Genomic DNA, 576,716 nt, shown 5'->3' on the forward strand with positions numbered 1-576,716 from the left:
TGACGAACTCTCTCGGGATTTCTCGGTCTTCAAAATTAAGTTTAGTGTCTTTCAGCCGGCCAGTGTGGCCGTGCGGTTCTAGGCGCGTCAGTCTGGAACCGCGCGACCGCCACGGTCGTAGGTTCGAATCCTGCCTCGGGCATGGATATGTGTGATGTCCTTAGGTAAGTTAGGTTTAATTAGTTCTAAGTTCTAGGGGACTGATGGCCTCAGATGTTAATCCCATAGTGCTCAGAGCCATTTGAATTTGTCTTTCACTTCACATTAACATTGATTACAGTGGATTTGGGCACACCACTACTTGAATTTTCTTTCCAATACTGATTCTCCCCAAGAACTGCTCTCTCCTTGGACTCATTCTGACATTAACAAAGCCTCTGTTGGTGTTACATTCCGTCTGTAAACATCTGCTTTCGAATTGCTTTGCCAACTAGCACGTTCAGTAGTTGTCTAACAACGTTACACAACTTGTACTTAGACTTTTCTTCCTAGCTGTATCAAAGTTATTCTATTCCGGAGGCAGAGATCTTTGTTCAAATGCATAATGATGGAAATGCCGTGTGGCTAGGGCCTCCCGTCGGGTAGACCGTTCGCCTGGTGCAAGTCTTTATTAGAGTTGACGCCACTTCGGTGACTTGCGTGTCGATGGGGATGAAATGATGATAAGGACAACACAACACCCAGTCCCTGAGCGGAGAAAATCTCCGACGCAGCCGGGAATCGAACCCGGCCCGTTAAGCATGACATTCCGTCGCCCTGACCACTCAGCTACCAGGGGCGGACCATAATCATGATCATCGTATATTTAGACGGTTGGAGACATCGTAGGAGAAGCCTTTTCTTCTCTCGAAAGCGATTGCTCATAGCCCCACCACCACCACCACCACCACCACCACCACCACCACCATCTTCTCGAGGTCGTTTCAGAGCCGTATGAGATTTGGACGGCAAAAGAGAGTTGTTATCCATTTCATAATTTTAGATCAGTGGCAGGTTATGCACGCAAAAGTCTTCGGCTCGAGCTCCAGTAATTTTCCATTGTTTCACCTGCAGCAATGTTTGTTAAAGTGAAAAATACAACGCTGCACCGTGGTTCGGAATCCGCGTTAACCTGTCGGTGACCCTACAAATGACTGGGTAAGCTAGTTCAGAGTGGGGGAAGGCAACGGCATTCCACATACAATAGGACGACGCTTGGTAGAGCACTTATTTTAGATGTACTATTTGTCGTAAGCATCCATAGTGAGGAGAACCCAAGGCTGTGTAACATGTCAGAAAATAGGAGTACAAAATACGTACACCGATGAGCCAAAACATTATGAACACCTGTTTAATAGCGCGCTGTTCCACTTTTCAAACACAGTACAACGTAGATTCTGCTTTGCATCGTGTTTACAGGTCCTTGACAGGATTCCAGAAGAATGTGGCACTAGATGTCTACGCACAGGTCAAGCAATTCCCGAAGATTACGGGATGGTTGTTTACGGTCACACAGCTGGCTCCAGATGTGTGTTCCAATGGGCATAGATCAGTCACATTTTCTGGCCAAGGCATCAATGGGAGTTCACTATAATAGCCCCACAAAACACTGCATGAGATTCTGACACTGTAATACGGACAGTTATGCTGGAAAATGCCATCGCCACAGGGAGTGTGTTCAAGCATGAAGCTATGCAGTTGGTCCACAATATGTTCATCTAGTTCACAGCTGTTATGATAGATTACCACCACAGATCCCGTGGAAGCTCAACTCATTGTACCGCCATAGCATAATTCTGCCCTTACTGGCCTGCATTTATGGCGCGGTACATGTTTCGTACAGCGATTCGCCTGGATCACTGCCTCTGGCAACCATCGGCCTGGTGTAACAGGAAATGCGATTCATTCGACAGGCGACACGTTTCTATTGGTCCACAGTGGAAACTCAGTGATGCTGTGCCCACTGCAATCATAACTGACGATTTTGTTGGGTCAACAGAGGGATACGTAGGGGTCGCGTGATGTGGAGCTCCATGTCCAAAAATGGCCTTTGAACGGTGTGGTTCGAAACGCTTGTGCCTTCACCAGCGTTATACTCTGTCGTCAGACCTGCCACAGATCGCTGCCTATCCTGGATTACCGAGTGGGGATCCTCCGACCTCTACGTTTTGTGATGGAAAAATGGTTCAAATGGCTCTGAGCACTATGGGACTTAACAGCTGAGGTCATCAGTCCCCTAGAACTCAGAACTACTTAAACCTAACTAACCTAAGGACAGCACACACATCCATGGCCGAGACAGGATTCGAACATGCGACCGTAGAGGTCCCGCCGTTCCAGACTGATTTGTGATGAAACCGTACAGCATACTAGTGGTTTCACCGTCCTTCAACCACTTTCCATTGGTACTCAAGCAGTACAACATGCGTCCAGCTTCACCGTTTCAGAGATTCTCGTTACTAGCCGCATAGCCACATCAATGTGCCCTTTGTCAAAACCACTTATGTCAATGGATGTCTGCATTTGCGGCCCGTATCTTCGCTTTAATGACCGCCCATTCGTCTCTTCCTCTTACATTCTTTCCTTACTGCGTCACGTGCCCACAACACCACCAGGAGGCATTCAACTTCGCGGTGGGCAGTAGTCATAATGTTTTGGCTCTTCAGTGCGTTTACAAAGGAAAAAAAAAAGATACGCTGTTGCACTTGCCACAGACCCTAGATGAAACATTCCTCGTGCATGTGGGCTACGTCAAGAAATCTTAACCATATTTGCTGTGGTGTCACAGCCAGACACCACAAGTCCTAGGTGGTAGCTTAAATCGGCCGCGGTCCTGTAGTACATGTCGGACCCGCGTGTCGCCACTGTGTGATCGCAAACCTAGCGCCACCACAAGGCAGGTCTCGAGAGACTGACTCGAACTCAGCCCAATTGTACGGACGACAGAGCTAGCGACTAGACGTACGAAGCCTTTCTCTCTCATTAGCCGAGAGACAGAATAGCCTTCAGCTAAGTTAATGGCTACGAACTAGCAAGGCGCCATTAGCCTTACAGTGATTGTAATTAGTCTCACTTGTGTTCACCATAGAGATGTACAAGAAGACATTAAAGATAAGTATATGAGAAACTCCGTTCTTTTCTTCATAGCATTAATTACGTATCCTGTTCCAGTACGTCACGCCCGTCTGCGTTAGTCTCGCGTGCCCTTTAAGCCACCTCTATTTACAAGGTGTTGGCCCAGCTGCCGACACATCATTTGCATTTAAAAGGTAATCTCAAACTTGCAAAGCATATAAATGTAAATTTCACAAAGGCGCATAACATAGTTATTAGGTTAATGCAGCCATGCATCCTCCAAGAGAAAAGTCTGTTTCCAACACTTACATTACTGCACTGAAAAAGTTCAAAAGTCGATTTTATATGATACATTATGTGATATACCCCGAGCTCTGCTGTATGCGGCATGGTATGAAAACAGGAAAACAGGAAGACACAACTCTCAACCGTTTTTCGAAAAGATAGTGTCAAAATTGTAAGTGTGCTTATGTACTTTTGAGGACAGCTAGTACTCAGAGATCGCAGCCGAGCGAGTAAATATTGTTTTATAAGCGCAGGGTCTCCGATTCGAATCGCGCTGTCGGCAGTTTCTTTTTTAATTCTCACATACTTCTAACAGATTTATTGTGACCGTGGAAATTATCAATATTTACTTATTCATTTATTATTTTCCTAATCTTCTTGAAAGAAATGGGATTGGAAATGAAAAAAGGATAAACAAGAAAGTCCAATAAAATTCACTACAATAATTTCATTCATATTATTGTATCTACATTTGTAACAAATATAAAGCGTAACCTATGCAGCACTGCACGAATCTTGATGAGACTGATCGTAGAAACTTGTAGAACAGTAAGTATTGCGACATACGGCACATGTAATAGACGAATTTTTGCAGGCGCATGGACTCTACATTTTATATTATAAAATAGACTTCGTTTACATTCATTTATATATAGTTCTCGGTCGTCACCCAATTTCAGGGCGTACCACGCATATCACAGAATATAGGCGCAGACAGCTCACGAAAGCCGGCCGCGGTGGTCTCGCGGTTCTAGGCGCGCTGTCCGGAACCGTGCGACTGCTACGGTCGCAGGTTCGAATCCTGCCTCGGGCATGGATGTGTGTGATGTCCTTAGGTTAGTTAGGTTTAAATAGTTCTAAGTTCTAGGGGACTTATGACCACAGATGTTAAGTCCCATAGTGCTCAGAGCCATTTGAACCATTTTTGAACAGCTCACGAAAAACAGTACACAATCTGCACACTGAGCGAGAAGTAAACTAAAGAAAAATTTGGAGTAGGAATTAAAGTCCAGGCCGATGACATTGTAATTCTGTCAGAGACAGCGTAGGACTTGAACCGACAGTTGAACGGATTGGACAGGGTATTTGAAAGCAAGTAGAATCAAATCAGACGATGCTGATGAAATTAGATAAGGAACCGAGACACAGTAGATGAATTTTGTTATTTGGACAGCAAAGTAACCATCGATGGCCGAAGTAGAGCTTATATGAAACGTAGACTGGCAACGACAAGAAAAGCGTTTCTGGAAAAGATAAATTTGTTAACATCGAATATAGATTTAGGTGTAGGGAAATTTTTTCTGAACGTATTTGTCTGTAGTGAGCCCTGTATGGAAGCGAAACGTTGACAATAGTGTTAAGACAAAAAGAGAATAGAAACTTTTTAAACGTGGCGCTACCGAGAATGAAGAAGATTAAACGAGCAGATCACGTAGGTAATGAGCAGGTATTGAATAGAAATGGGGAGAAAAGAAATTTGTAGCACAAGCACAACTTGACTAAAAGAAGGTATCGGTTCATAGGAGACATTTCGAGACATCGAGGGATCTCCAGTTTAGTACTGGAGGGAAGTGTGTGTGTGTGTGTGGGGGGGGGGGGGGGGGATAAAAATCGTAGAGGGAGACAAATAGATGAACACAAAAAATGGTTCAAATGGCTCTCAGCACTATGCGACTTGACTTCTGAGGTCATCAGTCGCCTAGAACTTAGAACTAATTAAACCTAACTAACCTAAGGACATCACACACATCCATGCCCGAGGCAGCATTCGAACCTGCGATCATAGCGGTCGCTCGGCTCCAGACTGTAGCGCCTAGAACCGCACGGCCACTCCGGCCGGCTAGATGAATACTGTAAGCAGATTTAGATGCATACTGGTTGCAGTAGTTACTCGGAGATAAGAGGCTTGCACTGGGTAGAGTACCATGAAGAGCTGTATCAGACCCGTCTTTGGACTGTCGACGACGACGACAACCAGATTGTAAATTATAAACTGCAGCCGCATTTTTATCTGTATGTGAAGGGCAATACTACTAACTGGTGCAGGGGTTTTGATACGGTTTTCGGTAATACAGACTGAACCGCGAGGAAGGTTTGTCTATATACGTAATTTATTACGGCTACATCAGCTAAGTATGCAGGCCGTAGTTTTAGTTCTACCCGTGCGAAGCTGGGGCGAGAAGGCAGTAATATATCAGTCGATTCTACTAAGAAATTCGTCAGAGGATTAGGAGGAGTTGGCCACCAATAAATAAATCCCTTAGATGCCTCTCAAACTTGTTATGGCTGGACACTTTCATGAATTTATTTCTAGTATTAATTCCATGAACTGATCTGTTGGTATGCAGAAGAGATTATTATTTATGACAAATGCGATGGAGGACTTAATATATTTGGAAGCAGTAGTTAGTATTCGAAGTTTCCTGAAGACTCCTCTGCACGTCGTTTTGAACTCACAACACAGTAAAGTTCAACGAATCTTCGCCCTGATGACAGCTTCACTTCCTTACTCTTAAATCAATGTAATTGTAGGTGGAGATAGATGTATAAACACTAAGTCCCGGCAACTACAGACTGCGGTGCGGGTAAGTGCAAGCGTTGAGTTGCCCTCATAGCTTGTACTGAGTGTGGGCGGCAGCGAGTGACGCAGCATTCTCCCCTGCTGCCACATGCACTCCGACGGCTACGTCACGGACACCGTTGTGGGATCAGACGAGAGTCCGGCAGCGCGGCAATGGACGCTATTGCAAGCGCGGAAGTTCTTGGTAGACGCCGGAAAACGCCGTCGACTGCACTCCACCGCTGCGGTTTCCGACGGGCGTAGTGTATCCGGGAAGCGCATGGCAAGTGGTTAAGTGCAGCAGCCGGTAGCCAGCAACCGCAAAACCCATTTCCTCTCACAGACGATAGCGTCAATCATGTGAGCGATTGACTGTGAGGGACGGGTGGAGATGCGACTATCTTCCACGTGCTCACATATTTGTTTTAGTAGATGAGAAGGGTCGTGGAAGACTTAACATAGTTGTCTTTAGGGATGAAACTACCTGTTTCACTAGAGTAAGGGCATACTTGAGCATAAAGAGCATTACATCTACATTCTGCAAGTTATCTTTCTGTAGGGAGAGTACTTAGTGTACCAGTTTTACTTCGTGTTTGTCACATTTGGTTTACGGGATGAAAGTTTGCTGTCAAGTCTTCGTGTGAGCTCGAATCTCTCTGATTTTATCTTGTTGGTGACTTCGCGAGATACACGTAGGAGAAAGCAATATGTTGGTTGATTCTTCTGAGAATGTACATTCCTACCTTACCAGTAGACCTCACCGTGATTAAGAACCCCTCTTGCAGCATCGGCCACGAGTTGGCTGCAGTTCTCCGTGACGCTTTCGCGCTTGCTAACTTAACCTGTGCTGATCTTCTTTAGATCTTCTCTGTTAATTTTGTCTCTGCCCCGATAGCTGAATGGTCAGCATGACTGACTTCCGTCGTAAGGGGCCAGTGTTCGATTCTGGGTCGGGGATTTTCTCCGCTCAGGGATTGGCCATTGTGTTGTCTTCATCATTTCATCCCCATCCGGCGCGCAGGTCGCCCAATGTGGCGTCGAATGTAATAAGAAAGACCTGCACCAAGGCGGCCGGACCTGCCCCTTACGGCCTCCCGGCCAATGACGCCAAACGCTCATTTCATTTATTAATTCTGTTTGAACGGATCCCAGACTGACGAACAATATTAAAGAATTGGTTGAACGAGTGTCTATAAAGTACCTTTTTGTTGATGGACAACATTTCATGAGGATTCTTCCAGTGAATCTGTCTGATATCTGACCTACCCGCGATTACTTTTATGTAATCGTTACAATTTAAATCGGTCTGTGAGCAAACATCTAGATATTTTGTGGAAGTAACTGCTTCCAGTGATTGTTCTCCAATCGTGTAATCATGCAGTAAAGGGTTTGTCCGGCCATATATTCGTATTACGTTGAATTTCGCTGTTTAGGGTCAATTGCCACTGCCATCACCAAGCATCCTGTGCAGATCCTTTTGCATTTCGGTACAATTTTGCAGCACGGCGACTTCTCTGTGTACTATAGCATCTGCGAAAACCTCGTGGTACTCCGATGTTGTTTACTAGATTGTTTATACACATAATGAAAAGTCTCTTGGGACATGCTCGAAGTTACTTTTACTTCTGAAGACTTCTCTCCGATCAAAATGAGATGCTGTGTTGTGTTGGTAACAAACTCTTCGATCTGGTCACACAGTTCGTCTGAAAATTCCGTGGCTCGTATTTTGCTGATCAGGCGAAAGTGCGGACCTGCATCGAACGTTTTCCGGAAGTCAAGAAACACGGCATGTATTTGAGTGCGGCATCTACTGCCTCCCGGGTTTCGTGGACGACAGAGCGGGCTGGGTTTCACACGAACATTGTTTTCGGAACGGATTCTGGTTCCTACAGAGGGTATTTTTAATCTCCAGAAATGCCACAACATGGGAGCATAAAACGTGTTCCAAAATTCTGCAACAGACCGCGGAGGAAATCTCCGACCTGGTCGGGAGTCGAACCCGGATCCGCAGCGTGGAAGTCAGAGGCGCTGACCACTCAGCTGACGCGCGGGCGAGAGAGAATGACTCTGTACTGCTGCTAGGAGGCTGCGAAGTTGTTTCACATATTCTGTGTAGAATCAAATTGGTACCCCGACAGGTCCAATACACTTTCCTCTGTTGAGCGATATTTATCCCTTAGTCACTTACTTCGATATACTATTTTCTCATTCGTGCAACTGTTTAAAGGAGAAACTACAATGCGATATTCCTCTGTGAAACACTTTTGGAAAAAGAGGTTTACAATTTCAGCATTTTCTGTGTCACCCTCTATTTAAACGCCATTATGACCACAGCGTGTCCGGACTTACGGCTTCGATCCGTTTACTGATTTAACGTAAGACCAAAATTTTTAGAATTTTCTATCAAGTCGATAGACAGAATTTTGTTTCCGAATTCGGTCAGCTTCTCACGCACAGCCCTTCTTCAGCTAATTTTGGCTTCGTTTAGATTTTTCTGTCTGTGAGGATTTGGCTACGTTTAAATTTGCAGTGAGGCTGTCTTTGCTTTCGTAGCATTTTCTTAACACTGTTGTCGAATCACAGTGGGTCTTTTCCATCCCTCACAATTTTGTTCGCCACATACTTGTGTAGAGTGTACTCTATGATGATCCTGAACTTCGAAGCTCAACATTGTCAGCGCTGGAGATCAAATTTTCATGTTGGCCTGGCAGGTATTCTGGACCTCTTTCTTGTCGCTGTTGCTAAACAGAAATGTCTTTCAACCTTTCTTTGTATTCCTATTTACAGCCGTTTTCATTTACGCTATAACGGACTTATGACCACTAATTCCCTATTCTATGCAGAATCGACAACTTGGGTCATGCTTGTCACAAGCAGATCTAACAATGTTATTTTCACGAGTCGGTTCACTGATTAAATACTCAAAGTAATTATCGGATCACACACTTAGAACAATTCCACACTATTCTTTATCCCTACCACCCATCCCAAATACACGAGTCTCCCTGTCTGTGGCTTGTACAACTCCACCTAAAATTACGACTAGGAAATTTACGTGAAATATTCTCAAATTTTCCTCTCATATGTTCCGCCACTACTACTGCTGCTGAGACGAGGGATCAGTAAAAGCATCAACACTTTTCACCAAATTTATTTCAAATTCTGAATATGTACTAATCTCACTTGATTTGATCGTATTTCTTATATACACAACTTCACTACCAGCGTTCAGCCTTTCTTTGCGATTTACATCCCGGAGGAAGAGGAGGAGATTAGTGTTTGAGGCCCCGTCGACAACGAGGTCATTAGAGAGGAAGCACAAGATTGGATTAGGGATGGATGGAGAAGGAAATCGGCCGTGCTCTTTCAAAGGAACCATCCCGGCATTTGCCTGAAGAGATTTAGGGAAAGCACAGAAAACCTAAATGGGGACGGCCGGACGCGGATTTCAACTATCGTCCTCCCGGATGCAAGTCCAGTGTGCTAACCACTGCTCCGCCTCGCTCGGTGATATACATTCCAGTAGGCATTTAGAATTTCATTGCTATTGACATCTGCTTTCAGCCTGTTCTGTCACTAGTACTATGTGGCCATTTTACCGTGTATAAGCGAGACATTTCCAGAGATGCTCCTGCAGTTAACTAATACTATACAAACATTTTATTTCTCTGATGTGCTATGACGACTGCTACTCTGTCTGGACTCAGTAAGCGTCTTATCGAGCCAAGGGTGGGACTTTTCAATCCTAATAAATTAATTGAATAAATAAATAAAACGCACACATGTGCACGCCACGCGTATTCTGCTGTTCTATGTTCTGCTGTTCTCCTGACATGTTAAGGGGGTTCCTACATTTCTCCACCTGATAGCGGACGTCGAAAAAATCAGCATCCGGGACCGTCGCAGAATCGTCTGAGCCTCTGGTTAGGCCTTCCAGTCTGCTTCGAACCAGAGGACCACGATCGGTTCTGGGAACGATGCTGCAAAACGACAGCTCTGCTTCCACCCTGTGCGAGGCTAGCTGTATTCAGCACATCAGCTAGCTGCCCATGGGAACAGAGTACGACCTATGAACCCAGGCGGCGGCCGACATTCGTGCCGGCATGAGCCACGATTTGCAACCGGGTCTACCCAGTGCGCTCGGTCGCTGCCTCCACATCTTAGAGAAGACTTCTCCCTCCCCTTCCCGCCTCGGCAAGCAAATAATGGTCACTATCGTTTTCCGGCCTGCCCGCTATGTCCCTGAGGGGCTGCACCGCCGGAGTAACCTTGGAGCTCCCAATGACAAGAAATCCCGTCCTCTGCGCTTATCCACGCCTCTCAGACCACAGTTCAAACAGCAAAGGCTTTCCGTGCTGTCTCAGATGCAGTTTGAACAGCGGGCAATCCCTCGAGCAGGTTTTTGAGACGTAAGGCGACAACTGTGCGGCCGTACCCACTTTGGTTCTCTGCGCAGACTCGCGATCCCGCCACTCCCCGCCAGCCACCGTCAGGCAAGTGTCGACCAGTAGGGAGCAGGGACGTGGGAACCGGAAGGCAGAGCGCCATCAAGGAGCCAAGGCGGCGCAGTAGCCTCCAGAGGGGCCAAAGCGATTGTCTAAGGTGCACCAGTGCCACCGCATCTCAGGACAGGTGCCCGAAGCCCGTTGATCGTACCAACTCAGCTTCCAAGTGTTAACAGACAGTAGCCTATTATTCTTGCATCCATACATAACAGGCGCAGTCGCTACATTTTGTCTTCTTTCTTTATATCGCAAATAATGTGACAGTATCCCGAGAAGTGGCTGACAATGTAACTTTCGCACTAAAATTTACATAAAAAAGCTTAAGAGTACCGGTAAGTAACTACTTGAGAGAGTAAAACACACAGGTACAATTTACTTCTTCACAGAGCTACGTTTGAAAAACGGAAACAAAACCAAGAGCACGTATACAGTAGTTTGTGAGGAGGGGGTGGAGATTTCTGAGTACGAGTATTTTTCATATTTTAGAAGAAGAATGCTCACTTGTAAGTAGCTATAAAAAAGTTCCAACTCCGAGCTTGTTGAAAACCTGCGTAATACAGACTTTCAAATAATTTTCTTGAAAGACATACCTAGCTACTCCTACTTCCTCTTCCTCCCCTTGCCATCGGGTATGGGCGTCTTTGAACTAAACTAAATTATTGTGTATTACTCGAACTGCTACAGGTACGACCTCTCGGCTCCGCAACACATCTGTGGAAATTTGCACCAGAGCTGTACGAGGCGAGCTGGCGCTCCTGGCAGAAACGCTAAAGCTGCGTCACCCTCTCTAGACACCTCATAAAATACTTCTTCTGCAATTTTTTATCCACAGATTCAAAAAATGTTTGTTTGCAAGTAGATTTAATAAAAATTAAGCATTATTGAAAAGTATTACTTAAATGAGCTAGACTCAAAAATATTTCACATACAAATTAAATGTATCATTGTATTACATACATCAAAAATTGTATGAACTTCCTAAAACAATTCAAATTATGTCTTATTGTTTGACAGGTGCAGGTGGTTTTAGTGCGATGGATAACAATGTTCAAATGGCTCTGAGCACTATGGGACTTAACGTCTGAGGTCATCAGTACCCTAGAATTTAGAACCTGTTCGGTTAAAAGTTAATGTACTATCACAATTTGTACATAATACAACCGTGCGACTCCCCACGTCGGAGGTTAGAGTCCTCCCGTGGGCGTGGGTGGTCTATAACATAAGTTAGATTAAGTAGTGTGTAGAGGGGGGGGGGGGGGGGCGGCAGGTCACACTAGTCTCAGGAAACAAGGACTCGAGACAACATACAGCACTTATTAAATAAAACAGTAAACCAGTGAAAACTGCTTTTAATAAACATTTTAAATACAAGAATGCACTTGTACAATCCGAGAAAACATGCAGCATTTCTTATTAAATAAAACAGTAAACTAGTGAAAAACTGCGAATATCTTCATGGGGAGGGGGGGGGGGGCGGCGGGGCGGGGCAGCTGCCCCCCCCCCCCCCCCCCCCCCCCCCCCGCTGCCCCTCGCTGGGTACGCCCATGATTGTCTGCCTTTTCATTTAGCAGTTGTGTGTTATTCTGCTGATCATTAATACTCGTGAATTAATGGAATGATGGCACCTTATTGAGAGATGCTTTAGTTTCAGCAACAAGCAAATACACTGTTTAGTTCGTGTAATATTAACCGTCTGTTATCGGTACCTCACACAACATTTCATCATCTTGTCACTACTGCCTTCTGAAATGCTCTAAGAAGAGCTTCTTGTACCACAATATGATGGCTGCCAAGCCAGAAATATTACGGCTGTCCTCTCGCTAACAGGATGGTACGGAAGTTCATTCACTGCCTGCAGCAATTAGATTTGTAAGCGATTTTGATTAAAAAGCCTTGAAACACGTCTTCGACTCCACTGAGGAACTCTTTCCGGCCATAATTCTGTCATGTTTCGCGGCCTGCCGGCCGGTTGCCGTGGCCGAGCGGTTCTAGGCGCTTCATTCTGGAACCGCGCGACCGCTACGGTCGCAGGTTCGAATCCTGCCTCGGGGATGGATGTGTGTGATGTCTTTAGGTTAGTTCGGTTTAAGAAGTTCTTAGTTCTAGGGGACTGATGACCTCAGATGTTAAGTCCCATTATGCTCAGAGCCATTTCAACCATTTAGTTTCGTGGCCAACTGGTTTACACTGCTGCCGGTAGGCACTCTGAACCGTCTGCCTCAGATCACCAACAAATCCAACAGCTTTACACACCGTATGACTATGGGAACGGCCAAACACAACTACCCCTTTTTTGCGATTCTTGTCACGCTTTTACATTCACCCATGTTTACATTCACCCATGTTTACATTCACCCATGTTTACATTCACCCATGTTTACATTCACCCATGTTTACATTCACCCATGTTTACATTCACCCATGTTTACATTCACCCATGTTTACATTCACCCATGTTTACATACAATGTCCGTTTGAGACACGAACACTGCGCCACCAGTAAAGCCTTAACGATCCATCTGTGCGTAATTTTTTGTGTGGTGAGCTTATACATCAGTGCTAAAAAATTGGAAACGTTATAACACTGCGTGTGATTGTTTTTCTCCTCATTAATTTGTATGAATATTTACTGGCTCATACCTCATGGTAAACATAAAATGACTAATAAATTGAGCTAGTTGATTTCTTGCTATCGCCAGGCATTGCACACTGACCTGTATTTCTTTATGCTGAAAAGAACTTTTGTTCCTTAAAGGGCTAAACGAGGATTCGTCCTCTACTAATCTAGCATTCAAGAACACAGGGAAAAAATGTCAATCACTTAAGAGTGCTCTGGCTACTTTGGTGCGCTGTAGAGCCGGTTTGTAGCATGGAATAAGCATAGCAAGACGAGTTGACATGGAAACTTCACAGAATGCCAGCAAGGAACCATCATGTTCGGGTGTGGTCGTGACCACACTTCAAACTAAGTTGGCCTATCTGTTGCAACACTGCGGACTGTTCAGCATATCTTAACAGATGGTGTATCGCTCACAGCCGTGCAACACTGCCTACGAATAGTAGTGCATATAATGGAGGATGTAGGTTGCAAGTGCTACTCTGAGATAAAAAGGTTATTATAGGTTCGGAATTCATGGCCGTTCAGGAGTCTGATAACTCAAGATTGGTCATTTGGAATTGGGTGTCTCGCTGAAGGGCAATACCCACAGAGGCCACAAATCCACACGTTGTAACTGAGTGAAACATTACAGAAACCGGACAGCAGGTGACTAGAGGCGTGTAGTGCGATCTGCTGACAAGTCGCGTTTTTGCCTATTTTCAAACGATGCAAGGTGTCAAGTGCACAGACAGCCCACTGAGGCGTTATTCCACAGTGGGTGCAAGGTGTAACTAAGGCTGAATGTGGTTCTGTGACGAATGTACTTTGTAAACTGCTCGAAAGATGGTCAGCTTCAGATTATGTTGGGTACTAGAGTCTTGAGGCCTTTTGTCCCCATACGAGGTGTGGCTAGAAAAAAACCGGACTAGTACTGGTGAAACAATAAAACGAATGCAATAAGGCTGAAAGTCGCGTGGCCTGTCACGTGACTCTCGCTCCGCCTACTGCTCGAGTTTCATCTGCCTCCTGCACTCAGTCTGCCCGTGGCGTCTGTTTTAAGTAGTTGACGTTTTGTCTGTGCGTCGGAAAATGTTGAGTGTACAGAAAGAACAGCGTGTTAACATCAAATTTTGTTTCAAACTAGGAAAATCTGCAAGTGAAACATTTGTAATGTTACAACAAGTGTACGGCGATGATTGTTTATCGCGAACACAAGTGTTTGAGTGGTTTAAACGATTTAAAGATGGCCGCGAAGACACCAGTGATGACACTCGCACTGGCAGACCATTGTCAGCAAAAACTGATGCAAACATTGAAAAAATCGGTAAACTTTATGCTGAAAAGAACTTTTGTTCCTTAAAGGGCTAAACGAGGATTCGTCCTCTACTAATCTAGCATTCAAGAACACAGGGAAAAAATGTCAATCACTTAAGAGTGCTCTGGCTACTTTGGTGCGCTGTAGAGCCGGTTTGTAGCATGGAATAAGCATAGCAAGACGAGTTGACATGGAAACTTCACAGAATGCCAGCAAGGAACCATCATGTTCGGGTGTGGTCGTGACCACACTTCAAACTAAGTTGGCCTATCTGTTGCAACACTGCGGACTGTTCAGCATATCTTAACAGATGGTGTATCGCTCACAGCCGTGCAACACTGCCTACGAATAGTAGTGCATATAATGGAGGATGTAGGTTGCAAGTGCTACTCTGAGATAAAAAGGTTATTATAGGTTCGGAATTCATGGCCGTTCAGGAGTCTGATAACTCAAGATTGGTCATTTGGAATTGGGTGTCTCGCTGAAGGGCAATACCCACAGAGGCCACAAATCCACACGTTGTAACTGAGTGAAACATTACAGAAACCGGACAGCAGGTGACTAGAGGCGTGTAGTGCGATCTGCTGACAAGTCGCGTTTTTGCCTATTTTCAAACGATGCAAGGTGTCAAGTGCACAGACAGCCCACTGAGGCGTTATTCCACAGTGGGTGCAAGGTGTAACTAAGGCTGAATGTGGTTCTGTGACGAATGTACTTTGTAAACTGCTCGAAAGATGGTCAGCTTCAGATTATGTTGGGTACTAGAGTCTTGAGGCCTTTTGTCCCCATACGAGGTGTGGCTAGAAAAAAACCGGACTAGTACTGGTGAAACAATAAAACGAATGCAATAAGGCTGAAAGTCGCGTGGCCTGTCACGTGACTCTCGCTCCGCCTACTGCTCGAGTTTCATCTGCCTCCTGCACTCAGTCTGCCCGTGGCGTCTGTTTTAAGTAGTTGACGTTTTGTCTGTGCGTCGGAAAATGTTGAGTGTACAGAAAGAACAGCGTGTTAACATCAAATTTTGTTTCAAACTAGGAAAATCTGCAAGTGAAACATTTGTAATGTTACAACAAGTGTACGGCGATGATTGTTTATCGCGAACACAAGTGTTTGAGTGGTTTAAACGATTTAAAGATGGCCGCGAAGACACCAGTGATGACACTCGCACTGGCAGACCATTGTCAGCAAAAACTGATGCAAACATTGAAAAAATCGGTAAACTTGTTCGACAAGATCGCCGTTTAACAATCAGAGCAGTGTCTGAATTAACAGGAGTTTCCAGGATGTCAGAACAAATCATTCTTCGGCGTTCCTTCTGTTCAATTGTGAGACACTTTGGAACCATTTTTGAACACACTTTGTTCATGTTGAAACTTTCATGAAGAATCTGCCTAACACTTTCCTTGTCAACTCCTGTTAACTCAGACACTGCTCTGATTGTTAAACGGCGATCTTGTCGAACAAGTTTACCGATTTTTTCAATGTTTGCATCAGTTTTTGCTGACAATGGTCTGCCAGTGCGAGTGTCATCACTGGTGTCTTCGCGGCCATCTTTAAATCGTTTAAACCACTCAAACACTTGTGTTCGCGATAAACAATCATCGCCGTACACTTGTAACATTACAAACGTTTCACTTGCAGATTTTCCTAGTTTGAAACAAAATTTGATGTTAACACGCTGTTCTTTCTGTACACTCAACATTTTCCGACGCACAGACAAAACGTCAACTACTTAAAACAGACGCCACGGGCAGACTGAGTGCAGGAGGCAGATGAAACTCGAGCAGTAGGCGGAGCGAGAGTCACGTGACAGGCCACGCGACTTTCAGCCTTATTGCATTCGTTTTATTGTTTCACCAGTATTAGTCCGGTTTTTTTCTAGCCACACCTCGTATCAATGTGACTTACGGGCAGGACAATCTCCAACTGACCATTTATTCTGACTGAAATCAGCGGTCAGACAGGCTTTTACTTACCGTCGGCTCCTCGTTGCAGTCTTCTTTGACTTAAATAAGGTTTATGACATGGCTTGGCGCCATCACAATTTAGCTACCCTCTACAACTGGGGGCTTTCGTGGTCCCCTTCAGATTTTTATCTGTGAGATTTTATGTCGTTGCTCTTCCGGGCTCAAGTTGGCACTTCATTCAGCACTCCTCAGATTCAGGAAAATGGTATCCCACAGGGTTCTGTGCTAAGTGTCACTCTCTTCCTCATTGCTATCAATGGGCTTGTGACCTCCATTGGGCCTTTGGTTACCCCGGCGTTGTACGTTGACGATTTTTGCTAAAAATGTAAGCATGTCATTTGGCCTGGACAGACACAGGACGTTGAACAAGAGGAAGAACTCAATTCAGTTGACTGGGCTTGAAATGAATGATGGAAACACAATATCCTTGAATGAATATAAAAGTACTTAAGAATCTTCCAAAGAAGACAGCTGTTGCATAAAAACATAAACCAGTATATCAAAATTACATACATTGACAGAACTTGCTCTATTTTGGAATATGAAGTAAATGGAAAAATACCATTAATAAATATGTAGTTCCAGTGCTAACTTACAATTCTTATCTCATTAGCTGGACAAAACAGGCCCTGAAATACAGAAGTAAATTTTGCAAGTTCTTCTGTGGGATTTTTAAACTCTGGTAACAATGCTTCAGGATTCACTAAGGGCTCCATTTACCTACTGTCTAGTCCCTTAATTGAAGTACATGTAGGTTGTATGTTCTGCTTCAGAGATGTTGGCAAAGTTTCAGTTGTCAATGCATTTTTGAGATATTTCTCCTGATACCCTTAGTTTGTTGCTGTTTAACATATGTTAAGTCCAAAAGAATCACTCCCCAGATTAAGTAGTGCACAAAATCTGTCTTCTGAGTAGTTAAAGATACAGGGTACTTATAAATGGTGGAAAAATCAAAACTTCTTATGGCTTCATTAAATTCTATAGTCTTCCCTGATTATACTGATATATATTATAGGGTTTCATATGAAAAATGACCTACATATACCAAATTTCGAAGTTAGTCATGTATGCTGCCATGCCTCCTTTATTTCTGTTACAGAAACCAGTATTATTTCGAAAAGAACTGTGAACTTTGTTTCCAGCAAATATATGTATGATACATTGTGTATGTTTATAACGGTGCAGGTGTCTAGTCTCTGTAAATGACTCTTTGCTAGTATTTACTTTTGTTTCTCTGAAGCAGGTTTCCGATGTGTTACTGAATGTTTATGGCCCAAGTGCTACATATCCTGTAGTGTGCAATAAATACAAACTATGCCACCATCAATATATTCAATAAAAGGAAATTCTGTGGTAACCAGTTCACAAACAAAGCAAGCAAGAAACCAATGTATCAGTTCTTCAGGGAAGAAACTCCCACATGGCACATCTCCTGGTGATTCAAATTTTTGTGTTAACTATGACTGTTTGTCCACAGATTTGTTGTTTGTTGATTTGGGCATCTTATCTTTGATAAAGTGGCAAAATGTAAACAATGTAATGGTGTAGGCTGTCTGAAAATAACTGAACAACAAAGTAGCAGGAAGGGTTTAGCTACAAAATTAGTTGTTCTGTGTAGATCCTGCAATAAATCTACCTTGAAAATGACTTGGATCATTCTGCACAATTCATATGATGATGTGAATTTGAAGTCGGTGTATGCAATGAGTGCAATAGGAAAAGGGAAAAAGCTGCTAACGTTTTGTGGTTTGATGGATCCTCCTCCTCCCAGTAGGTTCAGCAAGTACACAAAAATACTTATATGTGCCTTGACTTTTGTGTCTAAAGCATCTATGAAATGTGCAGAAGAAGAAACTGTAAATATTAGTGGAACCAGTGACAATGCTGTTGCACTAGATGGTACATGACAATGTTGAGGACATCGTTCCATGAATGGTGGTGTAAGTGCTATTTCTCTGGAGAATGGAAAAGTTGTTGATATTGAGTGATTATCTAAGTACTGCCACACCTGCCATGGTAGCACTGAAGGACATATTGAACATCAGTGTTCTAAGAATTAAGATGGTTACAGTGGAGGTATGGAGTGTGATGGAGCTCTAAAAATATTTCAGGGGTCGTTGCCCACATTAATGTTAGATATACGAAGTACCTAGGCTATGGGGACTCTAAAGCCTTCAATAAAATTAAAGAGTTCAATGTTTATGTTGATACATTAGTAACAAAACTGGAATAATGTGAACATGAGCAAAAGAGGATTGGTGCTAGACTGAGGAAGCTGCAAAGAGAAATGAAAGGAAAGTTGCTATCTGATGGAAAATCTCTGTCTGGCTGAGGCAGATTGACAGAAACTGAAATAGATCTTCTTCAGGAGTTACTATGTACTTGTCATTAGACGAACTGCACCTCTGAACGATACAGCAATGAGAAAAACTGCGGGGGCCACCAACTTTCATAAGTTGTCGACAGATGACCACCCTGTTCAGACTTTGCCCTGAAGGAGCAGATTATTGGTGTGGTTACCAAAAAGCAACAGAAAGTTGTCAAATATACCATCATAAGCATTCTCTTCCTGAGCCTGTTATGAATGAAATAAAACCAATTTTTAGAGACCTGAGTGACCCTGTTTTGCTTCGTAAATGTCTTCATGGGGGCACTCAGAATACAAATGAAAGTTTCAACCATTGCATATGGGAAAGATTACCCAAGAATGTTTTTGTAGGACTAAATACATTAAATGTTGGGGTACTAGATACAGTGATGTGTTTAAGTGATGGAGTGATAGGAAGGCTGGAAGTCTTGAGAAATTTAGGCACAATATGTGGCTCTAATATGGAATATAAGCTGCTTGCATTTGACAGACAGTGGGTGCATGAAGCTGAAAGATTTGCTCTCCAAGTTACCAAAGAAGCAAGAAGTGCTAAAAGGAACACAAAGAGGAAGCTTGAAGATGAAGAAATGCTGCAGGATGAAGGCTATGCTTCAGGAATGTTCGAGCCACAGTCTAATTGCACTCCTATCTTCATTTGCGATTTCCTGCAAGTTGTATTTTTCACAATTCAGGTACAAATACTTCGTAAAGTTTGAAAAGCATTGCTCTTAATTTTTTTCTGTAACTTGTTATAGTCCATGCTTATGTAATATACCAAAGCATTATTGCAGAATCAACTAAATTATAGAAAAAATAACATTTTATTAGGGAAAATTATAAAAATTAAAATGTGAGATGATATTTTTTAGTCTTGTAATATACATAGTAGGTGGAATTAAATAGGTCTAGTAACACAGCTGTCATGTCATGCATATCTGGGAAAAATAAGGTCTCCTTCAAATGTGTAGCCTAACATTGGATTAAATGGTACCTCAAATTGAGGAAGCATTTTGGAAAAAAAAATTGCATCAATTTCTTTGTAATTTTTTTAATAACACTCAGCAGGTTCAAAAATATTCAAAATACTTCTAACTTCTTTAGAAAGTGTGTTTTGCATTACCTGATATCAACATAAAATCTGCAAAACATGCATTGTAAACAGTGCCTGAAAGAAATAGATGTCGATTTTTACATAATATTGAGCTGTAAAAGTACCCTGTATCCATGAGATAAAACTGTGTTTAATACACCAAAAACGAAATTATATTGTCTGATGTTTAACTTATCATACTGAATTGCTCAGTCAGTCATTATCTTAAATGAACCTTCAGGTGTGAGACAATCTTGGCTTTTCATTTGTATCAATCTACAGCAGTTAAAATGATACCCACACATTCATAAGCATAGTTGTAAAGCTTGGTCAACATTATTTGGCATACTTTGGTATACATCACTGAGCTCCACACTAGGGATCTTCCATATCCCAAGAATATCCTCTATTTTTTGTAAGATTGAATAACTGAGGTGTGAGTTCTGTTCCAAACCCACAATCTGCCCATTCTAGCATAAATGGTGGCACTTTCAGTGACTGATTTCTAAGAAGAGTCTTCTAGAATATCTTACACATTAATACAAGAAAAGAAGACCTGTGTGTGTGAAATCCATCAAACGGAAAAGCAAGATGATCGCAAAAATACGAGTGACTGATCGGACTTTCAAAACAACAACATTTCAAGTGTTCCCGTTGATGTCTCGGTAAACTCAGTAAGCCAAAAACCGGAAGATAAATATAAATGGGAGGTGGTGACAGACAGCAAAAGGAAAAAAAGGGTGACAGATACGCAACAAAAGGAAAATGACTTTTTAATAATTGGCGATTTGCTGCTGAAGAATATCGCTGCCCCCAATTGCAAGATCGACGTACGACCTGGAATTAGAACGCAACAACTCGGTAAACATTTTAAAATATCGAAAATGCAAGACAAGATACTACAGAACCAGATTCTGAAACCAGACATAATTATAAAGGGGTGTTTATACATGTTGGAACGAATTCGTTAAGGAGCAGCAGTGAGGAAGAAATGGCAAACGAAACAAGAAACATGATTTGTTCTGCAAGAAATACGTATGCAGGATCTTGGCTGATACTTAGCAGAATTATAAACAGACGGTCGGTGAGTGAAAAATATATTGCCAAAATAAACTGTGCTCTTAAAGAACAATGTGATCGTCTTGGGGCAATTTTTATAGACCCAAACAAATTCCTATGTGAAAACTCACTAGACTGGGGTCTATAACATTCAGCAGAATGTTTGAGATGTCTGCAAAATCGTTAGAAGCAAGGGAAACTAATATGGCCTGAAGGGGGTGAAAAATCATACATTCTATCTGGAAAAGAAAAATGTAAGCACAATACAAAAAAAGAAGATACTAAAGAATTTGCCCCAGAATACAGCTCACAACATGTAAACCAACAAAGGAAAAATTACATAAAAGTACTTCATCAAAATATTCAATACTTTGGTAACAAAAAATTAGAAGCCGAAGTACTCCTGAGTGAAGTAAGACCAGACATATTATGCATAAGTGAACATGGACTAACTGAAAGTAAAATACATAATGTTGCAATTAAGGACTACAAACTAGCTAGTTACTTCTGCAGATCTAAATATAAGGGTAGTGGCGTTTGTATATATATTATATATATTAAAACAGGTACTCTATCAAAGAATGTGAACAGTGAAGCTGCTACAGTGCCCATAGCTAGAGAAAAAGACTTTGAAGTTACTGGTATAGTGACAGAGGATTTTAGAGTGTTTTGTGTGTACAGGTCACCATGTGGCAATATTAGCATCTTTCTGAAAAAAATTGCTAGCTTATTGAGAATGAATATGAAGAGAAATCTTATTATATGTGGAGACCTCAACATTGACATGGGAAAAGACACAAAAATAAGACAGGATTTTGAAGAATTGTTAATACAGCATAACATGAAAGTAACAATAACTGCACCAACAAGAGTGACTTCACAAAGTGAGACAGTTATTGACAACATAATTAGTAATATGTGTAACTATGAGTCACATGTAGTTCATACAGAAATATCTGATCATCATGGACAACTAATCAGCTTTTGCAGAAGTAGTGCCATAGTATCAGAACCAAAACAAACAACCAAAGAAATTAGGATTATCAGTGAACAAAATATCAACATCTTTAGAACAATGTTAAGTAAGGTAACCTGGAATGAAACCCTACAGGCACAGAGTGTAAATGAAAAATATGATGCATTTATTTCAACAATTAAGTACCATTTTAATGTAGCATTTCCCAAAGTAAAGAGACAAGAAAGGCAGCAAGATCAAACACAGTGGATTACCAGTGAAATACTAGAACAGCTGAAGGAAGCTTCAGGATGTGAGATGGATGGGCGAAGCTAAAAAATATAAAATATTACAAAAGAAGTATAGAAAAACAATAAGAGAAGCCAAAGTAAGAGCAATTGAGAACACCATAACAAACCCAAAAAAACAAGGCAAAGGCAGCTTGGAATGCAATCAATGCTGAAAGAAAGGAAAAAGATAGGTCAAACATAGAAGTTATTAGGTCAATTAAAATAGACAACACAGTGGTCACAGATGGTATGGAAATAGCAAACATACTGAATAATAACTATATAAGTGTAGTAGAAAACTTAAAATTGGAAAGAAATAGTCAAAAACAGAAGGGTATTAAGGTACCAAAAAGATCATGCAGTACTATGTTCTTAAGACCAGTCATGGAAGATGAATTGCCGAAAACTATACAGAAACTGAAGTCCAAGAAATCAGCTGGTGATGATGAAATATCAAATCATGTAATAAAGCTGATAAGTGAGGAGATAACACCACTGCTGAACATAGCAAACTGTTCTTTCAGAGATGCAATTTTTCCAGAAGAACTGAAGATAACGAAGGTAGTACCAGTGTACAAGAAAGGGTATAAGGATGATCCCAACAACTACAGGCCAGTTTCACTGATATCAGGTTTCTCAAAAATCCTAGAAATGCTTATGTATACCAGATTAGTTAACTATTTGGACAAACACAACATTCTCATATCCTCACAACATGGTTTCAGAAAGGGTAAATCTACAGAATCAGCAATTGCCAGTCTAACAGAATACATTTTACAGTCCTTAGATGAGAAAAAGGTTCTCTCTGCAATGTTTCTGGATCTTTCAAAGGCATTTGACACCATTGACCATGAAATGCTGATACAAAAATTAAGCAACTATGGCATTCGAGGGCAACCAGGTGAATTGATGAAATCATACTTGTGCAACCGTAAGCAGTATGTATCATTAGGAAGCTCATATCAATCAGATACCAAACCCATCAAATATGGAGTGCTGCATGGTTCGGTAACGGGGCCATTGTTATTTAATGTGTTTGTTAATGATATAGGTATTGAGGAGGAAGAAAAGAAAATATTGTATGCTGATGACATGACAATACTAAATAGTGACCATAATACGGAACAGCTTGAGAGAAGAGCATACATATCTGCAAATGTCACAGCTCAATGGCTGTTGGAAAATGAACTGCTTATAAATCTAAAAAAGACTATGTATGCAGTGTTTAAAAACAAGGAAAAGGCTGTAGACATGGATTTAGAGGTTGATGGAACAAGGCTGGAAGAAGTAGAATCTGTTAGATTCTTAGGTATTCTTATGGATAATGAACTGAAATGGAAAAAAACATATTAATAATGTCTGTAAGAAACTGAGCTCTGTCATATTCTTAATGATGCAGCTATCACAGTATTCAGACAAGAACCTTCTGTGGACAGTGTATCATGGACTTTTCGAGCCATGCTTACAATATGGAGTGACTGTGTGGGGAAACTCAAACAAACAAGAGGCCAAACGAGTGTTCAAATTACAAAAAAAAAAAAAAGCAATTAGGACCATTTTAAGAAGAAAGGCCTCTGAAACCTGCAGAAACTGTTCCAAGAATCTTAACTTTTTCATCATTGTATGTATACAAAACAATAATGTACATCACAAAAGGTAGTGAGGACTGGATTACAAATGCTAGTGTACACACCCACAATACAAGAAGGAAGAATGAAGTACGGAGCACACCCCACCATCTGGCAATGCTAGAAAAAGGACCCCAGTACTCTGGTATCAGACTACTAAGAAGTCTGCCTAAAAACCTGCAAGATAGTGTACTTCACAATGACTTTCCAAAGAAATTTAAAGACTATCTCATTGAAAAAGAGTTTTACACTGTTGCAGAATACTTACACCATTAAATTTTTATATATTGTTATTCATTATCAATGATGTAAAAATGTAAGCTAAAGGCGTAGAAAAATAAGTGATAATGAACAGTAATACTTTGACATGTCCTATATTACATGTACATTAACTGTACACAATGTAATTTTACAGTATCAAATAAAATTCAATTCAATTCAAGAAAAAGACAGTACACATCTGTCTCTCATAGCTTCAGATGGATCATTGCCTGTCCTTCAGAGAGCTGTCACTCAAGATTTTCTTAAAGTTGGGTGTATGTTTCTGTGCAGTAGCACACTAATCACCTGAGCAAATGATGGGGACTGCCACTAATCTTACCACTTGGCACTAAACTCCCAGAGTGCATTCACAAGCATCAATGCCAGGTGTTATGTACTCTGCATTTGACTTTGGTCTGTGCGTGACAATCTGACTGAATCCTCAGCTATGTCTCTCTTGGTCTTTCTAAAGCAGTATATCAAGAAGTGAATGGCTACTGTTGTGACTTTGTGTTGTGGTGTGTTGCAGATACTTTACCACCACGGGCACAACTGGAGGCACTGAAGAAGCTGCTGGAGTGTGGCGTGCAGTTGGGAGAACTGTCAGAGGACTACAAGCTGTTGGCAGCACGCCAGGTAGTGGCCACACAGAGTCCTGGATTGGCCCTCTACCAGGAGCTGCAGACATGGCCTGCCTGGGTTGAGCAGCCCTGAAGCTGCTGGATTGACTTTGATTCCACCTATCTCAGTGCCACATCTGTATATGATGTTTCCAATACATCTGCTGAATGAAAGTTTTATTGATTATTGGTGAATCTGATGTCTTATATTCCACCTCAAAGAGAAGTTTTTCTCCACTTGGTACAAAAAGCTGTGAGTGATATGTTACTTTACTATCTGAGAAACAGAAATTAGATGAAATTTGTTACTCTGAGGATATGGAGTTTGGCACGAAAGATAAAAAATTGTAAATTATTAATAATTCTTCCCCTTCCCTCCCCCCCCCCCCCCCAATCCACTTTTCTCCCCTTCTTCACATACACACACTGATTCAAATACAAATAACATAAGAAAATGCAGATAATCCAGAAAATGTATATCAAATTTATAGAAAAATGTTAGAGATATCATTATCATTTTTTACCCTTAAGAAAGTAAAAATACAAAGTGCTGTAGTCCATAGTAATTTTTAATGGTACAGAATGTTAAAAACTGAATTGATAGGATTTTTCCTAATTTTACTGATTGTAAGAAATGAAAGCAAAAGTAGAATTAATGTTTTAGTTTTGTCTTACAAACAAAATCGCTTTGACTTAAAATTCTTTAAACCTATATGTCTGAGGGTAAACTCTAGCACCCAAAAAAATATACCTTTGAAGGAAGGAGACTAATAAATTGAACTGAATAGAAATGCAGTCTGACAGAACTTATACCTCAGTTACCATTAAAGTATCAACACCTTTAAAATTTAGTTCTAAACTGGTACTAATCTTACTAATTGTCAAAAACACTTGACAATAATGAATAATTAACTTCTGGTTATTTCATTATGAGGCCAGTTTGAAATTAATAAAGGTTAAGAGTAATTCAGAACTACCTACTTTACATACTGTTGCAATACATTGGTTCCTAAAAAAAGATACTGAGAAAATAGAATGTTGTACAGGAAATTATTTAATGTGACAAATTGTGTAATTTGCATATTCACAGTAAATAAAATTTCCAAAAGTAACCCTATCATCCTTGGTTTTAACTAAGATTGTATTGCACTATATTTCATCAGTTTCATTTTAATTTTGAAAAACTCTGTAAAGATCCTACACAAAGAAATAGAAGCTAGCAGAAAAGAAATTGGGTAATTGACTCTAATGTCACTGTTTACCCTACAAGAGATTTAATATGCTCTAGTTAGTTCTTGAAAATTGTGTAGTCAAGTATCCAACTTCTAGAAGGACTCCTTTCAATTCCTGAACATGTAGAGTACCAGTGTGTGTTTCACTGCTTCTACTGTAATCATTCTTTGTAATATAATCTACTATATTATTATGATTACGTATTATGATTATGGTGTTTATGTTCTTTTGGATGTTTCAAGAAAATAAAAGATTTCCGATAACTTGCTGATGTGTCTCTCACATCTCTAAGAAATTTCCCACAATGATTTCATGATGCAGCTGAACAAAACCTCTTTATTAAGTTCAGGTTGAGGATATTCTAATTCAAATAGTAATCTGTGATTTTGAGTATACTATTTGTTGCAGCGTAAATAAATAGGGTGGATATAAACTTATTTACTTCTTAAAAATGAAATATGAGAATAATTTAGTTAGTTATTTATAACATAAATGGCAAATGGAAAAAAATAAAACGCTATTAATGTAAGAAAAACTTCATATGGAAAAAAAATTGGACAAAAAGGTTCATGCTACATAAAATCCACTTCACTAATTTGCTCTCAGCTATTTTAATCGTTCACATTATATGGCTTCCATCAGCTCTAACATTTTACTATCAGCATGTTTGTTCCTTAAACATTTGTTTTTTATTGAATCAGTTTACCAGTGTATCTTCATAACATATTGCAATATTATGAGAAGGAAAGTTGCCACTCACCATATAGTGGAAATTTTGAGTCTCAGATAGGCACAACAAAAAGATTTTCAAACTTATGGCTTTCGGCAAATGACCTTTGTCAACGAAACGCACGCACGCGAGCACACGCCATCTGCGACTCTGCATCTCTGCTATATAAGTTTTTTCTGTGGCAAAAGTGCTAAAACACACATTCTTAACTGTAGGTCAGCTTTTTTTTTTTTTTTTTTTTTTGGGGGGGGGGGGGGGAGTAAATACACAATTTAAAAAAAAATCACAATACTTTCAATGTATATAACTTCTGAATCCATCAAGTCACTCAGGTTATGAATGAGGTCTGCTCAGATTAAATTCAGCTATTTGGTTAATTAGTTAATTGTGTGTTTCACTGATCAGTCTCATGCTAACCATTACGATGGAGGATGTGACAAGTGCATAAGAAATGCATATATTATATCCATAGCTTTTTTCATATCCAATACATCATCTATTGTATAGAAAGATATGATTTTAATTTATTTTGAAAACTATTACTGCTATCTGGCAGACATTTTATTTAATCTGCTAATTTATTGAAAAGTTTTATGGCAGCATATTTTACCTCTTTCAGTGTCAAAGATAGCTTAAGTAGAGGATAGTGTAAGTCTGCCTTTCTTCTGGTGTTATAATCATGAATGTCACTGTTGTTTTTAAACTGATCCATTTTGTTGACAACAAATTTCCTGACTGAGTAAATGTACTGTGAGGCTGTTGTAAGAATTTCTAACCTTTTGAACAGATGCCTACAAGATGTGTAACTACGTGCCCCACTCATTATTCTAACCACTTTCTTTTCTGCAGTGATTACTTTTTGGCTAGGTGTTGAGTTACTCCAAAATATTATTCTATATGACATCAGAGTGAAAGTAAACAAAGAATGTTAGCTTACTAATTTCTATACCCTTAAAATTGTCAATAATTATGATTGCAAAAGTTGCTGAACCTCATTCCTTAGAGATTCAAAATATGAATTTTCCAATTAAGATTCTCATCTATATGTACACCCAAAAACTTAGTACACTCTATCCTGGCTACTGACTTACGTTGATGTATTATATTTATTGAAGGAATTGTACTCCGTGCAGTAGAAAATTGGTTGTACTGTATGTTTTCAAAGTTCAGAGCAAACCCATTTTCAGAGAACCAATAAATAATTTTTCTAGAGACATTATTTGTATCATTTTCTATTAGAATTTCTTTTACTGGGTTAATAATTATGCTCATATCATCAGCTAACAGTGTCAGTTTAGCTTCTTGTTCCAGATAAGAAGGTAGATCATTCACATATATCAAGAAGAGAAACGGCTCATATTCGAACTCTGTGGAACACACAATGCAATTTCACCCCAGTTAGATGAAGGAGAAAACTTGCTTAAATCACTTAAATCACTTAAACCTTATAAAGAAACTTTTTGCTTCCTGTTCTGTAGATATGACTTAAGCCACTCATAAGCTGTTCCATTTATACCATAGAATTGTAATTTCTGTAACATAATGAACATAATGTCATGGTTCAGACAATCAAATACTTTGAACAAGTCCCAGAAAACTCCTATTGGTGCCCTTTTACTGTTTAAAGACTATTATGTGGGCAGTGAAAATATATATATGGCTGTCTCAGTGGAGAAGCATTTTTGAAATCTGAACTGTCATTTACTAAGTATCCTATTACTGTTGAGATCACTAACCAATCTTGAGTGCATTAATTTCTTGACAATTTTTGAAAATCCTGTAAGCAAAGATACTGGCTGAAATTATTGACATCTTTGGTGTCCCCTTGTTTGTAGAGTGGCTTGACAATGGCATATTTTAACCTGTCAGGGAAAACTCCTAGACTTAATGATGATGAATTACATATGTGAGTCAGAACATCAGCTGTAACTACTCCACATGGTTTTAATATCTTGTTAGACTTGTCATCTACTCCAACAGAACATTTACTTTTCACATATTTAAAGATTTTCCTTATTTTGCAAGAGGTTGTTAGGCTTTCTTGAAGCTGATTCTTCCATGGACTGCTTGACTTTTTCTTTTGAACCATTCGCACCAATTTTTTCACCTACACTTGAGAAATGGTTGTTAAATACATTGGCAACTTGTGTACTGTTGGTTAAGATGGTCTCATTCTCTTTAACAGTGATACTACCTACCCCAGTGGTTACTTTTCCTGTCTCCCTTCTGACAACACTACATACTGATTTGATTTTATTGCCAGAGTTGTTAATTTCATCTCTAATATACAATTTTTTTTTAGAACTTTCTCAGTATGTTACAATAATTTTCATAGTATAAAATTACTTCTGGATCTTTGCAATTCTTGCTGTCTCATGCAGTTTTCTTTTTCTTTCTGAAGACCGTGTAGTACCTGTATTAATCCAAGGTTTATTTGAAAAATGTTTGATGTTACTTTTAGCAACTTTTTTGTGTTCAAAAAGGGATATAAATTCATCAAGATATATGTTGCATTTATCATTGGCATTTGGCTCATTACATATATATTTCTTAAACTTTCTCTGAAGTACTCTACAGATACTTAGTTGGCCAGCCTTACACTTTTACTTCATGGTTTCTGAACTGTACACCATGTTATGTTTTCTTAAGTTAATCAATTGTGCTTCATGGCCTGATAATCCATTTATCACAAGGAAAGCATGTGTTAGTCTTACATCCTCTTGCTGCATAAATACATTATCTAATAGAGTGCAACTGTCTTAGCTGTACATGTAGGGAAACTGACCACTGATTCTAAGTTGTGACATTAATAACACTTAAAGTTCAATTTTCTAATCAGAATTCCTTAGAAAGTTTGAACTGAAATCACCACCTAATGGGGACTTTTACACTGTTGCTAATATCAACACTACATTATCTAGCTGTAGTTCACATTCACAAACTTCAATGTGCCGATTGACACAAAATTTGCTTATTTCTACAGTTTTGTACTTATACTCTTGTTTTGTGTAAATGGCAACTCCTCCTTTACCATGTTAGATCTGCAAGCGTAAGCTGCTACATTATACTCATTTATACTGACACTTTCCATCCCCACAGTTACATAAAGTTCAGATAGACAAAGTACATCAATTTCATTCTTACTTTGGGATCATCTAAGCACACTAACAGCTCATCTACTTTATTTTTTATTCCCCTGATATTTTGATGAAGTGAGTAGATACTACCCTTAGCTTTATCCCTATTTACTGTACATGAAGCTTCTTTTACTCTATTTTTCTTGATAGTTGTCTGTCTGAACTTTTTTGTTGACCTAAAACACCCACCTGCTGAGTCACATAAACCACATGGATCATCTCTTGTGTGGTTTTGGGTCACCTTACAGTATCTGTTAATAGAGAAGCTAACTTATCTTTCCCCTTCCTATTCAGGTGCAGGCCTACTTAAGTGCAGGCCACCACATTGCTAACCTGCAAGCTCCTGAAACAATAACAACTGCTTTGTGGCATTACAGTAGCTCCAACTGATTTGAGAGAGCAATAAAATATTGCTTAGAGTATCTAGAGAAATGCGTAGTGTTAGTGTTACAACGTATTCTCATAATTGTTTCATAGACTGATGATCTAGCAAAACTGGAATGAACAGCCCCATGTGGTATGAGTACTGAAGCTGAGGTCTTAAGATAAAATAATTTTACTGTGTATGACTGCAGATTTCATTATAGCTGCTGGGTTTGCTGCTGCATCCTACCATACTAGAGATCAGAAACTGAGAAAGTAGGAGCCTACTGTTGAGGGGTACATACATTAGAAATGAAGACACCACTTTCATATCAGTGTTATATTAACTTTCTTCTTTACTGCTACAGTTCTGCAAGTATGATGAGTATGGAGATGTTGATGGTGGGTTTGCGTCCTATTTGTTGACTTGTTTCCTCTTACTGAAGCGTACAGGAGTATAAGGGTAGCTGTGGCTTGATACAGAAGTTAGTCCACAATCTTGCTATTGTAAAGTTGCACTGACAGCATGAAAATGACCAACTCTCAGGATCAGATGGCATGTAATGAAGCTGTTTTGTGTGATTATGAAGGATGTAAGATGGAAAATTAGAGAGCATTGCATAAATCTGCAAATGTGCTCTATAACAGGAAGTGTGTTGGGTGGAAAAAGTTCAGTGCTACAGTTATGCTTCTGGTGAAAAATGTACAAAGTTCACGCAATGCAAACAAAATGATTGTATTTGTGTTTGCTCCATCTCTGCTATGGTAAAACATATATGCTTCACAAAATAAAAACAAATTACAGAGCAACATCATTGTTGTATATCTATGGCCAAAAAGTGCACTTTTTGTGTATTTTTTTTGTAATTCCAACTTGCATTTGTGGGATAATAGTATGTTGTGCAGCTTATCATTCATTTTTCTAATTTTTTTTGAAGACTGTTGTAATAATTAACCATCATTTAGAGAATACACTTCAGCCTCATGTCCAGTTTTCTTGTACAGTGTGTTGGAGGTATGTAGTTTCATTTGGATCATTTGCACGTTGTATTGTAATGATGTAGAATAAGTCATTTTGCATTTACATCGCAAATTAATTTGCAAATATGGCCCTTTGCTGTACATTTATAAGCCTTTTGTTTGTTTTTTTATTATTGTCATTAAATATACAAGAGTGAGTGTACTGTGGCAAACAATGGATAATCAATTTACATTATTAATAAGTTTGCTGCAGCTGACGCTTATAAGCATTTCTGCCATCAACACGCCAGTGTGGCCAACACTTATAACCATTTCCATGATCAACAAGCCAGTGCGGGTAACGTTTATAAGCATTAGTTCTTTCGGCTACGCACTCATGTTGGACCAAGCAACCAATGAAATATCACGTAATGTTTTCCTGTCTGCAGTTGTGTGTTTTGTCTTTAGTCATCTGTCTTGTACATTTTTTGCAATGGCGGTGAATCAACAGACACTGAGACCTTCTAACACAAAAAAGAGTAGGAAGAGTGAACAATATACTGACCATGAGTTTCTGAGTGTGTTACAAGATAGTGATGCTGAGTTCAGAGGAGGATGGTTGGAATTTGGAGAATGCAGAAACATACCATAGTGATGTCAGTGTGGAAGCAGAACTGTCAAATATGTTTCGCGATGATATGGAAGATGATGATGAGGAAATCGCCGATGATGCTGCAGCTCGTAGTTGATGAAACGAACGGTAATGCACACAATATATTTGCAAGCGAAATATGAAAGAGGGCTCTAGGATTAGTAATTGGAAACCTGAAGTATAGGAAAAATTCTAATCTTCCTGGGTATTTCATTTCAATTCATTACATATGGGTAATGTCAAATATGTCAGATTACAAGAGTACTGGAAGAAAGACCAAATGTTCAAAAATAGAGGAAAAGTGATAACTATGAGCAGAGACAGACACTTGCTCATCTTAAGCTCACTGCGTTTTGCAAAAAGATTCAAGAGACCAGAATCCAGATGATCGATTATATAAAGTACGCCGTATATTGAATTATTTTAACTACTGAATGTGTCAGGTGTATTATCCAGGTAGAGATCTATCTTTAGATGAATGAATGATTCTTTGGAGGGGATGAATGTCATTTAGACAATATATAAAGAATAAAAGGAATAAATATGGCATCAAATTGTACATGCCAAATAATCCAGATGGTTTCATAAATACACGCGTGTATACATGGGGATGCGTGGTGGTGGTATGGGAGGCAAAGGGTATGCTGAAAAGATAGTATTACATTTGTTGAAAGAGAAGCTGCATGTTGGCCATCACATTTACATGGACAACTTTTACAACAGCTTTGTTTTAGCTAAAACCCTGTTGAATGCAAAAAATTGCACCAGGATACTAAGGGTAAATAGAGAAATACACTTAAAGATGTGTTATGCACAAAACTGGAGAAAGGAAACACTATTGCACGATATTTAGACAGCCTAATGATCGGCAAATGGAAGGATAGATAAGAGGTCTCCTATATTTCTACAGAATATCCTAATACAATGGGACATGTGCCGAATTCACGACAGCAAAGTGTCTTGAAACTACTGCCAATTATCAAATATAATAGTCGTATGTCTGGTAGTGATAGGCAGGACCAGATGTATTATTTATGTGTATCAAAGACTGTCCGCTGTCCAAAGAAACTATTCTTCCACGTAGTTGACATGCTAATGCTCAATTCACATTACCTATATAATAAATATTCAGGGCATAAAATGATGATGTATGATTATGGAATACAAATAATAAAGGGAGTCCTTCCACCAATGGACATTACAAAATATGTGCAAAACAAATATCGTAAAGATAAACACCTTGTGCAAAAGTAGGACACAACTGAAAGGAAGAAGGAAGCAAGTTATGACGAAGCGAAGTACAACATGTGTGGAAAGTGACAAACGTGCAGATACACCATACATGTGCATAATGTGTCTAAAGAAACCTGGATTATGTTTGAACTGCTGCACAATTACTCATTCATAATGTAATTGGATGTGTATTTTGTGGTTTGCTATGACAAAAATCACTTGTAAAAAACAAAACAAAACAAAAAAAACTTGCAAATTTATTTTTTATATGGGATTGGGTTTCCATAGCACCACAATGCAGATGAGTCCTGTTTCTTTTTCTCCATTTGGTAAATCTTATGGTGTTTTCAGACTCTCATTCTTTCTCAATGGAGTGGATTTATCGCATGTTTGAATCACATTTTATTTCCAGTTTGCAATAAAAATCAATAAATCAGAAGCGTTGTCGAAGTGTTTGCAATAAATACATATGAAACTTATAAGTGTCAGACAGCATGCAGCATTTATCACACGATTGGCATGCAGCTAAAGCATATTTGTATTCTATATCTAGCATCACCTCTTGCGCAGATGTTATGTCCGCTGTCAGTATTATGTACATATGTATGTACACAACATAAACTTACAGGTTTTGCAGGGGTATGATTTCAGCTCTCAGCTCACATGCGCCTACAAGCGTCCACCTAGAGCATTAGCGGCCCATACGGGTGACCGTAGTGAACATGTTAAACAATGAAAAATCCAGGAATTGTAATTTCCATTATTATTATTATTATTATTTCTTTACTTTCTCAGACGTTAAGTCTGGTTGAGAATGGAAAGTGACGCGGACCTAGATCAAGTGTGACTTCCTATTAACTGTACGGTATGTGTTATATTGCATTTAGGAACTTTCGGGTAATTGAACATGTATCAATAATTACGGATTTCTGTAGTTGTATATATATGTTTGGATGTAGCTGTACTGCATTGATGTACTGGTGGATATTGTGTGGTATGACTCCTGTAGTTGATAGTATAATTGGTATGATGTCAACTTTATCCTGATGCCACATGTCTTTGACTTCCTCAGCCAGTTGGATGTATTTTTCAATTTTTTCTCCTGTTTTCTTTTGTATATTTGTTGTATTGGGTATGGATATTTCGATTAGTTGTGTTAATTTCATCTTTTTATTGGTGAGTATGATGTCAGGTTTGTTATGTGGCGTTGTTTTATCTGTTATAATGGTTCTGTTCCAGTATAATTTGTATTCATCATTCTCCAGTACATTTTGTGGTGCATACTTGTATGTGGGAATGTGTTTTTATAAGTTTATGTTGTAAGGCAAGCTGTTGATGTATTATTTTTGCTACATTGTCATGTCTTCTGGGGTATTCTGTATTTGCTAGTATTGTACATCCGCTTGTGATGTGATCTACTGTTTCTATTTGTTGTTTGCAAAGTCTGAATTTATCTGTTGTGGTATTGGGATCTTTAATAATATGCTTGCTGTAATATCTGGTGTTTATTGTTTGATCCTGTATTGCAATCATGAATCCTTCTGTCTCACTGGATATATTGCCTTTTCTTAGCCATGTGTTGGATGTGTCTTGATCGATGTGTGGCTGTGTTAGATGATACGGGTGCTTGCCATGTAGGGTTTTCTTTTTCCAATTTACTTTCTTCATATCTGTTGATGTTATGTGATCTAAAGGGTTGTAGAAGTGGTTATTAAATTGCAGTGGTGTAGCCGATGTATTTATATGAGTGATTACTTTGTGTATTTTGCTAGTTTCTGCTCGTTCTATAAAGAATTTTCTTAAATTGTCTACCTGTCCATAATGTAGGTTTTTTATGGCGATAAATCCCCTTCCTCCTTCCTTTCTGCTTAATGTGAATCTTTCTGTTGCTGAATGTATGTGATCTATTCTATATTTGTGGCATTGTGATCGTGTAAGTGTATCGAGTGCTTCTAGGTCTGTGTTACTCCATTTCACTACTCCAAATGAGTAGGTCAATATTGATATAGCATAAGTATTTATAGCTTTTGTCTTGTTTCTTGATGACAATTCTGTTTTCAGTATTTTTGTTAGTCTTTGTCTATATTTTTCTTTTAGTTCTTCTTCAATATTTGTATTATCTATTCCTATTTTTTGTCTGTATCCTAGATATTTATAGGCATCTGTTTTTTCCGTTGCTTCTATGCAGTCACTGTGGTTATCCAATATGTAATCTTCTTGTTTAGTGTGTTTTTCCTTGACTATGCTATTTTTCTTACATTTGTCTGAGCGAAAAGCCATATTTATATCATTGCTGATTAATTCTGTTATATTTAGTAATTGGTTGAGTTGTTGATTTGTTGCTGCCAGTAGTTTTAGATCATCCATGTATAGCAAATGTGTCATTTTGTGTGGGTATGTTCCAGTTAGCATGTTGGATAGTGGGTTCAGAGCAAGGCAGAAAAAGAAAGGACTAAATGAGTCTCCTTGGTATATTCCACACTTAATCTATATTGGCTGTGATGTGATATTATTTGAATTTGTTTGGATATGAAGTGTGGCTTTCCAATTTTTCATTACTATGTTTAGGAACTGTATTAATTTAGGATCTACTTTGTATATTTCCAATATTTGTAGTAACCATGAGTGGGGTACACTATCAAAAGCTTTCTGGCAATCAATGTATGCATAGTGTAGCGACCTTTGTTTAGTTTTAGCTTGATATGTCACCTCTGCATCTATTGTCAGTTGCTCTTTACATCCTCGAGCTCCTTTGCAACAGCCTTTTTGTTCTTCATTTATAATTTTGTTCTCTGCTGTATGTGTCATTAATTTCTGTGTAATGACTGAAGTTAATATTTTGTATATTGTTGGTAGGCATGTTATGGGGCAATATTTAGCTGGGTTTGTTGTGTCTGCTTGATCTTTAGGTTTCAGATAAGTTATTCCATGTGTAAGTGTATCAGGGAATGTGTATGGGTCTGCAATGTAACTGTTAAATAATTTAGTTAGATGTGAATGTGTTGAGGTGAACTTCTTTAACCAGAAATTTGCTATTTTATCATTTCCAGGGGCTTTCCAATTGTGAGTAGAATTAATTGCTTGGGTGACTTCATGTTGCAAAATTATCACTTCAGGCATTTGTGGTATCATCTTGTATGTGTCTGTTTCCGCTTGTATCCACCGTGCATGCCTGTTATGTTGTACCGGGTTTGACCATATGTTGCTCCAGAAGTGTTCCATGTCTGTTATGTTTGGTGGATTGTTTATTTTAATGTGTGTGTTATCTATTGTCTGGTAAAATTTCTTTTGGTTTGTGTTGAATGTTTGGTTTTGTTTCCTTCTATTTTCACTTTTTTGTATCTTCTAAGTCGTTTGGCCAATGCTTGTAATTTCTGCTTCTTTTCATCTAATTGCTCTATCACTTCTTGTTGTGAGATTTTACCTAACCTTTTTCGTTTTTTTCTGACATTTCATTTCTTATAAATTGTGTTAGCTGTCCGATGTCTTTTCTCAGTTTTTCTATTCTGATCTGTAGCCTGTGTTGCCATGCTGGTTTTGTGGGTTTCTTCTGTGTGTTGGTTGGTTCTGATCTCTGCCTAGTGTGTATGTTTAGTGAGTGAGTGCTGCTATATAAACCAGTAGTTGTAACTCTTCCATAGTTGTATTTTCATTTATTTTGTTGTGTATGATTGTGTTGATAGTTGTTATTATTGTTTCGACTTGTGGGATATTTGGTGGTCTATGCAAGAATAGTCTAATGTCTGTATTTGTGTCTTTGTATTCTATATATGTTAGCTGAAATTTTTCTTCTATATCTAACATGTATGTCACTTCATGTTCTATTTGTGCTTGTTCTGGTGGCTGTCTTAAGATTTCGTTTCCTCTTATTGTTTAATTGATGTGTGGTGTTCTTTGTTTGTTTGCTCTGAGATGTTTGAGTCCATTACTGTATTTTCTTCTTCTTCTGATTGCACATTATTTTGTTCCAGTATTTGTTGTACTTGTTGTTTGATGTTTTCTAATTCTGACTGGGGTATCCTGTTATTTTTGATTATTACACGGATCTGATCAGCTAGTCGTTGTTCTGTTAAAAATTTTAATTCTGGGTATCTGGTAATAAATGTTGTGTATACTTGTGATCTGTATCCAGTTGTGTTGGTTCCTAGGTTTGTTGCTTGGTAATAACAGAACATGAGGTGTCGATTAACTTCATCTGACCATCTCATCCTCTGTCTTTGTTTTCCTTCTAGGGTGGTTGCAGGAAGAATATTCTGCAAAACACCTCTATTTGGATTTGAATCATTTTCCAGTTGGCTAGCGGTGTCGTTACCATTGTGGGCGGGCATAGGGTTCAAGCGTCATCCCCGACCATGACGGTGCTTGTCCGAGGCTTCTTTAGTTCTGCGCGCGCGCGCGCGCGCGCGTTCCTCAGTTATCCCAGTGTATAGAGACAGTGTGTTGGGGTGTCATCATAGGAGCTTCTGAAAATTTTAAAGCAAGTGTACAGAGCTCATTTTTGATCCCTAATCCTTACTTACAAACCATTATAAAGTGTATAAAAGTCTGCTTCCCAGTGTGTTTCTGTTTATTCCCGTTTGAGTTGTTTATACAGTAGCATGTTGAAAGGCCTCTGTGCATGAAGTAATTAATCTTATTTGCACAGACCATATGGCAGCAATATATAGGGAGCTGTAGTATATTTCTAAATTCCTCACTGAAAATTATTCTTTGAATACGTTGCATTTGTGAGATAGTTGATGTCTATCTTAGTATCTAATAGTCCAGGTTTTTCATATTTTCAGTGACACTGTGCCATGGCTGTGGTACCATTGGTGCTGCCCTTCTTTGTATATGTTCAATGTCCCCTGTTGGTAGTATATTTTATAGGTAATATGTACTTCAGCAGTAGTCAATGGTTGGTCATTCGCCTGCTTTGTAAGCAATACCCATTGTAGATTCTCAGTATCCTATCCAAGAACTAGTGTCAGAGACCTGATTTATTTACTACTGAGTCCAGTAGGACCTTGTTAATGTTGCGTGCCTGGAGATCTGTCAATGCTGGATTATCAAATATAACAGATTATCAAGGTCATTTCTAAAAACTTGGCTCAAAAGTCACAAGCAAAATATATAATTTTAATGGAAGTAACTGTTGCATATTAAACACAACAGGAGATAATACATTTAAAAAAATTAAAAGCATGTACTAATTTTCTGAAAAAATGAAACTGAATTAAAGGTCTAATGCTGAACTATTAAATCAGTTTAAGGCTCAAAACTGTAGCCAGTTCCAATATTTATAAATTTGAAAAATCAAGAGCGAGCTAATTAACGAAAATTGTTACCAAGATTTTGGTGCAGTTCAGTTGGGATCACTGTCTTTAGAAATGGCACAGATACACTTGTCTGGCATTTATTAAGTGGATTATCTCAGAGTGCTATCTACCACTGATTGTTTAGCAAATTCTTTCTCAGATTGAGCTGTTTCATGACAAAAATTATGTAGTATATTGTAACACTTTGTAGCTTCAGTGATGTGTTGTTGGCTACTCTCAGAAAATTTTAAAAGCGTGTTTAAGGCTTTTGAAGCCTCAGCTAAAGAAATGCAGGTTCTAGACATTATTCTTTGTCACTCTGTTTATGGTACCTTCTGTGAGTTGAAAACACTTTGTAATGTCACATTGTCAGTCCTCTCTTCTTCGATAGCTGAATTTCTGTCAATGTTGATCCAATTGTCAACGTCTTCTACTGAAAACGCACTCAGTTCATTAGTGGATGCAAAATTGATCATTTGTACAGTTTCAGAGCAATCAGTTGTGGACTCATCAGCATTTAAATCACTTACCATTTTGGGTTTTCATCAAACAGCTTATGTGATACTCTTCACCAGGCACTTTGCAATGTAGTGTTTTTCACAGAGATCCAAGAAATTAAAGCTGTGGAAATAGTGGTGAAACTTCATTGGAACTCTGACACTGTAATCTCATATTAGCAGCTTTTGCACTAACATTCCTCTCTACCAGCCCTTAAATTCTATATGACCCCTTGCTCCAGGGGTTGAATTAGTGACATATTGGCAGGAAGTTTGGTATAAAAAATATTACCTGACACGAGCTCCAATTCTGGAGGGTAAGCTTGAAACTATGAAAGATGAGAGCAAACTTAGAATTTGTAGATAGTTCTGTTTTCTTGAAATTTTCTTTCACAGATGGAACAAAACTGTGGAAGAACCCATCTGTGAGCTGCTCAGCTTTCATTTATGCATTAGTCTGTGCACCATAAATAACAGAGCTAAAAAATATCGGAAAATTTCTGATACATGCTGGATTATCATATCTACTGGATTATCAAGTGCCAGGTTATCGTGGTCTTACTGTATATGTCAGCACATCATTTTGTATTTCTACAAACTGTTACTGTGAGGTATTTGTACGATTTGACTCGCATATATTGCAGTCTTATGGTGTTATGCTGGCTTTGTCTTTTGAACAGCACAATTTTCATTCAGTGGCAAGTTCCCAATCTTTGCATCATTCTGAAATGTTATCAAGATCAATTTCCTTCTGATATCACTCCAGTATAGATAACTGTATCATCTGCAAAATGTCTGAGGTTACTGTCTGTTGTTTCTCAGGTCATTAATATACAGTATGAAGAGAAAATACTAGCATACTTCCCAGGAACACACTTGACTTCAAGTGACTTGTTATTTCTACAACTATCTGTGACTCTATGCTGCTTCTTTCTCTCCTGAAGAATCCTTAGTTCAGCATTAAATGTTGGTTGATGCCCTTATGATCATACTTTTGTCAATACTGAGCTGAATGATTTTTGGAAAGCATGAAACATTGCACTACTGCATTGATCCTTGGCTGTAAACCTTGAATCTGGTTTCACAAGACAGATGTTTTTGCAATTTGTACTGGCCAACATGGAGGAGGTTATTCTGTTAGAGATACCTAATTATGTTTGAGCTCAAAATATGCTCTAAGCTTTTACAGCAGGAAGATATCAATGACATGTAGGTCACTTACACAGCCCTTCTCATAGAATTGTGTAAAGTGTTTTCTCGCAACAACCAGGTACAGTTATTTGTTCATGGGATCTCTGGTTTATTATGATTAAAAGAGAGACTAACTCGACTGCAGCCCCCTAGGTCATTTGAATCATTCTTTCATCGAAATGATGTGGAATGAATCAGTTTACACAATGTGTAAGCTTGCTAACATTAATGAACATTTTAATTTTTAGTTCTACTCATACGACTATGCTTATTAAAACTAGATTTAGTACTTATCAGACATGTTATGTTAGTGGGCAAATGATCAGAAATTTTTGTTGCTGCATATTGAAATACTTTGATCCAGTGACAGTTTTAACAATGAGTAACAAAGGTCATTTTTTCCTAGGGGTGTAGGGTTGGACATCACTATTCTTCTAACGGAATTTCATTGGTGAATATAAGTGGTCCAGTTACACTGTGATAACTACCTATGTTAGACATCAATGTATAATAATCACTCACAGATGGGGAGCACTAGCTGTGGAGGCTACCATATATAAAGTGTGTCAGAGATGCAGAAAACAGTGCAGGTATTGTAATGTGGAAACAGAGTCATTTATTTATCTGATGCCCAAAAGGGCATGATCATTGGCTTTTGGACCAAGAGTGGAAATGTTTCCAAAAAAGCTAAGTTTAACTGTTCAAATGCTGCCGTGGTTAAAGCATACTTTTGCATCAGACAGATGGCCATTGGTGAAAACAGCATGAAATGGCTGAAAGCAAACACCCTGAAACAGTTGTCAGAAGGGACCAAGATGGAGAAGGGAGCATTACGGTCTGGGAAATGGTTTTTGTGGCATTCCCTGGGTGATCTCATCATTCTGGAAGGCACACTGTATCAACACAAGTGTCATGTTGTGCACAGGAGGTGGCACCCAAACCTAGCTGCGATTGGCATTTGGGAAGTAGCAGGGTGGTCTGCAGTTCCATGCCACCTCACCAAACCGTGTGTGGAAGTAACAGTATGGGTAGTGTGGTTGCATTTCCTGCGGAAAGTTTGTTGCCAGTGGCAGTGGCCAAGGTTCGGTGGCCACAGCAGGTTCTGTTGCAGGAGGGGGCGTGACCGTGGGAAGAGCTGGTGACGTCCCAGTTGCTTGTTTACTGCTTCCCGGAGCGAGTGGAACAGTCGGCACAGTACAGCCCCAGCTGCATCCGGCCGCAGGGCGATGAGCCTGAACCTGAGACTTTTCAGGTAGGCAGTGGCTGGCGAAGTGGAGCAGTGATGCATCATGCAGCTCATCAGCAATCGTCATTCTTTGCTCGACAGGTTCGGGAGGCCTTTGAGCCAGAGCAAAGCGGATGTGAGGAGGTAGTTTATCTAACCAGATGGCGAGGAGAGCTGTGTCAGAGAATAGATCGGCGCTGACCAGGGCAGTAGCCATCTCCAGAGCTGGGAAGGGTTATCATTGCCTAGTTGCTCGACGTGGAGGACTTTCCAAATTGCTGCCTCAGTTGAGCGTGCAAGCCAATGTAGAACTGTCTCTTTGGCTAGAGAGTACCGGGTAGATGAGTCCGGGGCGTCGACCAGGTCAGCAATGAAGTCCTCCTGGTCGTGCAGGTGGGTGATGAGGCACAGAAATCTGGTTGACTCGTAGAGTTTTTAATGGTCGAACACTTCGTCCACAATTTTGAGCCAGGTTGTTGCCCTGTCGGGATTAAACGGCGGCAGTGTCGGTAAGCGTTGTAGAATGTTCGGAAGAACATGTTGAGTCGAATTCTTTGGGGCACTGCCTGAAATGAGCTGTTGTTGCTGTAGTATTCCAGGAGAGTGTGGCTCCAGGAGATGTGGTGATGACGGCTGGTCGGGTGGCAGCGTGAAGGTGACGAGTTGTGGTTGAGCGCGATCTGTCGCGGAAGGCAGACACGGGTGAGACACTGTAATGTGTTGATTGCAGTTGCGGAAGCTCAACACGTTGCGGGTGTGTCCGGATTGACATGTCGTGGAAGACTGACATGGATGAGGCACTGAGATGTGCCAAGAACGGTAGTGGAAGCTCAACTGGAGCCAGCACCAGGGCGACAGGTGAGAAAAAGTTCAAAGTTTGAAAACGCGTGTTAGTCCGCGGAAACCTCGATGTACAATCAGAGCCGAGGCCACTTGTGTTGCAGGGAGGCTGCGGAGGTGTGGGCTGTCCAGAAGCACAGTATGGAAAATGATGTCGAACGTTGGACGGAATGTGTGAATGTTCACTGTTCATAGTCACTCCACTCAAAACGGTGTGCAGATAGGGTGAATGTCATGACACAAGACACTGAGACATAGCAGTGGGACGGAGTTGGAGGTCAGGCACAGACAGCAAGCTATCGTTCCTGTTGCAGGAAGAGGTATCAAAGCAGGACGGCATGTGGTGATGCTGTACCGAGGCAGGCGCGGGCATGGTCGGATGCTGAGGATGTTGACCTATGAACAAAGCAGTTCCGGCAATGTGGTAGGAATCTGCATGGTACTGCATGGATTGCAGCATGGCAAATCGTTGTCCTGGTGGTGGTAGGTTGTCCAATGAAGCATTTACAGAAATCTGCATTGGTCCCGCACTGCACAGAGATCCGTAAAAGGTAACTGCACAGTTGATGAGGGAGGGCACATGTGGTGGGGACAAAGGCGTTTGATAGCCAGAGTCGTGCACACTCCTAACCTTACTTATTGTTGCAGGCTGGAAAACGTCCAGCAAAATTGGCGTAATCATAGAGTGAGAGGCATTGTGTTGCAGTCCTGGCAGGTGTACATTGCCCGCAACACGATGCATGTTGATCACAAAATCCGGCGTTAGGCGTTGGGCCGAAGTCATTGTTCGAATCCTGTGCCGATGTAATACAAGTGAAAATAACACACGGAGGTCGCGGACACAGTAAAACAGCGAAAACAGAAGACTAGGGGTCACCAGCGAGGAGGAAGTTTGGGTCGGTTACACCAAACAACACTCCCATTTTGTAGTAGTTCGTTTATTCACCTAAACACATCCAAGGCTTACAAAGAACTGGCATGGCGGAAGAAAGCAAAGATAATCTTAGCTTAGCGTCCAAAGACAATTCTCAGAGTCTAGAGACAAACGTATATCGATGCTGGTGTTGACCTCATTGGTGCTACAGGTCCTTTCTTTTACATCTTTTTATACACAGGAGTCACCTGCACTTTTTTCCAGTCATTTGAGATTTTGCACTGGGCTAGAGTTTCACGATAAATGTGAGCTAAGTAAGAGGCCAATGCTGTAGGGCACTCTTTTTAACAACTGAACTGAGGTTCCATCTGGACCAGGTGACTTATTTATTTTCAACTCCTTCAGCTGTTTCTCTACACTAGGGATAATTATTACTATGTCATCCATATGGGAGTCTGTCTGATGGTCAAGCAATGGTATATTTGTATGATTCTCCTATGTGAATGATTTCTTGAATGTTAAATTTAAAACTGCGGCTTTCACTTTGCTATCTTCAAGTGCCACACTAGATTGGTTAACAAGAGACTGGATGGAGGCCTTAGACCCACTCAGCGATTTTACATAGGACCAGAATTTTCTCATGTTCTCTGCCAGATCTTATGTTAAGGTATGACTGTGGTGATAGCTATATGCTTTGCGCATGGATCTTTTCACAGATCCACAAATCTTTGCTAACCTTTGCTTGTTGTCATTTGCGCATTCTGTTTTGACTGAGAGTGCAACAGCCTCTGCTTCCTCAGAATTTTCCATATCTTGTTATTAAACCGTGGTGGGTCTTTTTCATCCTTAATCCACTTATTAGGCAAATAATTCTCCAGACCAATATTTCCAGTATGCTTAAACTTTGCCCATAACTCTTCCACATCCATCTTACTGGAACCACGTGATGTTGATTCACTGTCTAAGTGAGATGCTAACAACTGCTTGTCTGCTGTTTCTAGCAGAAACCTCTTCTAGCCTTTTTAACTGATTTATTGACCACTATAGTTGCTATAATGACATGATCACTAATCCTTGTTTCTATACTGACATTGTCAATAAAGTCCAGCCTATTTGTAGCTACAAGGTCTAAGATATTTTAGTTGCTTGTGGGTTGCCGAACAACTGCCCAAGACAGTTTCCAGAAAAAGTGTTCAAAAATACTTTGACTGACTGTCTATACCTCGTGCAATGAATCCGTAGACATTCTAGTCTATACTCAGGAGCTTACTCACCTCCACCTAGTAAAGCATGAACTGAATATTTACACGCTTCTGGCTAGAGACATTCTTTGAATGAGTCTAGTCTCCAATACTAGGCATACCTATTGACACCTTCCAGAACCTCATTGAACCTCTTCATGCACATCTTGCTGTGGTCCACACTGCAAAAGATAGTCATTCAGCCTTTTGACAGGTGGTCACATTAATGTGTTGTGATGGTGCAGTTTAAATGCTTCCATGAAATGGCACCTACAAGATGACCTTGGGTGAACACCACACATTATTCTTTCTGCTCACTTTTGTGCAATCAATATTGCCTGCCGGTTTAGCCTTGCGGTTCTAGGCGCTTCAGTCTGGAACCGCGCGACTGCTACGGTCACAGGTTCGAATCCTGCCTCGGGCATGGATGTGTGTGATGTCCTTAGGTTAGTTAGGTTTAAGTAGTTCTAAGTCTAGAGGACTGATGACCTCAGATGTTAAGTCCCATAGTGCTCAGAGCCATTTTTTCAATCAATACTTTCTTCCTGAGTGAGGAGCTGCCCATAAAATAATTCCATATGACATTGTTGAGTTGAAATATACAAGTGTGTCTTGAGAGTGATTTGTTTGTCTCCAAGACTAGCAATTACACAAAGAGCAAAAGTAACTTAACGTAATTGTTTGAGAAACTCAGTAATATTCTGTATGGGCTCTGATTAGATTTCCATCAGTCCCTTAGGCCCAGTTCAATTTTAGCGAATTCAGCCATTTCTCAATACCACTGGCACAAATATCTACTTCACACACCGTCACTGCAGTGCAAGAATTAATCTGGTGCAGTACATCTGTTATCTTCCTTCATAAAGTAACATCCGAATATGGGTGTTAAATTTTACTGTATGTGCTGACACAGGAGAACCTTGGGTTTTGCTTTGCTGACCTTTATTTTAGTTTACTGTTACAAAAAATTAAACTTTTTGCAGTAATGAGCAAAAATAAAAACAAAGTATGGAGTCCAACAAGAGTCAGTTTTGGGACCTGTTCCATTTCTGGAGTATGTAAATGACTTTGCTATAAAATACGTGATGTGGAACCATATGGCGCTAAAAGTGTAATTAAATCACACAGGAAAATATGCAGGAAACTGCAACATTGGTTACGCATACTTTGGCACAGTGGTTCAGTAACAATTAGCTCATCTTAATTTCATAAAAAAACTGTGGCAGTTAACTTCAACACCACACAGAACCTCCATTCTGCAATATTTGTTTTTACCATTGAAGAAAAAGTCTTGAATGTGAGTCATAAGAAAAAATTTAGGCTTATCTGTTCTTGAGGATTTGGAGTTTGAGAAGCACATTAACAACCTAATTAAAAAGCTAAATAACTATTGTACACTTTTAGGATTCTCACTCAAAATACATGCTGCTCATTGGTGTTGACAATATACCATGGTAAAATACAGAGTCATTACTGATGTCAGGTTATATATCCATATTCCTTCTTGCTTAAAATGCATACTGATGTACAATGTATTTAAGGTAAAGCTGAAATTGTTCTTGCTTGACTAGTGCTTCTGGTGTCTCAGAATTTCTGGAGTAGCGTAATAAATGAACCTCGTTTACCAAATACAGTACTGTTAATCGTGTGTTATGTCACTTCTTACTACAATTTACTTTGTATTTATCATGTAGTTTCACTTAATAGTTACTGCTGTCATATGGAGAAACAATGAAGCATGTCAATTTATATTATTATGCACTTTGATTGTGTTGGCCATGTAGTCACAGTGACTACTGTAATCATACATTATGTCCTCATCACTTCATCATCCAAGAAAATGGAGAGATTGGACTGTGAAAAGATTGACAGTTGGTACAGTCACTGATAACCATGTCACTGAGTGCTCCAAAAACCATACATCATCATTAATTATGATTATCCCTGTCCTATATCATATGTAAAAACAATGTACTAACAAATGTTTCTCAGACCAAATAAATGAAGGAAAATACACACACAAACATCCAAATGGTTCATGAGCCAGTTGTGGGGGCTACTTGTGGCCCAAGCCTCAGCTTTGCTCAGTATTTCTTGGAAGTAATCAGTACAGTGCAGCATTTCATTTAGTGTTGTGCTGTGGCATTTTTCTCTAAGTACAACTCTCTTCAGTTCATAACAGTCATTGTGTCCACACTGTCTACCCTCCACTATTTGTTCATGGTAGGTAGGACAAGTCTAGTAGTTGTTTGCACAAGAAAACGCAGTTTAGCAATCTAGCCCCACAAACCTCTAAAACCAAATTGTTATGATAGAAGAGAGAGAGATCAGAATTCGCAGCATATATTATTTATTATGCAGTCACAGAATGGACAATTACTGTATATTTTCTATGAAAATTACTCTTCCACACAGGTTAATTTAAAGATTTAGCTGGGAATGAAAGAGCAAAAAATTATAAGGATTGCTGGATGGGACTCATTGTTGTTTACAAGTAGTTAGTGCTGAATTGGCAGGCATGGAGCATGTGAAAAAACCGGTGATATGAACAGTAAAATTTTGGAAGTAGTACACATTATTCCATTGTCAGTTGCAAACAGTTTTTGATGGAAATAAACAAGGAGTATGGAAACTATGTGAATATGATGCTGCAAAATACAGGATGTATCAGAAAGAATCATCAAATTTGAAAAAAAAAAGTTTACTATTTTCTTATTTGAGATATGTGTGTGAGCAATATACTGTTGGAAAGAGAGAACTATTGAGTTTCACATGGTTGCCGTTAGGTAGCAGCAATGTGTGTCCACTTCAGAGCTAGTAAAAATGGTGTTGGGACAACAGTAAATGTTTTGTGTTCTGCCTTTTGTGCAGGGCGTGTGAGTAATAACTGTTCAGCATGACTTTCGTATTAGGTCTGATGTTCATCCTCCTACAATGCAGAGTGTTAGATGATTGCACGAAACATTCCAAGAAACAGGTTGTTTGTGTAAAGGCAAATTTCTGGGAGGTCCCAGACTGTCTGTCACAGACAATGAATGCATCCACCATAGTTTCACAAGGTGTCTGCAGAAATATTTTTGTCATGCAGCTCAACAGCTCAACATACACCCGATGTCCATCTGACATGTGTTGAGTTGATGTTCACACATGAAACCTTACAAAATTCAGCTACTGCAATCTCTTTCTGAAGATGACAAGTAACAACTTCTGGAGTTCTGTAATTTCATTCTTGGAAAGATGGAGGATGAAAGTTTTCTTACATGCTTAGTGTTTAGTGACAAGACAACATTCCATTTAAATGAAAAGGTGAACCATCATAATGTGAGAATATGGGGTACAGAACGAGCACATGATGCTGTACAACATGAGAGTGGCTCTCCAAAATTAAATGTATTTTGTGCAGTTTCATGGGAAAGGTATGTGGTCCATTTTTCTTTGCCAAGAATACTGTTACAGGAATCACATATCTAAATATGCTTGAGAACTTTCTTTTTCCTGCAGTTGGAGACTGATTCAAATACCTTCATTTACCAACTGGATGGGGCACCACACCACTGGCTGCTGGAAGTGTAGGAATTTTTAAACCAAAGGATTACTGAATGATGGCTTGGCCATACAGTACCAAATAATTCAGCCTTACATTACTGGCCCTCAAGGCCACCAGACCTGACTGTATTGACTGTATATGATTACTTCTTGTGGGCCGATAAATAAGAGACTGTTTATGTGCCTCCATCACAAACAACAATGAATGAACTGAGGCATTGCATAACAGCAATTGCGGAAGCTGTAACTCAAGACATGCTTGCTGTAGTGTGGAAACAATTTGAATACCGCATTGACATATGCCTTGCATCTCAAGGAGGGTGTACTGAACGTCTATGAAAAACCTCCCAGGGGGCTCACCACTCTTTGGCAGGTTTGTGCTTGGCTGCCACAGGGCCTCAACCTTTGCAGCATTTTTTCGCTTCTGTGCTGCTTGTCTATGCTCTTGCTATTATTTTTCCTCTCCCTTGGGGAACATGTCTGGGGTGTTACTGGGAATCTTCTGCATTGTCTGTCACAGATGCAAGAACAGTCTCACATTTGTTTTTCACTTCCTCTTCCTTTCTTTGCTTTGCTTCCCTTCTCCTCCTGTTCCTCCATTCTGGTGTTTGAGGTCCCTATTTTTCTTCATCCTCCCTGTGTGCTCCTGAAGGCTGGCCTATGCATCTGCCGTGTAACAGATCAAAGCAGGCTATGAAATTATCACAGTCCAGCCACACATTCCAAACCCAATGTGCTGCTACCAGTGTCATCGTTTCAACCACACTAGAACGTCTTGTTGACACCTAGCCAAATGTGTAACCTATGGTAGGGATACACATGAGCGTGATTTTCTGCCTTCTTCTCCCCACTCTCAACTGCAACGGCGCCCATGCCACCTCCTCTCAGGATTGTCCCATGTATCTTGATGAGTGGGCTGTCCAAGAGATCCAGGTAAAGGAAAATGTGCTTTACCCAGTCGCTTGCAAGTTACTGGCTAGTCGCAAACCCTGCGTTCTCCCGTCTGGCACCTATAGTTCTGTTCTTGTTACTCCTTGCTCCATGAAGGACATGGTCATACAGAAATGCAACCTCAGATTCATCTCTGAGGTTGTGAAATCGCCCAGCGTCAAGGTAGCATCGCCATTCCCCCATCCAGCTGTGCAACAACCCGTAAAACTCTAGACTCAGTAAGCGAGCCATCAGCTACACAAGCTGTAGGCCGGAAAGGACAGAAAGAGTTCTTCCATGTAGACTTCCTCTGTCCCTCCAGCCAAACAACACCCGAGTCTTCCTCTAACCGGAAGGGCCCAAAGAGAAGTCCACCAAAGGCAAACGGTCTTCTCCTTTGCCAACTCGAAGATCCTCGTCAATGATGTCACCTCATGGTACCTTAGCCCAGCCAGCATCTGTATCGCTGGTGTGCACCATCTACCGTTGTTCAGCGTTGGACTCCACAGACCAACTGCACAAGCAAGCCAATGCTTCTGTGCGCCCCACGGAGCAGGATCCTCCTGCTTCTGTGCCCCATAGTAGTGACCCTACACAAGCTGTCACTCAGCGGTCGCCGAGTTGCCCCCAATACACTTGTTCCTCCTCATGACTGCCTCCACTGGAACGTTCACAGCCTTCGGTCCCACAAAAATGATTTACGGCTGCTTGTAGCATAACAGCATCCTCTTGTACTCTGCCTTCAGGAAACGAAATTGTGCCCTCACGACCACTTTGAGCTTTCACATTACTTATCGATTTGTTTTGACCTTCCCTCTGATGTCAGAATTCCATCTCAAGGGGCCTTCATGCTGCTCATTAGGAATGACATTCTTAGTCAACCCATGTCCCTGACTGCCCATCTTCAAGCTGTTGCAGTTCGCCTTTTCCTTTCCCACCTGACTTTTCCCTCTGTACCATTTATGTCCCTCCATCATTCGATGTCACCAGAGGAGACCTCCTTCAGCTTATTGGGCAACTACCTCCCCCATATTTGCTACTCGATGACTTTAATGCACATCATCCCCTTTGGGGTTCTCCCAGGACCTGTCAGAGAGGTGCCCTCTTGGCTGACCTTCTTAACCAACTGAATCTCTTCTTCCTTAACACTGGAGCACCCACTTTCCTTTCTGACTCCTCACACACCTATTCCCATTTGGACCTATCATTTGCACTGCCCAGCTTGCCCATCATCTTGAGTGGTCTGTTCTTTCTGACACCTACTCGAGCGACCATTTCCCATGTAATCTCCATTTGCTGACTCCTACCTCATCCACATGCATGCCCAAATGGCAGCTTACTAAAGCTGACTGGCAGCTTTAGTCCTCCCTGGTGACTTTCAAAGAACAATATTTCCTGAGTTGTGATGACCAGGTGGAATATCTCACAAACATTATCCGTACTGCTGCAGAATGTTCCATTTCTCGCACTTCCTCTTTACCACATCATGTTCCAGTTGCTTGGTGTACTGAGGTATGCTGCGACACAATTCATGCATGGAGATGTACTCTCCACATTTTTAACTGTCATCCTATGATGGCAAACTTTATTTATTATAAACAGATGCATGCAAAGTGTCATTGCACTCTTTGGGATAGCAAAAGAGCTAGATGGAATTCATTCACTAATTCTTTTAACAGTTCGATCCCTTCCTCTGTCATGTGGGCCAACCTCTGATGGTTCTCTGGCACCAACATCTGTTCCCCAATTTCTGGCCTAACAGTAGCAGACAATGTCATCATGGACCCTACTGCTATCTCCAACACATTGGGCTGCTATTTTGTGGAAGTTTCGAACTCTTGCCACTATTACCCTGCCTTCCTCCATTGGAAACAAGAGTGGAGGAGGCTTGGCCAATACTCGTCTCATCTCCAAATCGCGAGTGCTACAATGTCGCCTTTACTATGAGGGAGCTAAATCTTGCTCTTAGTACATCCCAGTCCTCTGCCCCAGGGCCATACAACATCCACATTCAAATGTTGCAGCACCTTTCTCTTGTGGGCAAGCACTTTCTGCTTAACATGTACAACCATGTCTGGGTGAAGGGCACATTTCCCAGACGCTGGTATGAAGCCATCGTCATACGTGTACCTGAGTCTGGTAATGACAAAAACCTTCCTTGTAGCTACCACCCTATGTCTCTTACCAGCTGTGTTTGCAAGGTGATGGAATGTATTATTCATGCCCAGCTGGTATGCTGGCTTGAATCTTGAAATTTACTGACAAATGCACAGTGTGGATTTTGAACATGGCATTCTGCAGCTGACCATCTCCACCCTTGTCATGAATGGTTTTCTACAGAAATCCCAGACTGTGGCATTGTTTTTTCGATTTGCAGAAGGCCTACAACACTTACTAGAGAACTGGTATCCTCTGTACTCTTTACACGTGGGGCTTCTGTGGCTGCTTATCCTGTTTCCTTGAGGTATTTTTAAAACACCAAGTTTTCAAGGTGGGTGTGGGTTCTGCCTTGTCTGGCACCTTTATCCAGGAATACAGTGTGTTTCAGGGTTCCGTCCTGAATGTCATCCTCTTTGCTATCACCATTAACCCTATAATGGCCTGTCACCCGCCAGGCATCTCCGGCTCCCTTTTTGTTCACGATTTTGCCATCTATGGAGTTCTCCATGGACCTGCCTTGCTGATCAGCTTCTTCAGAGAAGTCTGTCTGGATCATTTTACTCCTGGAGCATTGACAATGGCTTTCACTTTTATGCTGATAAAACCGTCTGTATGAATTTCTGGCAATGCAAATACAAATGTTTTATTCTGCCGTTGAGCATTTTTACATGCAGTTGGTGTCATCAGTGTTTAAATAATAATAATAATAATAATAATAATAATAATAATAATAATAATCCCCGTGGAGGCCCGGGAAAAGAATAGGCCTCCGGTATGTTCTGCCAGTCGTAAAAGGCGACGAAAAGAACAAACCACTAATAGGGCTAACCCCCCTTTTAGTGTGACTAGTTGGTTCAGGACAGAACTAAAGAAGCCTCGGACAAGCGCCGTCATGGTCGGGGACGACGCTTGAACCCTATGCCCGCCCACAATGGTAACGACACTGCTAGCCAACTGGAAAATGATTCAAATCCAAATAGAGGTGTTTTGCAGGATATGCTTCCTGCAACCACCCTAGAAGGAAAACAAAGACAGAGGATGAGATGGTCAGATGAAGTTAATCGACACCTCATGTTCTGTTATTACCAAGCAACAAACCTAGGAACCAACACAACTGGATACAGATCACAAGTATACACAACATTTATTACCAGATACCCAGAATTAAAATTTTTAACAGAACAACGACTAGCTGATCAGATCCGTGTAATAATCAAAAATAACAGGATACCCCAGTCAGAATTAGAAAACATCAAACAACAAGTACAACAAATACTGGAACAAAATAATGTGCAATCAGAAGAAGAAGAAAATACAGTAATGGACTCAAACATCCCAGAGCAAACAAACAAAGAACAACACGCACCAATTAAACAATCAGAGGAAAACGAAATCTTAAGACAGCCACCAGAACAAGCACAAATAGAACACGAAGTGACACAGATGCTAGATATAGAAGAAAAATTTCAGCTAACATATATAGAATACAAAGACACAAATACAGACATTAGACCATTCTTGCATAGACCACCAAATAACCCACAAGTCGAAACAACAATAAAAACTATCAACACAATCATACACAACAAAATAAATGAAAACACAACTATGGAAGAGTTACAACTACTGGTTTATATAGGAGCACTCACTACACTAAATATACACACTAGACAGAGATCAGAACCAACCAACACACAGAAGAAACCCACAAAACCAGCATGGCAACACAGGCTACAGATCAGAATAGAAAAACTGAGAAAAGACATCGGACAGCTAACACAATTTATAAGAAATGAAATCTCGGAAAAAAAACGAAAAAGGTTAGGTAAAATCTCACAACAAGAAGCGACAGAGCAATTAGACGAAAAGCAGCAGAAATTACAAGCATTAGCCAAACGACTCAGAAGATACAAAAAAAGTGAAAATAGAAGGAAACAAAACCAAACATTCAACACAAACCAAAAGAAATTTTACCAGACAATAGATAACACACACATTAAAATAAACAATCCACCAAACATAACAGACATGGAACACTTCTGGAGCAACATATGGTCAAACCCGGTACAACATAACAGGCATGCACGGTGGATACAAACAGAAACAGACACATACAAGATGATACCACAAATGCCTGAAGTGATAATTTTGCAACATGAAGTCACCCAAGCAATTAATTCTACTCACAATTGGAAAGCCCCTGGAAATGATAAAATAGCAAATTTCTGGTTAAAGAAGTTCACCTCAACACATTCACATCTAACTAAATTATTTAACAGTTACATTGCAGACCCATACACATTCCCTGATACACTTACACATGGAATAACTTATCTGAAACCTAAAGATCAAGCAGACACAGCGAACCCAGCTAAATATCGCCCCATAACATGCCTACCAACAATATACAAAATATTAACTTCAATCATTAAACAGAAATTAATGACACATACAACACAGAACAAAATTATAAATGAAGAACAAAAAGGCTGTTGCAAAGGAGCACGAGGATGTAAAGAGCAACTGATAATAGATGCAGAGGTGACATATCAAGCTAAAACTAAACAAAGGTCGCTACACTATGCATACATTGATTACCAAAAAGCTTTTGATAGTGTACCCCACTCATGGTTACTACAAATATTGGAAATATACAAAATAGATCCTAAATTGATACAGTTCCTAAACATAGTAATGAAAAATTGGAAAACCACACTTAATATCCAAACAAATTCAAATAATATCACATCACAGCCAATACAGATTAAGCGTGGAATATACCAAGGAGACTCATTAAGTCCTTTCTGGTTCTGCCTTGCTCTGAACCCACTATCCAACATGCTAAATAATACAAATTCATGGCTGTGGGACTTAGCCTTGTGCAGCTGTGTAAGTCACGTGACCGCTGTGCGCGTGACCTTGAGTGTGTGAGTGAGAGCGCTGTGGAGTGTGTGAGAGAGAGCGCAACACGGGCCCTAGTATTACTAGGCCCGTGTTTCACAAAAATCGAACTTATCAGCGGAAGTGACATCACGCGCGCCTTATCGGCGCTTCCGCTTCTGAGGCAGCTGCAGGCTCATTCGACTCGAGGCAGCCGCACGAAGCACACAGCCATGGGATACCGTCGCAGAAGATACGTGAGGAGGAGCAGAATGCCAGTGTACAAGACAGTGGATACATTTTCAATTACACCAAATGAGACTGGTCAACAGGAGTTACTACAAGGACCTATTACTTTTGTTGGTTGCAAGATTCAATTTTCTTGTACTACGACAGAAGTAGTTAGTGGCAATGCATGGTTAACAATTGCTGTTTTGAGAGGTACTGAGAAACCTCTTGAAGGATTGGAAGCCTACAATGAGAGAGACATTATTTCTTATCGCACTTTTGCAATTGGAGTTATACCTAACCGTAATTATGGTACATGTGTTGTTACAACAGACAAGCCATTTTCACTTTACACAAGGAATCGTCGGAGGATTAATGCAAATGAGAAGTTGAATGTTTGGTGCAAACTGTCTGGTGTTTTAACAAAATATATTCTTGTACAAGGAGATATTACTTTGTATTACCTGGCAGCCCGCTGTATGTGGTTTGTCAATGTCCGAAGTGTCCTGGCGTACCGAACAAACCACCCTCCTCCATTTGTACTGGTTCTTTGTCTGTTCAAAACTCTTCTAGGGGTGCTTTATTTATGTTTCTGCATGTACATCCCTCTTACAGTGTCACAACACTATTCACCATCATGGCATCTGTTTGGTCTGGATGCCTTTTACGCTAACCTGGTTGAGTGTCTGTATGCCGAAGCTGGTGAACTACCACTGTCCTACTACCATGACTTTCTGCTCAGCAGGTATGTATGCCGTTTGTCTGCCACGCGTGGCCATGAATCCTATGCCTCCTTCTTTGACGATTCCTTTGATTGTCATTATGGAGCATGTCCTCATCTGTTACCTCCCGCCATCTGCTTTCAGCACTTGCTGCGGTTGCTTAACTTCACACTAACTGCAACATTCCCGGTGGGTGTGAACCCTTCACCACCTAGGCTTCATGAAGTGGCCCATGTCAATCTTGGCCTTCATTCGCTACTTAAGGACACTACTCCAGCCTTCACTTTCATGACCTTCACATCGAACGTTGTGATAGTACCTTTGTACACACTGATGGCTCTTGGATTGACCATGGGGTCTGGTGTGCCTTCTTCGTTGGCACTCGTGTCTTTTGATATCTGCTTCTGGCACCCCACTCAGTATTTACAGCTGAGCTCTTCGCCCTGTATCAGGTCATGGAGTACATCCAGAGACACAGCCTTTTCAATTGCATCCTCTGCTGGGACTCACTCAGCACCCTTCAAAGTGTGTGTGCTGTACACTGCCCATCCTTTAGTGCAGCGGGTCTAGGAACTCACTTGCTCACTCTTGGTGAAGCCAGTGTGATCTTTCTGTGGGATCCTGATCATGTTGGTCTGCCAGGAAACAAGGCTGCTGACACTGCTGCCAAGGCTGCAGTTCTCGTACCTCAGCCCACAAGTTCCTATATTCCCTACAGTGATCTCTGTGTTGCCGTCTGTCAGGTGGTGGTGTCACTTTGGCATCGCCAACTGTCCTCCCTTCACGGGAATAAGCTCTGGCTTATTAAGCCTCTCTCAGTGGCTTGGATAACCTCCTCTTGGCCCTCCCGCTGGGAGGAGGTTGTTTTAACTTGGCTGCATATTGGGCACTGCCTTTTTAGTGATCATCATTTGCTAAGTGGCGCTACCCCACTACTTTGTACATACTGCATGCAAGTTTTAACTGTCTGTCACTTCCTGATGGAATGCCTATTTTCTAACCATTTATGTTCCCGCTTAGGTTTGCGGTTGATTTATCTGCCGATTAAGCAAATGACGCAAGGGCTGTCGACCGTGCTTTACTTTTTATCCGCCAAAGTAATATGGCAAAGGCCATTAACTTTTCAGTTTTTGACCTCTGTTTCTGTTTGGTGTCTTTTTAGCCCTTTTTACATGTGCCTGTTTTTAGCTGTCTTCCATTATGTCAGTTGGGACTTACGCATAGTCGTTTTTTTAACTCCTCTCTGTCTGTGTTGTACATTCAGAGCTAGTAAATACTGACTGTAACAAAGAAAATAAAGTAATTGCTTTTTACAGGTTTTAGCTTGAAATATGAAAAAGATACAAAAATATGAATTTTTTTTTTTTTTTTTTTTTTTTTTTTTAGAAAAACAGCTGAGACAATATTGATCTGTTTATTCGAAAATTAGGTCTGGTATTGACTACTTCTGTTGAGGAAAAGTAACTCTAGAGAAAGGTGTCCCTTTACAGTATCCCCCTGACAAAATTTGGAAAAAATGTGTTTACAGTATTTTGTGACTTACTATAAAGTTTGCCAAACGATGTAGAAAATGATACCGAAAGATAGAATACAGGTGTATAGAAGTATCTGATACATAACATATTACAGAAATCATAATTTATACATATATCAGAATATTGCATTCAGATTTTCAGACAATGTAAACAACTACAGACCCATCACAATTTCCTCCTGAATCTCTAAAGTACTGGAAAAAGTTATGTATGAGAAACTTACGAAATTTATAAATAAAAACAGCATCCTGTGTAATGAACAACATGGATTCAGAAATAAGAGGTCAACAACAACTGCTGTCTATGAGTGCGTCAATTCCATCCTAAACCTGATGGACAAAAAACAGGAAACAATAGGAGTCTTTATTGACTTGACAAAAGCTTTTGACATGGTGGACCATAAATTTCTGCTATCAAAGCTAGAAAGATATGGTATTCGAGGTCTGTCGAACAAGTGGATCAGTTCCTTCCTGACTAATTGTATGCAGGCAGTGTGCGTCAAGCACACAAATATTGAACTAAAAACTGTATCTAATCACTTATCCGACTATAAACAAATAAAATGTGGTGTACCCCAAGGATCAGTATTGGGATCCCTTCTGTTTCTTCTGTATGTAAATGATCTAAGCTTAAATATTGATGCACACAAAACAATCATATTTGCAGATGACACCACAATTCTACTAAAAGGAGACGACGATGAACAGTTACAGCAGACAGTAAACACAGTCACAAAACAACTTAGCAGCTGGGCACAGAGTAATCAGCTTGTAATAAACAGTAAGACATGTCTGTCTATGTGCGGATGGATATGTGTGTGTGTGCGAGTGTATACCTGTCCTTTTTTCCCCCTAAGGTAAGTCTTTCCGCTCCCGGGATTGGAATGACTCCTTACCCTCTCCCTTAAAATCCACATCCTTTCATCTTTCCCTCTCCTTCCCTCTTTCCTGACGAAGCAACCAGGGGTTGCGAAAGCTCGAATTTTGTGTGTATGTTTGTGTGTCTATCGACCTGCCAGTGCTTTTGTTTGGTAAGTCTCATCATCTTTGTTTTTAGATATATTTTTCCCACGTGGAATGTTTCCCTCTATTATATTCAATTATATAGTCATATGTATCTGCAAACATAGTGTTTCGTAAATCCACACTCAGTCAACAGATAAGACAGAACTTTAGGAATCACATAATCTTACATACTACATTCCTGACAAACAAAACACAATTATATAGTCACTAGCTGACCCGGCGAACTTCGTACCGCCTAACAGTCAATGAATGTCATGTTACCTTTTAGCTGAACTAATTTAGGCTTTGATGAACGTAATACAATGATACAAAATAATATTAATATAGATAGAAATATAAAAGTACAGGGTGATTCAAAAAGAATACCACAACTTTAAAAATGTGTATTTAATGAAAGAAACATAATATAACCTTCTGTTATACATCATTACAAAGAGTATTTAAAAAAGGTTTTTTTTCACTCAAAAACAAGTTCAGAGATGTTCAATATGGCCCCCTCCAGACACTCGAGCAATATCAACCCGATACTCCAACTCGTTCCACACTCCCTGTAGCATATCAGGCATAACAGTTTGGATAGCTGCTGTTATTTCTCGTTTCAAATCATCAATGGTGGCTGGGAGAGGTGGCAGAAACACCATATCCTTAACATACCCGCATAAGAAAAAATCGCAGGGGGTAAGATCAGGGCTTCTTGGAGGCCAGTGATGAAGTGCTCTGTCACGGGCTGCCTGGTGGCCGATCCATCGCCTCAGGTAGTTGACGTTCAGCTGCACACAGTGCTTGAACCAATTTCAGACGATAAAGTTTCATAACTAACCTTTTTCGTAGGACTCTCCATACAGTTGATTGTGGAATTTGCAGCTCTCTGCTAGCTCTGCGAGTCGATTTTCCTGGGCTGCGAACAAATGCTTGCTGGATGCGTGCTACATTTTCATCACTCGTTCTCGACCGTCCAGAACTTTTCCCTTTGCACAAACACCCATTCTCTGTAAACTGTTTATACCAATGTTTAATACACCACCTATCAGGAGGTTTAACACCATACTTCGTTCGAAATGCACGCTGAACAACTGTCGTCGATTCACTTCTGCCGTACTCAATAACACAAAAAGCTTTCTGTTGAGCGGTCACCATCTTAGCATCAACTGACGCTGATGCCTAGTCAACAGCGCCTCAAGCGAACAAATGTACAACTAAATGAAACTTTATAGCTCCCTTAATTCGCCGACAGATAGTGCTCAGCTCTGCCTTTTGTCGTTGCAGAGTTTTAAATTCCTAAAGTTGTGGTATTCTTTTTGAATCACCCTGTATTTTATTTTGATGAATGATGATCAATACATACAGAATGAGAATAAAAATTAAAAAAAATAATAATAATTAAGTATTTCAAACACATGTCAGAAAAAATCATTGAAAACTATGTTGTGCAGGTTGGGATACACTCTGATTAATTCATTAATCGGATTTTCATTCAAGCACCTTGTGGTAAATGACATTGTTTTTTGGTCAGGCGCAAGAACAAATAATGCAGATGGTTTGCCGACACGTGAGCATGCCACGTACAATTGACCATGAGAAAAACACGCATTTTCTAGATTGAGGCCACAAATAGTCAAGGATTGGCCCTGTGATTTGTTGATCGTCATGGCGAAGGCAAGACGAATTGGGAATTGAATTCGTTTAAACTCAAAGGGCATATCTGTTGGGATCATCGGAATCCTTGGAATAAGAACTTCCTCATCTTTAAATTTTCCTTTAAGTATCGACGCGTGAATCACATTGCTCATCAGTTTTCTTATCACCAAACGCGTTCCATTGCACAGTTTTGGTTGGTTTAAATTTCCATGCATGATAACTACCGAGCCAACCTTCAGTTGTAAATTGTGCGGTGGTAAACCAGGCACATCCAAGGAGTTCAAAAATTGAGTTGGATAATTAGTGGCTTCTTCTTCGTTTGTTACACAGTCGATAGATTTGAATGAATACAGAGTACCTACGATTTGATTTTGAATTATAAAATTGAGGTCATCTACATCTTTATTTTTAGCCGCCAAAATTGCTCGCTCACTTAACCATTTAGTATTTTTGTGGTTAGCAATGATATCTGGAAATACTTTGTTGATAAGCTCGTCTTTTGATGAGACAAAATTGCAAAAATTTGGAGGAAATGAAATAAAACTGCTCGATTCGTCAACAGGAACACGGCCATTACCGATAGTCAGCAATTGCTTCGAGAAATTATCAGCAGATAGATCGTTCAACAATGCAACTCTCATATTTACAGACAGTTGAAGTTTGTTTGCATATCGCCACAGATTTGATGCTTTGAGGCAAGCGTTTATTTCGTCGGGAGCAGTAGATCTTGGAATTACTGGTAGTGTTTGTCGGAAATTGCCAGATAATAAAATCATTGAATCACCAAAACATCTCGAGTCATTGCGCAGATCTTTTAATGTTCGGTCTAGTGCTTCCAATGCACGTTTGTGCGCCATTGTGCATTCGTCCCATATGATGATTTTTGATGCTACTAAAACGTTGGCCATTGCGGAGTGTTTCGAAATGTTTCATGTCGGTTGTTCAGTAGTTTGAAGGTTTAATGGCCGTACGGCATCCGTCTATCAATGTGGCCGCTATTCCAGAAGAAGCAATTGTTACCGCAATTTCGGATCTCGTACGCACAGCGGCCAAAATCAATGACATGAGGAATGTCTTCCCAGTTCCACTGGGGGCATCCAAAAAAAATAAGCCACCATTTCCATCATCAATTGCATTAATCAGTGTATCATAGACTTCCTTCTGCTTAGGATTCAACAGTGGTACATTCGTTTGAACTGATTGGATTAGTTCATGTGGATCATATTCACGTTCACGTTCCAGTTCTCTATTAAATGCGTCATTCATTCCGCGATCTGGCGCTGGCATTCCTAACCTCACTAACAAACTGCCACACATGAGGTAACACATGTCTTCGATCAAGAGCAAAGCCAGGTTATGCATCTCCTCATTCGCCTCAAGATCGGGATTTCTTGAGCTGACACAAATTCGATATAAAATGTCTTCTGACATGTTATCTTTGTATTTGTTCCACAGGTCACGTGGGTTCGATGGGAAGCATGTCGAAATGATGATAGCAAATAATGTGTGTATCTGACTTGGAGATGCAGAAATAATTGCTTCAGCGATTGTCGTGTCCCAATGAGTATCGTTTTCAAGCAAATTCAGCTCTTGACATGCTGCACGAAATGTGGGGCACACTATACCATTAACAGTTCGTAGTGATTCAAATGATGTTGGCCCTCGAACATGTACCAGCAACAACCGCGAATAGAAACATTCATCATTGTCGTGATTCTAGTGTTTCGCCATAAAGCAGGGAACGCAATGGCTCTGGTGGCGGGACCACTAATGGCAATGTCACTTTACCACTAAGGCAGCACAAACCAGGCGTTTCACCAGCAAACTTCAATGCGCCACAATGCTGGCAAACAACGTCCATTGGACCAATGCAAACTAAACGATGCAAGCTGTAGTCGATGGTGCAATCATATCGAAACGCTGCTCGATTCAAATCAATACTTGAACCATTTCTTCTTGCACTTCGAAGATTATTCCTCTGTTAATCTGTACGATAAGCTCGACGAATTCTCGTTTCTAATCTAGCCGTTTCACGGGCTGCCTCTCTTTGCTCTTGTGTTTGAGAAGCACGAATTAAGGCCCTTCTTTGCTCCATCCTAACGCGGCGCTCTTCTCGGGCAATTTCTCGTTCTTCGTCAGATAATTGACTCGCGATATTCCGTTGCCTAATTACATTATGGCTCCGCTGGGAAAGATTAGATCTTCTAGGACGCGGCATTTTTATTAATAGTAATACTGAATATGCACTCGCACAAAACCAAATAAAACAATCGAGACATAGACAATAGCTTATCAAGAAAAATCAGAGACAACCTATGAAAAGACATTTACACTTTTGTTAACCTGTAGAATAAATCTTTAATTAATTTAATAAATAATTTACACAAATTAATGTCTAAAACAAACAAATATAACAGTACCTACCTGAACTTTTGAGACATTTTACACAAAATAAATTTCTGAACGCACACATAAATAGTTGTTACAGTATTTGACAGGATTGGACAACAAATGTTTGACATGTAATAAACAAATGAGCATTTATTGAAATGATTAAGTATTCATTACACATTTCTGAACGCATGCGTAATATTTTTCAATCTTTTTTTAAAAAAAAATACACATAATAGTTTATTCATCCATTTTAAATAGTTTATGAACGCATGCATAAATGTCAATCATTACTTACAGATTTTGACAAAAAAATTTGACAGCTCCGAAACTAAAGAACTTTTAGGGAAAATAACGCATTTTTCAAGTATTCGTCAATTTTTCATTATTTTTAAGATGTATTCTGCTATTCGGGGTGGAGACAAATCCAATAAATCAAAACCCATGAAAATTTTTATTCGTCAATTTTTCATTATTTTTAAGATGTATTCTGCTATTCGGGGCGGAGACAAATCCAACAAATCAAAAATCATGAAAATGGGTCCAGCAGATCTCGAGTTATAAGTGTTGTAACAAACCCGACTTTGTTTTATATATATAGATGTGAATCTGCAAACATAGTGCGTATTTTCTTCCAGACTAGGGATCATTATACATCTATGTTCAAATGTCTTGTCTTCTAAAAGGTGTACAACTTTGCTTCTGCCGTGTTTTCCCCAACATTTGAAGCTTTAATGAAACAAATTGGTTACATGTGTATCATTCAAAGTATTTTCCATTGCTGGCTACTAATTTCTCCCAGCTTTTGGGCAGTGTATGAATCCTGTGTCGAAAAAATTGTTCATCTTTTGAAGCGATCCACGAATCAATCCAATTTGTGACTTTTTCATGAGATCAGAGGTGTTGGTCAGCCAGGCCATGCACCATTGATCTGAACATGTGATAGTCAGAGGGAGCAACATCCGGAGAATATGGTCGGTGGGGTAGGACTTCCCATTTTAACGCTCCAAAGTACATTTTGACCTCTTTTGCAACATGGGGTTGAGTGCTGTTGAGCTGCAAAATCACTTTATCATGCCTCTCACTGTATTGTGGCCATTTGTCTTTTAATGCTCTGCTCAAATGCATTCATTGCATTCAATAACAAGCACCTGTGATTGGTTCACTTGGTTTTAACACCTCATAGTACATGACTCTGAGCTGGTCCCACCAAATGCAGAGCATGATCTTGTGGCCATGAATACTGTTTGGCCATCAATGTAGAAGCATGGTTGGGATATTCCCACGGTTTGCATTTAGATTTATTGTAATGAACCCATTTTTCGTCCCCAGTCACAATGCAATGCAGAAATCCCTTCTGTTTTTGCCTCTGAGGCAACTGGTCACAAACACAAAAATGCCGTTCAACATCTTTTGGTTTCAGCTCACATGGGATCCAAGTTCCTTGTTTCTGAGTCATGCCCATAGCCTTGAGATGTTTTTAAATGGCTTGCTGTGTCACTCATCCTAATTGTGCCAATTCTTCTTGAGTTTGATGTGAGTCTTCACTCAGCAATGTCTCCAATTCTGCATCTTTGAAAACATTCTTCCACCATTATGCCGGTCTACAACTTTAAAATCACCATTTCTGAAGTATTGAAACCACTCATGACATATTTTTTCACTAATACCGTCCTTACCATACGTACATGAGAGCATTTGATGAGACTCAGCTGCTGTTTTCTTCATATTGAAACAAAACAGTAACACCTCCCACAAACGATGAGAATTAGGCTTGTAAATTGAAAATTTCAATCAAGAACAACTTTATGATGCAGACACAAATCGACTAATGTTTAAATGAGGTTATGTTGACTGAGGTCCAACCTAACTGCCCAATGTCTGCAATCTGTTTCTACGGATCACCACTTACCATTGTCGCCACCAATTGGCAAACGGCAGAAGCAATGTTGTACACCTTGTATACTAAAGGTTAACAGTACTTGAGATTTTACCAGCTTACTTTGCTTACCAGTAGCTCCTCTTATCTTGACACATACAAAAGACATTTCCAGAAACTTCTTATTTTACTTGGTCTTATCTCTAAATTGTTCAGATACATCACAACTCGGGCTACCTGTATCCATCAAGCAGTTACCTTCCCACTTATCAATCTTAATGTTAATGTAAGGACATCCAAAATCTGAATCATCTTCTCTGTTATTTGACACTTGATGCAAAAGATCACTTTCAATTTTGTCAAATGGTACATCCACACTCTCTTTACAGGGTTTTATCAACTTTACTGGTATCATAGCATTACTTTGATCACTCATATTGTCAGGTAGAGATTGAACACAATTGTGGCGACTATCGACCAAGTCGCGGTTAATATCTTTGTTTTGGCAAGCTCTTTGCTTAGTCTGTGGTCGCGCGCGAAAGTGTACGGACGTGTACCGAGAATTCAGAATGTAAACAACTGTATATGTGTGCTTACAAAAAATAAAAACAGTGTTTATTACATGTGGTGTAGCGTGCATCATTGAATTCGGCAACCCTAGTACGCTATACCCATACTGGTGACCCCGAATTTTGTTCGCGAGTGCTACAACGAAACCTTAGACCGTCGAACAGTACACAATGGAGCGCTTGCCGCCTGCTACACCGACCACGTGCCAACTAAGTGTTCCAACGGACGCTTCGGCATGGTTTTACAACTATCCACCGGGCGTCCGCAATAGTTCTACTAGCTGTACTCAACAGGACAGTGTTTATACAATTCCACAGCCACGTGTTCCGAGTGCTCAACAGCCGACACAATGTGCTCTAACCCCAGTGACTATGTTTACAGGTTTCCCAAGTGCAAGTGTGAATTTTCCACCCGAATCAGTGACTGTACAAATCGAGCCGGACGCTCAAGACTGGAGAGTTCATATTTCTGCCGGAACTCCGGATTTTGCACCAACCCCCCCTACACCACCAGCGTCCGCTTTACGAGTGTTTCCGACGGCACACGCCGTTCCTGCCGCGTGTGTTCCACAAACATTAGGTGATTTTAACTATTTTAATGCACCTGTAGGGGAGGGGCCCGGAAACTGTATTCCGTCGTTTGCCGCACATCGGTCGACTACGGTCGATTCTACCGCGCCGGTCCATTCTACGCCCGTCGGCGTTACTCCGTCGACCGCCCGATTCGTTGATTTCTCGACCAAGGTCGAGCCAGCCGCACCTACCGTGCCGCGTGCCACTGACAGTGGTGGAAGCTGGTGCACCGCTACTGCACCCAAGACAATTATGTTGCAGAACTATGGACAGGGAGAGACAGTTTCTGATAAACATTTACGTCAAGACTTTCCCACCCGTTGGCCGAAGCTACCACCCCTTCGCAAGGATCACCCACGCACATGGTTTGCCTTGGTCGACCACGTCCTGCAGCTACATGGCGTCGCCGACGACAATTTGAAGTTCCTATGCTTACTGTGTCACCTCCATGACGAACTGGATCTGATCTGCGACATTGTGGCTTCGCCCCCCGCTACGGACAAATATGCGTTCGCCCGACGCACCATCCTCGAGCGACTATCCACATCGCCAGAGGAAGCTATCCGCCTCATCAGTCAGGAATCGCTGGGATCCAGGTCCCCGTCGCAACTCTGGCGTCATCTCCGCGCTATGATTGACACGCATCACATGCCGGACATTACGCTTTGGACCATCTGGTTGCTGAAACTTCCACAGCAAGTTCAACTTCACCTTCTACATGTAACTTCGGCCCCACTAGATGCCAAACTGAAGATCACAGACCAGGTTTACAACATTCTGCCCCCACCCCCCCCCGCATACCACCCCAGGGTGCCCTCAGGCCTCAGGGGTTGGCACACCTGCGCGGCAGTTCCCATCCTGCAGTACAGAGTGCGCACGACTCGCTCCACGCATGCGCGCGGAGCCAACGCCGCCTGGCAACCGCCGCAGTAACTCCTCTCCTACCAGCACTACTGCAGCGTCGCCATCGGAGGGAACTACAAACAAGTCCCCCTCCACTGCCGCTTTGACCTCAACCAGCACGACGGGCGACGCCACGCGCCGCCCCGCTTGGTGTTATTTCCACTCCCGCTTTGGCGACGCGGCTAAGAACTGTCGTTCTCCATGCGCGTTCCCAAACTAATAACGTGACCCAATTCAGGCGCTACGGGCCGCGTTGAACCGCACAGACGCCTATCACTAAATACTTCTTCTCCTCACGCGCCAGGACGCTTGTACGTGAAAGATGCAGTGTCTTGCCTTTCATTTCTAGTCGACACGGGGGCCGAGGTTAGTGTGATACTTTTGTCCGCAGGTATTAAATTCGAGCTTCAGCCTTGCCCCCCGCTTCGAGCCGCCAATAATTCCCTGATCCGCTCTCATGGAATAACGAATTTAAGCCTTAAACTGCAGGACATTAATACGCCCTTACAGTGGACTTTCGTTATCGCGGATGTGGATGAACCCGTGCTTGGGGTAGATTTTCTCTTAGCCCACGCACTGTCACCCGACCTACAACGAGGTACACTAACCTTTAACTCGGGAGACCGTACCACCGGTTCAGATATCTTACCCCTCTCATCCAAAAGCGCCATTCTGCTGTGTGAGCTAGCGGAAACTGCTGTTGCAGTGCTTTCTCTTAGATCACACAATGACGAACTTCGGGACAGCAATGGGGCCCTCCGCTTACGCATCGCCGCCGTGCAAGCCAAGCTCACGGACACGCGTAAGTGGACCGCCCAGCTGTCGCACACGGCCACGCCCCCAACCCCCGCACCACTTCCTCGCACCGGCAGCCGACGCCGCGTGACATTTCTACTGCCGGACGGAAGCTGTACCCGCGACGCTACCAGGTACCCCACCGAGCTCTTCGACAAGGACTACCAGTGGATCACTGCCACCGCTGCTGAACTGCTGGCCTTGGACACACACACGTGTGCATTACAGGTTAGTCACAGTGCAACGGGTGCTGGTCCAGCATCCCCATCGGTGTTCGCGATCAATAACGGTACTGTCCACAGAATAAATACCACAGAAGGCCCACCGGTACGTGCAAAGGCTAGGCGTTTAAATCCGGAAAAACTTAAACACACTAAAGCTATTGTTCAGGAACTTTTAGATAATAAGACTATCCGCCCTTCTTCTAGTTGTTGGTCGTCACCCATTCATTTGGTGCCTAAGAAAGATGACACTTTCCGCCTCTGCGGTGACTATCGGGCGCTTAACGCCAGAACAATTTTAGATAATTATCCCGTCCCAAATATTCAAGACTTTGCTTCCCAGCTGCATGGGGCACAAATTTTCAGTGTAGTCGATTGTCATAAGGCGTACCACCAACTGCCAATGGCACCTGAGGACGTTGAAAAGACCGCTATCATCACCCCGTTCGGGTTGTTCGAGTATTTGTTTATGCCATTCGGCCTTAAAAATGTTGCACAGACGTGGCAACGGTTCATCGACTCGCTGGTTGGAAAACTGGACTTTGCATATGCGTACCTGGATGACTTGTTAATTTTTTCTTCCTCCCTCGAGGAACATGAACAACATTTAAATACAGTGCTCCAACTATTAAAAGCAAACGGTATCGCAGTGAACAATACTAAGTCACAACTCCGCCGCACCAGTGTCACTTTTCTGGGCCACAGAGTTTCTGGCGACGGCATCCGCCCCCTAACTGAACGGGTGGAGGCCATTAGTACGGTGCCTTTGCCCAAAGATTTTCAGGGCCTCCGCCGCTTCCTTGGAACGGTAAATTACTACCGCAAACATATTCCCCGCGCCGCCGACATACAAGCCCCACTGACGGATGCCCTCACAGGAAAAAACACATCAGGGTCTCGGGCGGTCACGTGGACTCCAGATATGCGTCGCGCATTCGATAATCTAAAGTCAGCCTTACAGACAGCTGTTACGCTTGCTCACCCCATTCCTGATGCTCCCATCTCGCTTACTACAGACGCAAGTGATACAGCAGTGGGGGCAGTACTTCAGCAATCCGTGGGTCCTGTTGTACAGCCGCTCAGATTTTTCTCCCACAAACTGACCGCTTCCCAACGTAAATGGTCGACCTTCGACCGGGAACTGTTTGCTATTTACGCTGCTATCAAATATTTCCAAGACGATATCGAAGGTCGCCATCTCGTGGTATTTACCGACCACGAGCCATTGGTTTACGCTTTCCGTAACCCAGGTAAGGACTCATCCCCGAGACGTTTTAGGCATATGGACCTTATATGTCAGTTTATGAATGACATACGTTACGTCAGAGGTGCAGACAATGTCGCCGCTGATTTTCTGTCTCGGGTGTCGGTTTTATCTTCACAACTGGACCTCAGTGAGCTCCCTAAATTGCAGACAGAGGATACTGAACTCGCAGCATTGCGTTCCGATATCAAAACAGGACTCAAACTAGAGTTACGGACACTTCATGGGTTTTCATCACCCATCTGGTGCGACATTTCAACAGGACGCATATGCCCGGTGATTCCTGCACCTCTCCGCCGGGACATATTTAATAGTATCCACGACTTGGCACACCCTGGCATTCGCGCCTCCGCACATCTGGTATCTGAACGTTTTGTTTGGCCCGGGGTGATAAAACAGTGTCGCAGTTGGGCACGAGCATGTGTGGCTTGTCAGCGCGCAAAAGTAGGACGTCATGCACAGCCCCCCATGGGTACGTTCGATGTGGCAAAAAGAAGATTCCAGCACATACACATCCATATCGTCGGGCCCTTACCCCCCTCAGGCCCCTTCCGTTACATACTGTCCGCAATTGACAGGTTTACCCGCTGGGTAGAGGTAATTCCTCTCACTAATATCACAGCCGATGCAGTGGCCCGAGCCCTGCTGTTAATGTGGATCTCGCGCTTCGGCTGCCCAGTCCCTGTCACCACCGACCAGGGCCGCCAGTTCGAGTCTGCCCTCTTCCGACAGCTTTGTGAACTGTGTGGGGTGAAACGATTTAGGACTACAGCATACCACCCCCAGAGCAATGGGCTTGTGGAACGCTGGCACCGAACGCTTAAAGCTTCCCTGATGTGCCACGGAGGTGAGTGGGCCGATGCCTTACCATGGGTAATGTTAGGCGTTCGGGCCGCGTACAAAGAGGACCTTGGCACATCCCTGGCAGAGGTACTGTATGGAGAACCCCTCACACTCCCAGCAGAGTTAGTCGAGCCTTCACTTCCTCCAGATCAAATCTGCGACTCGACATTCGTCGGGCAGGTCAAGGAGCTAATTGCTAACATCCGCGTGCCGCCTCCTCGACCACACACGCCCCCTGCCGTATTTCTGCATAAGGACTTGGCGTCATGCACTCATGTCATGGTGCGAGATGACACCATCCGACCGGCACTCGGACCTCCATATACGGGCCCACACAGAGTCATATCACGGCGTACCAACACGTTCGAAGTGCTCATTAACAGCACGCCTCAAACGGTATCCGTCTGCCGCCTCAAACCTGCATGGACTCTGGGAGAACTGCCCGATACCCCACCCAGTCAGACCCCATCCCCTGCTGCACCCACCTCGCATGAGGCATCTACCGACAGTCCATGGATGAGCGACGCCCATTTCCACACGTGTGACGTTCCCCACTCCCAGTCGTGTGACAGTGCTACAGGTGCGTGTGACATTCCTATGCAGAGTGATGCGTGTGATGACTTACCCTCCTACAGGCAGCCCCTCGCCTCTCCCCTGTTAGGATTCAGTGATGTATCAGGGACCAGCCCCAGAGCGTGTGATGTCACCGATGATGACTCGTGTGGAGATTCTATCAGCCCGTATCAGGAAGTGGTAGTGAATGTCAACACTGATCTTATTTGCAGCTCTAATGTGTTTTTTGTTATACAGCCGGGTAATGTGTACATCTTCTACGAACAAGCCAGCTTCCCCAGGGACAACTTAACTCACATTCATCTCCTCCAGTCTGTCCCCTTGCCTGTTGGTACTGACCCATCAACGGTCAAAGTCCTACGTACCGCCACAGGCATTCAGATCCGCTATCCTGGCCCCTCACAACCCACCATCCCCTCCCCAGATCCCTCAACTGCTGTACGAGGATTCACCCGGTCAGGCAGGACCATCCGCCCCCCTCGCTGGCTCGAAGACTTCAATTACTAACGTAATGTAATGTAAGGTATGGTTTCTGATTAAACACCCTCTCCCTCCCCCCTGGGTGTTCCCTTTACATGTATGCCCCAATATTTATGTTTGTGCTCCACACTCTAGGGGGGGGGGGGGCTAATGTGGCGACTATCGACCAAGTCGCGGTTAATATCTTTGTTTTTGGCAAGCTCTTTGCTTAGTCTGTGGTCGCGCGCGAAAGTGTACGGACGTGTACCGAGAATTCAGAATGTAAACAACTGTATATGTGTGCTTACGAAAAATAAAAACAGTGTTTATTACATGTGGTGTAGCGTGCATCATTGAATTCGGCAACCCTAGTACGCTATACCCATACAATGAATGGATTCCATGGCACAACTAATATAACTTGTTATAGAAGGAACACAAAACACATTACTGTCAAAATTACACTTACTGATTAGATCTTCCTTCACTTCATTCCAGCAGTTGGGATACAAAATTTTGACTTACCATAGCTAAATTATTTCAATATGCATATTTATCTCAGTTATCATCAATGTAGTTCCAAACAAACTTCAAAAAGTTTTCACCTTCAATCTGTAGGCTTACAGATGACTCACTTTTATTGTTTGGATCATTACTCTGCATGACATTAATGAAAAACTGTTTTGAATGGACTGTTATTCCATGACTCTCACTTACATCATCATGTACATCACTTACCTTACCATACCTGTATTGTTAACATAATTCACAAATGACACTGAAACCTCATTATTCTTAAAATCCACAAATACTTGATACTTATCATCATCATATTCCTCCCAAATTACTTCATCAACAACATCACTAACACTACGAGTCTCATCTCCATCAAAGTCGCTTACCTCTCCTACATTCATTTGCAATAAATCACCAGTCTCAGATTTACCAACCTCGTTTATTTCACAGCTCTCATTCACATCTACATCAAAAATATCACCTAGTTCAAATCCAATAGAGTCCTCATCTAATTTACATACATCGATAACCCTGTTTTCTGACCAAGAGTACATTAGTACATATTAAATGAAAATTCTCAGTTCTCTCACACTCTGGTTTGTGATTAGTACCAACATCACCATAATTAAACATAGTATCCCAAAACATTATATCAAAACATAAATGAGAAACCTGATGTTCCTTCTGTTCAATTTCAGATACACGTGCCATATCATTAAAACTGTTATTACTGTCTAATCACAAGTGTAACCTGGGGTCCTGTGTGTGCTTGTTGTGTTTCTTCTCCCCAAAACTGTGGACTTTTAATTAAGGTGAACAGCCTTTTCCTGAGTAGTTACTTCTATGATTGTTTCTTGTATTAAAATGTTCATGGTTATCTCCATTATTCTTATCCTACTGATGTTCAACATTTCTCTCTATTAACATTTTGATCCTCATAGAAGTTACCATTCTCATTATTGTGGTACATACTTGTTTCTACTGCCCTACCCAGCTTGTCAGCATACTGTAAAAACTGTTCAAGACAATCAGCAGGTCCATGTTCTAAATCTCACTGTAACCTTTCTGGTAATCTCCTTTTAAGTGCATCAACCAGTGTCATTTCATCAAATGGTTTGTCAAGGTGTGTTTTCCCTGGGATACAAAATTTTGACTTACCATAGCTAAATTATTTCAATATGCACATTTATCTCAGTTATCATCACAAGTGTAACCTGGGGTCCTATGTGTGCTTGTTGTGTTTCTTCTCCCCAAAACTGTGGACTTTTTTAAAGTTGATTCTCACAAAACTCTTCAAAGTTCTGTCCCTATACCTATAATTAGGACCATTCAAAAATTCACTCTTAGTTCCCCCCCTGTTCAGCTTCCGACTTAGGTTCACACATATTTCCTGGTCTGCTGAATTTTTTTGATCTGAAACCATTACATTAGTTTGCAAATTGTTTTCAATATTTAAAATTTTTCGGTTTAAATTTGTGACATTTTGTTCCATTTTTTCCACTTATAATCTTACCCTCCCACAAATCACCATTAGAATCATTGCCTTAGTATCTTCAATATTTTCAAAAGTTTTGGGAGTTGTAAGATATACAAAATAATAACTTTTTACTTATGTTCATTATCTCATTGTTGATGTCGATGACTCAGTCTTTTTGTGTCTAGAAGTACGTTCTTGCTGCAGAAAATTTTGATTTAACATTGCGGGTTCTTGTTGCATAACTGAAGATTTTTGTATTGCTATGATTTTCTTTTATTTTTACCCCATTCTTCTAAATCTCACTGACATTACAATTTTCACTTTCCTCACACCAAAAATTACATTGTTGTTGACAAGTTCAGTAAAACAAGATAAAATGGCTGCATGAAAAATGTGAAGAAATCAAAAATGAATAGTTATCAGAAGGACCAACTCAGCATATAGGAAAGTCAATACAGTCTTCAGTGAACTTAAAATCAAGGGTGGTAACATTAAGAGTGCAACAGGAATTCCACTGTTAAATGCAGAAGAGAGAGTGGATCAGTGGAAAGAGTACATTGAAGGCCCCTATCATGGGGAAAGATTTATAGGGTAACTCAACATTGAGTAAAAGAGTGTTCATTGCACAAAAGCATGTAATCAGAATAATTGCATAAGAGCCTCTTCAAATTTTTCAGTGACATCTTAGATTTGTGAAGTCAGTTGCCACCAGATAACTGAAAATGACAGTACACAAAGGAAGACATTCACCAGTATTCTGTAATGAACTGCCCTGAAGAAGAGTGCAGCAAGTTGGTCAAAACATTAGCAATTTAGCTGTTTTGGTAGTTGCAATGACGCAGCCCAGTGTCCAAAATTATTTTATCCAAATGACACCAGGCGTGGAAGCCTACAAACTTATATAGTAGGTGTTTTGTACAGGTACCATAAAGTTGAAGTGGGATGAAAAAGCAGACTTGGGAATTTTAATAGGCTACAGTGAAGCTGGATACAGACTATTGAGCAACAACTAAATTATTGTTTTCATAAATCATTTATTAATGAATCTGTCAACAGTTGTAGAGCAATTATTTTATACATTTGTAATTTTTGTGCACCCCAAAGGTGCCTGGAGGTGGGGGGGGGGGGGCTGAGTAAAGAACTTTTCACTATATAAATGATAGTGATTCTATATATAGATGTGTCTGTCAATCAACCAGGGCTTATCATCTTTGTAGTCGTGCTCCCCTAATTGACTTGTGGCTCATAAAGAATTCTGTTTTGTTATTTTGCTCCCCAACTAGCAAAACTCTTTCACTACTTTAAGCATCTCATTTCCTAATCTAATTTCCTCAGCATCACCAAATTTAATTCAACTATACTCCATTATCCTCATTTTGTTTTTATTGATGTTCATCTTGTATCCTCCTTTGAAGACACTGCCCATTCCGTTCAGCTGCTCTTCCAGGTCCTTTGCAGTTTCTGATAGAATTACAATGTCATCAGCGAACATCAAAGTTTTTATTTCTTCTCCATGATTTTAATACCTACTCCAATTTTTTTTTTTTTTTTGTTTCCTTTACTGCTTGCTCAATATACAGATTGAATAACATCAGTGATGGGCAACAAACCTGTCTCACTCCCTTCCCAACCACTTCTTCTCTTTCGTGCCCCTTGACTCTTATAATTGCCATTTGGTTTCTGTACAAATTCCAAATGGCCTTTCGCTCCCTGTATTTTACCCCTGTCACCTTCTGAATTTGAAAGAGAGTATTCCACTCAACATTGTCAAAAGCTTTCTCTAAGTCTACAAATGCTAGAAATGTAGGTTTGCCTTTCCGTAATCTATTTTCTAAGATAAGTTGTAGGGTCAGTATTGCCTCACGTGTTACAACATTTTTACGGAATCCAAACTGATCTTCCCCAAGGTCGTCTTCTACCAATTTTGCCATTCGTCTGTGAAGAATTTGTGTTAGTATTTTGCAGCTGTGGCTTGTTAAACTGATAGTTTGTTAATTTTCACATCTGTCAACACCTACATTCTTTGGGATTGGAATTATTATATTCTTCTTGAAGTCTGTGGGAATTTTGCCTGTCTCATACATCTTGCTCACCAGATGGTAAAGTTTTGTCAGGGCTTGCTCTCCCAAGGCTATCAGTAGTTCTAATGGAATGTTGTCTACTTCTGGGGTCTTGTTTTGACTTAGGTCTTTCAGTGCTCTGTCAAACTTTTCACACAGTATCGTATCTCCCATTTCATCTTCATCTACATCCACTTCCATTTCCATAATATTGTCCTGAAGAACCTCGCCCTTGTTGACCCTCTATATACTCCTTCCACCTTTCTGCTTTCCCTTCTTTGCTTAGAACTGGGTTTCCATCTGAGCTCTTGGTATTCATGCAAGTGGTTCTCTTTCCTCCAAAGGTGTCTTTCATTTTCCTGTAGGCAGTATCTATCTTACACCTAGTGAGATAAGCCTCTACATCCTTACATTTGTCCTTTATCCATCCCTGCTTAGCCATTTTGCACTTCCTGTTGATCTCATTTTTGAGACGTTTGTATTCCTTTTTCCTTGCTTCATTTACTGCATTTTTGTATTTTCTCCTTTCATCAATTAAACTCAGTATATCTTCTGTTACCCAATGATTTCTATTAGCCCTCATCTTTTTACCAACTGGATCCTCTGCTGCCTTCACTATTTCATCTCTCAAAGCTACCCATTCTTCTTGTACTGTATTTCTTTCCCCAATTCTTGTCAATCATTCCCTAATGCTCTCCCTGAAACTCTGCACAACCTCTGGTTCAGTTAGTTTATCCAGGTCCCATCTCCTTAAATTCCCATGTTTTTGCAGTTTCTTTAGTTTTAATCTACAGGGCATAACCAATAGATTGTGGCCAGGGTCCACATCTGACCCTGGAAAAGTCTTACAATTTAAAACCTGGTTCCTAAATCTCTGTCTTACCATTATATAATCTATCTGATACCTTCCAGTATCTCCAGGCTTCTTCCATGTATACAACCTTCTTTCATGATTCTTGAACCAAGTGTTAGCTACGATTAAGTTATGCTCTGTGCAAAATTCTACTAGGTGGCTTCCTCTTTCATTTCTTACAGCCATTCCATGTTCACCTACTATGTTTCCTTGTCTTCCTCTTCCTACTATCGAATTCCAGTCACCAGTGACTTTTAAATTTTCGTCTCCCTTCACTATCTGAATAATTTCTTTTATCTCATCATACATTTCATCAATCTCTTCGTCATCTGCGGAGCTAGTTGGCATATATACTTGTACTATTGTACTAGGCTTGGGTCTCTTACCTATCTTGGCCACAATAATGCATTCACTATGCTGTTTATAATAGCTTACCCACATTCCTATTTTTTTTATTCATTATTAAACCTACTCCTGCATTACCCCTATTTGATTTTGTGTTTATAACCCTGCATTCACCTGACCAGAAATATTGTTCCTCTGCCATCGAACTTCATTAATTCCCACTATATCTAACTTTAACCTATCCATTTGCCTTTTTAAATTTTCAAAACTACCTGCCCGATTAACGGATCTGACATTCCATGCTTCAACCCATAGAATGCCAGTTTTCTTTCTCCTGATAACAACGTCCTCCTGTGTAGTCCCTGCCCGGAGATCCAAATGGGGGACTATTTTACCTCTGGAATATTTTACCCAAAAGGACGCCATCTTCATTTAACCATACAGTAAAGCTGCATGCCCTCAGGAAAAATGACGGCTGTAGTTTACCCTTGCTTTCAACCGTTCACAGTACCAGCACAGCAAGGCCGTTTTAGTTAGTGTTACAAGGCCAGATCAGTCAATCATCCAGACTGTTGCCCCTGCAACTACTGAAAAGGCTGCTGCTCCTCTTCAGGAACCACACATTTGTCTGGCCTATCAACAGGTACCCCTCCATTGTGGTGCACCTATGGTATGGCTATCTGTATCGCTGAGGCACGCGAGCCTTCCCACCATTGGCAAGGTCCATGGTTCATAAGGGAGGGGTTCTGAATATAAAACCTAAGAAAATGAGTATGTAAATGAACAGATGGGAGGAAATGGTATTTAAGTGGGTGGAAACAACTATAAACATGTGCCACCTCTGGCATGAAGTGCCATGTCTTTGAACTGATGTTCTTTGTCTTTACTTTACTTCACTTTGTCTATATCTCACTGCGCACCATGTTTGACAGCTTCTCTTGTATTTGCTTTGTTCAGTGGTAAAATAAATGTTCATTTGACTGCAAATGTGTGTTATTACAGTTCTATGCCACACAATACCCACGAACATGATCATGAATGTGATTTGAGGGGTCACCTAGAGAACACAGAATGCCTGATACATTTCATGATTATGTTATGAGTAACTTCATTTATGTAAACTTCTGTAGAGCTGCTAATCCAGAAAATTTTTAGGAGGTGATTAATAATAATGTTTTAAAATTTTGGAAACAAGCATTCTTCTTCTTCTTCTTTTTCTTCTTCTTCACTTCATGAATTAGGCATTGTTGCCTACTCTGGCTTCACAGTTGTTTTGAGCATGTCCTGTGCTAATCTAGATCTCATCTTCTCCTCACCATGTAATCAACTGCTGCTTTGAGAAGTTTGGTATGTTCCATTCTTTGCAAGCACTTGGTCCAATTCTGTCTGTTATTTAATATTTTGTTATGTTTGTGCTCTGAGTATTCTGTTCATCAGAGCAACTAACTATTGTCTCCATGGTAGAAATCTTTTGTGCTCAACTTGAATAATTGTGTTCTCTGCTGCCTGTCACTTGTTTGAAATACATCATGTAATAAATGAATTGTTTATGATATACTCTGTCCTATTTAAATCAAGAAGTAAGACATGTACTAATTATGGCAGTAAGATTGCAGTATTGCAGTGGTATTCGTGGAGTATTGCGGAAGAAACTAATAAATGTCTCCATCATCAAAGTGTGAGACTCAAACCTCTACTTACATTTTCAAGAAATTATTCTCATATTGGATGACTGCATGTTTTTTCCATCAAAGATTATTTATGTTGTATTGTGGATATTAGCAGTTTATTGTTGAATTACAGAGCCTGCAGTTCAGCGATGGGTTTGTTTCTGTCAACATTTCTGGCTATTTCAAAATTTACCCATGCCAGTCATAAAAAAAAGCATGAACTGCATCAATCACATCTATATGCCAGTTACTGAAAAAAGGAAAACTGCTGAAAGAAAAGCAGAAAAAAGGTTTGTTACAATCTAAGTAGCAAATTCTTAAATGATAGTATATTTTTTACTTATTAAAATGACAAATGAGTTCCAGAGCCCTTGTGAAAATAGTTAGTAGTATGTTTATGGTAAAAATATTCTTTGTATTATTGCATATCATGTATTACAAGACTTGCATGTTTTTCTTCTTCCGTGACCTGTACTGTGAGTGGAGGAAAATGAACCAAACTGATCAGCCATAAGATTATGACCAGCCTGCTACTATTATAAACCCAACTAGGTAAAATCAGCATCACCTGGTGAGGAATGACTGCTAGTCAGACACACACATGGTGCGTGTAGTATCAGTGAGCATGCTGTGCGTGTGTAGAACGGGAAAGGCACACGATCTATCTAAGATTGACTGAGGGCAGATTGTGATGACCCAGAGGCTCTGCATGGGCATTTAAGAAACTGCACAACCTGTCAGGCATTCTAGGACTGCTGTGTTGAGTGTCATCAACATGTGTGTAACCATATCCAGATGTCATGGGGTTGGTGGCCACACCTTATCACATATGTTGGACATCATAGGCTGGGCATTCTGGTAAAACAGGAGAGACAGTGAACTGTGGTGGAACTAAAATCAGACTTTAATGCTGGGCAGAGCAAAAGTGTGTCTGAACATACAGGCACTGAACACTCCAAACAAAGTGCCTCTGCAGCTGATGACCCATGCGTATGTCAATGTGAACACCAACACTCTGGCAGCTATGACCAAAATGGGCATGAGACCATTGGCACTGGACATTGGTGCAGTGGCCGAGCATTGCATGATCTGATGAATCCCGATACCTTCTTAATTACGCTGATAGGAGGGTGCAAATCCATTGTCTTCCAGGGGAACAGCTCCTTGACACCTGTACTCCAGCACAGACACAATCTGGTGGTGGCTCTGGGGAACATTCACATGGGCATCCATGGGTCCGTTGGAGTTCATGCAAGGCACATGAAAGCCAAGAAGTGTTGTATGCTGATTGCAGACCACGTACACCCCTTCATGACGATTGTGTTTCCCGATGGCAGTGGCATTTTTCAACAAAATAATGTGTGAGGAGTAATGGAGGGGATTGAGGAACACAGTGGCAAGTTCCAGTTGATGTGCTGGCCCCACAACTCACAGATCCGAACCCAATCAAACACATCTGGAATGTGAGTGAACATGGTGTCAGAGTTCATCACTCCTTCCCAAAACTTATGGGAATTAGGTGATTTGTAGGTGTAGGGGGACTGATGACCATAGATGTTAAGTCCCATAGTGCTCAGAGCCATTTGAACCATTTGTAGGTGCAGATCTGGTGCCAACTCCCTCCAGTGACCTAGCATGGCCTCACTGCTTCCATGCCATGATGCATTGCCACTGTTATCTGTACCAAATAAGGACATACTTGCTATTTGGTAGGTGTTCGTAATGTTCTGGCTGATCAGTGTACATTTCAGCAGGAGAAGCATACTTATTCCTTTTTTCACCTTGCTTGTGCCAAGGGTATCAAGAAATAATCAGATTTCAATGTAGAATTTAGCAAATTTAATTTACAGTACTTTAGACTATATTTATAGCTTTCGAGCACCAGAATTATGCTCGTAACATAGCTTACAGCGAGCACTGCTATGGTATCTTCTTGCCTTCAATATTTGAGCTTCATTGGTGCAATATTTAGGTAATATAACTGTATTTGATAGAGATTTTGAGCACCAGAATTGTGCTCATAACATAGCTTACTGAGAGCACTGTTATAATGTTTTCTTCCCTTCATTATTTTAACTTGATTGGTGCAACATTTAATTAATATTACTGTATTTGAGCAGATTTATTACTGTTTTAATTATCAATAGTGTGTTGTCATCTTTCTTTGTACTTTGGAGGTTATGGTGAAGATGCTATATCAAGTGAGACTGGATTACAAAGACGAAAGTAAAATTCAGCAAGTAGTGCATAACATTGAGCCTGCTGTTCAAACAAATGACTGCTAATCTGTTAGTAAAACTATCTGGTAAGACTGAAAAAAACTGGTGAAAGTTCACCTGTGGTTTTTAATCAGGTGGTCAAACTTATGGGTGTACTACTGAGATGCAGGGAGTAATGTCAGAGAAACAGTATATACTGCCAACAAAACAAGATTTAATTGACAAACATCAGAGTTTAATGAGTGAGATTTCAGAGACTTAGGCTGCCTTGTACAAGGAGATTTTGGAATCACATGCAATTTTAGCTGATGAAATATCTGATTTGTAAAAGCTCATCACCATTTACTGGAAGGTATCACATGTTTCACCAGTGAACTAGCTGAGATATGCTGGAATCAAGAAATGATCTCAGAACAATTTCTAGAACAGCAAATAAAGTAATGAGATTACTGAGCAGTTTCCTCTCCAGTAGGGTAAATTTGCTGCTGAATTAACCGCACAGATATCTGAAAAAAAGGAGGAGGAGGAGGAAGAAAGAAAGAAAAAAAAAAAATAGGTGGTAGAGATGTATCAACAAAGAAAGACAGTACAGGCCTATTGTATGTGATTTGTTTTATTAAAAATTAATTGGGTGATTGGGTGATAATTTTTCACAGGGGCAAGCTGCCATTAGCAAGTATATGTTGAGTCTGTGAGCTTCCTGATGTTCAAGAAGCAATGCAGGGCAAACAGTCTCATGTGAATGACTCTGAGTGGGTGCAAGTACATGCACCACTGCCAGAGAATCCACACCATAACAGATCTGAATTAGATGCAAAGGTCTCACTACAATGCACTGTGTGTAGGGGGTGACAACCAATTACACGGCTATGTTATGGAGGAAAAGTTATTTGAATATAGGCAATTACAAGAGTTTTCATTAGATAAGAATAGTTTATACACAATGGTTTTCTATGAGATTTTAGAAGTGCACTACCATGCTCTTAAAGTGATGTCCAGAAAATAAGAATCCATGGGGACACAGCTCTCTGGGCAACAGGTGCAGTTGAATCATATGCTACTGGAAAACAACTTGAAATAGCATTCTTAGTGAAGTATTGGTCCATTGGAGTGAATGGAATGATTAAGGTAGGATGTCTTCAGTCTTGAACCTCTCAACATCTGACAAGATAGTTTGCATAAATATTCTGACAAATAACTAATAAAAGTGTGATTAATCAATGTCACATCAGGATAGCTTAAGAATTTTAAAAACAAACTTGCCAACAGATGTATGTGAAAAGCAAATACATGTATCAGAAGCAAATTTGGAAGAGTCTATGTTGATCTTTTAGTCATTTGACAACACATGAAGATTCAAGATCCAGAACATCACAGGCCCTCAGCCAGGGATGCACAGCAGGTGCTTTCCACAATCAAGGATTCAACGGATTCTGTGGTTATTGTGGGGCATGAAATGATGAACCTACCAAATAACCATTGTGAGTATAACTATGGAAATAGTAACTATGAGAATAATGGCAACAGTTGTAACAGATTTAAGTATTAGAGACAGGAGCAACAATGGATGCTAGGCTACATGCATCCAAATAGCAATAATCATTGACGGAATAACCAGCAGCCACAAGAAAATAGAACTAACTGGCGAAATCAATCACTGGCTACCATGGAGATAATTGACAACAATAATCGTGTTACTCACCTGGTTCCAGAAAACTGTAAACAACCATATATTTTCCTGAGGTGTTGGATGCAAATAGGAGTAGGTGTTGCACCAATTTAATCAAGATGCTGATGTACAATGATGAAGTTGATATTCAGTGAGAGTTGTCACAATGTGTTAAACCATGCCAGATTAATAACTTGGCTGTGCCACAAGGTTCATAACTTGCACATGATCATACATGCAGATACTGTGGGCTCATAACAACCAATGAAGTGCTTGAGTTTCATAAACTTTGTAACACAGATCACATTTTATGTATCACTGTTTCACTATGTCTACTCAGTAGCAAACACAATTGTATTCTAATCAGTTCAAATGATCTACCAGTTCAATGGCTTTGACATGTCACAATTAATATTGGCAGCCTCTGAATCTCACAAGAGTTCAGTAAGTCAAATAGAATGCAACTTTGATTGCTATTTTAGGGAACTGATGTAATTAAATTTCTAGAACCTCTCAATAATTTCTGCTTGGGCGACCTATTACAGGTTCACATACTTGTCTGACTTCAGTAGACCCAAGAACAATAATTATCATAAGGAATTGGTAAAGGCAGAATGCAGCAGGATGTGAGCACTCATCCCCATAACCCACTATACTAGTAACAAAGCCATAAGGTTTCTGAAATGGTACATACTGAATATGAAAATTGTCAAAAAAAAAAAAAAAAAAAAAAAAAAAAAAAAAAAAAAAAAAAAAATTCAAATCTGCCCAATTTGACAAAAAATACCATCCTCATAATCAGTTATTCAAAATTCAGCTACATGGCCCTTATGAAATATGCACATATCTACAAGTTTATTGATTTATAAGTGTACAGGGAGAGGTTGAGTCCATGAATTTATTCTTTATCCTTTATTTGTAAAAAGTACTTAAACATCTAATAAAATAATTATTATAATTCTGTAAAGAGTATGTATTACATGAATATACAGGGTGTTACAAAAAGGTATGGCCAAACTTTCAGGAAACATTCCTCACACACAAAGAAAGAAAATATGTTATGTGGACATGTGTCCGGAAACGCTTACTTTCCATGTTAGAGCTCATTTTATTACTTCTCTTCAAATCACATTAATCATGGAATGGAAACACATAGCAACAGAACATACCAGCATGACTTCAAACACTTTGTTAGAGGAAATGTTCAAAATGTCCTCCGTTAGTGAGGATACATGCATCCATCCTCCGTCACATGGAATCCCTGATGCGCTGATGCAGCCCTGGAGAATGGCATATTGTATCACAGCCGTCCACAATACGAGCACGAAGAGTCTCTACATTTGGTATCGGGGTTGTGTAGACAAGAGCTTTCAAATGCCCCACATAAATGAAAGTAAAGAGGGTTGGGGTCAGGAGAGCGTGGAGGCCATGGAATTGGTCCGCCTCTACCAATCCATCGGTCACTGAATCTGTTGTTGAGAAGCGTACGAACACTTCGACTGAAATGTGCAGGAGCTCCATCGTACATGAACCACATGTTGTGTCGTACTTGTAAAGGCACATATTCTAGCAGCACAGGAAGAGTATCCCATATGAAATCATGATAACATGCTCCATTGAGTGTAGATGGAAGAAACTAAAATGAGCTCTAACATGGAAACTAAGCATTTCCGGACACAGGTCCACATAACATCTTTTCTTTATTTGTGTGTGAGGAATGTTTCCTGAAAATTTGGCCGTACCTTTTTGTAACACCCTGTATAAATGATGGGGTACCCAAAAAAACTGGAATAACATTGCCATGGGCAGAGCTTTTGTAGTATGTATTTCTGCCACTTGGCATGCTTAGCACAGCTCATTCCCAGTTTAGTGCCACCTGTGTTGTCAACCTGGCTTGCTCTGTTCATCTGCAGTGACTGGTTTTTTAGGGCTGTTTTTTATGATGGCAAGTTTAAGTGAACAATGTGCAGCTGTGAAATTTTGTTTTCTGCTAGGTAAAAATGCTGCTGAAACTGTTTTAATGTTGAAAACAGTTTACCAAGATGATTCTATGGGAAAAAATCAAGTGAAAATGGTTTACTCAATTTACAAACAGTCATGTGTCAATTGATGACAAACCTTCTTCTAGACATACATCAACTATCTGAATCAATGTAAATATTGAAAAAATTCAAGAACTCATGCTCACTCGACAGACAGTTGATCAACTGCCAGAGATTAGTGGGTTATTTTGGAGCTTGGTTCAGCGAATTTTAATGGAAGATTTGAGAAAGAGAAGGGTTGCTGCCCAGTTTTTTCCTCAGGTTCTAACTGACAATCAAAAGGAATGTTGAGTTAAAACATGTTGTGCTTTGAAACAACAGCTTGAAACTGATCCAGATTTCCCTTGTCAAAGGCCATTACTAATGACGAGTCATGGTGCTATGGTTACAACCCAGAAACAGAGTAACAATCAATACAATGGAAGATGTCATCATCACCCCATCCAAAAAAGTGTCGTCAAGTCAAACCAAACATCAGAACAATGCTGATTCGCTTTTTTGGTGCCAAGGATGTAGTTCATCCATGGTTTGTTCCCACAGATTAGACCATCAATCAAACCTTTAATTTGGAAGTTTTAATAAGACTGCACAATAGTATTTGTCAAAAAAGACCTGATTTGTGGCAGACAGGAGAAGTCAAGAAGGAAACGAGGGACAAGCTGTCAGTCATTTCTAAAGATGATTACAAAAAATGTTTTGAACAGTGGACACACCAGTGGAGCAACTGTATTAGTTGTAATTGAGAGTATTGTGATGGGGATAAGGTGGTTTTGTAAACAATTTGAAAATAAATCGCTTTTAAAAAATAATTCAGGTTTTTCTTGGGTATGTTCTCACGCAGGACATGGAACCTATATTGTTTCACAGTTAAGTCTCTTCACATTTATGTCTATGTATTCTTAAATCATTCACCAATGAACACACATGCACAGATTAATACATCTGAAAAAGAAATCTTCATTAGACATACAACTAACACAAATGAATTGTAATTAAAAACACTTATAGTACCCCACTACTTACAAGGCACTAAAGTTCTTCCTCCTTTGCGTACATTTAAAATGCATTAATATTTCTTCTTGTTATACAAAATATTTTTAAGGCCCTTTTAAGGATTCAATTCTTTAACCTTGTGACTGTTTAGGTAGACTAACAAATAAGCTTCTGGTTGTGGTATGCTTACAAGTTCAAATGGGCTCATTTACAGTAGTTGAATTTCTTGTTTTTGTTGGTCAGCTTCGGAGATCAATGGTGGATTCACAGTAACACCTTGTTTCCAACCTCAAACTTCTGAATCTTCTCATCAAAGTATTTCTTCCCTTGACAGGACTTTACTGTCTAGGTGATTAATACTTGACTTACTTTTTTTTCAATGAGTCATTATTTCTAGTTGTTTATGGGGTTTTATCCACCCACTTGTTATCTTCAGTCCTCCTAAGCATCAACTCTGCAGGGGTTAACAAATTATTAAAAACTTCCTCAAATAGTCACTGACAATATATCCAGTCAATTTGTTGGCTGTGACTGTATATCTTTATATATCCGGCCAGCCCACGATACATATGCTTCAATCAAACAATGGAAAATCCAAGATGGAACATAATAATATTATGAGAAGGAAAGTTGCTACTCACCATGTAGCGGAGATGCTGAGTCGCAGATAGGCACAATAAAAAGACTCTAACAATTAAAGCTTTTGTCAACAACACACACACACACACACACACACACACACACACTCTCACTCTCTCTCTCTCTCTCTTTCTCTCTCTCTCTCTCTCTCTCTCTCTCATGCAGACGCAACTCACACACATGACTGCAGTCTCACGCAACTGAAACCACACTCAGATTTGCTTCAGGAAATAGTGGGTAGTTTTTACTTGTTTAATTAGACTTCATTCTAAAATGTTCCTCCATCAGTATCCAGTAAAATTGGTAGCATTATCAGATAACACTTCAAGTAGATTAGCAATGTAAGGAATGTAGTCATCTGCCAGCTTTCTGAGTATGGGTCTGTTTTTTGCAGTTTTTATTTGATGGATTTTCATGTACTTGGTGGAAAGATTGTAGAAAGTCACTACACACATGATGAGTGTTCTTTTTCAAGGCATACTTCAACAGAGACGATTTGTAAAATTGAATATAATACATCTTTACAACCTAGGTTAGAAGGGGTGACCTTTTGACAGAACTACAAATTTCCAATAATTTTTGTACCTACCTCTTTAAATCTGAAATATGACAATAACCATGGCTATTCATGAATGGACATCATATATGATGTCCTTTCTCTTCATGTAAACAATCTCAAAATCGTATTCCTGTAGAATTAATAACCTTTTTTACCAAGACTCAAATGGAATGGTTTACACATTTATAGGAAGCTTAATGCCTGATGGTCACAACAGACTTTTGTATGTGCTCCTGTTAAGTAATGATGAAACTTCTTGAAAGACTACACAACCAAAAGTGCTTTTAGTTCCATGGAGGTTTAAGCTCATATGTAATCCCACAGGATTTGATTTGTGAATGCAACTGCACAAAATTTTGGTGTTCCTTCTATGTACTTTAGATAGTCAGGCACCTAACCTGATAGATGATGCATCTGCCAAAAACTCAAATTCAAGTGACACAGTAAATTCCTGACAGGACTAATCCTCTTGCTGTCAAGTAAGGGCCCAGTTGATATAAACAGAGACCAAGAAAGTTTATCTGCTAGTGTCAAAACTTTGTTTTTTTTCAGTTTTCTGTTACTCCCACCTAGAAAAATTCCTCCTACACTTTCTGCAACAGTGTAAGTTGTTTTTATCATCTATGAGATGCTATTAATAAGTCATCAATGAACAATGTCACTTGGCCCCACATTTCAAGTCCAAGAACAGCATCCAAGTCTGTGATAAACACACTTGAATTTATGTTGTGTCCAAATGACAATACTTCTCCCAGAATAGATAAACAGAGTGTATTTTCTCGATGATAGGTGCAAGGGAATTTGCTAGTATGAGTTACTTAAGGCAACAATAGTCGAATACTCAACATCTTGAAATTTCTGAATTATTTTTCCCAATATTTTGAGAACAGGTTTCATTTATCATTCTAGCATCCCCCCCCCTCCCCTCCTGCTAATGTACGTACCACAAGCAATGTGCTGCAATGAGGACTACAAGATGGTTCATTTAACACAGCCCCCCCTCCCCCCCACCATACCACCATTTAAGCATTCTACTAACCTCCTTGTTGATGACTCATTTTCTTGCAGGTTTGTTGGAGTACAACATTAAAATGGCATGAGTAAGATCATCTAATCCTGGGTCTTTCTTCAAATACATACATATACTGTTATAGTAGTTTAAGTAACCCAGACCACTGGGATTTGGTCAGTGAGGTTGATAAAAAATCTTGGACTTAATTTGTTCCTCAATTGATGGAACACTCTTTGTTCCAGGCTGCTGTCTTCTAAATCTATTACTATCAGCAACTCTCCACTTGCTCAGAATTGGCGTTCATCAATGTTAAGACATCACTTGCCCAAGGAAAAGTCAAATATTGCATCCTTTTCTCTCAATAGATCAAGCAGTACAGTTCAACTAATGACCAAATCATGAACACAAAGAAGATGCTTCGGATTGCTACATTTCCTAGGTTTAGAGTAAATCATGTCTGCACCCTCACATTTCTTGACTGGCTCCCAACTGCACCAATGATTCAGCAGTTAGTTATGGGAAAGATAGGAACTTGCACTTCCTTCAATATTCATCTGAGTAATTCAGTCAAAATCACTTTAACAGTAGAAACCATGTCTTTGACCACTTTAACCAGTCTACCTTCAATTTCTGCATCTATTACGGACTATGACAGAGCCAAGTCATTAATCTACCATGGATTAACATTTTTGAATGCTTGTAGCCTGGATTGTACCATGTCTATTATGACTGTTATTATTACTCCCACAGTTATAGTAAGTTTATTTATGTCTTTCATCTTTAATTCTTCTTCCAATTCTTGCTCCTTCCTGTTTATACTCCTCACATTCCATTTACCAAGTTTTAAAATGTCTTTTATTTGAGAACCATACATAGTCCTTTTAACATATCCAGGCCAATTTCCATGACATCCATCTGACTGTGTATTTCGTTGTTTTTTTTTTGTTTTTTTGTTTTTTTTTTGTTTTTTGTTTTTGAGTCATCATTCTTTTGACTGGTTTTATGCAGTCCGCCATGAATTCCTCTCCTGTGCCAACCACTTCATTTCAAAGTAGTACTTGCAACTTAACTTACATACTCAATTATTTCTGGATGTATTCCAATCTCTGTCTTCCTCTACAATTTTTTCCCCTCTACAGCTACCTCAAGTACCATTGAAGTTATTTCCTGATGTCTTAACAGGTATTCTATCACCTGTCCCTTCTCTTCATCAGTATGATGGCGGAATGCATACATGTATGTAGTGAAAAACAGAATAAAAGTTGTAGTTTTACAGTGAAAAAACTAATTCATGGGCACTACAGTAATGAAATAGTGAAAATTCATAAACACCTACTCGTTTTACAAAAAAGCATTGACGCCTTAAATTGGGAAGTACTATATCTTCAAAACAAAAATGAGGAACTGCAACAACAGCTTCACAGGTACAAAATTGTTAATCAGAAGAAAATGATCGTATATGATAGTTCACCAAATACCTACTCATGCATTAATAATATGACTGCTAAGTGCTGTGAGTGCAATGAAATCATTACAAAAGGCTTTCAGCCATGTGCAGAATCTCAGCAGTGGGTACAAACTAACTGTTCATGTTCAGTACACAAACAACAGCTTCAAAGAAGTGCGACGAAATCATAACAATAGGTTTTTCAGACGTATGCAGAATCACAGCAGTGGGTACAAACTAACTATTCATGTTTAGTAAACAAAACAACAGTTTCAAAAAAATGTGAAGTGGGAAAGATAGCACAAGAAAAGCACATAAATACATCAAAGAAGTTGCAATTGTTTGATGAGTTTGCAGATGTAGAAATTTTCTCCCAGAAATATTTTGCTACGACCTTAATGTGAAAGCATGCGGACACATTAAACCTGGGGCATCTATGAAGGAAGTTACAAAAAACATAGGATTACTAATAATGGAGAAGAAAAATAGAAGCTTCATGCTGATTGCGGGCGCAAACAATGTTTACAGAAACAAACTAGCAGCAACAACCTACAACCTAAAGCAAGCCTTACATCTCATAAGAGAGGGGATCATTGTCATAAGTGGAATACCTCAAAGATATGATTTCATGCCCACCTCATGTGTAAATCTTGAAATCAGAAAGGCAAACACACAGTTCTGTGAGTTCTGCAAAATAAACCAGAATGCACATTCTCTCAGTATGGACTTTCTCCAAAGGAGTCACCATACAAAACATGGAATGTATTTAAACAGAAGTGGTAAGACTCTACTAGGTAAAAAAATTCTTCATATGTTAGAAAAACTCAGTCAACAAAAAAATGGTACCGCCATCCCAGTGATGTTCTCAGGAGCAAAAGAGCAGCCTTCAACATCAAATAACTGCCAATACAAATGCGATGATACTGCAAATACTACTCTACTGGATACACAACCACAGACAAAAATAACAGAAGCAACTGGACAACCAATAAGAAAGAAAACGACAGAAACTACAAGAAAAACAGCTAAGCAGCCATTAGCTTCTCCAGCAGATAAAGAGACTCCCTCAGTTTTCCCACCAGCAGATAAAGAGACTCCCTCAGTTTTCCCACCAGCAGTAAACAAAAAGACGCCAACAGCAACCAACCCGCCATCAGTCTCACCAGCAGTGATAAACTAGATGACACCTACAGCAGAGAAAATGGTGTCAACAGAAGAACTGTTGTTCCTCCTCCCAGATTCAATGATTTTTTGTGGACAGGACTGAAGAGGAAAAAGCCACCACCCAGCCAGCTGCAGCAAGTAAGGTAGAACCAAAAATTTCTCAACAGTGTTCAGCACTTTCTGACTCTTACAATCATCAAATTTACTTCCACAATGTACAAGGACTCAGAAACAAAGTGAGTGAAATAGAAATTTTAATAAATAGAAACAATGAATTATCAAATATCCAAATACTATGTATTACTGAGCTGTTCTGAAACTGAATGTGTTATGTTACCACAGTTCAAACTGATAAATCATTTCTCAAGGAAAAAATTCAAGGGTGGAGGGAGCTGCATATCTGTAAAATTCAATACTATTGCTCTACCACTGGACATATGCAACTCCCACAGCACTGAAAAAGACAGAATTTTCAGGCATAGAGCTCACTGAACATTGTGTTTACTTAATATCAGTATATAGATCACCCTCAGGCAACCTAAGCTGTTTCTATAAGGACGTGGCCTTAGTATTAGAAAAACTAACAAAATGGAAATCCTACAGTATTGTAATCTGTGCCGATTTCAACATAGATTTCCTTGTAGAAGATGGCGAACATGTAAACTTCAAAAACTTTATGAATCTCTACAATCTGGAACTAAAGGTTAAATCCCCAACCAGAATAACCAACCACAGTGAATATTGTCTTGACCAAGTAGCTGCTGACACAGAATGCACAGCATGTTCCGTAAAGCTAGGATTCTCTGACCACAATGCCCTAATTATACAGATACCAGTAAGAAAGCCCCCTCAAAAAAGTTTACAACACAAACTAGAAATTTCTGTCAAAGCAATATCCACACCTTCCTGTCCCACATGCAAACAGAAAACTAGTAGGATATATATCAGTCTCAAAATGTAGATAACAAATTTGACACTTTTCTAAATACTTGTAGTTATTATTTCAACTACCACTTCCCCTTAAAAACAAAAAAATATTTCCAATAACAGTAAATCCCCCAAGTGGATAACACCAGGTATTATCACCTCAGCAAAAAGAAAAAGAGAACTCTTCAACCTCAGCAAGACCAAATTTGGCAATACTGAAGAATTTAAGAATTGCTTTACCATATATAAGAAAATCTTTAGAAATGTAGTTAATACAGGCAAAAATCTGCAAAATGATAACCTGCTCAATTTATCATCTAACAAAAGTAAATGCATGTTGAAAACATTAATACACACAGTGGCAGAAATCAACAGCTGATAAGCAATATGAACCTAAAAATAAATGGGATATCAATCTCAAACGAAAAAGAAGCAGCAGATGAATTTAACTCGTATTTTATTAAAAATGTTGAAAGTCTCACATACCACCTTAAAAATAATCTCTCAAACTTAGAACAAAACAACTGCACTGACACACTGTTCTTATTACCAACAACAGAGGCAGAAATAGAAAAAAATCTCTACAGGACAAGATCAGATCCTCTGATTTCTTCTCCATAACTGCAGAAACCTCATAAGTAAATCACTGTCCCACATAATAAACTCTTCATTCCTCAACAGAATATTTCCTAATAAACTCAAGACTGCAAAAATCATACCCATTCATAAAAAAGGAAGTAAAGATGATACCAGCAATTACAGGCCAATAGCAGTACTCTCAGTATTCAGCAAAATATTTGAATACATTATGGCAGACAGACTAAATTCTTTCTGAAAAAAAAAAAGAAATGCCATATCACCTGCTCAGTTTGGTTTCCAAGGAGGAAAAACCACAACTGATGCAATACAGCAACTGCTAGATTACACCTTAACACTAGTAGACAAGAAGCTTCCAGCCGTAGGCATTTTTATTGAGCTAACAAAGGCATTTGATATGGTCAATCACAATATACTGCTCCAGAAAATGTATTCCCATGGAATAAGGGGCACTGGCCATGACTGGTTTAAAAGCTACCTCAAAGACAGAAACCAATATGTCCAAATGAATGTAACCAATCGACCAAGAATTGCTATTATTGTACAGTCATCTACCCAAATCACAGAACATGGAGTTCCCCAAGGCTCAGTGTTGGGACCCTTATTATTCTTACTTTAGGTAAATGACCTCCCCTTAAATTTACACAATAAAAGAACCTTCCTCTTTGCTGATGATACCACAATTATGATATCTGACTCAAATAAACATCTTCAAAATGCAATAAACAGGAGCACAGCACAACTAAACTCATGGCTTAATTCAAACAGACTACTCCTAAATATAAAAAAGACAACTGGTATTACTTTCCACACAATACAAAATAAAAACCCACCAGTGCCAAATATATCACTGAGTGATGATAAAATCAACTGTGTAAAGGAAACCAAAGTTTTGGCAGTTACCATCACTGACACACTTACATGGAAAAGTCATATTGATATAACCTGCACCAAATTGTGTAAAGTATGTTTCATGATTAGACAAATAAGGAAAATTGTTAATACCAGCAGCCTCATATCAATGTACTATGCTCTTTTCCACTCTATATTAAGCTACAGAATTATCTTTTGTGGCCACAGTGCAGAAGCAGTGAGGCGGTTTAAACTCCAAAAAAAGTAGTTAGAACAATATTAATCAAACAGCAGAAAGAATCTTGTAAACCACTGTTCCAGAATCTGAACATATTACCCCTTCCATGTCAGTACATACTGGACCTACTATGTTTCACCAAGAAAAATATTAGCAACTTAGATATAAACTCAAACTGGCACCAACATGATACAAGGTCAAAGAACTCTGTACAAGTAATTCCCCATTCAACAAAACTATACAGTAAAGGTGTCAAATATATGGGAATAAAACTCTACAGTCATTTCTCAATAGCAGTGAAGAACATTACACAAGTGAAGGGTTCTAAAGTAAAACTATAGTGACTCCTAATTAAACACTGCCTCTACAGCTTACAGGGATTCCTCAAAAACAACCTGCTATAAGGAACTGCTCAACAAAAACATCAGATAATGGATCCCAAACTATTGACTTTATGCAACATAACTGAATGTAAGTTTTATTGGTATAAATGCTAAATTCTGGTACAGAATAAATATAAGACCTAAGTACATTACACATGTGATACAAATATGTAATCATTTTATAGATTCATAGATATGTACCTCTTCTTATAAAGGCCTAATATGTATCAAATGACCTGTCCTATCTCATGATGTACATTTCTGTACAATGTATGATTCAGAGGATCAAAACAAATAAATAAATAAATAAAATAATAATAAAAAAAATTCCACGTATTCCTCTCCTCTCTGGTTTTGCACAGAACCTCCTCATTCCTTACTTTATCAGTCCACCTAATTTTCAGCATTTGTCTGTAGCACCACATCTCAAATGCTTTGAATGTCTTGTGCCCCAACTGTTCTCAAATTAACACCTATGTTTGATACTAGTAGACTTACCTTGCCCAGGAATGCCCTTTCTTCCAATGCTAGTCTGCTTTTGATTTCCTCCTCGCTCCATCTGTCATTGGTTATTTTGCCGCCTAGGTAGTAGAATTCCTTAACTTCGTCTGCTTCATGACTATCAATCCTGATGTTAAGTTCCTCACTATTCTCATTTCTGCTGCTTCTCATTACTTTTGTCTCTCTTTGATTTACTTTCAATCCATATTCGGTACTCATTTCCATTCAGCAGATCATGTAAATCTTCTTCACTTTCAATTAGGATAGCAATATCATTGGCAAATCATATCATTGATATCCTTTCACCATGAATTTTAATACCACTCCCAAATCTTTCTTTTATTTCCATCATGCTTCTTTGATGTACAGATTGAACAGTAGATATGAAAGACTATATCCCTGTCTTACATCATTTTTAATCTGAGCACTTTCTTCATGGCCATCCACTCTTATTATTCTTCCTGGCTCTTGTACATATTGTATATTACCTATCGTCCCCTGTAGCTTACCCCTATTTTCTTCAGAATTATGAACATCTTCCACCTTTTTACATTGTCGAACACTTATTCCAGGGCAACAAATCCTGTGAACATGTCTTTATTTTTCTTTAGTCTTGCTTTCATTATCTCCCGCAATGTCAGAATGGCCTCTCTGGTGACTTTATCTTTCCTAAAGCCAAACTGATGGTCATCTAACACATCTTCAATTTTCTCTTCCATACTTCTATATAATATTCTTGTCAGTAACTTGGATGCTGGACCTGTTAAGCTGATTGTGCAATAATTCTTGTCAGTTTTTGTAGTCTTCAGAATTGTGTTGATGAGACTTTTCTGAAAGCCTTATGGTATTTCGCCACACTCATACACTCCTGGAAATGGAAAAAAGAACACATTGACACTGGTGTGTCAGACCCACCATACTTGCTCCGGACACTGCGAGAGGGCTGTACAAGCAATGATCAAACGCACGGCACAGCGGACACACCAGGAACCGCGGTGTTGGCCGTCGAATGGCGCTAGATGCGCAGCATTTGTGCACCGCCGCCGTCAGTGTCAGCCAGTTTGCCGTGGCATACGGAGCTCCATCGCAGTCTTTAACACTGGTAGCATGCCGCGACAGCGTGGACGTGAACCGTATGTGCAGTTGACGGACTTTGAGCGAGGGCATATAGTGGGCATGCGGGAGGCCGGGTGGACGTACCGCCGAATTGCTCAACACGTGGGGCGTGAAGTCTCCACAGTACATCGATGTTGTCGCCAGTGGTCGGCGGAAGGTGCACGTGCCTGTCGACCTGGGACCGGACCGCAGCGATGCACGGATGCACGCCAAGACCGTAGGATCGTACGCAGTGCCGTAGGGGACCGCACCGCCGCTTCCCAGCAAATTAGGGACACTGTTGCTCCTGGGGTATCGGCGAGGACCATTCGCAACCGTCTCCATGAAGCTGGGCTACGGTCCCGCACACCGTTAGGCCGTCTTCCGCTCACGCCCCAACATCATGCAGCCCGCCTCCAGTGGTGTCGCGACAGGCGTGAATGGAGGGCCGAATGGAGACGTGTCGTCTTCAGCGATAAGAGTCGCTTCTGCCTTGGTGCAAATGATGGTCGTATGCGTGTTTGGCGCCGTGCAGGTGAGCGCCACAATCAGGACTGCATACGACCGAGGCACACAGGGCCAACACCCGGCATCATGGTGTGGGGAGCGATCTCCTACACTGGCCGTACACCACTGGTGGTCGTCGAGGGGACACTGAATAGTGCACGGTACATCCAAACCGTCATCGAACCCATCGTTTTACCATTCCTAGACCGGCAAGGGAACTTGCTGTTCCAACAGGACAATGCACGTCCGCATGTATCCCGTGCCACCCAACGTGCTCTAGAAGGTGTAAGTCAACTACCCTGGCCAGCAAGATCTCCGGATCTGTCCCCCATTGAGCATGTTTGGGACTGGATGAAGCGTCGTCTCACGCGGTCTGCACGTCCAGCACGAACGCTGGTCCAACTGAGGCGCCAGGTGGAAATGGCATGGCAAGCCGTTCCACAGGACTACATCCAGCATCTCTACGATCGTCTCCATGGGAGAATAGCAGCCTGCATTGCTGCGAAAGGTGGATATACACTGTACTAGTGCCGACATTGTGCATGCTCTGTTGCCTGTGTCTATGTGCCTGTGGTTCTGTCAGTGTGATCATGTGATGTATCTGACCCCAGGAATGTGTCAATAAAGTTTCCCCTTCCTGGGACAACGAATTCACGGTGTTCTTATTTCAATTTCCAGGAGTGTATGTTCTATACACCAATGTGAATAGTCATTTTGTTGCCACGTCCCCCAATGATTTTAGAAATTCTGATAGAAAGTTATCTATCCCTTCTGTCTTATTTGATCTTAAGTCTTCCAAAGCTCTTTTAAATTCTGATTCTAATACTGGATCCCCTATCTCCTTTAAATCAACTCCTGCTTTTTCTTCTATCACATCAAACAAACCTTTCCTCTCATGGCAGCATTCAATGTACTCTTTCCATCTATCCACTCTCTCCTCTGCCTTTATGAGTGGAATTCTCATTACACTCTTGGTGTCACCACCCTTGCTTTTAATTACATCGAAGGTGGTTGTGATTTTACTGCATACTGAGTCAGTCCTTCTATCATTTCTCTTTCAATTTCTTCTCATTTTTCATAGAGTCATTTCATTTTAGCTTCCCTGTAATTCCTATTTATTTCATTCCTCAGTGACTTGTATTTCTGTATTCCTGAATTTCACTGGTCATTTTTATATTTTCATCTTTTATTGATCAACTGAAGTATTTATTCAGTTACTCATGGTTCTTTCACAGTTACCTTCTTTGTACCTATGTTTTCCTTTCCAACTTCTGTGATTGCCATTTTTAGAGATGTCCATTCCTCTTCAACTGTGCTGCATACTGAGCTAGAGAACTTCGAGTGTATTATGTTATTCTTTAGTACTTCTGTATTCCACTTCTTTGCATATTGATTCTCCCAACTAATCTCTTATACTTCAGCCAACTCTTCACTATTACATAGTGATCTGAATCTGTACTCTCATGGGTATGCCTTACAATCGAGTATCTGATTTTGGAATCTCTGTCTGACCTTGATGTAATCTATTGAAACCTTCTCACATCACCCAGCCTTTTCCAAGTATATCTCCTCCTCTTGTGATTCTTGAGCAGATTAATCAGTATTAATAGCTGAAATTTATTGCAGAACTCAGTTATCCTTTCTTCTGTCTCATTCCTTCTCCCAAGTCCAAATCCTCTTGTAAACTTTTCTTCTACTTCTTCCCCTACAGCCACATACCAGTCCCCCATGACTATTAAATTTTCATCTCACTTTATGTACTGTATTACCCTTTCAGTATTCTCATATTCTTTCTCTATCTCTCCATCTTCATCTTGCAACATCAGCATGTATACCTGAACTATAGTTCTCAGTGTTGGTTTGCTATCGATTCTGATAAGAATAACCCTAACACTGAACTGTTCACAGCAACACACTCTCTTCCCTGTCTACCTATTCATAACGAATCCTACTCCTATTATACTGTTTTCTGATGCTGTTGATGTTACCCTATATTCACATTTTCTTTCCATTTCACTTCACTGGTTCCCTAGTAAATCTAGATTGAGCCTTTGCATTTCCCTTTTCAGGTTTTGTAGCTTCCATACCACATTCAAGCTTCTAACATTCCATGTCCCAACTCAAAGAACATTATTCTTTCATTGTTTATTGAATCTTTTCCTCATGGCCACCCCTCATGGCAGCCCCTCCTGGAGATCAGAATGGGGGATTATTCTGGAAACTTTTGCCAATGGAGAGATCATCATGAAACTTTTTCAATTATAGGCCACATGTACACATTGTGTGTCTTTAATGCAGTGGTTTCCATTGTCTTCTGCATCCGCACGCTCTTGATCAGTGCTGATTCTTCTGCCTTTAGAGGCGATTTCCTAACCCCAGGACAAGAGAGTGGCCTGAACCTCTGCCCTCTTTCACAAGGCCATTGGCAGGAGGACGGTTACTTCTTACATTGGACTTCTTCAGCCACCAATACTGATCATTAATCAAAATTTAAGAGCTGGTGAGTTAAGAGTCCAGGACTGTGAATGTTTTTTTTGCATATATGAATAGGAAAAGAAAAAATTTTTTGCACCCATCCGTGCACGAACCCGTGTCCTTTCGTATCGCATTCCCCTACTCTAACCACTTCTTCTTTCCCCCTAGAAAACAAAAATGAAAAAAGAGGAAAAGGCATGGTTTCTATTTTTTTATTTATTTTATTTTATACAAATGGATAAAGGAAAGCTGTTCCTTTTCAGCTACATAACCAGAATAATAGGAAGTCGTCCCGTTATGACATAAGGATGCTCCATACTATATCCTGCTGTGAATTTTTCAATGACTGTCATCTCATTGCTGTGTTGTTTCCACTGTTTGTTCAATCTCATAAAAGAAACTGGAAAGAGGTGTGATGGTTATCTCCTCATGCCATCGATAATCCAGCTGCGAGGCAGATTACAGAATGCGCTCCAAAGAAAATTAGAAAAATATTGCCAGTATTTACGGTTCTTGACAATCGCACAATGTCATTTGTTGAGGTAATACCAAAAATTAGGTACTGTTTTTTCGCCATTACTGAATAGGTCGTGAACAGCATGGCCACTAATCCACGTGACAGAGTTTGTTTTTGCTCTTGGGAAATACATCTCATTGCGGAAAAGAAGTGATTGGGTAGTTATCCTTTTGGGAGTCTTCCATGTGAGAAAAGCCAATATCTGGCGCACCAAATGCCAAATGTCCTTTGCCAACCCGCATTCAAAATGATGTTCATCCCTGTCAATCACTTGGCGTGTGGCACACAAGGGTGAGTTGGTGAGGTGGATGTGATGTAGGCGGGACTGACACAACTGTTTCCCATTAACAGCTACATACCATGCAGACTGCACGTCAGTATCAAGGGTTGTGGCATTCGCTGCCTGCCACACAGTACGCCACTTTGTAGTGGGGTGTTTGTTTTCAATCACATTCGGCATCCTGTTCAGTTGCATGGCAGCATATATTGCCCTCATCATCATCAAGCGTGTGGGTAGTAGTGCGGTATGAACATAGCTTAATTCAAGGAAGAATTGGCTAATGTAGAAGAAAGGTGCTGGGATGTCCATTACCATCACAGGGGTTGCGAGTGAGGTTGGTCGTAAGGCCTCCAGTAAGAGACTTGTGAGGAATGCCGGGCTTCGTCGTCACAGTTGTAGGTGACAGCTGATGAACAGGGCCTTCACTCTGCTCCTTGGGAGGGTTAGGGACTCGTAACAAATCTTAAATAACATGCCCGTATTAACAAAGGATCCCAAAACTGCCAACATGCGGTGAGCCAGAGTAGGTGGTATCGGGAGTATCTGTGTAAAATGGAGGATACATGACACCAAATAGACATTAGCATATCGCATCCGTTGCAGAAGGTCTAGATGTCTAAAATGGTGGTCACTTATTCCTGCTCTCATCAGATTCAATAAACGCCTGTAGGTAAGGGCTGTTGAATGCTTCATGTCAGATGTGAAATCGATGCCAAGACAGCAGATTGTGTTACTGATTTGGAGTGGTGTGACGCTCTCGTCGGATAGAATTCTGCCTATAGACAGGGTGTGAGATTTATGAAGATTGAGATTGCTCTCCAGTGCCGCACCATAGGTCACCACACACGCCAGTGCTGCATGAACATCGTCATTACTGCAAAGAAGGAGAACCAGATCATCTGCATAGGCAGTGCAGAAAAAGTGTGTCCACCATGGGACATCCTGGATCCTGGTCAGGCGTTGTCGGAGACCGCAGAGGAGTGGTTCCAGGATGAGGGCTTACAATATCGCTGAAAGATGGCAGCCTTGTTGCACCGATCACTGGATCTATATCAGTGGAGTGAGATGGCCGTTATATAACACCTTGGACGTTGTGCCCCATAGGAGATGCATCAGTACCTCAACTATGATGTACAGATACCCCATGTGTCGCAGTACCTCCATAAAAAATGTGTAGTCGACTCTGTCAAAGGCCTGGCTAAAGTTGAGTGAGGCTAAAACTCCTGGCACTCGGTGAGCTTTGGCTAGTGCAATCATATCTCGATATCGGCACAGTGCAGTGTGAATATTATGGTCACCTCCTAACAATGCCTGGTCCTGCGACACAACACATTGTACCAATCACTTTAGGTGTGCCGCCAGAAGCCAGGTGAAAATGTTCATGTCACTGCTGAGTAAGGTCACTGTTGAGTAAGGTCTGATCCTGGATCCGCCTCATGGTTTGTGTATGGGCACAATAAGTCCTTCTAGGAACACCCCAGGGATCTGTGTTGTGGGTAACATAAGATCATGGCAAATATCAGCCCATAATGGTGCCAGCAATTGTTGATATGTCCAATAAAATTCCAGAGGAAGGCCATCAGGTCCTGGGGACTTACGATCAGCCCCAGCCTGTATTGCTTCAATGATTTCCTCTTCCATTACATCAGCAGTCAAATCCGCTGCACTGTCGGAGAGATTGTGCCATAGGTGAGTTGAGAGACTTTGGTGATCACCTCTGGGGGATGTTGGTGTTCCAAGTACAGCCTAGTGTAGTGGGCATGAAGGGCATTTCCTATATTGTGCTGGGTATCAAGGCGTCGTCTGGCTTCCATCGTGATAGCTTGGATCAGTGGCCTGTGTCGGCCCTGTTGTTCTGCAATGACGTGGAACATGGAAGGTTCCTCCTGGGCCACACTGTCTTAAGTGCACACTCTGACGATTGCACCCTCAAGGTGGCAACGTGTTAATCTGATGAGCTGTGCCTTGGTACGGTTCACCGTCACCTGCCTTACAGGTGAGTACGACAATGTTGTACATTCCCTTTGATGCTGTAGTAAAAGTCCATGGTATATCTCTTCCACGCTGCTACATCACATCCACAGCCTATCAAGGTCTTCTGGAGGGCTGGTTTGGTGCAGAGTAACCACCACGACAGTGTAGATTGGTAGGTGCCACGCCGGCGGTTACAGGAATCCCACATGTTCTGTATAAGGCGTCAACATTCCTGAGAGGCTAGGTGGGTGACGTTCAACTTCCAAGGACCACAGCTGCACCACACCTTCTGGCGGCTGATGGTAATGGTGCAGATGTAGGCCTTGTGGTCAGAAAATGCTGTGGGCCAAATTTCGACAGCTCTCGTCGCCACAGCTACGGAGTGCGAGATGTAAATCCAGCCGATGCGGCTGGAGGAATGGCTGGTGTAGTGTGTAAATCTGGGCTGATCACCACAAACATGTTCCCATGAGTCCACCAATTTAAGATTTTTTATAATTGTTGGAAGCTCTGTGCAGGGAGAATGATGTAACTGATCCTTAGGTGCTTGGCTACAGTTGAAGTCCCCTCTGAATATCAAGGTGTCCTGACGGCCCATAAAGAGGGGGGTGATTGTATGAGCAAAAAAAGGTGGATAGTTCGTGACACTGACCAGATCTGGATGGTGCATAGGTGTTAATAAGTTTGACTCCTTGGATAGTAAGAGCCATGCCTCTGGCGTCAGGGAGATACTCGACGTCTTCTGTGGGTACACCTTCGTGGAGAAGGTTCGCAACACCACTGCCATTGCCTGACACATGTGAGACCCAAGTCTTGAAGCCATAGGATTCCTTGAAGTCTGTGACACACACCTCTTGAAGGAGTGCAATGTCGATGTCTGCTGCATTGAGCAGATCCTGTGGCATCGCTAGTTTATGTTGGGCATTTATGCTGTTAATGGTAATCATTGCTAGACGGTATGTTTGGTCAGCCAGGTCGGCAACTGGGTTGTTTAGGAGGCCAGGTGTGGGTGGCAGGGGTGGCCCCACAGAGGCAGATGATACAGCCGTAGTCACTGTGGTTGGTCGGTGCTGGATACAGCCGAGGGAGCATCTCTGCCCTCGGCATCCTCCGGGTGCTGTGGCTCATCCATCAGGATGCTTAAATTTAAGTCCATGAGTGTGTCGGCACATAACATCAGTGCACACCTCTTCATTGATCAGTTGTATACTGTGAGTGGTATACTGTATTTGACTTATCCTGAGGTGTGATGAGTTTGTATTTGTGTGTCAAACATGTTTTTGTTGTTTTTGTGCAGTTAGACTGACATTTACTGCTGCTGATTTGTGAATACTGTGTCTTTTTAGGTTGCTGTGTCTTGGATACATGTTTCACTGCAGAATTTTTGTTTCTATAATTCCATTTCACAACTGTTTCATGTAATCTGGTAGTGCTAAACAATATGAGGCAACTTTATGATGCAAGGAGAATTGAGTGGATGCCCCCTCCTACTTCTTGTTGATTGCCTTCTTGTCAAGGACCTGCTCATTAATGTGGATCCTACCCCAGCCAATGACATCAACTGAACCGCATCATTGACTCCATCACACCTGGTCATTATCTGCTGCAACATCCAACTAGTTCTATTATCACTAAATTATCCAAGAAACCGAAACCAAACTTTTCCTTACTCTGACCATTTTACATATAACACCACAGTGACAATTTCTTTTCAACAGGAATAACTAAACATCTTTCTAGATGACAAGTCATGTAAAACATTTATGAGAAGTAACTAGATTCACATAAACTCCAGAGCTACTAAAGCCAAATATATTGAGTTACACCAGTAATTTTGAACCAAAGACAATGACAACTTGTTTAAAAAAATCTGTCTTCATCAGTCTGTCACTCTGTAAAGTATACCATAGTATTTCCTTCATAGAATGTGAAATCACTTATGTTACTTGTAAAGTGATCCTGAAATGGGCAAAAATTTATTCTAAATGAGGAAATTGTTTAACTTTTTATTTTGTGTCTTAGTCACTCTGACACAAAATTTTGCTGCAATGGTTACCAGTTTCAGGCTGACATGCCCACTATCAAACCAAACCCCCAAAATTGCAAAGTACAAGTCATACAATAATGTATACTTACATTATGCATGTCCATATTACAAGTATTTATATGCTTATAGACACACATCGTTATTAACCGTAACTATTCATACAAGAACACTGTGATGCCAGAAGGCACAAATAGCTTCTGTATAGAAAGGTACACCTTGGGCAACAAGTACCCCAATTTGTACAAACCTATGTGTGTGTTACACCTGATTGACACAACCAAACTAACAAATACAGTAGTCATCATGACACCTTGGTAGGTGTCACCCTCATATACACTATGTGATCAAAAGTATCCAGACACCCCCAAAAACATATATTTTTCATATTAGGTGCATTGTGCTACTACCTATTGCCAGGTACTCCACCTCAGTGACCTCACTAGTCATTAGACATCGTGAGAGAGCAGAATGGGGTGCTCTGCGGAACTCACGGATTTTGAACGTGGTCAGGTGATTGGGTGTCACTAATGTCATACATAATGAATATAATAGAGGGAAACATTCCATGTGGGAAAAATATATCTAAAAACAAAGATTCTGTAACTTGCCAAATGAAATCGTTGGTACCTTGATAGAGACAAAAAACACACACACAAATTTCAAGATTTCGCAACCCACGGTTGCTTCATCAGGAAAGAGGGAAGGAGAAGGAAAGATGAAAGGATGTGGGTTTTAAGGGAGAGGGTAAGGAGTCATTCAAATTCTGGGAGTGGAAAGACTTACCTTGGGGGGAAAAAGGGACAGGTATACACTCGTGCACACACATACACATATCCATCTGCACATATACAGACACAAGCAGACATATATAAAGGCAAAGAGTTTGGGCAGAGATGTCAGTCGAGGCGGAAGTACAGAGGCAAAGACGTTATTGAATGACAGGTGAGTTATGAGCGGCGGCAACTTGAAATTAAAGGAGGTTGATGCCTGGTGGGTAACGGGAAGAGAGGATATATTGAAGGGCAAGTTCCCATCTCCGGAGTTTGGGGATTTCACAGGGATGAACCAAGAGGTTACAAAGGTTAGATGGACAGCGGAAAGACACTCTTGGTGGAGTGGGGAGGATTTCATGAAGGATGGATCTCATTTCAGGGCAGGATTTGAGGAAGTCGTATCCTTGCTGGAGAGCCACATTCAGAGTCTGATCCAGTCCCGGAAAGTATCCTGCCACAAGTGGGGCACTTTTGGGGTTCTTCTGTGGGAGTTTCTGGGTTAGGGGGGATGAGGAAGTGGCTCTGGTTATTTGCTTCTGTACCAGGTCTGGAGGGTAGTTGCGGAATGTGAAAGCTGTTTTCAAGTTGTTGGTGTAATGGTTCAGGGATTCCGGACTGGAGCAGATTCGTTTGCCACGAAGACCTAGGCTGTAGGGAAGGGACCATTTGATATGGAATGGGTGGCAGCTGTCATAATGGAGGTACTGTTGCTTGTTGGTAGGTTTGATGTGGATGGATGTGTGAAGCTGGCCGTTGGACAGATGGAGGTCAACATTGAGGAAAGTGGCATGGGATTTGGAGTAGGACCAGCTGAATCTGATGGAACCAAAGGAATTGAGGTTGGAGAGGAAATTCTGGAGTTCTTCTTCACTGTGAGTCCAGATCATGAACAAGTCACCAATAAATCTGTACCAAACTTTGGGTTGGCAGGCCTGGGTGACCAAGAAGGCTTCCTCTAAGCGACCCATAAATAGGTTGGCGTATGAGGGGGCCATCCTGGTACCCATGGCTGTTCCCTTTAATTGTTGTTATGTCTGGCCTTCGAAAGTTAAGAAGTTGTCAGTTAGGATGAAGCTGGCTAAGGTAATGAGGAAAGAGGTTTTAGGTAGGGTGGCAGGTGATTGGCATGAAAGGAAGTGCCCCATCGCAGCAAGGCCCTGGATGTGCGGGATATTTGTGTACAAAGAAAGACTAATTTTGAAATGGTTAAATAGTTGGAACCAATCAACTTTGTTTATTTTGCATTTATTTATTTAATCACTCACATTTCTTTTCAAGAAAGACACCTACCTGCAGATGGCTCAGTACAGCATGCATCTCAGCTTGACTTGTTCTCGAGAGTGATGCATCGTAATGAGTGTTGTTAATGATAACAATGGCAATATGTAAACAAATAAATCATTCTAAAATAAAAATGACTAGTAGCTGGATTTTAATCTGATTTGGTTCAATGAATAGTCACAGTCTTCTTTTCATACACAACACACAAACTTTATTTGTGTGATAAGAGAAGTTAGCATAACTCACACACAAAAGCAGTTATAAAATATTTGTTTCTGTCTCCATTCCTCAGGCTCATCTCATTCTACATAAAGTATATCAATCAGACTGGAAATGCACTAGCAAATTCAGTGGGAAACATTTTTTTTTAGAAATTACTTCACCTGACTTGGACAAAAACTGATTGCAATAGAATTTCAGTTGGACACTCGAAATCATTAAGTAAATAAGTATTGGTTTCAAGTTTTAAAACACTTTATTTTTTATTATTTTTTTAAACCACAGTAATCTACACCATTTTCATATACAACATGTTAACAGCTTTTCCTAAATGTGTAAGTATTAACTAAATACATTTATATATGCATAACATTACAAAACTAATTATATGTACAGTTCACTTAATTCTTTCATTTAGTATCTGCCAAATCATAATTCTTTCCTGTGACCATATATGAACCTGAACGTTATTCTTGACTGGTGTGTATCCAATTAAGTCAGCTGAATAGTGAATGAAAAATTTTGAAACTTCAATTTGAATACATTAATTAGCCACAACTCTTGAGTCATACATATTACCATTTTCTGATTGTATCATTTAACTTTACTTCTAAATTTTTAGTCAAGAATATTTAAATTTTGACAGGACTGACTTCACTAATATTAATCAACTTACTTTAAAACTGAAATAGTAAACAACAATATAAATAATTTATGTTTTTGTTTTAAGGAAAAACACACACACACACACACACACACACACACACACACACACACACACACACAGATAGGTGCTGACAGTAGTGAAAGGATACAGAATCACATTTTCATTACTTTTATGTTATTCATGAAATACAGTACACAAAATTTTCTAGGCCCATTACAGACATTTATCATTGCTCTGTAAAGTAGAATAGAAAAGATCCAACAGGCTCACCCTAGTTTCAATAGCACACTGCTTAAATTCTGAGGAGAAGGACATTATAAAGGTAATAATACACAAAAGTGTTAGTATATGATTTTCTAACAAAGATATAATAATTTATTACTACAGAATTACTTAAATATTTTATGTTAGCAGGCAAAGTCCCAGTTGTGGCCAGTATTCAAGCACAATGAATCTAGGTGAGGGACAGATGGGTTCATTCTGCATGCTCTAAATGTAGTTCAAAGTATTAAAGTAGTACTGTTAACTTGTGTATGCTGCACAAACATTAATTCTCACTAGGTCATTTTTTGTTTTACTTGGCTTAACACAACAAGCTGCTACAACCTAATTTTAATCCATCACATTGGTCCACATAAAAAAAGCAACAACACTCAGATTATCTTCTTTGAATTATGGTATTTCTTCATTGTTAATACTCAGTTTCTTCTCTTGGGTATTTGAAGTAAACTTATATGCAAATGACTACATTATTTTTCTTAACACTTTAATATATACATTTATAGTATGTCACTTACTAACAATTACTAATTCTCTCACTTTAAAAAATTCTATTTTTAATGGAAAGTGTACCATTTAAATTATTTTCATTTGTTTTGTTGGTAAAATAAGCACTTACAGATGTAAACAAATAAATCTAAGAGAAGGAATAAAAGAGTTTATATGCCAATCAGTATCTGAAATATGAATTTTGTGTATTGTTCTTTTACTATTCCAATTCTATGTAGTAATGTATCTGACTGTGTTTAGTTGAAAATCAGTTAAGACATGTAATTTCTATTAACACAATGATTATTAATACATTATGACCACATTAAAATAGGCTTATTTTAGACAATTACATAAAAATGTAAGTAATACTTTTAATTTGTTCACATTTTAAATTATGTGGAAGTCTGATTTTTAAAAGCACTCTCTTCACAGTGCTCCACATTAGGTCATCAGTGTGGGCTGTTGGCATGGGGTTGTTCAAGCATGTTCACAATTTCAGATAAATTACATTAGTTATTAACACTTCCTAGCATTTGTACTGTCAGCATTTCCATCAACTGCATTCCATAAATGAGGATCCACATCACTCATGGTCAGAAGAGCACAACACAGATATTCAGATTGTAGATATTGTGTGGAACAGATGCAAATTATAGAATCTTCTTTGTTGTGGCTATCAATCTCATCTTTGTGACTGGATAAGATGGCTGTCCATTTCATTAAAATTATATTTAAAATAAGCAATTACACAGTCTAAATGAAGTACATATCTTCAAGATGAATCTTTATCCAAGATCCAATATTGTATCATCATGACTCAACTATTGTGTAATTAGAGCTTTCTGCTGATCAAAAAACTGTTACTAACTTTAAAAATAATGTCAAGCTACTATGATGACTTGGCATGATTGACTACAAAATCTATGACACATTGTCTAACTGTACTGAAGTAAACAAGCAAATGGTGTGCATCCACACACATAAAACATCGCAAAGTTTATACGAAAGCTAAAAACTACAGTTCAGTTTAATATATTTATAACTATGTGTAATAATTATAATTGAGTAATTCACATTCATCCACAACATCCAATATAACCACATAATTTATTTGATTATGTTTGTATGTGATAGTAACACACACACACACACTTAAGTTAACATGCAGATAATTATATAATAATCTGATACAGTACTTATGAATGTAATATGTGTCTATATATAGATATACATATATATATATATGTAGAGTAGCACACTTAGCTACATTGCTTATCAAAACAGAGCAATAAATTTCATTGTATTAATACTGAAATTATATATTATGTTAATACAGTATTTTGTCACCCCAACTACATATTGGTCCAGGGTTCTGTATTATAGCCCACATCCTGTGGTCTAGTGACTTTTATAAACTTTCCTTGAGAGCATTAAATGTGGATCAAATAATTGTTTCTTTCTTTTATTTATTCTCTTGACAAATTTTTCAGTACTGAAAATGTTGACAAAATCTTTCTTTTGACAGACTGAAACAAGACCACATGGACTCAGAGCTGATAGTAGGAAGGAAACCAGCTTTCTTTAAGATACTTTATTGAGAAGATATGATTCAAGATACTGTGTTGAGCAGACAAAGCTTGGCTTTTGTGAGGGGCGCCGGGGGCGCAGAAGAGTTGAGCCCATTGTGGGACGCAATTGTCAGGCCGTGGCTGTTACAAGGGCTCAGTTTTGCAGCTCTTCAGTCCTGACAACATTTGCCTCACACTGAACGAACTCAGCGCCAGCCGGATCCACCACACAGATTAACAAGGAAAATGATGCTGCTGTTTACATGTTTATTAAATCTAAGCTTGTCCTTACACACAGTCCTACATTTAACTTCTATTTTTTCCCTTTAAGCAATTTTTATTAGTTATTAATACAAGTCACAATATTCTAAAGCAGCACAAACATCATCATTAGTATATGACACAGATCATTGATATATCAATGAAAGCTCTTTGGGTGAGCAACATGAAATATGAGTTAAATAGTTACTTGTACAAATAAATTAAATATTCAAGAAACAACTCTAAGTCATGCCAAGCCACCAGGAAAATAATATTCCAGAAGCTTCATAAAAAAGAGCAGAAGTTTTAAGGACTCGACATAATTTAATAAATCTGCCCAAATAATAATGATAAATCATTCTTTCAAAGAGTTTTGACAGTGACTACATTGCATTCTACCATTTGCCATTGTATACCATGCCATTCTATCTTTTATTATCTTTTATTCAAGGGACAGAGCTGCTGACACTACGAATGTAAAGTGAATAACAACACAGATCTCAACAACTCACTTCTGAAGGCTTCAACTAATCTATTATGCTAACTTAATGTTTTTAGGATAAATTTTTCATTAAAAAAAATTTAAAGGTAACCAAGTGTTGCATAAGTCTTCACGTATGGAGCATCCACCTTACAGCTCTCCCTGTTGAAAGAAAAAAAGAATTATGTAATGGGTTTTACAGACAATCAGAAGATAATTCAGCACACTTCAAGTACCCAGAAATCTGTCGTTTCATCTACATTCAAGATTGTGTTACCTGTTTATGACAGCAATATTTAAGTAAACAAGTAAGATATCTAACAAACTGAATACTTCTTCATACCTACAGGCACTGAAAAATTATTTAATTATACAGCACAACAAAAATGTACATTGATTGAATTAAATAACAGCAGGGAGCCACCCAAATATTCTGTAATTTGCATTATGAAAATACACTTTGTATCACAAAGTACGATGTAATAGAAATTTAAGACAGACCTCACTTCTGCCCTCTGTTAATAAAGTAAGATCAACCAAAATACTTGTCACTCAGACTCAGACCTCATACCTCAGACCTACCTAGTTGGTGTTTTGGTTTCTTTATAACATCAGTTTCTAAGTGAGTAGAGGAGTAGCTTGCAAAGCCCAGACACATTTCTTCTATAGTTCTTACAAAACAAGTACTCAGATCTACTGATTCTAGGGTCAATATTTACATGACAAAATGAAGTCTCTAGTTAAAAATATTTATGTTTAATGGGTAGGTTACATACAATACTTTTCACCATTAATGTGAAACAGGCTCCTGAGATATTAGCAAAATGCAGGTAAAATAAAAACAAACCACTTTTTTCATAACAAAAGATGACACTGATTGGAGGCAAACTCATGAAGTATCATTTCATACCTAGAAATTAATCCAGAATGTGTTCCATTTAGTAATGACTCTTAAATTACCATCTGTCATGTAAGTTGAATGGACAGACAATTCACATCACAGACAACTACCCTGTAGGCCCTAGTGTAAGTCTCTCTTACGGCTGAGAATTGAGGAATTAACTTGGTATATAGAAGGTGCTAGCAAATTTCACTAATCTTTACAGCATGTATTATTAAATAAAGCAACCCACATTGATACACACACACACACACACACACACAGACAGAGAGAGAGAGAGAGAGAGAGAGAGAGAGAGAGAGAGAGAGAGAAAAGAAAATAAGATACTCATTAAAAGTATTTGCTCTGTCTATGAACATAACTGCTGTTTGTACCTAGGGGAGCTGCAAAGTTCAGGAGCAGTGGTGAGAACCAGGGGAGTATAGACACAAAGTGTGAACATAAAGACTTTTTGTGCAATCTGTTATCGTTTTCAATTCATACAAAATTAGCTTTTAATGTTTCTATATTATGGCCCAGCTGTATAACTATTTATGTACTTTATCTTTCCCAGTCTGTATGAGTCTGGTAAACCTATTGTTCGAGCAAACAAAGTTGACACTCAGCGCGGTGGCCAATGGGAGTGACTGTAAATGCGAAATGCCTTTACAGTCACTCCCATCAGCCATTGCACCGAGTGTCAACTTTGTTTGCGCGTGTAGTAACGTCATAATAAACCATAAACTAAGGATTACTAAAGCTGCAAATGCCCCTATAGTATCTTCCTGTTACAGTCACAGGTGATTTTTCCCAAGGATTGGCACTTTAGTATAGAGAGAGATGTGCTACAGCTCCCTCTCCCTCCAGTTGCCACATGAAGCAATATCTGGGTACCCTCAGTGTTGATTATAACAGATGAAGGCTGAAAGAAATTAAGAGCTTCATGGCTGATAAGGTTTCATTTTAATTTTTAGTGATTATTAATCATGAATTAGATAGAAGCTGCACTATAACTTGAGCATTCGTCTGCATTCCCGATGATATGTGGAAGCAGTCAAGGCTTCTCTACACAGTTGCAATGACATAGCACTAGTAGTCACCTGAGTGAAGGCTTCCTGTAAAAGCTACTTAAAGATGGTTCTTTTACTCATCTCATAACATTATTAAACATCAAAAAGGGTGTTATGGAAACTCAAAATCTATACCAAATGGTACTAGGAAAACAATACATAAATTTTGAGACAGCTTTCAGTCACTCTTCAAGGAATAGAAGACTATTATGATCTGAACTCAGATGCTATAGTGATTCCAGATGGTCCAAAATAGACCAACCTATCATGCATCTAATAGTGCAATGAGATCCAGTACAAGACCACACATATAGATTGTCATCTCCAAATTCTACTACAATAATGAGAAAATTTTTGAAGCTGTCAAGTCTGAAAGCTATGTTGCAAGGAGTCTTCTCTCTCTCTCTCTCTCTCTCTCTCTCTCTCTCTCTCTCTCTCTCTCTGAGAGACTGAGAATAAACAGGTGATCTGGATGGGGCTGCAGGCCAATAGTTCCCCCTCTCCTCCCCCCTCCCTTCCCTCTGAGTTGCAACGAGGTTGTCACTGGTAAAATTTGTCTGTAAGGATATCATAGAAGCTTCTGAGTTCATAAGCCTAAAAACTCTGAGGACTTCATGAAGTACAACTGCAGAGCAGTTGTGAACTCAAGGTAATTTACAGAGAGGGGTAGTATTTTAAAGATAGCACACAGAGAGGAAAGATACATACATAGTGCATCAATTGAACAGTGAAATGCCACATCATGGCGCTAATGGTAGGAAACTGCAGGAAAGAGTTCCTGTCAACTGTGGAAACTGTGGTTCTGTTTGGCAAATATGACCCTGGAAATTCAATGTCACATGTTGATGAGTTAAATGATGGGAATTTTCATTCTGTCCTGAGCTTCAGAGCTGAAGCTGAAGCTGATGATTTAGTTTTGCACAGATGTCTTCAAAAAAGTACTAAGAATTCACAATACATCGCTGCAGCTATTCAAACCGAGATAACAGATATATAAGGTCAAATTATAAGAGAACAAATTGTCCATAGAATGAACAGTTTTAAGGACTTCATTGTTCTTTGTGCCAAAATGACAGACATTGCAAGAAATGAGCAACTATTTTTCTATGAAAATTTAGGATTAAATGTGATTTGTGTAACTTTGATGATGTTTATACCTGCTGTATACTTAACAGGGTTTGTATTGGAGAATTTAAGACTATCCAATTTGAAACTATTTGGTATCAATCGTGAATTTTCTGTTGGTCAGGAGTACAACAGATCAGCGGTAATGAGTGGTAATTTATGCAGAAAACTAGCTTTCAACAGAAGAGAATATAGTATCCAATGGCTGTTTATATATATTGCTGTAGTATTTGCTGAACTGCATTATCTGCAGGTGATTGGTAGGCTTAATATATGTCCATGATTAGCCAGGTCAGTTCTAGTGTTTTAGTGTTGTCTGGGGTAATATCTGGGTTGAAAAAATGTCTGAGATTTGTGAATTTTATAACTGTAAAGTAGTTTTTTTTTTAATTTTAGACCTACATGTTTGACATTACATTTTTAAACATTCTCTTGTGGCCATCTCCTTTCCAGCACTAACACTGATGGGCAGGCATAACTACCAGTTCAGCTATGGTTTTTAACTTAGTCATTTCACAACAGAACAGGGGCAATGGGTTACCTTGTTTTCACGTTTGAAGTAACTCATCTGTGCATTTTTTATCATTTTACCTCTATTATTTTTTGGCTGATCATTTAGCAAGAGACAAAAGAGAGTGTGTGTTTAGTGTTAACTTGCTACAGGAATGTAAATTTTTGAAATTGTATAATGACAGCAACAATGCACACTATCTATTGGAGAAATTTCAGTTGTATATGAGGGAGAGGTTAGTATTAAAGATTGATATTTCATATTGCAATCTCACTAAAACGGTTGAATGCAATGTCTTTGTCTGTGACATCTGCTCCAGATGAGAGCAATTTTTCAGTTACAGCGAACACTTGGTCTGCAGAAGTGAGTAGACTTTCAGTAACTGCTGTTAAACATATGCTAAATGTTAAAATTAATTCAGAACTTCCTCGATGTGAATTGTATGATGTAATTGAAACAGACAAACCATTTCTGAAAAAAAAAAAAAAACAAAGGTCTTGTCCAGTGAAAATACAGTTGAATGAATAAACTTTAATGACTCAGTAAACTTTTAAGACCTTCAAGTAATTTCAGGATTAAGTCTTGGGTTGAACCCAAAAAAATATGGTAATATGTCCTAGGTGGGATCCAAAACATACTACAAGCGTAGTTGTCAGGAATTGCATGGGGAGACTACAAACCATCAGGGTCTCATTAAACATAATTACTTTCTGAAACTGTTCAAAAATGAAGCAGTTTCTTTCTTAACACATGATTCTAAACGTTACAAAAAATCCACTGTGACTAAAAACGTTTTTTGTAAATAGCAGAATTGCCTCATGTTCTTAAATACATTCATTTTGCACATTGCCAAAAGTGATGAGTGTCTGGTTGCTATGCTGTAATGAATTTTGAGCTGTTTCAGAATGTCATTATGTTTAGCAGGGCAGTTCATTACAGTACGGCAACCAGACCCTCATCACTTTTGGCAATGTGCAAAATTTATCAGTTTAAGAACATGAAGTATTCTGCAGTTTTAAAAAATGTTTTCGTCATGTGGATTTTTTGTAACAGTTAGAAATAAGTGATAAAGAATTTTAATACTTTGACATGTCCTATATTACACGTACATTTACTGTACACATTGTAATCTTACAGGATCAAATAAAATTCAATTCAATTCAATTCAATCATGTGTTAACAAACAAACTGCTCCAAAATCATTATTATGTGCTGTTACTCAGAACCACTGCTTCTGTTGTACTAACAGTAGGCTACTGGTATGGAAAAAATCTTCTCCTGAAGCATTTCTCTTTGCAGAAGGCTGCAAAGTGATAACTGTGATCTTATTGCAACGTTAGAATAAGTTAGCAATGCGTCCAGTGGCTTAGAAGAAATTATACTGGATGGCGATAAAATCTATTTATTTAGACCTTTAAAATCATAGAAGAAGATAAAGTCGCAATCACAGTACTAGTAGTACCGAGCAAGGGTGCTTATGCCCAGAGGCAGTACGGGGAGGGGGGCGGGGGGAGGACTGCACCCTTCCCCTTCTCCTCCCCCCTCCCACCCCCCACCACCACCACCCCAAACTCACAGGCAAAGGAGAAGAAAGTGTAATCAGATGTCTTTCTTTCAAGAAAATGATTTAAAAGTCAGTACTATGTAGGTTTTAACAGGCCATAATTGCAACTTTTTTATATCTACTTACAAGTCAACATTTGTCTTCCAAAATATTAAAAATACTCAATACCTAAAGGTTCAACACGCCTCCTCCCCCCCTCCTGCCCCCCCCACCCCTCCACACACCAAATGACTTATCATGTGGGTGCCCATGGTATCATGGTCTAATTCTACAATGAAATATCAAGACAATAGTCCTGCTTGCAGCCCAGAGAAATATTACAGAATGAAAGGAGACTCACCTTTCTTTCATCATATAACACACCAACTACAAGTTAGGTTTCAGAACCATCAGAATTTAACTGAATCCTTTCAGGGCATAAATCCAAAGTAAGTGGTACCAAACTAGATTCCATAAATTTTTAAAAGTCAGTGTAACCAAGCTCCAACTACAAGACCAGAAAACACTTTGCTAGTGTTACAGATACACATTTCAAAACTTTTTTGCAATATTAGGATTCTGCATGGAATTCTAGTCACCCTCAAGTTCGAACAGTAACCCAAGAAATGTAATTTTCGACTTAAAACATTTAAAAAGCTGCCCAGAAACAGCACAAATCGAAAAAGACTGAGTGGTCTTGCTCTCCTCAATGTGCAGTGCAGTGTTACAATTGATCTACAGGTAGTGGCCAACCACTTTTCCTGCTGTTTTTCTTTATTGTTATTGCTGTCAGCAGTACAGGCAACCTGCTCTTCATCCAACTGGCAATAAAAAACCAAATCAAACGAAAAAACAACAAACAGGTAGAGATATTCACATTGAATTTAAAACTTTCTGAAGCTAAAAAATGAAATGGATGTTGTTAGATATATGATAGATGACTTCTTGCATTGGTAGTTAAAACAGTAATTATAAAAAGTAAAATGAGACACTGATATTTGAAAGAAACACTTTCCTGTCATTAGAAAGTGAAAGGATGTGTCACGGGATAGGGAGTCAGTTGCTGAAGGAGAAAAGGTTGGTCATTGAGGATGGTAGGAATGTGGTGGTATAAGGATGGAGGACTGCTGGAAAGCAATGATGGGGCAGGAGTGGCTGTTGGAACAGAAGAGGTGGTAGAGAGGGGGTTGATGATACCAATAGTTGTTGGGGAAAGGGGGTGGGGAAAGGAAGGCAGATGGGGGGAAAAAAAAGGGGGTAATGAAGTTTGGGGAGGGGAGAGGTGGGAGAGGAAGCCATGATAATGTGGATTAGGTGGGGTGGACCTACAGCTGGCATGAATGGATAAATGTCAGGCTTCATGGTCTGTGAGGGGGAGTTGATTGAAGTTTCTCTGGGAGAGTATATGGAACGTGTGTAGGCGGAGGATTGGTGGGATGTATCGGTAAAGGCAGGGCAGTATATGAAGACTGGAAAGTAGAGGAGAAACAATAAGATTATTGGTGCTGAGTTTCCATATAGTGAAGGTTGTTCAGAGGGGTTCAGTGTGAGTGAGGTGGAATTTGATGATTGGTAAAGGATCTTTGTGGGGAAAAGGTAAGCAGATGCAGAAAGTGAGGTGGAGTGCATGCGTTCCATCCAATACTTTTGTAGAGAAGGATGGGACAGATCAAGGATGTATAGGAGTGGAGGACAGTTAGTAATTTGGCAGTTAGTAGTTTTCGTCTATCATGGGCTTTTTGTTGGATGATTAGTAGGTGAAGTTTCGATGTTAGTTGCCAGTCTATTGTTGGTCCAAGATGTTTCAGCGTGTTAATTACCTGGATATGACAAACAGAAATGGTAAGGTAGAGGTCATGAAGATAGAAGTTGCAGGTGGTGCTTCCTATAATTATTGCCTGGGGTTTGGAAGAGTTGATGTTGAGGAGCCACTGGTTACATCAGGAAGTAAACTGAGGGATGGATTTGGAGGGATCATTGAGATTTGTGGAGTGTAGGATTGAGAGCAAGAAATGCGGTGACATCAGCAGGAGGCAAAATGGTGGAGATGGTTTGGGCATATCAGCCATGTAAAGGAGATAGAAGAGAGAGGACAGAGGCTTTGGGTGCACCTGCAGTGGAATGGAAGATGTGGGAGTTGGTGTTGTTAATGGTGGCAAAGGATGGGCAATTAGAGAGGAAGGATGCAATAAGGCAGACATATTTCATTGGAACTGCACAAGTCTGGAGTTTGAAAGGAGACTGGAATACCATAGACGGTTGCAGGCTTTCTCTAGGTTGAGGGAGACAAAAACAGTGGATTTTGGGTGTCAGACTGGTGGGAAAGGAGATGGATGAGGTGCAGGAGCTGGTCATTAGAAGAGAAGATGAGATGGAACCAACAGTGGTTAATGGGAATGACGTAGGGTTGATTCAGGTGTTGATGAGTATGTTGGGAGAGGATGGATTTGAAGATCTTGGTGAACACTGAGATGTGGCAGATGAGGTGACTGGAGGAGATATCAGTGGAGGTTTATGTGGTTTAAGGAAGTCTAGATTTCAGAGGTTTTCCACAGCCCTGGATAGTAACCTGTGGAGAGGATAGTGGTATAAAGAGGTGCCAGGCTGGCAAGAGAGGGGCATTCTTTAAGGTGCTGATAGGCAGTGCATTCGTGACTAGGGGATGGGTTGCATTTGCTATGAAGTACTTGTTTGAGGTCATGCACTGTGCTTGGTTGGGAGCTGGGAGGCAGGGGTGGGGCAGCAGTGTTAGTATATTTGTGGATGGTAGGGAAGTGGAAGTAATCAAAATGAGCGTTTCAGGGATGGGGAAGATGTTGGGGAGATAGGATGCAAAGTGATCAGCTTTGCTCTGCTTGTCGGAAAACGGGTGGTTGTTGTGGAGGAGCGGATAGTGAGCTACAGGGGTATTGCCAGTGAGTTGATGAAATGATTTCCAGCACTAGGAAGAGTTAATAGTGTGAGGTAACAGGCGAATTGTGGCACCCTGAAAACATTCAGTTCGGAGTTGGCGTGGCCATGTGGGCCTCTCGGCAGGTCGGCCATGTGGTGCCGGACGAGAGGGGTAACCCCAGCACGTGGTCCAGGGACTGTGTGGCTCGGAATTCCATGGCGACACTGTGTCAATGAAGGAGACATGCCGGGAGTGCCAAAGATGGCGGAGTTTGTGAAACCTTAATGGCAGACATTTCACAGTTCGTGTAGAAATTAATATTAGATAGATGAATCATGATACCTCAAAGAGAAACATGTACCGGTACTGGTACATTACCATTATTTGCACAAAGATTCTGATGGTGTGATCAGATTTTCAATATCTTTATTAGTTTAAAGCTTAGTATCTGACGATAAATTATAGAAGTAACACCCAGCAACGAATTTCCAAAATCTAAACGGTTTATCCGATTTTTAGATCAACATGTCTTTAGAAAGCTATTAGTGTAAACCTAAATTGGTATAAATTACACGCATGTAACTTGAATAGCACGTGAATTATTGAAGGTAAAAGTGGCTGATTACTGTTAATCGCATATGGCCATAAGTACTCCACAGTTAGATGTAAAAATGGTAGCACCATGTTTATAAATATATTTATTCATCTATGTCTCTGTTTATATCCGATATGTACTATTCATGAAGAAATTGGTCAATTATTTAGTGTGAATCGTCCTGGCAGATTAAAACTATGTGCCGGACTGAGACTCGAACTTGGGACCTTTGCCTTTCGCGGGCAAGTGCTCTACCAACTTTTTTTTTAAATCTCATTTTGTTCGTTTTCGTTCGTTGTATCTGCTCTGGGCGGACGTTGAAAGACACCCGTTTCAGTTCGTTGTTGATCCATTAACCCTCCTAATACCGTGGGGTCTATAATGACCCCAGGCCGTAATTTTCCGTAAAATATACCTTATTTCCTATTCCTAAAAATTATGAAAAATTCGGACTTTTCCTGAATTAAGTAATGGGTTCGTAGTAAATTAATATAACTTTTTGAAAATATTTAGTTTTGCAGAAAATCAAGAGAGAACCATTGAATACCATTGGGGTTAAATGCGACCCCATTTCTCTCTTGCGTTATTATTACCCAATAATGCTGCATTGAATCCGTAACTGTTGCTGTATTTCCTTTGTTTTATTGTTGTAAATATTGTTGTAACGTGTGATTGTTGCCAATACTTTATAAGCCGAGAATTATTTGTTCCATACAAGTGGAGACTACTATTGTGTGTGTTGCATTTAGTGGAAAATGTGTCGTCAGCTTTCTGAAGACGAAGTGCTTGAAATATTACTGCAGGATAATCCTCTATCTGGAGAATCAAATAGTGATATCAGCAATATAGTTTCTGATGTCTCATGCAGCGATGGAGAAATTGACGCCTTAGAAGATAATATTCCTCAATCAGATGGAAGTTCAGAAGAAGATTTGGACAGCACAGATGTCCAAACTGAACAGGAAGTGACACATATTTCTGACTGATATACAGGGTGATTCAAAAAGAATACCACAACTTTAGGAATTTAAAACTCTGCAACGACAAAAGGCAGAGCTAAGCACTATCTGTCGGCGAATTAAGGGAGCTATAAAGTTTCATTTAGTTGTACATTTGTTCGCTTGAGGCGCTGTTGACTAGGCGTCAGCGTCAGTTGATGCTAAGATGGCGACCGCTCAACAGAAAGCCTTTTGTGTTATTGAGTACGGCAGAAGTGAATCGACGACAGTTGTTCAGCGTGCATTTCGAACGAAGTATGGTGTTAAACCTCCTGATAGGTGGTGTATTAAACGTTGGTATAAACAGTTTAAAGAGAATGGGTGTTTGTGCAAAGGGAAAAGTTCTGGACGGCTGAGAACGAGTGATGAAAATGTAGCACGCATCCAGCAAGCATTTGTTCGCAGCCCAGGAAAATCGACTCGCAGAGCTAGCAGAGAGCTGCAAATTCCACAATCAACTGTATGGAGAGTCCTACGAAAAAGGTTAGTTATGAAACCTTATCGTCTGAAATTGGTTCAAGCACTGTCTGCAGCTGATAAGATTAAAAGAATCGATTTCTGTGATTTTATCCTTGCTCAAATGGAAACAGATGAATCTTCCGTTTCAAAGATTGTGTTTAGTGATGAAGCAACTTTCCACACTAACGGGAAAGTCAACCGTCACAATGTCTGTATATGGGGCACTGAGAATCCGCGGGAAACAACCCAGTATGAACGTGACTCGCCTAAGGTGAACGTTTTCTGTGCCATTTCAGCCAATAAAGGTTTTGGTCCCTTTTTCTTCGAAGGTGCTACTGTAACTGGACTACAGTATCTGGAGATGTTAGAGAATTGGCTGTTCCCTCAGCTCGAACAAGAAGCACAACAATTCATATTTCAGCAGGATGGAGCGCCACCACATTGGCACTTATCTGTCCGTAACTACCTGAACGTCAACTACCCGAGGCGATGGATCGGCCGCCAGGCAGCCCGTGACAGAGCACTTCATCACTGGCCTCCAAGAAGCCCTGATCTTACCCACTGCGATTTTTTCTTATGGGGGTATGTTAAGGATATGGTGTTTCGGCCACCTCTCCCAGCCACCATTGATGATTTGAAACGAGAAATAACAGCAGCTATCCAAACTGTTACGCCTGATATGCTACAGAGAGTGTGGAACGAGTTGGAGTATCGGGTTGATATTGCTCGAGTGTCTGGAGGGGGCCATATTGAACATCTCTGAACTTGTTTTTGAGTGAAAAAAAAAACCTTTTTAAATACTCTTTGTAATGATGTATAACAGAAGGTTATATTATGTTTCTTTCATTAAATACACATTTTTAAAGTTGTGGTATTCTTTTTGAATCACCCTGTATATAAGCACACAATGTATTTTTGTAAATATGCGTTAGGATTTAGAGCCAAGATATACCCTATGTATTTTTTATTCTTTTTATTTTGTGTAGGTCTAAAAACAAAGAAGAATTGTGGCACAAACATGAGTTGAGAAGAGCTTGTGGAAGAGAAGAGAGATGGAACATAATGCGAGTAAAGCCAGGTCCAACAAAATTCACAGTGAAAAATGTAGACTCCATCGAATTAGCTTTTCAGATGTTTCTTAGAAGAAACGTTGTTGATGTGAACTAACAAAGATGGTAGTCTTGTTTACGGTAGTAAATGGAAACCAGTAGATGCCAATCAACGGAAGTGCTTTATCAGTGTCTTGATCCTAGCAGGTGCTTACAAGGCCCATAATGAAGCACTTACACATCTGTGGAACAAAGAGGATGGTAGACCCATTTTTAGTGAAGCAATGGCTAGAAATCGCTTTACGCAAATTTCAAGGTGCATCCGATTTGATGACGCAGATATCACAACCGTGCTCCTGACAAGCTGGCTCCCATTAGAGAAATATTTGAAATGTGGGTAGTCTACACACATTGCAAGAAGCATGTGTTCCTCACAGCAACGTAACAATTGATGAACAACTTGTGGCATTTCGTGGTAGATGTCCATTTCGGCAATATATTCCTTCAAAACCAGGAAAATATGGGTTGAAATTATGGGCTGTATGTGATAGTGCAACGTCTTACGTTCTCAATCTCCAAGTTAACACTGGTCGACAAGAAAATGAATCTCGTGAAGTTCGTCAAGGCAAGAGAGTTGCTTTAGACATGGTGAAAGGCTTGGAAAACACTGGCAGAAATGTAACAACTGAAATTTTTTCACTAGCCTTAGTTTGGCGAGACAACTTCTGAAAATCAATCTCACACTCTTAGGAACAATTAGAAAAAATAAAAGAGGACCACCACAAGCTTTCACTCAGACCAAAGATTGAGTCAAATATTCATCTATTTTTGGATTCCAAGAGCATGCTTCAATTGTTCCATATTGTCCGAAAAATGGGAAAGTTGTAACTTTGCTCAGTACAATGTATTCAAGGAAAGAAGTGGAAGATCATGAAGAATGCAAGCCAGTAATGATTCTGGATTATAACAAAACAAAATCAGGGTTAGACACCATGGACAAGCTGGTTAGAACGTAGACTACAAAGAGGATGAGCAGAAGGTGGCCAATGGTATTATTTTACAACGTGACTGATATCAGTGCACTGAATGCATTTATCATATGGCTACGTCTTACGCCAGACTGGGCAGAAAGGACCAACTACAAGAGACGGGCATTTCTCATAGAATTAGGAAAGCAGCTCGTCAGAAGAAAGCCAGACAAAATTATTTCCCCAGTACCTCCATCAACAGTAGACAAAAAAAAAAAGGAAGGTGTCAGTTTTGTAAAAGGTCTGAGGATAGACAATTCACCGATAAATGTTCAAAATGTGGATGTTCTGTGTGTAAAAACCACTCTGCAATTTATTGCTGTAAGTGTAATGCGTCATAAATGTCAATTCGGAATTTAATCCAAAATGTTTGTAGTTTCGTGAGAATCATTCGTAAATTTTATGGAAATAAATAATTTAAAAAAAATATGCATTTTAATTTAATGTAATGTCACTGACATCTTGTTTTAGATTGTGGAAAACACAAGCAATGTGATTTTATTCTACCATTATTAAAAGTATCCTTAATACAAAATACATTCCGTTGGGGTCACTAAAGACCCCAATGGTACTCAGTGTAACAAAAAATACTCGATATTAGAAGGGTTAACTCAGATTTTTTTATTACAGAGGGCAGCTATCCCTTCTGACCGAACACGCTGAGCTACCGTGCCGGCGACTTTAGCCAGTACATCGTCTCCTACCTTCCAAACTTCCTTTCTTTCAGGAATGCTAGTTCTGCAGGTTCGCAGGAGAGCTTCTGTAAAGTTTGGAAGGTAGGAGACGAGGTTCTGGCAGAAGTAGAGCTGTGAGGACGGGGCGTGAGTCGTACTTGGGTAGCTCAGTTGGTAGAGCACTTGCCCGCGAAAGGCAAAGGTCCCAAGTTCGAGTCTCGGTCCGGCACACAGTTTTAATCTGCCAGGAAGTTTCATATCAGCGCACACACCGCTGCAGAGTGAAAATCTTATTCTGGAAATTATTTACTGTGCTTTAGAAAGCACAGAGACATTACGCTACTGGCTTACTTCTGTTCTATTCCTTTGATATACGAGGCCTGTTCAGAAAGTAAGCTCCGATTGATTGCCAAATTGAAACCACAGTGAACATCAGAAATGTTTTACTTGTAACAATTAGCTACACCTTTCAGCTACTTCTCTACGTAGTCGCCGTTCTGACTTAGACTTTTGTCATAGCGTTGTACCAACTTTTCAATAGCCTCATCATAGAAGGCAGCTGCCAGTGCTTTCCGCCAATTCTCCACGCTGGCCTACACCTCGTTGTCTGTGTCAAAATGTTGTCGTCAAAGACAGCGGTTCATGTGACCAGAGATGAAACTCAGGGGGAGACAATTGCGGACTGTATTGTGGGTAATCTAACATTTCCATTTGCAAACGATGCAGGAGCATCTTCATTGCCCCTGCAGAATGCGGCTGAGAATTGTCTTGAAGACGAAACAGCACGACAGTTATGTAATGTTAGCTGCATAGCTTCAGGCGAAATTTCTCACCAGGCCCTCGTACTTGGCGGCAGACACTATTTTCTAGACATATTTACGCACTCACTGCGAGCTCAGAAATGAGAAGAGCGACGTGATGCTAACTGGGGTTATACTAGAGACACTACCCAACACATCTGTGCAAAGCTTTATCGGATTTTCATAGTCGTTTCCATTTCGCGACCGATCGGAGCTTACTTTCTGAACGCCCCTCGTATGTTTATTTAATTTGTTTACGTATTTAATGATGTGTGTTAGAACGTGTTTATGGTCCAGCTGTAGGAATATTTATTTAATTTCAAGTTATTTAAATGTAAATCCAGTATTTCGAATGTGTTTCATTCAGTGTGCGATTTGCAGGGGGGGATGGGGGGATTCCCCCCCTCTGCATCAGATCATCCCCTCCTCTGGTTTTAGTTTATGCATCCCAACCTGGGATGTTTATTTCCCACGCACTGGAGTAAAATTTTACACATAATTTAAATTTGTGGAGCCGAATACTGAAAGTTTTTAGTAAGTCTTACTATTAATACTATTAATATGTTTCAGTTTTCTAACATCAGAATAAGTACAGCTTTTCACAAATGTGCCTCTACTTTTTGAATTCCTCTCGTATACCTGTATGTAGATGATTTTGTAAATAAGCTTTACCTATAATGTACTTTTAAAGATATAACGCCACGGTCCAAGCTAGTAACGTATATAATTCTACTAACCCCCTAAGACATCCCTCCCACTGGTAAAAGCACAAATCGCACCCTAGTTTCATTATGTCTGTGAGTGTGCGTTGGCTTGGAGACAGGGCGGGAGCGCTCTAGCCAATCACAGTGATCGTCACAAAGAGGATACGTGGGGAGACTGTATGGAAGTGCGGTGCGTGGGAGAGTACGGGAGGGGACAGAGGAGGGCTCCAAGAGGTGTTGCGACGGGCGGTCACGGGAAAGACTTGGAGAGTGGAGCAGTTTGCGCGTGGTCACGAGAGATAGAAATATATCTTAGTGCCGACTTGTGCTCTTGTGAGATTTTCGTGGCTTCTGCTGTGAATACGTAGTATGCGTTTAGAAGTGAATATCTCGTGAGCTATGTTATTGCTCATAACTAATTACATCAAATAGGAATCTATTGTTTCTCTGTTATTCAACATATATTTTATTTAATCGCTGGACCATCGACTCCAATAAGTGTTTTGCTGTAATAAAGGGCATTCTTAAAGGTACTTCTGCTATCGTATTCATCATTTAAAGTAGTTAGAATAGTACCTGCAGAATTTATTTAATTGCCAAAAAAAAAAAAAAAAAAAAAATTGCTCTGAGCGCTATGGGACTTAACATCTTAGGTCATCAGTCCCCTAGAACTTAGAACTAGTTAAACCTAACTAACCTAAGGACATCACACACATCCATGCCCGAGGCAGGATTCGAACCTGCGACCGTAGCAGTCGCGCTGTTCCGGACTGCGCGCCTAGAACCGCGAGACCACCGCGGCCGGCTTTAATTGCCATCTTTCATTTAAAAATTTATATGTTACATTCACAATTTGCAATTGCCAAGTGATAGGAACCTTCGACCATTCGGTAATGTGTATATTCATATAGTATACCGTAGACTCAGCAGTATTTGGCTTGTAATGCGGAAACTACGTATCCCAGCCCCTAGACAACGAAACCAGCCAAAACCTTTAATATTTCAACTCTGAGTCTGAGGGTACGTAGTTGAGGGCCACCACACCACATCATTTATAATTTGAATGCCTGCAGTAGGAAGTGTAGTATTGAGTCTGATGCATGTCTGGCGCCAGTCTCAGCGTTTTTTAGCATTTGATTTTCCCGACTGCCAAGACAGATAATTACTTCCTGAAAGTGTTCGCAGCTATTCTGCGATTGACTGTTTGCATAATATCGATAAGTGAATTTACATTGTGAAAACCGTGGCCTTAAGGTATCTGCACACATTCATTATTTAATGAAAATTCTAGTTTGTCAAACTTCTCTCATACCACCACTAATATCGTCAGTTGGCAAACCAATTTCACAAGGTCAAGATCAGCATTGCCAATTTGACGGATTTCCCGTCAAATTTGACGGAATTTCAGGTTGTGTGACTGGTAAAATTCAGTTCCACGGTTGACAGATTGTTTTGATGTATTTTTCCGGTCTCATTTAATTCTCAAAAAAAAAAAAATCTTTGATAAAACTATTACGAAGGTAAATCCTTATGCACATGCAAGACAGTGCCATGGATGTATTGCACTAAAACTTTCACTCAGTGTGTTGCAAAAACGGGCTATATTTCATTCAGGTTACATACATGTAGGATATAACCGAAAAATGAACTGAAATTAACTCCTTAGATTTCCTTCCTATTGAGCTATGTATATGGCTATTTGTTAGCTAATAGTTTCAAACATCTCTGATGACCGACAAACTCAACAAAGCAACGATAATGCGGTGGCAAATGACTCTAATGTCTGTTGTAAGCAAAGATACAATAGTATGTAAGTGTCTGAGCGTAGGGAGCAGAAGCAGGAATCCTGAAACGCCATCCTGGGAAGGGTCCGAGTGGAGGTGATTTGCCATTGGCCTCCTCCGACCTGTTATGAAGCGCCGAGCGTGTTTTTGTACACAAGGGATAACTGTGATGAGTGCTGGCAATGTGTGGTGTGTTATGGATGAAGATGGTGAGGTTAAAACTCGGTGCTAGCACATAGCATAATTCTCTCGAAAAGCATCAATGGGGACGCTGAACTTAACATTCCCAACCGATGGATGAATCGCTGTCAACAGTATTACATGTCCTCTCTTCACGAGAGATTGTGGAGAGGTTTGGAATTTAATCCAGGACATTGGCGCAAAAACTGGCGATCAGTAAGTTTAAAACTATCATCTCCCATCTTCTGGCCGGCCAAATACTGGCAGCGAAAATATCATCCACCTCCTGGATTCGTACTAGCTTTAACTATACAATTCGCGCCTCTAGCACCAGCAACACAATGACAAAAATATTCTGTGCTCTATGAGTTAATGCCGAGAATTATGGATAGTGAGTGCATTATATTAGTTTATGGTACTTCCCGCGAATTGTAACTTGGCATCTATCGAGGTTTGTGGGCAGGAGGGAGAGTGGAGAAGCTATGTATGCTAAGCGGAGTGATGGATTGTGAGGTGTGGAAGAAGGTGAGGGAGAACCAGCTCCACCCCATGTGTTGTAAGCACCCAGTGAAGGCAACAGAAACCTGTGTTTTGACCTTCCATGAGCTCCTGATAACAGGCTTTATTTTCCGAAATGGAGAAGAAAATAGCTTCTGTGATGAGCCAGCAAGCACATCATCACTTATTTTCATAAAAATCACAATGAATATACCGCAACAAGAGACAGACAGCGCAGTTCAACAACAAAGAAGACGACAATGCAGTCAACACCTGCTAACTGTACGGTGCGCTGTTGGCACCGAACATCTGAAAATCACTAGAGCACGAATTCTCCCAGCTGCTACATAACTGGGGAGCTGCGTTCCAGATTACAGACTACAGTATTGTAGTGAGTTATTGTGTGCTTAACAACTGATGTCTAGTGCTCTTTTTGTTTGTTTTACGACTGACTGAACATGCTTGAAAAGAATGTCAAGCAGTATGTACGGCATTTTAGTAAAGAGTACTTGAGTGATAAACAATTAAAGGATTGGCTGTTAGAGGTGCCCAGGGAACCTAGTAGTGTACGATGTAAATATTGCCAATCCAACCCGAATGTGCGTTTGTCAGTTTTACTTTTGCATTGAAAAATTAAGAATCATTGAAAAGCATCTGAATCTTTTTCATCTTCACGACAGTCAACATTATCATTTTGGTCTATGAAACATACGTATGTACATGCAGCTGCGGAAGCTTCTCTTACATTGTTTGTAGTTAATCGGTGTGCAATTAGGTCCGTTGATCATTGATGTTGGTAATGGACATTTTAGTCTTCTTATAGATGATTCTGCAGATATTTCTGTAATCAAATTGTTGGCTGTGTCCATAGTATATTTTTCAAAACAACAAAGCAAAGATATTTCCACCCTTTTAGGAATTGTTGAACTAGAACAGGGAAATGCTAAATGTATTCTTACTGCAGTAAAATAATGACTTTCAGATTATAGTTTAGGCATTAAAAAAATGAGAGGAATTGGTAGGGATACTGCCTCTGTAATGGTGGGAATTAAGAATGGGGTTTACCAGAAACTGAAATGTGAGGTCCCTAATCTTGTACTGATACTCTGTTTTTGCCTTTCAGTTCAGTTAACAGTGTCCTCTACCGTCCAATTGTGAAACTTATTCCTGGTTTTCTAAATCTTATTCTAGACAAGTAATATGTATGGAGTTGTTTAAAGCAATAAATGATGGAGCCGAACCCCTTAAAATTATACACCAATCAGACACAAGGTGGTTATCGACCGAAGTTGCTGTTACCGCATTTTGGGTCAGTGGCTTGAACTACAGACACATTTTGAAATATCCAGACATCAGATTAAATGCTACACAGCTGACCTGTTATAGAGTATGTACTCTGATGCCATCAATAAGCTTTATCTTCTGTTTCTTAGAGCAGTTCTAGAAGGATGTCAAAAGGTCAATAAACATTCCAGTCAAGTACAGCAGACCGTTCAAAGCTACTGTAAAACTTAGTGCTTCATACTGTAGGTCTTACGAGGCGGATTGTTGTCAACGGTTATAAGAAGGTTTTGCTAACGGTAGACGACAGAAAATACAAATCCTTTAATATTTATCTTAGCCAAGAAGTAGAGGTTTCATTGGTAAATATGATGAAAGAACAAAATAACGCAGAAAGCGAAAAAGTTTTTCACAGTAGATGCGAAAATTTTCTGCTTTGCTTAGCAGAGGAGCTGCTGAACAATGTCAAGGTTTTGCAAAAATTGTGCCTAATTGCTCCATAACAGTGTTCGAGGATGGTTAAAGAGAATATAATCCTGCTAGCTCAGGAATTTCAATTACCTGACATAGAAATAACAAAAATTGTCTTTCAGTGGTCAAAATTAACTACTGTTCAATGGAAAAAATGTCGACAGTATAATAGAATTTTGGCAAGAGATCGCATCATATAAAGACGCTTGTTCCCAAAATCCATTGCAGGAGCTCTCAGATTTTGCAATGATGCTTTTAATGTTCTTGGTCAAATGCTGAGGTCAAAAGAGCGTGCTCAACAATGTGAAACCTCCCTCAGGAATAGACTTAAAAACAATACGGTAAATGCAATTCTCGCTGTGAGGGCCGGAATTAGGCGTGTTACGTCTTATCAGAGCATGCTACGAGGCAAATTCGCACAATGGCTGCGTACCGAGGAGACCAACAATCAAGCACATCAACTGAAGTTGAGGCTGAGGACGATGTGGATTGCCGAGTTCGGCTGATTTTAAAACGTTTCTCTGTCTCGTACACTAGGTATGAGTATAATTTTTAAAATAATTTTAATTTCGTCTTTATTTGCAATAAAATACGGAGATATCTGATTTTGACGGATTTTTGGGTGTTGATTCGACGGAAAAAATAATCATTTGTTGGCAACACTGGTCAAGATGTGGAACACCAAAAAGTAAGCGTTTGCTGCACATATTTTAGCTATAACTGGTAAACAACAGAAAACAATGAAAAAGTGGGTGGATCCGAGAATGGCGACAATAGAAGCTACTTGTCATATGTTAATTTACTGACTAAAATGACATGTGTGGACCCGAAAGATTTTATCAACCATTTTTGAACGAGTTATGCATCTCACGGACAAGTTATTATGCCGATATGACATACAACATAGAAACAAAACACGTTAAAGAGCGAGCCAGTCCTAGTCAACAATAGATTAGGTGTAACTTTGAGATTTCTGTTAACAGACTGGATATTCGAATGCTTGGAAGTTTAGTACTGTAATATTAGCAAACATAGTCAGCAGAAATGTTATTTAAACCTGTGAAGTAATTATAACTGTCCTGTGTTGACACATTAAGGTAATGGAAATGAGCGTTTGGCGTCAGTGGCCGGGAGACACCTTACGGGGCAGGTCCGGCCGCTTTGGTGCAGGTCTTATTACATTCGACGCCACATTGGGCGACCTGCGCGCCGGATGGGGATGAAATGATGATGAAGGCAACACAACACCCAATCCCTGAGCGGAGAAAATCATCGACCCAGCCAGAAATCGAACCCGGGCCCCTTAGGACGGCAGTCCGTCATGCTGACCATTCAGCTACTGGGGCGGACATTAATGTAATTACGTGGGATTGGGGAGGGAGTTACTGTGGTGAGGCTGACTGTATTTAGATAAACTCCTAGCTCAGTAGTAAAGACTTTGATGAACTTTTCGAAGTCGTGGTGACTGTTAACGTAATTCAACGAACTAACAGGTCCACTATATTTTCAGCAACACTAAAGTGAATCCTTTATTGTTACAGTACTTTGTTACTACATCTGCGTTGTTTACCAATCATGACTGGACAGACTGTGTCAAAATTATGCACATAAAGGTTTTATAATTTTTCATATAACACACTGACTTGAAGAAAATTGGTCACAATAAGGATATACAGGGTGAGTCACCTAACATTACCGCTGGATATATTTCGTAAACCACATCAAATACTGACCAATAGATTCCACGCACCGAACGTGAGGAGAGGGGCTAGTGTAATTGGTTAACACAAACCATAAAAAAATGCACGGAAGTATGTTTTTCAACACAAACCTACGTTTTTTTAAATGGAAACACGTTAGTTTTGTTAGCACGTCTGAACATATAAACAAATACGTAATCAGTGCCGTTTGTTGCATTGTAAAATGTTAATTACATCCGGAGATATTGTAACCTAAAGTTGACGCTTGAGTACCACTCCTCCGCTATTCGATCGTGTGTATCGGAGAGCACCGAATTACGTAGGGATCCAAAGGGAACGGTGATGGACCTTAGGTACAGAAGAGACTGGAACAGCACATGCTAACACCTTTTTATTGGTCTTTTTCACTGATGCACATGTATATTACCATGAGGGGTGAAGTACACGTTTCCGTTTTCAATTACGGAGTGGAATAGAGTGTGTCCCGACATGTCAGGCCAATAGATGTTCAATGTGGTGGCCGTCATTTGCTGCACACAATTGCAATCTCTGGCGTAATGAATGTCGTACACGCCGCAGTATATCTGGTGTAATGTCGCCGCAGGCTGCCACAATACGTTGTTTCATATCCTCTGGGGTTGTAGGCACATCACGGTACACATTCTCCTTTAACGTACCCCACAGAAAGAAGTCCAGAGGTGTAAGATCACGAGAACGGGCTGGCCAATTTATGCGTCCTCCACGTCCTTTGAAACGCCCGTCGAACATCCTGTCAAGGGTCAGCCTAGTGTTAATTGCGGAATGTGCAGGTGCACCATCATGCTGATACCACATACGTCGACGCGTTTCCAGTGGGACATTTTCGAGCTACGTTGGCAGATCATTCTGTAGAAACGCGATGTATGTTGCAGCTGTCGGAGGTTTCAAGCGTCAACTTTAGGTTACAATATCTCCGGATGTAATTAACATTTTACAATGCAACAAAGGGCACTGATTAAGTATTTGTTTATATGTTCAGATGTGCTAACAAAACTAACGTGGTTCCATTTAAAAAAACGTAGGTTTGTGTTAAAAAACATACTTCCGTGCATTTTTGTATGGTTTGTATTAAACAATTACACTAGCCCCTCTCCTCACGTTCTGTCTGTGGAATCGGTTCGTCAGTATTTGATGTGGTTTACGAAATATATCCAGCGGTAACGTTAGGTGACTCATCCTGTATATATAACAGATGAAAACAATGTTATTTTGTCTATTCACTTTGGTCACTATTGGGAAATTCTTCAGCAGATTGTAAAGAGTGCTGTTCAAGTCTTCTGCAAGTTTCCTTTTTGATGGTCCTGGCGGCCGACATTGCACTTCTCGGCACGCAGGGAACAACACTACACTTTATTGGCGTCCAGAAACACATGTATAAATATCGTATACGGAATTTAATCCAATAATAAGATATTTGCGGAAAATCTTGTTTACCTTGGAGACCATTTGCCACCTGGAACATAAGACCATTTGCCACCTGTAACATAATAGACCCCCTTGCTTCCCCCCCCCCCCCCTCCCCGCTCCCCACATCACCGCACCACTGTTTTTGGAGCAACCACCGGAAAAAATTTTGTGTTCCACACAGTCAGCAGTTTAGTCTTTCAATGTCCTTCTTACTGAGTGTCTTGATTTCTAGCCTCACACTGAAAGCACTTTGATTTTATTTTACACTGATAACACACAAAAATACATAGCCTAACTGGCTGAAAACGTCATTGTTCCTCTCTGGGTAAATATAGGCTTGCAGTGCTCCAGTCTTTTGCTTGGCCGGCCAGTGTGGCCGAGCAGTTCTAGGCGCTTCAGTCTGGAACCATGTGACCGCTATGGTTGCAGGTTCGAATCCTGCCTCAGGCATGGATGTGTGTGATGTCCTTAGGTTAGATAGGTTTAAGTAGTTCTAACTTCTAGGGGACTGATGCCCTCAGATGTTATGTCCCATAGTGCTCAGAGCCATTTGGACCATTTTCTTTTGCTTGACAACCATATAGTGGTAAATAAGACAACACATACCCAGTTCTACTAAAACTTCTGTGTTAAAAGACTGCTGATATTTGAAAAATTAAATCTGAGGTATGATATGAACATGGAAGGTATAAAAATATAAAAAAATGTACTCTAAAAGCTCTCTGAAAGTACCATAGACAAGTGAGAAAAGCTGGATAATCTCCAACACAATGAAGGGAAAAACGCAACCTAACCCTCCTGGTGCTGGGCAGGGAGCAATGCACAAGCAGCCAACGTGGGAGGGAACTGAATGATTTGTGGGATAAGGAGTGCCACCCCACTCTCCATTGTTGCCAGATGTATCCAAGATGGCGGTAATAACGTCATCCAAGATGGCGGCCTGTAGACTTGACAACAGCGCATGATGTCATGCAAGATGAGGGCCGTGATGTCAGCTGATGACACAAGTACTGTTATCCAAGATGGTGGCTTTTGACAGTAAGTATGAAATTTGGTGGGAAGATAGGTCAATTGGACTACCTCCACTAACCCAACCCCCTCGCCTCCTTTCCCCAGAAAATGTCGAGAAGTTCAAATTCCATCAGGACAATGCACAGCTACCTCTACTAACCTAAGAAAGTTGCGAGAAAATAGGTCACTCGGGCTACTTCCACGAACGTAAGTCATCCGACCGCCACCTGTTCTTAGGAATTGGCGGGAAAAGGACTCGGCCTGTGCTGGACATAAGTCTTTATTTAAACAATTTGAGACAGTACCTCCATCCAGTGAGTTCACCATGGGGTATGGATTCCAACTGACCTAGTACACTGTACTGCCACCAGAGGGCACTGTTATCCATACTGTGATGTAATCCAAGTTGGCAGTTCAGGGTGAGGGAAAATGGTGGGAAAAGGACTCAGCCTGTGCTGAAAGGGATAAACCTAGTCATTATTTTGCAGGCAGTATATATTTAAACAATTTGAAGCAGTACCTCCACCCAGTGCGTCCACCACGAGGTCTGGAGTTCAACTGACATAGTACACAGTACCGTCACCAGAGGGCGCTATTGTCCCTACCTATCATAGATCACTGAAAATAACGCTTATATAACACTCTGCCGACACGCTCACAACGCTTAAACATCCAGAAATAATGTAGTGCACAAACACTCATTGCATGTAAAAATGCTTTCAAACTATTGTCAAGGGCGCACGCATGTCGACGCCCCCACGAGCCACCACCGGACGCAAGCCAGCACGAGCTATCACTCTCAAGCTGCTGCCGCCTACATCAAGCACGTGAAATTTGCGTCTATTTTCGAGTATACAGTTAGAGTTCTTTGAATGTTATGCTGATGTCACAGAACTCCAAGGCGCGCTCACGCCGGTCCCATACATGAAACGCCTCTGGGCACAAGTGTTTCCCATTGCTGGCGGATTGCCTGTGGATACTGATGTCACAGATTGTGCTATATAAATCTGTTCCAGAATAGCATAGGCTGCTTTCTCCATAGCGATCTTAACAGGACGTACGAGCTGCGTCTAGCTGTGCACGTGTGCTTACCTCCACAGCGTGGCTGATGCATCACCGTGAAATGTCGGCGTGGCGACTCACCATCTAAAAGATTCTCAATGTTATACTGACGTCACATGGCAATGTAAAATAAGAGCCAAGTCGACCTGTAGGAAATTGTATAGTGCCCCAGAAATAGTTAAAGATTGCTTTTGTAGGAGCTTTTATGATATCTCAGCTTGTCTGCATGGAAATTCTTGTCCTAACAGAACCTGTTTACGAAAATAGCTCAAAGTAACACCAAATGCATTCCTCCTTATGGTCGTAACGTGGCACCCCGTCCATCACGTGTTACCCTTCCTGGAAATTGTTAAGTCCTGCTTTCAACAAACATCTCCAAAATGCAAAAGTTCTCACCACTATGTAGAGGCTCCTACGTCCCGGCACAAAGGATGTCTTGTGAAATGAATGGAGCATTATGACTAATTCTTATTGAATTACTTGTGCCGCTGGTGTGGAAACACTGTCCACCTTTCTTTTTTTCTTTCTGCAGACAAGACTTCCAGTGGCAAAAAAAACTAGTTTGCACAGATCACCATATTGCACCGACAATTAAACCTTGCAATGTGGGCTACAAATCGTCAAATACAAAAGACTCTTACTCAATTACACTGCTCTGCCACTGAGGACAGGAGGTTGAATATTAGAGTGTGAAATCGATCTCCAACCCAGCAGTATATCACCGTGTACCGAGTCAATGTAGAAAACATACAATTCATATCCAGCGCCATACAGAAATCGCCACTTTTACATCATTCGTATAGCTGTCTACCACCAGGCACTCATACATATACCGCGACGACAGACAGCACCATATATACTCCTTGTAGCACAACATATTTTCCTGCAGCTGACGGTCACAAGTCATCCACTCCTGAGGCGTGACCAGAGCACACGCAGTAGAACGAAGTCACTCTCAGAACTGTTCTACAAATTCAGGCTCGTTTACAAATGCATTACCATTTCTGATCCGGACCTGCTTGCTTGCTTTTCTACATCCATCTCCAGGCTACAGGATTACAAGAACTCATGTATCTTCATATGGTTTGCCATAATATTATACCATTTCCGCTGTACTTCTCGATATCAAGCACACAGCAGTATCCTAACAATCGCTCACACAATATAATTCCCAAGATATAGACTGGAAATTATTTCTCTACAAACCCAAAACTTCAGCGAGATGGAGGGTGAGAAACCACTGAGTAACTAGAAACTTATCACATTTGCGAAGTCCTTTACGTGAGAACTCGAAAAACTAGGGGTAACTGATATTTACACTCGCAAATACTGATGTCGGTGATGTAACAGATTCCAAATCATAATAAGGTTGTTTCTCATGTCTACAGAACCAGCAAACGTGTTTTCCACCCGTATTTTACCTGTTAGATGCACACACTACAATCGATGTTAAAAAAATAAATAAATAAATAAATTTCAAATGACTCTAAGCACTATGGGACTTAACATCTAAGGTCATCAGTCCTCTAGAAGTAGAAGTACTTAAACCTAACTAACCTAAGGGTATCACATACATACATGCCCAAGGCAGGATTTGAACCTGTGACCGTAGCAGCAGCGCGGTTGCAGAATGAAGTGCCTAGAAGCGCTCGGCCACAGCGGCCAGCAATTGATGTTCTCTCAACTAAATAAAGGTGGGAAATGTGCAGAAGCAGTCAACAGAACAATTTACATGGGAGGGAATAACGATCCAGCGCAAACACACGTCCATATTGAATCTTCTCAAATTTCCACGCAATCACGAAAGCGGTCCAACACATACTAAGTATTAGTTCGCTATTTGGCCGTCTAGAGGACAACACAGTTAAGTCAACTACATTCCTACACTCCAACAGGCCTCTAAATTTGGACGGCTCCTACCATTAACAGGAAATGTGAATCATTCCCACTACAGGTCATCGTCGCTGCACACCAAACATGCATAGACAGAATCGTCCTAGGAAAGAACACCGGCCTCATATATATTTTATACCCATACTTACAACTAAATGTTATGATTGTGGTCTCAGTTGAATGACATTCGACAATGAGCGAAGTATCAGAAATACACCATGCTCACGACTGTGGATCTGGAAAAGAAATATCGGTACCATTCTTATGACTTGACATGCTCTTCCCTTTACTATCACAGTACTCCACATCAAATCGATACCTTCCTTATGACTGGACATAGTAATTTCCTTTGCAAATGTCAGAACACAAACACGTACTCTATATGCCAGGTTCTCAAGGCGAACCTATCACGCAGCCCCTACCAGTAAGTATAATACTTCGTCAATAACTGATTGCAGGCGATACGAAATTATACTGAAAGAAAATCAACGATGGATGGACATGTCTCATAAGTTTTTCTTGCGAGTGCTACCACTGTGTCTTAGAAAGAGAGGCATAATCGTCTTACAAGCATCTACATGTTAAAAAAATACACAACCATATTACTATCACCAGCAGTCTTGGTTCTACAGGTGCAACAAGTATCCATGTTAAAAGCTATACTGGGTTTATAAATCCACATATGGATTACCTGATGTGGTTTTTCCAGACAAATACCGTGACACTGAATATAGATGGTGATCGCTGGAGTGTATATTATCAGACCAGCAGTTACACGACGCCGACAGTGAACCCTCATAATAAAATTACCGAATTTTGAAAGTGATTTCACTAAGGAGCGTGGTATGAAATCGATATTTGCAACTCCCTTTCGCCGCTACCACTAGGTATTTCTCCAGTATTTGTAACGCATTCTGTCTGAATGCAATGTCAGACGTTCTGCGATATATCCACAGAGTTATAGGCGATGATTGATTGAAAATGGCTCTGAGCACTATGGGACTTAACATCGGAGGTCATCAGTCCCCTAGAACTTAGAACTACTTAAACCTAACTAACCTAAGGACATCACACACATCCATGCCCGAGGCAGGATTCGAACCTGCGACCGTTGCGGTCGCGCGGTTCCAGACTGAAGCGCTTAGAACCGCTCGGCCACACCGGCCGGCGATGATTGATTGAGAAGGATCACAAACGGTAGTAGATAGTGTGATGATTGAGGTCGTAAGAAATGTACACTAGCTTTTCAGATCTATAGTGCTATGCTTTCAGTAGGAATGACGTCTATTATTTGGAATCAAGTCTTTCCATTCAACCACATACCTGCGTTGGAGAAGTCCTTTAATGATTACGTCCACTAGTGAATGATATTTCTGGCACTTTCATATCTCGAAACGAGCGACCTTTCTCGAACCTATCAGCTACAGTAAAATTCCAAATGGTTTTAGGTAGCTCCTATGAATCTTGCAACTACCCCCGACACTCTGTGCTACCGTCCCTGCAGCTTTGCGCATGTGATCGTTCCAATGTAAGTCGGAACTGAGTAGAAGTTGTAGAAAGCTGTATCTACCACCTTCTGTAACCTGTGTCGAAACTGGCGAAGCTGAGTTACTGCGATAGAGCTATGTCACGTTTCCTCTAAACGAACGAAGATTAATGCGATGTACTCCAGTATCCTGTCGCACCTTAAGTGTAAAATCGATACTTCAGTTTCATAACTAAGTTAGTGATAGGTGTTTGTGAGACACTGCAATCCCCTGTGTATACATATGCTTGACAGATGTGTCGTTTACAAAATTAGTGGCGACACGATGTGTAATTTCACATGTCGGATGCCACTGCTATGCGTTTATCTGTTTCCTTCTATGAGGTATTCTCCGTTACTAATGGTCATTTTATATGGAACTGATATGGGCATAGTATAATTTCTGAACCGTGATTGGATGTGCACAGTGGAAGTTATACATCTCTGGAAAGCTTTATTGTGCATGTATCACACAGAGCTGCTGTTTTAAGGAAGTAGTTTCTCGTTTTTCGGTTCAATACCATAGTTTATCGTAGAGAAACCTGCATGAAGGATGAATGTCATGCGCTGGAAATATACTTCTTACATTGGAATATTAACAGTGCTGCATTTCACACGACTGATAGGTCAGAAACTCAAGCGATCTTACATTATAGCCTGTTTTAAGTGCAAAACGTTGTAGCCTTAGGAGTGCGTGTGTTTATGTTCACTCTTACCAGTACCTTCCAGGTACTGATCCTAGACTCTAGAACAATACTTTAGAGTTGATAGCGCAGTTGATTTACGTAAAATGCTTCGAACTCCATCTGTCTGGAGCTCTATCATGCATAAAAATCACCCATTTCATGTTCTCCTTAAGCGTCTGCTATTGCATCACAACACTTTCAAATCTGTTACTATACACCGATAAGGGCTGCCAACCACCTCGACATGGTTGCATCTGGAGAAATCTTGTGTACTTGGATGGGTGAGGACTCAGATAGTTCCATTCATTCACAAGACGTGGAATGTAGCAGTCTACTTCTGGTCGGTTGCAGATTAAATCGGTAACGGTGCTGCAGGGCAGGTTGGTCAATGACAGTGTGAGGGGGGGGGGATATTTCAGTCTCCAATTTTACCATAAGACTGCGAGAATGCTCAGGGACCCCCATCAGCACAGAGCTAGACCGTAAATTAAGCACTATGCTCTAGGTGTTAGAAATATGTAAAGCACTAACAGGTATACTTTGATGATGTATTTGTTCGACAATTAACAATGAAGGGACGTATTGCACAGTCGTCTATCTACATCTGCAATGATACTTGCAAAGTAGAGAGGGGGCAGTTTAGCTATGATACTAAAATTGGGAAACATGCTGTCACAGCATTTCTCAGTGTTGAAATTACTGTAAAATTGCTAAAACTGTTTGCACTATCAACTGAGATGCTCATTATTAGAATACATTGATGATGTCTTTTCCACCCCATCCACCCACTGGTGTGCTGTTGGTTACCACATAATGATTGACTGACATCGCTTGTTTGAGTTCGAGAAAGAGTTTTGGTGGAGGGACAACACCTTCTGGTGATGGATAGCACCAAAGCAGTGATCGCATACATGACTGCAATATGAGGAATCAGTCGAAATGGAACACAGAGCCATCAGGTATTCCATCACTGTGACAGATGAGATTAAATGTAGAGGTCGTATGTTTCGTTAGGCTCGTTAGGGATAAAGCAGCCAGTGCTATTCTGGAACAGATTTCTATAGCGCGATGTGTGACGTCAGTATCCACAGGTATTGTGCCAGCAACAGTAAACACACGTGCGCAGAGGCGTTTCGCACATGGGGGCCGGCGTGAGCGCATCTTGGAGTTCTGTGACTTCAGTATAACATTCGAAGAACTCTAACTGTATACCCGAAAACAGAGCCGACTTTCACTTGCTTTCTGTAGGCAGCAGCGGCGTGAGAGTGATAGCTCGTGCTCGGTTGTGTCCAGTGGTGGCTTCCGGGACCGTTGATGCATGTGCGCCTATGGAGCTTCTCAAACGTTGATGATAGTTTGAAAGGATTTTTATGTGCAATAAGTGTTTGTGCACTACATTATTTGGAAAATTTGGAAATTTGTGGTAAGAACTATGAGACTAAACTGCTGAGGTCATTGGTCCCGAGGCTTACGCACTGCTTAATCTAACTTAAACTATCTTACACTAAGGACAACACACACACACCCATGCCCAAGGGAGGACTTGAGCCTCCAATGGGAGGAGCCACTACATTGTTTCTGGCTGTTTAAGCGTTGTGAGCATCTTGGCAGAGTGTTATATACACATTAATCAGTGATCTACTAGTAATTTGTATGTTTGCACATCAGGGTACTGTATTGTTTTTGGTGATTTACGAGCAGTTTGCAAGTCTGTATGCTGTGTACTGCATTATTTTGACAATTTACAAGTTGATTTCGTGTCTGCACATCAGTGTACTGAATTATTTGTGAGTAATTTGCATGTTTGTGTGCTGTCTAGTGCATTATTTCGGAAATTTATGAGTTGTTTGCATGTCTGCAGAGCGTTTAACATGCGTTATTTCGGTAATTTACGAGTAGTTTGCAGGTCTGTAGGCAGTGTGGCGTGAGCCCAACGGTCAGAACATCTGTTTTTTATCAGCATAATAAATAAACTACACGAAATCCGTCCCTAAATGAATTGTTTCAAAAATAAATAAAGTACACTCCTTCCTCTCTCCAGCAGCCCAGCACAGGCTGTCATTTTCGCGCCATTTTCCCCCCTCCAGACCGCCATCTTAGATTATGTCAGAGGAGGGATGACAGCACCGTCTGGTGGCAGTACTGTGTACTAGGTTAATTGGACTCCAGACCCCGTGGTGGACAGACCAAGTGGCAGTACTGCTTCAAATTGTTTAAATATAGACTGCCTGCAAAATAATGAGCTAGGTCCATCCTATCTAGCACAGGCTGAGTCGTTTTCCCACCATTATCCCCACCCCAAATCGCCATCTTCAATTATGTCACTTGAGGGATGACAGCGCCCTCTGGTGGCAGTACAGTGTACTAGGTCAGCTGGAATCCAGACCCCATGGTGAACACACTGGATGGAGGTACTGTCTCAAATTGTTTAAATAAAGACTTATGTCTCGCACAGGCCGAGTCCTTTTCCCACCAATTCCTAGGAAGAGGTGGCAGTCAGATGACTTGGGTTAATTGGAAGTAGCCGAAGTGACCAATTTTCCCGCCATTTTCTTAGGTTAGTACAGGTAGCTGTTGTATGTTGCATTGTCCTGATGGAATTTGAACTTCACGCCATTTTCTGGGGGTTAGGTCAGTGGAGGTAGTGCAAATGACCTATCTTTGTGCCAAATTTCAAACTTCCTGGCAAAAGCTGCCATCTTGGATAATGATACTCGTGTCATTGGCTGATGTCACGGTCACCATCTTGGATGTTGTCATGCGCTGTTGCCAAGTCAACAGGCCACCATCGTGGATGAAGTCATCGCCGCCATCTTGGATACATCTGGCAACAATGGAGACTGTGGTGGTGTCTATGTTGCCCCACTACTAACATGTTGTCCATTAGTTTTGTTGTCCATTTGCATGGGACAAATTGCAATAATTTATAAAGCAGTCCATTTGGTTTCCTGACTCAATAAATGTTGTCAAATATAAGACTTAATCAGTGCTGCTCTGTCCTGGTCGGAATCCAACTTGCTGTAAAGGACGGTTCTGAAAGATTACTGGACTAATCCGATTGTGTACCATTTTTCCAAGGAACTTATAAATAGTGCTCAGTAGTGCTATTGGGCGATAGTTCTTAGGTTGGTCTGGTGTCTTGCCGGGCTTGAGTACGGCTATGATTTTTGATTGCTTTATTTTTTGCGGGACTGAACCAGATATCATAGTGTCAGGGAAGAAATCCGCAAGCCATCTTTTAGCGTACTTCCCACTACGCAGAAGCAATTCTGGGTTGATTCCGCCACTTCCCGGTGCCTTTCCGTGTTTTAGAGTTTTAAGAGATATGTTTGTGACAAATCTTCTTGCGGCATTCCCTTGAAACGGCATATTGAAACTTATAATACAAAAGAGCAATCTGGACGATGGTGTCTGTCGCATCGAGTTTCATGTCGGTTTGACGTCACTTCTCTGCAGCGGCTGCTAGAAGGGGAAGAGTGGGGATAACGGGTGAGGAGCCGCGCAGGCTTCAACGTTTGCTGAAAAACGTGTTGGTCATTTTAGAAATCGCTATCTAAGATACAAATCGTGATTTTCAGATGGAAAGAGAGAGATGTAACATAACAAAGAGATAGAGAATTACATGAGAGAAACAATAGTGCTTTTCATTAATAACATAGCTCGATTCATTCCCATTTTCTCCCTTACAGGCGACTTGAATTTCGTCCAGTTTAATCTTGGTACCACCGAAAAGAGAAGTGAAATACGTGTTAGCGTCTTTAGCATTGAGAAACAGCTGAAGTCGTTAAAAATCAACATAGCTCTGAGGCCTGATGGAATCCCTGTGAGACTGTATAACGAATTTGCTGTTGTGCTAGCCTCTCTTTTATCTAAAATGTGTCTTAGTCCCTCAAACATATAACCGTGCCCAGTAGTTGGAAGAAAGCAAAGGTCACACTAGTCTACAAGAAGGGTAGCAGAAGTGATTCACTAGACTATTGTCCGATATTCGTAAATAGATCTGTTGCACACTCTTAGAAAATATTCTGAGTCAAAATATAATGAGGTATCTCGAACAAAATCACCTCCTCCACGTCTACCAGCATGGATTCCGAAAACATTGCTCATGTGAAAATAAACTCGCACTTTTCAAATATGACATACTGAAAGCTTTGCATCAAGGAAGTCAAGTATATGCAGAATTTCTGGATTTCCGATAAGTATTTGACTCAGTACCACATCTGTGCTTATTATTAAAAATAACGATCGTGTGGGATATCAAGCGAAATTTGTGACTGGAGTGAGAAATTTTTTTGGTAGGGAGGATGCAGAAATTTATCTTGGATGGAAAGTAATCGACAGATGTAGGGGTAATTTCGTGTGTGCACCAGGGAGGTATGTTGGGACCCCTGCTGCTCAGTTTGTATGTTAATGACTTTGTGGGTTTTCGCAGATCATGCCATTACCTATAATGAAATCCTGACTGAAACGAGCTGCATAAATATTCAGTTAGATCTTGATAAGATTTCAAAATGGTACAAAAATTGGCAACGTGCTGTAAATGTTCATAAACGTGAAATTTTGCACTTCAAAAAACGAAAAAATGTAGTATACTATGTATGTAATATCAGTGAGTCACAGTTCGAGTTGGTCAACTCATACAAATACTTAGGTGTAACACCTTGTCGGGATATGAAACGGAAGGATCCCATAGACTCAATCGTGGTGGAATACACTCGTGTGGCCCATCCTAGAATATTGCTCAAGTGTGTGGGGACCGTTTGAGATAGTACTAACAGGGGATGTTGAACGTATACAAAGAAGGGCGATACGAATGGTCACAGGTTTGTTTGATCATAGGGAGGGTGTCTTAGAGATGCTGAAGAAACTTAACTTGCAGACTTTTGAAGACAGACACAACCTATTCTGAGAGAGCCTAATTACAAAGTTTCAATAACCAGCTGTAAATTATGACTCTATGAATATACTGCAACCACCTACACACCGCTCGCGTAGGGATCGTAAGAAGAAGATTAGGTTAATTACAGAACGCACGGAGGCATATAAATGGTCATTCTTCCCACGCTCCATACGTGGTAGGTATGGGAAAAATTCTAAAAATGGGGTCTCCCCTTTGCCATGCGCTTCACAGTGTTTTGCTGAGTATAGATGTGGATGTAGTAGGCTGGTGGCGTTAACGCAATCCGAATGTACTGAGATCGTTCTGAAATCTGCTATCGGTATAGGGAGCACCCATGTTGTCTCAGAGGATTTCAAACAATTTGACACAGTTATCCACTGTAGAGTCGTGAAACTTCTCTTAAAATTATCTTGAAACTGACTCTATCGTGGACAAATCGAAAGCTGGACGCTCAAGAACAGCCACATATGGAAAAAAAAAAAAATCACTTTTCTGGCATCATTCAGTAAAGATCCAGACTGAAATACTCGTTGCAGGAAACTGGGTTTAGCCGGACATCAGTACTGAGTATTTTGGCCGCATATAAGTGGTCATAGTGGGCTACTGGAGTTGGAACCACTTCCCCCAGATTTAAATCTCGTAGATTCCTATCCATGGGGCATGTGTGGGCAACTGCGTATGTGGTGGTCAGAAGGCCTACACATTATAGGGAACGGATTGTCGACGCTTGTGCTCGCGTTATAGTACATGTTTCGCTTAAAGTCCTTGAGGAATAGGTGAAGCAGATGACAAGAGCCTTTCAATTTGCTGGACAACACGTCGAACACATGTAGCCTTTACGGGTCTTCACCAGAATTCGCTTTGTTCTGAACAAAATCCGACCTAGCTCGAAAATGAATGAAGACACGCTGAAATAAAAGAAACTATTATTTTTATTGTGTGATTCTCTATCTTTGTGATAGGTCACATGACCACTTGCCACCTGAAAATTACGAGTTGCACCCAAGACGGCGATTTCCAAAATGACTGTCATTTTGGTAATAGACTCAGGCATTTACCACTTCTCCCATCTCACAGTACTTGACTTTAAATTTCTGTTTATCCACCTGTTTCTGTTTTACAAGTGTTTCCCACGCTTATTGGCAACAGCGTGTTTCAGACAAGACCAGCTTTTTGCCCGTGACTTCACCTGTGTATGAGTACGTCGTATATTTCACACATATACGGGGTGAGGCAGACTGAATAAATATGTCGCCGCGCGGGATTAGCCGAGCGGTCAAGGGCACTGCAGTCATGGACTGTGCGGCTGGTCCCGGCGGGGGTTCGAGTCCTCCCTCGGGCATGGGTGTGTGTGTTTGTCCTTAGGATATTTAGGTTAAGTAGTGTGTAAGCTTAGGGACTGATGACCTTAGCAGTTAAGTCCCATAATATTTGACACACATTTGAATAAATATGTCGAGGTGCGGTTTTCGTCAAGCTAAAATGGACAATATGGCGACTTTCATGAAGTTTGCAAGTAATTTTTGTCGTTTATAGTCGTCAAATTACAACTACTTTATTTCTTTATTTGTAATGGAGCTGTGTACTATTTTTGGTGGCGTTTGGAAGAAGATTCTAAGAAAGTTTCAACGACGCAACGTGTCTGGCGCTGGCTCATATACAGAATCCGCCAGAAAAATGTATACTCTCTTCCTCAGGCTCTATCGAGATACCGATATTGTCGTTCGATTTGAGTTACGAGTGTATTGTAGTATGGTCTTTGGCTGAACAGATGTCAGTACTTTCATCTCGGTATTGGGAAAACAAGATGGCTGGAGCACGCTTGACATTCGTGCAACGAAAATGTATTGTGAAGTGGTTTTTCGAATCTGATAATGCCGGTGAAGTGCAACGATTTGAGTTACGAGTGTATTGTAGTGTGGTCTTTGGCTGAACAGATGTCAGTACTTTCATCTCGGTATTGGGAAAACAAGATGGCTGGAGCACGCTTGACATTCGAGTAACGAAAATGTATTGTGAAGTGGTTTTTCGAGTTTGATAATGCCGGTGAAGTGCAACGTGAGTGGAGGCAGGAGTTTGAGACAGAATCGCCAACGCGCCTAGCAATTAAATGCATCGTTGACAAGTGTGAATTGCATGGAACGATTTGTGATATTCACAAAGGAAGATCAGGAAGACAGCGTACAGCTACAATCCTGCTTCGTCGGCTCACGTGTTGGAAACGTTTGTTAATTCTCCACAGAAGTCTGCTACGCAATGTGCACATGAAGCGGGGGTTACTAGTACAAGTGTACGAAGAATTCTGAAAGCTGCTAAGTGGAAAGTTTACATTCCACTACTGCACGCGATTAATGACGACGATTCTGATCGCCCACTGCTATTTTGCGAATGGTATCGGCAAATGGTGACGAACAATTTGTAACGAAAGTAGTGTGGAGTGACAAGTGTAATAGTTCTTTATTTACGTGACCATTACGGCACTCCAACAGCAGTTCTCGATACCAGTAATATCTTACTACTTTTCTGCGAAGTAACAGACATATTTTTGTGACAATATTCACATTTGGTTTTATTAATGTATAGGTACTCCGATGTATCGATATATTACAGTGATATGGTTCTTGTGTGTACTCATCTCTGTGAGACTGTCATAATCTTTGACTTACTTGTAACCGTTTTGGCGCGAATGCGTACAGAGCAGTCTTTGTTTCACTTTGCAGAAGTTAAGTTGTTATTTTGCTTTGTAAAAGATAGTCAAGTCTTGTGTTTAGTTAAAGTGTAAATTAAATATATGAAGATTGATACGAAACTGTTTTCTTGATGATGTGACATTTAAGAAGAGGTATATGTGAATTTACAAGAAGTTTAATAAAAATGTGGATCGTGAACATCAAGTCAAAAATGATTTCTATCACACCATTGTTCTGATCTGGGATTGTTTGATCATTAAAAATTTCCTGAAAAACGCATTTGTTAGGTCTTCAAATATTGCCAAAATACAGAATTGGACCTTCTAGCAATCAAAGTGGAATCACCCTAGAATCAACAAGATGAGACATAACAATTTCGACGAAATCTACGTGGGAATCCATTCAAGATAAGTGCCAAAATTAATGACTTTTTTTACAGTGACTTCATTATTTCCATTCTGACGTTACCATCCACAGTCAATAACTTTGTTGTTGCCCGATAAAGCGAACACATGTTGCGTGGGCAACATTATTAATCTGATTTCTAACCTACTTTGCAAGTGGTGGTATTGTTAGACAAGGCACAATTTAAGCTTAACGAAAACATGAATCGGCATAACAGTGTGTACTGGCCACCGGAAAATCCGCTGTTTTGGTGGATAAAGTGGTCAATCTAGAAGGGGTTCATGTGTGGTGTGGACTATCATCTAGGAGCTTAGTAGGATATTTTCCTTTGACGCTACTGTCACTGGAGAAATGTACGTGAAAATGTTATCAATTTTGCCAGGTATACGTGCGCTTTATGGAGCTGATGAAGAGACCTATCAAAAGGACGGGGCGCCACCCACTACCACCTAGCCGCACGAGCTTTCCTGGAAGACAATTTTCCAGGGACTGGACGAAGAGGGCCTATTGAGTTCCCTCCACGGTCGCCAGATCTAACACCTATGGACTTTTACTTGTGGGAAACTGTGAAAGATAACGTCTATCGACGTAAGCCACGCACGCTGGAGGAACTCCGCCAGGAGATTATAGCGACATGTGCAGCGATGTCCACTGTAACATTGACTGACGTAGTTTCCGCAACCGCTCGTCGTTCTGTTGCTTGTATAGCCGCCAACGGTGAACATTTTGAACATTTAAAGATGGGTGGAGCACGCTTGACATTCGAGTAACGAAAATGTATTGTGAAGTGGTTTTTCGAGTTTGATAATGCCGGTGAAGTGCATCGTTGCACTTCACCGGCATTATCAGATTCGTAAAACCACTTCACAATACCTTTTCGTTGCACGAATGTCAAGCGTGCTCCAGCCATACACTCCGGTATCTCGAGTTCCTAAGATATGCTGCTGCCGTACACATGTACATCATGTGTGATCAATTATCAAATGTTATTAAACACATAAGTAATACTTTTCGTTCCTTAAAGTGTGTATACATTTTTCTGGCGGACTCTGTATCATCAAGATAACAGCGCCGCAAACCGCCGTCACGCCGACAGCGTAAGACGTTCCACGAAAGTTTGACCTATTACACCAAATGCAAGCAGACAAGTAACTCAGGTGTGGTTCTAGTCTTTAAATGTGCTCTTGAAACAAATCAGTCTGTGTTGTGCTGTTGTAAAAATAAGGTAACTAGCTCCTAAAGCTATTGAGACATTCACAACACACATGACAGTCGTAAATATCATTTACGGCAAATGTCGCTAAACCATGAGGAGCAGTCAAATGAAAACCAAACACCTACCACAACAGAACCTTGGAACTGTTCCATTCAAAAGTAGTCAGTACGCGGGTAAAGACATTTATGTCACTGAGAGACGAGACGATCCATTCCTGTTTGGTAGAATGCGGTCGGCCGCTGACGTATGCACAACTGCACCCGCTCTTGCGCTTCGTCGTCCAAGTGAAACCGAAGTCGAAACATATCTTACTTCATGTCGCCAAAGATTTTAAGATCACACGGTGAAAGATCCGGGCCATACGAAGGATGCTGCAGTATTTCCCACTGAAGTGTAACCTTCGTCCCGTTGGCATTGGTGGTGCCGGTATTATCGTGAAACGGGATGATTCCATCCGACAGCATTACTGGGTATTTTGACTTTATGGCACATCGCAGTTTATGCGAAGTGCCTTCTGCGCATTGATTCTGATTCCACACTCACAGAATTCGACGAGCTGAGGGCCCCTGCAGATGAAGAAGAGCGTAACCTTACGTGGTGCCACCATTTTGAGCCCGAGGGCAAACGGCGAAGCCAACAATGAAAATATCTCACATCTCACTTGCCATGATGACGTCTTCTTCGACTGCAGAGGACCTCTGCTCGTCGAAGTCAAAATGCCCAGGAATATTGTCGGATGAAATCTTTTCTACTTCCCTGCGCCAATATTGCCCACGCAATATTCTTTTCCTTTATATTTCCTTAATTATGTTTCATCATGTCTCTCTATTCTTCTCCTCCCTTCACCATGAGTCTCCCTCATACTCCCTGCTGCCAGCACTCCTATCTCAAATCTGTCTGTTCAATAATGTCTAATTATAACAGTACTTGTGATCTAAGAATATAAACTCTAGATGTATGTATTTTTCCAGGTGTACCTTTCAAATTGTTTATTTCACTTTTTGTACTAGATGTAGTTTAACATGCCTACTAAAACATATGAATGTAAAATAAGTAGAATGCCTGGTTAGATGTAAGAGAGGGCCTGATGGCCCTAATCTTGCCAGGTTAAATAAATCAATAAATAAATAAATAAATAAAATATTGCGAATCTAACGAAGGCTACACTTCAGCGATTTATTTGGGAAACACTGCATCATTCTCAGTGTAGCTCGGATAGTTCACCGTTTGATTTTCACATCTTTGGCGACATAACAAAGATACGCGTGGACGTCGGTTTCAGTCGGACGAGGAAGTGCAACAGTGAGTGCAGATGTGGAACCGTGAGCGACCGGCTACGTTCTACGAAACAGAAGTTAATCTTGTCCTCCATTGAGACAAATGTCTTAATGCGTGTGGTGATTGCTTTTGAATGGAACCATTTCATGGCCCTGTTTTGGCGAGTGTTCGGTTTTCATTTGACTGGCCCTTATGTTAATGCTGCAGTGCGGTTGTGTACTGAAGAGTGTCCAGATCTTTCCATGCACTCACAATCTGTCTTTGCAGAACTTTATTAAAACGTTTTAGAAACTTGTAATGTGGAGAACAAAACACGCCAAGAAGAAATAAGGGCAAATGATGAAAGAAATGGAACTAAGATTTTAGCAGTAGTAACACACAATGCAAATGTTATTAAGAAGCGTGTTGGAAATACGGAGGAATCAACCAAACGAGTTTTCTGCGAACACTGTAGTTCCGTCGCATTTCACTTCACAGCTTTATGACAATGACTTTCAAAATTGGTTATAGTTCTCCGAATGTTATCTATGGCAAATGAAAAGTCATGATTCATATCTATGTAGAGTTTGGTTCAGTTAAGAAACACTGTTTACAAACCATTGGCATATGAATATTTGCAGTACGGTCTAATCGTCAGCTGAAAATTCATGGGGACTGGAGGAAGTGGATTAAATTAATATTTTTGGTGCATGTTTTTCAAGACCCTCGTCAATGGCCCCTGTATTTTTGATGGGAATCTAAATTCACTCCGGTATCTCGAGTTCCTAAGATATGCTGCTGCCGCTGTTCTAGGAAGACATTCCCCTGGACCTAAGACAGTCATTGTGGTACCAACACGACGGATGTCCCTTCCGTTCTGTCCCTGTAATGACAGACCCTATTAAGGGAACATTTTAAGAGCTTTGGAACGGTCGTTCAGGAAACGGAAAATGGTTTGCACATTCACCAAACGTAATACTGCTATACTTTTACCAGTGGCGAAAATTGAAACAAAAGTTCTATTGGGAAACATCGACGATTTCCGAAGGCATGAAATGCGTTATAACTCAGGCCTGTGCTGTCGTTTATTCCAGATGAAATTCAACGTGCAGTATTGCTTCTCCAGAATCACAGTACAATGTGTAGCAGTGCTCAAGGTCAACATTTTCAGCACTTGGTATGACAGCCGTACCTAAGTTACGTGTTTAGTGTAATAGGATAGACATTTGTGGAACCTTTTCTCCCGACGGAGAGACAGTGGCTTACGGTGCTGCTGTTATCTTGATACTGTTTCATTAAGTCCCATGCATGCTATGTCGTTGAAGTTCCCCTAGAACCTTTTTTCAAATGGCAAAGGAAAATGTATGTAGTTCCATTAGAACAAAAAAGTCGGTCTCGCAATTCGGCGACTATAAACGATAAAAATTACTTGCAAACTTCATCAAAGTCGCTGTACTTTGCGCTTGAACTTGACGAAAACTGCGGACGTGTTTGGGGTGGCCTGTCTTAGCTGCCTCATCCTGTATCCGCAGCGAAATTCGGCCATCTTACGATTCTGCCCGGGGAAGAAATAAGCAAAAAGCCGTGGATAATGGTTTATCTTTTTAGTAACTTGTACTTTTCTAATAAACTAAGTATTTTATCTCATCTCGTCACGCTCAGTCACATTCCTTCTTTAAAAAAATGTTTATCGCAAAAGCATGAGCTTCAATGAATTCCGAGTAGTTCTGAAAGTAACATTCATTTCATCTTACCCCCATCTTCAGCCATATAGACGCTAGGATATATTACTGTCAGTGTAATTTTTACGTAATAGCAAGTGTTACATATGCTAGAAATTTCTTCAGACATTACTGAGCGATGCAGGTGTGCCACCTCTTTACACCCCGTCCCCACAACATCACTACGGCTGAAACGTAATTGGGACTGTCACCAACGAGCCTAAAGGACAAATAATCATGGAAATAATACAAATAATGAGTCATCTGCATATAGTATTTTACTGAAACTGCTGCAGATGTTCTTCAGTTACACCTCTATGTCACCCCCCTTTCTATCCCCATCCCCACTCCTATGGGAGGTAGGTGATTCTTACCACAACAGTGCTTCTTTGCAGATAGTGAGCAATAAGTGTACGGAGCTTGATTGAAATCGATCCGTTGGTTTAGAAGGCGATTTGGAACGCGCGAACATAAATTTTTGTAAACGTATGGCTTCTATAAGACTGGATGCACACGTGCGTGTGACTGCCGTGTGTGCTCGTAACACCAGAAAGTTTCAGTGAAGACACGACGACATCGCAGCGATAATCATGCACTAGTACTACAATTGGAAGGAAGGCAGTATGATCGTGGGCACACGAGCCGGCAGCGGTGTCCGAGCGGTTCCAGGTGCTTCAGACCGGAACCGCGCAACTGCTACGGTCGCAGGTTCGAATCCTTCCTTGGGCAGGGATGTGTGTGATGTCCTTAGGTTAGTTAGGTTTAATAGTTCTAAGTTCTAGGGGACTGATGACCTCAGATGTTAAGTCCCATAGTGCACAAGAAAGCAGTGTTCGCTTACGCAGCAGGAGATTTTCGACTCACCACCTCGTAAGTTCACAACTGCTGAGAGGAGCGTTCGTGGCCTGCTTGTAAATTTAAGAGAAGAGGTAAATATCAAATATAGCCTACGAAACCACGCGCCTTTCTTTTTAATCTTATCAAGGTACTCCTTAAGAGACGGGTCTCATTTTTCAGAGTGTTTCTTCACTTGATCATCAGATAATTCCACATTAAAATGGGCTGCACGATTGACAGGCTAACGGTAGATGTTTCCGGGCGCGTGACGACGTGTGCAGTGCTCAGTTGTCGCACAACGGCTGCTGCTTCGCGACGGTCGGCGCGTTGCTGAGTAGCCTCAGTGGTTGGCGGGTGCTGCCGTTAAGTGTGTGTGGCTCCATTGTTTCACAAGTACTGGCAAAACATACTCATCTCGTCATCTTCACTTCATACATTAGGAATTTTGTTTTGTTTTGTCTGTTAAGGTAGCAGTCGCTTCCTTCGTCGACCTTGACTTCTTCCCCCAACTGGGGACGTAATCTTCCTCCATTCATTCGTTCGACATGTTCATTCCAGTGACTCCTGTTATCTTATACACTGACGGAAACAAATCGCAACACCAAAAAATAATTAATGTAGGGTAAAGGAATTTCGGTAGTACATTTATCTAGATAACAAGTTTAAGTGATTAACAATTTAAGATCGCAGGCTAGTGTAAGCACGAGATAAATCATTGCAAATGTGAACTGCTGGGACGTTAATAATAGGTGTAAGCGTCAGAATGTTGAATGCAAGCGTGTAAACGTCATGCATTGTGTCGTACGGTTGCCGAATGTCAGTTTGCATTCCATGCCTGTTGAACTTGGTCGGTCATTAAAGGGGCGGTTAATACCGGTTAAGGCAACATGCCGACGCTCTGTAGAGCATGTTGGGTTATAACAGTGGCATGAGGGCGAGCGTTATCCTGTTGGAAAACACCCCCTGGAATGCTGTTCAAGAATGGCAGCACAACAGGTCGAATCACCAGACTGACGTACAGATTTGCAGTCTGTGTACTTGAGATAACCACGAGAGTACTGCTGCTGTCATACGAAATCGCACTCCACACCATAACTCCAACTGTAGGTTCAAAAAATGGTTCAAATGGCTCTGAGCACTATGGGACTCAACTGCTGTGGTCATCGGTCCCCTAGAACTTAGAACTACTTAAACCTAACTAACCTAAGGACATCACACACATCCATGCCCGAGGTAGGATTCGAACCTGCGACCGTAGCAGTCGCACGGTTCCGGACTGCGCGCCTAGAACCGCGAGACCACCGCGGCCGGCTCCAACTGTAGGTTCAGTGTGTGTAGCATGCAGACAGGTTAGTTACAGGCCCTCGCGTGGGGTCCTCCTAACCAACACACGGGCATCACTGGAACCGAGGTGGATTCAGTTTTCATCGTACAACACAACATATCGCAACTATGCCCTCCGATGAGCTCTCGGTTGACACCACTGAAGTCGGAAAAGGCGGTGGTTTGGCGTTAGTGGAATGCTCTCCACAACATCTCGGATCTGTCCTTGAAATAACCAAGTTGTAAGAGTCCGTTGTGTCACTGTGGTGCCAACTGCTTTTGTAGCTGCAGTACGATGCGCCAGAGCCATACGCCGAAAACAATGGCCTTCCTTCTCTGTAATGCCACGTGGCCGTCCGGCGGCCAGTCTTCTTGAGACGGTACATTCTCGTGACCACCGCTGCCAGCAGTCATGTACAGTGGCTACATTACTGACAAGTCTTTCTGCAGTGTCGCAGAAGAATATCCAGCTTGTCGTAGAGATCTATTACACGACGTCGTTCAAACAGCGAGGAGCTGACAACGGCGTCTTTGTCACCTTAAACGCGTTTTCGACCAACATCAGCTCACCGTGTACAGTCTCAAAGGTAACTAAACTCACGAGCGTTACAGCGTGTATTCAAAGCAAACCTGGTTGTATCCTCATAGTGGCGCTACTATTGCCACTCTTACACATCTGGCTCGAGATCTGAATAATCAGTACTCAGATGTGGAAACACGCCTACCAACTTTCGTTTATGTCGCACAACTCCTTCTTGGTGTTGCGATTTTTTTTCTGTCAGTGAATATTAAATATATTCGGTTCTTCCTGAACATTTGAATTTCGAAATGTTAGCTTTTGTGGAGCCGTTTACGGCTCTTAGAAATCTCATCTCTGTTTCTTGTACGCGACTTTCTTGATACTTATTTATAACCCACAATTAATTTAAATAAACAAGCACTGGGACTGACATTGTCTTATAAATTGTCACGTCTTGATACTTCCACGTTTTATTTTTTAGTCATTTATTTATTGTTCCACATATATTCCCAAAGTTTGCTAATTTCTTGTCAATGTCTTTCCCATATTGATATGAGTCATCGCAAATTAAATAACTAAAAATGTTGACCTTTTCTATTTTTCTATTATTTATCACAATTTTTTTTCCATAAAGGATGTTTTCATTTAAAAACCACTGATGCTGTCTCCTTTTCTGAAATTGTCAAATCTTGCTCTTCATAAATCTTACATAATAAGTGGGTTCCCCTTTGTAAGTCATTTCATTCTCCTCCAGCAATGTGACATTGTCTGCAGATGAAAGCCCATTCCCGCCGGAATTTCTTTTAATCTTAGGCCTAATTGACCAGTTGAAAGTCTCCTCCCGTCTACAGGGTGGTTATAGTAAAAATGTCGCTACTTGAGTCAGTGTAGATGCAAAAGTATTAATCGTATCGGTACCCGTTAGTGTCATGACTTGCCGTTAGGCACCTGTAGTGGTGCTGCGACGTTAGAGCCTATACACAGTGAAAAGTATTTAAGTCGACAAACTCTGGGAGGTTGTAGGGGACATCAAAACAAATATTTTTCCCTAAAGTCAATTTTTTCTATGAGGAGTATTTAAACAGGTAGAGGAAGTTTTCTCTGGCGGCAAATTAATTAAACCAACAAACACATTTCCATTTTTTTATGACCAAGAGACAACACATTAACACAACCCAATTTCAATTACAGCAGATTTTCAAAAATGCCTCCATTGACACGTAAACAAAGGTTACACCGTCGGATCATGTTCTGTCTAACACGGGCAAAAACCCCGGGAGTATCCTGAATTGTTCCTGCTGCTGCTAATATCCGGGCAGCCAGATCCTCTTCTGATGCAACAGGAGTTGCGTAAACAAGGTTGCGCATCTCTCCGCACACAAAAACGTCCAGAGGGGACATATCTGGGGATAGAGCAGGCCACGGTACAGGACCACCTCTGCCAATCCACGTTTCTGGGAACCGTGGGTCCAGGAATCGATGCATACAACGACTGAAATGTGCCGACGCCCCGTTATGTTGGAGCCACATGCGTTGTTTTGTAGGGAGCGAGACGTCTTCCAGCAATTCTGGCAATGCTCTGGCGAGAAAATTGTGATAGTGCCTGCCATTTAATGGCCTAGGTAGCAGATGCGGCCCAATTAAACAGTCCACAACAACACTGACCCACACATTAACGAAGAACCGCACTTGATGAGCCCTAGTAACTGTGGCATGTGGGTTGTCCTCACTCCAAACATGCGAATTGTGCATGTTGAAGACTCCATCACGCCCGAACGTTGCTTTATCGGTAAACAACATAGAGGATGGAAATGTAGGATGAATTTCACACTGTTCCAGGTACCACTGCGAAAACTGTGCTCTGGATGGATAATCAACTGGTTTCAGCCGGCCGAAGTGGCCGTGCGGTTAAAGGCGCTGCAGTCTAGAACCGCAAGACCGCTACGGTCGCAGGTTCGAATCCTGCCTCGGGCATGGATGTTTGTGATGTCCTTAGGTTAGTTAGGTTTAACTAGTTCTAAGTTCTAGGGGACTAATGACCTCAGCAGTTGAGTCCCATAGTGCTCAGAGCCATTTTGAACTGGTTTCAGGTTGTGGACACGCTGTAAGTGAAATGGACGTAACAATTGCTCTCGAAGGACTGTTCTTTCGTCCCCATGTTACGTGCAATTGCACGAGTGATGATAGAATGATCCCGCTCCACATGCTGCAAGACAGCTTCCTCAAATTGCAGCGTTCTTACCGTGCAAAGGCGTCCCTGTACAGGTAATCTGCTAAATGACCCCGTCTCACGCAGACGTTGGTACACAGCCGCAAAGGTCGTATGATGCGGGATACGGCGGTTAGGATATTGTTGTCGATAAACCCGCTGTGCAGCTCGTCCGTTGTGGTGCGCTACGTAGTACGCACCAACCATATCAGTGTACTCACTCCAGATGTATCGCTCCATTAATAAACAGAAACAATGCACTAATACACTGGTGGACAGCAGTTGCCTACAACTGAAGAGCGTAATACGGCCTGCACCGGATTAAATAATCCTCATAGGAAAAAATGACATCAGGGAAAAATATTTGTTTTGATGTCCCCTGCAACCTCCCAGAGTTTGTCGGTTTAAATACCTTTCACCCTGTATACAGGGAGAGTGTGGGAGCCGCTGCGACGCCATATTTTTTCGACAGGGCCCTCTCGATTAGTATGTTCGAAGTGTTTTTCGAAGTTACATTACTGTTTTGAAGACTTTTGGAAACAATCAGAAGGTAACTGAGTTATTTACATATTTGTTATGGACTCTGTATGGCCGGCCGCGGTGGTCTAGCGGTTCTGGCGCTGCAGTCCGGAACCGCGGGACTGCTACGGTCGCAGGTTCGAATCCTGCCTCGGGCATGGGTGTGTGTGATGTCCTTGGGTTAGTTAGGTTTAAGTAGTTCTAAGTTCTAGGGGACTTATGACCTAAGATGTTGAGTCCCATAGTGCTCAGAGCCATTTGAACCATTTTTTTTTTTTGACTCTGTATGTGTTTTCACTTTACTTGGACAGCTTTTTGGGAGCTTAGGTAAGACTGCAAATGAGAGAGTATTTTGTGAAGAAATCAGTTTGGTTTGGAAGTAAGCATAATAGTGGAAGGAGCTCACTGGCCCTCTGCGCCGAGGTTATCAGCGAGCGTGATAGAGGTTCTACATACATACATTCATGTATGTGTATTTGACCACTGTTGTTATTTCCTGACTTTTGACGCGGATAATTGTTAGCGCATGCTTTTCGCATTTGCAGTTGGGTGATTCTGCACTATTCACAGTAAATAAGTGTCCACTTGAAGATTTTTTGCTGAACAAATCGTTTTCGCAAACTGTTTCAGTCTGAGGCGTACCAAGTCTGCAGAGTTATTGTCTTAATTGAGACAGTAACATTTGTTGTGGGTAGAGGTAGGTTTCTTGTTATATTTATTCGTTACTGCAATACATTTAACATTTCCTGATCTCGGTAATGTTGCTTATTGGTGAAGTTACCCATGAGAAGCATTTAGTCTGTAAGAACGTCTTACGAAACCTTTTTGTCACGTCTTCGAACATTTTTGCGCGTCACAAACGAACGACTGCTTATGATCGGATGTAATGTGCGTTTCATTTCAAACTTTTTGTACTTGAGATGGAAAACAAATGCTACAGCGCCTATTTGCTGTTTATGCTTTTGTTAGGGCGTTTATTTTTCGCCAAAACGAGCTTCAAAGCATAAATATGTAGGTGCCGAATAATTTTTACATTTACTATATGAAACTGTGCTGTAATTGAACTACTAGGTGTGCGTATTGTTGATTCAGTAAGCATCCATTCGTTCGAAAAACGTTTACTAGGAGTTTTTCGCAATTTCATCTTCTGTTTTTTGTCTTAGTGACAGATGTATTTCTACGGACTTAGAATTCCACAGTTTCCAGTTCGAGCGTTCCACCCGAAGTTCATTAGAAATATGGCCGCCGTAAGGGCTTTGCAGACTCCCTACCTATAGGATCTTAAGTCGACGTAGGCTTGAAACACAAGCACCAATGTGCATTACAGTAGCAGACAGTCAACAGGCTCTGGAAAAGGTGAACGCAGCTTCGCTCGTAAACCTGATTTATCAAAACAACAGCAACAGTGCTGCTGCTCTTCGACGCATTAAATGGATAGGGTGAGGTCGTCTTTCCGCTCCGGGATTGAAGAACATGATGCGGGAGTTCGAAATAACTGGCGATTTGGCAGCTGCTCCTGGGAAGAGTAGATGACCAATTGCGTGACAAAATGCTGAAGAAGTTACTGATGCCATGGGTGAGAATGCTGGACGCAATGTGCGATCTTCGAGTAGTGCATTGTTGTGTCACGACAGCTGTACATTCCATGGTCCACCGTTCGAAAAGTGGTGCGAACAATTGTGAAATGGTATCTCTGCTGCGGTTCCAGATCGCCGTGGACAAGGTGGTCGTCAACTGAGCATCGTTTGTAACCTGGAACGTAAACACGGTACGCAATTAACTAATATTACGCTCTCTTGTGGAAATTAAAATGTGTTTCTTTCGATGGGTTATTCGTTACTTCTCTCCCACATGTCCTTGAAAATGTTTTCACATAGTTTCATTTCCTACGCTCACTCGTTTTTTATGGGGGCCCACTCAAGCAGCGAAAATTTAGTTATAATCACCTTGTACATTACTAAACGCCGGTCAATCGATCCTCAATGTTTTCGATCTTCCTGCAGTAAAACTTTAGAATCAGGCAAGTCGTTTTAATTGTATACTTCTTTGCTACTAACTCTGTTCGCAACACATTTTGCAGCTAATTTCCACACATACCACCGAATGTACCTGCAAAATTATATCATTGGTTCAAATGGCTCTGAGCACTATGGGACTCAACTTCTAAGGTCATCAGTCCCCTAGAACTTAGAACTACTTAAACCTAACTAACCTAAGGACAGTCACACATCCATGTCCGAGGCAGGATTAGAACCTGCGACCGTAGCGGTCACGCGGTTCCAGACTGTAGCGGCTAGAACCGCTCGGCCACCCCGGCTGGCAATTATATCATTGCATGACACATAATTCAGGAGGTATGACGTCATAAGCAGTGAAACGCGTGGAAAATTAGGTTTTGCTTGGAACGGAGAGCAAATTACCCAGACTCTACTCATCCAGTGTTCGATAATGAGGGCACTTAACAACTTCCAACAAACTTTAAACATAATTTCAAACCTTTTCTAAAGTTCTGTTTGTCCATCTTTGCAAGAGATGGTCCGGAATCTCGGCTGTTCAGTGCAGAGTGTCAAATCAAACACCTTTCAGCCGTCTAATTTCCAAATTGTTATTTTATTGGACTGCCAGTTTCGGTGATCTTCAGGCTCATTGGTCGACGTGTAGCAAGATTTCAACTTCGGTTCCGGTCAAGATAGGAGCCAGAATTCAAAGGCTACTATCTGTAGATTTTTGATACAGCGATAACTTCAAACATCACCAGCTGACTGTTAGACAAACAAATTTGAAGTAATTGCTGTCTCACAAATCTTTTCTGTGATGTTTGAAATGATCCCTGCTCAAAAATCCACAGATACCAGTCTTTGAGTGCTGGCGCGTATTTTGACCGGAACTGAGGTTGGAATCTTCCTATACAATAACAATTTGGAAGTTTAGACGGCTGGAAGGTGTTTGATTTAATATTCTTTTTTAAACTTCTTATCGCTTACATGCTGAATGTCAATTACGAAACACATCCACTCATTTACGAAGTAATGAGAAGTTTAATGCTATATCATACAGGGTGGTTATAATTTAACTTTCGCTGCTTGGACTAGTATAGACGGAAAACTATTTAGGTAAGGATACACAACATTATAGGGATGATGTTCAGACTGTGCGCTGCAGGATTTGTGTTATTATTAGCGTTCGTGTCATAAGAGTTCGGTATGGTACGGCGCCATAGGGTTGAAGCAAAAGCGTTACAGTTGCAGACAGTCAACATGGGTCGAGGACAAGGTGAGCAGAGCTTCACGCGTGAAGCTGTTTTGCGAAAAAAATGGCAACAGTGCTGTCTTGATGCACGGTGGCGATCCACCTGGTACTGCTCGTGAGGTCACTCTGTTACTCCGAAACACATTTGTAGAAAACCGAATCACTGGCCGATCATTCCAAGCTGCGTGATCACTAGATGACCAGACTTGAACCCTTGTGATTTCTGGCTGTGGGGTTACCTGAAGACAGGGTTTATCAACAGGACACTGACACACGTTGGAGGTTGAAGATGAGCATAGCGAGGGAAACGGACAACATCCCACCAGAGATGTTTCGAGCAGCAGCAGCAGAGCAATCTCTAGCGCGGTTCCTGGCTGCCGTGGATGCAGACGGTCGTCACAGTGAGAAACGTTTGTAACCTGGAACGTAAACATGGAACGAAGTTAACGAATGTTACCCTCTCAGGCGGAAATTTAAATGTGTTTCTGTCAACTGTTTATTCGTTATTTCTCTTCCGCGAATCCTTACAAGTGCTTCCCCAAAGTTTCATTGTCCTACAATTACAAATTTTTCGTTGCGGCCCTCTGAAGTAGCAAAAGTTTAATTATAACCACCCTGTTCACGTGGATCTTTAGCTGCTTGCCGTATCATTTAGTTCGACGAAGTGATGCACCGGATACCTGTTATGTAGCTACACATTCATTTGTTTCACGTCACACTGCTCTTAAGGACGTTAAGATTATATTTTTACACACAAGGAATACTTTAATAGAAATTACAATCTTTGTGGGCGGCTTCAGGTGTGACTTCTTCAGAGGACATGTAATAACACGACGACTAAACGTAGATTTTTTTTTTAACAAAAATGTAATTGCAAGAAGAAATGCTTCCCATGAACGAATCTGTAATAGGAGAATACCCACAACTCTAAAATTAGCAGTCTTGCTTGGGGTGGTAGTTTCGGAAGCACTGTTGTAGACATAACGCCATCTTATACTGCGTGCATTCCTACGTCGTTTCTCTTCGTGCTTCGTGTTTCATGCACACTTCTTTTTATATGTTTTGGGAAATGGGCCCAATATAGCGCATGGAGTCGGAGCGGTGTTTCATATAGTGATGGTTTTCCACGCTTTTCGTAGTCCAGCAATCGTACGTTTTTAAATTTTACCTCTGCTATATTTATTCGGTAATCAACATATTGCACCCCAGCAAGAAAAGTGACACATAAAAAAAACGGCAGTTTTTTGTATTTGGGACCGAAAAATACGTGTGAAGTACTGCAACGTGCACGAAAAAATTTGTTCACCTCAGGGCAAATATGTCAGTTCTGTTATGGGCTAATTCACGATTCGCCACAACGAGAACAGTGTTGCTCAGCGTAGCTACGGGCGCCTATGCATGGGGCATTTGCGAAGAGCGGCACATTCTAGGTTGTGGACCTTTTCATGTGTACATTGTAATTGTTAATATCATTGATTATTAGAATGTACGTGTTTACGTAGTGTCTGTATCTTACATTACTATGTATTTCACACATGCATGAATGCCTAAGGCAACAAACACTGTTTTGACGATTACAGCTGGTGTAAATATTACGAAATATCACGCGTTGCAGCGTACAAGAAAAAGATGGACATTTCTGCAGTAAAGAAAGTTCGTACTGAATCCCTTTTCTCGGCGAAAAGTATTCCTACATTGTATAAGCCCATTTACGATACTATGTTTTCGAAAATAGTGAGGACCCGCCAGGGTAGCCGAGCGCGCTAACGCGCTGCTTCCTGGACTCGGGTTGGCGCGCCGGTCCCGGATTGAATCCGCCCGGCGGATTAACGACGAGGGCCGGTGTGCCGGACAGCCTGGATGTGGTTTTTAGGCGGTTTTCCACATCCCGCTAAATGAATACCAAGCTGGTCCCCACGTTCCGCCTCAGTTACATGACTCGCAGACATCTGAACACATTAGCACTAATCCATGAATTACGCTAGTCGCGGACAGCAGGGGTACACTAATTCCGTCCTGGGGGGTACGGGGTGGCCGGCAGGAAGGGCATCCAGCCACCCCTTTCCACTAACCTTGCCAAATCCGTTCCTAACAATACCGACCCTGCGCCAGCGCAGGACATGGCACCAGTGAAAGAAAGTTTTCGAAAATAGTGGGCTTAGGTTGTACCTAATTGATGTTTCTTATTAAGTTGTAATAGTTTTCATAAACTACAGTTTTGCATTTTGTATTTTTGTATTGCAAGAATTTCAACTTTTTTTGAGTTAAGTACTAATTGTTCCTAATGGAGGTTCGAATGACGTATATGGGGTATACAGACTGTTTCAGAAATGATGGTCGATAATTCACACATGGAAAATACAGGCCTAAAGTAGCTAAAAAGCTCCAATAAACGAGGGTGCGCGAATGAATCGTTGCCAAGGTATCGCATTAATACGTGTTGGGAACCAACTCTAAACACTCGTGGATACCGCCGTATTTACGTTGGTTCAAATGGCTCTGAGCACTATGGGGCTTAACTGCTGAGGTAATCAGTCCCCTAGACTTAGAACTACTTAAACCTAACTAACCTAAGGACATCACACACATCCATGCCCGAGGCAGGATTCGAACCTGCGACCGCAGCGTATTTACGTTGGTATCTCACGGTTTGAGATCGACTGTTTGTTAGGCATGCGCAACTACTGACCTTTACCCCTCCGTGCACTCTGCCGCACCGGTCTCACAATCAGTTACGAACGTGAGGGCACCATGGACAGAGGTTACACCAATGAAGAGGACGCTGACATGCACTTCATGTATGGCAAAGCGAATGGCAGTGCCCTTGAGGCTGCACGACTGTATGAAGAAGCATACATATAGCTGGTTATATCAGTGCCTTAGAGAAACCGGGAGTTTCGCACACCATGTACGAGAAGGTCGACCCAGATCTCTAATACCTGATATTGAGGAAATGGTGTTACGCATTGTACACGAACGTCCGAGTACTTCAACAAAGAGGATTGCCACTCAAGATCGTGTCCTGAGTCATAGCAGTGTGTGGCGGATTTTAAATCGGCAAGTACTCTATTCACATTATCATCAGCGAGCGCAAGCCCTCCTAGAGAGAGGTCGACCCAGATCTCTAATACCTGATGTTGAGGAAATGGTGTTACGCATTGTACACGAACGTCCGAGTACTTCAACAAAGAGGATTGCCACTCAAGATCGTGTCCTGAGTCATAGCAGTGTGTGGCGGATTTTAAATCGGCAAGTACTCTATTCACATTATCATCAGCGAGCGCAAGCCCTCCTAGAGAGAGGTCGACCCAGATCTCTAATACCTGATGTTGAGGAAATGGTGTTACGCATTGTACACGAACGTCCGAGTACTTCAACAAAGAGGATTGCCACTCAAGATCGTGTCCTGAGTCATAGCAGTGTGTGGCGGATTTTAAATCGGCAAGTACTCTATTCACATTATCATCAGCGAGCGCAAGCCCTCCTAGAGAGAATTTCTGCCAACGGGTGCAACAACAGTGTACAAGTTTGTAAACAGAATTCTGATGACGAATGAGGCTGGATTTATCGTAGACGGTATTTTTAACTGTCATAACTGTCACATTTGGGCCGTCGTCAGTCCTAATGCAACACACGCATCACGACATCAGCAGCTTTATTCGTTGAACGTCTGGGCAGGACTGCTCGAAAACAGCATAATTGGACCACACTTCCTCCCACAGAGATTGATAGTACAGCAGCACATGCGGTTTCTGCGGACTGTATTTCTAGATGTACATGATGATGTCCCACTGAACCAATGCCTGAACACGTGGTTCATGCATGACGGTGCTCTAGCACATTTTCACTGTCGAGTGCGCCGACTTCTAACTCGAACCTGTAGTTAACATTGGGTAGGTAGAGGAGGGCATGTGCGATGGCCTCCAACGTCTGCGGATTTGCATCGCATGGGCTTCTGTGTGTAGGGTCATCTCAGAATCCTGGTCTCCACTACCAAGGTCAACTATGTTGAGGAATTACTCTTGCGGATTGAAGCAGCCTTCCAGCATTTACAGAATTTCCCAGGACCGCCTGAGAGGATCCGCAATTCATTTCAGGGACGAGTTCAATGTTGGATTTAGACGCATGGGCGACACTTCGAACATCTACTTTAACGTTTAGAGATGTCATATATCTGAAGAGTCATAACGAAAACAAAATACTTTCTAGAAAATTAAGAAGATTGACTCAGCTCTAATAGTTAATGGATAATTCCTTGATAAAACCTCACATTCGATGAGAACAGAACTACATTTCCATGTTACTGTTATAGAGACAGTAATCGAAAACCCGCCAGGCTGTGACTAAGCAACGTCTCCGCAATATCCTTTCGTCAAGGAGTGCTAGTCTTGCAAGTTTCACAGGAGAGATAGTAGGAGCCGAGGTAGTGGCAAAAGTAAAGCTGTGAAGAGGTGTCGTGATTCATGCGCGGGTAGCTCAATCCGTAGAGCATTTGCCGCGAGAGGCAAACGTCCCGAATTCGAGTCTGTCTAGCACACATTTTTAATCTGCCAGGAAGTTTTGTAATGGGATTTACTGGCAAAATTACTTACTTGAAATTTAAAGGACGCTTATAATATTTCAGTATAAATGCTCTATAATTGTTTAAGTCGATTTAAATCAAGCAGCGCATTTTTGAGTTTGTCACTTTTCTTCCCGGGGTGCGACGTGTTTCCTTTCTCCTACCGTGTATTGTTTTTTTTGGATACTGTACTTAGTGAATAGAGCCTATATAAAACTTTGGCCCGACTTTCATTCTCAGAAGTGTGACTCGTGATGTTTACATTCGCTCCCACATTTCCTGCCACGAGTCGGGACTCATCAAAGTACGGCAGGGGGTTAAAAAATTGGGAGTTGCCAAGCCCGCCCAGAATGACGCTGCGACGCGGCAGATTGCCGAGCGAGGGGGCCCGGGTTCGATTCCCGGGCGGGTCAGAGATTTTCTCCGCTCAGGACTGGGTCTTGTGTTGTCCTTACATCTACATCTACATGGATACTCTGCAAATCACATTTAAGTGCCTGGCAGAGGGTTCATCGAACAGCCATCACAATTCTTTATTATTCCAATCTCGTATAGCGCGCGGAAAGAATGGACACCTATATGTTTCTGTATGAGCTCTGATTTCCCTTATTTTATCGTGGTGATTGTTCCGCCCTATGTAGGTCGGTGTCAACAAAATGTTTTCGCATTCGGGGGAGAAAGTTGGTGATTGGAATTTCGTGAGAAGATTCCGTCGCAACGAAAAACGCCTTTCTTTTAATGATTTCCAGCCCAAATCCTGTATCATTTCTGTGGCACTCTCACCCATATTTCGCGATAATACAAAACGTGCTGCCTTTCTTTGAACTTTTTCGATGTACTCCGTCAGTCCTACCTGGTAAGGGTCCCACACTGCGCAGCAGTAATTCTAAAAGAGGACGGACAAGCGTAGTGTAGGCAGTCTTCTTAGTAGGTCTGTTACATTTTCTAAGTGTCCTGCCAACACTTTCTATATGTTCTTACCAATTTAAATTGTTCGTAATTTGTATCATCATAATTGACATTACTATTGAGATGGCTGAATGGTCTCGGCCCGAAAGCCAATACATTGAGGGGGGGGGGGGAAATGACACTGCGGACTCGCGATAGTAAGTCACTCGTGTGCATGGGGCCTAAGGCCGGTGTTACACTATCAAATTTCTTTGTCAAATACCTTTGTCCAATATCTTTGTCAAAGATATTTGATGGTGTAATAGGGAACTTTGTCAAATGTCGTCCAATATTTGATCAAATCTAGGGCCTCGCTGTAGATTTGATCAAAGAAGTCGCTTGTCTTCTGTTCACTGCAATGTGACATGTTACCATATGGAGCGCTAGCATCGCTGTATTCTGTCGTCTGTAGTGTTTTTATAAACATTGCGGGTAAATACAATTGGTGTGTGCAGACAACTACAAAATTAATAGATATGTATGAAGCTGATGAGGCACTTTACAATGTGAGGCACGCTGAATACAAAAATAGATTACGAAGATTGGAGACCTGACCTAATCTAACCTAACCCTGTCCTGTAGCAAGGAATCGGATTGTTACAGTGAGCCAGTCTTCTGCAGATGTAGCAGTTCTTAAGTGAATATTGTGCTTTGTGATATGAGTATACACTTCATTGAGCACATACAGAAATGTATGCTCATCCATTCTTAAGTAATTGATGTACGACTTGACGTCTTCCACTGTAAGCTCACGTAACAAGTTTTGTTGAATGCTTTTATCGTGTCGTCGTAAAACCCACGGCTTCACACAGGCATGTTTCCTTTTTTTCCCCCGCTTCTTTTTCGCACGTGCACACAGTGCAATTGTGGTACATGCAACTGCTGCGGTTAATAAGAAGTTGTTGTTGTCAGCCATCTTGAACTTTGACGAAAAATATGATGACAGTGTAATACCCCTTCTAGCGCTACGTCAAAGATCTTTGTCAAATATATTTGACGGAATATTTGATCACATCTTTGATCAAATCTTTGACAAAGAAATTTGATAGTGTAATACCGGCCTAAGTGTGTGCGTTGTGCCTTTTCATGTTTTTTTTTATTTTTTTTTTTATTTTTTTTTTAAGAAGCTGCAAATGACTCTGTGTATGTTGCAGGTAGCTGAAACTGACGTGTTCACGGGGGTCGCGTCCTGACGGGATTGATGGTGGCCCTTTTTACTACGGCACATCCGGGCATCCTCCTTCAGTACATTTGTCTCGCTTATATCGATACTGCGTTTGTCGAGTGGAATTAGGGCTTACTGTAATCACTTTATATGTTGAAGTTAAGTATGTCCTTTTGCAGGGCGCGAACCTTTGTGGATATAGTCGCATTCTCATCTTTAAAGATTGACAGTGGTATTCATTTGTTCTCGTCATATGTATGATTATTTATTTTGTTATATTTGATGTCAGTAAAATGTGTTAGCGAGGTCCGAATTAGGACGTTGTACTCTCCTCTTGAGGAAACAAATTTAAGTGATTTCATTCCTGTTTTTAAGTAGCCTTTAAGATGCGTACATTTTACTTCCACGTTTGGCGTTTTTATGGCTTCCACGTTAATTAAAATTACTATAAAGGTAAATTTGGCAACGAAGGGTTTCGTGTATTTATTAGTTGCTAAGTCGATCCTAAGTTAAGTGCTGGAACCCTACCACTGACGAATATTTTTTTTGTTTTTTGTTTTTTTTTGTTGTTTTTTTGATTCTGTACGTAGTGAATAGAGCGTATATAAAACTTTGGTTCGGCTTTCATTCTCAGGAGTGTGACTCGTGATGTTTACATTTGCTCCCACATTTTCGGAAGGAGTCGGGACTCATTAAAGTACGGCAGGAGGTTAAAAAATTGGGAGTTGGCAAGCACGCCCAGAACGATGCTGTGACGCGGCAGATTGCCTAGCAAGGGGCCCGGGTTAGATTCCCGATCGCGTCGGAGATTATTTCCCCTCAGGGACTGGGTCTTGTGTTGTCCTTGCATTCGTATCATGGTAATTGCCATTGCTATCGAGGTGGCTGAATGGTCTCGGCCCGAAAGCCAATAAATTGAGGGAAAAAAATGACACTGCGGACTCGCGATAGTAAATCACTCGTGTGCATGGGGCCTAAGGGTGCGGTAGAGTGTGGGCTGTGCCTACTCACTCGTCCTCCCAGGGACAGACGTCGTTGCCCTTGCGGGAGGCGGCGCCGGCGGCCGGTTCCCATGCGCAGGAGGCCACGTCGAGGCTGCCGTCCTTGCGCACGGCGGGCCGCGATGCTCCGGAGTCCGCAGCAGCCGCCGCCGCCACGGAGCGCTTCCTCTGCGGCTGCCTGCGCGCGCCGCCGTCCTCGCCTCCCGCCCCAGCCATCGCCGCCGCCCCCGCATCCTCCGGTGACACGACGACCGAGGGCCGGCGTGCGTCCGCCGCCGAGTACTTGCGCACCGTCTGTATGCGCGCCACCACGCGCTCCTCCGACGTGGCGCGCGTCGCCTTCTCGGGTGGCGGCTGCGTCGGTGGCGGCCCCACGCCCACGCGGTGCAGGCTCAGCTCTGAAGAGGAGCTGGCGGACGAGTCGCGGCGCCGGTGCTGCAGCGGCAGCGGCGCCGGCGCCGCCTCCTCCCACCTGCGACGCGAGCACGAAGGGCCGGGGGCGGCGGAAGCGGCGGGCGGCGAGGCTGGCGGCGGTGCGGGGGCGGGCGCGGCCTCTGCCGGCTGCTGCTCGCCGGGCCCCGGCAGCGCCTCCACCTCCTCCTCCTCCACCGACGCCGCCGCCACCGCCACGAGCGGCACAACTGCTGCCTCTGCCCCCTCAGATGTAACTGCGGGTGACAAGGGGCTCGACTCGACAACCGCCCCAGGAGAGACTTCCACCGCCTCCGTCACCGCCTCCGCCACCGCCGCCGCCACCACCTCCTCCTGGCCACCCGCGATGCTGCTGTCTTCTTCTTCCTCTCCTCCGCCCCCGCTGACCCCCGCTTCCTCGCCATCAGGTTTGCCACTGCTCGTTGGAGCAGGGTCCCTGTAATACAGGTTGCGTCGTTATAGCTTCGGTTCCCAGTAGTACTACAGAAAAAAGCAGATTTCGTACCAAATTTGTTAAGGCTTTCGTGGCCACTTGTTGACAAATTGCCTATTGGCTTCTGTCTCGGGTTCTTCGGCCGACGTTCATTTAATGATTTTACTGAGGCTGGCATTGTCAAAGCTTCACCCTCCATTGGCGGTGGTGAACTGGAGCCGAGCTCGCGGCCGCAGGCTATATGTACCTTGCGCGCCAACGTCCGAGGGCTTCTCCGAGGTCATTTCCGGTGCGGTTCTCCTCTTGCTACCTGCGATCGTCGTTCGCCGCAGTACGGGAAGCCAGGATCCGTTTACCTTAAGGCTTTCCTCTTTCTTGTTGAAACTGTTCGCATCTTTTTGTATTTCCACAGCTTCTCTGAACAAGTGCGTCTGATAGTGCTTCTCTACAGCCAGAACAGCCAGAACGTAATAAAATTCGCCGACACGGAATTTCTGGCTGTAGAGAAGCACTATCACACGCGCTTGTTCAGAGAAGCTGTCTAAATACAAAAACACGGGAGCAATTTCAACAAGAAAGAGGAAAGCCTTAAGGTAAACGGATCATGGCTTCCCGTACTGCGGCGAACGACCGTCGCAGGTAGCAAGAGGAGAACCGAAGCCCTCGGACGTTGGCGGGCCAGGTACATATAGTCTACGGCCGCGAGCTCGGCTCCAGTTCACCACCGGCAATGGAGGGTGAAGCTTTGACAATGCCAGCCACTCGTGCTGGCGAAACGTCAGTAAAATCATTAGATGAACGTCGGCCGAAGAACCCGAGACAAAAGCCAATAGGCAGTTTGTCAGGTTTCATACCCTTGTACATATCTTTAGAAACTCATTGCTATACGGGGTCTCCCATTTACACTGACCACCCAAAATAACCTTTTGTCCAGAAGCAAAATAAAAAAAAGTCAAGCAAATATTGTTTATCGAATGAAACAACGAGTTTACTGTTGTAAAATATTATATACGAGGGACGTTGAATAAGCAAACCTACACGTTTTTGTTTCTGAAAGTAGGTTGAATTTATTCAGAATTCCTGCTCACCACATCATTCCCCATTCTTTTGGCTACAAAACCCTATTTTTCAATATAATCTCCGTTCAATGTGGCCGCCTTACACCACCTTAGTGGGTAACACTCTACTGTCCGACGTCGGAGCCAGCGTCTTGCTACATCCAGTAACCTCCCGCGTCATCCAGCAGAGACGTTCAATTGAGCAACGAGGAGTTCGGTGGTCATCCGTCGATTACCTCAAGGGAGAATGTCCGCAAATTCGAACACTGCACGAGTCAGCTGTGTGCGGCCGGCCGGCACGCGGAAGAGCGGACAGGTTTGCGCGACCTTGTTTCATTGTCAGGTCGACGTAAACAGTCTGCAAGTGCCTACGGATAGCTGAAATGCTCTGGCTTCTCGCCCAAAGAAACTCAATGACAACTCGTCGCTTGGAGTGCAACTCCGTTAGAGACGCCATTTTGAAGGGTACGTATCGCAACTTCATGAAACTACAGGGGCTGAAGCAGGAGTATTCCACGATGTCCCACAACAAATTCCGCATTTTTACAATTGAAACTGGCTGAGAGAAAAAAAAATGTTGCGTTAATATACTACTGAACGCCTCTCGTAGTCAGGGCAAAGGCAGCTGCGATTCTGCATCTTCGAAAATAGAAAACCGCCTCAGCTGTATCAAAAATCATTTTTATTGGACTCACGACATGTTCCGTGGCATTAGATCTCTTGTGGATTGGCAAGACAGCCAACCCACTATGAGAGGAAGCCGAAAGGCACGCGTTTCAGATCACGCCGGCTGGCGTGAGGTCTGGAACATGTCAAGGAAATGAGGCTAACAAAAAAGGACGTAACTATGGAATAATTAACTTTAATCCATAATTGGTGAACATCGCTCTTGACGGTACATGTTTTACAGCATCAATAGTAACTGGTAATGGCGCCTTGCTAGGTCGTAGCAAATGACGTAGGTGAAGGCTATGCTAACTATCGTCTCGGCAAATGAGAGCGTAATTTGTCAGTGAACCATCGCTAGCAAAGTCGGCTGTACAACTGGGGCGAGTGCTAGGAAATCTCTCTCTAGACCTGCCGTGTGGCGGCGCTCGGTCTGCGATCACTGATAGTGGCGACACGCGGGTCCGACGTATACTAACGGACCGCGGCCGATTTAAAGGCTACCACCTAGCAAGTGTGGTGTCTGGCGGTGACACCACAACATCCACATATTAAAGTGATCATACCAGTATTGGAACGTGTAAGATGGTTTCCGCTGCCCATTGTGGGATCGGGTGCTTGAATAACAATACTGGTTTTTCTTCAGTGAAAAGTCATCATTGAACTTATCACCTGTTTCCGTTATTTATCTCTCGAATTGGTTGGCAGTTATACCATGAGATTTTAACTTTCGGTCTTACTAGTTACTACGGGATCCGATCGCTACGAGCAGCTTTTATTTTTGACGTTCACCTCTTTGGTGGTGTACTTCTTACCCTAAAGTGAGGGGACTGATGACCTCAGATGTTAAGTCCCATAGTGCTCAGAGCCATTTGAACCATTTTGAGCCATAAAGTGATGACGAATGTTGGGTCTTCCATATCACCCCCGTGTTGTTCATCTTCTGACTTGGTATATACGTTCAACCTGCAGATGTGGTTGTAGCTCCACGTCACCGGTTGTCAGTCCAGTATAGAAGGATTTCCGCAGAGCTGAAACTGTTCACTATTTTCCAAGATGAAGTATACCGTTACCAGTCACATTTGAATTTATTTCCAGAATACGTTTCAGATGTTTAAACCCCGTCATCAAGAGAATTTGTTTGTATTAATATGACGTGTGTGTTTTGTTACGACTTTGGGGTAGCTTGTGGGAGTGTCTAGTAGAGAAACAAAACACTTTTTCAAAATGCGGCTTTATGCAGGTGTTTTACAAAAACTGAACGATAATACAAAATGAAAAATAAAACAACTAAAACAAAATACCCCCAGTGGTCACAGGCTCCTTTCTCTGTCGTGATACATCACATATAACTGTCACACTTGGTAAAAAAAAAGGTGGTGTCTAGAAACTGATAGGTGCAAAGAACATATTGCAAAAACAGAAATACTATTTCAAAATACAAAGACATATAGCAAACAAAACCATTATTTCGGAGTAAGTCTTAAAGTATAGAGTAGATCTTTGGGTGGGTAAGGGAATACATGTGTTACATATTTCGAGTGGTATACAAATCATTTTCTCTTAAGCTTATATAGGTTAAACTTTATACTGTTTTATGTAATCAGGTGACAATGCAAGGTGGCAACCGGTGTGACCCCTCCACAATGAGTGCAAGACCCACTTCACTCGCCCACCTAAAATTTTTAATACAAAACTAAGCAATTTGCATATGGTTTTGTGGAATCTTTCAGAATATTTCTGTATCCTCACACGGGAGTAACCAAGTGGGGCCAGAGGTGACTGAATGTCGCATTTCACACAAATAATCAATTTGGTAGCAGATGAAAATAATTCAGATAGCTTCGCTTTCTGTAAGCGAGCCACAACGCACCCTGCGAGCTGAAACGAGGGAACCGCCTAGTCGGGGCGGTTTATAGCGGCCTCCAAGGGCGGCTAGAGAGAAAGCCAGCGGACACGCCGCCCCCAGCGGGCGGCAGCCTTTGTACAGGACGGGCTCGGGGTAGCACCATCGTCCCGCACTGCAAAACTCAGAGCTGCGATTTCTCCACTACGTGGAAAGCTGGCCCAGACTCAGTTTTTTGCGACCAAGGCGCCGATTAGCACAAAATACAGTCTGGCGCCGCTACGGGCCGTGTTGGCGAGGTGCGCTCCTTGTAAGCCCCTCACACCACTGCTCTGGGCGTGGAACTCTGTAGAAAGTTTCCGATGGTTCCGTTAGCGACGCAGAAGCCTCGAGAATGTTTCAACTTAATACGCCTCCCAGAAGCCACCCACTGGCTGAAATTGTGTGACATGGACGATGATTCCCGTGCACACAATGTTTGGAGGGAAGACAGGGCTTAGCGGAAATTTTGTTCAAAGAAGATGATTGGGCAGCCGCTGGTGCAGAGCAGGAGACACTGAGGCTACGCTCGATCTGAGAAAATCAGATTCGTGTTATGACTGCTTTAGCGAGTAGTAGTACTCCGTGTATTATCCTCTACGGAGTACGGAAGCAGTAGATTTACCTAGGAACACGTTGTTTACCGCGATCACTCATTTCCGTCGCAGTTGCAGCTCCGTGGGTCGTCTACATAGCGACCCATCGAGCAATGCACACAGTCGACGTCAGCACCGGGTACGGATGCAGTTATTACTGGTAAATATACGCGACACCGGCGTACTTTGATCAACCTTGCTCCGTCTTGCTAGAGCGATAAAACTCGTGACATTTGCGTACCAGTTCGCACCATTCGTGATTGCCACTCTACGTTTTTTTTTTTTTTTTTTTTTTTTTTTTTTTTATAGGCTTCTGACAGGATACACAAAGAATTTTGTACAGTACATCTTGATAGGGAGACTGCCAGTTCTCACAGAAGCTATTTCAAAGTTCACAGTGTAGATTTTAATCGTTCTCTTCTTACCATTTTGGGGAAACTTTTAACAAGAATCTGATTGTTTTGTCTCTGCTGAACTGTGTAGATTCAGTAATTGTTCTGGTACTCACAGCACTTATCTGTTCAGAATATCCGTTCCTTGGCTCCAACTAATCTTTAATTTTGGAGGGTTATAAAAAAAAGTTAAAGATATGCATAACCTCATACGAGGAAATTGGACACAGTCAAGTTAGTTGCATAGCAGGGTGAACATAACACTGTCACATGCTACTGTAACTTTCTTGTGACGACTCGGTGGCCAGTTCCCAACATGTTGAAAACGTTAAGTGGAATAATGATGTTTCCAACAGGGGCAAAATTATACATAAATAAGAATTTAGGTTGGGGTTCAGAGACAGAGGAGCACAAACATGACAGACAAGTATTCGGGTACCATTCGAAATATTTGATGTAACACACCTATTCATGTACTAAGCCAAAAATCTGCACAATGCTTTTAAGACTTAAGCCGAAATGTTTTGCAATATATTCTTTGCATTTTGAAATAGTATTTCTGTTTTTGCTATAGGTTCTTTGCACCTATCAGTTTCCAGACACCATCTTTGTTTACAAAATGTGACACTTGATATGTGACCACTGGAGGTTTTCTGTGTTAGTTATTTTATTTGCACATTTACATTTACGTCCAGTTTTTGTCAAACACACCTACAGAAACGTGTTCTAAAATAGCCACAGGCTACCTCAAAGTCGTAACAGGACAAACACATGTCATATTAATACACTCAAATCCACCTGTTGATGAAGTTTAAGCTTTTGCAACCCGCTGTGGAAATAATTTATAGCAGTGACTGATAACGGTAAATTTGTTTTTCTTTCGATGTCAATAACAGTCACGGTAAAGTATAAGCCAAAATGTTCACATTTAAATGCTGTTTAACTACCACCGGGACATTAAGTACACAACAGCCCTTTTGTAACTTCGTTAGTTACTAAGATATGAACAGCAGTACGTCATTTTTAAGTAGGATCCTATATTTTTATTGAAACATCTACTTCCTATCCTGAATACCAGTCCAAAAACATATCACATTATAATATTCAGGATAACTGACGTTACTAAAAACGTAACACAAAATTGACTTTAACTCTTACGTACTAGCATACGCTGCAGGTACTCCGGATAGCGTAATTCGTCCAATTGCTAGAATTTACAGTAAACGAATGGAAACAGAGGGAAAATGCACACTGGTCATATAGTCAACCGCCTTCAGCTCAGGTTTTCTGGGAGTACACTGACTTGGTAAATGTCATGGCACAGGCGCCTAATATCGCATGATTCCTCCTCTGGCTCTGCGGAATCTACTGAGACGCTGTGGAAGTGAGTCTATAAGTCCCTGGTACTCCTGTGGAAGCAGCTAACACCAAATCGTTTTCAGAGCGTCAGCCAATTCTGGTCTGTTCGTGGGTGCAGGATCCATGGCACAATGCCTGCGTTCCATGATAATCCCACATATGCTCGATGGTGTTCGAATCTGGGCTCCAGAGTGACCATTTCAGTCTTTGGACCTCCCCTGCATATTCCAGGAACCATCTCCGGGTGACGTGGGAGCGATGTGGCGGCACGTTATAATACTGAAACACCGCAAAACCGTCACAGTGTTGGAACGCCAAAAACGGGAGGAGATGGCCTCCGAGCAGCTCGTCATACAGCTGACCATTCAAAGTCCCTCCAAAAACAACTAGGGGGCCCATTTCATAACAGGAAAATACACCCCAAACCATAACGGAGACACCGCGGCCTTGGACCTCACCTTGGCAGGCGGAATCCAGCGAGACATGTAGTGTGCGCCACACACGGTGCATCCCATCGGGATGGTACAGTTGAAATCGTGCTTCGTCCGACCGTATCACGTTACGCCATTGTTCCTGTGTCCATCCCTGGTGATTGTCGACAAATAAAAGCCATTCTGCCGCATGTCGTTGGGTTAACAGTGGCACCCGTATGCGGCGCCGGCTTCCAAAGCATGTGGAAACCCTGTTCCTACGGTTTGTCAACTGGGAGACGTGTCTAGCACGTCCTGTGTAAAACTGAGTCGTGATTTGTTGCACTGTTATCCTTGTGTCATTATTGACGATCCGGCTCAGATGTCATCGAGGGTGGGTGGACACCCGGCAGTTCGTCTGTTGTGGACTGTGACACCCTCACTCAACCATTCACGATACGTCCTGGATACGGTTGAGCGTGTCAAGCCGAATTCCTGCACCTCTGCCGAAATTTCCACCCGTCTGGCAACGATCACCATACCCAGTTCGAACGGAGGCAGCTCATGACGAAGTCGCTTGTTACAGAAATCGCTTGCACAGCCATTTCTCAGTAGTTCTCCTATACAGCTGCAGCTGGCACATGGGGAGGGTGGTGGGCACACAACACACCTCTGCCATCTGTGCCCCACTATCCCATGACATTTGTTAAGTCAATGTACAAAATACACTAACGAAGAGAAGCTACAACTGCAAATCATCTGTAAAGAACTACAGTACTATATTACATATCGTAAATAAGAAAGCCTTATTGAAGTTATGGTTCTATTGAGCAGAAATTCTACCTTTTCTTCATTGATGCTCACTATACTCACGCAAACCTTCAGACTGAAGGCGGCTGACTGTATGAAAGGTGTCATTTTGGATGTGTTACGTTACGCTGTTTACCTGAACTGTGTGTTAGCACAGGAGAATCAAATTTTTAATGCATGGTGATACATTTTTGAATAGGTCTTGACCAGAGAAAGTGAATTACGTAATAAGAAGTACATGCTAATGTTAAAATGTACTGTTGCTCATAGTTTCGTAATGAACAAAGTTGCAAGAAATGGAGTAACGCTGTTTAATGTCACTCTTGGAATTAATCAACATTTGCATGAGCAACCGACAATATGTGACTGTGGATCCGCCATGATGTAAAACACTTTTGCTTTATTCATATTTTTTCTTTAACTGTTTTAACACTTTTGTTTTATTCACGTTCTTTCCCTTAGCTTCAGCGACGATATCGCCATCATCAGCGTGTCTTTCTTTATTTTAAGACATGCAAAATTAGCATCATTCTAAAGACTACAAAACTTTATTAAACGTGTACTGTTTGTTTCCAAATGTTGTATCCTGTGAATTTTTTCATAGTACATTATTTACGTTAAGTCACAGCATTGTTTCTACGTTTGTTGTCGCTATTTCCGCCATGTTATCCGTGTTTTGTTGCCTTTTTTTCGGCGTGCAGCATGACATCTGAAACAGTATGAGCAGCTGTTATTAACAAATATAAAGAAGTGAACTTATTTGCATGGTAAGTTTTTCTCTGTACTTATGGACAAAAAGATATTTGTGGTGGTTGAGATAAATGCTACTCCCCATAGATAGATGTTGAATACTTCGTGCACTGATGAGGTAACCAATCAGGAGGTTTCCTTTAGAATCGCTGAAGAGAGGAACAGATGGAAAATACTGACAGTAAGAAGGTACAGAATGATACGAGACGTGTTAAGACATCAGGAAGTAACTTCCATTGTAGTGGGGTGGGGGGGGGGGAGGGGGGGGAGTAGGGTGGCTGTTGGGGAAGACGGACATTTGAATATATCTAACAAATAATCGAGGATGTAGGATGCAAGTGTTACTCCGGTATGAAGAAGAGTAGAGTAATTCGTGGCGAACCGTATTAAAAAAATTCTAGGATTTCGTAAAATCCAGAAAAAATCAATATCATACCAAAGTCAGCGTAAAAGCCGCCGTGCAAGCCAAAGATTTAATTTTATCTGTTCTTACTGGTCCAGACGCAGTGTTATATGGGTTATTCTGAACCGTAAGGTCAGTCTGCGGGGGATGATGGATGAAATGCTAATGAACAAGTAAAGACAGGTACGATATTAGGGTTTAAAGTCCTGTCTATGACGAGGTCATTGGAGCCCGAGCTCAAGTGCAGACTTAAGAAGAAGGGGAGAGGAATTTGGGCATCCATTAACAAAAGAACCATTAGTATGGCCTTCACCTCAGGTGATTTAGAGAAATAACGGTACAGATAAATCTGGACGGCTGGAGAGGAATTTGAAGCGTCGTCCTCCAGAATGCGAGCCCTATGTCTCAACCACAACGCCAACGCGTTCGATAAAATGAACGAATAATGTTCATACACAGACATCAGTGCTTGGCTTGAGAGGTGTTAACGGAAAAGAGCGTAAAACTAAAACTGGAAAGAGAGTAGGATGAAGTTGCTCATACCACTACTTTTGCTTAACCTTTTCATTCAAAAGGCTATGAAGATTTTCAAAGGAAAATCATCTGTAAGGAACGGAATTCTCTTTCAATGCAAAAGAATTGCGGGTGATTTAAGTCTTATATCTGATAATGAAAAACATTATACATAATATATTTTCTAAATTTTGAACAGCTCTGAAAAAGTTTGAGTTTATAATTAATACACAAAAAAACAACGTTACTAAAGAAAGCACATCGTGGCGAACCGTATTAAGCCCGTCAGAGGACTGAAAAAATTCTAGGATTTCGTAAAATCCAGAAAAAATCAATATCATACCAAAGTCAGCGTAAAAGCCGCCGTGCAAGCCAAAGATTTAATTTTATCTGTTCTTACTGGTCCAAAATCAAGCAGGAAGATACAATATAGAAAGAGTTTTAAATGTAGTTATTTAGGCATTTTAAATGCGGAATAAAACAGATGTTGTAAGGAAATCAGAAAAATATTACAGTATCAAGACGTGCTTTCAATAAAAAAAGCCAACTGTCAGTGAACGATTAATTTAGTATAGAAAACAAGAAAAAAACTTGAGATTACGAATAAATCAAGCAGGAAGATACAATATAGAAAGAGTTTTACATATAGTTATTTAGGCATTTTAAATGCGGAATAAAACAGATGTTGTAAGGAAATCAGAAAAATATTACAGTATCAAGACGTGCTTTCAATAAAAAAAAGCCAACTGTCAGTGAACGATTCATTTAGTATAGAAAACAAGGTAAAAACTTGAGATTACGAATAAATTGGCCTCTGACGGCAAAAATGAACATTTATTGTGTCATGATCGATTTTGGAACTATCGTCAGATGCACCTGGTATACACTGAGGCGACAAAAGTTATGGGATACTCCTCATATCGTGTCGGACCTTCTTTTGCCCTGTGTAGTGCAGCAACTTGACTCGACATGGACTCCTCAAGTCTTTGAAAGTCCTCTGCAGAAATATTGAGCCATGCTGCCTCTGTAGCCATTCATAACTTCGAAAGTATTGCCGGAGCAGGACTATGTGCTCGAATTGACTTCTCGATTATGTTCCATGTCGGGCGATTAGGGTGGCCAAATAATTCGCTCGAACTGTCCACAATGTTCTTCAAACCAATAGCGAACAATTGTGAGCCACTGATATGGCACATCGTCATCTGTCAATATTCAATCGTTGTTTGGGAAAAATGAAGTCCATTAATGGCTGCAAATGGTCTCCAATTAGCCGAAGAAACCATTTACAGACAGTGATCAGTTCAGTTGGACAAGGGGATCCAGCCCACACCATCATGGAGCAACCACCAGCTTGCACAACGCCTTGTTGACAACTTGGGTCCGTGGCATCGTGAGGCCTACGCGACGTCGAACCCTACCATCAGCTCTTACCAACTGAAGTCGAGACTCATCTGACCAGGTCATGGTTCTCCATATGTCTAGGTCGAACCAATATGGTGACGAGCCCAGGAGAGGCGCTGCAGGCGATGTCGTGGTGTTAGCAAAGGCACTAGTGTCATAGAACATTGACGCCGGATTTCACCACACTGTCGTAACGGATACTTTCGCAGTACGTCCCAAATTGAATTCTGCATTTACACTCCTGGAAATGGAAAAAAGAACACATTGACACCGGTGTGTCAGACCCACCATACTTGCTCCGGACACTGCGAGAGGGCTGTACAAGCAATGATCACACGCACGGCACAGCGGACACACCAGGAACCGCGGTGTTGGCCGTCGAATGGCGCTAGCTGCGCAGCATTTGTGCACCGCCGCCGTCAGTGTCAGCCAGTTTGCCGTGGCATACGGAGCTCCATCGCAGTCTTTAACACTGGTAGCATGCCGCGACAGCGTGGACGTGAACCGTATGTGCAGTTGACGGACTTTGAGCGAGGGCGTATAGTGGGCATGCGGGAGGCCGGGTGGACGTACCGCCGAATTGCTCAACACGTGGGGCGTGAGGTCTCCACAGTACATCGATGTTGTCGCCAGTGGTCGGCAGAAGGTGCACGTGCCCGTCGACGTGGGACCGGACCGCAGCGACGCACGGATGCACGCCAAGACCGTAGGAGCCTACGCAGTGCCGTAGGGGACCGCACCGCCACTTCCCAGCAAATTAGGGACACTGTTGCTCCTGGGGTATCGGCGAGGACCATTCGCAACCGTCTCCATGAAGCTGGGCTACGGTCCCGCACACCGTTAGGCCGTCTTCCGCTCACGCCCCAACATCGTGCAGCCCGCCTCCAGTGGTGTCGCGACAGGCGTGAATGGAGGGACGAATGGAGACGTGTCGTCTTCAGCGATGAGAGTCGCTTCTGCCTTGGTGCCAATGACGGTCGTATGCGTGTTTGGCGCCGTGCAGGTGAGCGCCACAATCAGGACTGCATACGACCGAGGCACACAGGGCCAACACCCGGAATCATGGTGTGGGGAGCGATCTCCTACACTGGCCGTACACCACTGGTGATCGTCGAGGGGACACTGAATAGTGCACGGTACATCCAAACCGTCATCGAACCCATCGTTCTACCATTCCTAGACCGGCAAGGGAACTTGCTGTTCCAACAGGACAATGCACGTCCGCATGTATCCCGTGCCACCCAACGTGCTCTAGAAGGTGTAAGTCAACTACCCTGGCCAGCAAGATCTCCGGATCTGTCCCCCATTGAGCATGTTTGGGACTGGATGAAGCGTCGTCTCACGCGGTCTGCACGTCCAGCACGAACGCTGGTCCAACTGAGGCGCCAGGTGGAAATGGCATGGCAAGCCGTTCCACAGGACTACATCCAGCATCTCTACGATCGTCTCCATGGGAGAATAGCAGCCTGCATTGCTGCGAAAGGTGGATATACACTGTACTAGTGCCGACATTGTGCATGCTCTGTTGCCTGTGTCTATGTGCCTGTGGTTCTGTCGGTGTGATCATGTGATGTATCTGACTCCCGGAATGTGTCAATAAAGTTTCCCCTTCCTGGGACATTGAATTCATGGTGTTCTTATTTCAATTTCCAGGAGTGTATTTCACGCAGTGTTGATTGTCCGTTATGGGCTAACAACTCTACGCAAACACCGTTGCTCTCGGTCGTTAAGTGAAGGCCGTTGGCCACTGCATTGTCTGTGGTGAGAGGTAATGCCTGAAATTTGGTATTGTTGATTCACTCTTGACACTGTGGGTCTCGGAATATTGAATTCTCCAACGATTTCCGAAATGAAATGTCCCTTGCGTCTAGCCCCAACTACTCATCAGCAGTCAAAGTCTGTTAATTACCGTCGTGCGAGCATGATCACGTCGGACACCTTTTCACATCGATCACCTAAATATAAATGACAGCTCCGCCAATACACTGCCCTTTTATGCCTTGTGGACGCGTTACTACCGTCATAAGCATATGCGCATATCACCATCCCACGACTTGTGTCACCTCAGTTTATGTACACGTAATCGATATGTTCGTGCTCTGTAAAACCTGAGTCCACAGCACCACTCGGGTTGGGTCACAGTGGGAAACACGGTTGCAGGGCACGCTACTTCCTGTCGGTGATGACAGCAAGTTGTGGTCCTAAGTAAAACATACCTCGTAGCAATTAGGTGTATATGTACCAGGTGCATCAGACGATGGGGCTGGTAGTTCCAAAATCGATCCTGAGACAGTAAAAAGAAATGAAGATCATTTTTGTGGTAGGAGACAAATTTATTCCTGTGCTCAACATATTATACGGCTGCGTTGCCGTTTCCATCACAATGGCAAGTTTAAAATTTACTAATACACTCATCAGTAGCGTCGATTTGTATGAGTATTAAAGCTAGACACTCCTGATGACAAACAGAAAGTGCTTATAAGTGATGAAAATATGGCTTCAAATATTTACAGGTAATTAAAGAGGAAAAAATTACTTAAACGAACTCCTTCTAGCAAGTGGATGAAAATGTATGAGAAACTAAGTCAATGTGATATGGACGTGTGTCGCACGACTCACACCTCCGAGCCGAAAACAATGTTTCGTCATTGCTACCTTCTGATATGAAGTGAAGAAACTGTTTCAAACATACATTTTCTTGTAACAATGTCATCTTCAGGCCCTATAAAATAAACCATACATACAACAACCAATGTGACATCAGTAATCTATGAGTTATTATGTAAACAAAGACAATTTTCACAGACCGCAACACACATAAAAAAACAAAAACAATTTTTTCTAAAAAGTTTTAAAAACTGTTTTTAAAAGTTTTTAAAACATTTTTTTAAAAATTTGTTTTTGTTTTTCATGTGTGTTGCGGCGTGTGAAAATTATCTCCCGTCTTTTGCTACTTCCAGTACGACGCCTGAGGATGGGCTTATAACAGACCGAAACCGGTCGTGTGAAAATAGAGTAATTTACAACTGAAGCGGTATTTTCAACCTCTGCTATTTGTGGAGCAATGGCAGGCCATTCTTCCTCAAGAGCCCAAAACAGAGAAGATAGTGATGTTGGACGCGTAGGTCTGGAGCGATGTCCACGTTCTAATTCACCACAAGGTGCGTTCCATTGTTTTCATGTCGGGACTCCGAGCAGGCCAGTCGTTTTAGGAATGTTATTGTCGACAAACCATTCTATATGACACTATGCATTGTCAAGCTGTAAGACAATCATCGTCTCCGAATTCATAATGTTGTGCCAGCCGGTGTGGCCGTGCGGTTCTGGGCGCTACAGTCTGGAAACGAGCAACCGCAACGGTCGCAGGTTCGAATCCTGCCTCGGCCATGGATGTGTGTGATGTCGTTAGGTTAGTTAGGTTTAATTAGTTCTAAGTTCTAGGCGACTGATGACCTCAGAAGTTAAGTCGCATAGTGCTCAGAGCCATTTGAACCATAATGCTGTAAAAAGTGTTCATGTCACTGCATATTTAGCATCTTCTTAATCACAAATTGGGAAACGCATTCTAATTACGAAAACCACCCCAAAATCAGAACTGCAGCTGCTCCGTACTTCGCTTTTGACACTGGATATGATGGCATATGCCGTTCTCCAGGTATTCGCAAAAATCAAACCCTTCCACTCGATTGCCGCTGAGTATGGCGTGATTCATCATTCCAAATCACTCGTTTCAGTCATCAAGTGTCCAGTGGACCCACTCTTTACACCACCACAAGCGTTGCCCAGCTCTGGCTGCAGAAATGGGTGGCTTGGCTTATGAGGAGCTGCTCGGTCATTGTACCCCACCCCTTTTGACTCCATACGTACAGTCACTGTTCTGGATGCTGACTTCATGCAATTTTTTAGAACTACCCTGCGCCATGCTCGGCGGTCTCTGGACGTCAGTACTCCCTAGGCTTGGTATAGCTGCTGTTTTTCCTACGCGTTTCCACTTCGCAGTCGCATCAAAAACAGTTTTTGAAGGATTGAAACGTTCCTGACAGATTTGTCACTCAGCTGACATGCAGTAACTACCCCACGTTCGAAGACAATGAGCTCTCCTGTTGCAAATAATACAATACTCTCCGCCTGCTTTCACTCGGACGGTTCCGCCTCTAGTGACATCTAGTGATCATTTCAGCATTACACAGGAGTGTCGGCATGCTTGTGATCAGATAGTACATTTCTGTATGTTATATTATTAAATTACCCTCGTAACTTTATATTCTTGCTGCTCTCCGGACTCTGTGGTTTGCTGCAGCATACATTTAATGCATAACTCAAGTTCCTGAAACGAGTAATGCTCTACATGGAACAACTAGTCATAAGCTGTAATAACTGGCAAATTTCACAGTGAGCATATCACAGACTATTGTGCAAGATGACCCTAAAGTCCGTTAATAATTTGAAAATTCAATATTTCACGGAACAATGTAGATAGAGAGGTAAAAATTAACACACAGGCTTGAAATGACACGGAATTTTATTGAAGCCGAAAAAGTGCACAAGATGACGAATACATGGAGTTTCATATGGAAATGAGCGTTTGGCGTCATTGGCCGGGAGGCGCCTTGCGGGGCAGGTCCGGCCGCCTAGGTGCAGGTCTTATTACATTCGACGCCACATTGGGAGACCTGCGTGCCAGATGGAGATGAAATGATGATGAAGACAACACAACACCCAGCCCCTGGGCGGAGAAAATCCCCGACCCAGCCGGGAATCGAACCCGGGCCCCTTAGGACGGTAGTCCGTCACGCTGACTATTCAGCTGTCGTAGCGGACGGCGATTCATCTGACACAGAAGCAATAATTACGAAAACAACAGATTTTTTAGCAAAGGAGATATTCTCTTTTAAAAATTCTCAGCAAGCCGTCAGTCATTAATCAATAATACCTGTAGTCGAAGGACAATTTCGCACACAGCACTGTACAGCATATCAGTAGGTACGGTGAGAAACTGCCGTCGGATATTGTCTTTAAGCATCCCTAATGAGAAAGGACGATCGCGGTAGACTTGCGACTTCAGGTAACACCACAATCAATAATCACACGGATTGAGGTCTGAGGAACTGACGCCAAGTAAGACGGAAGTGACGGCGCAACACGCAATCCTCACCAAACGATGTGCTCAAGAGTTCCTTCACACGTGTAGCAGCATAGGGCGGAATGCGATCCTGCATAAAAGCCATACATTCCAGCAGGTATTTATCAGTCAGGCTAGGGATGATGTGATTCCGTAACATATCGGCCTACCTCGCACACGTCACGCTGACAGTTTGAAAAGCATTACCCTGCTGTCCAGCGCCATCTGTTGGCCAATTTTTGCACTCGTTTTTTTTTTTTTCATAGAAATCCCGAGTCATTAGAGGCACGTGTGTCACGTTTTATCTCTCTCCCTACATTATTCCGTGAATTACTGCATATTCAAATGTTAACGGTCGTTCGGGTCGCCCTCTATACTGCAGTGCCAACAACGTTGTTGCGGCGGGCAGTTGTCTGTCATGGTTGATAAGAATTGTAAAATCGCGAGCCTCACACGCATTGCTCATTCTAGACCTCGTACCGTCTGATATACTTTTACCAACCGTTGGCTAATGATCTCAAAATACTGAGCCTGGGGTGTTCTTCTGGCTGTATAATTTTGACCCTAAGAATTTGCGACGCCTTTTAAGTAATTTCTGCAAATACAATTTCTTAGCATGTTTTGCTACCTGTAAACAGTGATCGTTTATTTTTTCTCAGAATGTGACCTTAGAATAAAAGGAATAATACTTTACTTTAAAGCTTATATACATGTATCAATTATTTACACGGAATAATGCACAATAATTACAAAAAAATAGGTTAGAAAAAAGCAAAAAACATACAGAGCATAAAGTTTGTAAATAAAAAAATTAAGTTACTGCACGACTGCTAATGATTACCATGCCGCCAAGTACGAATAAAACTTACAAAATTGTTATACTGTAATCAAGTTTCATGGAGAATGTAGTTGCAATCTATTTTCCATAAACGCATGCACTCTCATTATATATCAAGAACTGAATGGAAATACCAAATTAAACAGTTCATTTGCCAGCACGCAGAAGAGCTGTCTCTGTAGCAGCTACTCTGAAGTAAAATGATGCGCAAGAGAACAAATACAGCAAAATATTCACGTGAATAAGGTGAACATTTTCAACCTAGCGGAGAGGTGGCATTGTTATTAATGAAAAGCTGCTATCTTTAGCGTCACTTTTCACGTAAGCAACGATTCACAAATCGTGTTAGCCAGAAAAACAGTAACAAACACAGATGTAGAACATAACCAGACCAAGTAGTAACTAACACGAACACCTTACCACATTATATGTTTAATATTAAACAAAACGGTTGTTTGTTTCTGCTTCCACTCAAAACATCACTCATTTTAAGGAGCGGGCCCCGCCCCATGTATTAACACTCGCATCCACTTAGTAAGCAAACGAATATCAAACTGCTTACGGACACCACAGCACAATCAAAAGATGACCAAAAAACACACATCGACAACTGGCAATAGATTATACTATGGACACACAATCATACACAGTCGAAGTGTTCGGGTGAAAGGTACAACTCTAAGACGGCAGAAAGGGAACCATGGGATCAGGCAGTTATAAGCAGAACCAAATAGTAATATAAGCTCATGGAACTTGCGCTATAAAACGTTCTCTCCTTACGATAAGAGTATAATAAATATCTTTAATAGAGTCATGTACCTGGAAACATTATATAATGCAGTTATTATGTAATAAAACAAACATGTATTACATGATACTGAAGAGCTTCATAAAAAAAAGAAGCGAAGTAAGTGCACAAAAAACAGCCTTTCATTTAATTGCACAGAAGGACCATATCTCCAAGGAGATTCTTATTATGTTGATATATGTAGCGCAATAATGTGAGTCAAGTCTCAACTTGATGCAAAACATAGTACTTTTTAGTACTTTTTAAAGTAGTTGTTTTAAGTGTATTTCGTTCAAATTTAGATGGAATAATCACACGTTTTCTTTTCTTTTGGGTGGTTTATCGTTAACGTAAAATCATCAAAACCTGCTGAAGATATTTATAGAGAATCTGCTTACTCATTTTGAATAGTTAAGAATTGGCTAGCGATATTTCGAAGGTAACCCATTTGAAGGATGTCCCAGCCAGAGTCTACATGAATAGCTAATCATGAGAAAATTTTGCGCAACTTGTACATCGGATTTTTTGTTGGACGCTACCGAAAGTAAATGCGAAAACTAACTTCCCAGTAAATTTACGCTTTGATTCTGTATAATAGATGTGGATGCCTTACTTCACGCCAGAAACGAAAGAGTAGTCTTATCAGTATGTGGAAGCCTATAGCACTGAACCAAAACTACCCGAAGTCAATTTCATCTGACTGAATGCTTGCGAACAGCATTTTCTAGAATGAGAAACGGGTCATCTTGTTGCTAAACTTGCAAAGCACACTATTGTAATGGATGAACGTTACGCAAGTGTGGACGTGCTGCACGGGAAAAATACAGTGCTTGAGAAGAGATCAACGCAGCTGCTAGCAGCGGCACTTTGACACTGGGGAAACTGACGGTTCTGAAGTACGCACTGCTGGAATTCCAAACAACTCACTAGATTTGGGCTCCTCTGAATTGGACCTATTCCAGTGTCTACATGTCTTTGTAGCTGGAACAGTCTCGTAGACCAGGTCGCTAACGTACACCTGCGCGGCGGCGGTCTCCTAGGAGGTTGCTGGGTCGAACACTGGCGGTGGAAGCAATTTTCACCGCTAATAGTTGACCGGAAAGGCGAAGAGTGTTGGTGGCATAAAGTCTGGCAATCAGGAGCTCCTGATCACCAGGCTTTGCGACAGTATCCGGGATTAAATTCGAAACCTCTCTGCAGTCTCTCTTGGAGCGGGTACATGTGACGGTGTTAATGATCCGTCCCTCGGATGGGGGTGTTAAATCCTGCGCCTGCTCACCTCCAGCCCCCTTCCCCCCGTTGCTATTCGAGGAGAGTATGCTAGCGGCAAGGCCCAATCAAAGCGCCGCGCGGGGTAGCCGCGTGGTCTGGGGTGCATTGTCACGGTCCGTGCAGCTCCCCCCCCCCTCCCCCCCGTCGTCGAAGGTTCGAGTCCACCCCTCGGACATAGGTGTGTGTGTGTGTGTGTGTGTGTGTGTGTGTGTGTGTGTGTTGTCCATAGATTAAGTAGTGTGTAGGCTTAGGGACAGATGACATCAGTAGTTTGGTCCCGTAAGACCTTACCACAAATTTCCAATTTTCCATTCAACGCCTTTTCTGCGCGATAGCAATGGAGATACTATCGAAGACAGTGCTGCCAAAGCAGAGTTACTGAACACAGCCTTCTCAAAAGAAGATGAAGTAAATAGCCTATTCCAGAATTCGATTCAAGAACAGCTGCCAACATGAGTAACGTACGAGGGTGAGTCAATTATTATCCGCAAAGTAGTTATAAAATTTTATTGTCATCAAATAGGAAACTTATAAGAACATCATTTTTGGACATAGTCTCCTTGCGTTTCAACGCTCTTGGTCCATAGTTGTGCAAGCTACCTGATGCCCTCATAAAAGAAGGTTCTCGGTTCAGCTGCGCTCCAGAAATGTACCGCTTCTTTCACTGTTTCGTCCGAGGCAAATCGACGGCCCCTTAATGCCTGTTTGAGTGGACCAAACAAGTAATAGTCAGAAGGGGCAAGATCAGGACTATATGGAGGATGATCCAGTACTTCAAATTTGAGTTTCTGGAGCGTTTCAGCAGTGTGGGCAGCAGTATGCGGACGGCCATTGTCGTGCAACAACACAACACCTTTTGACAGCAATACTCGGCGTTTGCTTCGAATTGCAAGCTTTAGCCTGGCAGTAAACATCTCACTGTAGCGTACACTGTTTATTGTTGTGCCCCTTTCCCCATAATGTTTCAGTACTGGATCTTGTGTGTCCCAAAAAACCGTAAGCATCAGTTTTCCTGCGGGCGGATGGGTCTTGAACTTTGTTTTGTACGGTGAGTTTGGACGTTTCCATTCCATACTCTGCCGTTTACTCTCCGGCTCGTACTGATGGATCCATGTGTCGTCACCAGTAATGATCCTGTCTAAGAAGTTGTCCACTTTGTTGCCGCAGCGATCCAAATGGTTTTTGCAGATATCCAAGCAGGTTGCTTATGCAACTGTGTGAGTTGTTTTGGGACCCATCTTGCACAAACTTTATGAAACCCAAATCATTTGTGGATGATTTCGTAGGCAGAACCGTGACTAATTTGCAGACAATGTGCCACTTGGTCAATAGTTAATCGTGTGTCTAAGAGAATCATTGCACGTGATCGCTCAATGGTTTCTTCATTTGTGGTGGTAAACAGTCGTCCGGCTCCTTCATCGTGCGTAACACTTGCGCGACCATTTCGGAATTTTTCAATCCATTCGTAGAAATTCCGTTGTGGCAAACACTGTTCCCGTACTGTACCGAAAGTCTTCGATGAATTTCGGCCCCTGATACGCCTTCCGACCACAAAAAACGGATCACTGAACGTTGCTCTTCTTTGGTGTGGAGCAGCCATGATTAACAATACGGCAACAATAACTAAACTACCGTAGCAGCTTGAAAATTGCAAAGATATAACAACAAATAAAAAGGCATGCGTCATCAACGTAAAACGACAGTACTGCCCATATAAAAAAAATTAACTAAATTGCGGATAAGAATTGACTTACCCTCGTTGAAGTAAATATCCTCGGAGTAGTGAAGCAACTTAAATAACTTAATAAAAGCAAGTCTTCTGGTCGAGGCTGTATACCAATTAGGTTCCTTTCGCAGTATGCTGATGCATTAGCTCCATATTTAACAATCATATACAACCGTTGGCTCGACGAAAGATCCGTATCCAAAAACTGGAAAGTCACACCAATATTCAAGAAAGGTAGTAGGAGTAACCCACTAAATTACGGATCCATATCGTTAACGTCGATATGCAGCAGGATTTTGGAACATATATTGTGTTCAAAAATTATGAATTACCTCCAAGAAAACGGTTATTTGACACACAGTCTACGTGGTTTTAGAAAACATCGTTCCTGTGAAGCACAACTAGCTCTTTATTCACAGGAAGTGTTGAGTGCTATTAACAAGGGATTTCAGATCGATTCCGTATTTCTGGATTTCCAGAAGGCTTTTGACACTGTACCACACAAGCAGCTAGTAGTGAAATTGAGTGTTTATGGAATATCGTCTCATTTATGTGACTGGATTTGTTGTTTCCTATCAGAGAGGTCACAGTTGGTAGTAATTGACAGAAAGTCATCGAGTAAAAAAGAAGTGATTTCTGGCGTTCCCCAAGATAGTGTTATAGGCCCTTTGCTGTTCCTCATCTATATAATCGATTTGGGAGACTTAGTTTGTTTGCAGATGACGCTGTCGTTTATCGACCAATAAAGTCATCAAAAGGTCAAAACAAATTGCAAAACGATGTAGAAAAGATAACTGAAATTGTGCGAAATTTGGCAGTTGACCTTAAATAATGAAAAGTGTGAGGTCATCCACATGAGTGCTAAAAGGAATTCGTTAAACTTCGGTTACACGATGAATCAGTCTAATCTAAAAGCTGTAAATTCAACTAAATACCTAGGTATTACAGTTACGAACAACTTAAAATGGAAGGAACACATAGAAAATGTTGGGTGAAGGCTAACCAAAGACTGCGTTTTATTGGCAGAACACTTAGAAAATGTAACAGATCTACTAAGGAGACTGCCTACACTACACTTGTCCGTGCTCTTTTAGAATACTGCTGCGTGGTTTGGGATCCTTACCAGCTAGGACTGACGAAGTACATCGAAAAATTTCAAAGAAGGGCAGTGCGAAATATGGGAGAGAGTGTCACAGAAATGATACAGGATTTGGGCTGGACCTCATTAAAAGAAAGGCGTTTTTCGTTGCGACGGAATCTTCTCACGAAATTCCAATCACCAGCTTTCTCCTCCGAATGCGAAAATATTTTGTTGACACCGACCTACATAGGGAGAAACGGTCACCACGATAAAATAAGGTAAATCAGAGCTCGTACGGAAAGATATAGGTGTTCGTTCTTTCCGCGCGCTACACGAGATCGGAGTAATAGAGAATTGTGAAGGTGGTTCGATTAACCCTCTGGCAGGCACTTAAATGTGATTTGCAGAGTATCCATATAGATGTAGGTGTAGATGTTACGGTTCTCAAAGCAACGCTTTACTGATACAGCTCATTTGTGCTTCTTGCATTACATTTTAGCCATATTTATTGTGTTAACTACGGTTCTTTTGCCACAGTGCCTCAGCCTATGCACTATTCGCCCAAATGCAGCTTATTATTTGTTGACGGCTTCTCCTCTTCATGGGACTGAACTATGTGGCAAATACGCTGGGGGCGTCTCCGTGTCCTAATCTGTGTGAGATTATTGGAAATAACTTTATTTAGGTTTACTTTTATATTACATGGATGCTTTCGTTCGTATGTAGAACAACAACCTGAAGATGCTGCTTTAACTCAGCGAAACCAGTCGTTAATAAATCATCAAATATCAGTTGTTTGCGGTTTATTGAAGTTCAGTTTACTTAAATATAATTGTAAGTAATAAAAGGAAAAAGGGAAGGAAGATTTGGTTTAATATCTTGTCGACATCTAGGTCATTAGAGACGGAGCACGAGCTCGAACTGTGTCAAGGACGCGGAAGGAAATCGGCCGTGCGCTTTCAAATGAACCACCCCGGCGTTTGCCGCGATCGAATTAAGGAAATCACGGAAAAGCTAAATCTGGATGGTCGTCCTCCCGAATGCGAGTGCAGTAGGTTAACCATTGCGCCACCTCACTCGGTAATTGTAAACAGTAAAAGATATGCTTACTCGTATATTATGTCTTTATTCATATATAAGACATAATCTTGTGAAATAGGATGAATCTTTCCCAAACACCCTGTACAAGAAGTTCTTAATGTGCGCGTAGAAAATCTTACAATAATTTTGTGACAGCAGGGACAGAAAACGGAAATGTGGTGTATGTGTGTGTGTGTGTGTGTACAGCATTAAAAACACCAACACAAATCTAGCACAAAATACATAAAATGCAAAAAATCATGCTATTAACAGGCTACACATCATATAATTCAAACAACTGGTCAATCTTCAAGGGAAAGACCAAAAGTGCATTGCACATATGAAGATACGATAATTTAATATAACTACTATGAAAAAAAGTTGAATGGGAAGGCAATCAGGTGCTGTACAAGGACTGTGAAACATGTCAGTACAAATATAGGTTAGTAGTTTTGAAACATCAAAGCAGTCGCTCCAACTGTCTACAACACAGAGATGATAAAACATGAAGTATAAATTGAATCACAACGAAAACGAACATCGGACACGTAGCAAAAGCGGGGGGCGTCCTGGCGAGTCACTTACGGGCTGAACCACCGGACCGCAGCCGCATACGCGCGGCTCTCCAGGTCCCCCCTGAAAACCAAGCCACACACACACGTGCAGTTGTCTCCGTGTTCTCCAGCAGCAGCACCCTAACACACTGCTACAATCGGAAAGTTTCCAACAAAACTGAGTTTCTTAATTCCACATGTTCTCAATTGTCAATTTCGAACGCAAACGCTACGAGAACAGACATTAAATTGTGTAGGCACTGTTTATACACTGAGGTGACAAAAGTCAGGGGGTAGCGAAATGCACATATAGAGATGGCGGTGGTATTGCGTACACAAAGTATAACAGGCCAGTGGACTGGAGGAGCTGTCATTTTACTCAAGTGATTTTTGCGGTGAGGTTCCGACGTGATAATTCCCACACGACGTGAATTAATAGTCTTCCAACGCGGAATGGTTGTTGGAGCTAAACGCATCGGACATTCCATTTCGTAAATCGTTAAGAACTTCATTATTCAGCGATCCAAAGTGTCAACAGAGTGCCGAGAATAGCAAATTTCAGGCGTTAACTCACATCACGGATAATGCTGTGATAGACGGCCTTGACTTAACGACGAGAGCAGCAGCGTTTGCACAGATTTGTCAGGGCTAAAAGACTAACAACACTGCTCGAATAACCTCAGAAACCCACGTGGGACCTATGACACACGTATCCGGTAGGAAAGTGTGGCGAAATTTGCAGCAGACGACCGACGCGAGTGGCTTTGCTTGACAGCACGACATTGCCTGCAGCGTCTCTCTTGGGCTCGTGACCATATCGGTTGGACCCTAGGTGACTGGAAAACCGTGGAATGGTCAGATGAGTCCCGATTTCAGCTGGTAAGATTCGATGTTAGGGTTCGAGTGTGGTGCATCCCTACGAAGCTATGGACCCGAGTCGTCGACAAGGCACCGTGCAAGCTTGTGGTGGCTCCATAATGGTGTGGGTTGTATTTTCATGATAAGGACTGGCTCCTCTGGTGCAACTGAATCTACCATTGGTTATGTTCGGCTGCTTGGAGACCTTTTTGCAGTCATTCATGGGCTTCATGTTCCCAAACATGTCACTGTGCCACAATTGTTTGCAATTGGTGTGAAGAACTTTATGGACAATTCGAGCAAATGATTTGGCCACATATATCGCCCGACCTGAATTCCAACGAATGTTTATGGAACATAATTGAGAGGTCAGCTGCACCACGCCGAGCAAACAGAGGTTCACCGCGAATTAGGAGCTATCCCATGACTTTCGACGCCTCAGAGTATAAGTGTCACTTTCATAACAAATTATGCTCCATACAGCACTTAAAGATTTCCCTCATCAGTCTCTTGCAGGTACAAATCATAATACTACAAATTTTACACCGAGTCTGGTATATTTCTTCCTTAACTGAAAATCAGTACACTTATGAAATGAGCTCACTTTATATGCGCAAAGTATGCAAATCATGAAGTATCCTTCTCTGTACTTAATGTAAAGTGGGTATAAACACTGCCAACTACATTCAAAAGTGTTTAAGAAATTTTGCTTACGACAAACTTGGATGATCATTTATATATTTTTTCCTTCAGTGAGTTTCAATTCCCCCCACAGGGGGCGGGCTTTCAGCAGCTTCGTACTTCGCTCTTCAGCCTACAGAATATGTTTAAAAAAATGAAGATAATAAATAATAAAAGCAGGCGATGGAATCGTTGACTTAAATGGTAAAATGGCGGAAAATTGTCGAAATTAAAACATAAAACTAAGGGTTGGTGATGATAATAAAATACACAAGAAGCAGACAGGTAAAATAATAGACAGACAATTAAAAAACATGGCGACAGTCTGGTTTCTGTTCGCAAGAGATATAAAAATCACACCCAATGACAGCATGATTTCTGTTCGCAACACTTTGGAAAGACGCACAACACTGAACACTCACTTGAACATTGCACTAAAAAGTTGGCACAAATATGCCACACCACAGCCGAGGGCAGACGGGGGGAACCTGGAGAGATGATGGGAAAAGAAAAGGGGGAAGGAGAAGAAAAACGAAGTGGAGGGAGGGGGAGGGAGGAGCCGATGGAGGACGAGGACTCATAAGAGGGGGGGGGGGGCTGGGCAGACACGAGAGGGATGGGGAAAGGCAGAGGAGGGGAAAGCAAAAGGACTCTGGGGGGGGGGGGAGAAGGGAGGCAGAGAGAGGGTAGGCGGGGAAAAAACAGGAAGGTGAGATGAGGATCAGAGTTGATAGGAGGGATAAATGGAGGGAGAGAGGGCATCATCCGGGGAGTTTCGGAAGCCACCTTGGGAAAGAAGATGAAGGGTGTAGAGGTGGAGGGTAGGGGGGACACAACAGTGAAGACGCGGTAGAGGGCGGGTGTTGGAGAGGAGAGGAGAGGAGCAACCAGGGGGTGAGGGGGAGATGATCATTTATACTTTTTACCTACATTACAAATATATGAAGACCTGCTAAACAATGGCGATAATTTTATGGACTTTCGTGCAACGATTATCTGCGGAAATCCGATATTATCTCTTTGAAAGCTTATATCGGTACTCAAAAAATAAATATGTTCGCAGAAAAAAAGCAATGGAGGTAATCAAAACATATCGATTTTACGCATATGGAATTTGTAGCTTGTGGGCAGAGACATCTGTGAGCCATATAGCTAACAGCCTTGGCGTATGAAATTCAACACAGAGATGAAAGTACTACCCTGAACGTCCAGAAATGGTGGACACTTCTGAACAAGAAATCAAGGCGGACAATAAACAATTGCCAGTATTGTACAGTAGCGAGATCGTTTTTAATTTGTTGAAAGTCTGACGTGGACGACAGATTTCTGCCAATCCACAGATTTGAAAGTTGGGTGGAGAAGCACAATTCATGTGTAAAATCGATCTTGCTTCCTTGTTTAGGATCGGTTGGTATTGAATTTAAAGCAATTATATCTCTGTATGTGAGATTTAGTTTAGATAAGGTCAATATAACAAGGGGAGAGCACTTCTTTTTTTTTAAATTGTGGTGGCAGTTATTCAACAGAGAATTTACTTTTTTAAAATTATTTTCATCGTTGATATCTTGGGGTGTTTTACTGTGTAAGGCACTAAATTGGTGGCACTAGTGGTCACTTCTGTTCGTGCATGATAAAAAAATAATAATAAACTAGGACTCGGATTAAATGTATGGGCCACTGAATTACAGCGTGAGTCACTCTCTTTACCTCCCTGAATTACAAAAAATGGTATATCCTAATCCAGTTAGACAGTAATAAAGATGAGCTAATCTCATTCTGTAGTTATGTAATATCAGCCGTTGCGTTAAAGAAAAAGAGTCAAAGCACAGATTATTTTGTACTGAGAACACATAAAAATGTTTTTCTTGTGGTTCCGATTATTGCACTACAACGGAAAAAAGTGAAATTAGCACTGTGCGCTTGTAGACGTTAATAGCACGTTCGAGCTGTACATGAAGAGCCCCGCATTACCGCCAACTTTATATTGTTTGTTATCAAAATCAAACAAACAGGCAGAAGTCTCATTTCACTTTAGTTTACTTTTGCAATACTAGTGCATCTCATGAAGGAGGTACGAAAGAGTAATGAAAAGTAATGCCTCCGAATTTTTTCTGTGGAAACTCTCAAAGCTTTTAAATACAAGTAAAACAAACTTTATTAACATTTTTCAAACTTTATTCTTCATGTCTACATATTTATTTGTTGTTATAGTCATCCTGGCGACGAATACAGTTCGTTGATAGGAGGTGTTGGTTGATAACGTCACTGTAGAATGTTTGATTTTGTTGATGGAGCCACAACATTACCTCTACTTGCACCACTTCATCATTATCAAAGTGAAGTCTTTGAAGACGTTTTTCAAGGGGTCAGTAAAGTAAACTGGAAAGAAGATAAGGATTTTTGGTCAGATGAGTGTAGCGTAATATCAACAGCAGCAGAAAATGGTATAACGGGAGTAGGATTCGTTATGAATAGGAAGGCAGGGCAGAGAGTAAGTTACTGTGAACAGTTCAGTGATAGGGTTATTCTTATCAGAATCAACAGAAAACCAACACCGACAACGATAGATCACGTATACATGCCGACGTCGCAAGCTGAATATGAAGAGATAGAGAAATAATACGAGGACCTTGAAAGGGTAACACAGTACTTAAAGCGAGATGTAAATCTAATAGGCATGGATGACTGGAATGTGGTTGTCGGGAAAGGAGTAGAAGAAAAGGTTACAGGAGAATGTGGGTTTGGGACAAATAATGAGAGAGGAGAAAGAGTAATTGAGTTCTGTAATAAATTTCATATAGTAATAACGAATACTGTGCTCAAGAACCATAAGACGAGGAGGTACATATGGGAAAGGCCGGCTGATACGAGAAGATTTCAGTAGGATACATCAAGGTCAGACAGAGATTCCGAAACCAGGTACTGGATTTTAAGGCGTACCAAGGAGCAGATATAGACTCATATCACAATGTAGTAATGATGAAGAGTAGACTAAAGTTTAAAATATGAGAGACGAAGAATCAGTAGGCAAAGAACAGGAATATGGAAGTACAAGGGAATGACGAGATACGCTTGAAGTTCTCTAAGGCTTTATTTACAACAAAAAGGAACAGCTCAGTAGGCAATACAGCTGAAGAGAAATGGACGTCTCTAAAAATTGCAGTCAACGAAGTTGGAAAGCAAAACATAGGTACAAATAAGATAACAATGCGTAAGAGAAAAAATACCTCAGTTGATCTATGAAAGAAGGAAGTACAAAAATGTTCAGGGAAATTCAGGAATATAGAAACAGAAGTCGCTGAGGAATGAAATAAATAGAAAATGCATGGAAGCAATGACGAAATGACTGCATGAAAAATGTGAAGAAATCGAAGAAGGAATGATTGTCAGAAGGACTATCTCAGGATACTAGAAATTCAAAACAATTTTCGGTGAAATTAAAACAAGGGTGGTAACATTAAGTGTAACGGGAATCCCAATGTTAAAGGCAGAGGAGAGAGCGGGTAGGTGGAAAAAGTACATTGAAGACATCTCTGAGGGGGAAGATTTGTCTGATGTGATAGAAGAGATAGCGGATCCAGTATTAGAATCAGAATTTAAAAGAGCTTTGGAGGACTTAATATCAAATAAAATAGACGGGATAGATAAAATGCCATCAGAATATCTAAAATCATTGGGGGAAGTGGCAACAAAACGACTATTCATTTTGGTGTGTAGAATGTATGACTCTGGCGACATACCACCTGACTTTGAAAATATTATCATCCCCACAATTCCGAAGACTGCAGGAACTGACAAATGCGAGAACTATCGTACAATCATCTTAACAGCTCATGCATCCTAGTTGCTGACAAGAATAATACGCTGCAGAATGCAAAATAAAATTAAGGATGTGAAAGACGACGATCAGTTTGGCCTTAGGAGAGGTTCAGGCACGAGAGAGGCAGTTCTGACGTAGCGGTTGATAATGGAACCAAGATTGAAGAAAAATCAAGATACTTTCATAGGATTTGTAGACATGGAAAAAGTGTTCGACAATGTAAAGTGGCGTCAGATATTCTACATTCTGAGGAAAACGGGGGTAAGCTATAGAGAAAGACGGGCAATATAGAATATGTACAAGACCCGAAGGGGAATAATAAGAGTGGACGACCAAGAACGAAGTGCTCGGATCAAAAATGGTGTAAAACAGGGATGTAGTCCTTCACCCATACTGTTCAGTCTGTACATCGAAGGAGCAATGATGGAAAGGTTCAGTAGTGGAATTAAAATTCGAGGTGAAAGGATATCAATGATACGATTCGTTGATGACATTGCTATCGAGAGTGAAAGGAAAGAAGAACTACATGATCTGCTGAATGGAATGAACAGTCTAATGAGTCCAGAATATGAACTGTGAGTAAATAGAAGAAAGACCAAAGTAATGAGAAGTAGCAGAAATGAGAACAGCGAGAAACCTAACATCAGGGTTGATCGTCACGAAGTTGATGAAGTTAAGGAATTCTACTACTTAGGTAGCAAAATAACCAATGACGGACGTAGCAAGGAGGATATCAAAAGCAGACTAGCACAGGCAAAAAGGGCATTCGTGGCCAAGAGAAGTCTACTAATATCAAACGTAAATCTTAATTTGAGGAAGAAATTTCTGAGAATGTTCGTTTGGAGTACAGCATTGTATGGTAGTGAAACACGGACTGTGGGAAAACCGGAACAGAAGAGAATCGAAGCATTTGGGATGTGCTGCTACAGACGAATCTTGAAAATTAGGTGGACTGATAAGGTAAGGAATGATGAGGTTCTGCGCAGAATTGGAGAGGAAAGGAATGTGTGTAAAACGGTGACAAGGGGAAGTGACAGGATGATAAGACATCTGTTAAGACCTGAGGGAATGATTTCCATGGTACTAGAGGGAGCTGAAGAAGGCAAAAGCTGTAGAGGAAGTCAGAGACTGGAATACATTCAGCAAATAACTGAGGAGGTCGCGGGCCGCATCAAACCAGTCAGAAGACCGATAAAAAAAAAAAAACAAAGACGTGTCACACGCTACAATTCGGAGCCCTCTACTGGCGGGGTGCGCAAATGTGTAGACATCAAGAACGAAGATGCAGAATGTTTAAAAAGTATGGTTTATTTAAGAAGCTTTAAGATTTTCACATAAAAAATCCAGAGGCATTTCTTTTCAGTCCACCATTGCAGATAACAGGAGGTGAGTTAGTTGCTGAGTGGTTTGATATTTCGTTCCTTTGCTATGACTCGTTACAGAATATATACTTTCGCTCTAATGTCGACGGGGCATTAAATTCCTAATAAATATTTTCATTCATTTTCTTCGCCCAGTTATCTTCGTACCTGAGGAAAATGTTTGTATATTGTATTTGCAGACAAGCATATTCTGTGAATCGCATTGCAACTTAGGTGGCGAATCGTTGCTGGTGAGTTTGTTGCGAAATACCGGCGAGATTTGCTACTGCACGGTCATTCCAAGACACGCGATGTTGAGCCTGATCCATTCTTCTCAAAAAGGGGAGTATATTTCCGCTAGTGGTCTTCGCTGTACTCGGACGCCATGGCGAGGAAGAATATGGATTTCATTGCTGCTCGTTTCAACCGCAGCAGTTTAAGCTGTTCTTTTAGGTTTCTTCCTAACTACACACTATGAAATCACTACATATTCGGAAATAAACAGTAAATGGAAATAATATCGAATATTGCAGAATGGGATACTAGACTCGTAGAAAAGCGCCAGAACGTGTTAAAACCGCTAAGGCGAAAAAAGAAAGGGGTATGATAGGACACAAACCTACTTTTTTCGACTCTTTAATCCACGTCTTTATCTGTTACACTGCGCTGAAGACATGCGTTCTTCGTCTTTTGTGTCGGCTGTCATCGTATCTCTTGAAGGCTTCTATAGTTATAAATCACTGTGTACTATTTAGGGCCGTTAATCACTTTTTTCGGGTCGGTAACTATTAGCCCAGGATACAGTACCGCGTATATTGTAAACTGGTAGTGTTGTTACCATTCCGTGTCATCTTCGCCGCTGGGAGCTTTTTTGTGGTTTTTGATCTATTACCGGTTTTGGAGTTCGAAGATGAGCGATGAGGCAGATTAACCATACGTCGAATCCGCATGTCATACCCGTTTTCGCACAGAAAAAGCAAACAAAGCGATAAACCCAGCACTATAGTGATGGACTACGTTGATAGCGATCGAAGAACTGGCTGTAGCGATCGTCGTTCTTAGACATGTATCGATTCCTCTACTTCTGACAGCCACTATGCCGACTACCTGTGTGAGTCACGCACATAAAATAGTAATGGAGGTTTGAGGGAGTCATACACCTAGTGCCGTAGGAAGTCGTCGATGCGGTACCCGTCTTGAATTATTAGTATTTTTTAAAACAGAAATAAAAGCCAAATATGTAGTTCAGTTAAGAGTATATTCGATAAATAATACTCGTGTGCTGGTACTAGCGACTTCATGGTATTCGATATACGATGTGCGTCGACAATATCTTAAAACGGTGTATTTTTTGAATCTCCCATCTTCGTACACTCCCACTTCTACATTTCATCAGATATTTGCGCATTCAGTGCTGAACGACTCATCACGCGAGCTGTTCTCTATCTACAACCATACTCTGCAACGTACTGCGAAGTGCATAGTAGAGAGCACTTCTCTTTGCATCGTTACTGCTGTTTCTTCCCGCTCCATTCACGTAAGGAGCGAGGGGGGAATTATTGTTTAAACGTCTCTATGCGCGTTGTAATAATTAGCCTAATCTTATATTCGCGATCCATACGGGAACTATACGTAGGGCGTCGTGGTACATTCCTAAATTCATCAGTTACATCTGGTTCTTGGAACTCTGTAAATAGGTTTTCTCGGTATAATTTGCGCCTATCTTCAAACGTTTGTCAGTTTAGTTTCTTTAGCATCTTCATGACACTGTCCCATGGACCGAGCAAATTAGTGGTCATTCGTCCTGCCCCCCTCTGTATGCGTTCAATATCCCCCGTTAGTACCATTTGGTATGGGTCCTACACATATGAGCTATGTAATAGGATGGATCGCACGAATGTTGTATCAGCGGTCTCCTTTGTAGACCAATAGCATGTGCCTGCTGTTCTACAAACAAACTGAAATGTGCCACATTCTTTACCGACGACTGCGCTTATGTGATCATTCCACTTCATATCCCTACAAGTTGTGACGCCCTGGTATTTTTATGATTTGGCTGATTACAAATGTGACTCGCTGATATTGTAAATTTCATTATTTCCGTTACTCTTCACCTCCGTTACTCTTCATCTCTCTACTGCTCAGCACTGTCTGCAGTTTCACAATGAGATGCATGATTTTAGGCACGAAAAAGTAACAACTCCTACATCGTTTTGTGGGATGAAGCGATGAGCGCAATAACGATTCTATGAACGGCTTCTAGCATCGCATCGAGCTTAACGTATGAAAAGTAATGTCTCCGAACTTTTTATATGAAAACTCTTAAGGCTTTTTAAATAAAACAACCTTTATTAATATTCCACGTGTTTATTCTTCATGTCTACGTATTTATTTCTGAACATAGTCATCCTAGCGACGAACAAATTTCTCCCAACGAAAGACCTGATTGTTGACTTTGTTGACGGAGCCACAGCCTCACTTCTACCGGGAAAGATGTTCTTTAAGTTTTGGAAACAGATGAAAATCGGATGGGGCTAAGTCGCGACTGTGTGAAGGACGATCGATGACAGAGAACACAAAGCGTCGGATTTCTGCAGATGTCGCAGCGCTTGTGTGTAGTCTGGTACTGTCATATTGAAAGAGAGAGTGCTCTAGGTCTGGACGAGCTCTTCGAATTCAAAACCTGGCTACAGCACGCTGTTTCTCACACACCGACATATTTACGTTACAAACCACCATGCTACATGCTACAATTCGGAGCCCTGTAGCGGCAGAGCTGAAAATATGTAGACACGAAGAAGAAAGAGTAGAAGGTTAATAACATTGCTTGAAAAACCCTTTAAGAGTTTTTACATAAGAAATTCGGAGGCCCTACTCTTTAGCACGACCTCGTTTACAGTAAAACTTCAATTGGAAATAGGCGATCGTGAAAAACTATTTACTTCTATTTCAGCTTGATTACGACTGGTGTACAGAGCACTGTAAGAGGTAAGTCGAAGCAAGGTACTTCTAGGTGACATTCCTTAGAGTCATTGAGATCCCCGGGAGCTATGTCAAAACCATTGAACTTGGTGTGCAAATTATATGAAACAGACGAAATACCCTCAGACATGAAGCAGAATGTAGTAACCGCAATGGTACAGAAGACTGGTGCTGAGAGATGTGAATGTTATCGAATCATCAGTTAAAAGCACATGGCTGAAAAATATTAGCACGAATTATTTGCGGAAGAATGGGAAGCATAGTAGAAGTCGACTTCAGGTACCGGTGATGTGCGCGAACACGTGAAGAAGTACTGAGCCTACAACCTATCATTAAAGTAGATTGAAGACTAGGTAACCAAATTACGAGTATCTAACATTTCTAGATTTTGAGAAAGCTTTTGATAATGTTGACTGAGATACATTCTTTGAAATTCTGAAGGAAAATATAGGTAGCGGAACATTATACATAACTTTTTCAGCAAACAGACTGTGGTTATAAGAGTCGAAGGTATCTGTCGGGTTCAAAGGGCTCTGCGCACGATTGGACTTAATTGCTGAGGTCATCAGTCCGCTAGAACTTAGAACTACTTAAACCTAACTAACCTAAGGACATCACACACATCCATGCCCGAGGCAGGATTCGAACCTGCGACCATAGCGGCTGCGCGGTTCCAGACTGTAGCGCCTAGAACCGCCGCTCGGCCACACCGGCCGGCTATCCGTCGGGAATGCAGCTTTTAAGGAAGTGAAAAGTGGAAGATGAACAGTTCAGATACCACGAGAATAGAAGCTTTAGCAGTGTGCTGCAACAGATGAATGCTGAAGCTGATATAGGTCGACTGTGTAAATATTGAGGAGGTACTGATTGAAATTATAGAATTGGGGGAAAAAAGAAATTTGTGGCTCAACTTGACTGAAAGAAGGGATCAGTTCATAGGACACATTTTGCATTTTACCCTATTTCTGCAAACGGTGTCAGCGACAGTGACATGGAATGGCATGTGGCTAACGTACGTATCTCCTGGCTGTTGCCTTTTCAAAACGATAACTGCCACTTGTTACTCAGAAGGCCCTTCAGTTTTCCTCAAGTGGCTGAGTGCAGCCTATTTCAGTCTTCCTGCCGACGGAATCGCCTTCGAAGTAGCAGGAAAAGAACGCAGTTCAACCGGGCAGTAGTCAAACACGATGATCACTCAGCCATGCTGGCGGACGGAGAAAAGAGCGAACTTTGCATCTTACTTTCCCCTTTTTTTAATTCTACATTGAATACAGTGATCGAAAAACCGAAACAACCGTATCTAGAAGGATGAAATCCGCAAGAACTTGTGTGTTGAGCTATCAATATTCATCTACTGAAAGCTTATGTGCTGGTTGTATAGATGCCTTTGTGACTGGATCTCACGTAGTTTTTCTTGAATGTATCCTGCAGCCGGCCTGAGTGGCCGAGCGGTTCTAGGCGCTACAGTCTGGAACCGCGCGACAGCTACGTTCGCAGGTTCGAATCCTGCCCGGGCATGGATGTGTGTGATGTCCTTAGGTTAGTTAGGTTTAAGTAGTTCTAAGTTCTAGGGGACTGATGGCCTCAGAAGTTAAGTCCCATAGTGCTCAAAGCCATTTGAACCATTTTGTATCCTGCAGGATGTCCCGGGACATGTGCTTCTTCTGACAATTCTTAAGTTTCTGTTGTTTCATCGTGACGAACCATTTGCACATTTTGCACACCCTGTTAGGACGACATGTTCCATGGCCGTCTTCGTCAGTGGATATGAAGCCAATCCGTTTTTTTTCTTTTGGGGGAATGGGGAGTGTGTAGCGTGAAGAGCTTAGGTTACGAGAATCGATCTGTTTCTCAGGACTATCACAAATGCTCAAGTTGCGCGCCAATATTCTAAAATTCTAGTAATAGCGCGGAAGTCTTCGATGGAGTCTGTTATATTCGTCCACTGGACATTTTACGCAGCTGCTTAATGAAACATTTCCTTAAGCTGTAATAAAAGTGTACCTGGTATACCAGAGTGTCGCTGCATGATACCTGTAATTTGGTTATAAATTTTGAATATCTGTTCCTGTATACATAACGTTAAATTCGTCAAAATGTAATGATCGGATGACTGATTTATTTTTTACGTCACTGTCCAATTTACAGGGACCCAAAATCCCCACACACTCAACAAACTCCCATAAAACTATTCATCAGTGGAATTTACTGTATCGGCACACCTAATGAGCAGTCCTGAACGACATCTTAAGTGTTACTGGTAGCCTTCACACGTACCAATTACATGTTGGAAGTGATATACAAATGTCCGGTGTCCAACAGAATGACGCAACTTTTTATGTCCCTTGAACTAAAGCAGATTTCAGCATTATTATTAGTTCTTCAGCTGCCTCAAGGGTACTTGAAAGTCTGATTGAAAATATAGAAATATGGTTTCGAAAACGAACCATTACTAAAAAGTCGGTGGGTTATTACGTATATAGCAGGAAATATGGAATACGCAACTTCTTGCACAAAATGTAACAACAATTGGAAACACTAATAGAAACCAACAGATTTAATGTTTTGAAAAAAATCTCTCGTAGTTGAGTACAATATTAACCATATTTTTTTTATAAATGTGGCTGGTATCGGCATATCAATTGAAATTCTTAAAATTAATAATATAATAAGACAGTTTTGATTTCATTGAAGTTTCAATGATTATTACCATTATCGTTAAATAAAAATAAGACAGATAATGTGCGTATCGTAAGGTCACCCCTGCAGTCCCTCATTCTTTTCACAGTAATGTTGGTGCTGTAACGCAAGAAATCTTAAGAGACTACTTTTTTACAAGAGAAATGATGAGAAATAGCGACATTCGATTTAAAAAGTGCGATTTTCTGTTCACGTGTGCTATAAGTGAGACAATAAAGTAACGTTTGCCACAATAATGATTCGTAAAATCATATCATTTTTCTGACACTGAATTGTATTTAAGCATCCTAAAGCGAACATATTTATCAAGTGAATAACGTAAATCATGAAGTAACATTCTGTAGTGAGAGAAATGTAAACCACTGGACTATAGCTACCTCTAGGAAATCACTTTTAGTTTGTCACTTGTGTACTGAAGAATGAGTGACGAAACAAAGCTTAGCATGAAATACATTGGAAACTACAAAACAATTAGTCTACTTTTCGTAGCAGTCGTCATTCCCTGAAGTTCACAAAATTCCTGGAGGTTAGACTGCAATTAAGTACAGAGTTCAGTTTTACACATCATTATTACAGTTTTGTTGACATGCAACGTTGCATCTGTTCCGATGATTGCGAATACCCATACTATTAATATTTTGTGTAATATTATTGGTTTGTATTTCACTAAAATTTTTAATTGTGTTCATATGTCTATTGTAAGCCTTTTACACTACCTATTATTGGAGAAATCTGTTATAAATTGATTCTAATTTAGTTATAAACACTATCGTTATGTTACAATCCCTGTGATTTATGAATACTAGAGAACTTGGTTAGTATATTAAAATTACAACTGTTTTTATATTCGGCAGAGGATGATACACAGCTCTATATTTGTTGTCATGTTGCACTGTAATGATTATGCTTTGTCAAATGAATTACACAAATCTGCTATGTTCCATGACGGCTATCCAATACATTTGTGATTATCGCTAAGTTTATTGGAACTGAAAAAAATCATGTAACATTATTTTTTTGCCACTATTTCTTCATCCATTTTCATATGATGTATTTCCAATGTTACGATACCAGAATTTGTAACGCAGCTTCTTATCGTTTAGCTTGATTCATCACCAATGTTCCACTGTCCTGGTGTTTTGCATTAGGCTTTTGTTGCGTTCAATGACAGTGTACGTGGAATAACTTACTGGAAGGTTACAATCATACTTTATGGGACGAGAGATCGAAAACAGAAGAGTCGATTGTCATTACACCTAAAATAAGTATTTATGAGATAAGGGAGGGGCATTAATGTCACCGACTAGTCGACATCTAGAGTATTAATAAAAAAAAAAGAAAAACAGGACAGTGTTTGCAAATGAATGAATGAATGAATGAATGAGTGAATGAATTATTGCAGTGATAAAACCTCACATCTAAAATTGTGTAAAAGTATGGCCCCAGTTTTCTTTTAAAGTTGTCTCTCCAGTTTCGTCCATCGGGCAGTCTGATTTCTGAGTAGGGTTGATTCAACCCGAATGGATTCATCAGAGTTAATAGAACTTGCTGCATTTCCTCGAACAGAATTTGCATCTGCTGCGGTTTAAATGAGGAAATGGAAAATGTATCCGGCGTTCACCATACAGTTGTGTGTTGAGGATCTAACAGATGTAATCCTTCCTGTCCTCATTCGAGGACCACATTATGCCGCCTGAAGAGTGTCTTGCACTTCCTCTCTACCTGCCTCCCCACCTCATTCAACGGTAGTTTCTAAGTAAATGCATTTGCGGGGGCGCGTCGCTATCACCGAACTCACGGATGAACAGATTTGTTGTCTGATCTTCGCCAGCTACAACATCAGTTCTGCCAGAAAACCACTAAAGATACGATATATTGACATTATAAGGATACTTGACATTACGAACGCTCTTCCCCCTCCCCACACATTATTCTTTAAAGAATCCAATTTGATTTATGAAACAGCTTAAAACTTTTGATTACTTTATTGATAAGTTAACGTTTTGAACATTTGACACTAAGCAGGCAAGCCAGAAAAAAGTTTGCCGGACGGGGTGGCCGTGCGGTTCTAGGCGCTACAGTCTGGAACCGCGCGACCGCTACGGCCGCAGGTTCGACTCCTGCCTCGGACATGGATGTGTGTGGTGTCCTTAGGTTTAGTAGTTCTAAGTTCTAGGGGACTGATGACCTTAGAAGTTAAGTCCAATAGTGCTCAGAGCCATTTGAACCATTTCAGAAAAAAGTTTAGAAAATATTTGAAATTATGTGTAAAGTTTGTCGCAAGTCATTAAGTGTTCTCATTCTCAGATACTGGATGGGTAAATGGCGCGCTCCTCAGGGCATATACACAGTTTCTAACTGCAGTAATTAAGTGTCTTAAAACTGTAAGAGACGATTATACCCCTGAATGAATATATTATAACTGCATTTTACATTTTTAAGTTCTCTTAATAACCATATGAAATACCGAAAACCAAATTTTTATAGTTCCTGCGGGGCATTAGATAGAGTACCTGCAACTCGAACTACGCACCCTGCACCGGATTAGCCTTATAGTCGTACACAGCAGATTAAGTTACCTGACAGCAGCGCGTTGTAATAGAAGCGAAAATTCAGATTCCTATACGGTGATCCTAGATGTACTCAGAAACATACAGTACCTAATCCATAGAAGGCTGCCGTTGTAGCCTAATACTATCGAGTGTTTACGGGACACGACCCGTCGTCAACCAACAAATCTCTTGCAACGCTCATAAGTCTGTTGGTTGTCTGGGGCTTCAGACGTTTGGGGGACGCTCGGTAAATGAAGGAAGTGTGGAGTTTAAGTCCCATCGATGTCTCGATGTCTAGATCAGAGAGAAGGAACAAGCTCGGACCGAGAGAAGGATGGTGGAAGAAATCGGTCGTTTGTTTCCAAAGAAGTGATTTAAGGAACCCACGAAAACTTATCTTTGCGTGCTAGGACACGAACTGGTGCCACCGTCCGTCCGAATGCGAATCCAGTGCCTTACTATTGCTGGATGATGCCCGGCAAGCATTTTTAAAAGTTATACAGATTGGATACCAGATATAAAGTTTTGAGACGATACGAGATGTCCGAAACTCTACAAACTACTAAAGCAAACAGTTGTAGGCGAGATCGATTTTACTTAGAAGGAACCCCTTCAGTGCGAGGTTGCGAGTTCAGTCTTTAGTAAGGCTCATTTTAAAGTGTTGTTTCAACACTTATGACAGAAAAAAATATTAGCTGCTTATCAGTCACCGTGGGCATCAGGAGGTTGACAGAAAATGACTGTCCGGGACGTACAGAGAGCAAATGTGTGTATTAAACTTCACAAAATGGACATCGTCGACATCCAAGAAATGTTCAAAACAAACGATTAACTTGAACCATTGTCACCTAAAGAAAAATGGCGCTCCATAGTGATCACGAAGGTTCGCACCATCAAGATGAAAGGCGAACTTCGTGGGAGCTACAAACTGTGGCAGGACGTTCAGCTAGTTATCCACCCTTAAAGATGCATATGGAATCGTACTGGTGAAACAGTGTGATGAAAGGTGATGGGAACTTATCGTGAAACTGGCTATCCTTTAAGGCGTTGTTGCAAATAGTGTGATAATATCTTTCATAGATGCGGAAAAACAAACATCCACAGGCTGAATTGCCTATTGGTTCCAGGTAGAATGAGATGCACTGTCACATACTTTCAGGATTGATAATTTGCTCTAAAGGAGTTTTTCATTTGTGTGGTCATATCATCCGTACTTGCTGTACAGTTCCTGAGGGTATTTTGATTCAGACGTTACAGCAACAAGAAAATGCGTGTTTCCTTCACCAGACGCGTTTCGCGTAATTGAGGTAAAGCATCATTAGTGGTCTGTGATTAAAGATACTTATTATTTGATTTGTTTTTAAGATCGGAAAACAGTTCGGTAAAATGTGTTGGTCATTATTTACCGTGATGCCTGATTGGTTTCTCGATTACATCAGGAAATGCCGTCTGCTAGTACGTCTTTGGCGTCTTCCTTCTTTAGACACTGATATTGGAAGACTAATTTTTCTTTGCTCTGCAGCACTATACATTTCTTACAGGCTGTGCTGTGTAAAACGTGAGAGATGCATAGTTATGTAGAGCAACGACGAGTTAGACAACAAGTACCACTGTCTAATGATGAAAGACACGAAATACGTGCAAGCAGACGGCATTTCATGATGTAGGCGAAAAACCAAGCAGAAGTCAGCATCACTAAAAACCGACACGTTGTTAACGAACTGTCTTTCGCTCTTAAAAACAAATCAAATTGTAAATGTCTTTAACTGTAGACTAATGATGATGCTTTACCTCAATAAAACGAAACATGTCTGGTGAGGATAATAGAATTTTCTTGTAGTTGTAACGGTGGAAAGAAAATACACTCAGGACTAAAAGAGTACGATTTCTATATGAAAACCAGGAATCAAGCAAAAGCAAGTTATTTTGAGCAGCTATTGGCCAAAAGCAGTGCTCATAGCATAGTTGTCGTTCTCTTACGTCCATTTTCCCACTCTTGCTTGCTATGTCGTAAATATGCCTACTGCCCTTGCAAGATGACGCTCACAGGAAAGAATCGTTGGGAGCAGAGCACCTAAAACTTCTCACAGCACAATAAATAACTTTCCAGTCAGTTTAACATCCAGATTAACAGTCACCATAAATGTATACGAAAGGATTACGGCATTGATGCTAGCTGATCTTGATAAAACTTCCTTGGTACCTCCAATTTCCTTTTCAAATCCCGATTGGTCGGTGCTGAAAACAGATTCCTTACTGAATAATGGGATGCGTTTGTTTATCTTATCTAGACATTTTCTGGCCGATTCCACAGTTTTCAATGTATCGTCGTTGCCACTTCGTTTGGAATTTCCTTATATCACTTCTTGCAATTCTGTAGCACTGTCTGAAGTCACGTAACTATCGACGGCTTCCCTTGAAATTATTGTCATCTGTGTCGCACGCAATGCACATCTTGTAAACTGTTTCGAGCCTCCTTGAAACGCGACGACTCCGATTTTTGTAACAAGTGCGTCTTGTCCTCCCTTGAAATCTGTCCATAATTGCTTTTCACTATGCTGCGAATGATCTTTCGTGTACATGATGATGTTTAGTACTGCTCCTTGGACAACAATTGTTCATTACTATGTTCTACAGGAGATTGGATCTGTGGGCTTCCTGTCCGGCAAGGATGATGGACTACGTGGCTGCAGACACGTTTCAATATCACTTTCAGTTTTTAAGCACATATCGTCATCATTGTACACCTCATGTTCATTGTCTGCACAGTCGATCGTATATGACACCACACATTCCACTGAGTCATCTTTCAGAAACGCTAGTATTTCATCTTCTTTCTCACCTATGAAATCCCTTGGGTTTGTTAATGACGACATGTCAACTTCAGAAACTGTTGTTATAAATATAATTCAATGTTTGCTTTGTTTATCGTTGCCATTGTTCTGCTTTATATCGACATCACAACCACTGTAGCACTGTTGTGAATTACTCGTCGAATAAGCAGTTCGAATATGCTCCGTAGCCTCATGCTGTGCTCACTATTGGATACCTCCAGTTTCGGCCATAGTTGCCATTAGCAGCCAATATTGTGGCTGCACGACAGGCAGCATGTGGAGCGTCGAATGCCGTAAGCATTTTTGGCCTTTTGCGAGCTCGCACTCAAAGGGTTACTTGTTAGCCATTCGTTCTATCACGGCAGTTATGATCCGTTTTCATGGGTTTCCAAAGAACACATAGTTTGACAATTGTGTGTGTTGCATAGATGGTTAAGATGAATGTTAGTTTATGCAGAGTTATGATTGTGTTTTTCTATAATTTTGGAACTGTAAGAATGAGAGAGGGTATAACCTGGTTCCGATACATAATCTGCACCTCTTGAATACCATTATAGAAGAGAGAGAGTTCTGGCGAATGATTCACCAGCAAGAGCATCGTATTATGATATTCCCTAAGAGTCTGTGGCAAGCGCATGCAGTGTGGGACAAAATGTTTGGAAGTATGTATTCAAATTACAGTTGAATATTAGACAAGCCACTGGAACCATATGAGTGTCTTGGCCAGCACCGTAAGAGGAAACCGAGTTAAATAAGGAATTTCAAGTATTGACAGCAATGAGTGGTATGGAGAGATTAAAAAACATATCGTCATTGCAACATATCTTTCTTGCCCTGGCTGCTGAGGACGCTAAAGTTGGTATTACATATATCCAATAATAAGTGGCATATTCCATCCCGGAGCTGACGAGCAGGTCTTTTTCAAGTCAGTGCCCTGATATCAGTTTCCTACAGCAGTAAGACGCAATTATACACTGAAGAGCCAAAGAAACTGGTTCACCTGCCTCATATCATGTAGGGCCTCCGCGAGCACAGAAGTGCCACAACACGATGTGGCATGGACTCGACTAGTGTCTGAAGTAGTGCTGGAGGGAACTGACAGCATGAATCATGCAGAGCTGTCCATAAATCCGTAGGAGGGTGGAGATCTTTTCTGAACAGCATGTTACAAGGTATTCCAGATACACTCGATAATGTTCATGTCTCGGGAGTTTGGTGGCTAGCGTAAGTGTTTAAACTCAGAAGAGTGTTGCTGGAGCGTCTCTGTAGCAATTCGGGACGTGCGGGGTATTCCATTGTCCTGCTGGAATTGCCCAAATCCGTATGAATGCACAATGGACATGAATGGATGCAGGTGATCAGACAGGATGCATACGTACGTGTCACCTGTCAGAGTCGTATCTACACGTATGAGGGGTCCCATATGACTCCAACTGCACACGTCCCACACCATTACAGAGCCATCACCAGCTTAAACAGTCCCCAGCTGACGTGCAGGGTCGATGGATTCATGAAGTTGTCTCCATAGCCGTGCACGTCCATGCGCTCGATACAATTTGAAAGGAGACTAGTCCGAGCATGCAAGAAGTATCCAGTCATCAACAGTTCAATGTCAGTATTGAGGGACCTAGGCGAGGTGTAAAGCTTTGTGTCGTGCAGTCATCAAGAGTACACGAGTAACCTTTGGCTCCGAAAGCCCATATCGATGATGTTTGGTTGAATGGTTCGCACGCTGACACTTGCTGATGGTCCAACACTGAAATCTGCAGCAATATGTGGAAGGGTTGCACTTCTGTGACGTTGAACGATTCTCTTTAGTCGTCGTTGGTCCCGTACTTGCAGGATATTTTCCGGCGGCAGCTATGTCGGAGATTTGATGTTTTACCGGGTTTCTAATATTCACGGTATACTCGTGAAATGGTCGCACGGGAAAATCCCCACTTCATCGCTCTCTAGTGCGCTGACTGTAACACCATGTTCAAACAAATCTTGTTAATCTGCCATTGAAGCAGCAGTAACGCATTAAAAGACTGCGCCAGACAGTTTTTGTGTTATACAGGACTTGCCGACGGCAGCGCCGTATTCTGCCTGTTTAAAAACGGTTCAAATGCCTCTGAGCACTATGTGACTTAACATCTGAGGTCATCAGTCCCATAGAACTTAAAACTACTTAAACATAACTAACCTAAGGACATCACACACATCCATGCCCGAGGCAGGATTCGAACCTGCGACCATAGCAGTCGCGCGGTTCCGGACTGAAGCGCCTAGAACCGCTCGGCCACATTGGCCGGCCTACCTGTTTACATATCCCTGTATTTGAATACACATGCCTATACCAGTTTCTTTGGCGCTTCAGTGTATAAAAAAACCTGGAAAATATGCATTCGAAAATTAAACAATTTCTGGGGACTGTTAAGTACAAAACATTTCTAGATTATTAACGCAGTCGCTGTTAGAAAAGAATGCATAGGAAGTCTTGTTCCCATGCAGTCGCTGGTTCGAGCTGCATTTGCGGCAATTATTTTTTTCTTCTGTTTTACTTCGGTACTCATTATGATACGGGAATTTTAAGTAATAAATATAAAATTACAATTTTTAATAAAAAGAACACTTTTATTTTAATTATCGGTCATGTAAAATAAAATTAAAATTTGATGCAAGCATGCGAAATGTCTTACTGTTCAATGAAATAAATATATGAACGGTACTATTCTGTCTTTAGAAATAAAAAGTACTTTATTACTGCTTGATGTTTTACTGAAATTAAAAACGTGTTGTTTTATAAAAATATATGACAATATTTATTAATTAATGTTTCCATTTGTAAAAATTTATGGATTTTACATAAAAGTATTAAAAATTGCTAATAGTGAGATCTGAACCAATGATTTCTCAACTATAAGACTTTTACATTACGCGCCCAGCTGATGGTGACAATGCTGCTAGTTTACAGTAACCTCTGATCGTTTTGTTCTTAATATCACTCCAAAATCTTCTAATCTCTAAAGATGACTTTTTCGAGATTTTTTGAGAATTGTATAGTGCTGCTTTAAGAACAGTTGGTAAGAACCACTTCTCAGTGACTGTCAACGAAAGCAGCTGTTTCCGATCACCTGTTGGAGATAAACTTACAAGAAGTCTTGTTGGGAAGAAGCACTTTCCTAAGAGTAATATTAACAGGAACAGGAAACGAACAGTGGAAACGACTGCATTCTACCTCTAAGGCTGAAAGGGTTGGTTGTTATAACATTTTCATGGAGCTATTTAGGGTTCCTCAAATTGCGGGGTCGGCCAGCAATCCTTCTGGGCGTAGGACGCGAATTATGTGCCTTTTGGGGCGGAGCTGATGTTGACTACATCGAATCGAGAATGATGCTTAGTGATCAATAAAGTCAACTCATTTCCGATTTTTAGGCGAGTAATGCGAGTTAATGCACATGTGCATGCGATTTGTCAGACATATACAGTACCAAATAGTCCAATGTTTTGCCTCTGTAGCACTTCAGACGGTGACGTGCATGGTGTCTCGGTAAGCAATTCTTTTCATATCTTAGAGTATTGAACCGAAGGTCTGTACGCTGCGTATGTGTGGTGTGCAGGGAGAGGGGGCAGAAGTGAATAAGCTTGTGAATTTGTGGCCACACGAGTTGTGAAAATAGGCATGAAGAAGGATGCTGGGTAACTGTACTGAGGACCACAACGAAAGTAACGAATAAAATCTGAGCCTGTGTAATTTAAGTGTCAATATGGCTAACTGAACATGGTATGTATGTGTGTGGATATGTATAGTATATTCCAGCATTGCTCTGGAAAGCGTAGGTCAACTCACACGCTGTCAAACATGGTACACATTACACATATAACTCACTACTTATAAACAGTAAGTGGGGTGCAATGTAGACTAGCCTCCCCGTGGTGCACCCTGGGCAACGTGATTTTTTATCACGGCTAAATAGTCTACAAATCTGGCTGCTGGACCTGTGAGGATTTCCCAGCTTTACAGAATCAGCACAGACATGAACGCGAATACCCGAAACACCGGTTCCTCTCAGAACCCGTTGACCAAGGACATTGGAGATGTCCTTAAAATCCTACAACTCAACGTAGAAGGAATGAGTAGAGCTAAATCTGACTACCTAATTAAAGTCCTGGACAACCATTCAGTGGATGCTGTCTTGCTCCAGGAAACACATTGCGCCGACGAAAAGCAGTTGAAAAATAGATGCAAACTTCCAGGCTATTCCCTTGCTGCAGCAACTTACCACGCTAACTATGGCACTGCCACCTACTTTAAAAACAACAGTGACCAGGTCCAAGATATAAAAACACACACTGACCCAAGCGCCTACGTCATAAGAACAAAAAATGCTGATATTGAAGTCATCAACCCCTACAAACCCCCAACTCAGTCATGGAATGACTCTGCTATTTCCAACATACAACATCCTACAGTGATAATGGGCGATTTCAACAGCCACAGTACCCAGTGGGGATATAACAACACCAATGAGGATGGGGAGGGAGTAATGAAATGGGCGGACATAGAAGACGTTTTCTTGATCCATGATCTAAAGGATAAAGGGACTTTCCACTCGGCTAGATGGAAAAGAGACTACAACCCCGATCTGTGCTTTGTTTCCAGAGACGCCAAAAAGCTACCATTACGCTGCAATAAACAGATCTTGCCTGATTTTCCTCGTAGCCAGCACAGGCCCGTCCTGCTACATGTCGGTATACAGATTCCAATAGTGAGATCTACACCTAAACCTCGATGGAATTTTGGCAAAGCCAACTGGGAAGCCTTTACCGCCGAAATGGACCACAACATCCAATGGATCCCACCCGCATCGAATAACTACAACCGCTTTGTGGGATTACTCCTAGCCATTGCCAAAAAACACATTCCCAGAGGCTACAGGAAAACTTATATTCCCGGCTGGAGCCAAGAATGCATAGACCTATATAATGCATATCCGCAAAACAACGATCCTGAAATTGCGGACGAGCTTCTCCAATGCCTGGACTCAGCAAGACGAGAAAAGTGGCACACTCTCATGAAAAATATGGACTTCAAGCACTCCAGCAAGAAAGCCTGGTGCCTTCTTAAAAACCTAGGTGAAAGCTCCATTAAAACCTGTATGGGTGGCAACATACACCCCAAAGAGGTAGCAAACAGAATAGTTAACCTTACGAGAAAAACACCACGCAGCAACAAGGATAAGACTATGAAAATGAAGAAAGAACTGAGAACCAAGCTCCGACAGTCCACACCCGACAACAATTTCTCAAAAACCTTTACCATCCTAGAGATCACAGAAGCACTGAAAGAAATGAAAATGGGTAAAGCGGCTGGTTTAGATGAGGTCTACCCCGAGTTCTTACGGCACCTAGGACCTCGAGCTCTACTGTGGCTAACTCAGTTTTACAATGACATCCAACGATCGGAAACACTACCACCACTATTTAAACAAACCAAGATCGTCGCCATTCTTAAGCCTTGCAAAGATGGAAAGCTCCCAGTGGACTATAGACCTATAGCTCTTCTAAGCGTATGCTACAAACTATTGGAGAGACTTATTCTCAACAGAATAAAACCCATTGCTGAGAATTTCATTCCTATTGAACAAGCCGGATTTAGACCCGGTCGGAGCTGCTGTGATCAAGTATTATCTTTTACCACACATATTGAGAGTGGATTTCCGAGGAAGAAAAAGACAGTCGCCGTGTTCATAGATCTATCGTCAGCATATGACACAGTGTGGAGGGAGGCAATGATTCTTAAACTCCAACGCATTATTCCTTGCAAGAAAACGGCTACCCTAATCAACAATATGCTTTCAAATAGATTTTTTGAAGTACACCTAGATGGAGAGATAAGCAAGAAATATAGGTTAAATGATGGCCTGCCCCAAGGATCCGTGCTAGCTCCATTACTTTTTAATATATATACATCAGACCTACCAGAGACATCTTCTAAGAAGTTTATCTATGCAGACGATATTGCTCTCACATATCAACATCAAGACTTCCACAATTCCGAAAGAATCATTGAGGAAGACCTTATCAAAATGGATGAATATTTCGAAACATGGAGGCTCAGACCTAATACTTCTAAAACCCAAGTCTCCTGTTTCCATCTCAACAACAGACAGGCAAACTATGCACCCCACGTAGAGTTCAGAGGCCAGCTGCTTAACTACAATCCCCTCCCAAAGTATCTGGGAATTACATTGGACCGATCTCTGACGTACAAGGAGCACTTATACAATTGCGCAGCAAAAATCAAAACCAGAAATAATGTCCTACACAAACTCACTGGAAGTAGCTGGGGAGCAAGCGCCACAGTTCTCAGAACAGCTGCTCTTGCACTAGTATATTCGGTGGCTGAATACTGCGCTCCGGTCTGGCTTAACAGCACTCATACAGCAACGGTGGACACCCAGCTAAACGACACCATGAGGCTCATCTCAGGCACTATTAAACCGACGCCCCACCAATGGCTCCCGGTACTGGCCAACATAGCCCCACCTCATCTAAGGCGAAGATCTGCACTGAAAAGGGAATGGCAAAAGTGCGCTAACAACCGTGACCTACCCTTACACGAAGACTGCAAGAATCCCAGCCACAGGCTCAAGTCCCGCAAGCCATCATGGAGATTAGGGCAACAGCTGATCGAGGACAATTATGATATCGACGAAGCCTGGCGTCGGGAATGGGATATGTCTAACCCTGATCACCTTAACTTAGTCTCGGACCCAACCGTACGGCCCGAGGGCTTCGGTCTTCCCAGAAAATCTTGGACAACTTTAAATCGTATCCGAACAGGCTATGGTAGATGTAATTACTGGAAACACAAATGGGGACAGACTGACTCACCCAACTGCGACTGTGGGAATCCACAAACTCTACATCATATCGCAATGGACTGCCCTACGAGGAGATTCCCTGGCACAATGCAGGAGCTGCATCTCCTGGAGGGAGATGCTTCTGGCTGGTTGAGGGACTTGGACATACAACCATGAGTCTGGTCTACTATTCTCCTTCTAAAAAACCTATTACTGGATACTATTACTATAATTTCTATGTATTTTTGTGTATTTTGTGTTTTACTTCCTTTTTTAGATCTAATAATTGTTTGTTGCCTGTAAAATTGACCATTCATTGTTTTTATACGTTGTTTGTGTTACTACTTACTTACTGCTGTATTTTATTAGCCATACGAAATAAATAAGCAGTAAGTCATCCCTAGGGAACCCAGAAACGCGTGGAACAATTTCAAACGAACTGAGTGAAAAATATTGTGATGTTAAATGAAAAAAAAGATGCTTCTGAGGTGAGGCACCGCTCGCCCCTCCCTCCATGGACAGGAGAGGACAGGGTGAAATGTAAAAATCTTGCATCAGTCTCAACCAGACACGGTACGCTTAAGGCATATTATATGGGAACAGGTATTGTGGGAAGAGACAACCCTACCACCACGTAGGAATCAGAGTGAAACTCGTGATCCATTTTCAAAGAATCTTGTCACACATATGAATTAGAATCTGCAGCAAAAATTTGCAGAGACGAAAATAAGATAATAATACTGCCCTGTGCGTAGTAGCGGCGCTTCTCGGTAATCGATTGCTACCTATATGGAAATCTTACGGTCTTTTATTCCACGTTCGCCACCGTGAGAATGACATATAAACAGTTGTCACCACTTTCTCGGTTGTACGACGACTACGAAACTGGACTTCTCTCCATTTCTCTTCTCCTTAGCAACTTTGGAAGCCATCACGAACAGTGGCCGTTGTCTTTGTGAACAATTATGTAGACAGTCCAAGAATGCAAGAGAATTTTCGAGTCAAGTGTTTGTGATACCACTTTAAAATTTTATTTTGTGTTTTTGGGTGTTTGTTTAATCTGTCTCATATTTCATATACGACTGCTGACAGTGAACCACTATAGCAATGAAACAATTTGTGAGAGTACTGACTGAAATATATTTTGTTGTTATAGCACGGCAGAGAGTCCTCTCAAGTATTCTGGGGATAATACAAGATCATATTAACATCTAGAGAACATGTTGATATAACTTATAAAAATTATATATTTAGAGAGAACTTTCGAGTACGTCCATAGGAATAGAGACTTTGAAATTATGTAGGTAGCAGGGATACAATAAAGGGAGAGACGTGTTGTTTACAACTTACACAGAAACCAGAGTGCAGGTATACGAGTCGAAAGAAGTGAAAGGGAAGCAGTAGTTCAGAAGGAAGCAAGCAGCAAAGAAAATGAAGAAGAAATCTGAAGAGGTAACTGGCATGGCACTAAGCACTATGGGACTTAACATCTGAGGTCACCAGTCCCCTAGAACTTAGAACTACTTAAACCTAACTAACCTAAGGACATCACATACATCCATGCCCGAGGCAGGATTCGAACCTGCGACCGTAGCGGTCGCGCGGTTCCGGACTGAAGCGCTTAGAACCCCTCGGCCACACCGGCCGGCGAAGAGGTATCTAAAATTCAGGTAGATGAAATAAGAACTTTGACATTTGCCAATGACATTATAATTCTGCCTGAGTCAGCAAAGGACTTGGAAGAACAGTTGAATGAAATCAGTCGTGTATTCAAAAAGAGGTTATAAGATGTATATAAACATAAATAAAACAAGAGTAATGGAGTGTTTCCAGATTAAATCAGGTGAAGCTGAAGACATTAGATTAGGAAATGAGACAGTAAAAGCAGTAAATTAGTTTTGCTACTTGGACAGCAAAATAACTGATGATCTCCAAAACAGAGAGGATGTAAAATGCAGACTGGTTATAGCACTAAAATTATCCCTGAAAAAAAAAAGAATTTGTTAATACCTAACATAAATTTAAGTGTTAGGAAGTCGCTTCTGTAGGTACTTGCCTGAGGTGTAGCTTTGCATGGAAGTGAAATGTGTATGACAAACAAGGCAGGCGAGGAGAGAACAGGAGCTTTTGAGATGTAGAGCTGCATAAGAATGCCGAAGATTAGGTGGGTTGACTGAGTAAATAATGCGAACGTGTTGTTGAATCGAGTTGGAGAAAAAAGTAACTTATGCCGGAACTTGGGTAAAAGCAGGGATAGTTTGATTGCACGCATGACGCGGCGTGAAGGAATAGTCAATTTGGTAATGGAGGGGAGCGCTGGGGGGAGCCCAAGGGATGAACACAGTAAGCAGGGTCAAATGGATGTAGGTTGCAGTAGTTATTTGGAGATGTAAAGACTGGCACAGGTGGCAGTACCATGGCGAGTTGCATCAAACCAGTCTGCACACTACAGACTGAAACAACGACAACAACGACAATCTGAGCAGTTCTCTTAGGTTGTTCGCAGATGATGCTGTAATTTACCGTCTAGTAAGGTCATCCGAAGACCAGTATCAGTTGCAAAGCGATTTAGAAAAGATTGCTGTATGGTGTGGCAGGTGGCATTTGACGCTAAATAACGAAAAGTGTGAGGTGATCCACATGACTTCCAAAAGAAATCCGTTGGAATTCGATTACTCGATAAATAGTACAATTCTCAAGGAAGGCGAGCCAAAGGTTGCGTTTCATTGGCAGGACACTTAGAAGATGCAACAAATCCACTAAAGAGACAGCTTACACTACACTCGTTCGTCCTCTGTTAGAATATTGCTGCGCGGTGTGGAATCCTTACCAGGTGGGATTGACCGAGGACATCGAAAGGGTGCAAAAAAGGGCAGCTCGTTTTGTATTATCACGTAATAGGGGAGAGAGTGTGGCAGATATGATACGCGAGTTGGGATGGAAGTCATTAAAGCAAAGACGTTTTTCGTCGCGGACAGATCTATTTACGGAATTTCAGTCGCCAACTTTCTCTTCCGAATGCGAAAATATTTTGTTCAGCCCAACCTACATAGGTAGGAATGATCATCAAAATAAAAAAAGAGAAATCAGCGCTCAAACAGAAAGGTTTAGGTGTTCGTTTTTCCCGCGCGCTGTTCGGGCGTGGAATGGTAGGGAGATAGTATGATTGTGGTTCGATGAACCCTCTGCCAAGCACTTAAATGTGAATTGCAGAGTAATCATGTAGATGTAGAACAGCGAATGCAATAACAACAGCAACACCAACAACAGATATTGGAACAGCAACAAAGACAGTTGAGAAATATTTGCTTTAGTGTAAAGTCACACCGTTATTTTTCAAATGACGACGGGTTTCGGTACTAAGTACAAGGCTTATCCAGACAGTAAGTTCCGATCAGTCGCGAAATGGAAACTACATTGAAAATCAGAAATGTTTTATTTGCGACAGTTGGCTTCACCTCCCAGCTACTTCTCCACATTGTCGCCGCTCCAGCTAGGACATCTGTCGCATCGTTATACCAACTTTCCAATACCCTCGTCATAGAAGGCAGCCGCCTGTGCTTCCCACCAAGTCTCTACGGTCATCTCTAGCGCGTTGTCTGTGCGAAAATGTTTTCTTCATAGCCAGTAGTTAATGTGAGCAGAGGTGAAACACAGAGGGAGCCAATTACCGGCTGTAGTGCGGGTGGTCAAACACGTCCCATCGAAATCGCTGAAGGAGAATTTTCATTGCCCCTGCAGATTGCGACCGAGAATTGTCACGAAGTAGTAACCGCATGACAGTTCTGTAATGTGGGCTGCATAACATCAGGCGAAATCTCTCACCAGGACCTCATACTTGGCGGGAGACACTATTTTCTACACATCTTTATGCGCTCACCATGCGCTCAGAACTGAAAAAAGCGAAGTGATGCAACCGACAGGGATGCTAGAGACACTGTCGAACACATATGTGCAAAGCTTTATTAGATTTTCACAGTGGTTTCCATTTCTTGACCGATCGGAACTTACTTTCCGAATATACCTCGTATAAACAGGCCGATTGAAGATAAAAAACATTACAGTGCACGATTAAAATATTCTCCAGGAAACATTAATAAAATGATAAATTCTTCTCGGGTTATCAGCCGAGCAAAGCCGTCGTCCTGCGGCAACGTTTCGACGAGTTTCCTACTCGTCATCTTCATGAGAAGACAGACAGAAGATGGCGAATAGGAAACTTGTGGAAACGTTGCTGCAGGACGACAGCTTTACTCGGCTGATAACCCGAAAACACTTCATAATCGAAATACGCCGAGAAAACCTGCATTCTCACCTTTATGAAACATTTCTCAAATTTATATTTAAAAAATTTTAGTTAAAAATAATGTGCTCACTGATGCTCTCTGACAATAACATGGTATACATGAACAATCTCAGACTTAGGGACGCGGTAAAAGCATGTGGGGTGGAGAGGACTGCAGTGATGGTACCTGTAGGGGATGTCGCTGAGGTTGGACTGGCTGTGTGAGTGCGGCACGCGCGGGGGCGGTTCGCGCACGCCGGCGGCCACCAGCTCGTGCACGGAGCCGGACAGGCTGCGCTCGCTGCCGCGCCGCCGCCCCAGCGACACCCCTCCCCCGCCGCCGCCAACGCTGCCGCCTCCGCCGCCGCCGCCCGCCGCTGCCATCTGCTGCTGCAGCAGCGCCACGTTCGGAGGGTTGCACGTTGAAGATTTCTTCTTCGCTGGACCACCGAACCCGAAGAACCTGCCAGCAAGCAAGCATCTCACGTATTAGCTACACATGATCCGAACTGCGTGCAGTTGATTAAAAAAAAAAAATTCTTTTTCTGTAAGATATGACACTTAACGATCGAGATGGAGGAACACAAGGAACGAGAACATTCACACAAGGAAACACACTATTTAACATACATACAGGGTGGCCAGAAACAGTCTGAAAACTTAAATGGATGTTTGGGGTAGGTGGTGCTGAGAAATAACTAAAAAAAAAAAATCCATAGGTTGCGCCTCTTCGTAGTTAATTAGCACTGAAGTTAGCCAATCAGGCAGTGGCGCGCTCAAATTCAAGCGACTCGTCAGGCACCGACCGAGCGGTTCAAGAATTGGACAAACGAAGGTAGTAACAATCGAACCTGAACCAAAGGCAAATTAACTCGGAAACGGCGCAAAGTACCGAACTGTTTTCTTAACAATTATTTCTCAATACAACCTACCCTGTAACACCCTTACAAGCTTTTCCAGATTTTTTCTGACCACCTTGTATAAATTACATTGTCAATAAACTGCAAAAGGTGATGTACAAAATTTGACTCACACCTTTTTTGCAAATGATTAGGTGGTCTGGCGAATACAGAAGACAACCTACACCGAACTGTATGGTTCTTACATAAGATGGAAAAACAACATAACCGAAATGTGACCCAAAAGAAGATTAAAATTATCGCCTTTCTAGAAAAGAACGCCTTAGAGCTCATATAATCGAGAATAGCGTGCTGGAACAAGTGCATATATTCAGCTAGCTGGGCTGTGATTCTCTCATGGTTATGATCATGAAAATGTATAAGTTACTCACACGTTAGGTGTGATTAAGAGACCGCTCCTAAACTTGGAAAGAGTGAATAATTACGAGGGGTGTTCAATAACAAATGGTCCATTTTCGGTTGAAAAAAAATGCGGTATTTGTTGTGGGGCATCGTGGAATATTCCCGTTTCAGCCCTTGTAGTTTCATAAGCTTCGGATCGGTAGCGGTGCTATACGTAGCCTTCAAAATGGCGTCTGTAACGGAGGTGCGTTACAAGCAGAAAGCTGTCACGTCGCTACAAGGTCGCACAGACCTGTCCTATCTCCCACGTGCCGCCCGGGCGCACAAAATTTTTGGAAATTTGTGGTAAGATCCTATAGGACCAAAATGCTGACGTCATCGGTCCCTAAGCTCACACACTATTTAATCTAACTTAAACTACACTACTGGCCATTACAATTGCTACACCAAGAAGAAATGCAGATGATAAACGGGTATTCATTGGACAAATATGCTCTACTAAAACTGACTTGTGATTACATTTTCACGCAATTTGGGTGCATACATCCTGAGGAATCGGTACCCAGAAAACCACCTCTGGTCGTAATAACGACCTTGATACGTCTGGGCATTGAGTCAAACAGAGCTTGGATGGCGTGTACTGGTACAGCTGCCCATGCAGCTTGAACACGATACCACAATTCATCAAGAGTAGTGACTGGAGTATTGTGACGAGCCAGTTGCTCGGCCACCATTCACCAGACGTTTTCAGTTGGTGAGAGATCTGGAGAATGAGCTGGCCAGGGCAGCAGTCGAACATTTTCTGTATGCAGAAAGGCCGTACAGGACCTGCAACATGCGGTCGTCCATTATTCTGCTGAAATGTAGGGTTTCGCAGGGATCGAATGAAGGGTAGAGCCACGGGTCGTAACACTTCTGAAATGTAACGTCCACTGTTCAGAATGCCGTCAATGCGAGCGAGAGGTGACCGAGACCTGTAACCAATGGCACCTCATGCCTTCACGCCGGGTGATACGCCAGTATGGCGATGACGAATACACGCTTCCAATGTGCGTTCACCGCGATGTCGCCAAACACGGATGCGGCCATCATGATGCTGTAAACAGAACCTAGATTCATTAGAAAAAATGAAGTTTTGCCGTTCGTGCACCCAGGTTCGTCGTTGAGTACACAATCGCAGGCGCTCCTGTCTGTGGTGTAGCGTCAAGGGTAACCGCAGCCATGGTCTCCGAGCTGATAGTCCATACTGTTGCAAACGTCGTCGAACTATACGTGCAGATGGTTGTTATCTTGCAAACGTCCCCATCTGTTGACTCAGGGATCGACACGTGGCTGCACGATCCGTTACAGCCATGCGGATAAGATGCCTGTCATCTCGACTGCTAGTGATACGAGGCCGTTGGGATGCAGCACGGCGTTCCGTATTACCCTCCTGAACTCACCGATGCCATATTCTGCTAACAGTCATTGGATCTCGACCAACGCGAGCAGCAATGTCGCGATGCGATAAACCGCAATCGCGATATGCTACAATCCGACCTTTATCAAAGTCGGAAACGTGATGGTACGCATTTCTCCTCCTTACACCAGGCATCACAACAACGTTTCACCAGGCAACGCTGGTTAACTGCCGTTTCTGTATGAGAAATAGGTTGGAAACTTTCCTCATGTCAGCACGTTGTAGGTGTCGCCACCGGCGCCAACCTTGTGTGAATGCTCTGAAAAGCTAATCATTTGCATATCACCGTATCTTCTTCCTGTCAGTTAAAATTCGCGTCTGTAGCACGTCATCTTCGTGGTGTAGCAATTTTAATGGCCAGTAGTGTAACGTAAGCTAAGGATAAGACGCACACCCATGCCCGAGGGAGGACTCGAACCTCCGACGGGGGAAGCCGTGCGAATCGTTACAAGGCGCCCAAGAGCACGCGGCTATCCCGCGCGGCCAGGCCGCACACACCCTCGGGAAACTGAAGCAGCGACTTCAGCGAGTTCGTCGTCACAAAAACGGAAACGACCTTCTCCTTCTCCGTGACGACACAAGGCCCCACACAAGTTTGCGCACCAGAGAGGAGCTTGCAGAACTTCATTGGACTGTTCTTCCTCTTTCAGCCTACAGCCAGGATCTCGCAGCTTCCGAGTTCCATCTGTGTCGCCGAATAGAAGATGCACTCCGTGGGAAGCAGTACGTGGATGGTGGGAGTGCTGTTGATGAAGCAAGACTTTGGCTACGGCGTCGACCAGTAGAGTGGTGCCATGCGGGCGTATCACTTCTGGCTTCAACCAGCTTTCTGTTCCTAATAAAGTCTGTGCATTATAATCTTCAATAAGCGATACTAATTCTGGAACCGTAACTTGGATGCTCCTGCAGTTTACTAAAATCATATTACTGTCTTCTATCTCTGGTCAGCGAGGACCAAGATTCTTTGAGGTCACTGTGGCTGATTTAACACGTAAATCGTGTTTGCTCTCAGGGGTTGGGTCCTCTAACCTAAAAAAAAAAAAAGCCCCATGTGCTCGTCACACGTACTCCGCTACCCTAGTAGCCGCTTCCTGCGTGTAGTGCACGCCTTACCTATTAAGGTAGGGTCCCGTTTTTTATCAAAATGTCCCGCTGTTCCGAAAGTTTTTTTTGGGGGACGCTCGAATGTCCCGTTTTTTATGATTCCGCTTGGCTGGAGTATTTTACGCTACTGGTCGTTTGACTTGCTATAAACTACGCAATTATTTACGCTAGGAAGCGTGTGATGACTTTCAGCATACCCCAGACATGTACCGAACTGTCAAAAATCGCAAGTAATTTTAAACGTACTATAGGTTACGAATAACAACGAAGATTCTTCTCTTCTAAATCGATCCACTGAATCCGTCCTTTCGGTCCAGAGATACCCTACACCACTGATACTTGCTCTCTGGCTTTCGTCACCACACCATGTTTTGCACTGTGCAATCACTGTTTCATTATGTCAAAACGAAAGTGCAATTTTAACAGCAATATAAAAAAGTGAGTTTCCTTTTATCACTGGTAGTGGAGAAACTGTAGAATGTACGTTGTGCAGATCAAAATTTGCTATTGGTCATGGTGGAAGGTCTGACATTGTGAATCACATTAAGACGAAGAAACATCGCATGATTGATCAAACGAAAAGAGCAAATAAATGCGTGAGAGACTACTATGTAAACTTAAAATCAGTAACAGAAAGGGATAGGCAGTTGGCAGCACAAGAAGCTACGTTTTTATACCCCAGTGCAATGCATAACCATAGCTGTAAGTAAATGAACTGTACTACAACAGTTGTTAAAAAACTTTTCAATCCTAAATTCACATGTGGACACACAAAATGTAATGCAATCATTTCAAATGTTATTGCACCGTATGCAGGTCAGCAAGTTTTAAATGAACTGAAAAGTGCTCGATTCATTTCTGTAATGATTGATACATCGAATCATCTGGAGTTGAAGCTGGTTCCTCTCCTTATCAGGTATTTTCACTCTGAAAATGGCATCACGGTGAAAGTGCTCGAATTGGTTAATTTAGCTGGAGAAACTTCAGATTTACTTCAGAATTATGTCCTGGAGGTTTTAAAGACATGTGATCTTGAGGGAAAGGTGATTGCAGTTTCTGCAGACAACACTAACACCAATTTTGGTGTTAAGCAGAGGAAAGGAAAAAACAATTTTATCTATAAACTGCAACAGAACACAGTGAATAATATAGTAGGTGTTGTTTGTCCAGCACATGTGGTACACAATTCCTTACAAACTGGCTCAGATTGCCTACCCATCGACTGCCAGTTAATTGTAAACAAAATATACCAGCATTTACAAGTAAGTACGTAGTAAGGGTTGAATCTCTGAAATCATTCTGTAAGTTTACTGAAACTGAATACAAAACTGTACTTGGGCACAGCAATACAAGGTGGCTATCTCTGCTACCAGCATTGGAAAGAATTGTAGTGATATTTCCTGCTTTGAAATCATATTTCATTTCCCTTGATAAGTGTCCTGCTATCCTTAAACAATTCTTTGATAACCCTCTGTCTATTGTTCTTCTACATTTTCTTGTTAGCCAGCTAAAACCTTTCTCCACAACAATTAAATGTATTGAGAAACAAGAAATCACAATAGTGGAAGTTTATCAAGAAATAAACAAATTATTGGGCAAATTACAATGTAGAGAATCTGAAAGATTTCTCACATCCTTTGTACATGAGACTCTAAGAAAGCTGGAAGAAGTGGGTGAAATTACTGTAGAACAATTTCATATTTATGCTGACATCTTCTATGACTCTTGCATTGAGTATATTAAAGAATGGTGTTTACCATTTCTCACACCTTTCAAAGCATTTGACTGGGTTAATACTGAAAAGGAGCAGCTACAGTGGAAGGATATTCAGGACTGAGTGTTTTTGTTAAAAGTATTGTGCCAAATTTTCCTGTTGATGAAGACGTAGTGTTCGATGAATTTTCATGTGCACAGAACTTCATAAAAAGTGAAGAAGGAGACAAAGAAAGTGTTAGTGCAACGTGATGTAAAATATTTGCTAATTTCAAAAGTAAAAACATTAACATGAAAAACATGATTCATTTGGTGGAGTTTTGTCTGGCAATTCCTGGATCAAATGCTGCTGTGGATCGTGTGTTTTCGTTAGTGAACTCTTTGTGGTCAGCGGCGCGGGATTAGCCGAGCGGTCTAAAGGCGCTGCAGTCATGGACTGTGCGGCTGGTCCCGGCGGGGGTTCGAGTCCTCCCTCGGGCATGGGTGTGTGTGTGTTTGTCCTTAGGATAATTTAGGTTAAGTAGTGTGTAAGCTTAGGGACTGATGACCTTAGCAGTTAAGTCCCATAAGATTTCACATACATTTGAAAAATTTTTTTCTTTGTGGTCAGATGAAAAAAAAAAAACAGAATGAAAGTTGAAACAGTGAGGGTCTTGCTCATTGTCAAAACACACTTTAATGGTGTATCGTGTACTGACTTTTATGATACAATTTCAAACGAAATTGCACTTCTTGATAAAGTACATAAAAGTGAAAAGTACGGTGATAGTGTGGCAGAATAACTGCAAAAAGTGATTTGGGATCATCTGAGTGCACGTTGTAAAGGTAAACTTGTATGTGTATTAAATTTAGTCAATACAACATTTATATCCTGTTTTTTTTTCTTCATTGGTCCAGGTTTTTCTCTAATTTATTTTAAATGTCCCCTTTTTCAATGAAAATGAAATGGACACCTTTTACTAAGGGGAACCCTACAATTCTGCACCCGATAGCGGAGGTCGAGAAATTCGCATCCGGTACTGTCGCAGAGCCGTCTCAGCCTCTGGTTTAGATCTTCCACTGTGCTCCAAACCAGAGGACCGCTTTCAACCCTGGGTACCATGCTACAAATAGACAGCTTAGCCTGCACCCCGCGTGCACTGCTATTTGCCTTCACCAAATCAACCAGCCGCCGAAAGGAGGCGAGGATGGCCGCAGAACCTAAGCGGCAGGCGTCATTCGTGCCGACATGTGCCACTACATGCAGCCGGTTGCACTGAGTACGCTCGATAGCCGCCGGCAGGGCCTCCTCCACATCACGGATGAGACCTCCCGGCAAAAATACCGAATCTACACTGGAATTCTTTCTCGCATTGCCTGATATCTCCCTGAGGGGCTCCAACACCCGCCTAACATTGGAGCTCCCAATGAGTAGCATGCCCACCCTCTGTACTTGTCCGGACTGGACAGGAAAATCTACCGCTGACCCAACAGGAGAGGCATCCCGTGCTGGCTCAGAGTTATCATCAACTCTGGGAAGCACCTCGTACCTGTTGCTAAGACGCAGGGAGCCATCGGAACGGCCTACTCTCTCTTTCGCCTTCCAGTGACACGTCTGCCACCCACTCTGGAGTGAGGACGGACCGGTCAGATGTTGCGTATCGGAAGCCGCAGTGACGTCCGGACCACCACGGGATTTCAGTAACACTGAAGGTGTCGCAGGTCTCGTCACTGGCGCCCCGACGTCACCGCAACTTTGAGCATTAGCTAGAAGCTTGTCGACGGTAGCCAACGCAGCTTCCAGCCGTTTACGGACAGCAGCCAACTCTCCTTGTGTCCGCTCACAACAAGCACTGTCCCTAGCAATATCGTACTGTGTATAAAATAGATATAAAGTCTCAAATGGCGCTGCTGAGTTTGAAAATATACCAAAGGAGAATAAAGTAACACTAACAGTTGGTGTGCGGTTTTCTCACTAAACTCTGAGACCGCAAGCTATTAATCATAAATAAATTTCTCTACACGGAAAATTTACTCTTGGAAGCCGCCCTACACAAGGACTTACGCAAAAACAAAAACTACGATTAATTTTCTAACCACTAGGCTACACAGTAAAATACACACGTATAGTTCACTTCTTTGCAGAAGCACGTGAGCAAAACACAAGGACTAGATTAATTTGCAGTTTGTCACACAAGTGCTGCTGCTGCTCTGTTGCGCGTCCTCTCGGCTCGACGTCTGCCGCTACAATGAGTATTCAACGGTCACTTACTCAGTTGAGCCAATCGACGGGCATTTGCTGCTCAGTGCGTCTATGCGCATTATGCGCCACCTACCATTGTTAACCTGTTGATAGTGTCTGCTTATCTTAGTCAGTTGGTTATTGATTTGGGGGAGGGGACCAAACAGCGAGCTTATCGGTCCCGTCGGATTAGGCGAGTATAGAGAAGGAAGTCGGCCGTGCCGTTTCAAAGGAACCATCCCGGCATTTGCCTGAAACGATTTAGAGCAATCACGGAAACCCTAAATCAGGATGGTCGGACGCGGGTTTAAACCGTCGTCCTCCCGAATGCGAGTCCTGTGTGATAACCACTGCGCCACTTCGCTCGCTATCTTCGTCAGTCGGCGCATGTCGCTAGCCTCCTTGTACGTGCCGTACAAAATGTCTGCTCGATCCAATGTCACATGTGTTTTATATAAATTTTTTTTTACGACAAAGCTCCACAGTGTTGGGCTACTACCTTCAATTACGCATTTTAACTGTTGATATTTGTGGTCGACATGCACACTGTACAAGACATACGTTGTTGTTAATATGTGATTCTACGAGTGAATTCGCTTTTCTATAAAATGTTTTTAATTTTTCTTTATCGAATACGGTTCCTTCTTTATACAACATTTGTAAGTATTTTGTAATAATTTGATCAGTAGATCCATTTGTCTTCCGAAGCAGACAAATTTATATTTGTTGAAACCGTGGTAAAGGGTTAGTAAATTTTTAATTCTGCAACGATTTGGTTATTATATTCCAGTTCTATTAAGTTTCTACATTGACCTTTGCTGAAGCGCACCTATGTATAAAATTTAAAAAAAAATTGTCAAATGTATTGAGTTCATTCTGTTTATCAGTACTCTCTTTTATTAGTAACAGAGACGAAATAAGCATCAAATACGATGCGAATTTTGCATGGCGTACGATGTAAATAATACTCATCTACAATTTCAGGCTTTTTTGTGTAGTATACATAATGTATGTGGTTACGTTAGCACCCACCCACGCTTGACTGCTATTGGGTGTGGTAGGTATAAGGTGGTTAAAGAGCTCCTTTGGTATTCGATAGTGTTATCGAGGTATGTTCAGAGATCAGGAAGAGTCACAAATGGTGGCAGATGCGTTTCACGCCAATACCTGTTTTTGCACTGAATATCGTGATCCGTAAAGAATATTTCCAATAGAGTACCTTCATTGGGACACACGGACACGAGGTGAAAGTCACGGCCAACTGAAACGCTGAAACTTCGTGTAAATGGTTCGAACAGCACATGTTTGTACCACAGGGCATAACGACCAGTGTGACAGATTATTGTTCGTTAGAAAACATCTAACTTCATGCTTAGCCACATAAGGACCCCATCAATGCTAAAAAGATATATTTATATGATGTTCCTACGATTATATCTTTTACCAAGTGGCCTCTAGATAAATGTGTGAGAAGAATGGCTCGAATTCAAGCTGCATCTACCTACGTTCTCCAGTCACATTAATATGACCACGTGTCAAAAGCCCGAATAACCACATTTCGCAGCGCGGACGTACAGGAAGAGAGTCTATGAAGTGTTTGAATGTTCCGACGGAGCTATGGAGCCATGCCGACTGCAGCGCCGAGGCCAGCTGCGGTGGGTTTCTCGGTTGAGCATCCATGGGGCGAACAACCAGATCAAGGTGGTCTCACAGATTCTCGATTGGTTTTAAATACGGGGGAGTTTGATGGCCAGGGGACTGCGGTGAACTCATCTTGGTGCTCTTCGAAACATTCACGTACACTGCGAGCTGTGTGACACGTTGCACTGTCCTGTTGCTGGATGCCGTCTTGCCGAGGAAAACCAAACTGCATGTAAGGGTGGACATGGTCCCCAAAGATACATGCTTACTTGTGTTGATCCATTGTGCCTTCCAGAATGACGAGGGCACCCAGGGAATGCTCTTCGGCTTGCATTTTTTTGATGATTGGTTCAAATAGCTCTGAGCACTATGGGACTTAACACCTGAGGTCATCAGTCCCCTAGACTTGGAACTACGTAAACCTAACTAACATAAGGACATCACACAAATCCATGCTCGAGGCAGGATTCGAACCTGTGACCGTAACAGCCGCTTGGTTCCGGACTGAAGCGCCTAGAACCGCTCGGCCACTACGGCCGGCTTTTGACGATTGTTGCTGGATGTTTGCTTTCAGACGTTTCATCCCGTACACGCCAACAGCCATCTGTCCGATGGAGCATAAAACGAGATTCATCTGAAAAGGTCACCAGTCGCCATTCAGTGGGCGTCTAGTTCCAGTATTGGCGTGCAAATTTCAGCCTTCGTTGCTGACGATCAGCAGTCAGCATGGGTGTAAGGAACAGGCGCCTGCTACAGAGGCCCACACGCAGCAATGCTCGGTGAACAGTCCTTGAGGGGACACTGGTGGTAGCCGCGTGGTTCATCTGCTCGGTTGGTTGTTCAGCAGTTAAAGGTCTATTCGCTCGCGCACATCTCTGCAGCCGTAGTTCACTCTGGTCGCCTATGGCTCGTGGTGCGCCACAATTAGCCAGTTTTGGTTAGTGCTATTTTGCCATCCACGGTATACTTTAAACACGGCGGCAAGCAAACAGTTTAGAAACTTAGCCGCTTCGCAAACGCCTCCAACCTTGTCTCGAAAGTCAATGCCCTTCTGGACGTCAGATAACGATCCTTTCCCGCATGACAACGACTGCACTGTTTCCGCGTCCCCTGGACACGCTTTAGACTGAGCTGGCAAAAGTCATGGGACACCATGTGGTATCGTCTCGCGTCTCATTTTGCCCGGCGTAGCGCAGCAGCTCAACGTGGTATGGACTCAACGAGTCACCTTTTTTTCACTATTTTTCCCAATTACGCTTGCGTTATGGACGCAATTGTACGTCCGTGGCTATTCTCTATGTCAAGAACCGTCAGACCGAGGAACATATGTTTATTTCCCAGGTCTAAATACATGTATAACAACAACTCAGAAACACAACAAGATCTCTTGGGGATGCAAAAACGCATTCCCCATTAACGAACAGCGTAATGTGGTATCACGAGCAGTGTGTGGAAAAAGTGTGATGAACTATAATCAGCTTTGTAAGTACTGCCAACACTGATAATTCCCTGCCACAATTAATTTTAACTTATCCACCCCCACTGCATGAAATCTTCCCGTTTTCTCGTCACTATCAAACATCTAACATTGCACACGGGGATGTGTAGGATGTTAATTGTGGCTGTGTTTATCGCATGTCACCCAAATATATTGTTCTACAAAAGAATAAATCGAACGAGAATGTTGTTGTGGCGTTCAGTCCACAGACTGCTTTGATGCAGCTCTCCATGCAACTCTATCCTGTGCAAACTTCTTCATCCCAGAGTAACTATTACAAACTACATCCTTCTGAATCTACGAGGCCTGTTCAGAAAGTAAGCTCCGATTGATTGCCAAATTGAAACCACAGTGAACATCAGAAATGTTTTACTTGTAACAATTAGCTACACCTTTCAGCTATGTCTCTACGTAGTCGCCGTTCTGACTTAGACTTTTGTCATAGCGTTGTACCAACTTTTCAATAGCCTCATCATAGAAGGCAGCCGCCAGTGCTTTCCGCCAATTCTCCACGCTGGCCTACACCTCGTTGTCTGTGTCAAAATGTTGTCTTCAAAGACAGCGGTTCATGTGACCAGAGATGAAACTCAGGGGGAGACAATTGCGGACTGTATTGTGGGTAATCTCACATTTCCATTTGAAAACGATGCAGGAGCATCTTCATTGCCCCTGCAGAATGCTGCTGAGAATTGTCTTGAAGAAGAAACAGCACGACAGTTATGTAATGTTAGCTGCATAGCTTCAGGCGAAATTTCTCACCAGGCCCTCGTACTTGGCGGCAGACACTATTTTCTAGACATCTTTACGCACTCACTGCGAGCTCAGAAATGAGAAGAGCGACGTGATGCTAACTGGGGTTATACTAGAGACACTACCCAACACATCTGTGCAAAGCTTTATCGGATTTTCATAGTCGTTTCCATTTCGCGACCGATCGGAGCTTACTTTCTGAACGCCCCTAGTACTTAGTGTATTAACTTCTTGGTCGCCCTCTAAGATTTTTACCGTCCACGCTTCCCTCCATCACTAACTTGGTGATGCCTTGATGCCGCAGAACGTGTCCTACTAACCGATCCTATCTTCTAGTCAAGTTGTGCCACAAATTCCTCTTCTCCCCAGTTCTATTCACTACCTCCTCACTAGTTATGTAATCTACCCATCCAATCTTCAGCATTCTTCTGTAGCACCAGATTTAGAAAGCTTCTATTCTCTTCTTGTCTAAACTATTTATCGTCCATGTTTCACATCCATACCTGGCTACACTCCATACAAATAATTTTAGAAAAGACTTCCTGACACTTAAATCTATACTCGATGTTAACAAATTTCTCTTCTTCATAAACACTTTTCTTCCGCTATCTAGTCCACATTTTATATCCTCTCTACTTCGACAATGATCAGTTATTTTGCTCCCCAAATAGCAGAACTCATCTACTACTTTAAGTCTCTCATTTCCTACTCTAATTCCCTTAGCATCACCTGATTTCATTAGACTACAGTCCATTATCCTCGTTTTGCTTTTGTTGATGTTCATCTTATATCCGCCTTTCAAGACACTGTCCATTCCGTTCAACTGCTCTTCCAGGTCCTTTGCTGGCTCTGACAGAATTACAATGTCATCGGCAAACCCTAAAGTTTTTATTTCTTTTCCATGCATTTTAATTCCTACTCCAAATTTTTCTTTTGTTTTCTTTACTACTTGCTCAATATACATATTGAATAACACCGGAGATAGGCTACAACCCTATCTCACTCCCTTGCCAATCGCTGCTTCCCTTTCATGCCCCTCGATTCTTATAACTGCCATCTGGTTCTACATCTACATCTACATTCATACTCCGCAAGCCACCCAACGGTGTGTGGCGGAGGGCACTTTACGTGCCACTGTCATTACCTCCCTTTCCTGTTCCAGTCGCGTATGGTTCGCGGGAAGAACGACTGTCTGAAAGCCTCCGTGCGCGCTCTAATCTCTCTAATTTTACATTCGTGATCTCCTCGGGAGGTATAAGTAGGGGGAAGCAATATACTCGATACCTCATCCAGAAACGCACCCTTTCGAAACCTGGCGAGCAAGCTACACCGCGATGCAGAGCGCCTCTCTTGCAGAGTCTGCCACTTGAGTGTATTAAACATCTCCGTAACGCAATCACGGTTACCAAATAACCCTGTGACGAAACGCGCCGCTCTTCTTTGGATCTTCTCTATCTCCTCCGTCAACCCGATCTGGTACGGATCCCACACTGATGAGCAATACTCAAGTATAGGTCGAACGAGTGTTTTGTAAGCCACCTCCTTTGTTGCTGGACTACATTTTCTAAGCACTCTCCCAATGAATCTCAACCTGGTACCCGCCTTACCAACAATTAATTTTATATGATCATTCCACTTCAAATCGTTCCGCACGCATACTCCCAGATATTTTACAGAAGTAACTGCTACCAGTGTTTGTTCCGCTATCATATAATCATACAATAAAGGATCCTTCTTTCTATGTATTCGCAATACATTACATTTGTCTATGTTAAGGGTCAGTTGCCACTCCCTGCACCAAGTGCCTATCCGCTGCAGATCTTCCTGCATTTCGCTACAATTTTCTAATGCTGCAACTTCTCTGTATACTACAGCATCATCCGCGAAAAGCCGCATGGAACTTCCGACACTATCTACTAGGTCATTTATATATATTGTGAAAAGCAATGGTCCCATAACACTCCCCTGTGGCACGCCAGAGGTTACCTTAACGTCTGTAGACGTCTCTCCATTGATAACAACATGTTGTGTTCTGTTTGCTAAAAAATCTTCAATCCAGCCACACAGCTGGTCTGATATCCCGTAGGCTCTTACTTTGTTTATCAGGCGACAGTGCGGAACTGTATCGAACGCCTTCCGGAAGTCAAGAAAAATGGCATCTACCTGGGAGCCTGTATCTAATATTTTCTGGGTCTCATGAACAAATAACGCGAGTTGGGTCTCACACGATCGCTGTTTCCGGAATCCATGTTGATTCCTACATAGTAGATTCTGGGTTTCCAAAAACGACATGATACTCGAGCAAAAAACATGTTCTAAAATTCTACAACAGATCGACGTCAGAGATATAGGTCTATAGTTTTGCGCATCTGCTCGACGACCCTTCTTGAAGACTGGGACTACCTGTGCTCTTTTCCAATCATTTGGAACCCTCCGTTCCTCTAGAGACTTGCGGTACACGGCTGTTAGAAGGGGGGCAAGTTCTTTCGCGTACTCTGTGTAGAATCGAATTGGTATTCCGTCAGGTCCAGTGGACTTTCCTCTGTTGAGTGATTCCAGTTGCTTTTCTATTCCTTGGACACTTATTTCGATGTCAGCCATTTTTTCGTTTGTGCGAGGATTTAGAGAAGGAACTGCAGTGCGGTCTTCCTCTGTGAAACAGCTTTGGAAAAAGGTGTTTAGTATTTCAGCTTTACGCGTGTCATCCTCTGTTTCAATGCCATCATCATCCCGGAGTGTCTGGATATGCTGTTTCGAGCCACTTACTGATTTAACGTAAGACCAGAACTTCCTAGGATTTTCTGTCAAGTCTGTACATAGAATTTTACTTTCGAATTCACTGAACGCTTCTCGCATAGCCCTCCTTACGCTAACTTTGACATCGCTTAGCTTCTGTTTGTCTGAGAGGTTTTGGCTGCGTTTAAACTTGGAGTGAAGCTCTCTTTGCTTTCGCAGTAGTTTCCTAACTTTGTTGTTGTACCACGGTGGGTTTTTCCCGTCCCTCACAGTTTTACTCGGCACGTACCTGTCTAAAACGCATTTTACGATTGCCTTGAACTTTTTCCATAAACACTCAACATTGTCAGTGTCGGAACAGAAATTTTCGTTTTGATCTGTTAGGTGGTCTGAAATCTGCCTTCTATTACTCTTGCTAAACAGATAAACCTTCCTCCCTTTTTTTATATTCCTATTAACTTCCATATTCAGGGATGCTACAACGGCCTTATGATCACTGATTCCCTGTTCTGCACTTACAGAGTCGAAAAGTTCGGGTCTGTTTGTTATCAGTAGGTCCAAGATGTTATCTCCACGAGTCGGTTCTCTGTTTAATTGCTCGAGGTAATTTTCGGATAGTGCACTCAGTATAATGTCACTCGATGCTCTGTCCCTACCACCCGTCCTAAACATCTGAGTGTCCCAGTCTATATCTGGTAAATTGAAATCTCCACCTAAGACTATAACATGCTGAGGAAATTTATGCGAAATGTATTCCAAATTTTCTCTCAGTTGTTCTGCCACTAATGCTGCTGAGTCGGGAGGTCGGTAAAAGGAGCCAATTATTAACCCAGCTCGGTTGTTGAGTGTAACCTCCACCCATAATAATTCACAGGAACTTTCCACTTCCACTTCACTACAGGATAAACTACTACTAACAGCGACAAACACTCCACCACCGGTTGCATGCAATCTATCCTTCCTAAACACCGTCTGTACCTCTGTAAAAATTTCGGCAGAATTTATCTCTGGCTTAAGCCAGCTCTCTGTACCTATAACGATTTCAGCTTCGGTGCTTTCTATCAGCGCTTGAAGTTCCGGTACTTTACCAACGCAGCTTCGACAGTTTACAATTACAATACCGATTGCTGCTTGGTCCCCGCATGTCCTGACTTTGCTCCGCACCCTTTGAGGCTGTTGCCCTTTCTGTACTTGCCCGAGGCCATCTAACCTAAAAAACCGCCCAGTCCACGCCACACAACCCCTGCTACCCGTGTAGCCGCTTGCTGCGTGTAGTGGACTCCTGACCTATCCAGCGGAACCCGAAACCCCACCACCCTATGGCGCAAGTCGAGGAATCTGCAGCCCACATGGTCGCAGAACCGTCTCAGCCTCTGATTCAGACCCTCCACTCGGCTCTGTACCAAAGGTCCGCAGTCAGTCCTGTCGACGATGCTGCAGATGGTGAGCTCTACTTTCATCCCGCTAGCGAGACTAGCAGTCTTCACCAAATCAGATAGCCGTCGGAAGCCAGAGAGGATTTCCTCCGATCCATAGCGACACACATCATTGGTGCCGACATGAGCGACCACCTGCAGATGGGTGCACCCTGTACCCTTCATGGCATCCGGAAGGACCCTTTCCACATCTGGAATGACTCCCCCCGGTATGCACACGGAGTGCACATTGGTTTTCTTCCCCTCTCTTGCTGCCATTTCTCTAAGGGGCCCCATTACGCGCCTGACGTTGGAGCTCCCAACTACCAGTAAGCCCACCCTCTGCGACCGCCCGGATCTTGCCGACTGAGGGGCAACCTCTGGAACAGGACAAGCAGCCATGTCAGGCCGAAGATCAGTATCAGCCTGAGACAGAACCTGAAACCGGTTCGTCAGACAAACTGGAGAGGCCTTCCGTTCAGCCCTCCGGAATGTCTTTCGCCCCCTGCCACACCTTGAGACTAGCTCCCACTCTACCACAGGTGAGGGATCAGCCTCAATGCGGGCAGTATCCCGGGCAACCACAGTCTTAGTCCGATCGGGGGATGCGTGGGACGAGCTGGCCGTCCCCGACAAACCCCCATCCAGACCCCCACAGTGATGCCCATTGGCAACAGCCTCAAGCTGTGTGACCGAAGCCAACACTGCCTGAAGCTGGGAGCGAAGGGATGCCAACTCAGCCTGCATCCGAACACAGCAGTTGCAGTCCCTATACATGCTAAAAACGTCTGAACTAATCTACAGAGAGCGCAAACAAATCGACAAAATTTAAACGGTTATTAAAATACAAGATTGCCTAGTAAATGCAGTAATGCTGCTACTAACGCACTGCTGACACACTGCTCGGCAGCGGAAGGAGACTACGCGATTTTACGCTATTCAGGTACTAAAACGTGATGCTACAACTCTCAAATACTATCATACGCCCGAAATTTATGTATCAAACAATGCAAGTACCAAAAACACGCAAAGAAATTAAGAATTAAACTATGTAAGAAATGAGTGAGCTAGGAGTATACGACTTGCTGCTGCAGCTGCTTATCCAACGGCGGCAGGGGGTTGTTGTACAAATTGTAAATAGCCTTTCGCTCCCTGTATTTGGCCCCTGCCACCTTCAGAATTTGAAAGAGAGTATTCCAGTCAACCTTGTCAAAAGCTTTCTCTAAGTCTACAAGTCCTGGAAACGTCGGTTTGCCTTTCCTTAACCTGTCGTCTAAGGTAAGTCGTAGGGTCAGTATTGCCTCACATGTTCCAACATTTCTGCACAATCCGAACTGATCTTCCCCGAGGTCGGCTTCTCCCAGTTTTTCAATTCGTCTGTTAAGAATTCGTGTAAGTATTTTGCAGCCGTGACTTATTAAACTGGTAGTTCGGTAATTTTCACACGTGTCAACACCTGCTTTTTTTGGGATTAGAATACTTTCATTAGATGGACACTTATTATCTGTGGACAGCGCTTAATTAATTTGTTCACAGCCGAGTCCAGACATTTCTCAACAATTGTGGAGAATTTTATGAGCGTGAGTCGCGACCCCAGCAAGACAGACTTCCCTCCAGCAACGAAGGATGAACGGGATAGCCTGAGAGCAGGCAAAGCGATCTCCCCAATTAATTGTAGCGTTCGCCTGCAGAGAACGTCGGCAGCGCAGAAGTATGTTTCACGTCACACGTCATGTGGAACAAATAGTGAGGAGCTTCATATCACACACTAACTCCATCCGAAGAGGCTTTGAAGGCCCGTCGGTACCGACTGACCGCCGTGTCATCCTCAGCCAATAGGCGTCACTGGACGTAGATATGGAGGGGCATGTGGTGAGCACATCGCTCTCCCTGCCGTCAGTTTTCGTGATAGGAGCTGCTGCTTTTCGATCAAGTAGGTCGTCAATTAAACTCAAAAGGGCTAAGTGCTATCCGCTTTTCAAAAGCGCTCGCCAGACCAGAACGGTCATCTATCCGAGTGCTAGGCAAGCCAGATAGCGCGACAGCGCTTAATTTCGGTGATCTGACGGGAACCTGTGCTACCACGGTGGCAAGTCCGTTGGTAATATAGTATCACTATTGAGTAGGATACAAATCAGACTGCACAGAGTAACCGGCAGAGTTCCTCGACGGTGTCTCCGGGATTGTGCCCCCGAGCCCCAGTTCCGAACACCACATCCGCTATCATTCCAGTTCATTGCACATCACTGACGGTAGAAAGATCTGGTGCTCTTCTATAAGGCATCAAAACCCATTGCAGTGTCTGCACCGGATAGAAGGCTGTATAGTTCACCAATTGGACCTAGGCTTAGAGCAGGACCGTCATAGAGTAGGAATATTGTACAACATTCTTTGAAAGTTGAATATATGTGTGCCGTTGAATAAATATCTATTTGGACACAGAACGGCAGCCATTACGGTAGTTGAGCTTATAGGTATGCGTGGTTGATGTTTAGTTGGAAGTAGCACCCGTTTTTATACTGATATGAATGGCATCTCGATGTTTATTGTCAGTATCGTATGTTCGTGACGAAGGGTAGCTATAACAGAGGATTTCCATTTGAAGAATCTTTCCTACTACTCAGTGTATTAGGATGTCGCTGCCAAATTGAGAAAGATCAATTAAAAGTCAGTTGGTTATATGACTCGATTTTGTATTGGTTACTGTGTATGGAGGTGGGTCCGAAGTTTTGGTCACTGAGGCTCGTACCCTCGTGTTATCAGTCCAAGTGTTTGATAGCCCGGAAAATCGACAGGTGGTCTAGCTGCGATGATTTATGGCTCTGGGTTTGTGCCTTGAAGTGGCTGTTCCTTAGCTCCAGGTTAAGGAATGGTATGTACGAGAACAGCAGGTGGAAGTATATGCTTCCCCACTATGAGATTCTGCCCTAGACTGCATCTCCGTGCTATTGAATAGCAGCCACGTAAGGAAACCAGATGTCAGACTACACAACACGATGCGTATCGTAAGTGGATATCGAAAATACACCCCTGCTATGGTTACCATTGCTGAGACACATTGTCCCATTTCCGCTACGCAGAAATGGCTTCTTGGTCTGTTGACTTAACAGCATTTAAAGTGACCCCGAACTGGCAGTGCATGAGAACATTCCTCATCTTTCACTGAGAAATTTGAGATTCAGGAAACCCCAACAAATCTTAGCGGAGCAATTACTAGACACAGACCTCAACATCATGGTACAGTGGCGTACAGATTGGGGCGCCGACAACGATTGACTGGCCCATCTCTGACCATACACAAATCACACCGACTGGATTCGAACTTCCCCGCATAGAGTGCAAAGTTTTTAACAGGTTTAGAATATCACATGGAGTCAGCCAGAACTTTCTTTACATATCGGGAAAATACTCAAGCCCTCGGTGTGAGTGTGGTGCTCTACGTCAGACAAATGGCTCTATTGTGAGCGACTGCAACATCGGAGCGTACCTAGAACCAAAAACAGATCTGTATGAACTGAAGGGTGCTGCAGTTTACTGGCTGGATAGCTTAGATATTAATATACAACGACATTGATATAACAGATCGCGGAAAAGGAAGACAAACACTGTCACTTAGTAGTGGAAAGGCATCATGAGCAGATGAGATACCTGTAAGATTCTGCAAAGATTAAGCAAAAGAACTTTCTCCCCTTCTAGCAGCAGATTATCGTACCCGTAGATCCCTGGAACAACGAAGGGTACCTAACTACTGGATAAAAAGCATACATTATTCCCGTTTTGAAGAAGAGACGCAGGACAGATGCACACAATCACAAACCTATATCGCTGGCGTCAATCTTCTGTAGAATTGTGGAATATGTTTTAAGCTAATGGATTATGACATTTTAGGAGAAGGAAAATAATAAAAGTGAACATGGATTCCGCAAACAGAAATCTTGTGAAACACAGCTCGCTAAGTTCCTCCGTGAGATCCATAGCGCTATAGACGTCGTCGCTCAGGTTGATACCATGTTGCTCGACATCAGGGAGGACTTTGACACGGTCACACACTACCATTTAGCGAAACAAAAACGAGCTTATGGAGTATCTAACCAGATTTTCGAGTGGATTCAAGAATTGCTTGTGGACAGAACTCGACACATCGCTCTTAATGGAACAAAATCGACAGATGTAAAAATAATTTCCGGATTACCGCAAATAAGTTTGAGAGGATCGTTATAGTTTACAATATATATAAATTACCTAATAGAAAGTGTCGGATGCTCTTTAAGACTGGTCACAGATAATGCGATTATCTATAAGAAAATGGTAACGCCAGAAGACAGTATCGAAGTACTGAATGACCTGCATAGGACTGATGGATGGAGCAGGCTCTGGCAGTTTACACTGAACATAAATAAATGTAACATATTGCGCATACAAAGCAAAAGAAAGCCACTGCTGTAGAACCACACTTTTAATGATAAACTACTGGGAGCACTATCTATCATAAAATATCGAGGACTAACTATCCACAGCGACCTTAAGTGAAATGACAACAAGAAAAAATAGTGGGAAAATCAGATGTCAGACTGAGATTCATAGGAAGAATCTCATCCTTATGTGGAGCTTGTGCGAGCGATTCGTGGGTATTGTTCATCAATATGGAATCCGTACCAGGTAGGCCTGGTACAATAGATAGAGAAGGTCCAATGAAGATCGCGCTTTTCATCACAGGATCGTTTTGTCAGGGCGAGAGCGTTACCAAGATGTTAAACAAACTCCATTGGCAGAAGCTACAAGAGACGCGTTGTGCATCACAGTGAGATTTACTATTGAAAATTTGAGAAAGCACTTCCCTGGATGAGTCGGACAACACGTTACATCCTCCCACGCACATCTCACGTAATGATCACGGCGAGATATGCGAGAAATTAGAGCCAATAGAGAGCATTGCCGACAATCATGCTTCCTACGCTCCATTCGCGAGTGAAACTAGGGAGAGGATATCAGTTAGTGGCATCTTAAGTACCCTCAGTCACCCACCACGAGGTGGCTTGCGAAGATTGATGTAGATGTAGATTATGCTTGCTGCCCATGGTCCTTAATACAGTCAACTTTATTTGTATAAATTTAGTACTCTTTTCATTCTTTTGATTACTTATCTTATTTTTCATTGTAAAGTTCTTTTTATAGCTAACTTTAATGTTCATAAACTGTTTATATTAGTGCACAATTTACTGTCCCTCTTATTGGATCCTGTCGTAGCCTATTTTTACTGGTCATTTTACAGTCTACTGCATCACACACTTTGCTGTTAATTTAACTGGATATTTCATATTTGTCTTACAAGTAATGTACATAAAACTCGATGTACTTGTTTTCTTAGCCCCTCAGCTGACATAATTTAAATGTCCAGTATACCATATACAACAAAGTGTTTGTGCCAAACTATAAAGAAATAAAATAAAATCTTGTATCAAGCAGCAGACAATTTGTGATTGAGTGACAGGGTGCGATGCAAAGGGGGCTGGACAGACAGAGAGGTCACCTCTTTTTCTGCAGCGGCTGGACGCCGGCGGCGAGCAGAGCCTTGTACTGTTCGGAGCGGACGAAGCGCGGGTAGCAGTCCTTCTTGAGCAGCAGCGTGTACACGTGCTCGGCCGCGGAGTCGAAAGTGAAGCGCGTGGGCGTTCGCAGCTCCTGGTGCACCTTCTCCATCGTCTTGCCGTCGATGTTGATCTCGCATGGCGCCCCCGGGGCCAGGAACTCGCTGAAATGTACAGCAAGTTTGCTTCGGCACACATCGATGAAGCGTTTTCGCTGTACGTTTGTGTGTGTGTGTGTGTACATGTGACTTGAAAAACCTGAGTTGTAAACACGTACACCATTTGGACAAAGCTGACTAATTTATTGTGTGCAAAGTATTTTATTCATAAACAAAAAGAAAGAAATGTTAGAGTATTTGTCAGCCTGAATTCTCTCTCAAGTAATACAATACTGGTGGGGAGTATATTATATTGCAACAGAAATTTCCATCTGCTCTGTCAAAAAAGCAATCTCATGTCTGCGAGTCGTCCGTAAGGCAGTAGTACAGCTTATCTAAGACAGGAAAAATTATGAGTAAAATATGCTTTTCACATCACAGTCCTGCAATTTTTAGTTGGGTTTCCAATGTCATATGTTCGTATAACATTGCTTCGATTTCTGCTAGTGATTTTATCCGTGATGCAGCAAATACAATAGAAAACTCTACTGAAAACTGTAAATTAGGGTCTTTAGTCGCATACATATTACTCAGGTAAACGTAATGGGTAACACACCACAGACGTTCTAAACTGCATGGTCGAGAAAAGATATACAATCAGTGGAACGGTACTGACTTAAAAAGGACGCATAAACCTGAGTCGTGTAATCCGTGACACTTTTGTTGCAGCTAACTTATTTACCAAGAAAAGAAAGTTTGTAACAGCGATAGATTCTGTAAGATGAAGATAATGACACTCGTAACATCCCCCCTTACCTCCTTGCATATTAATTTTCGGCACTGGAAATTAACATAGAGACCGCTATTTGTTGTCAAATAGACTGCAGAAAAAAATTAAATTTACTAATTTGAAACAGCGTCATTTTCCGCTATTGCGAAGCAGAGGTGTGAAATATGGCTCAAAAGTGCCTAAAAAGTCTTCTGTAATAATACAAAAGCATGGCACCGTGCGGCGTCACCATCGGGTGGGGCGACTCTTCAAACAAGGTGTCCACATACGCGAAAAGAAGGTTAGAGCTTAGAAGTTCACATGAGGTGTAAGATGGGTTAAAGATGTCATACTCGCACCAAATTTCAATATTGTTCTGCACAACGCCAACTGGGCAAGTTATATGATAGGAAGGTCGTCACACTACCCGTTAGCCATATCTCACCCCTACTCTTGAAGCCTCTGCGATGGAGGTCACAATAGCAACGCCCAGCGTTGAAATCAAGCGTTTTTCTTATGGGTGGTCGAGGAAGACATTTTAGACACACCGCCGCTTGAAATCGACTCGAAGAGGCCTCAGAGGGTGGCATAAAGGGCGTCTATGGAACCACCCCTTCACTTGGAGCGTTATCTTACACATATTTCACAGTGGAAAACGACATTTCACAGTGCAGTGTTCAACAGAACGAAAGTTTTGACAATCTTTGACACTACTGAGAGTGTCTGGACAATTCAGTCCTTCTCTAAGTACATTATGGGGTTGCAACCAAGTCGAATGTGATGGAGAGTAGTATGGCCGCAATTTTGCTCTAGTATAGAAGATGGAAACAGTAAATACCGTTCAAAATAATGCGACGAAGTTTGAACATGATCCGAAGCAGCAAGGGGTGTTTACCACTTTTTCAGCCCCCCTGTGGCATGGTTCTTGGGGGGGGGGGGGGTGGATGCGACATCGTGAATCAAATGGCAAAGTGTCAGTCAAAGACCCGCCCCTCTCTATTTCAGCAACACCCTCATTACTAATGGCACACCTTTGCTGAAGACTTTGAAAATATAACTTTACATAGGTAACACCATTGGCCGACTGCAGACAGACAGCCCCTTCAACATCCTCCAGATTCGGCACGCCTGGAAGCAGTCATTAGAGCAGCATTTGAGCGTCACTCAGCAGAGACGAAATGGTCAGTTTTCCTGTTCCACTGAATGTGCTACTATTTTTAGTACGTACTTTTGCTGAAATTAAAATAATTTCTGCTCATTATTTCACTGCATAATCTAAACGAAAATTTAATGCGCTTCTTATGCTTCCTGTTCACCATGAAAAAGTTTTAGACGCAAATTGTGAATAATATAAGTTCGGCTTAATGCCTTTTAGTTTGCTTTTCCAATCAACGTTACAAAAATATTTTACCTCGCATCATTAAAAGTTACTGGTAATATAGGTCCTGTCAAGTTGCTCTTGATTCTCATCGTATTAACATCAGGTTATCAAGTACATTGACTATACACCCTACGAACCCTTATTCTTATTGTAATTGTGGAAGAAAGCAGTACACAGCACGCTACAGTTATTTCCTCCACTTTCCGTGTCAAAATGTTGGGCTGAAATGTGTTACAAATGTTGTAGGAATGTTTCTCGGCTGAGATGTTGGATGACATTGTGAAATTTTCACAATATTTCATCGGCAGAACTGGCGGACATCTTCAGATGAGACGAACACACTGCTGAGCTATGACTAAAGCCTCCTATTTGTGCTAATCTAAGTAAGAAACGCGCAGGCGTGAAGCCGAGAAATTCGATGACCAACAACGAAGATTTTCTAATCGGTAGCAGCAGGGACAGCTACGCGCCCTGTTGGACGATGAACCAAGGACTTCGCCGCACGCGCATGCCCTGCCGTTCATACTGTTGTGTTGCCGTTAGCCGCGCCAGCGCCTTTTTCCTGGAGCCGAATGCCGAAATACCCGTCTGCGCTGGAGTGCGACCATCCTCGCCGTCGTCATCTGAATATTAAAGTTGCCAAGGAAGTGTAATCCTTTGGAAGACTAATAGTTTCCCTTGTGATAGCTGTGACTCAAATATCTGCAGCGGTGGATTCATGAAGTGTTAACTTGGAACCCATATCTCTGTTCACAAGATTTGTCGAGCTCCGAATTTTCACCACTTCTTTAATTATGCTGTCGCAGTACGAAGAAGTCGACGAGAGAATTTTACTACTTTAGTATTCCAGAGCTCGGCCGCCATAGATCTCTCTCGTTGGTCCAGTCATGTGTGTCGATCACGTTCGCAGCCTTTTTCCTACACGGCGCAACAAGTTTGTCCGATGTATTACTTCCCGAAACTACAAGGAATCTTATAAATACCGTGTCTTCTCAACCAACATTGTCCTTCATCGATCCTAGAAGACAAACAAATTTCATTGGCGAACGGAAGTAGCATTTAACTTTACGTATCTTCAGCAATCTACCTCTTCTGGAAGAAATGCCGCCGACCTATGGCAATACAATCATTCCTCTTTGTTCTTTACTTTCATTTAGCATCTAAAATTTTTTTACATGCTCCAATGTAAGGAACGACGAATCTCCAGTTCGGAATATTCACTTTGTTGGGTACAGTACGGAGGTGGCGAAGCTCATTGAATAAGTTGGTACTCTGTGGACCAACGGCAGAAGCACGCTACGGTTGCGAAGGATAGTGATGGTTTGTAACTATAAATTTGTGTGCCTTACGAAATACAGCGGGACTCAAGACGGCACCCTGTTTTCTTTGCAGCAACGCGTCCAGGAACGGTAGTTCGCCGTTTCTCTCAATGTTCGTTGTCAATTTCATGTTAGAATGAAGAAAATTTAGGCGTTGTAGAAATACATCCAGCGATGCAGTGCAATGTGGCCGGAATCCTAAGGTGTCGCCGGCCGCGGTGGTCTAGCGGTTCTAGGCGCGCAGTCCGGAACCACGCGACTGCTACGGTCGCAGGTTCGAATCCTGCCACGGGCATGGATGTGTGTGATGTCCTTAGGTTAGTTAGGTTTAAGTAGTTCTAAGTTCTAGGGGACTGATGACCGCAGATGTTAAGTCCCATAGTGCTCAGAACCATTTGAACCGTTTTGAACCTAAGGTGTCATCCACCTGTCGCCAGAAGCATGTGCTGACTGGAGTGCTGTCTCTTCGAAATCTTCCATAAAAAGATTAGTGATAATGGGTCACAAGGGACTACGATTTGCAACCCACAGTAATAACAACCAGCTTCGGCTGAGGTCCTTAGTTCCACGTCTGACAGATGGCGTATCTGTACTTCCCGCTACTGTCCAGATGATTTCCGCCACTGGCCACCGAATTTGGCTCCTTCACACCTGTACGATTCCCACTTAGAATCAGACAAGCATAAAAGAAGGCTTTTAATCATATATTAGCAGTGGTTCCATCACATCTGAAGATGTCTGTTAGCTGCACCGATGCATTGTTACTTGGGCAATTCACACACTCAAGCAACCCACTTGTTAAAAATATTTCTACTTGCGATATCACTGCTTAGAAATAATTGGCCTAGATAAATTACAGTTACATGACGTCACATCAGAAGATAATAATAATACATTTTAATCCGAAATTAATTTACCAAACGGACATTTAATATAGTGGGCTGATGGCAATTTGACAGTAAAACTTACTCAAATATCTCCTTTACTTTGCGATGAATCTGTGATTGCGCGCTCCTCCTTAGGTCGTTGACGGCCATCCAGAACCGGATATTCTCGTGGCTGTATTCCTTGCGCAAATAGTTGGTAAACTCCTGTAAACCTGAGAAACAGTGCAGTGTCAATGTAGTTTGGCAGATTACATAGCAAGGTAATGCTGATAACAAAGGGAATAGCAGCTTTCAAACAAACATAAATTTTATATTCTTTAACATGCACTTATATATATATATACATTAGGATACGAGTTCTGAGGATTCCACAAAATTATGACCACCTGCTCAGCAAAACGTTGGTTCACCTTTGAAACACAATACAGCAGCGATTCTGCATTTCATGGATTATAAAAGTCGTTTGTTGCTTTCTTGAGGTATGTGGCACCAGATCTACGCACAGGTCACGCAATTCCTGTAAACCACAGACCGATGCTTTGCGGGCAAGGAGCTGGCGCACGATATCGTCCTAGGCGTGTTCCATCGACTTCAGATCAGGCGAACTCGATGGCTACGACTTCAACATTTCACTTATCGTGCTCCTGAAACCACTGTAGCACGATCCGGGCCGTGTGGCAAAGACAGTTATCTCGCTGGAAGATGCCACTGCGATTGAAAGAGAAGTCGAGCATGTAGGGATACACGCAGTCCACAATAACGTTCACGTTGTCCAGAACTGCCACAGCGCCAGCGATTGACTACCACAGATACCATGGACTCCCAGTTGAATTTACCCCATTGCATAATATTGCCCTCACCGTCCGGCGTCCGCGGCGTAGCGCATGAATCGAACACCGTTCTCTTGGATGACTGCGTATCCGGACAGGACCGTCGATGTGGTGCGACAAGAAACAGGAATCATCATACTAAATGACACGGTTCCATTGATCCGCGATATAATCTCAATTATTCTCTGCCCACTGCAATAGTAATTGTTAATTGATGACGTTGTTAGGTCAACATCGAAACACGTAGGAGTCGACCGCGAAGAACTGGGTTCAGTGTTCGCTGAGCTACAGGATCGGCGAGTTTCGCCGTTTGCGAGGTGCTCCTTCCCAGGCGCCGGGTGATAGCAATCTGCTCTTTCACAAAGACGCTTGGTAAGTTGATTTCCCCATTTGTTGCTCGTATCGTTGCTGGAATGATACTCCAACGACTTAGTGTCTGGTTTTATTTCTTAGAAGCATCACAGAACTTTGCCACTCAGCCTTCTTGCATAGGATGTATGCCTGTTGGCTGTAATCTGCTATAGCCTAATTTGTCATCGAGAAGTACAGGCAGAACACAGGACTCCGTTGTATGGAGCATCATCATGACTTTTGTGCCTATGATACGCAACCAGTAGTAATTTTACACTAGTGGGATATGATATCAGCATAAACCACCAGTTTAAATCATAGTTCCAGGTCTTCATCCACAATGAGTATAATTAATTCAAGCATAACGGTTTTACAGTATAAGTCGGTTTATTTACCTGATGTTCAACGGACCGAACTGTGTTGTACAACCACGATGCGTAATACAGTGAATTCATGTGTTCTGATTGTATATGTCAATGAGTCGTCTTCCATTGTTATGTTGGTAAAATTTGTCTACCTGATTATTCTTTAAAATCGAAACCAGTCGAAAACAATAAAAATTAACAAAATAATAGCTTTTAGCTGTTTCACGATGTCATTTGCTTATCAACTGGATCAACCATAGGCAAAGATCATTGATTGTCTGTAAACTTAGATGTATCTATTTAATAAGGAGTGATTTATATGTGTGTTCTTTCGGTCGTGTGCGAAAAAACAGACACCACACACATAAATATATATGCACCTTGCCGGAAAATGATACCTTCTGTGCCGGCAAATAATTCCCTCAGTGCGGGTGCACTTTTTGTTCGCTCTCTTGCGGGAATCAGTTGGGGCTGCGAGCAATGACAATGGACATTGGGATACTGCATATGTAGTGTACGACACATGGGAATTTATTTTTGACGGGAAACTTGCTCAGATAGCCGAAGTGTTTATGGTAAGCGCTCGCGATAAGCGGCATATCTGGTTTTGAGTTGCCGTCCACCATAAATTTTTACTTGTCGCCATTGGATTAATTTCAGTGCTCGATAGTATCTAACGTCGGAATTTCTGTTTCATAAAGTCAGTGATCTCCAACGGAAACGTAAGCTAAAAAGAATAAAAACGAGACGAATCGTTATTTTGTCGTTCTCATTATCTACGAATCTCTCTTGTTACCATAATTTCTCGAGAAAGCTAATGAAGAAATCTATTCCTTCATAGTCGAAGAAATTGTCAAGGAAACTTCTACCAACACCACCGTTAGTGAAGGAGTTGCCTCAGAGAATTCTTAGACGCAAAATGAAAAGGATGAAATCTGAAAGTACAAAATCTGGCGATAAAGAAGATGTGAACATCTGATTTCGTCGTGTTAGTGCCATGAGAATATTGCGTTATTATGTTGCAACAAAACAATATCTTCATGTTTTCTTCAGTTTTTGCCACAATGGAAACAAACTGATTGTTATATTTAGATTCATGCGAAGTAGTTTCAGTATCTACAGTCGAAAACATAGTCTTCTACGACTCCTAAGACAGTGGAATGTTGCTTCTGCCTTCCTAAAGTCTGAAGTTTTTATGTTAACGTCAAGACATCGCTTTATCTCCACAGGAAAAGCTGTGGATAGCAATGAAATATGTTGCTTACGAGATAATTGGCGATCGACGAGCAGAGACGAATAACAGGTCGACCACTTACGTCCATTATATCTTTGGGTGGGCAAAGAATGGATTTTATAGCTCTATATGCAAGGAAAATCTTTCTAGTTGGTTGAAAGGCCAAAATACGACCTATTTGCTAACTCTCGGGATGATCGTCGAGGGCAGTTATGGATTATGTTATGGAGATGGTCCTGTTAGCCGATGGTATAGTTGGATCTATAGAATCACTCACGTCAAAGTGAGTGTCTTTGAAACGGTAGCATCATTTTTCTTGCTCTACATTGTACATTCAGAAATGTTTAGGTTCTTCCATTACCTGTGTTCCTTCGTTTATCTAAAACAAGAATATGTCGGATGTTTTATTTTCCACTCGATATTGACTCTTTCTTAACTAATGAAAAGGGAGGCGTATTTGCAAGTATAATACACTCCTGGAAATTGAAATAAGAACACCGTGAATTCATTGTCCCAGGAAGGGGAAACTTTATTGACACATTCCTGGGGTCAGATACATCACATGATCACACTGACAGAACCACAGGCACATAGACACAGGCAACAGAGCATGCACAATGTCGGCACTAGTACAGTGTATATCCACCTTTCGCAGCAATGCAGGCTGCTATTCTCCCATGGAGACGATCGTAGAGATGCTGGATGTAGTCCTGTGGAACGGCTTGCCATGCCATTTCCACCTGGCGCCTCAGTTGGACCAGCGTTCGTGCTGGACGTGCAGACCGCATGAGACGACGCTTCATCCAGTCCCAAACTTGCTCAATGGGGGACAGATCCGGAGATCTTGCTGGCCAGGGTAGTTGACTTACACCTTCTAGAGCACGTTGGGTGGCACGGGATACATGCGGACGTGCATTGTCCTGTTGGAACAGCAAGTTCCCTTACCGGTCTAGGAATGGTAGAACGATGGGTTCGATGACGGTTTGGATGTACCGTGCACTATTCAGTGTCCCCTCGACGATCACCAGTGGTGTACGGCCAGTGTAGGAGATCGCTCCCCACACCATGATGTCGGGATTTGGCCCTGTGTGCCTCGGTCGTATGCAGTCCTGATTGTAGCGCTCACCTGCACGGCGCCAAACACGCATACGACCATCATTGGCACCAAGGCAGAAGCGACTCTCATCGCTGAAGACGACACGTCTCCATTCGTCCCTCCATTCACGCCTGTCGCGACACCACTGGAGGCGGGCTGCACGATGTTGGGGCGTGAGCGGAAGACGGCCTAACGGTGTGCGGGACCGTAGCCCAGCTTCATGGAGACAGTTGCGAATGGTCCTCGCCGATACCCCAGGAGCAACAGTGTCCCTAATTTGCTGGGAAGTGGCGGTGCGGTCCCCTACGGCACTGCGTAGGATCCTACGGTCTTGGCGTGCATCCGTGCGTCGCTGCGGTCCGGTCCCAGGTCGACGGGTACGTGCACCTTCCGCCGACCACTGGCGACAACATCGATGTACTGTGGAGACCTCACGCCCCACGTGTTGAGCAATTCGGCGGTACGTCCACCCGGCCTCCCGCATGCCCACTATACGCCCTCGCTCAAAGTCCGTCAACTGCACATACGGTTCACGTCCACGCTGTCGCGGCATGCTACCAGTGTTAAAGACTGCGATGGAGCTCCGTATGCCACGGCAAACTGGCTGACACTGACGGCGGCGGTGCACAAATGCTGCACAGCTAGCGCCATTCGACGGCCAACACCGCGGTTCCTGGTGTGTCCGCTGTGCCGTGCGTGTGATCATTGCTTGCACAGCCCTCTCGCAGTGTCCGGAGCAAGTATGGTGGGTCTGACACACCGGTGTCAATGTGTTCTTTTTTCCATTTCCAGGAGTGTACTTCAGATAACGGCTACAAATAACAAACAATAAAGTAAGCAATGCATTGTCTACGAACTTTTTCCGTAACGAACTGAAAAGCTACAAGTATGCGAACTGAACTTAGGGGGCTTTCCCCAAAAGGGCGAGTCCCCATGTTTCAGTAGCGTAAAGAGGGTCCTATGTGATATAAGTTAGCTAGGTATCCTGCAGGTCTTGACACTTGCACATGAAGCGCAGTGTAGGTACCTTGAGACAAAAGTTCATGCTTTATCATAATGAAAGAACACAGATGGTGGGCTTTTACTGGTAAGATTCACCTAAATTGCATACAGCATAGTCTACAATTGATAAGGGTATTGAAACACTGAGATGTCTCACATAATGGGTGAGTGAGTGAGTGAATACTCACCTGTTGGGTCGGAGACGAGTTCTTCCATAGATAACGCCCAGCGCTTCACTCTCTTCTCTGTTGGAACTTCGACTCTGGGTAGCAGAAATGAGACAAAAAAGATTAGGAAGTTGTATGACACATCAAATGCAGGCTTTAAGTAGTTAACGCCCTATTTCTAAACAACAAGCTTCGAACTCGCTTTAGTCGATGTACATAAATTGAGTATTTAACTAGATTGCTTCAAGACTAGCTGATTGAAATAAGAACAGAAGCAAATTTAAAACAGATTCCCCGATAGTTTATCGCGAAGGCTCGTAAAAGTTTTGAAACGAACGATTTGATGACTTCTTGTTCCTCTCAAAGATAGCCAACACTTGGAAAGACAGGGAAAGTTTTTATTTTATTTTTTAAAAAAAGAGTTGTGTGATTGGTGCACAGTAAAATGATGTACTACAGTATTATGGAGGCAGTTTAAACATAGTTATATTACGATTTGCACAAAGTATAAATGTTTTAAGATTCAAATACCTCTTGGATGCAGGCAGACTTACACCAATCTTATGTTAATGTGTTATCATGTCATGTATTACTTACAGGTGACTGCTACGTCTAAGAGAGAGTGCTCCAGTCGCCACGGAAAATGAAGTTAATAGTGTCCGGGCACCTATTATTGGACATTAACGTGGGTTGTGTCCACCCTTCGCCTTAACTTGAACTCTGCAAGGGGCCCTTTCAATGAGATGTCTGAATGTCTGTGGAAGAATGGTAGTACAGCTGAAACCAGAGGGAATCTGGAGCGATGTCAACGTTTTAGGTCACACCCAGAGATATTACGTTGGGTATAGATCAGAACACTGGACAGACAAGTCCATTTCTGGACTGTAATTGTCCACAAAGCATTACCGCATAGATGCTACTTCATGACTGAGTGCATTGTCACGCTGATACAATTATCATCTCTGATGTACGCAGTGCTGCAAAATGTTTTCGTATCTTAGCATATTTAGCGATTTCTTAATCCTAATAGGGGGACACACCTCAAACATGAAAAACACCCCATACCGTAACACCAGCTGCTCCGTACTTCACTGCTGGCACACTGCACATGATGACAGGTTACACTCTCCAGGAATTCGTCAAAACCAAGCCCTTCCATCGGATTGTCGCAAGGTATAGTGTGAATCAACACTCCAAATCAATCGTTTCATGCGATTTTTTGCAGCCACCCTTCGCAATGCTCGACAGTTCTTGGCCATCAGTACATGAGGTCCGCCTAGTGTTGGTTTAAAAGCGGTTAATCCTCTGCGTTTTCACATCACAACCTCATCACCAACTCTACGTTCAAAATCACTGAGCTCTCCAGACCGACCCATTTTGCTACTGCTGTTCTGTGAATTCCGCATTACGAAAGGGGAGGCCGAATAGTTTTGATTAGATAGTGTAGTTCGGTGTGTCTAGTGGATCTGATGTTATCACACTTGTGCTCGCCTTTGACATGACAGCCAATCACGGGACTGGGAGTAAACGCGATGATATGCTTGGGTTTAAGATGTACTGCGCGCTCCATTTTAAAGGCTTTTTAGGTTGTGAGATTTTCACGTGCCGCCGTACCGTTGACGTAAGTGACTACCCCAATCAAGGAATAACCACTTTTCGATAGTCAATTGCTATGGGAAAACATATCGATGACACCGATTGGTCATCGACTATCGTGGAATATAATAGCAGACATGCAGGCAACTTACCTATATATATATTCAGTGCGGATGCACAAACAGTGCCCGAACTCTTACGGGAATCGGCGGTAAAGCCGCGAGTAATGAATTTGATGGGCAGGGGCACTATGAATATAGTGCGGGACAATAAGTTGCGAATATGAGTCTCACGGGAGGCGTGCCAGAGATAAATGCCTGCAGTCGCACTATCCTGTGTGTCCTCGGTCGCTCACACGGATAGAGCGTCTGCCATGTAAGCAGGAGATCCCGGGTTCGAGTCCCGGTCGGGGCACGCATTTTCAACTTTCCCCGTTGACTTATAACAACGCCTGTTTGCAGCTAAGGGTATTCATTTCATTGTAAGCCATGTTACCTACCTACTCAATGATTAACAAGAGCAATCTGTGAGTGGGCCTAGTTCCCATTACAGTATCTAGAGAAATCGCGGGCCCCCATATGAACCTCTCCTAACCGTGAATCAGAGGGAACAGAGATCGGAATGGGTGCAAGAACACTATCGTTGCACGCTCGGCGCCTGGAAAGAGGGCGCCTGGGCTTCTGCGTCACGATACACTTTGGCACTCTCCAGTGGCGGGGTATGAGCTTGTCTAAAACTACGTAAAACGATGGCTCATAGTAGTGCCCTGTTGAGGCAGGCGGTGGAGATATTCTCGTGTAAGGGAAAGAAATAAAGTTGTATGAAATTGTTGGCTGCTACACCCCGAGAGTAGTTCAGCAGCCTTGTCGGTACGAGTTTCCTTTCTTCGCACCCTTGCAGTGTGTGTGATTCGTTTATCATCTGCTGAGTGTAGTTGATTCCAATATATGTGCATACAGTGTCGTGTCGCGGTTGTCGAACGGTGATGAGAGAAGAGAGAGAGTGAGACCCGCTACCAGTACATAGCTCACTCCCTTCCAATATCAACATAGGAATCACTTAGCGGTGGACAGGGTCACACGCCATCACTAACTGAAGCACAAATGGTTGAATTTTCGTCAGGAAAACTCGAGAACTGGCTGTACCTAGGCCACCTGCCCTCATTCTGTGAAATTAAATTCACGATTAAACTGGAGACACCTTTCACCCTGAGGACAGTGATAACGAGTAGTGACCTTGGTTCTGCGAGAAGCCATAAAATAGGGAAACTGTCATTGATAACTGATCAGCCACCGCCCGCAGTTCGGAATTGATCGGTGAAGGGTCCATGGCAAACTTATTTTGCTTAATGGCGTCTCAGGTGTCCTGAATAGAGTTAAGGACTGGTTACCTAAGGAACCATGTAAGTAACGTCATGTCCGAGTAGTGCTGATAAAGCCATTCCGACAATTTGGGAGCTATGGATCCGTGCATTGTCCTGCTGATGGCGCAAGCCACCTGTGGCGAGTTGTACGTGAACTTGTATCGTTCACCAGTGAGGTACGACGCTAAAAGTGTCAAGTGCACCATTTTGTCCCACACGAATTCGCCTACGCAGCCGAAACTGTTAACGCACACCTGGGTGGTGGCTCTTGGGTCGGAGGCAGCTGACTCGTAAGCTGATGGTGAAAGAAATTTACAATACCAATATTTTGTTGGCAAGCGGAGGAGGGGCAGTGGCGCAAAGTTCCCTATCGTCGAACCTAGCGCCAATGTTCTGGATTAAATTCCTTATCTCTCCGCAGTGTTTCATGCGGGGCATGGTGAGTCTGTTGATGGTCGTTACTTTATTGTTGTTCGAGGGAAGAAGGCTACGGGACGGCGTCAGGTTTCACGCTCTTCATCTACATATACAGGATTACTCTGTAATTCACAGTTAAGTTTTGGCGACGGGTTCATCGAACCACCTCAAGCTATTTTTCTACCGTTTCGCTCGGTTATATAAGCTGCTACTCTACACCGAAGATATCGACGTCTAAGTTACTATTGTTGGCAGCTGTTCTTAATTCGATTTCCAGAATATTTACTTCGTCTTCTTTTGTGACGGGATTTCGGAAAACTGTGTTAAACAACTCTTCTTTAGTGGCACTGTCATCAGTAACATTACCATCGACACCGCGCAGGGAAGTTATTGATTGCATCTTGCCGCTTGCGTATTTTCCATACGATCAGAACGTCTCTGGGTTTTCTGCCAAATTTCGAGACAGAGTTTCGTTGTAGAAACCATCAAAAGCAAGTCGCATTGAAGATGGCGCTTAATTTAGAGCTTCTATAAAACGTCAATGATCTTGGGGATTTTGCGTTACTTTAAATTTAGGATACTTTTTGCGTCGCTTCTGCAACTGTGTTCTGACCTGTTTTGTGCACCATGAGGGATCAGTACCATTGCTTCGTAATTTATTTCGTACATATCTCTCAGTTGCCTTCGATACTATTTCCTTGAATTTGTAAACCATATCTGGTCTACACTAACACAGTCAGATTTTCTCATCATCTAAAAACATAAAAATCGACCATACTTTATGCACTCCCATTACAGTGACCTACACTCGGGACACAGCTCTCAAACACGGCGTGGGAAGGTACCATATTGAATTTAGAAGACAAGAGGGGCAAAGTTATGTTAAATGACAAAAGTAGACGAATTCTGGGCGTCATAGTAAGGGAGGCAGCGTTTTCAATGGGCGTGTACGTCCGGTATCTGTTGATGCAACACTGAGCAATGTAAGGTATCTACAGAACACATCTCAGCCTTTCTGTAGCCGCTACTACAACGGCAAGGCGATGTGCTACTGCAACAGGGCAATACTTGTACATCCAGTTCTGGCATTATCACGATGCCTCTCCAAGATGTTAACTGGCTTCCATGTCCAGCAACCATGTTCACCGTTGAGCATATGTCGGACATAACGGCTTGATGTCTGGACTTGTCAGCTTACCCATAACATCCACTGGTCTACTGCGAAAACAGATGGAAGAAACGTGGAACTCTCTAGATGACTTCCTGTCCCATTAAAATTTTGATTCGAAACTAGGACCTTTGGGATTGGCGGGCAAGTCTTCTACCGAACTTGAAGTCTGTGAGGACTGGAAAGTAGCAGATAGGGCACTGACGGTAGTAAAGCTGTGAGGGTGGATTGTGAATCGCTTTTGGATAGCTGACGAGGGACCCCCTTCAGTGCGACGTCGCAACTTCAATCTATTGTAAGGTTCATCTGACAGTGTTGTGTCAACAATTATGACAGGAAAAATATTAGCTGTTAATGACTCACCATGTGCATCACCAGGCCGACAGATAATGAGGGTCTGGGAGGTGCAGAGCTCAACCTTCCGTGCATTAATCACAAAATGGACATCGTCAACATTCAAGAAATGTTCAAAACAAACAATTAACTTACACCAAGAACACCAAATGAAAAATGGCGCGCCACAGTGAACACAAAGGTTCGCACCATCAAGATCGAGCTCCTCAACAGTTACAAACCGCACAGGACGATCAAATAGGTATCCACTGTTAAAGAATGCGTATAGAATCTTATTTGTGAACGGAGTGATGAGAACTGATGGAATGTAACGGCATGCAAGCGAATGTGAAACAGACTGTCGTGGAGCTTATCGTGAAACTGCCTGTCCTTTAAGGCGTAGCTGTAGATAGTGCGATAATATTTTTTATAGGCACTGAGAAAACAAACTTCCAGAGGCAGAATTGGTCTAGTGATTTTATATGCAGACCATGAGTCAAGCAAAAGTAAATTATTTTGACCAGCTACTGGCCAGAAGCAGTGCTCATATCATAGTTATAGTTCTCATATGCCCATTTCCCACTCTTGCTTGCCGTGACGTAAATATTCTCTACTGCCCCAGCAAGATCACGCACACGAGAAAGAATCGTATGGGCAGAACACCTCCAACTTCTCACAGCACAAAAAATAAATTTCCAGTCAGTTTACCACCCAGCTTAACAGTCGATACAATTGTATACGAATGCATTAAGGCATTGATGTTAGTAGATCTTGATGCAACTCTCCTGGTGCCTCTGATTTGCAGGGTTCCTGTCGTATGCACTTCCTCTTCAAATCTCGAATGATCGGTGTTGAAAACAAATTCTTTACTGAACGATGGGTTAAGTTGGGGCCGATTACGCAGTTTGCTTTCCATCGTCAAGTTGACGCTCTGTTTGAAATTTTGGTATCTTTCCTCTTCCAATTCTGTATCAATGTTTGTAGTTATGTAATTAACCACTGCTTCTCTGCTGTAATCTATGTCGCACGCAGTTTGGTGTGCATAATGTAATAGGACACTATCAAACACATTCTGTAAACTGTGTTGAGCATCCTTGAAATGCACAAACAGCAATTTCTCTAACAAGTGCGTCTTGTCCTCTCTTCAATATCCGCAGGTTTTCTTAAGCATTACACGGTCATATTGATGCGACATACTCGAAATCTGTACATAATTCTTTTTCTTGTACTATGCTTCAGATGATCTTCCATGTACGTAATTATGTTTAGTACCCGCTCCTTAGACAATGATTGTCCTTTACTATGTTTCACTGGATACCGTATTTCTGGCTCTCTGTCCGACAAGGATGACAAATTGCATGGCTCGTCCACTGTTTCAGTAACGCTTTCACTTCTTAAGCACGTATCGTCATCATTGTACTACTCATGTATAAGACGTCATGACACTTATTGCAGAAACACCAATATTTTATCTGCCACTTCCTTCTCACTCTGCGAAATTTCTTAGGTTCCTTTCTGGTGAAATGTCGACTTCGGCAACTGTTTGCTTTGTTTATCGTTGACATTACTCTGCTTTGTATCAACATTACTACCACTGTAGCACTGTTGTGAGTTACTCGTTGACTAAGCAGTTCAAATACGCTCCGTAGCCTCATGCTGTGCTCACCATTGGATAACTCTAGTGCTGCTCCCAGTTGTCATTAGCAGTAAATATTGTGGTTGCGTTGTAGACCATATGTGGGCGTCGTATGCCGTAAACATCATTGGCCTTTTACGACCTCGCACCCAGTCCGTAGAGCACTTCCCCACGAAAGGCAAAAGTCCCAGGTTCGATTGATGTCAAGCGCACAGTTTTAGTCTCCCAGGTAGTTTCATTTCAGCGCACGTTCCGCAGAAGGTTAATAATATGTTTAGAAAACAATCTATAAACGATATCTGATGGTCTCTATACATGATCGCAAGACTACAGAGTAAACGAAATAGCATGGGATTGGCACATCATGCTTCAGCTTATGAAACTGTAGGTGCTACTCGCTTCAGCTACACCGAGTAGTGATAAGAAAGTGGACACGTGTTTGGGAGGTCGCCAGGTCATATCCCAGTAGGGGCATTCCCATTTATGTTTTCCATTATTTCCCTAAATCTAAAGTGGTTAATGTCGACAGGGTTCGTTTGAGAGGGTGCTATGGATTTCCTTCCCCATACTTCCCAAATCTAACCTTGTATTTCGTCTCTAATCACCATATCGTCGATGGGTGTTAAACCCTATTCTTCCTTCTTTTTTTTCAGAAGCGCATCCCTACACCAAAGAGAAGTAAATTTTTGGCCATCAAACCCTAAGCTTCTTGTGTTACTGAGACACATCGCTAAGCCATGAAGGCGAAAAAATTTTGGAAAACCGTTTCATATTTTCTATGTTTGTAATGCGGTTCCGAACTCTTTGATATTTCTACATAAATGCTATTACCAATGAGGAGCACTACAGAACAGTCTTCTTCTTGTTCGCTGGGTATTGCAGTGATATATCGCTTTATTGCAAAACTTCGTGCTACCCGTAGGTTGGCTAGATAATGCTCTTCTACTAGCTTCATGTGTACTTACGTCACATAAGAGTTGTAAAACATACAAGGACAGTAATAACGTCAACGTTTTTGATAAAGCACTGTTTCTGCGAAGCTGCACGTTCTTTAATGTCGCTGCATTGTCTCATAGACTTTGAGAGATTCAAATTATTGCTTAATACGAAAGATTTTGCGCCGTATGCAAGGCGCAGTTTCATTATTTTTCCTTTACACGTACAAGTTTCAGTTTTTTTTTTTTTTTTTTTTTTTTTTACGAATTTTAATCTGTCCCACATGACGCTATCAATTATTACGTGCTGATAGTGTCTTATGTGCCCTACGTTGTGCGACTGATCGCTGTTTCTAGCGACTGAGTATCTCTTTGCGGAAACACGCGTTTTCTTCTCTATCACTGTTTTAATGGTTAAACGCATTTCATTTTTCTTTCTCATGAAAACATAATGTTTCTACGTCAGATCTACGTTATTGTAGCCATATGGTGTTTCTCTAAATGGAAAATTATTAGTGTCTTGCAAAAGGCGGGAAGTTCCTCCAATTTTTTCTTTGCAAGCGCAGAGCTAAGAAGACACAATATACAAAACATGAATTCGTAGATGTTTAAGCCTTCAGTTTATGGTATATGACTAGAAATAATACATGTGTTAGCTGTGAATAAAAAGTGTTAATTCGTTTGCAATCTATCATGTCTGGTCGTATTCTAAGTACGCACAAAGACACACTGAATTACAAAACATTTCCACTATAGGTATGTTCTCCACATCTGTAAGATTATACAGTAGTTTATTTCGACAAAAGGAGATACGTGAGAAATTTGAAAGAAATGACATTTCCAATTTTTCCTTGTGTTACGTTTTGAAGTCTACAGAAGCTGTAAAGGATGGATTTAACGATTTTCTAATTTTCATTACAGAAAGTCGTAATTAAAGTGCCAGGGGACCTCCTCACACCACAGCTTATTTTGGAGTAGCGTCGCCGAGTGCGTTTAGGGTGACTGCGTACACGTGTCTAGCACCGGTCACACGATTTCACTCCCTCATTGGAATCTGGCTGCGGTACATTGCTGCTCTTCAGTCGACAACATTAATTTACAAAATATACACGCACAGGTCTCTACAAAATTTAAAAATTGTATAATATGTACAGGCTTCTAATATTATTGAAACTAACGATTCTACATTGAAAGTTTAAGTAAAATTTTGTTTGTCTTTTAAAATACAGAGACTTCACAATAGCAGTTATAAAACAACTGGCAAGGAGTGCGTACGACTTGCGTATTGAGGGTTCCGTAAAAACACAGTTATATGTGTGAAAAGTTCTGTCACTGCGGGAGTCGAGAATCTCGACGGTTTTTGACTGCTACCGACATATATTACGGGTAAATTAGAAGTGGGAGAACAAATGACAAAGTAAATATTTTTTTGTGATATATTTGCAGGTTAACATTTTTTGACAAACTGCCTATTTGCTTCTGTATCGGGTTCTTCGGCCGACGTTCGTCTGATGATTTTTCTGACGTTTCGCCAGCACGAGTGGCTGGCATTGTCAAAGAGTTCACCACCGGCAATGGAGGGTGAAGCTTTGACAATGCCAGCCACTCGTGCTGGCGAAACGTCAGTAAAATCATCAGACGAACGTCGGCTGAAGAACCCGAGACAGAAGCAAATAGGCAGTTTGTCAACAACTGGGCACGAAAGCCTTAAAAATTTTCAACATTTTCTGATTTTCACCTTTACTTGTGTTATGAAACCTTGATTCGGTAAATTTCATGATTCTTGGTCAATGGGAAATAACGTGTAATTTCTAATTAGTGATTTTGCGAGTATCAAAATACGTGACAACTACCCGTATTTTTTGATTGCATTGACTTAGAAGCTTCAACTTGTTACATCGCCAAGGGACCGCGGACCATATTATGTAACGTAAATTTCAATTTGATATGTCTGCCGCTCCTGAGAAAAAGTATTTTTAAAATTCGGACAGACAGACGAAAAATAAGATGATCTCACGAGGATTCAATTTTTACCGACTGAGGTACGTAAGCCTAAAAAAGGAACATTTGATTTTTCTGGATCGAGTTACAGTACGTGAGTTGTAGTACATGACGTGGGTTGTTAGAGGGAGAGGGTTTTGGAAAGGGTGTGGGGTAGAAAAGTTGGGAGGAGGACACTTACCAAGCTTTTGGAAAGGGAGGCAGGGAATTCGGGAAATGGAACTCTGACATCGAGTGGAAGAATGGGCCTATCTCTGGGCGGATTCCGCTGTCAGGTAGGGAGGGTTGTTTGTGTTTCGCTGGGATAAGATATGTAGGGACAGGATGCATAAATGTGAACAAAGTGGTCCCACAAGGATTGTGCTGGTGCAAATGAGGCAGAGCACGATGGTAATAAACAGGGATAGAACGTTAGGTGTCATATTTGCAGGAAGTGTAGAAAGTTCGAAAATTTTCAGTCTGCGAGAGGAAAGAGGGGGTCGGGGGATCATACAGGCTACTGGAGGACAGTACGCAGATACAGACGGCAATACGGAGTGCATCACGTTTGAGGATTTGGAGGGAGTGCCAAAAATTTGGAGAGACAGAGACCAGGTGACAATGGCATACGAGAGGATTGTTCGGATCAAGGCTTGCGACCCACGTCTTCAGCAAGTTAGTAGTTTTCATAGATTTAATCTGTTGTGGGCTTGTTGTCGCATGGTTACGAGGTCTACCTTTTTGTTAGTTAACTGGTTACGTTTATCGTCGTGGAAGTGTAACCACTGTATGTGCACGTGTGTGTGTGTGTGTGTGTGTGTGTGTGTGTGTGTGTGTGTGTGTATGATTAAGACGGAGAGCACAGAGCCTCAACTCACAGGGGACTGTTGAGCAGCCAGAAAGCGGGGTCATCGGTGGTCCAAGGGTTGGAAGGCTGCACGCCGGACAGCAGCGGGTCGTACTCTACGTAGGTGGTGCAGTGCTGCACCAGGTTGTCCAGCGCCTGCGACACCTTGACGCGCGTGCGTACCAAGCAGCTCCTCAGGAAGTCCACCTGCAACGAGTCGCGCGCAGCAACGGTGCTCTGAGTCGATAATTCTTCACTAAAACCACGTATCGAAGAGATGATCACTGATTCAAATGAATTATATAAAAACAGCAATAATTAAGAAATAAGGTATCTGACAAAAAAAGTGAAACATCCAGTAGAGCGGGGGGAGGGGCGAAATGAATCATTGCGAGTTGAGGGGGTGTGTGATTTTATTTTAGTAATCAAAACATTGAGTCAAATTTATAAGGACCGTGGCACTAAGAGCACACTTATCATAACTATATTGCACCCCCTCTGGCCTAGGTTCCTCCACTGATGCTGTTGAAAAAGGTGACAAATTCGTTGTATCCTATCCCGAAGGAAGCTGGGTAACAATTGTTAGAGCGGTTCTTTGTATCCTGAATACTGATATTGGGACAGTATTGATGTCCGACTTGGTTTCACACTTGTTGTTTTGGGGAAGATCTGGGGAACTTTCTGCCCACAGGAATACCTCAACATCATACATACAGTTCACAGAGATACGTGCCACATGTAGACAAGCGCTACTTTGTTGAAAAACGGCACCACGGTATTGTCATATGAAAGGGAACACATGAAGAGTCAAGATGTCCGTGACGTCATCGGAATCCCCTCAATCACTGACAACCGTGACTCGATAGCACCTCACACCATGACGCCTGGAGTAACACCGCTGTGCTTCAACGGAACATCGAAAGAGCGGGACCTCACCCGCGGTCGGTCGCCATTACACTCGCCGACGATGGTATCCGGTGTAGTGCAGGACCACCGTTCACCGGACAAGGCGTCGCCATTCGTCAGCAGTCAATGCTTACCCGACACGGCATCACTCCAGACGCAGCCGTTTGTGTTGTGCTGTTAAGGGAGCCTACCCATGGGACGGTAATTACCTAGTGCATCTGCTGTTAGCCTCCGAACGTTAGTTTGCGACGACACAGAAAGTTGCAGGGAGTGAGTTACTTGCTATACGTTGTCAGTTGCAGATGCCTACCCTCGTGTTCCAAGCAGTCCAAATGCGCGGCACTGTCGCATCCGAATACCCCACAAATCTACATATTTGCACGATTCGATAACCTGGTTAAATGGATATCCACAACGAGGCCCATTTCTGACTATGTCAGTTGCTGATAGCGCTGTCTCACACGAGTACATGGCATTCCTGTTTCTTTCGCAGTGATAACTCTACTTATAATACTGTTCACGCCCCATACGTACCTTAACGAGACTAGTAACAACACTTAACAAAACAACACTAATGCACTCTGGTGGCCGTTCTAGATGTCACAGAGAACTACTACTCTAATCATTTACATAATACTCTTCGTTGTGTAAGTGTACGATGTTACGTTGACATCTGACCGTGTCATCTCGGTGCTTCACTGTTTTTGTCGGCCAGTATATTAACGGTATATGAGACCCGAATTTGCAATTTCACACATCAAAAGAAGATTCGCATTATCCCGGTTCCCAGAACTCCTGGAGACAGGGGTTGAGTGTGAATATTGTATCACAGACATAATCCCTCTGACTGTTCAGAGATGTCACTAAACCCGCCCAAAAATGTAAACAACCATGCATGAGCAGCGCCTATTAGATGGAGAGGGCCCGAAAGCCGATCAGTTTCGGTCATTCCACCGGAAAGGAGGTACACGGATCGTGTTGTCTGTAATTCAACGACGCCTACATGGTCAATACCTCGGTTCGATCGCGTCTGCATTGTTACTTTGTGCCAGGAAGGTCTCTCAACAAAGGAAGTGTCCAGCCGTCTCGGAGTGAATGTTGTTCGGACATGGAGGAGATACAAAGAGACATGCCTCGGTCAGACCTCCCAAATGCTACTACTGCAATGGATCACCGCTACCTACAGATTACGGCTCGCAGGAAGCCTGACAGCAACGCCACTATGTTGAATAATACTTTTCGTGCAGCCATAGGACGTCGTGTTATGACTCAAACTGTGCGGAAATTAGGCTAAAATGCTACCACTGTTTTAAATTATTAGTAGTCCATGTGTAGTACACATATCAAAAAACGTTTTGCATCACCTCGGTTCCGAGAGTTCCGGAAGCTATACAGAAAATCGGAATAGAGATAAACACGAACATCATATCCGCCCTTTTTATTGCTCATGTAAAGCACACATTCCATGTTCTACCACCATGCAGCGAGACCTTCAGAGGTGGTGGTCTAGATCTCTGTACACACCGGTACCTCTAATACCCAGTAGCACGACCTCCTGCATTGATGCATGCCTGTATTTCGTTGTGGCATACTATCCAGAAGTGCATCACGGCAGTGTTGGTCCAGATTGTCCCACTCCTCGACGGCGATTCGGCGTATATCCCTCAGAGTGGTTGGTGGGTCACGTCGTCCATAAACAGCCCTTTTCAATCTATCCCAGGCATGTTCGATAGGGTTCATGTCTGGAGAACATGCTAGCCACTCTAGTCGTGCAATGTCGTTATCCTGAAGGAAGTCATTCACAAGATGTGCACGATTGGGGCGCGAACTGTTGTCCATGAAGAGGAATGCCTCAACAATAGGCCGCCGTATGGTTGCACTTTCGGTGGGGGGATAGCATTTACGTATCGTACAGCCGTTATGGCGCCTTACATGGCCAGCAGCAGCGTACGTCGGCCCCACATAATGCCACCCCAAGACAGCAGGGAACCTCCAGCTTGCTGCACTCGCTGGACAGTGTGTCTAAGGCGTTCAGCCTGACCGGGTTGCCTCCAAACACGTCTCGGATGATTGTCTGGTTGAAGGCATATGCAACACTCATCAGTAAAGAGAACGTGATGCCAATCCTCAGCGGTCTATTCGGCATGTTGATGGGCCCATCTGTACCGCGCTGCATGCTGTCGTGGTTGCAAAGATGGACCTCGCCATGGACGTCGAGAGTGAAGTTGCGCATCATGCTGCCTATTGCGCGCAATTTGAGTCTTAACACGACGTCCTGTGGCTGCACGGAAAGCATTATTCAACTTGGTGGCGTTGCTGTCAGTGTTCCTCCGAGCCATATTCCGTAGGTAGCGGTCATCTACTGCAGTAGTAGACCTTGGGTGGCCTGAGCGAGGCGTGTCATCGACAGTTCCTGTCTCCCTGTGTTTCCTCCATGTCCGAACAAGGTCGCTTCGGTTCACTCCGAGACGCCCGGACACTTCCCTTGTTGAGAGCCCTTCGTGGCACAAAGTAACAATGCAGACGCTATCGAACCGCGGTATTGACCGTCTAGGCATGGTTGAGCTACAGACAACATGAGCCTGGTGGAATGAATGGAACTGATCGGCTGTCGGACCCCGTCCGTCTAATAGACGCTGTTCATGCATGGTTGTTTACATCTTTGGGCGGGTTTAGTGACATCTCTGAACAGTCAAAGGGACCGTGTCTGTGATTCAATATCCACAGTCAACGTCTGTCTTCAGGAGTTCTGGGAACAGGGATGATGCAAAACTTTTTTTGATGTATGTATTTTGGAAGGAAGCCTGATTAAATATTGGTGCGCGCAAAAGACAGTGCTGGACGAATCGTTTGCCTCTAGTGCTGCACCAGGAACGCGCACCTCTGAGTGCGAATGCGAGGTGCGAGATCGCCGAGTGGCGGGCGCTCACCCACCTCACGCTTGACGTCGTCTGAGGAGCGCCTCTTGGCGCGCGCGGCGGCTGCGGCGGCGCGCCCCCAGGCGGGCACGGGCGCGGGCTCCAGGTGGTGCGTGTAGCCGGGCGGCGGCCGGTACACCCGCCAGTACGCGCGCTCCTGGCTGTCGCTCACGATCTTGTCGCCCTTCTTGCGCTCCTTCGCCAGCCGCACCTGCAAAAACAGCAAACGCCTTCAGCTGCCATCTCCGTGCGCTCCGGGCTTCACCAGCCTTTAGATGTTTACACAGCTGTAAGCGTACAAAATGTTTCAACACTGACAATGGTATGATTATTAGATAGAAGCACCAAATAATGTAGGTTAATTCTTACAAAGAAGAAAACAGCAACCAGCCACTATTAATACTGCTATTTATTTAGGTAAATAGCACCGTTACCGGTTTCTAACTGGCAAGTTCATCATCAGACGGCTGTTCACATGATTTTCACGATACACTTTACATTATCGTCCGTTTTCGATTTTTATTATTCCACTGTGGCAAAGTATTTTTGGTGTGTTGTTGCCGTCGAAAATTCCGCGCGATTTTGTTGCCAAGTTACAGGATTGTATTTTTCGAATATTCCTAAATACATCCAGCAGTTACGTAATTTGTACATAACCATCTTGTGCAAAGCACCACACACACACACACACACAAATACTTCGCCACAGTGGAATAATAAAAATAAAAAACGGACGATAATGTAAAGTGTATCTTTAAAATCATGTGAACAACCGTCTGATAACGAACTTGCCAGTTAGAAACCGGTAACGGTGGTATTTACCTAAATAAATAGCAGTATTAATAATGGCTGGTTGCTCTTTTCTTCTTTGTAAGAATTAACCTACATTGATTGTACACAGCCACGGTCTCACCATGTCAGTTTTAGACAAAATAGCATCATGCACCAAATAGCTGCGTATAACTAACTAATCTTTATTCAGACAGACTATTTCGGTATTTGTCACCATTGTCAAGTGCCTATGATTACACACTGAAACGGCAAAGAAACTGGTATAGACATGCGTATTCAAAAATAAATGGTTCAAATGGCTCTGAGCACTTTGCGACTTAACTCCTGAGGTCATCAGTTGCCTAGAACTTAGAATTAATTAAACCTAAACTAACCTAAGGACATCACACACATCCATGCCCGAGGTAGGATTCGAACCTGCAACCGTAGCGGTCGTTCGGCTCCAGACAGCAGCGCCTAGAACCGCACGGCCACTCCGGCCGGCCATGCGTATTCAAATACAGAGATACGCAACTGGCAGAATACAGCACTGCGGTAGGCAACGCCTATATAGGACAACAAGCAGTTGCCAGATCGGTTACTGATGCTACAGTGGCAAGTTATCAAGATTTAAGTGAGTTTGAACGTGGTGTTATAGTCGGTGCACGAGAAATGGGACACGGCATCTCTGAGGGGATTCTTCCGTACGAGCATTTCACTAGTGTACCGTGAATATCAGGAATCCGGTAAAACATCAAATCTCCGACATCGCTGCGGCCGGGAAAAGATCCTGCAAGAATGGAACCAACGACGACTGAAGTGAATCGTTCAACGTGGCAGAAGTGCAAACCTTCCGCAAATTGTTGCAGATTTCAGTGCTGTGCCATCAACAAGTGTCAGCGTGCGACCCATTCAACGAAACATCATCGATACGGGCTTTCGGAGACGAAGGCCCACTCCTGTACCCTCGACGACTGCACGACACAAAACTTTACGCCTCGCCTGGGCTCGTCAGAATCGACATTGGACTGTTGATGACTGGAAACATGTTTCCTGGTCGGACGAGTCTCGTTTCTAATTTATCGAGTGGATGGACGTGTACGGGTTGGAGAGAACCTCTTAAATCAATGGACCCTACAGGTCAGCAGGGGACTGTACAAACTGGACGAGGCTCTGTAATGGTGTTGAGCGCGTGCAGCTGGAGTGATGTGGGGCCCCTGATACGTCTAGTAATGACTCTGACACGTGAAACGTACTTGGACATTTCTGACACTTGTGGAAAAATCCAGGTTTCTAAAGTATCCACATAAACACTTAGACATAAGACCTGGACGCCGGCCAGCCGCCGCAGGGAGTCATTCACTTACGGCGCCAATAAAATTGGCCGCCCCTCAGAACTCTTAAGACTGGCCATCTGCAGGATCTGCCAACGCTGTAGGACGCGGAAGTGTTGTTGCCCGCTCGGGATGCTACAGTGCTGTGTCTATTCCTGGTCTCGTGGTAAACTTCATACAGCGTAGACACTGAACCGCAACTTTCTGACCACTCCTTCCTGTAATCTTTTAAACCTCATTTCGACTGTCTGCCAAAGGTGTCGTTCTGATGGCAGCTCAAAGAGAATATGTGCCGTTTTATAATCCACTAACAACAGCAAAACCTTCGGTGAAACAGCTCGTGGCTGCGGCAAGATCCTTACAGTTTATGCTCGCGAGTCTCGCCCTACAGCGTCCACCTGTCACAAACTACTGGGTGCCTTGATTTCAGCCGTCTTTCGATCTGTAATCGCGGCACGGCATCCTTCGGCCGTTTCTGCTCTCGCATTGTTAGCATAAAATTGCTTCTTACTGTAGTTTGATAATTCACTCGAAATAACTTCGATAAGCCAAGCGAACACTATGAAGTTACCTAATGTCCTCAGCAAGCATGAAGTGAAAGTGATTTTTCACCCTCCACCAAAGATAGCAGCACCCCTGGGTTCCGTTAAAGATGATTTGGTGCTTCGGAATTCTGGGGTTTACAAGATCCCTTGTGAGTTCGGCCGTTCATACATCGGACAGACGTCACGTACTATCCAGGAGAGATGCACAGAGCACCGCAGGTACACCCGGCTCTTACAACCTAATAAATCTGCGATGGCCGAGCACTGTATTGACACTGGTCACTCTATGGTGTACGATAACGTCGAAATTTTAGCCTCGACTTCATCATTCTGGGACTCAGTAGCGAAGGAAGCAATTGAAATTCGCTTGGCGATGAATTTAATTAATAGAGATAGCGGCTTCAGCATGAACAAATCTTGGAATCTGGCAATTTCTGTGATAAAATCGCAAAGACGTCGCGATGGTGCAGCTTACTGTGATACATCGATATCACCGTGTGGATCGACTGCGCAGCCATAGATCTATTTCCATGCATATGCCATACGTCTTTGGTGCCGATTAACGTCTCTGGCGCCTTGGGTATCTGTGGCCGCGTGCGCAGTGGTGCGGTCCACGGCTTTAAAAGGACGGAGAAAGTGCTGGAGCGTCAGTCACCTCGGCTCACTCTGAAGATGGCTGGACGGTATTCAGCCAAAATATTGGAAGAAGAAGTCAAATTTATGCGGCTGCATGCCAGAAATTTTATGGATCAGTATTTGCGCCGCGAAAATATGAAGATGCACACTACTCCGTTTGATAGGTGCCCTCACCTCATCGTTGGCGTGGTTTTCCGTTGACCGAAATGCCACCTTACATGCAGAACATCTGTTGACAGTTTGTATGATTATATCGTGAATTAGACGCAGTAAGCAGAAATAGCAGTTTTTTGCTTCAATTTTGGACACCAGTGTAGCTAACTAACGAGGCAATATCTTACTTAACTTTTCTGACGGTGAGTGACCAAAACATAACCAACGGAAACAATAGCAAGAGTGTAGTATTAGTATTAATGGCACAAGTTTTAGTAATGGTTGTTGCTGAATCATAGTAAAGGTGACTGCTATAGTTATAGGGCCTACTAATATTTATGTTGTAGTAAAAGTAGTATAAATTGCTGTAGTACTAGTAGCAATATATGTAGTAAGTAATTCTTTATTTCATCCACTTTTTCCAGTATTTCTGAAACTCTGAAATTTATGGGAAAATGTATTTTTTAAAAAAAATCTGCATCACTATTGCCTAAGCGACAAGCGATTGATTTACCTGTTCTTCAGCTTGCATCGTTATGAAGTCCCACTTGTTTTGTAGATTCTTCCTCAGACTGGTGAGTGCATCCTGAAACAGGACAAAAACGATTAGTAGAAACACATAGCCTTGCAGACCAAATGCAATGCGTGCTTGATCCATCGGAACAAACTTAATTCCGCATAAACGTATTTCGGCTGTCCTTGATCTGAATTTAGCCCCGAATTTGCAAGCAGGGCTTCGGAGATGCTGTCAGTTGTTAATGATGTTTTTCACAGCAGGTTATTCAACCTTTATAACTGGTACAGAACAGCGGAAGGCCTACGTGTTTCATTGTACTCTCGTGTTTTAGGCCTTGTTAGAGAATGAGACACCACTAAAAGTGCGACTCAGAATACATCATTCACATAGTCGAGATGACGACGAGTTGATGGGAAGAAGGGGGAGGGCGCGAGGCGAAGATAGGTATACAATTTACAGCTATAGACGTCTAACTTACTGCTGGAAATTCATTCAGCATAAACGCTTGTGGTTATGATGATGGTGATGTTTGGTTTGTGGGGTGCTCAACTGCGCGGTCGTCAGCGCCCGTACAAAGTCCCAATTTTTTCACATTCCAATTTTTTACGCAGTCCAATCTAGCCACTATCACGAATGATGATGAAATGATGAGGACAATGCAAACACCGAGTCTCCGCGCAGAGAAAATCACCAACCCGGCCGGGAATCGAACCCGGAACGCAATGTTCTAGGGGCAGTAGCGCTAGCGACTAGACCAGAGCTGCGGGTTAGATGTGCGCCGCTAGACTGTGCTAGCGAGACACTGATGTCTCTCCCAGGAGGGCTCAGAGTTCAAGACTCGAAAATTTCCTGGGTTGCCAGTAGGAGGAAACCGAGACGCAAAGGTTCTCTTGCAAAGAAGAGATATAATGGTATAGGAAATTATGCTGACTTGCTAATCGTAGCGCAAATTACTTATATAACTGAATCCTTACGACTGATTTGCGTCAGTATACTTCATAAGTGCAATGCAATGTTTCTTTAAGTCGTACTGTGTTCGGAGTCATCTTCAATTTTTTGACATCTGACAATCGTTTAAGCAGAAAGGTTGTCATATCACTTTGACACGTAAGCGGGCGTGCTGAAAAGTAAATGAGAACACATTAACAGTGTGTCTGGCAGACATTTGCGTTGCTTTGCATCTGCACTGATTGTTATACAGAGCAAAGTTCTCTAGTGGTCTCTTGTAGCAACCATTTTGTATAGTCAAACGACTGCACCGAACAGAGTTTAGAGTCTCTACAAGACAATTACGTTATGAGGGTCGCATACGAATCAGGCGGAACTCAATTCACGTCGTTGCAATTCATGTTTTTAGCAACATGGTGCACTATCTTGTTCGTATGAGGTTTGACAATTTGGATTACTGAGAAGAAGATTATTTGTCCATCCACAGCTGCTTACCTGAAACAAAGTTATTTTCTCCACACTAAAACCCGAATAGTTTCCGAAGGTAACTATCACGTGAATCTCAAATTGCCCTTTTCACAATCAATGCTCTTTGAGCTTCCACAACGCTTTCTATTGAACACAACACTGACGCCTACAATAGGAAATACGTCTGAGTGGGATATCCAACCAGGCTTTCGGTTTAACAGAAAATACCTTAGCAGGCAGAACGCAGCACACTATTCTATATACGGTCATCTGAAGACACGGAAGTGATATTTAGTGTGGGCCAGGAGCGAGTGATAGCACCATTAGCATTTATTTGAGACGTGAATGACTCGCTATAGAGAACAGGGTCCAGTGCCAGAATTTATGCGGCTGTCATATACACTATCTGATAAAAAATATCCACCGCTATGTAACGCGAAATTGACCACAGGAGAGTTCAGTAACTCCAGCGCGGACTAGTCACTGGGTATCATCTGAGCAACAAATCCGTTGAGGACTGTTGCTAATGTAGTTGCGAAGTGATCAGCGTCCAACACTAAATACGGTGTGCAAGTTGCACAAAATTTTCTCACGATTAATTCTTCGAATAAGTCTGTGGTCGGAGTATTGTGGATATCCTTCAAATGGATTATCTTCAAAATATGGCTAGTCATTTCTTAACTATTCAGAATGAAGAAGCGTGAAGGTTCCTTCTAAATTTCAATGAAATACACATAAAATAACTATTTCAAACTCCATAAAAGACAATGTATTCTCATGTATTGGCCTACGTTAGTGCGCAGCATGTATCAGCGTACTAAAATTATTCCTAGAGTTACGTTCCGTTACGTAACTTAATGAAAGGCTGTTTTTTGTGCCATAAGTGTTTCATTCATTTTTATTTTTGAAAGATTTTCAATGCCCTGTAATACGAATTTGTTCTATGTGTATTAATAACTACTTTATGTGATGTGTCCAAAGATTTTAAAGATTTTTGTTTTATGTGTATTAATAACTGCTTTATGTGATGTGTTTAGATATGTTACTATAGTAAAGATTTTTCTTATTCTCTTACTGTTATGTAAGGACGTTTTTTGGTGCAAGTTCCATAAGGTTAAATTAATACTTGATTCTCCCTACGATTGTCTGAACTTATTATTCCATATGTGTGGTCCTGGAGTTGTACTTAGTTCTACCGCAAACACAAAAATGTCGATTTTCGGTGTTTTCACGTCAATTTCACTCGAACACTTCGCTTTGACTGTGTGTTGGTTGTGTGTTCACTGTATGTAGTGTTGCCAACTATTGCTGTGTGTTTTTCGGTCTCCTTTTGTTTGCGTTCTGGTATCTGTATACAGTTTGAGAATCGGTTATTTACTACGCTGGTGCGTGTGTGGTGGGGCGTGCTCTGTAAAACCTGATGGGGATTGTGAGTGGCCATAATCGCAAATAATAGTATCGTTTCATATTATAAATTAGTGTAGCTTATTACTTAGTCAGATTATGGTCTACATCTCTGTTTGTTATTGTTTTACTGGCTAACATGATCTGTGAATTGTTGCTTAGCATAAAAAATGTCGAAAATAAAAGCAGCTTTTAATAGCAACGCCATCTCTCTGCTAGGGTAAAAGCTTTCAAATTGTCCATGTGAGTGTTCTGCTGTGCTTGTCAGGCACGCGCAGTATTTTACTTCTGAGTAGCTGCAGCACACACAGCAACACTTCGGGCGAGCTGTCAAATGAATTGGTTAACTTCATATGACGGTTCAGTCCCCGATGTGCAATATGAGCGCATGCGTGTTTGGAAAAATACACTGCAATCTAAATTCTCCATTAAATTTGATAATATGATGGGTAATAATTTTATAGTTTTTTCCTTACTTGCTGGCATGTTAATCGTTAGCCACAGAATGCTTGGGTTCAGCCGTAAAGTATTTTTTTTTTAATTTACAAACGTCGTGCTCCGTATTTTTTTCTGCTTTTCGTTTCATCTATTTGTTTTGTAGTTGTTGTGCATCAGTCCTTGTAAATAATTCACACATGTATATAAGCCTTAAAGGAAAGTATTCACCTACGTGTCATCCCTTTTATTCTAAAGTCACACTTTAAGAAATAAATAAACCATCATTGTTTACAGGTAACAGAATCTGTTAAGAAATTACATTTGCAGAAGTTGCTGTACAGAGCGTTCCAAACCATTATGGTCAAAATTATGCAGCCGGAAGAAGACTCTAGGCTCAGTATTTTGAGATCGGGAGCCAATCGGCGGTAACAAGTACTTCAGCAAATACAAAGTCTTGAGTGAGCGATGCATGTGAGGCACGCGTTTTTAAACTGCTCATCAGCTGTAACGGACAGCTGCCCGCCGCAGCAATGGCGCCACAATACACACAATCTTGTGATGTGTCCACTGTGAAGTTTACCAGTTATTACAGTTCATGATTGGTTGCTGAATATAGACCATTGCTCGTATCGGGAACTTGCAATTATGCACTAATGTATGGTGCACCAGTGTATAGTGTACGGAGAGCCGTACGAACATACAGATACGATGGTCATACAGTAACGTAACAAACGTTTACTATCAGATGAAAATGTATCAGGACACTCCTATGTAATGCGGAATTGACCACTATTTGTCCGGAGAGACGAAACTGACCGTATAAAAGGAGCCAGGAAGTATTGTGCCGTTAGAAGAGATGCAGTAACAGCATAACCGGTTGGTCAGAAGAGTTCAGCGACTACGTACGTGGAATAGCTGTCGGATGTCCCTTTAGTAACAGCCACTCGTGAACTCCAAAGTGCTACCAATAATCCTACTACTACAACGACTACGAGTATGGAGTTAAATAGAAATGCACACCAAGGTCGAGCAGCTTTTCATAAGCCACGCATTTCTTCAGTCAGAAGCTTTAAAGAGCGATGCCACCGGACAATGGATGACTAAACGAGTGATACGGAGTGGCGACTAACGCTACACCCTGTGGCAATCCGATGGAAGGATTTGGGTTGGGTGAATGCCTGGAGAGCGTTACTTGGAAACGTGTGTAGTTGTTGGTAAACCTTTCGGGATGTGACATCGTGGCCCAAGAAACTCTTCTGTTCCTGACGTTTCGTCCAGGACTGCGCTGGACATCCTCATAGGCGCTCCTCCGCTGAGTCTAGACTGACAGCTCGTGCTATCAGAAAGCAGCATCTGTGAGGCAATGTTTTGTTGACAATTACATGCCTGACATCTACTGGCCTGCCCAGAGTCCCGACCTGACCCCAGTGGAATGAGTTAGTAGAAATTCGACTTAACAACAGATCCCAACGTCCAAAATCACTACCTTCTCGAGTTTCGGCTCTTGACGAAGAATGAGTTGAAATTCCTCCACAGCCATTGAGACACCTCACTGAAAGTGTCCCCAGAAATCAAGCCATCACAAAGGGAAGGGATGGACACTACCCGTATCAACGTCCACTAGTAGGGGTCCGGATACTTTTGATCAGTTAGTGAACAGTTGGATTAAAATTGAATACGAGCTTTGTGAGAAGACTAGCATCCTGTGCTTAATACAGAGGAATGTAGAGTTTGGCACACCAGTAAACGTAAAAAGCTGGTAGACTTTCACTACGCCTTTAACGGTTCACAATCACAGATATTCATGAAACTTCCTGGCAGATTAAAACTGTGTGCCCGACCGAGACTCGAACTCGGGACCTTTGCCTTCCGCGGGCAAGTGCTCTACCAACTGAGCTACCGAAGCACGACTCACGGCCGGTACCCACAGCTTTACTTCTGCCAGTATCTCGTCTCCTACCTTCCAAACTTTACAGAAGCTCTCCTGGTTGAGCACTTGCCCGCGAAAGGCAAAGGTCCCGAGTTCGAGTCTCGGTCGGGCACACAGTTTTAATCTGCCAGGAAGTTTCATATCAGCGCACACTCCGCTGCAGAGTGAAAATCTCATTCTGGGACAGATATTCATGTCATACAGATACTCGGGAGTGACAAAGTACAGTGATGTGAATCAGGCACAATCCCAGTTCAAGATAACTGATATGTGGGTTACGAAGACGTAGGATGAAGGTGCTGTGTATCTCACGAAAACATACTTGCAGAATTTCCAGGAACAAGTTTCCGAGAGGGAAACCTAAAATAATCTTCAACCCCCTAATATAGAGCTCATGCAGTTTGTGAAGACTGCAGTAGGGTTGCATAAAGATGTCCAAGCATTCATTCCTCCGTGAGTGTGATGGAAATAAATATTAATTTATAACAGAAATTACCCTATGCCACATACCTTACAATAATTCGCTGGGTGTAGATAAAGATATGTATAGTCTTAATTTACACTATTGGCCATCAAAATTGCTACACCACGAAGATGACGTGCTACAGGCGCGAAATTTAACCGACAGGAAGAAGATGCTGTGATATGCAAATGATTAGCTTTTCAGAGCATTCACACAAGGCTGGCGCCGGTGGCGACACCTACAATGTGCTAACATGAGGAAAGTTTCCAACCGATTTCTCATACATAAACAGCAGTTGAACGGCGTTGCCTGGTGAAACGTTGTTGTGATGCCTGGTGTAAGGAGGAGAAATGCGTACCATCACGTTTCCCACTTTGATAAAGGTCGGATTGTAGACTATCGCGATTGCGGTTTATCGTACCGCGACATTGCTGCTCGCGTTGGTCTTGATCCAATGACTGTTAGCAGAATATGTAATCGGTGGGTTCAGGAGGGTAATACGGAACGCCCTGCTGGATCCCAACGGCCTCGTCGAGATGACAGGCATCTTATCCGCATGGCTGTAACGGATCGTGCAGCCACGTCTCGATCCCTGAGTCAACAGATGGGGACGTTTGCAAGACAACAAACGTCTTCACGAACAGTTCGACGACGTTTGCAGCAGCATGGACTATCAGCTCGAAGACCTTGGCTGCGGTTACCCTTGACGCTACACCACAGACAGGAGCGCCTGCGATGGTGTACTCAGCGACGAACGTGGATGCACGAATGGCAAACCGTCATTTTTTCGGATGAGTCCATGTTCTGTTCACAGCATCACGATGGTCGCATCCGTGTTTGGCGACATCGCGGTGAACGAACATTGGAAGCGTGTATTCGTCATCGCCATACTGGCGTATCACGTGGCGTGATGGTATGCGGTGCCATTAGTTACACGTCTCGGTCACCTCTTGTTCGCACTGACGGCACTTTGGACAGTGGACGTTACATTTCAGATGTGTTACGACCCGTGGCTCTACCCTTCATTCGATCCCTGCGAAATTCTACATTTCAGCAGGATAATGCACGCCCGCATCTCGCAGGTCCTTTGCGGGTCTTTCTGGCTACAGAAAATGTTCGACTGCTGCCCTGACCAGCACATTCTCCAGATCTCTCACCAATTGAAAACGTCTGGTCAATTGTGGCCGAGCAACTGGCTCGTCAAAATACGCCAGTCACTACTCTTGATGAACTGTGGTATCGTGTTGAAGCTGCATGGGCAGCTGTACCTGTACACGCCATCAAAGCTCTGTTTGACTCAATGCCCAGGCGTATCGAGGCCGTTATTACGGCCGGAGGTTGTTGTTCTGGGTACTGATTTCTCAGGATCTATGCACCCAAATTGCGTGAAAATGTAATCACATGGCAGTTCTAGTATAATATATTTGTCCAATAAATACCCGTTTATCATCTGCATTTCTTCTTGGTGTAGCAATTTTAATGGTCAGTAGTGTAATTATGAAATTGTAATACGCGATTCCACATGCAGACTGTACGAGGTGCGGCTAGAAAAAAACCGGACTGATGCTGGAAAAAACATTTATTTACAATTGTTTACAATTTCATGTTATCTCCTTCAATGTACTCTCCTCCTCGGTCTCTACACCGCTCCATACGAATTTTCCACTGTTCATAGCAATGCTGCAGATAATTTTCGGTAAGTCCATACATTACTTCCGTCGCTTTTTCCTTTACTGCTTCAACAGTCTCAAATCTAGTCCCTTTCAAAGCTGACTTGACTTTAGGGAAAAGAAAAAAAGTCACAGGGGGCCAAATCAGGTGAGTAGGGTGGATGATCTAAGATGGGAATGTTGTGTTTTGCCAAAAACGTCTTCACTGACAACGCACTGTGAGCTGGGGCATTGCCTTGGTGAAGGATCCATGACTTTTTTCTCCGCAAATCGTTCCGTTTTCTCCGTACTCGCTCACGTAGGGTAGCCAGGACGCTAATGTAGTAATGCTGATTCACTGTTTGTCCCTCTGGTACCCAATAAATGTGCACAATACCTTTGATGTCAAAAAAAAAAAAAAAAAAAAAAAACAATCATCATTGCCTTGAATTTCGATTTTGACATTCGTGCTTTTTTTTTGTCGTGGAGAACCAGGAGTTTTCCAATGCATCGATTGGCGTTTAGTTTCGGGATCGTAAGTAAGAAACCACGATTCATCGCAAGTAATAACATTTTGTAAGAAGGTGGGATCACTTTCAATGTTTTCCAGGATGTCAGAACAAATCATTCTTCGGCGTTCCTTCTGTTCAATTGTGAGACACTTTGGAACCATTTTTGAACACACTTTGTTCATGTTGAAACTTTCATGAAGAATCTGCCTAACACTTTCCTTGTCAACTCCTGTTAACTCAGACACTGCTCTGATTGTTAAACGGCGATCTTGTCGAACAAGTTTACCGATTTTTTCAATGTTTGCATCAGTTTTTGCTGACAATGGTCTGCCAGTGCGAGTGTCATCACTGGTGTCTTCGCGGACATCTTTAAATCGTTTAAACCACTCAAACACTTGTGTTCGCGATAAACAATCATCGCCGTACACTTGTTGTAACATTACAAACGTTTCACTTGCAGATTTTCCTAGTTTGAAACAAAATTTGATGTTAACACGCTGTTCTTTCTGTACACTCAACATTTTCCGACGCACAGACAAAACCTCAACTACTTAAAACAGACGCCACGGGCAGACTGAGTGCAGGAGGCAGATGAAACTCGAGCAGTAGGCGGAGCGAGAGTCACGTGACAGGCCACGCGACTTTCAGCCTCACTGCATTCGTTTTATTGTTTCACCAGTACTAGTCCGGTTTTTTTCTAGCCACACCTCGTATAGAGATAAATGCGAACAGTTTCCTTACATATGTGCGCATGCATAAACACGCATACCGCACACACACACACATACACAGACACACACACACACACACACACACACACACACACACACACACACACACGCTACAAATATTTCTAAATATTTCTTTATTTAACTGTTTTCGTAAGAACATTGTATGGTTGTATTTAAGTATTTGCGATTCTCAGATCATAACAGTAGTTCACAATGCCATTAACCTCATTGATGTTCTTCCCTTCCTTCTACACCCGCATGAATTCCTCGAACTACGGTCTGTGGCAGTCTTTAGACGATCCCCAAAGTGTGATGAATCGTTTCTATGGCATGTTGATCAACTATCTATACCTTTGTAACTGCCGTTCCTTAAGTTAACTATTTTTGTGTTTCTCCATACACAAGAATCCAAAGGATGTCACGCAGTCGAGCAATTTTCGAACTGTGGAAAACTATCCCATGGAAGCTTACTTACTTAAATGAGAAATCTAGGAATATATCACAACCTCTAACGTTTTGCTCCCGTAGGGATCGGAAGAAAGGGAACCGTAACACTTGGTACAATGTGAGTAATCACTACCATGGGCATACAGCTTTGAGAGTATAGTTATAGAAGTTGAATAAACCATCGTCCAAACAACACGAACAAGTCAGAAACATGTAAGGTGACTGCGAGGACTGCCACTCGCGGTAGTGAACGTAACTTGATTCAACTAACGTACACTGCCTGACAAAAAAACTGGAGGACTGTGAAGTCATATTCGAATGTCAGAGCATCTTCGTTACCTTACACAAAATAGGTGTGTATGTAAATGATTAGAGTTGCATTTCTCTATGACAGATACAACTGTCACCAGAGTGGATTATTGTTATTCGCGTTGAGTGTTGTTTCCAGGCCGGATTGCGTATACAAGGAGCGGCACATGTAGAGAGACCACTGTAAAGGACGCAGAGATGCCGCGAACTTGCGTGAGGCAGCGTTATCAGCACCTAAGAAGTTGAAATGGTCTTAACTGTGGGTCTCATGTAGTCGTTTGGTCGACTCGTGCAAAATTCAGATTTTTTGGGCAATTGGATGTGACAGTCGTCCGACATTGGACTGCGTGCGAACCTGAGGTCAGGCACATTCGTTGGCAAGGTTCCGGTGTACTATCTCTGACCACCATAAGGCAGGATCGCCGTATTGTGTGCCGAGCACGTCGTAATCACTGCACATCTGTGCCTGCTACCCGAGATTCCGAGTGATGGGCTCCCTGCAGCATTCTGTTTCGTCTTGCACCAGAGGTCCGAGACTAGCAGCAGCTGCACTAGAGAACTGCCGTTCCATGGGCAGGTTGCTGTTAACACCAAACTGTGGTGTCCTGACGGGGAGGTTTGACTACTGATGAGCGTCGTCGTAATGTTTTCAGCGATAAACTGTGGTTCTGCGCTAATTCCAGATGATCATGGTCGGTGAGTGTGGTAACGACCTCTGGAGAGGTCCCAATCTCCCAATGATTTGGAGAAACACGTGAGGCGTAGCGCCGTATACCGATCCTGCCTTGGAGGGGGTTAAGTGGGAGATGTGTCTCAGAGTTGGAGAGTGACAGATGGTGACGCGAGACTGGACGCGCACGTAGTTTATGTATCAGTCGAGAGAGGACAATATTGGATAGGGGGACTGTGATTTTAGTTTCGATTGTGCCCACTAGAGTGCACTAAAGTAATAGAACGTTTTTCATGAACTGTTCTAGTATTTTCATAAAGTGTTATTATGTCTTTTTGTGCATGTACAATGTTATAAATGTGTTTTAGCAGTATGAATGATACGTGAGTGTGGTTTAAGGTTAATATGAAGATAATTGTTTAACGAGTTATGTAGTAGGATTTAGTGTGGGAACATTTTGAAGAAGTATGGATATGGACAAAGGGGATTTTTGTAGAATAGATTTGTAAAGTAAGTTTATGGTAAAGGGAAAGTTAATTCAGGTATAAATAACAATAGTAAATAACTTTATGCATAAGCAAAACTTCAGCATATTAGATAATTACGTCGGTAAAAAGTGCAGTCGTTAGGTTTACTATTTTGCGATTGGTTATTGATGAAAAGCGCGGACTGACGCGGGAGAATGTTCTTTTGCTATTGGCTGTTGAGTAAACTGACCAACGGTAAAGCAGTATTCTTCGCTCGCCTTTCTCTGCTGGTAGAGAAGACTTAGAGTATTCTAAAGAAGGGTCGGAGCCTAGCCATGAAACATTTCGGACGTCTGTAGTAGTAGTTCCGATGGAAATGATAAGTTGCCGGACCTAGCAGTGTTTCACACATCAAAATTGTGGTAAAGTGACGGCATAATTATTCCGATGGGCGTGTAGAAATTTCGGAATTTTAAGTGAATTTTGTGGCGAGAAAACAGATATTCCGCGTTATTGAGCAGGTCGGTGGCTAAAAACTGTGACTGCATTTGGTACCGACAGACTTAATATTTGGCGAGCATTCTGAAAAAAAAAACTATCCGTATATTTGTAGCTATTAAGTTTTCGGGAAATGCAACACCATAAACTTGCTAACGTGAGTGAAAGGGATTGTGAGTGACTGTGTTAAGAATAGCACGGGCTTGGCAGTGATACTTGTTCACCTAAGTTTCAGAATATATTAATTGAGGACAAATTTTCCAACCTGTCATTTGTGTGAAAACTTTCTCCCGAAAAGTTCACGTCGAAGTACAATAGGTTTCATTCGGCTTCCCTACTGATGATATGCTGAGACAATGTTCACAGGTAGGTGCAGGTTCGTCGTAAAGGGACGGAAAGAACCGCGCCGCCGCACACGGAAGTACCGCACCTGGCATCACTGTATTGGGAGGCATCGGATTTAGCTTCATTTCATGGGAAGTGGTGGTTAATGTAACTCTGATGGCACAAACGTACGTCATCACAGACACCTTATGTCTTCATGTGTTATCTCTCACAGGAAATCATCTTGGTGTCATTTTTCAACTTGCCCCTTCATGTGTTACCTCTCACAGGACTACATCTTGGTACCATTTTTCGACAGGACACTGTGTGGGATGTTGAGAGATCCCTGTGGCCAGCAGGATCCCCAGATTTGTCGTCAGCAGAACACTTGTGGAACCAGCTCGGACGTCAAATCCGTCCCATTGCCATTATCCACGATATATCAAGTTTCTGTTCAACAGTTGTTGGACAGCTCGCCTCAGGAGAGCGTACAACGACATTATGGCACCCTTCCCAACTGAACCGCTGCATGCATCTAGGCTATAGGAGATGCACCGTCGTACTGGTAAGCTTATTCATACTGCCAACTTCTTTGCGAATTTGACTCGGTTTTACAATCAATGAAATGAAATTACATACACTCTCAACCCGTGAAGTTTCATTTCGTTCCGTCCTTCCCTCCTGGGTGGTTCACGTTTTATGCCACTCAGTGTACATGCTCGCGTAATAGAACCTTCTCTTTTATGGGCATTCGATAAGCCGATGGTTTGTTTTACATCGCATTTTCATGAATCTTTTGGAAGCATATAATGGTACTGAATTTTTACAGAGCAGTATCATGCAGAGACAGGTGTATCAGAAGTGGCCAGGTCGCAATATGAGTCCGTCTCATAAACGTGTTTTTCCCAATAATTCGCCGCTTGATTATGTGCATCCATTATACTGAACTAACGTTTCTTCAATTATCGGATTTTTCGGGTAAACAGTGTTGTTGTTTGGCTAACTGTTTCGCTTAAACTCATCTGTTCCACGTCCCCTTTTTAATCAAGTGCGGCTTCGCGTGTTTATATGTGTTTTTCCACCGAGCTGGATGGCACAGTGTCGTTAGCACACTGGACTCGCATCAGGTTCACCTCGGCGTCCGGCCATCCAAACATAAGTTTTCCGTAATTTCCCTAAATCGCTCTAGGCAAATGCCGGTATGGTTCCTTTGAAAGATCACGGCCGATTCCCTTCCCCGTCCTTGACCCAATCCGAGCTTGTGCTCCGTCTCTAATGACCTCGATGTCGACGGGACGTTAAACCCAACCTTCCTTCCGTTTTATGTGTGTGGTAACAATGTGTGTACAAAAGCACCTTGTACGACGATGGTAGTCGAATACAACAAAAAACGTAGATATGTGGGCTATTACACGTTATTTAACACATTGAATATGGTACTGATGCTCACCCTCTTTCTTAATACTGTTAGCTTTTTTGCTGATTTTTTATTGTTTCTTGTTTTTTAACAGATGTCAAGAGCAAGATCGTATGCGTGGAAGATACTCCGAGACACCGGAAGTTTACGGACTGATTATGTAAACCGAAAACATTTCCGGAGGCAGGTGCGAATTCTGACCATACATTATTGGTTATGAACTGCAGATTAAAACTGAAATTGCAGAAAAGTAGGAAATTAAGGAGATGGGTTGTTCAGAGCTTGAAACAAAGAATTAGACAACGATTGATGGAAACAGAGGAAAGAAACAGAATAGAAAGACGGATGGGTACACTGAAAGATGGAATAGTAATGGCAGCAGAGGATCAGATAGGAAAAATGACCAGATGCATTAGAATTCCTTGGATAACAAATGAAAATCTGAATTTAACTGACGAAAGAAGAAAATATAAAAGTGCAGCAAATGAAGCGGGAAAAAGGGAATATAGACTTTTACAACACGAGATGAAAACAGCTGCTAAATGGCAAAGCTGGTATGACTAGAGGAAAATGCAAGGCTGCAGAAACACACGTGGCTAGCGAACAGATAAACGCAGAGTATAAGAAAATGAAAGAGGCTCTTAGAGGAAAGAGAAGCAGCTTTATTATGAGTATCTCGAGCTCAGATGGCAAGCCAGATCTAAGCAAAAATGGGGAAGCTGAAACATGAAATGGTATATATATATATATATATATATATATATATATATATATATATATATATAAGAATTATGCAAGGGAAATCAACTTGAAGAAAATATTATGGATATGAATGAGCAAGTAATTGCAGACAAGACGGAAGATTTAATATTGTGGGAAGAAACTAATAGAACACTGGAGGCCATGCGTCGAAACAAGGTCTTTGAAGCAGACGACATTCTTTCTGAATTACTAATATCATTTGATCAATCAACCATAAAAAAATTTCCACCTGCTGTGCAAGATTTATGAGGCAGATGAAATACCCTCAGACTTTAAGAAGAATGTAATAATGCCAATTCAAAAACTGTAGATTCTGACAGTTGTAAATATTACTGAACTATCAGTTTAATAAGTCGTGGTTGTTAATAATTAACACGAATTATTTACAGAAGATTGGAAAAGCTGAGAGATGCTGAACTCATAGAAGATCAATTTAGGTTCCTGAAAAATGAACGAACATACGAGGTAATACTGATCCTACAACTTATCATATTAAGTTGGTTGAAGAAAGACGAACCAACATGTATAGAATTTCAAGATTTAGAGATTTCTTTGGACGTTGCTCACTGGAACACACTTCGAAATTCTGAAGATACCAAGGGTAAAATAGAGGAAGCTAAAAATTATCTATAACTTTTCAAGAAACAAGACTGGAGTTATAGGGCCCTACGGACGACATGGAAGGAAAACAGTAGCCGAGAAAGAAGTGCGACAGGGTTGCAGCTATGAAGGAGACCAGGATAAATTTGGAGGGGGTTGGTTAGGTTTGGGGTTTGATGGGGGCTAAACATCGAGGTCATCGGTCCCCTGTTCCAAACAGACATACTTGGAGAAGGCCTATACAGTAAAAGCGTAACCTCTGCACCCAGAGGGAGGGAACACCAAGGGGTACAGAGCTAAAATGAACACCGCAATAACACAAAATAGAGGACACTTAAAAGGAGCAGAGCAAATAGTTGACTAGAGTAAAACAGACTACAGTGGTTGATGGATCAGGTAAAAGGTCAACCACTCAACTACAAACGAAGAACCTCCAGCTGGAAAGCGTTGATAGAAGTACCAACACAACTTGTTACCGTAAAAGACACTATTTCGGTATCCACGTCACAATTAAAAGTCGCTGGAGTGGGTGCAGCATGAGAAATCATGCGAGAGCGCCCACACTAGAGTGAGTGATAAAACCCAGCTGGGCGGATAAAACGTAAAACTGAGTCAGCTATAGAGGCATCGTAAGCTAGAATTAAAGGAAGTGCAGCTGGTAAAATGACTGCCACAAGGGGGCTAAAAGGGGGCAGTCCATCAGAAGATGGACCACTGTCAGCCCTGCATCACAGCGACACTTGGGCGGGTTCTCACAGCGAAGGAGATAGCTGTGGGTCAACCGCGTATGTCGAATTCGGAGACGGCAGAGAACAACTGAGTCCCTACGCATGTCCCTCAAGGATGAGTTCCATACGGTCGTGGACTACTTTACCATGTGGAGCTTATTTGGCGTGTTCAAGACAGACCATTCAGAGCTCCAGACATCGTGGACCTTGCGATGTAGGGCTGACCAGAGGTCTTTCCACGAGACCAAGCTCCAGGGGTGACGAAGTGGTGGCCTGCTTGGCCAACCGATCGACACGTTCGTTTCCTGGAATACCGATGTGGCCCAGGGTCCACAAAAACGTCGCTGAACGACCACACTCAGCGAGAGCAAAAACAGCATCTTCAATACCGCGCACCAAAGGGTCCCGACAAAAACACTGGTCGAGTGCTTGCAATCCACTCAGGGTGTCACTGCATATGACAAATGACTCCCCAGGGCAGGAGGAAAGGTGAGCGAGTGCACGATAATTAGCAACCAGCTCCACAGTGAAAACACTTCTCCCACAAGGCAGGGAATGCTGCTCAACGTAGTCGCCGTGGATGAAAGCAAACCCAATGCGTCCATCAACCACAGAACCATCGGTGTAGACTACATTTGCATCGCGGAACGAGGCAAGAAGAGCCATGAATTGTTGACGAAGACTGCCAGGTGGAATGGAAGACTTGGAGTTGCAGGAAAAATCCAAGCAAAGCCGCAAGCGAGGGAAGGACCAAGGAGGGGTAGAAGAAGAGGGCCGGAAGGATGGAGGAAGGGGAAAGGACTCGAGTGACGAGAGAAGGGAACGAACGAATGCGGACCGCGATCGGGAGACCCGACAGACGCCGCCGTCGTGGGGAGGGGAGTGCAGAAGATGGAAAAAGGAGCCTGCAGTTTGGGTGGTCGGGCGAGGCATGGATGTGGGCGATGTATGACGCAAGCACCTATTGTCGGCGGAATCGTTGGGGAGGGATTCCAGCTTCTACAGGAAGGCTAGTCACCGGACTAGTGTGGAAGGCACCTGTCGCCAGTCTGACGCCACAATGGAGAATCGGGTCGAGGATATGCAACGTTGAAGGTGCTGCTGAGTCATACACCTCGCTCCTGTAGTCGAGATGGGACTGGGCTAAGGCCTTATAGAGCTGTAAGAGGGTTGTTTGTGCAGCCCCCCCAAATGGTGTGGCTGAGGCAGCGAAGGATGTTGAGGTGCCGCCAGCACCGCTGTTTAAGTTCGCGAAGATGAGGCGTCCAAGTGAGCTGAGCATCAAACAGCATGCCAAGAAAGCGATGTGTCTCCTCAATACGGAGTTCATTGGCAAGGTAGAACTCTGGGTGGAGGTGGACCGTTTGACGATGACAGAAGTGCATCACTCAGGTCATCGAGGCTGCGAACTGAAAACCATGATTGGATGCCCAAAAATGTGCCTTACGGATAGCTCCCTGCAGCCGCCGTTCAGCGACACTGATGCTTGGGGAACTGTAATAAAGACAAAAGTCATCGACATATAGAGAGGAACAGACCGATGAACCCACTGCAGCCGCAAGACCATTAATCGCCACCAAAAAGAGGGGAACACTGAGAACCGAGCCCTGCACGACACCGTTCTCCTGAATATGAGCAAAGCTAAAATAAGTGCCAACTCTAACCCGAAAGGAGCGATTGGAGACAAAATTCCGTAGAAAAATCGGAAGTAGACCCCGTAAGACCCATTCGTGCAGCTTAGCAAGGATATGATGGCGCCAGGTGGTATCGTATACCTTCCGAAGATCAAAGAAAATAGCAACTACATGTTCTCGCCGAGTAAAAGCTGTACGAATAGTAGACTCTAGCGAGACTACATTGTCGATCGCTGAGCGGCCCTGACGGAAGCCCCCCTGTTGCTAGGCCTGGAGACCTCTAGCTTCGAGGATCCACAAGAGCTGCTGATTCACCACCCGTTCCAGGAGTTTGCACATAACGTTGGTAAAACTGATAGGGCAATAGCTATCAACCACCAGTGTATCTGCACCAGGTTTTAGCACCGGGATGGTAACACTATCCTGCCAACGAGTTGGGAACACGCTCTCCGTCCAGATGCGGTTAAACAGGGCGAGTAATTCACCCTGACAGTGCGCCAAGAGATGGCGAAGAAACTGGTTGTGAATTCGGTCTTGGACATGGAGAGGTATCGGGGCAAGCTGTAAGAGCACTTTGGAACTCCCATTCACTAAAAAGGGCGTTGTATCGTTCCCAATGGTGCGAGCAAAACGACAACTGCGTACGCTCAGCCTGCTCTTTAATGGCACAGAATTCTGCGCTGTAGCCTGCTGTCGCGGAACTACGAGCGAAGTACTCTGCCAGATGTTCGGCGATGGCGATTGGGTCAGTTCAAAATGTTCCCCGAAGAGAAAGGCAAGGGACAGACGCATGAGGGCGAAAGCCAAAAATACGCCGAACCCGCGACCACACCTGAGATGGGGAGGTACGAGAACCTATGGTGGCAACATATCGTTCCCAGCAGTCCTGTTTGCTCCACCGGATTAACTGCCGAGCCCGGTCCGCAACCGTTTAAAGGCAACCAGATTCTCCTGGGAAGGATGACACCGGTGTCGTTGCAGGGCTCGCCGGCGGTCCTGAATAGCTTCTGCAATCTCTGGTGTCCACCAAGGGAGTGACTTACGCCTTAGGGTACTTGAAGAACAGGGGACAGTTGCCTTGGCAGCAGAAACAATGGCCATAGTGCCCTTGTCCACTGCCAATTCAATGTCACCAGGAAGCAGAGCAATGGCCATAGTAGCTGAGGTGTAGGCTGCCAAATCAGCTTCATGAAGAGACCATCATGGCAGCTGGTCAGGGGGTTGGGATTGAAGAAGAGAAACCAGAATAGGAAAGTGGTCACTACCACAGAGGTCGTCGTGGACCCTCTGAGGTATGGAAGAAGACCTGGGCTACTAAGAGAGAGGTCAATGGCCGAGTATGTGCCATGAGTCAAGCTAAAATATGTGGGAGCACCAGTGTTAAGAAGGCAAATGTCCTGCTGTGCCAAGAGAGCCTCAACATTCCTACCCTGGGCCGAGATCTGGGCCCCACCCCATAAAGGCTGGTGGGCATTAAAGTCCCCCAAAAGGAGGAATGGCGGGGGGAGCTGGGCCAACAAGGCAACTAGGTCAGCAAGAGGGACAACCTCATCTGGGGGAAGGTAGAGGGAACAGATGGTAAGCTCCATTCCTGCCTGGATTCTAACAGCCACAGCCTCGAGAGCCGTGTGAAGTGGCACTGGGGCACTAGGAATAGTGGCAAGAAAAAAAAAACAGACACCGCCAGACACCCTGTCGTATTCTACGCGGTTCTTATAGTAACCCCGGTAGCCACAGAGGGAGGGGGTCTGCCAAACAGGAAACCAGGTTTCCTGTAGGGCCAGACAAGAGGCAGGGAAGCGGCAGAAAAGCTGTTTCAACTCAGCAAGGTGGTGGAAAAAACCACGGAAATTTCATTGAAGGATAATGGTATCCGACTGTGATGACATGAAAGAACCTGGGGGGGGGGGGGGATAGGTCACGCCTTAGAAGCGCTCGCCGCCACCGATTGCGAAGTAGCCTGATCAACTTCCATAGGAGCAACATCTAGCTCCTGAGTGGACGCTAGATACTCCACATCATCTTCAGGTGCAGTGGTGAACTCCTTTTCTGTCTCTATGTCCTTCTCATTTCGCCTTTTCTTCTTTTGGTAGGGTCCCATTTGTCCTTCAGTTTATCAGGCTGGGTGGGCTTTTCCGACCCAGTCTCATGGACCGAGGAAGACCTGGAAGCCCTGCGGCACTCAGGTGGTGGCTTTTTCAGCCACTAGCTGACATCTGGAGGGGCAGTAACTGTGGAAGGGAGGGCACCAAGCGATCCCTTACGTGCAAGGGGAGCCGGAGGAGGCAGGCACTTCTCCGGCGCAGAGGTGGGGACTGAAGTCCCCAAAGGAGGAGAGGTTGTTAATCTCGATGTCAGGGGAGCAATGGAAGAGGGTCTTCCCCCAACTACCAAGGGGACAGGAAAAGACAGCTGGGCTGGATGGCCCACAAAAAGCGGCTGAGCTTGGGGGCTCATCGCCAGGGATGGCGACATCAAAGCTGCTGCAGCATACGTCGATAAAATGCACACAGGGTGAAGTTGATCGTATTTGCGTTTAGCCTCTGTGTAAATGAGCCTGTCAAAGGTATTATACTCCATAATCAACCGTTCTTTTTGATAAACTGCACAGTGCGACGAGCAAGGTGAATGTTTCTGTCCGCAGTTGACACAAACAGGGGGCAGCGAACATGGGACACTGGGGTGGGAGGCACGTCCACAATCCTGACAGGTAGGGTTGGCGTCACATCTCGATGACATATGCCCAAACCTCCAGCACTTAAAGCAGCGCATGGAGAGAGGGACGTAAGGCTTAACATCACATCGATATATCATCACCTTGACCTTCTCGGGCAGGGTGTCACCCTCGAAACCCAAGATGAAGGCGCCGGTGGCGACCCTACTATCTTTAGGTCCCCTGAAGACACATCATACAAAGTGGACACTGCGGCGTTCCAGATCTGCACGGAGCTCGCCGTCAGACGGCAACAACAGGTCGCAATGAAAAGTAAGTCCCTGAACCATATTGAGGCTCTTATGAGGCGTAATGGAGACTGCAACATCACCGAGCTTGTCACAAGCAAGCAATGCCTGTGACTGTGCTGGGGATGCTGTCAGTATGAGGACTGCTCCAGACCTCATTTTAGACATGCCCTCAACTTCTCCAAACTTGTCCTCTAAATTTTCCACAAAAAACTGAGGCTTTGTGGTCAGAAATGAGTCCCCATTTGTTCAGCTGCAAACCAGAAATCGAGGAGAATACGTCTCACCAGGGAATTTAGACCGCCGTTCCTCCCCTAGTGTGGACAGGGAAGGGAACGAGTGGGGGGCATACTGTAAAGCATTGAACTTTCCTTTCATAGAGACTTATGCTTGCGCACTATTCGTATTTCTTTTCATGGTGATCCCACGAGCAGCTAGGGAAAGGAATGTCCACCCAGACAGAGCCCCGCTTGCGTGGGTAAGCCTAACACAACAGGGGGGCGTCAGGTTCTCCAGAGGTCGCCCGCTAGCAACTGTTCTACCTTAACAGCCATGCATCTCCTCGGCGCGCAGCACACCTTGAAATTGAGTTTTTTTTTATAGAGGTATATACCATCCTCGCAACCCAGGCAGTTAAGCCAAGATCCCCGGGCTCTGTACCATACAACGTTCCACCATCGCGCCTGACGGTGGTCGTTGAAGCACGCTCAGAGCTTATGGTATTGAGGACTGGTGGCGCTTCCCAGTCCCCAGCTCAGGGCCCCGGGGTCGCCAAGCCCGTACCCAGCAACTAAATGCTGAGCCCCCTGAGGGCTTGGAGGGGGAATTAATGTTCTCAGAGAAGAAATAAAATTTTTGACGTTTGCTGATAGCACTCTTATTCTATTAGAGGCGGAAAAGGACTTAGAATATTTGACCATAATGGACAGTGTCTTGCCGTGTGGGATTAGCCGAGTGGTCTGGGGCGCTACAGTCATGGACTGTGCGGTTGGGCCGATGGAGGTTCGAGTCCTCCCTCGGGCATGGGTGTGTGTGTGTTTGTCCTCAGGATACTTTAGGTTAAGTAGTGTGTAAGCTTAGGAACTGATGGCCTTAGCAGTTAAGTCCCATAAGTTTCACACACATTTGAACATTTTTTTTGTCAGTGTCTTGAAAAGAGGGTATAAGAAAACACCAACAATAGAAAAAAAGGTAAATGAAATCCAAACGAATAACATCAGGCAATGCTTTGGGTATTAGATAAGAAAATGAGGCACTAAAGGCAGTCAATGGCTTTTGCTATTTTGGTAGCAAAATAACTGACGATGACCGAAGTAGAGAGAATACAAAATTCAGACTGACAGTAGCAAGAAAAGGATTTCTAAAAAAGAGAAATTTGTTAAAACACTGAATGTACATTTAAATCTTACGTAGCATTTTCTAATTCTATTTGGAGTGCAGCCTTGTACAGAAGTGAAACGTAAACGATAAACCATTCAAGAATTGAGTAGAAGCTTCTGAAATATGATGCTACAAAAGAACGGTGACGATTACACGACTAGATAGAATAACTAAGGAGAAGGTACTGAAACGAATTGGCGAAAACAGAAAGTTATGCACAATTTGACTAAAAGAAGGGACAAGCTGATAGAACAAATTCTGAGCAATCAAGAAACAGACAATTTTATAAAGAAGGGAAGTGTGTTAGATAAAATTTGTAGAGGGAACCAAGGTTTGAATACAGCAAGCAGGCTCAAATTGATATACACTCCTGGAAATTGAAATAAGAACACCGTGAATTCATTGTCCCAGGAAGGGGAAACTTTATTGACACATTCCTGGGGTCAGATACATCACATGATCACACTGACAGAACCACAGGCACATAGACACAGGCAACAGAGCATGCACAATGTCGGCACTAGTACAGTGTATATCCACCTTTCGCAGCAATGCAGGCTGCTATTCTCCCATGGAGACGATCGTAGAGATGCTGGATGTAGTCCTGTGGAACGGCTTGCCATGCCATTTCCACCTGGCGCCTCAGTTGGACCAGCGTTCGTGCTGGACGTGCAGACCGCGTGAGACGACGCTTCATCCAGTCCCAAACATGCTCAATGGGGGACAGATCCGGAGATCTTGCTGGCCAGGGTGGTTGACTTACACCTTCTAGAGCACGTTGGGTGGCACGGGATACATGCGGACGTGCATTGTCCTGTTGGAACAGCAAGTTCCCTTGCTGGTCTAGGAATGGTAGAACGATGGGTTCGATGACGGTTTGGATGTACCGTGCACTATTCAGTGTCCCCTCGACGATCACCAGTGGTGTACGGCCAGTGTAGGAGATCGCTCCCCACACCATGATGCCGGGTGTTGGCCCTGTGTGCCTCGGTCGTATGCAGTCCTGATTGTGGCGCTCACCTGCACGGCGCCAAACACGCATACGACCATCATTGGCACCAAGGCAGAAGCGACTCTCATCGCTGAAGACGACACGTCTCCATTCGTCCCTCCATTCACGCCTGTCGCGACACCACTGGAGGCGGGCTGCACGATGTTGGGGCGTGAGCGGAAGACGGCCTAACGGTGTGCGGGACCGTAGCCCAGCTTCATGGAGACGGTTGCGAATGGTCCTCGCCGATACCCCAGGAGCAACAGTGTCGCTAATTTGCTGGGAAGTGGCGGTGCGGTCCCCTACGGCACTGCGTAGGATCCTACGGTCTTGGCGTGCATCCGTGCGTCGCTGCGGTCCGGTCCCAGGTCGACGGGCACGTGCACCTTCCGCCGACCACTGGCGACAACATCGATGTACTGTGGAGACCTCACGCCCCACGTGTTGAGCAATTCGGCGGTACGTCCACCCGGCCTCCCGCATGCCCACTATACGCCCTCGCTCAAAGTCCGTCAACTGCACATACGGTTCACGTCCACACTGTCGCGGCATGCTACCAGTGTTAAAGACTGCGATGGAGCTCCGTATGCCACGGCAAACTGGCTGACACTGACGGCGGCGGTGCACAAATGCTGCGCAGCTAGCGCCATTCGACGGCCAACACCGCGGTTCCTGGTGTGTCCGCTGTGCCGTGCGTGTGATCATTGCTTGTACAGCCCTCTCGCGGTGTCCGGAGCAAGTATGGTGGGTCTGACACACCGGTGTCAATGTGTTCTTTTTTCCATTTCTAGGAGTGTAGTTTGCAGCAATGATGCAGAGATGAAGTGACTTTCACGCGGTAGATTAGCATCGAAAGTTGCATCAAACCCGCTGTGTCGGAGGGCTATCCCTGTGCTGCCAGCAACACACATTATTCAGAAGATACGCGGGCAGCCGGCTTTCTTACAGCTGACACTTGAGAGATGCGACGCTACAAATTGCCACCAGACGACGACTGAAATGCCAGCAGAGATCGCTAGCCGCATGGATTGCTTTCCTACGCTGGTCAAATGACAGGAAGCATGGCCGGCTGTACCGTGGCGGTGAGGGTTGTACTTAGGCCGGCTCACGGGTCCTGAGCAGCGATTCTACTCCGAGTGGCCTTCCTGCGTCAGGCGCCGAATGCTTTCGTATTGCTTCAACAAGATACTCACTTCGGAGCCGCTACAATGATGACGCAAAACTTCGTTTTAGTGTTTATGTATGCGGACTTATCGGAATTCTGGACTTAGTCTTCATTTGCGCGACACATTGGACGTTTTCATCATGCAGGAAACTTAAGCTTGGGACTGTCCTGCCTGGACTTGAACATTTGTTTTGTGGTAGTATTTTCTTTGAGTACTAGTCAGTAGTATTTTACGGCAGCGTTTGCTTCTGTTCTAGAGGCTTTCTTCGTCCGGATTATATTTATGTTAGTTCTTTCTTGTCACTGGCTGCGCTGAACTGAGTAAATTCGCGGACTTGTCTTATTTTTGTGTTTGTCTTTATTTTGGCTTTGCCAAACTCTGAATTTTTTTGTAATTTTGAACACTGACTCTAACTGGTCCTTTCCAGACCTTGTTTCTGCACTAAAGTCACTAAAGTCGGAAAAGATTCTCTCTGGTTTCGGGCGGCTAGCTGTAGTGGTAAAGACTGCCAGTCCTGCTGGAGAGATGAATGCAGATCGTCGAGCGGACCGATTGCGGACCTTCAGTACAGAGTCGAATGGAGTATCTGAATCAGAGATCCAGACAAATCTGCGACAGTGTAAGTTGCAAATTTATCGACTTGCGCCAAAGTGTGATGGGGTCAGATGTCCTATACACGCACAAGCGGCTACACGGGTAGCAGAAGGTTTGTGGAATGGACTGGGAGATTTTTTTACGTTAGATGGTCTTGGGAAAGTGCAACAAGGGCTTCAGATTCGAAGGGAGGAGGACGAACATAGGAAGAGGGTGGACGTAGAAACCATCAATACTGTAATTGTAAACTGTCGTAGCTGTGATGAGAAAGAACAAGAGCTCCAAGCGCTAATAGAAAGCGCGGTAACACAAAAGGTTACAGGTACCGAAAGCTTGCTGAAGCTGGAGGTAAGTTCAGCCGAAATTTTTACTGAGGACCTAACAGTGTTAAGAAAGGATAGATTAAATACAGGCGTCATTGATTCTGTTAGAAGTAGTTTATCTTGTATCGAAATTAAAGTAGATAGTCACTTTGAGTTAGTATGGGTAGGAGTTATACTTAACATCCGGAATAAACTAATAATTTGTTTCTTTTACCGCCCTCCGACTCAGATGATACAGTTGCTGAACAGTTCAATGAAAACTTGAGTCTCATTTCGTACAATTATAGTTACTGTCGACTTCAATCTACCTTCGATATGTTGGTAGAAGATATAAAACGGCGTCTGAAATCGTACTAAATGCTTTCTCAGAAAATTATTTTGAACGATTAATCAGGAGCTGACTTGAAGTGTAAACGGTTGGGAAATCACACTTGACCTCTTAGCAACAAACAAACCTGAGCAAATAGGCAGCATCTTGACGGATAGAGGGACGAGGGACCACAACACCGTTGCAAAATGGTTCAAATGGCTCAGAGCACTATGGGACTTAACATCTACGGTCATCAGTCCCCTAGAACTTAGAACTACTTAAACCTAACTAACCTAAGGACATCACACAACACCTAGTCATCACGAGGCAGAGAAAATCCCTGACCCCGCCGGGAAAACACCGTTGCAGCGAGACTGACCACTACAATACCCAAATCCACCAAAAGTAAACGCGAATTATATCTATTTAAAAAAAAGCAGACAAAAATTCGCTTGACGCCCTCCTAAGGGACAACCTCCACTCCTGCCCAACTAACTATATAAGTGTAGACGAGATGTGGTTTAATTTGAAGGAGTGTATGACGCAGTTGAGAATTTTTATACTAAATAAACCAGTAAAAGATGGTGCCGATCCCCCACGGTACACAAAACTGATCAGAAAAATGTAGCAGAAGCATCGAAGAAAGCAAGTCAAATATACGGGGACAAAAAATCTCAACATTGGCGATGTTTTACTGAAGCTCTAAACTTATCCGGACTTTAATGCGAATTGTTTTTAACATTATGAAACTGTATCTCGAAATCCGACAGAGAATCCAAATATATTCTCCTTTTGTGTAAAATACATCAGCGGCAAGACACAATCTATACCTTCACCCTGCGATTCCAGTATTGAAGTAACCGATGACTGCGCCGCGAAATCTAAGTTATTAAACACAGTTTTCTGAAATTCCTTCACCAAAGAACATGGAGTAAAAGTTGCAGAATTCGAATCGAGAACACTTGTCAAAAAGAATAAGTTAGAAATGTATATCCTCGGTGTACCATAGCTAAACACCTTAAAGCCTTCAATAAAGGCAAGTCGTCCAGTTCAGGCAGAATACCAATAAGGTTCCTCTTATAGTATGCTGTTACAATAGCCCCACAATTAGAAATCATATACAACCGCCTGCCTGATGAAAGATCCGTACCAAGACTGAGTAGTTGCAGATGTCACACTAGTGCTCAAGAAAGCCAATAGGAATAATACGATGAGTTACAGACCCATATCATTGACGTCGATTTACAGTAGAATTCTGGAACATATACAGCGTTCGAAAATTATGAATTGTCTCGAACATAACGATCCATTGCCACGCAGCACGAACCCAGAAAATATAGTTCTTGTGAAACACAACTATCTCTTTAATTACTGAATGCTATTGACAGAGGGTCTCAAATTGAGTCTGTATGTTGATGGTGTTGAGACAGCAACCAGCCACAAATTTATTTTAAGTTCCTTTATTCAAAAGGTACCATTACCGGTTTCGCATCATTACAATTCATCGTCAGAAGGCTTTCATGCTTTCATTAGAACATACATTATTATTAGCACACCACACAGATGGTTGCGTCATAGATTTGCACTGGGATGTGACATGCGTGAAATGTCTGTCTGGAGTATTTGTTTTCATAGTTTTCGTCCAACAAATGATACTGAAAACAAATACTCCAGACTGACATTTCATGCAAGTCACATCCCAGTGCAAATCTGTAACGTAATGACCTGTGTGGCGTGCTTGTACTTAGGTATTATTTATATTTTAGGAAAACTCATCAATAAAAAAACGCACCAAATGTTCTAATGAAAGCATGAAAGCCGTCTGACGATAAATTGTAATGATTCGAAACCGGAAATGGTACCTTTTGAATAAAGGAACTTAAAATAAATTTGTGGCTGGTTGCTGTCCAACACCATCAACATTTGTTTTCAAATAACAGCCATGGTCTCCAATCATGTCATGATACAACAAAATTGCATTGATTCTATATGTCTATACGACACTGCCCGTCACAAGAGACTTATAATCAAATTGCGTGCCTGTGTAGTATCACTTCAGTTGTCCGACTGATTTCGTGATATTTTGTCAGGAAGATTACAATACGTAGTAATTGACGGAAAATCACCGACTATAACAGAAGTGATATACGGCGTCCCCCCCAAGGAAGTCTATTCATAATCTATATATATGGTTTAGGAGACATTCTGAGCAGCCTTCTCAGATTGTTGCAGATGTTCCTGTCTTTTATAGTATTCCAAAGCCTTCAGAAAATCAAAATCAATTACAAAATTACTTAGACACGATATCAGTATGGTGCGAAAAGTGGCATTTATCTCTGAATAAGGAAAAGTGTGAGGTAATCACACGAATGATGGGCATCTCATTTTGTATTATCGCGAAATAGGGGAGAGAATGTTACGGATATGATAAGCCAATTTGGATGGCAATCATTAAAACAAAAGCGTTTTTCGCCGTGGCGTGATCTTTTCATGAAATTTCAATCACCATCTTTCTCCTCTGAATGTGACAATATTTTATCGCCGCCAACCTACATAGGGAGAAATAATCGCCGTATAAATTAAGAGTAATAAGAGCTCGTATGTAAAGATTAAGTGTTCATTTTTACAATGCTGTGTTAGAGAGTGGAATGGTAGAGAAATTTTGAAATTTTGTGGCAGCGAAGACGCTGAATTCTTTGCTTCAATTTTCTGAGGACAGCACAATACACTTCACAGTTGATAGTTGCACGATGAGGGAGGACATCAGACGGAACAACCCCTTCAGAGTCCCAGAAGCAGGTCACCATGACTTTAAGATGGGTGAGGGTGCGGATTTACTTCTTTTCGAAGGAGAGGAGGTGTGGCACCACTTCATGGGTTGCCATTGTGTTTCCGATTCGAAGTGATGAACACCCGCTTTAAAAAAATTGCCACAATCAGCTTCGTAACGCGCAAGCGTTTCTGCATAGACGGTCCTTTGTTGCTCTTGTGAGGTAACGGGGGAGTTGTGGCGCCCTGAAAATACACTCCTGGAAATGGAAAAAAGAACACATTGACACCGGTGTGTCAGACCCACCATACTTGCTCCGGACACCGCGAGAGGGCTGTACAAGCAATGATCACACGCACGGCACAGCGGACACACCAGGAACCGCGGTGTTGGCCGTCGAATGGCGCTAGCTGCGCAGCATTTGTGCACCGCCGCCGTCAGTGTCAGCCAGTTTGCCGTGGCATACGGAGCTCCATCGCAGTCTTTAACACTGGTAGCATGCCGCGACAGCGTGGACGTGAACCGTATGTGCAGTTGACGGACTTTGACCGAGGGCGTATAGTGGGCATGCGGGAGGCCGGGTGGACGTACCGCCGAATTGCTCAACACGTGGGGCGTGAGGTCTCCACAGTACATCGATGTTGTCGCCAGTGGTCGGCGGAAGGTGCACGTGCCCGTCGACCTGGGACCGGACCGCAGCGACGCACGGATGCACGCCAAGACCGTAGGATCCTACGCAGTGCCGTAGGGGACCGCACCGCCACTTCCCAGCAAATTAGCGACACTGTTGCTCCTGGGGTATCGGCGAGGACCATTCGCAACCGTCTCCATGAAGCTGGGCTACGGTCCCGCACACCGTTAGGCCGTCTTCCGCTCACGCCCCAACATCGTGCAGCCCGCCTCCAGTGGTGTCGCGACAGGCGTGAATGGAGGGACGAATGGAGACGTGTCGTCTTCAGCGATGAGAGTCGCTTCTGCCTTGGTGCCAATGATGGTCGTATGCGTGTTTGGCGCCGTGCAGGTGAGCGCCACAATCTGGACTGCATACGACCGAGGCACACAGGGCCAACACCCGGCATCATGGTGTGGGGAGCGATCTCCTACACTGGCCGTACACCACTGGTGATCGTCGAGGGGACACTGAATAGTGCACGGTACATCCAAACCGTCATCGAACCCATCGTTCTACCATTCCTAGACCGGCAAGGGAACTTGCTGTTCCAACAGGACAATGCACGTCCGCATGTATCCCGTGCCACCCAACGTGCTCTAGAAGGTGTAAGTCAACTACCCTGGCCAGCAAGATCTCCGGATCTGTCCCCCATTGAGCATGTTTGGGACTGGATGAAGCGTCGTCTCACGCGGTCTGCACGTCCAGCACGAACGCTGGTCCAACTGAGGCGCCAGGTGGAAATGGCATGGCAAGCCGTTCCACAGGACTACATCCAGCATCGTCTCCATGGGAGAATAGCAGCCTGCATTGCTGCGAAAGGTGGATATACACTGTACTAGTGCCGACATTGTGCATGCTCTGTTGCCTGTGTCTATGTGCCTGTGGTTCTGTCAGTGTGATCATGTGATGTATCTGACCCCAGGAATGTGTCAATAAAGTTTCCCCTTCCTGGGACAATGAATTCACGGTGTTCTTATTTCAATTTCCAGGAGTGTATTATAAGTTCGGAGTTGGCGTGGCTACACGGGCCGCTCGGCAAGCCTGAGCTCGTCAGCGACCGCGTGGTGCCGAAGGTTAGCCGGGACAAGAGGGGCAGCCCCAGTGCATGGTCCAGGCCGACCGCGTGGCTGGGAATTCCATGTTGACGCTGTGCCGAGGACTGTGCTTTGTGTCTATAAAGGAGATTTGTATGCCGGGAGTGCCAAAGATGGCGGACTTTGTGAAACCATAATGGCATACATTTCACAGTTCATGTAGAAACTAATAATAGCCAGAGGAATCATTATACCTAAAAAAGAAACATGTACATTGCCATTATTTGCACAACGATTCTGACGGTGTAATCAGATTTTCAATATCTTTATTTAATTTAAAGTTTAGTATCTGACTGTAAATTATACAAGTAACACCCAGCAACGAATTTCCAAAATCTAAACGGTTCGTCCGATTTTGTCGATCGATGTGTCTTTAGAAAGCTATTAGTGTAAACCTAAATTGGTATAAATTACAGGCGTGTAACTTGAATAGTACATGAGTTATTGGAGGTCAAAGTGGCCGATTACCATCGATCGCGTCAGGCCATAAGTACTCCACAGTTACACGTAAAAACGGTAGCAGCATGCTTGTAAAAATATTTATTCGTCTATGTCTTTGTTTATATCCGATATATACTATTCACGAAGAAATTGGTCAAATGATTACTGTGTTTTAGAAAGCACAGAGACGTTAGGCTACTGGTCTACTTTGTTTCTATTCCTTTGATATATGTTTATTTGATTTGTTTATGTATTTAATAATGAGTGTTAGGGCGTGTTTACGGTCCAGCCGTAGGAATATTTATTTAATTTCAAGTTATTTAAATGTAAATCCAGTATTTCGTTTGTGTTTCAATATGTTTGTGAGTGTGCGTTGGCTTGGAGACATGGCGGGAGCGCTCTAGCCAATCACAGCGCTCGTTACTACGGTAGGCGACGACCGAAGTCAATGGAAGGACTGTATGGAAGTGGGGGAGGAGCTTCGTTTCCACAGAGGACACGAGGAGTACTGAACAGGTCGGCGCGACAGACGGTCTCACAGACAGGACACGGAGAGTGCCGGACGGGGAGGCGCGATGGATGGTCGCCGGAAATACTTGGAGAGTGGAGCAGCTTGCACGTGGTCGCGGGAGTTAGAAATATTTCGTAGTGCCGACTTGTGCACTTGTGAGATTTCCGTAGCTTCTGCAGTGAAGACGTAGTATGCGCTTGGAAGTGAATATCTCGCGAGTTATGTTGTTGTTCATAACTATTTACGTGAAGTTTCCCTGTTATTCAACTTATATTTTATTTAATTGCTGAAGCATCGACACCAGTAAGTGTTGTGCAGTAATAAACGGCATTCTTAAAGGTACTTCTGCTATTGTACTCATCATTTAAAGTCGTTAAAAATAGTACCTGCATATTTTATTTAGTTGCATTCTTTCATTTATAACTTTCTATGTTACATTCAAAATTAGCAACTGCCGAGTGATAGGAACCTTTGACCATTCGATTCATGTTTACATTCATATTGTATACTGTAGACTCAGCTGTATTTGGCTTGTAATGCGTCAACTACGTATCCCAGCCCCTAGACAACGAAAATAGCCAAAACCTTTAATATTTCAACTCTGAGTCTGAGGGTACGTAGTTGAGGGCCACATTTTTTAATTTTGAAAGCCCGCACTCTTTATCATCATCTTCCGTAAGGCGGCGAGGAACGCAGTGGTCACACACCTTTGAGTACCTCAACTGGTGGACGAATGTGACAGCACTACCAACAGACACGTCCAGCTGAGCAGCGAGTTGTTTGATTGCGATCCGTTGAGCACCTCGAATGACAGTGTCCGCACGTTGCAACATTGCAATAGTCATAGCTGTCAGGATAAACTTGCATGCTGGAGATCGGGGAAGTTTGCGAGACCTTGTTGCGATGGTGACAGACACCTCACCTAACGACTCACCGTGCTTTTGTTGACTGCCAAGTCTCCATACATATTCTGGAAACGCCTATGAATATCTAATATGTTCTGGTTTTCCTTCAAAAGAAATTCAGTGACAGCTCTCTGCTTGGAACACACATCTGTTACAGATGCCATTTTGAAGGCTATGTAAAGGGCTCAGTCTCAGTCTTAATGTAATACACGAACGTTACGAAGTACGTTTGCAATGGGTAGACTACATGATGATGATGATGCTCATACATTCGCTACGCAAGCTCCAACTTCCATCACATTGTGCCACACTTTAATGCCAATATTTAAAAAAATGATAATTTGATAACAGACAACTTACGTAATTAGTATTACAGTTAACAGTGATAATAGTAATGATCTTTTAAGCATTATTTAATTTTGTGAACATGTCGGAATCCTTTCAGATGGGTAATTAACTCCAAAGCTGGAATCACTCTCTTTCTGACAAGATATTTTGTTTTCTCACATATGCACGGAAGTGGTATGTGTAGCACAACAAAATATTAGATATTGCAGGATATTTTTGTGAAACGTATTATGAAATTGTAGGCTGACAATGGAAAGGAAAGCATTTCTGAGGAAGATAAATTTGTTAACATCAAGTATAGATTCAGGTGTCAGGAAGTCTTTTCTGAAAGTATTTGTGTGGGGTGTAGCCTTGTATGGAAGTGAAACATGAACGATAAACAGTTTAGGCAAGAAAAGTATAGAAGCTTTAGAAATGTGGTGCTACAGAAGAATGCTGAAAATTAGATGGGTAGATCACGTAACTAATGAGGAGTTACTGAACAGAATTGGGGAGAAGAGGAATTTGTGGCACAGCTTGACTAGAAGAAGGGGTCGATTGGTTGGACATGTTCTGAGGCATCAAGGGATCTCCAATTTAGTATTGGAGAGCAGCGTGGAGGGTAAAAATCGTAGAGGGAGACCATGAGATGAATTACTAAGAAGATTCAGAAGGATGTAGGTTGCAGTAGTTACTTGGAGATGAAGAAGCTTACACAAGATAGAGTAACATGGCTAACTGCATCAAACCAGTCTCTGGACTGAAGGCCACAACAACAAAATTACGAAATAATTGTATTAGTAAAAGTGTCTCGCTGATGAATTTAGGAGGCTTGAATCGAAGGCAGACACTTACCAGCTCGTAGTCTTCGAGCCCGTGGCGCTGCTTGTTGCGTAGTGTGCGTTTGGCCAGGTAGATGGCGTACTCCACGTTGTCCGGCATGCGGTGTTGCCAGGGCCAGTAGTAGGGGGTCTGCAACAGACAACACGTGGCTAGCCGCACACCAACAGCAAGGTAAGTAATCATTTCAAATGGTTCAAATGGCTCTGAGCACTATGGGACTTAACATCTATGGTCATCAGTCCCCTAGAACTTGGAACTACTTAAACCTAACTAACCTAAGGACATCACACAACACCCAGTCATCACGTAGTCAGAGAAAATCCCTGACCCCGCCGGGAATCGAACCCGGGAACCCGGGTGCGGGAAGCGAGAACGCTACCGCACGACCACGAGCTGCGGACCTAAGTAATGATTTCATAAAACTTCAATTATACTCACAACATCGGGATCACTGCACAACAAAATAGTGTAAGCTCTTTACTGTGAATGTGGCGTTTAATCACTAAAAAGCGGAACAAGTTAAAATGTGGACTGACGTAGCATCACAGAAGGCATGCAGTATAGCTAAGTTTAAAAATCGCTCTTAACTGAGCATATGCAAGTGTAATTATTTTTATGTTTGAAACAGTTAATTTAATTATTTATGATTTAAGAGTCGCAAGAAAATAAGTGAGCTTACAGCAGCGGTCGTGTTATTCTTATTATTTTGAGATGATTATACATATATTACAGCTAATTTAATATTGTGAATATTTTTAGTCTTAATGTGCTATTTAAGATGTGTACTGTTGCGAACGTCCTTTAGACGAATCGGTATGTAAAGCATTCAAGAGCGTGCCAGTTGTGTATAGAAGTTGGTATGAGATCGTAATTTAGTTCCTTAGCGTTGTACTAACAGCTTTTTTCTTTCTTTTTAAACATGTAGTTTGATAACGACTTTCCAAGATACTGATGAAATTAGTGTGACCAAAAGCTGGAAAATAAAAATAAAAATGTTTATTTTCAACACACTCATTGTGTCGCATTTATGTAGGTGCAAGGTGAAAATTACTGAACTATATGAAAGTAATCGTTATAACTTCTGAACAGTTTGCGTTAGAACGTCCAAATTGCACGGGTGGTCGCGTGGCACGATGGGAATTAGTATGCGCATGAGCATGGTTTGTTTTAGCGACGAGTCCCACTTTCATTTGGGTGGGTTCATCAATAAGCAAAATTGGCGAATTTGAGGGACTGAAAATCCGCATTTCGCGATCGAGAATTCTCTTCACACTCAGTGGCTAACTGTGCGGTGTACAATGTCCAGTCACGGAATAATTGGTGCGATATTCCTTGATGGCACTGTGACTACCGAACGGTACGTGAAAGTTTTGTAAGATGATTTTATCCTCATTATCCAGAGTGACCCGGATTTGGACAAGATGCGGTTCATGCAAGACGAACTCGACCCCTTCGAAGCAGGAGAGAGTTTGTTGCCCTGGAGGAGCATTTTGGGGACCGCGTTCTCGCTGTGGGGTACCCAGGGGCGACTGGCATGGGCCTCTATTGGCCGCCATATTCTCCGGTTCTGAGCACATGCGACTCCATTTTGTATGACTATATTAAGGACAAGATGTACAGCAATAACACCAAAACCATTGCTGAGTTGAAAACAGCCATTCAGGATGTCATTGACAACATCGATGTTCCGACACTTCAGCGTGTCATGCAGAATTTCGCTATTCGCCTGCGCCATATCATCGCCAATGATGGCAGGCATATTGAACATCTCATAACTTAAATCCGAATATCTGTAGTGACGCATATATCTGTGAAAAGACATTGGCCCACTGTCCAACAGTCCAGGTGGCATGCTGAAGTCTCCACTTTAGACGTTCCCTTCTGTAAAGACACGCCAGAGGTAAACAGACAGCAGGTCTCCAACAATAAATGCAATTCTACTGAAGCCTTCCGTACACCGTTTGCCTCGGTACAACACGTCCAGGGGATGCTGCGAGGTCAGATGCGAGTTGCAATGCAGTATTACGGCAGTCCCGTCGTGTCCTTACAGCCAAATAATGGTCCTCTGTTTCTGATGTCACACATGGTCGGCCCTGCCCTCGTCTCCGGGATAAAGTTTCGGTCTCTACCAAATGTGGCCTCATCCGAGAAACAACAGAAAGAAAAATTAAGCCATCGGGCCACTTCACTTCAGCTTCCGACTCTCCTGCTTTCGTTCTTCCTATGGCCCTCCACAGCAGGGAGTCTATAGGCCATACCGCACTGTCTGTACACAGCGACTGCGGATGTCCAACTACCCGGCAAACACTACAGCGTTTGATAAGTGCCCTGACGTCATCGTTGGCGTGGTTGTCCGTTCATCGCAATACCATCTTCTGTGCAGAACACGATCGTAACGACATCTGTTGACAGTTTGTATGATTATATCGTGAATTAGACACAGGACGAGGAAATAGCAGTTTGTTGCTTTACTTTTGGACACCAGCGTATTTCGAAACCCTTGCGATTGGGCTTGTCCCATCGGAATGACGTATATGACCAAGGTCTTGTCCTGAGGCAACAGAATGTATCCGAACATAGATCTTAGTCTGTTCTCTTTCAGAACAATACGTCAGCTCATCAACAGACCAATAATTTTGCGTAATGTAGATACTTTTTATCCTTTTCTGAATATTTAACGTAGGTAATAGTGTATAGGTCCCGAAAAAAAGTCATTACTTTCCCAACATACAGAAGATTTTGGCCTTCTTGGAACATTTACACATTTAACAACTGTCCTGTAATGCAGTTTTGGCTGTGAGGTGCCAAGGTGGGCCCATTTTTCACCTTCAATTACACCAGGATGTCAAAAGACTTTCGGATTAACCTAAATTACGTGCTGTCTTAATTTCACCTAGAGAACTTTTAAAATATCTTACAAAAAGCTCATTGTGTTCGGTCTGTTGCAATCCTTTGTTTAGTAAAGTATATTCTAGTGTTGACATCTGAATATCAGTTACGTTCACAATCCGATCATAAAAGTTATGTCCTTATCCTGGAACGAGTATTTTATGTGAAGATTTACTGCCTTTGTGCAATAGTTATTTAAGGCAAATCTGATCACAATGTATTGATTATGAACTGCCGGCCGGTGTGGCCGTGCGGTTAAAGGCGCTTCAGTCTGGAACCGCGTGACCGCTACGGTCGCAGGTTCGAATCCTGCCTCGGGCATGGATGTGTGTGATGTCCTTAGGTTAGTTAGGTTTAATTAGTTCTAAGTTCTAGGCGACTGATGACCTCAGAAGTTAAGTCGCATAGTGCTCAGAGCCATTTGAACCATTTTTGATTATGAACTGTACGTTATGTACATTAAAACAGCAGAATTGCTAAAGGTGTGGGCAGGGATTATGTTTATCTCTCGAACACCTCTTCATGAAATTATACGGGTGAATCAGCAAGATTTAACTGTTGTCAGGTACCGTGAGGAGATCTTGGGATTTCATGTACGGTTTCGCGAGGTGCTGTGGGCCCATACTTCATATTGATGGACGATTATGCTCGACATCATAGAGCCCGGTTGTTTGATTTTTTTTGTTTGTTTGTTAAAGGAAGATATTGCACGCATGGCGTGGCCTGCTCGCTCTCCCGACTTGAGTCCCACAGAGCATGTCTGGAATGCGCTAGGGAGACGGGTTACATTACCTCAGCATCCACCAACCACTCTGCAAGACTTGTGAGCAGCTCTGCAGGAAGAATGGGCGTTGTTGCCTCAGCATGAGATTGATGACATCATTCACAACATGTCCTGCCACTCTCAGGCCTCTGTTGGTGTCAGAGGTGGTCACATCCCATACTGAGTTGTCAGAATGTGCATGCAAATCCGTTAAGTTGGAAAACAATTTTTCATAAATGGCTCTGAGCACTTTGGGATAAGTCCCATCTGTGGTCATCAGTCCCCTAGAACTTAGAACTACTTAAACCTAACTAACGTAAGGACATCACACACATCCAAGCCCGAGGCAGGATTCGAACCTGCGACCGTAGCAGTCGCGCGGTTCCGGACTGAGCGCCTAGAACCGCTCGTCCACCGCGGCCGGCGGAGAAGAACATTTTTGTCTGACATTATGTATGTAGCAGCTGATTACGTGTTGTATCCTTTACATTGTTTCTATTTTACCATCACCTGTTTATACTGTTGTGCGGCAAAATAAACGCAACTTTGCACAATTTTCGTGTGTTCATTTAATTTTGGACACCAGTGTAGTTTCCCACTGCAACATTCGATGAAACAATGGGTTAAAATAAGGTACATTCAAGGAATTATGCTCATGGCATCGCCGAAATCATCATCCATATTACTGACATACTCACTCTTGTACCATACTGGTGCGCAAAATCCAGCCACAAATTGTACAAGAGACAAGGCCACTGTACGGAGACTCATCTTGATATCCCCCAAAAAGTTCCATCCAGTTTCCGGACAAATTTGTTCCCAGTGTTTAGCTTGTCTGCAAATTACGCGAAGTGAGTCGTGAATGACAGCGAACGATCAAGATATTTAAGGTGAGGGTTGTTCTAAACCGCTTTGTTACATAAGGTGACTTTTAGCGGCTGATTTGCCAAGCCGTTGTTGAGGTGGAAAGCTGTCACTTCGGTTTTTGTCTGTTAGGCCAAGAGAAGTCTAATAGTATCAAACATAGGCCTTAATTTGAGGAACAAATTTCTGAGAATGTACGTTTGGAGCACGATATTGTATGGTAGTGAAACTTGGACTTTGGGAAAAGCGGAACAGAAGAGAATTGAAGCATTTGGGATGTGCTGCTACAGACGAATAATGAAAATTAGATCGACTGATAAGGTAAGGAATGAGGAGGTTCTGCGCAGAACCGGAAAGGAAAGGAACATGTAGAAAACACTGACAAGGAGAAGGGATAGGATGATAGGACATTAGGGGATAACTTCCACGGTACTAGAGGGTGCAGTAGAGGGCAAAAAAAAAAAAAAAAAAAAAAAAAAAAAAAAAAAAAAACTGTAGAGGAAGATAGGGATTGGAATACTTTCAGAAAATATACATAGGTTGCATGTGCTACTCTGAGATGAATAGGTTGGCATGGGAGAGGAATTCGTGGCAGGACGCATCAAACCACTAGAAGACTGATGATTCAAAAAAACAAAAACTATCTGCTACGCGCTGCTTTGGAATTCAGTAGCAGTATCTTCTGCATAGTGAATTTCCTGGGTACATTTTCTGGCATGTACCGTATGTACAGATTGAAAAACAGTGCGACGGTGACAGATCCTGCTAAAAGTCTACACAAACGGCAACCGATACAGGTAGCCTTTATGTGGATTAATAATTGATTTAGTTGTATTCGATTATTGTAAGCTTATTCTTTTTCATATATTGTGGTTCAATGCGTAAAATTTTATTATAATGCAGTAGGGAAATACGAGTAAGTGACAAGCTTTGGAATTGCCGACACGAAGAGGATGAAAGCAAGTTGTGTGGACGTGCTCTAGATGTTAATGGACGTCCCCAGCATCAAAGCTAGCCGCTAGCTGCATCACAGACGTTCACAACCTAAACTGTTGCTGATTTAAAAGTGTTAATAACGCTCTTCCATTGTCTTTTCGTTGTTATTGCCCTAGTTAAGAATTGGTTTTCAGAGTAGTTTTTGATCGGGAGTCGATTCAATAGGTTAGTGTATCATGCAAGGTCATTCAAATTGTTAAGAGAAACTAAGCTTATTGTGGTAAAAGGAGCACAATCCGCTCTACCTGTTGATCAGTTCCTATTAAAACTACTTTCCTGGCCAGATTCCAGCTTGTAGTGAGACAAGAAGGTTCCTCAATACCTTTCTTGGTCAGCGTTAATGATAAGCGGATCTTAACAGGTAAGTGTTGCTGTTAAATATTTTCTTGTTTGTGGATTGTAAGGTGTTTGTTTATCCGGTGTATAAAACGATGTTGTTTTCCCTACGTTACATGAGCGACGATGCGGCAGTCTGCATCCATACAGTGAGCCGTAAGAGTTTCTGGTCAACTTCACAATCCGCTCGACGGCGGCTTGCGCATCGACTCCCGACTGCGACCATTTTTGGGAAAAAAGGAGAATTATGGAGAGTCATTCTATATCATACCGTGAGTCAAGACTGTTGTGATACAATATAATGAATACCATTAGTCGTCATTACTTACGTTACGTGATTCACGCTGTACGAGGAGAGTGACATAAAATTATCACGAAATGTGAAAAGTTTCTATGAAATGTTTTGATTTGCTGTAAAAAAAGTAATGTTTCCTGAAATATTTGAATCTACTATGAGGTAAAAAGATTTTACCCAACTGCGAAAAATTTATGGAAAAGTAAAGTCAATTCGTTCGCGATACAGTTAGCAACGAGCAGCATTTTTAAGATTTGTCGCAGTTCATTTATAGTGGAGTTACCTCTTATTACTACAGTGTATGAAAATAGATTGCAGTGGAATATTTATTTGATTGACATTTCAATTTGGAAGCGACATCGTAAATGGTAATTGGAGAGATTATGTATGATAATTTTGCCATTTTTTTGTAAACACGAACGAGAAACGTAAGACCCAAAGAGAGCGTAACCTTGCCTCCCCCCCCCCCCCCCCCCCCAGCCTCCAGTTCAGTTAGGAAGAGAACCTCTGGCGAGCTTAGCGAACGAAAATGTTTGTGAAAATGGGATATTAATTAGCTTAACTCAAATGGACTTTGACAACATGTAGAGCGAACGAAGATTAAAGCGGAGAAACGTATGTATCGTGATGTGCTACAATAACATGAGATACATCTACTGTAATTACGAACGGGTATTGATTTTGCTAAACTCGCTGTCAAAGGTAAATACAGGTTTGCAGGTAGCCACAGCAACGAGAGATACACAGGTGAAAATACGACAGAATTTAACATCACCATACTAAGTTGGCACGTTTATATCTGCCTACACAGAAAATGGAAAAACACCGAATATGTATAATTTAGATAAAAATTTCTTCGGAGCTAGTGGGTTGGTTGGTTGATTCGGGGGCAGGGGACCAAATAGCGAGGTCATCGGTCCCATCGGATTAAGGAAGAATGGGGAAGGAAGTCGGCTGTGCCATTTCGTAGGAACCATCCCGGCATTAGCCTGAAGAAATTCAGTGAAATCACGGAAAACCTAAATCAGGATGACCTGACGCGTGTTTGAACCGTCGTCCTCCGGAATGCGAGTCCAGTGTGCTAACCACTGCGCCAGCTCGCTCGGTAGCAGCTAGTGTATGGCAGACTTGGGTCGGTTTGTTCTGCTATCGAAAGAGCACTGCAGTGCGTCGCACGCAACTGCTGTTCGACTTATTCAGCACGAGCCACTACAGAAAATGTCGTACCGCTACGTTTCGCAAAAACCGTAATTGATTGTTATTTTCGAAGTATGAGAAAATGCAGGTAAACGAACAATTGATGGAGCAAAATCAGAGTGGTCAGTAGTTGATCTTTGAATCAACAATGACCCGAGCGAACTGTGTAGATGTTTGAGTGGGAATAGCGTTTGATCGGTAGTATTTCCGATCATCATCCGGTTTGTGGCTGCTGACCACTGGCAGAATATTATCAAGTGAAACATATTACTGTTTCTTTTTTCATGTTTGATATGTTACAGATAGTTTGAATTAAGTGCTCAGAAAGACTCAATCGCAAAGTGAGAGTGAAACAGAGGCTACTAAACTGTTCATTGGATATAGAGTTGTTGTGTGACTTCATTAATACTAAATGCAGCCTAGAAACAGTCAAGTTACCTATTTCTCTAGTGATATTGAAGAACTATAGAAGAACTAGAGAGAGCGTTAATTCAAACTTAAAGAAAGCGCTGCTTCGATTACCCAAAAACAGCAGTAATACATTTCTTGTGATGAGTATTCTTATACAGACAACACCTGAAGTGGATGAGACTTGTTAGTGAAATTTTTAATAGATACTGCGAACAGAGTGGAGCTCGAAGGCCGTGAATGTACACTTAAAAATGTGATCTCGCAATTCAGAATTAAAATATAACTTTCACCTCGATCTTCTAATCAGACGTAATAATACGCAGAAAAGAAGGGGCTATGAGACGTTCCTAATAGCTATAAAGGTCAGAGACACAAAAAGGGTGAATTATCATGTAAATGTCAGAGTAATTACACTCATAATTAATTCTGAAATTACGAAAAATAATATAAAACACGCAGACAGTCATAAATTGATGAACAACATTCGGTAAACCGAAAGCAAACAGAGTTAATTAAATTTCTTTTGGATTTATAAATGAATCTTGTTAGCAAACAACCATAACTGGTGCGAGTTCTCTCTGACTGGAGAGGAATAACTTCGGTGAGTTTTTTCCATAGTTTGGTAATAAAGAAAGGATTTATTCCGTAAATGTATGCTTTTCATAGTTCTCGGTCTTTACTACTTGAGAAGAAGATTTAGTTACTACTGAACTATGGTAATGTAAAAAGAAAATCTTTTCGTTGGCGAAATTCGTTAGTGATACACACTGGGCTGGCAGACGTTATTGGATAGCGATATGCACATATACGGATGGCGATCGTATTGCATACACAAGGTAGAAAAGGTCAGTGTATTGGCAGAGATGTCATTTGTACTTAGATGATTCATGTGCAAAGGTTTCAGACATGATTATGGCAGCACGACGGAAATTAAAAGACTTTGAACTCGGAATGGTTGTTGGAGATAGACGCATGCGATATTCCCCTTCTAAAATAGTTAGGGAATTAAATATTCCGGAATCTACAGTGTCAAGAGTGTACTGGGAATACCTGATTTCAGGCATTAACTCTCATCACGGACAGCGCAGTGAACTACGATCTTCGTTTAACGACCGAGGTCAGCAGCGTTTGCGAAGAATTGTCAGTGCTGAAAGAAAAGCAACACTATGTGAAATGACAACTGAAATCAATGTGGGACGTACGACGAACGTCTCCGTTAAGACAGTCTGGCGAAATCTGGAGTCAATGGGCTATAGCAGCAGACGACTAACGCGAGTGCCTTTTCTAACAGCACGACAACGCCTGCAGCGCCTCTCATGGGCTCGTGACCATATCTGTGGGACCCTAGACGACTGGAAAACTGTGGCCTGGTCAGATGAGTCCCGATTTCAGTTGGTATCAGCTGATGGTAGCTCTCGAGTGTGGTACAGACCCCGCGGAGGCAAGGGCACTGGTTGTGAACAAGGCACTGTGCAAACTAGTGGTGGTTCCATAACGGTGTAGGCTGTTTACATCGCGTGGACTAAGTCCTGGTAATTTTCGGCTACTTAGAGACCATTTGCAGCCATTCATGAACTTCATGTTCCGAAACAACGATGGATGTTTTGTGGATGACATTGCGCCATGTCACTGGGCATCAGTTGTTCGCGACTGGTTTGAAGGACATTCTGGACAGTTCGAGCGAATGCTTTGACCACCCAGATCGCCCGACACGGATCCCATTGAACATTTATGAAACATAATCGAGCGGTCAGTTCGTGCACAAAATCCTGCACTTTCACAAGTATGGGTGGCTACAGATTCAGCACGGCTCAGCGTTTCAGCAGGGGACTTCAATCGACTTGTTGAGTGCATGCCACGTCGATTTGGTGCACTGCGCTGGGTAATAGGAGAAGCGACGCAATATTCTGAGGCATCCCATGACTTTTTTCAGCTTGGTGTATAAGCCAGACGTTAATATTAGCTTCCCGTACTTACGATCGATAAGATTTTGACCGTGTGCAGCATCTGAACTTCTATCGCAAAGGAATCTTTTTTCTTTAAAGAGTTCTTTTCTGTGTAAAATTATATAAATGGATATAAATAAGAATGATACCAACATTTAATTATAGTGATTAGCATAATTTAAACAGTGTTATGGTCTGATCGCTCAGGTTTTCTCGGCGTGACTGCTTAATAGCCGAGTTGTTGTTACCATATTCTGCACAGCATTCTGAAGAGCAACCCAGCCGTCTTTTTCAGGTACTGCGAGTTTTACTATTATCTGTACTCGCTGACTGGACTTCAGTTGCACCCTTTGATTATCTTTTGTTTTACGGAGCACCCTCCGTGAAACGACAACTCCCTCAGCGTTTTCCAAGTCTGATGGACGTGATTGTCAGCGAGAGTTTAGTAAACGGAGTTGCGGGCCCCAATTGTTATTTAAAAAATTGGAATTTCCATCCTTGTTTATTAGGTTTTCTGACGTCTTTATTTCGATAAAGTACTTAATTGTGCTATCCCGAAACGTGACGTTTGCATTGTGGTACTGGTCTCTTGGTAATTCATTTCATGATTACATTCGAGACGGTGCTCTGCGACAACTGGTTTGCTTGTTTGTTTTAGACGGGTACGCCGCTGATGTTCCTTGCATCTCACCACGACTGTCCTCATAGTCTGTCCAACGCAAGACATGGCACATTTGCATGCAATACGATACGCACCCAGTTTCGGAGACTTGGATCGTCTTTAACATTACAAGCAATACTTTTCATCTTAGCTCAAACTAGCGAAATGCATTAGACGCCATGTTTGCGTTAGGAGTATACCGATCTTTCCGGATATTGGGCCAGCATAAGGCAGACAAGCGATTTTTGACTTGTCTTCACTGGTTTCAGTCTCAGCCTCTTTCTCAGGCATTCTTGACTTTGGCTGCATATCCCATTCAGTTTGAAACTTTGAGTATCCATTCGTTCGGAACATCAATTGCCGGTGTTGTAATTCTCTGGCGAAGCTGTCTCTCTACGAGCCATAGTCTTTAGTACAGAGTTTTGTGATGGGTCGAGGTGTAGAGGCAGTCAGTTGTCGTAGGTTTTCTATACACACTGTCAATCAGGGATCTTTCCGGTCTTCTCTCAACTAACACGTCGAGGAACAGTAGTTGACCTTTTTTCTCCACCTCCATCGTGACATTTTATTACGACGGATAGAGTTTAAATATTCCAGGAACTCTCTTCCACAGAGCTCGAGCACTCGAGACTGAAACCGAGGAAGATAACCCAAAAATCCCTTATATCTGTCTTATGCTGGCTCAAGAGCCGAAAAGATCGGTAGACTCCTACGGAAACATGGCGTCTAGTGTATTTCGCTCGCTTCAGCTAAGACATTAAGTGTTCCCTGTAATGTTAAAGACGTTCCAAGTCTCCGACACTGGGAGTGTATCACATTCCATGCGAATGTGTGATGTCTTACGTGGTGCAGACTGTCATAACAGTCGAGGAGAGATGCAAGGAACAAATAAGCAAATCAGCTGTCGCTGAGAACAGCCTCGAATGTAATCATGAAACGAAATACGACGAGACCAGTATCACGGTGAAAACGCCACTTTTCTGGGACAGCATAATTAAGTAGTTTATCGAAATAAAAGCACTCCGTCTTCAGACCACAAGTGGCCCATCGGGACCATCCGACCGCCGTATCATCCTCAGTTGAGGATGCGGATAGGAGGGGCGTGTGGTCAGCACACCGCTCTCCCGGTCGTTATGATGGTTTTCTTTGACCGGAGCCGCTACTATTCGGTCGAGTAGCTCCTCAATTGGCATCACGAGGCTGAGTGCACCCCGAAAAATGGCAACAGCGCATGGCGGCTGTATGGTCACCCATCCAAGTTCCGACCACGCCCGACAGCGCTTAACTTCGGTGATCTCACGGGAACCGGTGTATCCACTGCGGGAAGGCCGTTGCCCTTATCGAAATAAAGATGACAGAAAATCTAATAAATAAGGATGGAGATCCCAATTTTTTAAATAACAATTGGGGCCCGGCACTCCATTTATCAAAATCTCGCTGACAATCGCATCCATCAGGGTTGGAAAATGCTGAGAGAGTAGTCGCTTCACGAAGCGCGCTCCGTAAAAGAAAAAATCATCAAAGGGCGCAGTTGTAATCCAGTCAGCACCTGAAGAAGACGGCTGAGTCGCTCGTCGGAATGTTGCGCAGAATATGCAAACAACAACTCGGCTAAACACCTGAAAACTCACTATTGCTACTAGTGTAGCATTCACGTAACTGTAATCAGGTTAATTTATTTTTTTTAAAAGTTGTTTTTAGTTAATCTATTGTTAGCGTGATTAGACGTCTTATCCATCTCAAGTTGGCTACATATGCATAGAGATAATTTTATGTATTGCTCTCATGTGTAGAAAAAAAAGTTGAGTAGCGTCAAGGTATACTTTGGGTCAGTACAACTTGCACTCCCTGTCATACTTTTAACGCTCCCGATGCGAGCGTAAGCTAGAGATTTTAGTTCTGAATGACCGAGGTTTCCCGGTTTTTATTTATTTTCGGTTATAAGAGATAATTTTTTTCTTTTTTTCTAATAACCGTGTAAAAAAAATCGGAATATCGGTTAGCCCTAGCGGAGGTGCTAATGTTTTAGTTATTAAATAAATCTTTTTTTTATCAAAAAAGTAATTTTTATTCGTAAAATTTGCATTGCTTTGAAATAATGCGTTTTTATAGCAAATGCGAATAGCTGACAGTGCTGTTTTAATAACAATGCCAACAGAAACGAACAAGAAACACAAGGCATAAGAAGTGATGCTACATTGCTGAGACGATAATGTTCCCGTCACCATGAGGCGTGGCCAATTAAATGGTATGCGTTACGAGCAGTGTTCGAGATTGTGCCTTTTGGTATACACGGTAGTTTCTCACTGTCGTCGCCAGACATCCGTTGTATATCAGAATTACACCAACCCTAGTCTGCAAGCGACGTAGCGAAGAAATTCAATGCTTCATTTGCTTTAGATATTTACAATTTGTCTCCCATTAAATGGAATAATAAAACGACGAACGAATTATATTAATGGTAAGAAATTAAAAACTTAGTAACAGTTCATTTACAATAATGATGCCGGCCGCGGTGGTCTAGCGGTTCTAGGCGCTCAGTCCGGAACCGCGCGACTGCTACGGTCGCAGGTTCGAATCCTGCCTCGGGCATGGATGTGTGTGATGTCCTTAGGTTAGTTAGGTTTAAGTAGTTCTAAGTCCTAGGGGACTGATGACCACAGATGTTAAGTCCCATAGTGCTCAGAGCCATTTTACAATAAGGATCGTCTCCTTCGATCATTATCGTAGATAATAAAAAGAGACTTAAATGTCTCAGGAAAACATTTAATTATAAGTTCATTTACAGTTAACAATAAAAACAGAAGGTACAGGGTATGCTGTCTGTGCGTACATAATACGCCTTTATTTGCTTGAAGCCATCGAAAATGGACAAATTAACACGAAAAATATAGTTCTTCAACCTCAGTTGTCAATCTATACTAAATATTCGTAGTGCCCAAATAGTGGCATGGCCCCAGATTACAACATCAGTTTCCGGCAGAGTTTCAAAAAATTAAAATCGTTAGGAGAATGGTGGTGATTTTTTTTAACATTCAACCACTTATCACTTTTCGACAAAAGCAGCTACTGATGGACTGACTAAGTTTTCTTTTATATCCTTATTTGAATTAGTATTTTGATTGTACGTGTTTTGAAACTGAGGTGGTCAAAATGTTTCAATCTCTGCTTACACGAAATAATTGTAATAAAATACCCAAAATTGTTTGTTTCAGAAACCGATTGTTTTGAGCGTTTTCTTCAGTCGCGTTAGACTGGCGTAAAAAAAAGCGGATAAAACAGAAAACCGGTTGTTTCAGTGATAACCGCCTAGCCGCCGACAGTAAATGAGATCATCCCAGGTGCGCTAAACGGTAGATGGAAGTGGCCTTAGCAGCCTCTCCTTAAGGATGAGGCTACGGCCGAAAGTAAGGTCCAAATTATTTAGACGGGTAAGAAACTTTAGATAAACTACGCAGTGTAGTTCTCATCTGCTGAACTCTATAGTTACGGCAAGCACCTTCAGTCAATCACGAAAATGGTAATAAATGACGGAATAGTGATACGAAGGTAGTTCAGGGGGGAAATGAGCATTTTGATTGGATCTTTTGTGACAACTTTCTTGCGAGGTAAGGAAGAGCTGTTTCGCTGAATGACTGTCTATCTAATATGGAAGGAGAAGGGTGTGTTTAAGATTGAGCACATGAGCGAAAAATCATAGGCTCTTAGTCATTTGGGAAGTGTAAGTTTGCACGTTGATCTGTGGTTTCATGTTGTGATACTGTAGTAATCCTTCTGATAGTTAAATTGACTGAATATATTTATCATTCTCAATATATATATATATATATATATATATATATATATATATATATATATATATATATATATATATCATTCAGTTCAAGAGCATGTGCCTGTCAAGCTATGACGATTTTTTCCTTGTGGCTGATTGTACCCAACTCTTAGTTGATCGAAATCATCATCATTTCCTTGGGCCTTTGTCCCACTTCAATGCTTCAATGCGGGGTCGGCCTTGTGACTATGGATTTGGCGATGTTAGTGTCAGAGGGTGGCTGGATGACCTTCCTGTCGCCACCCTGTAACCCCCCCCCCCCCCCCCCGAACAGATTGAGTGTACCCCAGCTGCCTGCAGTTAGTGTTAAGTCGTGAAATAGTGAAAACGTTTTAAAACTTCTGCGAGTCGTGTAACAGAGGCGGGACGTGGGGACCAGCCCAATATTCACCTAGTGGGATGTGGAAAACCGCCTAAAAACCACATCCACGCTGGCTGGCACACTGGCCCTCGTCGTTAATCCGTCAGGCTGATTCGATCTGGGGCCGGTGCGCCTATCCGAGTCCAGGAAGCAGCGCATTAGCGCTCTCAGCTAACCTGGCGGGTGGTTAGCTGATCGAAATCATAAATGTAATTTTGTTTTCAAACGATATTCACATTTTTGGGTACAGCCCCGTGGAGATCTTCCAAAGAACCTAATATGAGTATCTGAATAGTTCTAGTTCTAGTTCCCTATAGCTGCATCGCAAAACTCGATTTTGTTGTACCACCAACCCATTTCTCAGATTAGACTCGATTTTGTTGTACCACCAAAACATTTCTCAGATTAGACCCCACGTAATTTTCTGTTTGTCATCCTCAACAAATTTTCGTCGAATGACGGGGATATCTGTGCTTTGGATATTATAAAGAAGGGGAAACAAATTTCTGGTTTGGGGATAGATAATTAAAACGTGTAACCTTCGTGAACCAAACGCAATGAAGTCAATGGAGATTAATTTGACAAAGAAACGCTTCCTTTCGAAAATAGGCATATGGTTTCAAACAAGCTTTCAGTTCAAGCCCCTTAACTCGAAAACTGGGTCTGTAGAGATAAGAATGCAATGTCTTTACATTAGTTTCACTTTTCGCAGTAATTAAATCGTTTCGTCTTCCAGAGCCGCTCACCATTCTTAATAAGGGGACGGATAATTTTGACCACGCCTATGAAGAAGGATTTCTTCCCCATTCATATTGTAAAATGAAAAGGAGACCGGCATGCATCGTCATTGTTCCTTTTAGGTTCAAATGGTTCAAATGGCTCTGAGCACTATGGGACTTAACATCTTAGGTCACCAGTCCCCTAGAACTTAGAACTAGTTAAACCTAACTAACCTAAGGACATCACACACATCCATGCCCGAGGCAGGATTCGAACCTGCGACCCTAGCAGTCGCGCGGTTCCGGACTGCGCGCCTAGAACCGCGAGACCACCGCGGCCGGCGTTCCTTTTAGGGATTTACTACGCTTATATCTGAAGCTATCAGTAAACTGTCATAAATAGTCGTCATGATGGGAATGGAATGATATTTTCGTTGCTGTATGGCCTAACGTGTGCTTTGACAGCCATCTCTGTCATTACAATGACTCCATTTATCAACGTAGCTAGCGAGGCGTTATCGAATGACCTATCTGTGGTTCAATGGGTACAATTAAGCGCTTAACACACAGTATGTAAACTGTATAAGCTGCCAAAAAAGTGCTGCCAGTGGAACACAAGTAATTGATTTAAAATGTCTAGTAACATGTTAGTCCGTTTCCTACGGTTGTCCCAGAAGAAAACAGTTAATCTGGGCCAATATTTTTGGAAATGTAGACACTGGACAGTGGACGCGGCTTAGACGTGACTTGTGTAAACATTATGCAAAGTAGACAGGGAGAATTCCGTACGAAGTATTAAAACACTACGGTGTGCCTGTTCCGCACCCTCTCCAAAAACCGTGAAGACTTACGTAAGCAATCGGTTCGTGTTATTTATCGCTGCGCGTATTGCCACCCTGAGCGTGAGCCGCAAACACATAGACAACTACGGCCTGAGTGGTTGAGTCATTGTAATACGTCGATCGTCGACAGTCGTCGAATGGCCTGTGGAGACGTTATTGTATTGTAACTCTGTTAAACATTAGGATGTAAGAGAGATTTACTATCGCTGAACTACGCAATATTCTTTTAATTAATAGCGAAGCAAAAGGTGTTGCCTGGGCAGCAATACGAATTTATCGAGGGCACTTCCCACGGCGAAGACTTCATGCACTATCGACATTTGTTGCTGTTCACCAACGATATGTATCGTCATAAATCTCTACTTTTACTAGATTATTTTGCAGTTCATTTGTAACATAGTGCAGTATTTATCTTTACCTTTTTACGTTTAATTCTGTATGCAAAACGTATTGTCTGTTTTGATGTGCTTTCATTTTATTGTTTAATAAATAATGACAGAATACAACTTACGAGTGCATATTTAATGCGCCTAGATTGAGAGGTACTGGCTCTTCACTGCCCCGCGTAGAAGATGTAAGTAGGCTGTTTAGGTTTTTATATTGGTAACGCCACGTAGCGCTCTATATGAAAATCACTGGCTGTGCTGTATGCAGTCTGTTTCTGGCTGGCATTGTTGTAATATTCGCTATAGTAGTGTTGTGCAGTTGTATGTGAACAGCGCATAGCGTTGCACAGTCGGTGAGCCGCCAGCAGTGGTGGATGTGGGAAGAGAGATGGCGGAGTTTTGAGAGCGGATGATCTTGACCTGTGTCCATCAGAGTAAATTTGTAATACTGGATGCCATGAACTGATATATATGTATATTATGACTTTTGAACACTAGTAAGGTAAATACATTGTTTGTTTTCTATCAAAATCTTTCATTTTTAATTATGCCTATCAGTAGTTAGTGACTTCAGTAGTTAGAATCTTTTATTTAGCTGGCAGTATTGGCGCTCGCTGTATTGCTTCAGTTCGAGTAACGAAGATTTTTGTGAGGTAAGTGATTCATGAAAGGTATAGGTTATTGTTAGTCTGGGCCATTTTTTGTAGGGACTATTGAAAGTCAGATTGCGTTGCGCTTAAAATATTGTGTCAGTTTATTGATGATCTGAATAAGTAAAGAGAGAAATGTCTGTGCACGTTCAGATTTGCTCAGCTGTTTGAAAACCAAATGACGTAAGGGGTTTATCAGCACAATCATTCATAAATTTTTCTAAGGGGAGGCTTCAAAGACAGAGGCTCATAAGGCGAAGAACGTACATTGGAAGCTGAGGAACAAATTCTGGACCGCTACCACGAAAATCCTACCTCTAGAGCACTAACTAGAAGCATCGCCCGCCAAGTGGTTGTATCGCACTCTGTCGTTCATCGCACACTGAAACAGGAGTGTCTGCGGCCTTAACACATCCAACGCGTACTAGCTTTGGAAGAGCAAGATTTCTTTCCACGACGAGAATTCTGAGTGTTAGAGGGTGCTGAACATGATTTTGTAAACGAAATATTCGTCATAGATGAAGCGTGTTATACTCGCGATGGAATAACTGATTTCCATAACATACACGCTTGGAGTGTACACAGTCCGCGCCAAGTAACAGCAACACATTTTCAGCGCCGCTTTTCCGTAAATCCATGGACGGGTATAATCAATGATTACATAATTGAGCCTTAAGTTTTGCCTGCACGACTGACTGGTAACAATTAACGAACCTTTTTAGGAGAAAGATTGCTACCAACTTTATTAGAGGATATTCTGTTAGCATATGTCATAACATGTGGTTCTCCATACCACATTGGTCACAGATTATGAAGATTTTTGAATAAACGATTTCCAGGACGATGAATAGGACGTTTTGGACCATGCTGATGGCCAGCTCGCAGTCGTGATTTAAATCAGCTGGGTTCTTACTTTTTAAGCCATTTGAAGGAAATTATCTGTGCTCAGCTAGTAAATAATGTGGACAAACTTAAGCAAAGATTTTCGATGCTGACACTACCATAGAGGCAAATGTGTATGTTTGTGAACGAGTGAGACGAAACTCGGTTCGCCATAATGAAACCATGTACATGTCGTCTATCCTTATAGAAATACGACACTGTCCTTGATCGAGACATGGATAATCATTATTTCTGTAGTTTTAATTACCGAATCAGTCTGGAAAAGGCATAGTGATATAAAGTTATTATTATTATTGCTGAAACAGAAAACACTGCACATGAGATCACTACGCTGGATCTGGTATTTTAAGACTAGTCGGATACTTCCAAAGCGCCTAGACTGCGTGACACACCGATGGACAATCCGCACACATCCAGAAAAGTAGCATTTCGTAGCTGGTATCAATGCCAGTAGTTTTCAAGTGTACACTAAGATCTTTTGGCTCTCTACCGAGGCCACTTTACTGGTTTGCGCCGAGTCGCTACATGGTTCCTCGTATCTGATAAGTTTTTCCAGTTGTTTCTCGTCGATTCACCTGGGATGGCAAAGCTAATGACCCACACTTTCTTTTCTGCAGGATTGTGTCTGGCTTTTTATTATTATTATTATTATTATTTCTCTCCCCTCTCAGACGCCACGTCTGGTCAAAAATGGAAAGTGACGCGGACCTTGATCAAGCGTGACTTCCTTTTAACTGTACGGTATATGTTATATTGCATTTAGGAACTTTCGGGTAATTGAACATGTATCAATAATTACGGATTTCTATAGTTGTATATACAAGTTTGGATGTAGCTGTGTTGCATTGATGTACTGGTGGATATTGTGTGGTATGACTCCTGTAGTTGATAGTATGATTGGTATAATGTCAACTTTATCCTGATGCCACATGTCCTTGACTTCCTCAGCCAGTTGGATGTATTTTTCAATTTTTTCTCCAGTTTTCTTTTGTATATTTGTTGTATTGGGTATGGATATTTCGATTAGTTGTGTTAATTTCTTCTTTTTATTGGTGAGTATGATGTCAGGTTTGTTATGTGGTGTTGTTTTATCTGTTATAATGGTTCTGTTCCAGTATAATTTGTATTCATCATTCTCCAGTACATTTTGTGGTGCATACTTGTATGTGGGAACGTGTTGTTTTATAAGTTTATGTTGTAAGGCAAACTGTTGATGTATTATTTTTGCTACATTGTCATGTCTTCTGGGGTATTCTGTATTTGCTAGTGTTGTACATCCGCTTGTGATGTGATCTACTGTTTCTGTTTGTTGTTTGCAAAGTCTGCATTTATCTGTTGTGGTATTGGGATCTATATAATATGCTTGCTGTAATATCTGGTGTTTATTGTTTGATCCTGTATTGCAATCATAAATCCTTCCGTCTCACTGTATATATGGCCTTTTCATAGCCATGTGTTGGATTCGTCTTGATCGATGTGTGGCTGTGTTAGATGATACGGGTGCTTGCCATGTAGTGTTTTCTTTTTCCAATTTACTTTCTTCGTATCTGTTGATGTTATGTGATCTAAAGGGTTGTAGAAGTGGTTATGAAATTGCAGTGGTGTAGCCTATGTATTTATATGAGTGATTGCTTTGTGTGTTTTGCTAGTTTCTGCTCGTTCTATAAAGAATTTTCTTAAATTGTCTACCTGTCCATAATGTAGGTTTTTTATATCGATAAATCCCCTTCCTCCTTCCTTTCTGCTTAATGTGAATCTTTCTGTTGCTGAATGTATGTGATGTATTCTATATTTGTGGCATTGTGATCGTGTAAGTATATTGAGTGCTTCTAGGTCTGTGTTACTCCATTTCACTACTGCAAATGAGTAGGTCAATATTGGTATAGCATAAGTATTTATAGCTTTTGTCTTGTTTCTTGCTGTCAATTCTGTTTTCAGTATTTTTGTTATCTTTGTCTATATTTTTCTTTTAGTTCTTCTTTAAGATTTGTATTATCTATTCCTATTTTTTGTCTGTATCCTAGATATTTATAGGCATCTGTTTTTTCCATCGCTTCTATGCAGTCGCTGTGGTTATCCAATATGTAATCTTCTTGTTTAGTGTGCTTTCCCTTGACTATGCTATTTTTCTTACATTTGTCTATTCCAAAAGCCATATTTATATCATTGCTGAATACTTCTGTTATCTTTAGTAATTGGTTGAGTTGTTGATTTGTCGCTGCCAGTAGTTTTAGATTATCCATGTATAGCAAATGTGTGATTTTGTGTGGGTATGTTCCAGTAATATTGTATCCATAATTTGTATTATTTAGCATGTTGCATAGTGGGTTCAGAGCAAGGCAGAACCAGAAAGGACTTAATGAGTCTCCTTGGTATATTCCACGCTTAATCTGTATTGGCTGTGATGTGATATTATTTGAATTGGTTTGGATATTAAGTGTGGTTTTCCAATTTTTCGTTACTATGTTTTGGAACTGTATCAATTTAGGATCTACTTTGTATATTTCCAATATTTGTAGTAACCATGAGTGGGGTACGCTATCAAAAGCTTTTTGGTAATCAATGTATGCTTAGTGTAGCGACCTTTGTTTGGTTTTAGGTTGATATGTCACCTCTGCATCTATTATCAGTTGCTCTTTACATCCTAGTGCTCCTTTGCAACAGCCTTTTTGTTCTGCATTTATAATTTTGTTCTGTGTTGTATGTGTCATTAATTTCTGTGTAATGACTGAAGTTAATATTTTGTATATTGTTGGTAGGCATGTTATGGGGCGATATTTAGCTGGGTTTGCTGTGTCTGCTTGATCTTTAGGTTTCAGATAAGTTATTCCTTGTGTAAGTGTATCAGGGAATTATTATTATTATGTCGTATCCATTTGCTACTAAAACTTCCAGGTTTTCCAGGTAAAAAAATGAAAATAACTCGTTATGAAGAGAGCTAAAATAATGAGCACCACTTACCTGGAAACGATAGAGGGAGCTGTCGTCCTTTACAATCAAATTTTTGGAGTCGCTGACGGGGAAGTAGTATCCGTACTGGCAGAGTTGATTGGCTAAGTGGACCGCTTCAGCTGAAACAACACACGCTAGATTAGAACGAAGCTAAAACAAGTGAATTTAGCTCACAGCTAGCGCGGAGCTGCAGTTTGCAATCAGCGCGAGACGGCAATAGGAATAGGGTCGAAAGGACGATTTCACAGTGTATTTGGTACGGTGCCAAGAATATTATAGCTGCTTATTTAGGGCGGAGGCGAAATTTACGACTTCCGCCAACTCTCATTTAGGCTCACATCGGGTGCAGAGCGGTACGACTCAGGCGAAATGCAACAGCATGCGCGCAGCACATGCTGTATATTCGGGAGCTACGGCGTCAGGAAGCACTCTTAATCAGATTCTGGCGACACTAGTTTCCGTCTCAGCAAACTGACCAACCTATGAAATGCGCGAGTGGGAAGTTGAATGTAAGCTGCGATGTCGTATATAGAAAAGTGCAGTTATGTGAAGGTACAATTCAATATCTAGTGGTACAGCTCGTCGCGCAACACAGTGCATCGAGAGACAGAGGTTGTAAAGTTTTCATATGTTTCCTGCCACTGTAAATATTTCACCTTTACTGCACTGGGACAAAGATGAATGAGCGCGCTGTATGAGTAGTAGCTAAAATCCTTGACTGTGTTCAATGTAATCTGTGGTGCGTTTGGCCGCTAGTCAATTTTGTTGCGCTGGGGCATTCTTATTACAGGCATAATAGCGAGCTGGTGAATTTAACAGAGAGAGATCTGATATTTGTGAATCTATGAGAAATTATCTGAAGAATTTTATTACGGAGATGAAAACTTGTTTTTAATGATATTTTCTTGACTGTATAGATGGAGAAGATTTTTGGAGGAATATTTCAAGGCAAGTAACGCACGCGCAAGAATGAAATGTTTGTTTGTCAGAATTATTACACGAAGGAAATCTTTGTTCCTTAGATAATAAATAATATTCATGATGAGTGTTGATTTGATCTGTTTGTTTTCGTTGTATCACAACTAATGTAACTGGTTTAAAAGTCTGTAATTTCTGTAATGAGCAAATTGCGTAATCGTTAGTGTTTTTTTGACAACAATCACAGTTTAATTTATCAAGAACGGCTTTCTTTAAAGTACAATCTTCGTCCATCGTTCTTAGTAAAGCTATAAATATTTTGTCGTATGTGCATTGCACATTATGCCACACGTAGCTACGATCGTTTCTGACAAAGAAAAATTTAGTAGTGAGCAGATTATTTTTCTTTATCTGCTGCATTTGCTGATTTCAGTTTGATTTCTAGAACATCAGACACAAAGTGGATTGTTGAACAAGAAGTAAGTTACTTTTCTTTCAAGCCATATCTCACTTTGCAAACAGTCGGTAGTCAGAATTTTCAGATAGCGCGCTAAATAAGCTGATTAATTTAAGTTGAACAGTGAAGGTAATCTTAAACCGTTATTTTCTACGGAGCTGAGAACTATTTTATTTTGTGGATATTTCAAACCAGGCATTGCATTTCATGTTACTAACTTTCATAACGTACTTCAGTATTGAGTTTCATTTAAATAGTTTTTACTGAGTACACAATTAGTTTCTTTTGGGATTTCTTTAGATTCATCTTCATAATTTCAAATTCATCACATCACTAAGATTTAAGTTTTGTATCACGACATTGTTCACAATCGCAACACAAGGCCAACCAACAGTCATTATTGCTCAGCAGGTAATACGATACTGTATTCTGCGGACTGTAAGACGCACTTTAATTTTTCAGCATTTTTTAAAATAACGTTTTTACCTTTTTATTGTTACACTGCAAAGCCAGACTAAAAAACTTAGTTTATAAAACCGAACTGACCTTTAAAATTCCTGAAAATGGTCGACTGAGCTTTCTTCTGCTTCTCCTTCTCCTTCTTCCTCGTCGTTGTCATCGTTGTCCTCTTCATATATACGAGTAATCTTCACTGCCATCGAGTGATCTTCACTGCCATCGAAAGAGTTACTTATGCCGCAATTCTTTAAATATTTAACAATAATGTCTTCTCTCATTCTAAACCACGACTGTTTTATCCACTGACACACTTATTTGATTGTAGATGGTTTTGAAGCTCTCTCGGGCGTAAATTCACGTTGGGTTTTATTCATCATCCATTTGTTCCATTCCTCTCTGACATACACTTTAAATAGTTTATTTATCAAGACATCAAGAGGTTGCAATTGTGAAGTAGGTCCTCTCACAATAACAGCGAGCTCTTTATTTCTTTCTCAATTTCTCTTTCACAGAGTTTTTCAGATGGGTGCTAAACTGATCTGGCACACGAAGAGAACTCTTCTTCAATAAAGCAGCTTTGTTAAGGCTTTCGTGGCCACTTGTTGACAAACTGCCTATTGGCTTCTGTCTCGGGTTCTTCGGCCAACGTTCATCTAATGATTTTTCTGACGTTTCGCCAGCACGAGTGGCTGGCATTGTCAAAGCTTCACCCTCCATTGCCGGTGGTGAACTGGAGCCGAGCTCGCGGCCGCAGACTATATGTACCTGGCGCGCCAACGTCCGAGGGCTTCTCCGCGGTCATTTCCGGTGCGGTTCTCCTCTTGCTACCTGCGACGGTCGTTCGCTGCAGTACGGGAAGCCAGGATCCGTTTACCTTAAGGCTTTCCTCTTTCTTGTTGAAACTGTTCGCGTGTTTTTGTATTTCTACAGCTTCTCTAAACAAGCGCGTGGCTCTAGAGAAGCACTATCACACGCGCTTGTTTAGAGAAGCTGTAGAAATACAAAAATACGCGAACAGTTTCAACAAGAAAGAGGAAAGCCTTAAGGTAAACGGATCCTGGCTTCCCGTACTGCAGCGAACGACCGTCGCAGGTAGCAAGAGGAGAACCGCACCGGAAATGACCGCGGAGAAGCCCTCGGACGTTGGCGCCGCAGGTACATATAGTCTGCGGCCGCGAGCTCGGCTCCAGTTCACCACCGGCAATGGAGGGTGAAGCTTTGACAATGCCAGCCACTCGTGCTGGCGAAACGTCAGAAAAATCATTAGATGAACGTCGGCCGAAGAACCCGAGACAGAAGCCAATAGGCAGTTGTCAAAGCAGCTTTACTTCTCTCCCACACTCTGTTAATCCGTAATTTCATACCAGCCTAGTCCATCCAGCATTGTCATGTACGTGAACAACGCCTGTGTTTGTTTCAAAAGGTTTTGACATTGTTCTGCGTTTGAAAATGATCGCTGGATTAAGCCTAGTACCACCAGAATAACATGAAAGGACAACAGTGTAGTGAATTTTTTTGGTGTCCACTTGTTTTTATAGTTAACAGTTCTAGCACCTTTCATGACAACAGTTCTGTTACTCGGCACATCAAATGCCCGGGTAGTTTCGTCCATATTCGCTATTTGGCTTGGTTACACGCTGGTTTTCTTTCGATGTTGAATAATAAAGTGATGGGACGATAATATTTTCGCTTCATACTCTTGTGGCATTTTCTGTGGTATTTTGGTTTTGGTTCGCTTGCTAAATCTATGACCTTTCATAAACCTGTAGCAGCAACCAACTACACCTTTAAAGTCTTTTAAGTTCCATTGTAGCGCTAGTATACGAGCGTGTATTTGCATCATTTTTGTATTAATTCCAGTGCCATTTTGAGTGTGTCCTTGAATGCATTTCAATACGTCATCTAGTTTTGTCCATTTTGCATTCAGTCCTCTACTTGCACATTTAGTCTCTCACTTTTCTTTTCAGTTCTTGTTTACTAGCTCACCAAGCGCGAACGGTTTTTTATGCTGGTGGAGGGCCGAAACGCCGCTCAGCTGTTCTGTTTCCATATTCTTCTGCATATGCTGTTACTTTAAAGTGTTTATTATGCGATCAAGACTGTCCTATGAAATACTTTATTACTAGTTACTTACGATTACTGTTGTTCTCAATATATTTACAGAAATTATTGGATTTGTGTGCCAGCGATTTTCACAAATAACAGATTGTGTACTCATTTGGTGGTAACGATGCTGTGGCAAGGACTATAGCACGGAATTAAACAAGGCTTCCCCTTAAATTATGCTGAGGTGCTCTTTACTGAGAAGTAGATTCTCATTTTCCTATAATCATAACATTTACAGAAATAATTCATAAACGATACCACGACGCAGCATATTCCATTATCGTGTTTTCCCTTTCATTTATGTTTGTCTTATCTCTTTTCAAAACGTTATCCTTTCCATTCAACTGATCTTTCAAGTACTTTGTTGTCTCTCACAGACCTACAATGTCATCGTTAACTCTTAAACATTTTGTTTCTTCAGTATCAACATTAATTATTTTCCGAAATCAAGCTTTGGTTTCCTTTGGTGCTTTGTCAATATAAAGATTGTGAACACTCCATGCTGAACTACTGCGTCCCTCTCACGTACCGGGTGATCAAAAAGTCAGTATAAATTTGAAAACTGAATAAATCACGGAATAATGTAGATAGGGAGGTACAAATTGACACACATGCTTGGAATGACATGGGCTTTTATTTGAACCAAAAAAAAAAAAAAAATACAAACGTTCAAAAAATGTCCGACAGATGACACTTCATCTGATCAGAATAGCAATAATTAGCATAACAAAGTAAGTTTTGATGTACGTATGCAAAGCTGTCTGACAATTCGTCAAATAGTTTAGCTACAGAAAATCTCTGAAATTTCTTAAAACTTATGATAACCTTGTAGTTTTGCTTTTCTTTGACGTAACGTCTGAGACAAGTCGTAGGCAATGAGCGTATTGTCTCGCACATTTCTAAATTTCTCGGCTTTTATCTGTCTTTCCATTACTCTGAGAATAATATTCATATTATTTTGCAACCATTACTTGTTAAATTGATGTTTCGGTAATATTTACACCTGGCAGCATTTCCTTCCGTCCCATAGAACTAAAATAAAAATAATTTCCAAAGCGTGACCATTATCAGCGACCCCACCATAAGCGGTACAAAAATTTAAGAAAAAGATGGGCAGAGTTAAACTGTACTCCGCATGCCAAAATATGGCGTATGGCGGAGGGCACTTCGTGTACCACAATCACTCTCCTCTTACTTCTTACAGTAGTGAATGGTGTGCGGGAGGAACAATTGCTAGCAAGCCGCCTTGTGAAGTTGAATCTGTCTAATTTTACCTCCGTGGTCTTATCGTGAGATACACGACGGAGGAAGAAATATGTTAGTTGGCTCCCGTAGGAACGCACGCTCTCGGAATTTTAACAGTGAATCACATTGCGATATACAACGCCTCTGTCATGGCGTCTGCACTTGACTTTCGAGAGCACCTCTGTGACGCTTTCTTGTTAATTATGAGCACTAGTGCAAGGGAAGGAGTAAGAGTGACTGTTAGAGCAAAAATTGACAGAAGAATTGAAGCACATGACCAGGTACTCAAATGGCTCTAAGCACTATGGGACTTAACATCTGAGGTCATCAGTCCCCTAGACTTAGAACTACTTAAACCTAACTAACCTAAGGGCATCACACACATCTATGCCTGAGGCAGGAATCGAACCTGCAACCGTAGCAGCAGGGCGGTTCTGTACTGAGGCGCCTAGAACCGCTCGCCACAGTGGCCGTCCATAATTGCAGATGAAATGAGTTTCTTTAATGTCTTAGCAATTTTATCTGTCTTGAAAACGAAAATTTACGTTAGTTTGGAATAGCTTCTATTTGAAAATATGTGTAACTTGCAACTCGTTTCTGATAACAGTTTTGCTTCATTTTATGTCAGTTACTGATTATTGGTGTCTATGTAACATACAGAGCATTAAATAAGTGTTTACAAGATTTCCTCGATTGCAACGCTTTTAAATTTCAGTAGAATATTGGTTCCTACGTACACGCCCATCTTGTATCCTGGAATATATTTTCACTTTTAGAAAAACTTTAACTTCTCGGCATAATTTTTGTAATTTTAGAGAAAGGCCGCAGCACATAAAAGGCGAATGCCAACTTTCAAAAACGGAACAAGGAAATACACTGACGGAAAAAAAAAATCGCAATGCGAAGAAGGGGTAGTGGGATATGAACGAAAGCTGATATGCGTGCTTCTACATCTGAAAGAGGAAGCCGATTCAAATTTCACGCCATTAATGTAAGAGTGGCGATAGCAGTGCCAGTAGAAGGATGCAAATCAGGTTTGCTTAAAATTCACGTTATAACACAAGTGAGTGTTAGTTACGTTTGAGATTGGAAGTGGTGAGTTGGCCAAGAATGCCTTACAGGCGACAAAGATGCCATTATCGACACCTTACTGAGCCTGAACATGGTCGTATCTTAGGGCTACAATAAGATGCATGTTCCTTCTGCGATATTGTAGAAATACTTGGCAGAAATGACTATAGACGAGTGCTGGCAGCGGTGGTCACCAGTATGTACGGTCGCAAGAAGACCGAGTTCCGAACGGTCACATGGCCCACCGAGAGGGAAGACTATCGTGTTTGGCTGTCTCTGATGCAACGTAGTGCATCTGCAGCATAAATTTGAAGGCAGCTGGCACCACAGTGACACAACGAACTGTTGCAAATCGGTTACTTGAAGGGCAGCTCCGAGCCAGACGCCCTGCAGTGAGCATTCCGCTGACCCCAAAACACCGCCATTTGCGACTTCAGTGGTGTCAAGCGAGAACTCATTGGAGGGCGGGCACAGTGGAGGTGTGTTGCGGTTTCTGATGAATGGTGATTTCTCCTCGGTGCCAATGATGGCTGTGGTTTGGTTAAGAGGAGGCCAGTTCAGGACCTGCAACTAACCTGTCTGTGTTTTAGACACACTGAAACATAAACCTGGAGTTATGGTCTGGGGTGCGACTAGTATGAGCAGGAGCACTCTCGTGGTTATCCTACGCATCGTGACTGGAAATTTGTACGTCAGTCTGGTGATTCGACCTGTTGTGCTGCCATTCAAGAACAGCTTTCCAGATGGTGTTTTCCAACAGGATAACGCTTGCCCACATACCGCTGTTGTAAGCCGACATGTCGCTTTGGTCTCCGCGATCACCAGGTCTGTCTCCATCGAGCACATACGGCTTATCATCGGCCAACTCCAGCGTCATCCACAAACAGTATTAACCGTCCCTGAATGGACCGACCAAGTGCTACAGGAATGGAACTCCATCTCACAAATTGACATGCTGCACCTGGACAACACAATGCATGTACGTTTGCATGTTTAGTCTCAATATTCTGGTGGCTACACTGGTTATTAATGTACCAGCATTTATCTCGCGCTTATATTAAACTATGATCTTGCAATGTTAATCACTCAAATATGTTACCTGGGCAAAGGCATTCCTGAAATTACTATACGCAAATTATATTTGGATTTTGCGATTTTTTCCGTCAGTGTGTATTAAACTTCTATTACAGGGCTAGAGGCGAAAATCTGAAAAGTGTACCACAGTACAACACTCTCCCCTATTTACTTACTTGTTCATTTATTCATCGCTTAGTAGAAGCCTGATGCAATCTTAGTCGATCTACTATGTGACCTAATTTATCTACTGAAGCATGCTGAAAGTAGTTGCAATTCAGATGCGAATCAGTATAGTCACCGAGTAGGTATAGATGTTAGCTGTCATTTGCAACTGGTTACCAGCCCGCTTTAAATCGATGTAGACAGCACACAGTTATCACAATCCTGCAGCTCTTAGAAGTTTCTTTCACAAAAACCAAAACTAAAGAACTATGAAAGAGATGAAGGGTAATGTAAGAGTCGGAGAAAGCACGCGTATATTATGGGACAACAAAGTACAGGATGGCGCACGAAATAACAGCCCCGAGTACGGACTACTCGCTTATTACGAGTACGTACAAATTATTGCCCTCCACGAACAGATACAACAAATAGGTAAACATGTAATACAGGGTGTTTCAAAAATGACCGGTATATTTGAAACGGCAATAAAAACTAAACGAGCAGCGATAGAAATACACCGTTTGTTGCAATATGCTTGGGACAACAGTACATTTTCAGGCAGACAAACTTTCGAAATTACAGTAGTTACAATTTTCAACAACAGATGGCGCTGCGGTCTGGGAAACTCTATAGTACGATATTTTCCACATATCCACCATGCGTAGCAATAATATGGCGTAGTCTCTGAATGAAATTACCCGAAACCTTTGACAACGTGTCTGGCGGAATGGCTTCACATGCAGATGAGATGTACTGCTTCAGCTGTTCAATTGTTTCTGGATTCTGGCAGTACACCTGGTCTTTCAAGTGTCCCCACAGAAAGAAGTCACAGGGGTTCATGTCTGGCGAATAGGGAGGCCAATCCACGCCGCCTCCTGTATGTTTCGGATAGCCCAAAGCAATCACACGATCATCGAAATATTCATTCAGGAAATTAAAGACGTCGGCCGTGCGATGTGGCCGGGCACCATCTTGCATAAACCACGAGGTGTTCGCAGTGTCGTCTAAGGCAGTTTGTACCGCCACAAATTCACGAAGAATGTCCAGATAGCGTGATGCAGTAATCGTTTCGGATCTGAAAATTGGGCCAATGATTCCTTTGGAAGACATGGCGGCCCAGACCAGTACTTTTTGAGGATGCAGGGACGATGGGACTGCAACATGGGGCTTTTCGGTTCCCCATATGCGCCAGTTCTGTTTATTGACGAAGCCGTCCAGGTAAAAATAAGCTTCGTCAGTAAACCAAATGCTGCCCACATGCATATCGCCGTCATCAATCCTGTGCACTATATCGTTAGCGAATGTCTCTCGTGCAGCAATGGTAGCGGCGCTGAGGGGTTGCCGCGTTTGAATTTTGTATGGATAGAGGTGTAAACTCTGGCGCATGAGACGACACGTGGACGTTGGCGTCATTTGGACCGCAGCTGCAACACGGCGAACGGAAATCCGAGGCCGCTGTTGGATCACCTGCTGCACTAGCTGCGCGTTGCCCTCTGTGGTTGCCGTACGCGGTCGCCCTACCTTTCCAGCACGTTCATCCGTCACGTTCCCAGTCCGTTGAAATTTTTCAAACAGATCCTTTATTGTATCGCTTTTCGGTCCTTTGGTTACATTAAACCTCCGTTGAAAACTTCGTCTTGTTGCAACAACACTGTGTTCTAGGCGATGGGATTCCAACACCAGAAAAATCCTCTGTTCAAAGGAATAAACCATGTTGTCTACAGCACACTTGCACGTTGTGAACAGCACACGCTTACAGCAGAAAGACGACGTACAGAATGGCGCACCCACAGACTGCGTTGTCTTCTATATCTTTCACATCACTTGCAGCGCCATCTGTTGTTGAAAATTGTGACTACTGTAATTTCGAAAGTTTGTCCGCCTGAAAATGTACTGTGTCCCAAGCATATTGCAACAAACGGTGTATTTCTATCGCTGCTCGTTTAGTTTTTATTGGCGTTTCAAATATACCGGTCATTTTTGAAACACCCTGTAAATAGACAACGAAGAAGTAACAAATAAAATGATGCAAAGGTCTACATTTACTGAATTGATCTTGTTTTTTCATTACATTATATTATGTGCTGAATATGACATCCTTGTGTTTCAGTGTGCTTTTGCGTGCGCCCTAACATGTTAAAGTACACTTTGCGCAACTCTACCGCATCCGTTCCCAAAATTTCATTACGAATGCTTTCCTTCAACTCCTCTAACGTTATTGGGTTATTTGTTCATACGTTTCTCTTTGGACTGTCTCACTAGTCACAGGTGGTTAATGGCTAATGCTGCGGCCACGATCCTGTGATGACAGCCTTCTTCTGAGAATATTTCGTGAACTCGTCACTCACGTGAACTGTGACAGGTGGTCCCATACTGTTGCAAAAAGCATACATATGATCATGCGGGGTCAACTGTGCGTCAAAGATTCGTGTATACACAGCAGTGTTACTATTGTTTCAAAAAATAAGAGAGCTACAGTCAAGACTTGCTGACACGACACGCCACTCTCTGATTCTTCCACCGTGAAGAGGTTCATCATTAATCGAATAGGGACTGTAATTAGTTTTCACATGTCCTGTCAGATGGAAGAAGGCTTCATCACTGATGAAATACGGCGGTGGATCCAATATTCCACTATCAATCGTTTGACACACATATTATCTTGAGGGCTTCGCCCCTATACAGTATGTTGACATGACCTATGTGAAACGTTCACTTGCGACAATTTACGTATCGACTTCTTTGGACTCTGGATCACTCGTGCTCTAATGGTGTACTAGCGGACGGGGCTCGATTCTTTCTTGCGTTTTCGACTGACCTTGTCGTACTCCACTTTGTCATCAAATGCTACATGTCTCTTTTTTCTGGTATTCACACGCTAGGAAACTTCTTTGCAAAAATGTCCCTCGTTTCCTTAAATAACTGATAGACACTTACGCCTCCACTATTGCGATTCCTTTTTCAAGAGGAAATATCTCGTACAAATCTTAACCAAGACGCAAAGGGTGTGGTACCGATAATGCAATACTTTGTAGCAACAGCTTCGAAACAACAGATGGCAGTTGACGGGCGACAATGAGCATGTAGTACTCGGGGCCGGATTTCGTGCGCCGTTGGATTGGATTGTTTGGGGGAAGAGACCAAACAGCGAGGTCATCGGTCTCATCGGATTAAGGAAGGAAGTCGGCCGTGCCCTTTCAAAGGAACCATCCCAGCATTTGCCTGGAGCGATTTAGGGAAATCACGGAAAACCTAAATCAGGATGGCCGGACGCGGGATTGAACCGTCGTCCTCCCGAATGCGAGTCCAGTGTGCTCGTGCGCCGTACTTAGTATTTTTAAGCAAAACAGCGTCACATAAATTGGTATTGAAATGACAAAGACATGGGATGGATGAGGAAGGAAACAGATCGTGACGTTTTATAGGAAAAATCTCAGTTTTACATCCAAATCACGTTAGCTGTAGCTTCTGTAAAAAGACATGTAGCATGTACAACATCCAGAGACATGTTTCATAGCAAAGAACACATACTGAGCTATTTTTCAGGTACGTGTGCATAATTCTGAAACATTAAACTAAAAACCCTTCTAAGAGAGAAAGAGGCTGTTTCTCAGCAACGTCACAGTTTCTTCCCAAATTCAGAAGCGTTTATTTTAGTATATACTTACTCTGTGGAAAACATATTTCTATTTCGTTAATATTCGTTCTGTTGCCTGTGGTAACTCAGCATACTGGAGAAGCTGGCAGAGAAAAACTTGTGTAACGTCATGGTGGCCACCGTGATGGCGCTTGTTAGAGTACTGTAGTCATTCACAGGTAATCTTTTAATGTGACATCTTGTATTAATAATGTAAGAGTTCGGGCTACAAAATTTGAGGTGGATTTAATGTTATACACTCAATCTCCAATGGTAAGAATCTATAGAAGTCAAATAAATGAAAATTATAATACTGAGATAAGTGTAGAAATTTTTCCATCCGAAATAAACTGTTTATACCTTACATTACGCTCATGTTATGTTTCCCGGCTTGGAAGAATCCATTCTGTTGGAGCATAAAAATTATCGTTTCACCGATTTTCTAATATTTTCTAACCTTCTATATGCGTCTGTATTACTTATTTTAGTTTCTTTCGAAGATAGGTGCTCCCACTGATTAAACCGTTTTTTTATGATTGAAGAAGCTAACTGCGATTTAATTGTATTTCTGCAGCTTTGTATTCTATTTACATTAAGTAATTTTGTACATCATGGTGGCAATTGTGGAAAGCATTTAGTCTAACATGGAAATGGAGGCTGTCGTGGGTTGAGCGGACAATTACTTTTGGCAGAGACTGAGAGCATTCATCCGACTTGTATTAAAAAGGATACTTCAGGGGTTCACCCGAATTGCTTTAGAAACAGAATTACCTGAGCGAGGTGGCGCAGTGGTTAGGACACTAAGACTCTCATTCTGGAGGACGACGGTTCAAACCCTCGTCCGGCCATCCTGATTTAGGTTTCCCGTGATTTCCCTAAATCGCTTCAGACAAATGCTGGTGCGGTTCCTTTGAAAGGGCACGGCCGACTTCCTTCCCCATTGTTCCGTAATCCGATGGCATCGATGACTTCGCTGTTTGGTCCGCTCCCCCAAGCCAACCAACCAATCAACCAACAGAATTACCTGTGCCTAAAGACTCAGAAAGTTTCCCGTGCTGCTTCACCAGAATTAATTACGAAGAAATACCTGAGCAGCAATTAAAATGAGTCTTGTTAATGCCTATAAAGTTAATGTAAAACTACGAGTATTTCGCATTTCAGTATCAATTTTAACAGGACTGTTGGCACAGTAAATACTTGCTACTGATTAGTTAAATGTCTCATTATGAGATAACGTAAAAGTTATGAGGTGCAAATGACTGCTTCGTTCAGAAAAGAGTATGAAGAATTTCCTAAACTCGAGGTCGATAAAAAAAAATTCTGAACCCGCATTCAGCTGACACCACAAATCCAACTTTCGGATTTAATCAGTAGCATGACGAATTAATGAAACTGGCTGTGGTATGTTCCAGGAGTCTGGTCCCAGAGTTCACTTGTGATAAGTAAATTTTAATAAGTATCCATACCACGATGTTTATTATTTAAACACAATTCACAGATTTCACTATAGCGACAGACAATGATTGGCCATATTTTTGCGCTGCTGCCAACTTACTTTTGGAAAGTATTAAAAAAAAATAGAAGTGCTGTCGTCTCATCGACCTACCTCAACGGCAACTATCACTGAAATGCCTTGTGTGATTTCTCCGAAATCTATGTACAGACATGCTTCACCCCAGCATTTTAAGGGATGTGAAATTTAAAAATCGATGTCTATATGTGTACTTCATAATAGAAATAAGCATCCAGATCGCTAGGACAGCTTTATATTACTTTTAACCCACAAAGTGTTTATTCTATATATTAAGTTAATAGTACCATATACAGACGTGGCGCAACAGCAGTACCTACGACCAACGCCAAACAATCGTACCGTGACGTCAAAGGCAAGCAGCAAACGCCAGAAAAATTGTGTGGCTTGTAAAATTAGTGAGTTATAAGTTAATACTTCAATGAGGTTAGATAATATGGAAAACACAAGTAGTTGTTTGCATGAAATTGGACTAAAACAATTAAGATAGCACAGCTGTGGTTAATTTGGTGCACAGCATACACGACATGACTAGCCATCTGTTAACGAAGCTACTCCCGTCTTCGAAAAATTTTTTTATTTTCATGGATAAACACTGAGGCATGCACATCACAGTCGGTTGTATTCACTCAATTTTCTGTACTATTACAACGTCAGGAACAAATTCAAAGGTTATAACTTTGTTTAATGAAACTCCTTTTGAATAGATCTACACTTTCAACTGATTACCACTCACAACACACACTAAGTAATTGAGCTCCACAGACAGATTGATATACATAAAAATAATACAATCTTATTTCACTGTTATCACCCTATTCCTGTGTAAATACATTAAATTCATTTTATCTTTCACTTTCTGTAGGTTGTTACATGATTTTTTTAAATATTCACAATGGCTGGCTACACTAATCTTGATGCTCTCTTGCACTGCTGCTGCCTACAGCGTGCTCCTTTTATCTTCTGTTCTCTTTCAGAATGGTCCTGCAGCTGTAGATGCATGTGTGTTAGAAAAGTAATGAGACTGATTTTTATCTTTTTTATTTTTTCAAACAACGATATTATCCCCTTTGAAATAGTTTCCTTCGGTAGCGGTACACCAGCGAAGCCGTTGTTTTTAGCCTTGGCAGCAGAAGTGATGGGTTCAGTTGGCGTGGTCTTTAACAGGTCGGTCACATTTTTTTGAATGTTCTACAAAGCCCCAAAAATATATCGTTTTAAGACATTTTTCAATTTCAGGAGAAGAAAGAAGTCACAAGGACTCAGATCGGGTAATTAGGGGAGCTGTGGACCAACAGGAGCGCCGTGTGACATTGGCCACTGCAGTGTTGCAGCATAGACTTGTCTGCAGTGCCCGGTCTCACAGGATTCAATCTTTTCCTGAGGCTGTCAACGATATTTCTGTAAAACACTCGGTTGACAGGCTGTCCTAGAGGAGGAATCTCACAGGAGCAGGAATACGTTCGACTTTTTCGTCGAAATTGAATGTCACCTCAAGCGAGATTCATCTTCAATGTGTTCTTGGCCTTCCAAAAATGATATGTGCCAGCGATAAACATTGCAATTGGTAACGAATGTTCTCAAAAGGCCTGTTTCAACATTTAACTGGTCACATTCACTGATTCCCCAAGTTTAACACAAAACTTGATGCTATAACGTTGCTCTTAAGTCCTCTGTTCCATTTTCGCATTGCACGACAAAAGCACAACTTCACTGATGGCGGTCTCAAAAACCACGTGATGTCTGTACAGAGCTGAAACTCCGTCTGAGCATCTGGAAGGGACGAACTCACCGGTCTACACAAGTAGAACAATACAGCGTCGACAAATCGCTCGCTGTGTTGTCACTCTCATTACTTTTCTCACACACCTCGTAGGTAAGCTGGACAGATCGGAAAAATGCACGGCACGGCATCTGAACCAATCTGTGGTTCTGTAAAATGGAACAGTTATGGCTTTTCCGTCTATGGCAGATACTCCCAAAATAATATGCTAGCTTTGAAATGCCTGTGACAAGCCTGAAAATTGACAGTGAAGTACGATAACAATATACTCAAGCGAAGTGATACGGCAACCAATATACCATTATCTAAAACATGTATTAGTAAAATATTCAAAACAAGGACTCAGCTCTGGTAAGTATGGGGGCTGTGGACCAACAGGAGTGCCGTGTGACATGGGCCATTGTGACGATGCAGCATCCACTTGTCTGCAGTGTCTGGTCTGACGCGATTCAACCTTTTTCTGAGTCTTTCGAGGGTATTTCTGTACCTGTAACTGTGAAATACTGCCTTGGAATTGAGTGGCGCCGTTTCTGTTTCATTGTACCGTACTTAGGAAACTTGATCAAACGAACCTTCTTTTCTTTTGTGTAGTTTCCATCAGCTTTCGATTACGTAACACTTCTTAAGCATAATATAGACAAAACTGAATAAACGCATATTATATTTCGTTAAACACACACAAGCACCACGTAGTAACACACAATATGATTTCTGTGTACTTAAGTGACAACTCGTAAGGATAACACAGCGCAACGAGTCTTTTTTATATCCTATACGTTGTTGATACAACACATGACAGCTGTTGACTGTCATCGCTTGTCGGTGCCATCAAGACTTCGAGTTGTCGCAGGTCTCCCACAGTGTAACCGTCACGACCACAGTGTAACATAGGAGTATGTGTCAGGCTATGGTACCGAAACTCCTATTCATTTTTGTTAAACAAAGTTTTTACAATAATGAGGGTATGCAGTGCCATAAAAGTGATAATAACTTCAAAATTATACCACGTTTGTCTTTATTTAGTTTCTAACGACCCTGGAAGGTATGAAGTTGTTTTACAGCACTCCCATTTAGGTGGTACAACCAAATTTAACTCAGCTATTCCTTCTACAACCCGTAATGCCATATTAGCGAACTTAATTTTTGTGGTATTTAAAGACTATTAAATGATGTGAAAAATGTCTCATCCTAAACGAATTTGTTGGCATGGTTCCTTGAAAGTGAGACAACCTATTTCCATCTTCAATCTAATCTTCTCCATCACTTAAGACATCGCTTACGACATTAGTCTGTAATATTTCCGAAGTTATGGAGACTTTAACATTATGTTTAAAGTTAGTTCAATAGATGCGTTTGCCCTACGATTGTACGTATAAAACATCTGTAGCCCTTTACCACAAGTTAAATGAACGTTACCTTTGGAAACCGTCATTTAATTTAATTTCAGTACTGCATCACAGCTTCTTTCGTTAATATCTGATACAGTTTTGGAATTGGCCAAGTGAGTAGGCCCGTCATGAAACCTGTTATGCTATCACGTTCCTCAGATGATGATAGCAAAATGAAGGGTGATGAATTTAACTCGTTTCAACATTCGAAATACAACTTCAGGAAATTGTATGGTAACTATGTAATCAGCATGAAGTTATCAATGTTGTACTGTTGTTATAAACATGTCTTATGTATAAGAAATAGAATTTACGTTCTACAAATATAGTTGAAGGTCAAAGACTCCGTTACTAGGTGTCGCGATCGAATTGCTTCACTAATTGATAATTGATTATAAAATAATGTCTTGAGCTGAGCTCAACAAAAACCACAGTTTGATAGTTTGGGTAGGGTAGATGCATGACGTAGTAAATGGTAAGATTAACGGTAGTATTGCTAGCATCGGTAGGGAAAGAAACATAAATGAATCTGTAAGAGAGGACCTGGGAGCCGAAGACTTCGCTTTCTTTTTTCTACGATATTGGAGCCGCGCGTCATTCAGTGTTAGTCCACTGAGAGTTTTGTATCCTTACACAACATAAATTCCATTTTATAAGTATTAAAAATTCGTTGACAACGTATCATCTGCACTTTAATTTAACCATAGCACTTACCTTTGATGCAAATACAGTTTACATGCATAAAAATAAAAGAATATATACAATCATTATTATTTTGTAGTCGACAGAACGTTCTTCAGCATGATCAAAGGCAAGAATTTCCTATTATTACCGATAAATGCGAAAGGTGTTTGTAAATAAAAGAAACCTGTTTTATGTAATGTCAACGAGCTATGAAGTGATGTTTGATTTATTGTTTCTCATTTTTAAAAATTATTTTCTATTTTGAGGAAATTGCTTTTCATAGCACTATATGATAAATCTGTATTTTCTTAAACTTTTGCTGCAATATCCCTCTGTTTCACGTTACATACAAACAATTTTCGAACAAAACCTGAATTAAACACTGACAATTTCAATTTTGCTATAAATACCATTTAGTTTTAAGTAATAGACAATAGGGTAACCCGTGTAGAACAAAAATTTTCCATAGGTTACGTTACCCTTTATATATCTTCGCTCAGTTTCTAGACAGTCTACCGCCTCCGGCTTCTAGAGAAATTTAGCAAGACACTGATTGCATACGTGAACGAAGCTGTCGATATGAGGTAAAGTCCGATAGGTAACGCCCATACGACCTTAACTGACCAAGGCTACTAGGAAAACTACCGTCGCCCACGCTTATTTATGATAGTGTACTTAAGCTTACGGCAGTTTTACAACTCTAATCACATGTAACAGTCAAATTCATGATGATTAGAGATATGCAGTTATTTAGTTGGTAATCTCCCGTCAACAAGTGGTGGATGAAGTCTAGATGAGGTTGGAAGCTGATGGTTGTGAGTTGACAGATTCAGGGAATGGGAGTAGGGAAAAAAACTACTAAGAGTTATTGTATATTTAACACACTTCATTATGAACAGACGTGAACCCTCGTTTATGAATGGTTCAGTGAATTCTAATTTTGGACGCAAAATGTCATCAACATTTGCTCCATATTTAACATACTCGGTATTAATAATTATCATTGCACGTATTCTGATGTATATGTCATACCCATGCCGTTCATCGACTATTAGAAATAGAAGAGGAAGGGCACAACGTAACTCCCACTCTGCTCTCCACACCCAGGTACACATTCTAATAAGAGTTCAAGATGTTACTGTGCTGTTTACTTATACATAATGAGACTTTAATATCTCGTTGTTACTTCCATCTAAAACGGAAATGTCTGCATAGTGTACGTTCTACGGCTAAACTAAGTTTTACGTTTAATTAATATGCCAGTCCGAGAACACTCACCAGATTCTTCTATGTTGAGGCGCTCCATTAGCCATTCAATGAGATCGTAACCTAAAAAAAAGAAAAACACCTTTAGTGGGAGGTCGAATAAGTTATTTTGAGTAGATAAATGTTTGAGGCGATCAATTGACACAGATAAACAATGGACTCATAATTAATTGGTGCCTGCAGTAACAAGCAGTTAAACAACAATATTGCATCGTTAGGTACCCTCAAACGAAGTAAAAACTTTGTGTGTATCTACCAATGCAGTGTAAATATTCAATAGCGTATCTGATAAGTAAATAAGTTATAAGAGCAAGCTTCATTATTGCAACAATATTAAACCAGTGACAAAACTTGAGTTGTACTGCAGTTACATAAAGTCTTTAAATTAATACCTGAAACATATTATTAATTGAACTGTGTTTGGAATACACTGCTTACTAGCCACTAAATTCGTTGTATTTATGTTTCTCTCCGTGCCGTATAATCGATACAGCAGCGCAGTCGATGCCATAATTACCAAATGGAAACAATATTGTGACTGAAACAGTTGTGAATAAAAGAAAAATCCTGAAATACTGAAAAAAATAAATACTCCAAAGAAAATAAATGAATAAATAACTTAAAAATCAGATCTCTCTATAATAATAATACAGGGTGATTCAAGAAGAATACCACAACTTTAAAAATGTGTATTTGATGAAAGAAACATAATATAACCTTCTGTTATACATCATTACAAAGAGTATTTAAAAAGTTTTTTTTTTCACTCAAAAACAAGTTCAGAGATGTTCAATATGGCCCCCTCCAGACACACGAGCAATATCAACCCGATACTCCAACTCGTTCCACACTCTCTGTAGCATATCAGGCGTAACAGTTTGGATAGCTGCTGTTATTTCTCGTTTCAAATCATCAATGGTGGCTGGGAGAGGTGGCCGAAACACCATATCCTTAACATACCCCCATAAGAAAAAATCGCAGGGGGTAAGATCAGGACTTCTTGGAGGCCAGTGATGATGTGCTCTGTCACGGGCTGCCTGGCGGCCGATCCATCGCCTCGGGTAGTTGACGTTCAGGACTCTCCAAACAGTTGATTGTGGAATTTGCAGCTCTCTGCTAGCTCTGCGAGTCGATTTTCCTGGGCTGCGAACAAGTGCTTGCTGGTTGCGTGCTACATTTTCATCACTCGTTCTCGGCCGTCCAGAACTTTTCCCTTTGCACAAACACCCATTCTCTGTAAACTGTTTATACCAACGTTTAATACACCACCTATCAGGAGGTTTAACACCATACTTCGTTCGAAATGCACGCTGAACAACTGTCGTCGATTCACTTCTGCCGTACTCAATAACACAAAAAGCTTTCTGTTGAGCGGTCGCCATCTTAGCATCAACTGACGCTGACGCCTAGTCAACAGCGCCTCAAGCGAACAAATGTACAACTAAATGAAACTTTATAGCTCCCTTAATTCACCGACAGATAGTGCTTAGCTCTGCCTTTTGTCGTTGCAGAGTTTTAAATTCCTAAAGTTGTGGTATTCTTTTTGAATCACCCTGTAGTATAATAACTATTATAATTATTATATGTAACTAGTACGCAAACGCTGTACTTGTACGATGCTATTTAACAAACATTTAATTATGATAATGTTGTCATATACTGAAATCTTAATTTTTGCCAAATTCTCTTGTGTTTGTAAAGAATATATTTTATCCCAGCAGTTGGTTTACCTACTAAACATTAACCTTTGAAGCGACGAAAATAAATTAGTAACAAATGCACTAACTTAATTTCGAAGTAATTAATAGCTTAGGTAAAACATTTCTACTAAAATTTACGCGAACTCACTAGTGCAATTGTGTAGAAATAATTACTGTATATGAAAGTTCATTCAGAGATGAATTTCCATTCCCTATTCAATCACCCATAAATGTAAATCTTCATTGGTAATTTGTGAATATCAAAAGAACAAAAAGATACAAATTCAGTTTTGATTATTGTAATTTTATAAAAGGAGCTTGTTGGAAGCCATGCTAGGTTCAGTCTACGGTGAGTTTTGAACAGAGCAATATCTATTTCCGCCAATACCGTAGTATGTACCGCAGTCGATTTAGTATAGATTACAACCGGAAAGTGTAAATCGTTTTACCTTAGTTTTGCGTCCGAGAGATTATTCAACAATTTCGTGACTGTTTTAAACGATTAGCAGAACGTGTAATTTTTCTCATTAACTGCATGAAACTTCAGTAATGATTATAAGCAACTGTGACAATGAGACTACGTATTTAATGATGTTGTTTTCAAACGTTATAAGTGCTACGCATATTTCACTCGTTCTGATACGATTCTCTGCTTGAAAAGACAATGTAATGAGTGATTTATACAGTGACTGTGTTAATGATTTTCTGCCACACTGTGACTGATTACGTTATGATTAGGTTACTGCCCTCGAGTAAGATTATATGACATCAACTGAGTGAGGTATGTGGTTACTTGTTTATCTGCGCATAATTGAAGTAGATGAGACTCGAAATGGCTATAAACAGTAGCTTATACGGCATCCAAGAGCAATTAAAGTGTGTGAATTGCAATTTGGGTGTATACTACATTATTTGCTGTAGATTTTTCCCACCACTAACATTTCAACCAGTTTCGACGGAGGCGCTGCTATTGAGGCTGACTGCACAGGGAGAACAGGTAACTTCATCGGGACCAATTTCCTCCACATACTCTCCCTCCATTCGTTTTTTATTCTTTAAGAAACGATGATAACAAAATATTAATTGATGGTATTATAGTACCATCGAAATGTAGCGTAGTTAGATGTAAACAATTATTCCAATGGATCAAGTATCGTTAACTTTCGGGACGTTTAAGTCAGATAAAACCAAGTCGAAGCAATATATGATGTACATCTACTTCCATAAATTAAGGAAAAATCCAAAAGCTGCAGTGTGTGGTGAAAGCTAAGGCGTGCACAATGCTACCACACGCAAGTCAGAGTCACTCCCACCGGTTTGAGTCACGTGTACACAGCAGACAACCGAATAAGAGTAGCACACAAAGAGAAAAAGCAGTTGGAAATATTGTCTTGGCCGTATGGTGTCGACGGTTCATTTACCGAAAAAACGACTATTGAAAATTTGGAAGCAAATAAAATCCAAGTGTGGTCGAGTTGTTAAATTTTCATCTTTCTCTTATTCGAAAATTATTCCTTATATCTTATTATACCTTATTATCTTTAGTGATAGTTTCAGTATCCAGAAGTTCAGCTAAGGACTAGTAAGGCATAAAGACACTCCGTGGCCAATATTTGCTGCCACTCTCTCTGAGGGAACACCGTACTGCTTGAGCAACGTTCAGTCTGCAGGACAGACACTCTGTAATAATTTTTTACACTTTAATTCTCAGTTGTGAATCGTTAAATTTTCAGGATTTCCCTTCATGAGTGATAGAAGCTGTATTTCCGGCTGTCCTGCGTGGTTGCGGGTCCATGCTTTTTTACGATAGTTTGTTCTATATTGCTACGAGCGATGATTTCAGATCTATATCTTATGTGATCATCAATTGTAACATTTGACGTAAATGACTAGTTCAGTCTCCAAAATGTTGTCCAGAATAATAGAATCGCCAACGGACTGGACATGTAGATATAAAATATGTGCTCAAAAGTATCCGGATTTCATATTAGGTGCATTGTGTTGCCATCTGCTGCCAGGTGCTCCATATCAGCGACTTCAGTAGTCATTAGTCACACTGAGAGAGTAGAATGGGGTGCTCCGAGGAACTTAAAGGGTGTCACAAGTATCCTACGTCTGTACACGAGATTTCCACACTCCTAAATATCTCTAGGTCCACTGCTTCCGATGAGACAGTGAATTGGAAACGTGAAGGGACACGTACAGCACAAAAGCGTATAGGTCGACCTCGTCTGTTGACAGAGAGAGACCGCTGCATTTGAAGAGGGTCATAATGTCCAATAGGCAGACATCTACCCAGACCATCACACAGGAATTCCAAACTGCATCAGGATTCACTGCAGCTACTATGAAGCTAGGCGGGAGGTGAGAGAACTTGGATTTCATGATCGAGCGGCTGCTCATAAACCACACATCACGCCGGTAAATTCCAAACAACGCCTCGCTTGGTGTAAGGAGCGTAAATATTGGAAGACTGAACCGTGGAAAAACGGTACACAATGTGGCGATCCGATGGCAGGGTGTAGGTAGGGCGAATGCCCGGTGAACTTCATCTGCCAGCGTGTGTAGTGCCAACAGTAAAATTCTGGGGCGGTAGTGTTATGGTGTGGTCGTGTTTTTCATGGAGGCGGCTTGCACCCCTTGTTGTCTTGCGTGGTACTATCATAGTACAAGCCTACATTGATGTTTTTAGCATCTTCTTGCTCGCACTGTTGAAGAACAAATCGGGGATGGCGATTGCATTTTTCAACACGATCGAGCACCTGTTCATAATGCACGGCCTGTGGCAGACTAGTTACACGACAATAAAATCCCCAATAAATCTTCCAGCACCTGATTGATCGTATGCTTGCGAGAGCGGAAGCTGTCATCAAGGCTAACAGTGGGCCAACACCATACTGAATTCCAGCATTGCCAATGGAGGGCACCACGAACTTTTAAGTCATTTTCAACCAGGCGTCCCGATACTTTTGATCACATAGTGTATATCTTCCACTTTCCATTTCAGTACCAAACATATACTTCTAGTGAAACATTCAGAAGTTTGTAGAAGCGTTACTGAGCAAAATTTCTGTTCTGGGAGTTATTGACTCAAATACTAAACAATATTTTTTTTTTGCAGATGGCTGTTTTATGTTACGCACGTAAATTATTGTTAATATATCTTTTGTTAGGGGCAGGGAGGGGGAGAAGTGGGGAGAGGGGTATGAGTCTTCCGGCTTCTGACTGATTAGATGCAGCCAACTAAGAATTACTGCCTTGCGACAGCCTCTTATTATAACGGATTATAAAACTATATCTTTCCTATGAACAGGAAAATTTTAAGTTTTTATAATAAAAAATTTGTAATTTTGAATTGAAAGAAATCGAAGGCATATTAATGGCTTGAAAATATTATTTCAGAGTGTCTATATTATTACGCTGATAGTGAAACATTGAGGCTATACAGCTGTGAACGAATTGTACAATATTTTATAGAATCTTACATACACTGATGGAAAAAAAAATCTCTGCACCAAGAAGGAGATGTGCAATCTAAACGAAAGTTGGTAGGTCTACGAGTATTTCCACATCTGAAAGATGATGTCTATTCAAATCTCGCGCCAGTCGCATAAGAGTGGCGCTAGTAGCCCCACAACGATGAATGCAAATCAGGTTTGCTTTAAATAAACACTGTAACGATCGTGAGTGTTAGTTACCTTTGAGACTGGACGTGGTGAATCGATGCTAGTGAAGAATGCCTTTAAGGCGACAAACACGCCATTATCTGCACCTTACTGATTTTGTACGACGTCATGTAACAGGATTAGGAGAAGCTGGCTTTTCCTTCTGGAATACTGCAGAAAGACTTGGCAGGACAGTAGCCACTTTAAATGACAGCTGGCAGTGGTGGTCACGAGAATTTACGGTCGCAAGAAGACCAGGTTCCGGTCGGTCACGTGGCACTACGGAGAGGGAAGACACTCGTGTTCGGCGTGTGGCTGAGTCGCATCGTGCTGCATCTGCAGCAGCATTTTGAGCAATAGTTGGCTTCACAATGACACAGTGAACTGTTGCAAATCGGTTACTTCAAGGACTGCCCCGAGCCAGACACCATGCAACGTGCATTCCACGACCCCGAACCATCGCCATCTGCGACTTCGGCGGTGTCAAGCGAGAGTTCATTAGAGGGCAGGGTGGTGGTCTGTTGTGTTTTCTGATGAAAGCTGGTTCTGCTTCGGTGCCAGTGATTGGTTAGAAGGAGGCCAGTTGAGAACCTGCTGCCAACCTGTCTGCGTGCTAGACACGCTGGGCCTACGAGGGGGACCCAAAAGAAACTGGACTCCGAGGGCGCTGCCACTCGTAGACGTAGTGCAGGGTTCTCACGCTAGATGGTGCTGGTAGAGACCTTCATGAAATACCCGTGCAGACGGCGTCAGTGTAGAGCTGAACGTGCAAGTGTGGTATTGTGTTTCTCTGACTGTTGGCGGGTTACCTCTGCGAAGTCGTTATGGCAACCTTAAAAGAACAAAGAGTGTGTGTGTGAAATTTCTTCTTAAAAAACTGCAACGGAGACACACCAAATGCTTCAGGAAGCTTTCCAGGGGGACGCTATGAGCCGCACACAGGTTTTCGAGTGGTTTGGGTGCTTTAAACGTGGTGAGATGTGTGTTGAAGACCAAGCTCGTTCTGGACGCCCTTCAACATCGCGAAATGAGGAGATCATTGAAAATGTCTGCCAAAAGATCAACGAGGATCGTCGCTAAACGATCGACCAAATTTCAGCAGAGACAGGAATCAGTTGGAGCTCGTGCCAGCGGATTTTGAGTGAGGACTTGCACATGAGACGTGTTGCTGCTAAATTTGTTCTGCGCCTTCTCACACAGGAGCAAAAAACCATCCGCATGAATGTGTGTCAGGACTTGAAAACAGAGACTGCACGCGATCCAAACTTCTTGAACAAAGTCATTACAGGGGAAGAGAGTTGGTGTTACGGGTATGACCCAGAATCCAGGCAAGCGTCAAGCCAGAGGAGGACTCCCAACTCTCCCAGACCAAAAAAAGCAAGGCAAGTGAGGTCTAATGTGAAGACGATGATCATTGTCTTTTTTGATGCTCGTGGAATTGTGCATCGGGAATTCGTACCCCCTGGCCAGACTGTTACCCAGCACTTCTACTTGGATGTTTTAAGGCGTCTGCGAGAGGATGTGAGGAGGAAACGCCCGGAACTTTGGCGATCAGGTGACTGGTTTCTGCATCACGACAACGCTCCACCACACACGGCCTTACGAGTGACCCACTATTTGACATCTCAGAGGTGGTCTGTCGTTCCCCACGCTCCGTATTCGCCGGACCTAGCCCCGTGCGACTTTTTCCTATTTCCACGAATGAAAAAAACGCTAAAAGGGGAGCGTTATGACGATGTGGAGGCGGTAAAAACAGCTTCGCAAAGGGTACTGGACAATATCAAACTTGAAGAGTTCCAAACATGCTTCCAACAGTGGGAAAAGAGACTTGACAAGTGCATTGCATGTAATGGAGAGTATTTTGAAGGTGACTGAAGTAATTTTGTAAAAAGGTTCATCAATAAATTTTTTATGACAACAATCCGGTTTCTTTTGGGTCCCCCCTCGTACACCTGGAGTTATGGCCTGGGGTGCGATTTCGTACAACAGCAAGAGCACGCTCGCGGTTATTCCACGCACTCTGCAGAAATTTACACGCCCTGTTGTGCTGCCATTCATGAACAGCATTCCACGTGGTTTTTCCAACAGGATAACGCTGTCTACATACTGCTGCTGCAACTCAGAATGCTTTACAGAGTGTCGACACGTTGCCCCCGTCTGCTCGATTACCAGATGTGTCTCCAAACGGTGGGCACGCGCTGCCTGCTGCTAAGGAGGTGATTGTTTTTGCTGATGTGACTTGCAATAACGACTGCGCGAAACGCCGCTATCTCGTTCGGGATGCTACGGCAGACACTCTCTATTGTTTTCAATGGCTTATCTCACGCTTACATTAACTTGTGATCTTGCAATGTTCAAATGGCTCTTAGCACTATGGGACTTAACATCTGAGGTCATCAGTACCCTAGAACTTAGAACTACTTAAACCTAACTAACCTAAGGACATCACAGACAGCTCTGCCCGAGACAGGATTCGAACCTCCGACCGTAGCAGTCGCGCGGTTCCGGAGTGAAGAGCCTAGAACCGCTCGGCCACCGCGGCCGGCCTTGCAATGTTGATCACTCAAACATGTTACCTAGACAAATGTATTCCTGAAATTTCATTACTCTATAGTAATTAATTTTTGGTGTTTTTGATTTTCTAAAATCCATCTAGCACGATCTAGATTTAGAAATTAATATTAGTTTGCAAGAAAAACAGTCTGGATCGAAAGAAACTGAAATACCAGGTCCTGTGTCTTCTGAAACTGAAAAGTACAAACGAGCTCTGCTAATCTAAAGCAGTACTGAATTTTCGCAACAACAGCTTATAGTATTTTGGTAACAGGAAGTTGGAGAGTTAACGTTGCTCTGACACCCAATATAGCTAATCTGGTATCCAGTCCTATGAGATAACGGAGACTTCAGAGCTACCGAAATCATGTTTCTCGAGGCATACAGAATTTCAATGCGTACAATTATCCTATGTATTGGTTGTTCGGGTCCTGGCTAATTGTTGAACCAGTAAATTAAAATTTGGCAACCATTCGGTAGCAACCACGGCACCCTGCGAAGTACGTACTAACATATTCTTCTTTACAATTCCCTCTGCTGTTTTGCTGGAGTAATAAATTAGCTCTTTACACCGCTGCGACCGAATCTGGCTGGCCTCTGATAAAGTCGCTAGGAAGGGGCAGAGGAGATAAACAGAAATTGCCTGCTGCGGTTGAACTGGTGCGCTGCTAATAGCGGTGCTCCCAGCAATGGCGGGCAATCTGCTCTTGTCCACGTTCTTTTTATTGTGTAAATCCTGTGGATAGCGATACTTAACATGAACAAGGTTACTGACGGATATAGCTTTCTGAATGGTGGGGCAAATCACACGTACCGGTGATTACGACATAATTGTGTTGCCTCGTTGAGAGTGTTTTCTCTTTGCGTCATTTTCCTTATACATACACCAACGATTTAATAATATTCTAGTTACTCCAAGTAACAGATTAACAATGTGTCCATTTTCACTTTGCTAACAATAAATAAAGTGCCGTCTCATATCTCCACTAAGCAGTCAGTTTATATCTTGCCTTCTACGCGTCTCTGTTCTTAGAATACATTTCATGATCATTAAAATAGTTTTCTGTGTCAGTCACTTGCTTTTCATACCACTGCGCATTTCGATGGTTCACAGCATCATCTTCAGCTGGAGGATTACATTCTTGGTGCTGTTTCAGAACACCAATTCGTTTCGACAGCAGCAGAGCAAGTGAAAAACACACTTTGCTTCGTCATTAGAGGTAAAGCAGAAACAAACAGATGCCTCATACTGTTATATGTTACGATGTTATCTGTTACGATTACTCTTCGCTGTGTATGACGTATTACACCGGTTTTTTAGTTTATAACTATAAAGTAAAGAAACAGTGAGAGCTAGTCAAACCTAATGTTTGGACATTCATTGCTTCCTTCGTTAATCTCTTGGAGACTGTTACATGGCCAAGATGTTTCTCATTATTAAGGTTTCCAGGAGGCCGCCATGTCTTCTCCTGTCTTCTGGGTATCTGTTTTATTTTATAAAGTACTGACATTACTTGAAGAAGGAATGTTCAAGGCAACTAGAGTACCATATGATTGACCTGTAACTTGTTCTAATTTTACTTTTACTTTATCTCCTTTATAATGTTATATGTGTCAGAGCCATGTCCATTGAAGAGTGAATGTTTGGTTACAAATTATGAAGTTGAATTTAATCTAGTTTCAGACCGTTAACCATCGTTACAGACTCGATGGAGACCAATAAGCTAGGGTCATCAGTTCGCTACTAACTCCACAGGACAGAAGCAGTCCGCCCAATTCTCTGTGTGGGGGGTAAATTTTGTGTTCAAGTGTGAGAAAGTGTTCTAAATGTTTGTGTAGCATGTATTTGAGGCGGAACTTGGGAACCAGCTCTGTATTCACGTAGAGGGCTGTGGAAAACTGCCTAAAAACCACATCCAGGCTGCACGGCACACCAATCTCTCGTCGTTAACCCGTCGGGCGGATACGATCCAGGACTGGCATACCTCTCCGTTCTAGAAGTGGTCACTTTAACACGCACGACCACCCTGGAAACTACTACTGATTCGAAGCTGTTAAAGGAAGTATACTGCAAACTCTGGTAAGATGTAGAAAAAGTTATGATTTTAACTAGAAGTATTCTGTAGAAAATGCTTTTTATTTGCATTGTTTGAATATGTACGTCCAAAAAGTTGTGTAAGTGATTTTATTCCTGACGTATAAGTGACGTCAGCGCAGTGAGTACGGTATCAGCTTGAACTAACAGCTGTAAACATCGTATGTGCATTCTGGCCAGTCGGTTGTCAGCAGGAAATTTTAAGTAGTGGGCGTGCGATCGGAGTGTGTCAAGGTTGCTGTGCCACAAATCGCGGGACAGCAACACCTCTAAATCAAGTTTTCGTGACATTCTCTAAAAGATTTTGAAGAGAAATGTGTATGCAAAGTTCGGCCCGCACACCTTGACTTCCGAACAAAACGACGCATGGACGCCTGCCGCGACTTGACTGAAATGCAGAATGTGGACAACTCTTTTTCGGTAAAAAGTCATCAAGTTTGATGAGGCTTGGTGTTATCAATACGAACCTACCACAAAATGACAAACTACAGAATTTCAAGTGGAGTCAACGCTTTGACGACATAAACGACATTCAAGGCATGTGATACGTGGCTTGAGAAACGCCTAAGAGAACTATTCTGACATTTCGACATAGTTTTGTGTGCTGAACTCGTGTAGATCACCTGCAGCATTAAAACCGTCAACTAAACTTTTCCTGTTTTTTATTAATCCAGTCTCAAAACTTTTTGGATTGACGGGGTAGGCATTTTGAAGTGCGTGATCCAGAGTCAGTCTAATAAGAACAAAAGACCTTTGTGACGAAACCTGTGTGACGAACTTTACTTTTGTCGATGGTATAATAAATCATACGAATGTTATGATTTTTTTGTGTGCGCCAGACTAGCTCTTGTGTCAGAGGAGGAGGGTTAAGCGCAGGCCGTGTAGTGTTCTCCCTGTGTTGTCCTCTTAATTGTTCCGAAATCATGATCAAAAATGACGGAATCTTAAAGAGACTCTGGTCCTGTAGATGTCTGTCGAAGGAGGTGTGCTTCAATTATGCACTAGAAAACGCCATTTTATCTATACGAAAATCATGTATTGGTCGACTTAGTTATTCGAGACGTTAAGTAAATGTCAGCATATGGTGAGACTAGAATACGTAATCACTGATTTTCATGTAAATTATCACCCTGGACTTTCTCGCCTTGATCCTTACAGAGAATTTTTGCTCGGTATGATGTTTATTGCCGGTTACCGGTGAGGCGAGTTGGGACCCACAGTTCCTGTGACGATTTGAATTCAATTAATTTCTTCTAACTATTAGAAAAATATCAGCACCAATAATTAGCCGATCACGGACGAGCTGAACTACGCGCAGCTCTGTACCAGCCAGCAACAATAATAAGGCTTTATGAGTGAAAATAATAACTGTGTGTAAGGGAAATGTTCGGTACAAGTGATGGATTTAACTATCTACAAATAAAATTCAAAGGACATAGTTATCCAGGCCACAAGTCAAAATTTGAACATAAGATCCTTAACACGAGGCTCAAATCCGCAGGCCCCTCCCCCCCCCCCCCCCCCCCCCCCCGCAAAAAAAACCTACGGACTTATTGCATACATTATGTGCGTCGACTGGGGAAGGAGTCTTTTGTCTGCAATACTTTATGTACCCCTGTTTTTATTACACATTGTCGAGTAACTTCAGTGATTTCAGCGGTGAACAATGATAACATATGCAGCTACATTTGATGCATAACGTAGTGCGATGGAACTCATGTACGCAAAATACTAATATCTCTTGGTCCTATCCTGCACAGTTTACTGCGTAGGAACAGTTTACCCAGCGACCAGCCGTAGAGTTCGAAGACAACACGCCTGAATGGTGAGCTAATTGCAGCAAGTTTCGCCGTTAACCAGAAGCCGTATGCCCTGGAGATCTCTCTGCAACCAGCGCAGGAAATGTATGAATACAGATGTGCGTTAAGAGATGCCTGCAAATATGGCTGGAACTGTGAGCTATGTGCCCCAGTACCCCAGACGCCACGCGACCCCTAGAGAGCTGTTAGCCCACCGGCAGCGAGCTAACTACTGCAAGGCGCCTCTGCTGACACGGAGAACGTTCTTGCAAACTTGCAAATATGAATTGAAGAGACCGCACAGTTGAGTTTTGGGGTTTCTCACTTCACTTTCAAAAACTGATAGTGAGGACAAACTAGAGATACTAATTACAGCATATAAAGAGGAGGAGGATATTTCAGTAATAACAACAGAGTACTAGTAATAAGGAAATGTAAATAACAACAGAAGGAAGGGAGGTGGTTCAAATGACTCTGAGCACTATGGGACTTAACATCTGAGGTCATCAGTCTCCTAGAACTTAGAACTACTTAAACCTAAGTAACCTAAGGACATAACACACATCCATGCCCAAGGCAGGATTCGAACCTGCGACCGTAGCAGTCGCGCGGTTCCGGACTGAAGTGCCTACAACCGCTCGGCCATAGAAAGAAGAAGTTAGCCATTACTAGAAAAGTGTATGAAGGAGGTGACAAATAATGTGACACTTTTTAAGTAACAGTAAGTCATCTTAATGGCTAGGGTACACTATGTACCCATTCCTTTTCGTACTAGCTTTAGGGGTCTCGTGCATGACACATGAAGTACTAACGATCCAGACTCCTTTTCAGGGTACACTTCGGATCCGAATACAGTTCAGCTGCAGAAACGGAAACAATCTGACATTTTACTAGACCAGTCATATCTCTGTATCGAATCGTTCCCCTCCTCTGTGACACACCACTTCCTTCCGCCGTAGGCACGCGTTAGCTGGTCTGCTTGCTCTTCTTTGACAGTCTGTGACAATAATGAAGTTATTTCATTCAAGAAACGAAATTTCAGTAGCTGGAATGTTCTGAAGCCCTCCCACCAAGAAGGACCAAATGCTGAACCTTCTTTCAGGATGGGGTCAGGTGCATATGCGGCCAAGGGCGTCCGTACCCGGTGGCTAGGGTAGGTTGTCTCCTCTCCCCCCCCCCCCCCCCCAACCTCCCGCTCCAACTAGCTCTCAAGGAAAGGGAAAAGTAATGTAGAAAGGTATTTTTCTTTCATGAAAATTGCCCACGTGTGAGGAAGACTCGCGCACTGTGGGTTCAGTGCAAACTTATATCGTCTATCCTTGGAATCAAGAACCTCTACTTTTTTTGCCTGTTTTCGATGTAGATACTGGCAATGTATGAGCCATGGGAATTGAAAAACCTATCAAAATCTCTACGGTATGTACACTGGTCAGCCAAATCATTAAGACCACAGCCGACCGTGATGTAGGATGCCGCCTGGTGGCGTTGCGAGAACGTGAGGCGGCAACAAAAGTACGTAAGCGGAGCGGACATGGTCAGAGGATCACCCTAGCGATGACATGGGCTGTGAATGGGGAACTCCACTGAGATAAGCGACTTTGACAAAGGGCAGATTAGTATTACGCAGAGCCTTGAAAGAATATCTCGAAAACGAAGGTGGTCGAATGTTCAAGTACTACTGTCGTGAGAACGTCTGCTCTGTAAAGTAGGATAGACGGTGATCTGTGGCATCTCTGTCGAAAGATCGCAATACTGGTTCACACACATGTGTTTTGGAGTACACCGTACGTAGTACACTGTTGAAAATGCAGCTCCACAGCAGACTACTTCTACGTTTTCATATGTTGGCGCCTAGGCATCATCAATTACGACTGCAGTGAGCACAGGACAATCGGAATTCGACCGTCGACCAATGGAAACGAGTCGGCTCTTCGGGTGCATCATATTTTCGGTCGTGGTAGCATCAAAAACAACGTCATCGAGGTGAATGGCGGCTCGAGACGTGCAGCGCGCCACGAACGCAAGATTTTGGGATGAGTATTATGCTATAGGAGACATTCTCCTGCCCTTGCGTGAAACATATGGTAGTAATCTAAGACACGCTGACAGTTGCTAACTACCTGCATCCCTTCATGCTTGAAGTCTTCCCCGACGGCGATGTCATCTTTCAGCAGTGTAACTGTCCGTGTCTCGTAGACAGAGCCGTGCTACAGTCGTTTGTGAAGTATTATAGTGAACTCAGGCGGGTGTCTCGGCGACCAAATTCGCCTGATGTAAAACCCATGGATCTGATCTTGGTCGCTAATGGGCGCCATTACCGCATACGGAAATCAGAGGCCTATTATTTACACGAATTACACTTTGTGATCAAAAGTATCCGGACATCCCCAAAACATATGTTTTTCATATTAGGTGCGTTCTGCTGCCACCTACTGCCAGGTACTCCATATCAGTGTCCTCAGTAGTCATTAGACATCGTGGAAGAGCAGAATGGAGCACTCCGTGGAACTCACGGACTTCGAACGTTGTCAGGTGTGATTGGGTGTCACTTGTGTCATACGTCTGTACGCGACATTTCCACACTCCTAAACATCCCTAGGTCCACTGCTTCCGATGAGACAGTGAAGTGGAAACGTGAAGGGACACGTACAGCACAAAAGCGTACAGGTCGACCTCGTCTGTTGACTGACAGAGACCGCCGGCAGTTGAAGAGGGTCGTAATGTCTAATAGGTAGACATCTATCCCGACCATCACACAGGAATTCCAAATTGCATCAGGATCCAATGCAAATACTATGACAGTTAGTCGGGAGGTGAGACAACTTGGATTTCATGGTCGAGCGGCTGCGCATAAGCCACACATCACGCCGGTAAATGCCAAACAACGCCTCGCTTGATGTAAGGAGCGTAAACATTGGACGATTGAACAGTGGAAAAACATTGTGTGGAGTGACGAATCACGTTAGACAATGTGGCGATCCGGTGGCAGTGTGTGGGTATGGCGAATGCCTGGTGAACGTCATCTGCCAGCATGTGTAGTGCCAAAAGTAAAATTCGGAGGCGGTGATGTTATGGTGTGGTCATGTTTTCATGGAGGGGATTGCACCCCTTGTTGTTTTGCGTGGCACTATCACAGCACAGGCCTACATTGATGTTCTAAGCACCTTCTTGCATCCCACTGTTGAAGAGCAATTCGGTGATGGCAATTGCATCTTTCAACGCGATCGAGAATCTGTTCATAATGCACGGCCTGTGGCTGAGTGGTTACACTACAATAACCTCCCTGTAATAGACTGGCCTGCACATAGTCCTGACCAGAATCCAATAGAAGACCTTTGGGATGTTTTGAAACGCCAGCTTCGTGCCAGGCCTCACCGACCGACATCGATACCTCTCCTCAGTGCAGCACACCGTGCAGATTGGGCTGCCACTCCCCAAGAAATCTTCCAGCACCTGATTGAAAGTATGCTTGCGAGCGTGGATGGTGTCATCAAGGCTAAGGTTGGGCCAACACCATATTGAATTACAGCATTACGAACGGAGGTTGCCACGAACTTGTACGTCATTTTCAGCCAGGTGTCCGGATACTTTTGATCACATAGTGTACATGACCGTGCGTAAAAGTCTAATGCAACATGCTTCTACAAAACTACCAACAATCGGTCGAATCTCTGATACGCAGAAGCAGTGATGTATTTCGCTCCAAAGACGGAAAAAACAAGTTGTTAAGCAGTTTGTGCCGTCCTTGTGGCCGAGCGGTTCTAGGTGCTTCAGTCTGGAACCGCCCGACCGCTACGGTCGCAGGTTCGAATCCTGCCTCGGGCATGGATCTGTTTGATGTCCTTAGTTAGGTTTAAGTAGTTCTAAGTTCTAGGGGACCGATGACCTCAGATGTCAAGTCCCATAGTGCTCAGAGCTATTTGAAATTTTATGCAGTTTGTCATAATGTTTTGGCTGACAACCTACGCTTCTAGGTTTTAATGACAAAAAGATATTTTTTACGTAATATAATTACAGTTTAACAATTTTGCGATTTTTTCCTTTACTTGTAGCGTGAAACTGTGAGTCTTTGCAAATTTCATGATTCCAAGTCAACGGGAAGTACCCTATAGATTTTAATGAATGAGTTTTCGAGCATCAAAATTTGTGACATAAATGGCGGTATCTTGTGACTGAATTGACTCGTTAGCTTAATATTTTTACAGCACCAAGGGACCAAAGCCTTTAATATGTGACATAAATTTGAACTTCATTTGTTTAGTCGTTTCTACGGAAAAAGCTCTTAACCGTCGGACAGACAGAAAGACACGGAGTCAACAAAACGATCATGTAAGGATTACCTTTTTACAGACTAAGATATGGAACGGTAAAAATGATGTATTAGTCGGTATTAAGCAGTTTATTATCAGCGTCGGAACTGGAACTTTTTTATGGCTACTACAAGTCGCTATTCTTCTTCCAAAATCTTAAAAATACTCCATACCCCACGATTTGCCAAGCATCTTAGCAGAAACTTTATTTGATTTTCGAACATTCGTCGTTGTAACGATAAAGAAAATAAATTCCACACATGCAGAGAATATATCGGTGTGTTGTATCTTCTGAATTCGCCTTTATTTCATGATAACGATATGTAACTTTCAACTCGCAGTCTCCTTCAGCAAAAATTGGGAAATCATCAATTCTGTTGTAGTTTTCGACGAATAATTCGTTGTGATTTCACGTTAGTTTAACTTCCCAAATTACGTTCAAAATAAAATTTCGTTTTCATGTCATAACATCACTCGAAACTCGTGACCAGGTTTCTTCGACATTTCTTTGGCTACGACATGGCTGAGCTTTTTGTGAGCCTTCCTCGGCCATGGACAGCAATTGTATTTGTTTTTAAATCGTGGGTAAGACATTGCTGCAATAATTGCAATTAGTGTAGAAAATCGAAAAAGTCTTTCAATCGTCACTTGAAATTTCCTCGATAAAAAGTTGCTATTGTGCTGCAGTATTATGAACCCTCTATGCACCAACCCCAGTGTCCCTTCCGAAACTTTTGTATCTGAAGGTTGTGTGTAACTGAAAATATGCATGTCGGTTCGAAAAACTATTCCAGATTATGACGGAAAGCTTACTCTGAGTTAATCCAAAAAGAAGTATGGATGACTTTGCACATCCAGCAGTATTCCACAAAAGTTTAGGAATTCTTTAAAGTGTGCTGATGTTAGTTGTTAGAAACTAAGCTTTGTTCACTCGTTTTGAACAAACACGAGCGAATTGCGTAATATCAATGAGACACCCTTATCCGATGCCGGCCTGTGTGGCCGAGCGGTTCTAGGCGCTTCAGTCTGGAACCGCGCGACCGCTACGGTCGCAGGTTCGAATCCTGTCTCGGGCATGGACGTGTGTGATGTCGTTAGGTTAGTTAGGTTTAAGTAGTTCTAAGTTCTAGGGGACTGATGACCTCAGATGTTAAGTCCCATAGTGCTCAGAGCCATTTGAACCTTATCCGATTGAGTTAGCAATCTTGGACATCCATATGCGATCGTGTCAGCAGTCTTGGCAAAATGGAGGAATGTACTACAGATTAAGAGTTTTTTCGTCATCTTTGGCTACTTAGGTAGGATACTCTCACATGTTATCAGGAGAGACGGGCGAAGTACTGTCAACTGCGGAGCTAACTGAGTTGGGCCGCATCGATACTGTTAACTGATAAGGGCGTGCCCCTATGGAGTATTTTCCTGTTTACTCCAGGACACGGTGAACATAACTTGGCATTATTTTCTTTTTTAGAGATGGAACAAGCGATAAGTAACAGAAAAAATCGAAGAACGAATCATCGAACCCAAAATCCTAGGCTTTGTAACTTTAACTACTGTGCCTCCGTTCACAAGCGGTCTGGTAGGTCGCCATAAAAGATAAAAAGTTACCGTCATTGATGATCTCGTGCAAAAGGAACATAATCACAAGACAGATTGTGAGTACGGATCAACATGTACTGCGAGGAAAGATTCCAAGGTAACACGCAACAGACACGAAGTAGCATCGCAGCAAAGAAACCATTTATGCTGTACACATGACGAGACAGAAAGCGGGCAATTAAAATGGAGAGAGATACCACAGCCGCGATATAGTGTCGACCTAGTGGCGTCCACTATTTGTCTGTTTAAATTATGGATATGTGATAATTTCGAGATGAAAAGTAACTCGTGATCTGTATAGGCCTACTATATGTATGTCGAATTCCAGCTTCTGAACGTGCCGGCCAAAGATGCTCGTATTCCATTGCGTTTTGCGATAAAGTTCAAAGCCAGAAATAATCAAATAATTCTTTATCACGTACAGACTGGTGGAAAGGTTTCTGTCTAATTACAACTTGGAAGACTATTCAGATGACAAGAATCTGCAGGCACATCGAAGTTCCATGCTCTGAGATCAGATACCTACATCCGGGCAATACAGAGGTCACTGCGACTAAGGCACTGCTTTCGTCAAAAAGTGATGTGACGTGTAGTCTTACCAATTTGCATTGCCGGCCGGGGTGGCCGAGCTGTTCTAGGCGCTACAGTCTGGAACCGTGCGACCGCTACAGTCGCAGGTTCGAATCCTGCCTCGGGCATGGATGTGTGTGATGTCCTTTGGTTAGTTAGGTTTGAGTAGTTCTAAGTTATAAAATTATAAACAGCCGACCAGTTGCAATGGATAAAGAATTCTTTACCTAGGTTTCGACAAATGTAAATTTGTCTTCTTCAGAAGGTGGCAATTTTACATTAGTAAGGACTAATGTACCATCGCCGTTTTTACAAATGTCGGCATAGATCCATTTGTCAAAATTAAAATACAGCCCTGGAATTAGGGTTTGTCACGTAAATATAAATTAGAATTAGGGTTTGTCACGTAAATATAAATTAGTACATGGATCTTGCAGAGCTCACAACCGGTTGTAATTTACTAATTTATGTTTACGTGACAAACACTAATTCTAGGGCTATATTTTAATTTTGACAAATGGATCTATGCCGACATTTGTAAAAACGACGATGGTACATTAGTCCTTACTAATCTAAAATTGCCACCTTCTGAGGAAGACAAATTTACATTTGTCGAAACCTAGGTAAAGAATTCTTTATCCATTGCAACTGGTCGGCTGTTTATAATTTTATTACGTGGAACCGTTATTGTTGTGCAGCTATGTTTAAAATACTGTAGTTCTAAGTTCTAGGCGACTGATGACCTCAGAAGTTAAGTCCCATAGTGCTCAGAGCCATTTGAACCATTTTTAGTCAATTTGCATTCGTGTGATTGTAACGAGACTGCTGTAACGTAGTGAATCAAATGCATAAATACTGACACTCTTAAACAAGGAGTCAGACGAGGTTTTAACATACCGCGTTACAGGTGAGTCCGACTCTACAACCAAATAATACAAACGCAAAATGTTCTGTTCTCTTTCTGTTTAAGCACGTATATCGTCAGGACGAAATTTACACTCTGTTGAACTGAGAATTGCATATGATACACTAACTAGAATAGCTGCATCACATCTATCTTCGAACTGAAGACTGCAACAAATTTGGCACCAGTAATCTTATCACTGTCGAGACATGGTGGTTGTGCACGACTTATCTACGTGAGAGAGAGAAAATTCATCCGCGATCAGACTTGGCGCTGAGGCATTAAGATAGCAGTAAGCGGTGCGCAGAAGGCGATGTTGACTTGGTGCAGTGCAGCTAGAGTCGAACTCACCGGAGCAGTCGTATTATTGGAAACGGAGGCCGATGACAACAGTGACGGAGAAGTGCTTGCTGGCAGCTCATTTGTTCGCACAGTTTGCCGCCCGAGTACCGCTCGCTGTGGACTCGACACTGACAGCCGCGAGCAAGATGCGGGCCGCCGCCCGCGGCGCGGTACTGCCGAGGCCGCGCGGCCGCGCGCCGCCGTGTGCTCCAGCCTCAATGAGCCGCATCCTGTCCAGGGCACGCCGTGCCAATTACAGCCGCGGTGCACTGCTCACACACGTGCTGATTTGCAACGACGAGTCATTGGCGTTCCCGCTGTATGACTATGGACTTCGGTTTTTACGGAGTGGGAGTAAGTAGCGTACTGACATTGCTGCCGACATCAAACGGGGATTGTCAAGCGACTGCAGTACTATCCGGTGTAGCGAACAGAATACTCGGCCACGGTGGCAGTACCGTTGTATCTACGCTCAAGAACGAGGGAGCAGAGGCAATAAATGCGTATGCTCCATTATACCGTGTGATAAAAAAGTCAGTATAAATTTGAAAACTCAATAAACCACGGAATAATGTAGATAGAGAGGTAAAAAATTGACACACATGCTTGGAATGATATGGGGTTTTATTAGAACCATCCCATATTGCTAGACGCGTGAAAGATCTCTTGCGCGCGTCGTTTGGTGACGATCGTGTGCTCAGCCGCCACTTTCGTCATGCTTCGCCTCCCAGGTCCCCAGACCTCAGTCCGTGCGATTATTGGCTTTGGGGTTAGCTGAAGTCGCAAGTGTATCGTGATCGACCGACATCTCTAGGTATGCTGAAAGACAACATCCGGCGCCAATGCCTCACCGTAACTCCGGACATGCTTTACAGTGCTGTTCACAACATTATTCCTCGACTACAGCTATTGTTGAGGAATGATGGTGGACATATTGAGCATTTCCCGTAAAGAACATCATCTTTGCTTTGTCTTACTTTATTACGCTAATTATTGCTATTCTGATCAGATGAAGCGCCATCTGTCGGACATTTTTTGAACTTTTGTATTTTTTTGGTTCTAATAAAATCCCATGTCATTCCGAGCATGTGTGTCAATTTGTACCTCTCTATCTACATTATACCGTGATTTATTCAGTTTTCAAATTTATACTGACTTTTTGATCACCCGGTACTTAACAATATAGCATTCGCACTGCTTGGGGGTAGTCTATTAATCACGTGAGCTCAAAATGAGGGGGAGGGGGGGGGAGAGGCGACTCCAGTAAAATCACACCAAATCTAATTTAAAGGGATGCGGGAAATGAAAATCTCACGTCAGTGCTTCCATTCAGAAAATGTACATTATTACGACGGATACCATCTTGTTTTCCAAAACTAAAACCGAGTATAGACAATATTAAAGTGCCCACCGATATATGTGGCTTGTCTGAAATGAGCTGAACTGAATGCTCTACATGTGTGCATGTCGGGGATTCCCTGATTTGAAACACGTGTCTCACAAGTGTCAGATTTCATTCACTGCCGTGCCGATCGAAATCACTGCGTGTCAGTCAGCGAGTTAGTCCTGACATTCTGCAATACATATAAAGCCGATGTTAACGTATTCGACGCTAATTAGTATCAAAACTTTTACAATTAAGCGCCATGCTGACAGGTCGAAACAAACGTGCAAGAAAGAAGCTAATCGTCTGTGGAAGGACGCTAAGCTGAAGTTAAACCGACAAGAACTCTCTTAGTGACCATATAAGTGCGGAGATTGACAAGCTACGTAATCTCATCTTTCAAGGAAACTTGCAAGATAATTTTGTCTTTCGTCTGCAAAGTAAAGGCTCAATGCCGGAGCCTGGGAAATAGAACGGGAAGTCAATCGCACCGCTCCTGCTTCGGCAATCTCTTACGGTGTATTCCAAACATGCAGGCTATTCCCAAATGCCATACGATTACTGCTACCCATCTCTTTGGATGAATGATCAAACTATCCATCACAAATGCTGCAAGACTTGCGACATATAGTTTATTTCGTGTGTGAAGCCGCAGAAAGACAGTAAGACGCTGCATGCAACTCCGCGAGCACCTGTGGCCAGGATTCGACCAATTCATGTCGCCTTCTGTTGGGCTGAGAACCTACTGTGGGCCGTGGACAATAGGCTTGAGTAGCTGCACGGGTAGGATGTAGATATGTCTAGCGACTGTCTTCCTGTACTACCAAAACACACAGATGTCATGTATCCTACCATTACAGTAGAAGAAGGACATTGCTGCAGATGGAGTGAGTGAAGAATTAGGGAAGGTGGCGTCGCAGCACAATTTGTGTTTGCTTCTTTGAGATATTTATTTGCAGAAACCAGCATATGTAGAGAGCTATTTCGCATTTTTTAAGATAATTAACTGAATTAAACTCGTTATAGGGCACATTAAACTTAGTTATTTTCACCTGTACTTTCGCAAAAAAATGTAGTTCATAGAAGGTATGATTTATGTGTTTCTAGTTGTATGAAGCAAAAATATGAATATATCAAATAAATTTAGTTATTAAAAATAACTGGCTAAACGTCAGATGAGGGGGGGGGGGGGGGGGGAAGTCTCACCAAAAGGCGAGGGGAGAGTGGAAATTTATAAAATGAACGCCCTTTGTCTGTACGTGAATGCCCTGAGGAACACAATAATTAAACATTGCCCGGCACTTCTGTTTGACAATACTGCTACCAATATGCCAACATTCTTTTACAGCATAATATGTATGAATCACTGTAACTCCGATGGCTCCTATTTTCGTAAAATTCACACGTAGTTTGGCTGTTTTGAAACTATGTCGTCTCGTCCTTAAATAATAATTAATTTATTCTCGAATAATTTAGAAGCAAAATTTGATAGTGAGTACAATTTTTTTCACAAGGGGAGGACGCAGCTCAGGGATGGGGATCTGAGTACCAACTTGAATGATGACGTAGTTTAAGGTGCCAACTATCTCTCACTAAAGTAGAGGCCATCCTCGGAAACCGGACGAATAATGACGAGTTATTTATTCTTTGGTCATCAGTCTTCTGGCTGGTTTGATGTGGCCCGCCACGAGTTCCTCTCGTGTGCTAACCTTAGAGTAGCATTTGCACCCTACTTCCTCAGTTATTTGTTGCATGTATTCTAATCTCTTCTCCCCCTACAGCATTTTAGCCTCTACAGCTCCGTCTAGTACCATGAACTTTATTCTATTGTGTCGTAACACATTCTGTCCCTTCTTCTTCCCAATGTTTACCACACGTTTCCCTCCTTGCTGATTCTGCGTAGAGCCTCCTCATTCTTTATCTTACGACTACACATAATTTTCAACATTCTTCTATAGCTTCACACCTCAAACGCTTCGCTTCTCTTCCTTCCCTGTTTTCCCAGCGTCCATGATTCGCTACCATACAGTGTTGGGCTCCAAACCTACAGGGACATCCTCAAAAATTTCTTCGTGAAATTAAAGCCGATGATCAGTACGCTTTTCGCCTTCTAAGAATATGAACGTGGAACAGTAATACCCTGCTAGTGGCAAAGGTCAGTTATCCTGTTTACTTTGTCTGTGGTGCGAAAATACGAATAATAGTTAACTGACCAGTGATAACAGCCAAGTATCAACGGCACAACTTTAGTACATTCTTTAAATAACGTGAACGGAATTGACAATAATCGAGTGCAAGATGAACACACAAAGATAACTAGTCCTGAGGTGAGCTCACTAGATTAGGTTAGATTAGTTTTTAGTTCCATAGATCCGTGCTGAGGAGATCCTCGTGGATGTGGAACATGTCAAATTATTTTTTTTAAGCTGAAATAACAATACTAATAGTATGAATATATACATCATTTGTTTCTATTAAATAATTCGTCAATGGAGTAGAAGGTATTGGCCACTAGTAAGTCCTTCAGGCTCCTTTTAAACTGATCTTTATTTGTAACTAAATTTTTTATGTTTGCTGGAAAATTATTGAAGATGAGTGTTCCTGAGTAGTGGACCCCTTTTTGAACTAAAGTAAGTGCTTTTAAGTCCTTGTGCAGATCATTTTTGTTTCTGGTATTGTATGTATGAACTGAGCTGTTTGTTGGAAAAAGAGATATATTATTTAGGACAAATTTCATTAAGGAGTAAATACACTGAGAGGCAGTAGTTAGTATACCCAGTTCTTTGAAGAGGTTTCTACAGGACGTCCGTGAATTTACTCCACAAATAATAAGATGATATTATGGAATGAAAGTAGGCAAAGTATGCAAGCATTTTCATTTTTATGTCGCCTATGTCTGCTAACACTCGAATTGCAAATACAGATTTGTTAAGGCGTTTCTGCAGTTCTGTGGTGTGCTCCTCCCAACTGAATTTATTATCAAGTTGTAATCCCAGGAATTTAAGACTGTCGACCTCTTCTCTCTGCTTTTCTTCATACTTTATGCATATTCTGGGTGGAAACCTCTTACAGGTTCTGAAGTAATCGATTAACGACAATAACTACGAGCAACTCTGATAAAATCTTGCGTGTGGGTGCCGAAAGACGAGAGAACGTGGCGTTCTGACACTGCCAGATACCATACGGAAGCTGCAGCAGCACGTGCAGAACCAATAATCGAGGATAAGTATGTAGGTCACCTATATCCTATATCTTTGGATAAACTACTATATCACGAAAGTAAGGCATAAATAAATATATCGCAAAGATAATATCGTCAGGCTGCAGCCCCATAAAAGTAGAAAGTAAAGTTCCAAACTGCAGTATCCTGTTCACCTCGAACACCGATATGAATAAACTGTATCTACTTGCGGCCAAAGGTATGTTGCAAGTGCAGATTCACAAACTCTTTTACTGCTGCTAGATTTCAGCTATTTTCGTCTCTCATATAAATTTTTTCCTCGCTGAAGCGCACACCTTGTTAATGCATTTTTAGACGCGATGGAGTACAGAAGGCCTACGTGGTCACCCTTGGTTATAGGTATTAAATAGCCTTACAATTATATTGCGTTGTAACATAGGCCACGGCTAACAGCTTCTATAGAAACACTGCTCATTAAGGAATAGCAAATTTTTCGATAGAAAAAGGAAAGGTATAATTCAACGTCTACATCTTTTTAGCATAGTCTCCATCGAACATCCGCTACTAAACGCCTTTCAATTGTTTATGTTATATATTCCTACAATTAAGGAAAGCTGTCACTTGAACCTTCACTCGTGGTATGGGGTCCGTGAAATTCCGGGTATAAGGCAAAAATATGAAATTACATAAAACTCTCTATAAATTCAGCAAGTAATAAGTTAAGATACTACAAAACGCTTTAGTTTGCAGTAATTGCAAGAAGGACTATATTCTATGACGACAAGGTAGGAACCGTTCAAGATATGGGTGTGACATTGTCTGAAAAGAAATTTTGAAAGTTATCCGGTGCTCGGTACCTGTGGCAAAAACGAAACGCTTTCACCAGACTTATTACAGGAGAATGGAATATTTCAAAATGATATAGTCCATTATGTTTTATAAAAGTTATATCTCAAAAATGATAGACCACGTTTCTGTCCACAGAGTAAGAAGCCATGTGAAGCCATTTCTACTAGCCGTCCTATCCGTTAATCTGAACTGTTTGAGAACATGGAAGTGATCAGTGATGTGTGCATATGTTTTCATTGTGGACTGTGTCATAAGGCACTGATGTCAGCGTGCTGAAGATACTATTTTCTGTGGTGTTCATCACAAGGCTACCCACTGTTTACAAGACAAAAGGACATAAACATAAAAAGACCAGAGTTGGATTAACCTTTCAAGAAATGTCGGACTGGAAGGTGAAAGAAGCTATGTATTCTGATCAAGTAGCACACGAAAATGTTTGTTTTATTCGGCACGTTAGAAAAGTTTAAGGTTTTTCTTTTTAATCACAGTAATTAATATTTCTTTGTTTTATAGGTTAGAACTTCAGCAACAATTTGATCGTCATATGCTTCTACTTTTTCTTCTTGGGTTTACGGCGTGGTCGTTACTTTAACATGTTGCCAAAACTTTCCGCGTATTTAGCATAAGTCGTGATTTTCCTGTGTTCGGTGATGTATTGTACTCGTATATGTTGCAGTATGTGCAAGCATCCAAACTGCAGTATTGTTTTTTCTTTCTCGAATTTCTGAGTGTTTCAGGTCGTATTAATTCAATTACATCAGCATTTGCAGGGGTTGTCCTGTCGTTCACTGCCGGTTTCTGACGGACGAAATTCCACATACCATCTCTGTGCCCACAACTAAATCTGTCTATTAAAATATCACTATTTCATCGAATAATGCAATCTTCTGTCTGACTGACTGTTTCTTGTTTTGAGTCGCCAGTCTTCTGGCTGGTCTGATGCGGCTCGCCACGAATTTCTTTCCTGTGCCATCCAGTTCATCTCAGAGTAGCACTCGGAACCTACCTCCTCAATTATTTACTGGATGTATTGTAATATCTGTCTTCCTCTACATTTTTTACCCTCTACGTCTCCCCCTAGTACCATGCGAGTTATTCCCCGATGGATTAATAGCTGTCCTATCGTCCTGTCTCCTATCCTTGTCAGTGTTATCCACATATTCTTTTCCTCTTCAATTCTGTGCAAAACATCCTCATTCCTTACCCTATCAGTCCACCTAATTTTCAACACTGCATCTTGAATACTTTGATTCTCTTTTATTCTGATTTTCCCCTAGTCACCACCATAAAATTCTGTACGCCAGATGTACATTCGCATAAATTTCTCTCTCAAATTAAGGCCTATTGGTGATACTAATAGACTTTTCTTGGCCACAAGCGCTCTTTTTGCCAGCGCTAGTGTAGTTTTGATGTCCTCTTTGCTCCGTCCGCCATCGGTCATTTTGCTTGGTAATAGAATTCCTTCATTTCATCTACCTCGTGATCATCAATCCTGATGCTAAGTTTCTGGCTGTTCTCATTTCTGCTACTTCTCATTACTTTCGCCTTTCTTTGATTTACTTTCAGTCCATACTCCGTACTCATTAGACAGCTCATTCCATTCAGCAGATGTTGTAATTCTTCTTCACTTTCACTGAGGACAGCAATGTCATCATCGAATCTTATCGTTGATATCCGTTCAGTTTGGATTTTAATTCCACCCTTGAAACTTTCTTTTAGTTCCATCATTGGTTCTTCGATGCACAGACTGAACAGTAGGGACGAAAGACTACTTTCTTGTGTTACCCCTTCTTAATCCGAACACTTCGTTCTTGGTTTTCCGCTATTATTATTCCATTTTGGCTCTTATACATGTTGTTTGTTACCTGTCTGTCCCTACAGCTTACCCCCATTTTCTTTAGTATTCCGATCATCTTACACCATTTTACATTGTCTAACGCTTTTTTCGACAGTTCCTATGAACAGGTCTTGATTTTTCTTTAGTGTTGCTTCCATTATCAAAAGCAACGTCAGAACGGCCTCTCTGGTGCCTTAATTTTCCTAAACCCAAACTGTTGGTCATCTAACACATCCTCAATTTTCTTTTCCATTCTTCACCTCCTCGTCATGTGATCCTTGAACAGAGTATTCGCTATTACTAGCTGAAATTTATTACAGAACTCGGTTAGTCTTTCTCCTCTCTAATTCTTAGTACCAAGCCATAACCCTTTCTTCTACTCCTTCCCCTACAATTGCATTCCAGTCACCTATGACTATTAGATTTTCATGTCCGTTTACATACTGTGTTCCCATTAAGTAGCTTGATATACTTTAACATATGTTTTTGGGTGGGGTCCACCTTTAGCAAAACACAATTTTTCACTGCAGTTGCAGCATTATCAGTGGTTTTTTTATTATTATGGCTGTTAAACATAAGGAATGTTCTTTACTTTTTAAGTACATGTAAATATTAGTTTCTAAATCGTAACTACAGATTTTTGAAGAGCACATAAAATTTTGTATTCACACATTCTTACAGCATGTTGTGGTTTTCTTGCTGAATTACGTTTTTACAGTGTCTGTTTTTCTTTACAGTTTGTCGCCTGCAACTATATATAACTTAATGTAGGCAAAATATTGACGCAAAAATTACGATTTCTAAACTGTTATGGCTATGCCTGAGGTTAATAATTTATCTGAAAGAGAGAGAGAGAGAGAGAGAGAGTGTGTGTGTGTGTGTGTGTGTGTGTCTGTTTACGTTATGTTTCACTTACGTTTTCTTGTCATTTTCTTCATTGTCAAGTTCTGTGTACTGAGTTTTCACTGTCACTGTTTACCAGCTGTGATAACAAGATGGCGGACAGTGGAACAGTTGAAGGTGTGAAAACAAGATGGCGGACAGTGGAACAGTTGAAGATGTCATTGTCGACGTTGGTTTGCTGTCGATTCTGATGAGAGCAATCCTATCACTGAACTGTTCACAGTAACACACTCTCTGCCCTACCTTCCTGTTCATAATGCATCCTAGTCTTGTTATACCGATTTCCGCTGTTGTTGATATTACCCTGTATTCGTCTCACCATAAATCCTTGTATTCTTTCCATTTCACTTCACTGACCCGCTCTATATCAAGATTGAGCATTTGTATTTCTCTTTTCAGATGTTATAACTTCCCTAACACGTTCAAGCTCCTGTAATTCCACGCCCCGATTCGTAGAACGTTTTCTTTTCATTGGTTATTCAACATTTTTCTCATGGCCGCCTCCCTCTTGGCAGTCCTCTCTCGGAAATCCGCATGGGAGACTATTCCGAAATCCTTTATCAACGGAGAGATCATCATAACATTTTTTCAATTTCAGGCCACACGTTCTCTGGTTCAAAAAAAAAATGGTTCAAATGGCTCTGAGCACTATGGGACTTAACGTTGGAGGTCATCAGTCCCCTAGAACTTAGAACTACTTAAACCTAACTAACCTAAGGTCATCACACCATCCATGCCCGAGGCAGGATTCGAACCTGCGACCGCAGCGGTCACGCGGTTCCAGACTGTAGTGCCTAGAACGGCACGGCCGCAACGGCCGGCACGTTCTCTGGATACACCTTATGTCTCTTTAATGCAGTGGGTAACATTGCTTCTGAATCCTCATGCCATTTATCATTGCTGATTCTTCTGGCTTTAGGGGCAGTTTCCCATCCCAAGGGAATCCTTGTCTGCTCCTCCACCCTCTTTGACAACGTCGTTGGCAGTATGAGTGTGATGTCTGACTAATATGTAGTTAAGGAGTTTTTCATAGGTTGGAAATCTGTGATTATGCGATGATGAACAATTTAGATTTCATGGTAGATGTGAGATCAACATTATGTGTGATCCTCCAGATGATGTTATGTTTTGATCAGTGATATTTTTCTTCGAATCGTTTACAGTGGGCTGTTGATGTCAGGATATAGTAAATGCCTCTGTTGCTAAGTAATTTATCCATTTTGTAGTTTATACAACTGAACTTATGGTAGTACCATCTGATGCATTGTGTTGAGTGGTACTTAAGATAGGTAAATAAATTAGTGAAATCAATGTGAAGTGAAGTAGAAATTAGAAAATAAATGAAAAACTTAGTTTAGTTTAGAGAAGTACACACTGGCAAAGAGCGGGCAAAGCAGCCGTGGCAACGGCCGGCGCTTGCAAGTCAGCACGTTCAAGAGAAGCCATCGCCCTCCCCACTTAAGCGGAAGCTGTCGATTCAGCCGTCAGGGCATCGCCCGACCGGCTCACGTGTTTCTCAATTGTCACATGTGATCAAAGGCCCTCGCCTACATTCCAAGAGCCAATGACCGACATTAAGAAGATTCTTCGAGAAGCTTTTCAGCGTGACAGAAAAGGCAATGACCGTGAAGTCGTTCACCTCTAGTGAACTGAAGTAAATAAATACGCAAGACGCAGTGGGCCCGACAGAGTAGTTTTTCAGTTCAGTTCCAGTACAGTTCAGCCGGTGCTGAAGACCGTCATGCAGGAAGAGACTACATCATACACAGGAGCACCAAGTCCACCGCTGTAATGGAATAGCAAGCAGCAGCCTCGCCGCCAGAAGACAGAAGTTGGAAGGTATTTGAAGACTGATTTTTACGTACCCGGGTGACTCGTGAGGACGGGAAGGAGACGGCCTCACATCAGCAGTCACCTGTGAGCTGGGATGAAGATCTGACAGCCGAAGACTGGTAAGCTGGAGTCCGTTGTTCGTGTCCGGGACACTGGCCTTCCCCCGTCGCGCCGCTCCGCTGGCCGACGCACAACACTGTCACACGCGGCCGCATAGAAACACTGGGACGCCACATCCAAGGTATCACCATCCGATTCACGACTTCGTTCTCAATAATTAAACGGGCCACCGCACGGTGCGCGTCTCCCGTCAACTGGGCGAAACGGCGACACGAGATACACACCGCCAGGCGTAATCAGACGCCGCCGCTCACGCAGCAGAGGCTTCGCAAACGACACAGCTGCCGCTCTCCCAGCCAGAACAACCCAGTAAGGAAACCGTTGTACAAAACTTTCAATAAAAGTTGTCTTATGTAAAAATGCTCTTTCATTCTACCTCTTACCCGAGCCAAGGAGGAACCCCCCTGCCCACATGTTGTTAAGAGAGAAAAAGTAATTTATTTAGTGTTTTCACCCTGACATAATGCTTTAGAATCAAATTCCCTTTGCAGTAATGCTCATCCTGACAATGGACTAGCATCAAAAGAGAAAACCCAGTTACAGTTGATATACAATGTTAATTTCAGGTAGGTTTGTCTGTGGCTTGGTTTTTCCTGGCTTACATTTGAATACTAAACTCCAGAAAAGGCTTGGATATTGCTGTACTACTTCGTTTTTATATGCGAGTGATTGAAAGTGTTCAACGCTTAGGTCTCACGCTAACAAAATCAAGAACTCTCTACAAATGCTAGGGTCTGTAAATAAACAGCCATGCACATGGGCATAACAAACATTTCAGACAGATGAAATGACATTGCAGAATACAATCTTTCGCGTTATCTGCTCATATACCGGTAAAAAATACAATCATTTTACGTTCGCCAGCACCAAGCTATAATTCAAGAGGATTATGTTGTTTTGTACACTATAGAGGTCCTGTTTTACGAGCGCAACGATATATTCTGCTAGCGTTTACGAAACGTAAAAAACACCGGGAAAACATGTCTTGTAATAGAACCTCCTAGGGTCATCCAGCAGCGAACCTTAAAAGATTCCACCAATACATCGAAATACTGTCTGCATGCAGACATCTGCCATCTTTGCTCCACAACTCGCCTCTACCGACCTGTGTGTAAGGTTTCTGTCACCCAGCAGATCATCATTCGCAATAGCATGAGATTCTTGTGTTGTAGTTTCATAATCAATTTGGTATCAGAGAGCAGCCTGTTTCATGCAGTCTAATGATACGTTGGGAAAGACATTATCATTTCTAGGTTCCACAATGGGCTATGATTCAAGTCATACTTACTTCATAATTAGAGATTATGATTTTCAAAAAAATGTAGGACTTGCAGTAATACATATTTTTAAACACACAATCGTGACAGTAATAATAAAAAGAGTCTTGATTTCACAAGAATAGATGCAGTCGAATTCTACTAGTTTTACGAGCAAAATCAGTGTAGTTAGAGAGCATTCCTTGTGTTCAAATTACAAATTATCATGAACGAGGGCATTACATTCATTTCCGACATATGAAATACCGATATAGATCAGCGACTATACAGTCATTTATTATGTTTATGAGCACTCCTCATCGTTATTTCGTAACGTCTAGAGTAGGTCCAAAAAACTATGAACTATCTGCATCCAAAATTAACATACCATACCACCTCCTGTAGTAGAACCGCCTAATGTCACCCTATAAGATTTTACCGTGTCTCTCCTTTCTAATCTATCAAAAAACAAATACTGTCTGCATGTTGACATCCACCATATTACCTATAGACGTATTACTTCAGAGCAGTAGATGGATAGTGATTGCAGTCACTTGCACTATGTGAAGTTTTGTTGCTTGTCTTGGAAGAAGACCATATCCCACAGCCTATCAACTATATTCGACGTCAACGTGAACCCACCACTCTTAGACAGTAGATGGCTGGTATTAGCACTAGCAGTCGTTGTAATGTAGAAGTGGAACTATTTATCTGATGCTCAAAACGCATTAACTTCCGGGCCACACATGGAAGCAAACGGCTAGGTCTGTAAACTGTCAGCGTGCCGCTGTGGTTAAAATATATCGCGCATGACAAAACAGGGCTATCCAAAACCGGCGCCGAAGAAACTGTGGTGAACGACGGTCATACACAGGGCTGAACGACGGCTGCAGAGATGTGTACTGTCGTATAGACGCGCGTCCACGGGCTAATAGACGGTACCGTTGAAATGACTAAGGGGCTACAAACAGTATCTCTTTTACGACTGCTCAGCTGCCTCCGCAGCAGGTGCCTGGTTCGTGTACTTGCGCAGACTGCTGTTCATTGGCGGCGAAGGCTGAAATTTGCACGCCGATTCCGCAACTGAACGTCCATTGAGAGGCGACAGGTGGCCTTCTGGATGAATCAAGTTTGGTGCCCCGTCGGACGGTTGGCCACTGGCGTGTACGGCGTGAAACGTCTGAAAGCAAACATCGAGCAACATTCGTCGTAAGAGGGGAGGTTTTCGTGGTATTCCATAGGTGATCTCGTAATTCTGGAAGGCACAGTGGATCACCACAAATATGCATCTATCCTTGTGGACCTTGTGCACCTATAAATGCAATTTTCCTCGGCACAATGGAATCTACCAGCAGGACAATGCAATGTGTCACTCAGCTCGGACTGTGCGAGCGTGGGTCACGAACGTAGCTTCCGGGCCACACGAGGAAGCCATCGGTTAAGTCTGGCCAGCGAAATCTCCAGATTTAAACCCAATCGAGAATCTATAGGAACACCTCGACCGGGCTGCAAGCGTCATGGATCGTCAACCGAAAAATATAGATCAGCTGCACACAGCTCTGGAGTCGCCACGGCTCCTTATCTCTGCCGACACCTTCCAGAATCTCGTTGATTCTGTGCTCGTGTCGCAGCGGCCGGCGCTGCGAAAGGTGGTTAATTAGGCTTTTGACAGGGGTCACATTACTGTGACAGGACAGTACATATCACACATCAGATGCAAAAGATCTCGTCTATGACGGTAGGGGCGTATATTCTACCGGCGAAGCGAATGATAAATGTCTTTTCTGTAAACCCTCGTCGCCAGTTTTGCTCAGATGGTTCAAATGGCTCTGAGCACTATGGGACTTAACTTCTGAGGTTATCAGTCCTCTAGAACTTAGAACTGCTTAAACCTAACTAACCTAAGGACATCACACACATCCATTCCAGAGGCAGGTTTCGAACCTGCGACCGTAGCGGTCGCGCGGTTACAGACTGTAGCGCCTAGAACCGCTCGACCAGCCATTTTTGTAAAGGCCTCGTCGGTACTGCTGTGGAGGACAAGTTGCCACTATTATTACGGTAGGCCGAGTTCGTGAGTTTGTGAAATATCTTCTGGTGCAGTACACCGCTAAGACAATTTCTCCCTGCCACTATTAAACTGCTATGCCCTAGAGTCAGGTAACAGGGTAGGAGAACGAAGGTTCTACAACATTCCAACAAATTAGTAACAAAGTCACACACGTAAGTTAAAAAGGTTTACTTATCTTTGTGACTTGTCAAATAATTAAGTCTGCAACGCTGCTTGTAATATAACACAAAAAAGGCCCTCAACGGCTAAGCGCAAATAATCATAGGTAAACTTCACAGTACATAGCATATGCAGTTTACAACTGCCTGTTCACTTCTAAGGGTTCACTAAACTACGTTCCCTATCTAAGTCAGCACTGGACTACGATCTATAACAAAGTGGACGAGAGCTGCTCTTCTGTCCTCCGAATAGGCCCCTGTCCGTTGTTGTTCGGTCATTGGCGGATCGTACTTGGCCGGCAATTAGCCGAGGCGAAGCCGATATATTCATCCTCAGAGCTATCCGTGGTGCTGGTGGAACTCTCGCAAGTGGCGAGTCTCTATGGCACTGGCACCAGCTTACATCTTTGGGCCTGTGGTGCTTTTTCCCCAGCTGTGTTTTGTTCTGACGACACAGCAGTCTTGACCTATACATACAGTACTGGCCATTAAAATTGCTACACCAAGAAGAAATGCAGATGATAAACGGGTATTCATTGGACAAATATACTATACTAGAACTGATATGTGATTGCATTTTCACGCAATTTGGGTGCATAGATCCTGAGAAATCAGTACCCAGAACAACCACAAATGGTTCAAATGGCTCTGAGCACTATGGGACTCAACATCTTAGGTCATAAGTCCCCTAGAACTTAGAACTACTTAAACCTAACTAACCTAAGGACATCACACACACCCATGCCCGAGGCAGGATTCGAACCTGCGACCGTAGCAGTCCCGCGGTTCCGGACTGCAGCGCCAGAACCGCTAGACCACCGCGGCCGGCCCAGAACAACCACCTCTGGCGGTAATAACAGCCTTGATACGCCTGGGCATTGAGTCAAACAGAGCTTGGATGGCGTGTACAGGTACAGCTGTCAATGCAGCTTCAACACGATACCACAGTTCATCAAGAGTAGTGACTGCCGTATTGTGACGAGCCAGTTGCTCGGTCACCATTGACCAGGCGTTTTCAATTGGCGACAGATCTGGAGAATGTGCTGGCCAGGGCTTTCTGTATCCAGAAAGGCCCGTACAGGACCTGCAACATGCGGTCGTGCATTATACTGCTGAAATGTAGGGTTTCACAGGGATCGAATGAAGGGTAGAGCCATAGGTGGTAACACATCTGAGATGTAACGTCCACTCTTCAAAGTGCCGTCAGTGCGAACAAGAGGTGACCGAGACGTGCAACCAATGGCACCCCATACCGTCACGCCGGGCGATGCGCCAGTATGGCGATGACGAATACACGCTTCCAATGTGTGTTCACCGCGATGTCGCCAAACACGGATGCGACTATCATGATGCTGTAAACAGAACGTGGATTCATCCGATAAAATGACATTTTGCCATTCGTGCACCCAGGTTCGTCGTTGAGTACACCATCGCAGGCGCTCCTGTCTGTGATGCAGCGTCAAGGGTAACCGCAGCCATGGTGTCCGAGCTGATAGTCCATGCTGCTGCAAACGTCGTCGAACTGTTCGTGCAGATGGTTGTTGTCTTGCAGACGTCCCCATCTGTTGACAGGGATCGAGACGTGGCTGCACGATCCGTTACAGCCATGCGGATAAGATTACTGCCATTTCGATTGCTAGTGATACGAGGCCGTTGGGATCCAGCACGGCGTTCCGTATTACCCCCGTGAACCCACCGATTCCGTATTCTGTTAACAGTCATTGCATCTCGACCAACGCGAGCAGCAATGTCGCGATAAGATAAACCGCAATCGCGAGTGGCTACAATCCGACCTTTATCAAAGTCGGAAACGTGATGGTACGCATTTCTCCTCCTTACAAGAGGTATCACAACAGCGTTCCACCAGGCAACGTCGGTCAACTGCTGTTTGTGTATGAGAAATCGGTTGGAAACTTTCCTCATGTCAGCACGTTGTAGGTGTCGCCACTGGCGCCAACCTTCTGTTAATGCTCTGAAAAGCTAATCATTTGCAAATCACAGCATCTTCTTCCTCTCGGTTAAATTTCGCGTCTGTAGCACATCATCTTTGTGGTGTAGCAATTTTAATGGCCAGTAGTGTAGATTGTAAACTACGACGAACTGTACATATAAAACAAGTAGTAGTGACGTGTGAGAGAAATAATACGTGTTAAGAGCATGTCAGGCGTAACATGGTGTGCAGATTGCACGACCTGCGTGAACTTGTATTCTGGTCTAGTGCGGTCGCGCCTGGACTTCGAAGGTATCTTCTACGGATCGGAGGCGGACAAATTACCTTAAAAACTTAATAAAATACAATACAGCGCGCTCTGAATATCCTTTGGTGCCAGGACATCAGCCCAAACAAATGTTACGCACCACTTTTAAAGCTACGACGTAAACATTTGTGCATAAAATTCCTATTGCAAAGGGTTCAGTTTTCAGCGGGTGCCTTGTCGTTCTCCATCCAGAGACATTTTGTAATATATTACACATAACATAACTGGTTTTGTAAGAATCTGCCTCCAGTGGCAAGGAAAGATACAAAAGAAGCAGCGGACATCAGATAAATCGTTTCTGCACGACAGCTGCTCATGTTTGATCAGATTCACTTCTCTACTGCCGTAGAACCTAAATTGAGATCTGATCAGCAATTTTTTCAACTATTTCAAACAGAGCCTTGCGCGGGCTCCGAGCCAAATACCTACAAGGAGCGTACTCTCCACAGACCAGGAGCGAACGGGAAGGGAGGAAGAAAGGAAGATTAGCGTTAGCGTCCCGTAGACAACTATGTCATTAGACACGGAGCTCAAGCTCGGAATGTTTCAAGGATGGGGAAGGAAATTGGCGGTGCCCATTCAGAGGAACAATTCCGGTATTTGCCTGGAACGATTTAGAAAATTAATCTAACTTAAACTGACTTACGCTAAGGACAACACACACACCCATGCCTGAGAGAGGACTCGAACCTCCGACGGGGGTAGCCGCGTGAACCGTGATACGGCGCCTGAGAGCGCGCGGCTATCACCCGCGGACAACGTTTTTGAGAAATCACGGGAAAGATAAATCTTGATGGCTGGACGCGGGTTTGAACTGTCGTCCTCCCGCTTGTGAGTCTAGTCTGCTAACTACTCACTATGTAGGAGGGAACAGGATACGACTTGTGGGATTCTCGTGTGCAAGTAGGATTTAAGCACAAGCTGCAATAGGCAATTACAATAATGACAACAGGGCTTCGGGTGATCTTAAGTACTGTGTTAGAGGACTGCATGTGACATATGGATTTATATCTGATCTATTACTGTAGGCGTTAATTTGCTGTCGTTCTGATAAGAATAATCGTATCACTGAACTGTTAATACTAACTCACTCTGTCCTGTCTTCCTGTTCATGACAAATCCTACTCCATTACACAATTTCCTTCTGTTGCTGACATTTCTCTATATTCGTCTGTCCAGATATCCTTATGATCTTTTTGTTTCATTTAACTAGTCGCCACTATATCTAGTCTGAGTGTTTGCTTTCCTGCAGATTTACTAGCTTCCCTACCACATTAAGATTTCTGGCATTCCATGTTTCGACTCGTGGAATGTTACCCTTTCGTATGTTATTCTTCTTCTCATGGTAATCTAACCCTTGGCATCCCCTCCCGGAGATCCGAATGGAAGACTAAATCGGAATCTGTTGCCAATGGAGAGCTCATCGTCTTCCAAATATATGCATCACGTGCCCTTTGAATCGTGAGCCCTTAATGCAGTGGTTCCCGTTACCTTCGTCACGCTCATGCTGTAAATCATTGCTGATTCTTCAGTCTTCCTCCTCCTTTGACAACGCCGTTGGCAGAACGAGAGTGAGTCCTTGTGTCGAAACTCTTCAGCCGCCATTGATTATGATTTTTATGCAAAATTTAAGCAGCGTCTGGGTTAGAACCCGGGATCCAGGACGCTTTGATAATTATTCAAAGTCGCTACTGCCAAACAATTAGGAGTTATTGAAATGTATTGCAGGAAAATAAATTTGTGGCACAACTTGACTAAAAGAAGGTTCAAAATGGCTCTGAGCACTATGGGACTTAACATCTGAGTTCATCAGTCCCCTAGAACTTAGAACTACTTTAACCTAACCAACCTAAGGTCATCACACTCATCCATGCCCGAGGCAGGATTCGAACCTGCGACCGCAGCGGCTGCGCGGTTCCAGACTGAAGCGCCTAGAACCGTTCGGCGACACCGGCCGTCCTAAAAGAAGGGATCGGTTGACAGGACACATCGTGACTCATCAAGAAATCATCAGTTTGGTAAGGAAGTGCGAGGAGACCGGTACCTGAGTACAGTAAGTAGGTTCGAGTGGTTGAAGGTTGCAGTAGTTAGAGAGCCAGAAACCAGTCTTCTGGGTCATAGAATTACGAGGATAAGTGTAACTCTTCATTGGATCTTATCAACGTATGATCGTCTCGTATTTGTGAGACGAGTACATTTGTGGCAATAATACCTAGCTGCTTCGTTTTGTTAAAACGCAAACGGGAAAGAAAGGTCAGTGAACAGTTTTATACTTCGACCACTGCCTATCAGCCCGGATGTTGAACTGAAGTCAACAATGCATGTGAAAGCCTTCATTGTACTAGTGTCATAGACTCTTACTTTGTAATAGCGGCCAATGAGAAATTTATCAACGTGTTAGATTATTGGAAATTATAAGCATGTATTTCGAAATGTGTTAGATCCGTGTTAGTCGGGTGGAGAGGTTTTTTTTCTATACTGAAAAGAAGATGAATGAAACCTAATACGTTCCAATATAATGTGAGACCAATTATTGCGTTATCAAAATGACACCGTGCTATTACATTTCTAAATAAAAGGCGGAACATGGTGAAATGCAGATGAGAACCCTCTGAAATAGAGAATATCATTTAATTTCTTGAGAGTATCCAACAATGAAAAGCACCGAATACATCTAGATTACGGGTAGTCAACCGTTTTTACCTGTCGCTCATTTCTGTGTCTCCACTAGTAACAAAATTTTATAACCGCCCACCAGTTCCTCAGTAATAGTGATTTAAAAAGTACGAAAGTCACTTTATCTTTTAAAATTTGTAAATCAGCGTTACAGAAAGCTAAAGCAAATAAAAACACACTCCTGGAAATGGAAAAAAGAACACATTGACACCGGTGTGTCAGACCCACCATACTTGCTCCGGACACTGCGAGAGGGCTGTACAAGCAATGATCACACGCACGGCACAGCGGACATACCAGGAACCGCGGTGTTGGCCGTCGAATGGCGCTAGCTGCGCAGCATTTGTGCACCGCCGCCGTCAGTGTCAGCCAGTTTGCCGTGGCATACGGAGCTCCATCGCAGTCTTTAACACTGGTAGCATGCCGCGACGGCGTGGACGTGAACCGTATGTGCAGTTGACGGACTTTGAGCGAGGGCGTATAGTGGGCATGCGGGAGGCCGGGTGGACGTACCGCCGAATTGCTCAACACGTGGGGCGTGAGGTCTCCACAGTACATCGATGTTGTCGCCAGTGGTCGGCGGAAGGTGCACGTGCCCGTCGACCTGGGACCGGACCGCAGCGACGCACGGATGCACGCCAAGACCGTAGGATCCTACGCAGTGCCGTAGGGGACCGCACCGCCACTTCCCAGCAAATTAGGGACACTGTTGCTCCTGGGGTATCGGCGAGGACCATTCGCAACCGTCTCCATGAAGCTGGGCTACGGTCCCGCACACCGTTAGGCCGTCTTCCGCTCACGCCCCAACATCGTGCAGCCCGCCTCCAGTGGTGTCGCGACAGGCGTGAATGGAGGGACGAATGGAGACGTGTCGTCTTCAGCGATGAGAGTCGCTTCTGCCTTGGTGCCAATGATGGTCGTATGCGTGTTTGGCGCCGTGCAGGTGAGCGCCACAATCAGGACTGCATACGACCGAGGCACACAGGGCCAACACCCGGCATCATGGTGTGAGGAGCGATCGCCTACACTGGCCGTACACCACTGGTGATCGTCGAGGGGACACTGAATAGTGCACGGTACATCCAAACCGTCATCGAACCCATCGTTCTACCATTCCTAGACCGGCAAGGGAACTTGCTGTTCCAACAGGACAATGCACGTCCGCATGTATCCCGTGCCACCCAACGTGCTCTAGAAGGTGTAAGTCAACTACCCTGGCCAGAAAGATCTCCGGATCTGTCCCCCATTGAGCATGTTTGGGACTGGATGAAGCGTCGTCTCACGCGGTCTGCACGTCCAGCACGAATGCTGGTCCAACTGAGGCGCCAGGTGGAAATGGCATGGCAAGCCGTTCCACAGGACTACATCCAGCATCTCTATGATCGTCTCCATGGGAGAATAGCAGCCTGCATTGCTGCGAAAGGTGGATATACACTGTACTAGTGCCGACATTGTGCATGCTCTGTTGCCTGTGTCTATGTGCCTGTGGTTCTGTCAGTGTGATCATGTGATGTATCTGACCCCAGGAATGTGTCAATAAAGTTTCCCCTTCCTGGGACAATGAATTCACGGTGTTCTTATTTCAATTTCCAGGAGTGTAATTACTTACCAAATAATTTGTTAAAATTTTCTGAAAATCTACTGAAAATACTTTTAATACCCCTAGAAGCTATCGCCCACCAAGAAATCTGGATCGCTCACTACGTGGCAGTAGGCACCACACTGACTACGACTGGCGTAGATAGTGAAACAGCTGGAAAAAATTACCAGATCGGGAAGGTACGACAAGTCACTTGATGAAGCTGCATATCCACAGTACTGCACACTTCACCGGCGGTTTTCACAACAAAAATTAGTCTAAATTATGACGTCACAGCCTCTCTTAGCAAAATGTTTTTGTTCGGTCTCGTATAAAGAACATGCCGTTGCAGACATTTAAGAAGTGTCGTTGCGGAGCTGTTGATCTATAATCAACTGCAAACGTATTTCCAAAACACATTTCTTCCATTCATGCGGAGATGGTAAAAATTATACAAAGTACTTGGAAGAGCTCCGCCGCTCAACATATTTCACCACGTTTAATATTTCGTGTGCTTCAAATTAAAAATTATTGCTAAGGAGACATAATGTTGAAGCGTTCTTGTAATACATAAAAATCCAAGTATTATTATAATTCACATATTTGCTAGGGGTGGCTCAATACTGAAGCAACGGAGATTATGCTCAGTGATGCGTGTTAAGACTTGTGTCCACCAAAATTCTGTCACATGCACCAGATATATGCATGTGAAGTATTGCAGACACTACTGGAAACAGAATATGTGTATGGTATTCATACTTAAAAACATTAAACCCAACTCATTACATTAAAAACATAGTATATTGTTATTAATTGTCAATGTCGGAGTTCACATATAAACGAACACTCGCTTGTCGAATAAGGGATGAAGGCTAACAATAAATCAAGCGAAAATACTACGTTGTAAGTTATGACAAAATGACTTGTTTAGCACATATGTTGGCAGCAGTTGATCCTCAGAGGTTTGCGGATGTTTTTACGCTATTGACGTGGTACATTGACAGCTGAAAACAGGAAAAACGCAATTTGCCTGAAATGCTTTGAAAAGTCGAATGTGATGTGCTGAACAAATTACGACGCTCGAGTGTCAGTAATTGATGGAAGCGGATAAACGCGTATATTACGTTTGCTGGCTGTGTAGCCCACACTTGCTGTGACCCAGTTATGGTTTGCGGCAGTAAACACATTTCTCCACAGAAAAACAGGCACTTTAATCAGAGAAAATAATGTGAAAGAATGTACGAGTCGCGCTGTTATCAAGTGCATTATCAATATTAAATAGAAAACACTTCTTTATCTTCTGCAATATTATATTTATCTGGTCACGAATCGGTTTTTGGATTGTTAGGCCATCTTAACGTGACAACTAAATGCCGCAAACACAGACGAAAACGCCTTGCGGGCTACACAGATATTATTTATACAGAAGGTACAAAAGATTCAAAGATGATGACATGTAGAGTGTTCACATAGGAAAGCGTTATATGTTCTGCCACACGGAAATAGTTAATTTAACTAAAAAAGAAAACTACAAATTTAGCGGGTAGGCACATTTAACAACTGATGAGAAATTCGCAACATTAATCTTAGGCAGTTCATCAGAGTACCGACTCTTGAAGATACACTATGTGATCAAAATATCCGGACACCTGGCTGAAAATAACTTTCAAGCTCGTGGCGCCCTCTATCAAATGGTTCAAATGGCTCTGAGCATTATGGGACTTAACATCTGAGGTCATCAGTTCCCTAGAACTTAGACCTACTTAAACCTAACTAACCTAAGGACATCACACACATCCATGCCCGAGGCAGGATTCGAACCTGCGACCATAGAGGTCGCGCAGTTACAGACTGAACAGCCTGGAACCGCTCGGCCACAGCGACCGGCGTGCCCTCCACCGGTAATGCTGGAATTCAGTATGGTGTTGGCCCACCCTTAGCTGTGATGACTCTCGCAGGCATACGTTCAATCAGGTGCTGGAAGGTTTCTTGGGGAATGGCAGCCCATTTTTGACGGAGTGCTGCATTGAGGAGAGGTATCGATGTCGGTCGGTGAGGCCTGGCGTTCTAGAACATCCCAAAGGTACTCTGTAAGATTCAGGTCAGGAATCTGTGCAGGCCAGTCCATTACAGGGATGTTATTGTCGTGTAACCACTCCGCCACAGGCCATCCATTATAAGCAGGCGCTCGATCGTGTTGAAAGATGAAATCGCCATCCCCGATTTGCTCTTCCACAGTGGGAAGCAAAAAGGTGCTTAAAACATCAATATAGGCCAGTTCTGTGAAAAGTGCCAAGCAAAACAACAAGGTATGGAAGCCCCCTCCATGAAAAACACGACCACAGCATAACACCACCGCGTCTGAATTTTACTGTTGGCACTACACACGCTGGCAGATGACGTTCACAGGGCAATCTCCATACCCACTCTGATATCAGATCGCCACATTGTGTACCGTGATTCTTCACTCCACACAATGTTTATTCGCTGTTCAATCGTCCAATCTTTACGCTCCTTAGACCAAGCGAGGTGTCGTTTGGCATTTACCGGCGTGATGTGTTGCTTATGAGCAGCCGCCCGACCATGAAATCCAAATTTTCTCACATCCCGCCTGTCATAGTACTTGCAATGGATCCTGATCCAGTTTGGAACTCTTGTGTGATGGTTTGGATAGATGACTGCCTATTACACATTACGACTCTCTTCAACTGTCTACCGTCTCTGTCAGTCAACAGACGAAGTCGGCCTGTATGCTTTTGTGCTGTACGTGTCCCTTCACGTTTCCACTTCACTATTATATCGAAAACAGTGGACCTAAGGATGTTCAAGAGTGTGGAAATCTCACAGACGTATGACACAAGTGACATCCAATCACCTGACCACGTTCGATGTCCATGTGTTCCGCGGAGCGCTCCATTCTGCTCTCTCACGATGTATAATGACTACTGAGGTCGCTGATATGGAATACCTGACAGTAGGTGGCAGCACAATGCACCTAATATGAAAAAAGTATGTTTTCGGGGGTGTCCGGATACTTTTGATCACGTAGTGTAACATCGTACACCCGCCGGTGATTCGACTCGGCTTAGAACAGGGAATCAGTGATCAGAGGCAGTTACAGCATCACTGAATACGGATGTAAATAGGAATACAAATAAAGATAACGGATCTTTCTGATGAGAAAACAAAAGACAGATTTCTGACTACCCGACATTTCAACTTGAAAATTTCTTCTCCAGCATTGACAATGATGAGCATCGACGGACAAAGTTCAAGAGCGTGGTAGAATACACTTTAGACAGGTATGTGCCTATAAAAATTGTGTGGGATGGAAAAGATCCACTGTTGCTTGATAACCGTGTTAGAAAGCTGCCATGAAAGCAAAGAGAACGGCTTTGCAAATTTAAACGTAGCCAAAGCCTCGTAGATAAACAGAAACTAAACGAATTCAAATTTAGCGTAAGGAGGGTATGCGTGAAGCGTTCAACGAATCTGAAAGTGAAATTATACCTACCAATTTGACAGAAAATGCTAAGAAGTTTTGGTCTTATGTTCAATCGGTAAACGGATCGAAGCCATCTGTCCAGACACTGTGTGACCATAACGGTATTTAAGAAGAGGATGACACAGAAAAGGCCGAAATAGTAACAGTCCTTTTCCAAAACTGGTTCACAGGGGAATATCGCATCGTAGTTCGTGCTTCAGCTCGTAGTACGAACGACAAAATAATAGATATCGAAATAAGTGACCGTGGGATAGAAAAGTAAATGAAATCTCTCAACAGGGGAAAGGGCATTGGACCTGACGGGACACCGATTATACGGAGAGTCTGCTCCTCTTCTAGCAGCAGTGTACCGTAGGTCTCGAGAGGAGTGAAGCGTTCCTAATGATTGGAAAAAAGCACAAGTCACTCCAGTTTGAAAGAGTGGTCGTCGAACAGACGCACAGAACTATAGGCCTATATGTCTGACATCGGCCTGTTGTAGAATTTTGGAACATGTTTTACAGTCGGGTATTGTGCCATTTCTGGAGACCGAACATCTCTACTGTAGGAATCAACATGGATTCCGAAAACAACGATCGTGTGGAGCACTGCTCGCACTGTTCATTCACGAGACCCAATAAGCAGCAGATACAGACGCCCGGGGAGATGCCATGTTCCTTGACTTCCGGAAGGTGTTCGATACAGTTTCGCACTGCCGCGTAATGAAGTAAATACGAGCCTACTGAATATCAGACCAAACGTTTGATTGGATTGAAGAGTTTTCAGGAAACAGAATAGAGCATGTCATCCTGAACGGACAGAGCTAAATGTAAATTCGGGTGCGCTCCAAGGGAGTGTTGTAGTCATCATCATCATCATCATCATCATCAGTGCTCTGCCAAAAGGCAGATTTTAACATGGTAGTTCTCCAGGCTGTCCGGTCTTCTGCCATCCTCTTCTCGCCTGTATAATTTCCCCTTCCCTCTATGTCGTCTATCAGCTTTTATCTCCTTCTTCCTCTCAATCTTCTCCCACAAACCAATCCTTCCAAAGCATTTCCTAGCAAGCACTCCCTTCTGAATGAATGACCCAACCAGTTCTTTTTCCTTTCTCTTAAAACCTTCAGCAGACATCTTCTCTCACCAACTCTTTCCATTACTCTTTCATTACTCACTCTTTCCATCCAGTTTATTCTCTCCATTCTCCTCCACATCCACATCTCAAATGCTTCTAGCCTTTTATCATCCTCTCGTCTCAGCGTCCGTGTTTCTGCCCCAAATAGTGCCACACTCTAGACAAAACATTTGCCAAGCCTTTCCTTAGTCCTTTATCTAATTTGCCACATAAAGTCTCCTCTTTCTGTTGAATGCCTCCTTCGCTATGGCAATTCGAGTTTTCACCTCCTGGTGACATGTCAAGTCTTCAATTATTGTGCTTCCAAGATATTTAAATGCACTTACTTGGCTAATGGTAGACTGTCCTATTTTAATATTCCACAAAAGCTTCATTCAGATCTTTCAGCATGTTATTCACTGTCCGCCCACTTTCTGCCACTAATACCATGTCATCAGCAAATATTATACATTCTATTCTCTTTCCACCAATACATATTCCTCTTTTCCCATCTAAGCTTTTCGCAACAATCTCTTCAAGGTATACGTTAAACAACAGCGGGGAAAGGCAACAACCTTGTCTAACACCTCGTCCAATGCTGTTTCCTTCTGACATTTCATTTCCAGTCCTTATCCTTACTTTCTGGTGTAAATGTAGATTCTGTATCAGTCGTCTCTCTTTCCAATCTACTCCTTTCCTATTCGAAATATCCATCAGCTTTTTGCACTGAACTCTGTCAAAAGCCTTTTCTAAATCTATAAAAACAGCAAAGATTTCTCTACCTTTTTCGAAAGATCTTTCCCCTATAGTTCTTAACAGGCCAATAGCATCTCTTGTTCCTTTTCCTCTTCTCAATCCGAACTGCTCCTCTGCAATCCCTCTATCCAGCTTGCCATATAGCCTTCTATTCAACACTCTCAACAAGACTTTAGCTGCATGAGTAATTAGACTGATGGTCCGGTGCTCTTCACATTTTTTAGTGTTTCTCTTTTTCTCGATTGGTACCATAACTGTTGCAAAGAAGTACTTTGACCATTCCCCTTTGTCATATATCTCTTTACAGAGGTAGACTATTTCTTTTCTTGCCTTGTTTCCCAGACACTTCAACAGTTCTGCTGGAAAATCACCAATTCCACATGCCTTCCTATTCTTCATCTCCTTCAGCGCCTTTTGTACTTCTGCTTCCAAGATGGTAAATCCCTTTCCATCTTCCGGCACATATTGCTCCTCTTCAACCTTAATTTCGCTTTGCATTTCATCTCCCTTATACAGACATTCAATATATTCTTGCCATCTGTTCAAAACCTCCTGTGGTTATTCTGCTAGAGTACCATCCGCTTTTTCTATTTCCATGTTATTCCTCTTTCTTTTACGTTCAAAAACTCACTAGCCAGTCTATACATCATTTCATACTTTCCCTCTTTTTCCATTTTCTCTATTTCGTCGCATTTCTGTTTCATCCATTTTTCTCTTGCTTCTTCACTTTCTCTTCTTAATTCATTATTCAGTTTCCTGTACCTCTTTTTGCCTTCTTCAGTTTCTACACTTTTCCACTTTCTCCTCTCTTTCGTCTTTTTCAACGTGTTTTCTGTTATCCATTCTTTCCTGGTGCTTGGGGATACTTTAATTCCTAGTACTTCTTTGGCAGAGTCCACGAGTCCTTCCCTCATTTTTACCCATTTGTCATTAACACTTTCATCAACACTACCTCTTTGCCATTTTTCCATAAATCTGTTCTCCAAATTTGATGCCTTTCCTACCTCTTTGAGTCTTTCTATGTTTAGTCTTTCCTTTGCTTTACCTCTACAGACTTTTTTCAACTTCACTTGTATTTCTCCCATTACTAGGTTGTGGTCTGAATTTATATCCGCTTTTGGATAAGCTTTAGCATTCTTCAAACTGTTCCTAAACCTTTTTTGTATCAGGATGTAGTCCAACTGATACTTTCCCTATTCACATTTGATATCCATGTGTAACGTCTTCTTTTGTGGTGTTCAAATTATGTGTTATTCACTGCTAATGCATTTTCTTTACAGAAACTAATTAGTCGTTCACCTCTCTCATTTCTTATTCCTAATCCAAATTTTCCTACTACATCTTCATCTCTGTTGTAGGACCGATACTTTTCACGATATGTATGAATGACCTAGCAGATAACGTCGAAAGTTTCATGAGACTTTTCGCGGAAGATGCTTTTGTCTGTAGAGAAGTCACAAGACTAAATCAAACTGTGGCTTAATGCAGGAACACTTGCAGACGAAGCTCGGTGCAGGGAGTGGCAATTGACCCTCAAAATGAACAAATCATACCTATTGCGAATACATAGACAGAAAGACAATTTAATGACTAACTACACAACTACAGTACAATCAGTAACTGGTTCCAGTTACTTTCACAATATGCGAAGAGTATGCGTAAGGATCGATTTGAACTGGAACGAGCACATAAAATTAACCACCGGTAAGTCAAACGCCAGGTTCATTGTATGAATCCCCAGAAAACGTAGTCTATCAACAAGGAGGTAGCTTACAAAACACTCGTTCGACCACTACTTGAATACTGCTCGTCAGTCTCGGATCCGTATTAGATAGAACTGACAGAGCAAACAGAGAATATCCAAAGAAGTGCAGCACGTATCGTTAGAGGTTCAGTTAGTAAGCGCGAAAGAGTCACGGAAATGCTCCGTCAACTCCAGTGGCAGGCGCTGCAAAAAGACTTGCATCACGGTACGGTCTACTGTTAACGTCCGTGACCGTACGTTCCTAGAAGAGTCAACCAATACATTGATTCCTGCTTCCTCCTACGTATTTTCCGCGAAAAGACTGTGAAGATAAAACTGGAGGGTTTCTCTCGGACCATACGCGACTGGAACAGAGAAAGGGGGGAATGACATTGGTACACGTAGCATCCTCTGCCACAGACCGTAAGGCGGCTTGCAGAGTATAGGCACTTAATTGTAACCTCAAGATGGCCTAAGAAGCCGAAAGCCAAATGAATTTAACTTTGCACAACATTTAGGAGTGTTTCCTGTTTAATATTGTTATGTTCTGTCAAGCACCACGGAAAATTCAGTGAATGTTAACCGCATTGTTATTTACGTAGTAATCACATACAAGATCTGGCAGCGATGACACAGGGCTGTAACTACCAAATGATTTAGTTTTTTTATGTATACAGATCAAAAAACGTTTTGCATCACCCCGGTTCCCAAAACTCCTGAAGATAGCGTTTACTGTGGATATTGTATCACAGACAAAGTCCCTTTGACTGTTCAGAGATGTCACTAAACCCGCCCACAGATGTAAAACTATGCATGAGCAGCGCCTATTAGACGGAGGGGGTCCGACAGCCGATCAGTTCCAGTCACTCCACCAGGAAGGAGGTAAACGGCTCATGTTGTCTGTAGTTCAACCATGCGTAGATGGTCAATACCGCAGTTCGATCGCGTACGCATTGTCACTTTGCGCAAGGAAGTGCTCTCAACAAGGAAAGTGTGCAGGCGTCTAGTAGTGAACCAAAACGATGTTGGTCGGACATGGAGGAGATACAGAGAGACAGGAATTGTCGATGACATACGTCGCTCAGGCCGCTCAAGGGTTACTACTGCAATGGATGACCGCCACCAACGGATTAGGGCTCGGAAGAACCCTGACACCTGACAGCAACGCCACCACGTTGAATAGTGCTTTTGATGCAGCCACAGGACGTCGTGTTACGACTCCAACTGTGCGCAATAGGTTGCAAGACGCACAACTTCACTCCCGACGTCCATGGCGAGGTCCATCTTTGCAACCAGGACACCATGCAGCGCGGTGGAGGTGGACCCAACAACATGCCGAATGGACCGCTCAGGATCGGCATCACGTTCTCTTCACTGATGAGTGTCGCATATGCCTTCAGCCAGACAATCATCGGAGATGTGTTTTGAGGCAACCCAGTCAGGCTGAACGCCTTAGACACACTAATAGCGAGTGCAGGGAGGTGGATGTTCCCTGCTGTTCTTGGGTGGCATTATATGGGGCCGACGTACGCCGCTGGTGGTCGTGGAAGGTGCCGTAACGACTGTACGATACGTGAATGCCATCCTATGACAGATAGTGCAACCATATCGGCAGCATATTGGCGAGACATTCGTCTTCATGGATGACAATTCGCGCCCCCTATCATGCACATCTGGTGAATGACTTCCTTCAGGATAACGACATCGCTCGACTAGAGTGGCCAGCATGTTCTCCAGACATTAACCCTATCGAACATGCCTGGGATAGACTGAAAAGGGCTGTTTATGGACGGCGTGACCCACCAACCACTCTGAGTGATCTAAGCCGAATCGCCGTTGAGGAGTGGAACAATCTGGACCAACAGTTCCTTGATGAACTATTGGATAGTATGCCACGACGAATACAGGCATGCGTCAATGCAATAGGGCGTGGTACTGGGTATTAGAGGTACCGGCGTGTACAGCAATCTGGACCACCACCTCTGAAGGACTCGCTGTATGGTGCTACAGCATACAGTGGATGGTTTTCATTAGCAATAAAAAGGGTGGAAATGATGTTTATGTTGATATTCCAATTTTCTGTACAGGTTCCGGAACTATCAGAACCGAGGTGACGCAAAACATTTTTGATATATGTGTATATATGCATACTGAAACGACGAATCAAAATTTTTACCGAACTTGGGTCTCTTGTTCGCAAGGCAGACGCGCTTATCACTACGCCACACTGGCACACTGGCATTGGGCAACTGCACGGAATACTCAAGCACCCCTCCGTCCTCAATCCAAATTCCCATTAACGCCTCTTCCCGCTTGATATCTACCCTAAACTCGAACAACATTGTAGAGGCTCTTCAACTGTACTGTAATGGCACCTCAGCATCGAACAAACTCTGTGGTTCCAGATTCCTTTTCAAGTCTCAAACATTTTTAAGACTTGAGACTCCCAAGCGTACTATTCCAATATAGTTGGAAAGCCTCTGCAATGTTGTTCGAGTTTAGGGTGAATACCAAGCGGGCTGAGGCATGCATGGGAATTTGGTCTGAGAAGGTGGCGTCCTAGATTGATATTTGGACAGACTTTCGACTAAGCGTCTGAAATTAAGTGATATATTGACGCAAATTCACTTTTTTGCTGTAAGAGTGAATTACTTGCAAATAACGTCAAAGCTGATAGACAGTAGAATTTGTTTGGCGAAATTCTTGATACAAGCACTAAGGAAAGTGAGATTGAATAACGTAATATGATGTTGTTGAAATGTGACCCAAGTAATTGCTGTGCACAGCGTAATCCGCAAATTAAAGCGATACAGGGCTGCAAAAAAACTGAATGCACTCCATAAAAAATATTTAAAATGAAGTTCGGAGCGTGTAGTGACTGACTACGTAGTTCCGTTGTTACGTTATCACTTTCAATATATTGCAAAATAAGTATTTTTATGGTTTGTTAAATGATCTTCAGTGTCAGATATATTAGAATCTTGAACATGGCTCTCAAGAGCAACGGGGAGTAAGCTTTAATTAATAAAGTAAATAGCCAATCACTTGCCGGAAGTTTATTTATTTAAACTTGACCTACGCTTCGATATTGCTGTGAGCTTCTTCTTCAGAAATATGTGGTATATATAATTAACATTTAATTGCACTATGGAGCAAACTTAACAACTAATCACCCTACGTAAGTGTATGAATTAGTACTCGAGCGGTATCAGGAAGCTAGTCAGCACGAGCAGAGGCGAGTGTATCCGTAATGGCCATGTGAACATTTGTTTCCTCAAGTACATCGCTAGAGTGCATAGCTTCCCTAGAGTTTGCGTTTCTTGTCAAATTTTATTTCTATCTACGGTAACTAATATATTTAAAAACGACGAAGAAAGAGCTCGAAATGAAATACTACTAGAGATCGTTTTGAAGTTCACCAACGAATGGCTCTGAGCACTATGGGACTCAACTGCTGTGGTCATAAGTTCCCTAGAACTTAGAACTACCTAAACCTAACTAACCTAAGGACAGCACACAACACCCAGCCATCACGAGGCAGAGAAAATCCCTGACCCCGCCGGGAATCGAACCCGGGAACCCGGGCGTGGGAAGCGAGAACGCTACCGTACGACCACGAGATGCGGGCAAGTTCACCAACGTTTTTTAAAATAATTACTTTCTAGGGGGCATCTGAAGTCTGTGGTAACTAACCGATATATAAATTTTCGTTAAAGAAACACACAGTAGTAGTTCACCGTGTGAGAACTCACTCGTAAAAAGTTCTTCCTTGCACGTAGGCAAGTGAAAGACGTATTTTATGTTAGATTTAGGCTACTCAAACTGCTGGAAAGTGATGGTGGTATAGGAAATTTTGAAGGAGCGATTTACTTATATTGTAATCCTAAGTAAGGCTAATATATTCACAAAGAAATTTGCTTACGAAATCGTTGTTCGACCACTTCTGCAGTGTTTCATTTTATCGATCTTGGACATTTGCAAAGCTAAATTTTCGAAAGGATAGGTCCAAGTAAAAGCTGTTGTGTTAGTCACAGAGCTTCTCAACAAACTCTAATTGGCGACGCTACGAAAACGATCTTCGTCATTGTGGTTGTCCTTACTCCTGAAATTTAAGGAACCGCTGTCCGATAACGGTTGAAAAGCGGAGTACTTCTTCCAAGAATCATTATTGAATTACTGCTTATGTGTGGTTGGACAAACTCTGGCGCGCAGGGAAATACGTCCAGTCTTTGTTCAATCAATTGTCGATTCGAATAATTTGGGGGGGGGGGGGGGGGGGAGAAGCGATTCTGCAACACCGTGTGTCACGTTGCGGCCTTCGGAGTTCAAACGTATATATAGAAGAAAGTAGCTCTGTTTACTTTCCTTCTATTGCATTGTTTTGCTTACAGTTAACGTTGAAACTCAAATAAAAGATTAAGTTCATGTCCTACGTCGTACCTCAACAAAAGCAAGCTAAGGAGGGTTGCGATCTTCCCTGTGCAGTTAGATAGGTTTGTACAAGAGAGCATAAGATGTTTCGGATAGAGTAAGATATTTGACGTTCCGCAATTAACTAGGTTTTGAATGAATAATCTTTATTTGCCTATCTCTAAATTCACAGTTCAGAAAATAAAGATTCTGGTTTCACATCCCATCAACGTCAAAGTAATTGGAAAGGCAGCAGAATTTCGGATTAAAGAATACTAGGACTGGAAATTGATCGCCGTATTTTTTAAGGAACCACTGCGTATTCGCCTGAAGTCATTCGGCAACACCATGGAAAAACATGTATCAGGATGTACGAGTGGGGTTTTATTCCCACAGCAACTTAATACGTGCCCGTATCCTTGCAAATGTCCAATAATTTAAACAATGTGTACCAAAAATTTATCACTTTTGTTGAGGACTGTTTTGTTGTATAGGCCGTTGCACGAAATCTACAGATACTATATTTTTCAAATTTGTTGTGTGTCTTTTAACGGGTATTTACCTTACATCGACAAGAATATTAAAGTATCTATAAAAGAACTAAAAATGTGTCTATAGGAATACCACGTCATATTTAGCTGTTTAGCTGTTATTAAAATATTAAAAGAGAATTTTTCGACTGAATTCTCATATTCAAACAACAAACAAGACAAATGTGTCATGGTCTTGGTATTTGATATGCGATTCGAGTAATTGTGATTAAATGAACCTGATCCTAACATCATTTACGGTTCAGTATCTATGAGTAAATAAAAACACACATTTCAACTTGTATGAACGTCCGCACTAAATTTTCTAAGAGGGTGCCAAAACTCTAAAACTGTCAGTTTTAACATAAATGAATTGGTCAATTTCGAAACGTCATGTCCCATGAAACAATTAATTACTTAGTTAATGACACTCCACATCCTAAAAGGGAGCCACAAGTGTCCCCTCTTCATCTCTCTCCCCACCCTACCTCTTCCTGCCTCGCCACCTTTCACGCCCACTCCCACCCCGTCCAATCACATATTACCGTGATATTCAACTTTAATATAGATGGTGGAAGTATTGTGTGTCGGATTATTGAAAGCACGTCTCCGTGGTACCTAAGAGTCGTGACATCTACATGTTATCGTTTCCGAACGAATGCATTTCGTTTTATTGCATGGATTAAATTCGTAACTACGCATTTCGAGGATAAATTCATTCCATTTTTTAACGTGTGTTTTAGATGGTTACATATCGATTACTTACGCCCCTTTAAAACCTTTTCTGATACTACAGTATAGATGCTTCGATATGTGATTGAAATTATTCGGTCTGAAAGAAAATACATGAAGATGAAGAGGTGTAAAGCTACTACTGGCTATTCTCTGCGCCAACGGAGCGAAACAGATCTATTAAAGAAATCTCTTAACAATGTATTGATTAAAACGTTATAAAATGGTGTAATTTGAGGGATTAAAATATCCGTTATTTTGCTTTAATTGCTATACAGTTTCGGTCACGTAGCAGTAAAACATTCAGAATTTATCCAGTGCTAGCCACTGCAGCAGAATGTTATCATTCAGAGATGCAGTGATGTCTGTGGAAGCTATTACAGATAAAATGTTGTCATAAGTAGTTCCATCCTCATTGCGGAAAAGAAAGTTAGTGATTACTGCTTTTATCATATCTGCAAAGTATTCATTAACAGGATAATATTATAATGAGAATAGGAGTCATCAGTATAGAGAGGAGCAAATTTAATTACCTCATACTCAAAACCTGTTCTGCAGTGATGAACAAGCTTTCGAATTATTATAACAAATAAGCTACATCCGCTTTTATAAATGTCTGCAGTATAAATGGGAAAATACGGTATGAAACAAGCTATACAACTTCATTTCCATTTGGATATGTGAATCTCATTTGGATAACTTGACTTTGGGTATGGACGAGAAGATACAAAGAAAAATCCCAAAAGCGAGTTCATTATAAAGTGGAAAGGTGGAGGAGAAACGAAATGTTTCCTTTCCAGCAAACTGTAGCTCGTTACGCGAATTTCTATGACTTGTTAGCAAAGTTGTATGACGCAGAAGTTTCTGAAGCACGCAAGAGTCTCCTCACGGATAATGATACGCTGCTTTATCAGACTTCGCACAGCCCTTTCCGAATGAACACAGAGGGACCACAAGGTTTCATCCTACATGCAGTATGTCACAAAGAGACAGGCTTTCATTGATAGTCCGAAGAGTAATTTTTGGCCGTGCTAATTTTAATACGATGTCTCTCCAGCTACTATTGTTGGTAGTCCCTCTGTACAAGATTAATATTGGGAAATGCTAATTTTGATGCAATTTCTCTCAAATCGTTAGCGAGGCTTAGTGGTTTGAAGAAGGACACCAGAGTGCAGAAATACTTCCCAAGAGGTAACTGGCGATTACGACGAGCCAGGTAAGGACAACCTTATAGATTTAGAGAGCTGCCACAGAAATCACTTGTAAGACGAAACAGCTACTTATAGAAACGTATGTTTATATGTTTGTTTGGACTGTCCGTTCTCTCTTGATTTGTGGCTTGTAAATGACAGGATATGTACCTCTCAAAGCATCAGCGGCTGGCGAGACGTCAGCCACTGGTATTGCCAAGGGTTACTTGGTATGTAAGCTACTTTAAATGGCTCTTAGATACCTGATGATATCAGGACTGAAGCCAGATGTACCGAAGAAATATTTTATTGAAGGTCCCCTGATGCAGGCTAGGGCGTCTGTGAGTTAGGATGGTGCGAGCAGGTTGTGGAGACGATGTGGAAGCCCAGGTGGCTGAAGAGAAAGGCAGCTGCAAATTAACAAGTTGTTTTACTGACTCTTGTGTGCTGCTAGACTGAGGTCCTCATTCAAAATATCAACTCGAAGTTCCTTTCCACAAGCACACGCAAAAAATAATTTTTAGGAAACGTGTCAGTCAGTACTGAAACAAGTCATGCCTTTGGCACCCAAATAATGGACATCTCGTTGTTTGTTCGAGCATTTTATGCAAAAAATTGTACTGTTATGATGCTTCATGGGCCTTTTTTCGATTCCTAAAAATAGGGAAGACCTTAGAGGGCCGCAGGCCATGGTGGCCAAGCGGTTCTAGGCGCTAAAGTCTGAAACCGCGTGACCGCTACGGCCGCAGGTTCGAATCCTGCCTCGGGCATTTATGTGCATGATGTCCTTAGGTTGGTTAGGTTTAAGTAGTTCTACGTTCTATGGGACTGATCACCTCAGAAGTTAAGTCCCATAGTGCCCAGAGCCATTTTGAAGCTTGAGGGCCGTCTTTTTACAAGCACTGATGAGATAAAAATGAAACGCGAACAGGGCTGGAAGCTATCCCAAAGATGGAGTTCCGTAAGCGTTTTGTGTTTGTAAAAATCTATGGAGTAGGAGTATAATATTTAATGCTGACTTTTCTGAACAGGATAACAATGCTGTAAGCGAATAAAAACACACCTCATATACACTCCTGGAAATGGAAAAAAGAACACATTGACACCGGTGTGTCAGACCCACCATACTTGCTCCGGACACTGCGAGAGGGCTGTACAAGCAATGATCACACGCACGGCACAGCGGACACACCAGGAACCGCGGTGTTGGCCGTCGAATGGCGCTAGCTGCGCAGCATTTGTGCACCGCCGCCGTCAGTGTCAGCCAGTTTGCCGTGGCATACGGAGCTCCATCGCAGTCTTTAACACTGGTAGCATGCCGCGACAGCGTGGACGTGAACCGTATGTGCAGTTGACGGACTTTGAGCGAGGGCGTATAGTGGGCATGCGGGAGGCCGGGTGGACGTACCGCCGAATTGCTCAACACGTGGGGCGTGAGGTCTCCACAGTACATCGATGTTGTCGCCAGTGGTCGGCGGAAGGTGCACGTGCCCGTCGACCTGGGACCGGACCGCAGCGACGCACGGATGCACGCCAAGACCGTAGGATCCTACGCAGTGCCGTAGGCGACCGCACCGCCACTTCCCAGCAAATTAGGGACACTGTTGCTTCTGGGGTATCGGCGAGGACCATTCGCAACCGTCTCCATGAAGCTGGGCTACGGTCCCGCACACCGTTAGGCCGTCTTCCGCTCACGCCCCAACATCGTGCAGCCCGCCTCCAGTGGTGTCGCGACAGGCGTGAATGGAGGGACGAATGGAGACGTGTTGTCTTCAGCGATGAGAGTCGCTTCTGCCTTGGTGCCAATGATGGTCGTATGCGTGTTTGGCGTCGTGCAGGTGAGCGCCACAATCAGGACTGCATACGACCGAGGCACACAGGGCCAACACCCGGCATCATGGTGTGGGGAGCGATCTCCTACACTGGCCGTACACCACTGGTGATCGTCGAGGGGACACTGAATAGTGCACGGTACATCCAAACCGTCATCGAACCCATCGTTCTAACATTCCTAGACCGGCAAGGGAACTTGCTGTTCCAACAGGACAATGCACGTCCGCATGTATCCCGTGCCACCCAACGTGCTCTAGAAGGTGTAAGTCAACTACCCTGGCCAGCAAGATCTCCGGATCTGTCCCCCATTAAGCATGTTTGGGACTGGATGAAGCGTCGTCTCACGCGGTCTGCACGTCCAGCACGAACGCTGGTCCAACTGAGGCGCCAGGTGGAAATGGCATGGCAAGCCGTTCCACAGGACTACATCCAGCATCTCTACGATCGTCTCCATGGGAGAATAGCAGCCTGCATTGCTGCGAAAGGTGGATATACACTGTACTAGTGCCGACATTGTGCATGCTCTGTTGCCTGTGTCTATGTGCCTGTGGTTCTGTCAGTGTGATCATGTGATGTATCTGACCCCAGGAATGTGTCAATAAAGTTTCCCCTTCCTGGGACAATGAATTCACGGTGTTCTTATTTCAATTTCCAGGAGTGTATTTAAAGCTGTAAACTTAAGGAGAAATTACTGTTACACGTTAGGCTACATGTATTCCTTTTCATTTCAGAGACTTGGTGCCCGAATGTATCTATTTAGCATTCCCACCATTTATCCGAAGTAATGAATTATTTAGCAGAAGTGCACCTGCGAAGTTGCTGATAAAAGGTGTGGATGTAGATTCAGCAAATTTTCTGTCTGCTTGCAATTGTGTGAATAAATTTCTGTTCTTGTATTTAAATCCGTAGCCACCCACATGCGAGACAAATGGGCAATATGCGTGACATAAACGAATCCCTCAGTATTCTTCATACCACAGCTCTGAGCAAAAAATTAATGTTATATTAAGTTTTCTAATTTTCTGGAGCTAATTTACTTGGTACACAGGTGAGAAATGCTTTGTCAGATTCTCATTATGATCGATGGAAGCCTTTCTTATCGGTGTAGCGACGTAAATATTTTATTGCTATATCATTATAATATACATAAGAATGGTTTTGTTAACAGCAGAATCAAGATATAATATATTAAAAGTCAATCATATAAACGCTCTAAGAAAGGAAGCACCTGAAGATGGACTTGCAGGATCCAAAATGACATGCGGTACTATTTAAACGGTTTTGAGGTAAGGCGGAATTTGGGCATACAGTCAGTTTGAAAACATTAATCTTATTCAATACGGATACTGTAGAACCCTGTGATTGTATATTAAATGTAATGTACATACAGTCACTTATAAAATAGGTCTTTACTCAGGTTAAATACACTACTGACCATTAAAATTGCTACACCACGAAGATGACGTGCTACAGGCGCGAAATTTAACCGTCTGGAAGAAGATGCTGTGATATGCAAATGATTAGCTTTTCAGAGCTTTCAAACAAGGTTGGCGCCGGTGGCGACACCTACAACGCGCTGACATGAGGAAAGTTTCCAATCGATTTCTCATACACAAACAGCAGTTGACCGGCGTTACCTGGTGAAACGTTGTTGTGATGCTTGGTGTAAGGAGGAAAAATGCGTATCATCACGTTTGCGATTTTCATAAAGGTCGGATTGTAGCCCATCGCGATGGCGGTTAATCGTATAGCGACATTGCTGCTCGCGTTGGTCGAGATCCAATTTGGAATCGGTAGGTTCAGGAGGGTAATACGAAACGCCTTGCTGAATCCCAACGGCCTCGTATCACTAGCAGTCGAGATGAAAAGCATCTTATCCGCATGCCTGTAACGGATCGTGCAGCCTCGTCTCGATCCCTGAGTCAACAGATGGGGACGTTTGCAAGACAACAACCATCTGCACTAACAGTTCGACGACGTTTGCAGCACCATGGACTATCAGCTCGGACACCATGGCTGCGGTTACCCTTGAGGCTGCATCACAGTCAGCAGCGCCTGCTATGGTGCACTCAACGACGAACCTGGGTGCACGAATGGTAAAACGTCATTTTTTCGGATGAATCCAGGTTCTGTTTACAGCATCATGATGGTCGCATCTGTGTTTCTGCGACATCGCGAAGAACGAACATTGGAAAGCATGTATTCGTGATCGCCATACTGGCGTATCACCCGCCGTGACGGTATGGGGTGCCATTGGTTACATGTCTCGGTCACCTCTTGTTCGCATTGACGGCACTCTGAACAGTGGACGTTACATTTCAGATGTGTTACGACCCGTGGCTCTACCCTTCATTCGATCCCTGCGAAACCCTAAATTTCAGTAGGATAATGCACGACCGCATGTTGCAGGTTCTATACGGGCCTTTCTGGATACAGAAAATGTTCGACTACTGCCCTGGCCTGCACATTCTCCAGATCTCTCACCAATTGCAAACGTCTGGTCAATGGTGGCCGAGCAGCTGGCTCGTCACAATACGCCAGTCACTACTCTTGATGAACTGTGGTATCGTATTGAAGCTGCATGGGCAGCTGTACTTGTACACGCCATCCAAGCTCTGTTTAACTCAATGCCCAGGCGTATCAAGGTCGTTATTACGGCCAGAGGTGGTTGTTTTGGGTACTGATTTCTCAGGATCTATGCACCCAAATTGCGGGAAAATGTAATCACATATCAGTTCCAGTATAATATATCTGTCCAATGAATACCCGTTTATCATCTGCATTTTTTTCTTGGTGTAGCAATTTTAATGGCCAGTAGCGTATTTTGGAACCAATTGAGGCTCTTCTTCAGGTAAGGCATGCATCTGAAGCGAACCCAAACAAGCTCTAAAAGTAGTTAGTAGAAAGAAATCTGTCATGCGTGACTGTTCATCTTACACTTATCTTCTTTGTATCTCCTGTATATCACTTTATATTTTTGGTTAGGGTCGCAGATAGATGATAAAACATTTAAAAAATGCGTCAGAAATAAATTCCGTAAGCAACGTTTAGGTCGCTTATTCGTCGTTCTAGATGTGCCTGCGACGGTGCCCTGGTACGCGTTCTTAACATGCTGCGAGGCGCGACTTACCCATGAAAGCAGAGGGGATGGAAGTGAGGAAGAGTTTCTGGCTGCGCACGGGCACCCCGGTCTCAGCGTCCTGCATCTCCCGCACCAGCGCCTCCATCTGCAACACACACCCACTCTCCTCACACTCTGCTCCAGGTAGTAGGGTGACAATACATACAAAACACACGTCCTTTACCTACACACTATGTGATACCTTACAGCAAGATGTGTGTAAATGGAGTGTAGTCGAAGAAAAACAGATGCTGATGAGGGAACTGGATTAGGAAATAAAGCTGAGTTGAGTTTTACTATTTGTATAACAAAATAACCACAAATGTCAGAATGAAAGGCGACGCACACTGCAGACAGGCAGAAACAAGAAACGCTTTTCTCAAAAAGAGAATATGTAAACATCTCACATAAATTTAATCGTTTTATTTTTAGTTTTATTCTTTAGTTTCTTGCATCTCACATTTTATAGTATTTTTACTTTTAGTTACCTTTAACATTGTGACTGTTTTTTAAGAACAAAATGAAGCTCTGTGCATGTGGGGGGGGGGGGGGCTACTCTTATCCCTTCTGACAGCAACGTTGACTTATTTAAACCACAGCATTGATACCGTCTTTTAATATATTAGATATCTACTTTGGAAGTGAGTTTGATAGCTGCTGCGCACCAGGGGTAAGGGGCTTCGTATGTTTCAATGGTGCACTAACATGCGTTTCGTAGCATAGAAAACAAGTTCATAAATATTTCGTAAAGAATTATTTTAACTTTATACTCTTTTTGATGGGGGGGGGCTAATGATTGTCCTTTGTGTCGAAAACGGTAGCCAATAGACAAAATAAAAATTGCAACTACGGGCTAAAACAAATAGCTCTTCTGAAAGCGTTTTTCTTTTATTGTGGCCTTACCTACACGGTCCAGTAACATTAAAGTGAGCATCAGTCAGAATTCTAAAGAACCATTTCTTGCGCGGAACGCTGCGAGACGTGCGCGAAGAGAGTCAGTGAGGTTCCGGAAGATGGCGACTGGGAAGTGGAATCATACCGACTCCACTGCCGTGGTCAGCTGCGCTAGGTATTTCAACTGAAGATCCATGGCGGGATTCGCCCGATCGAGATGATCCCACAGATTCTCGATTGGATTTAAATCCCGAGAGCTTGGTGGCCAGAGGAGTACGGTAAACATACAAATTTTTTTCCAATGCTTTGCAGCGTCGAGGTACAGCAACCTTATAACGTGATCAGCATTAAAAAACAATCCCAAGGTGCACAACGTTGGTAAGTCGAAAGTGAAAACAGAAATCGTAAATACGTAAGACGAAAAGGATAGGAAGGCACAGTTTTTTTTAAATTATCTTCAGTAACCCCATCCTGGGGCTCTTTGAAACATGTATGTAGACTGTGAGCTGTGTGGAATGTTGCAGTGTCTTGCTGGTAGGTGGCATCGTGCCGAGGAGAAATAGTACACTATTTTATAATCACTTTCTCAATAGAGCAGGCGAACTAAATACTCGCAGAAGCTTAGTTCCCTTAGAAAATAGCTTTCTGAGACTTTTATGTAAAATACTCCTCCATGATACCGACAAGGGGGGAGACTGAGACAATAATTAAATGACTAGTGACTTAGGACTCTCAGCGATATGGCGGGGTATATAGCGGAATACTGAAGTACAGTTCTGCTTATGTTGGCCTAGTAGATAGCCAAATCTGTAACTTTTCCTTTCGGAATGCTCAGTTTTCTGACCGATTAAGGTTCTCAGCAGTGAAACCACTTTGTAAAAAAGGAGAACGGCTTAGTGTACACAATCTATTTTTATGTGATCGGTGTTTGCTAAAGTTATTGAAAAGTCTGTGTATTCAAGGGTAATTGTCATTTCAGTTCACATAATTTGCTGTCAAGTGTACAATTTGATTTTAGATGTGGTTTAACAATTGAAATGCTATATTATCTTTTCTGTGTGAGGCTCTGCATGGATTAAATAAAAAGTTGTGAACGCTAGGCTTTATTTAACAAAGGCTTTTGATTGTGCTGACCACAAAATATTACTCCAGAAGTTGGTTCATTATGGAATAAGGGAAGTAACTCATAACTGACTAACCTTTTACTTTGAGAGTAGAGAGCAGAAGGTCATTCTCCGCAGTACTAAAATGGCTACTGTGTGCTGTCCCAGTGGGGGGCAGTTAAGTGGGTGGGGAGGGGGGGAGGGGTGGAGTGCCCCAGGGATAGGTGCTGGAGTCGCTACTGCTTCTTATTTAGATATGTGATATGTATTCAAGTGTTACAGGTGATTCTAAAATATTCCCCTTTGCTAATGACACCTGCTTGGTAATGAAGGATGTTATTTTCAGTACTGACACAGTATCAAACAATTCATTTCAGGACATAAGTTCATGGCTTGTAGAAAATAAATTTATGCTAATTCACAGTTAGACTCAGTTTTTAAAGTTTCTAACGTACAACTAAACAAAACTGACATTCTGATTACGCAGAACGCGCATATAATAAGTCAGACTGAACATTTGAAATTCCTTGGCGTTCAAAAAGATAATAAGCTGAAGTGGAAAGCCCATTTCAGGATCTTATTCAGAAATTAAATTCTGCATCATTTACCATTAGAACAGTATCTGAAATAAGTGATACTTCATCACGAAAAGTAGTGTACCTTGTTTACTTTCATTCGCGTACGACGTAAGGTATTTGTTTTGGTGTAGCTTTTCTGATTCAAAAAGGGTGGTTTTGGCTCAGTAACGGGTGATTCTAATAATATGTAGTGTAAGTTTGCGAATCTACAATCCATCCCTAATCATTAGCCTACGAATTCTGAGACTGGCCTCTCAAAACATATTTTCTTTCATGTCTTTTGTTGGTAACAATGCCAGCCTATTCCCGAGAGTTAACGATTTTCTCTCAGATAATACTAGACAGGAATCCAATCTGCATTTGGAACACACCTCCTTGTCTCTTGTGCAGAGAGGCGTGCAGTCTTCTGTCGTATCCATTTTTAAAATGCTACGGCAAGAATTCAAAAATCTTACCAGCCATCCACGCACTTTCATGTCTAACCTGAAGAGTTTCCGCGTGGCTCACTCCTTCTATTCTGTCGAGGGACTCCTGGAAAAATTAACAAATTAAGCTAATTTCTATGTCACGTAGTTGATTACGTTTATTTGATCATACGGCTTGTCGTCTGCATGGGATTCATACACGTTTCATTTCACCTGTTATTACTCTTCTGTTATAGTTTCATGTACTGATTCGTTCCATGACCATGGAGACTTACTCCTCAATTTGGTCCTACAGAACATGATAAAAAAATACAAGTAAAGCAAAATGCATCTAACGATGGAGATGATCCATAGGTGTGGATACATACTTGTCTTGGTCCACTGTAACTCCCAGGATGACGAGATCACCAAGGGAATGCCACGAAAACATTTCCCAGACCCTAACGCTCCAATTCTGACGTCGACCCTTCCGACAACTGTTGCAGGACCGCACACGCCAGCGGCCATCTGTCCCATAGGGCATAGAACGTGCTTCATCTGAGAAGACCATCTGTCGTCATTCGGTGGACGCCCAGTTGGGTATTGGCGCCCAAATTCCTGCCTTCGTCGCCGATGAAGAGCAGTCAGCATGAGTGCATGAACCAGGCAGCTGCTGTGAAAGTCAACACGTAGCTACTTTCGCTAAACTGTGGTTGAAGAGACTCTTTCGGTAGCTCATTGCTTCATCTGGGCGGATAGTTGCTCAACAGTTGCACATCTACTTGCCCGCACACAGCTCCGCAGCCGTTGTTCACCCCTATCATCTCTGGCCCACGGTGCATCGTAGTTGCCTCGGTGCCAGTTTTGCATAACTCCATTTCGCCATCCACGGTATCCTTCGACCACGACTGCAGGCAAACGGTTTACATACTTAGCCGTTTCGCAAATGCTTCCACCCTTGGCCCAGAATGCTTTTTGGTCATGTCTGTTTGGACGTCAGATAAATCGTTCCGTTTCCGCATTACGACAATGACTGTGTCATTTCCTGTGTCCCCTGAACACGCTGTATATGGCCTTCAGTGTTAGTGCTGCTGCCTGCTGTCTGTGAGTGATTATTGCACGTTGACGTCGAACATAGATGCCGGTCGCATTAATGTGATTGGACCGTGTAGAACTGAAACGTCGACGATAAACATTCCAGAGGAGAGATTACAAGTTTCTGAAATGCGGTGCTGCAGAACAACGCTGAAGGTTAGTTGGGCGGATTATGTAACTAATGAGGAAGTACTGAATAGAATTGGGAAGAAATTAGTGACACGACTTGTCAGGATCAGTTGACGGGTCACATCCTAAGGCACCAAGGAATCGTTAGCTTGGTAATGGAGGAACGTGTGGAGGACGTCCATGCCTCGATTATAGCATGCAGGTTGAAATGGATTTACGCACATGATGAGAATGACGCAGAGTTTGCTAGAGTGGTGAACTACGTCAAACCAGTCTTCCGAATAAAGATCACACAGAATGATGCACATTAAAAAAATCAGCGTGAATAAGTCGCTTATTTTAATTTTTTGTTTGTTTTCATAATGTATTAAGGAGAAGTAATCGAGGGACACAGGAAAGATTAAAATGTTTTTAACTAAATACAATTTACCAGTTTGTTGTACTCTGAAAGTTACACGCAGTGCTTGATACTGCTGCGAATAAGGCAGTGATTCAGCTATTCTGCAACTGTCTTAAAAATGTTGTTGTCTTTATTTCTAGTGATTGTTTTGTATCTACTTTTCATCTTTTCGAAATGTGTGACCATTTTTGGAATTACACAGAGGTGACAAAAGTCAGGGGATATCTCCTAATACCGTGTCAGACTTCATTTTGCCCGGCGTAGTGCGGCAACTCGATGTGACGTGGACTCGACAAGTCAGACGTGGACTCGACAAGTCACTGGATGTCCCCTGCAGAAATATTGAGCCATGCTATCTCAATAGCCATCCATAATTTCGAAAGAGTTGCCAGCGCAGGATTTTGTGCACGAACCGACCTCTAGATTATGTCCCAGAAATGTTCTATGGGGATCACATCGGGCTGTCTGAGTGGTCAGATGACTCGCTCGAACTGTCCAGAATATTCTTCAAACCAATCGCGAACAACCTTGCCTTGGTGGCATGCCGCATTGTCATCGATAAAAATTCCATCGTTGTTTGTGAACATGAAACCTATGAATGGCTGCAAATGGTCTCCAAGTAACCGAACATAACCATTTCCAGTCAACAACTGTTCAGTTGGCCCAGACGAAACACAGCCCACACCATTGTGGAGCCACCACTTGTTTGCATAGTGCCTTGTTGGCAACTTGGATCCACGGATTCGTCGAGTATGCGCCACACCCGAACAGTAACATCAGCTCTTACCAACTGAAATCGGACTCACCAGACCAGGCCACGGTTTTCCAGTCGTCTAGGGTCCAACCGATGTGGTCACGAGCCCAGGAGAGGCCCGGTAGAAGAAGTCGCGCTGTTAGCAAACGTACTCGCGTCAGTCGTCTGCTGCCATAGTCCTTCAACGCAAATTTTGCCGCACTGTCCTAACGGATAAGTTAGTCGTACGTCCCACGCGAATTTCTGTGATGATTTCATCAGTGCTGATATCGTTCGTTAAGTGAAGGCCGTGGGACACTAAGTTGTCTGTGATGAGAGGTAATGCCTGGAATCTGATAGTCTCGGAACACTCTCGACACTGTGGATGTCGGAATACTGAATTCCCTAACGATTTCCAAGCTGCTCGCACCTACTATTCTGTCAAGTACTCCTGAAAAAATTGAAAAATTAAGCGAATTCCTGTGGTACGTTTATTTAAACTTACGACTTGTCGTCTGCATAGGGTGTGTAAACGTTTCATTTTATCTGTTATTACTTTTCTGTACTGACTCGTTCCGTGACCATGGAGACTTGCTTCTCAGTTTGGTCCTGCAGAGCGTGACATATAAAATAAAAAGATAAAAATAAAACAAACTGCATGTAAAGGTAGGGATGGTCCCCAGGTGTAGATGCATGCTTGTCTTGGTCCACTGTACCTCCCAGGATGACGAGATCACCAAGGGAATGCAACGAAAACATTTCGCAGACCCTAACGCTCCAACTCTGCCCTCGACCCTTCCAACGACTTTTGTAGGACCGTACACGCCAACGTCCATCTGTCCCATGGGGCATAGAAGGTGAGTCATTTGAGTAGACCATCTGCCATCATTCAGTAGACGTCCAGTTGGATATTGGCGCACAAATTTCACCATTTCTCGCAGATGAAGAGCAGTCAGCGTGAACGCATAAACCAGGCAGTAGCTTGTTGTGGATTGGCAAGAGGGCCAACCCACTAAAGTAAGAGGAAGCCGAAAGGCACGCGTTTTAGCTCACGCAGGCTGGCGTGTGGTCTGGAACAGGACAAGGAAGTTAGACTAGAAAAAAGGATGTAGCTGGTGGAATACTTAACTTTAATCCATTAATGTTGAACGTAGCTCTTGTCTGTACACTCTTTACAATATCAATAGCAACTGATAATGACGCCTTGCTAGGTCGAAGCAAATGACGTAGCTGAAGGCTATGCTAACTATCGTCTCGGCAAATGAGAACGTATTTTGTCAGTGAACCATCGCTAGCAAAGTCGGTTGTACAACTGGGGCGAGTGCTAGGAAGTCTCTCTAGACCTGCGTGTGGCGGCGCTCGGTCTGCAATCACTGATAGTGGTGACACGCGGGTCCGACGTATACTACCGGACCGCGGCCGATTTAAAGGCTACCACCTAGCAAGTGTGGTGTCTGGCGGTGACACCACACAGCTGCGATGGCCGATACACAGCGTGTAACAGAGAAACATATTGAGACAGCAACTCACTTCCCCCATCCCTCCGCTGACTATCAATAACAAAGATGCAAAAGCGTCACAAAAATACTGAAACGTTGCAACAACATAGCAAGTTGTCATGGAAAATGAGAAGTTCATGCCAGCCGCTGTTGCCGAGAGGTTCTAGGCGCTTCATTCCGGAACGGCGCTGCTGCTACGGTCGCAGTTTCGAATCCTGCCTCGGGCATGGTTGTGTGTGATGTCTTTGGGTTAGTTAGATTTAATTAGTTCTAAGTCTAGGGGAATCATGACCTCGGATGGTAAGTCCCATAGTGCTTAGAGCCATTTGAACCATTTCTTTATAAGTTTATTTGCATTTTTGTGGCGACAGTCACTCTGAAAACGCTTCTTCAATTTTCTGAGTGTAGCACAATACACTTCAGAGAAATCGTCGGACCATGTGGGAGGACATCAACTACAATAACACCTTTAGAGTCCCAGGAGACCGTCGCCATCCCTTTACCGCCTGGGAGTGTGACTCTGTACTTTGTCTTCGAAGGAGAGGTTGTGCGGCGCCACTCCATTGATTGTCGTTTTGTTTCCTGTTCGAAGTGAACCGTGACGATGTTCGACAAAAAATTGTTATGATCAGCGCAAGTAATTCAGCACAGATTGTCTTTCGTTGTTCTTTATGGTCTTCTGTTAGATGGCTAGGAACCCATCGGGCAGACATCCTTGAGTACCCCAACTGGTGGACGAGTCAGTCAGCTCTAACAACAGAGAGGTCCAGCTGAGCAACGAGGTAACTGATCGTGGTCTGTCCATCACCTCGAATGAGAGTGTCCGTACGTTCCAGCATTGCAGGAGTCGCAACCGTCTGAGTCCGGCCGTCACACGGGAGATCGGACAGGTTTGGCTGATCTTGTTGCAATGATGACAGACGCTTCGACCAACGACTCACCGTGCTGTCGTCCACTGCCAGATCTCCGTAGACTTCCTGCAAGCGCGAATGAATGTCTGCGATGCTCTGGTTTTTCGCCAAAAGAAACTCATTGACAGCTCTCTGTTTGCAACGCACTTCTGTTACAAACACCATTTTGAAGGCTCCGTATAGCGCCTGAACCTATCGGAACTTCATAAAACTATAGGGTCTGAAGCGGGACTATTTCAAGATGTCTCACAACAAATTCATTTTTTCAATAGAAACTGCCCAGAGAAATAGGTGTTGCATTGCTTATTGAACGCCCTTCGTATAAATCACCTCTGAAAAGAGAACACAGGACGCTTTGAAGCTGTGAAGATGGTGCAAAGTGGCATCAGGTTGTCACATGATGATCCATCGCTGACTTACGTCTAGGAAGTAACTGATGTGTAAGTTTCAGTGAGTTCTATGGAATCAGCGCAGTAAGAAGGATCGACATGGGAACTTGAAAGAGTGGCTGGGAGGACCTGTCGTTTCTGGACTTGTTCATATAACACCGTGAAGAAATTGTCCAATTTGTTGGCGTATCGATCCGGACTGTCCAACGTGTCTGCAGGGAATGGTTTACCATCCGCGGCGATGTAACACAGCTTAAGAACAATGACATTAACGACGGAGTACAGTGTACCCCTTTCAATAAAAATCGGTTTTACACCTGGCAGAAATTGTTTCTTATCAGTGAATGCAGATCTACCTCAAGCTATCTCCCAAGAATATTGCAATGGGAACAGCATGCAACGGATATTTGTGGATTCGCGTACCTCGCAAAAGCTATTGCTTCCAGCGGAACATAAAGATGCACGTCTGAAGTGAGCCAAACGGCACAGAATGTGAACAGCTGGACAGCAGCTGAGTGGCGGCCTGTAGTGTGGTTCAGTGGGACGTGAATTTGCTTCTTTTCAGATGGTGTAGTGAGTCGAGTGGATCACCGGGCCAAAGAGGCGTTCAACCCACAGAGTGTGGAGGATGTAATTCAATCCGGAAGCTTTTTCGTGATGTTTTCGTGCTCTTCCTATAACTCTGATTTGGATGCTATTATTAACGTTGTCGACTGATTCAACTAGGATGCTTGAACACGGTGACGAGTTGTCGCCTTTTCTTCTACATCTTCATGATGAGCATGTCCTGGACACTACCGCCTTGTAAGATGATGACAGCCGTGTTTGCAGGGCTACATGCATACGTTTCTTGTTTGAAGAATACTCAGATTCTCTGTGGAGATTCGATTGGTCCACTGGAACTTTTTCGAACACCGGGTGAAACGCAATAAGCAACATCCCAGCAAAACGATAGTTCTGCGGGGTCTAATCACCAATGAGTGGTTTGAGGTGGGTACTGCATGTGTGTACTTTTTGACTCTTCTTCTTACCGAATTGATGCCATTACCAAGGCTAGTGCAGTGTTACACTACATTTGCATGATGCTTACTCGAGGTGACAATTTTTATGACAATGTACTCAGAGCGAGCTTGCATTCTAGAAGCTGCAAGTGTTCGTCATTGTTCGATAACGTCTTTAAATGAATTTGAAATGGAAATTAATTTTTTGCTTGTATCTCGAGTATAAAACAGGACTTCCTGTCTGATAATTTGGAATATGTACATCTACATCTACTTCCATGTGAGTAAGACGTACGGGGTTGTGGCACGTTCCTAGAATCATCATTTAAATCCGGTTCTTGGAACTCTGATACTAGACTTTTTCGGGATAGTTTACGTCTATTGTCAAGAGCCTTCCAGTTCAACTTCTCCGAGTCGCAGTAACACTGTATTATTATGCCCGCTCAATGACTGTTTGTAAGTAAATATTCTTACGTCTCGCGATATTAAACCAGATAGAAGATTCAGTTTTTTAATATTTCGACGGATGTTCCTGTCGCCTTGGAGTTTCTGTGCCTGGAGTCCTGACAGCGAGTACAGCTGTAATTATTTCAAAAATGGCTCAGAGCACTATGGGACTTAACTGCTTAGGTAATCAGTCCCCTAGAACTTAGAACTACTTAAACCTAACTAACCTAAGGACAGCACACACATCCATGCCCAAGGCAGGATTCGAACCTGCGACCGTAGCAGTCGCGCGGTTCCGGACTGCGCGCCTAGAACCGCTAGACCACCGCGGCCGGCGCTGTAATTATTTCCTCGCTGCACCAGACCAGGACGACTTGGCTAGCTGTCAATATACCATGCAACAGAGAGGAATTTTAAACTAATCAGAACACTTCAAAGTATATCTCATATCAGTCATGCGAGAGAAACCTCACAAATCAAGTAAGGTATACTTAATTCTAAATCTAGAAACATGATACAGATGCAAGTCTGTTATTGCATCTTTCATGAAAGAACATACTGAAATCATTACTGTATGCTTTATGTTCATAGTGAGAAAAGATTTTATGTTGCCAAAATTAAATGTACTACTAATTAAGTCTATTAACTTTTATTTTTTCAAACTTTACCTCCATTCTGTTAGGAAACTTAATTCTTTTGTTCGCTGATTTCTTACAAATGTGCTCCAGGAAACGCCACACGTACCAGGCGAACCGCTCTAATTAATAGGAAACAATATCTACTGTTAATGAGCTATAGAAAGCAAAGTTTCCCTTCATTCTCAGACTCTATTTTCGACACGCTTTATTGTTCTCTTTTCATTCCCGGAGATTCTTTTTCAACGAAGAGTCTTTCAAATGGTGCTCAGGCCGCCTTCAAATAGCTAATTAGGGTTCGCTCTCATCTCTTCACTGAGATGAGAATTCCGAGCTTCCAACAATCTCCTTAAAGTGGAGTTTAGTTTAACAGTTTTATTGGCCACGTTAACGAAACTCTTCCTATTAAAATAAGTTCGCAAAAATCTAAATTGAAAAAAATTCAGCATGTATACACAGTTGTACACCAAAGTGAGCTACGGTAGGAAAAGTTTGGAACAAAATTATTTTCATACACCATTACAGTAGAAACTGAATTAATAATCTGGTATCAAGTTAAGAGGTTTGTTCCTTCAGTTCTCTCCCTAAATGAGAAGTATATTTGCCTATATGTTCATAGGTGTTCGCAAAATTCTAATGAAAAAATATAAAAATGGAGCAAATGAAACAGGCAAATGGGAATACAGACATCTAAAATGAGGTTGGGAGAAAGTACAAAACGACAAATCAGAAATAGCCAATAGGAGACGTGCAGAGCCGTAGAGGCGTACGTGACTATGGGAAAGACAGGTGCCACTTGTAGAAAGATTCAAGAAACCTATGGAGAGAAGAGATGGAAGAATGACTTAACGTCGCTTCGACATCAAGGTCATTAGAGACGAGCACAAACTCGGAATGTGTCAAGTATAAGAAGGAAATCGACCGTATCCTTTCAAAGGAACCATACCGGAGGATCTGGGAAAACCTTGGAAAACCTAAATCTTGATGGCCGGACTCGGAGTTGGACCGTCGTGCGAGTCCGGTGTGCTAACTACTGCACCTCGTCGCTGCGTGTGAAAAAAAGAGACGCACCTGTATGAATATTAAGAGCTTAGATGTCGAGGCCTCTTACTAGAATCAAATGTAAGCTTCGGTATTAGGAAGTCTCCTCTGTTGTGTAGCCTTGTAAGAAACAAGACTTGGACAATAAATAATTCAGACAAGAAAAGAAGCTATTGAATTGTTATGCGAAAGGGGCATAATGAAGATTACATATACGGATTGAATATCGTACGAGGAGGTGCTGAATCGAACTGAGAAGAAAAGAAGCTAATGGCCTAACTGGGCTAAAAAAGAAGTACAAATATACTATCTTTGATATAACGTGAGTGCTGAGGCATTCTTCTAGTAATCGTTCGTTTTGCTTTTCCTGTGTGTGTGTGTGTATTTGACATGAGATATGACCGTCAGTATTTTAAGAGAAATTATATCAGGTGTTTGTGCAATTTCACTGGGTAATTTCGGTATTGCTATCCTGGACATTCATTGATATTATGTATTTTATTTATCATTTTTAAATTATTGCAACTATTTCAGATTTTATGTTAGTAGTAGTGTATTCTATCTATGCACCACGAGTTCTTGGAAGGCAAGGTTTTCAAAAGAAAATAAATGAAAATTGTGTATGTTTTTTCCTCTCAATCCAGCAACAACCACTACAACCTTGTCCTTGCTACAGTCTTGAATGCACCGTGAATGCACTGTACGAATTTGAAATCTACAGTGTTTCGGATATTTCCTCTGTTAAGGAGTCCCGTTCACGTTGATTGTCAACCACAATCTTCTCGAAGAATACATGATTAGCATTTACTGCAAATATGTTATGTCTTACATAAAAACCGACAGACAGTTTAAATAATAGCAATGTTGACACCCAAGTGGTTAACTCTCTTCATTTGCCAGCATTGAATACATAGATAATTAAGAGAGTTTTTTAAAGAACATCATATTCGCCGTCGGCTGAAGAAATTATTTATTTCATAATTCCAATCTGGGCCTCTCGACCATTATCAAGTGGTACTACAAAAGCTAAGAGAATACAAAAATGACACACAGAGTGTATATACATAACTACACAAACAGTACATTACAGCTGCGCGCCGGCCACGGTGGCCGAGCGGTTCTAGGCGCTTCAGACCGGAACCGCGCGACTGCTACGGTCGCAGGTTCGAATCCTGCCTCGAGCATGGATGTGTGTGATGACCTTAGGTTAGTTAGGTTTAAGTAGTTCTAAGTTCTAGGGGGCTTATGATCTCTGCTGTTGAGTCCCATAGTGCTCAGAGCCATTTTTGAACAGCTGCGCGGTCTAGGCGTTTTGCCACGGTTCACGCGGCTCTCCCCATCGGAGGTTCGAGTCCTCCCTCGGGCATAGGTGTGTGTGTGTGTGTGTGTGTGGGCATAGGTGTGTGTGTGTGTGTGTGTGTGTGTGTGTGTGAGTGTTTTGTCCTTAGAGTACGTTAGTCTAAGTTAGATTAAGTAGTGTGTAAGCCTAGGGACCGATGACCTGAGCAATTTCGTCACATAGGAACTTACCACAAGTGAGGAAGTGAGTACATTACAAAAATGTGAAAATACTACAGCACTTACATTTTACCTCACCACGTCCGCCCCCGTTAGCCACGCCAAGGGGCACGAGTTCGATTCCTGGCTGGGGCAGGAGATTTTCTCCGTTCAGGGACTGGGTGTTGTATTGTCCTCATCATCATTTCATCTCCATCTCCGACGCGCAAGTCGCCTAATGTGGCGTCGAATGCAATAAGTACCTGCCCTCGTCGGCCGAAATTCCCCGAATGGGGAACTGCCGGCGCACAATGCCGTACGCTCATTTCATTTCATTGCCTCACCACGTGTCAGACTTCAAAATCCTCTGACATATATACATGTCATCTTCAGACTTATTTTTGACCATGACATGTGTACAGGTCGAAGGATTTTAAGGTCTGACACTTGCTGAAGCAAAATGGGAGTGGTGTAAACTTTTCACCATTTTTGTGAAGTACTACTGCCCACGTGAAATGTTTGTGCAGTTTTGTATTTACTCTCTGCGCTTCAGTTTTGTATTATGTTTTGCAATACCACTTGAAAATTGCCTGGAGCCGGAATTGCAACTGTGGAATAAGTAGTTTCCTCAGTCAACGGCGGATATAATGCTCTTTAAAAAATTCTACGTGACTGTGCAAACCGACCACGAGAAGTTAATCAATTGAGAGAGTGTTTACTTTGCTTCCTGTTACACGGATGGACTTACAGGCTACGGACAAAGTTTCGGGCCTGACTAGGCACACAGGTGGAAATGAAATCTCTTGAGATTAATCCCAAATCGGCACCGACGAGGCACGGAGGTCGGCCGACCGTCCGACCGACGCAAACACGGGAGCGTCGTCTCATTAAAAGTTGTTTGTCAGCGGTGGTTAGTGGGGGAGGCGGGGGAGGGACGGGAGGTGACGGAAGGGGGAGGGCCAGTCGGCGCAACAAGTGGACTGGAAGCTGGCGGGCAGCGTGCTTGCGCAAACTGCGCGCCGACCTCCCGACTGCAGCCTCCATTAGCTCGTTACCCTCCTAGTGTCTAAGGGCGGACCAAACTCGTGGTCTCACTGCACACGCGCTGAGCGCTTCGCACGTACATTTTCTACAACTTTTGCGCCGAAACTGTGGACGGGAGTACCGGAGCAGTTTCTCTACGTCACACAGCGGTTCATAGTTCGAAAGTCGTGACCAGAATTTTGTTTGTATTGGTTGGTTTGTGGGATTGAAGGGACCAGACTACTAGGGCCATCGGTCCTTTTGTTTGGAAAAAGATTGTAGTTAGAAAATCTGAGCGGGCAGGTTGGCTACATTAATGCTGGGACTATTCAATTCAGCTCTCTTAGAAACAATCAGCAGTTTGATTTGAGTGGTGTACAATAGGTCAAAGTTATTGCTCTGTTGTTTGCGAAGTATAAAGCTAGCTGGACAAAGAAAGTAGCGCCTCTTTCATGAAATACGTTTTTGTAAACTTAGATAATTACGTTTCGAAATGGAGGCGGCTGCTGCAGATATATGATTAAGTAGAACTCTGGTTCTTTAATCATGTATTAACATGTAACATATAATGAATGAGTGATAAAGTGTAACATTACGAAATGGATACGCATTTCGCGGATCTGGATTTACGTCAGCTGTTTGCGACACGTGACAGTTTGTGCCGGATCGGTACTCGAACCCGGATTTCCCGCTTGTCACAAGCAGTAACCTTAACCACTTGCGTTCTTTGAGCACTCCTTCAGGATCGATCCATGCTTCCATATGTCACAGAGTCCATAACCCTTATACTCACGCACTTCGTGATTCCTGCACTGGGAAGAAAATGGTTCAAATGGTTCTGAGCACTATGGGACTTAACTGCTGTGGTCATCAGTCCCCTAGAACATAGAACTACTTAAACCTAACTAACCTAAGGACATCACACACATCCATGCCCGAGGCAGGATTCGAACCTGCGACCGTAGCGGTCGCGCGGTCCCAGACTGTAGCGCCTAGAACCGCTCGGCCACTCCAGCCGGCTGCACTGGGAAGGACACATATTTTACTGTCATTTTAGCCCGTAGAGACACGGATACATCACGGATGGTAAGAATGTCTGTTTTTAAAAATGGTTCAAATGGCTCTGAGCACTATGCGACTTAACTTCTGAGGTCATCAGTCGCCTAGAACTTAGAACTAATTAAACCTAACTAACCTAAGGACATCACACACATCCATGCCCGAGGCAGGATTCGAACCTGCGACCGTAGCGGTCGCTCGGTTCCAGACTGTAGCGCCTAGAACCGCACGGCCACTCCGGCCGGCGTCAGTTTTCATGCAGTGCCTATATCTTTACGTTACAGGGTCCTTCAGACATGCATGCATAAACGCAGACATTATAACCATCCATGATAAAGGGAAATCAAATATTGTGAGAGGTAAGTTACATTCTCCACATTTCAAGTTGTCTGGTAACGTACGTACTAGTTTCAATAACGAATTTTCACTCTGTAACGGAGTATGGGATGATTTGAAATTTCCTGGTCGTCAAAAACTGTGCGCCGTACCGGGCCTCGAACCGCGGAACCTTGCCCTTGGCCGACGTGAGTCATGCCTGGATAGCTCAGTAGGCAGGGCAGAGACAAAGGGTTAGAATTCGAGTTCCGGTCCCCACATAGTTTTAAGCTGTCAGGAAGCTTATTAAGTACTAATGTGTTCGTGAGAAGCTATAAAATTTAACTACTAGTCACTATTCCGCTAAAAAACCCGACTGGAACGGTAACTGTGATATCTCATCTTTGAAGTGTTTCCTGAAACTTCATAAAGAAGTGCAGATATATACCAATTGGGCATTAATCGATTTCTACAGTATAATTACACGACCTTGAACGTCTAATCTACATAGGAATAATAAAAGAAAGAATAAATATATAAGGAGGACATCGAAGCCCAAAATTTGAGAAAGCATAATCATAGTAATATTATTTCGCATAAATACAAAAAAGTATTTTTGCGTGATTATCATCATCAGCAGCAAGTGTGAAATAATCTAAATAATCATTGTATACATTTAAAGACGCTTTCCTCGCTCCAATCTATTTTATTTGCGCCAAACGTGTATCGGCGCTTTTATTAGGGCGTCTATTGTAAATTGAATAATTATTCGTTTTTCTGGCCGAAATATGCGTTTCCTCTCATCTGGTGATAGGTTAGAGCTCGCACTGAAGATTGAATTATGAAACATTGACACATTTTCATGTCACTATCTTTTTGTTTCCTAGTTTTCGTACATCGTAAGCTGAGAGCTGTAGAACACCCATACTGGTCTGGCACTAACTACGAGAGCTGTGAATGATTTTAGTCGTTAATGTAAAAGACGAAACGTGTCTGGAGCAAGTAAAATAGAATGCAGCAGCAAGGAAAAGACAGTTAAATGTATAAAAGGCATAAATATAGTATATTAATAGTAAATATCTGTTCTTCTGAGGCTACAGACGGGGTTATAACAAGTTCTTTTGTATATATTCCTGAGAAGTCTCCTGTTAACCAAACTGCAAGTAAATGTTTGGAGCACAGAATCTGTGACAGGTAAAACAAGTTTAATGTACATTATACTGCCGCTTTTTTAGGCAAATTATGTAAAGTTTACTTAGTAACCTGAGGGACAAATACCAGGAGGTGTCAAGTAGTTAAAACACCTTGTTGCATATCCTTTCTAGATGGTCCAAAAATTGGATTAAATCATCTGATAGACTGCGGAAAGAGCACTGCCCGTCGAATTACAGTCCAGATAAGTTATCAAACGCCTCGAAAATGTTTTTCCAAGGTTCATGAAAATTGAGCGATTTACATGTTGTATGAAACCAGTCATCCTCCAGACCCTCCAACGCAGAACCAATAAGAGGGAAGTTCTGCGGTCTTAACCCAACCTGACGGTAATGAGTGTGTGGCTCTTATTTTACACAGTAGACTGTAAAAAAAGATGGTACAGTAACTCATTTAATAGACACAATTTGCAATTTGAAGCTTACAGGCTTCATACCAGATTCACAATTAGTATCGTAAAAAATACTACGGGACCAATTTTCACTTTTAGTGAGTTATCCGCCAGAGATGGTCCATCATCGGAGATACCCGATGGTTCATGTTCACATCCTAAGGAATTTTTTGAAAATAAAAATCAGCGAAAGATTGAATTTTTTTATTTCCTGGTTATTGTACTGCTCATAGAATTTGTACTTTTCTGAAGTGTTTCACTGGATGTGCAAAAAGGGCCTTACAAATCAATGGATTACATCAAAATATAGTAATATAAAGAAGAGTGGCTCGGAAGCGCCTAAGTATTTCTCGGTAGACCGTAGTTCTTGGGTGTTCACAGCCTTTGAAAATGTAAACTGTTACTGATAACTCGTGCAACTATCTATTTGTTCTTTAGGACCACCGTCTTGAAATTATATGTCTTTGTAAGAAAACACAGTCTTCTTCTGGTATTGACTTGATGCTAGTGTCGAGTTGCTGGTGAAGATTGATTTCCGTTTAAGGAATGTGGCGAGTGGCTCGCTGCCGGAAAGCTGAAGGTGTATTTGTTGAACCGTTAATATGTAGCAGAGTGCCTTACTTGAGGACTAATGGACAATGTCTGTAGCTGCTTTTGCAGAATAGAATTTAGAAAGTGGTCGACAGAAACTTGTTGATGAGTGTCAAATTTGTTGATCTTAATGCCCAGTCAGCAAGTATTCTTATTCCGGCTCTGCTGTTGCCAAATGTTTTAAAATCTCAAACAATGTTACTGAAATGAGCTGCGTGACGGTATATCGGTAACAAGCAATACTCAAAATGTAAAGGCTACAGTTGTTCGTTAACTTTGAAATTTAGGTCACAACAGAAAATCTAGCAGTTTCAGATTTCTCCGAATACAGAACGATAAATCTTTCTTCACGTATAGTAACAATATTCAGATCAGTAATAAATAACAGAACTAAATGAAAACGGAACAAAAGTTTCAAGACTATCACTTTGCTTTTAGACCAAAAATAGGGCCACGACTAGTTATCATAACGCTCAACAATTTGCTAAAAAAAGGGTCGGAATGAAATAGAGATAATTACATTGCTTTTATGTATCTACAGACAACATTTTACAATATTAGTGGAAGAAACTCTTCCAGAAATTGAAAGACGCACACGTAGATTGGAAAGAAAGAACAATATTAAATATATACAAAAACCAAAGTATGAAAACAAAGATTAATGGGAAATAATATAAAACCAAAATCAATTAAGCGGTAGGACAAGGATGGTCATTATCTCTTTATCTGATAAATCTTTTCATTGCAAAATCAATGAGGATCCTAAAAGGAAAAACATCTTGAGTTAATGTGAACAGACTCTCTATTTACTGCATAAGATTTGCAGATGATATTGTCTTAATAGCTGGTAATGGAAGAATATACCTAAAGTTTCAGCAGTTATGGATAGGTTTGAACAGGAAATTAGTTTTTAAAAAGACAAAATTACTATAGTACACTAATCGAACATGGGAAGGATATATGACGTCGAAACTAAGAGATATGAAATAGAAGAAGTTGTTGAATTTTGTTATCCAGGCACCTTGATTTCCGAAGGTAACAGATACAATATGACAGTCAGAAAAAGAATACCAACAGCTAAATGTGCATTCAGTGAATGAAGAAAACAACTATTGACTAAGTCATTTAGTATAGTGGAGCAGCTAGAGCGTGTTCCTAGATACCTGCGAAAGCTGAGCTCAATGAGCAGAGCGTCATGGCAACTATCTAAAAAACGAAAATATATATTTATGGACATTTATTTCGACAAGATAAGTTTTTATAGACGTATTAGAAGGAAAACTTTGCTAATGTAAACCTGGGGAAGGCTAGTAGAGGAAAAAGTCGAAGGTTTATTGGAAGTAACAAAATGCGAAAATTATCAGGAACAATGACTGGTGACTATGTCAGCTCTCATCAATGAAGACTTCACACAAAACTGGGAAAAGTGGTGATCATGACAAGGCTTGTCCGGTAGAAGAAAAGGAGGAGGAAGGAGAAGAAGAAGGAGGAGGAGAAGAAGAAGAAGAAGAAGAAGAAGAAGAAGAAGAAGGAAAATAACAGCAACTAAATATTGTTGTTGTTGATGGTGATGATGATGATGATGATGATGACGATGATGATGATGTAGATAACAAGTATATCAATTAACGACCGCAACGTTCTTATCAGAAGTAGTTCGTTCTCATATACTTCATCATTCCTGTACGCTTGCAAAGTGCAGACGCTTTAACATGATAGTTTTGGTTGGGCTGGGAAAGGGGGTCTGGGGCTAAAAGTTAGCGTGAGAAATTGGTAGAGATTGGGCCTCTAAAATCTTGTTACAGCGTTGATAACCTCAGTAGGCAATTGCTGAGTGCTTTGTGTCGTGGGTTGATCAGCGTCTTCTTATTGTGAAATACGTCACAAGGTATGAATACGTTTCCCAAATAGAGCCATACAGAGGTATCCTGCACATCAGACAGAACTGCAAACAGGTTTGATAAAAAAAGCAAATCGTTAAAAAATGAGCTATTTTGATAAAAACTATTGCAAATAAAATTAATTGTATCGTTTTAGCAAATAAAGTACAAGTTGCACACATTTTCTAAAAAATTGGAAGTAAAACAAAATCTATACGTTATTGTTAATGGCAGCTACTGTGCTTCGGTTTTATTATGATGAATAACAAAGAGTAAGTTTTATTTGTTCCATATAAATTATTAATAACGCGTAAATTACTAATTAGAAATGAATGAATAACGGCTATTATTAAGACTTGAGAAATTATCCCTTTCCGGGAATTGTGTTTCTTGCTATAGTTTTCCTTTACATTTCATTTCTTTCAATGAAACAAACTCACTGATTATGTTAATGAAGTCTAGTTTAGCAGCTGTTGTGCAAACTGTCAACAGCGTTCCTAATTTTGACAGTCTTTGCTGAAACTACGTTCACAAGTAGCTGCATTTACTGGTATTGTCATAAATATTCTGAAAGCTGTTTCGTTGTTTGGATAAGTATCTCGTAATCCATACTTTGAAAAAAAAAAACATTTAACGTGTCCTAATGAGTAGCTCTTTCACCTAGAAATTGAAAGTAGCTATTACGCTAACTAGCTCTGCTGTATCAATGTCTGTATCTAAGATATAATACAGAGCTTCAGTTTAAGGTATTTCCGTCGAAAACTGATGTTAGACGAAGTCTTGTTATAATGCAACGCTTACGTAAATGGTTGATACGTGTAAAACCTTTTTTCCATTTCAGTTACCATTCTACCAAATACTTCAATCTATTTTAGCTAAAACAGTCTCGTTCCAGTACTCAGTTGGCAGCAGACGGCAAAAATCATGTTTTCGGTCAAACAGCATATTTGTTTCAGCACCCACCTACCCATCCTTGAGATCCTACAATATGTTAACAAAGCAGCAGCAAGAAACCTATTTATGTAATTCCAACATTGTGTTGGTACAAAGATCAGCAACTGAACATATTTGTAATTTATTAATTAAGCTTTCCGTCAGAGCAGCTTGTGACGAGTTTCGAACATTATTGTTTATTCTCAGACCAGTACCTACATTAGAAGGTACAATGCTATTAACAAAATGTTTAATAAAAATGTTGAATTACTGAAATAATTTTCAAACATTTTGTGTGAGTAGATAACAGTAGTTCGATAAATATTTTATAACATAACTGAATTATAATGTTTGATTGTACATAATAGAGTTGTTTTTATACTAGATTAAGTTGAACAATAATTTTCAGAGAAATCGTCTTAAGTTGCGTAGGAAGTTTTATTTATTTATTGATGGCTACTTTCGGACAACTTGCCCATTATCAAATCATCAAGGTACCTAAGTCTAGCATTGCAGCCAGGCGTGTGTGTAAGTTACTGACCACAAAATCACTTAAACGTGATAATATACAGTGTATCGTCCACAAATGAACAACGCACATGTCAGAATGTAATATTTCAATGTTCAAGTGTGGACGCTACATTGTTTCTTGCCAAGTTTATATGTTTTGTGGCACGTAACTTACATGCACTTCTGGTTATAATGCAACGCTCACGTAAATGGATGATTTGATAATGGACAAGGTGTCAGAAGCTAGTCGTAATAAATAAATAGAACTTACTATGCAACTTATGAGAGTTCTTTTAACAGTTACTGTGATTAAATTAAAATTGCAGACCTTTTTCAACCCCAGCATGCTGGACGTACAGAGATGATATTTTGTTAATAACAATACAGCTTCTAATGTTGGTAATGGATTGAGAGTGAACGAGAATGATCGATACTAGACACTAATAAAATTATAATATGTGGCTTTGACGTAAACCATAATTAATGTATTACAAGAACCTCAATGTAGAACATTATCGAACTGCGCAGGCGGCCACATAAACGATGTTAGCGACAGACCTCTGTTCGGTAGTAGACATTTCTTTATGATTATAAGTGGACAAAATTACACGGTAACAACGGCGTACCTTTTTAGTAGCAGGAAAATTCTTGTTCTCGTAGGCAAAATATATGAATACGATTAATTCTTAAACCGTCTTTCTTTCTTGTTTTTCTTTTTCGGTCAGGTTTTGCGACTCCTTGTGCGCTTTATTTTGCTCCCTTGCCGGGGCCCTGTCTCAACACGGCGTCTGTGCAGCCCTGCTCCCAAAACCCTAATAGGGATCGGCAGTCGCGATCGGCACGTATTAGTTCACTGGTGTAGCGTGGCAGCTCTGCGAGAGGAAGGCGGGGCTTGTTCCCTCGTACCACGCTTCTCCCTGCCATACCCTAAGCGAGGTACGCACATGAAAGTATTCACTGTCAGACAACGTTTGCCAACAATACGTGTCGTGTAAACAGCTCACCGGCAGCGTCCGCGACAAGATCTCAGGTAGTCGCACTCTGCGAGTTCAGAACTTTCGTGTAGAGGGCAACCTCCAGCTCTCGAGAGCTTCTCGCCGTAGCTCTCACAGAAAAAAAAACTTTACCAGCACTGTTGGGATAGCTGAGAGTACTCCGAGGATACTGAACTACCACACTGCGTCCCTGATTTGTGCCGTACACCACAGTTTGTACACTACCACATCTTGCTAATATATTTTGCCCTACGCATGAACATTAGATAAAACTGCGTGTTTTGAGCCATAATATGTGGCAATGGCATGTTTCTGGGCAAAGAAATCGCCTGTTTTACCTCCTGAACAAACAGCGCGAGTAGTCAGCCTATTTCGAAAGATCTACACTTAAACAATGGAAATGGAAATGCCGTGAGGCTAGGGCCTCCCGTCGGGTAGGCCGTTCGCCTGGTGCAGGTCTTTCGAGAGGACGCCACTTCGGCGACTTGCGTGTCGATGGGGTTGAAATGATGATGATAAGGACAACACAACACCCAGTCCCTGAGCGGAGAAAATCTCCGACCCAGCCGGGAATCGAACATGGGCCGTTAGGTATGACATTCCATCGCGCTGACCACTCAGCTACCAGGAGCGGACACTTTAACAATATTGCGTAGCAAATCACATATAAGTACATCACAGACATATTAAAGAGAATTAACAAACGAAGATAAAAACGTTGTTACTTCAGATGTTCGATCCCACATTTATACAAAAATATGAATGAAAGATTAGCGAAATATCCACTGCACCACATCATCACTTTAGCGAAGCGCTTTATCAACGTATGCCGGCATTGTCGGTGAGAAAACTAACGAAGAAGGCTGCCAGGAAGTGGACTCAGGACCAAGTTGTTGATTGAAATGGCTACATTTTTAACACCTCCACAGAATAAATTTTTCCGAATACCCACACTTCAAGGAATCGAGCAAAGTAGTTTTATAACATAGATTAATTAACGTAGAGAAACAAGTGAAGCTGTGTTTGAAAATAAACGTTTAGAAACTCGGAACATTGCTATTTCACTTCAAAAATACAGCTGCATGTATAATTTTATGCAGTGTGGTCTCTATTGATTATGTTATTGTAATGCATGTTTATGAAAAGACCTACAGAATTTTACGAGTGCATCCTTAAGTCAACAGAAGTAAAAACTTTCAAGTAAATGTCTGTGCAGAAATGCTTCATTTATGAGATACATATCTGACTTTTGAACGTCTATGGGTACCAAGATGAAATTGGTGTAATGTTACTTCATTGTAATTGTTATTTTATCAAATATTAAAGAGACTGCCGCGTGGGGTAGCCGAGCGGTCTGGGCGCCTTGTCACGGTCCGCGCGGCTCGCCCCGTCGGAGGTTCGAGTCCTCCCTCGGGCATGGGTGTGTATGTCGTCCTTAGCGTGAGTTAGTTTTAGTTAGATTAAGTTGTGTGTAAGCTTAGGGACCGATGACCTCAGCAGTTTGGTCCCATAAGACCTTACCACAAAATTAAAGAAATTGGACGTAATTAGTGTTAGAAATATTAGTGGTGCAAAATTCTGTCTTTAACACTAATGATATAACAGTATCTAGACTGGCAATTTTGGGTCCAACTGAAAACAGTATTTATTCCATCTGCATCGCTGTCATTCTCGTAAAATTTCGATATTGTTGTGTATTTTTCATCCCAAAGCTCTACAATGAGATTCATGCATGCACCAAAATCGTCCTGCCGGCTAATTCGCTCCCTTATCCAATACGAACACGGTCGTTTACGGTCCTTCTTTGCCACTGCAGGCCGGCGCTCTTCCATCGCGTCTTCCTTTACTTTCAGAACTGTAAGAGAAAAATCTCGCGGAGAGTGATCTCTGAACTCTCATAGACACTCTCAGCTTGGTGTGTGTAAACGCTTCCGACGCCTGCTCTCGAGAGACTCTCAGGCACTCACAGAAAATACTCACAAGCAACTATCCGACAGTAGCGGTCAGTAAAATTCACCTCTAGTGTAAACAATTCTGCGGGTACTCTGAAAGTACTATACTGTCTGAGAGGAAACAACTCTCACGCGTTGCGGCGTCGCCCGCAATTGAAACACAGGTTGTCCGTATTCTGCATTTTGGTACACGATAGAGAGAATCACAAGATGTGAAAATTACCAACAGACGCCGCGCTTCGAATCCAGCACGTGAAGTGCCGGCACTTGTGGTGTTTCGCAGAGGCGCGCCGCGTGTAACGCAATTATCGGAACGCAAGGGCAGCGACCGCGTTGCGGACGGAGAGCCAATCACAGCGCGGCTGGGTCGGTGGAGGGGGAGGGGATTCCCCAGACGGGGTCAGCCAGGTCGACGAACTCTCGTCAGCTTCTGCGATCTGCGGCGCGATCCCTCCTCTGGTGTGACCTCGTAATTATCCAGCGACCCGCTTAACGAATACCTGTGGTCGTGCTATCTGTATCTTAGTCGAGCTGTCGGACGGATTGCGCTGCTGTTGAACATGAATCAGATCGATTAACACTGGGCGACAACGGAATTTCACCTAACGGAAGGTAAAGTTATTGACAGGTGGAAGGGTGTCAAACGAGATGGAAAGTCAGCACAACGGTACGTCCCTTAGCCCGTACTGACTGGTGAATATGGGGTTGAAACATACCGCCCCTTTTACAAAAAGCTGGAATATACAGAGTCGAAGGGTGGGGAAGGGGGAGAAGGAATGGATTAACACGGAAATTAAGAAACTAAGAACGGTGGCACAGATTAGCAACCGCCAGAGCAAAATCCATAGCAGACATTCTTGACAAAGATAGTGTCGTAAAGTATGAACAGTGCTGACAAGTAAAAAAATAAAGGAAGAATCGTCCAGACTTTGCAAAGGAGCATCATTAATTTGATGCAGGAAGTATATACATGCAAACAAATTAAGCAGCCTTCTATTACTCATCTTAAGGAGTGGAGATAGCGGTTTTTAAGGTAATCGTTATAAATATTTTAGCATACAACCACTACTTTTAGGAATTTAATCTGCAGCAACGCATTTTAGGAGTCAAGCTCGCTTCATCTGGCTGTATAAGGTAATCCTACATAAAATGCATTCCAAAGGCATTCAAGATTATGTGTAAAACATATAAAAACATTCTGTCATGAAGACGTCGTATTACTTTAAAAGTGGACAGATCAGATTCCCTGCTACGCCTGTAAATGTTACCGCATGTCCTCCAAAGCGTTGCTTCCATAAGGCGGTAAACGCTTGTTACATTAGATGCCTCTCCGTGCACGACCAGTTCGTAAACGCATGTGCCGATATGACAGACTGCACAGAGCCCTCAGCTATTTCATAATATTCCAGTGATCTTACAAACGGTGCAGCAGATGAGTTATATAAATGAAACATCGTTAAACAGGTAGCAGTAAATAGCAGGTACGATGTAAAGATGGTAAATCATCTTGTCCATAGGAGCAAGAAGAAACGAGAAGAGGAAACAACGAGCGATAAAAATACCGTCACTTTACCATATTTTGGGAAAATTTCGCAGATAGTGGCAAACAGTCTTCGGCTACACAACATCCGGTTAGCATTCACAGCAAAAAACTTAACGAGATATAGTTTAAAGCATAATGTTGGTAACAAGGTAAGCAAATTTTAGTAGTAAGGCTTTTATACGAGTAAAATATGATGTACATTGTGTGAAGCGAAATGTACAGGACGAACACGTAACAAATTTTCTACAAGATATGGGGAGCATACAGATGTCTGTAGAGTGGGCAACTACAGCAGACCGGTAGTTGGCAAATATCTACACTGAAGCGCCTAAGAAACTGGTAGAGACATGCGTGTTCAAATATAGAGATACGTAAACAGGTAGAATACGGCGCTGCGGTCGGCAACGCCTATATAAACCAACAAGTGTCTGGCGCAGCTGGTAATCGGTTACTGCTGCTACAATGGCAGGTTATCAAGATTCAAGTGAATCTGAATGTGGCGTTATAGCCGGCGCACGAGCGATGGGACACATCATCTCCGAGGTAGCGATCAAGTGGGGATTTTCCAGTACGATCATCTCACGAGTGTATCGTGAATATCAGTGTTCCATTTAACGACAAGCGCCGGCACGAAGACCAAGAACGATACAGCAGAAGGGGACTGATGACCTGAGAAGTTAAGTCCCATAGTTCTCAGAGCCATTTGATACAGCAGAGGGGGCTGTGAGACGACGTCAGCCAATAGAACGCAGACTAGGACGTCACCACGACAGCAGCGGGCTCTACACGAAGAGAATAAAAGTGAGCGCCGCCTACCCTCAGCCACACTAGAAGAGCCATGACTTGTGATCCATATCAATTACATGCATGCAAACTGTATATTTCGAAGGACACCGGTTATTTGCATGTCGCCAATTGATTGTGACACCACCATGTACATATGCAAGTTAAATATTGTCAATTCAATTGCTGTAATAAACTCTATTAATACGAATTGCTTGTATGTTGTCTAGCTATCTGAGAAAACAGCTTCCGATGCACCCTGTAAGAGACGAGTGGGTAGTGTCCCATATTGACGACGAGGATTCACAAACCAACCCCACGCCCAGCGGCCACGGAATTTTGTTTTGCTGGCGCATTAATTCTCTCTTGTCCTTTCTCTGCAGGAGCGTTTACTTGCTTTAACAGTCTCTTAGCGTTTTTGCTGACCAGTGTTTTCAGGTGGGTGTTGCAGAAATTTTCTTTGATTTTGTACTTATTTTTCTTGCTTGCCTTGGTCAGTTTCTTGCATTTGTCTCTTCCAAAATGCCCACCCCACCTGTCCCGTCCTGCTTAGGCGCCACAGCCGCCAGTGTTAGATGCAACATGGCTAATGCAGATGTTTAGTTCCAGTTACAGCAAATCTCTACCCTGCTCAACACGGTGCAGCAGCTACTCGCCAATGCTGCGCGCCCGACGGAACAAGCACCACCTACAGCAATACCGCCTTTTCTCCAGTTTCGTGAACAAGAAGAGGAATGGCTCGAGTGGTTTCACCAATCTGAAGCCCACGTACTCGCTCACAACGTACGAGGTACTGTGAAAAGCCATTATTTCTTGTCCACTGTAGGAAGTGCAGTGTTCCGCGTCATCAACAAACTATTTCCTAACGCCACTCCGAGTGAACTTTCGTATGAACAGGTTGTAGATTCGCTAACTAGCTATTATGACTAACAAATGAATGTGGTAGCAGCTAGGTATCGATTCTTTGATTGCAAAAATTCGTCGCAACAAACTTATCGCGAGTAGGTAACAGATTTGCAGTGTATGACGAGGACATGGAAATTCAAATGTACTTGTAGGCTTGATATTTAGATGTTATGTTGGCTGATGCAATCGTGTACAATCTACCTCACGTCAAACTGAGGGACCAGATTTTGAAACAGTCCAATCCATCATTTCAGCAGGTAGTGAAAATATTAGATCAGTACGATTCAGGTGCATTGTCAGCCGATAAATTTGATCAGCCAGCTATATGTTGGGCTGACTCCCTTATTTCCCACTCTCCCATTCAGCGGCAGCTTGCACTCGCCACGGCAAGTAAACAATGCTTTAGGCCGAGTAAACAGTTGGCTAAATAGGCAAACAGAATTAAGTCTTGCCCTCAGTGTTACTCACGGCACAAACGCCAAGAATGCCCCTCCAGACAAGTTCAGTGTTACGCTTGTGGTAGGAAAGAATATGTACAATCTGTACATTTGTAAAGGAGCAAACATAAGAATTCGTCTCATCCACAAAAATCTAGTCACAAGGCCCATTTCATTAACGCAGTGTAATCTAAGACTGCAGCAGGCATTAGCAAAACTAGCAAGCATGCAGTTTCTTCAGTGATACGATAGTCCAACAAACGTTTCACTCTTTACTTATTTGTGGGAAATGTGTGGAATTTCTGTTGGACATGGGTGTCTCTGTTACATTGCTAAATCGTCACATATTTGAACTGTTAGGCTCCCCATGCCTGTCTGAAACTAGCACGCAACTAACGGCTTATAACGGACAAGAAATTCCTGTTCTTGGAAAATGCACTTTGCCTGCCATGTATCTCTCGCATAGGCCAACTTTTACGGAGCTACAATCATGCGACTGTCAGAACATATTTGGTCTTGATTCATTTGATTTGTTTGACTTTAACATTCAGGACAATGTGTTGTCAGTGTCTGCATTCCATGCACAAGACAGTGTAGCTAGCTTGTTAAAAGAGTTCCAGGAGCTCTTTTCTGACGATTTAGGCAAGACTAACAATTTTTTTGCACATATTACTATGAAAGACAATGGCCAGTTGAAGTTTTGCCGGGCCAGAACTGTTCCCTTTGCAATTCGGTACAAAGTCGCTGTTGAACTTAAAGAATTGCAAGATAGCGGAGCTATTGCGCCCATCCAAGCCAGTCAGGGGGCAAGTCCACTGATTTTGCTCCCCAAACCTTCAGGTCACATTCGTCTCTGTGTTGACTTTAAGTCTACAGTCAACCCACAAACTGTGATTGATATTTACCCGTTGTCACGCCCGGAGGATGTCATGGACAGATGAGGTGCTGCACTCTACTTTTCAAACTGAATTTGCGCGACGCGTGTCTTCGAATACCGCTTGATAAAGAATCTCAAAATAGTGTGTGGTAAATACTGATTTGGGCTTATTTAAATATTTGCGTTTGCCTTTTAACAGTGTCTCCGCACCAGCCATTTTCCAAGGGTATTTGGACTGCGAAAGTACCAAACTGTTCAAACTATTTGGGTGATATTGTCGTAGCAGGTCGTACACATGAAGAACATATTGCAAATTTGCGTGCTTTGTTTCGTGTGTTATCTGATGCAGGACTTAAGAGTAGACAAGACCAGTGTGATTTATTTAAAACCTGACTTATATGTTGGTCATGTCATAAACTGTGAAGGTGTCCATCCTCTTCAGTCGTATCTGTTAGCCATACGAGATTTTCCGGTTCCTCGCAGTGTCACAGAATTGCGGTCAGTCGTTGGGAAAATGAACTATAATGTTCGGTTCGTACCGAATAATGCGCAAATAGCGACTCCATTGCATCGCTTGCGTCGAAAGAATGTCCCCTTTGCTTGGACAGATGAATGTCAAACAGTTTTTCAAAAACTTAAAGATGCATTACTCAATGACCGATGCTTAGTTCACTTTGATCCTGACAAACCAGTTGTATTGCAAGCTGACACTTCGTCTTACGGAATGGGTACAGTACTTTCGCACAGAATTGGTATGAAGACAGGCCCATTGATTTTGCATCAAAAATGTTGTCCAAAGCTCAGTGTAACGATTTACAAATTGAGATAGAGGCTTTGGCTATTGTGTATGGTGTCACCAAATTCCACGACTATTTGTATGGCAGAAAATTCTGATTAGTAACGGATCACAAGCCTTTGCAGTCCTTATTTCATCCGACGAAACCGGTTCCTGTACGTACTGCCCAAAAATTGCAAAGATGTGCTTTGTTGTTGTCTCAATACCAGTACGAGATTGTGTACCGTCCGACGGCTCAACATGGTAATGCGGATGCATTTTCACGTCTTCCGATCGGCCCTGACACACACTTTGGAGCTTCTGCTACATCCTGTTGTCACATCGATGCTCAGGGTTCTGAATTGCTTCACTATTTTCCGCTGAACTATACGAAAATTGCACAGGCCACGGCAGCTGATTCAGATTTGAACATTTTGCTAACACATATTCGCAGTTCTTGGCTTCGTTCCTTGCATAGCATAAAGGACTCTGAGGTGTGCCAATACTTTGCACATCGATTCTCGTTCAAGATGACAGTCGACAGACACGTGCGTTGATCCCTAAGGCTTTGCAAAAAGAAGTGTTGCAATTACTTCAACAAGGACAATGGAGGATTGTTCGTACGAAACAGTTAGCACGTCGTCGCTGTCCTTGGCAGGGTATGGACACCCAAATAGAACAGATGACGTCACAGTGTCATGCAAGTGCGGAAAATCAGTCCGCTCCCCCACAAAAATTCTCTACTTGGCATACGTCGCAATCACCATGGCGAGGTGTGCACATCGTCTTTGCAGAACCCTTTTGGAACATTCGTTGCCTGATTGTGTTTGACTCGTATAGCAAGTTTCCTTTTGCTGTGCCAATGAACTCGACAACGTCAGGTAGCAGAATTCATGTGTTGTCCTCTATTTTTTTGCCTCTGAAGGTTTACCTGAAGTAATAGTGTCAGACAATATACCTCAGTTCACTTAAAATGAATTAGAAACATTCTGTGAACGCAATGGCATAGAGTATCTAACTAGTGCACCGTTCCATCCACAGTCAAATGACGAAGCGGAACGTTTTGCCAGAACCTTCAAGCAGCAGATGGCCAAACTTCGCTTCGCACACACCAGTGATCAAGCATTGCAACTGTTTCTCGCCTCCTATCGTTCGCACCCACTAGATGGATAACCGCCGGTGGAATTGCTTCACGGCCGCCGCCATCGAACACTGCTCCACTTACTCCAACCTCCTCAGTATCCAGCGCCTCAAGATATTGTCTTCTACAAGGTTTTTATCGGCAGCAGACGGTGGGCGCAGGGCGAGATCATCCGTCGACTGGGTTCTTGCATGTATCTTATTTCAAGTCCGGGCCGTTTGCAGCACTGACATCAAAACCAACTTCGCCTCTGTCATGTGCACGATCTTTCAGTTTCTCTTCTCCCAGATTCACGGTTCCCGAAGACAGCGCGGTCACAGCAGCCGCTAGAGGGAGTCATCACGCCGCACTCCACCGCGGGATGACTCCATGGAGACGGAGCATTAACCTCCTCCACCTCCTCTCGTCCTATCGATGGAGGCCCCCCCCCCCCCCGCAACCCAGCAGTCACCGCATTCTCCATCTGGATCATGGCATCATGAGGTGGACATGTACCTTCCTGGTCATTTTCCGGGGGACGCTCCCACCAGATCGAAGGCCGGATAGCGGGCTACGATCGGAAGCTTGACGTCCCTTGCAGCCACAGCTTCCGGTCCAGCACTGCACCAGCACTCCTGCCTATCTCGCCGTTGTCGCTAACCGTATACGATAACGGTCCGTCGCTTTGAAGGGAAGGAATGTTCTGGCGTGACGACAAGCGCCGGCACGAAGACCAAGAACGATACAGTAGAGAGGGCTGTGAGACGACGTCAGCCAATAGCACGCTGACTAGGTGGTCACCACGACAGGAGTGGCCTCAGCACGAAGAGAATAAAAACGATGCGCCGCCTAGCCTCGGCCGCAATAGAGAGACGCACTAGAAGAGCCGTGACTTGTGATCCATATCAATTACTTGCACGGAAATTGTATATTTCGAAAGACACTGATTGTTTGCATGTCGCCAATTGCTTGCGACACGATCGATTACTGTAATAAACTCCTTTAATATGATTATCTTGTATGTTGTCTAGCTATCCGAGAAAACAGCTCCCTAGGCACCCTATAAGAGACGAGTGGGCAGGATCCCACAATCAGGATTAAAAACTGCTAGATTCTATTGTAGTGGATGGGTCCAGAACAAATCGTACCGTAGTGGGCGCTTCTCTGATCTCTCGGAACTGTGTACAGGGGACACGGCCGCATGCTCTGTCATACTGACGGTAATATTTTCTTACCGTCAGTATGACAGAGAACGCGACCGCTCGAGATGCTCATCGCTGTGGTTGGCCCACCTAAAAGGTTCTCTGCACGTTTGCATTAACCTTGAAGGAAAGACTGATGCCAGCTGCAATCGGGCATCGAAATCCTTCGATGGCGACAGTTGAAAATTTCGGCAGTACCGGGCCTCGAACCCTGATCTCCCGCTTGATGCGAGCGGTTACTTTAACCGCCTCAGCCATCCGGCTATACTTCCCGTCCGACCCAAATTCTCACACGTTAGTAGTGTCTACTGTCCACTTATCTACTTCCTCGTAGCGAGTACTGTATTCCCGCAAGAGGCTCGGACCTTGTTGTGCATCCGCACTGAAGTTATCAAGGCTATCACACCTAGATATATACTATACAGGATAAACATAAATAAGACCGAAATACTGCAGGGACAGATTCCTGACTGCAAATGGAGAGGAGAAAAGGTCCTATGAACATTTGTCTAGAAATGGACAAATCGTCCAGGAACATAGTACAGAGATGCATCGCAACCACGTCACGACACGTGTGCAAAGTGGCCTCGTTGTAAGTGATAGAGATGGTAACGGTTGTCATGCAACATATACCTAATCGTAATTTGGCTTACACCATGTTGGCGGGCCACTTTCCTGGAACTTGTACTAGGGTTTGTCTCAATATTCTGCAGAACCTGGTCCTTCAAATCTGATGTACGGGCAGACCGCCTCCTCCCTGCACGTTCATTTGTTTGAAAGGACTCATGATCACATAAACGCCCAAAAAGAGCGTAAAATGTTGTGCCATGTCGTTGGTGTCTGTGAGGGTACTTGCTTAGGTATTTCTGTGCTGTCTGTCGACCGTTTCCATCTGCTTGCCCGTACACAAACACCATCTCGGCTTGTTCCCAACATGAATACCAGACCATTCTGCTGCTTACAGTACGCTGTGTCAATCACACAGCCTGTAGCACACAACGAAGGCATGGCTCGTGGTCAGAGGGACTTTCATTCGTCAGCGCCATCTACCGTGATAACGATGCATTCCTGGACACATGTTCGTAGGACCTTTTTCCCTCCATTTCCGTCCCTGTAATGATGATCCCACGTCTACTACAATCGTAACCAATGATGTTTTTCCGTCAACATGCATATTCGACAGATGTTCACGACAGTAGCACTTGAACAGCTTTGCTCGCCCCCGAGCGTCTGGCCATAACAATCTGCCCTTTGTCAAAGTCGTTTATGTCACTGGATTTTTATCATTCGCGGTTCGTATCGTTGCTAGGATACTTTTCGACTCACCAATGTTCCATTTATGCTTTTCTTGCCGCTTCACGGGCTCGCAATACTTTCAGTTTCGTGGTGGGCAGTAATTATAACTTTCGGCTCTGAAGCCTGTGAAATATGTACAGAGTATTAATGTTAGTGTAGGAGGAAACTGGGGTGGGGATGGAGTATTCGTTGGGATGAGAGCTACAACATGGTACTGAATATTTTTGGGTAGTGTATGTGTTTTAGCTATTTGTATGACAGACATTCCAAAAGGCCGGCCGGAGTGGCCGTGCGGTTCTAGGCGCTACAGTCTGGAACCGAGCGACCGCTACGTTCGCAGGTTCGAATCCTGCCTCGGGCATGGATGTGTGTGATGTCCTTAGGTTAGTTAGGTTTAATTAGTTCTAAGTTGTAGGGGACTGATGACCATAGATGTTGCCGTTTTTCAAGCGGAAACTATATCGCCAAAAACAAATACACCATGGCATCAGGAACCATACACCTACACAATTTTTTATGACATTGTCGAAACTTACGCTGAGACACTGGTGTAGTGTGCAATCAATTTGTAGAGACCACTGTGGTAAAACTCGGTGCCCTGCTGTGCAAGAAATCGTCACACACCCTGCAACACCTCAGCGTTGGTTCGCAAGTGGTGTTCCCAGAATGCGGCATTCAATGCTGAGAACAGGTGGAAGTCCCTTGGGGCAAAATCGGGAGGGTGATACAATTGTCTCATCAGAAGCGACGAATCTGATCACGTGTGAGCCTTGCTGGGAGTGGTTTTGCGTTTTCGTCGAAGAGCAGCTCCCTGCTTGAGAGAGCTTGCCCATGGCAAGTACGAGGCTACGTCCCGTTTGTCATCGCGATGGCACGCCGGCCTGCTGCTGCTCTGTTTCTTTGGCGCTCTACTCATCCATCATTCCTCCTCCACTGATGCCCGTTCCGTCACTGAACCATCAGTGGGTGTGGATTCATATGGTGCTTGTTTGTAACACCTGGTGTAGCATCTTCCCTTTCAAAAACAATTACGAAACTTACTTACGGAACGCCCCTCGTAATATGCACCTTCTCTTATGTGACTGGCTGAGTTCTATTCATAGAATCCACTTGGTCGTCTTAGCACATGTTTAAGTGAGAGGTTTGCATTGACATCAGCTGCAGGTAACGCCTGTGCCCCGTGGTTAGCTGCCGTGGCAAATTACAGGAACGTTAACACCGCAGATCGCCCACCTGCAGTCAGCTGGAGTGTGGAACACGGCGCGCCTAATAGGCGCCGTGTCGGCTGCCCGCAACACAGCGCGAACAGCGGCGGCAAACATCCGCAGTGTGATTAACAGCTTGTCCCCGTGTCGCCGCTGCGGGGGGGCCTTCCAGCACGCCGAACCCATTTTCCTCGCCCTGTTCGTAAACCCCCGCTACAACCAACTTTGATATTTTGAATGAAAAACACGATATTGCGTATGTTTTGCAGAATTAATTTCATTTTGTTAACCTGTGTTCGGCTTAAAGATCATCACCAGACTTAAGCTATCATCGTCAAAGAAGGTGAAGAACAAACAGCTTTGACTTTGAATAATTAAAGGCACAATATTGTGTATGTTCTACAGAATTAATTTGTTTATTGTTCGCCGATGTTTGGCTTACAAGGTAACCATCAAAAGTTCGCTATCGTCGTCAAAGAAGATGCAGTATTCGTGACAACATTGAAAAAGATGATACCCTTCAAAAGTGAGGCACGAACACAGAGTAAATGTCATCTTTGACAGTGCAGATGTAATGCAATTAAAAAGGTTAAAAATTTAAACAGTAAGTAAGAGTAAAGGAAGCCAACCGGAAAAGACATTAACATCAAACTCGAAAAACAGTGCCTATACGGCAATTTAAGCCAAATTAACAATACCAATAAAATAAAAATTAATACTTGACCAGAGTATTAAAGAATATCTTGAAGAGCTATTACATATGTTAAGGAATACCGAATCTGAGTAACAGATAGAACTGACAATAACTGTAACAACAGAGTAATTAAATACAAGGAAGAAATGGAGGAATACAACGGAATAGACTCTGTAGGACGCATTGGATAACTGAGGATTGTGGTTTGTGGGATTAAAGGGACCAGAACTGAGGATTAAGTTAACTTAAGACGAGGGGAGAGATAGCATCGAAGAGAGTTCTGCCAAAGCAGAGTTACTAAAAACAGCCTTCTGGAATTCCTTCACCAAAGAAGACGACGGAAATATTTCAAAATTCGAATCAAGAACAGCTGCCAACATGGGTAGAGTAGAAGTCGATATCCTCGGAGTAGTGAAGCAACTTGAATGGCTTAATAAAAGTAAGTCTTCCGGTACAGACTGTATGCCAATTAGGTTCCTTTCAGAATATGCTGATACAATAGCTCTATAGTTATCATTCATATACAACCGTTCGCTCTACGAAAGACGGGTATCAAATGGTTCAAATGGCTCTGAGCACTATGGGACTTAACATCTGTGGTCATCAGTCCTCTAGAACTTAGAACTACTTAAACCTAACTAACCTAAGGACATCACACACATCCATGCCCGAGGCAGGATTCGAACCTGCGACCGTAACAGTCAGATGCGTATCAAAAAATGTTCAAATGTGTGTGAATTCCTAAGGCACCAACTGCTGAAGTCGTTGGTCCCTAGACTTACACACTATTTAAACTAACTTATGCAAAGAACGACACACACACACATGCCCGACGGAGGACTCGAACCTCCGGTGGGAGGGGCTACGCAATCCGTGAGATGGCGCCTCAAACCGTGCTGCCTCTCCACGTGGTAGATCCGTACCCAAAGACTGGAAAGTTGCACAGGTCACACCAATATTCAAGAAAGGTAGTAGTAGTAATCCACTAAATTACAAGCCCATATCATTAACGTCGATATGCAACAGGATTTCGAGCATTATGAATTACGTCGAGGGAAACGGTCTACTGACACAGAGTCAACATGGATTTAGCTATCATCATCATCATCATCATCATCATCATCATCATCATCATTTAAGACTGATTATGCCTTTCAGCGTTCAGTCTGGAGCATAGCCCCCTTATGAAATTCCTCCATGATCCCCTATTCAGTGCTAACATTGGTGCCTCTTCTGATGTTAAACCTATTACTTCAAAATCATTCTTAACCGAATCCAGGTACCTTCTCCTTGGTTTGCCCCGACTCCTCCTACCCTCTACTGCTGAACCCATGAGTCTCTTGGGTAACCTTGCTTCTCCCATGCGTGTAACATGACCCCACCATCTAAGCCCGTTCGCCCTGACTGCTACATCTATAGAGTTCATTCCCAGTTTTTCTTTGATTTCCTCATTGTGGACACCCTCCTGCCATTGTTACCATCTGCTAGTACCTGCAATCATCCTAGCTACTTTCATATCCGTAACCTCAACCTTGTTGATAAGGTAACCTGAATCCACCCAGCTTTCGCTCCCATACAACAAAGTTGGTCGAAAGATTGAACGGTGCACAGATAACTTAGTCTTAGTACTGACTTCCTTCTTGCAGAAGAGAGTAGATCGTAGCTGAGCGCTCACTGCATTAGCTTTTCTACACCTCGCTTCCAGTTCTTTCACTATGTTGCCGTCCTGTGAGAATATGCATCCTAAGTACTTGAAACCGTCCACCTGTTCTAACTTTGTTCCTCCTATTTGGCACTCAATCCGTTTATATTTCTTTCCCACTGACATTACTTTCGTTTTGGAGATGCTAATCTTCATACCACAGTCCCTACATTTCTGATCTAGCTCTGAAATATTACTTTGAAAACTTTCAATCGAATCTGCCATCACAACTAAGTCATCCGCATGTGCAAGACTGCTTATTTTGTGTTCACATATCTTAATCTCACCCAGCCAGTCTATTGTTTTCTACATATGATCCATAAATAATATGAACAACAGTGGAGACAGGTTGCAGCCTTGTCTTACCCCTGAAATTACTCTGAACCATGAACTCAATTTACCGTCAACTCTAACTGCTGCCTGACTATCCATGTTTGCTTGCAAAAGTTTGCCTCCTATTCCATAATCTCGTAGAACAGACAATAACTTCCTCCTAGGAACTCGGTCAAATGCCTTTTCTAGATCTATAAAGCATAGATACAATTCCCTGTTCCACTCATAACACTTCTCCATTATTTGCCGTAAGCAAAAGATCTGGTCCTGACAACCTCTAAGAGGCCTAAACCCACACTGATTTTCATCCAATTGGTCTTCAACTAATACTCGCACTTTCCTTTCAACAATACCTGAGAAGATTTTACCCACAACGCTGATTAAAGAGATACCTCTGTAGTTGTTACAATCTTATCTGTTTCCATGTTTAAAGATTGGTGTGATTACTGCTTTTGTCCAGTCTGATGGAACCTGTCCCAGGCCATTTCAATTATCCTGTGTAGCCATTTAAGACCTGACATTCCACTGTATTTGATGAGTTCCGACTTAATTTCATCCACCCCAGCTGCTTTATTGCACTGCAACCTATTGACCATTTTTTCCACTTCCTCAAATGTGATTCTATTTCCATCATCATTCCTATCCAATTGTACATCGAAATCTGAAACATTACTGATCGTATTTTCACCTACACTGAACAACTCTTCAAAATATTTCCTCCATCTGCCCAAGGCATCCACAGGATTCACCAGCAGTTTTCCTGACCTGTCCAAAATACTTGTCATTTCCTTCTTACCTCCCTTTCGAAGATTGCTAATTACACTCCAGAATGGTTTTCCAGCAGCTTGACCCATAGTCTCCAACCTGTTTCCAAAGTCTAGTCTTCCCAAGATTTCTTCTTGGATGCTGCAATTATCTGTTTGGCTTTGTTTCTTTCTGCAACATAACTTTCTCTGTCTACCTAAGTTCTAGTATGTAGTCATTTTTGATACGCCTTCTTTTTCCTTTTATAGGCTGCCTTGACTGTGTCATTCCACCAAGCTGTTTGCTTCATCCTACTTTTACACACTACTGTTCCAAGACATTCTTTAGCCGCTTCTAGTACTGTCTCCCTAACCTTGTCCATTCCTTTTCCAATGACTGTAATTGACTACATTCAACTAAATGGTACCTTTCTGAGATCGCTGTTATGTACTTGTGCATGATTTCCTTATCCTGAAGTTTCTCCACTCTTATCCTCCTACATGTGGACCTGACCTCCTGCACTTTCGGCCTCACAATCCCAATTTCACTGCAGATTAAATAATAATCAATGTCATCAAAGAACCCCCTGAATACACGTGTGTCCCTAACAGCCTTCCTGAATTCCTGATCTGTTATTATATAGTCAATGACAGATCTGGTTCCCCTGCCTTCCCAAGTATACCGGTGAATGTTTTTATGTTTAAAAAAGGAGTTTGTGATTACTAAGCCCATAATGGCACAGAAATCGAAGAGTTGTTTCCCGTTTCTGTTGGCCTCCATATCCTCTCCAAATTTACCCATAACCTTTTCATACCCTTCTGTTCGATTTCCAATCCTGGCATTAAAATCACCCATGAGCAGAACACCGTTCTTGTCCTTTACTCTAACGACTACATCACTGAGTGCCTCATAAAAACTATCCATCTTATCTTGATCTGTCCCTTCACAATGCGAATATACTGACACAATCCTAATTTTCTTGCTAGACACTGTCAAATCTATCCACATCAGTCGTTCGTTTACATACCTTATTGCAACTACGCTGGGTTCCATTTCTTTCCTGATGTAAAGCCCTACACCCCATTGTGCTATTCCTGCTTTGACTCCTGACAGGTAGACCTTGTATTCTCCCACTTCCTCTTCTTTCTCACCCCTTACCCGAATGTCACTAACAGCTAAAACGTCCAGCCCCATCTTACCTGCAGCCTCTGCCAGCTCTAGCTTCTTCCCAGAGTAGCCCCCATTGATATTAATAGCTCCCCATCTCATTACCATTTGTTTGCCAAGTCGTATCTTAGGAGTCCCTGGTTTGTCAGTTAGAGGTGGGACTCCGTCACCTCCAAAGGTCCGATGCATTTTGCTGTGATTATTGCCACCATCATATTTAAAATACCAGGGAAGCAGGTTGCTAGCCTTACTTGCCCCGAGTCCCATTGGGTTTCACCCCTAACGGCTGAGGGACTAACCGGTGGATTTGGTAGTCTTTGCCGTATGAGCACAAAGGTGACCACGACTCAGAATATGTCCGAGATGCCCATCCTTATTCCAAAGTAACTGCTATCCCGACTGTCGGGATCACTTACTTGTCCGCCCGTACGTTGCCCGTGGTTCGTGAACTAGGACATGACTACAGGAACCCACACCAACATCGTTCTTGTGAAATACAAATAGCTCTTTATTCGCTTGAAGTGTTAAGTGCTATTGACAAGGGATTTCAGGTTGTTTCCGTACTTCTGGATTTCCGGAAGGCGTTTGACACTGTACCACACAAGCGCCTTGTAGTGAAATTGCATGCTTATGTAATATCGTCTCAGTTACGTGACTGGTACGTGATTTCCTGTCACAGAGGTCACAGTTCGTAGTAATCGATGGAAAGGCATCGAGTAAAATAGAAGTGATTTCTGGCGTTTTTCAATCTGAGCAGCCGTCTTAGATTGTTTGCAGATGGTGCTGTCGTTTATCGACAAGTAAAATCATCAGAAAATCAAAACGTATTGCGAAACGATGTAGAAAAGATATCTGTATGGTCCGAAAATTGGAAATTGACCCTAAATAACGAAAAATGTGAGGTCACCTATATGAGTGCTTAAACTTGGGTTACACGATAAATCAATCAAATCTAAGGGCCGTAAATTCAACTAAATACATAGGAATTACAATTACGAAGAGCTTAAATTGGAAGGAACATACAGAAAATGTTGTGGGGAAGGCTAACCAAAGACTGCGTTTTATTGGCAGGACACTTAGAAAATATAACAGATCTACTAAGGAGACGCTTGTCCGTCCTCTTTTGGAATAGTGCTACGCGGTATGGGATCCTAATTGTTGGTAAGGCGGGTGCCAGGTTGAGATTCATTGGGAGAGTCCTTAGAAAATGTAGTCCATCAACAAAGGAGGTGGCATACAAAACACTCGTTCGACCTGTACTTGAGTATTGCTCATCAGTGTGGGATCCGTACCAGATCGGGTTGACAGAGGAGATAGAGAAGATCCAGAGAAGAGCGGCGCGTTTCGTCACATGGTTATTTGGTAAGCGTGATAGCGTAATGGAGATGTTTATCAAAGTGGCAGACTCTGCAAGAGAGGCGCTCTGCATCGCGGTGTAGCTTGCTGTCCAGGTTTCGAGAGGGTGCGTTTCTGGATGAGCTATCAAATATATTGCTTCCCCCTTACTTGTACCTTCCAAGGAGATCACAAATGTAATATTAGCGAGATTCGAGCGCGCACGGAGGCTTTCCGGCAGTCGTTCTTCCCGCGAACTATACGCGACTGGAACAGGAAAGGGAGGTAATGCAGTGGCACGTAAAGTGCCCTCCACCACACACCGTTGGGTGACTTGCGGATTATAAATGTAGATGTAGATGTAGATCTTCTCATGAAATTCCAATCACCAGCTTTCTCCTTCGAATACGAAAATATTTTGTTGACGCCGACCTACATAAGGAGAAACGATCACCATGATAAAATAAAGGAAATCAGAGCTTCGCACGGAAAGATATAGGTGTTCGTTCTTTCCGCGCACTATCCGAGATTGGAATAATAGAGAATTGTGGCCGTGCGGTTAGAGATGCCATGTCACGGACTGCGCACCCCCTCCCGCCGGAGGTTCGAGTCCTCCTTCAGGCATGAGTGTGTGTGTTATTCTTAATTAGTTCTAAGTTTAAGTAGTGTGTAAGTCGAGATACCGATGAGCTCAGCAGTTTGGTTCCTTAGGAATTCACATATATTTGAACATTTGAGAATTGTGAAGGCGATTCGATGAACCCTGTGTCAGACACTTAAATGTGATTTGCAAAGTGTCCTTGTAGATGTAGATGTCGATGGGTGTTGTGAGCAAGAAGATAATAATGTGCCCACAGTAGTACTTTATCTGCACAATTTGAAACAATGCGTTGTGTTGTGATGTAGATGGTTAGATCTAGAAAATTTATAGATTTCTTGTGAAATGAATGTTTTTATGTTGACCGTTAAAGATATTAAAAATGGGTTCTACTAACATGTAATGACTTTTCAGATAAACAGCACATCTCCCACTATGTGAACCAGTGTTTAATATTTGCCTGTTATAGGTTTTTTATTACACTATTGCAATTTTGGCTTTAGGCCAATATCAAGTGCTGATATTATGGCTTTAAGCCATGTGAACGTAATGTAAGCTGAGACATTCGTTCAAATGGCTCTGAGCACTATGCGACTTAACTGTTGAGGTCATCAGTCGCCTAGAACTTAGAACTAATTAAACCTAACTAACCTAAGGACATCACACACATCCATGCCCGATGCAGGATTCGAACCTGCGACTGTAGCGCCTAGAACCGCACGGCCACCACTCCGGCCGGCGACACATTTGTATGTCTTTTTTTTTCTGTATTGTATTTCAATTCCCCATCGGCGCGGGCTGGCAGCAGCATATGCGCTGCTCTTCAGCCGAAAGACATAGAACAAACAATAGAAGACATTTAAAAATAACAAAGGAGAGAATATGGTGAACATAGATACAAAAAAAGGGGGGAACGTCACGGAAGGCAACTGACAAAAAAAGGGGCGACTGTGAAATGGAGATAAAAAACTGTTTAAAAATAGCGCTCACAAAAAGCCACACACTGCGACAATTAAAAGAACAGAAGGCACAGTATGACTGGAGCATAAAAAGTATCGACGGATGGCGTAGCACATAACAAACACTGGCGGCGAACCTCAAGGCAGTACACAATTAAAATCACACCTCTTGACGCACAGGAGAAACAGCACTAAACACAACACTGACGTAGCACACTGACAATGATCAAAACGGAGGATCTGCCAGGCGCAAGGAGATGAGGGAGACCGGAAGAAGGGAGGGAGGGAGGGGAAGAGAGGGGGGAGATGGGCGGGGGACGATCTGAAGAGGGCCAGGTAGGGAGGGATGTGGGAAGGAAAGAGGCAAGTATGGGGTGCAGGGTCTTGGGGGGGGGGGGGAAGGAGGAAAATCCGCTCTGGGAGAAGGAGGGGAGAGGAAAAAGGGGGCCCTAGGGTAGGGGGGGGGAACAAGGCCAGGTTATAGTTGGAAGGAAGGGTAGATGTCACGGCGAAGTTCGTCATCCGGGAGGGGGACGCGCTGGAAATTGCCCTGATGAAGGTGATGGAGGGTGTGGAGGTGGAGAGAGGGAGGGATACATCGATAGAGGCGCGGCAATGGGCGGGGGGTGGAGAAGAAGGAGGAAACCAGAGGGTGGGGGGGGGGGATCAAGCCTGCGGACAATGTAAAGGATGCGGAGATGTTGGAGGAACAGGAGGAGGTGGGGGAAGGGGATCAGTTCATACAGCAGCCGTGTGGGGGAAGGAAGGTGGATACGGAAGGCAAGGTGGAGTGCATGGCGTTCAAGGATTTGGAGGGCCTTGTAGAAGCGGGTGGGGGTGGAGATCCAGGCAACGCTGGCGTAACAGAGGATAGGATGGATGAGGGATTTGTAGGTGTGGAGGATGGTAGAAGGATGCAATCCCCATGTCCGGCCAGACGGGAGTTTCAGAAGGCGGATGCGGGAATGGGCTTTCTGCTGGACGGTCTGGAGATGAGGGGTCCAGGTGAGGTGTCGGTCGAGGGTGAGGCCAAGGTATCTCAGGGTGGGGGTGAGCTGGATGGGATGACCATAAAGGGTGAGGTAGAAATGGAGGCGAAAGGAGCGAGTGGTGCGGCCTATGATGATTGCCTGGGTTTTGGAGGGGTTGAGACGGAGGAACCACTGGTTACACCAAGTGGTGAACTGGTTAAGGTGGGTTTGGAGGGTACGTTGGGACCGTTGAAGGGTAGGATAGAGAGCCAGGAAGGCGGTGTCATCAGCATACTGGAGAAGGTGGACTGGTGGGGGTGGCTTGGGCATATCAGCCGTATACAAGAGATAAAGGCGAGGGGAGAGGACAGAACCCTGGGGGACGCCAGTCGTGGGATAAAATACAGGGGAGTTGGTGTTGTGGAGGGTGACATAGGAAGGACGGTGCGAGAGGAAGGAAGCGACAAGACGGACAAAACTGATAGGCAGGGCGTAGGTTTGGAGTTTAAAGAGGAGACCGGGATGCCATACACGGTCATAGGCATTTTGGAGGTCAAGGGAAACAAAAATGGCGGAGCGACGGGTGTTGAGCTGGAGGGACAGAAGGTGAACGAGGTTTAGGAGTTGGTCTGCAGCAGAGAAGGAGGGTCAGAAGCCACACTGGGTAAGGGGGAGGAGGTGGTGTTGAGTAAGGTGCTGATGGATATGGTGGAAGAGGATGGATTCAAAGACCTTACTGAAGATGGAGGTGAGGCAGATGGGACGATAGGAAGAGGCCTGCAGAAGAGGGTTTGTTGGGTTTGAGGACGCGGGAGGTCTTCCACAGGTCAGGATATTTGTATGTTGTTGTCAGTTGTTAAATACATATGTGTCGTTGTTACATAGTGCGAGCACACGTATTCAGACATGGTAAAACAACATAATCTGTAAATGCACATGTTCGTTAACACATTACTAGTCATACATGCATTAGATAACAGCTGAAGACTACTGTTTGCAGGCTAATGCATGTATGACTAGTGATGTGTTAACGAACATGTCCATTTACAGATTATGTTGTTTTACAATATCTGAATACGTGTGCTCGGACTATGTAACAACGACATACAAATGTGTCAGCTTACACTACGTTGACATGGCTTAAAGCCATAATATCAACACTTGCTAATGGCCTAAAGCCGAAATTGCAATAGTGTAATAAAAAACCTATAACAGTCACTGGCGTAAAGATGATGCCCTTCAAAAAGTTTTGTATGACTGTGAATCCCAGCTACGACAACTATATCAAAGAACATACCATTTGTTGCATTCTTATTTCGATATTTGTTTTCATGTTATTTTCTTGTTCTTCTTCTTCACACGTCGCGTATTAGGCAAATTGCTTGTTATGGTACTCCATCCATTGTATGGCCTTCCTACATTTTTTCTTCCAGTTCCCGGCGGGCTCAGGGATTTTCTCTGCCTCGTGATGGCTGGGTGTTGTGTGCTGTCCTTAGGTTAGTTAGGTTTAAGTAGTTCTAAGTTCTAGGGGACTGATGACCGTAGATGTTAAGTCCCATAGTGCTCAGAGCCATTTGAACCATTTTTTTTTTCTTCCAGTGGATTTACCGGAAATCTATCCCCACCCATACAGTCTACAAATTTCTTCCATTTCCTGCTATTTTAATTTGTTTTTCGTTACATATTTCTAATTCCCTTTGTAACGTTTTAGCTTTAATTTTGGTATGAAATCGTTACTAATAGCCAATGAAAGCGGGTTGAAAGCTGTGAGCTGTCAGGGGAAGTTAATCTTGCATTACTAAGCAACAGTTTCACGACTGGGTATCTAGTCTAGGTTTACCAAATTCCCAAACAGACTAACATTGATTATAATCTTTTACAGTCATACAACAACCGGTAATATATCTATATATAAAAAAGGAGAATTTAAATAAAAAGAAAGAAATCAGTTTATATTTGCAAATTTATTTTAAGATTGATCATTGAAATTTCAGCATATTATACATGAGTTATACTGAGCTGGTGCCTTATTTACGATTGTGAAAATGTGAGATTGGAATCTTACGGAACACATAAAATATGGAGCCAAGATTGGGAGACTGGATACAACACTGCATTCATAAAACAACACACAAAGAACATGGAAACACATGCAAGAGAAAGTTAACCACAACCAACAGATTCAAATTTTCAGTCAAAGAAATTACGTTCGTAGCACAATCCTGTCCGTCATGTAATTACCACACACTGGTATACTAAATTCATATTAACTCTTTGTCAAATCTTCCCAAGAAGAATAGCTGAGGGCTACTTTGATGATTACACCACATGCTTCACGTGGTCAACTTGGTTTACAGAAAGCGTATAACTCCACAATAATTTTGATAATAAAATAAATTCGATCGAAAAGCAATTGACAAAAGAAAAACCTTGAACTGGTTACTAACGTCTTACTGTTAACCTGATGGGTCAAACAGTTATATAAGCACGTGGTACTGGTCTCACAAAGTACACCCCACGTGGGTTGAACATAAAGAAAAGTTGCTATATAGAAAATATTGTCAAGACGAGACGTTATAATCACACAAGCATTCGCATTTAAGACTGATCTTAGTTAGCGTTACTGATCAACACGTGGTTCCACTTTACTCATAAAGTAGTAACAAAGCAACTACCGGAAAATAATATGAACTTCACACGAGAATTACACTACGCTGCAATTTAAGATAACCTTAGATATTTTAGAGCTAAACCTGAAATCACGGTGATTAAATTTTCAGTTAGGCTGAACTTAACAAATCCATTGTCCTATGGACTTAGCAGACACGCGCTTAGCCGGAGATCTTACCACTTTAGACGCTCGCCACCGCCAGACTGCAACTGCCTACCGCCAGACTGCAACTCTGCTACTACCAGACTGCCACTGCCTACTACCCAGCGTGCTTCCTGAGAGTGGCTCACAAAGACAAACCGAAGGGGCCAGAGGGGCAGCTTCCTATACCAACATGACAAGGGACGGACCGGACCATACTAAGAATAGAAACCTCTTTGCTTTTAGGAACCGTAGCTACCTGTTCCGACGTTGGTCCCACTGTTCTCTAGCAGACAGCCTTGTCTGCTACCCTCAAGCATGCAACTACAAACACATTTGATCATTCATCCTCTCACACAGAAGGGAAGGGGGATGACAGTATCTTATCATATACAGTATATAAAAGAAAGCGGATGTAGGTTCCGTATGAGACTGTGTGACATGAATTACATATAAACTGTGTTTTAAAGTGTAGTAGTGTGACAGATCGTTCTTGTTTACGTGTAAAAGTAACACGTTCCACTACTCAGTCTCCTCCCAGATAGTCAGAAACGCCACAGTAAATTTAGAAGAGGAATTTATTCCATAAAAGACAACAAATTTGAGAAATTAAACATGAAAGGAATCCAACAGAGACCTTTCATAACCCCAACGCTCCGGGAAAAGACTGTGCAGGGAATTTTCTGGCCATGCTAGGACATTCCCAAGCAGGCTTCTCACACCCTACTTAAACCAAAAGTGTAAAGAAAAGGCAAAATGTCACCAGCTACTTGCTAAAACACAATAATTTCAAACATCTTTACAATCTACCAATTTCAAAGAGAGAAAAAAACACACAATCTGTGACACCTATTTAAAAGATCGTGTAGACCTAATTCGGTCAGCAAGTAAAAACAATGGTTCCTGTGTCATTAATATGAAAACAATTTCTGGTTGTTACCCTTATGGAGTTCACCAGTATTTGCTCATTGCAAGAGCCAACTGATCACAGGCAAATTTATGACTGTTTATTAACAAGCAAAATTTATGAAAATAGCAAAGGTGCCACAGCAATTAAAAAAAGAACATGAAATAACATCAGTATTATAAAGCAGAACATTACAATGCACAATTCGCAAAAGCAAAACAATTGATGAAAAAAACATGTTTTACAAAGTGGTTATCGCAAAAAAAATTCTATATCTTACAAAACTAATAATTTGTAGAATTAAAATAACTATGTGGCACTAATTTAATCACTCTACTATATTTCAATTAGCTAGCAAACGATGAGCACTGTGTCATTATACTGAAACTACAATAATTATGTGATTGTTACCCTTAAGGGGTTCCTCACAATAAATATGCCCCATGCAAAGGCTAATCGATCACAGTCCAATGAGAATGAATAGCAATCTGACTGATAAACGAAGCAATGCCACTGCAGTGAATTTACGAAACAAAATATCACAAATCTAATACATAACACAAGAACAAACTTTGATCAATAAAACAGTACAATAGTTAACATCTAAAACAAAACACCAATAAATAAAACACCTGCAAAATACAAGAGTCAAAGTTTAAAAAAATATAGAACACCTGCAAAATACAAGAGTCAAAGTTTTAAAAAAAATAGAACACCTGCAAAATACAAGAGTCAAAGTTTAAAAAAAATATAGAACACCTGCAAAATACAAGAGTCAGAGTTTAATAAACACCAATAAATCGAGTCCCTGCAAAACACACGAGTCAAAGTTTCTGTGACAGAAACACACGTACATGCATTGAACTAAGAACCGTATAATCACTGTTCACTGATACACTCACTAGTTCCACTGTTCCGAGGCACAATATAAGGGGAGGGGGAGGGGGTTCGTCGCCGCAGCTGTCAGTAGGGATTTTTGTCCATCTGTTGCGTGCAATCCCGCCGTCTCTGCCCTCTCATGAAGTCTCTCCCGTGTCACGTACATCTCGATTTGGTTCCATGTTTGTGTTGTCAAATTCGTGCGGTATCCTCGTTTGACACGCCAGGTTGATATTCTTGGGCAAGGATGACACTTAATGGCTCTTCTTTTGTGCCACCCTTAGCGACCAGAGAACATCAGACCATGATTTACTGTCGCTTGACAGTAGGCATCCATCAGGAAATGTTGATAAGCGTCGTTGAAGTCTGCCAGTTTCTCTGGACAGTACCTGTCAAAAGGCTCCACGCCCCTTGTGTTGTTTCTCCGCGGCCGTCTCGTCACGGTCGCGTGCGTGTGGTGCGTTGCCAGCAGATGGATTTCTGCGCGGTGGACCGCTCGCCCATCTCAGGTCAACGCCTTCAGGAAGGGTCGCACGGGGCGGCCGCCCATTAGCTCCAGGTACAAGGGAAAGTGTTTGCTGCGGACCCTTCTTTTGTTGTCGGCCGCGCTCCCGAGGTGGCCCGGTTGACAGCGTCCCCCGCTGGGAAACCCGCCAGTTTACAACTAGTCCGGCTGCTCCCGCTGTCTCGTAAGAGTTTAGCCGGTTCCCTTTCACGTTCTCAACTGCATTCACAGGAAATTTTTTCATCGTAGTTATGTGATTACACAATGTCATACATAATACCACTTAGTATTGTCTTTCATAATTTTTAAGAACAAACGTGAGACTTAATTTTTTTTAATAAAAAAATTAGATGAATCGACAATATAAAACAAAATTTAAATGACTTGACAATGTAAAAAAAATAAAAGTGAAATGACTTGACAATGTAAAAATAAAAATTAAATGAACTGACAATATAATATTTAAATCCACATCACTAATGTGGTTCACTTACGTTTTAATAAATCAAATGCTACTTATTAATTCACTAAAATGAATGGGATTATGCCTTATGCAAGTATAGGTCAGGACAGCATAGGGTTCACATGTTATTTACACACACACACATGCACACCTGTTGTCTATTCTACAAACTAACTACCCATAAACATGCATTACTCATAATTCTACTTCTATCCACTACTAGTTAAGCCAACAAGCTACTTCAATGCTATTTCAACACCGTGTATATACCACTACAGCAATGTTCTAATTCGCCCTCTTCTTGACGCTCGCGGCATACGTCTTGTCATATAATGAATATGGAGACTTTCCTTAAACATACACATTAAAAAGAACAATGGTTATTTGCACACCAAAACATTTATACCAGTACACACACCTGAAAAGAGACTCGCAATTATACATTTATCATACTCATATATTCACACATAAAACAGTAATAAAATTTCATCTAAAATTACGTTATCACAAGAATTAATCACACAGATGGCTCTGAGAAGGTTAAAATGTCTGCACTATACAAGTTATACTACATTTTCTTACCCATTTTGCTGCGATTTCGTTCCTTCTTTAAGTTACCTTTCGCTTCCAAATCAGTTATTTCGCCTGTGGTGGTTATTCTGGATTCATTTCTCATGAATGGCAAAATTGTGGTCACCTCTATTCTGTAAAACAGTATCATCTTAACATATTGAACTTACAACAGACACAAAAGATTCGAATCCTCCTGTAGTTTAAATGACAAATGTTTTGCTTCATCCTTATTACCTTAAACCAAGCTTTCCTTCGTTCCCATAATCAAAATTATTTAATCATCCTCTACCTTCAAGAGGGAAATTTCCTCAGTACAAATCATATAGGCTGCAGTGCATCCCGCACCAGTGAAAACAGTAGGCTGTAATGCTCACAGCATCAGCAAAACACATAAACGTCGCTTTTCTAGGACAAGTATTAACGCAGAATAATTTTTTAGGCTTTGGCTCAACATCAATCAAGACTACAAAAAGGATCCATATTTCCGTTCCATTCTCCATTTGCTGAAAAACTGCTCGTATTTGACTACCACAATAATATTTCAGGGCCACGTAAATTACACAAACCACAATTCTTCTTTCACCTTGAAGGGAATCAATATACTTACGAAATCCACAGACAGCACTTTACGTACTCAGCTATAAAGAGCAAAAAAGACATATATCATCAATATTAACATATCATCGCATATTGGGAAGCCAATGGTTAAACCATCGTATTATCGCATCCTGTTTTCAAGATTCTAAACTTACTCATTCCTTTCTCAGAGTTCTCCTCTCTTAAAATATTCATACAGCACGCATACTATAGTAAGAGATCCTCATTTATACTGACAGATATAGAATAGTAATAGATAGATAGTAGCACTGAAAGCAGAAAATCGGAAACACGGCTACTAACAGCTGGGGACCTGGGTTTGCCAGACCCATAATACCCACAGATCGGATATTCCCCTGAGTTTTTGCATTAATTCAATACAGATCGTGCTTCTCTCAGGAGCGGCTCTTTTCAATTGACACAAAAAAACATAAACAGCATTTTACTCGTTCACAAAGAAACCTTTTCTCTTCACGTTTGAATCACACTAAATCCTACTTGCACAAGGAAAGAAAAAAATTAAAACATCACTTCAATCAATCACATAGAAACATCTTTATCATTATTTTTACCAACATATTATTCAAAATGCATTTATCACAAATGTAAACTAATCAATTCTTTCTCTTCACCGTCCTCTCTACTCCTCACTGTCCTCTCTACCCATTTGCCAAGTCGCTCATTTGTTCCGATTGGGCGCCTTCTGCGCTAATCGTTTGTCATTGCCGGTTTTGTTCATTCCCATTTGCCGGATTATGTCTAGGGTTGGCCGGCCGAATTTGAACATCATGTGGGGCTCCGCCTACAATCCTACTCCCACCGTGTTCATCGTAGTAACGATTCTGGTTGCCATACCTGTAGCGTTCACGATCTTGTCCACGTCCTCGATCATTTCTGTTGTTCCACCTGTGTTCGCGACTGTTACCCCAGTTTCTATACGGCCTGTCCCGATTATTGTTCCGTTCGCGTCGCGACGACCAGTCACGCCGTTGATTAGTACGACGGCCACGACTGCGATCGCGCTGCTGTGCCCCGTAATAACTTTGTGCCTGATTAGGCGGGCATTCTGCTGTATTATATTCCAACTCTTGGAGAAGTGTTTTAAACGTTTCCACGTCCTCTTTGCATCGTCCCGCAAGAATGACGTGCCGCAAGTGCATCGGCAATTTGGTGATGCATATCCTAATTAGTTCCGCAGGCCCGTATGGGTCGTATAAAAATTGATTTGCCTGCAGCATGTGGTCGAATAGGCGTGCAGGGCTGCCGAAACCAGACTGGTTCAAATTTGGCAGCATAATTATGCCATGTTTGACCCTATCTTGTGCCGCTTCCGACCAATAGGCGGAGAGAAAGGCTTGTCGAAACTCCTGAGTGGAGTTGCAGTGACGCGCTGCCGACCTCATGCGAATCGCCTGTTCGCCTTCCAAATAGCCACACATATATTCTATCTTATGTGAACTTGCCCAGTCGGGGGGAAGACAAAACTCAAATTGCTTGAGCCATGCTCGTGGATGTATTCCTTTTTGCGAATTTCGGAATATCTCAAACTTTCTTACCGTAAGGAAATGTTTGAAATCAAATCCCCGCATTTCCTCCTGGCGAGGCCCTTGTATGTTTCTATTTATCTCATGTCTGCCCCTCAAATTACATTCTTCCCTGTCGTCAAAATCTCCCTCGTGGCCGGAGTCCCTCTCTGCACTGTTCATACGGCTATTTTTAGTGCTATTGGCGAGTTCGGAATCACACGCCATGCGGTTTTCCAGATGCGCCACGCGTTCTTGTAATTCGCCTGTTACAGCTCTGTGTTGCCTGTTCACTTCGAATTGTCCCTTCTGAAATTTAAGAAGCGAACGCACTTCTTCGGTCTCTGCGGCCGCTACCGGTGTAGTATTGTTCTCGCTTTCTGTCAGCTTCATCGTGCCTACAATGTCCGCTAATGCCGCAATCTTATCATCTATTTGTCTCTTGTCCTCCGCCCCAGTCTGCTTCAATTGTTCAACCTGCTGTTCCAACGCGTGGATTGCTGAACTGTTGTCCGCTATTGTGTTGCTAACGGACGTGGGACAATGCGTTTCCGCCTCTTGGACCCTCGAGAGTACCTGCTGGTGTTCCCTTTGGCATTCTTCCCTCAGCTCTTGGAAATTCCTAAGTAGCCGTTCTTCGCTTTCTTTAGATTCGGCCTCGCCATTCCGCTTGCTCTGTTCTAGGGCTTGCAGACGGTCATCGATTTGTTCAAATGTACGGCCTAATTCTTTCATAATATCACTTTTTATTTCACTTGCCAGATTGTTTATTCTTTGTGAGATATCATCCGACACTCTCTGCATCGACTTGTCGACTTTATTTGTCTGCTGGATCAGTTTTTCGTCTATTTGTTCGCCTAGCTCACGGATCGATTTTTCGGATGATTCCTTTTGTTCTCGGAACGATTTTTCTGATTTCTGCGTCATTTGTTCGCCTAGCTCGCGGATCGATTTTTCAGATTTCTGCGTCATTTGTTCGCCTAGCTCGCGGATCGATTTTTCGGATGATTCTTTTTGTTCTCAGAACGATTTTTCTGATTTCTCTGCGTTTTCTTTATTTTGCTGCAATAAGGCTTTCATGAGTTCTGCCAAATCAATTAGGTTAGTAGGAGGCAAATTTATTTCTGGCTCTGCTGTGAGCCCGTTCGTCCTGTTTTGCATTTCGTCTGAAGTATTCCCCATTGCATTTTCGGAACCGCCCGACGCGTTAATATTGGAAATCAAATTATCTCCTTGGTCCATGTTGCTTAAGTTGTCGGACCGCTTACTTTTAGCTTGGTTACGTGTCTGCATTAGTGCAATTTACACCCAGTACGCAACACACTAATCACAATAAATGTGTCCCCCAAAAATTACGACAGTCACACGAAAGATACTCAACCTAGTACGCACTTTTTCACACGCGAAACAAATTTTTCTCTTTGATCGAAACAGTGGAATTTACAAGCGAGAAAAAAAAAACCACACACACACATATAAAACACACAAATATAGAAAACACACAAATATAGAAAACAAAACAAGACAAACAACGCAACGCCGATCAACAACGCCGTGAATCTTTTGAAAGTCTGCTCAGAACAACGCAGAAGTTGTTTGAGCGCTGTAGGGAAAAAAAATTAAGATTATACAACGCTTGCAATCTAACGTTTCAGAGATTCCAGAGTCTAGCGGAATCACAGAACAGGGTCGCCATGTGTAACGTTTTAGCTTTAATTTTGGTATGAAATCGTTACTAATAGCCAATGAAAGCGGGTTGAAAGCTGTGAGCTGTCAGGGGAAGTTAATCTTGCATTACTAAGCAACAGTTTCACGACTGGGTATCTAGTCTAGGTTTACCAAATTCCCAAACAGACTAACATTGATTATAATCTTTTACAGTCATACAACAACCGGTAATATATCTATATATAAAAAAGGAGAATTTAAATAAAAAGAAAGAAATCAGTTTATATTTGCAAATTTATTTTAAGATTGATCATTGAAATTTCAGCATATTATACGTGAGTTATACTGAGCTGGTGCCTTATTTACGATTGTGAAAATGTGAGATTGGAATCTTACGGAACACATAAAATATGGAGCCAAGATTGGGAGACTGGATACAACACTGCATTCATAAAACAACACACAAAGAACATGGAAACACATGCAAGAGAAAGTTAACCACAACCAACAGATTCAAATTTTCAGTCAAAGAAATTACGTTCGTAGCACAATCCTGTCCGTCATGTAATTACCACACACTGGTATACTAAATTCATATTAACTCTTTGTCAAATCTTCCCAAGAAGAATAGCTGAGGGCTACTTTGATGATTACACCACATGCTTCACGTGGTCAACTTGGTTTACAGAAAGCGTATAACTCCACAATAATTTTGATAATAAAATAAATTCGATCGACAAGCAATTGACAAAAGAAAAACCTTGAACTGGTTACTATCGTCTTACTGTTAACCTGATGGGTCAAACAGTTATATAAGCACGTGGTACTGGTCTCACAAAGTACACCCCACGTGGGTTGAACAAAAAGAAAAGTTGCTATATAGAAAATATTGTCAAGACGAGACGTTATAATCACACAAGCATTCGCATTTAAGATTGATCTTAGTTAGAGTTACTGATCAACACGTGGTTCCACTTTACTCATAAAGTAGTAACAAAGCAACCACCGGAAAATAATATGAACTTCACACGAGAATTACACTACGCTGCAATTTAAGATAACCTTAGATATTTTAGAGCTAAACCTGAAATCACGGTGATTAAATTTTCAGTTAGGCTGAACTTAACAAATCCATTGTCCTATGGACTTAGCAGACACGCGCTTAGCCGGAGATCTTACCACTTTAGACGCTCGCCACCGCCAGACTGCAACTGCCTACCGCCAGACTGCAACTCTGCTACTACCAGACTGCCACTGCCTACTACCCAGCGTGCTTTCTGAGAGTGGCTCACAAAGACAAACGGAAGCGGCCAGAGGGGCAGCTTCCTATACCAACATGACAAGGGACGGACCGGACCATACTAAGAATAGAAACCCCTTTGCTTTTAGGAACCGTAGCTACCTGTTCCGACGTTGGTCCCACTGTTCTCTAGCAGACAGCCTTGTCTGCTACCCTCAAGCATGCAACTACAAACACATTTGATCATTCATCCTCTCACACAGAAGGGAAGGGGGATGACAGTATCTTATCATATACAGTATATAAAAGAAAGCGGATGTAGGTTCCGTATGAGACTGTCTGACATGAATTACATATAAACTGTGTTTTAAAGTGTAGTAGTGTGACAGATCGTTCTTGTTTACGTGTAAAAGTAACACGTTCCACTACTCAGTCTCCTCCCAGATAGTCAGAAACTCCACAGTAAATTTAGAAGAGGAATTTATTCCATAAAAGACAACAAATTTGAGAAATTAAACATGAAAGGAATCCAACAGAGACCTTTCACCTTATGTCTTCCTTTCTTTTACGATTTTCCTTTGTACATCTTTCCACTCATCTTAGAAATCTCATTTCTTGAGCATGTATTTTACGTTTTTGTCGTCTTGTTGTTAAAGTAAGGCCTGCTACTGCTGTTGTGTAAAACTCCATCTGGTTTTCTTTTTTGGCTTCATCGGGCAAAATTTTTACGATGATTCCACATATGAAAGTACATTTATTATTTAATTCTTTGTGCACGTCATGGCTATATTCACAAGTTACGTCACATCCTAAATATTTAACGTCTTTTACTTGTTCGAAGATTTTATTATTCCAGGCAATGTTAGGTTTTAATGGTAATCTGCCCTTAAACGCCATCATTTTCATCTCATACTAGACTGTAGTCAGATGCTGTCTGCTGCAACTTATAAAGTGCCATCTGAAGGTCATCTTCACTGTCTGTAATCAGAGTTTGGTCCTCTACAAATGGAATTACATTCAAGGAGCTCCATTGAAGTTCAGCATTTCCCATTTGACTATACATATTTATATATATATGAAAGAGCGTTGGAGAACGTTGAAGAAGTACCGTGTCTCATACCCATAACAATTCTGGTGTTTCTGTATAGGCTCTTAATAGCATTTATGAGGTGAGACGGATAACCTCTTTCGGCACCGATATTCCATAACATCTGTCTCTCCACATTATCGAATACTTTCTCAAAAACGAGGTTGTTCTTCAGATTGTTCGGGCGCTTTCCGGGTTATGTATCTGCATTATTTATTTTCTGTTTACATTCATTACACTTTTCATTTTTGGGATTATTTATGTAGTTGTCATCGATGGTGAGTGTTCATCGGAGGTGCGGGTATCATCTGGAGTGCCCCAGGGTAGGTCGTCTGTTATTTTCTATCTACATAAATGATCTTTTGGATAGGGTGGATAGCAATGTGCGGCTGTTTGCTGATGATGCCGTGGTGTACGGGAAGGTGTCGTCATTGAGTGAGTGTAGGAGGATATAAGATTACTTGGACAGGATTTGTGATTGGCGTAAAGAATGGCAGCTAACTCTAAAATAGATAAATGTAAATTAATGCAGATGAATAGGAAAAAGAATCCTGTAATGTTTGAATACTTCATTAGTAGTGTAGCGCTTGACACAGTCACTTCGATTAAATATTTGGGCGTAACATTTCAGAGCGGTATGAAGTGGGACAAGCATGTAACGGCAGTTGTGGGGAAGGCGGATACTCGTCTTCGGTTCATTGGTAGAATTTTTTGAAGGTGTGGTTCATCTGTATAGGAGTCTGCTTATAAAACACTATTCTTGAGTACCGCTAGAGCGTTTGGGATCCCTATCAGGTCGGATTGAGGGAGGACATAGAAGCAATTCAGAGGCGGGCTGCTAGATTTGTTACTGGTAGGTTTGATCATCACGCGAGTGTTACGGAAATGCTTCAGGAACTCCGGTGGGAGTCTCTGGAGGAAAGGAGGTGTTCTTTTCGTGAATCGCTACTGAGGAAATTTAGAGAACCAGAATTTGAGGCTGACTGCAGTACAATTTAACTGCCGACAACTTATATTTCGCGGAAAGACCAGAAAGATAAGGTAAGATAGGTTGGGGCTCCTACAGAGGCATGTACTGTAGGTAGTCATTTTTCCCTCGTTCTGTTTGGGAGTGGAACAAGGACAGAAGATGCTAGTTGTGGTACGAGGTACCCTCCGCCACGCACCGTATGGTGGATTGCGGACTATGTATGTAGATGTAGATGTAGTTCTTGAAAGCTTTTTGTTTTCCTTTAATCATTGTTTTCATGTTATTTAATTTTAAAATCCGATGCAGTTGGAAGAGCACTTGTACGGACACGGCGGCGCCTTCATCCACCTGTGGTCCTTTCGGTCTACCCCCTGAGCGGGGCTGCCGGCCTGGTAGGTGTGTGTCGGGGTGCGTTGGCCGTGACGGCACGTCGCGCCGCCCCAAAGGGGGGACTGTCTTCGCCAGCGGACTCGGATGCGTTTCCGATATCTGTTGGGACGGGAGGAGGGGTCGGTCAATGGCGAGGAGTGAGGAGGGGTGAGAGGATCTGTCCGCCGCAGGGACGCGCAGACATATCGCGGCCGCAGTTCAATATTCCGGATCAACTGCCGCTCGCCCCAGCCAGAGCGGCGCCTATTTTTCGCTTCATAAGTCACCGGCCGACCAGGAGCAGCGCGGCCGTTTCCGCCCCCCTAACGCCGGCTGATTGAAGCTTGTGGGAAAGGTACTGAGAACGTCTCGTTCTGGATCTGGATCTTAGGGCGTCGCGGCGCTAACATTAATATCAAGCGCGCACCATTGCATTCTTGAGGTGGCTGCGACGGATTTTTAACGTGCGTGGGTGCGATCCACCAATTGCGACGGATTATACGTTGCTGCTGCTGCTGCAATGCAATTTCTTTTATAATTTTTGTTCACCTACCTCTTTACAGCGGTAAATCTTCGCATGTAAACTCCTGACTGCATCTACTTACGAGATCACAGAAAATCAGTGTTGAGGAAACTGTAACCTCATAGCTACACGCCGGATGCCGCTGTAAGTAAAATTTGCTGAAAATTGTCTATGCACTTTAAAGAAATGATTCGGAAAGGGGATGTCACTCGTAGTTCAAACATGAAGTTCAAATTTAAACCTTCAATAGATCTTTATTGCCGTTAAGCAAGATCATCAGCCCACATTTACGAAAATTACTTAAGTTTCTGCTCACAATTATCACCATACCTAAAACAGTCAGAACTTTTACCTTCCCAAATTCCGAAACCAATTACTTGTAACACAGTCAATGATCGGCCAATTACTTCTGCACACGATATTCAGTGGTTGTCTTTAGTTAAAGTTCATGCTCGCCATAAAATACTCAGTAAGAATATACTCAGTACCGCCACGCTATATAATTCAAAGTTCACTCGCGATTTTCGTCGGAACGAATTACCACAACACTCTAAAGTTTTCATAAACAGTTTCTGGTCACAACCAGATACCATTACCACTGGACCATAACGCGGAAGTCATCCCAAGACTTCATCTTACACATAATGCGAAAAGTCACATCCAGCATAACCGCATCCAATCAAAGCTAGCTCGCGACTCCCTTCTCACTCTCCCACACTCACAACTATATCTCCTCGCTAGGCGGCCAACCGTCTCGCTTCTCACTGGCTGTCAGCACTTACGACAAATGAGAACTCACTTCTAGGGCGCGGCAAGCACCAACCACTTCTCTAGGCTCATTGACGTCATCAAATTAAGTAACATAAAACTCTCTAATTAAATAAACAAAACAAAATGAACTATAAGCTTTACTCTACATCTGGAAATTTATTATGTAGTCACGAATGTTCTGGCTGTCTTATACATAAGCATACATACTTTGACATAAGACATTCACTAGTAGGGGAACCACTAGTGGATTCGTTCCCACGTTACACTGTTGGAACACTTGCCAGTTCCTGTAGAGAATTACATGAATGATTTTTAATAATGCCGAACGTCCCACATACTCTCACGCACGCATTCTCATTCACACGCACCCTAACACACAATACACATATTTAACTAGAATTCTTGAAATTATTATTATAGAAAAGTCACAGAGGCTTTCTGAAACTAAAAACTTTCCAAATTTATATATGAACACTGAAAGTGTTATCAGATCATCGTACATAGTCACTGAAGGTGAACTATTACATCACTGTATTTATTTAAATTCTTGACTGTCAGAAAATAATTTTTTTTTTGGAATTTTACTAACTTCCAAAATACAACTACACTCCTGGAAATTGAAATAAGAACACCGTGAATTCATTGTCCCAGGAAGGGGAAACTTTATTGACACATTCCTGGGGTTAGATACATCACATGATCACACTGACAGAACCACAGGCACATAGACACAGGCAACAGAGCATGCACAATGTCGGCACTAGTACAGTGTATATCCACCTTTCGCAGCAATGCAGGCTGCTATTCTCCCATGGAGACGATCGTAGAGATGCTGGATGTAGTCCTGTGGAACGGCTTGCCATGCCATTTCCACCTGGCGCCTCAGTTGGACCAGCGTTCGTGCTGGACGTGCAGACCGCATGAGACGACGCTTCATCCAGTCCCAAACATGCTCAATGGTGGACAGATCCGGAGATCTTGCTGGCCAGGGTAGTTGACTTACACCATCTAGAGCACGTCGGGTGGCACGGGATACATGCGGACGTGCATTGTCCTGTTGGAACAGCAAGTTCCCTTGCCGGTCTAGGAATGGTAGAACGATGGGTTCGATGACGGTTTGGATGTACCGTGCACTATTCAGTGTCCCCTCGACGATCACCAGTGGTGTACGGCCAGTGTAGGAGATCGCTCCCCACACCATGATGCCGGGTGTTGGCCCTGTGTGCCTCAGTCGTATGCAGTCCTGATTGTGGCGCTCACCTGCACGGCGCCAAACACGCATACGACCATCATTGGCACCAAGGCAGAAGCGACTCTCATCGCTGAAGACGACACGTCTCCATTCGTCCCTCCATTCACGCCTGTCGCGACACCACTGGAGGCGGGCTGCACGATGTTGGGGCATGAGCGGAAGACGGCCTAACGGTGTGCGGGACCGTAGCCCAGCTTCATGGAGACGGTTGCGAATGGTCCTCGCCGATACCCCAGGAGCAACAGTGTTCCTAATTTGCTGGGAAGTGGCGGTGCGGTCCCCTACGGCACTGCGTAGGATCCTACGGTCTTGGCGTGCATCCGTGCGTCGCTGCGGTCCGGTCCCAGGTCGACGGGCACGTGCACCTTCCGCCGACCACTGGCGACAACATCGATGTACTGTGGAGACCACACGCCCCACGTGTTGAGCAATTCGGCGGTACGTCCACCCGGCCTCCCGTATGCCCACTATACGCCCTCGCTCAAAGTCCGTCAACTGCACATACGGTTCACGTCCACGCTGTCGCGGCATGCTACCAGTGTTAAAGACTGCGATGGAGCTCCGTATGCCACGGCAAACTGGCTGACACTGACGGCGGCGGTGCACAAATGCTGCGCAGCTAGCGCCATTCGACGGCCAACACCGCGGTTCCTGGTGTGTCCGCTGTGCCGTGCATGTGATCATTGCTTGTACAGCCCTCTCGCAGTGTCCGGAGCAAGTATGGTGGGTCTGACACACCGGTGTCAATGTGTTCTTTTTCCATTTCCAGGAGTGTATTTTTGATCTCAGACTTTGACATACTGTTTGTTTTCACAATTTGAAATTGGGCCATATCTGGTCTACACTTACATAATTAGCTTGGAAGGAATGGAGACTCTCTCTTAGGAATGCATCAAACCAATTTTTATCTGCTGTTTTAAAAAGATATATTTTGCGTTGTATTTAGTGGTTTTGGTTGATACGGTTTTGAGCCTCGCTACAGTGACCTTGTGTCACTAATCCCTGTATCCACCATGACGCCCTGTATTAGATCAGGATTATTTGTGGCTAAGAGATAATGCGTGTGTCCAGGTTGCTCACGCACCTCCTTACGTCGTACCGAGGAGTTAGAAGGAAATCTGTAATTTTACTCACGAACTGCAGTCTTGTGTCTCCACGAATTATGGAAATCGGGAAACCGACTGCTCTGAAAGATACACCTACACGGTCCAGTCACATTTATGTGACCCCGGTCTGTGTTCGGCGTGAACGCGCAATAACCACTGACAGACGTCAAGTGACAGCACTAGCAGTGGAGGGTGTATAAAACGTATTAGGGAGATGAGGGGAACAGTGTAGCCATTGCCGCAAGCGGAAATGGAGCGATCTATCTGACGTCCAAAAGGGCATGGTCACTGGATTTGATGCGAATGGAGGAAGCGTTTCCGAAACGGCTAACTTTTTAGACAGTTTGCGTCCAGTGTGGTGAAGGTGTACCGGGCATGGCAAAATGGCGCTACTCAAGAACCGGAGCCGAGGCAACTGTGATGCGCCATGGGTAATGTATGACAAACGTAAACGATGGCTGTGGAGATTTGCGCGAGCGTATCGACGTGTAACTTTTGAGCACATGACCGCCAGAGTTAACCAAACTGCTACCAACAGCGTCTCCTCAACGTCAGCTTAGATAACGTCACTGCCTGTTAGCCTCCGCAGCGGGTTTGTGGTTCATGCACCCATGCTGGCTGCTGCTCACCGTCGACGAAGTTTGGAAATTCTGCGCCAGTAGCCAATTGGGAGTCCACTGAGTGGCGACAGGTGGCCTTTTAAGATGGATCATGTTCTATGCTCCATCGGACGTAAACGTCCAAAAGCATACTGAAACAGTCGTCGGAAGCGTCTTGACCACAGGGGGGAACGTTGTGATCTGGGGAATGTTTTCGTGGCATTCCTTGGACGATCTCGGTATTCTGGAGAGCACGATGGATCAACGCAAGTATGCATCCCAGCACAATGGCACCTAAACAGGACCATGCACTGTATTGCAGAGCTCACATTTCACATGTACCAGGATGAGTTTAACGTGCTGCCCTGGCATCCAACTCTCCAGATATAAAACTAGTCGAGAATCTGTGAGAACAATTCAATCGGGCTATTCGCGGCATGGATCCTCAACCGAGAAACCTAGTGCAGCTGGTCACAGCAGGGAGTTGGTATGGCTCCACATCACTGTCGGTACCTTCTAGAGACTCGATGGTCTCTTCCTGCACGTCTCACAGCGGTGCGCGCTGCGAAAGGTGGTTATTCAGGCTTTTCACAGTTGGTCACATTAATGTGATTCGACAGTGTATCGCATCAAGCAGACCTGACTACAGTTGTTTAAGGTTCCACAGTGCTGTGAACAGTCACCCGCTGCTCCATTCCTGCCGTAAGTATTCTTGAAATCGTGCTGGGTGGGAGATCTGGTGAACATGTTGGCCAAACCAACAGTCGAACGCCATCTGTATCAAAGTAGGTCAGTAGAGCGAGGAAAACATGCGGTCTCCAGTCATATATTTTAAGAAGAGCGCCATAGAGATCTCTAAAGCTGGTCACAGCTGTTAGCCTTAACGCGACAGAAACGTAAAGGTTTCAAATTACTGCCCACGCGAATCAGAGATCACCGTCCTGTGCACCCAGTCCAAAATAGAAAAGTGGGGGACCTGCTGACTCAATCCTTACCAAAAGATTTGGCGCACAAACATAGCCACGCTCATTTATAACACAAGGTTCTAAATTCTTCCACACTGTTTCTCTTTGTATTTGAACTTTCATACGCACTAAGTGCGTCTCACTCCACTGTCTTGTTTTTCTCCCATTGATTTACGGTATATCCCACTGCCACTCTCTGCTGTCTCACATACACTGACTCCTTCTGTCTTTCTTTCCCACTGCCATTATCTCCACTATACTTCGGCAGCTCAAAAATTCTGCGAGTTTCAACTCATTTTTTCCCTATACCAACATGTTAAAACTGTAGTCCAAAATGGGATCTCCTTTATACATACATGTTAGGGCTCGCCGGTATGGATGGGTCCTGATCCCCTACGCCTGTGTATGGTCTCCACACACCTGTGTTTTTCATTTCCGCCGTCTCCTCTCTCTTTTACTCCCACTGCTTCTATCTCTGTCCATCTCTCTCTCTCCCTTTTACCGGCACTGTCTCTCACTGAGAATCCTCTCTCCCTTTGGCTCCCAGTGAAATTGTGTCTTCATCCATCATGAATGACACTTTCTCCCTTCCACCATCACTGTTTTCTGCCTGTTTTCCCACTCCCTATTCCCCCCCCCCCCCCCCCCCCCCCGCTATTGGCCCTGTGTTCCACCGTCAATGTCTTCCTGTTACTCTCTCTCACCATAAAAAAAGCGAATATGTTCGGATGGCAAAATTTTTGGTGAGGAAGGCGGAATGACGATTGAGTCAGCTGGTTCCTCGTTTTTCTGTCAAGTCTTTTAAAGAGGAACAGCTGCGATAGGAGCAGTTTTCGTCTGGTTCCCTTCTTTTCCCTAGTACAGCTTGGTGCGCTGCTTATGTAAAGCGCACTCTGCAGGTAAATAAAGTTTTGACCGTTTATTTATATCTTTCGACATATTTATACACTTTGACTTTCACACACATAAACAACAAATAAGTACGCGTAATATAAGGTTTTCACAATACCGTCTGCTTTAAATTTTTTTCTGGATACCTTAGTCATCGATCGCCAATCATCGAAAACGCTAGGCTTTAGATTTGCATGTTAAAAGAGTAAAATGTTATGACAAATATTTTGCCGAATTTGCATTCTTTTCAGTTATACATAATTTATGGCAGTCATTTTTAATTCTTTTCACACTCTCTTTTTTTTTTTCATTGCAGTAGCACTTTGGTCATATTTGTATAGGCGAGAAGTGTCTTTTATATAAAATGTTATTGGTCAAAAAATGCTGACTAAACAATAGTTCTGTGGCCTCAGAACCATTGCAATGATCCTGGAAAACTTGCCACGTGTTCATTGCGTCAGTTAAAACTACATTTACGCCACACAGGCGATATTACGTGCAAATTTTACGTGCGTATCATATGTACGATAAATCTGAACCTCTTGATCTCGGTAACGGATAATCATATCAAAAAGGTTTAAAGTGCCCCGAGAACATCCTCTTAAGAATATATGGCAAGACTTTCGACGACCTGCCATGAATAGAAATTATAGAAGTGGCCATCCCCACAACTGCTACTTCTCTTAGCGAAAAATCATGGTTTTTCGAGGTTTTCTCAAGAAATGCCTTCGCCAAAATGGTTCTTTTAAAAGGTGCCTAAGATCCGCTCCAGCCACGCCTAACGCAAATAACCAATAGATTTGCCCAATTTGCCTGGGCCGAAGGAAGTGTGTAATGTTAAAATTTTAAACCTACACTATGGGATAGTTATAGTTTTCCCGTTGTTACAATAAATATGCAAACGGTCTCTATGCCAAATACTATCTAAAACACTTGACCACTTCCCTATCCCTGTGATTAGTAGAACGCGAGATATGATGTCCTGAAAAATCACATTTGCGTGAGAGGCTTTTGGGGACATATTGGTACCGCGCACTGTTGTGCACGGACAGACTTCATGCCTATTGGACGATTGTTGCATGCTGCTTTATTGACCGGCAAAATAAATTGTACTCCAGTACTTACCTGTTATTGTAGTTAGTAGAACTATTTACATATTCAAAAGAAAATATTCATGTTGCAATTCATGATCACTCATACTTTTAAGCCTACAGAATTACCATTTTTATACATGAAATTTTTTAATACGTAGAACAATATCGGTCCACGCTCGCTTGGAATGCGCCGTCGAAAGTACTGGGAGGTTGAAGACAAACAATGATATTTATTTATTTATTGTTCGTTGATTAAATGAAAAAGCGAGGTGTTTGAGATTTCGGACCATATTAGAAGTAGAACCAGGCTTTAAATTACAGTAAACTCTTGGCAGCATGATACTGCGAGCTTCTATCATTTTGTTTGTAACGGATAAACAACAATTTCTAATGAACGAATAGTTCCGTAACTGCGCATAGCCTTTAGCAAGGAAGGATGGTCGTGGAGGTGGGGTGGGAGGGGGAGGGGCGGGAAGGGGGGGGGGAGGCAACAGTTAAGAATTTTCACTGATGTCCAGCAACCATTATCTGCCACTCCGTTCAACTACAGATTTAACGCTGCCGAATATGACGTAAAATACTATGTCTTGTAAGTGGCATTGAAGTTAAATAAGTCTTTTCTAATGGTCTGTTCCCTGTGTCTCCACTTCGAGTAGCATCTTTCGTTGGTTATTTTAATTGGTGTCCAAAATAATTTTCTCTGTCGTTCTGACTTCGTATTCTACGTATTTCACTTTCAATTGAACGTTATGCGAATACGAATAAACATTTTCGTTTATATATTCTAGTTTTATTTCATAACTGTTTGAACACCTTGGGTTTAACATAAGATGTAATTTCATATCGTCGTTAGTTCCTTCAGCTCAGAGGTAGCTTTTGTTACTGCAACAGTGCATCGAAGTGTGCCCTTTTGGTTGTGAACTGGTACAGCTTGAAACTTCCTGGCAGATTAAAACTGTGTGCCGGACCGAGACTCGAACTCGGGACCTTTGCCTTTCGCGGGCAAGTGCTCTACCAACTGAGCTACCCAAGCACGACTCACGCCCCGTCCTCACAGCTTTTCTTCCGCCAGTACCTCGTCTCCTACCTTCCAAACTTTACAGAAGCTCTCCTGTATGGTGCAAAAAGTGGCAATTGACTCAAAATAGTGAAAAAGTGAAGTAATCCACATGAGTACCGAAAGGAATTCGCTAAATTTCGGTTACATGATAAATCACACAAATCTGAAAGGTGTAAAGTCAACTAAATTCTTTGGGATTACAATTACGAATAACATAAATTGGAACTATCACATAAATCATGTTGTGGAGAAAGGAACCAAAGACTGCGATTTATTGGCAGAACACTGAAAAAATGTGAGAGGACTCCTAAAGAGACTGCTTACACTACCCTTGTCCGCCCTCTTCTGGAGCATTGCTGTGCGCTGTGGGTCCCGCATCAGATTAAGTTTGACGGTGGACATCGAAAAAGTTCTAAGAAAGGCGGCTAGTTTTGTATTACCGCGAAATAAGGAAGAGAGTACCACGGCTAAGATACTCGAGTTGCGGTAGCGATATTAAAACAAAGACTTTTTCGTTGTGGAAGTATCTTCTCATAAAATTTCAGGTACAAAATTTCTTCTCCGAATGCGGAAATATCTTGTTGGCGCCCACCTGCGTAGGAAGAAATTATCGTCGTAATAAAGTAAGAAAAATCAGAGCTCGCAAGGGAGGGTATAAATGTTCGTTTTCCCCGCGCGCTGTTTGAGAGTGAAACGTAGAGACGTAGCGTGAAGGCTGTCCGATGCAACCTCCGCTAGGCGATTAATTGCCAGTTGCAAAGTAATCATGTAGATGTAGATAACAGATGCATATCGTTGGATCGAAACGGTCACATTCGTATCCATATTAATAAGGAAAAAATATGTACTTTGTATATACTGCAGAGAGGCTGTTGTTTAGGTATCAAAGTAATATATCTTAAAAATGCTAAATGGATATCAGCCATTTAAAATACAATAAGTTTCTTGCATTTCTTGTCAAATTTTGGTCTTGAGGCACATTTTTCCAACTGACTGAATCAATTATATCAAGATGGCAACTGCTCTGTTGGCAAAATTTCTGCGCACCACGATATAATAGATATTTTGAACTAGAGTAGTACTCAAAACAATTTGTAAAATAAGAACTCTCAAATTTCCATAACGTTAAGAACCTGTTTCAACATCTATGTGCTGACAACAAATAACGAAGCTACAGCTATTTCAAATTTGAGATTTTTCCGTTACTCTTTAGCTATTTTGCGCTATAAAAACTTATAGCGTAAAATAGGCAAAGAATAATGTGGCAGTCGTGACGAATATGATCATTGACAAGATAAAATGCAAGGTCACATTTCGGTACTGAGCTCTGCAAAATTTCACACATACATCTTTTTAGCTCTCTTCACCTTGAATAAAATACGTTTTATTGCAAAACAAACGCCTCGACTTGCTAAGAGCTTTTGTTTGCTAACTCTGCAACTGCTTTCTGCGTAATCGGTCATATTTTGGTAGAACTGAATACGGTACACGAACAAGAAGATGCAATTTTCTCTTACCAAGTGAAAAGACGTAATACACTATGACAAGCATTAAAAACGATAAGCACTAACTTTTAAATTTTTTGGTGAATACCATGCGTCTATAATTTTAAAGCTAATCCATTTTAATGTATCACTGCGCAAGTACTTGGGTCTATAAGCGTAAGCAGAATAAACAAAACAACATGTATTTCATATCTCAACTACTACATTTGCATTCAGTCATACTAAAAGTTGTATTTACATCTACATAAATCCTCCCCAAATTTGATGAATATGAATACAACTTGTAATTACATCAGCACCGACATACATATTCTGTCCATAAGCCTCCGTAAGAGACCTGATTTCTCTCATCTTGTCTTCGCGGTCCTTATGCGAGGTTTACGTTGGCGGTAGCAGATTCGTTCTGCAATCAGCTTCAAATGCTGATTCTTTAAACTTAAATAGCACGATATCGTCAAGTTTTTAACTGAACTAGTGTTCTATACGCACTATATTTACAGGCCACACATGTCCTTTCAATGCATATAGTAATTACATTACAATCTATACTTTAAGTGCTTTCTCTCCATACTGTATTACAATTTAGAGGAGAAAAATGGGATGTATACACATTCGGAAATGAGTCGTTTACGTCACCCGCTAATAACATGAGCATAACTACGAGCACATGGGTTATAGCTTCAACTTTATATTGCATTATTAATTTGCGTGGAGCAAAGAGTACATTTTCTAGATTAATATGGACGTACAGTCAATAAAATTATCCAAAAAGTTGATGAATATGCGTCAGGGTTTGAACAAGCAAACGCAGTGGTTAAAACTGGGCGCTATGGGTTTTATTAGGTTTTCGGGGATTTTTTTGTACTGATGAGTGAGTATTTCAATTTCAATTTTTGTGATTAATTTACTCAAGACACTAACTCATACTTATAACTACTTTATTATTGCTACATTTATTGCCCTACCAGCACTGCATCAATTAAGAGTATCTTCTCCACCTACAGCCTGGTTCGGTCGAAATTAAGAAATAATTTAGGAGACAAAAGACATGTGAAATTAGTGAAGATATATAAATTTCTGCATTTAAACTAAATTTTATTTTACAGTCATTAAGATTTTACGTAACGTTTGACTTTTGGAACTGTAAATATTACTTAACTATGTTTCCCATATTGTAAAAGAAGTTAAATCACAATGTTAGTAAAATAAATTATTGTGACAGTAAATATTTGCCTTCAATAGACATTATGGCTCTTTTTGATTTGTGCAAGACTAATTATATGACATTTTTTGTAGGTTACGTAAACTTTCACAGTTAAATATGGTTGGCTTTTAGTGTTTGTTTTTGGTGGTCTTTTTATTTAAATGAACTACATGGTTTTCTTTTGGGTCGGAGTAAATTACAACAACCCAGATATGCATGCCCCTAGTCGGCAGTGGGAAGTAAATTCAGATTGCTGGCGAGATATTAAGTCAGGATCCCTCTGCAGAACATAATTGTTAATTCGTATTTAATGTCTGATAATATTAACACTCAACGTCCGTCTAACATGTGCAGCACTGTACGAGGGGATATATTCCAGGCATTTGCGATCCAACGGAGCCCTGTACCTATTGCCATCCTCTCGACAGTTACAGTGCTGCTTTATTCAAGAACTTAGGGGCTTATATGCTTCTATTTTTGACGGCAGTCTTTCTGAAGTTGACGCTAAAAAGTGCGAGAACTCCTGAGCGTACTTTCGAAAAAGATACGAGAGAAATATAATGAGCTGAAGTTTAGCTTGCTTCCATGGAACAAAGTTTGATTGGTTGGCTGAGGACGAACATTATTTCATTTCTTTGGAGCGACGGAGACGTCAGGAAGGCGGAAGCCCCTAAAGAAAGCTCGGTATCGAGCGTAACAGTCGCTACACTGAAATGAAGTTACTGGAATGTCAAAAGAATTCCTGGTCGGTTTCTTCTTTCACGCAAAGGGTTAAGCAAGCAGGGGGCGGTAGGAAGTGGGGGTGAGGAGGAAGTGAGGGGCCAGAGGAGGGATATCGTTAGCAGGGAGAGATGAGAAGGGTTTGGACGGGAAGGTAGAGGGCTGCAGTGCCCCAGAAAACGTTCGGGGTAAGCTTGCAGACGGGGGAGTGGGGTCGGGGGGACGCGACTCAGTTTCCCAACGCCGTCTACTTTTTCTGCGTCCCCAATTGCCTGACAGGAAGGGCAGTACTACTGAATTACCAAGAAGCTGCACGGAGAAATAGCTTTGACACTGTGGAAAGAATTCCGACAACTGCCTCCGAAATTTATCGGGGTACTTTTATCGGAAACGGTTAGAACCGAACCCTTCTAAGACCTCTGCACCCCATTTGCAGAACAGGGAAGCCTGTAAAGAGATACATGAATTATCTGATTAAAAGTATATGGAGATGTATTAGTGGACATTAATATGGAACGTGTCGACCCTTCGCTTTTATATCATCTTTGCTGGGTGCACTTTCAATGAGGGGTCAGAATATGTGGCGGAACGGCAGCCCATTCTTCCTGAAGAGCCGAAACCATAGTTGGTAGCGAGTTTGGACACGGGAGTCTGAAACGAAGTCGTAACTCATCCCAAAGATGTTCCATTGGGTTCAGGTCGAGACACTGGGCAGGCTAGCCCATCTCATGAATGTTATCGTGCACAAAACATAGCCTCACAGATGCTGCTTTTTGATAGGATGCATTGTTATTCGGACGCAAACAGTCGACGTCTCCGAAATGTTCCTCTGCTGTACTCATTACACAATGCTGTAAAATGTGTTCATGTCCATCAGCAGTGAGGTGACCACACGCTAACCAGAGAAAGCACGCCTGTACCGTAACACCAACTTCTCCGTACTTCACTGTTGGCGCTCTACATAATGGCAACTAGATTCTTCAACCATTAACCAAACCCAATCCCGTCCATCGAATTGCGGCAGGGTACAGTGTGATTCATTACTCCAGATCACTCATATTGAGTCACCCACTCTTCACTGGCATCGTCCTTCACCCTATCTCAAGCGTCGCTTAGAACAGTCTACAGAAATGTGTGGCGCATGAGGAGCAAAAAAATGGTTCAAATGGCTCTAAGCACTATGGGACTTAACATCTGAGGTCATCACGCCCCTATAAATGAGAACTACTTAAACCTAACTAGCCTAAGAACATCACACACTTCCATGTTCGAGGCAGGATTCGAACCTGCGACCGTAGCGGCGGCGCGGTTCCAGGCTGTAGCGCCTAGAACCGCTCGGCCACCAATGCCGGCCATGAGGAGCAGCTCGACCACTGTTCACTATTCCTTTTAACGCGACACGCACGGTCATTGTGCTAAAAAGGTAGCTGGAAGCACTTTGAAACTCACGAGTAGTTCCTTCCTCTGCTCTGATGCGATTTTTTTACAACCATTGCTTGCAATGCCCGACGGTCCCTGTCCTTCTGTACGTGAGACCTGCCTGCTCTTCGTTTAGCTGGGGTTGTTCCTTCGCACTTTCACTTCACAGTCACATCAAAAACAATCGATTGGGGCAGCCGTAGAAGAGTTTAAGTGTTCCTGACGTATTTCTACTCAGATGAAATCCGAAGACAAGTGCACGATAGAAATCACTGATCTCTCCCCTCCGACCCACTCTGGTCTACTGCTCCTCTACTGACAACACTTCTTACCTCCTTTTACTCTGGCAGGTCCACCTCTCGTAGCATCTGGGTCAATTCAACATTACACAGTGGACAAGTCCGAACACTTTTAATCAGATAGCGTATAGTATGGTCGGGCACCAGAATACAGCATTTCAATTTCCAAAATATGTGGGAGTAAAGCCTGACACAATTCGTACATTCAGACCCATTGTGAAAACAACGAAGTAACTATCTTAACACGAAAAAATCTAATTCGCAGACTTGAGGCGTCCAAAAGGAGCTTACACTACGCAACTATCCGTGCATCTGCAAAGGCACTGTATTTTTATGCCGTAGAATACGCCTCTCCCGTCTGGTGTAGATCATCGTATGCCGAAGAGATTGACACAGCGCTCAGTGAGCCATGTGGACTGATTATAGTCTGCTTCAAGCCTACTCTGTCACATAAACGTAGCTGGAATAGCATCACCCTCTTAATGCAAAGACGTGACTGTTGATAAGGGAGACTTATATAGGCGCCCGCATCTCGTGGTCGTGCGGTAGCGTTCTCGCTCCCCACGCCCGGGTTCCCGGGTTCGATTCCCGGCGGAGTCAGGGATTTTCTCTGCCTCGTGATGGCTGGGTGTTGTGTGATGTCCTTAGGTTAGTTAGGTTTAAGTAGTTCTAAGTTCTAGGGGACTGATGACCTAAGATGTTAAGTCCCATAGTGCTCAGAGCCATTTGAACCATTTGAACTTATATAGGCGCACCCCTCCTCTTCATCGACTGAGGCCCAGAAAAAAAATGCTTCAGCAGTCCAAGGAACCCCCCGCGCTTCCCGAAAAGGCGAAGCTGGAGCTATAGAAGGAGAGAACACCTCAAAGTTTGCAGACGAATGACAGCAGCTGAACAGCTAACCCCTGGACAAAGTGGAAGCCGGCTGGTATCGAAGTCGCTAAACAGATTACGAATGGGAAGATTCAAGAACCATATGAGGAAACGGTGCCTTAATATTGATCACAGATGCTGCGAATACGAACAGGAGCGAATCGTGAGCCATATGCTTTAATGCTTCTGTGTCCAACTTTCCACGCAGAGAAAGATATAATTATACCACCCAGAGTGCCTTAGTGGTTGCGAAGCTATAGATACGTGTGATATGAAAATATATCTTCTAAACCTAATTATTCTGTTTCCTGGTTTGATTGTCACTCTCTGTATCTGTACATTTATGATCTGAGAATAAATAAACTCGAAACATAAACATAAAATAAAAACTGTACATAGCGACCTAAAGTGAAATGAACACGTAAAACAAACAACAGGAAACTTCCTGGCAGATTAAAACTGTGCCGGATAGAGACTCTAACTCGGGACATTTGCCTTTCACGGCCAAGTGGAGCACTTGCCCGCGAAAGGGAAAGGTCCCGAGTTGGAGTCTCAATCCGGCACACAGTTTTTATCTGCCAGGAAGTTTCATATCAGCGCACACTCCGCTGCGGAGTGAAAATTTCAGTCTGGAAACTATAGGAAAAATGGATGCCAAGTTGAGATTCATCAACAATATCTCAAGGAAAGGTAATTCATTCATGAAAGCAGTGGCTTACAAAACACTTGTAAGACCGATTCCTACCAGGTGGGGTTAGTAGAGTAGATAGAGATCCTAACAAGAGCAACTCGTTTCGTAACTGTTTCATTTGCTTAGTGCGAGTGTGTCACGGAGGTGCCCAACGAACTCCAGTGGTCGACGCTACGAAACAGGCGTAGCGGAGCACGGAGAGATTTGCTGTTGAAATTACGAGAGTGTACGTTGCTCTACATATATCTCGTGAAATCGTCATGACTATGAACCAAAGAAATTAGGGCTCATACGATTGAAAAAAATGGTCAAACCACGGAAAATTTACATCAGGGTGGCCAAACAGGGTTCGCCCAATGTAAGAAAGCAATAGCTACCTTTCATTGTTTCCCATACCTGTTTACTGCGTTGAGAAATCGTTAGTGGTCCATAACTGCCACCTGTAAAGTTGAAAATGCTTGAAAGTTGGGAACTGTCAGTTGTAAATGACAAAAAAATTTTGACCGGTGATTATACTGTGTTCATAGATTTGGAGTTCAGTACGCCGATGAAAAGTTATGCCTCCCCACACCGTAACAGCTGGACCACCAAAATGATCACGTTCCACAATGATTCTGGCTTACGTGTTCCCACCTATATGAGTGTTTGCTGTATGAGGGCACGTCCAGTTTTACCAAATAACTCCTTCCCACCGTGCATCTTTTCATGGGGACATTAGATCCTGACGTCATCGAGCAGCGCCCTTTATGGAATGCGAGGACATTTGGCGGATGGACTGTCCTGCCTGCTCCCACGACTTAAATCTGATCGAGCTCGTGTGAGAAGCGTTGGGGAGAGATATTGCAGCACGAACACATGCAATAATGATGGCCAGCAGTTGTCAATCGCGCTGGAGGATGAATGGAACGTTCTACCACGAGAACTCCTTACCGACCGTGTGGTCAACATAGAAGCACGTTCCAGCGCATGCATTATCGTTTGTGGTGATAACACACCATGTCAACCATGTCATGCCTTTTGTAGGGCACCATCATATTTCTCGGTGTCTGCAGTGTAATTATTGTCTATGAGTAAGTGTCATTTCTTTTCTTCTCATTGTGTATTTCTTTGTTACCTTCTGTACTATACTGTAGCAGTTCCTTCTATGCATGGCAAGAGTTTCATGGAGCTATTTAATTCGCAACGACTCATTATGCAAAAGTTTTGTACACCGTTGTATGATACACAGAGGGCAAATGATCAACATCTTACACTCTTTTCGGTTAAATGCTTTCGGTGCTCAAATGCAAGATGAAACTGTGGGGTACCGCTTGAATATGCCTCACACTGACTAAAGTGGCAGCCTCTCATCTTCGTTGATGTCTACCACCGGAACATTCTCCAGGGCGTGTGCTCCGTACACGCTCTTACATCTACATGGATGCTCTGCAAATCACATTTAATTGCCTGGCTAAGGGTTCATGTAACCACCTTCACAATTCCCTATTATTCCAATCTCGTATAGCGCGCGGAAAGAATGAACACCTATATCTTTCCGTACGAGCTCTGATTTCCTTGTTTTATCGTGGTGATCGTTCCTCCCTATGTAAGTTGGTGTCAACAAAATATTTTTGCATTCGGAGGAGAAATTGGAATTTCGTGAGAAGATTCCGTCGCAACGAAAAACGCGTTTCTTTTAATGATGTCCATCCCAAATCCTGTTTCATTTCTGTGACACTCTCTCCCATATTTCGCGATAATACAAAACGTGCTGCCTTTCTTTGAATCTTTTCGATGTACTCCGTCAGTCCTATCTGGTAAGGAACCGATACCGCGCGGTTACGAAACCTAATGGCACATGCTGGGGCTCGAATGCCATTTTTGACAAATCAAATATGTATTTACCGTGTTGTTGCCCAAAACAGTTCAGGTAACTGCAGAAATGCTGCACACAAAGTGATAGGGTGCAGTGGTTAGGACACTGCAGCCGGTCTGAGCCCCTCATCGCGATGATGGAGGCGGTCTTAGAAAATTTGGAAATTTAACCGCAATTTTGGTGACAGGTCGACCGAGAAAGTTTTGTCCAAGGAATCCTTCGCGAAAGTCTTCGTAGCCACCTGCAGATGTTGTTGTTGTGGTCTTCAGTCCTGAGACTGGTTTAATGCAGCTCTCCATGCTACTCTATCCTGTGCAAGCTTCTTCATCTCCCAGTACCTACTGCAACCTACATCCCTCTGCTTAGTGTATTCATATCTTGGTCTCCCTCTACGATTTTTACCCTCCACGCTGCCCTCCAATACTAAAGTGGTGATCCCTTGATGCCTCAGAACATGTCCTACCAACCCATCCCTTCTTCTTGTCAAGTTGTGCCACAAACTCCTCTTCTCCTCAATTCTATTCAATACCTCCTCATTAGTTACGTGATCTACCAATCTAATCTTCAGCATTCTGCTGTAGCACCACATTTAGAAAGCTTCTATTCTCTTCTTGTCCAAACTATTTGTCGTCCATGTTTCACTTCCATACATGGTTACACTCCATACAAATACTTTCAGAAACGATTCCTTACACTTAAATCTATACTCGACGTTAACAAATTTCTCTTCTTCAGAATCGCTTTCCTTGCCATTGTCAGTCTACATTTTATATCCTCTCTACTTCAACCATCATCAGTTATTTTGCTTCCCAAATAGCAAACCTCGTTTACTACTTTAAGTGCCTCATTTCCTAATGTAATTACCTAAGCGTCACCCGACTTAATTCGACTACATTGGATTATCCTCGTTTTGCTCTTGTTGATGTTCATCTTATATCCTCCTTTCAAGACACTGTCCATTCCGTTCAACTGCTCTTCCAAGTCCTTTGCTGTCTCTGACAGAATTACAATGTCATCGGCGAACCTCAAAGTTTTTATTTCTTCTCCAATGATTTTAATACCTACTCCGAATTTTTCTTTTGTTTCCTTTATTACTTGCTCAATATACAGATTGAATAACATCGGGGAGAGGCTACAACCATGTCTCACTCCCTTCCCAACCACTGCTTCCCTTTCATACCCGTCGACTCGTATCACTGCCATCTGCTTTCTGGACAAATTGTAAATAGCCTTTCGCTCCCTGCCACCTTCAGAATTTGAAAGAGAGTATTCCAATCAACATTGTCAAAAGCTTTCTCTAAGTCTACAAATGCTAGAAACGTAGGTTTGCCTTTCCTTAATCTTTCCTCTAAGATAAGTCGTAGGGTCAGTGTTGCCTCACGTGTTCCAACATTTCTACGGAATCCAATTCCAACATTTCTACGGAATCCAAACTGATATTCCCGGAGGTCGGCTTCTGCCAATTTTTCCATTCGTCTGTAAAGAATTCGCGTTAGTATTTTGCAGCCATGGCTTATTAAACTGATAGTTCGGTAATTTTCACATCTGTCAACACCTGCTTTCTTTGGGATTGGAATTACTATATTCTTCTTGAAGACTGAGGGAATTTTGCCTGTCTCATACATCTTGCTCACCAGATGATAGAGTTTTGTCAGGACTGGCTTTCCCAAGGCCGTCAGTAATTTTAATGGAATGTTGTCTACTTCCAGGGCCTTCTTTCGACTTAGGTCTTTCAGTGCTCTGTCAAACTCTTCACGCAGTATCATATCTCCCATTTCATCTTCATCTACATCCTCTTCTGCAAATATCTTTTCTAAACCATTTTGTACTTCGTTTTGATCATTTGACATTTAAAGACCGTAAAAGACAGCATCATCTGCAAACAATTTAAAGTGGATGCTCTGATAGTCTCTTAAATCGTTAATATAGTTTAAGAATAACGATATTCCCACAACACTTGCTTGAGGAACCTCAGATATCACTCCGGTTAAGAGATGCGTGAGACGTTCGGCGAAAAGAAGAAAGAAAGTAAACAAAAATTAGGGCTAATATTGTTGCACCACATTACTTGCATTATCACATCAAATCTGCTTGTAATGTATCTGCGCCGCGGTCGGAGGTGATAAACTCACTTCTGCAGGGCGAGCTCTCGGTGCCCCTACGAGACGCTGAGGTCGTGTACGTCGAGCAGAGTGCGATTATTTCATTTGTCGCTACCAAATGGGTAACGCAGCCTCTGCGTCGGATGGAAATTGCGACGGCGGCCGTTCCAGCCACAGGACGGGAATTTTAACTAATCCGCTGGAGAGCGCTGGCCTGGGAGCTCCTTTTCGCCGTGTAATTAGCTGTCCGGCCCCGCGCGGCACGTCTAACCGAGTTACGCCCTGGCCGCCCGCCGGGCTTCCACGCAAATCCTGCTAGCAGACGTGGCGCGTGCGCTGCTGGACTCGGCTCGCACTGCAGAGTATGTTTCCGTCTCCACTCGGGTTTCTCCAGTGCACGCGTTGAAAGGCAAAAGCAATGACCCTTGAAATGCCGAGGCGGCATTATGGGGACGTCGGTCATACGTTTCTGTGTACTGGAGCATGAAGACAGTTTCTATTGACGTTGCTGGAGATTCCAATAAACAGCTGTAGGAGATCCCAATATACAGGGTGCGTCAAAAACATGTATACACACTTTGAAGCGTCATAAAAAATTTATGTCCAGTTCTACAATGTTAAATTTCTGGAAATGGAAAGGTTGAAGTCCAATTGGAAAAATAAATGTACTTTGCAAATGTGATTAATGTTCAAACTGGTGGCCTTCAGCATCAATACGTTTCTGAGTACGAGTCACCATTGATTCCGTACATCGTACCAAAGTGTCCAATGAGATTTCTGAGCACACCGCCTGAATCTCATTCCAAAGTGTGTCCAGGTTACGTGGCTTACGTTTGTACACCTCATCTTTTACTGTGCTCCATAAGAAGAAATCCAGCGGTGTGAGGTGTGGAGAGCGTGCAGGAAACTCGATTGGTCCCCTGCGTCCTATCCACTGGCCTGGCACATTGTGATCCAGGTATGCTCGTACGTCCCTATGATAGTGCGGCGGGGCACCATCATGTTGGAAATAAAACTCATCATTACCGTATAAAGCATGAATGGCAGGGAATATGGAGTCAGCAAGCATTGTTTCTCCAGTAACAGTACCTTAAAAGTGGAAAGGCCCAATGAGCCCTTTGCAGACAAACCACAACACACATTTACACCAGGCAAATTCACAGCCTTTTCAACTGTAATGTGAGGATTATCTTCAGCCCAGTACACACAATTGTGCCTATTGACAGTTCCATTGAGTTTGAATTGGGCTTCATCCGACCAAATTATGCTACCCATAAATCCCGGTTCACGTCTCACCATCTCCTGAACTCATTCACAAAATTCTAACCTTCGATATGGATCGTCGTCACTTAGCTGTTGCACCAACCTTGGAATGTACACACGAAACTTGCCTTTCTTCAGAATGCGTAGCACACTACTAGCACTTACATTACTCTCACGTGCCGCTTGCCTTTAAGATTTTTGAGGCGAATGCTGAAACAGTTCAAAGACCGCAGTTGTGGAATCATCACTTGTAGCTGTACGAGGTCGCCCTGATCGACCTTTATGCACATCACATACTGTTCCATGAATTTCGAATTTGTTTGGTAGACGTGTAATTGTTAACCTTGAAGGTGGTTCTGTACCATACTCACTTCTCCACTGTCTTCGAACCGCAGCTACATTCTCAAACTTCCAGTTCCACTTAATTATCTGCTTCCGCGCTTCAAAGCTCAAACGCACGTCCGCCATGTTGCAGTTACTACCTTGCCACTGCTGCCACATGTTGAAGAAACATAACATTACTTTCTCACAGATATTTAACCTTGTAGAACGGGAAATAAATTGTCTATGACAGTTCAAAGTGTGTATACATTTTTTTGACGCACCCTGTATTAAGACGATGTCAGTTTGATTTTTCTGTTATTGTAAATGCAAGTTTAAGATTCAAATGGTTCAAATGGCTCTGAGCACTATGGGACTTAGCATCTGTGGTCATCAGTCCCCTAGAACTTAGAACTACTTAAACCTAACTAACCTAAGGACATCACACACACCCATGCCCGAGGCAGGATTCGAACCTGCGACTGTAGCGGTCACGCGGTTCCAGACTGGCCGGCCAAGTTTAAGAGCTTGCACCTGGATGACTGCAGTGGCAGGTACTCATGCAGATTCTGGTGGCCTTGAAGCACTTACAGACAGACACATTATTGCATGGAAGACGTCTGGAACATCAATGACAACCGTATTATTTCAGAAGAATCCACCTGGAACAATAACCGCAGACAGGTCCCTTAGCGTTAATGCAAGGAGGGAAAGAAAGAAAAACGATGATGAGTATACTTCTATTTGGTGTAGAGTTCGTAATAATAATCAAAGCTTACTTTGATATGAGATTTCATGTCACATTCTCGTTATTTGTTCTACATATGAAGCAGAGTGTATGTGTGTATGGCTGAGATCTCATCCCACACAACAGGCCTCACGATTATCACACTAGCTCCAATAGGAGCAGAGATATGGGGAAAATTATTTCTCCAGCCTCTGCTGTATAGGCTACTCTGCTTGACAGACGTGTTGTGTTTGTGTAGTATCAGAATGGTTATCGAACTGCTTTGCATGGCGGTATGAACATCAGGGGCAGATAAATGATGTTTCAGGGCTGTGGTATGTAGCTTCCCCTGCATGATTTGTTGCATTGTTACAAACTGACTTGGATACACGAGAGCATAGACAGAGGACGGGGAGCAGGAAGTGGAAAAAGAGAGAGAGGGGGAGAGAGAGAGAGAGAGAGGAGGAGATGAATGAAGTAAGTGGTGCAGAGGGCTCGTGGGCAGACGGAAAAGGAAAATGTGGTCAGAGAGAGGGGTGGAGGAAATAGACAAAGAGAGGGAAATAGACAAAGACATGGACAGAGAATGGGGAGAGAGGCGATAGAGAGATGGAGATGGGAGGATGAAGTAGTTAGAAGGAGACGGAGGTGGACACAGGGGTATGGCGTTATCTCTCGTACGCCAGGGTATTTAAAGTGTGTGTGTGTGTGTGTGTGTGTGTGTGTGTGTGTGTGTGTGTGTGTGTGCCCGCGCGCGCTTCACCGTGAATGTAGTTTCCAGATTTGTTGTTGTGTCAACGTGGACTGTCAAACGTGTCTACACGGAAAGGTGTCCCACCCAGAGGAGTAAGAGTAGTGGCCACAAAACTAGCCTAACCAACAAGGAAGAGAGACGAGCGCTACGCCGTGTGAATGGTAGTCAGTTTCGAAACAGGTATATTACTTAGCGAGCACGCCACCAAATCGAAACCTCATCACAAATTATACACTGCGTCCGTCCACAGGCTTCCGAGACCGAATTGATTCCTTGGGTACAAGCGATGTCAGTGCAGTGACTACAGTGGCAGCTTGAGCTAAAATCTGTAAACAACGGACGTGGGTACGACAAGCCAGCAGTGAGGAAATAGTGTTACGTAGTAGAAGTGCTGCCGTAATGTGTCAACGTATTTGTGCCACAAGTCGCTATAGACCAACATCTCTGAAATCAAGTGTTCAAGACATTCTCCAGAAAGTAGGCACTTGCCGCGATTTGATTGAAACGCAAAACATGGAGAATATTTTTCTGGAAAAACTCATCATGCGTGATGAAACTTGGTGTTATTTCAAACCTACGACGAAACGATGAAGCGCAGAAATTCAGACGAAGGGTCAACGCTTTGACGACGTAACAGACATTCGAGCCGATGTGTCTGCAGTCCAAGGAAGAACCTGACTATCAGTTTCACATGTTGTATCAAGTGGACGGAGAACATGTAGAATACATGAAGTATTAAAACCACCAAATAACATCTCCCATTTTCTATTAATCCAGATCGAAAACTAACGGATTTACAAGTTAACTGTAGAAAATCTTAATACAATATCAGTGAGTAAACATCGAGCTACCTTTGTAACTCAACTGAAATCTTCCTAGCAAGTAGAATTGAATGCTTCCTAACGCGGAGAAATCGTTAGGTGTGAAAACAGTTTTCGGCGTATTTTTTAAGAAGTGTTACAGAACGGTTACAGTGTTTATAAATGTGGAGGATAATGTCAGAAGATGCGTACGATGGCTCACGGACGCTGCTACTGCAAAGATTTTTCTGATTAAGTGAATGATCGGAAATAAATATTCGTCGATTATCGACTACGGTCGGTTCTGAACATCGTCACATCTGTATGCAAGTGTAAAATAGTAAATACATCCACGGTAAGTTGAAAATGACTAAAAGTATGTGATACGTAACGCGGAATATATAGTGCAGCGTTTATTTCCCTGTTAAACTTGGTACGAGAAGCTGTTCGCTTGTTGCTGGTCGCAATATGAAGTCATTTATTTCTTGATGAACTACCAGACTAATTATTTCCAGCGCGTCGAAAAAAGTGCTGTATTTTATGTTTGATAATCGATGTCTTGATAGTGAAATAAATTAAATGAAGATGCATTTCATAATGTCAACAATTTGAATGCAACGAAGAAATACTGTTTGCTACAACGCGTTTTATTTTATATCAAGAATCCGCAGTGCTAATATATTCATCAATGAACAAGAGAGAACAATACTTTGATATTTGTAAAGGTGGTACGGTCAAACTGTTTTAATGAAGTTAATGATTAACAGAGAAAACGGCACTGTTAATCGAGAGACTTTAGGGCAGAAGTACCACTACAAATAGCACCACAGGAGGACATATTTGGTTGAGGATGATGGTCTACCTTGCCTTTGTGATGTATAACGATGGATCAAATCACCAAATACTTAACAGCGTGTTGGATCGCCTTTGGAGTGAAATATAACAGCGATCCTGCGTGCCATGGCTTCGATAAGTAATTGATAGATTTGTGGGGGTGTGTGGTACCAGATGTCTACACACAGGCCATTAAATTCCTGTAAATTACGAGCCAGCGATTTGTGGGAGCGAATCTGGCATCCATTAGCATCACAAATCGATTCCATCGTTTTCGGATCAGACGAAATTTATGTCCAAGACTCATCGTTAGTTGACTATCGTCGTCCTCAAACACGATTTTGAATTAGTGACACGGGCTGTTACTTACTGGTATATACCTTTAGAGTTACGGAAGACGTCAAGCTTCAAGTGATAAGGTGGTTCAAAAATGGTTCAAATGGCTCTGAGCATTATGGGACTCAACATCTTAGGTCATAAGTCCCCTAGAACTTAGAACTACTTAAACCTAACTAACCTAAGGACACCACACACACCCATGCCCGAGGGAGGATTCGAACCTGCGACAGTAGCAGTCTCGCGGTACCGGACTGCAGCGCCAGAACCGCACGGCCACCGCGGCCGGATGATAAGGTGGTCCACAATAAATTTCAAGTAGTACACAGCTGTCATAATACATTCGCTTATTACCACAGGGTCAGATGAATATTCTCCTTAGCTAAAAAATGCGCTTATATGATCAGTCTACTGACTGGTTTGATGCGGACCGCCACGAATTCCTTTCCTGCGCTAACCTCTTCATCTCAGAGTAGCCCTTGCAATCTACGTCCTCAATTATTTGCTTGACGTATTCCAATCTCTGTCTTCCTCTACAGTTTTTGCCCTCTACAGCTCCCTCTAGTACCATGGAAGTCATTGCCTCATGTCTTAGCAGATCCTACCATCCTGTCCCTTCTCCTTATCAGGGTTTTCCACGTATTCCTTTCCTCTCCGATTCTGCGTAGAACCTCCTCATTCCTTACCTTATCAGTCCACCTAATTTTCAACATTCGTCTATAGCACCACATCTCAAATGCTTCGATTCTCTTCTGTTCCGGTATACTATTTTTAAGTACCATGTATGAAAATTTGTTTCTCAAGCCAAAATTTTATAAAACATTTTTTCTATTATATATGTTCAATAAATGTTGAAAAGTTCCAACTTCTGTTTTTCTACATAAAAATGAAATACAAAATATACTTTGAAGATTGATCTAAGATTATATAATTTGTTTTAAGTTGCGGATCAAACAGACCCATTCACAATCTGTTAGTTTCTGTCTGAAACACAACAGGAATAGCTGATACATTATCAGCATCATTGAACTGTCAACAGAATCATCTTTAAAATCAAAATCATTGACAGGATCATCTACTGTTTCGTCATATGACTCATTCAGAAGCTTTTCTGATTGTTCATCGCTTACAGGACGTCTAGTTATGTTGACACACTAAATCAAACTAACGGTAACGGTGCAGTTGTTATAGCAATTCTTGCAACAATATGAAATACCTCTGAGCCATTGTAGACCATTCGACAACAATCTCGTGTATTACAAAGAATTTGTTGGGAGACTTCAGATGAATATCAGCCTGGGTCTAAAAGACCCATTCGCAAGAAGTGTGTCAAAGATATTTATCTCAAAAAGTATTTCACATTTTGAAACAAAATTTAAGGATAACATAAATTACTACGTACTTTAGGATTAAATAAGGTCCTATCAAAAAATAAATATTATTCGCAGATTTATGTTAATTTTAGTAAACGAACTCGTTCAGTTTGACCCATTCACAATTGGAAGGTTAAACTCTGTACAAGAATTTGGTGATACATTGTCTTCATGTGATTCCGTATAGGGACTGATCTTGTATCAGTGTGCTTGGTTAATAGGCAGTTGGCTGATTAAGTTATACTGTTTCTAGGAATCTGACTGCTCACTGCATTTTAATGTTGTTCTGAAGCGACAGGCTTTGTATGAGTGCATGTTTTTGATGCTCAGACGGCTTGTTGGACTTTGTCAGAGCTGAAGTGATCTGACATTCACATGCTGAACTGCGTATTATGACAGAATGAGTGCTTGCGTTCAGCAGACTATGCCAAGGAAGGTACCGTTGTCCGTATGGTTTTATTTAAATTGATATTTGGTACCGGTCTGTTTAAAAATCGTTATGTTGAAAGACACTTGGATTATCATGCATGCAGAGTGAAATGAGACGTCAGGACGACAGACCTCTCATGTGAAACAGTAGCGTTCAATATTGCTGACAGCGAAAGAGCAGGGCCGGCCGGAGTGGCCGAGCGGTTCTAGGCGCTTCAGTCTGGAACCGCGCGACCGCTACGGTCGCAGGTTAGAATCCTGCCTCGGGAATGGATGTGTGTGTTATCCTTAGGTTAGTCAGGTTTAAGTAGTTCTAAGTTCTAGGGGACTGATGACCTCAGAAGTTAAGTCCCATAGTGCTCAGAGCCATTTGAAAGAGCAGGGAAAAGCGTGGCATCACTCGAATGCCACTGTAACGCCTTCGGGTGCAGCTGTCACGACAGTGACGATGGCCGTGAACTTGATCCAGCGATCAGGTGGATCCTCCGCGTCTCAGGGCAAGCTGCCATGTTCAAAATAGTTCAAATGGCTCTGAGCACTATGGGACTTAACATCTGAGGTCATCAGTCCACTAGAACTTAGAACTACTTAAACCTAACTAGCCTAAGGACATCACACACATCCATGCCCGAGGCAGGCTGCCATGTCTCGTGGTTGAACAGCGAACCTTTCACTGCAATCCAGGATGTTGCTCCAGATGTCACAAGCTCGGGGCGTAGGCAATGATGCTGAGTTGAGAATCATTTAGTACACGAATGGTTGAGTAGTTACGTGCTCCAGACTACATTCGTTTAGGACTTAAGGCACATACTCTCCCTCATGTGATGTAACGTGAGCAAAGGCTTCCATATTTGTGCTAGCGTTTTGCAGAATCGACTTTTGCTATAACACACCAAGCTGGCTCCGCTTTGCAATGCCAGTCGGCTGTGTTTTGCTCGCTTGGAGCTGGCTCTGTTGTAACTCACTTCCGCTCTGGTGTATTTTCAGACCGAATACTCGTACGGTTGATCCGCTATATTTAAAATGAACGCGTATTATTCTAAAGCACAGTTAAATTGAAACTTTATAGGATTTTAAAGCAAACCAGTGGTTTTCATTTTAAGGAATTAGATTACAGAATGATTTTATAATAACTTCATTTTCAAAACTGGGTAAAAATTGAAAGTTACGTTTAATTTCTTGTGATACTAAACGCTGTAGAATTTTATTGAGTCAGCGTGTCTAAAACATTTTGCTGTCCTCAATTTCATTTCAGTTATTAGGACAGGTCTATTGTGCAAGTAAGTCGTTAATAAATGAATAAGTGTGCAAAACGTAACCTGAACTCCATCAATTGGATTCCATTCTTTTGTCCTGTCTACCCAAGTCAGCGTGGTACACCGTCCTTCAGCCAATTTCCGGAAATCGCACGGGAAGAGATCGGCACTAATTAGCAATATATGGGCTGGCCCACATGTTGCCACGGTTCTTTCGAGTACGTTGCAGAAATTTCACTGGGAAGTCCTTAGACATTTTCCGTAGAATCCCGATCCCCCCCCCCCCCCCCCCCATGTGGTTTCCCTATTTTTGGAGCCCTGAACGAAGACATTAGTAGCCATCAATTTGCATAGGATGAAGAAGTGCAAGCCTGGGTACAATCATGATACCGTAGGCAACCACAAACTTTGTTTCATGAAGGCGTTGGCCATCTGTCTCACATAGGAGAAATGTACTGACAGTTTGTGTGATCAAGACGAATCTGTAAAATAAAGCATTACCGAAGTTGAGTAATATATTTTACTATTCACTATGCTGTGTTACTTCCACTGTGTGTGTGCGCTACACCAGAACCGACGCATCGGTCGTACTAGCAAACCTTTGTTAGTATCTTTCAGCGGCAGCGAGATTTACATCAAAGTGGACACCCCCATACCACAACAACTGTTGCTGCTGTTCACTCTAATCCAGTGTGGGTGATATGGAGGAACCTGGTTTCTCACACGTGTACGATGCACAGTCGTAGGCGATAACTGCCGTATTTAAGGCCTCAATAGTTAGCCACGTTACTTGATATAGACATCTCACATCTCGGCGTAAATTCTTTGATTTTGAAGGAATGTTTGATTTTCCCAGAAAGAAACTGAGTTCTGTGGAAACTGGACTCTCAGTTGCGCATGAATGTTTCTCTCTCAACTAGACACATGTTTCAGGAAAACAATAGGTAGGTTGTATACCAGACCAACTTGCGATCACAATGACAGACCCTGATACTTATTCTGTTCAGATGAGATGGGAAATTCTCACAGTAAAATAGCCAAATATCAGTTGGTCTCATATCGTGGAGATGATTCGTTTTCATAAAATTTGAAATGTTGCCTCTTGCGTGACTACGTCACACGTTGAATTGTTTTGATAAGTCACAGGTTTTAACCCGGATTTCATGTGTAATAACAACTTATACCGCTATTTATATGTGTTCCCATAATAATCTCTACGAGGTGCAATGGTCTTGTCATTCATTCGTAATTTTTACTGTCACCTGCTCATAAAATAAAATAAGTGGAAGTTTCAGACTGAGACTTAATTTTCTTCTTTCTCAATCTCATTTACATCATACTGGCTTTTAATCCAGATGTTACTTTTTCGCAGTTCCTATACTATGCATCCAAATTATAATTTTTTGGTAGTTGCGTGTATTATCGTCCTACGTCATACTGACAAGATCATGGACAAACTTTCGAGTCCAACTAGCTACGTCAAAACAGTGCCTCGTTTTCTGACGCTCAAGCGAAAACATCATAAATAGCAGAACACACGAAATGATCGGATGTCACGTATCACCTCATATGCTTTACACATTATTTTGTCCTGCGTTTATTGTCATAAAAAATCACAATGTGCGTTTTTGATTTATTAATTTCACAGTAGTATAAAAATTCTGGTTGGAAGGTTGAACGTGTGTGTCTTCCGGGTACATGTGGAGAGATATGCCTTATTAATTTATTTATTAATTATACAATAATATAAGCATTCTAGTTGGATATCTAAACGTGTGTATCTCCGGGAAAGATTTGGCTATGTAAGAAAGATTCTTTAATAAGGGACTGGTACGCAAGCCTGAGTTAAGTACTACATTTTCAAAACAAAGAACTTTTGTGACTGTTCTTCAAACAGGGGATTACTTATGGAGATTTACAGTGATAATGTTTAGGTTAGCTGAAATTTGTTGCATTACTTCATTATTAAACTGCATTGCATCTGTAAGTTACATAGATTATAATAATTAGAGACGAATAATTTCGGTTTTACTGTCACTTCGCCTGCCGCTGTGGCCGAGCGGTTCTAGGCGCTTCAGTCCGTAACCGCGCGCCTGCTACGGTTGCAGGTTCGAATCCTGCCTCGGGCATGGATGCGTGTGATGTCCTTAGGTTTGTTAGCTTTAAGTAGTTCTAAGTCTAGGGGACTGATGACCTCAGATGTTAAGTCCCATAGTGCTTAGAGTCATTTGAACCATTTTTACTGTCATTTCACCTGACCCAGATAAATTGCATGATCCTTCGAAAGCATCAGGTCTCATACTTTTATTCACGTAACATTTCTAGGTTCCGAAGAGCTTTCCTACTCCTGTGAGGCGTATAAAGTGAAATCGTTTTCTTATAGTCTACTGACATAAGTGAACACGTGAAAAAATATGAGACACAACATGCTAAAGGTGTGCTACAGGTGATCACTAGTGGCTGTTAGATGTCGTATGAGATGTCCACAGATGACGGAAGTCTTCCAAAAGTGACGTAACACATATGCACCAAGAGCTTTCTTCAAGCGGACGTGCAATAATGAACAGAGAACGCTACCGTATGGACTCCTAAGAGTTGTCGAAGATCGTTCGTCTGTTGATTAGCGTCGAAGATTTTCCAATTTTCATTCACTAATATCTTATGGCATCACATTCTCGGGATAACACAAGCCTGAGCAGAAAAAGTGCTTATTGAAGACATGCTAAAACAGAACACTTCAAAAAGTATGCTCGCCACAGATCGTAATTACTGAAAACATACGAGTAGACTCTACCGAATCGCATTACGGAGCAGTGAGGGAATGGTAGGATGAGGTTCACTAAGCGCACTGGATCTCACAATATTTATGAATCACAATATGTCTTGTACATACAAAAAATATCAAGAGCAATACACTTAAAATACTGAATCTCCTGGAGCTGTCCAGCCCAGAACCTTTTGCAGACCGCACTTGAAACAGTTGGTCGTACTGACAACAGTAACATTCACAAATATGACGCTAGACGAATAAATCATTTACGCTGTCCATCACTCAGAATTGGTGTGGCGTAAAGAATGTGAGGTATTTTTACCACAAATATCTTTGACTACATACGTGGTGAGGCAAGAAATTTGGTAGACAGCGTGTTTAACTCTTGCGTTACAACTGCGACGCTTGTGTCCCACGATGGGTTACCATGAGAATTACTGCGAACAGCTGCGTACTGTTACTATGTACAGGGTGTTTCAAAAATGACCGGTGTATTTGAAACGGCAATACAAACTAAACGAGCAGCGATAGAAATACACCGTTTGTTGCAATATGCTTGGGACAACAGTACATTTTCAGGCAGACAAACTTTCGAAATTACAGTAGTTACAATTGTCAACAACAGATGGCGCTGCGGTCTGGGAAACTCTATAGTACGATATTTTCCACATATCCACCATGCGTAGCAATAATATGGCGTAGTCTCTGAATGAAATTACCCGAAACCTTTGACAACGTGTCTGGCGGAATGGCTTCACATGCAGATGAGATGTACTGCTTCAGCTGTTCAATTGTTTCCGGATTCTGGCGGTACACCTGGTCTTTCAAGTGTCCCCACAGAAAGAAGTCACAGGGGTTCATGTCTGGCGAATAGGGAGGCCAATCCACGCCGCCTCCTGTATGTTTCGGATAGCCCAAAGCAATCACACGATCATCGAAATATTCATTCAGGAAATTAAAGACGTCGGCCGTGCGATGTGGCCGGGCACCATCTTGCATAAACCACGAGGTGTTCGCAGTGTCGTCTAAGGCAGTTTGTACCGCCACAAATTCACGAAGAATGTCCAGATAGCGTGATGCAGTAATCGTTTCGGATCTGAAAAATGGGCCAATGGTTCCTTTGGAAGAAATGGCGGCCCAGACCAGTACTTTTTGAGGATGCAGGGACGATGGGACTGCAACATGGGGCTTTTCGGTTCCCCATATGCGCCAGTTCTGTTTATTGACGAAGCCGTCCAGGTAAAAATAAGCTTCGTCAGTAAACCAAATGCTGCCCACATGCATATCGCCGTCATCAATCCTGTGCACTATATCGTTAGCGAATGTCTCTCGTGCAGCAATGGTAGCGGCGCTGAGGGGTTGCCACGTTTGAATTTTGTATGGATAGAGGTGTAAACTCTGGCGCATGAGACGATACGTGGACGTTGGCGTCATTTGGACCGCAGCTGCAACACGGCGAACGGAAACCCGAGGCCGCTGTTGGATCACCTGCTGCACTAGCTGCGCTTGCCCTCTGTGGTTGCCGTACGCGGTCGCCCTACCTTTCCAGCACGTTCATCCGTCACGTTCCCAGTCCGTTGAAATTTTTCAAACAGATCCTTTATTGTATCGCTTTTCGGTCCTTTGGTTACATTAAACCTCCGTTGAAAACTTCGTCTTGTTGCAACAACACTGTGTTCTAGGCGGTGGAATTCCAACACCAGAAAAATCCTCTGTTCTAAGGAATAAACCATGTTGTCTACAGCACACTTGCACGTTGTGAACAGCACACGCTTACAGCAGAAAGACGACGTACTGAATGGCGCACCCACAGACTGCGTTGTCTTCTATATCTTTCACATCACTTGCAGCGCCATCTGTTGTTGAAAATTGTAACTACTGTAATTTCGAAAGTTTGTCCGCCTGAAAATGTACTGTTGTCCCAAGCATATTGCAACAAACGGTGTATTTCTATCGCTGCTCGTTTAGTTTTTATTGCCGTTTCAAATATACCGGTCATTTTTGAAACACCCTGTATCAGTGCCACACTGGCGGTGAGAAACTACTAATATTTGCAGAGTGAGATTTTCAGTCTGCAGCGGTGTGTGCGCTGATATGAAACTTCCTGGCAGATTAAAACTGTGTACCGGACCGAGACTCGAACTCGTGACCTTTGCCTTTCGCGGGCAAGTGCTCTACCAACTGAGCTACCCAAGCACGACTCACGCCCCGTCCTCACAGCTTCACTTCTGCCAGTATCTCGTCTCCTACCTTCCATTCTTTACAGAAGCTCTCCTGCGAACCTTGCAGAAGTAGCACTCCTGAAAGAAAGGATATTGCGGAGACATGGCTTAGCCACAGCCTGGGGGATGTTTCCAGAATGAGATTTTCACTTTGCAGCGGAGTGTGCGCTGATATGAAACTTCCTGGCAGATTAAAACTGTGTGCCGGACCGAGACTCCAACTCGGGACCAGAATATTTTGCAGAATTCTTATAATTATAGCTTGCACCTGTAGGTTTTGCTGTCTTCACACCCCGCCCCTTATTGTTGTATCGAATTAGTTAACGCCGGCAGTTAGGCAGTCAAATGAACCGATTTGCAAAGCGGGCTGCTGTCACGGCTTCCGGACAATGAGTGTAGACGAATTTTCACACTTGTGTAGTCGTTTGCTGCTTCACAAACGATGGTACTTATGAACAACACTGCAAGTCCTACCATTCTCCGTGTTGGAAAAAGAAACTGCGGGAAATATTCATTTCTTGTTGTTTTTTTCTGACTACGACATTAATTTAAATAACCATACATTAAAGTATTTCATTCTGAAAGAAATGTTGATAGTGAAAAGGTTAAAAGGAGGACAAACAGGCTGAACCTTAATTCTGAGGAAAAATCATAACTTAAGATAACTTGCATGTTGCCAAGTTTTTCTTTGAAAGCTTACTACAGATGTAACAACCACTCCATCATGCATGGAGTATGCAGACAGAAACGCACGCTCTCGAGGAAGGTTTTCGCATTGTGAAGCCTTAAGATTGTAAATTTTGGCGACTGGGGGGCCGCGATGTTGTTATTATGGTAGGTAGGTAGTCGCCGAGCGGCTGCCTGCGGGAGTCGATAGAAGCCGTGAGGAGGGAGAGGGGCGAGGGGTAGCGGCGGGGGAGGGGTGAGCTGCAGAGCGTGGAGTCCCAGTTGGCGATGCGCCAGGCCGGGACACTGGAGGCCGGGGCTGGAGCTGGAGTCTGGAGGGCCTGGACAATGCGGCGCAACGAGGGCGCTGCTCGGCCAGGAGGAGGTGCCGGCACAAAGGACCGGGGCTGGGCTACGCGGCGCAACCGGAACTGGGCCGAGGCGCGAGAGTGCAGCCCCCGCCACGCCTCCACAGGTACCACGCAAAGTGCAACAGTCCGAGCAAACGGCGGCGGGGCGTGTCCAACTGAGACACAGCGTGGAGTGCACGCGCGCAACCGGAAATATCACCGTCTAGGAGTTCTACGAAGTAGGGAACAGCTCCGTACACAAGCTCACCAGATGAAAAATCAGTAAAGAGCACACTTATCATATTGTAGTGCTGTTGATGATGCAGAAGGCCCGCGGCCTTAGTGTAGTGGTAAAACCTGTTTCCGTCAGATCACTGAACTTAAGCGCTGTCTTTGCTGGCTAGCAGTTGGGTGGGTGACTGACTGGGTCTGCAGAGTGCTGTTGACAAGCAGGATGCACTCAGCCCTTGTGAGTTACATTGAGTTTTCCTGACCATGCTGACGTAAATCGATCTAGTTTTATTTATCTGAATCCAAAAAACACTAAAAATATTTAATAAAAACCAAAATCTAATATTAATTACAGAGAATTTCACACTATGTGAGTCCAATGTTGAGCAATCAGAATACCCCGACATTCGCTGCAAATATGTTACAGGGTTCGTTCAGGTTGCTGCAGACTGTTCATCGTAGTGTCTTGCCCAACATTCAGAAATTTCATCATCGGTCCACTTCTTTACAGTAATCTTCCACCTCGTCACCCCTGTTCTCAACCTGTTGAAGGTCTTCCAAGACGCGTATTGGAGATGGCAGCATGATTGTAGCTTCTCTTTTGGTGGCCATAATCCCCTAAGAGATTTCGTTCAACACAGCCCAGCGTGACGGGCTTCTGCTGAACTTTGAATTGGCGCTGTTGTAAGTAGGAAGCTTTTTCTGAAATTAATCCGTGATGGGCTAGGCGTGATTTGCGAACAGTGGATGCCTTGGATCTGTTTCTCGTTTCTTCTTTTCATTCTCTGTTGGTACCATATGTAAGAAGACAGGTAGCAGCAGAGAATGGAAAGGAGAAACAAGAAACAGATCCAAGGCATCCATTGTTCGGAAGTCACGCCCAACCATCACGACTGAAATTCAGAAAAATCTTCTTACTTGTAGGCCGGCCACTGTGGCCGAGCGGTTCTAGGCCATTTAGCCCGGAACCGTCCGCCTGCTACGGTCGCAGGTTCGAATCCTGCCTCGGACATGGATGTGTGTGATGTCCTTAGGTTAGTTTATTTTAGTTATTTTAACTATATATATATAATATATATATAGTTAAAATACACTCCTGGAAATGGAAAAAAGAACACATTGACACCGGTGTGTCAGACCCACCATACTTGCTCCGGACACTGCGAGAGGGCTGTACAAGCAATGATCACACGCACGGCACAGCGGACACACCAGGAACCGCGGTGTTGGCCGTCGAATGGCGCTAGCTGCGCAGCATTTGTGCACCGCCGCCGTCAGTGTCAGCCAGTTTGCCGTGGCATACGGAGCTCCATCGCAGTCTTTAACACTGGTAGCATGCCGCGACAGCGTGGACGTGAACCGTATGTGCAGTTGACGGACTTTGAGCGAGGGCGTATAGTGGGCATGCGGGAGGCCGGGTGGACGTACCGCCGAATTGCTCAACACGTGGGGCGTGAGGTCTCCACAGTACATCGATGTTGTCGCCAGTGGTCGGCGGAAGGTGCACGTGCCCGTCGACCTGGGACCGGACCGCAGCGACGCACGGATGCACGCCAGGACCGTAGGATCCTACGCAGTGCCGTAGGGGACCGCACTGCCACTTCCCAGCAAATTAGGGACACTGTTGCTCCTGGGGTATCGGCGAGGACCATTCGCAACCGTCTCCATGAAGCTGGGCTGCGGTCCCGCACACCGTTAGGCCGTCTTCCGCTCACGCCCCAACATCGTGCAGCCCGCCTCCAGTGGTGTCGCGACAGGCGTGAATGGAGGGACGAATGGAGACGTGTCGTCTTCAGCGATGAGAGTCGCTTCTGCCTTGGTGCCAATGATGGTCGTATGCGTGTTTGGCGCCGTGCAGGTGAGCGCCACAATCAGGACTGCATACGACCGAGGCACACAGGGCCAACACCCGGCATCATGGTGTGGGGAGCGATCTCCTACACTGGCCGTACACCACTGGTGATCGTCGAGGGGACACTGAATAGTGCACGGTACATCCAAACCGTCATCGAACCCATCGTTCTACCATTCCTAGACCGGCAAGGGAACTTGCTGTTCCAACAGGACAATGCACGTCCGCATGTATCCCGTGCCACCCAACGTGCTCTAGAAGGTGTAAGTCAACTACCCTGGCCAGCAATATCTCCGGATCTGTCCCCCATTGAGCATGTTTGGGACTGGATGAAGCGTCGTCTCACGCGGTCAGCACGTCCAGCACGAACGCTGGTCCAACTGAGGCGCCAGGTGGAAATGGCATGGCAAGCCGTTCCACAGGACTACATCCAGCATCTCTACGATCGTCTCCATGGGAGAATAGCAGCCCGCATTGCTGCGAAAGGTGGATATACACTGTACTAGTGCCGACATTGTGCATGCTCTGTTGCCTGTGTCTATGTGCCTGTGGTTCTGTCAGTGTGATCATGTGATGTATCTGACCCCAGGAATGTGTCAATAAAGTTTCCCCTTCCTGGGACAATGAATTCACGGTGTTCTTATTTCAATTTCCGAGAGTGTATAATATATAGTTAAAATATGGCTTCCCGGCCATTGACCTTCTTGTGCGAACGCACACGCTATGCCCGAACTCGTACGGGACTTGGTAGATTAATCTGTCACGAGTAATGAGTATGATGGGCAAACATCTATTAGGCGCACTACGAATGTAGTGGTGTGGACATATTGGGAATGTGGATCTCACGGGGAGCGTGCAAGGGATAAGTCCCTGCAGGCGCACTATCCTCTGTGCCCACGGTGGCTCAGATGGATAGAGCGTCTGCCATGTAAGCAGGAGATCCCGGGTTCGAATCCCGGTCGGGGCACACATTTTCAACATGTCCCCAATGAAGAACATCAACGCCTGTTTGCAGCTAGGGTGTCCATTTAATTATCATTTCATCTGTGAGACCTATTCACCAATGGCTTCCCTAATTCAGTATGGTGTTGACCCACCCTTAGTCTTGATGACAGCTTCGACTCTCGCAAGCATGCGTTTAATCAGGTGCTGGAAGGTTTCTTGGTGAATGGCAGCCCATTCTTCACGGGGTGCTGCACTGAGAAGAGGTCAAGATATAGATCGATGAGGCCTGGCACGAAGTCTGCGTTCCAAAACATCCCAAAGGTGTTATATAGGAGTCATCAGGTCAGGACGTGGGACAGTCCAGTCCATTACAGGGATGTTATTAGCCTGTATCCCCTCCACCACAGGCCGTGCATTATGAACAGGTGCTCGATTTTGTTGAAAGATGCAGTCGCCATCCCCCCATTGCTCTTCAACAGTGGAAAGCAAGAAGGTGCTTGAAACATCAATGTAGGCTTGTGCTGTGATAGTGCCACGCAAAACAAAAAGGGGAGCAAGCCCTCTCCAAGAAAAAAAAAACGTACAGCGTACAGACGTATGACACAAGTGACACCCAATCGCCTGACCACGTCTGAAATCCGTGAGTTCCGCAGAGCGCCCCATTCTGCCCTGTCACGATCTCTAATGACTACTGAGGTCACTGATATGGAGTACCTGGCAGTACGTGGTAGCACAATGCACCTAATATAAAAAACGTATGTTTTAATGGGTGTTCGGATACTTTTGATCACATCGGGTAGGATGAACTGCTACAGTATGATACAGAAGGTAGAACAGAAATGTGCATTGAGACGAACAGAAATTACACTTTTATTCAAAGATAGAAATTATATTGGATTCCATGCGCGATTTATTTCTTGCCTCTATTCTCAAGCGTAACGTCAAAACCGTATCTTTCGTGTCTTTTACTTTTCTAAAACTACTCTGAACATATTCTAACAGATCCTCAATTTTTCCCTGTTCTTCTGTATATTATACTTCTCAGTAACTTGTATGCATGTGATGTCAAACTTACGTGTGATAGTTATTATATGTATCTGGATTTGCTATTTTACGAATTCTGTGAGTGATATTTGTTCGGAAGGGGATACTCAATGGTGCGATGTGATGGAAGTTCTGCGCATGCGAATAAGCAACTTGCAACCCAGTATTATTGTGTTTTCACACCAGTATGTTAATCCCTAACAAACACGTGGTGAAAACAATATATCTACACACACACATTCCGAAATCCACCAAATGGTACATGGTGGAGGGTACCTTGTACCATCACTAGTCGTTCCCTTTCCTGCACCACTCGCTAGTCGAGAAAAGGAAAAACGACTGTCAGTATCACTCTGCAAGAGCCCTAATTTCTCTCATCTTGTCTTCGAGGTCGTTGCAAAAAATGTACGTTTACGGCAATAGAATCGTTCTGGAGTCAACTTCAAATGCGGTTCTAAATATTCTCGCTAGTGTTTCGCGAAAAGGACATCGTCATCTTTCCAGGAATTCCCATATGAGTCCACGATGTATCTCCGGTGATCGAACTTATCGGTGACGAATCTAGCAGCCCGCCGCTGAATCGCTTCGATGTCTTCCTTTAGTCCAACACTGTGGGATCCCAAACATTCGAGCATTACTGAGAACTGCGGACAAGCTTATTCGTCTCCAAGAAATTTGTTATATTTGAACTAAGAATGTGTTTAAGAATTCTGCAGTATGCTGCAGCTGTGTGTCCATAGATGTGTGTAAAGGCGAGAGAGAGAGAGATATAGACTGCAACCAGAGTTCTTGTATGGAGATCGTAAGTGTTGTCGTAGGTCGTGAGTTGTACAAGATGCTGGAAGACGGCTGAGTGGCTACATATGTAAATGAGATTCATGCTTATCTTTTGTTGCGTTGATTTCTTCAAGTTGTGTCGTGTATTCCAGGTACCGTTTTTCGTGCAGCTTCTGTTTTTTTGAATGTCTCTGTTGTCTCTTAGTCAAGTGAAAATGTTTTTGTGCTGGTCGACATTGGGTTTTATTTGCTGGGATGTCGATAGCGTACAACGCATCTCTTCCAGCAATGTTGTGCAATAGCATATTTTTACAGAGCAAGTTTCATATACCTCTGACCACTTGCAGGTACAAATTACAGGTGTCTTTTACCTCAGAAAGGGTTGAGGTCTTTGTAGAACGTCCATTATCGAACTTTCTTTCAGTACTGATTTCAGACATACGTTCTGAACAATTTCCGTATAGGTGTAAACGTTACTACAGGCACTAAAGGTCCTTTTACATAAATAAGATGTTACTACATCGGTGCTTAAACATGGAAATATGATTTTACCTACCATTTTGTTAACAGTATATGTAATTTAACGACAAAGCAAAATTTTTTGCAAGCTCATCAACATTACATGCTAATTACTGGTTTCTCACACCTACGGTGTATATCGTGCTGTTTAATTAATTTGACAGTATAAAATTGTAAGTCAAATTTTGATCTTCACATCGAGAGGAATCAGTAGTATATTGAATATGCTATTTACGGCGCAATATAATTCTTACTTTTTCGAATAATCCTCAATCTCTCAAGTTTCATGAATTTTTTTTTTTTTTGTTATGTCCATAGCCTGAGCTTTCTAGTGAGGTATAAATTTCAGGAAAGGTAAATATGAAATTTCGTAAATTTTGTGTTTCTCGAAATTCAGTGTTGCTTCTATGTTTGGAGCCTGGTTTGTGACAAGAAGACTGAGAGTCATTACTCTTCGCTGTTAACCCTCGCAATACCGAGTGTTAGGGTGGAGGGAGGGGGAAGAACATGATGCCTACGTTTTGAAAATACCGTAATACAGTAATTTAATTTATATTTTAAAAATCAGAAAAAGTATTGTTTGTTTTCATTAATTTTTATACCAGATTCCATATATGTTTTAAATATTTCAGTTAAACTTAACTCAAAAATTTAAGCTTCAGTAGTACATGTCAGTTCCCCGAATGAATGTCGTATTCAGTATTTCCGGATTCAGGGTCTTAGTTATGTATCAGTATCTCTTTAAGAAGTATATTAGGAGTAAAAGTCAACAACAATAAAATAAATTTGCTTTAAAGATCTTTCTTTGAGGTCATAAAGTCGGTAGCACACGGTATTCAGAGTGTTTTGATACTGCTAAGAGTGAGCTAATAGGTATTTATACATTCTTGACCGTGCTTACACACCAACACCTCTTTAAAATGCATGTTGGTTATATAATTCAGACACAATTAATGATTTTTTTTAATTTTTAGGGTGTGTATATAGTATCCCCCCTTGGTAATGGGCGTTTCGGAAAATGCCTTGGTTTTGCTAACGGTAATTAATATTATTTCAGTACATACTTTCAATCATGGTAGGAATTTTACCTTATCCACTATCACCAACTGGAAGAGATTAATTCGTCTATGACGTCAGTAAGTATATTTTATCATTCCAGGCAGTATTGAGACTGTTATTATTCTAGTTACGACTATTAATCTGTACCTCATAGGGGAAAAAAAATTTCAACTGAAGTTACTAATACCAAATCTGATGAGTTTTGATGCTCGGATACCGATCTGATTATAACGTTCAGGGACCCGTATCATGCGAAATGTGTTACAGTAACAATTGACCGATGGAATATTTGCCTAGCTCTCGTTGATTTTAACCTTCTGCCCATTGCCTCGGCAACCCGCAGCGCAACACAGTTGCTGTCGAGAGTTCAGAACCGTTGTTTGCTCCCTCGGGTTCGCGGCTCTGGTGATGGTCTTGACGAAGTTAGCCTCGTCTCTTAAAATCCTTCTTCCTGAGTCTCTCAAGTCTGTGACGCTGGCAGCTCTGTCTGCCAGAAGCACAAACGCCGCGCAAGTCCGCAAACTGTACAGCCTCCGTGCTGTGTACCTGCTTCACAGCGATATTTAGAGAGCGACTGCTATGTCACTTGGACGGAAATAAATTATTTGTGTGAGCACGTACACGGCGTCACGGCCACAGAGTTCCATTGCGTGCATTCAAAGTGCATTATGCATGCTGTAGCGAGCACCTGATGTGGGCGGCCAGTTAATGTAAACACCACTAACGCGTGGACGCCGGCATCTTGTTGTACAGCATCTCGGCAAACGGAAAGTAAACACTGTTTTCACAGAAACGCTAGCCACAGAATACAAATGATGGCTTGTGGACAGCAGAGGTAGTTATGATGACAGACAGTGGAAGTCTGTACAAAATTATTGTGTGTGCTCACTTGTGTAATAAGCATATAACGACATAACAATCCGTGTAATTTCGCAACCTAAATAAACTCAAAATCATATGTAAAAATACTCTCTGTCAGAAGGAACAGTGAGGCAAGTGTCCTGAGACTGCTGCTAAGCTCTACAAAAAGAAGATATGTACCATCAAACCGTGATACCAAAGCATCAGATTTTTTTTTCCTTTTGTAAACATACAGTTATGCACAGTCTTTCTGTGAAATCAAGTTTAGTATAACTAGAGTTATATAAAGTAGTTGCCCGCCCGGTTGGCAGTGCGGTCTAGCGCACGGCTTTCCGGGCGGGAAGGAGCGCCTGGTCCCTGGCACGAATCCGCCCGGCGGATTTGTGTCGAGGTCCGGTGAGCCGTCCAGTCTGTGGATGGTTTTTATGCGGTTTTCCATCTGCCTCGGCGAATGCGGGCTGGTTCCCCTTATTCCGCCTCAGCTACACTATGTCGGCGATTGCTGCGCAAACAAGTTCTCCACGTACGCGTACACCACCGTTACTCTAGCACGGAAACATAGGGGTTACAGTCGTCTGGTGAGAGACGTTCCCTGGGGATCCACCGGGGGCCGAACCGCACAATAACTCTGGGGTCGGTGTGGGGCGGAGGAGGGGCGAAGTGGACTGCGGTAGTCGTCGTGGGGTTGTGGACCACTGCGGCTGCGGAGGGGACGGAGCCTCTCCGTCGTTAGGTCCCCGGTTAATATAACATAACATATATAAAATAGTTAGGAAGGAATGGGAGCTTTACATATATTACTCAGAGGAGAGTTGTACTTAGTCTCAAACTGGCGACTTGCCTCAGCTTCGCGTGGCTAACAGTAATTATCTACAGCCACACTACTTGTCTGGCAAAGCAGGTATATGTCCGCAGCTCATAGCCTAGTGGTTAGCGTGGCTGCCGCTGGATCACGGGGTCCCGGTTCGAATTCCGGCCGGGTTGGGGATTTTATCTGATTGGGGTCTGCGTGTTTGTGTTGTCCTCATCATTTCATCATCATCATTCGTGATAGTGGCTACGTTGGACTGTGTAAGAAAATTGGACTGCGTCAAAATTCGGACTTTCTATGGGCGTTGATGCCCACGCAGTTGAGCGTCTCACAAACCAAACATCAGCTCAAAGCAGTTATAGACTGTGCACACAAACCTTCCTCACGATTCAGTTTATATCTTAGTGAAAACCAAATCAAAATCCCCACAGTAGTTCCTGAGATAAACCATCACACATACATAAATGCAGTGAGGGACATTAATTTATAATACATATTTGTACTACTTATACGTGGCTGCGTTTGCATATCTTTAATTTTGTTATGGTGAGTGACAGTGAGTAAGCTATTGTATGTACAATAACTCCAGCTGCCCTCACGAATATACTCATTTTAGTTGCTATTATGGCACAAATGGCTCTGAGCACTATGGGACTTAACACCTGCGGTCATCAGTCCCCTAGAACTTATAACTACTTAAACCTAACTAACCTAAGGACATCGCACACATCCATGCCCGAGGCAGGATTCGAATCTGCGACCATAGCGGTCGCGCGGTTCCAGACTGAAGCGCCTAGAACCGCTCTGCCACACCGGCCGGCTGAACTACTATATGAGCATTATTTGTAATACAAGTGAAGTAAATATTCTATCTGTTTTATCAAATTGTGCGCTGATCATTTCTGCTCCTATCCAGCTTTCCTACGAAGTCAGTTGGCACATCACTTCGTAGCCCAGCTCTCCTCCCATTGTGCCGAAAGTCATACATTAAAACTTCCCCAGTTGTCTCAAAGCAAGAAGTGGCACCACACTCTGTGTCGCTGCTGGGCTGTACGTATGGAGGGGCATGCGAAAGCTTTCTAAACTAACCTATATTTTTCCTCAGAGTTCAAGCTATTCATCTAAATCGTTTCAGCGGTATAGTCGTGAATACCTAAGACAGAGTAACGTTCGCATTTATGAATTTTAGGTTACGATAGCTTCCTTTCCGTGATTCAATTTTGGTGAAACAGAGCCTAAATGCCGCCCAAGCTACGCTCAAATTACCTGTGAAAACCACCTAAAAATTAGCGTAGAATTTTGGAGATTAGAAAGTTCAAACATATAGACTTGACGGTTTTAGACAAAATTTTAAATTACGATTTATTTTTCTCCGTGATCAGAGTTCGATGAAATAAAGCCTGTACGTTGGCCCAAGTTATGCTCAAGCTACCTGTGAAAACCCCATGAAAATTCGTCTAGTAGTTTTGGAGATTAGCGTGTTCAAACATACAGACACGACAGTTTTAATGTTAGTATAGATAGAAGACAATCAAAACAGATAAATTATGTTCTCAAAATGTACATAAAATTGAAGGTCACGACTGAATAAAAATGAAAACAATTCATAATTCCACGATCAGTCCCAGAGGACCATGCATTGTCGACTGCCGCCGATGTCATCCTCCGCATTTTCGTGAAATATGTGCGAAGCGGAGTGCGCTCCGTTTCCTTCTTCGCACTTGGGGACAATATCGTCCGTAAGCATGTAAAGAACGAAAAGGTGATTAAGAGTGATTAAATTACCAAATATGACTCCGAGAATTAACCCAACAGACATTGCCTGTATAGCTGAATACAAACAAATCGAGAGGTAAGTTACAACACGCTTAGAGACGAGTAAGACAAAGAGGCTGACGAATGACTATACGTTGAGAGCAGATTGTTTTGCCTTTACCTGAGCGGCAGCATGGTTGATTTGGGGGCCCAGTTCCGAAAGTAAAATCATGTTAGCATTCATAAAATAGCCAATATGTTAGTACTGCTCGTGGGTTATATTATCCAGTGTATTATCTCGACTCGTGAGTAATAAAACGATCGAAATGACTGCTCGTCTATGTTGCTTTCCTTGTGAGGCTTCAGCACTCAGTTATCTTTTACTAGCGTGGCTAGTAAGTCGGCGGTCAAGTTTACCTGGCAGACTATACCGATCGCGAAATCAGATTTGGTCTCCTAAGATACCAGCTGTAGTGTGTCTTACTTAGATCCCACTTACGGAATTCTATACCGGGAAAGTTGACTGGCAAAGTAATGCTGTCTTTTGAGATCAGCCTAACTGGATCTCTTTCCAGCAAATGCCGAGGAACTTCACTCTGTGCTACTAGTCAGCCAGTCTACGGCGTTTTCTGTCTCCAAATCCACCTCGCAGACGTATCCCTGTGCATATAGTGTTGTTCCTAATTAGAAGGGCCTCTTTTTAAAGGAAATCTCTATCTTGGTGTTGGTTTATAACTTTTTAATACAAATGCATATTGAGCCGCAAAAATTGGGGAAAAATACCCCTATAACTTCGTTATGGTATCTTCCTCTATCTGTTATCTAGGGAACGCGCTTAAATTGATATTCAAATTCCAGCATTTAGTAAAAAAAATTTTTTTGGTAATAAGTTTCAGCTTTGATCACTTTGCAACTTTTCTCTCCGTGGAATTCAGTTGTAAGCACAATTTGACTGATCGTTGACTCTGTGGCATCACAAGTACTTCATCACAGTCTTGGAATATAATGCGAACTTAATAGCGGCAATAACTGTTTATCATCGTCTCGTAGTTTTCTTGTGTAAGTGTTGTTGCTAACCATGTCTAAGTTTCAAAAATATGACTGAAAAGCAGCACTATTGACCCAATACTATGTGACTGTATTTCATTCACGATGAAAGTCCACAGGTGTTCATTCTTGCATTATTACTTAGTCCATCTGAACTCCAACGGTCTGATCCCAACTGAATTTGACAGAACACAGATCAACGGGGCTCGCAGGTCCTCTGTGTCGACTTCAACACTGACTGAACTTGTGGTGTGCTCGTTAGTTGGCAAGTGTATTTTTTGTTTTGAATTAGTGCTTGGTTTCATTACCTGCAACTATCAGTAAGAAGAATATTTCAAAAAATGTCTATGTGCATCAATGCAAATACAAAAGACAAACGCACCATCAAAATTCTAGATAAGAAGAACATGTAAAAGTCGATTCAGTACAGTACTTTCAATTACAGTTCATCGCCTAGCATGTTTTTTATTCTGATGATATATGCGCCTCCTGGCACTAAGTTATCCGCTCCACATTGGATTGACGGTACTGAAGGGCTTTTTCCCATCGGCCTTTCGACTGGTTTGATGCTCACCTCGATCTTAAATTGTCGAGTCCTTTTTCTATTTTCAGAAATGTCAGGAAGGTGTCCTGGCTGTTAAAATTAGCATGATTTCTAAATTTCATGTAGATATCTGTATAATCCAAAGACGACGGCACTGTTTGGCAATACGCGAAAATGGCACATGTATACTGCGTCAATGTCGAATCTTTGACCGTACATCTTTGAGATGGAGGTAAGTCAATGTATCTGCGTGCAGTTTTAGCGAAAATACACTGCATGATCAAAAGTATCTGAACACCTGACTGAAAATGAGTTACAAGTTCGTGGCGCCCTCCATCGGTAATGATGGAATTCAATATGGTGTTGGCCCAAACTTAGCCTTCACGACAGCTTCCACTCCCACAGACATACGTTCAATCAGGTGCTGGAAGGTTTCTTGGGGAATGGCAGCCGATTCTTGACGGAGTGCTGCACTGAGGAGAGGTACCGACGTTGGTCTGTGAGGCCTAGCGCGAAGTCGGCGTTCCAAAATATCCCAAAGGTGTTCCATAGGAGTCAGGTTAGGACTCTGTGCAGGCCACTCCATTACAGGGATGTTATTGTCTTGTAACCACCCCGCCAAAGGCCGTGCATTATGAACAGGTGCTCGATCGTGTTGAACTGTGCAATCGCCATCCCCGAACTGCTCCTCAACAGTGGGAAGCAAGAAGCTGCTTAAAACAACAATGTAGGCCCGTGCTGTGATAGCCCCCTCCATGAAAAACACGAGCACATCATAACAACACCGCTTCCGAATTTGACTGTTGGCACTACACACGCTGGCAGATGATGTTCACCCGGAATTCGCCACACCCACACCCTGCCATCGGATCGCCACATTGTATACTGTGATTCGTCACTCCCACAACGTTTTTCCACAGTTCAATTGTCCAATGTTTACGGTCTTTATACCAACCGAGACGTTGTTTGGCATTTTCCCGCGTGATGTGTGGCTTATGAGCAGTCGCTCGACCATGAAATCCAAGTTTTCTCACCTCCCGCCTAATTGTCATAGTACTTGCAGTGGATTCTGATGCAGTTTGGAATTCCTGTGTGATGGTCTGGATAGATGTCTGCCTATTATACATTACGACCCTCTTCAGCTGTCGGCGGTCTCTGTCAGTCAACAGACGTGGTTGGCCTGTACATTTTTGTGCTGTACGTGACCCTTCACGTTTCCACTTCACTATCACATCGGAAACAGTGGACCTAGGAATGTATAGGAGTGTGGAAACATCACTTTCAGACGTATGACACAAGTGATACCCAATCACCTGACCACATTCGAAGTCCATGAGTCCCGCGGAGCGCCCCATTTTGCTCTGCCACGATTTCTAATGACTACTGAGGTCGTTGATATGGAGTACCTGGCAATAGGTGGCAGCACAATGAACTTAATATGAAAAACGTTTGTTTTTATGGGTACTTTTGATCACATAGTGTAAGTCTTTACAACTGTGAGTATGAATTATGTGTATGAAACCGTCTGCTTTACTCTCAATTCCTTCGGCATTATAATGTAGATGCTGTGCTCCTTGAGTAGGTAGGCGGCCACACGACTTGAAGAATGGAAAGTCAGCCGGCAGAAGCGGGCCAGAGATGCGCAACGGTGGGACGGAGCCCGGTCGATACCAATCGGGTAGCAGCACCAGCAGCGCCCCCCACCCCCAAGACCACCCCCATCGCGTTCCACCCCGTTTCTCCTCCCTCCGGGCACGGTAGGCAGCGTAATTGCCGCCGGCTCCACTCGCTGCTGACATTTTTATTTCTCCTCTCCACGGCGCAGGAGAAGAAAACGAGGTGCTGAAAAATCTCACCCAGCCAGAGGGGGATGTTTTGCTGGTCTCGTTTTCCCGCCTCTATCCCGTAAGGAGGGGATCACCTTTCGCGAGTCTCCTTCCCCTGGGCCAGATGGTGGTGGCGTGCCAGGTGCGATGCACGGGGCGCCTTCTCCGCGCTGTCAGCGCAGCTGCTTCAGTTCTGACTCAAGTTTACGGTTATCTCTTTTCTTGTATTTCACACTCGAAGTGTAAGAAGCAACAACCGAAAATATTAGGGTGGCGCATAGGTTCTTAGCGTTTTTCATGGGTTTAGTAAACACAGCAGATACACATAATGGAGAATTTAGTCACCACTAACACATTGTCCGTCGCTATTTACAACAGTCTTCCAACGCTAGGGTTACTATTCGATTGCGCGACTCTACAAATCATGTGGCTTAAAGGCCAAGAACTCGGCGAGCCATGTTCGGAGCGCATTTTCACCCACAAAAGAAGTTTCTTGAAGTTTGTTCTGCGGAGAGCGGAAAAGGTTGAAATCTGAGGGCGCAAGATCAGGTGAATAATGTGGGTGCGGAATGACTTTCCAACCCAACTCCTGTATAGTGTTTTCTGTCAGTCCAGCAGAAAGCTGGCGGGCGTTATGATGGAGTAGCATCACTCAGCTGTCTTCCTGGTCGTTGTTCTAGGACCGTGTCTGAAAGACATCTCGGCTGTTGATAATAAACGTCAGTAGTGACAGTTACACGTGGGGAAGCAATCCGTAGTACACCACACCATCACTGTTCCACCAGATACATAATATTATCTTTTGCGAATGCGCGAAGGTCTTTGTACGGGAATTTGTTACTTTTTTTTGGGTCAATAATTCCTTTCTTTTCCTTAAGTTAGCATAAAGACATTATCTCTCGGCACTAGTAACGATGCAGGATAGGAAGGACCTGTGTTGTTCACGAGCCAGTTGATAACGAGCAAGCAGAAATGCACATTTGGCCACACATTGATTTTTGTTATTTTGGCTTAGGGCATGCAGCACCTATACACTCGATTTTTGAACCTTCCCCAGTGCTTGCAAATGTCTCACGATGGGGGAATGATCACAGTTCATGACGTTTATCAGTTCTCGAGTATACTGATGTGCGTCATTTTAGATTAATCAACTCTGAAGGTCTTCCTGAATGTGGGGAGGCACTATGTCAAAACGATGCTCCTTAAAACGAGAAAGTAAATTTCTTACCGTGCTCTCTGCGATGGCATTGTCCTCATATACGACGCAAATATGTCTGGCTGCCTCCGGCGCTGTCACCCCTCTACTGAACTCAAAGAGAATAATACGTCGGAAACATTCCAATTTCTCCACTTGGCACTCCATTTCCTAGCGTCCACAGCTCCACTCACTGTCTTCAAATGACGAAATGACAATATGTAAACTCAAATCGAAAAAGTGAACTAAAATAAAAAATGTCAACTGATAAATAAATCCATAGTACTCGAAATACCAACATTCAAATAAAAATTCTACGAACTTTTGCGCAATCCCAATACTTTCATGGTTAAGTGCTAGGACTTACTGTAGTTATGAACCTCATCTTATGGCATTAGAGCAGAAGACAGACCATCCTCTCTTGTGGACGTCAATTAATTAAGTCATCTCAAAATGAGGGGGGCGGGTGAGGGTTCTGCCAAAATCTCACTAAATCTTTAAGGGAAGAGCAAAGGCAATGAAAATCTCAAATCAAGTTTCTAATTCAGAGAATATATATTATTATAACGGATACATTTTGCTTTATAAAATTAAACCCCGCCAATTAAACTCCCTGCCTATCTTTATGGCCTCTATAAAATGAATGTCTGGGATTCCCCGATTTGAAACAAATACCGCACCAATTTCAGATTTAATTGGGTTGTTCCCTGTAACGAAACCATTGTGTATTAGCTAGTAGTCAGTCATGATATTCTGCAACGTATTTGAGGCCGATATTATTCGGTTCATAACGAATTAGTATCAAAACTTTTCTAGAGCGTATGTTAAGCAGCATGGGAGCCAGTCGGAAAAAAGTCGCACCAGCAAGGAGTTAATCGTTTGCGGAAAAAAAAGCTAAGCTAAAGTTCACCGGCAAGAATTCTCTTAGTCATCACGTAAATGTGTAAATAAAAAGACTGAAAAGCTACGGTTCAAAGGAACGTACATACACTGTTGTCTTTCGTCAGCAAAGTAAGTAAAGATTCAGTGACATCAGTGTGTATAATACATCAGTAAAAGGTCAGTTTTTTGATCCATCATAACGGTTAGTACTATTTTCGCGAATCCCTTTTGTCTGACTGTCTGTTCGTCTGTCTGTTTGACTACGTCTGTAGATCGGAATACTACTCAGGACTGATACGTTTAAAAAAAAAGTATTTTTAATCACGGGTCAAATACACTTTCTAAATCTAGGTACTACACTTTTTCTGTGAAACTAGAGCGAAAACTATAACTACTTTTAAGCTGCACTATACCCCCCCCCCTCCCCGAGTTTAATTAAATTAATTGCTTTGAAAGTACCAAATGGAGAGAATAGTCAGACACTATCCATTAATATAACACATAACATTTTGTTTTATAAAATTAATTCCGAGCAAAGTGGTAGGTAATTTTAGTGGTATGAAGCAAAAACATGAACATATCAATTGAATTTAATTACTTAACATTTATTGGGTAAAACTCGACTGAGGGAGGGTAGTCCCACCACCTGACAGCAAATCTCACCAAGGAGGGATGAGGTGTTCAAATGGAAAAAGATCTTCACATAATTAACTGACGTCCCCAAAGGACACTGCCCTCCCTGGACATCCATTTCAACCTCCAATCATCCCACTGACCTTTCCAATTACACTTCAGCAAATACACCGCATGATGGAATCAATGATAATATCCATTTGCAAATAAAATTGCGAGCAGGTGAATCTCCACTCTGTCTACGCAGCTACCTCAAAAACACCATCTACAGGTTGTTTCACAACGTTCTACTGACCTCTCTGAAGCGTGCATTCAATTAGTGGTGGCTCTATATACAAACAGGCCGAGGGATGTTTATTTTCCACAGAAATGCACAAGGTACACAAGAACAGAGACTACGTAAATCACCGCATGCTGAAGTGCACTGCTATATGGGAAATGAATTACTAGTAATCCCATATGGCAGATACAACATTCTTCGGGGAATGGTCACTTCCCTAACCACAATTGCTGGCCCTTCTTCAATTTATAGACGATTATAACTCTGCATCAGACCTACAAAAACGCAGGTAACAATTATAGGAAAAACAATCAGTGCATCCCAGCGTTGAGATCTTTCCCTACTTACTTACTTACTGACTGGTCATACCGGACTCGAGAGTCCATTACCGCAGCAACGTATTTTCGCCATGTGTCCCTCTCTTCGCCTATTTCCTTCCATTCACCTTCAATACCTAGGCTCCTCAAATCAGCTTTCACATTGTCCTCCCATCTACGCCTCGGTTTCCCCACAGGACGTTTTCCCTCTACGTACCCTACCAGTACTCTTCGCGCTGCCCTGCCCTTATCCATTCGAGCTACGTGACCCGCCCGTCGCAACCTACGTGATTAAATAATACTGATTATTTCAGGGCTTGAATACAGTTCGTGAACCTCTTCGTTATGCAGTTTTCGCCAAATTGATCGTTCTTGTAGATCGGAGATGGCACACTAGTATAGAACATGTTAGGACTTTCAGGGGAGCAGACTGCGATTCTGATCATTTTCTTGTAGTTGCCAAGGTTCACCAACGGCTATCTACAGCAACATTAAGGTGTCGCAATGCAGAACTTGTTAGGTTCGACACTGACAAGCTAAATGATGAAAACTTTAGAAGAAGGTACATGATAGAAATTTCAAATAGGTTTGATGCTCTCAGGACACACGAAGATCAAGACGAGGATGTAAATAAACATTGGATCACTGTGAGGAATATTATCAAAGAGGCAGCGAAGGTCACAATAGGTACAATTAAGAAGAACAGGAGGAGATCTTTCCCTAGCAACTCACAATCATCCAATCTACAGAGCACTAAACTACCTCAGACCAATGATCAATTTGGCACCCACATTTTGTAATTATTTACGAGAAAGTCCACAATTTAATAAAATTACTGAATGGCCAGACACGAGGTCTAAATCTCAGGTCCACTATCCGCACAAATAAGTCTCAGATCAGCTTTCCGCAGATACTGCAAGGACCTCCGCCCCTCGCGTATTTTATCACTTTCTTTAAATCCTTGAACACAACTTGACCTGCATTCCATCTTGCTTTATGAATCTGACTACCGTCTCCCACTCGTATAAAGGTCCTCGCCTCTAAATTTTTTTGCTTATTTATTGACCTGTTTCTGTACCCACAGATATGATTAATTTATGAGTGTATGTAAAAGTGTTGTTTGCAAAAATTTTCGTTTTATGGAGGTGTGTGTACCACAATAGATTATTCTAAATCAAGTTGTTAATTACTATGCTCAGTTATAAATAAAAGTGATCTGTGTTTAAATGAAATAGGAAGAAAGAGACAGTTGAGATTGAGCTGTGTTGGAGTTGGAAATAAAGTTGAGTTTGTTTTTATGAGATTCGGTACAAGTTAAAAGTGGAAGAGTACTAACTTGGCATATGTCGGCAAAAAATCACTAAACGAAATGTGTTTTGATATAGAAAAAGGGGTGAAATCGAACTCTAGAGGTAACCGCACGAGTTGAAGACCAGTGTTGAAGCGTAATGGCGGTGCTACAGAACTGGTTGATAAACACTACATGGAATCTTCGGTTCTTTATTGTATACGAGGATGGCAGATGTAGGAAGCCACCATAGAGTAACGAGAACTGAAGAGTGGACAAACGTGTTTATCTGGCGAAGATTCGTGTCCAAGAAAGTAAAATGGGAAACCATAGTGGATTATAATTTTGTAAACTTGTAGAATCTAGTAAACTTGCGTCTGGACACCCAATTGTACCCTCAACACTCAAGAACCCTCACCTTCAGCTGTGCCTGTGTCAGCACTTCACCTTGGATGGTATATACACAGGGCAAATTAATTCAAGTTTTGTAAGAAAATGTTATATTGAAGCAGAGATGGTCAAATGCAGTATCGATTGTGTAGCACCGTCGCTGCTCAACGGCTAATTTAAATTTACATTCTCGCAGTCATACAAGTTCAGCACAAGGCAAAGGCATAAGCGATGAGATAAAATGCACGTTCACATGCCATTCCCATTCTAACAGTTGTGTTTCAGACTATTGCCACTTACGCAATTTCAACCTCCTTTACATCTCAGAACACTTCCCATGCTTTACCAGTGCAGAACGGCTTTAACGGCGAAGAACAGCATCTTCATGAAATTCAGGGAGATTCGTAGCTGATGGACATTTTACCAAGGTGAGTGAGTAGAGAAGTGTGAAGAAATGTTAACATCATGAGCTAGTGATATTGTCTCAGGGAGAACATCGCGTGTACCTACTGCAGACTCTGAATGAACAGTGCACTTAAAAGAATAAAACGTTACATGCATATTAGTGTTTCGGGACAAGTGAAGGCGTATCACGAATCTTCAGTGAAGTGTTTTTTTTTTCGAATAAAAATACGTATCTTCAAGCAAAACAAGTTATGGCGGGCATTATTGCCTTTTTTTCTTTTTTTGTAGATTAATACCTCAAAATACCAGAAAGTTTTATCCCTTGCCTTATCTGAAACTTTTGCTGCGCATCCGACGCCCTCCTGGAGCAAGATTTTGGATGTAATAATTTTCAAATTGTTGCCGTGGGCCGTTATTTTTGTAGTACATTACGATGGGATAGACGAAGGGATCACGCACCCCCCGTTGCAGCACCGGTGAATGTGCAATGTAAGAATATACATCACTGGTTACGGAAACAAAATAATAACGAAAATAATTGCAGATGAAGAGAAAACTAAAGCCGATCGCACACAAAACATTATTGTCAGTTATCATAGCGAGAGCTATCATGAAAATTATCAGAAAATACGGAATTACCTTTATGCTGCAGGTAATGTTTTAATATAATACGACAAGTTGTAAAGAGAGTTGATATCAGTGGAAGGTGGCTAAGTCGTTTGGTCTGATACGCCGAGCCAAATTATACGTAATACTGCAGTTACAATTTTTTAATATGATTGGTAATCCTTCAAGTAACATTAGTTACAGACGCAGCAGTAATTTCAGTTTAGCTCGTCAGTTCAAAAGCTTTCTGTGCAGGATAAAGAAAAAGTTGAGGAAAATTAAGATGGTAGTTCTGATACTTCAGGTTCTACATGGTGTGTACAACGCACAGAACGTTGATACGACCGTGTGATACTGTCAGACAAGTCCTACAGTGGGCTCTTGTTCAACATTCGTGACACGTTGGGATGAATGTCTACTATGTCGTAAAAACGTTAGTTCTGCATATGAATTTCTGCTCTTTGTCGTAGGTTAGTACTGACAACGCAAAGCCATGTCACCCTTAACAACTTTTGCAGGAAAGAAGTGTCCGCATTTTGCATTTCAATGAAGCCACAAGAGCGGCTCACACGTCATTGGTTTTATTTGGAACTCAAGGTGAGCGGGACAAACTGCACACACTTCCCTCTTCTTCAGAACATTCTGCAGAAGGTTTGGAACACTTGGTTTAGAGATGTTGCCCCGTCGCATTTCTGACACAACAACGTAGGGCACACTGCAGCCGCACGTCCCCTACTTAACTCTGACTGCCACAACTGACTGCTTTTAGAGCTTTTAGTTCAAGTTTCTATCATAGCTACCGTGCTGGCGTCGCTTATACGTCAGGAGTAAAATCAGTCTCGGAACTTTTTGGACGGACGTTGTATGCATATAGATGTTGCCTAAATTACTACATGATTAAATTCCACAGTAAGATTATCCCTGTACTTGTGGCGCGCTCGAATGAATGAATGTATGTAGTCTACATAATTTTAAGTGAGCTTACTGAGAAAGCAGCTTAACCGGGTATAACAGTCTACGCAATTATTTACGAGAATATAGCGATGGTTGTAACGAAAGGTAATAATTCGGCAGAAGTGACAGTAGAAAAGATTTAGTACAAGGCCGAGCAGTTATAGTAGAGGGTATTATAGTTTTTAGATTCGTAATATTTAGTAAACTTGCGTCTGGACACCCTGTTACATCACCCACCCTCAAGAACGTTGGTCTGCAGTTGTGCCTACGTCAGCACTTCCCCCTCCGTTACTCGTTCGAACACTTCCCGTGCTTTTCCAGAGCAGTTTTTACCTCCACCCTCTCCTAGACCATGAGATCATACCTGGGGTCTACTCGTCCAGCTTGCTGTAGCTTGTCCCGTCCCATTCCACATTAAGGTCCCAACCCTCCCTCCCTCATCCTCCCAGCTAAGTCATTTTCGACAATCTAGTAATTTATACATCCTATTTATTAGTTCTTTCACATCGTTTTTATTATCACATCCCCCTCGCCCAATACTGCACCTTTCCTGCAGAGCAGAAATGCATCACTGCCATCGTAATCTTACATTACCGCTATTTTACCTCACTGAAACTATATTTCATTCAATTGTTTCATATTTCTAGCTGCAGAGCGGCTAGCGTACCTTCTAAAGAGGAAATACAAATGACAGAAATATAACTAAGAAAGAGAAAGATTGCTGAAGGAAGCAGTATTTGAAAACAAGTAAAAATAAATAAAGAAAAAAGAAAAAAGGCTACTAATCCCTTCATACCTGTTGAGTTAGCTGAAGAGAATAGTGGTAGAATGTTTTAGGAATACGCATATTGTTTATTGAACGAGATGCTTTGATCGACGCTGAAACTGAAAGGCGGTAACGGCTGAATGTCACATCACTATCATTTTTGACAAGTCCTGCTAACTATTTGCAGCGCTTATTACATACAGTCATGTTTGGGGTGGTTTGGCGTTGCCTTCCTTTGGCCTTATAATGGATTTACCTGTGCTGGCGTAAGCTGTCACCCGCACACGATACGGCAAACAGGTAGTGAGAAGATCGATAGAGGCCAAAGGCAGACTCGCAAGCAAAATGCCGCCAACGCCCTCTCGGCTGCCAGTATCTAGATTCCCACTGCGGACCGGAAGGCCTAGTCTGTCAGAGAGTCAACGATCCGAGTCATCAGTCGCAGCCCAGCGGGACCCGCAGCCGCAGTTAGCCCGGTCAGGCAGTACCTAGAGCCCAGGGCAGTGTTCATAGCGGGGCTTACACTTCACCAGTAGTGAGGCTAATGTGGACTATTACAGAAGAGCTTGTACCACATGGACTAGCTTAAAATAAGTAAAATTCTGTGCTAGTAAATAAAGAAACCTACTAATACATTAGCGCAACTGTGTTATAGAAAGAAGATACCGGCGACCAACAACCTCTTCCTGCTTCCCATGGTACAAGCCTATAGTGACAACGAGACGACACAAGACTACCCGACAGCTGCAGAGGCAAATTATGGTTTAACGTGCATTCCGAATCGTGGTGTTTCCCGCCGTCCCCCCCCCCCCCCCCCACACACACACACACAAATCGTTGCCCGAGGTCGAAGAAGTGAGAGGTGGTAGAGAAAACATCTTAGGTATTGGACGTTTCGGTTTATTGATGAACACGTACTCATTGGGCTACTGAGCGACAAGATAATTACTGTTTAACAAGAGTTAGAAGCTTTAATGTGTGAAAAATATGGAATGTTCTAATTGTTTGCCTATTTTCAGCCAAGCCTTCACCTCTCAGTGATCTGAAGAGTCGCCTGCAACGACGCGAGATTCGGACTCCACGTGAAACCGTAGGTCACCTTTCCAAGTCGGGAAACAGAGACAGGTTAAGGATGCGCAAGTCGCTGAAACAGCGTCCATATGAAAGACTTGGACCAGGGCACCGTGCCACACAGTATTATTTTTATAAGATGTAGTTTCAAGATATAAATGGAAAGCCTCATATTAACTGTATTTGTTTTGTTTCGATTATTTTTCACAAAGCCTATGACTTAAAGTAGGAGATAGGACGTTTTTGTATGGGTCAAGCCGGCCTTTGTGGCCGAGCGATTCTAGGCGCTTCAGTCTGGAACCGCGCGACTGCTACGGTCGCAGGTTCGAATCCTGCCTTGGGCATGGATGTGTGTGATGTCTTTAGGTTAGTTAGGTTTAAGTAGTTCTAAGTTCTAGGGGACTGATGACCTCAGATGTTAAGTCCCATAGTGCTCAGAGCCATTTGAACCATTTTTTTTTTTTGTATGGGTCAGCGACCATAATCATGCAAAACACGCAATTTTTTTCTATCTTGGCCTACTTCATTATTTCTTATTTTGACTACACGTTTCGGCTATTAGATCGTCTGATATGTAATGAGGCAAAAGGTTAAACTATGAGATATGCAATACTTGTGCAGGGGCTGTCTTGCGGCGACACAGGTAAGAAGGTAAAATGTTGAGCAGCCATCAGGTGAGGCACTCAAGGTAAAATAAAAACGCACTCTATTTCATTGATAAATGATAAGTGCAAACACGAATAAAATATAAATATGATTAATAATATACATTCCATTTTTGTTAAAATGTTAAGTAAAAATTAAAATGACAAATCCATATGTGATCATGTCGCTGCAGGTACTGTTTGACAATATAAACTGTATTGGGTTTTAAAGCATCTGGTATGTATTACTCATGTACATTTCTGTCTTTATATCTAATGTTTGTGAGCAAATATCATTCTGTGACTTATGGATATAACGTGCATCCCATGGATGTTTTATTTCTTGTAAAAAATATTTTGTGATGTGCAAAGAATTGCGCATCTTGTGGTTTTTCCTTTTGCGCATGAAAGAGCCGATGGTCTGCTAGCCGAAACACGCAGTCAACATAATAAGTAATATAGTGTGACCAAGACAGAAAAATTCTGTCAGTTTTCATTTCATTTAACTACCGCACTGATACATATATAAATATAAAAGATGATAAGCAGTCGGCAGAGCACTTACCGCTCCAAAACTTAACGTTAAAAAATTAACGTTCTCAGAACTCATGCATTCATAGTCCAGGATGAAACCGTAGCAACGTACAATAGTCAAAGACAGTCTATCACCCCACAGAATTAAGCTCTCAGTTCCATTAAAACTTCACAGCCTCCGCAGTGCAAATCTCAGAAAGCTTATTATTCACGCCAATACACAACGAGTTACAGTTGGTTCTCACATATAATCGTGTATTTCATACCCCGCTGAGTTCATACCGTCTGCAAACTACTCCACACTATAACTTCCCAAGTTGTGCCGCCCTGCTTCCATTTCAATAGCGCCCACTTCCTACTCTCTCCGAACTTGAAATGACTGTGGGACGAACCCGCCAGCAACTCCCCACAGTTCTCAAACTCTGCAGTTCGCCCTCAGGCACACACCAGGGTGCGAACTAATCGTTTATTAACTAACAACACACGTGTTCATAGGCTGCAACTCAGCTCGTATCTGAGAACGTCTTTGCAAAATTGTGATATCTAGACAGTCACTATTATATGTCGCGAATTGGAACCGGTAGGCAGAGAACTGAATCAGCAATCAAATCACGTGGCTCAGTGCGTTATGAATCGACAAAGTGCTTTAAATTATTTAGCGAAGCATCTGGCACTGGATAACTATGCATTTGACCAACTAATGCGTTAACTGTGAACTTGTGCACTCTAAATGTCAATTAAGCCCATAGATTCACCCCCAAATTCATTTCCGGCCATCAGTATATTAACAGTTAGAAATAAACCAGTAACGCTCCGACGCCCGAGTCCTTAAAGTTTAGGAACTCCCATGTATAAAAGAGCCCTCGTTATGTAATACCGTATTAGTACAGTCTGGAAAAGGAAAGCTAGCTTTTCACGCATCTCAATGTTTATGATGCCACATCTCGTGAATTACGTGTCGCGCAATGATATAATACTGCAGGTACATTCAGTGATATGTATGAATTCTGTCTGCAAAATGTGTTGTGAATACAATAGCTAGTAAAGAAGTAATAAATTAAAACGTCATGCCTGATTATAAAGTTTCACTGCATTAAAAGCGAAAATAAAATAATCGATTAACTTTTATCCTTTTTGTGGGTGTGTCAGCGAGAAAAAGTTTCGAAAATGTCTGAAATTATGTCTGAAGTTTGGGAAGCCGCTAAGGACTCTCATTCTCAAATTCTGGATGAATGTACTGTGGATAATTTGCGCAATGTGAATGACGCTGTCTCAACACACACACACACACACACCCACACCCACCCACCCACACACACACACACACACAGTTTAATACTCGCCTTACTCTCTTAAAACTTCAGTCTAAGATTGTAACTCTTAACGAGTGTATTGTGCGAGCATTTTAAATTTTCAAATTCAGGCAATAATTATGTGAAATACTGAACTTCAATCTTTTCTGTTCCCCTTGAAGTCGTTAAGACAGGCAACCACAACTGGGTGTTTGTAGCTTTCATACTATAGATCTATAGCCGGCCGAAGTGGCCGTGCGGTTAAAGGCGCTGCAGTCTGGAACCGCAAGACCGCTACGGTCGCAGGTTCGAATCCTGCCTCGGGCATGGATGTTTGTGATGTCCTTAGGTTAGTTAGGTTTAACTAGTTCTAAGTTCTAGGGGACTAATGACCTCCGCAGTTGAGTCCCATACTGCTCAGAGCCATTTGAACCAATATAGATCTATCTGCGTCCAATACGCATAGGGAAAGGAGAAAAAAGACGAGACCAGTTTCATGGTGTAAAACATGTCGCCATTAGCTGTCATGGATACTTGTCGAACCAGATTCACATTTTACTTCTCAAATTTTCATATTACCGTAAATACTGTCTGTCGTAAATATTTGTTTTGATCTTATGGCTGTCATTGGCAGTACGTCAAGCAACAAATGAAGTTTGCTGTAGATCGTTTCCTTCTTATTTCTTTTTAAAAGTTCATAAACAAATTAAGGTTGTATCAGGGGGGATAGCACGAAATTATAGCATGTGAAAATTGCTCGTTGAGTATTTGCTATACAGTTTGACTCTATAATCAAGCTATTCATACTAAATATAGGATTTTCTCTGTGCTTACGTGCATCTTCACAAGCATGTGTGACTAGCACATGAAACAGCTGAATTTTATGTTAACATAAACGGTCGCTAGTTGCTCCTGCCCACGGTACTCCACAGTTGTTGTGTCCCTTTTGCAACGGCTAGCAGCTACGGCAGCTCGCCGCGCGGAATGGCCACGCGGTTTCTAAATCTACATTTATACTCCGCAAGCCACCCAACGGTGTGTGGCGGAGGGTACTTTACATGCTACTGTCATTACCTCCCTTTTCTGTTCCAGTCGCGTATGGTTCGCGGGAAGAACGACTGTCTGAAAGCCTCCGTGCGCGCTCGAATCTTTCTAATTTTACATTCGTGATCTGCTCGGGAGGTATAAGTAGGGGGAAGCAATATATTCGATACCTCATCCAGAAACGCACCCTCTCGAAACCTGGACAGCAAGCCACACCGCGATGCAGAGTCTGCCACTTGAGTTTGCTAAACATCTCCGTGACGAAACGCGCCGTTCTTCTTTGGATCTTCTTTATCTCCTCCGTCAACCCGATCTGGTACGGATCCCACACTGATGAGCAATATTCAAATATAGGTCGAACGAGTGTTTTGTAAGCCACCTCCTTTGTTGATGGACTACATTTTCTAAGGACTCTCCCAATGAATCTCAACCTGGTACCCGCCTTACCAACAATTAATTTTATATGATCATTCCACTTCAAATCGTTCCGCACGCACACTCCCAGATATTTTACAGAAGTAACTGCTACCAGTGTTTGTTCCGCTATCATATAATCATACAATAAACGATCCTTGTTTCTATGTATTCGCAATACATTACATTTGTCTATGTTAAGGGTCAGTTGCCACTCCCTGCACCAAGTGCCTATCCGCTGCAGATCTTCCTGCATTTCGCTACAATTTTCTAATGTTGCAACTTCTCTTTATACTACAGCATCATCCGCGAAAAGCCGCATGGAACTTCCGACACTATCTACTAGGTCATTTATATATATTGTGAAAAGCAATGGTCCCATAACACTCCCCTGTGGCACGCCAGATGTTACTTTAACGTCTGTAGACGTCTCTCCATTGATAACAACATGCTGTGTTCTGTTTGCTAAAAACTCTTCGATCCAGCAACACAGCTGGTCTGATATTCCATAGGCTCTTACTTTGTTTATCGGGCGACAGTGCGGAACTGTATCGAACGCCTTTCGGAAGTCAAGGAAAATAGCATCTTCCTGGGAGCCTGTGTCTAATATTTTCTGTGTCTCATGAACAAATAAAGCGAGTTGGGTCTCACACGATCGCTGTATCCGGAATCCATTTTGATTCCTAAAAAGTAGATTCTGGGTTTCCAAAAACGACCTGATACTCGAGCAAAAAACATGTTCTAAAATTCTGCAACAGATCGACGTCAGAGATATAGGTATATAGTTTTGCGCATCTGCTCGACGACCCTTCTTGAAGACTGGGACTACCTGTGCTCTTTTCCAATCATTTGGAACCTTCCGTTCTTCTAGAGACTTGCGGTACACGGCTGTTAGAAGCGGGGCAAGTTCTTTCGCGTACTCTGTGTAGAATCGAATTGGTATCCTGTCATGTCCAGTGGACTTTCCTCTGTTGAGTGATTCCAGTTGCTTTTCTATTCCTTGGACACTTACTTCGATGTCAGCCATTTTTTCGTTTGTGCGAGGAGTTAGAGAAGGAGGCACCATGTCACGGATTGCGCGGCTCCTCTCCCCCTCCCCCGAGGTTCGAGTCCTCCATCGGGTATGAGTGTGTGTGTTCCTCAGCACTCGGCACTTTCGTCCCTTAGGAATTCACACAGACCACACATACAGAAGGCAGCTCGATTAGATTTTTTAATTTCTGGGTTCTAGTCTAATGAGTTGTCAGTTTCACCTTCGTACTATTGTCAGTGGCTGTAAATTACTGGCACTTACTTCACATTAAACGAGAAGATGACGCAGAGTATTACTCCCATGTTCTTTTGCACTAATTCAGCCACAGTGCACAGTGTTATAAACAAGACAAATTTGACTAGCTTAAGACCGCTGTTCTGAAAAGTATGTCTCGAAATAGTCATCCTTCTGCGTCTTCGGTCGGTGCGTTAACAAAATTCTGTTAGCTAAACGCTGTGTGACCCTGTGTCATCGCTAATTCTGTTGTCTGAGGAGGTGCTTCTTCTAGCGAAAATACATTTGAGTTAGCAGGTGCATGTGTAAGTGACGTGTAAATCATACGTTATTCTTACTTTTTTATAGAGAATTTAGTATAAAAATACCAACAATACCGGCTAGGTGGGTTTTGTATGAGAACATAACTTCTCAACGCTTAAATGCGTGTATGAAAATCTGTGTACCTACTTCTCGATTCAGAAATGATTCATAGTGTGAGGATCACACTGCAAATTCGGCACGTCGATAGCATGACTAGTACAAAAATAGCTTGATTTCGGTCAAGGTAGTCGAAATTACACTAACTGAGTTAAGTTCAGATTAGTCTTTCCCTTTGTCAGAAGCTGATGGGCACTGAAGCATCGTTCTTCTCCGAGGTCTCTCACCCGCAGTATTGGCGATTTATAAAGCACTTTAGAAGTCCATTGTGGCCGGCATGTTACAAGGCCCCCTGATACTGTTGCTAAAGCACTATGTTGTTCGATGAAAAAAATTGAATATGTTTCATAACAACCCACAGCCTCGAGCTTGCTATTTTTGTTTGGTTAGTTTGCTTAGCCTGTTGATCTATTAGGGGGATGTTCTCAGATTAAGTGGCATAAAAATAAAGAAAAGCTAGCATACTTCGCTTACTTTCGTAAGATAATGTCGTATGGAACGTTTCTGGGATCACTCATCAAGACAATATACATTATTCTTAATGTAAAAAAGTGCAATAGGAATTATTTTTTGGTTGAACTCGAGATCATCCAGGAGATGTCTGTTCCTCGATGTATTTATCCCTTAATGACATTTTTCAGAAATAATATATCTCTTTCTAGACGCAAATGTCAGTTCATGTAATCAATACTAGAAGTAAGAACAAATATTTGGAGTCATTTTCTTTGGTCCTCAAATACGACTTTTATTCAGGAACACATATTTTCAACAACTTGCAAGCAGTTTTGAGAAGGTTAGCTGCATATAAAGTTCAGTTGAAGTGGAACCTAAAGGATTTACTAGTGACCAACTCCTATACTTCATGTTTCAGACTTTATGACTTTTTCCACATCCATGAGAATCATTTCACCTAGAGTCAATGGGAACATATAATTACGTATTTTGTTTCTGTTAATAAGTATTATGTTTTTTGAGACAAGCTTTATGTGCTCCAGGATTTTCTCTCTGTGGATCTGTGGAACAAACTGTATACCTAAACTAAGTATGATGATCACCACGACAGGTGGCATTAACATTAATGAAATGAAAATGTAAGCTAGTTACCACCGACCCTCTCATCTCAGTATCATCCCTGCAGCATTAGTCTCTTAATCCACGCAAGCTCCCGCTGTTCTTTCTCAGAGGTTAATTTAATTTCTTTCTTTTCGACAACTTCGTAGCAGACTACATAGCCCAAGTAGTCCCATCTTGATTTATGTTAACTAGTGTTACAGATTAACAGCGTATTGAATTAGACTTAAATTCTTTGTATGAATGAAAATTTCTCTAATACTGCTATTTGAGTATTCACGGCGTTGGGTATCCATTTTATTCAAAATATAATGACTTTATTAATTTAAAGAGGAAGAGTTATTCTTTGTTATTTTGTAGCTTATACGATTTAGCACTGCGTGTAGAAGAATAGAAATAGAAAGGCAAATACTAATTAATTTAACGTCTCATGGGTCAGTGATTATGCAAGTAAGTCATTAAGTCGATACTCAAAATTCAAAAAATTCTGAGTTACCATCACAAGTAGGGAATAAAATGTATGGAAGAAGTTTACTTGTTACGACAGGGGCACATGTCAATTTTCAACCCGTCAATAGGGATAAAAGATATGAGAAATTCATGGTTGTTTGATTAACGTATTATTTATTACATATTTTATGTTATAAAATTAATTGCCAAAGTGCGAGACACGAGGAAGCACGAAACGCATAAGAAACACTTTTGGTAACAATAACACCCTGACAGGTACTGCATTTTTTAATCTGATTTTAATCTGCTTTGTTATTATTAATATACACAGATAGAGAGATGTCTTGACTCTACATGTAATTCGTCTTTAAAAGGATCAGATCTTCTTTCGACTGCGACTGATGAAGATTTCTCTATGGGGTATGCTGTTAGTTTTCAGGAAGTCGTCGGCAACTGATGACATTTCATTGCATCAGAAAAATACTAAGTCAAGCATTGGTGGATGACGGAAAATAAGCAACTACACTAAGTGAGACATACAACACCAAATGCTGCCATTGGTGAGACCAAAATTTGCTATTTAAGGAAGAATATCCGGTCTACAACGCTGTAAGTTAAATGTGCGAATCATCAGGTCGAAGCTGAGGTAAGGTTTGTTGAAGGAATCATCGAAACATTCGCGTTAAGAGTTTCAGAGAAACACATGGAAGCGTTCCAGAATAGCTGCCAAGTCCTTCCGCATAAAGCATTTTTCTCGCTGGCCACCTCACTGTCCAACGCACTGGTGTCTCCATAAATGATGATGCTCGCAATCAGCGCTGTAATGTTGCTACCTCTTATTCAACTCTAGAATCTAACACGGCCATTTTTGTTTCTCAGCCTGACAAGAAGTTCGATTACATTTCCTTCTTAGTGTATTTTCTGGCAGCACACGTACCACACATAGTACTTCATGCTGCTTACTTCAATTTTAACTTAGCCTTTCCTCCGTATCTTGTCACATTAACGTGACCACCAGTTACGTTCGACGTCAGCGTGAAATGACCACTGACAGATGGCAGGGGGCAGCACCAGCAGTGAGTATGTCGGGGAGCTGGCGAGGGAAGTGGGCGAGGGGCGAGGGACGCTGGAGCACAGTGTAGTCGTTGTCGTAAGGCGGAAACGAAGCGATTTATCTCATGCCCAAAAGGACATGATATTGGCTTTCGGGCCAAGGGTTGAAGCATTTCCGAAACTTCTGAGTTTTAGGACTGTTCGCATTCCGCCGTGGTTAAGGCGGACCGTGGATGGCAAAAAGGCGCTATCCTGAACCGCCGCCGAGTTAACTGTGGTGCACCACGGACCGTACATGTCAGAGGTTCTACTACGGCTGCAGAGATGTGTACGGGCGAATAGAAGCGCAACTGTGGAGCAACTGACCGCTGAGATGAACCAGGGGGCTACCAACAGTGTCTCCTCGATGGCTGTTCAGCTAATGTTCCTGCGTATGGGCCTCCACGCAGGCGCCTGGTTCATGCACCCACGCTGACTGCTGTTCATTGGCCACAAAGACTGGAGTTTGCAAGGCCAATACCGTACCTGGAGGTCTGTTGAGCATCAACAGGTGGCTTCTTCAGATGAATCAAGCATTATACCCCAGCATACAATGGTCGCTGGCCTGTATGGCTTTAAACGTCTGAAAGCAAACACCCTGCAACAATCGATGGAACGATCCGGGCCGGAGGAGACAGCGTTATGGCCTGATAAATGTTTTCGTGGAATCCCTTGGTGATCTCGTCATTCAAGAAGGCACAATGGACCAACACATGCATGCATCCGTCTTTAGGGTCATGTGAACTCCTCAGTGCAGTTTTATTTTCCTCGGCATAAGGCATCTACTGGCAGGATTGTCTCGCACAGCTCTCATTATATATGCGTGGTTGTAAGAGCATCGGGGTGAGTTTACCAAACTCTCCATAGCCATCAAAGTCCCCGGATTTAAACCCAGCAGAGAACCTGTGGAATCACTTCGATGGAGTTGTATGGTTGCATGGTTCCACAACCGGGAAACCTAAACCATCTGACCACTGTACTGGAGTCGCCATGACTTCAAATCCAACCCAGTAACTTACAGAAACTCACTGACTGTCTTCCTGCGCGTCTCGCGCTGCAAAAGTTGGTTATTCAGGCTTTTTACATGTGGTCACATCAATGTGACTGGACGGTGTAGTATAAGGTACCAAGCATTCAAACATGCTTTAGCTTATGTCCTACAAACTAGTCTTTTCTACTTTTTTAGGTTTCTTTCTTCGTAAGTATACCTAATGTTTAAACTTTTCACTTTAATAACATCATTATATAGTACCATATGCATATGTTTCATTTTGTGTTCGGAAGATATTGTTTTTTGAAATTTCGGCTTTATCTTTATCAGAAGTGTTTCACTGAGTAAATATTTTTAGGCTTTGTGATTGTGATCCTTCCATCGTTTTGTGAATCCTTGATCTCTGCCTCCTTTCGCCTCTAGGGTATGTTCCCACTACGGGCTATGTAAGCTCCCATTACTCGTCTTTTAGTTTTACGCTTAGCCCTAGGTCTGTGCTTCACAACCTTACAGTTTATATGACTACACGTTGCCACAAGTCTGAATAGAAACGCTTCTTTACAAAGTGCGAGCCGTCCCTTCTCCGTTTAGTTATATCATTGGAAATTTGCAGTAAGTTCCTATGGGACCAAACTGCAGAGGTCATCGTCCCTAGGCTTACATACCACATAATCTAATTTAAACTAACTTACGCTAAGGATGACACTCACACCCACGCCCAAGGTAGGAGTCGAACCTCCAACGGGGGGAGCCGCGTGAGCCGTGGCAAGGCGCCTGGGACCACGCGGCTACCAGCGTGGCAGTTCCGTCATTCCGTGTATCATTAGTAACGCCTCAAGCAATACTGGAGCACCACAGTTTGACACTGTAGTGCGGTTGCCTGGGAAGACGAGCATTTGATACTGCTCGAGAGAGGAAAATAGTGTTGGCGGAAGCAGCTATTCTTTGAAGTGGGCTTTGTGCATGTCATACAGAGCGGTGCAGTGCATGAGTGGCTGCAGTGCCTCGTGCTGTCGACGTGTCTTCTGGTGACCAGCGTCGGAGACAGTATCTCTGGTGCTTCAAAGAGTGACACCCGCTCGACAGGTGACGGTTTGTTTACCTGACAGTAAAGATGTAGAATACATTTGAATAGCTCTGAACCTTTTTCCCACACTTTTCCAAATAGCTATATTTATGCCAAGACACGCATGGAGTATAAATGACATACGGTTTTCAGAAATCTTATTATGGCGCGATTTTGATCCTAAAAAGTACTGTAAAACTATCAGTGCTATAGGAAAACTGCCCACTTTCCGTAAATATTGCACCACTCAAAATTAAAGGGTCAAAGTAACTGAAGCTTGGAGGATGTTTAGAGAAAGATAAAAACAATAAGTGATTAAGAGGGCGTGCAAGTCAACACCAACTGCACCCCTATTTTGTATATAACATTTCATCAAGACAATGACGAGGCTCGAGGCCAGAAACGAATAATCGACCAGTGCTTTCCTGGGCTGCAGAAATCGCACGTAGGTCATGTTTGCAATATGACTGGACGGTAATTGCTTTTCATAGTCCTTCAGGAAACACTACTCTTAGTGCCTTGTATACAAACCACGTGGGTGGACATTGCTCAGAAACAGACCATTCTCTGACCGTATGCTACGACTTTTAGACGCTCTGACTGCAGCACCGTCTTACTTAAGACAGGTTAGAGATCGTGCTCAATTGTGGAATACTAATAACTTATGTATTCTGATGTACGTAGTTTATAGTACGAAGTTCCTTTCGACTCCGTAATCCTGCTTGGACTTGTTAATTTCCAAGATGTTGCTCTGTGTGTAGAATTTACATCTTATTATAGAATGCAAGTCAGTAAATGCTTTTTTAACGTTCCACAGGTTGATAGTACTGACTCAACAAAGGTTCGCCTTAACTTCGCTGTTGGTTTCGTGAATTAGTTGCGTTGGTTTCATTAAACGTCTCTATTCGTAGTGATTTCAGACAATTTTGCTATAAATGCCTCATTCACATGCGCCAAGGAAGAAATGATGGCAGTGGTTCGTTTTATGTGCTTCTAAGGAAGGAAAACTGCGGATATTATTTTCAGCATGCAGCTGGAATATGGAGTGGATAGAACTCTTTGAAAGTGGACGCGCATCAGTCTTTGACGAAGATCGTTCTGGTAGGGCCTCCGCTTCGAAAACAAGAAGGAAGACTGTTGATCTGAGCAAATTATTCGCGATAAAGGTGGTGGCAGAATTGTTTATATTGTGAGAATTGGAAATTTGCGGTAAGGACTATGGGAGCAAACTGTTGAGGTCATCGGTCCCTAGGATTACACACTACTTAATCTAAGTTACACAGACTTACGCTAAGGACACACACACACACACACACACACACATCCCTGAATGAGGACTCGAACCACTGACGCGGGGGAGCCGCGCGAACCGAGACAAGGCTCCTTAAACCGCGCGGCTACCCCGCGCGGTTGTTAATACTGCGCATGAGTTGAAAATTAGCCTCGGTTCAACATTTGTAATCATCCATGAATCTCAAAGGTATCGTAGATGGGTTCCCACTCAAATCATAGTCAACCGCAAACAGAAACCATTAATAATTTCGAAATCAGATTTAAAACGTTTTTAAAAGAAAGGAGGAGCCGTTATCAGTCGCTTAGTAATTTTTGATGAGACATGGGTTCACCACTAACACTCATAAAGTGGCAGAGCAAAATATGGAATCATCCAATGTCCCATACGGCAAGAATATTCGAAAGCTAGTCTTCTGAAGGAAAGTTGGTGGTGATTGTATTTTCGGATTTGAGAGGTCCACTCTTGTTCTATAACTCTGCTAAGGTCAACCTGGAAAGAGTAACTGATGATGTGAGCTACTGCGAAATATGAAACTCAAAATCAAAACAAAAAAGTAGGAGAAACTCTCCAGCTGTGTGAGTTTGCTTCAGAATAATGCACAATCTCATGCAACTCTGAGCAATCCAGAGCATTAAAAATCTCGATTTCGAGCTGCTGGGACAGCCAACGAACAGTCCTGATCTAGTTCCCTGTGATTTTCACCTTTTTCGTCCCAGGAAGGGGCACCTGCATAAATCCAGGTTGATGACGAGTCTGTGGAGGCGGTGGAGGAGTGAATGTGCAGGACGCCGCAAAGCTTCTTCCAGGACAGGATTAGCAGCTTCACAAGAGGTGGACATTGAATGATCAGCTATTCACTGCTTTATTTATATGGCATTAACTAATAAAAATCTAAAATATGTCATTTATGTGTCTTTAACTTGATTCTTGGAACCGATCTTAAACAGTCCAAATCTCTATTTGCAAGTATTTGGTAACCAGTAACAATATATAATTTTACTATGGGCTGTCGTCCACCCACGATTTGGCAATTATTTTTTAACTTTTTTGTCGTATGTTCGCCCTGCCGCTACGAATGACTGTTATATCAAGAGAGCAAAATCGTTTGCGCCATCTGTCAGATTTTTTCTAATTTCTTTATTATTTCTTCGTTTGACTAAGATCTTTTGTTAGACTGAAAGCTCTCTAAAACTATGACTGATTTCTCTGTTGGCAGAGTGTGTGCGTAAATTCATTTTTCCTCACACATAACATCTATCCCTGTACGAATATATCTGCTGACAACAACAAACAGAGACCTTGCAGTGGTTGCGCACTATAAAAATTGCTCAGAATTATTATGAAAAGTATTTAAAAATCAAGGAGCATGCACATAATATTAGAAATCATTAGTTCCTACAATAGACTACAGACTGTATGGGGTGTGGTGAAACGAGGGACAGGACAACCAGCCACAGAACAGGATAACATCACTATTGAACTGAATGGAAAGGCTATAAATAATGAGACACAGGTAGCAAATACATTTAATAATCATGTCTTAAATATAGCAGAAAGTATAAGGACAAACAGTTCAGCAGAAAAATCACAGCAGTATGTTGAAAAAGCATCTCTCAGGCATACAAATGTATCACCAACTTTTCCTTCTCATATTAAGAAAATTACATATTCCCTCAAATATAAAAATTCATCTGGCTTCAATGATGTTTCCATATAATAAGTCCTGTGTTATGTGAAATATGTAATGCATCACTAACTCAAGGCACTTTTTCCGAGAGACTGAATTGCCATTGTCAAAACCCTCTATAATAAAGATGATAGAAGAGAATCAATAACTACCGACCTGTTTCAATGCTGACATCATTTTCTAACATTTTTGAGAAGTTGATGTATTGTGGAATAGTGTCTCACCAGAGGAACAATAATGTACTCATCAAATCACAGTTTCGGTTTCAGAAGAATTGCTCCATTGAGAATGCCACTTACACGTTTATTCTGCGAATTGTACAAATATTAAATAACAAAATGGGACCGGTTGATATTTTTGAAATCTATCCAAGATTGTGTTGTATGAATCACGTATTCTCCTAAAATGAAGTTTTATGAGATTAATGATATAGCAAACCAATGGATAGTGTCATATGTAACCAACAGAATGCAGAAAGTTGTACTTAGTAATTCAACCAATGTAGTGTGGGGACCGTACTCTGACTGTGGAGAAATCACGTGCGGGGTCCCCCAAAGCGCAGTCTTATGTTCACTATTGTTCTTCATATAATGTAAACCATTTTCCGTCTAATATACAATCATAAACAGTTTTTTTCGCAGATGACACAAGTATTGTAATCAATCGAAGTATATATGCAGAAGCAGAATAAATGGTAAACAATGTTGTTAAAAGTGTCATTGACTGGTTTTCTGCGATTTGTCTCACCATCAATTTGAAGAAGGCACAACATACACGGCCATGCAGATCTAGGGGATACTATACCAGTCATAAGTGTATCACATGGCGAGGAAATGATAAATAGGGCGGAAACTTCCAAATTCTTAGGGGTTCATATCGGTGAGCCGTTAAACTGGAAAAAGCACATTTTGGAACTCCTTAAACAGCTTAGTTCGGTCACATTTTCACTCGAAATCACTGAAAATCTTGGAGAAAGATAAATCATTAAGTTGACATATTTTGGATATTTTCATTCGATAATTTCGATGGAATAATGTTCTAGGGTAACTTGTCTTTAAGAAAGAGAGTCTTAGTTGCTCAAAAAGTGCTGAAAGAACAATACGCGGTGCTAAAAATAATATATGGATAATGTATGGCATTCACCGTCGATCATCATCGTTTAGTCAATTGGGTATTCTGACTGCTGCTTCACAGTATATTTATTATTCCCTCATGAAGTTGATTGTAAATAATTTTGCTGCATTTCAAAAGGTACAATGATGTACATTATTACAAAACCAGAATGAAAAATGACATCCGTTAGCCCACATTAAGGTTATCATTATCACGAAAAGGGGTGCACAATTCTGCAACTAAAATTTCTGATAATTTACCCACTGATACAAAACATGTCTGACAGACAGCGAAGTAAAATTTGAAGTCAAACTCCTTCACGTCTCCTGCTATTCCGTAGAAGAATATCTGTTATTGTAATGTGTAAAGGGTAGGAATTATTAGTTCACATCGGTTTATTAAAAAAAAAAGTGAAATTAAGTAACTCACTCGGTTACAGCGTCGTCGACGATCCTTGTTGTTATTTTTAAGTGCACCAGAGAAAAAGACTACCTCCTGAGGTAGCTGGCGATTGGCACGCTGTAATTCTGTTAGAACGCAGGTTATGCCATGCCGACACGTTGGGCCAGCGGAGCTGGTCGTACACGTGACAGCTAGGTGTCGTAATCCAAGAGCTACTCGACGGCAGAACTCCGAGTAATGAGCACGACGTAGTGGCTGTCCTGGCTCTTTGTAGCGACCCACCCTCATGGCTCACCTGCAGGGTCTGCGATGTAGCCTCCCTGGAGCCACTGCAACAGCTAAGCAGGTGGGTGCAGCTGCAGCAAAGGGAATTGCACGCCGTGTTTACCGAGAGCGCGCCTAGCGAGGAGTCACGGCTGCGCGGCTGGAGAGCGGGGGAGTAGCGGGACTGTGACAGAGCCTTGCAAGTCAGCGCTCTGCAGCACGGAGGTGCTTCCCCTCTCCACTTCAAAGGCCGTTCTACCAAGCTGTCGCTCTTCGTTGGGCGACTGCCAAGAAAATATTTAGGATGCGTCGTACTCTGCAGCTTGCACGAGTTTCGTGCGTTTTCAAAAATACACCTAAGCTGCATTCAAATAGTTTCTTTTTTTATCCGAACGGTCATCGGGCTTAGCTTGTTGTCAGCTTACTTAGCTAGTTAGTTATTTACATGTTCCATAGATCACTTGAACAATTGTTTTATCGAAATGATTTGGATCTAACCAGTTTTCAGGACATGTCTACATGATTAGTGTTAAAATTAATGAACACTTTACATTTTTAGTCTTGTTCATGCAACAACATTAAAAAACAAGCTTATTTTCTAACAGGCCACCAGTGTTTGAATATAAATTCGCCCTTGGAATCGAAGGAGTTGTCTAGGAAAAATGATTTCAGATTAAATTTAAAACTTCCTATACTGCGTCTTAGACATTTTATATTATACGGCAATAACAGTAATTTTGTTGCTGCTTATTGAACACCTTCCTGGGCCACTCAAAGCCTTAATGAAGATCATTTTTACCTGTAGTGTTGTAGGTGCGGACATCACTGTACCTCTAAAATTGCGCCTCTAAAATTGCGGTGGATTATTTATCGCGACTTCCACTAGAGAATATATGTATTACGAGGGTGCAATTAAAATGCCTAGGTCTTTGAAGACGTAACTGTAGGACGCCCGTGGGTAATCGCCAAACATTATTATTACTGCTCGCTTTTGTGCAATGTATACTTCTTTCCAAATTATAAGTTATCCCAGAAAATTATTCAATAAGACATTATTGAGTGGAAATGCAAAATATATCCGAAAGTTGATTTGTTTGTTTCAAAGATTAGCAATTATATGAAGAGCAAAAGTATCTGAAATTAATTGTTTGAGAAGCTCAGTAATATGCGCCTTCCAACTCCAGTTTTCATCAATGTGTACACCCAACAATAGGGTGCATTCCACTCTATTTACTGACCTGCTAATGTGGCACGTCAGTTGATCGCACGACTATTTGTTGTACATAACTAAAAGTGCTGTGTCTTTCCAAAATGTAGGGAGAGTTGGTTTTCTGAGAACCACTTCATAATTTTTCTGGAAAACATCATTTGCAATCTCTTCTATTGCTTTCTCTCGAAAGGAATTTATTATAACACTAGCATTGTCTGCAAAAAGTACTAACTTTGCTTATTGAATTTAAATCGGTGATTCACATATGTAAATATTAGGAGTGCACCTAAAATTGAAACCTGTGGCGTTCAGTTTGTGATTTTTCTCTGTCACTAAATTTTTCTACTCTTCCAACAATTTCTGAATTAGTCAATAAAACTTCTTGCATTTTATTTGTGAAGTATGACTCAAACTTGAATTTTTCTAAGAGGGCAACAACATCTAAACAATCAAACGCCTTGAAAAATATAAAAAAATACCAAATGGCGACATTTCACTATTTAAGACTTGTACTATTGAATGAGTGAATGTATAAAAAGCATTCACATTTGAGGAACCCTTCTGGAGTCCAAATTCTCATATGCTAAGTAAACTGTATCTACCCAAGTGTGAGACTACTCTTGTGTACTTTACTTCTTCGAACATTTTGGAGAAACACGCCAGCAAGGAAACTGGACAGTACTTGTATAAGTCTTCCTTCTCACTTTTATTACGAAGAAGTTTAACAGTTGTACACTTCAACCAGTCTGGAAAATTTTCTTGTGTCAGTGATGCATTATGCATGTCACTAAGGACATTACTTACCAAGTTGGAAAAACTTTCCAGATTTCTGTTTGATATTCCATCAGCACCACACGAGCTTTTATTTTTTAATTCTGTTAATTGTAATGAAAAGTACTAGTGATATTTCTAGTTGTTAAAGTTTTTGAATGACATTTTTAAATTTATTCTCTTGCTTCTTTAATCGCAAAATTTTAATCCTCTTTTTGCTCCCACATTTAGAAAGTGAGTGTTAAAAGAACTCTTGGCTTACAAATTATCAGTCGCAAAAGTGTAATTTAGATTAATTGTTATGGTATCTCATACAATGACTAGTTGTCCTGTATCCAATTTGGCAATATTCCATATAGTTTTAATTTTATTACCTGCATTATTGTGGCCGAGCGGTTCTAGGCGCTTCAGTCTCGAACCGCGCGACCACTACGTCGCAAGTTCGAATCCTGCCTCGGGCATGGATGTGTGTGATGTCCTTAGGTTAGTTAGTTTTAAGTAGTTCTAAGTTCTAGGGGACTGATGACCTCAAATGTTAAGTCCCATAGTGCTCAGAGCCATTTGAACCTGCATTATTAACTGCTATTAGGATGTTCATATTTCATGATGTTATATGACTATCCTCAATATATTACAGTGTTATATTTAATATGCATGTAATGTAGGATCTTGACTTAATCTGGCCTTTGCATAAATTTCTCTCTTTCTCTTACATGAGATATTTGCTTAGTTATCAACTGCTTACTTCTCACTTTAATAGGCCTTCTGTATAACCTTTTAGGAGAGCAACTTTCAAAGACTGACACATCTTTAGTATATAATAGTGTATTTTACATTACCATCTCTTTTCGTATATGCCTCAACTGACAGTACCTCTTTTCATATAGTTATTACATGCAATAACTACATAAATAAGTCCCTTCAACTCCATGTGGGAGAAAGTGCGGGAGAAAGTCGACAGTGTCGTTCTCAAAGAAACCATCCCACCATTTACCTCAAACGATTTAAGATAACTGCGTAAAATCTTAATTCTTATGACGGGTTAGAAAGCTGAACCTCACCGCTCCCCGCACTCACCCCCCCCCCCCCTGCTTCCGATTTCATGTTAGCGAAAATAATTCAAACCGGGTGTAAATAATGTATTTTATTTGCTGGTATCGGGTAAACACTAAACGTACACTAAATTTATTTAATGTGAGCAGAGAGGAGTTGCTTTATAGAGTTGCCACTTGGGGTTTTTGTTTTCAACATTTCACTGCACTAGGAACTGAACGCTTGTGTTGCCGACTGTCGAATGTTATTGCGTATGATCGAATGTTATTGCCAACTTTCGAATATAATTTTTGAGATATCTGTGATCTGTTCTTGTGTGAAACAGTATTTGTTTTGGTGAGCATTTTTTATTATTAATAATTTTGCGTGTGTGTGAGACCACAAGGCGAAAATGAAGGGAGGGAAGATATACAGGGTGATTCAAAAAGAATACCACAACTTTAAAAATGTGTATTTAATGAAAGAAACATAATATAACCTTCTGTTATACATCATTACAAAGAGTATTTAAAAAGGTTTTTTTTCACTCAAAAACAAGTTCAGAGATGTTCAATATGGCCCCCTCCAAACACTCGAGCAATATCAACCCGATACTCCAACTCGTTCCACACTCTCTGTAGCATATCAGGCGTAACAGTTTGGATAGCTGCTGTTATTTCTCGTTTCAAATCATCAATGGTGGCTGGGAGAGGTGGCCGAAACACCATATCCTTAACATACCCCCATAAGAAAAAATCGCAGGGGGTAAGATCAGGGCTTCTTGGAGGCCAGTGATGAAGTGCTCTGTCACGGGCTGCCTGGCGGCCGATCCATCGCCTCGGGTAGTTGACGTTCAGGTAGTTACGGACAGATAAGTGCCAATGTGGTGGCGCTCCATCCTGCTGAAATATGAATTGTTGTGCTTCTTGTTCGAGCTGAGGGAACAGCCAATTCTCTAACATCTCCAGATACTGTAGTCCAGTTACAGTAGCACCTTCGAAGAAAAAGGGACCAAAAACTTTATTGGCTGAAATGGCACAGAAAACGTTCACCTTAGGCGAGTCACGTTCATACTGAGTTGTTTCCCGCGGATTCTCAGTGCCCCATATACAGACATTGTGACGGTTGACTTTCCCGTTAGTGTGGAAAGTTGCTTCATCACTAAACACAATCTTTGAAACGAAAGATTCATCTGTTTCCATTTGAGCAAGGATAAAATCACAGAAATCGATTCTTTTAATCTTATCAGCTGCAGACAGTGCTTGAACCAATTTCAGACGATAAGGTTTCATAACTAACCTTTTTCGTAGGAATCTCCATACAGTTGATTGTGGAATTTGCAGCTCTCTGCTAGCTCTGCGAGTCGATTTTCCTGGGCTGCGAACAAATGCTTGCTGGATGCGTGCTACATTTTCATCACTCGTTCTCGGCCGTCCAGAACTTTTCCCTTTGCACAAACACCCATTCTCTATAAACTGTTTATACCAACGTTTAATGCACCACCTATCAGGAGGTTTAACACCATACTTCGTTCGAAATGCACGCTGAACAACTGTCGTCGATTCACTTCTGCCGTACTCAATAACACAAAACGCTTTCTGTTGAGCGGTCGCCATCTTAGCATCAACTGACGCTGACGCCTAGTCAACAGCGCCTCAAGCGAACAAATGTACAACTAAATGAAACTTTATAGCTCCCTTAATTCGCCGACAGATAGTGCTTAGCTCTGCCTTTTGTCGTTGCAGAGTTTTAAATTCATAAAGTTGTGGTATTCTTTTTGAATCACCCTGTATTGGCTGCATGTGAGAGAGGGATGATATTTATCTTATCATTTCTCTTTTTAGGTGTAGTAGGGAGTCTTAACTAATGTGTGTTTACTCATTTATGACATGTTTGTTTTCAGCGATGGCTTTCTGGAAGATTTCTTGCATTTGTATCAGGTGTCTGTCATGGTTGTTTATTCTCATTATTTTAATTTCTTTTTCCATGTTTTTAGGACGGTGATTATGGTGGTTTAAATGCTCTGCAAATGTGGATAGGTTTGTTTTATACTTCCAGTACCTGATATGTTGTTTGTACGTGTTTTAAAATTTATGCATGTCATGCCTATGTATACTGCATCACAACTTTGACATTTAAGTTTATACATTCCTGTATCCCTGGAATTTTTCCCTTCTGGTTAGTTAGTTGGCTTGAGTGTGATTGGAGGGTGTGCACAGTCTTATATGCTATTTGGAACCCTGTCTCTTTAGTATGTATGCCATTCTGTGTGCTAATTTATGTGTGTAACGCATAGTGCGCCATCTCCTTTTCTGTGTGATGTTGTCATTGTGTGTGTTTATTAAATATGTTTGTGAGTTCGCAGTTTGTGAGTTATCTTGTATTATGGAACTGTTGTGTTTCTTTTGTATTTGTGTTTTTATTTTTTGATTTAGTCTGTGCACTACATGTGTGTCATAGCCATTTTTCCTAGTTATTTGTATCATTGTACTCATTTCTTTTTCATAGTTTCTCTTGTTGAGTGGGATCCTGTTCAATCTATACAACATACGTCTTAGTGCAGCAAGCTTCTGGTTGTGGGGATGATTAGATGTGGAATGTACTATTGTGTATGTAGCTGTTCGTTTTCTAAAGATCTAGTAATTTAGTCGATGTGACTGAGCCAAGCAGCATACCATTAATACGGCGTTCGAATCATGTCAGCATTACACAATTTTGCGCTAATAATGAAGTACTTGCGAGGAGCAGCTGAAGGCAGTGACACTGTTAATGAAGCCGGACATGGTGGGCGACGGACCAGTAACACACTGCCTACTGTGGAGCCAAAGTGCCGTCCACCGGAAAGCTGTTGAACGCGCTTCGACGGTCGTAATTGGTCAGCTTGCAGCGAGACCTGTTGCTGATCGCCTGGCCCAGCAGCGGTGCCAGCGCTAATGACATCGACGACAGCAGACGACAACCGGACTAGCTGCCTGTCTGCCTCTTTGCCAGCCACGGCGCCGAATAACGCTGGCGTACGTCCAGCGACCTGTAGCCGCATTTATCGCTTCGGTTAACACCGCCCGATTCGCAGAGAGTCCTGTTTTAGGCTGTGCTGCACAGCAAACCAGGCTCTGGGCTCAGTCACGCTGGCAACGCCAACTTGATAATGTCTTAGAAAGGAAGAAAAGCAGGTAGCTTACAAGTTCAAAGCAAGAGCATGCGCAGAAATTTATCGAAGTGAGGCGTGGCAAAGACCGGGAGCAATATTCTAAAACAGCCACTTTTTTATGTAATTGAGTTGGCGATGTTTGGTATGTCTCATGACTGAGGACAGAAAAATATCGTGGAAACGGTAACGCGAAATAAGGTGTTTTTAGCAAAATAATGCTAAATTGGCAACTTTTACGAGATATCGTGAAATTTTTAATTTTGCAGTATAAAAATGTTATAAACATGGGGACGCTAGTTTACTAATATTCATAACTGATACTTACTGAACGTTAAATTTGCGTTTACACTTCAGATCTCCTCAATGTTGCTGTTCGTGTGTAATGTTGAGATGACAGTTCATTTCTCACGTAACGAATTTTGATGTGATGACAAAAAAAGCACAGAAATTTGACAGAAAACAACACCGAATTTGGTGGAAATAACAAAAACTACAATTTGACAAAAAAGCGACGAATTTGACTAAACACAAAGAATTTGGAAAATTGAATTTGGTAAAAAAGAACAAATTTGGCAAAAAACGAGTTTGGCAAAAAAGTGTACCGAATTCGGTAAAAACACAGAATTTGGATCAAAATAACGCATAATTTGGCAAAAAGTAATATCGAATTGGCAATAAATCACTGAACTAGGCCAAAAAATAGAACTCTTTTTCCCTGTTCGAAGTCATGATACAAGAACTAAGTTATGGGAGACAGAAAACTTATATCTCAGAGATTAGATGACTACACCCAAGTCTTGGTCTACTATATTTTTTGGACTTTTTTAAAAGTCACAATGTGAAGAGGGAGGGTTTAATTGATAGAAGATTCAGTTTATTGATGGAAGAATACCAGCTTAGAAGGCCGTGATGAGCTGAGACCTAGCAGAAGGCCCGTCCTGGCTTTCACCTGCCTACAAAAATGGTCACACACAGTGTAAAAAGCAGCTAGTGATGTCTACAGTAAATAGAATTTCAAATGATACTTTTTAGAAATCTAAAACAACTTAAGTTTCGAAATCGCCAACACGTGCATGAACTGGAAGCAAACATGTGTATTGATGTTCGACACGACTGACTATTTTGCTCCGTCCACGACGGACGATATTGCTCCGTCCGTACCCAAGAAGGGCGGATATGGAGCAACGACTGAAAAAAGACCTGGGGCGCTGTTTCAGTACAGATCTACGAAAGTTCACATTTGCCTCGAGTGAAAGTCAGCGCAGAAATGCAGTTGCACCGAAGGAATCTGTAAAATTTCCCGTGATAGTGTGACAAAGTAACATGCATTACCCAGCGATTGCTGCAGCCATAGTATTACTCAATGTACTCGTAAGCGATGTGCCATAAAAGCCTAAACCTACCTTTTAGCCGAATAATAGATAATCATTTTTAGACATTTACGAGAACTAATTGTCAATAAAAGGATTATATTCTTTGTTGCAAAGACACGTGTGTACGGAATTTAAAACTGCAATTGCTCCTACTCTATGTGATCAAAAGCATGCGGACACCTGGCTGAAAATGACTTACAAGTTCGTGGCGCACTCCATCGGTAATGTTGGAATTCAGTATGGTGTTGCACCATCCTCAGCCTTGATGACAGCTTCCACTCTCGCAGGCATACGTTCAGTCAAGTGCTGGAACGTTTCTTGGGGAATGGCAGCCCATTTAACCGAGTGCTACACCGAGGAGAGGTATCGATGTCGGTCGCTGAGGCCTGGCACGAAGTCGGCGTTCCAGAACATCCCAAAGGTGTTCTACATGATTCAGGTCAGGACTCTGCGCAGGCCAGTCCATTACAGGGATATTATTGTCGTGTAACCACTCCGCCACAGGCCGTGCACTATGAACAAGTGCTCGATCGTGTTGAAAGATGCTATCGCCATCCCCGAATTGCTCTTTAACAGTGGGAAGCAAGGAGGTGCTTAAATAATCAATGTAGGCCTGTGCTGTGACAGTGCCAAACAAAACAACAACGGGTGCAAGCCACATCCATGAAAAACACGCCCACACCATAACACCACCGCCTCCGAATTTTACTGGTAGATGACGTTCACCGGGCATTCGCCATACCCACACCCTGCCGTCGGATCGCCACATTGTGTACCGTGATTCGTCACTCCACAAAACGTTTTTCCACTGTTCAATCGGCCAATGTTAATGCTCCTCACACCAAGCGAGGCGTCGTTTGGCATTTACTGGCATGACGTGTGGCTTATGAGTAGCAGCTCGACTATGAAATCTAAGTTTTCTTACTTCCCGCCTAACTGTCATAGTATTTGCAGTGGATCCTGATGCAGTTTGGAATTCCTGTGTGATGGTCTTGATCCTCTCAACTGTCGGCGGTCTGTCAGATAAACATACGAGGTCAGCCTGTACTCTTTTGTACTGTACGTGTCCCTTCACGTTTCATCTTCACTATCACATCGGAAACAGTGGACCTAGGGATGTTTAAGAGTGTGTAAATCTAGCGTACAGACGTATGACACAAGTGACACCCAATCACCTGACCACGTTCGAAGTCCGTGAGTTCCGCGGAGGGCCCCATTCTGCTCTCTGACGATGTCTACTGACTACTGAGGTCCTGATTTGGACTACCTGGTAGTAGGTGGCAGCACAATGCACCTTATATGAAAACTTTATGTTTTTGGGGGTGTCCGGATACTTTTGATCACATAGTGTAAGTACTGATGATTTACTAATGTAGGAAGAAATGATTAATGAGAGAAAACAGTCGTAGTAAGTATAGTGGCATAGACGTCTGTAGAGATAAAGTTCTCATCTGTAATGAAGTAGGACGGATATTTGTTGACTGAAACGTCCCTCTGTTCATTTGAAACGCAGTGTAATTTAACCCAGGATGAGTGTTTTGTCGACAGTCTTGCCACCAAAGAAAAGTTCAGTGTTTCAGTAAGTGCTTGCTACGATCGAGTGTACAATATATACCATGTTCCAATTTTAATAGCCCGTCAAGTGTTGGAGATTATAATGCTGACGATGTGAGGCATTCGATTCTAATGTACGTGCGTTTTCCGTGTACAGTGTATTAAATGTATGTTGCTGGTAGATTTGAGAAGGCGTGGAGCGGAGGTAGTGGAGGGGGAGGGAGGATGAGAGTGGCAAAAAGCGCCACCTGTACCACGCATCACGTATATTAACCTGTGCTTCATACTTCTGCAAAAGCAGAAGTCACACACGAGGATAAAAATCGCTTAAACGAAAATGAGCTCGTGTTGTGCATATACATATTTAAGTATGTGAACTCGGTTGTGTATAGACACGTTTAAGAAAGATCGTAACTGCAGCAATTATCTACAGTTATCGCAAGGAGACAAAACGGTTCGAAACTGAATGAAATACAAATGAGTAACGCAGCATTTAAACTGTGTGTGTAATATTTAGTATAAATGCTGGTTCCAAAATTCAAGACATATAGGCAAAGACAGCTGGTTTCTCAACAAGTCATCTGGAAAAAATCAATATTTTTTGAAAGCCATAGTTACTATCATAAGATACTAAAAGCTAAAACAGCTTGGAGGGAAGAACCGCCCTATGATTGGCTTGTACAAATATTCTCTACCATGTGATTTGCTGCTGACAATATTAACTCATTCAGAAAAATTAAAACATTCAGTGTAAATTAGATAATAGCGTTTTGCACTTGTTCAGCAGGCTTCGTTTTCAACAGGCTTTTAGAAGATCTGAATAAATCGCGTTATAAGCTCCAAATTTAAACCTAAATTCAAAGGTTTCTTTGTAGCATTCTTATTCCGTTCTATACAGGAGTTCTTCGCAGTAGTGATGATGATGATATTGATTATGGGTTTAAAGAGGCTAAACATCTATGGACATCAGTTTCCTCTCAGGAAGGAATAGGTGCATCGCATCTGTGTGCGTCAAGAGTCTCATGGGTAACAGTGAGAGAATTTGCGAAATGTTTGCATAGAATGTATCTGTAAAGGGGCGGTGATTCTAGTCCAGTGTTCAGCTTCTGGGATGCGAGAAACCACCTAAAAACAACGTCCAGGTTTGGCAGGCTCACCAGCTAATGGCATTAATCCGCGAGGCGGTTTCGATCAGGGTTAGACTCACCTCCCACTGTTTCGGAAGCGGCGCATTAATGCGCTCGGCTATATGAGCGGGTTCTCGTAGTAGTCTAGAGCTTTTCTCTGTAATGTAATATTTCTTACTATACCGTCTCAAATGTTCTAGCTTTCATTAATTCTTTATTTTATAAATTTTCTAACCAGCAGTCTGTAAAATACAGGGTGACTCCTTCCATAACAAAGTAGCTTTGGGTCGCAAGATTCTACGGAATGTGATAAATAAACAAATGAAAAAATAAAAAAAACAGATTAACTGTGGATAAAATAATCCATGAATTTGGTGTAAAATCTAAATTAGCAACTCTAATTCGTGAAATACTTACAGAAACCGAATCTACAGCGAAATTTATGAGTGAAATATCTCAGCCCTTCAAAATAAACTCTGGTGCACGGAAAGGCAATGATCTACCACCAATTCTTTGTAAACGTTTAATAAAAAAAATAGAGAGAATTTGGAGCGAAAAACTGAATGAAAGTAAGATTTCAACATTATTACATAATCTTTAAGAGGTACCTGTAATGTTACAGGCCCATTGCATCGGTACAAAAATATTGGAGTAAACTGTCTCGCGTTTGCAAATGATTTTGCTACACTTTCTTAAAATGTGCCATCCGCTGTAACACGAATTAATCTTTAAGAAAAAAGAGCCAGCAGTAGGGGCTTAAGGATTTCAGGAGAGAAAACCAGATTTTTGTACAAATATTAAAAAAGATACATCCAAATTTCTAAAATTAGATATCGGCCAAATTGAAAAGGTTAAAACGTTAAATAACTCGGGGAGATAAACCAAGAAAATGATTTGGAAAAAGCTGCTGTAAAGGAAAGGATACATAAAATGGGAAGGGAATATGACAGAACCAACATGCCCGTCTACAGTGTAGTAGAAAAGCCAGAACGTCTGTATATAAGTGAAGATCTAGCATTAAACTATAGTTTTGCTAATTCAGAAATACTAGAAAGGCGAATCAGTAGGAAAATATTAGCCTCACGAAAAATAACGTAGTCATGATGAACATGATCGAAACATAGGACACACATAAATAATGAAAAGAAGAATACAGGTATTTTTTAGACATATATATCGAATGCAAGGCGGTAGATCGACCAAAATAACATCAGATATTTGTGGGATAAAAACTCAAGTTGGAGCTACGAAACAATACAGAATTTAGAAAACAAAATTCAAAAGTTGAAGAAAGAAGAAATTAATGAACAGTGGAAAGAAAAAAATAATATAAAAGTTGATGAAAAAAATTAATGAACAGTGGAAAGAGTAATGGAAGGAAAGAAGGGAAGAACGAATAAGGAACTGAAATTTGCACGTGTTTGGCACATACCAGAAGAAAAAATATAAAAATAAATGAAAACGTAATATCCTACATATAATTGCCACATCTTCCAGGACAAGAAATTTGTCCGCTTGCCCTTGCAGTGTCATCGAACGAATTACTGCAGTTTACAGGGAGACCGTCTTGTTTCCAGAGTGCAGAAATACTCTGCAGCATGGCCGTAAGGCGCCACCAACTGTCTAAGTGAAAGGACTGCGGTGTGCCAAACTGCGCTAGCAGGAGGTCTGGCGAGAGTTTGGCGGTACGTGCTTGCCGAGGCCCTTTAACGGTGTTAGCGTCTGCACATAGTTTGCAGGAGCCCACACAGATGGCGAGCGAAACAAGTTGCAGCCTGGTTGCTATGCAAATGTGGCGAGTGGTCGCGGCGCTCGTGCTGGCAAATTGCTAATTACACGCGGGTACACAGTACGTGTTCTGCCACGCGCCCGGCGAGCGCGACCGAGAAGATGGCGCCGAATACCGGCCAAGTAATATCGCAAGTATGCGGCGGTGGACGACTGTTCTGGCCAGGTTTGCGACCCGACTGCAGGATTCTCGTCGGGACCTACGCATCACTTTACCCTGGACGGACTCGTATCTAATTTTTGAAGTTCTCAAGGGAAATACGAGAGGGCCGCTACTACTACTCGTGTTATGTAACAAGTACGTATGGAAGAAAATTTTCGTGTGCCCGAGGGAAATGTGGTAAGGCCACTGCTACTCATATGACGTAAGAAGTGCGCGCAGAAGTAAATTTTAGTGTACTCCAGGGGTTGTGATAAATGGATTACTATTCGTGTAAGAAGTATAGATATAATTAGGTTTCTACATCTGCATCTACATACATTTTCTTTAAGCCGCGGTGAAGTGCAAGGAAGAGTGTACTTAATATCGTACCTACCACATTTAGGGTTCTTTCTGTTCCGGTTGTCTCTGGAGCACGGGAAGAACGACTGCTTAAAAGCCTTTGTGCATGTCGCAGTTAGTCTAATCTCGTTTTGGCGATATCTGCGGGAGCAATTAATAGGGATCAGAATTGTGCAGCGTGTTTCAGGGGTATAGGAAATATTTTAGCACAAGGTAGTATAGGCTACTTTGAAGTAAACATTCCCACAGAACATGAGAACTATTTTTATTGGTTACAGAGTGCAGCAATCCCTCCTTCAATTGCTACCGGTTGCCTTTAATACCAGCTTTTCCAATATGCATAACTCTACATATTTTGCGTTGCCAGCCTCGCTATAAAGTACAAAATGAATTATTCTAAACGGAAATACACACATCAAAAAAGTTTTGCATCACTCCGGTTCCCAGAACTCCTGAAGATAGACGTTCACTGTGGATATTGTATCACAGACACAGTCCTTTTGAGCCACGCGGGATTAGCCGAGCGGTCTCAGGCGCTGCAGTCATGGCCTTTGCGGCTGATCCCGGCGGAGGTTCGAGTCCTCCCTCGGGCATGGGTGTGTGTGTTTGTCCTTAGGATAATTTAGGTTAAGTAGTGTGTAAGCTTAGGGACTGATGACCTTAGCAGTTGAGTCCCATAAGATTTCATACACACACACACACACACACACACACACACACACACAGTTCTTTTGACTGTTCAGAGATGTCACTAAACCCGCCCAAATATGTAAACAACCATTCATGAGCTGCGCCTATTAGACGCAGGGGGTCCGACAGCCGATCAGTTCGTCATTCCACCAGGGAGGAGGTACACAGCTCGTATTGGCTGGAGTTCAACCATGCCTAGACGGTCAATACCGTGGATCGCGTCCGCATAGCTATTTTGTGCCAGGAAGGGCTCTCAACAAGGGAAGTGTCCAGGTGTTTCGGAGTGAACCAAAGCGATGTTGTTCAGACATGGAGGAGATACAGAGAGACAGGAACTGTCAATGGCATGCCTCGCTCAGGCCGCCCAGGGGCTACTACTGAAGTGAATGACAACTACCTACGGTTTATGGCTCGGAGGAACCCTTACAGCAACGATACTATGTTCATTAATGCTTTTCGTGCAGCCACAGGACGTCGTGTTACGACTCAAACTGTGCGCAATAAGCTGCATGATGCGCAATTTCATTCCCGACGTCCATGGCGAGGTCCATCTTTGCCACCACGACACCATGCAGCGCAGTACACATGGGCCTAACAACATGCCGAATGGACCGCTCAGGATTGGCATCACGTTCTCTTCACCGATGAGTGTCGCATATGCCTTCAACCAGCCAATTGTCGGAGATGTGTTTGGAGGCAACCCAGTCATGCTGAACGCCTTAGACACACTTTCCAACGAGTGCAGCAAACTGGAGGTTCCGTGATGTTTTGGAGTGGCATTATATGGGGCCGTCGTACGCTGCTGGTGGTCATGGAAGGCGCCGTAACGGCTGTACGATACGTGAATGACATCCACCGACCGATAGTGCAACCATATCCGCAGCATATTGGCGAGGCATTCGTCTTCATGGACGACAATTCACGCCACCATCGTGCACATCTTGTGAATGACTTTTTTCAGAATAACGTCATCGCTCGACTAGGGCGGGCAGCATGTTCTCCGGACATGAACCCTATCGAACATGCCTGGGATAGATTGAAAAGGGCTGTTTATGGATGACGTGATCCACCAACCATTGTGAGGGATCTACGCCGAGTAGCCATTGAGGAGCTGGGCAATCTGCACCAACAGTACCTTGATGAACTTGTGGATAGTATGCCACTACGAATAAAGGCGTGCATCAGTGCAAGAGGACGTGCTACTGAGTATTAGAGGTACCGGTATATACAGTAATCTGGACCACCACCTCTGAAGGCCTCGCCTTATGGTGGTACAGCATGCAAGGTGTGGTTTTCATGAGCAATAAAAAGGGCGGAATTGATGTTTATGTTGATCTGTATTACAATTTTCTGTACAGGCTCACGGATCCGAGGTGATGCAAACTTTTTTTGATGTGTGTAATTCGCCCATCTGACAGTCGCGAAGACCCAGCGTCCGTTCATAAGGATCGTCAAACCGTAGCGAAAGCAGTGTTGAAGTACCGACACTACATAATAATTAACTTAGCCTGCCATCATAGAAAGATTACGGCGGACACTGGAAAAGGAAAGTCGGCACATAGCACACTTGACACTTATAGGTGGAGAAACTAACTGTTAAAGGGATATGACAATATATTAAAAGTGAAAACGTTGCTACTTACATCCTTTAATTAATGTTTCTACCCTTTTACAGTTTGACAGGTAGGATCTCATCTAATCTCTGAATTTATATGGTCTAATAATCGCCCAATTTTTACACTGTGACAAATAAGATTTAAACTATCCTGTGTTACACCCTTAGAAACTTACAGTCCTTCTTTATAGATGATAAAATTCACAAATTGGCAATCCTCCAGTCTTCGAGCGATCAAAATTACTCGCTCCCTCCCATAAACAAACTGCAGAAATCAAATATTGCTTCCAGATTCCTTTTCGAGTCTCAAACATCTATGATAACGAGGGAATATCGGAAAGTAACGCACAATAATTTTATTACCACGAAGTTTGATAAGTAACAAAACAAAAAAGAATCACAAATGAACTGAAATCTTTTACCTACTTTTCTACATAGTCTCAACAAATTTTTTCGCATCGTGGTACCAATTTCAATATGCCCTGTTTTAGAAGTCCGTTTGGTTGGAACATGGCTATCTGCGGTCAGCTGATTTCACTTCCACAACTGTCGAAAAGCGTTGGCCGACTAGGAATTTTGTCATGGGACCAAACAGATGGAAATCCGAAGATGCAAGTTCCTGACTATATGGTGGACGCTGGAGCACCACCCACTCAAATCTGGCGATTTTCTCACGACCAGGAGCAGCAGCATGGGGGCGAGCATCGTCATGAAGAAGTTCGACACCGTCAGTGTTAACGTTGTGGCGTGTATCACGAAAGTGACGACGTAACTTAACCAATGTTTTAATGTAGGCTGCAGCATTCACAGTTATCCCATGTTCAGCGAAGTCCACCAGTAACACACCACCGTCACAAGCAGTCTCGTAGCAGATTGAGTCAGTTTCAATATTTTTCGTACTGTGGAATGAGCACTTTTCTCCTCCACAGAGGGCTGCTCGGTTTCGGGCATGTAGCGGTACACCAATGACTCGTCGCCAGTGACGATTTTTTCCTAGAAGGTCGTGCCCATCTGTGGCGTAACGCCCTAAGTGATCCAAGTTTGTCATTATTCGCTCATACCTCTGATTGTCTGTAGGTTCTTAGGTACCCAGTGAGCACTAATTTTACGTAATTTCAACTTGTCGTGAACAATACCGTACACCGCACTATAGGAAATATTAGACTTCTGCGGTAAGGTTTGCAGTTGCACACGTAGGCTGTTCAAAATTGCTGCCTCAATCGCTCGAGCGATACAGCTGTTGCCGGTCGCCCGGACCTTGACGAAACACTAAGGTTAAATATTGTCAACATTTCGCGGCCCTGTCAGCAATTGTATAAATATTAATTTTAATTTTAATAATCAACAGCCTCAGTTGCACCGTTTACCTAGAATTTACCTAGGTTTCAGGCGGGATAACCCAACCATCTTCAGAATAACAGTAACTACCGTTTGTCCATCCGCGGGACTGCTACGGTCGCAGGTTCGAATCCTGCCTCGGGCATGGATGTGTGTGATGTCCTTAGGTTAGTTAGGTTTAAGTAGTTCTAAGTTCTAGGGGACTTATGACCTAAGATGTTGAGTCCCATAGTGCTCAGAGCCATTTGAACCATTTCGTTTGTCCATAGTGGACACCGTCAAGCTAAAACTATAAATCCATGAATTATCTTTACTGGAGCAGTACAGTACTCGTGGCTGCCGCATCGCGGTCGCGAAGTGGGGCCGAGGCAGTTTCAGATAAGTTTTTACACTCTGACGATAATTTATGGATTTGTAGTTTTAGATTGACGATGTCCACTATGGACAAACGGTAGTTACTGTTATTCTGAAGAACGTTGGGTTATCCCGACTGAAACCTAGGTAAACTCTAGGTAAATGGTGCAACTGAGGCTGTTGATTATTAAAATTAAAATGAAACACTAAGGTTCACACGGCCCTGTTGAAGGAATGCTCTCTCCCTGGAGACAGGCCTACGGCTCATACAGTCGTCCCTCACATGCCGCACATGTTACTGTGAATTTTACTTCGTTTATGCCCTTTGGCTCACAAATATCGAACTACACTTCGCTGCTCTTCTCAAGCTGACGACAGTAACATGCGCGCCATGTTTGTTTAGTAGTTCAGGCTTCTCTCGCTAGAGTTTCAAATGAAAATAAAATACCCTCGGTAGCAAAAATGTCACACTATACCATCGTGAAATTTCAAATTTCCAGCTGGAATACCAGGAGAGAAAAAAAAATATTGTGTTTTACTTTCAGAGCTTCCCTCGTATACATGCAGACTGAAACGATGAGTGAAAATTTGTACAACGACTGGGATTCTGACGTGGCTCACCTGCTTACTAGGCAGATGCGCTAACCACTACACCACCCTGGCACAGCGGCTGCATGGACTACTCTGGCACGCCCCCTCCTCATCCAAATTCCTGTTCAAGCGTCAGCTCACTTGATATTTCCCTACACACAAACAGCATTGCAGAGGCTCTCCAACTGTGTTGTAACAGTACCTCAGCAATGAATAAAATGAGGGATTCCGATTCAACATTGTTGTTTCAATCAAATGAAACTACATGGTTCCAGAGATTTTTCAACTGTCAAACATCTGTGATGCGTATGTGCAGACTGAAGAGACGTATGAAAATTTTTACGAACTCTGGGATTCGAATACATGGCCTCCTAGTACTGCTTGGTACAAATTTTCATCTCATGTTCAGAAAAACTAGAATAACTTGAACCACTATTTATAGGACGTTCATATTCATAGGACACGTACCTTAGTATATTCTGCAGGAATGATAAGCATCTCAGTCACCTTGGTTGTGCATGTGTCCTGTGCCTAGCGGGCACAAGGCCCGCCATGGGCCCTGATAACTTGTTCCGCGCTTGATGGCATCGAGTTGTAGAAGGCGCGAACGGCGTCCTGTGGTATAGCCAGCCATGCTGCATTTACTTGGTTCCAAAGATCCTCTATGATGGTGGGCATTGGGTCACAGCGCTGCATCTGTCGTTCCACCATGTCCTACAAATTTTCGATTGGCGACGAGTCTGGTGACGTGGTGGACCAACATAAAAGGCTGACCTCCTGTGACACCAAGAAGGCACGTGTTCGTGCAGCAACAGGTCATGCATTGTTTTGCTGAAAAATGGCGCCTGGGGTGTTATGCAGAAAGGGTATGGCTACGATTCGCAGGATGTCATTCACGTAGGTCACACTGGTCACAGTGTCCTTGACACGCCCCAGCTGCAATTTATGTCTGTACCCAATAGCACCCCCACCCTAAGGCCTTGAGTTGGCGCAGTATGTCTTGTGTCAATGTAGTCACTGTAATGGCGCTCCCCCTGCCTGCGGTTAACCAAAATGAGGCTGTCATTTTCAAACAAATAGAACCTGGAACTGCCCGAAAACCCTATGTGATGCCATTACTGTCTCCAGTAACGTCGTTCCATACCACATTGCCGTCTAGAATGTTTCTGCACACTACTCAAAGGTAGGCAGAGAAGTGGACGACACCCACGTAACACGTGCCGTGATAAACGGCGACGCAATGTCACGCCTGATATGTTGCGCCATATAGTTTCCATTGTTAGCCAGAGCCGAGGAGGATGCAGATCTGTCCTGCAATGGCATTCGGGTGACGTGTCGATCTTCTCGGGTGAGGGGGGAAGTGATATGGGTGGTGCGACCTCTGACCTATCTCGCCTTCCGCAAACCATTCGGCACACCGCGCTTGCGCTGTAAAAACACTTTCTCCCACACGAGCAGCAATTTCCCGAATGGATTCATCACATTCTCTCATGCCAGTAATGCGCCCTCTTTCAAACTCGCGGATTTGACGGTACGGTTCACACATGCATCTGTACGTCTGCTAGAGTCACACTGTTCCATTACCTTCGGTTTAAGTCGACAACGAGAGCCGCAGGCACATTGTATCGGTAGGTGGTGTTGCGCCGCTATATCGGTGTTGACCTTGAACTCGCTGGCCGTCATGGTTCAAGAGCTTATCACTTCTGCACAACATATTAATGTACATGTCCTGTGAATATGAACGTCCTATCTGTAGTCGTTCAAGGTGTTCTGCTTTTTCTGAACATGAATGTACAGATAGATGTTCGAGACTTGAAAAGGTTCCTGGAACCATAGTTTCATTCGATTAAAGCAACATTGCCGGCATTTCATGCAGGATCCGCGATTTTATTCACGGCGCAGTTGCAGAGCATCTGCAACGCTGTTGAAGTTTAGGGCGAATACCAAGTGAGGTGATGCGTGAATGGAAGTTTGGATAGAGGAGGGAGGCACACTAGGGTAGTCCGTGCAGTTGTGCAAAGCCACTGTGCCAGGGTGGCGTGCTGATTAGTGCATATGCCTAGCGAGCAGGTGATCCAGGTCCGAATCCCGGCCTTGGTACGAATGTTCATTCTTTTCTTCATACTGCGTATCTATATCAGACTACAGAACGTTTATTACGGCGCTTTACACTTAACACCATTCTCCATCGGTCCTTGCCGAACTGCCGCACTCGTCCTCCAGACTACTTCAACTCCTGACGCCACTGTCACCACATCACAATTACACTAACAGCCCTGTCCCTGGACCAGCTCCCGCTGCCTACCCTACTCTTTTCACTCCTGTACCCCAATACACAAATCTTGGCCTCTGCCATCTTTTGATTGGCTGTCTCATAAACAGCCACAGTGACTAGCTGTCATTGATCACTAAGATACCTGCTACATCACTGCCTCTCTTACCCTTCCAGAAGAATTTCCCGGTATAAATGTGGCCTGGGGACCGCAACTATTACTGGCAGCTGGAAGGTAAGACTTGGCAGCTGCTGACACACCTCTATTCTGGGTTTACCTCAGCTGCTCTGGTTCCACAGCGACTCCAGTGCTCGCAAGGCGGCTTGGCAAACACTTCTAAGAACGGGTTGAGTTCTCTGTGTCCAGCGTTCCCAGGGTCATCATCGCCGAGCGAGCGGCCAGCCACCCTTTCCATCGCCGGAAACCTTTATCCATGTAACTGTTCCCCTGATAAGTAGCAAGTTTCCCACCTTCTCCCTTGCACTAGAGCATGATCAATACAGAGCTTAACTTCTAGCTGTTAGGATTTAATCCAAACAAATGTTCACAGAAGGTATTAAGCAAAGAAAAGTGATTAAGTTCAAAGGTCATTTTTATAAATTGAACGTCGGACTTCAGCTCATTTGAATTATTTTGACAACACCACGTCTGCCTCTTCTGAGGTCACCTTGGCGTTCTTTTACGAGGTCAACACTATTCATAGTCCGACTATTGAATTTTCCTTACATTTTCTTTTGTAAACTTTCTCTTCCAGTCATCTCCGGAGGAAAAAAAAATATAAGGAGGTAAAACATATAATGTATTTGCAGTTGCGAATGTGGACAACCATCAGCTGGGTAATGGAATGAAGATAATGAAAATTTGTGCCGAACTGGGATTCGAACCCGTATTTTCTTCTTTTGGGAGCGACCTTATCATTTTTTTCCTTTTTTTTTCATTTTGTTCGATATAGTTTGTTGCGTTTGATCTGGGCGGACGTCACAAGACATCCGTTCAAGTTGTTCGTTGAATCCTTGACTCAGTTTTTTTTTATTACAGAGAGCACGCAGCTCTCTGACCGAACACGCTGAGCTACCGTGCCGGCGCCATTAGGCTATCCAAGCACCACTCATGGTTAAACCCAATTTTCCATACGTCGTAACAGTTGTCTGCAGCCCGTACTCATACAGCGGAGATATTCTACTTGAAAGTCACTTGCACAGTATCGGGGCATAAAGACGATATTGCAGTGCCTGTGCTATTTAGAATTAGGATGTAATGTGATACAGAATAATGCATGTGATTCCACCGGTCCTTGCCGAATCACGTAGGACAGATGACCGTCGGCGTGCGTGGGGTGAAATGTCTGAAAGCAAATACCCTGCAACAATCGTCGGAAGGGTCCAAGCCAGAGGGCATACCCCAAGTGATCTCGTCATTCTGGAATTCACAATGGATCAACGATAAGTATACCATCTGTGCTCCTGGACCACGTCCATCTTACGTGCAGTTTGCCGGCCGGGGTGGCCGAGCGGTTCTAGGCGCTACAGTTTGGAACCGCGAGACCGCTACGGTCGCAGGTTCGAATCCTGCCTCGGCCATGGATGTGTGTGATCTCCTTAGGTTAGTTAGGTTGAAGTAGTTCTAAGTTCTAGGGGACTGATGACCTCAGAAGTTAAGTCCCATAGTGCTCAGAGCCATTTTTTTTACGTGCAGTTTGTTTTTCGTTGGCATGATGGCATCTACCAGCAAGGCAATGGAACGTGTCACACAACTTGCCGAGTACTTCATGGTTCAAAGAAGTAAAGGATGAGTTTACCATACCCTCCTGGCTACTGAACTCCGCAGATTTAAGACCAACCGAGAAGCTGTGGGACCACCTTGGTCGGGCTTTGTAATACATTGTCCAGTCACATTAATGCGACCAACTGTCAGAAGCGTTATGAGTCACCTTCTGCAGTGTGGACCGCTGCGAGACGTTCAGCAAGAGAGTCAGTGTGGTTTGGAAGCTACCGATTGGGATGTGGAGCCACGCCGATTCCAGTGGCTTAGCCAGCTGGGCTAGGTTTCTCTATAGAGGATCCATGAACGGCACAGCCACATCGAGGTGGTCCCACAGATTCTCGGCTGGATTTATATCCGGGGAATGTGGTGCGCAGAGGGCTACAGTAAACTAATCGTGCTGTTCTTTGAACGAAACATGTAAACTGCGAGCTGTGTGACATCTCGCAGTGGCCTGCTGGTAGATTCCATCGTTTATATGAATGCGTGGTGTCTGTTCTTTCGGACATGTATTCATATAATTCATACTCCTAACTGGATATTGGATCCATCTTCTTCAGTATGGATTGCACAAATACGTCCGATCTCCTGTGGGAATCTCATAGAAGCGAACATAAGAGTCAATGGACAGAGACTATGGATAGGCTGAGCTCAGTAGGAAAGTGAATCGGCAGTGAAGATGCCGAAACAGCAACTGAGGTAACGCTGTGTCCCGGATGGCGCAGTGGTTAACGCACCTGCCTAGTAAGCGGGAGATCCCAGTTTCGAATCCCGGTACACATTTTCACTCGTCGTCTCTGATTCTGCATAATGTGCTGCTGCAGCTGATAGCAATGATCCCCTTCAATTTACAAATTCCATCGTGCCGAGCAAAATCAAACTGCATGTAGACTTGGACATGATCCTCGAGGATAGACGCATACTTGTGTTGAACCACTGCGCCTTCGAGAATAACGAAAACATTAACAGACCATCCACATGGTCATCCAAATGGCCGGCCGCGGTGGCCGTGCGGTTCTGGCGCTGCAGTCCGGAACCGCGGGACTGCTACGGTCGCAGGTTCGAATCCTGCCTCGGCCATGGATGTGTGTGATCTCCTTAGGTTAGTTAGGTTTAAGCAGTTCTAAGTTCTAGGGGACTTATGACCTAAGATGTTGAGTCCCATAGTGCTCAGAGCCATTTTTTTAGTCATCCAAATGGGTACTAAAAGAAATCCGATAAATTTTGGGTTTACGATAAATCGCACAACTCTAAGGGCTGTCAATTAGGCTTAATACCTAGGAATTACAATTACGAGCAACTTAAATTGGAAAGACCACGTAGATAATATTGTGGGGAAGGCGAAACAAAGACTGCGCTTTGTTAGTAGAACACTTAGAAGATGCGACAAACCCACTAAAGAGACAGCCTACATTACACTTGTCCATCCTCTGATGGAATACTGCTGCGCGGTGTCGGATCCTTACCAGGCAGGATTGACGGAGGACGTCGAAAAAGTGCAAAGAAGGGCAGCTCGTTTCCTGTTATCACGCAATAGGGGTGAGAGTGTCACTGATATGATACGCGAGTTGGGGTGGCAGTCACTGAAACAAAGGCGGTTTTCTTTGGGGCGAGATCTATTTACGAAATTTCAATCACCATCTTTCTCTTCCGAATGCGAAAATGTTTTTTTTGACACCAACCTACGTAGGGATAAATGATCATCATAATAAAATAACAGAAATCAGAGCTCGAACGGAAAGATTTAGGTGTTCCTTTTTCCCACGCGCCATTCGAGAGTGGAGTGGTACAGATGTAGTAAGAAAATGGTTCGATGAACCCTCTGTCAGGCACTTAAGTGTGAATTGCAGAGTGACGATGTAGATGTAGGTTCCCTCCTCCAGCCTAATAACTTCTGACGATTGTTGCAGGATGTTTGCTTTCAGACGTTTCACGCCGTACACGCCAGCAGCCGTCGGCTCAATGCAGCATAAAACGTGATTCATCTCAAAGGGCCACTTGTCGCCACACAGTGGACGTCTAGTTATGGTATTGGCGTGCAGATTCCAGCCTTCCTCGCCAGTGAACAGCAGTCAGCATTGGTGCATGGTGCAGGTCCCTGCTGCAGAGGCCCATACGCAGCATCGATCGCTGAACGTACACATCTCCACATCCGTCGTTCACCCCTGTCATCTACGGTCCGTGGTGCACCACAGTTGCTCAGCGCCGGTTTTGGGTAGAGCATTTTGCCCGCACAGTATACTTCGTCCATGGCGCCATGTGAACAGTTTTAAAACTTAGCCGTTTCTGAAATGCTTCCAGCAGCCTTCCGAAAGACAATGATCACGGCCTTTCGGGCCTCAGATGAAGCGCTCCGTTTCCTCATTACGACAGCGTCTGCACTGTTTTCTGCGCCCTCCGAAACGGGACCTGTCGTCTGTCTGTGGTTCTTTCACAGTGACGTCGAACATATATATATATATCCATGTCCCACGTGCCACCTTGTGATGTAGTTTTTGTACCCCTGTCACTTCCCTCCTTTGTTGTTCCGATCCAGAAAGTTATTTGGGAAGAACAATTTTTGATACGCATCCTTGAGAGCTAGACTCTTCCTTTACTGTTGTCTTCACAATCTTCTTGCGAGCTATTCGCAGGGTGAAGAAATATTGGTGTTTACTCTTCTAATCTACATCTACATTTATACTCCGCAAGCCACCCAACGGTGTGTGGCGGAGGGCACTTTACGTGCCACTGTCATTACCTCCCATTCCTGTTCCAGTCGCGTACGGTTCGCGGGAACAACGACTGCCGGAAAGCCTCCGTGCGCGCTCGAATCTCTCTAATTTTACATTCGTGATCTCCTCGGGAACTATAAGTAGGGGGAAGCAATATATTCGATACCTCATCCAGAAACGCACCCCCTCGAAACCTGGACAGCAAGTTACACCGCGATGCAGAGCGCCTCTCTTGCAGAATCTGCCACTTGAGTTTGCTAAACATCTCCGTAACGCTATCATGCTTACCAAATAAACCTGTGACGAAACGCGCTGCTCTTCTTTGGATCTTCTCTATCTCCTCTGTCAAGCCGACCTGGTACGGGTCCCACACTGATGAGCAATACTCAAGTATAGGTCGAATGAGTGTTTTGTAAGCCGCCTCCTTTGTTGATGGACTACATCTTCTAAGGACTATCCCAATGAATGTCAACCTGGCACCCGCCTTACCAACAATTAATTTTATATGATCATTCCACTTCAAATCGTTCCGTACGCATACTCCCAGATATTTTACAGAAGTAACTGCTACCAGTGTTTGTTCCGCTATCATATAATCATACAATAAAGGATCCTTCTTTCTATGTATTCGCATTACATTACATTTGTCTATGTTAAGGGTCAGTTGCCACTCCCTGCACCAAGTGCCTATCCGCTGCAGATCTTCCTGCATTTCGCTGCAATTTTCTAATGCTGCAACTTCTCTGTATACTACAGCATCATCCGCGAAAAGCCGCATGGAACTTCCGACACTATCTACTAGGTCATTTATATATATTGTGAAAAGCAATGGTCCCATAACACTCCTCTGTGACACGCCACAGGTTACTTTAACGTCTGTAGACGTCTCTCCATTGAGAGCAACATGCTGTGTTCTGTTTGCTAAAAACCCTTCACCCAGCCACACAGCTGGTCTGATATTCCGTAGGCTCTTACTTTGTTTATCAGGCGACAGTGCGGAACTGTATCGAACGTCTTCCGGAAGTCAAGCGTATGGTATTTGAATGTCAACAATAGGTCAATCCACTAGCGCCTCCGTTGTTTCGCTTACCACTAGAGTTGGGTGACAATCTTCGTGGTGCCTTCGCGCTTTCTAAATGAAATGCGCTACTCCTCTATGGATCCTTTCTGCGTCCTCTATAGATCCTTTCTGGAAAGGATTCCATACTGAGGACCCGTACTAAAGTGTCGGGTGAACAAGTGTTTCGTAAGCTACCTCCCCCACGGGTGGCCCTAAAAACTACAGGTTTCTTCGAATGAGTAAAAGTTGTAAGGAGCGTGTCAAAACTCTCCCTTACATTGAAAACAATATATCCAACTTAACGCTATTCTTTGCTTTGTGCAAGCACTCGGATATCGATAGTAAAAATCTGGGGGCTAAACATGGGAGTGCGATTCTAAGCATTGTTGTGAGAGTGTCGGTGGATAGCTCGGAGACAGAAGACGTGTCACGCTGCCCTCATATCGGTGATGGTTAATATTACCACACCCAAGGCCTGATTTCATTTATATAGCCAGGAGAGATTTAGATGGCTTAACTACGCTTGAAGATGGAATTAAAGGTAAAATTCGCGAGCACAGCACAAAAGCAATTGCAGGGTTAGGCTCGTGATTGTTAGTCCGAGTTTACAATAATCCCATGTTTTGCTTGTCAGTTAAAGAAGCCTTCTTATCCTCCAAATAATAATTTTTCTCCACATCTAAATAATATGCTGTGGTTATTAAATTTAAATAATTTTTTAATCTGATACTCAGCCATTATTTATACCTATGTCATTGTAATTGTTATTGTCTGTTATTGGTTATGGGTCATGATGATTCTGAAGTTTTAAATAGACTTAATTTATGAAATCCCTTCTCACAAGTTATTTAGTAGTTAACAGGACCTAAGCAAACTCCTTTTTATTAAATCGATCCTTAGTAACAATGAGCTTTAGCCGCTGCTGCTGCGGAATTGGTTGCATAAACGTTAAACAGTATGGCAACTGCCTTTCCTAAAATTAGTTATATGATGTTGTTCCGCTTTAAATTGCTCCGTACGCTTACTCACACACATTTAATGGATGTGACTCTTTTCAATGATCTTCAGAAATCATGAAATAATGGGTCTTTCTGCCTACCTATCTGCAGGACGTTACATTTGTTTGTGTTCTGAGTCAACTGCCGAATCTTACGCAAAGTGTCGATCCTACGCACTCTTTCTGCATTTCTATATGATTTTCTAGCGTTGTGACATCTCTGCATACAACAGGATCATCAGCGAACATACCGACGAAATTTCCGTCACTAGGCCCTAAGTGATTTATGTTCACTAATGGGACAAAGAATTATAACCACGTGCTTAATAGCGCGTCGGTCCACCTTTCAACGCAACGCGGCCTCGATTCTGTGTGGCATGGATTCGTCAAGTGCTTCGTAGGAAGGCTGGTGGAGGTATGTGACACCACATGTCTTCAAACATATCACCCTACAGGCTAGTGGTTGGGATGCTTGGTGTTGGCGGTCGATAGTGTCCCAGAAGTGTTCAATTGGTTTTCCGATCAGACAAATGTAGTGGCCAAGACATCACCGTAGGCTCACTATCAAGCACCTCAATGCACAGTAGCACGATTCTAGGCTAGTGACACGGACAGTTATCATGCTGGAAGGTGCCTTCGCCATCGTGGAAGTCACCAGGCACGAAGGGATGCAGCTGGTCCGCAATAATGTTCGCATAATTCGCAGCTCTCCTGGTGCCTTCGAATATTACTACTGCTAATCCCATGGCAGGACAGGTGAATGCCTGCCGTAGCATAGTGCTGCCCCTGCGAGATTCCTGTCTGTGGTGTGGTGCATCTTCCAGTCAGGCTTTCGCCTGGATCACAGCGTACCCACACACGACCATCGACCTCGTGTAACAACGAAAGAGAGTCATCTGATCATCAATCGTAATTGAAGATATTGTTGAGTCGGCATGGAATTCATGGGAATCGTCTAGTGCAGTGCCATCAATCAATACGTGCTCAACAATGTGCTCCAAAACACTTGTGCCTACACCAGCTTTGCAGAGTGTTGTCAAATCTGCAACAATTCGCCACCTGTACTGCTTTATAGAGCGGGCAAGTCCTGCATCTCCCACTTCTGTGGCAGTGCATGGACGTCCTGCTCTTCTTTCACCATCCTTTAACCACTCTTCGTAGAAGGCTCACGACATCACCACGCGAACAGCAGACCAGCTTCGTCGTATCCAGTCACTTGACCATAATTATTTGCCCGTTGTCAGAGCTGCTTATATAAGACGTTTTCCCCATTTGGAGACCGTGTTGTCACTAAAATGATTATACATTCGTCTCTGCTCAGCCTGTATATAAGAGTCGATCAAAAAGTTTCAATTAGAGGGCGTTTCTACAGCGCATATGCGACACAGCCCGACTCCGATGCGTCTACTTAAGCACCGCCATGTAGGCACGGGGTTAACGTCGCAATCGCGTCCTTGCGACGTGCGTGCGGTAAATGCAGAAACGTGAACTATGGCTATGTTACTACCGAATTCGCAGAAACAGGACCAACGTACTGTTAAGCTTTTCTTGGCTTCCGAAGGATAATTACTGGTACAGATCCACTGGAGAATGGAAAATGTGTGTGGGGCAGCATACCCGTCGAAAACCACCATTGTGGAATGGTGCGCTAAGACGTGCTCCTACTTCAAGATAACGCACGTCCTCATATGGCAAATGCCTTCTCCAACGGAGGTGGGAGACCCTGGAATACCCGCCCTACAGTACTGATCTCTCCCCATGCGATTATCAAGCCTTTCGTCCCTTGAAAAACGCCTTGAAGGGTCGATTTTTCCTGTCGGACGAGACAACGCAGCAGGCAGTTACAAAGTTCTTCAGTAGCAGCACACGGTATTTTACCAAACGGGTATCTTCAACCTGGTGCAACGGTAGGATGATTGCCTCAGTGCTCAAGGCGACTTTGTCTAATTCGCATACCGATTCTGACAGTACGGACTTCGAACTAAATCTATTTGATTGCTCCTTATGGTGTGACGTACCCGCAACGCTATCGAGCTGTATTCATTCTCGCGATGGTGAGTGGTCGTAACACTTGATCTCATCAGTGTATTTTGTGATCAGTAATTTATACACTGGCAGAGTGAGACAAAAAAGAAAGCTGGTAGGCGTGTTTTTACATGTGAAAGATGGCGTCTATTTAAATTTCGCGCCGGTCGCATAAGAATGGCCTTGGTAGCGTCACTGTGAGGAAACAAGTCGGGTTTGCTTTAAATACACGCTTTAACGGTCGTGAGCCTTAGTTACCTTTGAGACTGAACGTCGTAAGTTCATGTCAGTCAAGAATACCTGTAAGGCGACAAAGACGCCATTGTTAACACCTCACTGAGTTTGAACGAGGTCGTGTAGTAGAACTGCGAGGAGCTGGATGTTCCTTCTGCGATAATGCAAAAAGTCTTGGAAGGAACGTAGGCCCTGAAGTTAATTGCTGGCCGCGGTGGTCGCAAGAAGACCGGGTTCCAGACGGCCATATATCACTACCTATGGCGGAGACCATCATGTTTGGCGCATGGCTCTGGCGCATCGTACTGCATATGCAGCAGTAATTTGAGCACCAGTAGGCACTACAGTGATACAACGAACTGTTCATATCGGCTACTTCGAAGAAAGGTACGAGGCAGATGCCCTGGAGCGTGTGTTCCACTGACTCCAAACCACCACCGTCTGCTACTTCAGCGGCGTCAAGCGACAGCTCACTGGAGGGCGGGTTGAAGGTCTGTTGTATTTTCTGATGGCAGCTGGTTCTGCCTCCGTGTGTCGGTTAGGAGTAGGCCAGTTGAGGGCCTGCAACCAACCTTTCTGCGTGCTGGACACACTCGATCTACACCTAGAGTTAGCCGGCCGCGGTGGTCTCGCGGTTCTAGGCGCGCAGTCCGGAACCGTGCGACTGCTACGGTCGCAGGTTCGAATCCTGCCTCGGGCATGGCTGTGTGTGATGTCCTTAGGTTAGTTAGGTTTAAGTAGTTCTAAGTTCTAGGAGACTGATGACCACAGCAGTTGAGTCCCATAGTGCTCAGAGCCATTTGAACCATTTTGAACACCTAGAGTTATGGTTGTGAATGAGATTTAGTATGACAGCAGGAGCACTCTCGTGCTTATCCCACGCACACTGACTGCAAAATTGTACGTCAAACTGGTGATTCGACCTGTTGTGCTGTCGTTTATGAACAGAGTCATATGGGGTGTCTTCCATCGGGACAGCGCTCACCCACATACAGCTGTTGTAACCCAGCATGCTCTACGGTGTGTCAGCATGTTGGCGTGGCGCACTCTATCACGAGATCTGTCTGCAATCGAGCACATGGACTATCAGTTGACGACAACTACCATTAACCGACCCTGTATCGACCGACCAAGTGCGACAGGCATGGCACTTCACCCCATAAGCTGACATCTGGCGCACGTAGAACGCAACGCAAGTGCATTTGTAAGCTTGCGTTCAACATAATTGACGTATTTGCATTGACATTTCAGTGGCTTATCTCGCGCTTGCACTAACCTGTGATCTTGATCATTTAAATATAATACCTAGACAAATGTATTCCCAAAATTTGATTGTTGGTACATTAAGTATTTTTCAGTGATGCGATTTTTTTCTGTATATAATGCGAACAGTATTCCTTACTATCACCAACAGTGTTTATTCCAGAGATTCTTATTTACACTACTGACCATTAAAATTGCTACACGACGAATATGACGTGCTACAGACGCGAAATTTAACCGACAGGAGGAAGATGCTGTGATATGCAAATGATTAGCTTTTCAGAGCATTCACACAAGGTTGGCGCCGGTGCCGACACCTACGACGTGCTGACATGAGGAAAGTTTCCAACCGATTTCTCATACACAAACAGCAGGTGACCTGCGTTGCCTTGTGAAACGTTGTTGTGATGCCTCGTGTAAAGAGGAGAATTGCGTACCATCACGTTTCCGACTTTGATAAAGGTCGGATTGTAGCCTATCGCGATTGCGGTTTATCGTACCGAACATTGCTGCTCGCATTAGTGGAGATCCAATCACTGTTAGCATAATATGGAATCGGTGGGTTCAGGAGGGTAATACGGTACGCCGTGCTGGATTTCAACGGCCTCGTATCACTAGCAGTCGAGATGACAGGCATCTTATCCGCATGGCTGTAACGGATCGTGCAGCCACGTCTCGATCCCTGAGGCAACAGATGGGGACGTTAGCAAGACAACAACCATCTGCACGAACGGTTCGACGACGTTTGCAGCAGCATGGACTATCAGCTCGGAGACGATGGCTGCGGTTACACTTGACGCTGCATCACAGACAGGAGCGCCTGCGATGGTGTACTCCACGACGAACCTGGGTGCACGAATGGCAAAACGTCATTTTTTCGGATGAATCCAGGTTCCGTTTACAGCATCATGATGGTCGCATCCGTGTTTGGCGACAGTGCGGTGAACGCACGTTGGAAGTGTGTATTCGTCATCACCATACTGGCGTATCAACCGGCGTGATGGTATGGGATGCCATTGGTTACACGTCTCGGTCACATCTTGTTCGCATTGACGGCACTTTGAACAGTGGACGTTACATTTGAGATGTGTTACGACCCGTGGCTCTACCCTTCATTCGATCCCTGCGAAACCCTACATTCAGCAGGATAATGCACGACCGCATGTTGCAGGTGCTGTGTGGGCCTTTCTGGATACAGAAAATGTTCGACTGCTGCCCTCTCCAGATCTCTCACCAACTGAAAACGTGTGGTCAATGGTGGCCGAGCAACTGGCTCGTCACAATACTCCAGTCACTACTATTGATGAACTGTGGTATCGTGTTGAAGCTGCATGGGCAACGGTATCTGTACGCACCATCCAAGCTCTGTTTGACTCAATGCCCAGGCGTATCAAGGCCGTTATTACGGCCAGAGGTAGTTTTTATGGGTTCTGATTTCTCAGGATGTATGCACTAAAACTGCGTGAAAATGTAATGACATGTCAGTTCTAGTACAATATATTTGTTCAATGACCAGCCGAGCGGTCTAGAGCGTTGCAGTCATGGACTGTGAGGCTGGTCCCGGCGGAGGTTCGAATCCTCCCTCGGGCATGTGTGTGTGTCCTTATGATAATTTAGATTAAGTCGCGTGTAAGCTTAGGGACTGACGAGCTTAGCATTGAAGTTCCATAAGATTTCACACACATTTTAACATTTTGTCCAATGAATACCCGTTTATCATCTGCATTTCTTCTTGGTGTAACAATTTTAACTGCCAGTAGTTTATAATGCGAACAGTATTCCCTACTATCACCAAAAGTGTTTATTCCAAAGATACATATTTAATTCCCTTCACATCACTGTTGCGCTTTCGCATGACTATAACTACCTGTTACTATCCTTCCATCACACCTATAAAATTTGGTGCCTGCTGTTATCCTTAGTCAGGATAAGGAGCAGTATCACCTGACAAGGTGAGTGCATGCTCTGAAAGGTTGTAACGTTCAGACGTTAGTAAAGCCGCGAATCGCTCACCATACAAACAAATTGGTGGCCGAGAAAAAGAACGTGATTAAATAAACAATGCCGGTAGCTTTACCGTCGGGCATTACCTCGCTCTTAGCGAGATAGATTTTTCGTCGCTCGAAGTGCTGCTTATGCGGGCCGTGGGCTAATCCCGGAAATTCGCGCCTTCCCCAGGCGCTCTTTGTCCTCGCTAGATGGCAGCAGGGGAGGGAGGAGACAGTGCCGCAGGCCGGGGCACGGTGAGGGGACGGGCCCGACGTAATTACGAGCCTTTTATTTCCCGCGGAGGCTAGCAGGCGGCCGGCGCACCTTCCCGGCGCCCACGGCCCGCCGGCGGTCGCTGGAAGGGGACGAGCCCGCTGGAACGGCGGCCCTGTTTGGGAAATTATTTTTCTCCCCTTTTTCGCGCTGCGGCCGCGCCGATAACCTCGTTACCCGCTGGCAGATTGGGGGGCGAGCAGCGGCGGCGCGGAGGACGCAGAAGCGCTGGAGGACGCCCTGTTGACGACGAGTGGCGATCGGGACGATGTCCGCTGTGCGGAAAATTTCTCCCACCGAAAAACATTCCAGGGGGAGGAGGGAATCTGATTATGTGAAAAATTCTGCTAATAGCCCAGCATCAATTTCTGGCAATTTAGAGCAAGAAATTTTACAGCGCCTTCACGACTTCATTTTCCGTCGTTTGGCATGCTGCAGACGACGTCGTCGATCTTATCTTGTTTTATCGTTTACTAATCTGTCTACCGAACTATTATTTCATTGAGTCTTGGTTCGCCGGCCGATGTGGCCGAGCGGTTCTAGGCGCTTCAGTCTGCAACCGCGCGACCGCTACGGTCGCAGGTTTGAATCCTGCCTCGGTCATGGATGTGTGTGATGTCCTTAGGTTAGTTAGGTTTAGGTAGTTCTAAGTTCAAGGGGACTGATAACCTCAGCAGTTATGTCCCATAGTGCTCAGAGCCATTTGAACCATTTTTTTGAGTCTTGGTTCCCAGTGGCAGACACGAATTATGTACAGGAGAATGAAAAGAACTGGTCGAACTCTATATTTGGGGAGATCAGATCGTGTTCCGGAGAACTGGGACTTATTTTACAAGAAGCACCTTGAGTCAGAGGTGGCAAGAGACGAATGAGTTTTTAGCATTCGACGCCCCATATATTGTCTGCCGTGCAACCACTGTCTAGTGCTCCAAACCTCATAATATTAATCTTCCCTGCTCCTGAACACACTGCTGTTCTCACGTGGTGTGCAAATTCATTCTTAGAAGTTCTATTCGTACAACTACATCATACTCCGCAAGCCACCTAAAGGTGTGTGGCGGACGGTACTTTCGGTACCATTATCTGAACCCTCCAAACCTGTTCCACTCGCGACTAGTGCATGGGAAGACTGATTGTCGGTAAACCTCTGTATTGGCTCTAATTTCTCGAATTTTCTCCTCGTGGTCAATACGCGAGATACATGTGGGCGAAAGTAATATGTTGTCCGAATCCTCCCGAAAAGTGCAGTCCCGAAATTTCAATAGCAAATCTCTCCGTGATGCACAACGCCTCTCTTGTAACGTCTGCCAGTGGAGTTTGTTTAGCATCTCCGTAACGCTCTCTCGCCAGCTAAACGATCCCGTGACAAAACGCGCCGCTCTTCGTTAGATCTTCTTTATCTCCTCTATCTGTCCCATCTGCTTGGGATCCCAGATAGATGAACAATACTCAGGAATCGAGCGAACAATCGCCTTATAAGCCACTTCTTTCGTTGATGAGTTACATTTCCTTAAGATTCTTCCGTTGAATCTGAGTCTGGGGTCTGCTTTTTCCGCTATGTGTTTTATATGGTCATTCCACTTAAGGTCGCTCTGGATACTTACGCTTAGATACTTTACGGCAGACGCCGTCTCCAGCTGTTTGTCATCTACTGGATTTCTTTTCCTATGTATGCCTTATATGTTACGTTTATTTACGTTTAGGGTCAACTGCCAGAGCCTGCACCATTCATCAGTTCTCTGCAGTTCGTTTTGCAAATTCTTACAATCTTCTAGCGTTGCTACTTTGGTATAGAGCCTTAAAGAACATCCGATGCTTTCTACTAGATCATTTATCAGCAACGTTCCTACCACACATTCCTGTGGCACTCCGGATATTGTCTTTACATTTGTCGATTTAGTTCCGTTATGAGCGACGTGTTGAGTTCTATCTGCAAGAAAGTCTTGAATCTAACCGCAGGTCTGCTCCGATACTCCGTAAGCTCGCATTTTTTTCATTAATCGGCAATGCGGGACGGTGTCAAATGCCTTCCTGAAATCAAGGAACGCCGTATCAACCTGAGCGCCGTTGTCCACGGCGTTGTGGATCTCATGGAGGAACAGAGCGAGCTGAGTTTCGCAGGATCTTCTTTTGTGGAATTCATGTTGATTTTTATAGAGGAGATGACCATTTTCCATGAACGTCATAGTTCTTGAGCATAAAACATGTTCCATAATCCTACAACAGACTGAAGTCAACGATATAGGACTATGATTGTGTGGATCTGTCGTACGACCTTTCTTAAAAACGGGAATGAACTGCGCTTTTTTCCAGTCGTTAGGTATCTTTCGTTGCTTAAGCGATCTATGATAAATTATTGCTAGAAGGGAAGCAAGTTCTTTCGCATAATCTTTATAGAATCTTATAGGTATCTCATCTGGTCCTGAAGCCGTTCTACTACTAAGCGATTGTAGCTGCTTTTCAATTCCGCGATCGGTTATCTCAATATCTGCCATTTCGGCGTTCATACCATGGTTGAAAGGACGGACAGTGTCACGATCTTCCGCGGTGAAACAACTTCGGAAGACCGAATTCAGTATTTCGGCCTTTCTCTGTTATCTTCCGTTTCGCTGAGAGAATGAATAGATGATTTCGGCACACTTACTCATTTTACATACCACCAAAATCTCTTAGAGTCTTTGCTCATTTCGGTTGACAACGTCTTACTTTCAAAATCATTGAACGCTTCTCTCATTGCTTTCCTTACGCTTATTTTCGCTTCGTTCAGGTATTGTTTGTTAGATAGGTTGTCACTCCTCTTGAATCTGAGGGGCTCTTTGTTTACATAGCGCTTTTCTAACACGGCTATTAAACCATCGTGGATCTTTCCCATCCCTTACAACCTTACTCGGAACATGCTTGTCCAGAGCATATTGAACAACGCCTTTGAATTTTTTCCATTCTTCTATTTTTTCTCCACATCTTCGTCATCACCGAATATTTGATGCTGACCGCTGAGATATTCTGAAATTTGTGTTATATCACCCTTGCTGAGCAAATATGTCTTCCTACCATTCGTTGCATTCCTTGTATTACAGATGCTGTCAAAGCTTTGTGATCACTCATACCTTCCTCTACGTTAATTGATTCGATAAGTTCAGGTTTGTTTGTTGCCAGGAGGTCAAGACATTACCCTCACGCGTTGGTTCTCTAACTATATGCTCAAGGTAATTTTCGAACAGGGCATCCAGAACAATGCCACGCGATTCCCTGTCTCTAGCACCAGTTTTCATGCCATAACACTCCCAATCTATACCTGACAAGTTGAAGTAATTACAACGGCGTGATGAGGAAAATTACTAATGATACTGTGCCCGCCCGGTTAGCCGTGCGGTCTAACGCACGGTTTTCCCGACTGGGAAATAGCGCCTGGTCCCCGGCACGAATTCGCCCGGCGGACTTGTGTCAAGGTCCGGCGAGCCGGACCGTCTGTGGCTAATTTTTAGGCGGTTGTCCATCTGCCTCAGCGAATGCGGGCTGGTTCCCCTTATTCCGCCTCAGCTACACTATGTCTGCGATTGCTGTGCAGACAAAAGTTCTCCACGAACGTACACCACCATTACCACGCAAACAAAGGAGTTACACTAGTCTGGTGTGAGACGTTCCTTGGGGGTGGGGGTGGGGGGGGTGGGGGTGGGGGGTCCACCGGGGGCCGAACCGCACAGTAACCTTGAAAGAGTGGTTCGGTGTGGGGCGGCGGAGGAGTGAAGTGGACTGCGCTAGTCGTCGCTGGGTTGTGGACCACTGCGGCTGCGGCGGCGACAGAGCCTCTCCGTCGTTTCTAGGCCCCCGCTTCACATACAATACAATGATTTTGCGCAAGCTCTATCTGAAGTGTTCTACAACTACCATCCTGACCCAGGTCATTTATAAAATCATCCGATCACCATTTTTGACCGTTCCTTAATACTCAATTTCACCCAGATTAATTCACATTTGGAATCCGTGGTAACCTCGCTAGATTTTATCGATTTTTTTACTTCAATAAAAACACCGCCACCACTGATGACTAACCTATCCTTCCTATCCTTACGATAAACATTCCAACCTGAACTTAGGATTTCGCTGTCATTTAGCTTGGTTCTTGCAGCAAACAAATGTTATTTCAGAGAGTGCATTTCAAAGCTGTCAGCCAACCACTCGGATAAAGAATATTACAACTTGCTGTTGGAAGAGCGTGTAATTTGGCTATACAGTTTTCATGATAAGGCTAGTGGTTGTGTAGTACGTTCGAGGTCTCCGGGCGTTAAGGCAAGAGCACAATGTCGTGACCTACCACTGCACAGAAGGCGTTCAACTGCTGCTCAGACCAACATATTAGCCAGACCTCTTATCCACGAGTTGTCGGCCGATTGGCATACCACCACTCAGCAGCCATTACGATCGATAACAGAGTCGAAGCAGCACTGAATTTTGTACCCATACCTGTCATCCAAGCTCAGTTACACTCGATGCGCAGCTGGTAAGAGCTGTGGCTGCTGCCAGAGGTGGCATTTCCGTGTGTAATAATTTCCGCATCCCTTATACTCGCAAACAACCTACGAATTGGATTATTGATTGTGCATAGTATGCCGTTTACACAGAATATCGCTACACAGTATAACAGTAAATAAGTGAAAGAAAAAAATTCTAATACAATCCGACTGAGACATCGCTAAGTGGGGAACGTCTGCAGGATATGCAACGGTATCGTAACCGAATATGAGCACTGGAGGTGGCAGTTGGTTTCATCAGACTATGCAGCAGGGAAGCCAAGAAAAACTGATTCAGCATTTTGACAACAGTACGGAGCAGACAGAAAGTTTTACTTTAACGAGGCATATGTCAGTAACCCCACATACAGATGTCATAAGAACGCCCTCCAGGATGAAGACTTCTCATAAAGAAACGTTCTTAAACCTTGAAGTTAAGCAATAGAGCAGCCTAGAGCGTTGACAGGCGCAAAAAACGACACCACATTAGGTCACCAGTGCGGGGAAGGGATTTCACGTCACTGACAGCTCACTCAAGCTCACTCTCAGAGTAAGGCCATTCCATCAGCATCACGGATACCGATGCAAGACGAGCTCCTTTAAGTTGCAGGACGCTCTAGTGAAATGAACGAGTGTGTGCAAGCTGCTGCCTTGGAGTCTACTGCTGCAAGTCCACAGCCGCGCTGGGCTGCAGAGACCCAGCTAATGGCCACGGCACTTACTGCATGCAAAGCGGGAGGCCTGCGCTCAGTGAGTTCCTTGGCAGCCACTGAAGCACCACCTCGCGCTTTCAAGAAGCGTCGACCCAGCACAGTCGCTGCAAGGCTGTGTCGGGAAGAGGACAGTGTGATTGTAAGATTTTCGCCAATGAACGATTGTTTATTGAATTATGTTTCATTAGCCCCCAGCTCTCCACAAGATCACTCACCGGCGCTCTGCATTCGAACTTGTAGTATCAACACGACCCTGGGTCGGATCATTATGGTATGTAAAGTTTCATGATTTGCTCTTGTTTTTGCTAATACACTGCTGGCCACCGTAAATGCAACACCCTGAAGGAAGCATCCGAATCAAGTGAAATTTACACCATGGGTTTGCAGCGATGAGATATGCAACTGATTAGAATTTCAGCGCAGACGCACATCACGCGCGCCTGTGGCGCCACCTCATAGCGCCATTTAAGGCTTGGCGATTTCGACGAGTGTACGTTCGGCACGTGTGTTTACCTTGTGGTTGTTTCACAAGACGATCAGTTATCCCTCGTAGACAACAGCGAACATCGTTTGATCAGGTATCCGAGTTCGACAGAGGAAGGATAGTGGCTTACCGAGATTGTGGATTATCATACAGATAAATCGCTAGTCGTGTTGGACGAAACCAAACAACTGTAATGCGGATATGTGACCGTTGGATGCAGGAGGGTACGACGGACCGACATAGTCGATCGCATTCACCTCGGTGCACCACTGCACGTGCTGATAGGCAAATTGTGCGCATGGCAGTGACGGATCGCTCAGTGACATCCCGAACCATAGCACAGCACATTGCGTCTGTAACGCATCATCCAGTGTCTGCGCGTACCATTCGGCGCCGTTTACAGCAGAGTGGTCTGTCCGCAAGACGTCCATTGCTTCGTCTACCATTAACGCAGAACCACAGACGTCTCCGTCGCCAATGGTGTGATGACAGACGGATGTGGACGGCAGAATGGAATGACGTTGTCTTTACTGACGAGGCACGCTTCTGTCTGCAGCACCACGATGGTCGGATTCGAGTGTGGAGACACCGTGGAGAGAGGATGCTGGACAGCTGCATTATGCACCGCCACACTGGTCTTGCACCGGGTATTATAGTATGGGGCGGTATTGGATATTACTCTCGCACGCCTCTAGTACGCATTGCCGGTACTTTAAATAGCCGGCGCTACATATCCGAGGTGCTGGAGCCAGTTGTCCTTCCTTACCTTCAGGGCTCGGCCACAGCCATATTTCAACAGGATAATGCGCGACCACACGTGGCACGCATTGTCCAAAGGTTCTTCGTCAATAACCAGATTGAAGTGCTTCCCTGGCCGGCTCGCTCTCCGGATCTTTCGCCGATAGAAAACATGTGGTCCATGGTTGCTCAACGAGTGACCCAGATTACATCCCCAGCTGCCACACCAGATGATCTTTGGCAACGTGTGGAAGCTGCTTGGGCTGCTGTACCCCAGGAACACATCCAACGTCTCTTTGACTCAATGCCGAGACGTGTGGCAGCGATGATCTCCAACAATGGCGGCTACTCTGGCTACTGATTGTGGCAGGAACCACAGGTCACAGACGTCTGTAAACGTAATCATTTGATACGTGGTCAACATGTTATCTAAAAATAAATTTTGTTGTGCTACCTCTTGTCTTTCTTGGTGTTGGATTTACGGTGGCCAGCAGTGTACAATTTCAATGTTAGCAGTGCGCCTTGTGTTTTCTATGTGTCTGAAAATGCAACTTTAAAACCAGTGTACAAGTATACATTTATGGCAGAAAGACATGGACAATTAAAGCAAAAACCATACAAAACTGAGGTCTCCTCACGAGGAGAAACGTGAAGCAAGAAAATGAATCGAGGAGCAGATCAGAGCGGAATATGTAGTGATAATTGCAATGAAAATTATAAGGATGTGTAAAGGACATGCAGCCAATTGAATGGGTCGTAGTTGGGCCAAGGAAAGTCTGACTTGAATTTGAAGAAAAGGCTGAGAGATGATCTATTGTATGGTGGATTAGTACTACTAAGACATGGATGCAGCCCATCAGTGGAAAATAAATGGCTCTGAGATGTGGCACGCCACTCTCTTAATTTAACAACATTGTCTGTCACATTAATATTCGTATTTTAGTCACGATCTCGGTGTTCCTCAGTGCTAAGTTTGATACGTTGTTTTACGACCTTTTTACACGAGGAAATTGTGGGCGGAATGTTCTTATAACCTTGTACTTGAAGGGCCATAGTGGGGGTGACGGAGAACAGGGAGAGAGGTGGATTGGGAACCACAAGTTCTGAGTGCAGTGACCAGGCTGTGTGAGTGCTTCTGGGAAGCAGCACTCAGTGGATCGTACCTGAAAGGTACGTCTGGCCCTAGCACTCTCCTACTTCTGCCTAGGCTCGGACAGGAGGGTGCCGGTTTGCAAAACATTGAAGAGAAACCATTTAAGAGAGGCTGCTGTAAACCGAGCCTTTATGCAAACGGTGAGGTCGTAAAACTCCATGCACTCTCATCTTAGAACCTGGGATGATATGGACAGAGTACCTGGTGCTCGTGTTTAGTGGAGGCCAGACTGTAATTCCCATGAGACCAGGTTCTTTTAGTGAGTGGCAAAAACATACATACACTCCTGGAAATGGAAAAAAGAACACATTGACACCGGTGTGTCAGACCCACCATACTTGTTCCGGACACTGCGAGAGGGCTGTACAAGCAATGATCACACGCACGGCACAGCGGACACACCAGGAACCGCGGTGTTGGCCGTCGAATGGCGCTAGCTGCACAGCATTTGTGCACCGCCGCCGTCAGTGTCAGCCAGTTTGCCGTGGCATACGGGGCTCCATCGCAGTCTTTAACACTGGTAGCATGCCGCGACACCGTGGACGTGAACCGTATGTGCAGTTGACGGACTTTGAGCGAGGGCGTATAGTGGGCATGCGGGAGGCCGGGTGGACGTACCGCCGAATTGCTCAACACGTGGGGCGTGAGGTCCCCACAGTACTTCGATGTTGTCGCCAGTGGTCGGCGGAAGGTGCACGTGCCCGTCGACCTGGGACCGGACCGCAGCGACGCACGGATGCACGCCAAGACCGTAGGATCCTACGCAGTGCCGTAGGGGACCGCACCGCCACTTCCCAGCAAATTAGGGACACTGTTGCTCCTGGGGTATCGGCGAGGACCATTCGCAACCGTCTCCATGAAGCTGGGCTACGGTCCCGCACACCGTTAGGCCGTCTTCCGCTCACGCCCCAACATCGTGCAGCCCGCCTCCAGTGGTGTCGCGACAGGCGTGAATGGAGGGACGAATGGAGACGTGTCGTCTTCAGCGATGAGAGTCGCTTCTGCCTTGGTGCCAATGATGGTCGTATGCGTGTTTGGCGCCGTGCAGGTGAGCGCCACAATCAGGACTGCATACGACCGAGGCACACAGGGCCAACACCCGGCATCATGGTGTGGGGAGCGATCTCCTACACTGGCCGTACACCACTGGTGATCGTCGAGGGGACACTGAATAGTGCACGGTACATCCAAACCGTCATCGAACCCATCGTTCTACCATTCCTAGACCGGCAAGGGAACTTGCTGTTCCAACAGGACAATGCACGTCCGCATGTATCCCGTGCCACCCAACGTGCTCTAGAAGGTGTAAGTCAACTACCCTGGCCAGCAAGATCTCCGGATCTGTCCCCCATTGAGCATGTTTGGGACTGGATGAAGCGTCGTCTCACGCGGTCTGCACGTCCAGCACGACCGCTGGTCCAACTGAGGCGCCAGGTGGAAATGGCATGGCAAGCCGTTCCACAGGACTACATCCAGCATCTCTACGATCGTCTTCATGTGAGAATAGCAGCCTGCATTGCTGCGAAAGGTGGATATACACTGTACTAGTGCCGACATTGTGCATGCTCTGTGCCTGTGTCTATGTGCCTGTGGTTCTGTCAATGTGATCATGTGATGTATCTGACCCCAGGAATGTGTCAATAAAGTTTCCCCTTCCTGGGACAATGAATTCACGGTGTTCTTATTTCAATTGCCAGGAGTGTATTTCATGGATACAACTGTGTGGGAAGTTTAACAGCCTTCTTTCAGATATTGGAAATGGTCATTCTAGAAACATTATATCTCTCCATAAATGAGGACTGTGGTCCCATCTAAGTAGATTATTTTTTGCTCAAACGTGCCCATACTTACTGTGAGAACGACGTCTCCTTAGTTTAAAATCTTCCTTTGTCAAAGGATTGGCTCCCGTCAGGATATGCAAAGCGGAGGCTTGCTCCCACCAGTGTGGGAACCCTGGCGTTGTGTCTGGATTGGCTACCAGGCCAACAGAACAGTCAAGATGGGAGATTCAATGAGCAGGAGATAGTCCGATTGGTTTATGCAATATGGGGGCGGTTTCGTTTTCGCTAATTCGGCTCCCATACTGAGGCTTGGTGGAAAGTGCTGGCGATTCTCTGCCTTCTCCGTCTTTTGGTCTTTCCCTAATGGTGAGACTTGTGGTCTGTATCTTGTGGTGAACCAACTATACCGACAGTGAAACTGCATACCATATCGTACATATCGAGTATGAAGTTATTCGTCCTGAGTCGGCCGTCTGACGTTCAGAAATTCCAGCAAGGACCGTCGTGTCTATGATCCAGATTGGCTTGGCCAGACCAGCGAACGGGTGCTCTTCACACTAAAATCTGCCAGGCTTTCAGGGCTCTGATAGAAAAGTTTCCCGAGTTCTGATACCCAGACCGCGTAGTTTGCATAACTTTCGTGGACGCGTCAGAACTTACAGCTGCTGTAGTGCGTCGCTCCTCGCCCACAGCGCGCTGTTTTCTACTGCCGTCTGAATCAAGGTGAAAGGGTAAAGTATTGCTGCACCCGCGTAGGGTTGTTAAATGATATTCACAGCTCGCGGTTCTTCGGTGAACCATTGTTTGTGATGTACTTGGTCGTAGTTCACTCCATTTGAACAGAATTGGGCGTCACAGTGGGTTCACATAAAAAAGTCAGATTGCATTGTAGAAAGCATTAATTCAGGGGAGAATTTGTATAATTTCCACCCCTATGTATGCTTTACCAACCAAATTCCATTCCTTTCCTGATTTGTCTCGTCATTTGTTGCGTAAAATTCATCAGCTCGTTGTAGTTATAAAAGGATTGATAAGACTTGTCATTATATTGTAAACTTAAATATGCCATTGTTTTCATTCATACTCCCTCACTTACTGACCGTTTTATTTTATTGTGATGGTACTTGGGTACACCAGCAATTTAGAGTTCAGTTTTATTGAATTAATTAATTGGAATTTTAATTGAGTTCTGAAAGTGACCGTAGGCACAGGCAAAAAAAGAACCATGAGTAAGTTCATAATGACATGTAGCATAGCTCAGACTTATATTTGTGATTGAAGCGAGCAACGGTTTCCAGCTTATAATAACTAGCAACCTAGCCCAGCTTTGCGCAAGTAGCATTCAGTATCTACCGCCAGACGACTTTACTGGCGTAGCGTATTTTGGTTGGGAGCCGCGAATGAAATTCAGAGAACAACGTGAAGTGCTTGAAGGTCACCACTTTCAAAAAATTTAACGCGGTCTAGGCAGTACACGCTAGGAAAGTTGTCTGGAGGCATGAACACTGTGTGTTGCATATTGAATTGGCCTTTGAAGTGACATCGCATGGCAATGAAGGGAACAGTTCGTGATCTAAGGGAAACGATTACAGTCATTATAAATATTGTATGCGAATCATGGGTGTATTGTCCGCCTCGATAGCTGTGTGGTCAGCGAGACCGAATGCTGTGCAAAGGGGCCCGGGTTCGATTCACGGCTGGCTCGGTGATTTTCTCCGCTCAGGGACCGGGTGTTATGTTGTCTTCATCATCATATCATCCCCACCGAGACATAAGTCGCCGAAGTGGCGTTAACTAAAAAGACTTGCACCAGGCGACCGGTCTATATGACGGGAGGCCCTCGCCACACGACATTTCACTTCCCATGGGTGTATTTGTGTGTGCGTCATTCAATATGTATTGGAGGCTGGCTGAGGTGGCACGTATGACAGAAAAAATAATAAAAAAAGGTGAATGACCTACGTGTTTAGAAGAAAGTCGGTGATCAGAATTTCGTGAGAAGATTCCGTCGCAACGAAAAACGCTTTTTTTTAAAATGATGTCCAGCCCAAATCCTGTATCATTTATGTCACACTCTCCCATATTTCCTGATGATACAAAACGTGCTGCCCTTCTTTGAACTTTTTCAATATACTCGGTCAGTCCTATCTGGTAAGGATCCCACACCGCGCAGCAGTATTCTAAAAGAGGAGCGACAAGCGTAGTGTAGGCAGTCTCCTTAGTAGATCTGTTACATTTTCTATGTGTCCTGCCAATAAAATACAGTCTTTGGTTACACAGCATTTTCTATGTGTTACTTCCAATTAAGGTGTTCGTAATTGTAATACCTAGGTCTTCAGTTGAATTTACAGCTTTTAGATTATATAATTTATCGTGTAACCGAAGTTTAACGCGTTCCTTTTAGCACTCATGTGGATGACATCACACTTTTCGTTATTTAGGATCAACGGCCAATTTTCGCACCATTCAGATATCTTTTCTAAATCGTTTTGCAATTTGTTTTGATCTTATGATGACTTTATTAGTCGATAAACGACAGCGTCATCTGCAAACAACCGAAGACGGCTGGTCAGATTGTCTCCCAAATCGTTTATATAGATAAGGAACAGCAAACACTACCTTGGGGAACGCCTGAAATCACTTCTGTTTTACTCGATCACTTTCGGTCACTTACTACGAACTGTGACCTCTCTGACAGGAAATCACAGATCCAGTCACATAACTGAGACGATATTCCATAAGCACGCAATTTTACTACGAGCCGCTTGTGTGGTGCATCGTTCAGACTCATTGCCACAATTCTTCGCTGTGCCACGCAAAAATTCGTGTCCACGTTTAGGTTTGATTCAAGAAAAGCAGACATAAATAATGAAAAACCAAATGTTGTGGACTTGCATCTATTTTCACTATGCAGTTGTCCTGACGCGATTGCAATCGACTAGAGGTCACTTAGGAGACTTACATGCTCCTAACCAGTTATTTAACCGAGAGAAGGGGAGCTGCAGTGTGACATGGAATCCGAGCAGCGTTTCGTCTGTGGCGACTCTCCAGATCATTGAGAGGTGCAGGCACAGAGCATAAAGGTAACACTGTCAGCATCCAGTCCTACAACCTTTCGGTTTCTAGCCAAATGCTCTCTCACTATTTTTTGTCGTTCTGTCTGTTTCGTCTTAATTTTTTGTAATTTTTTATGTGACTCTGACGTCTCTGAACGTGTTTCAAATTCATCTTTTTTATTATTATTATTTTTTTAAATACCGTGGGTTACTAGCCCTCTGACCCACCAACACGTTGAGCTACTGTGTCCAGAACTGCAGTCTGCAGCCCGGGGTAGTGGGTTGCTGCCTCTGGATCACGGGGTCCTGGGTTCGATTCCCGCTCGGGTTGGAGATTTTCTCTGCCCAGGGCTGGGTGTTTGTGCTGTCCTCATCATTTCATCATCATCATCATTCGGCAGTGGCTATATTTGACTGTGTAAAAAAATTTGACTGTGTACAAATTGGGACTTCGTACGGGCGCTGAGGACCGATGAGTTGAACGCCCCACAAACCGAACATCATCATCATCCAGCACAGCAGATGTGAATCTGGTCACAATGTCTACTGCTTCCGCAGTTTAGTCCCTTAGGAATTCACACACATTTGAACATTTGAACATCTACTGCCTCAAACTACTGCTGCATTCTCTCAAGTTACTGTGGCTGTTCGCTATGTGGCAGTGGCATCGTTTTCACAACTTAATTTTACTTCATCACAGTTCAGGTAATTTGTACAAAGTATTTATAAATTATTTACAAAAAATTTTGCTCGCGAATCAGTGCATCTATTAGCAAAACCAGATCAAAAGCCGTACAGCAGATTCTGAGATTATCCATCACATACAGACAGACACGAGAAGGCGACTAGAAGAAGAAGAAGAAGAAGATGATGATGATGATGATGATGATGAACAACAACAAAATTTCATTCGCAGAGGATCACAGATGCATGATGTTCATATTTCATTTTCCACCAGCATGGTTCTACATTCCTCAGCCTGATAATGGCCTCAGTGCGTTATAAGCTCCCGTCTCATTTTTTCTCTCCAGAGTGCACTGTTCCTGCAGCAGCCTTATGAATGAGGCTGGAACTGAATGGGAGCCATCCTCTGGACTGGAGGAGCCGCGACGTGGCGGTGATTAGGTTCCTGCCGTGCCGCAGCGCAGCCGGGACTCCGACACCCGCGGACTGACTGCGGGCATTAAGAGGCCCAATCCCCGGCCGGTGTGGTCTGCAGTGGAGCGCCCCTGGGAGAGTGCGCCGCGCTGCAGCGCTGCCGCCTAGCGCTAATTACCACCCCACTTCTGGCAGCGGCGCGTCGCCAGCACTTGTTAACACGCATATTCGCTTGTCATGGAGCACTAGGATTTAGGGGCCAGGGAGGGGACAGTGCTGTACAGGCAAGTAATGGGGGAGGTGAGGTGTGAAGAAGAGAGAGAGAGAGACTGTTGGTGGCTCGTCTCCGCTTCTCCATCTACGGTAGCTCCATTGACCTCTGTTTAGTGCAGGCATGGGCAACCTTTCGTGATCTGAATACCTGATTTAAATACTTAAACTAATGGGCTGCCTCATCACGTGACGCGGCTACAGTGTTCCTGCGTATAAAACCAAAACAGTAGCGTCCTTGTCTTTAATGTCTATGGGGCTAGCTGCCATTCTTGAAATCGACGCATTCATTGTATAGTCGATAATTTTCGTGCCATTGTCGCCTACTACAAAAGTTCGTGGTTAATCAATGTATTTTCAGTAACTTGACCAAACATGTTATTATTTCCAAAATCGACTTACGCATTTCGGCGTTCTGTCATTTTCAAAGGCCATAAAATACAACACAAAACTGGTATCAAAACAAAACAAATAGAGATATTTTCACCATTGAATAGAGACGTAGTATAGACAGTACACGGAGGTGACAAAAAGTCATGGGACAGCGATATGTACACATACAGATGACGGTAATATCACGTGCACAATGTGTTCAATGGCTCTCAGCACTATGGGACTTAACATCTGAGGTCATCAGTCCCCTAGAACTTAGAACTACTGAAACCTAACTAGCCTAGGGACATCACACACACCCACGCCCAAGGCAGAATTCGAACCTGCGACCGTAGCGGTCGCGCGGTTCCAGATTGAAGCGCCTAGGACCGCTCGGCCACACCTACCGGCACACAATGTGTAAAAGGGCATTGGCGCAGCTGTCATTTGACTCAGGTGATTCATGAGAAAAGTTTTCTGCAGGAAGTAAATCAACAAACTTTGAACGCAGAATGGTAGTTGGAACTAGACACATGTAACATTCCATTTCGGAAACCGTTGGGTGATTCAATATTCCGAAATCCACAGTGTCAATAGGGTGCTGATAATACAAAATTTCAGCCATTACCTCTCACCACAGACAAAGCAATGGCCGACGGCCTTCACTTAACAACTGAGAGTAGTGTCGTTTACGTAGAGTTGTCAGTGCTGACAGACGAGCAAAACTGCGTAAAAAAAAAGCGGCAGAAATTAATGTGAAACATACGGCGAACGTATTCGTCAGTACAGTGCGACGAAATTCCGCGTTAATGGCCTATAAGTAGATGAACGACGCGAGCCCCTTTGTTAAAAGCACGACATCGCCTCTCCTGGGCTCATGACCATATTGGTTGGACCCTAGACGACTGGAAAACCGTAGGCTGGTCGGATGAGTCCCTATTTCAGTTGACGAGAGCTGATGCAGGGTTCGAGCATGGCCCAGACTCCACGAAGCCATGGACCCAAGTACTCAACAAGGCACGGGGCAAGATGGCGAAGTGGTTAGCACACTGGACTCGCATTCGGGAGGACGACGGTTCAATCCCACGTCCGGCCATTCTGATTTAGTTTTTCCGTGATTTCCCTAAATCGCTCCAGGCAAATGATGGTTTCTTTGAAAGGGCACGGCAGACTTCCTACTCCGTCCTTCCCTAATCCGGTGCCGGCCGGTGTGGCCGAGCGGTTCTAGGCGCTTCAGTCTGGAACCGCGCGACCGCTGCGGTCGCAGTTTCGAATCCTGCCTCGGGCATGGATGTGTGTGATGTCCTTATGTCAGTTGGGTTTAAGTAGTTCTAAGTTCTAGGGGACTGATGACCACAGATGTTAAGTCCCATAGTGCTCAGAAGCGTTTGAACCAGCCTAATCCGATGAGACCGATGACCTCGCTGTTTGGTCTCTTCCTCCAAACAACCCAACCCAACCCCCCAAGATGGCGATGGCTCTATAATGGTTTGGTCTCTGTTCACATACAATGGACCCTCTGCTCTGGTTCAACTGAACGGATCATTGACTGACAATGGATTTCATATTCCCAAAGAACTATGGGCCGTGTCACCAGGCCGCAACTGGTTGCGATTGGTTTGCAGAACATTCTGCACAGTTTGAGCGAAAGGTTTGACCACTCAGATCGCCGGATGCAGTGCCCATCGATCATTTATGGGACATAATCGAGACGTAAGTTCGTGCACAAAATCCCGCACTTGCTGTAGAGGCAGCATGGCTCAACATTTCTGCAGGGGACTTCCAACGACTTACTCAGTCCATGCCACGTCGAGTTGCGGGACTACACTGGGCAAAAGGAGGTCCATCACGATATTAGGAGGTATCCCATGACTTTGTTCTCTCATTGTACAATTTGTTTTTCTTTAGCTCACCAAATGTTATACCATAATGTGAAACCCAAAATGGTTAAACAGCTGCACTGTATGTGGTTACTATTCTTAACCATGAAGCAACTGCAGCCAGCTATCAAGGAACAAGACTGAAACAAAGTGGACTAGACCGCAAGGCGGCGCTTCATACGTGGTCCCTGACGCAATTGTTTGTTACAACTAAGAATTTTCATCATTACATCGCACAAATTTTGCTTCAGCAAAGAATTCAAAACACTTTACAGTGTTTTACAACAGTTTTTTTTGTGTTTGTGCTATCAGCATTGATACAGAGGTGAAAATATTTCTACCTGCACCCCTTTGAAGCAGTGAGCTGTCTGGCCCACTGTCTTTGTGCAAAGAATTCAAAACACTTTACAGTGTTTTACAACAGTTTTTTTTTGTGTTTGTGCTATCAGCATTGTTACAGAGGTGAAAATATTTCTACCTGCACCCCTTTGAAGCAGTGAGCTGTCTGGCCCACTGTCTTTGTGCAAATGGGCCATAACTTCGCGCTCAGACTGAAAACACGTTAGCCGGCCGCGGTGGTCTAGCGGTTCTAGGCGCTCAGTCCGGAACCGCGCGACTGCTACGGTCGCAGGTTCGAATCCTGCCTCGGGCATGGATGTGTGTGATGTCCTTAGGTTAGTTAGGTTTAAGTAGTTCTAAGTTCTAGGGGACTGATGACCACAGATGTTAAGTCCCATAGTGCTCAGAGCCATTTGAACCATTTTTGGAAACACGTTTGTCTTTATTATTCAAATCCAGGGGTGGTGATACGTTATTGCGAATGCGCTGAGTAAGCAGAAGTTTCACTGGTCTCTAACATCAGTTTCAAGATAGCCGAGGATCGGCGGAAATACCAGAATATAGGTCTGATGTACAGATTCCGTCCAAGGGCCGGATTGAAAACAATTACTGGCCTGATCTTGCCTGCGGGCAATGGTTGCACACCTGTGTTCTGTAGCAGGCATGAGCAACATTTGACTACCCGCGAGCCTGATTCGTGTACTCCCTCTTGGGCCACCTCGTCAGCTGTACTCCCTGTGCACATAGTCAAAACTATAGCGTCCACGACGTTAATGTTCCTGAGATAACATACCGATATAGCTTAAAAACGTGCTTTGAAACATTCTGCAACGCTGTTAGTAAAGAAAAAAAATTTCATAACACGGGAATAAGTGTAAACATCTGAACATGGGATGCCAGGGTTCTTCAAGTATTGTGAAAAATTAACACCTATAAAAGGAACTGGTTGCAGCTAATTCATTATAAATTACCTCAAGTTTCACCAGTTGCAGTGTTCTAATACGTCCACAACCCATAAAAATTACTTGTTAACGTTAATACGAGAAATAACAGAAAAACAAAATACGGTGATAAAATAGCCAATCCCAATCGATAAGCAATCAGGAGTAACTCTGTCCTTTTTAGCTACACGCAAATCAGTCGAGTGTGTCAATATCTAGAAACACTATTAGCTAGCAGGTTTTAAATATTTTCCAGAAAATACTTTTGATAACGGACTGCATAGTCATGGATTGCCTCTGTAATATTAAATACTGTATATTAACCGTCATTTCTTTTTCAACTTTAAAATGTTGAAAATTTTGATCCCTTCACCTTAACATATATCAGCCGTGTTATACAGAAGCCAAACTGGAAAAATGGGAACAACAGAGTGGCGAAATGTGAAACTGACAATGCCCATACTCACGAGATCGATACATGTTGGTAATTTTTAGAATACACTCCTGGAAATGGAAAAAAGAACACATTGACACCGGTGTGTCAGACCCACCATACTTGCTCCGGACACTGCGAGAGGGCTGTACAAGCAATGATCACACGCACGGCACAGCGGACACACCAGGAACCGCGGTGTTGGCCGTCGAATGGCGCTAGCTGCGCAGCATTTGTGCACCGCCGCCGTCAGTGTCAGCCAGTTTGCCGTGGCATACGGAGCTCCATCGCAGTCTTTAACACTGGTAGCATGCCGCGACAGCGTGGACGTGAACCGTATGTGCAGTTGACGGACTTTGAGCGAGGGCGTATAGTGGGCATGCGGGAGGCCGGGTGGACGTACCGCCGAATTGCTCAACACGTGGGGCGTGAGGTCTCCACAGTACATCGATGTTGTCGCCAGTGGTCGGCGGAAGGTGCACGTGCCCGTCGACCTGGGACCGGACCGCAGCGACGCACGGATGCACGCCAAGACCGTAGGATCCTACGCAGTGCCGTAGGGGACCGCACCGCCATTTCCCAGCAAATTAGGGACACTGTTGCTCCTGTGGTATCGGCGAGGACCATTCGCAACCGTCTCCATGAAGCTGGGCTACGGTCCCGCACACCGTTAGGCCGTCTTCCGCTCACGCCCCAACATCGTGCAGCCCGCCTCCAGTGGTGTCGCGACAGGCGTGAATGGAGGGACGAATGGAGACGTGTCGTCTTCAGCGATGAGAGTCGCTTCTGCCTTGGTGCCAATGATGGTCGTATGTGTGTTTGGCGCCGTGCAGGTGAGCGCCACAATCAGGACTGCATACGACCGAGGCACACAGGGCCAACACCCGGCATCATGGTGTGGGGAGCGATCTCCTACACTGGCCGTACACCACTGGTGATCGTCGAGGGGACACTGAATAGTGCACGGTACATCCAAACCGTCATCGAACCCATCGTTCTACCATTCCTAGACCGGCAAGGGAACTTGCTGTTCCAACAGGACAATGCACGTCCGCATGTATCCCGTGCCACCCAACGTGCTCTAGAAGGTGTAAGTCAACTACCCTGGCCAGCAAGATCTCCGGATCTGTCCCCCATTGAGCATGTTTGGGACTGGATGAAGCGTCGTCTCACGCGGTCTGCACGTCCAGCACGAACGCTGGTCCCACTGAGGCGCCAGGTGGAAATGGCATGGGAAGCCGTTCCACAGGACTACATCCAGCATCTCTACGATCGTCTCCATGGGAGAATAGCAGCCTGCATTGCTGCGAAAGGTGGATATACACTGTACTAGTGCCGACAGTGTGCATGCTCTGTTGCCTGTGTCTATGTGCCTGTGGTTCTGTCAGTGTGATCATGTGATGTATCTGACCCCAGGAATGTGTCAATAAAGTTTCCCCTTCCTGGGACAATGAATTCACGGTGTTCTTATTTCAATTTCCAGGAGTGTATATAGGTCGACATCATCACTGTTCGTCAATATTTCTCGTAGTGGCAATACGACAATCCCTCCCTCACTCCGTCATTGTATTGACGTTTTGCAATAATACTGAACGTCTGAGGAACTCACTAGTTCTCCAACGAAATTCTTCTGTGGGTCGGAGTGAAACAAATCGCGGGCCGGAACCAGCCCACAGGTCACCAAACCATTTTCACAGAGCGCTGGGTAGCTGACAAAATTACAAGCATGGGCCGCATTATCATTATTTACAATACTTGCAACCTAGAACGAAATCTCTTGGGAAAAAGATGGAAAACTAAGTTCAGTATTCCATGTTAATCATGATTCATGGGTAAGTGGCCTGCGGTGCACAAAGAACGACAGCCAACATATTTATTAACTATAAAAGTTCTTACGGGAGGTGATATTAGCAAAAGATAGCAACATCATACCTAGTGTGCACATATCTGAGTCTGAAAAACTAAGAAATAAAACAAGTTAATGAGATTTGTGAAATTAATGCTCGGTTTGGTGCTGCTGTATCCGCTCAAGAGAATTGCTTTCAAATGTTCATCACTCTATCTTATTCGATGTGCTAATACTTCAGTTCTGAAAATGTTTGGTCGTAGACCTAAGTAGTTCCAAAGACTGATGCATTACAAGCTTCGGAAGCTCAGTGATGTGGAGTGGCAACTGAAACCATACTCCAAAGTTGATGTACACGAGACGGTTCGATTCTTCTGGGTAAAACGTCTCAACCGTACACAGATTCATCTTCAAATTCTGGTGTTATATGGACCAAATGCAATGTCGCGATTGGCCGCAGTGTATACTGTATACAAGGGGGGGGGCGGAGGGGGGGGAGGGAATATTTTTTTCCAGCGATGGGAAATTACTTGGTGATCATAATTATAAATAGTGTCACTCATCCGTGTCATTCTGAAATGTAGTGCAGCATTCAATAAAAATATTAGTTTTACCATAATAATGTATAACTTACTTTCTGAAGTCCTCCCATATTACACTTAATTCCAATTTGATATTTGTTGTAGGCCGCCTAGATGGTGTTCCAGCCTTAAAGACCAGGGGTGTATTAATACACCAAGAACAGTCCACACAGCTGTATGGAAATCGTTCTCCGACGAGGTTACAAAAGAAACGAATCAAGATAACATTTACACAACAATACCTTACTTGTGTGGAACTGGATTGTGAACTATAAAACTGTATAGTTTCTCAAACATACCATCTAGTTCATCTGAGAATTAAGTGTAGTGTACGTAGAGGGTAGTGTTTGGACACTGGACTCGTATTCGGTAGAGCATAGATGAAATTCAAAATGGATGACTCTCGTTTAGGCCCTCCATTATTCCCCAAAATTATCTCAGATGACTGCCTGGACGATTCTCTCTTCACACCCATCCCCATCCAAATCCTTCAAATCTGTTCAGTTCCAAATGACCTTGTGTGACGTCAAAACTCTGACTTCTGCATTCCAAAATTTAAGTCATGTGGTATTTTCTGAGAAGTTCGTAGCCTTTTTGTTTTCTCTGTTCTCCATTGGATGTCTTTAGTGAATGGCTTAATGTGGTTTGAGTTTTCAGTCTGTAAGCTGAATATATCTTTATGAGAGCAACTTCTCTTGCATATATTCGCCCGCAGCTCGTGGTCGTGCGGTAGCGTTCTCGCTTCCCACGCCCGGGTTCGATTCCCGGCGGGGTCAGGGATTTTCTCTGCCTCGTGATGGCTGGGTGTTGTGTGCTGTCCTTAGGTTAGTTAGTTTTAAGTAGTTCTAATTTCTAGGGGACTTATGACCACAGCAGTTGAGTCCCATAGTGCTCGGAGCCATTTGAACCATTTGCATATATTTGCATATAATTTTATTTTTTTTAATGTCCAGTTATATTCGTGACTCTCACTTAACCGTCTTGGGATTTAGCTGGGAAGTACGAGTGTAATGATTCTATCAAGTCATCCCTAACACACGATCAAGTTTGATAAAATAGGTTATTCTGTTGAGCAACATAAATCAACATCACTGTAATGTTGAATGTTTCATACGCTACAATAAGTTCCCCAGATCTGAAGTATCTGAAGGATGATAAATGAGTAATTGTAGGAACCAAGGCTCTTAGAAAAGCATGTTATCATATTACTTTTTTCAGAATTAATTTGCATCAGCGTATGCTCAGTGTGTAAATCACACTTCAACCACGAGGTTGATTATTCGGATTCTGTTGGTAGACGAAACTGACACTTCCAGAATTTTTTGGTAAAGGGAAGAGATACGGTGGCACCAAATATCATCGTGTCGAACTGTGTCTGTAGGTAGCAGATTTCAGATTTCACTGCATAAAACTACGCTGGTGGCGATGCATTTATCATCTGCTAACAAGTTCGTTAGTTACAGATAGCTTGGATACGGTGCAATGATGTGCTGAATGTCACTTAATTTACAATATTAGTATGGGAAACTCGGGCATTATGGAATAGAATAGTCGGCTACTGTGACATACCGTGTTCTGTCGTCCCTCGAGCGGAGCTGCGAAGCGGTAGGCGCATGAACTACTTCTAAGTGCCCCCATGATGCTCTGCACAAAGTCCAGGTCGTCTCAATACATCGTATGAGCGACAGTGCATAAAAATAGTTTTTGTAGTTCCACAAACTTTTTGCAGATATGATTTCAAAGGTACATCAATTAGAAGAGCAGTAGAAAGTTATTCCTTGTTTGGTACGTTCCCAAGTACAAGATAGCATATCCGGCAATATGGAATACTTGGTATTCCATTATACCCGACATAGAAGCATGGTATTCCATGTAGCACGACGTAAAAACCGGTGGATTCCGTATAACCTGATACAACTTTCTAGACTAGATTTGTTGTTATATGCTTACCGCACCGATGGTCTAGGGGAAGTATCTTTGGCTACTAATCAAAACAACCTCGGTCCTGCGTTCAAAACCCGCCACAGCTTAAATTTTGATTAACAATGAGCATTGGCAGCTGAAGGCTTCCTGCGTTAGAAGTCACTCTCATTCTGCCAACGGCTTTGTCAAGAGGGCAGAGGAGCGGGCAGAGGTTCAGGACACACTCTTGTCCTTGGGATGGGAAACTGCCGCTAAAATGGATGAATAAACAATGATCAACACCATGAGGATGCAGAAGGCAATGGAAACCACTGCATTAAAGACACATAACGTGTATCCACAGGACATGTGGCCTGTAATCGAAAAACTGTCATGATGATATCTCCTTGGGCAAAAGATTCCGGAATAGTCCCCCATTCGGATTTCTGGGAGGGGACTGCCAAGGGGGAGGTGACCATGAGAAACAGACTGAATAATCAATGAAGGGGTAACGTTCTACCAGTCGGGGCTTGGGATTTTAGAAGCTCGAATATCGTAGAGAACCGAGAAAATCTAAAAAGAGAAGTGCAAAGGCTCAATCAAGATATAGTATGGGTCAGTGAAGCGAAATGGAAAGAAGGAGAGGATTTCTGATGAATATAGGGTAATATTAACAGCAGCAGAAATTGGTATAAAGGGAGTAGGATTCGTTATGAACAGGAAGGTAGGGCAGAGAGAGTGTTACTGTGAACAGTTCAGTGATAGGGTTGTTCTTATCTGAATCGACAGCAAACCATACCGGCAACGATAGTTCAGGTATACATGCCGACGTCGCAACCTGAAGATGAAGAGGTGGAGAAAGTACGTAAAGGGAAACGAAAATCTAATAGTCATGGGGGACTGGAATGCAGTTGTAGGGGAAGGAGTACAAGAAAAAGTTACAGGCGCTTTGTGGTTAATAATAAAGTTCCTGAAATAGACTGACCCGCCCAGAGGAGCGACCAGATCACGGTGGAATTTGGGTTGAGTTAGAACGTCTAATGCGCTGCAGACCCCAGCGGCCATCATCACTACTTTCTATGGTTTCCTCTGTTGAGGAAGAACGGACTGTGTTTCTTTCACAGACATTCAGACACCTCACTGAAAATGTCGCCGACGGTGAGAAGAGGTCAAGCTGTTGTAAAGGCGAAGGGTGGAGAAACGTCATATTAATGCCCACTATTATGTCCAGATACTTTTGATCAAATAGTGTATCCCCGAATGCTACTGTTGTTTATTGTTATCAGTAGTTTCGGATATTGAGGGAGACAGCACAGACAGGAACAATGAAGGAAGAAAGTTGGGATGGCCTGTGGCAGAAATTCAAAGTAATCTGTACATAACGCTTTAAGATGAACTGAACTCTTTATTTATAAAAAGAAAAGAAACATAACTTGCTTCCCGTGCCTCCTACATGCAAGTACTGTCCACCGCTGGTAGATGAGTGGTCAGCGCGACGGAATGTCGTACCTAACGGCCCGGGTTCGATTCCCGGGTGGGTCGGAGATTTTCTCTGCTCGGGAAATGGGTGTTGTGTTGTCCTTATAATCATCGTTTCAACCTCATCGACACGCAAGTCTCCGAAGTGTCGTCAACTCGAAAGACCTGCACCAGGCGAACGGTCTGCCCGACGGCATTTTCATTACCTCAGTCCTCTAAGGCAGAATAAACATTGTTGCTGTTGTTCATGTCTTATATTGTACAAAATTTACCATTAAATTTCTCATCAACGTACACATCCGATAGTTGTTAAGATTGTAGTTTAAGTACAGTGTTTATCCATGCTCTATAGGTACCGATGAAATTACATCCTGCTTTCATATACAATTGTATCAACCGTTTTATTAATGTAGGCCACTTATAGATAAATGATAAAAATGTCTTGAAAATTTCAGTCGTAACGTCTCCTATACTGACCTCAACAGTATAAGATCAAGAAGATCGTCATTTACAAACAATAAGAACAGAAGTGCACCGAATTTCAAACCGTGGGAAACGACGAGGACGGGAAATTATTCGTTGGACCTCTGTAAATACCATTCATATAAAAGACAACGCTATTTTTATCATAATCACTCGATTTACGCTATCTCAGATGGAACACAAAACATCGGCATAACACCACGTTCATTCAGTAAGTGATCATCACATTGTTTCTCCTGAAATTTAGGTTGAAAAAATGCAGAATTTGTTGAGGGACGTCGTGGAATATTCTCGCTCCTGTAGTTTCATGAAGTTATGGTAGGTGGCAGTGGTATACGTAGCCTTGAAAATGGTGTCTGTAACTGAGCTGCATTCCAAGCAGAGAGCTGTAACTGAGTTTCTTTTGGTGGAAAACTAGATGATCGCAGATATTCATAGCCGCTTGCAGAATGTCTACGGAGACTTGGCAGTAGAAAAAAGCACGGTAAGTCGTTGGGCGAGGCGTCTGTCACAGTCGCAACAAGGTCGCGGAAACCTGTTCGATCTCCCGCATGTGGACTGGCCGCAGGCAGCTGTATCTGATGCATTCTTGGACTTCAGCGTGCTCGCGCCACAAAAATGCAATTGAAATTCTCGTTCTCCATGACAACGCAAGGCACCCTAGAGCAGCTCACAAAAATTTACTGGACTGCTCTTCCTCATCCATGCTAAAGCCCGGATCTCGCACCTTCCATCTCTTTTGCCCAATGAAGAATGCACTCCGCGAGAAGCAGTACGTAGATGATGACGAGGTTATTGATGCAGTAAACGCTGGCTCCGAAATCGAGCAGTAGAGTGGTACCATGCTCCACCGGTAAGGTGGTGCAATGCCGTCGCATTGAGCGGATGATAATGTTGAAAAATGGGGTTTTGTAGCCCGAAGAAGTGGGTAAAAAGCGGTGTATTGGAATCCCGAATAAAATCAACCTGCCTTCTGAAAAAACAGTTACATTACTTATGGAGCGCCCCTCGTTTGTTTGTTTCTTTTTTTTATTCGATATAAATGTATCGTGAATGTAGTACATTGGTATGTAAGCGTTTAGTGGAGAGACGACTATTTGAGAACAATATAAAGCGTTGTCCGGTGCATCTTCTGCCGTCCCACGATTCAGAGTGTTTCCAATGAAAATGATCCTCTGTATTTGTCGACCCCAAGGAGAAATATTTCGACATATGGGGCGTCGATGTCATTTCGATATAAGCGAACATTTCGCCGGCACTATTCCATATCGCTTCAGGCAGTGGGGCATGGGGTTGGCGGGGGGGTGGGGGGGGGGGGACTACTCCACTTGGCAGGCGCTGCTCACGCGCGGACACCTCACAGTGCTGGGCCAGCAGCGAGGCGGGCAGATTTGGCGCGCTCCATCCCGTAATTGGATTCCGTCAATTCTGCAGAATTCGTTTTCGTTTTCGATAATCCATCAAGCGGCCGTTGAATAGCTATCGATATTTAATTGGGGCGGTCACTCTGTGAAAACAACATTACGCGTACATTGCTCCGCACGTGTTGTGTGTGTCATCACACCATTTGGAGCACAACGCGCCTCAGTTCGGGGAAAGAGAAAACGACTGCGAAGCACAGTGGCCCAACTCGCTTCAAGATCTGGAAAGAACATAAAAATGGACATAAAACAATGCAAAAATGCGTCCTTTTTAAATGCTTTGAGTCGCTCATGAAGAAGTCCGATGTCGGAATTACAAATTTAGCGGATTCCAGTAAAACTTTATACTCAAGTCGCTGATAAAGAATTAGAAGTAGAAATCGCCATATTGAAATGCTTTAGTCGATATTTCACGTTTTTCAATCGAAATCGTAGTCACATTCGTCGCTTGTGTTATTGCGTTCGTGA

The 576,716-nt window shown here is 42.8% G+C and overlaps 2 protein-coding genes, 2 non-coding genes and 1 pseudogene across 4 annotated transcripts in view; 2 read left to right on the forward strand and 3 right to left on the reverse strand.

Moving 5' to 3' along the window:
* The window catches only part of LOC126196182 (peptidoglycan-recognition protein SA-like), a 122,067-nt gene extending 97,316 nt beyond the window's left edge, over positions 1-24,751 (forward strand). The window contains exon 4 of the mRNA XM_049934547.1: positions 24,466-24,751. Within this exon, the coding sequence (XP_049790504.1) occupies positions 24,466-24,650 (185 nt within the window). The 3' untranslated portion in view covers positions 24,651-24,751. The remainder of the gene's footprint in view (positions 1-24,465) is intronic.
* Positions 24,752-103,241: 78,490 nt separating this feature from the next.
* On the reverse strand, positions 103,242-393,198 carry LOC126221264 (regulator of G-protein signaling 11). Its single transcript, XM_049942176.1, has 14 exons — positions 393,102-393,198; positions 334,550-334,600; positions 316,763-316,872; positions 295,760-295,876; positions 264,057-264,128; positions 260,120-260,314; positions 256,311-256,486; positions 246,026-246,099; positions 241,042-241,171; positions 236,448-236,669; positions 215,306-215,581; positions 186,229-186,279; positions 162,640-163,497; positions 103,242-106,404 (listed from the first exon to the last, which is right to left on the reverse strand). The coding sequence occupies exons 1-14, from the start codon at positions 393,196-393,198 to the stop codon at positions 106,344-106,346; spliced, it is 2,490 nt and encodes an 829-aa protein (XP_049798133.1). The 3' UTR covers positions 103,242-106,343.
* Positions 269,150-269,224, reverse strand: Trnap-cgg (transfer RNA proline (anticodon CGG)). The gene has a single exon. It is a non-coding gene; the product is annotated as a tRNA-Pro (tRNA).
* Positions 307,325-307,441, reverse strand: LOC126207735 (5S ribosomal RNA; annotated as a pseudogene).
* Positions 393,199-484,954: 91,756 nt separating the features above from the next.
* Trnat-ugu (transfer RNA threonine (anticodon UGU)) lies at positions 484,955-485,029 on the forward strand. Its single transcript has one exon. It is a non-coding gene; the product is annotated as a tRNA-Thr (tRNA).
* The last annotated feature ends 91,687 nt before the right edge of the window (positions 485,030-576,716 follow it).

The sequence above is a fragment of the Schistocerca nitens genome, chromosome 1 (assembly GCF_023898315.1).
Source record: "Schistocerca nitens isolate TAMUIC-IGC-003100 chromosome 1, iqSchNite1.1, whole genome shotgun sequence".
Classification (NCBI taxonomy): domain Eukaryota; kingdom Metazoa; phylum Arthropoda; class Insecta; order Orthoptera; family Acrididae; genus Schistocerca; species Schistocerca nitens.

What these genes read in the sequence shown, in the direction of transcription:
- LOC126221264 (XM_049942176.1), bottom strand. Translation starts at nt 393,198, where the DNA reads ATGGAGGCGCTGGTGCGGGAGATGCAGGACGCTGAGACCGGGGTGCCC. An exon ending in CCTCAACATAGAAGAATCTG is followed by an intron (nt 316,873 to 334,549) that starts GTGAGTGTTCTC and finishes GTGTTGTTTCAG; the next exon opens with CTGAAGCGGTCCACTTAGCC. An exon ending in AAAGTAAAGGAGATATTTGA is followed by an intron (nt 236,670 to 241,041) that starts GTAAGTTTTACT and finishes TGTACATTTCAG; the next exon opens with CGAGTTCCTGGCCCCGGGGG.